Source organism: Geotrypetes seraphini, chromosome 11 (assembly GCF_902459505.1).
Source record: "Geotrypetes seraphini chromosome 11, aGeoSer1.1, whole genome shotgun sequence".
Taxonomy (NCBI): domain Eukaryota; kingdom Metazoa; phylum Chordata; class Amphibia; order Gymnophiona; family Dermophiidae; genus Geotrypetes; species Geotrypetes seraphini.
This window is the reverse complement of record NC_047094.1, coordinates 38778036-39333010: the sequence shown is the minus strand read 5'-3', so window position 1 is coordinate 39333010 and position 554975 is coordinate 38778036. Positions and strand designations below refer to the sequence as shown.

The 554975-nt window shown below is 43.3% G+C and overlaps 4 protein-coding genes across 5 annotated transcripts; 2 read left to right on the top strand and 2 right to left on the bottom strand.

Moving 5' to 3' along the window:
* Positions 1-20409: 20409 nt before the first annotated feature.
* LOC117345669 (lipopolysaccharide-induced tumor necrosis factor-alpha factor homolog) lies at positions 20410-54341 on the top strand. Its single transcript, XM_033914652.1, has 6 exons — positions 20410-20492; positions 33943-34034; positions 40338-40409; positions 44876-44941; positions 47285-47447; positions 53986-54341. The coding sequence occupies exons 2-6, from the start codon at positions 33962-33964 to the stop codon at positions 54092-54094; spliced, it is 483 nt and encodes a 160-aa protein (XP_033770543.1). The 5' UTR covers positions 20410-20492; positions 33943-33961; the 3' UTR covers positions 54095-54341.
* Positions 54342-59984: 5643 nt separating this feature from the next.
* LOC117369078 (LITAF domain-containing protein-like) lies at positions 59985-91907 on the top strand. Its single transcript, XM_033963030.1, has 5 exons — positions 59985-60098; positions 68606-68706; positions 70567-70650; positions 77309-77459; positions 91686-91907. Exons 2-5 carry the CDS (start codon positions 68622-68624, stop codon positions 91792-91794), a joined length of 429 nt encoding a protein of 142 aa, XP_033818921.1. The 5' UTR covers positions 59985-60098; positions 68606-68621; the 3' UTR covers positions 91795-91907.
* Positions 91908-106211: 14304 nt separating this feature from the next.
* USP7 (ubiquitin specific peptidase 7) lies at positions 106212-502370 on the bottom strand. 2 transcript variants are annotated; one of them, XM_033962812.1, is made up of 31 exons: positions 501297-502370; positions 439373-439474; positions 425157-425355; positions 422341-422479; positions 417239-417327; positions 413150-413258; positions 397541-397671; positions 386562-386616; positions 375435-375515; positions 375249-375339; positions 374659-374741; positions 359227-359336; positions 321449-321605; positions 278955-279099; positions 270026-270156; positions 266856-266990; positions 266373-266474; positions 265948-266053; positions 252603-252695; positions 252444-252511; positions 223193-223293; positions 222922-223075; positions 213225-213292; positions 181958-182060; positions 181800-181877; positions 171591-171691; positions 134477-134576; positions 121274-121393; positions 120511-120582; positions 113009-113099; positions 106212-107551 (listed from the first exon to the last, which is right to left on the bottom strand). In XM_033962812.1, exons 1-31 carry the CDS (start codon positions 501376-501378, stop codon positions 107445-107447), a joined length of 3303 nt encoding a protein of 1100 aa, XP_033818703.1. In that variant the 5' UTR covers positions 501379-502370; the 3' UTR covers positions 106212-107444. The 2 variants fall into 2 exon arrangements, with proteins under 2 accessions (XP_033818703.1, XP_033818702.1); XM_033962811.1 differs by having other exon boundaries at positions 181958-182066; positions 501297-502369.
* LOC117368984 (synaptonemal complex central element protein 3-like) lies at positions 184056-185166 on the bottom strand. The gene has a single exon (XM_033962813.1). The coding sequence runs from the start codon at positions 184800-184802 to the stop codon at positions 184533-184535; it is 270 nt and encodes an 89-aa protein (XP_033818704.1). The 5' UTR covers positions 184803-185166; the 3' UTR covers positions 184056-184532.
* Positions 502371-554975: the final 52605 nt, after the last annotated feature.

The following is a 554975-nucleotide window of genomic DNA, read 5'->3' as shown; positions in this document are numbered from 1 at the left end:
TATTTATTGTAATGGAAAAGTATATTAGTTTTTCTTAAATCTGAAAGCTGATTTTGGCCGAAAGGATTTGTGTGTGTGTGTGTGTGTGCGTGGTTGTTTTTAAGACAGGTTGGTCATCTTACCGCTGTTCCCTCTAAGCTGAGCGGGAATCCTTCGACTGCATTGCTGCCATTGGGGGGATGTTGCTTCCAATATTATGCTTTCAACCACTAGGGAAAGGCAAGTGCCCTGGAGTCCTGCAAAGTAGAGAATGACACGGGGACAAAGTTTTTCCCGTCCCCACGGGAACTCATTTTCCTGTCCCGTCCCCACGAGTTCTTTTCCTGTCCCTGCCCCATTCCTGCAAGCTCTATCCTCATCTGCACACGCCTCAAACACTTTAAAATCATAAGTGTTTGAGGCTTGTGCAGTTAAAGCAGAGCTTACAGGAATGAGGCAGGGATAAGGACAGTGACAAAACCTAAGAGGACCGGAAGGAAAAACTGAGTTCCTGTGGGAACGGGGACGAATTTGTCCCCGTGGCATTCTCTGCTGCATAGTTTGCCTGTTCCTTACTATTGAAAATGTGATAGTGAAATAGCACCCCCCACTGGCAGGACTGTAGGTGGAGGACTCCTGCTCAGCTTATCCTGTTCAGATACATCTAGGGTTGTAGTTCTCCGATTTCAACAAGGAAAACAGGATTATACTTCTATGCATGGGACAGAGCAAAACCAGGAATGATATTAGCCTTTCCAGGTAGACCTACATGAAGTGGCAAGCCTGTCTGATGCACAAATGCTTCCAACAACTTCTGAGTGACATTATCTTTGTATTGCATGACTTCTGATGCAGGCATCACTGCTGAAACGCAGGCGTGTCAAGTCTGGTGCTTTGTGCCACTGTAACATGTAGTTGAGTGAGCTTTGATCGGTATTGCTTCCTGTTAGATGAAATTAAAGGAACTTTTTAGAGTACAAGGTTTGTTGACTTTTATCTCTTTTGGTGCATCTTCTCACTAGTCTGTTTCCAGGCAGACTGGATGGACCATGTATAGGGTTATCAGATTTTCCCGAAGGAAAATCCAGACCCGTGGGCCTGCCAAGTTCTGCCCCATTTCGCCTGCGTCACCCCCTGTTCTGACCCCCAGCCCCACCCCCAGACAGCATTCACGCATGCACGGATGCCCCCTCCTGACACAATGTTGACATGTTGCTTTTCAAAACCCGGTTTTGAAAAGCCATCTGGACCCCCAGACACGTCCGGGGAAATCCGGACGTCTGGTAACCCCAACCATGTAGGTCTTTATCTGCCACCATTTACTATGTTACTATATTCCAGAAATTACACAGTTTCTCCAGTACATGTAAGTGGGACTGCAGTTTTTTAGACGGCATACAGCCTGTCAATTATTTGTGAGAACTAAGATTCTTTGAGTCAATTGAATTGGCCTAAAAAGGCCTAGAAGTGGACTGGAGTGGACTGGAAGAGGGCTGGAGTGAACTGGAAGTGGACTGGAGCCCATAAGTGGGAGTGGTTAAGGGCAGCACCAGACTTCAGTCTCACCGTGCTGCTAGCCGTGATTCTAACGGGACCCCTAGCTGCTGAAAATGTAGGCCTGTAAAACCCTGGCCTACGTTTCCGGCGCCTAGGGTCCTGTCAAGCCACAATCCTAGAAGCAGCGCCTGTCAGTGACTGGCATGCGGCAGGCGCTTGCCGCAGCAGGAGACACTTACAGAATCAGCCCCAAAATGTTTATAGCATGTCGTAATGAGTGTGCTTGAGGGATGCTGTGTATATGCGAGTTGTAAATGTAATTTCAGAATAAGTCGTATAATGATGGAATTGTTATTATATTTGATCATGATATTTGTAATAAATTTTGAAATTGATGGTTGGTTCGAAAATGTGTATTTAAATATATATATATATCACATGTTTTGAATAGAGTATAATTTATTAAGAGATGAGTATATAACAGTTTAGCTTCATTATGGCGTGATTTATATTCATTAGGGATAGCCTGAAAACCTGATATGTCATCCTTGAGGATCGGAATATGATATTCTTGCAGTAGGGTACAGAATGATGGCAGTCATTGGCGTAGTAAGGGTGAGTGGCACCCCTCCTCCACCCCCCCTGCAGCATACACACACCCCCTCCCCTTTCCCCATACCTTGTCAACTTCTCCGGCATGAGCAGCATGCCCACATCGGTGTCGGCTACCCTTTGACGTCACGTCCTAGGCATGGGTCCCGGAAGTGACATCAGAGAGAGCGCCGATGCCGACGCGGGCAGCAACCTTGCGCCGGGGAAGTCAAAAAAGGTACATGGGAAGGCAAGGAGCGCACACGGCAAGGAGAGGAGCAGGGGGCGGAGAGGAGGAGGGCCTCTCCCTCCTTACTATGCCACTGATGGCAGTGCATGTACCCCACTACTTCCTTTAACAAATGTATTTTTCCACTGTTAGAACTCGTCACGTCTTTTTAACAGGTTTACAATTCAACTAGGGTTCTATGCTCTAGACCAGGGGTGTCAAAGTCCCTTCTCGAGGGCCGTAATCCAGTCGGGTTTTCAGGATTTCCCCAATGAATATGCATTGAAAGCAGTGCATGCACATAGATCTCATGCATATTCATTGGGGAAATCCTGAAAACCCGACTGGATTCCGGCCCTCGAGGACCGACTTTGACACCTGTGCTCTAGACACCAAAATCTTCTAGTGATCCCATCCTTTAGACCAGGGGTGTTCAGCATGCGGCCCAGTAAAGTATTTTGTGTGGCCCTGGTCAAGGGTGATGCAGTGTTTTCCTCTGCTGCCCCTGTGTGTTTACCGTCTTGCCGGCTCCCTCCTCTGTCTTGCTGCAGCGTTTGCGAGTTTGTGCAGCCCCAGAAACATTTTTTTCAACCAATGCGGCCCAGGGAAGCCAAAAGGTTGGACACCCCTGCTTTAGACCAGTGATTCCTAAACCTGTCCTGGAAGACCCCCAGCTAGTTGGGTTTTCAAGATATCCCCAATGAATATGAATAAGTACAACAGCCTCAGGACTTACACTCTAATCAAATAGCTTCCCCCACTTCCTCTTTTACAAAGCCACGCAGCAACAGCCCTGAAGCCCTTTAAATCTCTATGGGCTTCGGGGCCATTAGCACAGCGCAGCCACTAGCGCGGCTTTGTAAAAGAGGCCGTAAATATTAACTGCTCAACAATGAGCTATTCACTACAAAAATTTTTTAACTTCATTCGATACTTTTAATAATTTTAATACCACAGTATCCAAAATTCTTCTTTATGTTATTATATCTTAATCTTAATCATAATACCATAAATACCTCCACTTATCTCGTGAACCTCCCAATCTCTCAGAAAATACTCTTCCACTGACCCCACTCATGCCACACAAGTATACAATAACAGCAATTTCAATCAATGAATATGCATGAGACAGATTTGCATATAACAGAGGTGACAGGCATGCAAATCTGCCTCATGCATATTCATTAGGGATTCCTTGAAAACCCGACTGGCTCCAGGACAGGTTTAAGACCCACTGCTTTAGACAAATTTATCAAGATAAAATTAGGAATTGTCTTTTCAGGGTTATTGGTCCAACAACTTGGTACAAGTCTCACTTCCAATGTTTACAAAGAATCTTAAAACATATCTTTTCCTGGATGCATTTGATACAATATAAGAATCACTTATCTGATGGACATCGTGATAGGAATCAATCTCATCTGTGCATAGCCTTGCAGCACGTAGTAACTGTATTTATATTTCTTTTCTGTGAAAATTATGTATTGTAAGCCATTTTGATAGTACACAAAGCAGTCATAAACTGTATGCAGTGGTTAAAGCTCCAGCCTCTGCACCCTGAGGTTATGGGTTCAAATCCTAGGCAGCTCCTTCTGACCCTGGGCAAGTCACTTAATCCCCCATTCCCCAGGTAGAGTGTGAGCCCACCAGGACAGATAGCCCTGAGTACCTGAATATAAACCATTTGTCTTAGACTATAAATGAGATATAAATGAGTCTTTAAGCCTGTTACATTAACGGCTGCTAGAGTAGATGCCTGTCTGTCTGTGTCTCTCCCTATGTCCTTAGTGCCCTCAGTGCCTCCTTCCCATGTCCTTAGTACCCCTTCCTACATCCTTAGTGCCCCCAGTACCTCCTTCCTGTGTCCATAACGCCCCCAGTGCCTCCTTCCCATGTCCTTAGTGCCCCAGTGCCTCTGTACTGTGTCCTTAGTGCTCCAGTGCCAGCGTACTGTGTCCTTAATGCCCCCAATGCCTCCTTCCTATGTCCTTAGTGCCCCCAGTGCCTCCTTCCCATGTCCTTAGTGCCCCCAGTGCCTCCTTCCCATGTCCTTAGTGCCCCCAGTGCCTCCTTCCCATGTCCTTAGTGCCCTCAGTGCCTCCTTCCCATGTCCTTAGTACCCCTTCCTACATCCTTAGTGCCCCCAGTACCTCCTTCCTGTGTCCATAATGCCCCCAGTGCCTCCTTCCCATGTCCTTAGTGCCCCAGTGCCTCTGTACTGTGTCCTTAGTGCTCCAGTGCCAGCGTACTGTGTCCTTAATGCCCCCAATGCCTCCTTCCTATGTCCTTAGTGCCCCCAGTGCCTCCTTCCCATGTCCTTAGTGCCCCCAGTGCCTCCTTCCCATGTCCTTAGTACCCCTTCCTACATCCTTAGTGCCCCCAGTACCTCCTTCCTGTGTCCATAATGCCCCCAGTGCCTCCTTCCCATGTCCTTAGTGCCCCAGTGCCTCTGTACTGTGTCCTTAGTGCTCCAGTGCCAGCGTACTGTGTCCTTAATGCCCCCAATGCCTCCTTCCTATGTCCTTAGTGCCCCCAGTGCCTCCTTCCCATGTCCTTAGTGCCCCCAGTGCCTCCTTCCCATGTCCTTAGTGCCCCCAGTGCCTCTGTCCTGCTTAGTGCCCTCAGTGCATCCCATGTCCTTAGTGCCCCCAGTGCCTCCTTCTTATGTCCCCATCATTATCTTCCAGACTTTGTCCCACCCCCACCCCCGATGCCAGCCTGCCTGCCTGCCTCCCATCCCCCTGAGCAGCATATTTTCATTTAACCCCCCCACCCCGATGCCAGCCAGAGCAGCATGTTTCAATTTAACCCCCCCTCCCGATGCCAGCCTGCCTAGCCTGCCTCCCATCCCCCTGAGCAACATGTTTTAATTTAAACCCTCCCCACCGTCCCCCCCCCATGCCAGCCTGCCTTCCTGCCTCCCATCCCCTTGAGCAACATATATCCCTTTAAAATCCCCCCCCTGCGCTGACCCTACCCGGCACACACGAAACCCCCGTTGACCCTCCCAACCGACCCACCACGAAATAAACAGAAACCTCCCAGCTTCAGCGGTCTTCTACTGGCCTAATTTCCTCTGCCGCGTCCCTGATGACATCATCAGAGATGCGGCAGAGGAAATTAGGCCAGTAGAAGACCGCAAAGCAGTGTGTTTACTGTGCCTCGGACACTGCTGAAGCTGGGAGGTTTCTGTTCATCTCGCGGTGGGTCGGCTGGGAGGGTCAACGGGGGTTTCTGGTGTGCCGGGTAGGGTCGGCGGTGGGGGTGGGGGAGTCTCAGCGTGTTACTGCTGTGCCGGGTACGGTCGGCGATGGAGGCGGGGGGGGGGGGTGGAAGTCACGGCGTGTTATCTGCTGCTGGTCCTTAGATGCGCGCATGTGTACTTTTATCTGCCACAGCCTGGCAGATCATGGATCAGGGAACACGGGATAAGAGTGCGCATGCGCACTTAGCATTTTATTATATAGGATACACTAATACCACATAGCTGTAGGAGTGAAGAGAATGCAGGTATCAGATGTATCAGATGGGATGTTCAAAAGGGAATTGTTTGAAAACAATGGGAGGAAGAACAGAGATGCAATATGAAGAGCAAAATGTTTATTTCCGTAAACACCTGGCAGGCTTGAATCTCATTTGTCCTGTGTTGCTTCTCAGGTCATATTTGTGAACCCTCGGGGATAGCAATATGCAAAACAGTATACGCCCAATATTTGTTCTGAGCACTCTTTTCCTAAATTCAAGGTTCTACTCAAAGTATACTTGTTTAGGCTGGCCTTTGTTGAGGTTGACCCGCCGTCACTGCTTGGGGTAGGAGTCACTAGATTTGGGGGTGGACATACAAATGTTGATCTCTTGGCTTGAATGAATGACATTTTTTTACTATCTTTTTGGAGTTCCTTTGTGTTTGTTTTTATGCTACATGTTTTTATTGTAAACCACGAGCTGGAAAATGCAGTGTATCAAGCTTTATTACAAAACCACTTTCACTACATAAAATCTGCAAACATAAATGTTCAAGGTGTAACAACTGACTGATGCACTATAAGTATTTCACTGCCACCTAATGGATATAATAGGCTTGACTTTATACCAGAGCACCTATGTGGAATGGTGACAGCAAAAGCAGATAAGCCAAAGAGAAATATTCAGAAGAACTTTGCTCCCATTTTATCAAGCTGTATTAGGGTTTGTGTTTTTTTTTAATCACAGGTGCTGCGGTAAAAGCTCCGACGCCCATAGAATTCCTGTGAGCATCAGAGCTTTTGACCGCAGCAATCTGCGATACAAAACCCCCTAACGCAGCACCTCTTTCCTGTCCCCCTGTCCAGCAGTAGGTCTCCCTTCCTTCCCCCCTCCCCCGTCTGTTCCCCTGTCCATCAGCACCTCTTTCCTGTCCCCCTGTCCAGCAGTAGGCCTCCCTTCCTTTCTCCCCACCCCCGTCTGTTCCCCTGTCCATCAGCACCTCTTTCCTGTCCCCCTGTCCAGCAGTAGGCCTCCCTTCCTTTCTCCCCACCCCCGTCTGTTCCCCTGTCCATCAGCACCTCTTTCCTGTCCCCCTGTCCAGCAGTAGGCCTCCCTTCCTTTTTCTCCCCCCCCCCCCCGTCTCTTCCCCTGAAAGGCAATGATGGGGCTGAAGAGTTCCTGCTGCAGAGAAAGGCCCTCACCTCGGCCGGCTGTTGCTCCCTCCCTCTCTAGCTCACCCGCCACTTCCCTCACCAAAGCGCAGCTTCCCAATCTCTTACCACCTGAAGCCGACATCCGGGAGAGACAGTGAGGAGATTCGCGTGGCCATCAGAAGCCGACAGCCTCCGCGCCGACTGAAGCCAACATCGGGGAGAAATTCGGAGCTCGCCTTGCCGCATTGTACTTTTTAGTTGAAAGACGCGGCGGCGGCTCCTCTCATGATCCCCACCTGCGTAGGAAGTCCGACGCAGGCGGGGATCGTGAGAGGAGCCACCGCCGCGTCTTTCAACTTAAAAGCACAATAATCAAGGCGAGCAGGGAGCAGGCCAGACCGAACAACAAACGATAAACAGAACCCTAAGCGCGCATGCGCACTGGGGTGACCTATTTTCTTCGCCACCCATGTAAATGTGTGATAGTGTATCAATTACAAAAATATGTTTTCTTTGATCCTAGTCAACTGACAACCTTCCCGTCAGCTGCCCGCCTGAGAAAAAGGAGTGGATATCTGAAGCCCTCATAAATTTTCATTTCCTGTTTCAGCCAATAACCGAATCTTTACTTTTATTTCTTTGTTACTATCTCGCTGATTACTACATCTTGGTTCTAATTGAGGACTTGAGTTAAAGTTAAGCTATATTAAGATATCTTGAATTAGAAAGTTAGTAGGATATAATTAATATTGTATTTTCTTTGCAGCATAAACTTTATCTTTCTGTACAAGTGATAACTTGATTGTAAATGAAAATTCATAAATAAATAAATAAAATTTAAAAAAAATTTACTGGTCAGACATTTAGTCCAAAATCTGCTCTTTTTTAAACATGAATATTAATGAGTTGCCCATGTCATATAAATCAATCATATTGCATTCCTCTAATCCAGATATATCAATACCACCGTTATATAAAAAAATATTTGATTTCATGATTGCCTTAGCTATCCACCATATTGTTTCCAATTGGAAAGACAATTCTAGGCTTAATTTTTACGCATGGTGGAATCACCTTTGTGTCATCAGAAAGTATGAGGAAATAACAACATTCAAACAAAATAGCATAGCCAGATTCACAAAAATGTGGACCCCTCTTGATGAATATGTAAGGACTCAGGTAAATCCTAATTAACTTTACTTTGTATATTAACTATACTATAGTTTGCATATTATTATGTATATTTTGGTATCTGCAGCTTATTGTTTTGTTTTATTCTTATACTTTTGTATTTGTAAAATTTCAATAAAATTTCAATTAAAAAAAGGATATCTGATTATACTGGACTATCAGTGCACACATAGAGTTCCTATGAGCATCGGGAGCAGCGCAGGCCATTCAGCGCAGCTCTCTGCGCTAGAAACTGCAGTTTCATAGAAGAGGGGGTAAATTAAATTAAACCTTAAGCTTATATCCTATTCGCAACCTCTCTCTCGGAAGTTACTCCTAAGGCAACAGAAGTACTAAATTTGATGGAGCAATGGATGACTGAATTCAGACTAAAGCTTAATTCAGAAAAAACAAAATTTTTTGTAGCTTCGTCATACCCATTTGACATTAAAACATCACTGTGCATCAATAAACTTAGTTATCCTATTCAATCTACTATGAAGGTATTGGGTGTAACATTGAACCAATGCCTAACCACGAAAGACCAAGTGGTTAGAAAGGGTTTTTTCACGCTCTAGAAGCTTCGGTCCATTAGAGCATATTTTGATGCTTCATCATTTAGAATTCTGGTACAATCCCTTATACTGAGTCAACTTGATTGCTGTAATATTGCCTATTTGGCAATTTCCCAGAAGAATATGTGATGATTACAACTGGTGCAAAATGCGGCAGTAAAGCTAATTTGGGGGTTGAACACCTTCCTACCGACTTCTGCATTGGCTGCCGATGGAGGCACGTGTGAAGTTTAAGTTTGGATGTTTTTGCTTTAAGGTACTATTCGGTTTAGCCCCTAAATATTTAACTGACCTTTTCTCTTTCTCAACCAACAGACATAAGAGAAGCTCACACATGAATTTTGTTTCTCCACCGGTTAGAGGATGTATATTGTAAAAACATCATCAACATCTTTTCTCATATCAGGCAGCATTATGGGGTAAAGATCTGGAACAATTACTTATGTTCACTAATACGTATAGGGAATTTAGGAGACACCTGAAAACACATCTGTTCCTGAAGCATTTAGGTAACTGATCTGTACAATCTTATTCCACAATAACTGATTTCTAGAGTTGTTAATCACCAGCTTTTAACTTTGTTAACTCTACTCAATTTGTAACACCTTTTAATCACTGTAAACCGCATAGAACTTCACGGTCCTGCGGTATATAAACTGTTATTATTATTATATACCGTGTCTTTTCTATATGGATAGAGCTCGGCACGGTTTACAAGAGTTTTGAAGAGAAGAAAATATAATAAGAATTAGTGATTATATAGAGAGCAGCGGAATTAACATTTTTGAAAATAGCCATGTCTGTCCAGAGAATGGCCACCCAGATGGTCTCGGAACTCAAGGATCTCCCGTATGAAGAACAGCTGGAAAAATTGCAGCTATACTCACTCGAGGAACGCAGAGAGAGGGGAGACATGATCGAGACGTTCAAATATCAGTTCAGGATATAGGGAGGGGGGTATTTTTTTTTTTATTATTACATATATTATATAATAATGGAATATATGGTTGGGAGGGATGGGAAAGGGGAAGGGATAAAAATTTATATAATGTACCAATGATTGTTTATAAGTGATGTATTTATTGTTACTGTGAATGAATATATTTTACACTTAATGTAATTTTGAAAATGAATAAAGAATTAAAAAAACAAACAAACCAAATATCTCACGGGCCATATCGAGGTGGAAGAGGATATCTTCTTTTTCAAAGGTCCCACAGCAACTAGAGGGCATCCATGGAAAGTCAGGGGCAGGAAACTACACGGTGACACCAGGAAATACTTCTTCACCGAAAGGGTGGTTGATCGCTGGAATAATCTTCCACTACAGGTAATTGAGGCCAGCAGCGTGCCTGATTTTAAGTCAAAATGGGATCGTCACGTGGGATCTCTTCACAGAGAAAGGTAGGAGAGGGTTATTGGGGTGGGCAGACTAGATGGGCCGTGGCCCTTATCTGCCGTCTGTTTCTATGTTTCAGATGGTTCCGAAATAATTGGAAAGAGCCCGAGTTAACGCAGCTGGACAGGAAAATTATTCCAAAGTTCAGTAATTTTAAAGTAAAGAGATTTCCCTAATTTTCCAATATAGATAACACCTTTTATCGAGGGGAAAGATAATTTAAGCTTTTGGATAGATCTGGTAATATCAGGTCTCGCAGAATTCCAGGTAAGAGCACAGGTAAGAACAGTCCGTTCACACTCCTTCCTCAGGAAACACTTCCAAATTACTGTAGAGCTCCAGAGTCCAGGGTCGCCACTTGAATGCAAGCAGGTTTGTTTGTTTTCTCATACGTGCAGATTGCTGTTAAGTCGGACTGGAAAATCAAGTCACTGGCTCAAGTTCACGGCATAGTTGCTACATACGGAAATGAAATAAGAGTCCCCACCCCCACCCCAGTTTCTTAATCCTATATATTGATTTACCATTTTTGTCCAGTGTGCCTTTCATAATTAGATTGTATGCTCTTTCAAGCAGGGACCGTCTCTTTTGTGTTTAATGTACAATACAGTGCTGCATGCGTCTGGTAGAGCTATAGAATTAATAAATGGTAGTAGTAGCTGCAGTATGATTTTACCCTCTGTGCTTCCTTGCTAGCCTAACTGAGGGCTCCTTTTACGAAGCCGCGTTAGTGGCTTTAGCGCATGTGGCTTTTCATCACGCGCTAACCCTCCCGCGCTAGCCGAAAAACTACTGCCTGTTCAAGAAGAGGCGGTAGCGGCTAGCGCGGCCGGCGGTTTAGCGTGCACTATTACGCGTGTTAAATCGCTAACGCGCCTTCGTAAAAGGAGCCCTGAGAGAATGGAAAACTGGAAATCCAATGAGCCCAACATTCGCGGCAGCCCCGAACCACGATACACTAAGAAAGAATTTTATTTTTGATCATGAATCACACATTCCATATGGATCAAGCTGCTCGATACGATGAATTCGCATGAGGATTAAATGCAGCAAAAAAAAAAAAAAAAACAACCCCAAAAAAGAGTAAACAGCTCATGTTACTATAGTTTCCTTAGAAACTGAGCTGAATGAATTAGCTGGAATTTTCCCTGTAATTCTGAAGCACTTTCCAGTACCATTCAATACTGTTGGGTGTTCAAAAAAAATGACTAATTCCTAACAGTAAACAAATGAATACCTAGAAACTCAGCCAAAAGGAAGCAAACTACTTATTTGCTATTATCTACAGTGAGATTCAGAATTTGATACTCCAAGGGGCCGCTGAAAAGTGCTCAGCCCAATCAACAAAGCTGAGCCAATCTCCTTCAAGGAGTATACATTTAGGGGCTGATTTTCCAAACAGTGTCCCAACTATCGGTGGCGGTAGATATCCTACTGCTTTCTCACCAGCCAATCGGGATGCACATTTACAAAAAAAAAAAAAAAAAATGCGAGGACAGACGTCTACATTTCAGGCATGTGTAGCGACTCTATGAAGATGTGTAGGGACACTTAAGCATGCCCAAGGGGAGGGGGTGGCGTGGGCCTGGTTTTGCTCAGAAGTGGCCTTAAGCGGGCTTAAGTGATGGTACGCGTTTCCGTAGACGGGAGACAGATGCCTGAAATGTAGGCCTGCAAAATGCTGGTCCGCATTTCCCAATGCTGAAAGTTAGAGACAGCTTGCCATCAGCTGATCGCAACATGAGAATCCCCGACCAGCTGAGCCAGCAGGACTCGCCGAAACTGCGGCTTTGGAGAGTCCTGCCAGCTCAGTTGATCAGGGAAAATTCCCCTGTCATGATCAGCTCAGCCAGCTGCAACAGGCAGAGGACCCACTGAGATTGGCAGGGGGGATGCTCACTCCTTCCTGCCTGAATGAGTTCCCTCCCCTTCCCGACACCTCCACCCCCACCTGAGATCAGCGGGAGGGATGCTCGCTCCCTCCTGCTTGAACGAGTCCCCCTGGACAACCCATACCCGAGATCGGCCCACTCCTTCTTGCTGGCAGGGTCCCCCACCCCTGCCAAACCCTGCCACCCTGTACCTCTACGAGGAAGGCCTGCAGGAGGGATGTCTACTCCCTATGGCTGGCAGGTCTGCCTCTTTAAAATGGTGGACTTTTCCTTTTTCGGTGTATCCTAGGATGCACTGGGAAGGGGCCTAGAGTCCTGATTGGCCCAGGCACCTAAGGCCTCTCCTATGGGAGAGACCTTAGGCACCTGGGCCATTCAGGGCCTTAGGCCCTACACAGTACATCCCAGGACACTCCCTCACTGGGATTGCAATTGTACTAATGGCCAGCAGAGAGCGCTAGTTCACTAAGGCTGCAGTGAAGCCATCCTCCAGCAGCTGGCGCTAAACTGCCAAAACAGACACTGCTGAGTAATCAGGGAGGGACTCAGGCAGGGAGGGGTTTATATGCCCTAGAGGGGAGTCAGTCAAGAAGGTCACTGAGAGAGAGAGAAACACTTCCAGCTTTCCTAACCATGGGCTGAAGTAGAGCTATGGAAAGAAGTGGAGTGGTGAGTGTGATTGTCCAGGTGAGAAAACTGATTTCTGCTTGGCAAAGAAAAGCTAGACTGGTATACTGAAGAAACTGCTGGAATCAGTGTTGAGAGCAGGGCAGGAACTGACGGATACTTATCTTGAACTTAGGAAACCCATGTGGCGTAGTATAAGGCTGGAGCTATTGAGCTGAATAAGAGTTTATTTTGTTTCCACGAGCCTGTGCTGTAACAAGGCTCAGGGTTTTTAATAAATAAAGTGTGTGTGCGCTTAGGGTTACTAGACGTCCGGATTTATCCAGACATGGCCTCATTTTAGAGGCCGTGTCTGGGCATCTGGATGGCTTTTCAAAACCTGGCACTTTATCTGGGTTTTGAAAAGCTTCCAGCTGAGGACCATGTCGGGAGGGCATCCGTGCGTGCCCCCCCAACCCCCACCCCGATGCGGTCCCGAGGACAAGAACAGGTTGAGGGGGCGAGGCTGGGGCAGACTGGGGATTGGGCTATGGGTCCGGATTTTACAGGAGTACAATCTGGTAACCTTATGTGTGCTGAATCTATGGGAGTCTGAATAGGGTCCCTCGCATGGGCATTGAGCTTTAACATAACAAATAATTTGAAAATAAAGCAAGGTGAAATCTGAGGGCAAGTGTTTATTTTAGTAGGATTTAGCACAGTAGAGCTCCAGATTATTCCTATCATAGCCATCAGAACGGGGGAGGCCACAGGGGCCATGGCCTCCCCAACAGTTGGTGCCCCCCCCCCCCACATATTTCCCTATGTTATATTTTATATCTCCAGGGCAGCCGTCGCTCAGCATCAATGAGCAGGCGGAACCCTTCATTCTACTTCTGGGGGCAGGCCTGCTCCTTGACGCTGCGCTGTGGCTGTTCCGAAGATTTAAAGTACAATGCCGGGAGGAGGTAGGAAGTGGAGTCGAGATCTAGTGACGGGCCATGCCGCAGAATTCCACCGGGGCTAGGGCAGAGCTCCTAGGCCCCCCACAAACCAAACAGCATTCCACTGCACATAATGTATTTAGGCTATTATTCTGAGCCAAATCGAATTGAATATGAATATTCAGTACAACCCTACTTTGCATGTCAAAAAATTATTTTGAAAATTACCTCCGTAGTTGTCATTCTTTTCCAGGAAATAGGAATTAGGAGCCCAGACAGGGTCACCCTGTCCTGAAGAGGCAGAACTTCTCTAGTCCTCCGGTACCACACCCCACTCTAGAGAAGCATTGAAAAAGTCAGCCATTGAAATTGCTAGACCTTCCTTAAGCTCCTTCAGTACCCTCGGATGTACACCATCTGGCCCCATTGCTTTATCCAACTTTGGTTTAGTTAGCTCCTCACGAACACAGTCCTCTGAAAACTGATCAGGGTCTACCACACCTCCATTCCTATTTGTGTTTGTCTTCTGCGGTCCTGCACATTGAGTGACAAATGTCCATCATACTCCACAGTGAAGAAGTGGTAGACAAACTTTCAGCATGGAGATTTTGAGATTGAAGATGCAGCTAGGTATGGGAGGCCTCAAACGGTGCTAACTCCTGAAATTGTTGACCATGTCCATGACCTGATTTTGGCAGTTCAGCGAGTATCGGGTAAATTGCTGAGATACTACAGATTTCCAGGGAATGTGTTGGGTGTATAATTCACAAGCAGCTGGGTATGCGGAAGCTGTCAGCCAAGTAGGGCCGCACCTTCCCTCTCCTTTTTTCATTCAATGCCTCCTTTAATTGGCACAGCAAGTTACTGTAAGTTACAGTAGTTGGAAGATAGTCAGTCATAACAACACCTTCCTGATCCCAAACCACTGTGGCCATGATTTTTCTTGCCGACTTTTGGGTATTGAATTTCCTTGGCCTTGGAGAACCTGAATGCCTCCATTGCATGGACTGTTGTTTTGTCTCAGGATCATAGTGGTATAACCATATTTCATCAATTATAACTAGTTGTTCCGTAAGGTTGGCACCAGCTTGCTGAAAATGCTGCAAAATCAACTTGGAAGTGTCCACTCAACATCGTTTCTCGTCAGCATTCAAACATTCGGGCACTCACTTGGCTGACAGCTTCAGCCTACCCAGATGCTTGTGGATTATACACCCATGTTTCCTGGATATCTATAGTGTCTCAGCAATTGTTTTAGCTGATATTTACCAATGTGCCAAAAACAGGTCATATGTAAGCACCAGCACTATAATAATAAAATTTATATAGGAATGAAGATACTATCAAATAACACACTCGGCTGAAAGAAGTTATCTTACAGCTTTGCTAAACTTCATTCAGGTGAATTTCAGAATTAGTGTTCACTGGTCCTCAGCGGGCCACCACACACTCGAAAGCTCTCATTGTGTATGGCTTTACGCTCCCACTCGTCATAGGAACCAGCTCGGCTTTCAATTTGCATTCAAATATATTGGCTGATAGGTAGACTATGAACATAAATCGCGGATTAACACAGCAACCGTCCAAGCCCCCATTGTTCAACATTGTATGGATAAGGGACATGGGGTTCAACAATTAAGATGGAGGGTTATTGATAACATTGATGTTAATGAGCAGGAAGGGGACTGGGAACGGAAATTGAATATGTTAGAACAGCGGTGGATCTATCGATTAAACACCATAATCCCTGCTGGACTCAACACTGAACTGGAATGGGCCTCGTTGATATGAGGGCTGGTCTTGGGGTTCTTTCCGTTATTTAGTATATTAAAATTAACAGTTATCTTATTGATTATAATGTGGCCTCTGGCGTCTGACGTCATCTCTCCGTATTGGTTGGGGAGCTGACGTCGTGGGCGTGAGTCTATAAAACATGTGATAGTGAGTTGTCCCGCCATTTCACATTCAAGCAATGGTGGTTGAAAGTTACTAAAAGGCGAGAGAGGGAATATGGGAAAATGTTTTATTTAAACTAGGCTTAGCTGTATTGAGGTGTTAGTATATACATGATAGTGTGGAAACTTAGGTTTCTTGTTTTATATTCTAAAGAGTAGGAATCTTGATAAAGCCCATCGATTCAAACGGGCGAAACATGTTGGTGTTAAGAATAAATTCTCCCTACACAGCATCTTACTAGAAGCTAAGTACTTTTAGTATTCATATTTAATTACTTATATATTTGAATGCAAATTGAAAGCCGAGCTGGTTCCTATGACGAGTGGGAGCGTAAAGCCATACACAATGAGAGCTTTCGAGTGTGTGGTGGCCCGCTGAGGACCAGTGAACACTAATTCTGAAATTCACCTGAATGAAGTTTAGCAAAGCTGTAAGATAACTTCTTTCAGCCGAGTGTGTTAAAAACAGGTCATAGGCATGGTCAACAATTTCAGGAGTTGACACTGTTTGAGACCTCCCAGACCTTGCTGCATCTTCAATCTCAAAATCTCCATGCTGAAAGTTTGCCTACCATGTCTTCACTGTGGAGTATGATGGACAATTGTCACTCAATATCTGTGTTATACATTCATGGATTTCTTTTGGAGTTTATCTAAAACCCCATAATTCACCCTATTCTTATCTCCTAAAGACCTCCACTTCCCTTTGGTGACTCTTTACCCAACGTTTTATTACCTTAAAAATTTTATGTCATCGCTTATTCTATTCCTTCAAATTTTGAATGTAATTCCTGTTTTAGTTTGGATGTAATCTGCCTTGAACCGCAAGGTAATGGCGGAATAGAAATCACTAATGTAATGTAATGTAATGTTTTCATCTGCAGGAATAGGAACTTCATGATGGCTTGGAGTTCCACACTTGAAAATTCCACACTTTTCGTTAACATGGTTCAATTAATGATCTGAAACAATGTCAAAACATAGCATTATGATTCCGTAACTTGGCACTTTGCAAAATAAAATAACACAACACTCTTTTCAGCGACAATGGCAAAATAACCCTCGGAATTTAGGAGGCTGGTTGGACTGAGGACTTTTCAGCACCCTTTCGTAGAACAGTCTAAACTTAGGGCTCCTTTTATGAAGGTGCGCTAGCGTTTTTAGCGCGCTCTAGCTGAAAAACTACCGCCTGCTCAAGAGGAGGCGGTAGCGGCTAGCACGCGTGACATTTTAGCGCACGCTATTCTGTGCGTTAAGGCCATAACGTGCCTTCATAAAAGAAGCCCTAAGAGTCAACAATGTGCATTTTTGTATCATTGTATTTCATAATAGCATGCAGTATATCTCAATCGACCTTTTCCAGCAGATTTAGAAGTTATTGTTTAGACAGGAAAACTATTGCGCTATTGTATAACTTTGATTGTTTATTGCAATTTATTTTCCAAAAAAAAGATTTAATTAAAAAAAAAAAAAAGAAAAGAAAACACACACAGAAAAAAAAAAAACATGAAATGAAATTTTTCTGCTGAGATAGCCTGATGGAGAATTCCTATTAAAAAAAAAGAGTCTTGCCTGTTTAGATTGTAAGCTCTTTCGAGCAGGGACTGTTTTCTTACTCTTTGTGACTCTTTACAGCGTTGTGTGTGTCTGGTAGTGCTATAGAAATAATTAATAGTAGTAGTAAAAAAAAAAAAATATTCATAAAACTCATAAGAACATAAGAAGTTGCCTCCAGAGGTCCATCTCACCCAGCGGTCCGCTCCCGCAGCGGCCCATCAGGTCTGTGACCTGTGAAGTGGTTTCAGACCACTTCTATAACCTACCTCAAGTTTTATCTGTACCCCTCTATCCCCTTTTCCTCCAGGAACCTATCCAAACCCACCTTGAACCCCTGTACAGAGTTCTGGCCTATCACTTCCTCCGGAAGCGCGTTCCATGTGTCCACCACCCTCTGGGTAAAAAAGAACTTCCTAGCATTTGTTCTAAACCTGTCCCCCTTCAATTTCTCCGAGTGACCCCTAGTGTTTGTGGCTCCCCTCAGTTTGAAGAATCTGTCCTTATTTACTTTCTCTATCCCCTTTAGGATTTTGAAGGTTTCTATCATGTCCCCTCTAAGTCTCCTCTTCTCCAGGGAGAACAGCCCCAGCATTTTTAACCTGTCAGCGTATGAAAAATTTTCCATACCTTTTATCAGTTTAGTCGCCCTCCTCTGCACTCTCTAGTACCGCCATGTCCTTCTTGAGGTACGGCGACCAGTATTGGACACAGTACTCCAGGTGCGGGCGCACCATTGCGCGATACAGCGGCATGATGACTTCCTTTGTCCTGGTTGTAATACCTTTTTTGATGATGCCCAGCATTCTGTTTGCTTTCTTTGAGGCTATCGCACACTGCGCCGATGGTTTCAGTGATGCGTCGACCATCACCCCCAGGTCCCTTTCAAGGTTACTTACCCCTAGCAGTGTTCCCCCCATTTTGTAGCTGAACATCGGGTTCTTTTTTTCTACATGCATGACCTTGCATTTCTCTACGTTAAAACTCATTTGCCATTTTTTTGCCCAGTCTTCCAGTCTCGTTAGGTCCCTTTGCAGCTCTTCACAATCTTCCGTGTTTCTAACCCTGCTGCAGAGTTTGGTGTCGTCAGCAAATTTGATAACCTCACATTTTGTCCCTGTCTCCAGATCGTTAATAAATATATTGAACAGTAGAGGTCCCAGCACCGACCCCTGTGGAACTCCGCTCGTGAACCATTGCCAGTCTGAGTATTGGCCCTTTACTCCAACCCTCTGTTTCCTGCCCGCCAACCAGTGTTTGATCCATCGGTAGATATCCCCTTGCACCCCGTGGTTCCACAGCTTTTTAAGTAGCCGTTCGTGAGGTACCTTGTCGAAAGCTTTTTGGAAGTCAAGGTAAATGATGTCTATGGATTCCCCCTTATCCATCTGGCTGTTTATTCCCTCAAAGAAGTACAACAAGTTCGTGAGGCATGACCTTCCCTGGCAGAAGCCATGCTGGCTCGCCTTTAGTTGTCCATTGTTTTCTATGTGCTCGCAGATTGTGTCCTTTACCATTGCTTCCATCATCTTTCCCGGAACCGAGGTCAAGCTCACAGGCCTGTAGTTTCCTGGGTCACCCCTTGATCCCTTCTTAAAGATGGGCGTGACATTTGCTATTTTCCAGTCCTCTGGGATCTCCCCAGTTTTTAGGGAGAGGTTACATATTTGGCAAAGTGTCTCTGCTATTTCGTTTCTCAGTTCTTTTATTACCTTTGGGTGGATGCTGTCCGGGCCCGGTGATTTGTCGCTCTTCAGTCTGTCTATCTGTCTGAGGACATCCTCTTTGCTTACCTCTAGTTGTACAAGCCTTTCGTTGTGTTCTCCGTTTATAATCACCTCGGGTTCTGGGATATTGGATGTGTCCTCTCTGGTGAAGACTGACGAGAAGAATATGTTCAACCTGTCAGCTATCTCTTTTTCCTCCTTAATCGCTCCTTTCCTGTCTCCGTCGTCCAGTGGCCCCACTTCCTCTCTGGCTGGTTGTTTCCCTTTTACATACCTGAAGAAGGGTTTGAAGTTTCTTGCTTCTCCCGCCAGTCTTTCCTCATATTCTCTCTTTGCTTTTCTGACCTCTCGATGGCATTCTTTTTGGTGTCTTTTGTGCTCTTCCTGGTTTTCCTTTGTTGGTTCCTTTTTCCATTTCTTGAAGGATGATTACTTATCACTTATCGCCTTTTTAACTGCAGTTGTTATCCATGCTGAACTCAGACTGATCCAGCACACTGCTGTTCACCTCATTTTTGGATTAAAAAAAATGAGAGCATATTACGCCCTTCTATCAAAAACTTCACTGGTTGCCAGTAGAGTCCAGAGTTCTGTTTAAGGGTTCATAGACAACGGCGCGCCCGGACAATTGAGCGCAGCGCGGAGGCGCGCGCCGCTCTAAATTACTTTTTTTAAGGCTCTGACGGGGGAGCGAGGGGGGGGAACCCCGCAACTTTACTTAATAGACATCGTGCCGGCGTTATGGGGGTTTGGGGGGTTGTAACCCTCCACATTTTACTGTAAACTTAACTTTTTCTCTAAAAACAGGGAAAAGTGAAGTTTTCAGTAAAATGTGGGAGGTTACAACCCCCCACACCCCCCACAACGCGGCGCGATGTCTATTAAGTAAAGTGGGGGGGTTCCCCCCACGCCCCCCCCCGTCGGAGCCCTAAAAACAGTAATTTAGAGCGGCGCGCGCCTCCACGCTTCGCTCAATTGTCTGGGCGCGCCTTTGTCCCGGCGCGCTTTTGACCTGACACCTTAAGTATTCCTATATATGTTACAAAGCAGTGTTTGGGAAACTACCAGACTATCTTTTCTTTGAACTATTCCAATAAGAGTACACGTAGAATAAATCTATTTAATTATCCTTCTATAAAATCTTGTCAATATAAGAAGTTCTTTGACAGAATTTTTTCATTCCAGGCCGCTAAATTGAATACGTGGCTTGGAAAACCAATATTGGAGGCTACTTCCTATTCCTATTCCGTTTGACATGTTTATATCTTAGCTGTGTTACTGTATTAACTTATCCTTGTCTTAAAATTGATGCATTCCAATTTTAACTGATTGTATTATTATGCCATTTTTTAACTACATTGATTGTATGTATTTTTTTTCTTTTGTTGTGAACCGCTTCGAACCTTTGGTATAGTGGTATACAAAAAAATAAATTATTATTATTAACTATGTCATATAACCTGCAGAGGGTAACTAAGAATATGTAAATGTTGTTGTCCATGGTAATCTCGAGGGATTAGTAAACCACACCTTTTTAACCAGTAGTTCCCTTACTCTTCTTGACTCACATGCTCTGTTTCAAGAAACTTTTGTCAGTGTCGCTAACAACTGATCCCTGCCTGAAGCTTTTACTTCCTTCACCTCAGCAAAGCTGCAACTTAGCCCTGACGAGAGAAGCCGTTCTTGTTTCTTTGAACAGACAAGTTCTTTGAAAGGTATCACAGCTCTTTCAAAAACACTGGTGGACTATCGCAGGTAGGAAAGAACGCGGACTGACTTGGTGATAATGCACAATTGGTATTAACGCTATTTAATAAGGTCATTTCAAAGTATGGAATGTGGAAAGAAATATTAGACTGTGTTCAACGAGATAATGCTTTGAGTGTCCTGGTAAATCTATATGTTTTTTTATTAAATTTATTTATTAGGATTTATTTATTTTTGAAGGAATTTACTTAAGATGTTGTACTGCAAAAAACTACCGCCTGCTCAAGAGTAGGGGGTAGTGGCTAGCGCAGTCGGCGGTTTACCGCTTGCTATTACACGCATTAAACCCAGGCTGCTCATTGTGACACTTAGGGGTCCCTTTTATTAAGGCACGCTAACCGATTTAGCGCACGCTAAAGATTAGTGCGTGCTAAATGCTAGGGCGCCCATAGAATATAATGGATGCCTTAGCATTTAGCATGCACTAAATCAGTTAGTGCACACTAAATCAGTTAGCATGCCTTGATAAAAGGACCCTATAATTCTCCCATTGCCCCAGGTACATTAGATAGATTGTGAGTCCACTGGGCAGACAGGGAAAAGTGCTTGAGTACCTGAATAAATTTATGTAATCCCGTTCTGAGCTCCACTGGGAGAACAGTATAGAAAATTAAATAAATAAAGGCCCTCTTTTACTAAGGTGCGCTAAGCATTTTAGCGCGCGTTTAGCACTAACTGCTAACGTGTCCCTAGGATAACATGCACGCATTAGCGTTTAGCGCGTGTTTAATGCATGCTAATATTTAGCGCGCGCTAAAAAAGCATAGAGCACCTTAGTAAAAGAGGGGGGAAAGTCGAGCATAAGCATCGATTCCACATAAGCATCAATTCCACATTGTCCTTCAATGACCACCTCCAATCCTTGGTAAAAAAAAATGCTTTTTCAGCCTTCACATGCTGAGGAAAGTTAGATCCTGCTTCCATCAAAAACATTTTACCCTCCTTGTCCAATCCATCATCCTTTCCAGATTGGACTATTGCAACTCTATCTACTTAAGCCTAACTAAGAAAAACCTCCACAGACTTCAGCGGATTCAGAATGCCGCGGCCAAGCTCATCTTCGCTAAAAGTAAATTTGACCATGTCTCCCGCTCCTGGCCAAGCTTCACTGGCTTCCGACAATCGCCAGGGTCCACTATAAATGCGCCTGTTTAGTTTTCAAAATCTTACACGGTATCCTCCCTCCCTTTATCCCTCTTTCTTGGAATTCCTCAAACCCTAATACCACCAGATCCTCCCACAAATTAAAACTATCTTTCCCTCGCTAAAAGGCATTTCCCACACAGGAAAGCTAGGGACCTCCCTCCACTTCAAAATCACTGAGCTCTGGAACAACCTTACCTCCCCTCTTCGGAACTTGAGCTCTCTCCAAGTTTTCCGCAAACATCTGAAAACCTGGCTTTTCTCAAAAAATGTAAGTCTCCCTCCAACTTAGGAATCAAGAAAACTCTTATATCTTGGCACCCCAAGTCCTCTAATATTCTTCACATCTCTACCTCTAACCCTCTATTGTAGTTCCTTCCTATTTCTTCTACTGTAAACCGCGTCGAGCTCTACGAACGTGGAGATGATACGGTATACAAACCTAAGGATTAGATTAGATTAAACAATTACAGCAATAAAAATATTTAAATAACAATACAAAGTACACTTCTCCCTCCGTATTCGCAGTTTCGATTATTCGTGGTTTTCAGCTTGCTTGCTCCTCCCCCAAATTACATCAGCTTGCGTAGAGAAATCGCTGATTCCAAGGATTTACAGAAAAAAAAAAAAATCGCTGATTCCCAGCAATTTCTTTACCGTGTTTTGCTTCTCCTTCAGGAACAGGCCAGGTCTCCCACCATGTTATTCGCGGTTTCACCGTATTCACGATGGTTTTTAATAGAAAACAGCGAATAACATATGAAAAAGTTATTCACGGTTTTTCTGTATTTGCGGTTCTGTTAATCCCCTATCACAGCGAATATGGAGGGAGAAGTACATGGCAATGTATGCTACATTACAGCAGCACTAAAACATTTTAATGGACAGTATAGGGTGTAAGCAAAGATGGAACACTTAGATGGATAAGATAGAATAAGAGAAGTAAGAAAATAAGGGGATTCATTTAAAGAAAGTTGCACATGATATCAGAGAGCTGCTTGAATATTATCTTAGCTACAGTAGGTGTGGATAATACGAGTCTATGCCCCTCTTTTACTAAGGTGCGCTATGCGTTTTAGTGTGCGTTTAGCACGCCCTAAAATCAACACGTGCACTAACCACTAATGCGCCCATAGGATAACATGCACGCATTAGCATTTAGCGAGTAATTATCGCGCACTAAAAAAGCATAGCGTACCTTAGTAAAAGAGGGGGGTATGTTTGTTTGTTTATTCATTTATATCCTGCCCTTACAGAGGGCGGGTTACAAACTTACATACAAAACTATAACATTACATCAAAAATACACGAATCATCAACAATAAATACTCCTCACTATACAAAACAAGAAATACAACCATAAAATACACAGGCGACCAGTACCTTATTATCATTTTCTCTTTTTCATTAATAACATAGGGCTCCTTGTACTAAGATGCGCTATGCTTTTTAGTGCGTGCTAACCACACGCTAAATGCTAGTGCTTGCATGTTAGTCTATGGACGCGTTAGCATGTGCATAGGTTTATTTATTTGTTCATTTTTATAGCCCGTCCTCCCCAGAAGCTCAGAAAGGGTTACAATAAAATAAAAATAAAAATTAGGTACTTGGAAGTTCCCTAAAATGCTTAGCGCACCTTAGTAAAACAGGGAGATAATCTCAGACCTTATCCAGTATTTCATCTGGCAGAAAAGATGCCGCTTCAACAGTTTAAAAAAAAGTTTTATCTATTCTGCTGCCATTTAACGTGGCTTCATAAAATTATGTGGTTTCATAAAATCAATGAAGTAAAAGATTGAGGAACATGATCAAGCGAAGAAAGTCCAATCCAATTTAAAAATTTCATATGCATTGGGGTCATCTACAATAGCCGGTAGCACAAAAATAAAAGGGCTGGAGAGTGGCCAACATGACACAAATTTTTAAAAAGGGTTCCAGAGATGAGCCAGGAAATTCTAGACTGGTGAGTCCGACGTCGGTGTCGGGCCAAATGGTAGAGACTATTTTAAAGAACAAAATGACAGAACATATACGTAAGCATGGATTAACGAGCAAAAGCCAACATGGATTTAGTCAAGGGAAATCTTGCCTCATCCATCTACTGCATTTCTTTGAAGGAGTGAATGAACATGTGGATAAAGTTAAGCCGATTGATATTGTGTTATTTGGATTTTCAAAAGGCATTTGATAAAGTACCTCATGAAAGACTTCTGAGGAAATCAGAAAGTCATGGGATAGGAGGTAATCTCCTATTATGGAGTAAGAACTGGTTGAAAGACAGAAAAGAGAGTGGTTGAAATGGTCAATATTCTCAATGGAGATGTGTAAATAATGGGGTTCCCCAGGGGCCTGTGCTGGGATTGCTGCTTCTTAACATATTTATCAAAGATCTAGAGATGGGAATAACTAGCGAGATATCACCTAAACAGTAACTCTGCTAATCATTTTCTATTCTATTTCTATCCAATGCCCCTCCGAAATTCTTAACAAACTGTATATTGTATTTCGCTGTATTTCAAGATTCTACATACTGTAATTTCACTGACTATATGCATATTGTAACTCGCTGATTGTCCAGCTCTGTTCAAATGTAAACTGCCTAGACGTCGCACGATTATTGGCGGTATAGAAGAATAAAGTTATTATTATTATTATTATTAATATGGTGTAGTGGTTGTGGGTTCAAACCCTGCGTTGCTCTTTGATAATTAAATTTGTTGATGAAACAAAGTTGTTAAATCGCTCTGTCCTATCACACTCTCTGGAAGCGCATTCCAGGTGTCCACCACCCTTTGGGTGAATAAGAATTTCCTAGCATTGGTTCTGAATCTGTCCCCTTTTAATTTTTCCGAATGCCCTCTCGCTCTTGTAGTTTTCAAAAGTTTGAAGAATCTGTTCCTCTGCACTTTCTCTATGCCCTTCATGATCTTGTAAGTCTCTATCATGTCCCCTCTGTCTCCGCTTTTCCAGGGAAAAGAGCCCCAGTTTCTCTAGTCTTTCAGCATATGAAAGGTTTCCCATACCTTTTATCAATTGCGTCGCTCTTTTCTCTGATTACTGTATCTAAAAAAAAAAAAAGATATAGTGGAATTAGAAAAGTTAAAGAGGACGATGAAAATGATAAAAGGGATGAGACAACTTCCCTGTGAGGAAAGGCTAAAGCAGCTACGTCTCTTCAGCTTGGAGAAGAGACGACTCAGGAGTGATGTGATAGAGGTCTATAAAATACTGAAGGGCAAATTCTAGAAGAAGCGCCCAAAAGTTAGGCGCCTACTTAGGCACTGTTCAGCACAATTCAAGTAAAATTGGGTGCTGTTTAATGAATCACGCTGAGCAGGACCTATTTTGGAGGCGCCCAAGAAATAGGCCAGCTCTAGACACAACTAAAAGTTTGGCACCTAGCTGAGCGCTTAAGCACACTTAAGAGCAGTGATTCCGCAACAAGGCACCTAACATGTTGCCACGCCCACGCCTAACATGCATAGCACCTATTTTTTTTTGAAGGCCGCCTAAATTTTTAGAGGCGCCTCGTTGCAGAATCACTCTTCCTTAGGCACCTATGTTTCAATTGCTGATTAAAAAGCTTAAGTGGGCTTGTTAATCGATTTAGATAGGCGCCTATTTAGATGGGCGCCTCCAAAATAGGAGCCTAACTTTAGGCGCTGGTTACAGAATTTGGGTCTGAGTGAAGTGGAACGAGTAGATGGGAATCGCTTGTTTACTCTTTCCAAAAATACTAGGACTAGGGAGCATGCGATGACGCTGCCGTCGATTTAAAATAAACCGGGAAAATATTTCTTCACACAACGTGTAATTAAACTCTGGAATTCGCTGCCAGAGAACATGGTGAAATCAGTTATCTTAGCGAGGTTTAAAAAAAGGTTTGGATAATTTCCTAAAAGGAAAGTCCATAAGCCATCATTGAGATGGCTTGGGGAAATCCATTGCTTCTTCCTAGGATAAATAGCATAAAATCTGTTGTACTACTTGGGATCTAGCTAGGTTCTTTGAACCTGGGTTGGCTACTGTTGAAAACAGGATACTGAGCTTGATGGGCCTTCGGTCTATCCCAGTATTCTTATGTTCTTATGACTTGACACAGCTGTGGTTCGGCAACAATGCCTATGTCAGGAGTCAAACATTCTATAAAAATGTGTCACTAACGAAATGTGATGATGCCGATTTTTGACTTCTCCTCCAGATTGCTTGCAGCAGTCTGGCTTGACTGTCTAAAACAGTTCTTTGAGGCATAGACAGAATATTGTAGAAGAAGTTTCAAGTTTATCAAGTTTATATGGGTCTTGATATACTGCTTTTGGTGTCAGGTCAAAAGCGCGCCGGGACAAAGGCGCGCCCAGACAATTGAGTGCAGCGCGCGTCGCCACGCCGCTCTAAATTACTGTTTTTAGGGCTCCGACGGGGGTGTGTGTGGGGGGGAACCCCCCCACTTTACTTAATAGACATCGCGCCGCGTTGTGGGGGCATTGTGGGGGGTGTGGGGGGTTGTAACCCCCCACATTTTACTGAAAACTGAACTTTTTCCCTGTTTTTAGGGAAAAAGTTCAGTTTACAGTAAAATGTGGAGAGTTACAACCCCCCAAACCCCCCATAACGCCGGCGCGATGTCTATTAAGTAAACTGGGGGTGTTCCCCAACAAAACCCCCCGTCGGAGCCCCTAAAAACTGTAATTTAGAGCGGTGCAGCGGCGTGCGCTGCGCTCAATTGTCAGCGCGCGCTTTTGTCTTTCGCGCCATTGTCTATGAACCACTGCTTTTATAAACAAAAGCGGTTTCCAATTTATACAAAGTATTAAAAAGTTTTAAAGATATAAAACAGAGGGAACAAATTCACAGTTACGATACGGACATAACATGATACACATGGGCAAATGGGGAGGCTACATTGCTTAAAATAAAAGACAGGGGAGGCAAAAAAACAAAAGGAGTAAAGGGGATCTTTAATGTAAGGCCTGATGACTGAGGTTTTTGAATAAGGAAGACTAATGGCTCCTTTTACGACAGTGCGCTAGTGGTTTTAGCACGCGCTACATTGCTACATGCTACACGCTAATGCCTCCATAGAGCTTGTGTTAGTATTTTTCGTGTAGCGCGGGGTTAGCGTGCGCAACAAACGCTAGCGTAAAAGGAGCCCTAAGTATAAATCTCAAAAGCATCTCTGAAAAGAAATGTTTTGAGATTAGATTTTAAAAAGTTGTGGAGATTTTTTTCTTGTCTCAGGGTCAGAGGTAAAGCATTCCACAGTATGCGTGCGGTTGCTGAAAAGATTGTTTTACGTGTTGTATCATAAAATAATTGATGAACACAACATTTATTAAAGGCTTTAGAAATTAGATTAGGATTTCTTCATTTGATCATATTCTTTATTTTTTTTTTTACCTCTCTGCTGTTCACGTGGGGTTTGCATGCTTCATTTTTGTAATATATAGTTTCATAAAATTATCAAACGGAAAATAGGCACACACATCTATACCTGCTATAAAACAGGGGTAATTGGGTTTATATTTTTTTTCTGGAAAGAATAGATGCATTTGAGTATATTTTAGAATTAGGTAGCTCATAGTGAGTTATATTCAGGTACACTAGGTTTTTTCCTGTCCTCAGGGGAGTTACAGTCTAAGGCAGGGGTGTCCAACCTTTTGGCTTCCCTGAGCCGCATTGGCTGAAAAAAATTTTTCTGGGGCCGCACAAACGCGCAAATGCTGCAGCAAGACAGAGGAAGGAGCCGGCAAGATGGTAAATACCCAGGGGCATCAGAAGAAAACACTGCATCGTCCTCGACCAGGGCCGCACAAAATACTTCACAGGGCCGCATGCGGCCCTCGAGCCACAGGTTGGACACCCCTGGTCTAAGGGCTCCTTATATGTATGCTTGGATTTTCCAGTCCTTTTTTACTGTATCCAATAGACAATAACCTCAGCCTGATCAGATTAAGGTCATCTTCAGTTCAGGGACTCAGGACCCTCCAGCCAGTGAGACCACATAACTGCAGTAACAAATATTAACAGGAAGGCCAGCAATAATAATAACCTCCAAACGCTGAGGTCCTGCTGTGTTCCTCCAAACTCCAGCATGATTTTATTCATATGCTCCTTCCATAACGTGACCATATATTTTTTTTCCCCCAGAACGGGAAAGGACCCCACCCCCAGGACCCCCCCTTTCGGTACCTCAGACCTCTGACCCCCCTTTCAGTACCTCAGATTCCAGACCCCCGGTACCTTTTTTTAATCCCAGCGGCCGACTCCTGTCCTTATGTCTTCCAGCAGTGGCAGAGTGGTGCACAAGGCAGGCGCAAGCTTTTTGCACACCTGCCTGGTCCCTCGCTGCTCACTGAATGGCTGCCGTCAGTTCTCGCAGGACTTGCGAGAACTGACAGCAGCCATTCAGTGAATGGCATGGGACTAGGCAGGCACGCAGCTCTGCCGCTGCTGGAATACATCAGGAGGATTAAAAAAGGTACCGGGGGGAGGCAGGTCCCTGAAAACGGGACATTTCAGTGTCGGGTCCCTGAAAATGGGATGGTCCCGTTCAAAATGGGACGTATGGTCACGTTATCCTTCCACCTTCTTTCCACGCAAGCCTTTCTAGTATATTTGTACAGGGAAGAGCGATAAAAATGATAAAGGGAATGGAGGAGAATGTGGCATAGTGGTTAAAGCTTCAGCCTCAGTACCCTCAGGTTTTGGGTTCAAACCCTGTGCTACTCCTTGTAACCCTAGGCAAATCACTTAATCCTCCACTGCCCCAGGTACATTAGATGGATTGTGAGCTCACTGAGAACATATAGGGAAAATGCTTGAAGTACCTGTATGTAAACTGCTTTGAATGTGGTTGTAAAACTACAAAAATGTGGTATACACATTCTAATCCCTTCCCTTCCCTCCCTGATGAGAGATATGATCAGTGAACCCAGCAAAATGCCCAGGGTTGCCTGCAGCTGCACCGTCTCTTTGGAACACCAAGGTCTAGCACCTCCTCTCAACCTGCTCGCCAGGTCCCCCACAGCTCCAGCATTAGAGATAGCACTAAAGGCCAGCGAGACCTATCCTCTGCCACATCCTGTCATGCTGATGTAACTTCCTGGATGTGGCAGAGGAAAGGTCCTACCAGCCAAAGAGGTAGCCTTTAGCAATGTTTCTGATGCTGTAGCTATGGAAGACCCAGTGGGCGGGTAAGTAGCTGAACATGGAGGGGGAGTGCACCAGAACCAGGGGGGGGGGGGTGCACTGGGAGTGGGACCATCTTGGTCCTCAATCCCAAGGCCCACTGAGCCCCAGCTACGCCATTCGATATGACTTAAGTCTACAACATATTAACATAGTAATGAACAGCAGATAAAGACTAGCATGGTTCATCTAGTCTTCCAACAAGGTAGTTATACCTTGTTAGTGCAGTGGAATGCGTAAATGCAAATTAGATATTTACTCTTTCAAAAAGTACAGACTAGGAGTCATGTCATGAAGTTACTAAGCAGTACATTTAAAACATATAGGAGGAGATATGTGTTCCACTCAGTGCAGAATGAAGCCTTGGAATCCATTGCCAGAGGATGTGGTAAAAGTAGTTAGAGAATCTAGATTTTGAAAAGTTTTGAACAAGTTCCTGGAGGAAAAGTCCAAAAATGTAGACTGAGGGAAAGCCACTGCTTACCCTGAGGGCAAGCAGAATGGAACCATCTCACTTTCTGGGATCCTGCCAGGGACTTGCAACCTAGACAGACCACTGTTGGAAACAAGATACTGGTTTGTTGGACCCTTGGTCCGACAGTGACCCAGTGTGGCAGCTCTTATGTTGTTACTAGAATGCAACTTTTTCCCTGTCAGGGAGTCTTTTTTGTGCCACCACTGCATATAAAGAAAAGAAAGATTCAGGAGGAAAGGATGGACAAAGAAAAGGCTGACATGTACAGAGGAGGCATTTGCATACATTTTGCAGGTAATGCTTGTCTGCTGTTTTCTCCCTAAGGTAGTTAAGCAATTGCTTGAATTATAACTACAGAAAGGTGGTATATCAGATCCCACCCCCTTTCCCCCTTTCATTCTTTTCCACCTCAATCAATCAATCATTCTTTGATGAACTGACAAGTATCAGGAAATCTCTTATGTTTACCTCTATTACCAGAAAGGCTTAGCCTTTGTTTAGAAAATAAAACAAAAGATTATGTCTTGCTGAATCATAACCCTGGTAACCCTAGGCCATATGTTTGCCATGCTCTGCCAATATGTTTGCCATGCTCTGCTTCCTGTTACTTGCTGCTGTGGTTACTGTCCCAGTTTTAATTGTGCTCTTGAAGGGCTTTGAGCAGCGTTTCCCAATCTTTTTGTGGCTGTGACCCCATGTTTGCAGCCAAATAAAATTGTATGATCCCTGTATGTGCAGAATAACGATGTACCTATAGAAAGTCCACCAAGTTTTTGTGACCAAGTTTCCAAGTTTCCAAGTTTATTAGTTTTTAATATCCCAATCATAAAATGAATATCTGACCGGTTTACAATTATAAATAAAGAAAATTAATTAAAAAAAATAAAACAAAACATGATTTAATATAGAATAGAGAGAAATAAAAAAAGAGTGTAAAAGAGTAGATAGAATGAACAAGTATGACATTTACAGACAAACTAGAAAGTGAGGAAAGATGGGGAGGTGGGAAAAAGTTACATAATTAAAGAAGAAAAAAGGATATAGAGGGGAAAGGGGTATGACACATAAGGGGTGGGGGCGTAATAAAGAAGAAGGTGGACTGTTCTAAAAAAAAAAAATAATAAATAAATTAAAAAAAAAAAAAAAAAAAAAAGGATGATTTTAAGATTAGGGTTTGTCGTATGCATCTTGAAAAAGAAAAGTTTTGAGATTGATTTTAAATTTTGGTAGTTGTAATTCATCACGAAGATATTGAGGGAGAGAGTTCCATAAGGTGGGTGCTGTTATTGCGAAATTAGTTTTTCTAGTGTAATAGGATTCTTTTAAGGATGGTATATATAGAAGTTTTTGATCAGTAGATCTTAAAGAGCGAGGTGAACTTTGGGGTATTAATAATTTATCAAGAAATGAAGGTAAGTGAGAGTTTTTAATTTTGAAAGAGAGGAGAATAATTTTATAAGTTATACGGTGACCCCCCCCACCCCCCCGCACACACACACAGGTTTTATGATCCCATTTGGGGTCCTGACCCACACTTTGGGAAGCTCTGGATTTTCAGATGCTGCTTATAGCTGTTGAGGTGCTGGCGGGTTATTCCAAAATGAAGTTATTTAAGGGACTAAAATCAGCAAACTGCTAACACAGAGACTCTGTTTGGGCAATGTTATTTCTTGTTACTTTTCAGGATCCTCTTGCTTGTTGCATCCCTGTTGCAGATTCTTCATGGCCAAGCAAAAGGGATTCAAGTCCACCCCCGTCATGCGTTGACCCCATCTCACCCTCCTCTTCTTCCAGTTCTCGAGTCTGATTCTTCATCCTCCAGTTCCATGATGAAGAGTCATCCTACACTATTGATCATCAACTCCTCTTGAACAGAGTCGCTCACGTAGGCATCAGAGACTCAGCTCTACAATGGTTTACATACTTCCTATACCAGCAGGGCAGGATTAACCACTAGGCCAAGTAGGCACGTGCCTAGGGCCCAAAATGGTCAGGGGGGCCCGATGAAGGAGGGCATAAACATTGTTTTTTCCAAATGGCGATTGGCCCCTCCAGCATCGATCGGCAATGCGCCCCCCCCCCCCTCCATCGATGGAAAGTAAGACAAGCAAGCAACGCGGGTAGGTAAGAAAGGCAACGGGAATTGTAATTGTGCAAGCGGTGCTGCTTGCCCAAAGCTTCCCTCTGACGCAGCTTCCTGTTTCCGCCTGGGCACATGGTGGGGTGGGGCGGGGCAGGGGGCCCAGTGTACTTGTGTGCCTAGGGGCCCTCGACGAATTAATCCTGCCCTGTATACCAGAGAATACAAACTGTGCTACTAGGTCTGGACAAGTCTAGACCCAAACCCATTAAATATGGAGTTCCCTAAGGTGTGTTGCTGTCCTTACTCCTCTTCAACCTGTACTTCAGGCCAGTTGTCAACATTGCCCACAAATATAACATCACGATCCACTCCTATACTGATGACATACAACTATTGATCCTACTAGTTGAGGACCGGTCCACCCAACCCACCAGCTTCCGCCACTGTCATGACAACATGAAAAGCTGGGTTTTCTGGTATCTACTGGGTAGCAGGAGCAGTCCCTGGACACTCCTGCCGCATTGTCAGCCTGGATTTGCAATTGCACCTCTGACCCCTATGGTAGTCTTGCAGTTCTACTGCCACATAGGGAGACTGATTTCGGCATAAGCAACTAAGGTAACTACATAGGGCAACAGAATTTGAAGGTATTAAATGCCTCAGCTACTGTAATAGGAGACCAATGTGGTTTGCTTTAGCATCAGGCTTGGTGATCTCTGAGGGAGAAATCTCCTTTCCCAAATGCTCTCCAGTCTTGACCATTGACACCGTCATCTTAAATATGGCCCTGATTCTGGCTGTAAATTTCTACACGGAAGAACAAATCCAATTTCTCTCTTCTGTATGCTTATTGCTTCTAAGCATGCGATGATTAGGACATTCAGTAAAAAATAGAAAACAGCACAGAAAAGAACAAATGAGTTTTCATTGAGACAATCCGATAATTAACATGATTTATGCATTAGGTATGTGACTGGCTCTCCCAGAGGATCCTAGACAGATAAACTCATTGAACCTGTGGCCTTATATTATCAGACTGGACTCTATTTTCCTTAAGTAAACTTCTTTTAATACAAACTTAAAGACATAAACTCACAGTTCAGTTGATCTCAAGGAATTTCTTCTCTTACAAAATCAACACTCTACTAGCATATCCCAAAGATATGAATGGCCAGGAGTGTATTTCACATACTCTTGTGAAGTAATAATATTGTACTTAACCCATTCTGGGGGTGAATGGGATAGAAAATGAATTAAATAAATAAGTAAATTTAACTTAGCCAACTAAGCTATATTTAGACTAGCAGATTCAAAGCTTAGCAAAACTAAGTTTACTCAAACGCTAGCAAATTCAAAGCTAATAAACGCGAGGCTAGCAGATTCAAAGGTGAACCAGATGGGGAACAATGCCTTCCTCTGGCCATGTGAAGCTATAAAATGGAGTCTCCACACACAAGAGAAGCAGCTAGGAGAAAGGGGGAGGGCTCAGCCAAAGAAATTCACTCTGTTTAAATATTCCAGTAAAGGCAATCTGCTCTCATGAATATTGGAACAGAACAAGGTAAGTAGAGAATGACACAGGGACAAATTTTTCCCCCTCCCCACGGGGGACCTTATTTTCTCATCCCGATCCCACGAGTTCTTTTCCTGCCCCTGCTCCGTCCTCATCTGCACAAGCCTCAAACACTTTAAAATTATAAGTCCTGAGGCCCCTGAGGCAGTTGTTTTGGCAAAACATGGCTATGTCGAGTGAACTAGTTTAAATCTGTGAGCCAGAAGTGGCAATAAAGACTGATTTTCTTTTTTTTTATATATATAATTAAATCTTTATTGATTTTCAATTTAAATCCAAGTATTACACTTGTACAGAAAGCAATAATAGTAAGATACATTAAATACATTTGAAATTATAATTCAAAAATAAGATCAGATTAAACTATTTATACTCAAGTCCTCATCTTTGGATCCAAGACTACAAAAATAACGAAATGTAGCAGAAAATAAAAATATTTAACAAGATGCTGAAAGCTTTAGCACTGAAACGAGGTCCCCTCTTTAAACATATTATAGGGCTCAAAGATTTCCTACATCCAGACGAGACATTGCCACAAAGGTTGTCAATTGAGATGGTTCAAAGAACACATACTTGACAGTATGGTAACACTTACATGGGTGTCTCAGATAAAAAGTCGCCCCCCAAAGATATAACCCCAGGTTCCAAAAGAAGAAATTCACGGCGGCGCTTTTGCGTCTCCTGTGAAAGATCTGGGAACATTTGTATTTTATAGGTTGTTTTTTCTTTTCTTCTTCCATATTCATGTTTCTGCCATTCAACACTGGTGTTCTACTGTATAACAGAATCTGTGATATAGAATATATGCTCTCTGTATTACATACGGACACCCAAATGGAAGGACCCAGCTATTGAATTGTATCCTAAATGCATGTCGGTATTCTGCAGCCACATTTGGGGAACATTAAGAAGATACAACCGATGAACAGCTTATCACTAAGAAATGATTGTTCTAAAACAAAGTTCCTTTCATCAGCAGATATATTTTTGACATCATGAATGAACCGAATGTAGCACAACCATCATCAAAGGCACCTATAAACAGTGTTTACCCTCTGCCACAACAAGGTATGTATCAGATTCTTTTCATTGTTGGAACTAGATAAGGCCCAGATCTAAAGATATAAGATACTCCATGCAAAAATGCCAACATCTTAAATGGCCTTCGGGTAGTTTATCTTTTTTTCTTTTAAGTTTTATTTATAGCTTATTACTTTTACAATCAAGCATAATACAACTTGAAAAGAGATCAAATGCATCACATTAAAAACAGAAATCATGATAAGGAAACAATACTATTTGGTTATTTAGTCCACAATATTAGAGAAAATCAACAGGAAATTAACCCTTAATTGAAATTAACTGACAATATAAGGAAGCGGTAATCAGTGGCGTGCTTAGCATAGATGACACCCAGGACCCATCATTTTTTGACATCCTCCTCCCCCCATCTATATCAAAAATATGATTTTTAGTAACAATCCACATATCGCACAAGAGTGTACCTAGGAAAAGGTAGCATCTTAAGCACTGCTGTGAGCACTAAAACACCAACACATACATTGTAAAACTAAAGAAGCCAGATCCCGTACAGTCAATTGATCCTGTAGTCAATGCCAACTGAAAACTATGTCCTTTTCATACACACAGAACAGAGATATACCGCACCCAATATAGAATAATCACAAACTAAAAATAGAAATATGTAGACAAAAGTTAAACTGAACCGCCAAGAAACCACCACAGAAACAGTGACACATGTCCTCTAATACTGTGCAAAATATAAAGACAGTAGACGTAAATTTGAAAAAAACTGATACATAACAATCACTACTTTACAAATTAACAAATAATGAGAACTAAGAAAATACCATTTTATTGGACTAATCCATTTTTCAATTAGCTTTCAGAGGCCAAATCTTTCTTCAGAACAGTACAGTATACTGCTGTTATGGTATCCTGTCCTGAGGAAAGGAGTTTAGTCCAAAAAATTGTCTTATTTCCATTTCCTATTTATAAACTTTTATCAATACAGTTACAATACTACTTGATTCTAAGTAAAGCAACAAAAAATCTTTCTACCTTTTGTCATTTCTGCTTTAATCATCTTCTCTTTGCTCTCTTCTTTCTATACAGCGTTTGTCCTCTCTCCCTTCCATGCAACATCTGTCCTCTCTTTGCCCCTTCCACCCAGCTTCTGCCCACCCTCTCTCTCTTCCATATGGCATCTTCCCTCTTTCTATGTCCCTTTAATAAACTGTATAAGAACATAAGAACTGCCTTCTCCGGATCAGACCCATGGTCCATCGAGTCCGGCGATCCGCACACGCGGAGGCCCAGTCAGGTATACACCTGATGTAGTTTTAGTCACCCATATCCCTCTATGCCTCTCGTAAGGAGATGTGCATCTAATTTGCCCTTGAATCCTAGCACAGTGGATTCCTTAATAACCTCCTTTGGGAGAGCATTTCAGGCGTCTACCACTCGCTGCGTGAAGCAGAACTTCCGGACATTTGTCCTAGACTTGTCCCCCCTTAGCTTCAAACCATGTCCTCTTGTCCTTGTCACGTTGGACAATGTAAATAATTTAGTTTCCTGCTCTATTTTATCGATGCCTTTCAGTATTTTGAACGTCTCGATCATGTCCCCTCGCAGCCTTCTCTTCTCAAGGGAGAACAGTCCCAGTTTCTTGAGTCGTTCCTCATATTCCAAGTTCTCCATACCTCTTATTAGCTTCATTGCTCGTCTCTGCACCCTCTCCAGCAGTTTTATATCCTTTTTTAGGTTTGGAGACCAATGTTGGACACAGTATTCCAAGTGTGGTCTGACCATTGCTCTATAAAGCAGCATTATGACTTTCCTCGATCTACTCATGATTCCTTTCTTTATCATGCCTAACATTCTGTTTGCTTTCTTTGCCGCTGCCGCGCATTGTGCTGATGTCTTCAGGGTCCTATCTATCAGTACACCCAGGTCCTTTTCTTGTTCGCTCTTACCCAGAGTTGCACCTGACATTCTATTCTCGTGTTCCTTATTCTTACTACCTAAATGCATTACTTTGCATTTCTCCACGTTGAGCTTCATCTGCCATTGCTCTGCCCATTTCTCTAACTGATACAAGTCGCTCTGGAGTTCCTCGCTATCCTCCTGCAATCTGATTGCCCGGCATAGTTTTGTGTCGTCTGCAAACTTAATGATCTCACTGGATATTCCGTCTTCCAGGTCATTGATATAAATATTAAATAGGATCGGCCCAAGTACCGAGCCCTGGGGCACACCACTAGTCACTTTCTCCCAGTCTGAGAACTTCCCATTTATGCCCACTCTCTGCTTTCTGTTTTCCAGCCATTTACCTATCCACCTTTGTATATCTCCCTCTATTCCATGGCTTTGTAGTTTCCTGAGAAGTCTTTCATGTGGAACTTTGTCGAACGCTTTCTGGAAGTCCAAATATATTATATCCACCGGCATTCCACTATCAATTTGCTTGTTCACGGCCTCAAAAAATTGAAGTAAATTCGTTAAACATGATTTCCCTTTCCTGAACCCATGTTGACTGGGTTTCAGCAAGTCGTGTGTATCTAAGTGCTGGACTATGCTATCCTTGATCAGTGCTTCAACCATCTTTCCAGGGACAGATGTAAGGCTCACAGGTCTGTAGTTGCCCGGTTCTCCTCTCGATCCTTTTTTGAAAATTGGCGTGATGTTCGCTATCTTCCAGTCATCTGGTATCTGTCCAGTTCTGATTGTCAGATTGGCGAGTTTTTGCAATAACTCTCCGATTTCAACCTTCAATTCCTTTAAGACTCTCGGGTGAATTCCATCCGGTCCAGGAGATTTGTCACTTTTAAGTTTGTCGATCTGGTAGTATATCTGGTCCAACTCCACTTCAACTGTGGTGAGGCTGTCTTCTATTACTCCACTAAACACTTTCACTGCTTCTGGTATTTTTGCGGTATCCTCATCCGTAAAGACAGACGCAAAGAAGGAATTTAGTTTGTCTGCAATTTGTTTATCTTCCTTAATGTACCCTTTTCTTCCCTGGTTGTCCAGGGGTCCCACCGCCTCTTTTGCGGGTTTTTTCCCTTTCACGTATCTAAAGAAGGGCTTGAAGTTTTTGGCCTCTTGCGCTATTTTTTCCTCATAGTCCTTTTTGGCATCCCTCACCGCCTTGTGACATTTCTTCTGACCTTCTTTATGGTTTTTCCATGCTTCGGTTGTTTTCATGTGTTTCCATTTTTTGAAAGAGTCCTTCTTTTCTTTTATGGCTTCCCTCACCTGTCTGGTAAGCCATGCCGGTTCTTCCTTACCTTTTGTTCTCCCTTCTTTGGAGATCCTCGGAATGTGGAGATTTTGTGCTTCTGTGATAGTATTTTTCAGTAGGGACCATGCCTGGTCTACCGTTTCAAGTTTGTCCACCTTTTTCTTGAGTCGTTGTTTCACCATGGCTCTCATGCGATCGTATTTGCCCTTTTTAAAGTTAAAGGTTTTGGTTAAGGTTTTGGCACGTTTTCTATTCCCGATGTCAAGCTTAAAGTTGATCACATTGTGATCGCTCGTCCCCAGCGGTACAGTAACTTCTACTTCTTTTGTCGGTCCCGTGAGGCCATTTAGTACCAAGTCCAGGGTATTTCTGGGGTACCTTCTCTCCTTTGCACATGATTCATTTCAGCTTCACCCCCTCTCCATTTTTCTGTCTCCACCCCCCTCCCCTATGCTTTGACATCTCTCTCTTTCTCTTCTCCTTTCCTTCCTTCCCACTCCACAAGGTAACGGAGCTCCCCTCTCAGGCATCCGATTCCAACGCAATCTTGATTTTCCTCATATAAGTTTATCATCTGAATGGACTTCTTGAACCTTCCCAGCAACTCCCTTCTCTTGCCATTCTGACTCCACCCCACTTGATTTCTTCCTACCCCCTCCCGTCATTCCTTCTATCTTCTCTTTCCCTTTTGCACTCTCCATCTTAACAGCAAAATTCCTTGCTCCTCAGATCTCCTCTATTTTCTCTTTTCTTTCTCCTTTAAGTACATAACTACTGTCGTACCAAAGGTCCTTCAAGCCCAGGATCCTGTTTTCAGTAGTGGCCAATCCAGAGGGATCCCAAAAGAGCAAATAGATTCCATGCTACTTATTCTAGGAATAAATAGCAGATTTTATCCAAATCCACCATAATAATAGTTTATTGGATTTACTTCTGGGAACTTGTCCAAACCCTTTTCTGATCTTACAGCAAATCTCCCTACTCCCCTGTCCTTCCTCTCATTTTGCTTTTCTTGTAAACTGTCCTACTGTGCCACAGCACAAATAGCTGTATATCAAGCCTTTATAATAAATAAATCCCCCTCTCCCCCATTCTCTTCTGTGGACCACACTCTCTTTCTCCCTGTCTTATCAGCTTGCAACCTCAGGTCATCTTTATCTCCTCTCTCTCCTCCGCTCAGATCCAACAAACCATTAAAGCCTGCAGCTTCTTCCTCAGTAATACTAACAAAATCCGACCTCTCCTCTCCGTGCACACTACCAAAACCCTTATCCACACTCTCGTTACCTCTCACTTAGATTACTGCAACCTGCTTCTCTCAGGTCTTCCGCTTAACTATCTCTCTCACATTCAATCCATTCAAAGTTCTGCTGCACGACTTATATTCCCTCTGCAAGGAAAAGCTCCCTTATTCCCCACCTGTGGAACCCTTCAAGACCGCAGACCTTTTGGATTCTCCCTGGTTCCTCACCTGATGAACATGGAAGTACAGCCTCCTATTGCTCCCAGGTTCATAGAATCCCCTTTTAAACTATAGCTCTCACCCTTATAGAAAAAGTTAGCACCCTTCTTTCAGATATCAGCAGTAACCAAACCTTTCAAACCCTAGCAAGTAATCAGGTAGATACCCCTGATGATATGGATAACATGAAGAGCGACCTAGCAAAACTTAAAAAACGGTCCAGAATCTGGCAACTAAGAAATGCAAAGTCTTACATTTGGGCTGCAAAAACCCAAGGAAACAGTGCCGTTTAGGAGGTGAAGAACTTTTGCATATGAAAAAGGAGCAGGACTTGAGTGTGATAGTATGTGATGGCCTTAAGGTAGCCAGACAGGTAGAAACGCCAATGGCGAAAACTAGAAGAATACTTGGGTGCACAGGGAGAAAAATGGCCAGTAGGAAAAAGGAGGTAATGATGCCCCTGTATGAGACTCTGGTGAGACCTTATTTAGAATATTGGATACAATTCTAGATACTGCACCTTCGAAAAGATGTAAATAGGATGGAGCTGGTCCAGAGGACAGCTATTAAAATGATCAGTAGCCTTTGTCATAAAGCTTATGGGGACAGACTTAAAGATTTCAATATGCATACTTTGGAGAAAGGCGAGATATGATATAGATGTTTAAATACCTACATGGCATAAATATACAAAGCAAGTTTCTTTCATATGAAAAGAAACTGGAATATGGAAGCATAAGTGGACTAACCTTCCAGTCTGGTAACCCTAGGCCATATGATTTTTATCTGCTTTCATTTTTCTCTGTTTCTATTCTTGTGCATATGCATCTGTTTTTCTAGAAATAAATACAGTCTAATCATAGAGGTGGTATTACTAAAACTTTCCTTCTTTACTTTCTCAGCTGAAGTGCAAAAAACAAATGTGATGACATCTCTTTAAGTGCAGTTCTTGCCAGTTATAAATGATAAAAAGGAACAACTTAAAATTACTTTCAAGCAAATGGTTCCACTTTTAATGTATGTCAGACAGTAAAGTGGTTAATATGATTGAACACTCTGGGGCAGATTCTGTAAAGGACATCTAACTTTAGGCATCCACCATGTAGACGTCTGTCGACTTAGGCGTCCAAATAAAGTGGATAATAAGTCCAATTAATGAGTTTAACAGGCAATAATTGGAAGTTAAACAGCCATAGGCCGGACACGATTCACAAAATAGGTGTTACTAGGATGACTAGGTAACACCTAAAAGGCGATTCTGCAAAGGACGTCTAACAATATAGATGTGCTTAGACTCGCTCAGCGCCGCTGAGCACGATTCTCTAGAGTGCGTCTATGCATTATAGAATCGTGCTCCACATTTTGATGTTGGACATCTAAACACGTTCTGGGCTCCTTTGGGAGGACGGGCTAAATCAGGGGTCTCAAAGTCCCTCTTTCAATGCGTATTCATTGGGGAAATCCTGAAAACCTGACTGGATTGCGAACCTCAAGGAGGGACTTTGAGATCCCAGGGCTAATTAAATGACTAAATAAATAAACGACGTCTAACTTTTAGATGGCCTTTACAGAATCTGCCCCCCCTGGATGCAAACAACAGAAGAAATAGAAAAGTTGACTAACTTTCTGTTCATTCTCTCTGCAGCACCTCCCCTTTCCAATGTCAATCAAACAGAACCATATGCTACACCAGGTTCACAATTGCAACCAGGAGTAGGCAAGTATCAGAATATTCAGTGGTAGACAACACCGTGAAAACCAGCCAGCCAGACCAGACTATGGCAGAAGAAACCTACGGATTCAGAAAATGGTCATCGGCTCTTATTAGAAATACTATATGTGTAGTAGGGAAGATACTGTGTATTGTATTAAGTATATTTCTCAAGGTGTTCAGAATTGTCTATTAGAGAGAGGGGGGGGGGGCAAGAAAAAGATGCAGTTAGTGATTTGTAATTTCTCCAGTGCCAGGGAAAGCAAATATGGAAACCCACTTATAAATAGCAGAGCACATACATCTCAAATCTTCTTTCATTCATATAACAACAAAGGAGGCCTGGCAGTATTACAGGGTGACAGGCCAGCCTGCTCTTTGCACTTCTATGCAGACTATAGAAGGGTAAATGCAGGTTTAAGTTTGTTTTATACCATGCACCAGGGTTGTTGAGTTGTTTGACTGATTAGGAAGAACAAAATGTGTCACCCTTTGATACAACTGTATGCTATTAGAAGTTTTCTCTGAAACTAGAGTCCTGGCAGAAAATAGCTTTTAACCAAATGTAGGCTCTCTGGGAGTAATTTTATAAACCATTATCATGCCTAAAACTCTAATTTGTGAGCATAGTCTCATAAAAATTAGGCCATGCAGGTGCCATCGACTTACGCTTGAGTCCTAGTGACTTGATGAATTACAGATTTAAAGAAAAAAAAAATCGGTTTTGTGCTAGTCCGGTAAGGTCCTCCAGCGTCATTCCCATGGTTATTTTCAACAAGTCCAGCCATCTGATTGCAGGTCGCCCTCTTTGCCTGGCTCCTTCAGTCTTCCTAAACATAACGTCCTTCTCCAATGATCTTTCTCTTCTGACAGTGTGACCAAAATAAAACAGTCATAACTTCAGCATTTGGGCTTCGAGTGACATAACCAGTTTGATCTCTTCCAGCATCGATTTCATAGTTCTTCTGGTGGTCCATGGCACACATAAAATCCTTCTCCAGCTCCAAAGCTCAAAAAAATCAATCTTCTTTTTGTCTTGTTTTCAGTGTCCAGCTTTCACATCTGTAATTGATCACTGAGAAAATGAGTGCTTGGACAAGTCTAATCTTCATTTGGAGTGTTATTTCCTTGCCTTTGAATATTTTGTCAAGTGCCTTCATTGAAGAGTGACCCAGTGCTATTCTGCAAAGTATTTCTTCCCTACTAGTTGCGTCTTTGTTTACGAAAGAGCAAAGGAGATTGAAATCCTTTACAACATCTATTCTGTCACCTTCAAGCTCAAAATCTTCATCATTTTCTGTGTTCATGATCTTCATCTTGTTTATGTTCAGTTCTAACCCCATGTTATGACTTTTGGCTTTGACTTTTCTCAGTAGACACAGCATGTCTTCTTTGCTGTTGGTGATGAGCGTTGTATCATCTGTATAGCACAGGTTGTTTTTATTTCAGCCACCAACTTTGAAATCAATGCTCTCTTCTTCCAAATTTGCTTTTCTGAAGATGGCTTTGCCGTAAAGGTTGGACAAGTAAGGTGACAAGATCCATCCTTGTCTGGCGCCACATTTTATTGGAAACCAATCTCTTCTGGTGATAGATTTGAGTAATCTAAGGAAATACTTTATTTTTCGCATTATAAGATGCACCTAGGTTTAGAGGAGGAAAACCAAGAAAAAAAACATTCTGAACCAAATTGTGTACTAATATATTTAATGAAATATACCAGGTTCTGCACCCAGCCCCCCTCACTCTCTGCCAGGCTCTGCACTCTGTCCCCCCTCCCTGACAGACTCTGTACTCTGTCCCACTTCCCTGCCTATATCCTGTCTCTCCTCTGGCGGTCGGTTCATAGACAATGGCGCAAAAGACAAAAGTGCGCGCCGACAATTGAGCATAGCGCGTGCCGCCGCGCCGCTCTAAATTACAGTTTTTAGGGGCTCCGACGGAAGGTTTTGTTGGGGAACCCCCCCAGTTTACTTAATAGACATCACGCCGGCGTTATGGGGGGTTTGGGGGGTTGTAACCCTCCACATTTTACTGTAAACTGAACTTTTTCCCTAAAAACAGGGAAAAAGTGAAGTTTTCAGTAAAATGTGGGGGGTTACAACCCCCCATATCCCCCACAATGTCCCCACAACGCGACACGATGTCTATTAAGTAAAGTGGGGTGGTCCCCCCCACACGCCCCCCCCCGTCGGAGCGCTAAAAACAGTAATGTAGAGCGGTGCGGTGGCGCGCGCTGCGCTCAATTGTCTGGGCGCGCCTTTGTCCCGGCGCGCTTTTGACCTGACACCCTGGCGGTCTAGTGGTGGGCCGGGACAGGAGGGATCCGTCCCAGCCGACTGACAATTTTTTTTACACACACACACACACATACACACCCCATACCTTTCTAAATTCTGGTGGTCCAGCAGTGTATCAGCAGGAGCGAGCTTTCTGCGCCTTTTTAAGTATTCTGGACTACTGTAACATCATATATTTGGGTGTTTTTAAGAAAATTCTCAAAAAGTTGAGAGTAGTTCAGAATATGGCTGTTCGTCTTATTTTTGATTTAAAAAAATGGGAGCATATTACTCCATTCTATCAAAAGCTTCATTGGCTGCCATTGGAATCCAGAGTCTTATGTAAGTTCTCATTTATCTGCTACAAAGCAGTATTTGGCAAGCTACCAGGCTATCTTACCCCTCATTTTACCCTGAGTTACATTAATAAGAGCTCTCGAAGATTACACTTGTTTGCATATCCCTCAATAAAATCCTGCCATTACAAAAGGTTCCTCGACAGAACCTTTTCTTTTCAGGCGGCCACATTGAATACGTGGCTTACCAAAATTGCGTTAGAAGCTTCCTCTTATCTTGATTATAGAAAACAGATAAAAACTCAATTATTCAATAGACTGGCAACCTAATGTATCTTATTACTTACTTATAATTTTAATCTCATTTTAAATTGTTTGTATCTTCACACTGTAAGCTTTTAACTTTGCCAAAATTATAGATGATTTCAATTTTAAATATCTATTTGTACTGTATGTATAATGATTGATTGATGTGAACCGCCTAGAACTCCCGGGTATGGCGGTATATAAAAATAAACTATTATTATTATTATTAATAATAAAAGGGCCCCTAAGTGTGACTCTATATATGGCGAGTGCCTTTTATCGAATCATGCTAAGCACCATTGTGGTCTGTACTGATTTGTAGGCACCATGTATAGAATTGGGGGTTAATGTACAGAATACTGAGAGGTACACATGCCCTTACCACATTTAGGTATCCAGAGATACATCAGATCTATGGCTGATGTAATTTCAGGTGCCTAAATGCAAGTATTCAATACCAGAATCCATGTACCCAGATGGCGTTATAGATTAAGCTTTCACTGCATAGCTTCGGAGCTCTTCAAAGGGCCATAACCAAAAAGAATTGCCATATTGAACCCATGCTTCACAGTCCTGATATCCAGGGGAAATTTAACCTACAGATACCTGGAGAGACAGGGCTAGAAAATGTCGTTTCACAAGGGACGGGTGGCGTAGAACATCTAGGGTCCTTTTACTAAGGTGTGCTTATGCATTTAGCTTGCATTAACTGCTATGGACACCATAGGTGTACAATGGGCTGTGAGGTATTCAGCATGCACTTAATCCATTAGCACACCTTAGTAAAAAGAGCCCCTAGTGTCATTTGTAAGTAAAGAGAAAATCTTTTCCACCACTGTAAATGTTCATCAGGGTATAAAATGGGTTTTGGAAAGACTTCAAAATGATCGCTTGGGAAATGTGTTTATAAGAATGAAAATATGTCATTAAGAAAAACAACATTATGATTTGTTTTTTCATTTGCTGCAAAGAGTGCATATTACATGCAAAAGGGCACACTTTTTCCTGATAATGCATGCATATGCAAACTATGGCACAAGTATGCATAAGTGTGCCCTGTTTTCCAAAAATGCATACCCGTTACAGAGAAGGCATACTCGCAACAACATTGTTCATGTAATGACAAAAATGGCCTGGAAACCCCAAATGGAATTTAAACTCCTGGAAGCAGCACAGGAAACGAGAAAAAAATTAAATTTTTCCTGCTGCCAGTCCTTAACTACCTGCCTCGTCCCTTCTGCAGCATTTGAAATCATGGAGGCCGGACAGGGTCCTGTCCACCCCCACCCTCCCCCTAGGCTGAAGAAATGTTGAGAAGAACCATTCCCTCTCTGAATGGATGTCCAGGCTCAACCAGCTATCTTAATGATGCCCTTGCCATTAGGCTGAGGAAACATTGAGGTGATCTATTCCTTCTCTAGGATAGATGCCCTCACCAAGACTTCTTGGTGATATGACATTTTCTATGCTTCCCTTCTAGTGAACAGTTCGGGGACCCTGGATTAGTTAAACAGACTATGAGTGCTTTATAAATAACTGTAAATAGCAATCTAGAAAATCATGAATGAATCTTTTTTCTTTTTCTGCACAGCTGGAGCAGTTTATCCACCTCCCCCTCCCTATGTTATATCAGGGACACAACCACAGCCTGGAACAGGTAACTGTCAGAATATTCAAGGCTTGGCTTTCAAACTAATGTTTGGCTTTCAAACTAATGTTTCTCATAGAATATACGCACAAAAAAAACAGTAACTGCACATTAAAGGTCTCAGACTCTTTAAACTGATAGTTGTTTAAGAAATCACCAGGACCTGATGGTATTCACATGGGAGTACTGAAAAAAAATGAGACGTGAAACTGAAAGCTGTTACTGGTAGATTGCAACCTATCACTAAATCTTCCATTGTACCTGAGAACTGGAGGATAACCAATGCAATACCAGATTTTTAAAAAGACTCTGGTTTGATCCAAAAAGTTAAAGATCAGTGAGTGCTATGGAAATGATAAGAAGTAGTATTTTTTTTTTTTTAATTTATTCAATTTTCTCTACTGTTCTCCCAGGAGAGCTCAGAACGGTTTACATGAGTTTATTCAGGTCCTCAAGCATTTTTCCCTGTCTGTCCCGGCAGGCTCACAATCTATCTAATTTAGACTGATTTAGATGCAAGGATTAGCACCAGGCTTCACTTAAGTCTTATTCACTTAAGTGAAGCCTGGTGAAAATCCTTGCATCTAAATCAGTCTTATTCTTTAACACACTGCTTGAAAATTCCAGGAACATCCCTGACCCGCCCATGTCTCTCCCAAGGCCATACCCCCTTTTTGGATCCACACAGAAATATTTCCACGTACATCTTTATAAAGTAGTGACTATAAAGATGCATGTGTAAATTTAATTAAATTATTACCAATTAAGGGCAATAATTGTTAACACCCAAATATCAGTACTAATATGGCTTGTTAGATGATTAAATTGTGCACACGTGACATCATCGCGTGGCAGCCACGCATGCGTGGACTTCCTCCCTGCCTGGCGCAGTTTGAGGAGGCTTTTGAAAACCCCAAAAAAGGTCCGGGTTTTGAAAAGCCGGACGTTTGGTAACCCTAACCATTCCCATTCTCTTGCCTTTCATAAAGCCACAATTCTTTTTGATCTACTCTTTTGACCCCCAGAGAAGACCGTAGAGACAGATACACCAATATCCATGGTTCAGATTTCATATGTTGTGACTATGAAATGCTGGAAAAGCAAATAAAAAAAATGTATAACAGTGGTTCCCAACCCTGTCCTGGAGGACCACCAGGCCAGTCGGGTTTCCGAATAGCCCTAATGAATATGCATGAGAGAGATCTACATATAATGGATGTGCCAGGCATGCAAATCAGCTCTATGCATATTCATTAGGGCTATCCTGAAAACCCGACTGGCCTGGTGGTCCTCCAGGACAGGGTTGAGAACTACTGATGTATAAAACCTGAGGTGAGTGGAGAGGGCATTCTAAAACCCATTTTACTTTTAAGACACGCTGGGAAGGGGATCTGGGACAGCGGTTTACTACTACAGAATGGGAGATTATGTGTGGGGCGGTATACAGAGAATCCTCTGGTTCAGGAAAATGCATATGAGGTACTAACCCGCTGGTACTACACCCCTGAGCGATTGCGTAGAATGTTTCCTCAGTTGTCTGATCAATGTTGGCGGTATGGTAAAGGGGTGGGCTCTTTTTTGCATATATGGTGGGACTGTTTGGCAATCAGCTCCTTTTGGAAGAGTGGTTCAAGCCTTGACCGCTCTCATGGGAGGGCCTGTGGGAGCCACTCCTCAGGGCTGCTTGCTGGGAATTGATAACCAAAGGGAACATAATTGGCAAACTAAGTTTTTTGCATTCTTGGCAGCTGCAAAGTGTTTAATAGCGAACTATTGGAAAAGCAGCTTAGCTCCAACTTATGATTACTGGCTTACTCATTTGTTGTCATTGGGTAAGATGGAGATGGCTGTGGCAAAGTGCCGTGCTAAATGTGGGTCTCTAGACTTTACCTGGATAAAATTGGGGGATATACTGCAGGATATGTCATTGTTATGAGTTGTTTTCATACCATGCTTCTTGATCAGGGCAGGGGGGGGGTTGGTGGGGGGAGGGTGGAGGGGTGGATGGGACTTATGGGATCTGTCTCCGCTGTCTGGGGGGAGGGGGTATTGGGGAGTTGTTTATCAGGGACATTGTTGTGTCGCTTGTTTCTCCGACACTAGCTGATTGCTGTTCTGTGTATTATTGCTGTCTTTTGTCAGTAGCTTTGTTGTTGTATATTTTTATTTGAAAATTAATAAAAATTATAAAAAATGAAAAAAACCCTGAGATGAGGACACAACCAAAGAGCCACCGGGGGCTGCAGCATTGCACCACGAATGCAGTTAGGCAGAACATATAGACCTTAAGATTCTTACCCATTGCCAATCTGTATTTATGACTCCCTTGTTCTCTGTTCTTGATACACACAGTGGTTGTGACATCTGTTTCTTCAGCAGCCATTGTGCGAAATTCTTGTTTATCCACACCTGCGTGCGTATTATGCCCTAGCTGTCACAACCAAGTTATCACGAGGATAACTCACTCAGCAGGTCTTCTGGCATGGGCGATATGCTGTGGGCTTGTTCTATTTGGGTGAGTATTGATTGTTGATTCCAAATATTTGCACAAGGCTTTCTAAGTGGAATGTAAATGTTCTTGTGAAAACCCCCCTAATAAATCTATGTTGAATGTCAAAATATCAAAGAGAAATGCATTCAAAATATAGCTGCTGAGAGGGGTAAACTCTATTCATCAAATATAATAAGTGGAGAAAAAGACCACACAGGATAAGACAAATAGCATATCTGGGAGACAATCTAACTTCAAAAGAAATTTTTGAAGTAGAAGACACATCCCTGGTCGTAAAATAAACTCCACTTAAGCTGACATATTCATACTTTCAAAAACTGCAGAATTAGTCTTTCGAAAAGTCTATTAATATAATTGAATAGAATTAAATCAGCAGCACTTATCTTCAATAGAAGTCCATTCAACACACAGCTCCAAATAGGAAAAGAGAAGGTTACATGAGAATTCTAGAATCCACACTCCTTACACGTTATACTTGGTTAATTCAATTCTAAATGTCCGCTAAATGCATACTTGACATAAAGGCGAATCTCTTTCAGTTGAAAGAAAACTCCAGAGTGAGAGGGCATGGGATGAAGTTAAGAAGTGATAGGCTCAGGAGTACCTCTTAGTAAATATTTACAGAGTGAGTGGTAGAGGTGGTAGAGACAAAGACTGTGTCTGAATTCAAGAAAGCATGGGACAGGCATGTGGGATCTGTTAGGGAGAGGAGGGATGCTGCAGATGGGCAAAATGAATGGGCTATTTGGCCTTTATCTGCCATCATGTTTCTATAACCATAAAGCTCTATGACTTCACAATGAAAGTGTAAACATAACATAACATAGATTCTTATATACCACAATGACCTCACAGTTCTGTGCAGTTTACAGATCAAGAAAAGAGCCTTAACCTATAGGAGGTGGTAGTGGATGCTACGGATGGACGGACTGGATGGGCCATTTGGCCTTTATTTGCCATCAAGTTTCTACTTCCTGCTCATCTTCAGCCCCAAAGATCACCTGCTGCTAACTGCTGTATATGCACACAATGCTGGGTTCCACTTTAGATTTAAAATAATGTTAAGAAAATGTTTTTTCCTCGACCCCCATCTTCCCCTGCCCCTACCCAATTATCAACTATCCTTTCTACCAGATCTTCTCTATTGCAAAGAAAGTTGGAGAGATGAACTGGAGGTGTATTCAACGCTTTGTGCTGTTTGGTCTTACACTAAAGATCAAACACCCAGCTTTGATCTCGGTGTCTTTGCCTTTCTAATCTAATCTAATCTAATCTTCAATTTATATACCGGATCATCTCCCTAAGAAGCTCGACTTGGTATACAGTTCGTTAAAAAGAAGAGTAACAAACTAGTAGACTATGAAATAAAAATGCTATTAGTTAAGATTAGATGGATGGTACAGGTTAAGAAGAAAGAGTACTAAATTACTTACTCTTTATCAGCTGAAAATCTTGGGTGACTATTGTGAAAACAACCAGGTTTTTAAACTTTTTCAGAATTGATTTAATTGGCCTATCAGCCTTAGGGAGTCTGGAAGTCCATTCAAAATTCCCACCAATTTGAATATGATAGATTTATTAAGCTTCCCAGTACATTTAACTCCTTTCAAAGAAGGAAATGCAATTTATAAATTGTTGTGATCCTTGAATAGCAAGATCTGAAAGAATTCCAACTAAGAGGAATCAAAAGGTCGAATATTCCATAAAGGAGTTTGAAAACCACACATGCACACTTAAATTGTATCCTGTAACAGACCGGAAGCCAATGAAGTTTTTTCAACAGTGGAGATACATGATCATATTTTCTCTTTCCAAAAATAAGTTTGGCCGCCGTGTTCTGTATCAACTGGAGACGATCCAGACTGCCCTGCTTAATACCCAAATTAATAGAGTTACAATAGTCCAACTGAGCGAGCATGGTGGACTGTACCAATAGCAAATAATGTTCATGTACTATGAAAGGAATATCTATGTGGCCATCCATATTTTGGACCTTTTTTTTTTTTCTCTCTAAAAGAGGTGATCATGCTGTACGTGGCTGGGCATAGACATCCATTTCTCTTTGAATTTTAGAACAGGCTCCGCAACTGTAGACCCTGTTCCAAAATAATACTGAAACTGCATTCGTCCTTGACATGGACAGCCATTTTTTTTTGTTTTTTGTTTTTTACCTTAAATGTCCTCTCTAATTAGCTCTTCTATAACTATTGTATAGCAGGTGTTCTCAGCCTAGTCCTTAGAATGCACCTAGCCAATCAGGTTTTCAAGATACCCACAATAAATATGGATGAGATAAATTAGCTACCTCCACTCTATGCAAATCTAGCTCATGCATCTTCAATATGGGTATCCTGAGAACCTAACTGGCTAGCTGTGTCCCAAGGACTGGGTTGAGAACCTCTGGAGTATACTAGGCCTGACAATTAAGTTCACAAACTCATCCTAGAAAAAGCGCTACATACTAGAGAATGACACGGTGACGGTTTACCCGCGGCCACCGCATTTAAGCCGCGGGTCACCGCCGAAAACGGGGAAGAAAACTAGCAGTCGCTGCGGTGACGGGGACAAGGCCATTCACCGACCGCGGAAACGGTGAACAGGTTTGTCCCCGCGGGCCAATGTACCCCCTTCTAGGAACCGCTATTTACCTGTGTTTCACCGTGCTCCTCATTTGTCAGATCAACCCTTCCTGCCAATCGCAGCAGAAGGGTACCCAACCCCTCCTGCCGGTCCTCCCAATGGCCTCCCCTAAGATCGCCGGCAGGAGGGTACCCAACCCCTCCTAACGAACCCTCCCACCCCGGAACCCCCTTAAGTCTTACTTTCCAAGTTGGACCGGACAGCTCCTCGCTCGTCTGGCCAGCAGGCCTGCCTCCGTCCAAATGAGGCGGGCCCGCCCCTCCCCTACCCTGCCTAACCCACAGGATCCTAGGGCCTGATTGGCCCAAGCACCTAAGGCCCCTCCTATAGCGGGAGTGGCTTTAGGTGCCTAGACCAATCAGGCCCTAGGATCCTGTGGGTTGGGCAGGGTAGGGGCGGGCCCGCCTCATTTGGACGGAGGCAAGCCTGCTGGCCATACGTGTGAGGAGCCGTCCGGTCCAACTTGGAAAGTAAGACTAAGGGGGTTCCGGGGTGGGAGGGTTCGTTGGGGGGGGGGGTCCAGCAGGAGGGGTTGGGTACCCTCCTGCCGGCGATCTTAGGGGAGGCCATTGGGAGGACCGGCAGGAGGGGTTGGGTACCCTTCTGCTGCGATTGTCGGGAGGGCCGTTGGGGGGGTCTACAGGAGGGGTTGGGTGCCCTCCTGCCGTGATCGCTGGGGGGAGGGGAGACTTGCAGCCGTAGCCGCGGTCACTATGCTAATCACGGCAGGGAGATCTTTGCCGCGATTAGGTACAGCGGCCGCGTCTAATTACCATATAGGCTAACATTGTAAGCATTTAAAGTACATGTCGTGTTTGTTTTTGCATTGCTAGCCCCAGGGGTGGTGGAAGATTAGTGATTGAAAAACTGTATGAAAAATAACTATTTTAAATTTAGTGATCAAAATGTGTCAGTTTTGAGAATTTATATTAATTAATTTTTTCTCTGCGTGTTTTGTTTTTGTATAGTTATTAACTAATATTTAACTAAGTTTTAAAGTTTTAAAGAATGTTTCCTTTATACGTAAATAAAGAAAAGTGAATGGGATTGCAGTGGCGGTGACGGGGCGGTGAATGGGGTGGCAGTGGCGGTGACGGGGCGGTGAAGAGGATGGTGAGACGGGGACGGGGCGGTGACGGGGATGGTGAGACGGGGACGGGGCGGTGACGGGGATGGTGAGACGGGGACGGGGTGGTGACGGGGACCAAATTTTTCACCGTGTCATTCTCTACTACATACCTCATTGCTGACTATCACCATGGCCACCTTCAAAGTACTCCCCTTGGGAAGCTTTGCACCGATGCCACCCTTCAAGGCAATTTTGGAACTCTTTTTTGGGGGGGAATGCCCATCAAAGCTGTCATTGTATTACCCTTGATGTCCTGAATGCCATCAGAATGTCTTCCTTTCAATATTTCCTTTATCTTCGGGTAAAAAAAAAAGTCATCAGGGGCCAGATCAAGTGAGTAGGGAGGGTGTTCCAATACAGTTATTTATTTACTGGCTAAAAACTCCCTCACAGACAGTGTCGTGTGAGCTGGTGAATTGTCGTGATGCAAGAGCCATGAGTCATTTTCGTCTAACTTTTTCACGCATTCCAGTTGGTACAAATTTATAATGAACAATCCCCCTGATATCAAAAAAGGTTAGTAACGTCGTTTTGACTCTTGATTTGGTCTGGTAGAACTTTTTTGGTCGTGGAGAATTGGCTAACATCCATTGTGCACTTTGACGTTTTCTCTCCCCTCAGTAAAACGTTTAATCCATTTGTACACTGCCGTTTCTTCATGGCATTATCCCCATCAACCTGGGCTAGCATGTCCCTGATTTCACTTCCACTCTTGCCAAGTTTAAGAAGAAATTTAATGTTTGTTCGTTGTTCTAATTCAAACTCTAACATTCTCGCAACGGCACACAGAAACATGCAACAACAATAATGAACGCCACTCAGCAAAACACCGCCACATGTCGACACAAACACAGCTGTGAGACGCTGATATACCAAGGTTATGAAACCTTACCGAGTCGTTTATACAGTGCTGCCAACGTAAGCGCACGGAGGCAACTTTGCCAACTTAATCGCCAGACCTTGTATACTGTAGATGATAACAAAGAAAAATAGATACAGAAACAAGAAAGAAAAAAAAAGGAGGGAAAAGGAGCCCAGCATTACGAGAGGCCATCTCCATCGCGGGCTAAACACTTAGGCCCTCTTTTACAAAGGCGCGCTAAGCGTTTTAGCGTGTGTTTAGCACACACTAAATCAACACGTGCACTAACTGCTAACGCGTCCATAGGATAACATGCTCGTGTTAGCGTTTAGCGCGTGTTTAGCCCCGTGATAATATTTAGCGTGCGCTAAAAAGCATAGCGCACCTTTGTAAAAGAGAGGGGTTAATCCAGTGATTTTCCACTTTTTACAATCTGTCGGAAAAATACGGAACGAAAAAAAGTGGAAAATTGCTGAACTAAGTGTAAAGCCCCCGACGGAGACTGCCCCAACTTTGTTGGTTGCGCTGAGAACTTTTCGGTGGCCCCCCCTCGTAGTTGGCTTCAGGTACAGGTCTCATTAAGAGGACGAGGCTGCTGCTTCAGTTGACACCAATTATAGCTGCCCTGCAATATTTTTTAAGCAGCTCGGTGTTCAATGTATCTGCTCAGGTAATACAGTGCTTGGCATAATAATATTTTCTGGATGAAAATCTTTGAAGCAGGAGCTCGTTATTCAAATAAATTCCCCTGATGCAGCTTGACCGCGAAACAGGGCCTGTAAGATTACTTCCAGTGCAATGTTATACTGAAAGAAATCAACACCGGGAGTTTTTTCACTGTGCTGCGGTGATCTTGCCTACACCAGAGGATACATAAGATAAGTGCGGGTTTTGATTCTATTTAAATTATTTTGAAAACTTTGAAAATTTTGATGTCTAAGGACTATTTATATTGAACTTAAATGGAGTTTTTCCTGGACCAAGGATGTGTGATCTATGACAACCTTGTACTTGCACGATAAAGTGCCTCCCCCATCCCATTCCCAAATATTACTAATAAATAGTGCTTCACTTTATGATGTAATGAATTCACCCCAAAACTGCCTGATAATTGCTGTATATAAGTTTCCCAGGTCATCCAAATTTTTGTTATGTATACTGTATTTATTTTTAAAACTCAATAAAAATTATTGAACATTAAATTAAAAAAAAATCAACAATCACTTACAAACACCATAAATAAATAAATAAAAGGAAATAGAATGAAGTCCTGCGCAGAACCTACGCAAAGTGAGGGACATGCAATAGACCCAGGGGTCCCGGATAAGGCCACCGTCTCTCCCTTCCCCCTCTAAAATTAAGGAGAGATGACCCCATCCAGGGGAATGATGTCTAAGAAAGAAACAAAAAAACCTAGAGATGGGAGGAGGGGAAAAGACAGTTCCTCAGGTATCTGGAATCAGGTATTCTAGCAAGGGCTCAATCTAACTTTTTGAATAGTCCCTTTCTTTAAAAAGTAAGAATGATCTCTAAAGGTAGGGGAGGGACATTAAGGTGGGCAGACTAGATGGGCCGTGGGCCCTTATCTGCCGTCTATTTCTATGTTTCTATGTTTGTCGTAGTAGTTTCCGGAGTTTGCTCTCAGGGAACACTGATGTCTTTTCTCCGTATTTTTGATACCTGCTCTATTTAAGTCTCTGGGAAGGGGCTATGCCTTAAGAATATCTGTTGGTGGCTATGCTTTATAATAATGTCTTCAGCAGGGCCTAAGAAGGGCCACTAAACTTCCAGTTTAAAAAAAAAAAAAAAATCCAATCAGGCTACCTGTAAATGAACATCTTTTGTCTAAGAGGAATAGATTCTGAAATTGCTTTCCAGAACACTTCTCATCTTTTCGCGTTCTGTTTCAGGTGCGGCCTGGGATGCTGTCTGATTCCCTTCTGCGTCGACAGCTGTCTCGATGTGAACCACTTCTGTCCACATTGTAACCATCTCATTCACAAATATAAACAGCTTTAAGAAGCAGATTTGGGACTCTACCAATATTAGAACAAAAACTAAAATGAATCATTCTTCTGTGCTGTGTGGCCCCCTTAGGATTCGTTAACCAGATCCTTTAAAAGTGCATTGCGCATAAAGGCCCATGTTAGATAAGACTCTTGAGATGGATGAGAACTGAGATGTTCAGGTCAGAATATGTTCCATTCCCCCTGTATTTGATAAAACATGAAGACATATGTAAAATGGCTATATAAATGCCAGCATACAGGGGTAAGGTTACCAGACGTCCGGATTTCCTCCTTTTGAGTTCATGTCCGGGAGTCTGGACAGCTTTTCAAAACCCAGCGCTTTGTCCGGGTTTTGAAAAGCTGTGTCGGGCAGGGAGGAAATCCATGCATGCACGGTCATCACACGATGATGTCATGTGCATGCACGAACTTCCTCTCTGCCCGACAAAAGCAGACAGTGGGTGGCGGGGCTAGGGTGGGCTTGGGGGCAGGATTAGGGTAGGGGTGGGCGTAACTAGGCAGGCCTGGGGGGCGGGGCTAAGGAAAATATTGGCAACCCTATACAGGCGTAGTAGTGATTGTAATATGCAGAAAATGAGTTTGACCCACTAGGTAGCGGCAAAGCGAAGGAGGGATGCATCCAAGTGCATTACTCAACTCTTCCCTGCCACTCGAGCGCTCCTTCCCCTCCATGTATCTCTTGAAATGCTTTAAATGGCTTACTCAATTACCGCGCCAATTAAAGCAATTTAAGTTCATCTTCAATAGGTGCCTAACTTACAGCGCCATTTTCAGAATCTGGGCCCAAATGCTTTCCCGGATGCAACATGGGATATTCAGCTTATGAGAAGGGCTTTTTGTCAGCTAGAACAGCATATTCTTGTGATGCATTGCAAACTTCCTTTTTTTGTGAAATTCTCATGTAAACAGATAATAATTTACCGAGGAAATAAGTTTTTGTTCAACTGTTCTCATTTGTAGTCCTTTCTAATAGATACTATAAACATATGGTTTGAATGTTTTTGTTTTGAGGGGTTTGTATTTGTTGATCGAGAGGTGCTCTTTACGAGGGGGGTGCTGAAAAGTTATCAGCCCGACCAAGAAGAGAATGACGTGGATATGGTTCAATCAATGATCTGCAACAATGTCAAAACATAGAATTTCATTTCTGCAAATTGGCACTTAACGAAATAAGATAACACTCTTTTCAGCTATAGTGGCAAAATAATGCTCAGAGTTTAGGAAGTGTTCAGCATTCCCTTGTATGTAATAAAAAGTGGGCTAAGTATAGGACAATCAAGCCATTGTGACATCACTGATGAGGTTGGCTCTTATTGGTGGAATGAGGCATTATGACATCACAATCTCAGCTCTGGTTACCAGAGACCGAAACTCTTCATACTATTAGGGAGTGCTAAAAAGTTCTCAGCCCAACCAAGAAGAGATTGATATAGATATGATTCAGTCAATGAGCTGAAACAATGTCAAAACATAGAATTTTGTTTCTGCAAATTGGCACTTAACGACATAAGATAACACTCTTTTCAGCTCCAGTGGCAAAATAATGCTCAGAGTTTAGGAAGTTGGTTGGTTGGGTTGAGAACTTTTCAACACCCCTAAATATAATTAGCTTGCCTTTTCATTCCTCCCCATCCCTTCTTCTAATGTGGACTTGCTACGAGTTGGATTTGATTCTGAAATTAAGATTATTGGGGGGTATTTTATTTCTGCACAAATTTTATAACTATGTAAAATATTTTGCTCATTTAAAAGAAAAGAATTCTAAATAAAATGACTGGCCATCCATATGACTAACTGTGTTTATGCTCTTTTTAAGGTCTTTATGCACTAAAGTGCAACATGACATTGTAAAATAACTTTTTGCATGAGAAATAGTGCCAAATGCTGGGAAACTCACCCAAATGCCAAATTTCAGGCATTTTAAGTTCTTTTTCCACCTAAAGCTCAATTCTGCAAAGTCACTGCACACTTTAGTATGTTGATAGTCTTGTTTATCTTACCATGCCATGCATCAACAAATTTATACGGTTTACAAATTTAAAATATACCATGTTTCCCCGAAAATAAGACCGGGTCATATTTATTTTGGGTCAAAAAAACGCATTAGGGCTTATTTTCAGGGGATGTCTTATTTTTTTTTTTCATGTACAACAATCATCTCTCCCTTTTTCTCCTCCACCCATTTCTTTCTCTTTCTTTCTCCCCCTCCCCCCCACGTGCAGCATCTTTACTCCCCTCTCACCCATCCCCTTGTGCAGCATCTTTCTAGCCCTCTCTCCCATCCCCCTGTGCAGCAGAACCCCGCCGACCCTCCCACCGTGAGGCCTCTAAAAACAGCTTCGGCGGCAGCGTTCTAAATGGGCTGTTTTGCCCCTGCCGCATCACTAATGATGTCACTTAGGCCCCATCGACTAATTTTCAGCGGGGATAACTGCTGAAGTGCCCCTGAAAATTAGCGGATAGCCTTAAACAAGTGATTTAACAGGTCAGCGGTCATTTCTTGCTGGTTAAATCATTTTGAATATCTCTCAGAAAAGGCTTAAGACCGATCTTGCATTTTTTTTTTTTTTTTAAATATATTTTTATTGACAAATAAGTAAACTCTTCAAAATGACAAATACAGGAAGAACAAGAATAACAAGAGAAGAGAGAACAAATCTTAAGTCTTCAAAAAAAGAAAGAGTTCATGTGTAAGACATGGGTAAGGAATTCCAAATGGCTGGAGCTATCACGTGTAGCTACATCAAAATTCATTATATTGTATTCTGGGATCACCGTCGACTTTTTGTGACAGAAGTGGAAGGTTTGTGTGTACAGGAATCTAGGCAATAAAACTACTTAGAAAGATGAGATACCTAAATAAAAGATTCAATGTGTTTACAGTTCTGGCACCTATCTTTGCCATGAGATCCCCTCCACAGCCTGCAATCAGCTAATCACAGCAGAGAAATCCCCAATCAGCTGAGCTGACAGGACTCCCCAAAACCGTGGCTTCAGGGAGTCATACCAGCTCAGCTAATTCCTCTCTCCCCCCCTTCCCACCCACTGACTGATCCTTCCCAGTACCCTTTCAAGGAGAGACCCCTTCCCCTCTTGTACCTTTGATAGACAGTTGACAGGAGGGTTGCCTACTCCTGCCAGCAGGTCTACCTGGTCAAAATGGTGGGCTTCCCCCTTCCCGGTGCACTCGAAGATGCACTAGGAGGGGATTGATTGGCCCAGGTGCCTAAGGCCCCACTGGGAACAGGAAAACCCACCATTTTGACCAGGCAGGCATCCCTCCTGCCAATTGTCTATCAAAGGTACAAAGGAGAGTGCGGGAATGTCAGGCACAGAGGAGGGGTCTCTCCTTGGAAGGGTGCTGGGTGTATCAGTCAGTTGGTGGGTAGGAGGGAGGGAGGAATGGGGATCTCCTGCTGGATTCAGCTAATCGCAGCAGGGGAATCCTCGATCAGCTGAGCCAGCAGGACTCCACAAAGCTGTGGTTTCAGGGAGTCCTGCCAGCTCAGCTGATCAGGGATTCCTCTGCTGCGATCACCTGATGGCTGGCTGTGGCGTATGGTCAGGATTCCCTGGTATAGATAGGCACCAGAAATGTAGGCCAGGATTTTCTGGGCCTACATTTCTGGCACCTATCTTTGCCCGAATCGTGCCTAGGTAGACACCTTAGGCCACCTCATGCCATATCTGGCATTGGCCACACCTACTTTGGCATTAAGCGCTTTAGGCTGCCAACATGGGTGCAGTTCCGGTGCCTTTTATTTAGGCGCCGGTAGAGCACTTCAACCCTGCTATTTTTTGCCATTTCTAACTGCGTTCTTCAATTAACTTAGGTGTCGGTAGGACGCGTGCCAGCGCCTAAGTTTAGGTACCAGTTTTAGAATTTCCCCCTAAATCTATTAGTGCACCTTAATAAAAGGACCCCTAAGCTAGGATTCTAAAAAGGGTGCATGAATGGATCTTAATGGTACCATTTATTGAATCTGGCCCATAGGAAATAGGAAGTGGTAATGCTCCCATGCTAATATTGTTGCAAGTCTTGTGAGCTAATGGAAAATTAGCATGGAACCTAAAAATAGCCTGATATTAGGGACCTGCTAGAAATAGGCTTAGCATATGGGAAAGGCCTGTGTTAGAACCCGCTAAGCTAATTTCTTAGATACAGCTTTTAGGTTTCTCCCAGAAACAAAAGTGTAGCTTTTAGTACGTATCCATCCAGCAAATCTTGAAGCAGAACCTGCTGGAGAGTGAATGCTTTTCACCAAACGAGTATGATTTGTGAGTGCTATTAAGAAAAACATCTGAGGAAGGCACTACATGCCAAAACAGACCGTGCCAACAGTGGCGTAGTAAGAGGGGTGGGGGCGAACTGCCTTGGGCACCAACACCGCCCACCTCCCTGCCCTCCCACACCACTCTCGCGCCTTCCCTTCACCACCCCCAGGCTCCCTCTGATATCAATTCCGGGTTTTGGGGCCAGGAAGTGATGTTTGAGGGAAAGCCAGCAGGAGCAGCAGGCGAAGAAGTTGCTCACACTAGCAAAGATTTAGAGGTACGGGGGGGGGGGTGGGTGGGAAGGGATGACGCAAGGGGGCAAAGAGGAGGGCACAGGGAGCGACACCACCCCGGGCACCTCCCACCCTCGCTATGCCTCTGCGTGGTACGTTCCCCTCGCTAGACATGTCCCAAAAGGCGAATGGTGTTAAACTCTTAGATCATCCAACTTCTTTGTCCTACTACGTTTTTGTTTGTCCTGAAAGCCCATTTCTTAGCACATCTTACTAAAAGGAGCCCTAAACAATCCACAGACTGCTGGCAGGTATGGCTTACTGGTGGAGCTGCTGCTTCTGTACCCAGAGGTTGTGAGATCAAACCCCACCCAGAGCTGCTCCTTGTGACCCTGCACAAGTCGCTTAATTCTCCAGTGCTCACTCCTTTGAATGCCAAAGCCACAAAAAGGCAGTATACAAGCCCCCATTCCCTTTCCCCCTACAGTCCCATGTGTACTTCAGACTAGAGAATGACACGGTGACAAAATTCATCACCGTTCCCGTCCCCACGGATAACCGCGGGAAATAAACCCATGTCATTTTCTAGTGTCTATTTCATCCTCTGTCCTTCTACACTAGCATTCTTCAAAGCAAAGCTTGTGGGTCAGTGGTTGTGGCCATTCATACTCTGATTCTTATGTGAGCCAAGGATAATGAAGCCATTGTGACATCACTGATGTGATTGGCTCTTAGGCACTGGTGGAATGAGGCATTATGACATCACAATATCTGCTCTGGATACCAGAGACTGTCATTCTGTAGTGTCTATCTCAACCTCAGTCCTTCTACACCAGCATTCTTCAAAGCAAAGCTTGTGGGTCAGTGGTTGAGGCTATTCATACTCTGATTCTTCCCTCTTTCCTTAAAGAATGACATGAAGATGGTTTCCCACGGTTATCCGTGGGGACGGGAACGGTGATGAATTTTGTCACCGTGTCATTCTCTACTTCAGACATTCCCCAAACTGAAGGATGAACCAGCCTCTGACAGTCACTATCGGGAGGGGGAGGGAAACACTACACACACACACACCCCTATCAATAAAATGACATTTACCTTTTTGCCTCAAGCGCAAAGAAATTGACCCTGGAGAATCCACAGGAAAAAAAAAAGTCCAAGACAAATCATAGAAACACTGTGGAATTGCTATGTTGATTCTCTCATAAAGTCCACCTCAGGAATATTGTCTTTCCACAGTGTTTCTTTGGTTTGTCATGTACCTTTTTTGCCCACACTACAGCCTTGAACTAAGCTTTAATGCTAAGGGCGTTTGGAGCAATAATGGTGTCAGGTATCACCTGCAACCTTTGTCCTGTTTGCTAAGCTGTAGCCTTTTACGACAACCTGAGGACCACAGTCGCTTTTTGTTTCTCAAGCAGCAGGCTTTGTCTTGGGAGCTGAACTGTTTGTGGACTATTCTAAGGAGGGCTTGACTTCTGTCAGGTAGGAAACCGCATTTCGTTTCATTTATTAAAATGAATCCGATACAACTCTTGTTCAATTTGCACCCATGCTTTCTCCAATGACGACTGGTATTTTTCTTCAATATTGGTTTATCCTCTTCCTTTGATTCCCTCCCTACCCTGTTCTACCTGTGCTGATCCAATAGCCCTTGCTAGTCAGTCACAGGGGTGCAGGATGACACCCCCCTCTGTAGACCTGCAAATGAAAACTCTGGGACCCCTTGACCAAGAGGTCTTATTAAAGATGGATGGTCCATCAAATCTCTTAGCTCAGAGGAAGACAAAATAAATAAATTTTAAAAAAGCCTCCCAGACTTGAGCGCCGAAAATGTATATTACAAGTACTTCATGAGGTCCCAAAACTGCAGTTGGTCTTACTAAACTAAACCGTAGGCTTATATACCGCATCTTCTCTATTATATGTGGAACATTGCTGCAGGTCAAACCTCCCATGGATCGCTATAAAAGGCAAGCTCTTCTTGATTATGACGGGGATAGGTATGCAGTTGATAATCCGCAATTGGAAAAACTGCGATCACCTCAACTTTCCGTTTTGGTGGGCCAGTTTATGTTTAGGGTACAAATACAAAAAGATGAATGCGGATATGTTGGGGCATAGCAAATTATTTAATTTGGTTTGGGGCCCGTTGACATCCTTTGTTAATTCAACATAGTTATCTAGGTTTAAAAATCTTTTGTTTATTTTTATACATGTCCAGGACAGGGAGGGTGGGTGGGGGGGATATCTTTTTGGATTATTTCTTAATTAAATTGAAGGAGGGGAGGTATGGGATATTTATCTTATGCATTGTTATTAATGGAATTTAAGTGCTTATATTGTTATTCATGGCTGTATAATTTATGGCACTGTGTTTTAGCTATGAAAATCAATAAAGTTTTTTTTTTTTTTAAAAAAGACTACAAACAACTAGAGCAAGCGTTTTCTCATGCGCAAGCCCTGCAAAATGGAACAGACTTCTGCCTATATAAGGCAGCAAGGGGATTTAAGTATTTTTAAGAGACTGCTGAAACGGCACTTATTTTGTGAAATGAAGTACGGGTGGTGAAAATTGAATAGCGTGGCCTTAAGATGAAATGTTTTGCTGTATGATTTTATATGTATGTTTGTTATGTTTTATTATGGATATGATTTTGTGATCCGCCTTGTTAAAGGCGGACTATAAATGAAGAGAAAAATCCTATAAATATCTTTCTACTGGAGCACTAGCAGGGATTGCAATGTTGTGTATCATGAAAATCTCCTCAACTAATAGAAATGTTTTCAAAATGGCAATGATTTGTCATTACTACTTAATAATAATATTTTATTCTTATATACCGCCAAACCATCAGTTCAAGGCGGTTCACAACAAGAAGATGCTGTACAAACAATAAATCACATACATGAGTATATCAAATATCTCTCAGCGAATACAAATGGCAATTAAGTCACATATTTATCATACAGGTAAGTTTAAAAATTTTTTCTGAATAAATAGTAAGATTGATCTTGGGGAATAAGAGCATTCCAACTTTAATTCATTGCACTAGCCTGGAATGCAAAAGTTTTTCCTAAGAATCTCTTGCTGTGACATGCTTTTACCAATGGGATCATAGTCCAATAGATTTTTTGTGTATTCTTATTTGAATTATAAAATTCAAAGTGGGAAGAAAGGTAGATTTGAGTCAATCCAAATAAAACTTTAAAACAGATACACTTGCTTTATTATTGTCCCTTGATACTCAAATTCTGGAAATCCATTTGAGGTCAAATTATCATGATATTGGAAGTTCCATTAACATTATCATATGACATAGTATTGTTTGGAACAATTTTACTAACCAAGAAACCAATTAGTGCAACTCAGAACAAACTGCTTCTCATCATGACAGGAGTAGCCATGCAACTAATAATGAAAAATTGGAAAAGCTGGGATAACTTAAATTATAGTTTCTGGTGGGAATCCCTATGTCAGATCTACAAGTTTGAAAACATGCTTTCTTTGCAGCTGGGGCACCATAGTAAATTCAAAGAAATTTGAGGCTCGTTAACAAAATATTGTAAGTTATAAATATGAAGTAGTAATTTTATTATAATTATTATTTCCCTTTGAGTCATGAAATATAGTTATACATATCCAGGGAGGGCGGGGAGGGGGGAGGATTAAAACAGCTTTAGATTATTTGTTGGAAAAGAGTGCAGTAGATTATATTACTTGATTGTTTATGTGTATGCACTATGTATTTCATGTTAAAATGAATAAAGAATTAAAAAAAAACCCAAAAAACAGATACAGCCAAATTTAAATAAAACTCTAGCCCAAATGGCAACCAATGGAGCTTTAAATACTAAAGGCTTACATGATCATGTTTTTTAAGACCAAAAATCAAACAGACTGCTGTATTCTCTATTATTCTGAGTCTATTACGAGTTTTATTTAAAATAAGATCCCAGATAAACAATATTACAGTAGTCCAGAATAGACAAAATTGATGACTGAACCAGTAATTGCTGGTGTATACTTGCGACATAATCATTTCTACTGTTACTGCTTCCAAATGAAATTCTCTTGATCAGTGGCATAGCACCCCTCCCCCGCCCTCGTCTCCACCCCCCCTGCTGCGTGCACACCCCTTCACTTTACCTCTAGTTGTTCAGCACTGTGAGCAACAAGGGCTTCAACGTGCTTGTTGCAACCTCATCGGTTCTCCCTCCGACTTCACTTCCTATGCACGGCACCCAGAAGTAATGTTATTGGGAGAGACACGGTCGTGAGTAATATGTTTGAAGTTGTTGCTCACGGAGGTGGACAACTAGAGATGTGAGGGAAGGGGAGGAGAAGTGGCGGGGAGGAGGGGCACCGACATATAATTTTGTTTATGAAGAACTATGCACAAACATTTATTTTCCTCAGAGCATCTATCTTACAAACAGTGGGTAAATAACGTGTTTTTTTAACACTTTCACAAATTCTCCACTCAAGTTGATTTTGAATTTTGATTATCTGTCCAATTTTTTTATGACGTTTAAAATATTAATCCACAGTATTCATCACAAAGAATTACTACACTTTTTGTCTCACCATTTAATTCTTTATTCCATTTCGATCAAATGTCTGAGATCTTCAGCGATTTTGGATTCAGCAGCCCGTTCCTTTCCTGGTTCTAAAGCTTCCTAACCACTCAGCACTATGCAGCATGTAAGGATAGAGAACTTCCTGATAGCTGGCACCCTCCAAGCAGGGTCCCTCCCAAGGATCCCCACTTTCACTATCAGTGTTCAACCACCTAATGCTATTCTTGGGAGCAGACCTAGATCTCGCACAAATAAAACATTTCACCTATGTAGACGACATAATCATATTATCTGTAACAGCCACATTAATCAATACCCTCAAACAATGTATCTGCATCATAGAAAATTGTATCTTGACCCACTGCCTCAGACTATATAAGAACAAAACCAAATTCCTTTGGCTAGGACCCTTGACTGATCCACGCTACACTCCAAGGATCACAGTAGATGACACAGACTTTCCATTAGAGCTACAATCCCAAATCTTAAGGGTAAAACTAGATAACCACCTACCCATGAAAATCGATAATAAAACAATCTTTCCTTGTGATGAGAAAGCTAAGATCCATCAGAAAATACTTCAAAATTGAGGTTTTCTGAATTTTAGTGCAGTCCCTAATCCTATCTCAACTAGACTACTGTAATATAATACTAGTTCTTTACTCTGAAACATTACTATTGTGTTACAACAACATTACAACTACCTCAAAATGCAGCGGTAAGACTCATATATGGACTATGGAAGTTGGAACATCTGCAGCACTACTATATAAACTACATTGGCTGCCAATAACCACAAGGATCAAGTTTAAATTGGGCATCACTGCCTTTAAGATCCTAAGATGGAATGTCCCCAGCTACCTAACCAAGTTGGCCATCCTACTCCAGGGTGCCTCCAACAGATATTCTACTAGCATGCATCAATATAAAGTCCACCAGGAAAATTACTCTATGCATCCAATATCAATTAGCAAAATGCTGGAACCAAGTACCATTTACACTACTGTAGCTTGATATGATTAAATTTTGCTGAATTTAGTAATTATAAAATATTGCAGGAACTAAAGTGCATCTCTGAGAAATGCCAGGCTAACTGCCTTCAGCCTGAAACCAAAAGGTGTTAAGTACCCCTTTCAATGAATACAAAAGACAGCTAGGTTTGGTATCATAGTTAAACAGAACTTTTCTCTGCAAGATATGCACCAGAATAGAAGGTATATCAGTGGCAAACAGAGGCTGGAGTAGAACAAAAGACACAGAGTCTAAGCCATTCAAAACTGAGATAAGACAAAAGACCTGAAACTCCATAGCAATGACTCTTTAAACCTTAAGGGAGAAAGAAAATCCAACATAGTCTGCAGTAAACAACAGCAAGCAGAAAACAACGAACAGACTGCAGATAATGTACAAGATGCAGGCGTGTTTATTAATAAATGCAGTAACATATACAACCTTTGTCGGGTCCCTTGGTTAGCTATAAAGTTGTATGTTACTGCATTTATTAATAAACAACGCCTGCATCTTGTACATTATCTGCAGTCTGTTCGTTGTTTTCTCTTTAAACCTTAACCATCAGGGGTTGAGACACGACAAAGCCACTGGGCATTTTCAAAGACCCTATTAAAATTCAATCAGTCCCTGCCCAGCCAGAAAACAAACCAGGTGACATCATCCAGCTAGAACAGAAACAAGTTAGAATTGAACTCTTGACTTGTGATTGGACATTGCTCCTGAGTTCCTGACCTGGTGACTGGACTGGACTTCAAGTCCCTAGAGTCCATAAAAAAGGGAGATTCATCTAAGTTTCTTTCTTTTTGGATAATTTCTGGACACTACAACACACCTTAAAGGTATCTCTCTCCTTTACATAAACTCTGCCGTGTGCTCCTGATGAACTGTTCTTCCAGCAAGGCCCTGTATCATAGTGAGCTACTTCTATCCAGTTTAAATTAATCATTCTGTTTCTCTAACAATATTTTATCTTGTAGCACATTTCCCTTGTTTAAAGATCCCTAAATTGTAACTGAATTTACTGCATTGCCTACATAATTATGCAATTAAACTTTGCTCTGTAAAAATAAAATTTTAGTTCCTCTCAAACGCTCTAAGTTTCTGTTCTTAAATATTACACAGAGCTAAGTTTTAAACAAGTAGTGTATTCCCCAAATTAACATCTATTTATATTATAGATATTCCTCTCTTCAAGTGTTATACTACAATCTTATGACCACTATCTTATGTTCAGAAAACTTTTAAAAGCATTTCTGTATCAAGACAGGGAACCAATCCTGAAGTAACTGAAACAGTAATTGTAAAAACACATTCCTAAACAGGACAAAACAAAGAACCAACAATGACCTACTTGTACTCGTAACTATACAGTTGAAACTATGACCTAACTGTGAGCTCCTTTCACTAAGCCGTATTACGGCTTTAATGCACAGAATAGTGCGCGCTACATTGCCCCCCGCACTAGACCTTAATACCAGGGTGTCAGGTCAAAAGCGCGCCGGGACAAAGGCGCGCCCAGACAATTGAGCGCAGCGTGGAGGCGCACGCCAATGAAAATTACTGTTTTTACGGCTACGATGGGGGGGGGCGTGGAGGGGAACCCCCCACTTTACTTAATAGAGATCGTGCCGCGTTGTGGGGGCATTGTGGGGGGGGGGGCGGTTGTAACTAGAGAGTTGTGCGGGAACAGAAATCCCACCCGTCCCCACCCATCCCCGCCAAAGTCCCACCCGTCCCCACCCGTCCCCGTGAGGAATCCCACCCGTCCCCGTGAGGAATCCCTCCGTCCCCACCCGTCCCCGCGAGGAATCCCCTCCGTCCCCGCAAGGAATCCCCTCCGTCCCCGCCCGTCCCTATAAACTTCAGAAATAGTTATTTCATTTAATTATGCTACTGAATTAAAGGCTCTGGTAGAAACCCATTTACAAATAAGCAAAAAGACTTTATTAATTTGAAAATATTAATTGGGAAGAATACATACTTTGCAAACGGGTTTCTACCAGAGCCTCTAATATTTATAAATTTTTATCAACACAACTAATATACTACTTTATCCTGAAGCAAAATAAAAAAAAAGAAATATAATTCTTTTCCTACCTTTGTTGCCTGGTTTCTGCTTTCCTCATGTTCTCATTCAATTCCTTCCATCCACTGTCTCTCTTCCTTCTGCATCTTCCATTTGCTCTGTTACTGTGCCTCTACCTTTCTTCCCCCTTCCAAATTGGTCTGGCATCCATCTTCTTCTCTCCGCTCCCCCCATAGTCTGGCATCTGTCTTCTTCCCTGCCAGCATCTTCTCCCTACTCTCTCTTCCCCATTTCCTTTCAGCGTCCTCCTCTCCCCATCTTCCCCATGTCCTGTCAGCGTCCTTCTCCCCCCTCTGTCTTCCACATGTGCTTTCAGTGTCCTTCTCCCCCCTCTGCTTCCCCATGTCCTTTCAGCGTCCTTCTCCCTCTCTGTCTTCCCCATGGCCTTTCAGCGTCCTTCTCCACCCCCACCCCCTGTCCTCCCCATGTCCTTTCAGCGTCTTTCTCCACCCCTTTGTCTTCCCCATGTGCTTTCAGCATCCTTCTCCCCCCCCTCTGTCTTCCACAAGTGCTTTCAGAGTCCTTCCCCCCCAGCCCTTCCCATGGCCTTTCAGCGTCCTTCTCCACCCCTTTGTATTCCCCATGTGCTTTCAGCGTCCTTCTCCCTCCTCTGTCTTCAAGTGCTTTCAGAGTCCTTCCCCCCCCTCCCGTCTTCCCCATGGCCTTTCAACGTCCTTCTCCCCCCTCCTTCTCTACCGCCCCGGGTGCAGCACAGCCGGCCAGGTCCCCTTACTTTTGTGGCACTTCCCCGACCGACCGACAACAGCCCCGGTCCGACAAACCTCCCTGCCCTTAACCGCGAATCTAAATTACCTTATTACAGCTGCTGTAAGAAGATAATTTAGATTCGCGGCTACAGGGCAGGGAGGATTGTCAGACTGGGGCTGTTGTCAGTCGGTTGGGGAAGTGCCACAAAAGTAAGGGGACCTGGCCGGCTGTGCTGCAACCGGGGTGGGGTGTGGTGGGGTGGGGCGGGGCGGGGCGGACCACCCCCTCCCTTGGTAGCCACTCGAACCGCGAGGCTACTCTCCTCCTTACCTGCACTGCCTGCAGCACAGAGCCAAACGGAAGTCTTCCCGACGTCAGCGCTGACGTCGGAGGGAGGGAGGGCTTTGTTTAAGCCCTCCCTCCCCTCCGACGTCAGCACTGACGTCGGGAAGACTTCCGTTCGGCTCTGTGCTGCAAGCAGAAAAGGTAGGGAGAAGAAGAGCCGCGCGACTGAATACATCCAGCCCCGCAGGAACCCCGCGACCCTCGGAGGCGTCCCCACGGGATCCCCACGACCCTAGGGGGTGTCCCCATGGGATCCCCGTGACCCGAAGGGGGAACCCGCGGGATGCCCGCGGGTCCCGCGGGATTCCCGTCGTCCCCGTTCCCGTGCAGCTCTCTAGTTGTAACCCCCCACATTTTACTAAAAACTTTACTTTTTCCCTGTTTTTAGGGAAAAAGTTAAGTTTACAGTAAAATGTGGAGGGTTACAACCCCCCAAACCCCTCACAACACCGGCGCGATCTCTAATAAGTAAACTGGGGGACTCCCCAACAAATCCCCCCGTCGGAGACCCTAAAAACTGTAATTTTCTTCGGCGCACGCCTCCGTCTTGCGCTCAGTTGTCGGCGCGCGCCTTTGTCTTTTGCGGGGTTGTCTATGAACCTAATACCAGCATTGAGCTGGTGTTAGTTCTTGAAGCGCACGGTAATTTCCTGCGTGTGCTAAAAACGCTAGCATACCTTAGTAAAAGGAGCCCTGTATCAATAGTTATACTGATCTACCTATACTAGCAACTCTATTGAATGTCCGTTTCAGTCTGTCCATTGTAACTTCCTGGGTAACTGACCCAAGTTCTTATAATGTAATTCAACTTTGAACTGAATAGGTAAAGATGGAATAGAAAACCTGATTGACATAACATATGCAGAGTCCTGTGGGACCAGTGGCAGAATGATTCTTTCCAATTTATGAACGCACTTCATCTCTTTCCATTCCTTTATTATTTTTAACATGGTTGTTATCATAAACCACCTAGATGAACTATCTATAGCAGGGATCTCAAAGTCCCTCCTTGAGGGCCGCAATCCAGTCGGGTTTTCAGGATTTCCCCAATGAATATGCATTGAAAGCACTGCATGCACATAGATCTCAGGCATATTCATTGGGGAAATCTTGAAACCCGACTGGATTGCGGCCCTCAAGGAGGGACTTTGAGACCCCTGATCTATAGGGTGGTATGTTAAACAAAGAAAAACTTGAAACTTAAAGTGAAACTTGACAACGGGAGCCTAAATCATTGCAGTAAAAATGGTCTCTCTTTTAGGTGAATATATGACATCATGAATGAGGAAACCGGGTGCACCATGCCAGTGCCAGGCTCAGATGGCAATGTCCAACCATTACTGACAAAAACACAGCCTTCAGGTATAGTATTTTGAACTCAGGCTCCTAAATTTAAAAGCTCTATTCTAAATGGCATTAAGCCATAATATGCAAGAAAATAACACAAAACACATTAATGTGTTTTGCGGAAATTTTCCCTGTTCTGTGTGCTAACCATGCATATTTTTTTTATTATTTTTTAAAAGAATGTGTGGGAGGGGACTTGCCATGGGTAAGTAATGGGCCTGAAAGCATTACCCAGCTACCATGTTCGCATTACCTCGTACTACTGGATAATGCAGATTTAACATGGGAGCACTTAGGCCCTGATTCTTTAAATGGCACCGAAAACTTAGGTGCCGAGTAGTGTGGTTAGGCATACTTTATAGAATCATGCTTAGTGGTGTCTAGCGTGGGCTTAGATGTAGATGGGCATTCTAACCTTAGGCGCATCCTATTTATGCCAGGGTTTTGTTGACCTATATGAGTGCACCTAAGTCCAAAATAGGCACCTACGTGAAAAACATGCCCATGATTAGGATTACCAGATTTCCCTGGACATATCCTCCTTTTGAGGACATGTCCAGGGGTCCGGATGGCTTTTCAAAACCCAGCACTTTGTCCACATTTTGAAAAGCTTCTAAGACATCACCGTTGGTAGGAGAGCATCTGCGCATACATGGATGCCCTCCTGCCCGAGAGCAGGAAGCAGGGGGGGGCTGGAATGGGGCTAGGGCGAGACTGGGGCAAAACAGGGCAGGGATGGGTGGAGCTGGGCAGGCCTGGAGGCGGGTCTAGGGGGTCCGGATTTTCCAAACAGAATATCTGGTAACCCTACCCATAATCCACCACCTAACCATGCCTGCTTTCTTGGACTAAGTTTCCAAGTTTATGTAAGGTTTGATGGATCGCTTAATCGAACTTCGAAGCGATGCACAGAACTAAAATCCAAACAACTTTCGGGGGGGACAAAACATACTACATATAACCTCAAACGAGACATGCATTTTGAGGAAAGAGGGAAAGAAATACAATATTTTAAAGAAAATGAGACAAAAAGGGAATGGACAAAAGGGAGGGTGACAATAAAAGAAATAAAGTCACACAGCAGACCCTAAGGAATGAATCAAGACAAGAGTACTAGCAGTTGAAGGCATCTTTAAAAAGAAAGCATTTCAACTTACTCTTGAATCGGTCTAACATGCGTTCTTCCCTTAGGTGAATGGGGAGAGAATTCCACAGTTGTGGAGCCGTTACAAAGATGTATTGTTGGCACATATTGATAACCTTAAGAATGGGAACGGAAAGTAAATGCTGATCATTAGACCTAAGAATTTTTGTAGGGGCTGATCTAGATGTTTAACTTTAGGCATCATAGAATCAGGGCTTATAGTGCTTCTTAAATATGAGGTGGCAAGTTCTCACTTGCAGGGGTATAGTAAGGGGGGATGGGGCAGACCAACCCAAGCGCTGTCTTAGGGGGGGGAGTGCAGGCACTTTTCCTCTATTCTGCTTCTTCCCTTCCCACCCCCGTACTTCTAGCTCTTCACTGGCATGAGCAGCGACTCCAACCTGCTGCTTGTGCCGGCCTCAGCTCTCCCTCCGATATCACTTCCTGGTCATGGGTCCAGGAAGTGATGTCTGAGGGAGAGCTGAGGCCGGCGTAAGCAGCAAGTTGGAGATACTGCTCACGTTGGGGAAGTTAAAGAGGAAAGGATACCTCGGGGAAGGATATAAATCCTCAGTTTATATTTGCGTCAACTTTTTTCCCCCTTTTTTGGAGGGGAGAAGAAAAAGTTACCTCGGTTTATAGTCAGATAGATTTATATTCAAGTATATACGGAACTCATTGCGAAAAAGAACTGTATTTTCATGTATTTTAAGAAGATTCTCTTGTTCCAGTGACGATGTCAGCTGTTTACCCACCTCCACCACCTTATCAGCTAGAACAAACTGTTCTTCCTTCAGTACATACCCAACCAGCCGGTGAGTTTCAGCACATTTACTCTTAGTGAATACCATCAAATCCAAATCAAAAAACTAATTCAAGGACATTACAATTAAATAAAGAAATCTTATCAGTCTACAAATTATACAAGTAATCATCAATTTAATCAACATAATAATTTTAAATAAACCTAAGGCCTAACCACTATTTCAATAATAATAACACAAGCGATACTTGGAGTCATTTTGTTTTAAAAGATTGTTGAAGTGCATAGAGTTTCATCAACATACCCCATGGATTCTGAAGTCTGAACATGTCCAGTATTTTCCTCAGTTTCTGTCAGTGGTCTCAAACTCGCGGCCCAAAAGGTACTATTTTGAGGCCCTCGGTATGTTTATCATAATCACAAAAGTAAAATAAAACAGTTTTTTGATCATATGTCTCTTTAGTTATAAATTACAATATTATTATTAAGACTTAGCCAAAAGGAAAGATTTATAAACTATAAAGAGATTTTTACCTCATGCAAAATTGTCATTTCTTTAATAAGACAATGACTATTTTTTTCTGAGGCCCTCCAAATATCTACAAATCCAAAATGTGGCCCTGCAAAGGGTTTGAGTTTGAGATCACTGGTTTCTGTGTATGCCCCAGCACAAGCTGGTTCCCCAAAACCCTGGCATGTGATCCAACATTGAGAAAGTCTTGTACCATTCTGGTTTATATTTATATCCCGCTTTATACAAACCGGGTTCCAAAAACACATAGATAGTAAGAAACACACAGAGGGAAAAGCAGCGAAGATGAAGAAAACCCACAAAAAAGTTTTCATAACATGGTTTACGGTAATTTTAGGATATTGTGCTTAAGTATATGACATTTTTTAGCTCTTTATGTTTGTTTTATAAGATTATTTAATGTTTGAGATTATACATTGCTTAAATTGTCAAAGGGCAATGGATGGGCGATCTAGAAAAACTATAAATAAATAGCCTAATTTAAAACCACCTTGCAGCGAACCTTTGTGATGCCACTCAGGCCTGGTAGAGATCACCCACCAACTCTTAACTAATGGAGTGGTGCCAGAAAGAAAGTGCAGCAAATTCAACCAGTCACAGAGATACCAAGTTACCCAGTTCTAGGCTAGAGATTTTTGGCCGGACCTTGTTTTAAAATGACATCCCAAAGCAATGTTGAAGTAGTAATACCTGATCCTGCTACTAAAATCCATGCTAAAAGTCCCATAATGCACCAGGATGGAGTGGTAAGAAATCCAGCACTGTTCCATAATGCCTGGAACAGGGTGACTTAGAATCTCTGTAACCATGGTGGCAGTCAGTCTGTGAATGTGCTAGGAATGCTAAAAACACCTGGGTAACTTAGAAGTTACACGTGTAAAATCAGGGTTGAAAATTGACCTCCCTCCACTCTGCATCAAATTTTAGTAATGCAGAAAAAGTGCAGGTCTTGGGGAGGGTGGAGTCGGTAGACATACCTGTATTTAAGCAAAGCCTATAGGTACATAGCCAGGCCCTGCATTATGAAAGGAAAAGTTTATAAGAGCTTTCCCTTTGGAAATGAGCATGCAGAGCCCAAACAGGGTTTCAAAACTAGGTACAGGATTACCACCACATGTTGCATCACAAGAAGTTGGTTACATTCTTCCATTATCCAGTTTACTTTTGGCTCCTTGTTTTCTTTTCTGTACACCCATACCAAAGTCATTGACTAGGAGGGCTACCATGTGATTCCAGAAAAAGGAGGACACATTGAGACAACTGCATTTCACTTCCATTGAAAACAATGGAAGTAAGGAGGGAAGATAGACATCTGGGTTTTACTTCCATTGAAAGCAATGGAAGTAAAACTTGGATGTCTCAAGCTGTCCTCCTTTTTCTGGAGCCATATGGTACATAAGAACATAAGAATTGACGCTGCTGGGTCAGACCAGTGATCCATCGTGCCCAGCAGTCCGCTCTTGCGGCGGCCCCTAGGTCAAAGACCTAGAGACCAGCCCTACCAGCGAAAGTTCCGGTTCAGCAAGAACTTGTCTAACTTTGTCTTGAATCCATGAAGGATGTTTTCCCCTATAACAGCCTCTGGAAGAGCATTCCAGTTTTCCACCACTCTAGGTGAAGAAGAACTTCCTTATGTTTGTACGGAATCTATCCCCTTTTAACTTTAGAGAGTGCCCTCTCATTCTCTCTACCTAGGAGAGGGTGAACAACCTGTCTCTATCTACTAAGTCTATTCCCTTCATTATCTTAAATGTTTCGATCATGTACCCACCCTCTCAGTCTCCTCTTTTCAAGGGAGAAGTAGCCTTTTTTCTCTAACCTCTTGCAGTACGGCAACTTCTCCAGCCCTTAACCATTTTAGTTGCTCTTCTCTGGACCTTTTCATGTAGTACCATGTCTTTCTTCATGTACGGCGACCAGTGCTGCACGCAGTATTCCAGGGGGGAGCGTACCATGGCCCAGTACAGTGGCATGATAGCCTTCTCCGATCTGTTCGTGAACCCCTTCTTAATCATTTCTAGCATTCTGTTCACCCTTTTCGCCACCACTGCCATGCATTGCGCGGACAGCTTCATCGACTTGTCGACCAGTACTCCAAGTACCGCACCAGACATCCTGTATTCGTGTATAAGATTTTTGTTATCAACATGCATCACCTTACACTTATCCACATTAAACCTCATTTGCCATGTCGCGGCCCCTTTCCCGAGCATGTTTATGTCCCATTGCAGGTCTTCGCAATCTTTCTGCATCTTTACTACTCTGAAAAGCTTTGTATCGTCTGCAAATTTAATCACCTCGCTTGTCATACCAATTTCCAGGTCATTTATAAATATGTTGAAGAGCACGGGTCCAAGCACCGAACCCTACGGCACTCTACTCGTGACGCTTTTTCAATCTGAGTATTGTCCATATACCCCCACTCTCTGTTTCCTATCCGCCAAGCAGTTTTTTATCCACATGAGTATTTCACCCTCGATTCCATGGCTCACAATTTTTTGAAGTAGTCGTTCATGCGGGACCTTGTCGAACGCCTTCTGAAAATCCAGATATACAATGTCAACTGGCTCGCCCTTGTCTATCTGCCTGTTTACTCCCTCAAAGAAGTGCAGCAAGTTCATCAAGCAACATCTTCCCTTGCTGAAGCCGTGCTGGCTGGTCCTCATCAGATTGTGTCCATCAAGGTGAGCAATGATTCAGTCCTTTATCAGCACCTCTACCATCTTTCCCGGTACTGAGGTCAGACTCACTGGTCTGTAGTTTTCTGGATCTCCCCTCAAACCTTTCTTGAAGATCGGCGTAAGATTCACCACTTTCCAGTCTTCCGGAATTCTTCCCGATTTGATCGACAGATTGGCTATTAGTTGAAGCACTTCAGCTATAACCCCTTTCAGTTCCTTGATTACCATCCGGTCCTGGGGATTTATCATTTTTAAGCATATCAATCTGCCTACATACCTCTTCTAGACAGACCGTCAACAATGTCAGTTTCCCGTCTTCATTTCCTGTGTATAGCCTGTCAGCTTCCGGTATGTTGTGTATATCCTCTTCGGTAAATACAGATGCAAAAAATGTGTTCAATATGTCGGTGATGGCTTTGTCCTCCTTTAGCACTCCCTTTATTACATGGTCATCCAACGGCCCCACTGCTTCCTTTGCGGGTCGTTTCCCCTTAATATAGCGAAAGAACGGCTTGAAGTTTTTTGCCTCTTTGGCTATTTTTTCTTCATAGTCTCTTTTGGCCTTCTTAGCGCCTTATAGCACCTGCTTTGATGCTGTTTGTGCTTTCCAGTTTTCATCTGTTTTTGACCTTTTCCATTTCTTGAACAAAGTCTTCTTGTCTCTGATCGCTTCCTTCACCGTTACAGTGAGCCACGCCGGTTCCTTATTCTTTTTCCTCATGGACCCCTTGCTTATACGTGGTATATATAGATTTTGCACCTCGGTGACTGTGTCCTTAAAAAGGGACCATGATTGCTCTAGTGTTTAAACAGTGCTTATCCTCTTCTTAATCTTCTTTCCCACCATGAGTCTCATCCTTTCGTAATTCCCTTTGCGGAAGTTCAGTGCCGTGGCCATCGTTCTGGATCAATGTTTTGCCCCCGTGTCCAGGTCAAAGTGGATCATATTGTGATCACTGGTTCCCAGCATGCCCTCTACTTCTACACCTCGTAGTCCATTTAGAATTAAGTCCAAAATTGCATTTCCTCTTGTATTTTCTATGACAAGTTGTTCCAGGAAGCAATCACCTACAGCATCCAGGAACTTGGTCTCCCTACCACAGAAGGAGGTGCCTAGGTTCTAGTCTATCCCCGGATAATTGAAGTCACCCATGATAACTGTGTTGCTTCCCTTATAGTCGTGTTTAATCTCATCCGTCATCTCTCCATCAATTTCTTTGACCTTCCCTGGGGGTCAGTAGTAGATACCAATCTTTGTTTCTATTCCATTTGTTCCCGGAATTTTGACCCATAGAGACTCTAACTTATTCTTTGTTTCCGGTGTGTTCTCTCCGGTAGACTCAATTCCCTCTTTGATGTATAGGGCAATACCCCATCTTTTTGACCCACTCTGTCTCTGCAGTATAGCTTGTATCCTGGTAGCACAGCGTCCCAGACGTTTTCCTCATTCCACCATGTTTCCCTGATGCCGATGATGTCAAGGTTATCTTTTTGTGCCACAGCTTCTAATTCACCTATCTTATTCCTTAGGCTCTTTGCGTTCGTGTACATACACTAGAGTTTGCGGCCTGTTACTTTCTTGCATTTCCTTCTCTCTTATGTCCCTTTTGATCTGTCAGGATTTCTGTCTTGCCTATGATCCGGTGAATCTTCCCTGCTATCTTCCTGCACAGTATTCTCTGGGTATACCGATTCCCGAACCATCGATTCTCTGTCGACTGTTGGAGAAGTGGGCAGATAAATGGCAGATGAATTTTAATGTGGAAAAATGCAAAGTGATGCATTTAGGCAGAAAAAATAAAGATCACAAGTATAGTATGTCAGGGAAAGACCGAACAGGAAAAGGACCTGGGTGTACTGATAGATATGACCCTGAAACCATTGGCGCAATGTGCGGCGGCGGCGAAGAAAGCAAATAGAATGCTAGGCATGATAAAGAAGGGAATTACGAGTAGATCAGAGAAAGTTATGATACCTCTCTACAGAGCCATGGTCAGACCGCACCTGGAATACTGCATCCAGCATTGGTCTCCATACCTAAAGAAGGATATAAAACTGCTAGAGAGGGTGCAGAGACGAGCAATGAAGCTAGTGAAAGGTATGGAGAACCTGGATTACGAGGAACGACTTAGGAGACTGGGGTTGTTCTCCCTTGAGAAAAGGAGACTGCGAGGGGATCTGATCGAGACTTTCAAAATACTGAAAGGATTCGACAAAATGGAGCAGGGAAAGCAGTTATTTACAATGTCCAAAGTGACACGGACAAGAGGACATAGACTGAAGCTGAGGGGGGACAGGTCCAGGATGAATATCAGGAAGTTCTGTTTCACGCGGCAAGTGGTGGACACCTGGAATGCTCTCTCAGAGGAAGTAATTGCAGAATCCACCGATCTAGGATTTAAGGGTAAACTAGATGCACATCTCCTTAAGAGTGGCATAGGGTGATACGGGTAAGGGTAAATTAGATGCACATCTCCCTTGAAAAGCATACAGTGATATGGGGACTAAAACTACACCTGGTGTGGCCTCCGCGTGTGCGGATCACCGGACTTGATGGACTCAGGGTCTGATCCAGAGATGGCAATTCTTATGTTCTTTCCCCTTCTTCCTATTTTAAAAACTTCTCAATTTCTCTCTATCATTGACTGAGTAAAGGCCTATTTGACCCTAATTTTGACACCTTCCATCCTGACATAGTGCTGCCTGATTTACCGATTAAAATGGATTCATTTTCTAAAAAAAAAAAAAAAAATCTGGCTCACCAACTCAAAAGGGTCCAGAGAAGAGCGACTAAAATGGGAAGCAGGAGTTTCTGACCATTGTAAATGCATTTGCTATAATTGATAGTTAATTTATATATATTTTTCCAATACTGATAATAACAAGGGAATCAGTGTGTTGAATGGAATCTGCCTTTTGTGTGAGATAATAATAATAATAATAACAGCTTATATACCGCAATACCGTGAAGTTCTATGCGGTTTACAAAGATTAAGCAAAGGTACAAATTGATTGACTTTAAGAGGGGAGGAAGAAAGAGGGTTAATAGGACAGGAAATCAATTTTTGAGGAGAGAGTGATCAATAGAACAAGTTAATCGCTATAGAGGGGAGAGAGAAGAGAGGATCAGTTGTCTAGATACTTTAGGAACAGGTGTGTTTTCAGACGTTTCCTAAATTCCTCATAAATAGTGGGCGAAAGCTGAGAAGGTGGCCTTGCATTCTTCCTTTCCTTACTATAAACTAAAGAAAAAAACAATAGCAGAGGTTTGCTTCTAAATCTAGTTACATATATAGTAGTTAATATATAACACATTTTAGTCAATATATTAACACCTTAATTGCATAATAAACGTTTGTATCCAAAAATGGAGCTGTAGAGTTGTCAACCAAAAGATCCGTATTGCCGATGCCTTTTACTAGTTTAGACTAAATCCACAAGATACATTTGCAGTTTAAATAAATGTTTTTCTTCTCTTCCTTTACGGTTGCATGCAGCAAATGTGACCACTGTTATTATAGGAACCAACCTCACCGATACACCTGGAGTGACAGTGTGTGCTTCCTGCCACCAGAATATCACCACAAAGGTCAACCATGTTACAGGCATGCTCTCCTGGATTATATTCATAGTCTTGTGTCTGCTGGGGTAAGCATTTGTTGTTTTCATGAAAGATTTAAAAACATATGCTCATGTGCTCTTTAAACTTCAGTTAAAACAACAAGAACAAAACTAGCATAAAAACTCCTTTAAGACTTGTAAGCTTAAGTTACACTCGATAAATCAAATCATTGTGAAAGCTTACAGAATAATTGAAAGCATGATCACAGCAACAAACTCATGTGTGGGGGTAATATTATGAAGGTTTTTCCAGCAGGAAAAGCCTTTATAATATTGTGAGCTATATATGCATTAGAGAATGACACAGTGACACAGAATTCATCACCGTTTCCATCACTGCGGAAAACAATCCCAAGTCATTCTTTATTGTCTATCTCAACCTCAGTCTTTCTACACCAGCATTCCTCAATGCAAGGCTTGAGGGTCAGTGGTTGTGCCCATTCATACTCTAATTATTATGTGAGCCAAGTATAGGATAATGAAGCCGTTGTGACATCACTGATGAGATTGTCTCATAGGCATTGGTGATATGAGGCTTTATGACATCACAATCTCGGGTCTGGAAGGTTGCTACTCTTTGGGGTTCTGGCAGGTATTTGTGACCTCAATTAGCCACTGTTGGAAACTGGGCTTGATGGACCTTCAGTCTGTCCCAGTATGGCAATGCTTAAGGTCTTATGCTCTAACCATCCAGTGCCATTCTTTAGTGTCTCAACCTCAGTCCTTCTACACCAGCATTGTTTAATGCAAGGCTTGAGGGATCAGTGTCTGTGCCCATTCTTACTCTGATTCTTCCCTCTCACCTTAAAGAATGACATGGGGATGGGAATAGTGACTAATTCTGTCACCATGACATATATATGCATGTCAAAAGTAAGTAAACCAAAAGATTGCACTTATCTTTACATAAACCACACATAGACGATACTGAGGGTATAATTTTGGCATAGCGGAATGGAAGTGCCAGTGCACATATATCCTTTATAATGCATGCACAGATTTTTTTTCACCTGCAGAGTAGTGCTGCCCAATTCAGGAAAAAATATTTTGATTCGATTCAGCCTATTGAATCGATTTTTTGATTCGATATTCCTGCCCAAATAGGTATTTTTTCAAACATCATGTTGGGTTTATTTTATAGCCTCTTCACCCCCTTTGCACCTCTCCTACCCACACTGGCGCTGTGGTGTAAATAAAATAAACAAAAAAAACTTTTCCTCTTTGTTAAATCCTAGCTCACGTTCGTAGTCTAACACCACCTCTGGCAGGATACACATTTCAAATCTGACATATTGTAATCACAAAATAGAAAATAAAATTATTTTTCTACCTTTTGTTGTCTGGTCATTATTCAGATCTTGTTGGTCCCAGGCTCTGGTTGTCTTCTGATAACTCACTTGCCAGGATCTCCTTCTTTCTTCGTGCTAACCATCCATCTTCTATCTCTGTCCTCCCCTTCTGTTTCCCTTTCCTCTCCCGGAGGTCTGGCATCTTTCCTTTTTTTTGTCTCCATCCCTAGATCTACCTTTTCTCAACTACCCTTTCATCCAGCATATCTCCCTCCTTCCCCACCACCCCAGGTTCCACCAGCTCTCCCTTTCTCTTCCCAACTACCCTCCTATCCAATATCTCTACCCCCCTGTGTAATTCTCTCCCTTTCTGTTCCTTCCCTCCCTAAATCCCATTATCTACCATCTCTCTCCCTCTTCTGTTTTTAGATCCATTATTTCTTCTATGCCTCCCCCATTTCCCCTCTTCCTCCCCTCTCCCCCAAGTTCATCTCTCCCCCCTCCATTTTCTCCCCATCTCTCCTTCTCCAGTCCAACTCCAAATTAGAGAGTTGTGCGGGGACAGAAATCCCACCCATCCCCGTGAGATATCCCACCCGCTCCACCCGTCCCCGTGAGGAATCCCTCCATCCCCACCCATCCCCGCAAGGAATCCCCTCCATCCCCACCCGTCCCTGCGAGGAATCCCCTCTGTCCCAGCCCGTCCCTATAAACTTCAGAAATAGTTATTTCATTTAATTATGCTACTGAATTAAAGGCTCTGGTATAAACCCATTTACAAATAAGCAAAAAGACTTTATTAATTTGGAAATATTAATTGGGAAGAATACATACTTTGTAAACGGCTTTCTACCAGAGCCTCTAATGTTTATAAATTTTTATCAACACAACTAATATAATACTTTATCCTGAAGCAAAAAAAAAAAAAAAGAAATAGAATTCTTTTCCTAACTTTGTTGCCTGGTTTCTGCTTTCCTCATGTTCTCATTCAATTCCTTCCATCCACTGTCTCTCTTCCCTCTGCGTCTTCCATTTGCTCTGTTACTGTGCCTCTTCCTTTCTCCCCCCTTCCAAATTGGTCTGGCACCCATATTCTTCCCTCCGCTCCCACCATAGGCTGGCATCGCTGTCTTCTTCCCTGCCAGCGTCTTCTCCCCACTCTCTCTTCCCCATTTCCTTTCAGCGTCCTTCTCCCCCCCTCTGTCTTCCACATGTGCTTTCAGCGTCCTTCTCCCCCCTCTGTCTTCCACATGTGCTTTCAGTGTCCTTTCCCCCCCCTGTCTTCCACATGTGCTTTCAGTGTCCTTCTCCCCCTCTGTCTTCCCCATGGCCTTTCAGCGTCCTTCACCCCCTCTGTCTTCCCCATGGCCTTTCAGCGTCCTTCTCCACCCCCCCCATCTTCCCCATGTCCTTTTAGCGTCCTTCTCCACCCCTTTGTCTTCCCTAGTGCTTTCAGCGTCCTTCTCCCCCCTCAGTTTTACCCATTTCCCTTAAGCGTCTTTTCTTCTCCACTCCACCTTTCCTCCCTTTCTCTCTCCCTGCCCCTTACCTTCGTGGTGCTTCCCCGACCGACTGACAACAGAACAGGCCCGGTCCGACAAACCTCCCTGCCCTTAACCGCAAATCTAAATTACCTTCTTACAGCTGCTGTAAGAAGGTAATTTAGATTTGCGGCTACAGGGCAGGGAGGTTTGTTGGACCGGGGCTGTTGTTGGTCGGTCAGTTGGGGAAGCGCCACAAAAGTAAGGGGACCTGGCCGGCTGTGCTGCACCTGGGGCGGACCGCCCCCCTCCCTTGGTACGCCACTCGAGCCGCGAGGCTACTCTCCTTCTCCTTACCTGCCCTGCCTGCAGCACAGAGAGCCGAACGGAAGTCTTCCCGACGTCAACGCTGACGTCGGAGGGAGGGAGGGCTTTGTTTAAGCCCTCCCTCCCCTCTGACGTCAGCGCTGACGTCGGGAAGACTTCCGTTCGGCTCTGTGCTGCAAGCAGAGCAGGTAGGGAGAAGAGGAGCCGCGCGACTGAGTACATCCAGCCCCACAGGAACCCCGCGACCCTAGGGGGCGTCCCCACGGGATTCCCGTGACCCTAGGGGGCATCCCCACAGGATCCCCGTGACCCGACGGGGGAACCCGTGGGATTCCCGTCGTCCCCGTTCCCATGCAGCTCTCTACTCTAAATCCATCGCCCCTCTCCCCCCAGCTCTGACTCCCAAAACAGAAGCCCAGTATTTGGCTGGCAGAGGGCAACACTCGTGTATTGTGGCACCTACCAAGAGCTCTGGGTGCTTCACACAGCGGTCATACACTTTTCCTGTGAGCTGCAAAAGATGTGGGCCTTGCAAAAGCCACGTGAGAAGCGTCTCCGCACTTAAGCACTTTCTAATGCGCTCACACCGCTCCACGGGAGCCCCCGTGCGGCACCACGTCACCCGGTGCTCACAGATGCGTGGGGCTCTGTCCGTCATGTGGCCAAAAGGCCAGCCGCTGGCAGGACCCAGAAGAGCAGATGCGCGCCATTGAGCAGCAGCAGCAGCAAGAATGATGCATGCGGGTGGTGGATCGGGGGGCGTTTGCCGGGCTCCAGAGGGAAGCATGAGCATGCATGCGGGAAGATGAGGCGCAGGCATCTGATTCTAGCCAACCAATTAAAAATCACCTTGTTGCAGCCGTTCTGCTCCCAGAGGTCCACTCGGCTTTCCCTCTGCCACTGGAGTCCTTGCTTCTGGTGTAACTTCCGGTTTCGCAAATCCGGAAGTTACATTAGATGGAAGGATTCCGGTGGCAGAGGGAAAGCTCAAACGGGTCTCTAGCAAGGGGGCAGACGAATCAGTGAGTTTGATTTTTTACCAAATCAAATCGATTCGAGTCGATTCACCCGAAGTGAATCGGTGAATCGATTTGAATCGCAAATCAGGTGCCATATATGTGAATATGATGGAAGGAACTACGATATGAATTTCTGGCAGGAGAGCTATAGATCTTCACTCATTCATAGGGTTACCAGATTTTCCATCTGGTAATCCAGAGAATTTGTGGTTGTTATCAAGACAATGTTGAACTATTGGTGCTTCAGCCCTTGATCTGTTAATGCTGGATCTATGTTTATTAATTCTGATCTTAAAACTCCTCATTGTCTTACCCACGTAATACTTCTCACAGGGGCAACAAATTATATACACAAGCTTGTTTAGTGCTGGTTACTAAAATGATCTAATTAGTAACTCCTGCCATCTGCTGGATTTGTGAAGGACTGCAGTTGTAAAAGTTATCTCACACGTTTTACAGGATCCATCTATGCCAAAGGCATTTGTCTGATTTTCCCTGTTCTCTTATCAAATACAGATTTAACTCCCCTTCAACAATGTACCTCTGCAATCTCAAGTTGGTTTCCACATAAGTCTTACATGAGGGACAAAAATGGGAAAAATAGAAAAATGCAAAATAAATATACATAGCAAATATGACAAAAATGTACTGGTGGATAGGGGGAGACAGTGCTCAATGCAAAAAAGTAACACTATGGATAGATTTTATGAAAACCAAAGCAAACTATACCTTTATTGGTGATTCTCACAATTAAATTATTTATAATCCATAAAAGTAAAATCTATAAAGTTCAAATCAATAGGTGCAAATTGATCAATGAAAAAAGATATGATTTTCAAAGTCCTTGGACTCAAAACATTTTATAGAAACATGATGGCAGATAAAGGTCAAATGGCCCATCCAGTCTGCCCATCTGCAGTAACCATTATTTCCTCCTCTCTCTATGAGATCCCACGTGCTTATCCCACACTTTCTTGAATTCAGACACAGTCTCTGTCTCCACTACTTCCTCCAGGAGTGTTCCATGCATCCACCACCCTTTCTGTAAAAAAGTATTTCCTTAGATTACTCCTGAGCCTATCACCTCTTAACTTCATCCTATGCCTTCTCATTCCAGAGCTTCCTTTCAAATGAAAGAGACTCAGCTCATGCGCATTTACACCATGTAGGTATTTAAACGTCTCTATTGCATCTTTGGTATTCCTCTCCTCTTGTCTAGTTTTTTGTTGTCCCAGGACACTTCACTCTTCCAGAAAAGTCAAAACTCTATTAACCTGGTATTTTGAAAAGGCTCCATCAAATGTATAATGCATTTGAAGTTTAGACCAACTCCAAACTCTTCAGGACCCCAAAATGCCAGATGGAGAACATACTCCCACACTGGCCAAATGTTAGAGTACACTTCCCCCTCCGTATTCATTAACAGTGGTTTCAATTATTCACGGTTTTTCATTCCTTGACTCAACCCCATAATTTACGTCACTGAACCCAGTGTTCCACATAGGATATCGCTGCTCCTGGTGGTTCATGGAGGAAATTGCTGCTCTCAGCGTTGCACGGAGCAAATCGCAGGTCAGGTTATTCATGGTTTATTATCTTTTTAAGGGCTATTTTACCAAAAAACCGTGAATAACATGCAAAAAGTTATTTGCGGTATTTCGGTATTTGCTGCTATGCTGTTCCCCCTATCACTGCGAATGCGGAGGAGGAAGTATAGTTAAAAAAATAAAAAAATAGCACGTCACTCAACTAGGAGACTAGTCTTTTCACAATTCTGGGTTTACAGAGATGTGAAGGGGAATGCACCTGGGATACTGGTCCCACTGCTCCAATCCTCTTTTTTTCTTTTTGCCAGGCAGCTGTAACCCAGGTACCACAGAGGTGAAGAATGGCCTAGTTGTAGAGCTGCTGCATCTGCACCCAGAGGTTGTGGGATTGAATCTCAGGGCTGCTTCCTGTGACCCTGGGCAAGTCACTTAATCCTCCATTGCTCCAGGTACAAAATAAGTACCTGTATATATGTAAACCACTTTCAATGTGGTTGTATAACTACAAAAAGATGGTATACAAGTCCCAGTCCCTTTTGTCAGTCCTGGATTCCCCAGGTACCTGACTCTATAGCAGTGTATCGCAAACTCTGTGCCCCAGAGGATTCCAGATATGCCCTGAGATGCCATTGAGGAGAGGCATGTCCTGTAGTCAGGCAGCCGGCGCCTCTGCTCCTTCTGCAGCACCCCCTCACTGATGATAATAGGAGCCTGGAGGACCTTCGCATGATGTTATCGCATTAACGTCTGCACATTTCCAGGTGCCCTCCAGCCACAGCCCAGATTAGTGTACCAGCAGCTTAAAAAGTTTGTGACACTCTGCTCTATAGGCTGATCCAATCAAAATCCCTTTTCTCTCTCTCTCTCATTTAAAGTTGTAGCTTATTTAAGTCTGCTTGGCTTATGGCAGGGGTGTCCAATGTTGGTCCTCGAGGGCCGCAATCCAGTCGGGTTTTCAGGATTTCCCCAATGAATATTCATTGAAGCATGCACATTACATACATATTTCAGGATTTGCACAAGATCCCATATATCAGCAAAAATCAGAAAATTATACCATCTCAGCCTATAAATTACATCTCAACTGCTCAACCTCGAAGAGTGGACTAACATGGCCACCACACTATTTCACTATAAGACCTTGTATCTTGGATTGTTTAGTGTGAGATGTATGGTGCTGCAGTTGGTCCACAATACAGCAGCAAGACTGGTAACAGGGATTTCTAGAATTGACCACATAGCACCAGTGCTGAAGCAATTGCATTGGTTACCTGTGTTGTTTAGAGAGTGTAATATAAAGTGTTATCATTGATACGTCAAGCCTCGTATTTGCATATGCCACTTTATTGTGAGCAAACTTTATGTGCCTATCATACAAATAGAACTTTGAGAACTGAATGCATACTTTGGTCTTACTGCAAATTATCTGAAGGATCACTTTGAACTGGCTATATCAAAATGGTCCCAATGCCTTCTATCTTATCTCACGTTCTCTTCAGTTAAGGAATGTTGATACCCCCAAATTTTTTTGATAGGTTATTCTCGTTTCAGGCAGCAATCAGAGACAAGGAATTTAGTCGGTTAATAGCCAACGCTGCATCGTATAAACACTTCAGGAAACTCTTGAAAACCTATTTATTTGATAAATTTCTGTAATACATAATTAGGATGTGATAATCTGTCACTTGTGTAATTCTTGAAATTGTCTCAGATTCTTAAAATTGTGAACCACATTGAACTAAATCAGGTTATGTGGTATATAAATGATAATGTAAAAAGATAAGCTAATTTAATAAGTACGCTATGCAGTTATCTTTGGCTACAATGGTTAAGAACATTATGCAGACATTAGCTCTTTAACTTTTTCCATTGCAGTTCAGTTATAGTATGCCATTCCAGGTCAAATTCTTTTATATGCTAATGTGTTATGTTTAAAAATATTTGACACAACTTTTTGTTACAGCTTTAAGATTAGTCTACTATAATTTTTGATATGAGAGCTGTTTTATTTGTTTGATGACTTATGAGCACCGGGAAGAGTCCAGTGCCTTGAAGGCACACATTCTATGGACTTCCCTCCCATCATGCCCTGCACCTCTTCCAGAGCCCAATCACTTCCGGCTACCAAACGAGAAACCCGGTCCTATCCTATACCACCACACCCCACCATACCACAACTACCCGAGCTGTCTTCACATGGGCGACTAACTCGGGCCACCCAGCCCATTATTATAGTCACCCATCGAGACCAGCTCTCTGGCTCTTTTTTTGTTTGACGACTTATATGGGTGTCTTAATTATGTATTATTTGGAAACCACTTAGGTTTTAGGCAGTGTATATATTTTAAAATAAATAATCCTGACACTATCACAAAAACCAGTCTCTTCTGGTAGTTTAGAATTTGGAGGGACAAACTTCATTGGGGAATAAGAAGGCACCCTCCCTCCCCCCATCATGCAGCATTGGTCAATAGCAGCTGTATCCCAAATCCTAAATGTGCTTGGTTGCAGGGGTAACACCCAACACTGATCTTTTAGGACATGACGTTTAGGCTCCTTCTGAAATGGGAAGTATCTCTCTATACACTTCCATACCCTGATCCTACCCAAGGCATGTCCAGACCATGCTTCTTTGCCATTTGCACACACACACACAGGTTTGATAACTTCCATAGTTATTTGACATGGACAAAATGTGAATGTTTGAATAATCATCCTCTTAGGCAAATTGGTTGAAAATTGAGTACGAGTAGGATTGTGTTAATTGCAAATCACAAAGCAAACCTCCAGAGAAGAAGGAACAAAAAGCACAGTTACTTACCGTAACAGGTGTTATCCAGGGACAGCAGGCAGATATTCTTGACTGATGGGTGACGGCACCGACGAAGCCCCGGTACGGACACTTTTAGAGTGATTGCACTCTAAGAACTTGGAAAGTTCTAGAGGCCGCACCGCGCGTGCGCGAGTGCCTTCCCGCCCGACCCAGGCGCGCGGTCCCCAGTTAATATAAGCCAGCTAAGAAGCCAACCCGGGGAGGTGGGTGGGACGCAAGAATATCTGCCTGCTGTCCCTGGATAACACCTGTTACGGTAAGTAACTGTGCTTTATCCCAGGACAAGCAGGCAGCATATTCTTGACTGATGGGTGACCTCCAAGCTAACAAAAAGAGGGATGGAGGGAAGGTTGGCCATTAGGAAAATAAATTTTGTAAAACAGATTGGCCGAAGTGACCATCCCATCTGGAGAATGCGTCCAGACAATAATGTGATGTAAAAGTATGAACTGAGGACCAGGTAGCAGCTTTGCAGATTTCCTCAATAGGCGTAGAACGGAGGAAAGCTACAGATGCTGCCATAGCTCTAACCCTATGAGCTGTGACCGAACCTTCCAGTGTCAGTCCAGACTGAGCAGAGCAGAGCAGAAAGAAATGCACGCTGCTAACCAATTCGACAACGTACGCTTAGAGACAGGACGCCCCAATTTATTTGGATCAAAGGACAAAAAAAGTTGGGGCGATGATCTGTGGGGCTTGGTACGGTCTAAATAGTAAGCCAAAGCCCGTTTACAGTCCAAAGTATGAAGAGCCTGTTCCCCCAGAATGAGAGTGAGGTTTCGGAAAGAAAACAGGTAGTACAATAGATTGGTTGAGATGGAATTCAGAGACAACCTTAGGGAGAAACTTTGGATGTGTGCAGAGAACCACCTTATCATGATGAAAGACAGTGAAAGGTGGGTCAGCAACTAGTGCATGGAGCTCACTGACTCTCCTGGCAGAGGTGAGAGCAACAAGGAATAGTACCTTCCAAGTGAGAAACTTGAAAGTGGCGTTAGCCAAGGGTTCAAATGGAGGCTTCATTAAAGCGGAGAGAACCACATTAAGATCCCAGACTACAGGAGGCGCTTTAAGAGGTGGTTTCACGTTGAAAAGACCTCGCATGAATCTGGAGACCAGGGGATGAGCTGAAAGGAGCTTTCCATGGACCGGCTCATGAAAAGCAGCAATAGCACTGAGATGGACTCTGATGGAAGTAGACTTGAGGCCAGAGTCAGAGAGAGAAAGCAGGTAATCCAACAGGGTCTCTACTGCAAGGGATGTAGGATCATGGTGATGACGAAGACACCAAGAAGAAAACCGAGTCCACTTTTGATGGTAACATTGCAGAGTGGCAGGTTTCCTGGAAGCATCCAGGATAGAACGAACGGGCTGGGACAGAAGAGAATCATGTGAAGTCAGCCCGAGAGATACCAAGCTGTCAGGTGTAGGGACTGGAGGTTGGGATGCAGAAGGGTCTCCTGATGCTGCGTAAGCAGAGAAGGAAATATTGGAAGCAGAAAAGGTTCCCTGGAACTGAGTTGAAGTAGAAGGGAGAACCAATGCTGCCTGGGCCACCGTGGAGCAATTAGAATCATGGTGGCGTGTTCCCTTTTGAGTTTGAACAAGGTTCGTAGCATGAGTGGGAGAGGAGGGAAAGCATACAGGAACAGATTGGACCAATCCAGAAGAAAAGCATCCGCTGCCAGACGGTGAGGAGAGTAGAGTCTGGAGCAGAATTGGGGCAGTTGATGATTGTGAGGAGACGCAAAGAGGTCCACTTGAGGAGTGCCCCATTGATCGAAGATGGACTGCAGGGTTGAGGGATTGAGAGTCCATTCGTGAGGTTGGAGAATTCTGCTGAGCTTGTCCGCTAGTGAATTCTTTTCTCCTTGAATGTAGATCGCTTTCAGGAATAATTGACGAGCTGTGGCCCAAGTCCAGATCTTCTGGGCTTCCTGGCACAAGAGACGAGAGCCTGTCCCACCTTGTTTGTTGATGTAATACATCGCAACCTGATTGTCTGTGCACAGCAGGAGGACCTGAGGAAAGAGAAGGTGACGAAAGGCCTTGAGGGCATAAAACATCGCTCTGAGTTCTAGGAAATTGATGTGATGCTTCATTTTCTGAGGTGTCCAAAGACCTTGAGTTTGGAATTCGTTCAAATGAGCCCCCCAGGCATAAGGGGCGGCTTCGGTGGTGATGACAAGTTGATGAGGAGGTAGATGGAAGAGAAGACCTCTGGAGAGATTTGAGGATATCAACCACCATTGTAGAGACTGACGAAGAGATGATGTCACAGATATGTGACGTGAGCAAGGATCCATCGCTTGGGACCACTGGGTAGCTAGGGTCCATTGAGGAGTGCGTAGGTGCAGACGAGCAAGTGGTGTGACATGAACTTTAGAGGCCATGTGACCCAAGAGAATCATCATTTGCTTGGCCGAGATGGAACATTGTGGAAGCACCTGCTGACATAGAAATTGAAGCGTTTGAAGACGGTTGGACGGTAGGAACGCTCTCATGAGGATTGTGTCCAAGACTGCTCCAATGAATTGAAGTCTCTCTGTGGGGATGAGATGAGATTTGGGTAGATTGATCTCGAACCCCAGTAAACGTAGAAATAGGATAGTCTGGTTGGTGGCCTGAAGTACTGTTTGAGATGAATTGGCCTTTATCAACCAATCGTCTAGGTAAGGAAACACCTGAAGGTGGTGGGAACGCAGAAAAGCAGCCACCACAATCAGACATTTGGTGAACACTCTTGGAGAGGAGGCCAGACCGAAGGGTAGCACCTTGTACTGGTAATGACAATGATTGATCATGAAGCGTAGGTACTGTCTGGAGGCCAGATTGATCGGTATGTGAGTGTACGCTTCTTTGAGATCGAGGGAACATAGCCAGTCGCCCTGATTGAGAAGAGGGTAAAGAGTGGCTAAAGAGAGCATTCTGAATTTCTCTTTGACTAAGCATTTGTTGAGGTCGCGAAGATCTAGGATAGGTCTGAGATCTCCTGTTTTTTTGGGGACTAGGAAATAACGGGAGTAGAATCCCTGCCCCTTTTGTTCCGGAGGGACTTCCTCTATGGCGTTCAGAAGGAGGAGGGATTGAACCTCCTGAAGAAGGAGGGAAGATTGGGGAGTGTGCAAAGCAGACTCTTTTGGTAGACTTTCGCCCGGGAGGGTTTGAAAGTTGAGAGAGTAGCCGTGGTGGATGATGTTGAGGACCCATTGGTCCGAAGTGATAACTTCCCACCGGCTGAGGAACAAAGAAAGACGACCTCCTATGGGTTGAGGCAGGAGTGATGAATGTTGGATGCTGGCTATGCCCTGGAGAATCAAGTCAAAAGGGCTGAGTCGGTTTTTGTTGAGGAGGCTGCTTGACAGGTTGCTGCTGCTGTGGCCTAGGTGTTTGCCTCTGCTGCTGACGCTGCCGCCTAGGTTGTTGAGGGGCAGACTGTAAGGGACGAGCCACATAACGGCGTTGGTATGCCGATTGCTGTCTGAAAGGACGTGCTGGTGGAGGCTTCTTCTTGGTCTTAAGGAGAGTATCCCAGCGTGTTTCATGAGCGGAGAGCTTTTGGGTAGTTGAGTCCATGGATTCTCCAAACAGCTCATCCCCTAAGCATGGAGCATTAGCCAACCGGTCTTGATGGTTAACATCAAGTTCGGATACCCTCAACCAGGCTAAGCGGCGCATGGCCACAGACATAGCCGTTGCTCTAGAGGTAAGTTCAAAGGTATCGTATATAGATCTTACCATAAATTTTCTGAGCTGAAAAAGAGAAGAAGAGCATTGGTGAAAAGCCAAACGTTTCCTCTCAGGAAGGTACTGCTCAAAGGAAGCCATGGTGGTAAGGAGATGCTTTAAATAAAAGGAGAAATGAAAAGCATAGTTGCCAGATCGATTAGCGAGCATGGCATTCTGGTAGAGACGCTTACCAAATTTGTCCATGGCTTTGCCTTCTCTGCCAGGAGGGACAGAAGCATATACACTAGCTCCTGAGGACTTTTTAAGTGTGGATTCCACAAGGAGAGACTCATGTGGGAGCTGGGGTTTATCGAACCCTGGGATGGGGATAACCTTATACAGGGAATCCAATTTGCGGGGAGCTCCCGGGACAGTGAGAGGAGTCTCTAAATTTTTGTAAAAGGTTTCCCTCAAGATGTCATGAAGAGGGAGTTTCAGAAATTCCTTTGGAGGCTGATCAAAATCAAGAGCATCTAAAAAGGCTCCAAAGGAATGGACAGAGATTCACACATGTCTTTTAAAAAAGAAGAAAAAGACGTGGAATCATGTTTGGAGGAAGGGTCAGGATTAACAGGCTCATCCTCCTCCGAAGAACACTCACCCTCTGAAAGAAAAGGCTCTTCGGAATCACCCCACAGATCAGGGTCTCGAATGTGGGAACTACGGTCCCGAGACTCGGGGGTGGATGGTTCCAGGTGTCGGGACTTGCGTACCGACTTACCCGACCTCATCGATGCGGTACCGGGAGATGTGATCGGTTGCACCGGAGCCGAGGTCTGTACCGACTGGTGTTGAGTTGTCGGCTCCGGTGCAAGGACTGGCATCGATACCGATGAGGCCGAGTGTAGCGGTACTGAAAGAGTGGGAGTAGACAATATAGGCCGTTCCACTCTCGGTACTGGCGGCTCAGTGGAGACTGGTACCGGAAGGCTCGGTGCCAGGATAGCTGGAAGGAGTTGTTGTAGCTGCTCCTTCAGCTGTACCTGTAAGATGGCCGCAATGCGATCATCAAGGGAGGGCACCGGTACCGCTTTTTCTTTTGCGGTACCTGCGGTGCCGCTCTACACCCCGGAGATGAGGAGCCCGATGTCGAGGGACTCACCTCAATAGGGGCGGAGCGCTTCCGCTGGCGCCTCACGGTCGGCAGGACTGGACTCGCTGCAATGGAGACCGGAGGGCGTTCCAGCGGGGAAGGCTTCTTAGCCGGCTTACCTGAGTGCTGCGACGCCGGCGCGGTGTCGACGAGGTGGGTGCCGACTGTGTAGGAGCCGATGCCGGTGCCGATGTCGCGGGGTCGGACATCTCGGTACCAAAAAGTAAGCGTTTTTTCAATGTTCTTTTTTTCAGCGTGGCACAGCGGGTGCAGGTGGAAGCCTGATGCTCCGGACCCAGGCACTGTAAGCACCAGTTGTGCGGGTCCGTAAGGGAGATAGGCCTTGCACACTGCTGGCACTTCTTGAACCCTGGCTGGGGGGGCATGAACGGAAAGACGGCTTCTGCCAAATCGAAGGCCGAGGCCTCGATGGTGGCAGTAGGCCCCGCCGGGGCAGAACCGAAAAACAAAAATAACTCGATGAAAAATAAGTATTTTTTTTTAAAAACGGAAAAAGAATAAAGGGCAAAAAGACCCTAAAGGATTCACGAGCGGGAAGGCGTAAGGAAAAAATTTTCAACAGCCGTTGAAACTGCGACTTCTTAGCTCCGCGGAAACTAAGAAACTGGGGACCGCGCGCCTGGGTCGGGTGGGAAGGCACTCGCGCACGCGCGGTGCGGCCTCTAGAACTTTCCAAGTTCTTAGAGTGCAATCACTCTAAAAGTGTCGGTGCCGTCACCCATCAGTCAAGAATATGCTGCCTGCTTGTCCTGGGATAATAGTGTTTTTGCACTTTCTAAAATTTTTATGGCAAATCGCTCCTTGTGACAAAGGATTTAAAGTACTTAGAATCAAACAATTAGATTCTATCCTGAAAATTTTTGCAAAACATCAAAGGCTGAAATCATTCAACCATCTTTTATGTTCCGTTTCAGATGCTGGTTCGGATGCTGCCTCATTCCCTTCTTTGTCAATTCCTGCAAGGATGTTGATCATTTTTGTCCAAATTGTAACTATCATATTTACAAATATAAGCGGATTTAAAACTACATAGGCAACAAAATTGTTTAAAAAAAACCATTCAAGTAGATGCAGAGGTTTGCAGAAATTCTATGAAATTTAAAATGTAGCATTGTGCCTAGTTCAGGGGTAGGCAATTCCGGTCCTCAAGAGCCAGAGCCAGGTCAGGTTTTCAGGATATCCACAATGAATATGTATGAAATGGATTTGCATGCACTGCCTCCTTGAGATGCAAATCTATCTCATGCATATTTATTGTGGATATCTGAAAACCTGACCTAGCTCCGGCTCTCGAGGACCGGAATTGCCTACCCTTGGCCTAGTTAATAATGGAATAATAGATTTAGGGATCCTTTTACTAAGCTGTGGCAAAAAGGCTGATTTTCTATTTCCCCTTTTAATATCCATGCTATAATGTTATTTGAAAACAAAAAAGAAAAGTGAAACTTTTGTGTTCCATATTGAACTAACAGTCTGTTTATGTGACAGGAGATTATTTTTCACTTTAAGAGAAAAGGTGTTAATGATACTAGCTGCTTGGGATTTTTTGAGCCGATAAAAAGAAAATTGTCCTGAGTAATGCCGGCAATTGAAACAAAGTAACTGTGCATAACAGGATGTCTGAGGCTTTTTCCTCTGGTTTATTTGAGTGTCTTTAAGTGAACAAGGATTCCACTTTTCTTTTTTGTTTTCAAATAATGAATTGATTTTTGAGTGGTATCTTTTCCATTGGCAGACATGCTATAATGTTGCCATTAGCATGCCCTTAAAGAAAAGATTAGCGCATGAACACTCACTAGCACCTATTTTGTAGGTGGTAAGGGCTCATGTGTTTATCAGTTAACATGCAGAAATGTCCAATCTCCACCCCAGACACACACCTTCTGCAATAAAATATTTTGCAGCACATTGTGCAAGCAGATAAGAAAATTACCATAGGATGCCTGAGTGCACACTAGCAGTTATTGTTTGTGTATGTACTCTATTATGACCCACCTTGGGAAAGGCTGGGTATAAATAAGTAAATAAATACAAAAACAAAAAACAAACATACACTTACTGCAATTTAATAAAAGGACCCCCCTAGTTATGATGCTGCTCTAGATCACTACCCACCATAGCCAAAAGTAGAAAAATAACAAACATTTGATCTTATAATTCAACATGAGTGAGATTTAATCAAAGCGGTAAAAATTCTAAAATTAAAGTGATTCCATGGAAATTAATTGTGCATTCAATAGTTTAAAACACAGAAAAAAACAAAACAAAACACATTTTGTTACATTTAATAGTTCAGACTACGAAATCGGTGTTTTTCCTTACAAAATGAAATTTGTTCCTTTTAACTTTCAATCACACACTTCTGGGCTCTAGGTACCATGATTAGTCACCAAGTTTGTATACAGTATGGGTTCAGAAAGCAATAGCATCACAACAGCAACAAGTGGCCATGATTACAAGTGACTTTGCATAATGGTGTGGGTCAGTGTCCAATCGGACATAAAACAATATGTCTGACGTGTTTTGGTACATATAGCTCTGGCTTCTATAAATGTGCCCAAGTTGCAAATGCAAATTGAGCCAATTAGCTCCAATAATTGGTTGCCAGCAATTAATTATTGCTATTAATTGACAACAATTTGGATTTGCATGCACATCTTCTTAAGGGTTGTTCTACAAAGATACACACAATCTTTTAGCATGCGACTGAAAAGGAGGGGCATTCACTAAAGATGCGTGCAGTATTAGAGAATTCAGGGGATCCACAACTAATTTACATGCAAGGATTTACACCAGGTTTCAGTAGGTATAAAATTTTGTACCCAAAGTTGGACACAGAACCCAATAAATATGCTATTATATAAAGGGCGCCCAACTTGGAGTGCTGTTTATAGAATAGCATCAGCGTGCAGTTTTTTCAATGCATAAATTTGGCCACCTTTACTAAATGTAGTCCATAAATCCTTTATCAGGGGCACATTTAATCAAAATGAGCTATTTTGATGATCTCCTAATACAGTGGTCCCAACCCTGTCCTGGAGGACCACTAGCCAGTCGGGTTTTTGGGATAGCCCTAATGAATATGCATGGGACAGATCTATTACAAGCATCTCTCTTTCATGCATATTCATTAGGGCTATTCTGAAAACCTGAGTGGCTGGTGGTAGGGTTGGGGACCACTGTCCTACAGAACACATTGAGCTTGGGGAGTTCTTTGTAGGCAGACAGAATAAGCAGTTTCTGCAAAAGTGTGATCCTTGTTCTACAAGTAACATCAGTGTGCCCCTAATGTAGGCATGATACATGCTAAAACATGTTAGGCATATTGTTTAAGATATGAACAACTGGACACTGACTCACACATTATACGGAGGTTTCTCTTCAAATAAAAGCTGCTTTTAGCCAATGCCTCTGGTTGCTATGGTGCTGTTCTTGCTTTTTGGGCTTGATTCCTGGAGCCTGTTGGCCTCTATTTTTTCATATAGCATTCTTTATTATCTAAAAATTGAAACTTCAAAATAAAAAAAATGTCTTTTTCATTGTAAAACTACATTTATTGGATTTAATAAAAATAATGCATTGTAGTTTTATCTGTGTCAAAGTTGTTATGTTAGTCCACGAGTACCTAGATCTAAAGTACAGCAAAAAAGTTGAAGATATCTAAATTTTACTAACTAATTACTTTGATGGCTTTAGGTTATATCGCACATTTGGAACTTTGATCCTTTCATTAAAGTCCATCTCAGGATCATCGTCACTCCACAGTGTCATTTTGGTTTTTCTTGGACTTTCTTTTCTGTGGATTCCCTGGGGTCAATTTTCTCTGTTTTTGAGATTACATGCCTATGGATGTGCAGGCCAATAATTTTCAGTTTCTGGTGTCAATTAAAGGATTTTTTAATTTTATTTGGGTTTTTAAAAACTTTCTTTCATTTTGGGAGTAATGTCATCAATAAGGTGCACTATCAACCTGACATTTTTGTTTTGGTATAAACATGACATGAAATGATATGGGAAATATTAACATTTCCAATTTCTTTTTTTATTATTTATTTATACATTTTAAAGCCATTTTAAGCCATTTAACTAGGTATAAACTATAAAGCAATATTAACAATATACAAAAGGAAGGAAAAAGATTAATTAACAAGTTATCATTGAAAAAAAATTAACAAGCTTAAATTCAACTCAAGTCCTCAATTAGGATCCAAGGTATATTAAAGTGAGATAATACAGAGGAACAAAGAAAAATTAAGACAAATAACCAATTAACTGAGTTAAGGTATCTATTCATTCAAAGAGCACTCAAGTTTTTCCCTCTTCCAGATTCGATACCGACAAGAAAATTGTCAGTTGGGAGGGATCAAAAAAGACAAATTTTTGCATATGATAATATATTACACATTTACATGGATGGAGATAGAATGTTGCCCCCAGAGCAATAACAGTTGGTTTTAAAAGCAAAAATTCATATCTGCTCCTCTGGGTATCCCGTGCTAAATCTGGAAACATTTGTACCTTAAGACCCAGAAATACTTTTTGTTTATTTTTAAAGAAAAGCCTAAGCAACCAGTTTTTATCTGGTGCCAAAGCAACAGTTACAACAGGGGTGTCAAAGTTCCTTCTCGAGGGCTGCAATCCAGGCGGGTTTTCAGGATTTCCCTAATAAATATGCATGAGATCTATTTGCATGCACTGCTTCCATTGTATGCTAATAGATCTCATACATATTCATTGGGGAAATCCTGAAAACCCGACTGGATTGCGACCCTCGAGGAGGAACTGACACCCCTGAGTTACAAATAATGTTGCTGCTGTTGCTACTTCCTTATCAGAAAATTCCAACAGTGCTGAGATATTAAGTGATTATTCATTAATCTCTTCTGGTTGTTCTTGCTTCCTAACTGGTAAGTAATAAATCTGAGTAAACGGTGGTAATTGATCTTCAGACACTTTCAAAACTTCCATCATACGACGTTTCAACATTTTCCTAGGAGTTACCATAGTAACCCTAGGAAAATTAATCAATCTGAGGTTATTATTGCAGGAAAAGTTCTCCAAGGATTCCAATTTTCTTCTCCTTATCCAGTGTCTCTAATTTGCTTAGAAACTTAATTCTTGGTGTATATTTTCCATGAAAGTCTTAGTCAACAATTTCAACCTTCAATTTCTTAATATCTGTTTCCTGGACTTTTATCTTCCAGCTGCACAAGTTGGGGATTTATAGCTTTAGCCAGATTAGCCACGAGATCCCATAGGGAATCTAGTTACCTCTCGGGGCTTTTCTATAGAAGACAACAATTTTATCAGTTCAGTTTGCTTGCCAGTTGATTTTCTTGGGCTGTCACTCTTCTGGGTTCATTTATCCCCCAGTGTTGTTATATCCTTAGATTCTACATTCAGACTCTCTTGCAAATGCTCCCCTCTATGATCTCCTTGGCCTCTAAAGGGAGGTGCCTGCTGTCTTCCGAGAGGTCCTCCACTAGCGGGGAGCTGGTAATCTGAGGAGGTGGGGGAAGGTGCTCTTGCATCAGGGCTTAATGTTGTTTTCAAGCCCTGTGAGACCACATCCGTCCCGCCTCTCCGGAGCGCAAGCGGGGAAGTAGCTGACGATGCCAGTATACCCTGCATTCGCCGCATCAGCTCTTCAATGTTGCCGAAGGCAGTTGTCTCAGAGCGCCACGAGGCTCCAGCAGCGCTTCGCCCTCTCCTCTTCGGCATTTGTAGGTAATTTATTTAAGCCCAAGTCCTTCAAAACCGTACAATGGCTTGAAATGCCTCCGATGACAGGGCCCACTCGCTCGGATCGAGCATCTGATGGCTGAGAAAGTTTGCTTGAACACTGTCTATGCCAGTCACATTTGCTGCCATCAGCGCCAGTAGATGACGTTCTGCCCAAAGGAAAAGGAGGGCTTCCTGAGCCAAGGGAGATCTCTTCTTGGTCCCTCCCTGGTGATTGACATAGGCCAATGCTGTCGCATTGTCAGAGAAGACCCGGACAACCTGTCCCTCCAGGGTCTGCTGCAAGGCTCTCAGGGCTAGCCGAATGGCCATGAGCTCCAAACAGTTGAATAACCACTTTCTCTGAGACAGAGTCCAACAGCCCTGCAGAGGATGACGAGCCTAGTGAGCTCCCCATCTCCAAAGGCTGGCATCTGTCATTATCACAATCCAGGAGGCAATGTGCAAAGGAACGCCTTTGTGGAGCGATTGAGGATGGGGCCACCAGCTCATGTTCACTCAGGCCTCCAAGGTCCATAGGAGACACATCTGCAAGGCATCCCAGTGGGGTGCCCAGTGGGACTGCAAGGCATGCTGAAGAGGACACATGTGCGCTCTTGTTCACGGGACCACATCCAGTGTGGATACCATGAATCCCAGAACCCACACCGCCGGAGCTAACCTCTTCAATAGGGCCAAGATCTGAGCACACAGTTTCTGTCTGCAAACCTCGGGGAGGTAAACACGGCCCATCACCGTATCATAAAGAACTCCCAGGTATTCCAGTGACTACCTAGGTGTCAGATGACCCTTCCTGTAGTTGACAATCCAGTCCAGCTCTCCCAGCACCTGTTCCATAGTGCATTGCCCCTCTGCCAAAGAGAGAGCTCTGATCAACCAGTCATCTAGATAAGTGTGAATCTGCAACCCCGTCTTTCTCAGATGAGCCACGACCACCACCATCACCTTGGTGAAGGTCTGGAGTGTTGTAGCTAGCCCAAAAGGTAGGGCCAAAAACTGGTGGGCTGGAAAAATGGGAATGTGTAAGTATGCCTCCGTAAGATCCAATGCAGCCAGAAATTCCCCCAGAGCCACAGCTGCAATAACCTGGGGCAAAAAGGGCCTTGAAGGCCCAAATCCAAACATTGAGAAAAATGTATAGAAATGAGTAAAAATAAAGTAAAAAATAAAGAAGATAAGGTAAAACAGACACAGGAAGGCACCAAAAAGTACAAAACATTTGACTGAGATTAAAATGAGAAACTTTCTAATCTGTGGAAAATGAAAGACTGCTGGTTCTGTGCTCAAGCATTAGGCAGGAAGGTAGCCATACTTACATAGTGGGGGAACTGCCTCAAAGATTTAAAGTATCAGTGCACTCTGGTAGAGTCAGCACCAGGCTCCGTGGATGACACCACCTGCATGTGAGATTATACCTATTTGTCCTTGGAGAAACAAAGTTACCTACCTGTAGCATGTATTTTTCCAAAGACAGCAAAATAGGATTTGACAGCATCCATATATAAGACTATGTGGGGATGCTCTCTAGAAACATGGTGGCAGAGAGGAAGAGATAATGGTTACTGAGGATGGGCCATTTGGCCTTTAAGAGATCCCACGTGTCTATCCCATGCCCTCTTGAATTCAGACACAGTCTATCTCCACTACTTCCTCCGGCAGACTGTTCTACCACCTTTTCTATAAAAAAAAGTATTTCCTTAGATTATTCCTGAGCCTATCACCTCTTAATTTCATCCTCTGCCCTCTCATCCCAGAGCCTCCTTTCAAATGACTCGACTCATGGGCATTTACACATCTCCATCATATCTCCTCTCTTCTGCCTTTCCTCTAAAGTATACAGATTGAGATCTTTAAATCTGTCCCCATATGCCTTATGACGAAGACCACATACCATTTTAGTAGCCCTCCTCTAGACAGACTCCATCCTTTTTATATCTTTTTGAAGGTGCGGCCTCCAGAATTGTACACAATATTCTATACGAGGTCTCACCAGAGTCTTATACAGTGGCATCAATACCTCCTTTTTCCTTTCACCATTGCCTTTTCAATCTGTTTGGCTAACTTAAGATCATATACTATCATACTCAAGTCCCGCTCCTCTTTCATGTACAAAAGTTCTTCACCCCTAAACTGTACCAATCCCTTGGTTATTTGAGCAGAATCCAATACTGATTTTTTTTTTAAGTAGGTATGACAGACTGTTGAGTCTTCTGTGCATGACATAGAAGGCAAATAGCAATATTTTGAAATGTTTGAAACTTTTTCAAGTTGGCTTAGGGGACCAAGTGTAAAGTTTGGACATAAGAAAAAGCAGGACATGAAAAGAATCATGACTAAGAATTCTCTAACAGATTGGAGTTGATGTAATATAAAAAAGCCTGACTTGAGAATAGACAAAAATGCCAGTTTGCAATGGAACTGAGGCAGTCCTTTAGTTGGCCAATAGATGGAGCTTCCAAGTCAGTAAAGAAAAGTAGACCAACATATGTAATGAAGTATGTGAACACAGAGAAATAGTGAACAACAGTAGCTAATGGACTCAGAAATAAGTTAAAAGAACAGAAATAAAACATTGAACTCAGGGCTGTGAAGTAGATGTCGAAATCGTAACCAAGAATTAACAATTGGATAAGAAAGATGAGAACCATATCAAAATTGTCCCTGTTATACCTAGAGCTGAAAGTTGAGATAGAAGCAGAGCATGATCAATCAAGTTGAACATAGCTGAGAAACTGAGAAAGCAATATGACCCTTATCTAAGTGAGGAATTAATTTAGCTTAACACTGCTTTAAGGATTGTCTAGGATGGTTAATGAAAACCTTTTCAGCACAATAAGTAAATTCAGTATTCTCAATTGAGAATTCAGTCAATCAGTATTAAGTCAGTGTTCTTATCTGAGAAGGTAGATAGTGTGGTTCCCCAGGTGTCTGTGCTGGTAATTATATCTGCTGATGACAAGTTAGTCAAACTTCTTAAATCACAAGAGGATTGTGAAAAATTGCAAGAGGACCTTACAAGACTGGGAGATTGGGCATCCAAATGGCAGATGATATTTAATGTTCCACTTTAGGAGTCACTGCCCAGAAAAAGGATCTAGGTGTCATCGTTGATAAGTTGAAACCCTCTACTCAGTACAGAGCAGTGGCTAAAAAAGCAAATAAGAATATTAGGAATTATTAGGAAACAAAAGGAGAACAAAACTGAGATTATTATAATTATTATAATTCTGCTCACATCTCAAAAAAAAAGATATACGAGGATAAATCAAAAAGTAAAGGCAAAATACATTTAACGGCTTTAATAAAAGTAATTGTGAGTGACTGAACATATCACTTTTCCACAAAGTCCCCATGCAAGATAACGCATTTATTGTATTGTTCAACCAGCTTCTGCTTTCTCGCAGAGAAGATTTTTTGGCTGTTCCCAAAGCCAGGTGAACACTGCTTCCTTTACTTCATCATGCTTTGTCTTTTGCAGTGATGCACCCATGTTTCATCAACAGTGACAATTCTCTCCAGAATATTCAAATCTTCTTCATCATCTCAAGAACTGGGTCACAACTTCCACATGCTGTAGCTTGTGCAGATCAGTAAGCTGTTTGGGAACCCATTGTGCGCAGACTTTTCTGTATCCCAAGTAACTTTGCTTTCCTCATGTGGGACTCCCAAGCTGCCAGGATCATGGCTCTAGATCACAGGTGTCAAAGTCGGTCCTCAAGGGCCACAATCCAGTCGGGTTTTCAGGATTTCCCCAATGAATATGTATTGAAAGCAGTGCATGCAAATAGATCTCAGGCATATTCATTGGGGAAATCCTGAAAACCCGACTAGATTCCGGCCCTCGAGGAGGGACTTTGACACCCCTGCTCTAGATGAAGGAACTAACTACCCCTACAGATCAGATCCCTAGAAGGATTCTTGAACGTTAGAAAAGCAATAAACACTTACCTTGTCATCTAATCCCTTGCCTACCACCATGTATGTAATATAAGAATTGTATATTAGAACAGGGTCTTCTTTATATATCATACTAGGATAAACACATTGTATTGTAAGCATGACAAACTGTAGCATGTTTTGACTGTATATATGTATGCTAAAATCTGTATCCCGCTCTGAGCTTGTTGGGGAGAACGGGATAGAAAACTGATTAAATGAATGAATAAATCCTATATAATAAAACGCTAGCCGCGCATGCGCACTCAGACCTGCGTGATCTGTAATCCCTGATCCGTAGGTCCGTGGCCAGAGTGCGTATGCGGCGGCCAGATCGGGAAAGCACAGCACAGCCGGCGACTACCCCCCGCCCTCACTCACTGCCAAAACCACCACCTCCTCCTTCTCGCCGGCTCACCCGCGTTTAAATGGAGAGAAAAGCGCTGCACCGCTGTTTTCCTTCTGATTTGGTTTCCTTGCTGACTCGGACTGCTGCTTCTTCACGTCATCACCAGTGTTGCTGTACGCATCGCAGAAGCAGCATTGAGAGAAAAGCGCTGCACCGCACTACCGCTGGCTTTGGCGTCTTCTATCCACTGCGGCCAACCCTAGCGGAAACAGGAAGTAGTCAGAGAGGGCGGGCCGCAGTGGACAGAAGACGGCAAAGCCAGCGGTAGCGCGGTGCAGCGCTTTTCTCTCAATGCTGCTTCTGCGATGCGTACAGTGGTGGAGCCTGTGGCAGTTTATGGCACGTGTGGCAGTTCCGGAGAACAGATGGAAAAAGGGCAGGACAATGATAGTGACAGCAACACTGGTGATGACGTGAAGAAGCAGCAGTCCGAGTCAGCAAGGAAACCAAATCAGAAGGAAAACAAAGCCCGTGCTGAGGGGGCCACTTCAGAAAACAAACAAAAACAGCATGACTGAGAAGGACAAAGCTGAGAAGAACGTTGAGAAGCTAACAGGAGAGGAAGCTACGAATGAGACAGAGAGGAAGGAGCCCTGTGCAGATGTTTCTGCCCCAGTGAATGGCGAATTTGCAGCCCAGCAGAATGAGAATGGTGAAGACAAGAACCGGGAAGAAGACCACAGTTTGGGTAGTGTAAAGCAAGAGGTGCCAACTGAATATACACAGAATGACACACACATTGATGCTAAGATGGAAAAGTTAGGCAGTGACAGAGAGAGAGAGAAAGAAAGACAGAAAGCTGCCAAGGAGAGAGAGAAAGAAAGAAAGACAGACAGACAGTGGCCAAGGAGAGTGAGAGAGAGAGACAGAGAGAAAGAAAGAAAAACAGACAGACAGTGGCCAAGGAGAGATAGAGAAAGAAAGACAGAAGGTGACCAAGAATAGAGACAGACAGAAAGAAAGAAAGAAAGACAGTGGCCAAAGAGAGAGAGAGACAGAAAGAAAAAAAGACAGACAGGCAGTGGTCAAGGAGAGAGAGAGAGAAAGAAAGACAGACAGCAGCCAAGGAGAGAGACAGAAAGAAAGACAGACAGACAGACACATCTATTCTAGCACCCGTTAATGTAACGGGCTTAAAAACTAGTAAATAATAAAGATATTGGATAAATAAAACCAGTGGCGTACCTAGCATATGTGACACCCGGGGCCCATCATATTTTGACCCCCCCATCTGTACGAAAAACATGATTTTTAGTAACAAGCCACACGTCACACATGAGTACCTAGGAAAAGGCAGCGTCTTACATATGCAGTGAGCAGTACAACATCAATACCCATTGTAAAACTAAACAAGCCAGTCTAGTACAGATCAATCCTGCAGTCAATCCTAACAAAAAACCATGCCTTTCGAACACACAGAACACAGAAAACACCTTCGCCTAGCATGGAACATGTCATCACAAACTAACCCCTCCCCCTTTTACAAAACTGTAGTGTAGATTTTAGCCATGGTGGTAACAGCTCTGATGCTTATAGAACTCTGAGCATCAGAGCTGCTACTACCACGGCTGGCGCTAAAAAACGCTCCACAGTTTTGTAAAAGGGGGGATAAAATAGAAATACATAGACAAAGGTTAAATTGAACCAGTAAGAAGTTGGACTCTGCATAAAGTGCACCACAGAAACAGTGACACGTCTCCTAAAGCAATAAATAAATAGAAAATTTTTTCTACCTTTGTCTTCTGTGGTTTCTGCTTTCATCTTCTTATAACTCTCTTCCTTCCATCCTCTGTCTGCCATCTCTCTTCCCCTATATGACATCTTCTCTCCTTCTATGCCCTTTCCAGAAACTGTATGCCTCCCCCTTCCATCTCTCCTTTCACCCCCATTGGTCTGGCATCTCTCTCCTCTCCTTCCCTCTCCCACACCTCTCCTCTGCAATCCCTTTCCCTTTTCAATTTATTTTCTGCATCTGTCTAGATTACGTTCTTACTACCCTCTCATCAATGTCCTTTTTTAATGTCTACCTAAAGCTTGCCACCTCTTTCCCTCACCCCTCCAGTGTTTCCCTAACTCAATTCTTTTCTCCCCATCATGTGCCCTCCTTTTATTTATCCCCTCCTTCCATCATGTACCCTCTTTCTCCAACCCTTCCATCTAGTACCTTCTCCTCTCTGTTCACTTCCATCCAGCTTCTGCTCCCCTCTTTCTCTCCTCCCATTTCCTTCCTGCATTTGCTCCCTTATCTCTCCCATCTGCACTTCCATCCAGCATAGGCTCTCCACTACCATCCAATATCTGCCCTTTCTCTCGCCATCCACCCCTCTTCAATCAGCATCTGCCCCCTTTCTCTCCTTCCAATATCCTTCCCCCTTATGTCTCTCCCCTTTCTCTGTACATCAATTCTATCAGTATCACCCTTCCATACCACCCTGCCCCCTTTCTTTCCCTCCACCACTCTTCCATTCCAGCAATCCTGCTCCTTTCTCTCCCTTCATGCAGCAAGGTCCCATGATGATTGTAGCTGCCGGCTGCCAGTCCACTCCATTCCGATGTACTTGCTCTGGAGCGGACTCAGCAGCCGCATGCTGACAGGTCCCGCGATAACTCATCTGCTGACTCTGCTCCAGAAGAAGTAAGTTATGTCAGAGGGGGTGGACCCGGCAGATGCAGGGAGTTGTGACAAAGTCCCGCAATGACTGCATCTGCCGGGTCCACCCCCTCCGACGTAACTTACTTCTTCCGGAGCAGAGCCGGCAGACGAGTCAGCGCAGGACCTTCCTGCACCTCAGCACGGCTGCCGATTCTGCTGAAGAGAAAGTAAGTTAGAGGTAACATGACCATTTATTTTTTTCATCAAAAGGGGACATCTATTAATTGACTGTGTATCATTTTTCTGCACTCAGGCCCAACAATTGTCCCTTTCTATTCCCTCCCTCCTTCCTTCCCATGTCCTTAGTGCCCCCAGTGCCTCCATCCTGTGTCCATAGTGCCCCCATCCTTAGTGCCCCCAGTGCCTCTGTCCCGTGCCCCCAGTGCCTCCTTCCTGTGTCCATAGTGCCCCCAGTGCCTCCTTCCTGTGTCCATAATGCCCCCAGTGCCCCCTTCCCATGTCCTTAGTGCCCCCAGTGCCTCCTTCTCATGTCCTTAGTGCCTTCGTCCTGTGTCCATAGTGCCCCCAGTGCCTCCGTCTTGTGTCCATAGTGCCCCTAGTGCCTCCTTCCCGTGTCCATGGTGCCCCCAGTGCCTCCTTCCCGTGTCCATGGTGCCCCCAGTGCCTCCGTCCCGTGTCCATGGTGCCCCCAGTGCCTCCGTCCCGTGTCCATGGTGCCCTCAGTGCCTCCGTCCCATGTCCATGGTGCCCCCAGTGCCTCCGTCTTGTGTCCATAGTGCCTCCAGTGCTCCCGTCCTGTGTCCTTGGTGCCCCCAGTGCCTCCGTCCTGTGTCCATGGTGCCCCCCCAGTGCCTCCTTCCTGTGTCCATGGTGCCCCCCCAGTGCCTCCTTCCTTTGTCCATGGTGCCCCCATCCTGTGTCCATGGTGCCCCCGTCCTGTGTCCATGGTGCCCCCAGTGTCTGCATCTATTCCTATCTCCCCTCTTTTTAACCTTTCAAATTCCTTTAGATCATTGTAATCTTATTAGAATGTTTATTTTCTTATTTTTCTCCTCTATCTCTATTTACTCTTCTAATTGTCATTTTTCCTGGTACTTTAGTTAGATTGTTAGTCTTCGGGACAGTAAGGGAATTTCTAAGTACTTATCTTACTTATAATTTTAATGCAACAATATATTCATTGTAACCCGTTCTGGGCTCTTTTGGGAGGACGGGCTAAAAAATCAAATAAATAAATAAATAAATAAAGTGTCTCCGTCCTGTGTCCATAGTGCCCCCAGTGCCTCCGTCCTGTGTCCATAGTGCCCCCAGTGCCTCCGTCCCGTGTCCTTAGTGCCCCCTTCTTATGCCCCCTCACTACCTTCCAGATTTTGGCCACCCCCAAAGCCAGCCTGCCTATCTACCTATCTCCCTCCTTCCCTGCCGCACTAAAGCCAGCCAGCTTGCCTGCCTACATCCTGCCCTCCCTGCCGCGGGGAAAAAAAAGCGCGTCTCCCCTTCCTTTTCCCCGGTCTGCGCCTACAATCTTACCTCCCCCCGCCAACAAGAAGTCTTTCAGACGTCAATTCTGACGTCGGAGACGACATTCCGGGCCAGCCAATCACTGCCTGGCTGGCCCGGAATGTCCTCTCCGATGTCAGAATTGATGTCAGAAAGACTTCTTGTCGGCGGGGGGAGGTAGGATTGTAGCAGCGCGGCCGGAGAAAAGGAAGGGCAGGAGGACCCGGAACTGGCCGGCTGTGCCCCCCCCCCCCCCCTTGGTACGCCACTGTATAAAACATGAGTCTGGTGAAATCCAAGTGGATTGTAGGGAAAGTTGGTGCTCCGAAAGTAAAAATATTCTGTAGAACTGCTTGTCCAAACTGACGCTCTCTTCTGGAGTTTTATTATAAACACTAATGAGAGGTAAAGATATGGACTGAGGAGGACCAAGTAGTCACTTTGCAGATATCCTCAATAGATGCAGAGTAGAAGTGATGTGTCAGAGGAAAGGCCCTGCCAGGACTGGCCACAAGTAGCCTGTTTTGAGGCTACCTCCTGCTGACTGGCTGCACTCAGGTAAGGAAGAGAGAGGAGGAGGGAAGAAGCTTGCAGCTTAGGACTCCTGCCTGCTTCGATGCTTGAGGGAAGGAGGGAGGAGAGTTTTATGGCTCAGGACCGCTGCCGCGCTGATGCTTTGGGGCGGGAGGGGGGTTCATAGCTGCTCTGGGGTTTGAAGGGGAATTTGCAGCTCAGGACACTGCAGCTGGTGTTTTGGGGGACATTTTTTTTTTCCACTGGCAATTTTTTTTGCTGGTTGTGTGAGAGTTCCAGTTAACCGAGACCCTATTGAACTTTGTTCTCAAATGGAAAACCTTATTTCAGGGGTATCAAAAATAATCAGAAATATACATATGAGTCTATATATATAGTCTAAATTCAATAATCTCTTCATAAGCTGTGACATATTCACCAAATAATTATATTAATCCTTAAAAATAATATGAGCTTGCTAATTAGGTAAAACACTTGTTTTGCTAATAATAATTGCAAGTGAGCTGCATCTGTCCCATGGACTGAATATTGGACACCCCTGCCTTATTTCTTAAGTATAAATATGACTAAGAGGAGGTTGAAAATGCAACTTAAATTGATAACACTGAAAGAAATCAAAGAAATCATAACACCTCACAGGTGTAACATTTTTTCAAATTTTTTTAAAAATATGCTACAAATCTTCCTCCATTTCACTCAGTGAAATATTTTTATAGAAAATTTTATTCAACATACAACATTTTCCAGCAAAAAGGCAATATACAGGAAGAGCTGTTGTACACTGCTGCTACAGAAACAAAATAAAAGGCTGGAAAAGAATGTAAAATTAAAGTATGAATTGCTCAATCTACTTTACTGCACTCAAAATGAGATATGCAGCTGTCAATGGGCTCCAAAATAAAAGGAAACTGTCTGGGACTGAAATAAAACTACACACAATGAATATCAACATCAGTGAAACAGACTTACAGACTTGCTCAACAAAATTAATCTCCATGTGTTATTTGTACATGTTCATTCATTAAATATACAATTTCATTTTTTTATTTATTTATTTTTTACAAAGTCAACAGCTTACTAAACACTAGTGAGCATGCCCTCTGTGTTAAATGGCAGTATGTTCTTCTGTTCCCGTCTCCCACCACTGTCCACATTAACCATATTATATTTAGAATCTTTCATTTGCTCCTGCCAACTTCTGAATGTTTTCAAATATGCCAACAGGCAGCTTAGTAAACCTTAATCATATTCAAAGTTTAAAATTTAATATAAAAAAACAAGTTTTTTTAAATTTCTTCTGAGCATCTCTCTTGCAAGTTGGGCTGCAAAGTAGTGGCTGAACTAAGCAAAAACTAACCAGATACTATGCAGATGTATGAGACAAAAATCCCAAATAAGTGCCAACAATGTACACAATGAAATAGAGATTGCTATTTATTGATGTTGTAAGAGTTTTGCATTTACAAATGCACACAAAGGTCATTTGAAGTATAACTGAAGGAAAGAAATTTGTTGTGAACGTAAACATAAGACTTACTAGCCGCAGTGATGGTGAGGATAACCACACAAGGGTGAGCAGCCAGCCATCTTATGTCATCTACAAACGCACTACACATTTTTGTGCCAATGTCCATTGTTTTACTAAACGTTTCCCTCCTTATGCTGACAGTTGCCCCGCATTATGCTTACCATAAAATCTCTCATTGGCATCCAAGCTTTATAAAAACACCTTCATTGCTCAAAAAGGGCAGTCAATAGATACAGAGAAGCCAAACTGAACAGCCTCAACAAAATAAAATTAACATCAGCAGCAAATCCTCTTGCTGAAGACTTCAGATATAGTGCACTTGTACCAAAGTTCTACTGTTGTTAAAAGGTGCACACACACGCACACACACACTTATTTGTCCCTTGCCTTGAATAAACTGGTTATGCAAATCAGTTATGGATTTTAATTGCTTTCTCAAGGTAAGTGTAGCGACTTCTCTTTGGGGCTTTATTGAAATGGTCCAGTCCTAGCCAAGGTCTGGGATGAGACATATTACCTAGAAAATAAAAGGAAAAGGTTTTGTTTAAAAAATTTTGATATGCACAATTACTCCACTATGTCACAACTTTACCTACTGACCAACTGAAATCTAGACATAGCCAATAAGAATCTTTTTGCACAAGCTGTGGGCGACATTCTCTCAGTATAGGGCCCTGTCATTGATTTTACCTGGTAGGAATTTGAAGGATCTAGCATCATGTTGGACTTCTGATTTGGAACAACCCATTACAGCTGACAGTTTATTAACTGTTATCTGGAATCCCTAGGTTGGTACAGGAAGCAGGTCTAAGGGAATGTCAATTCAGGATAACTCATAGGGCCTATCTTACTCAAGCATTAATATTTCACGAGAGAGGTAGATACACTTATGTCAGAAATGTGGCCAGTCAATTAATTCTTTTTTTCATGCTTTTTGGCAGTGTTAGCAATATGCTCTTTTGGGGGTTCTGTTATTACCTATTGGAAAAAGTGCTGAACACAAGGATATCCCACTGTAAGAGTTTCTGTTGGCATCTCCAATCTGTAAATTTTTGGTTTATGGTATGAATCTTGGTGTGTTTCAAATAATGTATATGTGATTTTGTACATTGCTTTGATTATAAGTGGTTTATAAACCTTTTAAATAATAATAATTAAAAAGATTTATAAACCACTTATAATCAAAGCAATGTACAAAATCTAAAAATATTCAGGGTCCTTTGTGCAGCAGGGGTGAGAGTGGGGGGATTACCTCTTTATATGTAAAGCTGCTTTGGTAGGTAAAAAGATTATTTTGAAAGTCTGAAAGAGTAATATGTCTCCATCTTATTGACAATTGCACATTAACCTATATTCTTTAATGTTTATGGAGAGAAATTGTGCTTGTTCTTTATCCAGTCATCGGATAGACTGTCAAAGTCTGGGGACCATATATTCAATTTTTATCATCAAAAGTCTGAAGTCTGGTGCTCAACTCCCTCTGACAGACCCTACCTTTTTTTTTTAATCTCCTCTAAGATTGTTCACTAATGAGGGATATAAGAACTCAGCCCCTTTGCTGCTCATTGTGTAGCATCTGATGTTTTTTTTCTCTCTCTCTGCAAGGAGGCCTTTTGAAATACATCAATCACACTCCCATAAATGTATTCATATGTTCTTGCTCATGGACAGTTTTTTGTATCATTATAGTTTTGTAAGCTATTAATGCAAATATATTTTACTCATAGTAAAGGCAAAAGGGGGAAAGGAGGGTTAGTGGGTTCCTTGCTATAATGATGTTGACTAACTGCATTTTTCTGCTCATACTTTATTGGCATGTGTTTGATATAGTCAACAAAAATGGTTTCTTGTTAAGAGGGGAGGAGGAGAGGAAGGGTTAAAATATAAAACTGGATGACCAGAGTTGTAATATCGGATTGTATTTATTGTCATTTTGTTGAAAAGACATCAATAAAAACCATTGAAAAAGATAATTTTGAAAAAAAGAATACCTTAAGCACATACTGAAGTTGAGACTACTGATTCATTCCTCCATTACACACAGTGAATTAGACAAATCTGCAACCAACAATGCTTTCTACTAAATAAGACTAGTCTTCAGCACTAACAATATAAGTTATGTTCAGTCATATATGTATCCATTTTGGAAATTTACATCCTTTGTCAAAAGAACATAAGAATTGCCGCTGCTGGGTCAGACCAGTGGTCCATCGTGCCCAGCAGTCCACTCCCACAGCGGCCCTTAGGGTCAAAGACCAGTGCCCTAAATTGAGTCTTGCCTTACCTGCGTATGTTCTGGTTCAGCAGGAACTTGTCTAACTTTGTCTTGAACCCCTGGAGGGTGTTTTCCCCTATAACAGCCTCTGGAAGAGAGTTCCAGATTTCTACCACTCTCTGGGTGAAGAAGAACTTCCTTATGTTTGTACAGAATCTATCCCCTTTTAACTTTAGAGAGTGCCCTCTCGTTTTCTCTACCTTGGAGATGGTGAACAACCTGTTTTTATCTACTAAGTCTATTCCCTTCATTATTTTGAATGTTTCAATCATGTCCCCTCTCAGTCTCCTCTTTTCTATCTCCTCTGTCCTATTAATGTCTTTCTCCTCAACAACGCATTTCCGGTCCTATTAACTCTCCTCTTCCCCCCTCTTAAATTCAATCAATTTGTACCTCGCTTAATCTATTGTAAACTGCATAGAACTTAACGGTATTGCGGTATATAAACTGTTATTATTTTCAAGGGAGAAGAGGCCCAGTTTCTCTAATCTCTCACTGTACGTCAACTCCTCCTGCTTCTTAACCATTTTAGTCACTCTTCTCTGGACCCTTTCAAGTAGTACAATGTCCTTCTTCATGTACGGTAACCAGTCATTTTGTAATCTAGAGAGCAGAGAACACCTAAGAACATCTTAAAAGCAGCCTCTGAGAATGGTCATCCCTAGCCTAGCCTTCTACTTGTGTTCTTCTCATTGCAAAAGGAAAGACCTGAGTTTGGCAGAAGTGGGACAATAATGTCTGGAGGAGCAGAGTACTGGTTCAAGACATCCTTTTTTCTTAGAAAGTAAAGATACCACTGAATTACCAACCTCAACTATGAGCATTATTGGGACACTACAATATGAAAATCGGGAGGAAACATGGTCTGGCTATTCAAAGACCCAGCTCAGATTTCGGACTGTACAAAGTAGAGGTAACACATGCTTCACAAGCGGAAAAAAGTATTCCTTTTGGGAGTGCAACAACAGTTTCCCTGAACACACTCCCTGTCAAAAGCCAGAACTGAAATTTGTCCTTTGTGAGAACTGTATGTCCTACCTTCATTCCAAGTACAGTCAAACCTCGGTTTGCAAGTAACGCGGTTTGTGAGTGTTTTGCAAGACGAGCAAAACACTCAGCGCCGTCCCGATAAGCAAGCACTTACAGCTTCAGGCAGCGCCACTTCAGGGGGATGCCTCTTCCGTCCACCGGCCAGCCTTCCACGCTGGGTGCCTTCTGCACCATGTTGGAGAGCCTCTGAGCCCATGCAGCCAAGCGCTGTCCCACCTGCATGTTGCGTATGATCACGCATGTCAATCATCGATGTGCGTATTTATACATGGTGCGCATGTGGGACTGCGCTCGGCTGCATGGGCTCAGGGGTTCTCCAGCGTGGTGCGAAAGGCTGGCTGGCGAATGGAGGAGGCGTCTCCTTGAGGTGGCACTGCCTGCATCTGTACAAGGACCCCGATGGTTGCATGCGGCTGGCCACCTACAAACTGCAGCACCCAGCACCTGACAGGTACACACCTCTGAGCTACTCCTCGCCACTTCCTCCCAGTTCCTTGGCACCTTTTGGGTTGTGTAATAAATTGTCAGCGTTGACATTATGGCCTATGGGGAAAGTTGCTCTGCTATACGAGTACTTTGGATTACGAGCACGCTACTGTAATGAATTATGCTCGTAACCAAGGTACCACTGTATTTTGAAAAATGGATAGAACACAAGGAATAGGTCTTACCAAGTTAAAAGTGGCCTTTTTTTTGTAAACCTGACTATGCAGATAAACCAAATTAATATTGGACTATTACATAGTTTACTTTCATGCCATCCAAAAGTTGTAACCATTGACACCAGGTATCCTCATTATATAAACTGATCTATTCTATATACAAGGTTGAACAAAAAAATATAGGATCTTCCATTAAGGAGCCTTGTGTTCATAAAGCAAGCAGAGCAAGTGTCTTGTGCACCGTATTTCCCCATATATAGGCCACGGCCTATATATGGGTTTTGCAAGCCGGCTGGGGGCCTGTACAGCATTTTAAAATCATCCCCCCGCCCTCCCTTACCTCCCTTGCTGGCGGCGATCTCCTCAAATCGCACCACCAACATTGCAGAGCAGGAGCGATTTTTTTGTCTGCAGACCAGCCCCACCTCCCTCATTAGTGGCGGCCTCCTCAAATTGCACTGCCAGCGTTGCAGAGCAGGAGCGATCTTTGCGTCTACAGGCCGGCCCCGCGAGAACTGCCGGCAAAGCCATACAGGAAGCAGCGCAGGGCTGGCCTGCAGACGCAAAGATCGCTCCTGCTCTGCAACGATTCAAGGAGGTCGCTGCCAGTGAGGGAGGTAAGGGGAGGGAGGGTGGGGGGATGATTTTAAAATGCTGTATAGGCCGCCCAGTTACTGGTAGATAAGCTGCGGCTACTAAAATGGGGCGGCTTATCTACCAGTTTTTAAACTCGTATAGGCATTTTTTGCAGCCTATACAGGGGGGGCAGCCTATATGTGGGAAAATACGGTACCCCACTGTAATTTATAGTATTTTAGTAAATGACAGCAAATAAAGACCTTCATGGTCCATCCGATCTGCCCAATAAAATAAACTCATAGCACATGATGCAATAGCATATTATTTCTTGATCTGTCCTAGAAGTCTGCCCAGCACTGGATATACTTCCCAACTACAGTATGTCCTGGTTCTGGGGAGCAACATCTACAAAAAAACTGGATGTCTAACATGTTTCTAGCTGGATCTACAACCCCTAACTTTTCTTCTTTGACTCATTTTGCTGGCCTGTTGAGTTTATCTGAGATCAATCCTAGGGCAAATGCCTTTCTTGTCTTCTTTACCCTGTGAGCTCAAAAATCTCACCTGCTGGAGACAGATATTGAAGAGCTGTTGGGGATATCAGACTTTATGAAAAAAGTCAGCTTATTTTTTCCAATCTCCATATACTGGCAGGGACACACGACCTACTTGTCTGGACAGATCTAGTATAAACACGAATGCAATTCTTAAGCTTTAACACAAAAAAATGATCCTGCAACCTCTTGCAGCCATGCTTGAAAAGCTGTCAAACTACGACTGTATAGTGAGGTTTGAGTTTCCATGGGATCGAAGAACTTCATTTTTTAAAGCCTTTCCTTTTGTAATTTTTAATGGGTGTGCATTACTACTAACCTTCTCACTTTATAAATATACACAGTTTCTAGCAGTGGCGTAGCGAGGGTAGGAGGTGCCTGGGTCGGTGGGCCCTCCACCCCCCCATGCCAAGCTTGCACCCTCCCCTCACAACCCTATACCTCTTTAAATCTTCATTAGTGCAAGCAGCTTTTCTGGTCTGCAGCTTGCACCAGTTTTGGCTTTCCTTCTGATGTTAATTCCAGCCCCGTGATCTGAAAGTGATTTCAGAGGGAACCAGGCCGGTGCGAGCAGCAGGCTAAAGTAACTGCTTGTGCTAGCAAAGATTTAAAGAGGTACCGGGGGGAGGGATGCAGGGGAGGTTGGAGGGTGTGAGCGTGGCGTGGGGGGCAGAGAGATGCCAGTGCCCCCAAGACAGCACCTGGGGCGATCTGCCTCCCCTTACTACGCCATTAGTTTGTAGTTAATTTATGGTTAACTATATAAAATATCGCATTAATGGAAACAGCCCACCAACAACATAATTAAATATAAGGATTTCATTTATATTTAACAAAAATCTATTGCCACTCACCAGGCTGGGGCTCAAAGTCTTTCAAATTCACTTCATATTCATCTTCACTAATATATTGGTGTCGACCCATCATTACAATGGCAAACTTAAACTTGCAAAGAAAAAAACATAGAAAAAGAAATAAGATGTACAGCAAGATTGTGCCCATTGAATTAATTTTGGTGAACTGTATGAAAACTAGAAAGGCAAATGTCATCTATAAACACTGTAACAGACCAAAGAAAGTCCTCAGTGATTCTTAATTCAAATACAATGTAACATGTTTTTTTTTGAGTGCTCAGAAAAAAGTTTGTGAGACCAAACTTAAGAGCAGAGCTCCAGCAGCAGGAAAACTCTCCTTCTTCAATCACAGCACACAACATGACTTTGCATTTCATAAGTTTTCTACATCTTGCCAGTTAAATCTTGCATAAACTTAAAAAAACAACAAAAAACTTATCTGTGCTGGAACAAAGCAAAGGCTTAGGTGGGTCTTGACATGTTTCACATCCACCTGCCTCAGAAAACCCGACACTGACTATTCGTGCTGGTCTGTAAACCAAATGGTACAGCCATGAAGTCTGAATAAAGAAGTTGAATGAGGAGCTTTTTAACATAAGTAAAGACCTGCTCCTGTTCGGGAAACTCCTCCAGATCCCGGTTTACATCTTTTACTCACCTCAGTATTTCTAAGGTGGGGGGTGGGGGTGGTGGTGAAGAGACACAACAAATCGTGAGGTAATCAAAGTATGGGCATTATTTTGGTGTGAGGTTGTTATTTGACATATTGGATAACTTCCTGAAGGAAAAGGGGATAGAAGGGTATAGATAGAGGATCACTATACAGGTCCTGAACCTGATGGGCTGCCGCGTGAGCGGACTGCTGGGCATGATGGACCTCTGGTCTGACCCAGCAGAGGCACTGCTTTGTTCTTATATGTTATATTAAGAAGATGAGAAAGGTACATTTTTGTGTTTATTGATCAACACGAATAAAGTCAGTGTCGGGTTTTCTGAAGCAGCTGGATGCGAAACGCATCAACACCCGCCTAAGCCTTTGTTCCGCTCTGGCACAGAAAAATTTAAATGTTTATGCAAGATTTAACTGGAGCTTTCTAAATCTGGTCTCTCACAAACTTTTTTCTGAGCACTCAAAAAAAATGCTACATTGTATCTGAATTGCATACACTCAGGATTTTCTTTGGTTTATTACATTGTATTATATTGTCCCTGGTGACACGTTTGGTTATTAAGTATCCCCGGTGTGTTGGGTATCTATTAGTGCTGCCTGATTCAGGAAAAAAATGTTGATTTGATTCAGCCTATTGAATCGATTTTTCGATTCGATTTTGCTGTCCAATTGGGTGGGGTTTTGTTTTGTTTTTTTCAAACGTCCTGGTGGGTTTATTTTATAGCCTCTTCACCCACTTTTCTCTTTCCTACCCACACTGGCGCTGTGGTCTAAACAAACAAAAAAGACTTTTCCTCTCTCTATTAAATCCTAGCTCACGTTCGCGATCTAACACCAGCTCTGGCAGGATATACATTTCAAATCTGACATATTGTAATCACAAAACAGAAAATAAAATTATTTTTTCTACCTTTTGTTGTCTGGTTATTTTTCAAATCATGATGTCCCAGGCTCTGGTTGTCTTCTGATAACTCGCTTGCCAGGGTCTCCCTTCTTTCTTTCTCCGTGCTAGCCATCCATCTTCCATCTCTGACCTCCCCTTCTGTTTCCCTTCCCCGGAGGTCTGGCATCTTTCCTTTTTTTCATCTCCATCCCTGAAGCTGAAGCGATGGACCCCCATCCCTAGATCCACCATCTCAACTTTTCTCAACTACACTTTCATCCAGCATCTCTCCCTCCTTCCCCACCAAGCCCCTTCCCCATCACCCCAGGGCCACCCAGCTCTCCCTTCCTTTTCCCAACTACCCTCCTATCCAGTATCTCTATCCTGCACCTCCCCTCCACACCATCCCTTGTGTCCAACTTCCCTCCCTTTCTGTTCCTTCCCTAAATCCCATTATCCATCTCTCTCCCTCTCCTGTTTTTAGACCCATTATTTCTTCCCCCTCCCCCCAGTCCAGTATATGCACGTCTCTTTGAACCACCCTTCCCTCCCTCCGTGTACTTCTACATCAGGCCCCACCCCCCCGAAGGCTTGCATGTTCCCCCAGCTTCCCCTGTTCACCATCCATCCTCCCTCTGAATTCCTTATCTATCATATCTAGCATCTCTTTTCTGTGTCCCTGTCCCTAGTCTCCTCTCCAGTAGTGCCCCCTTTGTGTCCCTGTTCCTATGCTCCCTCCATGCTCAGCATCTTTTCTCTGTTTCATGTCTTTCCCCATATCCAATTTCTTCCTTCTCTCCTCCTTACCTCCTGTATCCCCCTTCCCCAGGTACAGGCTTTCTCCTCCCATCTCTCCTGTCATCCTTCACCCTGCCCACCTACTTTAGAGCAGTATCTGTCCCTTTTGTACCCTTCCCCCTATGGTCTTGCATTTCTCTCTCCCTCTCTCCATTAGTCCAGCACCTCTCCTCTGCTTTCCTCCCCCTCTTTTTGGTTTGGTCTCTCTCTTCCCTTCACTCCAGGCCTGGCATTTCCCCCTCCCCTATTTTACCCCTTCCTCCTCCCTCTGCACAGGCCTGGCAGGCATCTCTCAATCTTCAACATATGAGTATAGAAAATGTATTATACTGCCCCCCTTCCATGAAGGCCTTCCCCCCCTTGAAGGCCTGCATGTTCCCCCAGCTTCCCCGCTTTTACCTTAAGCTAATATGGCAGCCTGCAGGATAGCCGGTGCTGTAGCGATCCTTGCAGCTGCCATCCTCCTCAGAAGCACACTCTCTCTGCTACGGTCCTGCCCCTCCTCTAACGTCAGGGACAGGATCGCGGCAGAGGATGACGCCAGGTACAAGGATCGCTAGCATCGGCAATCCTGCAGGCTGCCATTTTATCTTAAGGTAAAAGTGGGGAAGATGGGGGAACATGCAGTCCTTCCGGAAAGGGGGGGGAGCAGACCTGTACCTGCAATCCTTCATGCTGCTATATTATCTTAAGGTAAGAGCGGGGAAGCTTGGGGAACATGCAGGCCTTTCCGACTGACCCTCCCCCCTCAAGCAGGAGCAGCAGCGGACGGCCAGCAAGAGGCAGCATTGCCACTCCTGCTTTAGAAGGCATGGGGGGGAGGGTCAGTCATCAAATCAGGAGGCCGATTTTTTTAAAAACCGAAATGTTTCAAATCAATTCACCTGATTCGAATCGGTGAATTGATTTGAAACAAAAATCGGGCAGCACTAGTATCTATAAACTGAACCTCACTATCATACTTTTATATATTAAGCAGTACCATCATTATATAAATTAATATACAGGGCTTGTAACAAATTTTATTTCAATTTATACCCACCTGCCATTATACTTTTGTGAAGCTTACATGTTAATATAATAAGTAACAAAACAAGGCAGTAAAAAAATTATAAAGAAAGATTAGGTTCTTACCTCAATAATATTATTTCTTGTAGTCTAGTAGTCTGGTTGGGGGCGCATGCTGAGGGGAAGATCCCCTGGGCTAGCACCTCCATCGCGCTTAACGCAGATGCGAGGACACTTGTTAAGATCAACTAGGCATTCTACATAAGGTTCACAAAATCCAAGGAGAAGCCTTGTATTGGGGGTCTTGAGGATCTAGGCAGGGAATCCCTGCAGATCCTCCTGGGTTCCACAGCAACCATGCATCTGCACTTAGCCAATATACCTTCGGAAGGCTCTGGAAAAGCTTTTCCCTTGGGATCGCACCTCCTGTGGATCACCAGCCCTAGTGGACTCAGAGGAAGCTGAACCCAAGGTTCCCACCCCCTCCTGGAATGTGGATCCTCCTTGGTCGGCCATCCAGCACAAATCTGGGTACAAGGGTGGAAAGGCCCAAGGGGTCCATACCTATCGATTATAAATAAAATGGAGGTGTTCTGAGGCAAATGGAGGTTTTAGAAATAGACTGTTTAAAATCCAAGATGGCCACTGCCAGCAAATCTGCACCAGAAATGGCGCGTGGGGATTCCCCTGAAGTACAAAAAATGAAGTGAAAGGGTTTTTGGAGATGAGGGACCTTGGCTCTGGCTGTTTAAACCTTCAAATTTCAATTTTGGAGACAACCCCTAACCCCAATGTGCCTTGCCTGCTTCAACTTAGGAGTGCAGGTGGGAAAAATAGAGATGAACTGTTTTACAGGTTTGCGTGACAAACTTGGTCTTCAGGCTGACAGTCTGACCAATGTCGGACTGAGCCTCAACCCCCACAAAACCTTTTGCCACAAAGGAGGAGGAGGAAATGACCATTATCAAGCCCAGTCAAGCCGGGATGGAGCCAAACAGCCTGCACTCAAGCTCCTGATAAATCAGTGATGCAAGCAGCTATGCAGAGGACGGTCCCTGAGATCCAAAAAATACAAAAGCAGGTTGGCTAGCTAGGTGTCCCCAAGGGCTGATTCTGTTAGCAGCAGACTTCTGCAGCATGAGTCTGCGCCTTCTCCCAGGTAAGGAGGTAGGGAAACTCTGAGCACCGAGGCTCCAACTAAGAAAAAATACTTGAAAATAATAAAACCACACACAGAACAGAGTAGAAACTCTTTAGAGCAACTTGCTTGAAAAAAATAATTAAAAAAACCCCAACCCCCAAAAAAACAGAGGTGGAATTCAAAGTAGAGAGCTGCATGGGGATGATGGGAACCCTGGGGAACCCACAGGGATGGAGGAACCTCGAGGAGTTCGATTTACCTCAGTAGTGCACCTCCTTTTCCTGCCCTCCAGCCGCACCCGACCCCCTTTACAAAGCAGCATGCAGCGGTCCCAGCACGCTGCCCACAGCCGACCCAGAAACCTTTCCTCCGATGTCAGAGGGAAGGCTTCTGGATCAGCGACATGCAGTGTTCAGGAACCACCGCCCTGCCAAGAAGAAAGTATGGCTGGAAAGCCGGAAAGAAGCAGCAAACCTGGACAGCTCTGGTACAGTCTCATGAGAGGGGGGCACAGAAGTAGGTGGGCCACAGAAAAGAAGGAATGAGCAAGTGGCACTGGGCCAAGGAAGGGAGAGAGAGGGGGTATGAACTTGGGACACAAAAGGGAGGGAGGAAGTACGTTTGGACACAGAAGGAAGGGAGGGGACATGAACTTGGGAGAAAGGAATGGGGCATAAACTTGGGATATAGGATGGAGGGAGAGAAGAAAGGAGATGCTGAGGAGGGGGAGGGAAAAGAAAAGAAGAATTGTTGGGATTGGCCAATACTGAGAATTTTCCAATTAATAATTATTATTATGTTCCTCAAAAAAAAAAAAAAAAAAAAAATTGAATCTGCCCAGGAGGTGGACCATTTGGTCACTACCGAAATTAATTTGATGGAATTTTTGGAAGATACCCAGGATGTGATTCAGAATCGGTCCACCCTGGTGATAACATGCATGAATGAGATAGATAAGATGTTGATAATTAAACTTTATTTCAAAAATAGATTAACAAAATTTTGTGGGGATTTGGTTAGGATTTTTCCGGATGTCTCTAGAGCTACGCGATTTAGGAGGAAGAGTTTTTGAAATTAAAAGTTAGAGTTTTGGCTCTAGAGGCATCCTTTTATTTGAAATTCCCATGTAAATGTTTAGTCAAGATACAAGATATTGAATATGTTTTTTGGGACCCCATACAACTACAACAGTTTTTAGTTGCTAGAGAACAGAAAGGAGCTTAAATTTTCATATAAGTTTCATTCCTGAGGAAAATTAAGAGGAGTAAATAAGATTCCCTATTAGTAAGAAATGATTTAAGGTTCGCTAAGGTGAATTGAGAATTATTTATTTTATCTTTTCCTGAATTTTTTGATGAAATAGTATCATGTCTCCCCATTAATGTGGGCTTGAAAAGGATTTGTATATGTATGATTGATTATGTATTGTTTATGAGATTTCCTTTTTTCTCCTTTTATTTTATTGGATAGTGTAAGTATTCAAAGTATAATAAAAAAAAAAAAAAAGAAGAATTGTTGGGCATGGGTGTATGAGTGAGAAGGAAAGAGATTGTGCACATGGGGAAGAGGAGAATTATTGGACATAGGGAGGGAAGGAGTAAGGTAGAGATGCAGAGGGAAGAGAAAGATGAGAGGGAGAGGGAACAGTGGGACAGACTGAAAGAGATGCAAGAGCAAGAAATGTTGGACATGGTGGAGGGAGAGATGTGGCATAGTGATGGAAAAGGGGTGAAAAGAAAGAGAAATATTGTGCATGGTTCTGGTGGCCAGGGATGACAGATGCTGCACATGGTCAAGGGATGAGAAAGGGAGAAATGTCAGATGTGGCAGTAGAGGGGATGGAAGATATGAACCCTGGATACCTCTCTCTCTCTCTTTTCTCACTCTTTGCAGCAAGGGAGGGAATGAGAGAAAGAGAGATGATGGACAGTGAGAGAGAGAGAGGGAGACACATGTTGCACACGGGGGTGTAGGAAAGAGGAAGAAATGCTATGCAGGTGTGGGAAGGAAAAAAAGAAGGAGAATGATCCAGGATAAAAGGGAGCGAGGATGTTGTACAATGGGAGGAAGAGAAATGCTGGATCATGGTAGGAGGAACTAATGGACAGCAACTAATGGACAGCTTGAAGAAGAATTTGCAGAAGACAGGAATGCAGAAAAGAGAAAAACTGGGATAAACTTGAAATAAATCTCCAGACAACAAAGGTGACCCCCCCCCCAAAAAAAAAACAACCCAGGAATGCATTTCTGGTTTTATTTCTCCAGTGCTGATGTACTTGCTGATCCTTGCTGTGGCTGGTAGGGATCCCCAAGCACCGCCAGCTGAGGACCTCTTCCAAAGGCAACCAGAACTTCCCTCCACTGTAGCAGTCACTGCCAGCATCTGTGACTCAGGAACGCTACTGCTGCATGTCAAGCTTAACAAAAGGGACCCCGGCCACCTTCAGAGGAAGTCCTCAGCTGACATAGCTTGAGGGTACTCATCAGCTGGAGTATTTATATTTACATTAGAGGCTCGGGCAGAGACCCGTTTACAAAGTATGTATTCTTTCTAATTAATATTTCCAAATTAATAAAGTGTTTTTGCTTATTTGTAAATGGGTCTCTACCAGAGCCTTTAATTCAGTGGCATAATTAAATGAAATAACTACTTCTGAAGTTTATGGGGACGGGCGGAGACAGAAGAGATTACATGCCAGGATGGATTTGATTCCACTGGAATGGGGGTGGGTTTGATTTCTGTCCCCGCACAACTCTCTAGTTCAAAGATGATTGACAGCATTCTGCAAGTAACTTGTGGGTTCAGATGCATAACCCTAGTGTTCAGGACTACTAGACACAATGAATTAGAAAACAGCTTATGTTTCCTAAAAATTACTTTTGATTAGGTCATATGCATTTAACAGGATGCTACTTTTAGAAACCTGAATCTATCCATACTTTTTCCTCTAACAAAATCTATAAACTATAGCTAGTCAAGCACTTAATATATTGATTGGTACCTTCTCAAACTCTTTTTCTTGGATGTCTTGCATCACCTGAATCCGCTTCATCACCTCTCTGAAATGTTCACCCTTGAAAAAATGTAAAGGTTTTTCAAGAGCATGTTTTTCTTTTTGCAGTACTAAAAATCTGCTCAAGCCTCACTGGCTTCTCAGCTGAAAAAAGCACAGTATGAAAGCAATGGAACACCAATGATAAACACAAAAATTCAAGAGAGACTACGGATTATAGAGCATAAATCTATCACTAAACATGTACTCTTGGCCAATATAACAGACCATACATCAAAATAGTGTAAAATAAAAACAAACTTTCTCAATATAAACACAATTTTATTATATTCTTTTGGACTGAATCCTTATAATGTATATTAAACTATACTAGACAGCATATATATGAGAATGTGTTTCATCTTGTTTAGAATTAATATTTTTTTTCCAAATTCATGCAAGCTAAATTATGACCACTGCTTCCAACCTCATAAAAATATAATTTTTTCCACTTCCATAAACAAATGTAACCTGAGCTGTGATAAATATCCCAAAAATCTTGAGCCTAAAAATAAGCACCACAATCCCCAGAGAACAATGTATGAACATTAAATACTTATAGCAAATTAATATGCTTTAAACAAGTTCACTTATTGTACATGGCAATATTTACCTATACAATTACTTAGCTTTCTCATATTAAATTATCACATGGTTTATATAACAACATTTTTCTGGAAATTCTTAAATCTGCAGAACCAAGATAACATACCTGGTGTATCCTAAGCAAGAAAGGAATTCCAAATGTCCCAAATACCTCTTTGTGGAAATGTGCCACTGTAATAAGAATTTCATTTTCTTTATCTATGTCTACCTGATCCAAAGGTATTTCCTGTAATAAAATTGATATATATGGTCAATGTTGCCTTAAACTTCAACTTTTACAGTATGGTAGCACTGCTGAGCAATATGCCACTCAAAGCAGCACCTAATGGCCAGATAATACTGACACAGCCACCATGAACTTCCTGTATACAAGTAATAAAAGTACCTGGCTTTGAAGAGGGAATTAATATGAAAGGCTACATAAAGATGGAAGGATAGAGGGTGCCCAATGATTTACTAGAGAGACAAATATGAAATAATCATTTTATAGAGGAAAGTTTAAAAAAAATTGCAAAGTGACTTTTCTGTATAAGGAACACATTTTTCTGCAATGTATCAATATAAAGCTTTTGAGAAGGTGACAAATATATTCTTACCTGTTAATGTCCTTAAGTCCTGCTAGAACAGTGCAGACGTATAGGTTATGTCCCACTACTAACAGATAAAGCTAGAGATTTAAAGGCTGTGATATCACCACCAATATAAGAAATGGTGCAGCCAGGAACATTCCAGAATGCTATTGCCAAAGCTGCTCAGAGACCAAAACAATCAAGGGTTAAAAACAAAACCAAACAGACAATAAAAAGAAAAAAACCCAAAACCCCAATAGAACCACGTAAACCAAACCTGCCCAGAGTGGAGGCCCCTTAGGGTTAGTTCTGCAGAACTGACTATACAAAGACAGGTGGCAGATATAGCAACCAGGTGTCTACTGGATTCTATCAGTCTACCAGGGCAGGTCCTGGACTGATCTATCAGGACTTAAGAAAAGGAAATTAATAGGTAAGAACAATTTCATCTTCCTGCTAGATCACCTATGGGATATACCAGAGCTTCTATCCCACAAGGCAGGAGGAAGACATAACACCTTGCAAGACCACCCTGTCAAAAGCACCTCTCTTGCCTAGCCCAAACATCAAGCTTGACAAAAGAATGCAAAAAACACAATGTTGCAGTCCTGCAGCTGTCTTTCAGGGCTACAAAACTCGCTTTAGCCCAGGATGCGTCCTAAAGTTGAGGGATCTTTCTCTCCTGAAGAATGGAGGCTGACTCAACAACCATCTTCTCTCAACATGCAATTGAAAACTGAGGCTAAGTGATTCTATTGAGGAATTTCTGAAACTTACAGGTGCAATAAAAAGTGAGGTTGAGAATGAATTAAAGTAAGGTGTCTATTAAAAATCTGGGGACTCAGATGAGAGATCTATAGAGACAAAGTCTGATTAAGGATTGAAAGGCTTAAATTGTTGATTCTACATTTTAGCTAATGCTAAGGAAGTTCAAAAGTTTAAGTTTGACTTGTGACTTTTAAGACATAAGTAAATTTATATACCATTACCATTGTTTAAATAATCATGGAATTGAAAAATAAAGATTCTAGAGGAAACAGGAAAACTGTCTTTGTATATAGACTTACACATAATCATGTGAATGCCACTGTTTCTTATAGATAACGAACACAAAAGTTAATTAAGAGTTTACACAGATTTTAGGAAGTGTCTGAAAAGTCTGTCCTTATAAACCAGGAATTAGAGCTTTTCTACTGAAATAATGTATGTTTGACAGGTAAATGTCAGTTGTTATATGGAGAAAAGGAGTAACACTGACATCTATTAGATGTGTTAAGTAAATACTGGTCTATCTTTTACAATGGAAATTTATCTTTAGTTCAGGCTATCAAGGGTTAACTTGGACAATTATATGAAAAAATATGTTTTTGTAAATGAGCTAGGCTCCTCAGGATATACTTGTTTAGGAAGCTTACACATCAGACTATTGTATGTTAATGTCAGCAAAAGGATAAAATGTATAGCTTTGTCCAGATTTTGTTGAAGGAGTTTGAACAGGAGACTGTAAAGCGAGTTTCTTATTCCTTCCAACTGAACACATAACTACTTTATAATTTTATATTTACTTTCCATTTATTATTATAAATCTCAAAGATTTTGTTTTAAAGTCTTTAGTGTTTTGTGTCCAATTTTTATATATCAGGACGGAAAGCTCTTCTCTTACTGCTTAAGAGAGGAATTTTCATCCTGTAGAACTTCTCCTGAACCTGTATCCAGGTAGCAGCCGCCTTGGATAATTCTTGCAAGAACATATTGGGGCAGACTGAAGGTTCTTTGAGCCCAGTATTAGAGAATGACACAGTGGCGGTTTAGCCGCGGGTAACCCGCCAAAACAGGGAATGAAAAATAGCAGCCTCTGCGGGGACGGGGACAAGGCCATTCACCGCCCCGTGGAGCGGTGAATGGTCTTGTCATCGCAGTGAGGCATCAAGGATCGCGCGGTCCCCGCAGCCCCCACCCGCTCGATCGTTTAACCAGCTTCCTCTCTCCACCTCACCTTAGTTTGCCGGCTTTCTTTTTCGGCAACCGGCACGCTTTCAAAGAGCCGCGCAAGCGCGGCTGCTCAGTATTCAGTCTTCTGCTCTGACCCAACCGGAAACAGGAAGTTGCAGCAGAGCAGAAGATTGAACTTTGAGCAGCCGCGCATGCGAGGCTCTTTGAAAGAGTGCCGGTCGCCGAAAAAGAAAGCCGGCAAACTAAGGTGAGGTGGAGAGAGGAAGATGGTTAAATGATCGAGCCGGCGTGTGGGTGGGGGCTGCGGGGACCGCGTGTTCCTGGCTCACACAAGGAGGGAGTGAAAGGGAAAAAGTTTCTCTTCCTTGGAAATAGATTCTGAAGTGACCTCATCAAAGAAGACCAGCACCAAATGTACAAGAAATCCCTTAAAAATGTCAAAAGAGCCCAAAAGAGAAAACTGCTACTGCCGTGAGACTCCATTATTGAAGGAATCGACTTGAAATCACAGTTCAAGAGACAGGAAAAGGTTAAATGCCTCATGGAATCCTCAGCCACAACACAAACCAAATTGTGAATGAAATCAGAGCAGACAGTAAGAATTATAAAATTGATGTCTAATGCTGAGGCATTAGAAATAAAACCTCAGCAATATAATTTTCAGAAGTTGTATTTGCTCATGGTAAGGGAGAAGAGAGACTGCTAGTGATGGTGGGGGGACTGATAGAAGATATGAAAGAAGGGTGGTAGAAAGGAACAGATGGTAAAGGAGGGAGGGAAGGGTGGTGGTGGAAAGGAATAGAACAGACATTGAAAGAGGGTAGAGAGGAACAGACCCTGAAGGGAAATGTGGAAGGCAGAGTGGGGAGAAGACGCTGGAAGGGAAGAAGACAGATGCCAGACTATGTGGGAGCAGAGGGAAGAAGATAGGTGCTAGACCAATTGTGGGAGGGGGGTGAAGGGAGAGGCACAGAAACAGCAAATGGAAGACGCAGAGAGAAGACACACAGTGGATGGAAGGAATTGAATGAGAAGATGTGGAAAGCAGAAACCAGACAACAAAGGTAGAAAAAAACATTCTATTTATTTTTTGCTTTAGGATAAAGTAGTATATTAGTTGTGTTGATAAAAATTTATAAACAAAGCCCTGCCAGCTGAACATCTCTTTCTCTAGTTCAGCAGCCAGAACTTTGATTTATAAGAAAGGAATAAGCTAAATATTGCAGTACTAAGGCTTATATGGATGCTGCGGGGACGGTGACGGGGCGGTGAATGGGATGGCAGTGGCGGTGACGTGAAAGGGATGGCGGTGACGGGGCGGTGAAGGGGCGGTGCAGAGGATGGTGGGCCGGGGACGGTGCAGTGACAGGGACAGATTTTTTCCCTGTGTCATTCTCTACCCAGTATCCTATTTGCAACAGTGGTCAACCCAGATCATAAGTACCTGGCAAGATCCCAAACAGTAAAACACAGTTTTTATGCTGCTTATCCTAGGAATAAGCAGTGGATTTTCCCAAGTCCATCTTCATAATGGCTTATGGACTTTTCTTTTAGGAAATTATTAAAACCTTTTTTAAACCCTGTTAAGCGAACTGCTTTTACCACATTCTCAGACAACAAATTCTGGAGTTTAATTACATGTTGAGTGAAGAAATATTTTCTCCGGTTTGTTATAAATCTACTACTTAGTAGCTTCATTGCATGCCCCCTAATCCTAGTATTTTTGAAGAATAAACAAAGTGATTCTTATCTACCCAATTCCACACCACTCAGTATTTTATAAACCTTTATCATATCCTCCCCTCAGCTGTTTCTTCTGCAGGTTGAAAAGCCTTACACACTTTAGCCTTTTCACAGAGAAGTCATTTCATCCCTTTTTTTGCTAATGAAAGAGGAGACAGCTGAATTTCCTGGAGTGATTGCCTTTCCCCCCCCCCCACACCCCTGCGAAAAGAGCTGGTTTTTCTGCAAACTCATGGAGGCATGAAAGGAAGACTTTTAAAATGGAACAGAGCAGTAGTCGCCAACCTTTTTCATGTAAAGGGCTGCAGTGTAAATATCAGGAAGCCGTGAGGGCCACCAAAAAATTTCAAGCCTACATACTGCTAATTTTGTAACTGCCTTAACCTGTTTGGTCAGACTAGGTATTAAACATTAAAAACTAATACGAATATTGATTCTACAACACTTCCAGGAGATATTTTTTAAAAATCCCTCAAATTAAAGAGTTTATGGCTTTTATGTATGTTATGTACACTAGTATATTTTGCTCTGTAAATTGCATCAAGTCCTATTTATAGGGATGATGCGGTATAACAAGATGAAAGATTAGATTAGATTTTGGATTGTCAACAGTAACAAATTCCTTAAATGAGATACCTGAGTAACACACTTAATATAAACTAGAGAGGTTTTTTATTTAAATATACTGTATTTTTTTATTAAATAACACAAATCTTAACACTATATTATACATTAAACATAAATGAATCCATATTGCACTTTCAGTTACTAAAATCTGTATTATCTCACAATACAGTGGAAGAAAACCTGGAGCTTGTACTCAGTCCATTTACAAGCCTTTTCTGATGAAAATAAAGCTGTTCCACATTATAGTCTGTATTATTTCATTTCTCCGGTATTCTCCAATGTTCCAACAAGCATATATTGATTCTTAGACAAAGCTGTTATAATGCGTTCTCACTCCAATTCAGACTGTATCCAGCCAGCCTGACGTAGCACCACGTTTCACTATTACAGCATCTGCAGGTTTTCAACTTCTTTACTGTTTCATTTCATTCACGGGTTCACAAGCCTACTCTCCCCTCAGACAGGATACAAACAGTTGAGGGGAGAATGGGCTTGTGAACATTGCAGTTGCTAATCTATAATGAAATGAAGCAGTAAAGAAGTTGAAAACCTGCCAGTTTCAGCTCCTGAAGATACTATAATAGCGAAACATGGTGCTATGTCGGGCTGGCTGGATACAGTCTGAATTGGAGTGAGAAGACTATGATGTCGAACAGCTTTACACTTCTCCCTCTGTATCCGCGATTTTTCAGCTGCTGACTCCACCCCCTAATTTTCATCACTGAACCTGGTGTTTCACATTGGAAATCGTTGTTCCCAGTGGTTCATGGAGGAAATCGCTGCTCCCAGTGGTTCCTGAAGGAAATCGCTGCTCCCAGCATTGTACGGAGCAAATCGCAGGCCGGATTATTTACGGTTTATTATCTTTTCCAGGTCTATTTTACCGAAAAACTGCAAATAACATGCAAAAAATTATTCACGGTTTTTCAGTATTCAAGGCTATGTTTTGCCCGCATCCCTCGCGAATACGGAGGGAGAAGTTTATTTTCATCAGAAAAGGCTTGTGAATGGACCGCGTACAAGCTCCAGGTTTTCTTCTACTGTATTGTGGGATAATACAGATTTTAGTAACTGAAAGTGCAATATGGATTCATTTATGTTTAATGTATAATATAGTGTTAAGAACTGTGTTATTTAATAAAAATACAGTATATACCTGTCTAGTTCTAATATATGTATTAAATACTTTTCGAGATAGGTAATTTGGTTAATTGTACCCTGCTTTGTAGTGTTGGTATACTGAGTAACACATTTGAGATTTTTTGCAATTACTATATTAAGTGGGCAAGATTCACTCTGCTGCATTACTGATGACATAACAACACGGCACAGTGAATTCACAGGTGGACAAGGCCGAAGCAGCCTGTTTAGAGTGCTGCCGGCTCAACGCTGCTTAGGGAGGTATGTAAGGCTCGCTCACGGTCGGCGGGGTTCGGATGGGAGGCAAGGAAAGATGGTGATTCGGCTGTGGGGACGGGTGCTCGTTCAAGGCTTCTGCTGCACAAGGGATGGGAGGGAAGGGAAGGATAGAAGCTGGGTAAGGGTTCTGCTGCACAAGGGATGGGAGGGAGGGAAGGATAGAAGCTGGGCAAGAATCCTGCTGCACGAGGGATGGGAGGGGAGGAAAGATGCTGCACATGTGGGAGAGAAAAAGGAAGGAGGAAGGGAGAGATGATCATGTACATACCCCAAAAATAAGATCTAGTGCGTTTTTTGGGCCTAAAATTAATAAAACACTTATTTTCAGGGAAACACAGTATTGTGGCCACCATGGACCCCAGTACTTAAAGAAAATCCCACACCGATGGAGCTGTCTTGTCTAGGAGACAAGAAATATGAGAGCACAACTTCAGTCTCCATGCCTCTGGACGATAGATACAGCCTGCTGCCATATCAAACAACACATCCAGGTATTCCAGGGACTGTATTGGTATCAAATAGCTCTGCCTGTAATCCACAATCCAACCCAGTTCCTCCAGGACCTAGATCACCTGGATCCACCGTGCGCTGACCCTAAGAGAATAAGGGAGCTCTAATCAGCCAGATGTCCAAGTAGGTGTGTAGCTGCAGCCCCGTCTTCCGGAAGTGGGCTGCCATGACCACCATCACCTTGGGGAAGGTACAAGGAGCGATTGTCAGGCCAAAAGGCAGAGGTGAAAATTGGTAATGATTCTCCAGAACATGAAACCAGAGAATCTTATGGTGCGCTGGGAAAAATGGAACATGCAAGTAAGCCTCTGTAAGATTAAGAGAGGCCAGGAACTCTCCTGGGATTACTGCCAGTATGACAGATCGCACTGGCTCACTATGAAAGCGCAGGATCTGGAGCGCTGCCTTGACATGCGTAAGGTCTAGGATGCTTCTGTTTGCCCAGGTGGGCGGTAGTACAGTCCCATCTTTATCTCGGTTCCCTTTCTTCCTGGAATTTTAACCCATAGTGATTCCAGTTGGTCATTTGTCGCTACTGCATCCACTTCGGTCGAGTGAATGGTATCCTTTATGTAAAGTGCTACTCCTACTCCTTTCTGGTGTGTCCTGTTTCTTCAGTAGAGCTTGTACAATGGGACATAGTACTGCCACTGTATCGGGCGATGGTGCGCCCACATTTGGAGTACTGCGTTCAATACTGGTCGCCGTACCTTAAGAAGGATATGGTGATACTCGAGAGGGTCCAGAGAAGAGCAACAAGAATGATAAAAGGCATGGAAAACCTTTCATATGTCAAAAGATTAGAGAAGCTGAGGCTCAAAGGGGACATGACAGAAACTTACAAGATCATGAAAGATAGAGAGAAGGTAGAGAGGGACAGATTCTTCAGACTGGCGGAGGCAACTAAAACAAGAGGGCACTCAAAAAAATTGAAAGGAGACAGATTCAGAACAAATGCTAGGAAATTCTTCTTCACTCAGAGGGTGGTGGACACCTGGAATGCGCTTCCAGAGGAGGTGGTAGAACAGAGTACGATTTTGGGTTTCAAAATGGGATTGGATGATTTCTTAAAGGAAAAGGGGATTGAAGGTTATAATTAGAGGGATACTATACAGAGCAAAGTGTTTTTTAAGTAAAAGATCACTTACAGATCATTGGCCTGGGAGGGCCACCACGGGAGCGGACTGCTGGGCATGATGGACCTGTGGTCTGACTCAGCAGAGGCGATGCTTATGTTCTTATGAGTATCTGCCCGAGCCTGAGTCTTCGGGTGGCACCGGAATGTCCAACAAGCGTTGCACAGTGGCCTGCACCTTGACCGCCTTGTCTGGATGCTCCACAAGAGAGCCCACCAACCAATCTGTTAGAAGCCAGGCAAATTCCAGTTTGTAGTTGGTCTGAATAATGTCCAGAATCCACCGGTCAGACGTAAGTTGAATCCAGGCCTGCAGGAACACTGAAAGTCTGCCCCCTATATTCAAAAGGGGCTCCCTCGGCCTGGCGTCATTCTGACTTCTTGCAGGGCAGCAGAACAGGAGATGGAAGACTGAAAAGCCTGGAACCGGAGAACCTCTACCTGTATTCCTGGGAAAATCTCTGAACCGTGGAACTGAAATAAGGGCGAGAACACCTGGAGCCAAAAAATTAGAGCATCCTGAACCTTCCGATGTTCTGTGTCTGCTGTCAGGCAGGGTTATAGAACGACAGTCTACCAAAGAATCTTGAGATCATCCAGGTCTAAGACAAATAGGAACTGCCCCTTAAAATGGAGCCTTGCAAGAGGAGCTTTAGAAGTGGAATTACCTTTTTTTGTTGTTGTTGCCCTTTGTCTGAACCAGAGCATTCTCTAATATGCCGACACCTTACCCAGGACCGGTAAAAGAGCAGAACAGAAACACTTCTTCAGGCTTGTGTACAGAAGGGAAAAACTACAGGTGGCAGTAGAGCTCTCAGTGAAGTACAGAAAAAAATCCAGAGTGGATTCCTTCTGCAGATGACTCACGGCCATTGGGAGATAACCTGCTTGTCTAGAATGATTCTCCTATTGCACTGGAAAGGCTACTAAAATGGTCAGTGGTTTTCATCATAAGACATATGGAGACAGACTTAAAGATCAGAATATGTATACTTTGGAGGAAAGGCAGGAGAAGGGAGATATGAAATAATGTTTCAATACCTAAGTGGCATGAGGCAAATCTTTTATTTAAAAGGAAGCTCTGGAATGGGAGGGCATAGGATGAAATTAAGAGGAGACATATTCAGAAGTAATCTAAGGAAATACATTTTTACAGAAAGGGTGGAAGATGCATGGAACAGTCTCCCAGTAGAGGTGGTGGAGACGACGCCAGTGTGTGAATTCAAGGAAGTGTGAAATGGGAACATGGGATCTCTTAGGAAGAGGAGGAGATAGTGAATGCTGTGGATGGGCAGACTGGATGAGCCATTTGACCTTTATCTACCTTCATGTTTCTAACTTGTGATCCTATTAAGGGGCAATCTCCCCTTCGTTGAGTTCCAGGAGAAACAGATCTGTAGGGAAACCTGCATCAATTTTGGATCCACTTGGTCTGGTAAGAACAATAAGGAACCCTCATTACAGATAAGCAGCAACTATGTGTTGAGGACAAGCAAGATGAATCAGTCACACAAGTGAGGATTCTCATAACTGAGGGTTGGCTGTAATGTGTTTTTTGGGATTTTTTTTTTTTTTGTATTTATATACCACTTATAGCCTAAGTGGTTTACATTAGAGAATGACATGGTGACTGAGGGAAGGAAGATGCTGGGCAGGCGGGTCATAGAGGAGTGATACTGTACACTGGATGAGGAGATCATAGAATGGTGAGATGATGAATGCAGTGAGATGGGCAAGTATAGGAAACAGAGAAAGGAGATGCTTGCTGAACATGGGGGAAAAAACATACACAGAGGTGAAAGATGAATGGTGAGCATGGAGAAAGAAGACATGTCAAATGGTCAGGAGACCCTGACAAGTGAGTTTAAGAGTAGACAGACAGAAACCAGAGCCTGAGAATGATGTGATGTGAAGAATAAAATAACCAGACAACAAAAGACAGAAAAAAAATTTCTATTTTGTGATAGAATATATCAGATTTGAAATATGTATCCTGCTAGAGCTAGTGTTAGACATAACTGGGGACTGTAAAACCCAGGATGTGCTGCTTTAGCTTCTAGCTGGGGGTAAGTGCCCTAGTTGCACTCCCCTAACACTATTCCTGCCATGTGTGACTGCAGTATTCTGCTAGCATGAATTTTCTGTGTAGCATTCTGTAATAGTTTGGCTTATTTAGTTTTCTCGATAGTGGAGGGGAAATTTGTGAAGGGGAGACAGGGGTTTTGTTGATCCTTACTCTGTATTATTTGTGTTTATAAAATGATAATTGTACAGAATATTGTTTCTTTTTATATTTCAATAAAATAAGTTCAATATAAAATCATAACTATTTGAGGCTTCTGCGGATGGGATCAGATGGTTTGTAGGGACGGGGCAGAGAAGGGGACCGTACTCACGGGGACAGGGTGGAGACGGGGGGCCGAGCTCGCAGTGACGGGACGGGGACCGAGCTCATGGGGATTAGGGCCAAACTCGCAGGGATGGGGCGGAAACGGGGGCCTAACTTGCAGGGACGGGGATTGAGCTTGCAGGGACCGAGCTTGCGGAGACAGGGACTGAGCTCGCGGAGACCAAGCTCACAGGGATGGGGCAGAAATAAGGACCGAGCTTGTGGGGACAAATGTTTTCCCTGTGTCATTCTATAGTTTACATTCAGGTATTGAAGCATATTTCCCTATCTGCCCTAGTGGGCTCACACTCTTATCTAATGTGCCTGGGGCAATGGGAGATTAAGTAACTTGCACAAGGTTACAAGGAGCAGCCTGGACAAAAAATTGAGAAAGGAAAAATTAGATCTTACCTGCTAGTTTTCTTTCTTTAAGTCATTTCTTGATGAATCCAAATATGTGAGATCAATGTTTATACCTGTGCAGCCCAGGTCTGATAGAGATAGACTAGGTGGGGCCTGCTACACATATGGAGGCCTGTGGGCTCAGCCACCTTTCTGCCCCAGGCTACACTCTGCTTCTTCAGCTTCCCCTCTTCAATAGGGGATAGAATTTGCATGTCGCTACAGTATCCCAGAGATCTCGAAACCCAGCAGTGCTATTCTGGCCTGTCCAACACTGGAGCATTGCTCTGTTTTTACCATTTAATGCACACAGCAGTCTACAGCACTTGCTCTCCTCCCTTTTGCATGCACATACATTACTGGCTACCAAACGAGGGACACGCAGTCCTGGAGAGAATCTAATTTTCTCCAACCTCCAGACAGCAGTCAAAACAAAATCACTTGCAACAAAGTGCAATCTTTTGTCTTACCTTTTTGACAGTCTGCTACTTCCTGTGCCCCAGCCAGACACTCAAGTATCCTTTCCTAGAGAAAGTGGGGGGAGGACCCAAGGCACAGATACCCCCTATAACCTATAGACAAAAGAGGAGGGGGTAGAAGACCTGGAATATGGGGTGTGATACCCCTGGGCAATAAAAAGAACCCTAATAACTTCATTTTAATTTCTGCTTTTCAAGGGCATCCCCACTGGCCATCATAAGAGCATAAGAATAGCCCTACTGGGTCAGACCAATGGTCCATCAAGCCCACTAGCCCATTCTCACGGTGGCTAACCCAGTTCACTAATACCTGGCCAAAACCCAAAGAGTAGCAATATTCCATGCTACCGATACAGGGCAAGTAGTGGCTTCCCCCATGTCTTTCTCAATAAGACTATGGACTTTTCCTCCAGGAACTTGTCCAAACTTTTCTTAAAACCAGCTACACTAAACGATCTTACCACATCCTCTGGCTATGCATTCCAGAGTTTAACTATTCTCTGAGAGGAAAAAAAAAATGCCTACCTGGGCTGCACAGGTACACACACTGATCCCATGCATTTGGACTGGTCTAGAGGGATTCTAAGGAAGTTAGCTTTTAACTGAAAACCCAAATTCCTGATCCAGCTGTAAGTAAAATCAGAAGCCCTATTTATAGCCCACAGTGTACATGGCCTGTTCATCTGAGCACATGAAGTCTCAAGAAAACAGTATAATTAACAGAAAAGATTGATACAATATTTTTGCTAAAACACCCTATTTTGGTGTTTCACTGCACTGTTGCCATGGACTGGTGGAAGAAAAAACTTGCCAGATCAGAAAGTTTTTGGAGTTTCAAATTTTATAGATGGAAAAGAGGGGGGTGGGGAGGGGAGTTGAGATTTGAAAAACTGTCTTTCTGTGGTTACAATCAAAAGCAGTTCACATATTACATCCAGGTACTTCTTTTGTAGATTTAAGGAGGGAGATCTTGCTTCACGAAATCATCATGGAGTTTCTCCAGGATCACTCAGTACCATTTCAACACATGCTCATATTCTGGGACAGGACCAGCATGTCACAAAAGTAATTCTTCACTAAGTGCCAAAACTGTTCCACAGACTCCTCTCTCCTGTGCTCACTAAAAAAGGTCCAAGTGAGAAGTTACCATTCTGTGGTAACAAGAGCAATCTTTGCTTGCTAAAAATTTGTGTGGCTAAGTTTGACGGGTCCCAAGGAAGACAGCAGCACCAACTATAGCTTTGGTATTGGGAGTACTAATGGCACCAACAATAACAAATTTGTACATTATGGCTTCTGGTACTAGGTAAGCTACAGTTTTCCTTTCTCAGACCTACAGCGTAATAGCCTCCAGCCTCCTTTTCTTGGAGATGTGTTTTCTGCAATTATTTTCTATGGCACACTAGTAGGACTGGAGTAGTCTCTGTTATCCCCATTGGCCATGAGCCTGTGGTCTACCAGAACCATTTCAATCATTTCCCTTTATATTTTTCTACAACTGGAGGGATGCAGAGCTTCTATCTTGTAAATCCTGAACTATTAGGTTATAGGCAATATACAGTACAAGAACAAAAGGTTGATGGCACATCCGTAATCAACATCTTCCAGCTGCAAATGCACTTTTCCAAACTACTGATTGTGTTTACCATGGCAAAAAGTACTATGTAAGTTAGTCAGTTTAAAAAAAAGGGTGAAAAATTTAAATAAATACTCAAGGCATACTAATGGGACTGAGGGATGGCAGGAAAACAAATGGAACAAAAAAATGGAGAAAAAAAGACTTCTCTCTTAATGCCTAATATTCAGAACACACAATAGAACCAAATCCATTCTGTAGTTCAAATTAAGACCAAAGAGACCTGTGATAGTGGTTATATAGGAATTCCCTCGCATGGCCAGAAAAAACATCCAGGTTTCTATGAGCTCAGATTTAATCTGTGTTGATACTGCCAATGACATCACCTACTTGTGTGACAAATTCATCCTGTTTCTCAACAGAAAATCTCTTTTTCTCTGATATAATCACGATTAGTAGTACACTGCACTATACAATGCTTCATCCACAAACAGAAATGAAGTTTACCTCTATTCGAAAGGTCCGGCTTGTTGCAGGGGATAAACACTCTAACAGTTCATCTTCTTGATGGACTCCAATTATTTTGTAGCTTACAATTTCTAGCAGCCTTCAAAAGTACAAACATACCAAAATTAAAAATAATCTTGGTAGATTTTTCATTTTGCAATACACTAACATGCACCTGTTATGGCTAAGATTTATAAACTTACCAGCAACACTTTGTTTGCACTGTTTTCCTACCCAAAGACAGTACTATTAGGACTAAAAGTAGTCTCATGACTTCTCCTCTGGTGCTCTTATCTTAGCTGGTCAACTGTTACGATTACTCCCACCACCCGCAAAAAGAATCAAGAGAAAATACATATTGAATGAACAGCCAAATGATACAGTGGCTGTGGTGTTAAAGGCAGCACAATCAATCCACAGTTTAAACATTAACAGCTATGATTTGCTGCATCCCAAGAGCTGTGTGATAGAGAACTGTAACAGAGGTATGAGCTATACTCCACAGATCAATCAAAGTTAGCATAAGTAACAAAATTCACTGTGGAAGTTTGTGTGTCTCTTACCTCTAAGTAGGCAGGGCTGTATGTGATACAGCTGAAAATTCTGCTTGCTGGTTCATACAGAGAGCATATTTACTCCTGTAGAAGGTGTTATCTGAATTAATTTATTTAGTCATTTATTTAGCCTGTCCTCCCAAAGGAGCCCAGAATTCATAGTATGGGTAGGACATACTTTAGTGAGAAATACAGAGTTTATGGCATTTACAGTATAGACAAAGGGTTTTAGATTTCAGTATTTACAGTGTGGACATAACATACAGTAGCTTTTCTTAGCAAGTGAGTGCATCTTTGTTTGAGAATGTGGTACTAATTATGGTTATATTTGCGGTGGCAAGCAAGTTTTAGTGAGATTCTGTTTGGTGTATTTGGTGGTGTCTTTGCGATCAATCCATCAGGGATGTGGACGCGGGTCATCAAGGAGCTGGGTTTGTAAAGAGGAAGGTTTTCACGGCTTTTCTGAAGTTCCAAAGACTGTCTAGAGATCTAATGGAGGGGGGATGGTGTTCCATAATTTAGGTAAGTAATGAGAATAAGAACGTCTTCTGGCTGTTTCAGACTTGAGTGAATGGCCAGGTGGCAAGATCAGCCGTTTTTCTGTTTGGGATCTTAGTGATCTGTTGGGGAAATAAATTTGTAGTTTTGATGCGATGTAGTTTGGTGTCATCTTGTGGAAAGTCTTGAAGGCTAATATCAAGGCTTTAAAAGCGCATCGTTTTTCGATAGGCAGCCAGTGCATGGAAATTAGTGCAGGGATGACGTGGTCGTGGAAGCCCAGGTTTTTAGGAGTCAGATTTGGCGTTTTGTACCCCTTGGAGATTGGAGAGTGTTTTTGCTGGTAGGCCCAATAGTAGAGCGTTGCAGTAATCTAGGCGGGATAATACAAATGCATATAGTAGCTGGGCAAAATCGCTTTCTGAAAAATAGGCGTGGATGCACTTTAGTTTTGTTTTTTTTTATAATTCTTTATTCATTTTTAAACTTTCAGCAAGTGCACAATATAAGTAATACATAGATTTACTAACATCACTTGATAAATCTATCAAGATCATAACAAAGGTATATATATCTAAACCCTTCTTCCCCCCTCCCTTTCCATACAATTATTTAATTGAATCAATCTTTGTCATATTTCTTTTTTACATTTTTCTTTTTTTTTTTTTTTCATTTATATAAACCCTCCCCTTTCCCTTCCAATCATAAATAATGTTAAGAAAATGGTGTTTATTCATTACAAAACAATTTCAATGGCCCCCATATTTCATTAAACCTTTTATAATTTCCATTTTGTATTGCTATTGAACGTTCCATTCTATATATGTGACATAGTGAATTCCTCCAGAAATTAAAATTAAGTCTTGTGTGATCTTTCCAATTTGTAGTAATATGTTGCATGGCAACTCCTGTCATAATCAATAAAAGTTTGTTATTACTTGCCGATATCTGACTCTTTTTCCTCATAGATATGCCAAATATCACAGTATCATAAGTTAATGCTACAGGATTATCTAATAAAGAATTTATTTGATCCCAGATTGTATGGAATTAGTTAGTTTTTTTTATTTGTGCATTTCGGTGTTGACCTAGGGCAGGGGTAGGCAATTCCGGTCCTCGAGAGCCGGAGCCAGGTCAGGTTTTCAGGATATCCACAATGATTATGTATGAGATGGATTAGCATGCACTGCCTCCTTGAGATGCAAATCTATCTCATGCATATTTATTATGGATATCCTGAAAACCTGTCCTGGCTCCAGCTCTCGAGGACTGGAATTGCCTACCCCTGACCTAGGGGAAGATAAAGCTGTATGTCGTCTGCATACGAGTGGATTTTGATTTGGTATTTTTCTGCGATGTCGAGTACTGATTTGACGTTGAAGAGGAGTGGGGATAGTAATGCACCCTGGGGCACTCCGTAGCAGAGATTTTTTGGTTCTGATAAGGAGGATTCCAGTAGTATATTCTGAGACCTTTCATTCAAGAATGAGGAGAACCATGCCAGTGCGACATCATGGATTCCGATCGAGTGTAGTCTGGATAGGAGAAGTGAGTGATCGATAGTATCAAAGGCTGCACTTAGGTATAGTAGGACCAGCAGTTCTTTCCCCTCATCAAGGATTTTCCAGCAGTCATCTACAATGTCTAGAAGCACCGTCTCTGTGCTATGATGCTTCCTGAATCCTGATTGGAATTTGGAGAGGGTGGTGTTTGTTTCTATGAAGTCTCAGTTGGGTGAGTACTATCTTTTCTAGTATTTTTAAGACAAATGGGAGATTTGAGACTGGTCTATAGCTGCTTGGATTGTCTGGGTCCATGGTGGTTTTGGGGTTTTTTTATGGAGTGGTCTTACTAAAGCAGATTTCCAGCTCTGTGGTATTTCGCCCGATTGTAGGGACTTGTTGATTAGAGGTAAGATGGAGTTCAGGAAGGATTCATTGGTAGCTAGAAGTGTGGTGGATGGGCATGAGTCCAGGATTGAGGTTGTAGGGTGTAAGGAGATTATTGTACTTTTTAGGCCATCAATGGAAACTGGTTGGAAGCTGTTTAGAGTTTTTATTTTGTATAGCTTGTTGTTTAGTATAGTTTTCGGGATGTTTGGCAGAGCTTTGGCTTCTAAGTCTAAGGATTCTCATATCTTTGATATCTTGTCGTGGAAGAAGTTTAAGAGGGATTCACTGTCTAAGTTTGATTTTTGGGCGGTGCAAGCCTTGGGATGAGGTGAACAAGTTTTTCGAAAGTGAAAAGTTGGCCTTTGATCTGTTTGGGATTTTGGATATTAGGTTTGTGAAGTATGCCTTTTTTGTTTCTCACATGTGGATGCATCCATTGAACTCGGTACGGACAGGCATAAAAGTATACTGTCACTTTAAACTTTAAGACCGCCCTTAATGCATATGTGTGCTGGTGCCTTCCCGCCCGACATTGGTTTGTGGGATCATCAGTTCAGTAATAAATCTAAAAAGCTAACTAGGGGAGGTGGGAGGGTTGTGAGAATATCTGCCTACAATCCTCGGATAACACCTGCTACAGGATAAGCAGGCAGCATATTCTCACATGTGGGAGCTACCAGGATCATGTTTCTGAGAAGAGGGTTGTTGACAACTACCATGAGCCTGGTGAAACCAAAAGGGTTGGAGAGAAGTCACTATCTAAGTGGAAAATAAATTTTGTAGAACTGCTTGGCCGAACAGACTATGCCATCTGGAATGATTCGCCAAACAGTAGTGGGATGTGAAGGTATGATTTGAGGATGATCTGCTTTACAGATGTCCTCAATGGGAGTGGAACGGAGATGGGTTACAGAAGTCACCATTGCTTGAACTTTATGTGCAATGACAAGGCCTTTAAGCCTTAGCCCAGCCTGAGCACAGCAAGTGAGATACAGTCTGCCAGCCCCATAGAGATGGTTCTCTTGATGACAGGAGCATCAAATCTGTTAGGATCCAATGACAGGAATAGTCGAGTGAAAGTTCTGTGAGGTTTGGTCTGATCCAAGTAATAAGCAAGAGCACATTTATAGTCCAATGCGTGGATTGCTGCTTCAGCAGGGTAAGAAAGTGGTCTTGGAAAGAAGACAGGGAGAACTATATGAGGACCAACTGAAATGTTTCTGGCCTGACCAAGAAAGAGCAAGATTAGCATCACAATTCTATAACTGTCCAGCAATGGCATTGACAAACATCTACAGCTAGATTTTCAAGTTGACTGATGTCTAGTTTTTGTCTTGTCAGCCTTTTGAAATGAACTGCTCCACTTTATAAAAAAATAGACAAAATAAGAGTATTGCGCCATAATAAAATTCCTTCAGTTGAAGGAAAAATTACCTACCAAAATTAAATCTAAGTTAATCATAATGTATGGTGATGCATCTCCATTTTCAACTGTGAAAGTGTGGGCTGTTGAGTTTAAATGTGGCCAGACAAGCACTGTTGATGAATGCCACTCTGGCTGTCCAAAAACAGCAACAACAGATGAAAGTTCACCAAATTGTGATGGAAGATCATCGATTGACTCTAAATGAGATAGCAGAGACTCTTGGCATTTCATCAGAAGGTGTACACACCATCCTACATGAATATTTAGGCATAAGGAATTTGAGTGTGCAACGAGTGCTGCATTTGCAAACCATCAACAAAAAACAAGCTTAATTGGACATTTCAGAAATATGTTTTGAGCGTTTTAAGTGCAATGAGAACAACTTTTTGAGGCGTTTTGCGACTGTGGATGAGATTTGAGTTCTTCACTATACTCCTGAGACAAGACAACAATCTAAACCATAGACTACAAAGAGTTGAAGACTCCGAAGAAAGCAAAAATGGTTGTGTTGGTTGGAAAGGGGATGGTGACCATCTTTTGAGATTTCCATGGGATTATTTATTTTTTTATTGACTATCTGGAAAAGGGAAAAAACCCCCATTAATGGTGAATACTATGTTGGCTTATTACAATGCCTAAGCACCAAAATTAAGATGAAACATTATCATCTGGTCAAGAACAACATTCTCTTCAATTAGTACAACATGTTGACTCACACATCAGCAATTGCGATATCGAAATTGCATGAATAGCAGTTCAAATTAATTCCTCATCTACTGTACACTCCGGATTTGGTCACTACTTTCTGCTTCCAAACCTGAAAAATGACTGTTTGGGAAGAAATATCCTTTTGATTCTGCTGTAAATTTCCAGTTTAGACATTTTGTATTTGACTGAAGGCACGAAAGTCTGGAAAAACGGAGCAAGTGTATTGAGTTAAAAGGAGACTACGTTGAAAAATAAATTTCATTTTCCCCCCCAAAATGTTTTCTTCTTGATTAGACCAGAAACTTTTCAATTAACCCTTGTAAAATGGTTTAGATGAAATTCTGAAATGACCTTTGAGAGGATCTTTAGATGTTTGTGAAGAACCACCCTGTCATAGTAGAATGTTGTATAGGGTGGATCCAATACAAGTGCTTGAACTTCACCGACTCAATGTGGAGATCTAAGAGATATGAGGAAGATTACCTTCCAAGTGAGATGCTTGAAAGATGAAGTTGAGAGTGGTTTAAATGAAGGCTTCATCAGAGTGGAAAGTTTAACATTAAGGTCCCAAGCAACAGGAGGAGGCTTGTGAGGTGACTTGGTACGGTAAATGCATTTCATAAATCTGGAAATCAAAGGATGTACACATAATGGCTATTTGTCCAGTGTGTATGAAAAGCACTAATAGAACAGAGATGATCTCTGACTGAAGTAGTTTTGAGACCAAAGTTGGAAAGGTATAGAAGGTAGTCTAGAACCGATGGGAGAGGACAAGTGATTGGATCTAGCGAGTGGAAATCACGCCACACTCTGAAGTGAGTCCACTTGAAAAAAATAGCAGTGCTGCATGTAAAGTATTCTAGAAGCTTCAACGAAGGCTCACACTGGTGCTGATAGTGCAAAAGAATCTTTTCAGTGTGAGATACCATGCTGTGAGTACTAATGAATTGGGATGAAGGAGAGAACGCTTGTTCTGTTCGCAATGACGGAAAGATCTGAAGAGTGATGGGTTCCTGTGATGGGTTGTAGGAGGAAAGGGAACTACAGTTGATATGACCACCGAGATTTTATGAGAATCATGGTGGCTTGCTCTTGGCGAAGTTTGAGTAGTCTTCCCGACTAGAGGAATTGGAGGGAAAGCAAAAAAATTTGCCTCGCCAGTCAAGAAACAACTCCAGACGATTGGGCATGTAGCATCTGGAACAGAAGAGTGGAAGTTTCTGGTTGTGGGGGGAAGCAAAGAGGTTTAATTCCAGAGTCCCCCAATCCAAGAATATCTGTTATAAGATGGTCGAGTTGAGTGACCACTCGTGAGGTTGAAAGAGTCTGCTCAACTTGTCTGCTAAAATGTTTTGTTTTCCTGCTAGGTATACTGCCTTGAGGAATATGTTGTGAGAAATTGCCCAGAACCAGATTTGTATGGCATGTTTGCAAAGTGAGTGAAACCCTGTGCCTTCTTGTTTGTTCACGTAGAACATGGTGATTAGCATGTTCAAATGAGGACTACTTAATTGAGGTGATCCTGGAATGTTGTAGAGAGCATTGCAAACTACTCAAAGTTCCAAGAGATTAATGTGGAGAATTTTCTCACGAGGAGTCCCCAACCGAGCATGAAGGCATTCGTTGTTAGTATTTTCTGATAAGGTGGAATGTGAAAAAGGCCTCTGGAAAGATTGGTTGTTAGCATCCAGCACTAGAGGGGCTGATAAAGGACTGAGGTCACTTGTATTTGTTGGAAAAGCATGTTTGTGGCTTGAAACCATTGGGTCGAGAGGAACCACTTAGGTTCTCTGTGATGTAGCCAGGCAAATGGAGCCACGTGAACTCTAGATGCCACATGGCCTAAGAGACGTAACATTAGATGTGCAGAGATGTGTGGGAGAGAGTAGACCTTTTGACAGATGTGAGTCAGGGTGTTGAGTCTGTTATGGTAGAAAGACTCGAGCTTGAGATGTATCTAGGAAAGCTCCAATGAATTCTAAGGTTTAAGTGGATTGAAGGTACGATTTCTGGTAGTAGACTGCAAATCCCGGAAGACAAATTGTGGAATTGATGGCCTGGTGAGCCTGTTGCAATGATTAACCAGTCATCTAGGTAAGGGAACACATGAAGTCCGGATGAGTGGAGGGTTGCAGCTACTATCCCCAAGTATTTTGTGAATACTCTTTGTGCCGACGCCAGCCCAGATGGTAGTACTTTGTATTGGAAGTGGCATGTCCCCACTCAAAAGCAGAGAAATTTCCTGTGGGCAGATAAGATGGAAATATGGGTGCATGCTTCCTTGAGATCTAGAGAACAGAGTCAGTCATTCTCCAATAGTGGAAACAGGGTTCCCAGAGAGACCATGCAAAACTTTTCCTTCACTAAGTATTTGTTGAGAGCACAGAGATCCGGAACTGGATGGAGACCTCTGTACTTTTTTGGTAACAGGAAATATTTGAAGCAGAACCCTCAACCCCTCTCCTGCAAGGGAACTTGTTCTATAGTATTTAGATGAAGGACTGAGAGCTCTTGGTGAATGAGGGTCTTTTGAAGGGCGTTGAAAAGAGACTATTTTGGAGGTTGTTTCAGAGGTTTTTGCTGTAAATGAAGGGCACAGCCCTGACTCATCACTTAAAGGACCCAGTGATCTGTTATGAGGGTCCATCGATGGAAAAGTGGTGGAGACAATCTCCTATGGGAAGAGTGAGATAGAGAGAGAGAGAGACGCTGTTTGGATTGAGGCTGAGTTTTCTTCTGTCTTTTGTTGTCTGAGATGTCTCTGATTTGTTGTTCAAGAGCATGTAGAAGGTTGATTATACCTCCACTTAAGAGTAATAAGAGGAGCATTCGGAAATATTAGGTTTGAGACTTGAGGATTGAGACTCTGTAAACTTGGAAGTTGACATAGTGCTCATGCAGTCATTATGTGTTTTGATCTTGTGTGTTGCCTCTTCTTTACAATCTCCAAAAAGATCATCGCTTATACATGCTGGTCAAATGTTAGTAAGATTAAAGATTCTCCAAAGGTATATATACTGCTCAAAAGATGACTTTTCTTGTATTAAGTGCTTTCATACAGAATGTCATGTAGAAATTGCACTTCAGGATTCTGTTAGTGAGCATGGAACCTTGGAATACTATTCTTCTAAAGTTCTCCTAGGTTTTGCCTTTTCTGCCTTGTGGAATACTTGCACAAGTTCTGCTACTGTTTGCTCACTTTAAGGCAAACTGTACAACCAAAGACTGGTGTTGTAATTGTAGTCTGTCAAACCCTGGACAAAGAATATATGCTGTAAAAAAGTATCCAGTTTGTGTAGAGCCACTGGGATAGAGATTCCCAGTTTGTGTAGAGCCACTGGGATAGAGATTCCCAGTTTTTAAATAAGGCATCTTTCACAAGATTATGAAGTGGAACTATTAAGCAGTCTTTAGTCCACTTCTTGTAGCCTAGAGCTTCCATGAGTTCTGCTCGAAGCTCTGCCTCGGACTCCAGGTTGATAAGAACCGCTTCTCCCATCTGTCTGATAAAATTGGTAAATGACAGACTTTCAGGAGGTGACCTTTGACAAGGAAGTGGCGGAAATGAATCAGAAGGAATTCCATAACACTCATCTGCAAACAAATCTGAATAGTCACTGGAAGAGTGTAGTGTCAAGTCTGAGTCATATGCCTCAAAATCCCACCTTGTAGAAATAGATTGAGGTGAGCATTGAGAATGAGATGGCAAATGTTGAGGGTGGTATGCTGTGCTCTCTGGAAGAGGAAGCATGTGACCTTGGTATCCTCGATTTAGAAAAGAATATAAGAATTGCCATACTGGGACAGACTGAAGGTCCATCAAGCCAAGTATCCTGTTTCTAACAGTGGCCAATCCAAGTTCCAAATACCTAGCTAGATCCCAAGTAATAAAACAGATTTTATGTGGAATGATAGAATAAGTAGTGGATTTCCCCAAGCCAGCTCAATAATTGCCTAAGGACATCCCTTTTAGGAATTTATCCAAACCTTTTTTAAACCCCACTAAGCTGATTTCACTACATTCTCCGGCTACAAATTCCAGAGTTTAATTAAACATTGTGTGAAGAAATATTTTCTCCGGTTTGTTTTAAATCTACTACTTAGTAGCTTCATCACATGCCCCCTAGTCCTAATTGGAAATAGTGAACAAGCAATTCACATCTACCCTTTCCACTCCACTCAGTATTTTATAGACCTCTTATCATATCACCCAGAGATGTCTCTCTTCTCCAAGCTGAAGAGCTTTCCTCATTGGGAAGTTGTCCCATTCCTTTTATCATTTTCTTCGCCCTTCTCTATACCATTTCTAATTCTGCTATATCTTTTTTGAGACACGGCAAACAGCACTGCGCATAGTATTCGAGGTGCGGCCGTACAATAGAGTGATACAAGAGCATTATAACATTTTCATCTTTGTTTTTCATTCCTTTTCTGATAATCCTTAATATCCTATTTGTTTTCTTAGTTGCTACTGCGCATTGAGCTAAGAATTTCAATATATTCGACGACACCTAGATCCTTTTCCTGGGCAGTGACTCCTAACACAGAACCCAGCATCACTTTGCACTTGCTCACATTAAACGTCATCTGCCATTTTGACGCCAAGTCTCCCAGTCAAGGTCCTATTGCAATTTTTCACAATCCTCTCGTGATTTAACAACTGTCTCATCAGCAAATTTAACCCCTATTTTATTAACACATAGTATGGGTTTTAGCGCTGGCAGCGGTGGTAACTGCTCCGACGATCATAGAATTCCTATGAGCACTGGAACACTTACTGCCGCTGCTAAAAACCACGCTATGCGTTAGTAAAAGAGGGAGGTTAATTATCTCACTAGTTATTCCCATCTCTAGATCATTGATGAATGTTAAAAAGCAGCGGTCCCACTATTTATGTCCATCAATAATACCTCTCCTGATTTAAAAATTGTTATAGTCCCTAAATAAGCTCTGGTCAATGAAGAATCATTAAAGTCACTGAAAACAGTTTCAAAATATTTAAATTACTAGTAAAGGAGGAAAAAAACCTCAGATCCCCGTACGCAGCAAGTCCAAGAACGGAGCAGGCATACTAGAAAGGGAAACAGTTAAAAAAACCTCCTACTTGAGCAATATCAATACAAGTGTCCACCCTATAAACACTTTGGATACTTAAAGGTGAAATAAAGTGACAAGTTAGTCCTCGAATCACGTAATAGAAAAAAAAAACAAGAAACTTATCTTGCTCAAGTAATTGTCAAAAAGTTCAATCTCTGTATGATGTGTCAAGCCTGATGAATCTCCGATTCACTGCTGCTGTGTCTCTGGTCCACTGCCGATGATGGCTAGCTGGTATTTTGCCCATAGGCTGCATCAAGGCAAGAGACTCACTCCTGAAAAAGTGTGCGCAGATGGCTATAGCCAAGCCCTATGCCTTGCTTCTTCTCCCTACTGTCTCCAATCAGCGCCCAGGAGAAGACGAGAGGGAAGGTATGCACCAAAGCTTCCTGGAATGATGTGCCTGTGCCATTCTACTATTTTCAGTGACTTGATGATTCTTCATTGACCAGAGCTTATTTATGGAATATAACAATTTTTAAATTGGGAGAAGTATTATTGGTGGACATTATGGTTTCATTCATTCAGTTTTCTATACCATTCTCCCAAGGAAGCTCAGAATGGTTTACATGAATTTATTCAGGTACTCATGCATTTTCCCTGTCTGTCTCGGTGGGCTCACAATCTATCTAATGTACCTGGGGCAATGGGGGGTCACATTGTCCCACTGACTGTGTCCATATTACATTACATTAGTGATTTTTATTCCGCTTGTACTGGATGGAAGGAGGGATAAAGAAAAATGACATATGCTGGATGGGGGAAGAAGACAGAGTTAGTGAGATAATGGAGGGGTGAAGGAAAGGGGTGGCATGCTTTTGGTAGACACAGTGAAAAGAGGGACACTGAGGACTGCATAGTAAGAAAGAATTTAATTTAGACAGAGGCAGAAAATAAAGAAGGAAGATCAGAGAAGGAAAGGGAAGAGAGAGAGGAGAGAGAGATGCCAGAGAACGGGGGAGACAGAGATATCAGATCTGAGCGGAGGAAATGAAAAGAGAGAGATGCTAAAAACCACAGGGGGGAGGGAAAGAGAGATGAAAGGAGAAAGATGCCAGACCATGAGGGGACAGAGGGAAGAAGAATGGATGCCAGACCAAAGGAGGGGGGTCTATAGGAGAGATGGCAGGGGGAAACTGTTTCTGGAAGGGGCAGACAGATCAAGAAAGGATTGGACAATTTCCTGATGGAAAAGGGGATAGAAGGGTATAGATATACAGTCCAGATCCTGGACCTGTTGGGCCACCGCGTGTGCGGACTGCTGGGCACGATGGACCTCTGGTCTGACCCAGCGGAGGCACTGCTTATGTTCTTATGTTCTCTTTGACCTGCATACAATATAGTGAACCCTTCTATTTACCCTTCTCCATTGAGAATATTCACTATTTAAATTTACTCTGTTTTCTGTCTTTCAACCAGTTCTTAATCCTCCTATCCCATCCCTTACTAATTTCCTCAGAAGTCTTTCATGAGGTACTTTGTAAAATGCCTTTTGAAAATCCAAATACACGATATCAACTGACTCACCTTTCTGCACATATTCATTCACCCCTTCAAAGAAATGTAGATTGGTGAGGCAAGATTTCCCTTGACTAAATCCATGCTTAGGTATATGCTCAACATTGTGAACTATGTCTCAACAGATTGCATGGGTGTTGCTCGGATTGGGCTGAAACTGGGCCATACAGGGTGTGACTGCAGCAATCCAGGACAAAATGAGCAGATGAAGAAATGTTTTCAGAGATTAGGAAAGCTGGAGAATTAGGCAACATTATAACAATGGGCGATTTCAATTAACCCTATGTATTTAGGAGAAAGAGTAAGTTTTCAAACACAAAATCTTTACCAGTCTCTTACTCAAAACAACAAAATCAGAAGTCCAATACCAACTAGAGTGAACTGCTATTGAAAAAAATCTACTGGGTGGGAGATTAAGGCCTCAGCTGGCCTTCATAGATCACAAAAAAAACCCTCCCAAACCCCTACCAATTCTGATCACATATAATTATGCTTAAGGAATTATTTCACATCTAAGTCTCTTCAATCCAATGAAGTTAAATATAGCACTATGCACCCTTTTGCTAGCTAAACACTGATCCTGATGCTTTAAAAATAAAAAATGCCGCTCATTCAATATGTGTATCTCACAAAACCCAATCGGGAAGAATAGAAAAGTCGCTACAAAGAAAAAATTCTTCCTACATTGTATAGTATATTAGATCACTGGAGATATAAATACCAGAGTATAAATTTAAATCTTAATATAAATTTAAATTTTGTGATGGGTCCTCAGTTTACACAACTCGCTTCAGGGCTAGCCTGTAATATCTTCACGGTATTGCGGTATATAAGCTGTTATTATTATTATTAATATCGAGTTGAGAGTTGTGTTAACCCAAACGGGTTATTCGAGCATGAAAAATCCCTGGACCCAATTTAAATAGTGAATAACATGCAAAAAAACACAGCCAAAAATAAATCACCACTCATCTCTCTAATTACTAATGTGCAATATATTATTGCAACGAAAATCCAAAAATCAATTTAGAAGTTCAGCTTCCAAATGTATCCTCCTCTGATATCCAAAGTTGATAAGTAAAGCAGTTCATAAAGACAAACAAGCAGGTACTTATCTTGTAACACTGCAGTGCCATTTTTCATTTCAGTTTCTACTGCCTTGTGACTTATTTTGCTCTCCTCTTCACTTTCACCAGTTCAGTGCTACTGCTCCAGAGGAAGGAGGAGTGATCCTCCAAAAAGGAGCCCTGTAGAGATTCATTATTGCAGCAAGAACGATGGATTAAATGCGATTTCATCGATGAATTCATGTTGCAAGAAAAGTACCTGCTTGTTTGTCTTTATGAACTGCTTTACTTATCAACTTTGGATATCAGAGGAGGATATATTTGGAAGCTGAACCTCTAAATTTATTTTTGGGCTTTTGTAGCAATTATATATTACACATTAGTATATTAGAGAGATGAGCGGTGATTTATTTTTGGCTGTGTGATTTTGCACGTTATTCACTATTTAAATTGGGTCCAGGGATGTTTCATGCTCGAATAACCCGTTTGGGTTAACACAACTCTCAACTCGATATTACAGGCTGGGCCTGATAATCGAGTTGTGTAAACTGAGGACCCATCACAAAATTTAAATTTATATTAACATTTAAATTTATCTCCAGTGATCTCCTAAAATACTATACAACGTAGGAAGAATTTTTTCTTTGTAGCACATTCGATATGGGCATTTAAACCTTACGAAGTCACCATGTCAAGCTCAAATATCCAATGTTGTTCGTGCTGTAGAAGCCGCCATTGCCAATCACCATGCCATGGAGATGCCAATATTTATTCCAGCGCTAAACATTTTAAAGTGCTGAAATCATGGCAAAACTGAAAACAGTGTGCAACAAGTGGCTTCTCCATTCGTTTAGTGTTCACATGTGATCGATGTTCTAACATCCGCTCCTTTAACATACGTGTAGTCTGCCCCACATACAATAGGGGTCTTGGGCACCAGTCCAGGTAAACTACCCCCTCTGAAATACATGATGTATCTTGTCTCAAAGCATATGTTTTCTTCGTCCTTGGATGACAAAACTATCTCCACCACATACCGAACAGTGTACACAGGCTCTGTGACCACACACACACACTTTACTTACTGTCCTTTGTGACCATAGCATACTAGGGCTAAGCAGGTCTCCCAAGCTTTAATTATGCTCAAAGGAAAACAAAAACTTCACATCTTTCAGACATGAATGCGTTTTTAGCAATGCAAATGTGGTCAAATGGCCCGTTGTAACTGTGCTGAAAGTCTGGATATTTAAGCTTGACATGATGACTCCTCAAGATTTAAATGCCCATATTGAATGGGCTGACCTACTGTTAGTGATCAGTAACTTGTCACAAAAATCATCGGTAGTACCTGAAGATTGGAGGGTGGCCAATGTTACGCTGATTTTTAAAAAGGGTTCCAGAGGAGACCAGGGAAAGTACAGACCAGTAAGCCTGACTTCAGTGCAAGGCAAAATGGTGGAAACAATTATAAAAAATAAAATTGTGTAACACAGACAAATATTTAATGAGACAGAGTCAGCATGGGTTCATCTAAGGGAGATCTTGCCTCATCAATTTGCTTGACTTCTTTGAAGGGGTGAACAAACATAAGGATAAAGTGAACCGGTTGATGTACTGTATTTTGATTTTCAGAAAGCTTTTGACAAAGCTCCTCAGAAAATTAAAGAATCATAGGATAGATGGCAAAGTTCAGTTGTGGATTAGATAGAAAACAGAGGGTAGGGTTAAATGATCATTTTTTCTCAATGGAGGAGAGTAAATAGTGGAGTGCCGCAGGGATCTGTACTGGGACAGGTGCAATTTAACTTATTTATAAATGATCTGGAAATTGGAATGAGTGAGGTGATTAAAATTTGCAGATGACACTAAACTGTTCAAAGCTGTTAAAATGCATGCAGATTGTGAAAAATTGCAGACAGAACTTAGGAACTTGGAAGACTGGGTGCCCAAGTGGCAGATGAAATTTAATGTGGACAAATGCAAAGTGATGCACATTGGGAAGAATAATCACAGTTACCAGATGCTTGAATCCACCTTGGGAGTTAGCGCCCAAGAAAAAGATCTGGGTGTCATTGTAGACAATACGATGAAACCTTTTGTCCAATGTGTGGTGGCGGCGGCTAAAAAAGTAAACAAGATGCTAGGAATTATTTTTAAAAAAGGGATGGTTGACAAGACTAAAGATATAATGCCTCTGTATCGCTCCATGGTACGACCTCACCTGGAGTAGTGCATTCAATTCTGGTCTCCTTATCTCAAGAAAGATATAGTGGCTCTAGAAAAGGTTCAAAGAAGAGCGACCAAGATGATAAAGGGAATGGAACTCCTCTCATATGAAGAAAGACTAAAAAGGTTAGGGCTCCTCAGCTTGGAAAAGAGAAGGCTGAGGGGAGATATGATTGAAGCCTACAAAATCCTGAGTGGAGTAGAACGGGTACAAGTGAATTGATTTTTCACTCCGTGAAAAATTACAAGGACTAGGGGACACTCAATGAAGTTACAGGGAAATACTTTTAAAACCAAAGGAGGAAATATTTTTTCATTCAGAGAATAGTTAAGCTCTGGAACACATTACCAGAGGTTGTGGTAAGAGCAGATAGTGTGGCTGGTTTTAAGAAAGATTTGGACAATTCCCTGGAGGAAAAGTCCATAGTCTGTTATTGAGAAAGGCATGGGGGAAGCCACTGCTTGCTCTGGATTAGTAGCATTAAATGTTGCTACTCTTTGGGATTTTGCCAGGTACTGGTGACCTGGATTGGTCACAGCGATGACAGTACTGGGCTTGATGGATCATTGGTCAGACCCAGTAGGCTATTCTTATGTTCTTAGTTTTTTTCTGTAACAGCATTCAACATTGTTCTTGCAGAGATTTTGCCAGTACTGATATTGGCAAGGGTACTTTAGAAGTTGGCTGTGTTGGGTGTTGAGGCACGCCTTAGAGGAGACACCAAATGTAGCAGTAGTGATCTGGCACTGATGCTTTGATGCTTAGAATGCATCAATGGAGAGGACGCTTGAGACTTTGCTGATGAATGCTTTGAGGGGGAGTTATGTTTATGCTTCTTAGCATTGTTACGAGGTTCCCTCAATGATGGAAGCACCGACGACGAAGAGGTGGAATGGATGGTCGATGCAGTTGGTGCTGGTGTTGATGCTGGAGTAAGTCATGGCTGTGCATGGAGGAAGGAGTGGCCTAGTGGTTAGAGCTACAGCCTCAGCAGCTTGAGGTTGTGGGGTCAAATCCCATGTTGCTCCTTGTTACCCCGGGCAAGTCACTCAATCCTCTATTGCCTCAGGTATATTAGATAAGATTGTGAGCCTGCCAGGACAGATAGGGAAAATGCTTCAGTACCTGATTGTAAACCGCTTAGATAACCTTGATAGAAGGTATATAAATACCTAGAATAAATTAAATAAAAATAAATCAGTACTGGAGTCTCCAACCATGCTCGATGTTTCCGAAGTTGTACTGAAAAGTTTCTCAAATTGTAACTACCTGGCTTTAAACGACCACTTCTGCACATGAGAAAAGAGTGTGCATGAAATGTCTCGATGGTTGGAACCTAGGCACTAAACACAACAATTTATGTGGGTCTGTACCTGATATGGTCTCTTTAACATCGAGTTCACCACTTGAAGCTGCTAGGAAACTTGGACATCGATGGAAAAACTGCTAACGCGAGGTCAAAGGACTCTATGGAATGCTGAAAAAATGTTGATGCTCCTGGCCTAAAAACAGGCTGAACAGAGCCTGAAGGTCCAAAATGTGAACCTGGTGAAAAAATGAACATTTTTTTAACTGGATGGCATGGAAAGAAAATAAAACTATGACTAAAAGAAAAGAAAAAAAATGACAGGAAGACAGAAAAAATAGAAAAAAATTGACATGCATAGACTCAATCACAGCTTCTTAGCTCTTTAGAAAACGGAAAACTCATGGTCTTGCAAGCCAATGTTGGGCGGTAAGGCACCAGCACGAGTGGTATGAGTGGTCTTAAAGTTTTAAAGTGACAGTATACTTTTTGACTGTCCATGCCGGGTTCTGCAGATGATATTACTTATATGACTGGAGGGTGGCCAACCTAACGTCAATTTTTAAAAAGGGTTCCAGATGTGATCCAGGAAATTATAGACCAGTGAGTCTAACACTGGTGCCAGGCAAAATAGTAGAGAATATTAAAAAGAACAAAATGACAGAACATATACCTAAGCATGGTTTAATGACAGAAAGCCAACATGGATTTAGTCAAGGGAAATCTTGCCTCACTAATATACATTTTTTTAAGGGGTGAATAAACATGTGGATAAAGGTGAGCTAGTTGATATTGTCTCATATTATGGATTAAGAACTGGTTGAAAAGACAGAAAACAGAGTAGGCTTAAATGGTCAATATTCTCAATGGAGATAGGTAAATAGTGTGGTTCTCCAGGGGTCTGTGCTGGGACTGCTACTTTTTAACATTTATCAATGATCTAGAGATGGTAATAACTAGTAAGCTAATTACATTTGCTGATGACACAAAGTTGTTAAACTGCAAAAGGACCTTGACTGGGAGACTGGGCGTCAAAATGGCAGATGACGTTTAATGTGAGGAAGTGCAAAGTGATGCATGTAGGAAAGAGGAGCCTGAAAGCAATGTTACTTACCGTAACAGTTGTTATCCAGGGACAGCAGGCAGCTATTCTCACTAGTGGGTGATGTCATCAGACAGAGCCCCGGTACGGACGTCTCACAAGCACGTGTTGCTTGTAGAAACTTAAAGTTTCTAGATGCCCGCACCGCGCATGCGCCGGTGCCTTCCTACCCGGAGATCCGGGCGTGTCTCCTCAGTTCAGGTAGCTAGCCTGAGAAGCCAACCCAGGGGAGGTGGGTGGGACGTGAGAATAGCTGCCTGCTGTCCCTGGATAACAACTGTTACGGTAAGTAACATTGCTTTATCCCAGGACAAGCAGGCAGGTATTCTCACTAGTGGGTGACCTCCAAGCTAACCTCAGTGGGATGGAGGGGGAGTTGGCGACTTAAGAGAATAAATTTTTCAATACTGTTTGGCCAAACTGTCCATCCCGTCTGGAGAGGGTATCCAGACAATAATGTGAGGTGAATGTGTGAACCGAGGACCAGGTGGCAGCCTTGCAAATTTCCTCGATTGGTGTTGATCTGAGGAATGCTACTGAGGCTGCCATTGCTCTGACCTTATGGGCTGTGACCTTACAAGGAAGTGATAATCCAGCCTGGGCATAGCAGAAAGAGATACAAGCCGCCATCCAATTAGAGATGGTGCGCTTTGATACGGGTCTTCCCAACTTGTTAGGGTCGAAGGAGACAAAAAGTTGAGGAGTGGTTCTGTGTGGCTTGGTGCGATCCAGGTAGAAAGCCAAGGCACGTTTACAGTCTAGAGTGTGAAGGGCCGATTCTCCGTGGTGAGAATGAGGCTTAGGGAAGAATACTGGAAGTACAATGGATTGGTTGAGATGAAATTCGGAGACCACCTTAGGCAGGAATTTCGGGTGAGTGCGGAGGACCACCTTGTCATGGTGGAATACTGTGAATGGTGGGTCCGCCATCAATGCCTGGAGTTCGCTGACTCTGCGAGCGGACGTAAGGGCTACAAGGAAAAGCACTTTCCAGGTGAGATACTTCAGAGGGGCCCTGTTGAGTGGTTCAAACGGGGGCTTCATGAGATGGGAAAGGACTACATTGAGGTCCCAAACTACTGGGGGTGGTTTGAGAGGAGGGTTAACATGGAAGAGTCCTTTCATAAATCTGGCGACCACCGGATGGGCCGAGAGGGGTTTCCCTTGTAGGGGCTGGTGGAACGCCGCAATAGCGCTCAGGTGGACTCGTATGGATGTGGACTTGAGCCCAGATTGAGATAGGTGTAGGAGATAGTCCAGCACGGAGGACAAGGAAGCTCGCTGAGGTTCCTTTGACTTAGAAACGCACCATGAGGAGAATCTGGTCCATTTCTGGGAGTAGCATTGTCGAGTGGCGGGCTTCCTGGAAGCTTCCAAGACCTCCCTCACTTCTTGTGAGAATTGGTGAGGGGTTACGTTGAGAGGAACCAAGCTGTCAGGTGGAGAGACTGCAGGTTGGGATGAAGTAGTGATCCTTGATGTTGAGTAAGTAGTGAAGGAAACACTGGAAGTGGTACTGGTTCCCTGCTGCTGAGTTGAAGTAGGAGGGAGAACCAAGGTTGTCTGGGCCACCGAGGAGCTATTAGAATCATGGTGGCCCGTTCGAGTTTCAGCTTGACCAGAGTCTTCTGGATCAGCGGGAATGGTGGGAACGCATATAGAAATCGTTTCCCCCAGTTCAGTAGAAAAGCATCTGCCTCGAGGCGGTGAGAGGTGTAGATCCTGGAGCAAAACTGAGGCAGTTTGGCGTTGTGGGGAGCCGCAAAGAGGTCTATCTGAGGCGTCCCCCATTGCGTGAAGATTTGGTGAAGGGGGCTGGAATGGAGAGTCCATTCGTGCGGTTGTAGCAGACGGCTTAGTTTGTCTGCTAAGACGTTGTTCTCCCCCTGGATGTATACTGCTCTGAGTAGGGTGTTGTGGCGTACCGCCCAGTCCCAGACTCGTAGAGCTTCCTGGCAAAGGAGGGCCGAGCCCGTGCCTCCTTGCTTGTTGATATAATACATGGCGGCCTGATTGTCTGTGCGAATGAGGATTACCATGTCGTGGAGTAGGTGTTGGAAAGCTTGGAGCGCATTGAAGATGGCTCTGAGTTCCAGTAGATTGATTTGGTGTAGTCTTTCCGCACTGGTCCAGAATCCTTGGGTGCGGAGACCCTCCAGGTGGGCCCCCCATGCGTAATTCGACGAATCGGTTGTGAGAACTTTCTGATGGGGGGGAGAGTGCATCAGCAAACCTCTGGATAGATTCGAAGAGGTCATCCACCAAAGTAGAGACTGCCGAAGAGCAGGTGTGACTAAGATGCGTTTGGATAGTGGATCGGACGTCTGATTCCACTGTGATGCCAGGGTCCACTGGGGGATCCTGAGGTGGAGTCTGGCAAAGGGTGTCACATGTACTGTGGAGGCCATATGGCCCAGGAGCACCATCAGTTGTCTCGCCGGTAGGGTTTGGCGAGTAGACACCGACTGGCAGAGATGAAGAAGAGACTCCATGCGTTGCCGAGGCAGGAATGCTCGGAGTCGGGTGGTGTCCAGGACCGCTCCGATGAAGGGGAGGGACTGGGTGGGTTGTAGATGAGACTTGGAGAAGTTGATCTCGAAGCCCAAATTCTGGAGGAAGTAGGTTGTAGCCAAGGCCGCCGAAGTGACCTCTGGGGCTGACGGGGCCTTGATGAGCCAGTCGTCGAGGTATGGGAACACCTGTAGACCCCTGTCCCGGAGTGCTGCGGCCACTACCACCAGGCACTTTGTGAAGACTCTGGGGGATGAAGATAGGCCGAATGGTAGCACTCGATACTGTAGGTGCAGATTTCCCACCCGAAATCTGAGGAACTTTCGGGAGGCCGGGTGAATGGGGATGTGAGTGTAGGCCTCCTTGAGATCCAGGGAGCATAACCAGTCGTTCTGCTCGAGGAGGGGGTATAGAGAAGCCAAAGTCAACATGCGAAACTTCTCTTTGACCAGGAACTTGTTGAGGGCCCGAAGGTCTAAAATGGGTCGCAGGTCGCCCGTTTTCTTCGGGACGAGGAAGTACCGGGAGTAAAACCCTCGGTTCAATTGGTCTGACGGGACCGGCTCGACAGCCCGAAGCTGAAGTAAGGTTTGGACTTCCTGAAGAAGAAGGGCGGTCTGCGTCGAGCTTGAATTATACTCTCTTGGAGGATGGTCCGGGGGGACCCGGTGGAATTGAAGAGAGTATCCTTCTCTTATGATGGTGAGGACCCATAGGTCCGTGGTTATGGCCTCCCATCGATGGTAAAAAAGATGGAGGCGGCCCCCTATGGGAGAGGCCGAGGTTATGCTCCCGGGGGGGGCGTCAAAAGGGCTGGGGAGCCTTAGGTACAGCCGGTGGCTGAGGTTTTTGCTGAGACTTCTGGGGAGGTTGTCTCTTCGCAGGCTGTCTTGCAGCAGGCGTTTGTCTGGGCATGTAACGCCGCTGGTAAATCAGGGGTGGCCTGGAAGGTCGAGACTGTTGAGGTTTGGGTTTGGGCCGCAGGATGGATTGAAAGGATTTTTCATGATCCGACAGCTTCTTGGTAACAGTTTCGATAGACTCATCGAACAGGTCAGCTCCAGCACATGGTACGTTGGCGAGTCTGTCCTGTAGGTTGGAATCCATATCGATGGTACGGAGCCATGCCAGGCGACGCATAGCTACCGCGCTTGCGGCGGCGCGTGCCGAGAGTTCGAATGCATCGAAGGAGGATTGCATCAGCTGGAGGCGTAATTGGGAGAGGGAGGCTACCACTTCCTCGAACTCGAATCGAGCTTGGTTGTCTATGAACGGAGTGAACTTGCGGAGCACCGGCAAGAAGAACTCCAGATAGGAAGAGAAAAAGAAGTTGTAGTTTAGCACCCGTGACGCCATCATGGAGTTTTGGTAGAATTTTCTACCAAATTTGTCCATTGTTCTCCCCTCTCGGCCCGGCGGTACAGAGGCGTAGACCTGGGAGGGATGAGAGCGTTTAAGGGAGGACTCGACCAGTAGGGATTGGTGGGAGAGTTGAGGGCCCTCGAACCCTTTATGGTGCACGATGCGGTATCGAGCATCGAGTTTGCTGGGGATCGCCGGTATGGAATACGGTGTTTCGAAGCACTGCATGAAGGTCTGGTCCAGTAATTTATGCAAGGGGAGCCGAAGCGACTCCGTTGGAGGGTTAGGTAAATGCATGGTGTCCAGATACTCTTTGGAGTATCGGGAGCCCGTGTCAAGGGTCACATCCAGATCATCCGCCATTTGTCGGAGGAATGATGAGAAGGACAATTGTTCCGCCAGCGTCGGTCTGTGGGACGGGCTGGAGGAGGAGGAGGAGGAGGCCTCCAGGTCCGTGGACATCGGGGAGTGACAAGGAGAATCGGGTACCGGTGTCTCCTCGTACTCCGGGCCCCTCGGGGGGGACACCTCTGATGAGGAGTATCCCCTACGTTGCAGTTTTTTCTGCGGTGACACCTCCGAATGGCGTGAGGAGTGCCAGGATGAGTGTCTCGATCGATGCCCGTCTCGGTGGCGGGACGGGGATCGGGATCGTCTGTGCATCGCATGGTCTCCCGAGGCCCCCAAGTGGATAGGGCTGGAAGCAGTGGATCGCAACTGGGTTTGCGATGCGGGTTCTTGCGATGCTACCCAAGTCTGGTAAGGAGTACGGAAGAAGTCTTCCTGACTATGCCCAGGGCTTCGAGTATCGATCGGAGGTCTGGTCCCATGTTGGCGCGGAGGCGTAATGGGTTCTAATGGCGGCATATCGGTAAGCGAGGCTTGCCGCGCGGGCATCGCCGCCCTCCCCCGTTCGTCCTCGTCGGTTGTCGAGGTCGAACGGTGTGGGGGAGGGGGCGGACCGCCCCTTTGGACCGGTACCGGGAGGTCACCCTGTATGGCAGCGATGAGCCCGGGTCCGATGGTCTGCATGAGCTCAACGAATTGAGCTTCCAGCACGGACCGTAGCGAAGCCGATAAGGAGGGATCCGCACCGAAAGGGGGTCCTCCTGCACGGACATCGCGCTCCTTCGAGGCCGAGTGCTTCTGCTTAGTAGCTTTCGGCACTTTGATGACCATTGGTGGCACTGTGGAAGGAAGAGGTACCTGAACCGAGGAGACCGGGGCAGGCACCGACGTCGAGCTCGTGGATGGTGTCGGGGTGAGCGATGCCGGTTTCACCACACTCGATGCAGGAGGGGTCGATGCCGGTTTCGCCCGAACCGGGGAGGTATCAGATGAAGTGGAGGCTGAGGGATCCTTAGCTGCGTCCATCTTGAACATCGATTCCCACAATAGGCAACGCCGCTTGAATGAGCGTACCGTAAGGGTAGAGCAAGGCCTGCATGATTTCGGGATGTGGTCAGGGCCCAAACACTGCAAACAGCGCCAGTGAGGGTCCGTGAGTGAAATCGCGCGTTGGCACTTGCTGCACTTTTTAAACCCGGTGATTGGCCGGGACATAGGCCGGAAAATCTCCGCCGCGAGGTCGAAGCCAGTGGGCCTGAGCCACGTGGCCGGCCCGTTCGACCCGCCGGAGGAAATAATCTTCTTTTTTTTTTTTTTTTTTACTGAAAAAGAAAAGAACTGTTAACTGTAATTAAAAGAAAGCGAAAACGCGGACAAGGAAGGCAAATTTAACTGAATTCAGCTAGCGCATGAAGAAGTTGAACTTCTCAGCTCCGCGGAAAAGAAAGAACTGAGGAGACACGCCCGGATCTCCGGGTAGGAAGGCACCGGCGCATGCGCGGTGCGGGCATCTAGAAACTTTAAGTTTCTACAAGCAACACGTGCTTGTGAGACGTCCGTACCGGGGCTCTGTCTGATGACATCACCCACTAGTGAGAATACCTGCCTGCTTGTCCTGGGATAACTATAGCTACATGATGCAGGGTTCCACGTTAGGAGTCACTGCCCAGGAAAAGGATCTACGTGTCATCATTTAGGATACGTTGAAACTCGCAGCTCGATGTGCGGCAGCAGCTAAGAAAGCAAATAGAATGTTAAGAATTACAGGAAAGGAATGGAAAACAAAAATAAAAATGTTATAATGCCCTTGTATCACTCTATAGTATGGCCACACCACGAATACTGTGTGCAATTCTGGTCGCCCTATCTCAAAAAACATATAGTGGAATTAAAAGAGGTACAGAGAAGGGTGACGAAAATGATAAAAAGGATGGAACGACTTCCCTATGAAGAAAGGCTAAAGCAGCTAGGGCTCTTTAGTTTGGAGAAGAGACGGCTCAGGGATGATATGATAGAGGTCTATTAAATACTGAGTGGGGTGGAAAGGATAGATTTGAATCGCTTGTTTATTCTTTCCAAAAATACGAGGTCTAGGAGGCATGCGAAGTAGTTACTAAGTAGTAGATTGAAAAAAAAAAACGGAGAAAATATTTCTTCACACAACGGGTAATTACTCAAATTTGTTGCCAGAAAATGTGGTGAAATCAGTTAGCTTAGCAGGTTTTAAAAAAGGTTTGGATAATTTCCTAAAGGGGAAGTCCATAAGCTATTATTGAGATGGTTTAGGGAAATCCACTGCATATTCCTAGAATAAGCAGCATAAAATCTGTTTTACTACTTGGGATCTGGGTTGGCCACGGTTGGAAACAGGATAATGGGCTTAATGGACCTTTGGTCTGTCCCAGTATGACATTCTTATGTGAGAATATGATGCCCTGTTTGTTCTTGGATAAATGCATTTACAGATAAATATGTGATTTGTAGATATGCCATACTATCAATTGTTTTACATTCCATTGGAGTGAATTTGTTATACTGGCTAAAAAATACATCCTGCTTCTAAAACACAGAAGAGATTTTATATCATATGAGTTAATAAAGCCAGCCACCTGTTAGCAGCAGATTCCCAACTGTCACAGTAGACATGACATACAACAGGAGTGCCCAAAAAGCAATGTTACTTACCGTAACAGTTGTTATCCAGGGACAGCAGGCAGCTATTCTCACTAGTGGGTGATGTCATCAGACAGAGCCCCGGTACGGACGTCTCACAAGCACGTGTTGCTTGTAGAAACTTAAAGTTTCTAGATGCCCGCACCGCGCATGCGCCGGTGCCTTCCTACCCGGAGATCCGGGCGTGTCTCCTCAGTTCAGGTAGCTAGCCTGAGAAGCCAACCCAGGGGAGGTGGGTGGGACGTGAGAATAGCTGCCTGCTGTCCCTGGATAACAACTGTTACGGTAAGTAACATTGCTTTATCCCAGGACAAGCAGGCAGGTATTCTCACTAGTGGGTGACCTCCAAGCTAACCTCAATGGGATGGAGGGGGAGTTGGCGACTTAAGAGAATAAATTTTTCAATACTGTTTGGCCAAACTGTCCATCCCGTCTGGAGAGGGTATCCAGACAATAATGTGAGGTGAATGTGTGAACCGAGGACCAGGTGGCAGCCTTGCAAATTTCCTCGATTGGTGTTGATCTGAGGAATGCTACTGAGGCTGCCATTGCTCTGACCTTATGGGCTGTGACCTTACAAGGAAGTGATAATCCAGCCTGGGCATAGCAGAAAGAGATACAAGCCGCCATCCAATTAGAGATGGTGCGCTTTGATACGGGTCTTCCCAACTTGTTAGGGTCGAAGGAGACAAAAAGTTGAGGAGTGGTTCTGTGTGGCTTGGTGCGATCCAGGTAGAAAGCCAAGGCACGTTTACAGACTAGGGTGTGAAGGGCCGATTCTCCGTGGTGAGAATGAGGCTTAGGGAAGAATACTGGAAGTACAATGGATTGGTTGAGATGAAATTCGGAGACCACCTTAGGCAGGAATTTCGGGTGAGTGCGGAGGACCACCTTGTCATGGTGGAATACTGTGAATGGTGGGTCCGCCATCAATGCCTGGAGTTCGCTGACTCTGCGAGCGGACGTAAGGGCTACAAGGAAAAGCACTTTCCAGGTGAGATACTTCAGAGGGGCCCTGTTGAGTGGTTCAAACGGGGGCTTCATGAGATGGGAAAGGACTACATTGAGGTCCCAAACTACTGGGGGTGGTTTGAGAGGAGGGTTAACATGGAAGAGTCCTTTCATAAATCTGGCGACCACCGGATGGGCCGAGAGGGGTTTCCCTTGTAGGGGCTGGTGGAACGCCGCAATAGCGCTCAGGTGGACTCGTATGGATGTGGACTTGAGCCCAGATTGAGATAGGTGTAGGAGATAGTCCAGCACGGAGGATAAGGAAGCTCGCTGAGGTTCCTTTGACTTAGAAACGCACCATGAGGAGAATCTGGTCCATTTCTGGGAGTAGCATTGTCGAGTGGCGGGCTTCCTGGAAGCTTCCAAGACCTCCCTCACTTCTTGTGAGAATTGGTGAGGGGTTACGTTGAGAGGAACCAAGCTGTCAGGTGGAGAGACTGCAGGTTGGGATGAAGTAGTGATCCTTGATGTTGAGTAAGTAGTGAAGGAAACACTGGAAGTGGTACTGGTTCCCTGCTGCTGAGTTGAAGTAGGAGGGAGAACCAAGGTTGTCTGGGCCACCGAGGAGCTATTAGAATCATGGTGGCCCGTTCGAGTTTCAGCTTGACCAGAGTCTTCTGGATCAGCGGGAATGGTGGGAACGCATATAGAAATCGTTTCCCCCAGTTCAGTAGAAAAGCATCTGCCTCGAGGCGGTGAGAGGTGTAGATCCTGGAGCAAAACTGAGGCAGTTTGGCGTTGTGGGGAGCCGCAAAGAGGTCTATCTGAGGCGTCCCCCATTGCGTGAAGATTTGGTGAAGGGGGCTGGAATGGAGAGTCCATTCGTGCGGTTGTAGCAGACGGCTTAGTTTGTCTGCTAAGACGTTGTTCTCCCCCTGGATGTATACTGCTCTGAGTAGGGTGTTGTGGCGTACCGCCCAGTCCCAGACTCGTAGAGCTTCCTGGCAAAGGAGGGCCGAGCCCGTGCCTCCTTGCTTGTTGATATAATACATGGCGGCCTGATTGTCTGTGCGAATGAGGATTACCATGTCGTGGAGTAGGTGTTGGAAAGCTTGGAGCGCATTGAAGATGGCTCTGAGTTCCAGTAGATTGATTTGGTGTAGTCTTTCCGCACTGGTCCAGAATCCTTGGGTGCGGAGACCCTCCAGGTGGGCCCCCCATGCGTAATTCGACGAATCGGTTGTGAGAACTTTCTGATGGGGGGGAGAGTGCATCAGCAAACCTCTGGATAGATTCGAAGAGGTCATCCACCAAAGTAGAGACTGCCGAAGAGCAGGTGTGACTAAGATGCGTTTGGATAGTGGATCGGACGTCTGATTCCACTGTGATGCCAGGGTCCACTGGGGGATCCTGAGGTGGAGTCTGGCAAAGGGTGTCACATGTACTGTGGAGGCCATATGGCCCAGGAGCACCATCAGTTGTCTCGCCGGTAGGGTTTGGCGAGTAGACACCGACTGGCAGAGATGAAGAAGAGACTCCATGCGTTGCCGAGGCAGGAATGCTCGGAGTCGGGTGGTGTCCAGGACCGCTCCGATGAAGGGGAGGGACTGGGTGGGTTGTAGATGAGACTTGGAGAAGTTGATCTCGAAGCCCAAATTCTGGAGGAAGTAGGTTGTAGCCAAGGCCGCCGAAGTGACCTCTGGGGCTGACGGGGCCTTGATGAGCCAGTCGTCGAGGTATGGGAACACCTGTAGACCCCTGTCCCGGAGTGCTGCGGCCACTACCACCAGGCACTTTGTGAAGACTCTGGGGGATGAAGATAGGCCGAATGGTAGCACTCGATACTGTAGGTGCAGATTTCCCACCCGAAATCTGAGGAACTTTCGGGAGGCCGGGTGAATGGGGATGTGAGTGTAGGCCTCCTTGAGATCCAGGGAGCATAACCAGTCGTTCTGCTCGAGGAGGGGGTATAGAGAAGCCAAAGTCAACATGCGAAACTTCTCTTTGACCAGGAACTTGTTGAGGGCCCGAAGGTCTAAAATGGGTCGCAGGTCGCCCGTTTTCTTCGGGACGAGGAAGTACCGGGAGTAAAACCCTCGGTTCAATTGGTCTGACGGGACCGGCTCGACAGCCCGAAGCTGAAGTAAGGTTTGGACTTCCTGAAGAAGAAGGGCGGTCTGCGTCGAGCTTGAAGGATACTCTCTTGGAGGATGGTCCGGGGGGACCCGGTGGAATTGAAGAGAGTATCCTTCTCTTATGATGGTGAGGACCCATAGGTCCGTGGTTATGGCCTCCCATCGATGGTAAAAAAGATGGAGGCGGCCCCCTATGGGAGAGGCCGAGGTTATGCTCCCGGGGGGGGCGTCAAAAGGGCTGGGGAGCCTTAGGTACAGCCGGTGGCTGAGGTTTTTGCTGAGACTTCTGGGGAGGTTGTCTCTTCGCAGGCTGTCTTGCAGCAGGCGTTTGTCTGGGCATGTAACGCCGCTGGTAAATCAGGGGTGGCCTGGAAGGTCGAGACTGTTGAGGTTTGGGTTTGGGCCGCAGGATGGATTGAAAGGATTTTTCATGATCCGACAGCTTCTTGGTAACAGTTCCGATAGACTCATCGAACAGGTCAGCTCCAGCACATGGTACGTTGGCGAGTCTGTCCTGTAGGTTGGGATCCATATCGATGGTACGGAGCCATGCCAGGCGACGCATAGCTACCGCGCTTGCGGCGGCGCGTGCCGAGAGTTCGAATGCATCGAAGGAGGATTGCATCAGCTGGAGGCGTAATTGGGAGAGGGAGGCTACCACTTCCTCGAACTCGAATCGAGCTTGGTTGTCTATGAACGGAGTGAACTTGCGGAGCACCGGCAAGAAGAACTCCAGATAGGAAGAGAAAAAGAAGTTGTAGTTTAGCACCCGTGACGCCATCATGGAGTTTTGGTAGAATTTTCTACCAAATTTGTCCATTGTTCTCCCCTCTCGGCCCGGCGGTACAGAGGCGTAGACCTGGGAGGGATGAGCGTTTAAGGGAGGACTCGACCAGTAGGGATTGGTGGGAGAGTTGAGGGCCCTCGAACCCTTTATGGTGCACGATGCGGTATCGAGCATCGAGTTTGCTGGGGATCGCCGGTATGGAATATGGTGTTTCGAAGCACTGCATGAAGGTCTGGTCCAGTAATTTATGCAAGGGGAGCCGAAGCGACTCCGTTGGAGGGTTAGGTAAATGCATGGTGTCCAGATACTCTTTGGAGTATCGGGAGCCCGTGTCAAGGGTCACATCCAGATCATCCGCCATTTGTCGGAGGAATGATGAGAAGGACAATTGTTCCGCCCGCGTCGGTCTGTGGGACGGGCTGGAGGAGGAGGAGGCCTCCAGGTCCGTGGACATCGGGGAGTGACAAGGAGAATCGGGTACCGGTGTCTCCTCGTACTCCGGGCCCCTCGGGGGGGACACCTCTGATGAGGAGTATCCCCTACGTTGCAGTTTTTTCTGCGGTGACACCTCCGAATGGCGTGAGGAGTGCCAGGATGAGTGTCTCGATCGATGCCCGTCTCGGTGGCGGGACGGGGATCGGGATCGTCTGTGCATCGCATGGTCTCCCGAGGCCCCCAAGTGGATAGGGCTGGAAGCAGTGGATCGCAACTGGGTTTGCGATGCGGGTTCTTGCGATGCTACCCAAGTCTGGTAAGGAGTACGGAAGAAGTCTTCCTGACTATGCCCAGGGCTTCGAGTATCGATCGGAGGTCTGGTCCCATGTTGGCGCGGAGGCGTAATGGGTTCTAATGGCGGCATATCGGTAAGCGAGGCTTGCCGCGCGGGCATCGCCGCCCTCCCCCGTTTGTCCTCGTCGGTTGTCGAGGTCGAACGGTGTGGGGGAGGGGGAGGGGGCGGACCGCCCCTTTGGACCGGTACCGGGAGGTCACCCTGTATGGCAGCGATGAGCCCGGGTCCGATGGTCTGCATGAGCTCAACGAATTGAGCTTCCAGCACGGACCGTAGCGAAGCCGATAAGGAGGGATCCGCACCGAAAGGGGGTCCTCCTGCACGGACATCGCGCTCCTTCGAGGCCGAGTGCTTCTGCTTAGTAGCTTTCGGCACTTTGATGACCATTGGTGGCACTGTGGAAGGAAGAGGTACCTGAACCGAGGAGACCGGGGCAGGCACCGACGTCGAGCTCGTGGATGGTGTCGGGGTGAGCGATGCCGGTTTCACCACACTCGATGCAGGAGGGGTCGATGCCGGTTTCGCCCGAACCGGGGAGGTATCAGATGAAGTGGAGGCTGAGGGATCCTTAGCTGCGTCCATCTTGAACATCGATTCCCACAATAGGCAACGCCGCTTGAATGAGCGTGCCGTAAGGGTAGAGCAAGGCCTGCACGATTTCGGGATGTGGTCAGGGCCCAAACACTGCAAACAGCGCCAGTGAGGGTCCGTGAGTGAAATCGCGCGTTGGCACTTGCTGCACTTTTTAAACCCGGTGATTGGCCGGGACATAGGCCGGAAAATCTCCGCCGCGAGGTCGAAGCCAGTGGGCCTGAGCCACGTGGCCGGCCCGTTCGACCCGCCGGAGGAAATAATCTTCTTTTTTTTTTTTTTTTTACTGAAAAAGAAAAGAACTGTTAACTGTAATTAAAAGAAAGCGAAAACGCGGACAAGGAAGGCAAATTTAACTGAATTCAGCTAGCGCATGAAGAAGTTGAACTTCTCAGCTCCGCGGAAAAGAAAGAACTGAGGAGACACGCCCGGATCTCCGGGTAGGAAGGCACCGGCGCATGCGCGGTGCGGGCATCTAGAAACTTTAAGTTTCTACAAGCAACACGTGCTTGTGAGACGTCCGTACCGGGGCTCTGTCTGATGACATCACCCACTAGTGAGAATACCTGCCTGCTTGTCCTGGGATAAGGTCTATTGCGATCGACCAGTAGATTGTAAAGGCAACGCGAGTCAATCGCGGAGCCCATCCCAGGCTCCGAGATAGACTTGCATTGCCTTTGTGTTCTCACTGTTTCCCGACGCCATAACAGGCCAGCAGCGACTGCAGAAGCACTGGTCACACCATCCTTCCCTCACCCCCCTCAATGTCAATTCTGACATCAGAGAAGAAGTTCTGGGCCAGCCAATCGCTGCCTGGCTGGCCCAGAACGCCCTCTCCGATGTCAGAATTGACATTGGGGGGAAGGCTGGTGGGCCCAGCGCTTCTGCAGTTGCTGCTGGCCTGTTGCGTCAGGGAACAGGGAGAACTCAGCGGCAATGGCAGCTTAGGGACCTATTCTCAAATGGTGGCGGTAGCTTGAGGAGAAAAGGAAAAGACAGAGAAAAAAGGGAAGAGAGAAAGAAAGACAGACAGACAGAAAGGGGGTCATGGAGAGAAAAAAAGACAAAGAAAGGGGATCATGGAGAGAGAGAGACAGAAAGAAAGGGGGGCATGGAGAAAGAGAGACAGAAAGAGGGGGCATGGAGAGAGAAAGAGAGACAGAAAGGGGAGGGAATGGAGAGAGAAAGAGAGACAGAAAGGGGAGGGAATGGAGAAAGACAGACCGGCAGAAAGAAAGGGGGGGCATGGAGAGAGAAAGAGAGACAGAAAGGGGAGGGAATGGAGAAAGACAGACCTGCAGAAAGAGTGGGGCATGGAGAGAGAAAGAAAGGGGGCATGTAGAGAGAGAGAAAGAAAGGGGGCATGGAGAGAGAGAGAGAAAGAAAGGGGGCATGGAGAGAGAAAGAAAGAGCCAGACAGAAAGAAAGGGGGGGGGCATGGAGAGAGAAAGAAAGGGGAGGGGGTGCAAGGAGAGAGGAAGAAGAAGTTGGGAGAAAGAATGGAGTGTGTCGGGTGGCAGGGGGCAGGCAGGGAGAGAAGAAGAAAAAGTTGGACTCATGGAAGGACAGAGATGTTGGTTGGGGGAAATGGAATGAGGTCTGGATGAGAGGAAGCATGCAGAAGGCAGAAAGAAGAGAAGAAATATTAGATTCACAGTCCAGAAGAAAGTGCAACCAGTACAAACAGTACAAAACATAGCCCTCAGACTAATCTATTCACTAAGAAAATATGACCACATCACCGAGGGATACCTCAGCTCACACTGGCTCCCAATTCAAGCAATACTATTTAAATTCTACTGTCTATTATTTAAATCCATAAATGGTGACAGCCCAGCCTACTTGAACAACCGCCTAATCTAAACTACCACAACCAGACACAGGAAAACCCAGACACCATTCACATACTCTTCAATCAGAGACATCAAACGGAAAAAACTGTACGATGGCCTACTAGCCACACAGGCAGCAAAACTAGACCACTAACTCTCCAATCTACTAATCGCGACCCCAGACTACAAAATTTTCAGAAAAGAAAAAAAAACCCTGCTATTCAAAAAAATCCATGAAGACTAACTAACACCATATGAAACATTTCAATCCTCTGAAGCAACCCGTCGGCCATCGGCTCAATGAGCAGCGGCGGCAAAGAAAGCTAAAAGGATGTTAGGCATGATAAAGAAGGGAATCACGAGTAGATCAAGGGAAGTCATAATGCCGTTTTATAGAGCAATGGTCAGACCACACTTGGAATACTGTGTCCAACACTGGTCTCCATACCTGAAGAAGGATATAAAACTGCTGGAGAGGGTGCAGAGACGAGCGACGAAGCTAGTAAAAGGTATGGAGAACTTGAGCTACAAAGATCGCCTCAGAAAACTGGGATTATTCACCCTTGAGAAGAGAAAACTGAGAGGGGATCTGATAGAGACTTTTAAATTGCTAAAAGGAATCGACAAAATGGAGCAAGCTCACTCACCAGCAGGGGGAAAGGATGATGAGCAAGAAACAGTGTTTTTCACTTTGGCAAATGTGACCCAGACTCGGATCAGAGGTCATGGCCTGAAGCTGAGAGGGGACACGGCCAGGACAAATGTCAGAAAGTTCTGCTTCACACAGCGAGTGGTGAACATCTGGAACTCTCTCCCGGAAGAGATGGTGGAGGAAACCACCATTCTAGGATTTAAGGGAAAATTGTACGCACATCTTCTTGCAGGACACATTGAGGGATACGAGTGACTAATGTATTTGCCAGGGTACGCCTGGCTGAGCCTCCGCGTGTGCGGATCACCGGACTGGATGGACCCCAGGTCTGATCCGGTGCAGGCATTTCTTATGTTCTTACTCTGTAACACCACTGGACATGTCCAGAAATCCTCTTCTGTAATTCTGAAATCCTCTTTTGTAATCCGCCTTGAACCAAAAGGTAATGGCGGATTAAAAATCACTAATGTAATGTAATTTTCTCGCGGCAGACAAGCCCTCTGTCTCATCGGCCCTAGAGACCAAAGGAGAGGATAAACCCCCTTTTAATTTGCTGCACTGCATGTGGTGCAAAGGCACTCTTACGACAGCCATACAGAGCAAATTTGGCATGAATTAGGGATAAAAGACTCAGAGGACACCATCCCTGCAAGTTTGGAGGCAAAATGAGAATTGAAGGTTTTGGAGAACTTTGGGAAAAAAAATATTAGGAAATCCAAGATGGCCACCGCAGCACATTTTGTCACCAAAAAATAGCTTTAAAATGGCTTAACAAAACAGAAAATATGATTTTAGAGGTGGGGGACCTTAAAGAAAGGGGTAGAAATCCTTAAGACCCCGCCGCCACACACACAATTTTCTCCATAAGCTGTACCATCCTTATTCAGTAACCTGCACTGTAGATGTGCTGCATCTTGGAGAAGAAATCACTGCCTTAATGGAACGGTCCTCCTAACATTGGAATTTCAGGCTGCCAGTTGGACCGAAGTCTGCTTGATTGCCAAACCTGCGGACACGAAAGGGGAAGCAAAATGCAGCTGGCACCCTGAAAAGCCCCACTGAGCCTATCAGCCTACACTCAAGCCCTTGTGTCCCAGCAGGTGAGCAAAGTTTTTAGGGTTTTGAACCCCGAGCTCTAGGCATATTGCAAAAGAGCACCACTGGACATTACCAGGGGATATAAAGGGTTAGGTATTGGTCATACCTAACCCTTTATATTAATTTGTCTTCACAAATCTTTTAAATAGCAAGGTTTTTATTTTCCTTCCGAGGGTTTTGTAATCTGGAGTTATCATCAGAAAGTTGGAAAGGTGTTTGACAAGCTTTGCTGCTTGAGCAGCTAGTAGGTCATCATGCATCTTCTTGCACCAAAAACCATGAAAAAACTCCCCCGAAAAATAAAGAAATATACAGAGCAGATCAGAAAGACTCCTTCCGGCTTGTGTGTAAAAGGAAAAACTGAAGGGGGAAGCAGAGCCCTCTTGAGAAGGCGTTGAAAACCTGGAGTAGATTCCTTCTGCATGGCTTGCGAGCACAGGAGAATACCCTACAGTCCAGAAAAGGGTACACTATGTATGCATTTGATGTGTACAAAGCCTGGAATCTCATTTTCACATGGAAACCATAGATCAATTTTAGCACCACCAATTTTAGGAGCACCAAGAACCCCCTCAAAAAAGTCCAATCCCCTTCCTCCAGAATCAGATCTCTCCTCAATAAGCAGTGAGAGAACGACAGAGATGAATGAACACCTCTTGCTATGGTACCATATATTGAGGTAAAGGTTGCTAAATTATCTCAAAGACTAAAATTCAACCCAGTCCACAACAATCTTTCTCCATATTCAGCTACTTAAATATCAAAGTCACTTATCTTTTTTAGCCGAATTTTCAAAAACAAAACAAAAACCACCCCCCCTAGTGGAATCCATCTTCCAACAGAAATCCTGTTTCACGATGAATGATCACTGCTTCAGGGGTGGGCTGCGGCAAATAAATCACAACGGCTCTTCTGCTTTCCATTCCAATGCCATACTGAAAGTAGAATGCCAACAGTTAAAAGGCAGGGAAATCATGTGACCTCAATGTGCAAAATAAAGTGATGATATCAACAGAAGAAAAAAACATGCCTGCATCAATGAACAGAATTCTTAACATAAGAATTACCACTGCTTGAATGTTTCTATCATGTCCCCTTAGTCTTCTCTTTTCAAGGGAGAAGAGATCCAGTTTCTCTAATCTCTCACATTTACTGTTTACCTAAAAAGCCACTCTTCCTTCCTTTGCTTCCACACTGCTGCAGTACACAAAACATCACTCAAATTCTGTTTATGTCTATAAGAAAAAAAGAACATCCATAAATTTGAAAGCACAGATGAACTTTCAAAATTTTAAATGACTTCATACTTTTAAACTAAACTAAACCTTAGGTTTGTATACCGCACCATCTCCACAAGCGTAGAGCTCGGCACGGTTTACAGGGTTAGATTGAAAAGGAGCTACAATGAAGGATTATAGGAAAGGAGCTAGGAAGATAAAGAGGGACAGGGAACCAAACAGCAGGAAGTGTTGCAATATAAGTATGTTGATTGAACTATAATATACAAGACATAGCATTCGTGCTCTCACTCTTCTGCACATACTCCAACAGATCTTCCCTCTGATTATAATAAACAGTAAATGTGTTTCTTGCTCAGTTTGCCACATTATGTGGGAGACTGCAATCTAGGATCAACAAAATATTCAAAGAAAAATATTTTTTTTAAGATCAAACTACTTGTTTCTTCTTAAGTCATCTATCTGATTATGTGTCTGTGTTAACTCATATATTTTGGTCAGACATCAAGACAATTGAAAACAAAATTAATAGAAAACCGGCATTGTATCAACAATGATAAATTAATGGAACCAATGGTTGCTTATTGTAAAGATAAACACCACACTTTTGACCCTTACAATGTCATGGGGATGTCAGATGCTAGCTAACACAAAGAGAACAAAAATGGATCTTTAGATTACAAACAGTTATGCCAGATGGTTTAAATATAGAATTAGAATGGAAGTCTTTCATTTAAGACTTTTGTTCATTGATGCAAGCATGTTTTTTCTTTTGATGTCATCACTTTATTTTGCACGTTGAGGTCACATGATTTCCCTTTTAAACTATCTGCATTCTACTTTCAGTATGGCGGAGTGAAGAGCAGAGGAGCCGGTGTGATTTATTTGCCACAGCCCACCCCTGAAGCAGCAATTATTCATTGCGAAACAGGATCTCTGTTGGGTGAAGGATTCCAGAGTGTTTTTTTGAAAATCCAGCTGAAAAAAAGATAGTGACTGATATTTAAGAAGCTGAATATAGTGAAAAACTGTTGTGGACACTGTAGGGTCTTTTTCTAAATGAATAGACTGGGTAGAATTTTAGTCTTTGAGATAATATAGTAACCTTTACCTCAATACAGAATGAATTGTGGAGTTTTTTTATGCCTGTGATTGAGCATGAGCTCTGATCTGCATTCTACATTAGACCAGGCTCTGATATGCACTGAAGTTTTTGTCTTCACATTATTTTGATATTTCTGTTATTGGTTTTGGTTGCTTATATTACTTGAAGGAGGTGTTGGTAATTTGATTATTGATTGAAGTGATCCTATGTGTGTATAGACTTATTGGGGTTTTCCCAATTATAAGAAAATCAGAAGCTCTGTTTATAGTCTACACCAGTGTCTCAAACTGTGTGCCCCACACCGATTCCGAGCGTGCCACAAGAGATTCCAGAATTTTACTTTAAATTATAAAAATTCCCTTCATAAGTATACACTGGAATAGATGACATGTACATCATATATGCAAGTCTGTCAATGTTATGAGCATCTGTGTGTGTAAGGATACAACCACCCAGACAAGCATCATTCTTTGATATGATTGGTTCTTGAAAACTAACAGCAAGTAATTTTATTTTTCTTTTTTTATGCAGTAGTTATCCTAACCTAAGCAATAAAAAAAAAATCAAGGCTTTGTTACTGGTTGGATCTTCTTAGCTTTGCAAACTTGAATTTTCAGCTCTGACAGAAATTAAATTGAAAAAAAGAAAACAACAGCAGAATGCGGATGATGAAATGCATGCTTGCTTGTAAACTATCGACCCACGTTTTGAGCTAATTTGTACTCAAAAACAAACACCTCCTTTGTGCCAATTAGTAATTCTATTCTATCCACTTTAGTATCACCATTGTTACAATTACCCATACATGGTTTAAAGAGCTTTAAATAAATTACTCTCTGGATTTGCAATTTCATAATTTCAATTATAATGTGCCGTGAAAAACATTTGCTCCATTTATTGTGCTGAGCTAAAAAAGTTTGAGATACATTGCTCTACATTGTGCACATCCTGTTCGTCTTTGAGTGCATGAGATATTGAGGAAAAATGATAGATAAAAAATTTCAATAGATTAAAAATTTCAAAAGATCATCTGCTTTGTGGATCAAATACTCATACCTAAACACAGGGTGTGCATGTTGCATTTCAGTCACATGCTATAGCTGGCTTTCTGAAATCTGTACTGTCCCTCACAACCAGTTACATTTTCAAGACATCCACAATGAATATGCAGAAGATAAATTAGAGTATACAGAACTCCCCTGAAATTCGCGGGGGTTCTGTTCCAGGAACACCTGTGAATTTTGAAAAACCGCAAATGTGGTTTTGTGTCTGTCAAAAGGCAGCTGGGGTGCCGGCGGGTGCATAAAATCATTTGCGGTATGCTCCAACCACTTCTTCTTGTTACTAAAGTCAGGCTACACCAATCAGGATCTGCTTTGATATGAATTACTGAGTCCGTGAACCGCAAATTCATGGGGGAACACAGTATTGGAGATCTGATCATCCCAAAGCATGTTTATTGTGGATATTTTGATAACACAATGATGGGCTGTAGGGTCACCAGGACAGGTTGCAAAAGTGGAAGCACACACATTTTACACCACAATGTTCTGCTACAAACAGCTAGAAAAAACAAATGCAATTGTAGCTAGCCATTCAGATTTTTCAAACATTTTGTTCAAATTGATTTTTCTAGTAGGACTCACCTTAATTTAGCTGACCCCTTCTCAGAGAGTTCTACAGTCTTTTTACATTCTTCTAACAAGTCCCGTACACATCCATGTTTGTCTGGATATAGTGTTATGTCCTAAGCAATAGAATATTCAAAAACTTAAGTAACAGATAATGAGCAAAAATAAAAATCAAGTTAGAATTTTATGAGTGTTAAATGAAAAGTAATGCGTCCACCTCTATAACTTGTTTAAATTAAGATATTGGAATAAGATTAAAGCAAAAATAATACTCAAAACTTGCTCTATTTACTTTTCTTTGTAGCCTCTACCATTTGCCATGCATTTCTGCTAACAATGGACAATCTTTTGAAAGCTGTTGCGAAAGAACTGCACATTGTCTCTCTTCAACCACATGCTCACAGTCCTTTCCATATCTTTATTAGAATCGAACAATGCCCTAAAGATATCCCTTCATTTTTGGAGAAAGATGGCAATTGCACAGCACTAAGTCTGGGTTGTATGGCGGATGGAATAAAAGCGGAGCTCCATCTTTGCAATTGCCTCTGTGTGAGGTCTTGTGTTGTCATGTTGCAACAGAATTTCTTTCTAGTGATTTCAAACTCTTCTCAGTCATTCTTTCAAGGTTTTCAGGATTGCAAAGTAAAGTTTTGAATGATTCCCTGATTGTCCTTTCTGAGTTCAACAACCTCTCATACAAGACTCGTCCTTTGCTGCCACATATCATCCACTGTTTTGGATCACACAAATCAGTTCTTTCCCATCCAAAATCTTTACATTTTTTGGTCCAGCTATGCACAGTACTTAACACCACAGTCATCACCATAAACAACCTGTAATGGGAAGTGAATTTCATTTGGCGGGACTCCTTAAACAGTTAGAAATTCTATCACGGCACGTTGCTTAAATCACATGAATGAAGGCTGACTGCAATAGCAAAATAGCTTTTTCACACATTTATCGTCAACTGAGGTGAAGGATGATTATTTCAAAAGAAAGAGTTAACATGTATAGCATGATAGTGGCATTATTTGTTGTTAAATTATGGAAATGTAAGCATTACTTTTCATTTAACCCTCGCAAATTTAAAAGAAGCACCGACTACAGAGTACTTAACAGATACAACAACATTTTAGCTATAAGTTGCCATGATGATTTTGCTAAGGTTTGTTATCTTTCATAAACAAATTGTATACTTCACACTATTATTATGTTAGGTTCTACAGAAAATGCCAATTCATATTGGAAAATTTTAGCAACTTCTCTATTAAATAAAATGCTTATAAAATGGATATTTAACATTCCATAACTAACTTTTCATTACCAACCTAGTTTTATAAACGAAACCACAAAAAATGCAAGCCAACTTTGAAAAACTAGTTTCACAATTTCACACCAGATCTACAAAACCACATACAGTATTCCCAAATCTCTTGTGAGCTATTTGACCAATACTGCAATTTGTATGCATTTTATTATTGAATTCAAAATTTTTTATTCAATTTCCAACTGTTTACGAGAATATCATCATCTTACTAGCTTATACTACTACAAAATCCTTGGAGGCTCTATAGGTTCTCATCCTCTCCAGCACAACCCCACAGGATTTGTCATGGGCATTTTCAACTTTCCCTCTTCTCCAACTCCCCCATTCCACCCAACACTCTCATTGCTCACCTTTCCATCAAACCCAACTTGAATGGCCTCCCCTTTTTCTCCTCCTACCCGACTCTCTTCATCCTTTTCTGTGTTCCTCTCAATACATATACAATACTGGCTCAAAATTCAGCCAGCTGTGGCATTTCAAAAACAAACAATGTATATTCAGTGTCACTATTCATACAGCAAGTAACTGAATTTACAGAGATATCACTAACCAGCACTGGCTATATGGGCACCAATATTTATAGTTATCTGAATAGTTGTGTGATTTAATTTAGGACAGCCATTTTTGCAAAACTGTCCTAAATTAAAACACAGAGATAGACACAAAATATTGAAATCTATCCATAGAGCTAGGAGAACACACAATACTTCATCCTGGCACTAACCAAATAATGTACACATTTTCAGTGGCATTATCTGTACAATGCTGTTGAAAATTCAGAGATAGGGCACTTATCTTAGATTAGGGCACATACAGTGCTTTGTTAAAATATCCTCACATCCTTATACATGTTTCAAATTCTTTTGTTTAAAAATACAATTCAAAATGCATTAAAATAGGCGTTTGCTTCATTAATCTACAATACAATTAATTATCTTCACATCCCGCTGCTACCCAAGATCAGCAACAGCAGAGCTAAACAACTTGAAGCACTCACTGTCAGCTCTGCCAGTTTAATGCCCCAGAATTGGAAGTTGTGAGAAGGACCAGAAAGCCAACAGCAAGTGCATGGAGACTGCAGCCTCCAGACTGCTTCAAGTTGTTTGCCATTGCTGCTGCTGGTCTGGAGAAGCAGTGGTCAGGGGCAACAAACATGTGTCGGGTAGACACGAGAGGGGAGAGAAATAAAGGAAGGGAAGATGCTGGATGATTGGAAAGAGGCATAGAAAGGGGGGAAATGCTGGATGTAAGGGAAGGGGAGAGGATAGAATTAGTGAAGAATGAGAACAGGAAGACAGGGTGAGGGAAAGACAACGCTATAGATCAGGGGGGTCCAACCTGCGGCCCCGTAAAGTATTTTGTGCGGCACCAGTCAAGGGCAATGCAGTGTTTTCCTCTGCTGCCCCCGGATTTTTACCATCTTGCCGGCTCCTTCCTCTGTCTTGCTGCAGCGTTGCTCCAGAAACAATTTTCGGCCAATGCGGCCCAGCGAAGCCAAAAGGTTGGACACCCCTGCTATAGATAGATGCACCATCTGCTACTGGCCACCAGGGAAATGGATAGAAGCCAGAGACCACGCCACTGCCTTCCTAATCAATCTAATTATGCAAGACAACACTATTTTAGTAGCAGGAGACCTGAACATACACTTAGGCAAAACAGAAGACACAGACACCTTAGAGGTTCTCTCTTTCCTTGTGAGGTTGATCTAGAGAGCCAATCCTTTAAAAAACAAACAAACAAAAAACACCTAAAGGTCACCAACTAAACAGACAGAAAGAAGAAAAACCTAAAGATAATAGCATAAATCTGAACACCTATAATATGATCAGACCACTTCCTAGCACACTCCAGAATATAAAAATAAAAGACAACAGAATTACCAAAGAAACAAGAGGCAAAACTGACAATATCTTATTCTGACAAAAAAAATGGATGAAAATCTTCATATCCAAGAAAAATCCCTAGCTATTGACAAATGGAATGAGAATGTTGAAGAAGTACTAGACGAAATATACCCAATGAGTGAAAAAAATTGTAGATAGTAGTTCTTTTTTGAACCAGGGGGATTTCTTCTATCACTGAAATAGGAAAGCAGGGTCCTCGAAAGGAACTTTTAAGCACCAAAATCTATCTCTGTCATTCCCTCTGTAATTTCTCTACCCGCTAAGCACCAATATCAGTCTTGTCTTATTCCCTCGGTAATTACCCCACCTGAGCACTGTGTATTGATGCACCTTCTTGTCTAGATTGTAAGCTCTTTTGAGCAGGGACAGTCTCTTATATGTTTTGATGTACAGCACTGTGTATGTCTAGTAGAACTATAGAAATAAGTAGTACTAAACAAGGGAATAAGCAGCAAACTAAAGACAACAAAATCTCATGGAAAAAAAAGATCAACCACTACAAAACCCTAACAAAACTAGCCAAATGGACGTACTAGTCCGAACAAATGAGAAAAGGAAAACCAGATTTGAAAAAATTATTTCAAACACACTTCCTAGCTAACCCAACTGAATTAATAACCAACAGCAGCTGAACTGGCAACCTTTTTTCAAAGCAAAATTAAACCACATCGGAACTGACACTAAGATAGGAAACTCAGCAAACTACATAGAAGTACTAGGAAACAGCATAAAATCAAGTGGGAAAGAGGACTCTCCACAAACAAAATGCCCAATAGTTAGGTACTGGGAGGAATTCTCCCCAGTTACAAAAACAGAGTTAATAAGATTACTACCCAAATGCACCAAGTCTCAATGCTCATTAGATGTCTGTCCAATTTTCATACAAAAAAGTCTATCAAATATATACAACTATTAGACTGACTGAATAACTCACTAGAAAAAGGAATATTTCCAAAACACCTAGGAAAAATCATTCTTATACCCATCCCAATATATCAAAAGGGAGAAATGAACAATGTCAAGAATTACTAAACTAAACTAAACCTTAAGTTTATATACCGCATCATCTCCACGGATGTTGTGGAGCTCGGCACGGTTTACAAGAACTTAAAATATAGGAAGAGAAGGAAAAGAAAAAAAAAAAAAGGTTTACATGAACTTATATATAGAAGAGAAGAGTAAGGGGGGATAGAATTACATTTTAGTGAAAAGCCAGGTTTTCAGTTGCTTGCGGAATAATTGGAGGGAGCCCAGGTTCCGCAGCGGGGTAGTAAGGTCATTCCAAAGACCTACAGTGATTCTGAAGAGAAGGGATTTTCCCAGTTTGCCTGCATAGCGAATACCACGTAGAGAGGGGAAGGATAATTTATACCTTTGGGTGGGTCTGGTAGAGTCAGGACTCGAGGAGTTATAAGATAGTGGGATTAAGGGAGGAAGGATGCCATGAATGATCTTAAAAGCCAGGCAGGAGCATTTGAAATGGATTCTGGAAATCACTGGGAGCCAGTGAAGTTTGGCTAGGAGTGGGGAGACATGGTCAGACTTGAATTTTGCAAAGATCAACTTGGCTGCAGTATTCTGGATTAGCTGGAGTCTTTGAAGACTTTTTTTTGATAGGCTTAAGTAGATGGCATTGCAGTAGTCTAATTACAGACCAGTAGCGACAATCCCACTATTAGAAAGCATAATAACAAATCAAATAAAGTACACGGACCACCATAAACTACTAAATACCACGCAATTAGGTTTCAGAAAATACTATAGCACCGAAACACTACTTAATGCCCTGACATCTGAGATTAGAACACGCATGAGCACTGGACAAGTTCTCGCACTACAATTTGACTCAGCTAGTGCATTTGATGTGGTAAACCATCAACTCATATTAGTGATCCAAACTTCCTAGGGATAAGTGGTAGAGTGCACACTTGGCTAGGAGGATTCCTCACAAAACATACAGAGTAAAAATGAATTGAGAAAGATTGGAAGAATGGTCAGCATCAAGTAGAGTACCCCAAGGCTCACCACTCTCCCCTATACTTTTCAATGTACTGATGTCAACACTAGGCCACTTCTTAGACAAGAAATACCTCACACCTTCTACATAAATGATATTACAATAAAACATGATCAACAAATCAGAGTAAGTCACACAAGCTGCTGACTGGGCTGACAACATGAAAGCAATGGAAGTAAAATCCAGATATCTCAAACCATTCTCTGTTTTCTGGAGCCATATGGTAACCATAGTTCAGTGGGATCAATGCCCTGATTCAGTGCTGGCCCCAAACAGGTCCCTTCTACTTGTGAAAAGCAGTATTCTTCAGTGCTGATTTACTCTCCTCAGGCCCCATAGCTCCACTTACTATTTGTGTGTCCAGGATGGCATACAATCTAAGTCTGAACCTAAGGCAATAGAAGCTTAAATCAGTTGCCTAAGATCACTAGGGATAGCTGTAGGATTTTAACAGCTTCTTTGGTTCTCAGCTCATTGTTCTAACCACTAGGCTACCACTCCACTGTTTCAACTATTATGACACTGGAAGTGGCAGTAGTATCCAAAAATTAAGAGTTAAATAGCTGGAGACCGGAGATGCTGCTGGCTTAAGGAGTGACTAGCGGAAGGTTGGAGAAGGGGTTGTAGTAAAGAGAGATTACAAGGGATGGGGTTAAAAGCATGCTAGGTGAGAAGGAACCCACTTTGATTCATAAATTTTCCTAAACTATCATCAGTAGCATCATTAATTACTTTTAGAAGATACCTACAAGAAATATTTAAATTACTTGAACAATCGTTACCTCCAGTGTCTCGAATATATTATCAACCACCTTTTGTTAAGAAAGCCTCTGGTCAGCCAGTGGCTTTGGGCCTGATGTATCTCAGAACATTTTAAGAACTTAAAAATAGCCTTACTGGGTAAGACCAGTGGTCAAATTAGCCCAGTATCCCATCTTCACAGTGGCTAATGTAAGTCACAAGTACCTGACAAAAGCCCAATTAGGAGCAACATTCCATGCTACCAATCTAGGGCAAGTAGTGGCTTCCCTCATGTCTGCCTCAATAATAGACTATGGACTTTTCCTCCAGGAATTTGTCCAAACCATTTTTAAAGCCAGCTATGTTGGCCGCTCTTACCACATCCTCTGGCAATGTGTTCCAGAACTTAACTATACTCAGAGTGAAAAAATATTTCTTCCTATTGGATTTAAAAGTACCTCCCCTGTAACTTTATTAAGTATCCCCTAGTCTTTACAATTTTTGATAGATTTAAAAAAAAAAATAAAATAAATCAATCCACTCAGGATTTGTAGACTTCAACCATATCTCCCCTCAGCTGTTTCTTTACCAAGCTGAAGAGTCCTAAACTCTATAGTCTTTCCTCATACGAGAGAAGTTCCATCACCTTTATTATCTTGTTCACTCTTTGAACCTTTTCTAGTTCTGCTATATCTCTTTTTTTAGATAAGCAACCAGAATTGAATGCAGTACTCAAGGTGAGGTCGCAACATGGAGCAATACAGAGGTATTATAACATTTTTAGTCTTGTATACCATCCCTTTTCTAATAATTCCCAGCATCTTGTCTACTTTTTTTTGGCCATCACCGTACATGGTGGAAGGTTTCAGTGTATTGTCTACAATGACACCCAGATCTTTTTGTTGGGCACTGACCCCCAAGGTGGACCCCAGCATTTGGTAACTATGATTTGGGTTATTCTTCCCAATGTGCATCACTTTCCATTTGTCCACATTAAATTTCATCTGCCATTTGGACGCCCAGTCGTTCAGTTTCCTAAGGTCTGCCTGCAATTTTTCAGTCTCCATGTGTTTTAAAAACTTTAAAGTTTAGTGTCATTTGCAAATTTAATCACCTCACTTGTTCTAATTTCCAGATCATTTATAAATAAGTTAAATAGCACTGGCCCCAGAACAGATCCCTGCGGCACTCCACTATTTATCTTTCTCTTTTCTGTCCGATAACCAATTTTTAATCCACAACTGAACATTGCCTCCTATCCCATGACTATTTCTTTGAGGAGCTTCTCATGAGGAACATTTGTCAAAAGCTTTCTGAAAATCTAGATAAACCAGCTCACCTTTATTAACACCTTCAAAAAAGTCAAGCAAATTAGTGAGGCAAGACCTCCCTTTGCTGAACCCATGCTGACTCTGTCCCATTAAATCATGTTTGTCTACATGTTCCACAATTTTATTTTTTATAATTGTTTCCACTATTTTGCCCGGCACTGAAGTCAGACTTACCAATATGTAATTTCCCAGATTACATTACATTACATTAGTGACTTCTATTCCGCCTGTACCTTGCAGTTCTAGGCGGATTACAAAAGATCTAACTGGACATTTATCTACACCTGGAACCCTTTTTAAAATCAGCATAACATTGGCCTAGCGACAGGTTACAGATCACTAACAGCAGATAAGTAATTTCATGCTTGAGTTCTTTCAGTACCCTGGAACATATAAATCCAGTCCAGGTGATGTATCACTCTAACTTGTCAATTTGGCTTAGTACAACTTCCAGGTCCACTGAGATTTCTTTCAGATCCTCTGCATAATTACCCTTGAAAACCATTTTCAGTTCAGGTAGACCTCTTACGTCTTCTTTCCGTAAAGGCCGAAGCAAAGAATTCATTCAGTCTCTCTGTTAAGTTATAAACAGGGCTGTGGAGTCGGAGTTGGAGTCGGAGGAAATTTCGGGTACCTGGAGTCGGAGTCAGAAGTACAAAAAACTGAGGAGTCGGAGTCGGAACATTTATCTACAGACTCCATTTTTGAACTTGGCATACCAATCACGAGCGATTCTTTCAGCTATAGCATCCACTATATACACAGCACAAATGCTGCGAGCAGCTTCTGCGGCCTTAGAACCTTGATTAAAAGCAAAAAGAAGGAGGTGTCGAAAATGCTCATTTCTCTCAACTTGACATTCCATTTTAACGATCTGAAAATTAACCAGTGTCGAGGAGTCGGAGGAAATTTCGGGTACCTGGAGTCGGAGTCTGAAATACAAAAAACTGAGGAGTCGGAACATTTATCTACCGACTCCACAGCCCTGGTTATAAAAGTGAATACCTGCTACTTATTGTGAATTTTGTTTTAGAACCAGACTGAGATTGGGCACTGAGCTTCTCTTCTGACAGAGAGATGTACTATTTCATAATTGTAAAATAAAAATCTACCCTTCCGTAGTTAGATCTACTCAAAAAAGATGACAACAATTTCTAAAGTTAAGGCCATGTGTACTTCAATTGGGAGGATTATTTTGGTTCATCGATCCATGTAAATGTGTTGTAAACATATTTAATTGAATTAAGCTTCACAGTAGACCCCCACAAATTCGCGAACTCAAGTCATTTGCGAAATTTTCTGACTGCCTCTTCCGGTCAGAAAATACAGGGAATGATTGAGTCTGTGAATGAGCCTTCTGCACAGCCGATTCCGACTCCTCTCCCCCCCCCCCACCCCGGGTCAGCCAATCAGCCTTATGCACAGCTGATTCCTCCTCCCCCCCATCAGCCTTCTGCACAGCCAAACCGTCTGCCAGCTTAAATATTGTTTTTTTTAGTATCTGCCGCCGCCCCTGAAGCCCTCTCCCACCTCCAATCTGCTCCTAAACCGCATCTGCGGCTTTTCAAAATTTGCAAGTGCTCCTGGAACGAAACCCCCGTGAATTTCGGGGGAGTACTGTATTATGACCCAGGTTATTTGCTAGCTTTTTTTGAATACCAGATCTGTAGGATATCCCTTGCCTTCACTGAATGACACTCAATTTCCATACCATGAAAGTGTGTGCTATAAACTACTTCTCTATTTCTTTAGATTGATGGATATATTTTTATATACATTATCTTTACCTTGAATAGTGCATTGATTCCTTCTCTCTTTTGTGAACTAAGAGAACAGAATAAGTTAATAGTAGTAATAATATAAGTTGCTTCTATTTTCTTCTTTCTTTGTTTAATGTGATTCTTACCTATCATTTCTGTAACCAGAGTTTTTTCTTGGACATATATTGAAATGTTAACAAAAAATAAAAAGCATGCTATGGGTGAGGGGTATTCAGAGAGAGATTACTGGGGACCCAAAATATACTGAAATAAAAGGTCTGATTTGCTAAACTTGCCTTCTCTTGCCATAAATATGAATGTATATTTAGGGTAAATATAGATTCTGTACAGCTTATCCAGAATGTATACTCAGTCAAAAGAAAGACTAAAAGTAAAGGATATGTAAATGCACAAAAACCAACTATGAATACCTTCTGAAGCTCAGGTATGGATATCATCACAGAATCACTAACTGTATTGTACCACCATTACTGAAGCTCATGCAAACTGCTCTGAATTGACTCCCCAGTCATTAATAGTGCTATAGAAGCTTTCAATAGACAAACAAAGAGTAGTCAAATAGTCTTAGTAAATCCTCAAGTTAGCAGCTAGACTTTGAAGGGAGGGCCCTTTAACCCTGTTCTTTACCACCTGCTGTGAACTTTACATACTAGTTCCTAGATGCAAAAATCAAACCAAATAATAACCCAGCTCACAGGCTTTTCCCATACTTTTTCTACCATTTGGCAACATTCAGTAAGGGAATTCTGAAAACGTAGATAGAACCATCAGCTACTTTAAAATGGATGCCAGCAGTTTTTCAAAGTTTTGAAAAATCTTTGCTTATGTATCAATTGCATGTACAAACACTGGCCTCTGAGGCGTTTCCCTTTGAAAATTAGCTTGCAGCTTCAAAGAATGGAAGATACCCAAGAGAGGCTTCAAATATGCTTAACAGGTAATTGAACCAAATGAACTAGCGTTAAAAGCCAGCAGGTATTAGTACATATGTTTTTTAATAGAATAGTTCTGAAAATTGAAGCAGACTTAGTAAAATTGAAAATAGCAAGGAAGACTAAATACTGAAACATTACATGCTAACAAAGTTTACAGGTTTTAAGTAAAAAGAAATACAACCTACCTCTTCCCTAAACTGGCTGTTTAGCCATATGCATTTAAAACTTCTCCTGTTCTCAAAATCTGTAATTTTCATTTTGAGCTAGAAAAACAAATGAAAATCTTGGTCAGCAAAGTATATATTCTGTATTTTTAAAAGCTTGGCTTAGGAATGAGCCATACCTGTTGATAGTAGAGTTTCTTGGGTTGTCTAGGTTTGAAAAACTGTAGTAGATCTCTTAGTGTACCTTCATAATTATGTCTGAGAGGGTTACCTGGTCCATCTCTGTAACTAAACAAGATATTATATTAACAACACTTGCTTGACAGACAGAGCATGCTTTGAAAGGATTCGAGTGTCTGGAAAGTTCCTGTTTCTTTGAAAATTCCAGTTGAAACCAAAACTTTCCAGCTGGGTCTGTGCAACAACCTTCTAGCACGTCATCAGTTTTCAATAAGGGGACATTTGCTGTAGTTCTTTTTATAAACCTAAACACCCTGTATCCCACTTTTAACTGTTACTATTGTGCAATGGCTGATTTCCTTCCCCACTGGGCTCTGAACACTGTCTGTACAGAAGCTGTAACCCTGGACAGTGCCTTTAGCACAAGGTAGGTTTAAGAATCGCATCAAATCTTCCAAAGGGTAGGGGGCACAGTACAGCCAGTGAGTCAATTCTCCTCCCAAGATACATTTTTCTTTTTCTATAGGCTATGGAAACTGTTACAGAAACTAGGGTGAATAATCAGAGGAAGCTACAAATTCACTAGCAGCCAGTAAATTGATTAACTTTTACCTATTTTTTGGCATTGGCAGTATTTAAATTTTCTTTCCTTGAGTCTCCCCAGATCATTCCTGACAAGTGTCAAGTGGGTATATACTCTCTTACAGGCCTAAGTAAACTGACAGCTGAGTGACATCACCCTATAGGTCTCATGCAACCCTAAGCCAGTCAATATTTCTACTGACCAAGCAGTAAGGTAAAACTAAATATTAGATCCCAACAACCCAGGGAAAGATTTCCTTTTTACTTTTGTGCATTTTTTTCCCAGATCATTGTCTGGACCTTCAGAACTAGAAAAACAGCATCCTACTCAAATACCTGGACAGGATTGGGAATGGTCTAGAGCAGTGGTTTCCAATCCTGTCCTGGAGGACCACCAGGCCAATCGGGGTTTCAGGCTAGCCCTAATGAATATGCATGAGAGATCTGCATATAATGGAAGTGACAGGCATGCAAATCTTCTCCATGCATATTCATTATGGCTATCCAGAAAACCCGATTGACCTGGTGGTCCTCCAGGACAGGGTTGGGGACCACTGGTCTAGAGGAAAGGAAAGAAAGTTAGCAGGTAAAATCAAATTTCTCTTTCCTTACCTCTCTAGACCACTCCTGATGAGTGGGAAGTGCAAAACCAGTATTCAACAAGGGTGGGATGCCAACAATCCCTGTACCAACACCAGAGCCCTCCAAGGATGCCTTCTGCCATGCCTGGATACCAAAGGAATGAAGGGACAACCACATCACCCTGCAAATAACCTGCAGCAAGGAATCAACTAGGTTCTACCATGAGGAGACTTGCACTCTGGTATAACGTGCCTTCAATTCTTCTGGTATTGGTCTGCCTTTGAGCAAATGCACCAAAACAATTTATTTCCTAATACATCCGGCCACCATAGCTTTGGAAACAACAAGTTCACTTCTCCTCAGATACCCAAACACCACAAAGAGCCTTGCCCAACCTCTTAAATTCTTCCATCCTCTAAGTAGCAGCACAGAGCCTTATGCATAATCCAGCCAATACTGAGGTTCTCCAGCTTCCTCTCGAGCAAAGGAAGAGTAATAGACTACGTTACAATGAAAAGGGGAAATCACCTCTAGGATAAAAACACCCAGGAACTAGGAGATAAGAAGAAATGGTTCCCTACAAGGTAGGAACCCCCCTCCAGAATGAATCTCCACGATACAAATATCCACCCCCAAAAAAGTAGGGATAAGAACCCATAACCACCAAAGATAATCATCCAATAAAATAGTTTAAGAAGATAAGTTGCCATACTGGGACAGACTGAAGGTCCATCAAGCCCAGTATCCTGTTTCCAACAATGGCTAACCCAGGTCCCAAATACCTAGCTAGATCCAAACAGATTTTATGCTGCTTATCCTAGGAATAAAGCAGTGGATTTCCCCAAGCCATCTCAATAATGGCCTACAGACTTCTCTTTTAGAAAATTATCCAAACCTATTTTAAACCCCGCTAAGCTAATTGATTTCACCACATTCTCCGGCAATGAATTACAGAGTTTAATCACAAACTGTGTGAAGAAATATTCTCTCTGGTTTGTTTTAAATCTATTACTTAGTAGCTTCATCGCATGCCCCCAAGTCTTAGTATTTGGGGAAAGAGTAAATAAACGATTCACATCTATCCTTTCCACTCCACTCAGTATTTTATAGTAGCCATTGTTTAGACACAACACTGTCTGTATTTCGGCTCAAAAACAGCTTGCCTCAGGGGTCACAATGATTTTATCGTACGCTTTAAATCTTCTTTTTTTTTTTTTTTTTTCTGACTTAACTAAAATGATTTTAATGCTTTTGTTCATATTTTGGTACATATAAGCCAATGAGGATGCTAACTTACTCAGGCAAGCACCCTTCATATTCCAAAGGTGAGGATAGCACTCTCAAAGTTTCCGATAACTGAGTGACAAAAGCAAACTTTGGCAGGGATGGGTGGAGGGGCGACAGAACCTTTCACTCCTTCTCCTTGGCTGTTTCTTTCAGGATGTCCTGCCAATTCTTCTCTACCTCTTCTTTGCACTTGAGGAAGGCCTCTTCCAACCTCCTCATGGAGTCTGCCAGGGCTGGGTTGGTCCGCATCACCACCATGTCGTAGGCCATCCAGGTAGCCTGCACTGATATTTTCTCCATTTCTTCAAGCATTTTCTCTAGATCCTTGTTCAGGTCTCGCAGCATTTTTGATACACTGTCATAGTTGTGTTCCCCAGGCTCCATTTCCGCCATCCGTTTATGGCTGTGGTAGGGTGGTCAAGCAGCGTCTAGGCGTGGGAGAGCTTTGGTCATTACGACATGGCGCCGGGTTACATGACGACCAAGCCCCTCCGTTTCCAGGACGAAATATGCCTCTAAATGCCCCCCCGGCTGTGCCCAATTCCTACTCCCACTGTAACATTGAGACATTTAGCCTGGATTTTAGTTATTAGGTCCTTTGTATGTGTCAAGTTAGAACAAAACCTTGTACAATAACTGGCTCTTTGGGGAAAACGAATTAACTAAACAAATGTGTATAAAGAAAGGGGAGATGGGACCAACTAGAGAGAGACAGGAAGAGGCAACAGCGATTGCGCACAAGGGCAGGAAAAGCGCGCGCGATGGGTTTCCAGCGCACCCCCTCCTTCCCGCCCCCTCACGTACCCTCCTCCCCCCCGCTTTAAATCTTCTAATAAAAAGAAATGTATAATAATCTTGTGACTCTGAAATGGTATGTATATCCAAGAATAGATTTTGCTTGAGATTCCCTGTAAAAGCACGGTGAACTCTGCAATGTGCCAAGCCAACCTTGGGAGAAAGATCTTTTAAGTGCTGCCTGTCAGAAGGGTGCTTTGACCGAGGCTGACAACACCCAACACCAAGTTCAAATCCCAGGGAAGAATAATCCTCCTAAAAGGGCTTGATATTTAACACCCTTGAAGAACTGTTCTATATCAACATGCAGTGCCAGAGGTCGGCCCTGAACCAGCCCCTGAAAATATGCTATTCTAGTTAGAAGACACAGCCAAAACCTTATCCATGCCATCTTGGAAAAACTAACTCCTTTCCTACTATCTCAAATAATGGAAACTCACTTGTCATCACACCAGTCCTCAAAAATTCTCCAAACCCTAACATAAGCCAAGGAGTTCCTGTTTCCTGGAATACAACAATGTCTTGAAGACAATGGTGGAATAGACTTTCTTTAACAATTGTGCTCGCTTTAGAGCTATGCTGTAAGAAAACACGGAGCCACGTTTGACATACAAATGTGCTTCTAGGACAGATCAGCTGACATGGCACTAGATCCCAAATCTTCATCCTCACCAGATCTCCATATCATGGTCTCCTCAGCCAATCCAGCACCACTACAATCACTAAATCCTAGTGTGCTTCAATCCACTGTATCATTCAGCCTAGCAATGGCCAAGGAAGAAACACAGTAACTCTGGATGGGGCCAAGGCTGGATCAAGGTGCCTATTACTGCGAAGAAGTGGTCTACTCTGTGAATGAAGAACTTTGGAACTTGAGTATTTATTGTTGTGTCCATTAGATCCATCATCATGAGTCTCCAATAACCTACAATCCTCTGAAAGGTGTCCTCCAACAGGGACCACTCTTCTGGAACCAGCCTGTTTCTACTTTGGTAGATTATTTCCATGTTGTTGGTCCCTGTAACATGAGAACAGAAGATTCTGCTCTGCCCAATTCATTAGTCTGTTTCCTGCACCAGCATCCAAACCTTTGGTGTCTCCCAAGCAGTTTATACACCATGGCCATAGCATTCTCAGACAATACCCTGATTGCCCTGTAGAGAACACCAAGCTGAATGGCCCTTGTTTCAAAACAACTGATCAACCATGCTGCCTCTGCCCTTGACAAGCAACCCTATGCTACTGCCCCAGCCATACAGATTGCCATCTACAGTGCAAGAATCTATTCTGTCATCTCCAGATCCATGCCCCCAACAAATTGCACTTGTCTAACCACCAATCCAGACTGTGTCTCACCATCCACCTGAGAACCACATGGCAAGATAGCTTGTCCAACTGAGAAGATGAAGTCAACAAGGCAGCCTCCTAGAGCAGATGCATACATGACCTAGCCCAAGGTACTAACTCAGTGATGAATGCCATCGACCCCAACACTTGCAACACCTCCTAGGCTAAAGGCCTGCAAGCGCAGAGAAGGGACTGAATCCGTGAATGGAGTTTCAGAATTTTATCCTATAAACGGACTATGCCATTAACAGCATTGAAGCAAATGCTTAAAAATGCAAGTTGGCAATGCCCAATTGACCAGGTATGTGCTAATTTTGTTTTGGTGAGGGATAAGTTCTAAAAGCCAACAATTTTCCAGATTTGCAGGTATTTTTGTGAGCGACACTCCTAGACTGAAGGGGACAACAAGTACGAGGGGGCATTCGGAGAAACTGAAGGGAGATAGGTTCAAAACAAATGCAAGGAAGTTTTTTTCCACCCAAAGGGTCATGGACACTTGGAATGCGCTACCGGAGGAAGTGATCAGGCAGAGTACGGTACAGGGATTCAAACAGGGATTGGACGGATTCCTGAGGGATAAAGGGATCGTGGGATACTGAGAGAGGTGCTGGGATGTAACACAGGTATAGAAAGCTAACCAGGTAATAAGTATAGAAACCCAACAGGTCGTGCATGTGCAAGACCGGAGGGTTAGGACTACGATGGGAAGATAGGACTTCAATGAGAAACCAAGGTGGCAAGGGAGCCCCTTCTGGTGATTCAGACAGGTCGTGACCTGTTTGGGCCGCCGCAGGAGCGGACTGCCGGGCAGGATGGACCTATGGTCTGACCCGGCGGAGGCACTGCTTATGTTCTTATGTATAAACAATTGATCATGCATTTAGGCAGAAAGAACAAGGAACACGAGTATAGAATGTCAGGTGCAACTCTGGGTAAGAGCGAACAAGAAAAGGACCTGGGTGTACTGATAGAACTGCCATCTCCGGATCAGACCTTTGGTCCATCAAGTCCGGCGATCTGCACACGGGGAGGCCCAGCCGGGTGTACACCTGTGCTGGCGTAATATTAGTCACCCACATCCCTCTATGCCTATTGTAAGGAGATGTGCATCTAGTTTGCTTTTAAATCCTAGGACGGTGGATTCCGCAATAACCTCCTCTGGGAGAGCATTCCAGGTATCCACCACTCGTAGCATGAAGCAGAACTTCCTGATATTTGTCCTGGACTTGACCCCCTTAGCTTCAGCCCATGTCCTCTTGTCCGTGTCACATTGGACATTGTAAATAATTTTTTTCCTGCTCTATTTTGTCAATTCCTTTCAGTATTTTGAAAGTCTCGATCATATCCCCTCGCAGTCTCCTTTTCTCAAGGGAGAATAATCCCAGTCTCTTAACTAGCTTCGTTGCTCGTCTCTGCACCCTCTCCAGCAGTTTTATAGCCTTCTTTAGGTTGGGAGACCAATGTTGGACACAGTATTCCAAGTGTGGTCTGACCATTGCCCTATAAAGCAGCATTATAACTTTCTTCAATCTACTCGTGATTCCTTTCTTTATCATGCCTAACATTCTATTTGCTTTCTTTGCCGCTGCCGCACATTGTGCCGACGGTTTCAGGGTCCTATCTATCAGTACACCCAGGTCCTTTTCTTGTTCGCTCTTACCCAGAGTTGCACCTGACATTCTATACTCGTGTTCCTTGTTCTTTCTGCCTAAATGCATTACTTTGCACTTTTCCACATTAAACTTCATCTGCCATTTCTCTGCCCATTTCTCTAACTGACACAAGTCATTCCTGAGTTCCTCGCTATCCTTCTGCGATCTGATTGCCCAGCATAGCTTTGTGTCGTCTGCAAACTTGATGATTTCACTGGATGTTCCTTCTTCTAGGTCATTGATGAAAATATTAAATAAGATGAGTCCACGTACCTAGCCCTAGGGCACACCGCTAGTCACTTTCTCCCAGTCTGAGAACTTCCCATTTATGCCCACTCTCTGCTTTCTGTTCTCCAGCCATTTGCCTATCCATCTTAGTATATCTCCCTCTATTCCATGGCTTTGTAGTTTCCTGAGAAGTCTCAAGCAAAGTTTTGGGCATCATTATTGACTCTACATTTTCCTTTAATGATCATCTCAACTCTGATAAAAAAATGTTTTTTTAGTCTTCACATGTTGAGGAAAGTGAGATCCTGCTTCCACCAACAACATTTTGCTGTCCTTGTACAATCAATCATTCTTTCCAGACTGGACTATTGTAATTCCATCTATCTAAGCCTAACCAATAAAAATCTTCAAAGACTTCAGCGGATCCAAAACACTGCAGCTACGTTGATCTTCGCAAAAACTTTACTTCTGTCAAAACTTTACTGGCTTCCGGTTATTTCTAGGATTCACTTTAAATGTACCTGCCTAATATTCAAGATCCTACATGGCATTCTTCCTCCCCTAATTCCACTATCCTGGAATTCTTCGAGACCTGACACTACCAGATCCGCCCACAAACTCAAACTATCTTTCCCCTCGTTAAAAGGCGTCATGTATGCAGGTAAATTAGGGAAATCCCTTTTCTTCAAATTCACAGAGATTTGGAATAACCTCCCTGCCCCGCTGCTGAACCTAGGCTCATTCCAATTATTCTGAAAGCATCTGAAAACCTGGCTTTTCTCCAAAACGTAAAGCTATCTATTTAAAATGTAAAGCTAGCTATCCTCTTCATAACCTCTAATTTCTTATTATGTCCTTCTCTCATTTACTGAATTTACCTGTAAACAGTGCCGAGTTCTATCTTTATGGAAATGATGCGGTATACAAACTTAAGGTTTAGTTTAGTTTAATCTGTCAGACAAATGCAACTTTTTGGCCCCTGAAGACCCCTCTGAATTCCAAGCCCCAAATGGACTCTAACCAAGGAAGAATGGGCAACCCCTTCTTCAAACAAAAGGCCTGATGGAGACGTACCACAAATTCCAGGGAAAGGGAGAGCTGCTGGTTACAGATTCTTGCAGAGAGCACCAGGGCCTCATCTAGCAGAGTCTGAATAGTTGAGATCACATCCAAAATAGCAGTTTCCTGTCAAAACTGGCTCCTAAGAGCTCCGTGAACCAAATAGCCTCAGCATGTAGTGCATTAGAGCAGTGGTTCCCAACCCTGTCCTGGAGGAACACCAGGCCAATTGGGTTTTCAGGCTAGCCCTAATGAATATGCATGAAGCAAATTTGCATGCCTATCACTTCCATCATATGCAAATCTCTCTCATGCATATTCATTAGGGCTAGCCTGAAAACCCGATTGGCCTGGTGTTCCTCCAGGACAGGGTTGGGAATCACTGCATTAGAGAATGACATGGTGACAAAATTCATCACCGTTCCCGTCCCAAACCATCTTCATGTCATTCTTTAAGGAGAGGGAAGAATCAAGAGTACGAATGGCCACAACCACTTACCCGCAAGCTTTGCTCTGAAGAATGCTGGTGTAGAAGGACCGAGGTTGAAATAGACACTAGAAAATGACATGGGATTATTTCCCACGGTTATCTGCGGGGACGGGAACGGTGATGAATTTTGTCACCGTGTCATTCTCTATGGTGCATCACCCACCTTAGTGCTAGTGCCAGAAATCCCCAACGCCAGACTCTGCACAAAAGCAGCAAAGGCCACTGGTGGGTGACACTACACACCACAAGCAGCATAGTGACATGCCTTTCCTGAGGGAACAGTTGTGCTAAATGGCAACAGTACCCCATGTTTCCAAGAAGTACAGAGTTACCCACTGCTTCATCCAATTCCTTTCCACAGTTTTGCAGAAAGCTGCTAGCTGTTTTTTCTCCCAGGGAGTACTCAAGGATTCTTCCTGGCACAAGGCAAGAAAAGGGGCCCTAAGTACAAGCATGACCTCAGATGGAAAGTAGGTGGGGGGACTAAAACCTTGCAGTGTGTACCTTTGGGGTAGAAGAAACTAAATGATTAGTCAAGCCCCCAAAGCTTGGATTTCTCTTTCCTTTTTTTGCTTTGTAAATATTAAAAGTACTCCTATTTTGTGAGCTCAAAACTGGCACCAATCAAACCAATCCAGAACAGGGCTGCACAGATATTTAAATACCACCTATTTGAAACTGAGAAAAACTGGAAATACTGACTAGCTCGACTTATAAGGTGATGACACTCGGTATTTCTCTGTCTCCATTACTGGTAGGAGAGCCCAGAAATTAAAGGGGTTGGGACCTGATATATTGCCTTTTTGTAGTTACAATCAAAGCGGTTTACATATTATATAAAAGTACTTATTTTGTATCTGGGGCAATGGAGGGTTAAGTGACTTCCTCAGAATCACAAGAAGCTGCAGTGGGAATCAAACACAATTCCCCAGGTTCTTAGGCAGCTGCACTAACCACTAGGCTACTAATCCACTACATAAAAAGAGATTAGGTTCTTACCTTTCTAATATCTTTTCTAGTAGATAGGTGTGTCTTTCTGGACAATAGGTGTTCTCCCCATGCTCACAAGCCATACAGGACTCCACTCCAGGTTATCAACACCACCTCCTGGTTTTAAAAATGGGTTGGACAAGTTCCAGGAGGAAAAGTCCAGAGTCTGCTATTGAGACAGACATGGGGAAGCCACTGCTTGAACTGGATTGGTAACATGGAATGTTGCTACTATTTGGGATTTTGCTAGGTACTTGTGACCTGGATTAGCCACCATGAAAATGGGATACTGGGCTATATGGACCACTGGTCCAACCCAGTAAGACTGTTCTTAAGTACCGAGGGCTCTGCTGACCTTCAGTTTGAACTAAAGCAGGCAATAGCCCTATACCAGTGTCTCTCAAACTGTGTGTCAAGGCACAGTGGTGCACCCTGAAGAGATTCCAGATGTGCCACAAGAGATTCCAGAACTTTATTTTTTAAAAATTCCCTTTACAAGTATACACTAGAATAGATGACATGTATGTCACATATGCAAGAGTCTGTCAACATTATGAGCATCTGTGTGCATAATGATACAACTGCCTAGACAAGCATCACTTTTTGACATGATTGGTCCTTGAAAACTAATGGCAAGTAATTTTAGTTTTATTTTTTATGCAGTAGGTATTCTAACCTAAGCAACAAAGCAATCAAAAGGCTTGGTTACTGTTTGGATCTTCTTATCTTTGCAAACTTGGATTTTCAGCTCTGACAGAAATTAAATTGAAAAAAAAAAAAAAAAAAAAAAGAGAATGACTGCAGTATGTGGATGATGAAATGCTTGTCTACTATCGACCCGTGTTTTGAGTTAATTTGCACTCAAAAACAAGCACATGATGCATTGATTAGCAATTCTATTCTATCTACTTTAGTTTCACCATCGTTATAATTACTTATACATAGCTTAAAGAACTTTAAATAAATAACTCTCAAATTTACCCCCTCCCCTTTTACATAACCATGCACGAGGTTTTTAGCACTAGCCAGCATACTGAATGTTCTATGCTGCTCCGATGGTCAGAGTTCTTATGGGTGTCGGAGCAGCACAGAGAATTCAGTGCACCGGCCAGTGCTAAAAACCTCGTGCGGTTTTGTAAAAGGGATGGGTTTAATTTTTTGTTGGTTTTGCAATTTTATAATGTCAGTTATAATGCGTCATGAAAAACATTTGCTCTTTTTAATGTGTCAGAGTTTAATAAGTTTGAGACACACAGCCCTATACAGATACACATAAGGAGGGATACGGGGAGACTCACCAAAATACAGTGCTGTTCTACTCTGAACATATAACAAACATTGCAATGGAACAATCCAAACTTCGAAATAATTATACAAATCAGAAACATTTATAGAGTTCAAACATTCCCCAATATGTTATAGCATTATTCTTCATACCCTTGAGGTTTGACTGACATCAACATCTCAGTTTTGACTTGAACTTTCTGAATGAGACAGTAGGTAGGCAGATTAAATAACTGATAGGGCAGGGCTCCAGAATGACATTCCTAGAACAGATACTAACAAGATAAGAACCTAATCTCTTTTTCTAGTGCAATAGGTGTGATATTCTGGACAGTACCAGAAATCTAGGGTGGGACCTCTGTGCCTGCTCATAACACTGAAGACCCAAATACGGTGTCCTACTGTGCTGCTATGTTTACTCTATAGAACTTGGAAAACGTATGCATTGTGGACCAGATCGCTGCCCTACAAATCTCCTCGGGCAAAATCGCCTGAGCTTCCACCCACAAAGGAGCCCCACTTCTTGTCGAATGTGCTTCCAAAGAGACCAGCAATTGCTTGCCACAGGAAATATATGCTAACGAAATGACAGTGCAAATCATCTTGAAATGGTAATCTAGGACACCAGTCTACAGCATCTAGCCTGACTGGTGAACATAAACAGATTCATTGATTTCTAGATAAGCAGGATTCTCCTCGCCTCCAGCTTTCTCAGAGACTGATCCTTTTTCTTTGATGTTTGTAGTCTGGAATGTTGTTAATTGTACATCTTGATTGAGATGAAACGCTGAAACAACCTTCGGCAAAAGGGACAGGACCATGCATAGGGAAACTCTTGCCTTTGTGATCTTGAGGAAGGGCTCCCTGCTTAACAGTGCCTGCAGCTCTAAGACTTCTCAATGATGTAATAACCACAAGAAGAATGGTCTTGATGGTAAGGTCTACCGTGGATGTCTGTTGACCAGGCTCACATGGAGCTTGACTGAGGCTGTGCAAAATCACATTAAGGTTGCATGACGGAAACAGGGTGGTTTTTAAGTGACCATCCAGAGCAATGCTGGCATGAAAGAGGGATAAAAGAGCCTGAGTACTCCATCCCTGCCAGGTATGAGGCGATTTGAAGATTTTGGAGAACTTTGGGGGAAAAAAATGGAAATCCAAAATGGCTACAAAAACAAAAACCGTGGATACATATGTTCTGGAGATAATTTATTGAACACTGACATATAAAACTATAAAAATTTAATTAAAAAAGTACAATGATAAAAAATACTGTGATAAAAATCCAACCGGACACTACACGGTCCATGTTTCGGCGAACACGCCTTCCTCAGGGGTCCAATGGTTTGCAACCTCACATATAGAGAATTGGAATGAAAACAGTCTATTGTCTTTAAACATGTGAGCAAAGAACACTGCAGACAAGCTGAAGTAGCAAAAAAATGCTATCACAGCAGCATTTTAGCACCAAAAAAAGGCTCAAAAACAACTTATCTAAATGTGAAAAACCCAGAAAACAGGATTTTAGAGGTAGGGGGACACTATAGGAAGTGGAAGAAACCCTTAAAAACAGGATTTTCAGACCCCCAACAATTTTGCCCATAGGCCGTAATAGCCTTACTCACTGTGCAATGTGTTCTGAAGGTGCTGCAGCCTGCCTCAGTTCTAAGAAGTAGCTGGGTATGGGAAAAGAAACTGCCTCAATCAGCCAGTCCACCAATATTGAGCATTTCAGGCTGCCAGTCGGACTAAGGTCGGACTGATCCCTCAACCCTTTGGAACCACGCAAATGAAGGGGAGGGGAGGGGGGAGGAGGCAAAATCATAGCCAGCACCCTGAAGAGCCCCACTGAGCCCCCTAACAATGCTTAACAGCCTGCACTCAAGTCCCTACAATTCAGTAGGCGAGCTAAGGTACTAGGGGTACGGATCCTGAGCGCCACAAAAATCTCTGCAGGCTGGTCAAAAAGGTCCCCAAGAGATTAACCTGTTGGCTGCAGATCCAAGTCTGCTTCTTCTCCACGCAGGCAGAGTTCTCCCCCGAACTGGAGAGCTGTTGTACCAACAGCCGTAAAAACATTTAAAAAAACCAAACAATAAAGAAAATAATAAAGACACCTACTGGCTTGAGTGCAAAAGAAAAAACTGAAGGGGGCAGCAGATCCCTTGGTAGGAGGAGGAGTTGGAAACCTGGAGTGGATTCCTTCTGCATGGCTCACAAACATGAGGAGAATATCCTAATGTCCAGAATGACATACCTATTATACTAGAATATCATACTATAATTTAATCACTTGGACTTGTATATTATTGCTCAAATAATATATATACCCATTTATCAGAACCTAATGGCAAACAAGTACATTCAAATAGATTTTAGTCAAATATAACTACCCCTCAAACAAATTTGAAGGAAAGATTAGGTTCTTACCTCGATAATCTTCTTTCTGGTAGACAAGACACTCTATTCCTGAACCTGTGGGTAGTCAATCCCTTCTCACAAGAGCATTTTTTTTTCCTATGCCTCCCATCCCTCTGGGCTATCCCCCATTTCCTCAGTTTGAACCAAAGCAGATCAGCCCTGGGGAGGAAACAGAATAGGGAGGGGTAAGGGGACTCTCCCTGAGAAACAGCTCTGCTCATATTAACATATAACAGATAAAACTAAACTAAATCATTTGCAATACATAACAAGGTGAAAACAAACAAGTCACCAACCTGAGCACAACCTGCACTAAGAGTGTGGGAGATTCTACAGATACCCTCTAGATTCATCAACACGGCAGCCGCATCCTCTATACTTGTTAAAGCTGGATAAAGGAAAGAAACAAAATGTCCAGATGCCCTGGCACATTTGAGGCAGTAAGCAGGCAAATGAATATCTGACAGGGTGGGCTTCAGGAAAAGTGTCTGTATACCAAAAACCTAACCTTTCCTTCTAGTACAACAGACGCTCTATTCCAGAACCTATGGGACATATCAAAACAGTCCTCCGAGTTTAGGGCGGGACAGATGAACCTGCTGACAGAACTGAAGATCCAAATGCAGAGTCCTGTTTGGCTGTCACGTCCTCTCTGTAAAACTCTATGAACGTATGGAGAAAAGACCAAGTGGCTACTGTACAGATTTCTTCTGCTGAAGATTCCAACCATGAGGAAGCCACGCTACTAGTGGAGTGCACCTTCTCGGATAAAGGCAGATGCTTTCCACTGCCAGTATAGGCTGAAGAAATGGCCATACAGGTTGGTCTCTAAGGGGAGCCCCTGCCAATACAAACAAATGATTAGACAGTCGAAATTCATTTCTAACCTCTAGATACCACAGTAAGAGTCTGCGCACATCCAACAATTTCAAACACCTGATAACCGTTTCTCGATCCTGAGGAAGTGGAGGCAGGCAAGTGTATTCCTTGGTTGATATGGAAGCTGGAATCTACTTTTTAGCTAAGAAAGATGGGACTGTGTGTAAGACCATGCCTGAATCTGAAATTCTATGGAAGGGACCAAAAACTCTGTCTTGATGGTAAGGTCCATCAGAGAAGCTTGCTCCAGAGGTTCATAGGGCGCTCTAACCAGCATCTGGAGGACTAGATTAAGAACCAATGCCAGAAAAAGCCATCACACAGGAGGATGGAGGCCCAAAGTATCCTTCAAAAACCTGGCCACATCTGTATGTGCGACTACGGTGTTCTTATTAATACTAGGCTCAAAACACGAGAGCCCCAGTGTCTGAACTTTCAGGGAACTAACCACTAGGCCCTTTTTGCAGACTATTCTGCAGGAAGGCGAACACCACAGAGATCGGTGCCAAACTCAGGTTCTCACTCCTCTGAGCACACCAAGCTTGGAAGCACTTCCAGGCTTTCAAATATACTGCTGTAGTCACCTTTTTCCTACATTTTAGGTGGAGACCATGCCATCCAAATAGCCTTTACACACTAGCATCACACACTAGCATGCCGTAAGACCAAAGCGTTCTAGATCCTGAATGGAAATTTAACCCTGGGGATGTCATGAAAGTTTGAGACCTTGATCTCTTTGTAGATGGACCAGGTTTGCATACCATGGTCATCTTGGCCAGTCTAGTGCTACTATAAACATCAGCCCCCGGTGTGTCATGATCCTGCACAGAGGTCTATCGTAGGCCACAGAGGGAAGGCGTAAAGAAGACCTGCCAGGGTTGCACCAGGGCATCCAGGCCTTCGATTCCTGGCTCATATCTTCAACTAAACGACGGAGCCGCCTTCTTGTTGGCTGCCGATGCCGTCAGACTGAATGTCTGATACCCTCACCAATTCACAATGCAGGTGAAGGCTTCCCAAGACAATGACTACTTCCCGGGATTTAGGGGCCTCCAGCTGAAGAAATCAGCTTGCACATTGTCCACTCCTGCCACATGTGCTGCCGAGAGTGCTAAGAGATGGGCCTCCACCCATTGAAACAGCATCTGGGCTTTCAAATGGATAGCAGCACACTTGATGCCCCCTGGTGATTAACATAGGCTACCGCCATTGCATTGTCCGAGAAAACTTATACCACTTTCTTCTGCAGCGCGCTCCCGAACGTCTTAAGTGCTAGGTGGCTGACTCAAAGCTCCAAGCAGTTGATCGAATATTTCCTCTGGGAAGGGGACCAGCATCCCTGAACCGGACTACACGGTAACGAGCTTCCGCTATCCAAGGCAGCTGCTGCAGGCACCATCGAGAGAGAAGCGCATCCTGGAGTAGATGCAAATGCGCTCTTGCCCAGGGGGTCTACGTTCATGGTCACAACCATTGATCCCCAACACCTGCAAATAGTGCCAGGCTGTCAGAGCAATCTCACTCTGAAACTCCCATATCTGATGTAGAAGCTTCTTTCTGCGGACACCGGTAGGAACGTTTTGTTTTCCCTTGTGTCAAACTGGACTCCCAGATACTCCAAGACCTGCGTCTGCTCCAGGTGCCTTTTCTGAAAGGTAACCACCCCTGTCCATCTTATGCAGCAAATGAATCACTCTTTGAACTGCTTTGGACTGTGCTGTTATTAGCTAATCATCCAGATAAGTTTATAGTTTATTTATTTGTGTCCTGCCTTTCCCAAAGTGGGTCACAATGAATACATACACAATCAATGGCCAACAAATACAAACAGTAAAACTAGTTTAGCGACCAGCGCTCTTTAATATAATATAAAAGACATAATTCAGAATCAATACTTCATTTTGTAAAAAAGGTGTTTCTTCAACTGTTTTTTGAAATTCAGTAAATTGCTCTGCTGACGAATATACAAGGGAACCCTATTCCATTCTCTGGGACCCAGGCATGAAAATATACTGTCCCAGGACACCTGCAGCTTCAACTCTTAACAGTTGGAATATATAATTCCACATGATCGACAGAGCGCAACTCCCAAGGCGGCATGTGGTAAAATGCTCTCCATCAAAAACTTTGCTGCAAAACTGTGAACACAGAGATAGACCAGTAACAGCATCAACATAATAAATCCCATATTTCAATTTAAGCCAATATAGCGAAACATACCAATTGGATATATGTTCACGCCTCCCCAAAGATGTATTTGTATGCCCGCTCTGCGCAGGTGTGCTGCAACAACCACAATTACTTTGGTGAAGATCCATGACAGTAGGGTCAGTCTGAAGGGCAAGGCCACAAACTGGAAGAGTTGCTCCAGTTCCTAGAATTGCTAAAACTTCTTGTATTCTGGAAAAATGCAAAATGTGCAGGTAGGCCTCCATCAAATCCAGGGAGCCAGAAAATTCCCCCAGTGCCACTGACGCAATCACCGACCTCAATGTCTCCATTCAGAAATGGGGTACCTTAAGGGCTGCATTTACTGTTTTAGGGTCTAGAATTAATCTCCAGTCTTCTGGGTCTCTCTTGGGCACTATGAAGTATATCTAGTATCTGCCAGAGCTCGAGACTTCCTCTGGCACGGGCTCAATGGCTTCCAGATCCAGCAGCCTTTGCACTGTTGCTCAGACTTTAGTTGCTTTATTTTTCTTTTAAGAATATAAGAATTGCCATACTGGGACAGACCGAAGGTCCATCAAGCCCAGTATCCTGTTTCCAACAGTGGTCGACCCAGGTCCCAAGTACCTAGCTAGATCTCAAGTAGTAAAACAGATTTTATGCTGCTTATCCTAGAAACAAGCATCTCAATAATGGCCTGTGGATTTCTCTTTTAAAAAATTAACCAAGCCTTTTTAAAACCTTGTTAAGCTAACTGATTTTCACCACATTCTCTGGCAACAAATTCCAGAGCTTAATTATACGTTGTGTGAAGAAATATTTTCTCCGGTTTGTTTTAAATCGACTTAGTAGTTTCAAGAGTGAATAAGCGTTTCACATCTACCCTTTCCACTCCACTCAGTACTTTATAGTCCTCTATCATTACACCTGAGCTGTCTCTTCTCCAAGCTGAAGAGCCCTAACTGCTTTAGCCTTTCCTCATAGGGAAGTTGTCCCATCCCTTTGATCATTTTCTTCATCCTTCTCTGTACCTTTTCTAATTCCGCTATCTTTTTTGAGATATGGCAACCAGAACTGCACACAGTATTCAAGTTGCGGCTGTACCATAAAAAAATATATATATAAGGGCATTATAACATTTTCATCTTTGTTTTCCATTCCTTTCCTAATAATTCCTAACATTCTATTTGCTTCCTTAGCCGCTGCCACACATTGAGCTGAGAGTTTCAATGTATTCTCAACAATGACACCTAGATCCTTTTCCTGGGCAGTGACTTCTAACCCAGCATCATGTAGCTATAGTTCAGGTTCCTCTTTCCCACATACATCATTTTGAACTTGCTCACATTAAACATCATCTGCCATTTTGATGCCCAGTCTTCCAAAGTCCTCATGCAATTTTCCACAATCCTCTTGCGATTTAACAGCTTTGAAAAATTGTGTAATCAGAAAATTTAATTATCTCACTAGTTATTCATATCTCTAGATCATTGATGATCACAGCACAGACCCCTGGGGAACCCCACTTTTTACCCTTCTCCATTGAAAATATTGACCCTTTAAACCCACTCTGTTTTCTGTCTTTCAACCAGTTCTTAATCCATAATAGGACATTACCTCCTATCCCATGACTTTCTAATTTAATCAGAAGTCTTTCATGAAATACTTTATCAAATGCCTTTTGAAAATCCAAGTACACAATATCAATCGGTTCACCTTTATCCACATGTTCATTTACCCCTTCAAGAAATGCAATAGATTGGTGAGGCAAAATATCACATGACTAAAATCATGTTGGCTCTCATTAATCCATGCTTACGTATATGTTCTGTCATTTTTTTCTTTATAATAGTTTCTACCATTTTGTCCTGCACTGATGTTAGACTCACCGGTTACAGTTGAATTTGTTGCATTGCTATTGGACTCTGAGGTCTCTTTTTTTACCATGTTTTTATATTTTATTATTGATATTTTCTCTCTGCTTTGTGTTTGGTGATTTCAACTACCCCAATATTGACTAGTTAAAAGTATCATCAGGGTGTGCTAGGGAGATAAAATTCCTTGATAAAGTCGAGGACTGCTTTATGGAGTAGCTGGTTCAGGAACTGACAAGAGGTGAAGCAATTCTAGATCTAGTTCTTAGTAGAGCACTTGAATTGTTGAGGGAGGTAATGGTGCTGGGGCTGCTTGATAACAGTGATCATAACAAAATACGTTTTCACATGAAATCTTATACAACGGAATTTAACTTTAAAAAAGGAGACTATGATAACATGAGAATAGTAAAAAAAAAAAAAAAAGAAACCTTAAAAGGTGAAGCTGCAAAGGTCAAAAATATACATCAGGTGTGAATGCTATTTAAAAATATCATCCTGCAAGCCCAGACTAGATATATTCCATGTATTAAAAAGGGAGGAAAGAAGACCATCGGCAGCCAGAGTGGTTAACAAGTGAGGTCAAGGAAGCTATTAGAGCTAAAAGAGGATCCTTCAGAAAGTGGAAGAAAGATCAGACTGAAAATAATTGTAAATGGCACAAGGAATGTCAAGTCAAATGCAAGGCACTAACGAAAAGGCGAAGAGAAATCTTGAAAAGAAGATTACGCTGGAAGCAACAACAAAGAGTAAAAACTTTTTTAGATATATTAAAAGCAAGAAGCCAGGAAGAGAATTGGTTGGACCGCTAGACAATCGAGGGAAGATAAGGCCATAGCGGAGAGATTAAATAAATTCTTTGCTTCAGTCTTCATTGAGGAAGATGTGGGGGAGTTGACAGTGCCAGCAATAGTATTCAATTCTGATGAATTAGAGAAACTCATACAAATTTCTGTAATACTGGATGATGTAATGCAGTGTCTCAAACTTTTTAAGCTGCTAGTACACTAATCTTGGAGCTGCAGCTAGAGAGCACCTGGAAATGCACCGACGTCAATGTGATGACATCATGCATTCAATTTTCTATACTGTTCTCCAGGGAAGCTCAGAATGGTTTACATGAGTTTATTCATTTTTCCGTCTGTCCCGGCAGGCTCACAATCTACCTAATATACCCTGGTATGACAGTGTCCCTTTGGTTATCTTCTTTCCACCAGGTTTCAGAGATGCCTATAATATCTATCTTTTCATTTAGTGCAAAATATTCTAACTCTCCCATCTTGTTTCTCAAGTTTCTGGCATTTACATACAGACATTTCAAACAGTGTTTGTCATATCTATTTTCAATTTGCTCAGCAGTTGGCATAGATAATTTGTAATCATTAAAATCAGCCTGCTCTGAATTTAAGGAAACTTGGTCTATTATGGCCTGCACTACAATCTCACTATCAGGATGCTCTGTCTTTATGATGATATCTTTTAAAGATGCCTTGTCCTGAACCATGCTCTTTTAAGCAACTGTGCCTTCCCCCAGTTTCTAATTTAAAAGCTACTCTATCTCCTTTTTAAATGTTGAGGCCAGCAGCCTGGTTCCACCCTGGTTAATGTGGAGCCCATCTAATATAATAAAAGACTAAGCCACGCATGCGCACTCCCACCTGCGTGCGTCTGTTTTCCGTGAGATGTAGGGCACCTCAGGTAGGAGTGCTGTGACAAATCTAGCGCTATCCCTAGCTTTGACACAGTGGTGAAGAAGGTAGGTAGTCCCCGAGGCAGAAGAGCTGGTCAGGTTGGCCCTGCAGAATATGAAAAGCTGACTTCACTTGGACTATCCCAGGAGCTAAGAAACTACAGCTCCCAGAAGGACAGTCTCAGCACAGAAAGCAGTGACTGAGACAGGCACAGCTGCAGAGAGTTTTCTCTCCCTTCTCACTCTGCAGCAGGGAAGGGCGAATTAGAGGGGGTTAAAACAGAGCAGCTGAGAGAGAGTCGAGGAGGAGGAAGAGCCGAGGAGGCTTCAGGGTGTGCTCGGTGGAGAACCCTCTCCTCCTCAATGGAATGCTGAGGAGCTGAACCAAGACTGGCAAATGTTGGACACAGAAGAGCTTACTGCTGACCCAGGGAGTGAGGAAGGAACCCCAGGGGGACCCATGGAAATCCAGGAGAGTCTGGTAGGACCGGAGGAGGTGTCCATGGACATTGATAAGCAGTAAGGAGATGTGTATTGCCTGTGTCCACAGTAGTGAAGCTACCAGTTATGCCAGTGATAGTTTAAAGGGGAGTTGTATTTCTCTCCCTGCTGATAAGAACTGTTAATTGCTGCGTGAAAGCTTTAGTTGTAAAGCTAGCAAATGTTTTGGCATTTTTTTGTTCTCTCTGCTAGCAGCCAAGCTGAGCCGAGAGCGTTCTTCCTCACAGCTGTGCATAATTAATTACTTGAAAGGCACAGCAGGGAGCTGTGCTGAGAGCCTGCACGGACCTTGTGAATTCTGTGCTAAAGAAGAGAATACGGTTTACAGAGCTACAGTATGTGATAAGCCACGTTAGGCTGTGAAAACCAGGTGACATGCTGGCCAGGTTTCTTGTTGCCCAGTTGTGGTTTAAAGTGTGTTTCTGTTCTGAATTTTTTTATGCCTGTGAAATGACCTAGCTGCTGGAGCTGAAGCAGCTCAGTGAAAGTTACTAAACCCAAACTACTCTGGTGAACAGGACTGTTTATAGATGTGCTAACAAAGTCCAGAGGCTGTGGAACGATAGGTTAAGATGAGACACACCCAAAAACCTGGACACTGGATTTCTTTGAAAGTTTTGCTCTGTTTGAACAGCTTGTGTTTTGCCTCATAGTTTTGAGTGCTTGTTTTGAGGTCTGCTAAGCTGAAGCATTTTTCCTTTTGTTCAATGCAACCAGTGAACATAATAAAACCTTTGTTTGATTATTCTACTATACTGGATTTTGAGGTGTGTGAGTTTCTTTTCCCTTGCTTGTTTTTCTTTTGGTAATGTCAGGGAATCTGATATTATACCTTAGGCAGATGCCTAAGAAGGCCTGAAGGGTACCCTGGTTAAAGGGTACACGTATGGACAGGAACAGTCACAGTGTTTCAGCTCGCTGCCGTGAACAGGAGCTGGGCAGGTGTAACAGTGCGCATGTGCGCGAATCTCTCTCTCCCCCCATGATCTCGCAGCTACCAGGGCTTCCCCACTCTTACCCAGGAATCGCCGAAGTGCAGGCGGCCTTGGCAAAGCCAATGAAGGACCCAGGGTGCAACTGAACATACCAGCTAGCTTCTAGCCTCAGCTCTCTCACACGCTTCTCAGGTTATGTCCTCCTCCCCAGCTTCCCGCCCTTCCAGCCGCCATTTTCCACGCGGAAGCTGTCGGCAGCCTGAGGCGGATGTCGGCCGCGGCGGCCGAACCCTGACGGCATTTTAAAATAAAAAAGGCAAGTTGGCTTTTCAAACCACCCCCCCACCACCGCCGATGCAATATCTTTTAAAACCCTCCCCCCCAAGCTTTTTGGTTAAGGCCTGGCTTCTTCGGACAGCAGCAGCGTTTAAAATTTGCTGCTGTTGCCGGCTTCGAATGGTAGGGCATGGAGTTAAGGAGGAAGGTATGGGGGGGGGGAGGAAAATACTGCACAGGGAAGTGGGGTGGGAGGGAAATGCTGCAGCACATGGAAATGGAGGGGCAGAAAAAGGAAGGTAGGCAGGGGGAGAAGGAAAAAGAGGTTGATGGACAGGGGGGCAGAAAATGAAGGCAGGCCTACTGCTGGACTGAGGTGTTTTTGATCAAAACTGAGGTGTTTTGAGACAGATAGAGGCTGTTATTTTCAAATGGGAAATCCAATTTGGCCACTGAGGCAGCGATAGTAGCAGCAAAAACGGCTAGGGGGAGCTACATTGGGGTCCATAAACTAGCGATTTGGGGATTTTAGAGGTGAGGAACCTGACTCTAACCTCAGAACCCCACCCTCTCAGGCTGTCAGTCTGTTACTCATTGTGCCGTGCTGGTAGCTGTAAGTGCTAAAGCTGCAAACAGCTTACAGAGAGAACTTTTGCCTTAACAAGCCTGGAACCTGGACTGCTTGTATCTTTAGACTTCCTCTTGGGCCCAACAAACTGACTGGAGACATCAACTCCCACCGGACCTCATGTATGCAAACAGGGGGAAGAAGCATTCTGTTCTAATCCTGGAAAAACCACCACGAGTCTCTTAGCCTGCACTCTAGCCCACTGTGGACAAACCTGGGACGAGCTTTGCTCCCAAGGAATTGGACCCTGAGTTCTCGAACTTATAGTGCAGGCTGTCCAAGTGGGAGCTCTGCAAAGCAGTCTGCCTCTTGAAAGCAGACCCTCAACCTCAGAGTTTGAATTCTCCCGCAGTCAGATGTCTCAAGATTGGGAGCCTTGCAAACAGTCCAAGAAAACAAATATAATTGAAAAATAAACATGAGCAGAGAAGATCAGCTCCTACTATCTCGCTTGTAGAGAGACAACTGAGGAATTAGAGGACAGCCCAGAGGAATGGGAGGCAAAGCAAAAGAATGCTAATGAGGCTCTCTATAAGAACTCATGTGAGAAGGGATTGACTACCCACAGGTTCAGGAATAGAGTGTCTGTTGCACTAAAATCAGATACCTTTCAAACTCATTTGAGGATGCTAGAATTATATTTTAATTATACAAAAAAAAAAGCTCTTCTTTGTAAAAATGACCATGTAAATAAAGATTAGGTTCTTACCTCAATAATCTTCTTTCTTGTAGATGTGTCTAGTGATCCTGAACGCTAGGGTCTTGTATCCAAACCAGCAAGTAGCTTGCAGAAAACTGTCAATCATGTTTTCCAACTCCTCCTCCTTCCCAGGGAGCTGCTCCTGCTCCCTAAGTTTGTACAAAAGCAATCAAGTAGCACTGTAATAAAAGACATAACAGGAAAGAGGAAAGCAGAGAAAGATATCCAACACTACAATTTTGTTCTGTTCTGTATCAATCATAAGCAAAAACAATATTGTAACAACCAAACTTGTACAACTAGCACTAACTATGTATAGAGCTCTTAGTTACTTGCAAGCCCTGCTGACAAGCAGAGCCTTAAACTAGAGTGTAAGATCATGAGGAAATACTGATACATCATCTTTTTTTTTCTTAGATTCTCTGAGGGACAGAAATTCTTCAAATTCAAATTGATCCTAAGGCAGAAGACAGGCAAAGCCCATACACAAAGCAGGGATTCAGGACCACTAGGCATCTACAAGAATGAAGATTACCGAGGTAAGAACCTAATCTTCCTTCTAGTGCAATGTGTCTAATGGTCCTGAATGCTAGGGACGAACCCAGTAGCATTGCGAGGGTAGGAAGCACCCGGAGTGGTGTTATTAAACACCCCACCCCCATCCCCGTAACTTCCTCTCCAATTCCCCTGCTCCACCTGCGCCACCCTGCCCCCAACATCACACTTACAAGCTCCCTTCCCCACCCATACTTCTTTAAATCTTTGCCAGTGTGAACTGTTTCTCCGGCCTACTGCTCATGCCAGCATTGCCTATCCCTCCGATGTCACTTCCTGGCCCCGTGACCAGGAAGTGATTTCAGAGGGGAGCCAGGCTGGTGCGAGCAGCAGGCAGGAGAAGTTGCGCGCACTGAAGATTTAAAGAGGAGGGGAGAGCACAAGTGTGGCATGGGGGGGGGGGGGGTCCAAAAGGTGCCGGCACTCCCACCAAGACAGTGCTAGGGGGTATTCTGCCCCACTTCCTTACTACACCAGCAGTTCCCAGAGTCTAGGATGGGCCTGCTGTGCCTGCCTTCAAAACTGAGGCCCCGAAAGCCGCATCCTTCCCAGCTACTATATCCATCCTATAGAATCTGATGAAGTTATGAAGAGTAGACCATGTAGCTGCTCTACAAATCTCATTAGGCAAGACAGCCCAAGAGGCAGAAACTCCTCTAATAGAGTACGTTTTCAATGCAATCGGTGGTTGTTTACCACAGCTCACATATGAGGAGGAAATAGTCATTTTAATCTATCTGGAAATTGAGGCTTTAAACGCCAGCCTCCCTTTCTTGGCATGATTTGCGAGAACAAAAAGGTGATCCTAAAGGCGAAACTCGTAACTTTGAGGTACCAAAGAAGAACTTGCATGACATCCAGCAAATGCCTACATAGTTCTGGGCAAATGGTAAGTATACTAAAAGTCCAAAATAATAATGCTTACCATGCATTCAAGAGATTATCATAACACGCTGGGGATATCTCAGAATGCCACTCAAAACAAAGTATGTCAGAGTAGCAGCACTCCTCACCGACTTCGGTGAGGAGTGCTGCTACTCTGACATACTTTGTTTTGAGTGGCGTTCTGAGATATCCCCAGCGTGTTATGATAATCTCTTGAATGCATGGTAAGCATTATTATTTTGGACATCCAGCAAATGCAACACTTTATCCTTTTCCTTAGCAGGCAAACAGATTTCCTGATTGATGTGGAAGGTCGAGACTACCTTTGGTAAGAAAAATGGGACCGTGCATAAGGAAATCCCTGCTTCTGTGAACCTAAGGTACACCTCCCTGCAGGAAAGAGTTTGTAATTCAGAAACCCGTCTGGCCAACGTAATCGCCACCAGAAACACTTGTGTTGACTGTAAGATCCAAGAGAGAAGCCTCCCATAAGAGTTCATACGGAGCAGTACCGAGACCTTGCAATACAATGTTAAGGTTCCAGGAAGGGAAAGGGGAAAGCACTTGAGGGCACAACCAGAGTCCCTTTAAAGACCTGGGAGACATCTAGGTGAGAGGCCAAGGATACTCATTCCCCTGGAGCTTAGAAACAGGAAAAACCTGCTACCTGCACTTTCAGAGAACCTACCAAGAGCCCCTTCTGAAGTTCCTCCTGCAAAAAGTTCAGGACTATCAAAATTGGAGCGCTCCAGGGCTCTACATCTTTCACCGCACACTAATGCTGAAAGGACTTCCAGGCCTTAGCACAGGCTGCCACCGTAGACATCTTTGCTCTGAGCAACATGGTAATGATCACATCCGAATAACAACTGCTAATCAGGGCCCACCCACTCATGAGCTATGCCATAAACCCAAAGTGTTCCGGATTCTTGATAGGGACCAGTCCCCAAGTGAAAAGATCTGCTTGGATTGGAAAGCTAAGGCTTTTGTTCCTCTGGAGTCAAACTAGTCCACATACCATGGTCTGTGAGGCCAATAATGCATCACTAGGACTAAAAAGCCAGGTTGGATTGCAATCCTGTGAATGACTCGACTGAGCATGGGCCACAGGGGAAATATGTGTGAGCTTTCTCCAGCTACAGTTGGACTACTGCGTCCAACCCCTCACTTCTGAGCTCACAACTTTGGCTGTAAAAATAAGACATCGTGGTATTCACCGCTGAGGCCATCAGAACCATCTGAGAGGCCACTAGCACTAAACTACATCATCGAACACCTGTGGAGACAGAGACCATCCCCCTGAATCAAGAGTCTGCCGACTGAGGAAGTCGGCTTGTACATTTTCCCACTTCTGCTACGTGCGCGGCCAAGAGAGCCTGCAAGGGCAGCTCTGCCCACTGAAAGAGAAGTTGAGCTTCCAGATGCAATGGGGTGCTTCTGGTGCCTCCTTGCCTGTTGAAATATGCTACCACTGTCACACTGTGAAAAAGACTGACTACTTTGCCCTCCAGAGACTTTTCCAGAGCTTGAAGCGCTAGACGAATGGCTCTGAGTTCCAGGCAATTTATGGACCACCTTTGTTGAACCGGGAATCTGTTGGAGTGACCCCCCCCCCTAACCTTAAAGGTTGGCATCGATCGTAAGTATCTCCCAGGAGGAGATGCAGAGGCATGCCCCTGGAAAGGGCAGTTGGCCTCAGCCACCACTTCATGCTGTTCTTTGCTGTAGGCAGCCAGGGGAACGGCTGATGTAGCGAATCCACCTGAGGGGACCATCGAGAGAGGACAGAGAGTCTTGGAGAGATCTCATGTGTGCTCTGGCCCTAAGAACCATCTCTATTGTCACTATCGCCCCAGGACCTGCAGATAATGTCATGAAATAGGAGCCAGTCTCTGAAGCAGCTCTCAGATCTGCTTCTGGAGCTTCAGTCTGGCTCTGGTAGAAATATTTGGCCCAAGGCCAGGTTGAACAAGACTCCCAGGTACTCCATGCACTGAGTCAGTTCCAACTGATTCTTCTTGAAGTTGAGTAACCAACTCAAGTCCTGGAAGAGTTGTACCACTCAAAACTGCCAGCTCGCCTTCCTCCTTGGACAGCGTTATGATGAGCCAATCGTCCAAATATGGATGCAACTGTATCCCAGCTTTGCGGCGGTACCTGCTACCACTATCATCACCTTGGTAAAGGTGCAAGATAACGTGGGCAGGCCAAAGGGGAGTGCAGAGAACTGGAAATGCAGCTCCAGCACACAAAATTGCAAATACCTCCTGTGGACTAGGAAAATGAGAATGTGAAGACAGGCCTTTGTCAGATCTAGGGAGGCAAGAAATTCCAGTGCCACTGTCGCTATAACCGACCAAACGGGCTCCATCCAGATATGCGGTAGCTTCAGAGCTGTGTTGAGCAACTTGAGGTCTAGAATCGGTCTGCAGTTGTCAAAAGATTTTTTTTTTGGCGCAACAATGTATATGGAGTATTTGCCCAAACCCAAGTCTGCGGCCAGGACTGGTTTTATGGCCTGAGTAGCCAGAAGTCTTTTCACCATAGCCTGAACTTTGAGGGCTCTCTCCAGCCAACTGGAAACATCACAAAGCGGTCTGGCAGGGGGTCAAAAAAGTTGATTTTGTAATCCCCCCCCCCAGTTGTCTGCATCAATATGAGACCAGACTGACCAAAAGGTCGACAGCCTGCTCCCTATCTGGGGGAGCTCGGTCTCTGGCCTGGCACTGTTGTGCTTTCTTAGTGGCTGGTGAGTTGCGAGAACCTGGGGCTTACTGTTTCCTACCCCCATTGAATCTCTGATGTGATCCCTGAAAGGGTCTTTGTGTTGATTGACCTCCCGAATACATACAAAATCATCGGGAGCCTCAAAAATTGCCCCAACCCAAAATCTGGGTTGACTGGGGTCTGCTGGCCGGTAAGGACTTGGGGGGCAATGGTCCATCACACTGGCCATTAAGGTCATCAAGGCCCTTGCCAAGGAGCAACTCACCCTGATAAGGAAGCCTGTTATAGAGGTAGCATTTCCTGCCCACTGTCTGATCCAGAGCATCCGTCAGGTGGAAATAGCATAGGCCAAGACCTTGTTCATGAATCTGATACGATTATACAGAGCATCAGCAATATAATTTACCCCAGAGAGGTGATTAAAGCTACAGCCTCAACACCCTGAGGCTGTGGATTGAAACCCACACTGCTCCTTGTGACCCTGGGCAAATCACTTAATCCCCCCATTGCTCAGGTACATTAGATAGATTGTGAGCCCACCAGAACAGAAAGGGAAAAATGCTTGAGTACCTGAATAAATTCATGCAAACCGTTCTAAGCTTCCCTGGGAGAACAATATAGAAAATTGAATGAATGTATGAATGAATGAATAAATATATAAATAAATATTGGGTTAGACGGTCGAGACAGGCGAGTGTGACAAGCGTGTGCAACAAAGGAAGACGCGACTGCTGCCTTAATGCCTAGGACTAAAGATTTAAATTTTTGCTTAAGGAGCAAATCCACTTTGCAGTCCTGAGGATCTTTTAACATCATTCCTCCTTCACTAGGGAGGAAAGTTTGTTTAGTGACCTATGTCACCAGTGAATCCCCTTTCAGCTGAGCAAACAGCTGCTGGAAATCTGGCATCGGACACAGCTTGGCCATACATTTATTTATTTATTTAATTTTAATTTCTTATATACCGCTATACCATGAAGTTGAAAGCGGTTTACAGTAAAGATACATTTTTACAGTACAAGGGATACAAGCGGTTTACAATAAAGATACATTTTGTCAGTGCATGGGATACAAGTGGTTTACCATAAAGATACATTTTGTCAGGACGTGTTGTGCGAGGGGAGAGAGGGTAAGAGTTAGTCTCAAATCTAGAATTGGGGAGGCGGGGTAGAGCGGAGAGCCGTTGCGAGGAAGAGGAGGTTGGGCATTTAGAATTTGTTGAGTTGGGCATTTAGAATTTGTTAAACAATCGAGTTTTCAGGGATTTTCTAAAGCCTGCGTATGTAGTGGCCTCAAATATGGGTTTTCCAAAACAAATGTTCAGCCTAGCTGCCTGGAAAGATAACATTCTATCTAAAAACTTTTTGTATTGGTAAGATTTCAGGGAGGGGTAATTAAATAGGTTTGTTCTGCGAGTGCTCTTGTTGGAACCGTTGAGAAGGAACTGGGAGATTAGGTAAATTGGGAGCATCCCAAAGAGAGCTTTGTAAGAAATACAGGCAAACTTGAAGATGATTCAGCATTCATGATTTCTAGCATGCTGGCTCCTCCCCCCAAAAAATTACATCATCCATGGCCAATTTATAGAACTGCCACCAACACCTATTTTTTTTTTTCTGAGCGGGGTGGGCTAAAGCCTCATTTCCACCTGGCCAAGTGCAACCAACTAACAAGAAGATGGGGGGGGAGGGCAGCTCAAGGGGTTTCTTGGTTTTGGAGGCACCGCCTGGGGGGTGAGGTAGCAGGGGAGGGGCAGCTCGGACCACAGCTCATCTTCGCTGAGACCTACCGCCGCCCCCCTCGAGCTCCTGTTGGTCGAAACCGTCACATGAGTGCCACTGGAATGCTAATGAGAATTTGGGTCCGCGGCTCTGAGAGGAGATGGGCCGGGCACGAGGGGGACCTGGAGGTAAGAGCGGCGGCTTGGTGGAGTGGAAAGGGTTGGAGTAACGCAATGGGAGCTGGCAGTGGGCTTCTCTTTCTTCCCTGCTCTGTAGATGGGCCCAGGGTTAAAGAGAGACCCGGGCAGGCAGGGGAAGAGGTAAATAACTCTCATATGTTATTCGTGATTTTATCATATTCGAGGGTTTTTAACAGAAAACCGTGAACAACATATGAGAAAGCTATTTGCAGTTTTTCCGCATTCGCGGGTCAGTTCATCCCCAATCACTGTGAATACGGAGGGAGAAGTGTAGTTTTAGCCACTCAAAGGATCCCTCTTTCAACTTCCAGTAGTGTCCGGATGGGAGGGAAAAAACGCAGTCGGAGCCACAGAACTGCTCATAACTGATGGGACCTCCAGCTTTAACTCTTGCAGCAAGGTGGAAATAATGCTCAAAAGCACAGAGGCCCTGAACATTGTGCACTGCATGATCTTCCCCTTGATTGTGTCGCCACCACCTCATGACTGCTGTCCTTCTGCAAGGAAGTAGACTGTCAGGGAAACTTCATCCTGGGATATAAGTGGCATGGAATTGGATTTGCGCTATTAGAGAATGACACGGTGACAAAATTCATCACCGTCCCCGTCCCCGTGGATAACCACGGGAAATAATCCCATGTCATTTTCTAGTGTCTATTTCAACCTCAGTCCTTCTACACCAGCATTCTTCAAAGCAAAGCTTGTGGGTCAGTGGTTGAGGCCATTCATACTTTGATTCTTCCCTCTCTCCTTAAAGAATGACATGAAGATGGTTTCCCGCGGTTATCCGCGTGGACGAGAACGGTGATGAATTTTGTCACCGTGTCATTCTCTTATTTGCTATCCTCCCAGTCCATTACAGACTGAACCTCCTGGTTCCAGTCTGCATCCTCATCTGGACAGGGCGCCTTTCACGGGGGAAACCCCTGTGCCACTGCCATTGGTGTGCTGCTAACAGCCAAATGTAATGTAATGTAATGTAATTTATTTCTTATATACCGCTACATCCGTTAGGTTCTAAGCGGTTTACAGAAAATATACATTAAGATTAGAAATAAGAAAGGTACTTGGAAAATTCCCTTACTGTCCCGAAGGCTCACAATCTAACTAAAGTACCTGGAGGGTAATAGTGAAGTGAAAAGTAGAGTTAGAGGAAAAATAAAAATAAAATAAACATTTTAAAAAGACAGCATTGATCTAAATACTTTGGAAGGTAGAAGAGAGGAGAGAAAGGAATAGAAGCAGAATGGGTCAGCGTCAGTGATGAAGTGGAGCAAGTAAGTTTAGGAGGAGCGATTGACATTTCCAGAAAGGGCTTCTTCAGGGAAGAGACTTGGCAGACAGTCCCAGGATGCCTATGTCCCCTCCCCTGCGATGTTCTCCCATCCATGCATTCCCTCCCAGACACACTGCCCGTGTCCCAGCCGCTCCAAGGAGGCTGCCCCAGATGAGGTCCACGGTGAATGCAGGATTCTCTCCTCTGCGGGAAAGCCGCCCGGAGCCGACAGTCGATCTTCTTAGCGGATTGCAGGGGGGGAAGAGTTCACACTCTTGGTAAGACCCTCAGCAGTTTAAATAAGAATTCCACATATAGCTCACAAAATTTGCTGGTCCTCCTGTGCTCCATGGCCCCCACACGACTATACTTGGCCAATACAATTTCAGAGGGTCCTGGAAAGGGTCTCTTCTCCTGGGGATGCATCTCCTGCAGATCCCCATCCCTAGAAGACTTGGAGGTGGCTAAACCTGAGGCTCCCGCCCTTCCCCCCACTTGCTCTGATGCACGAGGGACATGGATGCTCCTCAGACGACCATCCATCGCAAACCTGGCATGATATAGGAGTAAAAGGGCCTGAGGAGTTCATCCCAGTCAATTTTAAGCAAAATTGAGGGGGTTTGGGGCAGATAAAAGGCAAAAGGAAAAAAAAAAAAAAAAAGATTGTTTAAAATCCAAGATGATTACCACCAGAAATATCACACCTCCCTGTATGAAAAAAAAGTCACAAGGAAAGGGGTTTTGGAGGTGCAGGGCCTGGGCTCAGAAATCCTCAAATTCAAATTTTAAGGATCCGCGCCACCCCCCCCTAATTTTCCTATAGACTTCAATAGCCTTACTCACTGCCATGTAGTGCCTGCCTGCTTCAGTATAGGGTTTCAGCTGGAATCAAGGGGAGAAGAACTCTGCCTCACAGATTCACTGGACGAACCTGGTCTTCAGCTGCCAGTCAGACTGAGGTTGGACTGAAACTCAACCCCCAGAGAACTACGCTCAAAAGGGGGGAGGACCATGCAGCCATCCACTGTTAGTCCTGGCCGAGCTGGGAAGGTGCCTAAAGAGTCTGCGCTCAAACTCCTGAATGAATCAAGAGAGATGCGAGCAGCTATATGGAGGACAGTCTCTGAACTTAAAAAAAAATAAATAAATAAATTACAGCAGGCTGGCTAGGTGTCTCCGAAGGGCTGAACCTGCTAGCAGCAAACTTCCACCATGTAAGTCTGTGTCTTCTCCCAGGCAGAGGTCCCACCAAATGGGAACCTCTGGGCACTTAGCAAAAATACCCGAAAATAATAAAAACCACAGAGCAGATCAAACACACTTCTGAGCAACTTGCTTGCAGAAAAAAACTCACTGGGAAGGAGGAGGGGGGTTAGAAAAAATGACTGACAGTTTTCTGCAAGCAACTTGCTGGTTGGTATACAAGACCCCAGCATTCAGGACCACTAGATACACTACATTAGAAACATATATTTTAGTTAAATTTCTACAGTTAAGATGAAATATTTATCAGAAGCATAGAGAAAATCTTACCCTTGGGACTTAAAAAACTGTAGTAACATTGCATCTGTATTAAGTCTTTGTGCAACTGTCTTTGCAACCTGCAGAAACAAAAAGATGAAAGTACTTTTTGCCAGGGATTTATGACATAGCTAAATGAAAAGACCTGCATACTATGGAAGAATATTTATCTGCTCCCTTGACCAAATGGTGTGTCCAGGAAGACTGAATGCATGCTTAGAGATATTGTCAATAAATGCTGTGTCAGATGCTCCAATTTCAGAGTCAGCATCTTCCAACCAAGAATCAAGTACAATTTTTTAAATTTAGATTTAGGTCATGCTTGTTCACTGGAAACTCAGTGGTTCACCTGAAATCATGAACATGTAAATATTCTCTCTATTTTATCTCTCTTTCCAATTCATAGTGGGCTCGGCAATAATGAATATCATATTGTGAGTGAATAGAGCTACTTTATATTTATTTTCCCTTGCTCATATACCATGACTAACACTCCGATTCTATAGCCAGAGCAAATAATAGTGAGGACTTTGGGAGGTACTATAATTTACTCGCATTCATATTTTGGGTAGTGTATAAAGGGTCATCACCTACCCAATATGTTTAGACCCCCCCCCCCCCCCAGGCCCAACTAAGTCAATCTGGAATAGAAATCTCCCATTCACCTGGTTAAACAAACACTTTCCCAATATCAATGATTGTACCCTATCCCATCTACCTTGACATTCCAGATCAAATTGAGAAACACTGTATATGGATGTTATTATTCAACTGCCTGAATGAGATAAACCATTATTCCAAGTTTCCAAGTCTATTATGTATTTGATTAATCGCTTATTCAAAATTCTAAGCGATGTACAAAATGTTAAAATATTGTATTACAATAATCAATGGGAAACGAACTATTTAAATATGACGGACGAGACAAAACATATGATACAAAAGGAAAGGGATAGGAAAAGAAATACAAGTTAAAAATAGTAAAGAAAACAAGTAAAGGAAAAAACAATAGGAAAGGGGAAAGCAGTAAGCTTCAAAGAGCTTGAGAACCAGGGCTCAGTTGAAGCACCTAATCTAGTTTTTTTAGTTGTCAAATGCATCTTTAAAAAGATAGCATTTTAACTTGCTCTTAAATCTATCTAAATTATGTTCTTCACGTACTTGAATTGGGAGTAAATTCCATATTTGGGGTGCAGTGAGAGAAAATAGATTGCTGCCGTGTATTTATGGTTTTAAGAGAGGGAACAATCAAGAGGTGTTGGTCAGTAGATCTAAGTAATCTAGAAGAGGTATAGGGAATCAATAATCTATGTATGGAAGCAGGCGTTTTGTAAAGGAGAGATTTGAAAGTCAATAGACTTAATTTATAAGTTATACGGTGCTACTGGAAGCCAATGCGCTTCCTTAAGTAAAGGGGTCACGTGATCAAATTTTTTAGCGTTCCTTATGAGTTTAATTGAAGCATTTTGAACAATCTATAAACGACTGATTTCTTTTTGGGCAATTCCTTTGAACAACATGTTAATAATCATTTTTTGAGATCACCAGCGAGTGAATTAGTATGTTTAGTGATATGGGGTATATAAATTTAGAAACTGAACAAATTTGCCGTAATCTAAAGAAGGTAGATCTAACAACACTACTAATATGTTCATGGAAGGTGAGCTTGCAATCGAAAATAACCCTGAGGATCTTAATGCTACTAATCGACTGCAGGATAGAACCTTTAATAGAAATCGGAGACAGGAGTTTGAGACCTTCTTTCCAAGGGAAGAGCATAATATTTGATTTGGTAACATTCAGAGCTAATCTATTTGCCTTTAGCATTGGTGACTCAGTTCAAGTTTCTTATTAATAGCTGTTAGTTCAAAGGAATTATTGGAGTCTAGCAGTAATATACACTTGGAGCTGGTGGGCCAATATTTTGGCCAAGAGCTAAGCATCCAAATTTGTCAACAAGATAGGCTTATACTGGCTGCAAATACTCTCATTTTTACTTCCTTTGGGCACTACAGTAATTCCTGCCACCTTCAGATTCAATTATTTCCCTCCTTTTACTATACCATTGAACACTCGTTGACAGTTCTTCTAAGTCTCCTCCTTAATTTTTTTTTTTTTTTAATAAAATTTGGCTGTCTAACAACCCTGGTCACTTGGCTCTCCACCGCCTCAGGAACAAAACACAGACTGAGCCTTCTAAGGACAGTGAAAATAACTCAATGTAAATTGCATTGGAAAAGCATTAACTAAACGCTTAAATTATTACTTTAGTTCACTTATTCCTTATAGAACCCTACAATCACATGCTCTAAATGCAGTTGCTAGTTTATTTAAGCAGATAAAAGGCATTAATCTGACATTAAAGAACAAGAAAGCAAGATTTTATTCTGATGGATGGACAAAGTCACCAATGGAGCCCTAATGCAGAGATGCTCCCCAGCATTCTAATTCTAGAACCTTTTGAAAGCAGACTTCCATGCATGTGCACATGTTCCTGCACTCTAGTACAGATGGTGTAATATAATAGCTCACCCAGCAAACAAGTGTGGCTGGCACTGAAGATAAGGAGCAGCCATGCTGGAAGGAAGATGGTGTCCGATGGTCAAGGTAACTGCCTGGGATTGCCGACAGACCAGAAAGGCTGATGTCAGCTTTGATATCTGAGGAAAGCCCTCCAGTTGGCTTCAGCAGAGATGGCCTGCTGTGAGGGAGGGGGACTGCCGGACTCGCAGAGGATAGGGAGGGAGGGTGTCGGGCGGGCAGCTGCAAGTGTGAGGGGAGCTGCCAGTGTTGATTCGAAGGGGAAGGAAGGGAGGCAACATGGCAGATCCTTTACTGCGGTGGGGCGCAGATCCTTTACTCACTCTCCAGAGAGTCAAACTGCTCCGAGACCAGAACGCTCATATCAGTATGTCAGGGAAAGATAATAATAACTTTATTTTTTGTATACTGCAATAGCACAAGCAGTTTAGAGCAGTTTACAGAGGAAGAGACTGTATACAGACAGCGATGTTACAAAAAAAGACTTTCAGTTTACATTAGCATGCCAAGAGTAGTCAAGATTTATCAGGAAGCATTTCAAAGATACAACAAGACAGGAAAGGAGTCAGAGAAATGTATCAAAGAGATAGGTTTTAATTGATTTCCTGAAGGTTTGGTAGGAGGGTGCATTTGAAATGAAGTAGGTTAAACATTTATTCCATTTGCCTGCTTGGAATGACAATGATCTATCAAGGAATATCTTATAGATACAGCTCTTCAAGGATGGAAAAGCAAACAGGTAGGCACTACGTGTGCAAGTGGTGCCTGGAAATTCAAAATGGTGCGACAGGTAGATTGGGGATGAACCTGTTATGGTTTTGAAGCAGAGGCAGGCAAACTTGAAAATGACCCTTGCTTCCACCGGCAGCCAGTGTAGTTTTTTGTAATACAGGATTACACGATCTGATTTTTTTTTTTTTTTTGTAAATCTTTATTCATTATTAATCTTTCAACAAGTGTACAAATTAAAATCATACATATTTTTGAAAACATCACTTGTAAATCTATCAAGAGAAACAACAATTGTATATATATAAACCCATAACCCACCCCACCTTCCCATTATTATTAATAGTATACACAATAAAATAAGAACCCTTCCCCCTCTCTATTATTCATGGTGTATATTTCTGATTTTTTGAGACCATAAATGAGATGGACGGCAGCATTCTGAATGACTCTCACTCATTTGATGGTCTTCTTAAAGGATAAACTGCCAAGAGGAAAAAGTGGATGGAGCCAACTGAGTGACCAAATGCAATTCCTGCAAAGATTCTGAAATAAGGTCCGGCAAAGCCGCAGACTTAAATAAGCACAGGACCATGGGATTATTCCAAGGTTCCAAAAAACCCCCAGAAGAATCCTTAGCTCTAGCAAATAGTCCCTGATCACCTGCACTGGGAAATGCAGCACTTGCAAATAAGGGGTCAACAAGATGGTCATCCGCATCAGGATCTCCAGACTAGGGTCAGGAAGCGCAAAAATAGTGGCAGACTGAGGCAAGGCAGGTCCAAAGGATCAATGTCACTGAGAGACACTGTGGAAGCGGAGTGGCACTGGTTCTGAAACTCAGTCCACAAAAATTTCAAAAAGTCTGAACAATGTCTGGCTCCTGGGGCTAAAAGCCACCTTGGGATGACTTAATTTTGTTATTTCTAAGGCTGCGGAGGGTCCACAGCCAGGCAGACGAAACTAGGGTCCGCAGCCAGGCAGACAAAACTAACAGCTGTGCCAAGCCCCGAAAGCAAATAAGGCTACCCCGCTGGGCTAGCTGAACATTTAGTCACATGCTTCAGCAGGGAGAGGCTAAGTTGAACGCTGCCGCCTCACTCAACTGCACATGACATGTGGTGCAACTATACTCTAAAAACGCTTAATTTGCGCAATCCTGGCAAAGATCCCTGGGGCTCTATCCCAGCAAGTTTCTAGGCAAAAGTTGCAGTTTTAGAGAAGTAGAGAGCTCTAGAAAAAAAAAAATTGTTAAAAATCCAAGATGGCTGCCATCATGAAATTCACACCAGAATCGCAATATTTTTCACATTTCCCAAAGGCTACAAATGACAATTTTAGGATTTTTCAGGAGGAGGGAACATGCAGAAACACTTAAAACCCTACTTTTTCAACCTCACTCAATTTACCTCACAGGCTGACAGCCTGTACATACTCAGTATGACCTGTTTGAAGATCTGTGCTGTGACCTGCCTAATCTCTCTCTCAGTAGCTGGATGAGAAATTCACTGCCTCAATGCTGAGAATGCTTCTGCAAAGCTGATCTTCAGGCTGCAAGTCAGACCCCTTGCCTAGCCTAATTGTACAGCCACCCTGTAGACCAATGGATGTGAACCAAGACAGGCAGAGGTGAGAAGATGCAGACGGCACTCTTTGAGACACCACTGAGCCTCCTAAGGGCACCTAACAGCCTGCACTCGAGCCCTGCTTAACACTTCAAGTACAGCCCAGAGCTTTGGAGAAAACTATACAGGCTGGCTGACAGGTACACAGTGGGATTTGGCCTGTCAGCTACAGACCGAAGTCTGTGTGTTCTCAAAGCAGGCAGAGCTGAGAAAATGTTCCAAGCACCAGCCAGAATCCCCTGAAAAAGGGACAAAAATACCCTGAATAAAATAATGGGGAGAACAGAACAAACACTCCTGCAGGTGCGCTTACAGAAGGAAAGACCTGTAGGTGGAGCTAAAGAGCCCAGTGAAGTACAGCAGAGGCAGAGTGAAAAATCCAGAGTGGATTCCTTCTGCAGATGCACACGGCTATAGGGATATAACCCATCTGTCTAGAATGTCTCACCTATTGCACTAGAACAATGGTTACATACAAACATCTACCATATATACTCGACTATAAACCAAGATTTTTTGGCACAAAAATGGGGGTCTTGGTTTATATTTGGGTCCCACCCCCCTCCTGAACCTGTTGCAGACCTCTGCTGGGCCTGCCTTGAGACCTGGTGGTCCAGTGGTGGCCGGGAAAGGAGGGATCTCTCCCACTTCCTGTCCCAGCCAATTCTAAGAATTTTTATCTCCATCCTGCCTCCTCTGCATACCTTTAGTATCCCTAGTGGTCCAGCGGTGAACCTTCCTTCGCACCTGCCACTAGCTGATTGGCTGCCACGAGTTCACAGGAATCCTTCTGTGTCAGCTGCGAGCCACATGCGGCTGCAGCTTTGCAAAGAAAAGTGTGACTGGGAGGGGGAGAGCCAGCCAGAGGAGGTAAACACCAGTGGGAGGCACGCAGGGTCAGGGCTTCCGGGTCAGCTCCCTCCCTCCTTTCTTCCTTTCTCCAAAGTTTGTTCTCCCTCCCTTCCTTCTGTGTCCCAGCACGACCTTACCTCTCTCTTTCTGTGCCTACTCAACCCTCTTCCTCCCTTCCGTGTTCCAACATGCCCTCATTGTCTTTCCCTCTGTTCAGCACAAATTTGTTCTTCTGTGTCTCCTTCTAGACTGGTACAGTTCTTTACTGATGGGTAATATCTCACTGTGACCAGCAGGTGGAGACTGAGACCAAAACTTGGTTGTAAGTATATTAGCTGAGGCTCCCCCTCCCAACTCAGTCTCTCTCAGTCTTCGAGCAGGTGAGATTGAAAAACTTAAGGCTCCCTCTGTTAGGGCTATTGGAATTTGTTAGGACTTCTGGTCCCCTTTTTTGGTGCCGGACGGAGCTTGGACGGGTCCTGTTTGGGGGGTCCATTCGACTTCGGGGGTGTCAAACCCAACGGGTCTTGTGATGGGTCCCTACCGCCCTTTCTCCACCTCCCCAAGTTTTTGTAGAGGTGCCTCAGCTGGCAGCCTGTCCACTGATACCGGTCAGGCCTCTGGCTTAGAGAGCCAGTGGAGTCTGTTCTGAAAAACAACAAATAAACAAAAATAAAAACAACAACCCAAATCCTGAGGCTGTGCCAGTCTAAAGGGCTCTTTCCCTTTAAAATTGCTGTATTTTACTGTATTTTTCAACGAACTGGCATTTACTTTTCAGCTAGGTCGCATGTGGAGCAATGATCACTTTGCAGGAGAAAAAGTGCTCGTGCACCAGACGCGAGGCACTCACGGTCGGCCTGTGCAAGCACTGTACAGGCTGGAGTGGTGGAGGATACTCAGCGGTATCGGATGCCAGCAGCCAGGAAATCCCGCTGCAAGTGCCTCACGAGTCAGCAGCAGACAGCGGAGAAGCCAGGACTTCCCTTGCCACACGGAGGGATTTCCCCAGCTGCTGACGGTCAGGGTAAAAAGGATTCCCTTCCACCAAAGCTGCTGGGGACTCCCTTACCATGGCTGCCGGCTTGCCTACTTTAGCGGCTGGAGTGATTCAGGCCTCTCAGACCCTGTAAGCCTCCGGAGCTGTTTTTGGCTGTTTCAGCTCCGATTTTGGCGGGAAGAACCTCCATTTTTTCCCTAGCCTCAATTGACCTTCCCCCTGTGTTGGAAAGACAGGGGCAGGTTTCAACTGGGTACCCTGCTGTGGCAGGGAGTCCCATGGGGCTACAAAGGGATTTTTCCCCCCAGATTTTGTTTTAACCCTAAGTAAAGCTTATTTGCATGAGGCTGGAGGTCCCGCTTCCGCCCGGGGGTCTCGGGGGAAGAAGTGTTTGCCCTTGATGTCCTCTATGGTTTGGCCCCACACAGCGCCTGTTTATCACCCTCTACTTCTCTCATCCAAGCGGCCGCGGATCTCTTGAAACAATGATTTTTCTTAGGAGGAGCAACATTTGGAGAAAGAGGACCTGGACCTTTGGGGTGACCACCAGGATCCTCTCAGGGGAACGGGTTCTGCCGGCGGCGGTTTTGCACTTCCATCTGCTGGCAAGGATGCATCCATGGTGCACAATCTTCAGCGGGACGAGCTTCACGAGCTTATTCTTTAGGTGTTATCCAATTTAGGTTTTGAGGACACCAAACATGAGCCCCGCGGGTGGTGGACCCCTTACTTAGGGGGATCCGCTCGGCTTCCTGCTCTTTTCCTGTGCATCAGGATATTCATGATATTGTGCTCGCTCAGTGGCAGGTGTCGGAGGCCCCTTTTTGCTTTGCGCACTCCATGGCCCCCCTGTATCCCATCCCAGAGGGGGATCGGGACACCTTAAAGTCACCTGTAGTGGATGCGGTGGTTTCAGCCATCGCGAAGCAGCATACTGTGCCTGTTGAGGGCGGCTCTGCGTTGAGGGACCCTGAGGAGCGTAAGTTGGAATCCCTCCTTAAATTTTGATGTTACTGCCCTAGTAGTCCAGGTGACGATGTGCGGCAGTTTGGTTACTCGGGCTTGTTTTCAGTACGCCAAGTGTGTCCTTGACCGGGAGTCTGATAACTGGGACTTAGTAGAGCAGGAAGAAACCAAGATTGAGATGGGTGCTTCTTATCTCTCGGATGCCATGTATGACCTATTGCGAGCTTCAGCTATGTCTATGGCTCTCGGGGTGGCTGTGCATTGTACCTTATGACTTCAGGTAGGTGGAGACTGAGACCAAAACTTGGTTGTAGTATATTAGCTGAGGCTCCCCCTCCCAACTCAGTCTCAGTCTCTGAGCTCCTGTGTGTATTCCCTCCTTGGCCACTGGTCAGTCAGGTAATCCACTGAATAGCAACACATCCAGGTCTTGTGATTCTAGTAACTCCGGTTTGGCCTGGTCGCCCTTGGTCTGAGGATCTCATCCTTCATCAGCAGGATGAGAACCTCCAGCTCCTTCCATCACTACCTTCGGAGTCAGGTGCCGGTGCCCATGGAGAACCCATCTTGATGACTTTGCAGGACGTCTTCTTGGTCCTCTCGTCATACTTTTACCCAGTGCTTCCGGATGGATGTGGCGGCTCGCTTTGATACCGTTTTTAGGATCTTGGGGTTGACGGCAGGCTCTTCTGTCCCTCACTAGCTGATACCATTGCTTTGGTATGTCACCTAGCTTATGGAAACCAGAGTGGACGTAACAGAATAGAAGATTAGGCTTTTACTTTCGATAATCTTTTTTTCTGTTAGTCCCTGTAGGATTCCTTAAGACCAGACCTCTCTGTATACACTCAGTTGTTTGGAATAGCCTGCTGCTTTCTGCTTTGATTATTTTCCTTGCAGGCTTGATGACTTTCCAGCCAGTTGACTGAACCTGTGGAGAGTTTCCATTTCTGTGAATATGTTTGACTAAAGGTTGTTTCAGGTGGGTGCTCCTTGCACACAGCAGGTTGGTTCAATATTTGACATGGAGGGGTGTGGGTGGGTAATAAATATTAAATCCTATAATGTATAAGAGTATTTAACTGTTTTTGATGTATTGGGAATGGAACTTTTGTAAGGGGAGGGAGGGGTTGGGAGGGTTTTCTAACTTGATATCAATTGTTTAGATACTAGGAATAGTTCATAATATTCAAAATATTATAGAATATAGGTACTGGCTGAAAAGTTATATTTTTAATGATATATGAAAGTTAATCAAGTGTATATTTATAAGTTCGAATGATTTTCCTTATACACTTGTTGTAATATGTAAAAATGAATAAAGAATTTTTTAAAAAAAAAAGGTTGGTTCAATATTATTTCTCAATGTTTTTCTGAGTTGCCTTTGTGCCTTTTTATTATGCCATGTTTTGCAGTGCAGACCATTTTAGAAAATGTTTGTTGCTGGGGATCTTCCCTCGTACCCTTGCCATGGATTTGTTCAGGTATGTTACTTGGCTTTGGGACAGCCTGAGAGCTTGCAAACATATCCAGCTAAGGGGGTGGAGCATATGCTCAGAAAAGTGTTTGAATTTCTACAACTCCTGGATTGCGGGTTGAGACTGAACACCTAGCATATGGAATCCTACAGGGACTAACAGAAAGAAGATTATCAAAGGTAAAAACCTAATCTTCCATTCTATTCCCTCCCCATCTCAGCATCTCTTTCCCTCACTCCCTTCATTGTTCCATCCTTTGTCCCAAGTTCATGCTCCCTCCCTCCTTCCTTCCTCCAAAGTTTGTTCTCCCTTCCTTCCTTCTGTGTCCCAACGAGATCCTACCTCTCCCTTTCTGTGCCTTCTGGAAGGTTGCTGGGAAGTTTTCTATTTTGGGGCTCCATCAATGTTATCCATCTGTGAGAATATGCTGTCCTGCTTATCCTTGGAGAAATGGTTTTAATAGCAGAATAATTAACCCCACTGTGAAAAGACTTCACCTATAGGCAATTTAGGCATACCTGAAAGTAATTCATTCTATTTGACAATGTAACAACAAACCCAGGATCATTAGGAATAGTTTTATCACAGAAGATGACATCAACACGATGATACAGGTCTCTGAAATATTCCTTTGCTGTTGGTAGTTCACTGTTATCATTTTCTGGGTCATCTCTACAAAATACACAAAATTACAAGAAAATAACAAATAAAATAGGATATACTGTGTTTTTAAGTATTTTTTAAATATTTATGACTGGGGGAAGTAAAAATTTAAAAATATTCACTTACTTCTGAAACACTATAATGTCGCCATCCATAAGCTCATCAAGTGCTTTATCAAGAGACACATCATAGTCTTGAATTCTTTCAGTTAAATTCGGTTTTACTTCCTATAACAAAAAAAAAAAAAATGCTAGTCAGAAAGGAAAGAGGAGAATATAAGTGCAAAAAAAAATCTGCTGTAGAAGTACACACACTGTCACAGAGCTTTAAATTATCTGTCCATCATCCACAACTGTGGCTGTGTTCTGAACATTAGAAAATTGTACCAAAAGATTGCTACTGAACTCAACAACAACAAAAAAAATAAATATTTCCAGAGCAGACTTACTAAGAGCCTGATAGACTTGCATGTATTATTAACAGGTTAATTAACATTAAAAGAGAAATTTATGAAATTTAATTTTTACCTAATTTCCTTTCCTTGATCTCTGCTAGACTAGTCCCAATATGTGGGTTTGTGCTACTCTGCCATTAGACAAGAGTGCACAACTCTTCCAGTAGCATCACTGCTATATCAGGAGTGTTGCAGCCCTTGAATTTGCCAGAAATAGAAACACATAGTAACATAGTAGATGACAGCAGATAAAGATCTGTAGTGTCCATCCACGCTGCCCAACAAGAGCTCAGAATAGGTTACAAATCAGATACTCAAGCCAAGGGTCACAAAGAGCAACGCAGGGTTTGAACCCACAACCACTACACCACATTAATAATAATAATAACTTTATTCTTCTATACCGCCAATAATCGTGCGACTTCTAGGCAGTTTACATTTGAACAGAACTGGACAATCAGCGAGTTACAATATGCGTCCGTCTTTACGGAGGAGGATACCGCAAAAATACCAGAAGCAGTGAAAGTGTTTAGTGGAGTAATAGAAGACAGCCTCACCACAGTTGAAGTGGAGTTGGACCAGATATACTACCAGATCGACAAACTTAAAAGTGACAAATCCCCTGGACCGGATGGAATTCACCCGAGAGTTTTAAAGGAATTGAAGGTTGAAATCGGAGAGCTATTGCAAAAACTTGCCAATCTGACAATCAGAACTGGACAGATACCAGAAGACTGGAAGATAGCGAACGTCACGCCAATTTTCAAAAAAGGATCGAGAGGGGAACCGGGCAACTACAGACCTGTGAGCCTTACATATGTCCCTGGAAAGATGGTTGAAGCACTGATCAAGGATAGCATAGTCCGGCACCTAGATACACACGACTTGATGAAACCCAGTCAACATGGGTTCAGGAAAGGGAAATCATGTTTGACGAATTTACTTCAATTTTTTGAGACCGTGAACAAGCAAATTGATAGTGGAATGCCGGTGGACATAATATATTTGGACTTCCAGAAGGCGTTCGACAAAGTTCCACATGAAAGACTTCTCAGGAAACTACAAAGCCATGGAATAGAGGGAGATATACACAGGTGGATAGGCAAATGGCTGGAAAACAGAAAGCAGAGAGTGGGCATAAATGGGAAGTTCTCAGACTGGGAGAAAGTGACTAGTGGTGTGCCCCAGGGCTCGGTTCTTGGGCCGATCCTATTTAATATTTACATCAATGACCTGGAAGAAGGAGTATCCAGTGAGATCATTAAGTTTGCAGATGACACAAAGCTATGCCGGGCAATCAGATCGCAGGAGGATAGCGAGGAACTCCAGAGCGACTTGTATCAGTTAGAGAAATGGGCAGAGCAATGGCAGATGAAGTTCAACGTGGAGAAATGCAAAGTAATGCATTTAGGTAGTAAGAATAAGGAACACGAGAATAGAATGTCAGGCGCAACTCTGGGTAAGAGCGAACAAGAAAAGGACCTGGGTGTACTGATAGATAGGACCCTGAAGACATCAGCACAATGCGCGGCAGCGGCAAAGAAAGCAAACAGAATGTTAGGCATGATAAAGAAAGGAATCATGAGTAGATCGAGGAAAGTCATAATGCCGCTTTATAGAGCAATGGTCAGACCGCACTTGGAATACTGTGTCCAACATTGGTCTCCCAACCTAAAGAAGGATATAAAACTGCTGGAGAGGGTGCAGAGACGAGCAACGAAGCTGATAAGAGGTATGGAGAACTTGGAATATGAGGAACGACTCAAGAAACTGGGACTGTTCTCCCTTGAGAAGAGGAGGCTGCGAGGGGACATGATCGAGACTTTCAAAATGCTGAAAGGCATCGATAAAATAGAGCAGGAAAATAAATTATTTACATTGTCCAACGTGACACGGACAAGAGGACATGGTTTGAAGCTAAGGGGGGACAAGTCCAGGACAAATGCCAGGAAGTTCTGCTTTACACAGCGAGTGGTAGACGCCTGGAATGCTCTCCCAAAGGAGGTTATTAAGGAATCCACTGTGCTAGGATTCAAAGGCAAATTAGATGCACATCTCCTTACGAGAGGCATAGAGGGATATGGGTGACTAAAACTACATCAGGTGTATACCTGACTGGGCCTCCGCGTGTGCGGATCGCCGGACTCGATGGACCATGGGTCTGATCCGGAGATGGCAGTTCTTATGTTCTTATGCATATAGTCAGTGAAATTACAGTATGTAGAATCTTGAAATACAGCGAAATACAATATACAGTTTGTTAAGTATTTTCAGAGGGGACATGTTAGAAATAGGAGCAAATTACAAAATACAGTTTGTTAAGAATTTCGGAGGGGCATTGGATAGAAATAGAATAGAAAATGATTAGCAGAGTTACTGTTTAGGTGATATATCAGTCGAAAAAGGCAGGTTTTTTTGACATTTCTAAAAATGTCATAGGTCTGTCTAGAAATAGTAGCAAATTACAAAATACAGTTTGTTTAGCATTTCAGAGGGGTATTGGATAGAAATAGAAAAGAAAAGTTTGTTAAGAATTTCGGAGGGGCTTTGGATAGAAATAGAAAAGAAAAGGATTAACAGAGTTACTATTTAGGTGATATATCTTGTCAAGTAAGGCAGTTTTTATGGCTTTTCTAAAAACGTCGTAGGTCAGTCTCGCTCCATTCGACAGTGTTGTCCATGGCTCCCCCTCCTGCCTTCCGTCTGCTGCAGTCCACCCGTGCAGAAACAGGAAGTTGCGTGTCATTGAAGATAGACCGCGGCAGGCAAAAAGCAGGAGGGGGAGCCATGTACAACACTGCTGAATCACTGAAGCCAGCAGATTTGGCGGCTCCGGAGGGAAAGACATGCTGGGCTGTGAGGAGAGAGGGACCGGTGCTGGAGGGAAAGGCAAGCTGGGCTGTGAGGAGAGCGAGATGAAGGGAGAGGGGTTGGACCTGGAGTAGTATGAAGGAAGAGAGAAAAAGATACTTGAAGGGAGAACCGTTGGAAAGAGAGATGGAGAGATGGTGGACCTGGGGGGATGGAGGGAGGCAGGCAGACAGGGGAGAGAAGTTGTATCTGGAGATGGAAGGGAGGGAAAAATGTTAGGCCTAGGGGGTGGAAGGGAGAGAGAGATGCAGCATCTCTTTTTTTTTCCTTCCATCTCATTGTTCAGCATCAAGGGGGGAGGGAAGAAGAACAACAGAAAAGAGAGGGAACAAAATGTTGGACCAAGAGGAGAGAGGGGGAGACATAGAAGGAAATAGGAGGCTGGGAAAGGAGTGAGATGGGAAATGGGAGAGCTACAGAATAAGAGAAGATGAAAAATTGATAGGTAGCTGAAAATTTAAAAAGGAGAAGGATGAGAAAGAGGGCGAGATTTGAGTGGACAGAGGCAGAAAAGAAAAAAATGAGAAAAGTTGAAAGGGAAAAATCAATATGTTGGAGACAAGGACTGGCGCAAGAGAGAAAAAAAAATGGACAGCAGACACTGGAAAGAGAATTAGAAGATAGACAAAATCAGAAAGAGAAACTTGGACTAAAAGCAAAATGACCAGACAACAAAAGGTAGAAAAAATAATTTTATTTTCTGTTTTGTGATTACATTATGTCAGATTTGAAATGTGTATCCTACCAGAGCTGGTGTTAAAACAGCAAGCGTGAACCAGGATCTAGCCGGCGTGGGATTGGAGAGGTTGTATCCCTATACTTCTACTAAGACTAACTCCCTCCTGTGCTGGCATGCAGCATGGGTTTTGGCGCCGGCAGCAGTGATTGATCCGACGCTCACTGAAGTCCTGTGAGCGTCCCACGCTGTGCGTCAGCAAAGGTGGGGGTAAGTATCTTAATAAAAAATCTAGCCCACGACTTAGCCTGTGTTTTAGATTTCGACCCCTTATGTGATTTGAGTTTGACATCCCTGATCTAGTCACTTCATATTTCACTCTGGATCCAACATATCTTCATAGGTCTGATATATATATATTTTTTTAATGTATCTTCATATATTGCAGAGTCCAATAAATCACTATCACAGAAGTCTCCAAGTTTATTTAACATTTAATATACCGCAATGGAAAAACATCTATGCGGTTTACATAAAAAACCAATAATAAAAGTAAGATGGAACTACAATATCATTAATAAAAGCAAGAAAGTTAAGAAATTAAAGGTTAAAAACCGATTTTGTGCTTCTTGTTTCATACTGGTTTATGATGGGTCTCTTATTCCATTTTGCAAATCATTGGATAATGCATTTATAAACAGAAAGATTTTTAATGTTTTAAAGCATTCAAGATTGTGTTCTGTTCGAATGTAATTTGGAAGAGCATTCCAGAGTTGAGGACCAATGACTGCAAAAAAACGATCTCTAGTGGATGAATATACTATTTGCCTAATCAATGGAATCACTAAAAGGTTTTGCTGTAAAGAACATAGTGTACTGTATTTTTCGCTCCATAAGACGCACCCACCTGTAGAGGAGGACAAACCAAGAAAAAAAAATTCTGAACCAAATAGTGTGCCCTATACTCTGTCCCCCTTCTCGTGGCCTAGTACTTTTAAATCATCCTTTCAGTACTTTTAGATCACCCCCACCAGTACTTTTAAATCAATCATCCCCCCAGTACTTTTAAATCATCCCTCCCCACCGTACCTGGTGGTCCAGCGTGTATCCCTCCCTTGCTAGCGGTACACAGGTCAGGAACGCGGATGTCAGGAGCAAGCTTTTCATGCTCTCACTTGGGCCCGCACCGCTTTCTGAATGGCTGGGGTCAGTTCTCGCGACTAAGTCATTTAGAAAACAGCGCAGGTCCAAGTGGGAGCGCGGAAAGCTTGCTCCTGACGTCCGCGCTCCTGACCTGTGCACCGCTAGCAAGGGAGGGATACATGCTGGACCACCAGGGACTGCGATGACGACAATGGAGGAGAAGGCGGCAGGGGATGGGTAGTTGTTTTAAAAGCTGCGGCTACGGTGGCGGCACCAACGACGACAGCGGGCGGGTAGGTGGGTGTTTTAAAAGGTGTGGTGGCATAATGTTTTAAAATGGTGCAGCTACGGCAAGCAGGCAGGTGTTTTAAAAGGTGCGGCGGCGGGGTATTTAAAATGGTGCGGTGGGGGTGTCAAAACTGTATCTTCGCTCCATAAGACGCACCGAGATTTCCACCCCTTTTGGGTGGAAAAAAAGTGTGTCTTATGGAGCAAAAAATACAGTATATACTGATGAGTAAGGTATTAAATAATTATCCAGATATAGTGGCAACTGATTGTAACATGTTTTGAAAACCAGAAGTATAATTTTATATGTCAGACGATATTTTATCAGTAACCATGTGTCGATTTTAACAACGGGGTCACATGGTCAAGTTTCTTTTTCCTGTTATTAATTTTATAGCAAATCCCCGGGTCCGGACAGAATCCATCCAAGGGTTCTGAAAGAATTAAAGGAGGAGATAGCGGAACTACTGCAGCAAATTTGCAACCTATCCCTGAAAACAGGAGTGATTACGGAGGATTGGAAGATAGCCAACGTCACGCCCATCTTTAAAAATGGATCAAGAGGTGGCCCGGGAAACTACAGACCGGTGAGTCTTACCTCGGGAAAATGGCGGAAGCACTGATAAAAGAAAACATCGATGAACATTTGGAAAGAAATGAACTTCTGAAAACAAGCCAGCATGGTTTCTGCAAGGGGAGATCGTGCCTAACTAACTTATTGCACTTCTCCGAAGGAATTAACAAACAGATGGACAGAAGAGACCCCATAGACATCATATACCTGGATTTCCAAAAAGCCTTTGACAAGGTGCCTCAGAGCATCTACTCCGGAAACTGAAGAACCATGGGGTGGACGGAGACGTACAAAGATGGATCAGAAACTGGTTGGCAGGTAGGAAACAGAGGGTAGGGGTGAAGGGCCACTACTTGGACTGGAGGAGGGTCACGAGTGGTGTTCCGCAGGGCTCGGTGCTCGGGCCGCCGCTATTTAATATATTCATAAAAGATCTAGAAACAGGGACGAAGTGTGAGATAATAAAATTTGCGGACGACACCAAACTATTTAGTGGAGCTCGGACTAAAGAGGACTGCGAAGAATTGCAAAGGGACTTGAACAAACTAGGGGAATGGGCGACGAGATGGCAGATGAAGTTCAATGTAGAGAAATGTAAAGTATTGCATCTGGGAAACAGAAACCCAAGGTACAACTATACAATGGGAGGGATGTTAGTGAATGAGAGTACCCAAGAAAGGAACTTGGGGGTAATGGTGGACATGACAATGAAGCCGACGGCACAGTGCGCAGCGGCCGCTAAGAGAGCGAATAGAATGCTAGGTATAATCAAGAAGGGTATTATAACCAGGACGAAAGAAGTTATCCTGCTGTTGTATTAGGCGATGGTGCGCCTGCATCTGGAATACTGCGTCCAATATTGGTCGCCGTACTTTAAGAAGGATATGGCGTTACTCAAGAGGGTTCAGAGGAGAGCGACACGTCTGATAAAAGGGATGGAAAACCTTTCATACGCTGAGAGATTGGAGAAACTGGGTCTCTTTTCCCTGGAGAAGAGGAGACTTAGAGGGGATATGATAGAGACTTATAAGATCATGAGGGGCATAGAGAGAGTAGAGAGAGACAGATTCTTCAAACTTTCAAAAAATAAAAGAACAAGAGGGCATTCAGAAAAGTTGAAAGGGGACAGATTCAAAACAAATGCTAGGATGCACGTGGTGGACACCTGGAATGCGCTTCAAGAGGACGTAATAGGATTGGACAATATCCTGCTGGAAAGGGGGATAGAAGGGTATAAACAGAGGATCACTGCACAGTCCTGGACCTGTTGGGCCGCCGTGTGAGTGGGCTGCTGGGCACGATGGACCTCAAGTCTGACCCAGCAGAGGCATTGCTTATGTTCTTTGAGCAAGTTGATTACTAGAGTGGATGAGTATATTAATGACTGAAGGGAGTAAGAGATGAGATATTGAACATATAAGGCAAAGTTTATAGTAACTACATTGTAGTACTATAGAATGTTGTTGTTGAAAAGTTAACTTTGAATTGAAAGTGACTCCAATAATTTTTAGTGTTGGTCAAAAATTGAATAGGAACTTTTTTTTTTTTAATTAGTCCCATTCCCCCTCAAAAAAATATCTAATTCCAAAAACCAAAATGATCAAATAAGTCTTTAAAACATATCGTTCTCCAGTTCAATATAACTCCCCCATATATCATTAAATTTTGCCCATTGATTAGTTAAAATAGCCAAAAGTCTATATTTTTCACATACTAATCCTAAGCATTCCCTTACATCTCTCAAGGTAGTTACATTTAACATACGCCATTGCTGAGCTAATGTTAATCTGGCAGCTATAAATGTCAAGTCCAAAAGTTTAGATTTAACATCCTCTCAATCTTTTCTTCTTACTCCCAATAAAGCCCTTTCGGGAATAGGCTTAAGAGGAGTCTGAACTAATTTGCTTATATACTCAAAAACTTGCTTCCAAAATTCCTGGACCTTTTGGCAATCCCACCACATATGATAAAATGTACCTCTTTTACCACATCCTTTCCAACAGCTAGCAATACTCTGATTGGTATATTTGTTAATTAAAACCGAAGTAATATACCATCGTACTAGAAGTTTAATAACATTTTCCACCAAAATGGCAGCCCTCGCTGTCTGAAAAAGGTGTAATGTAATAACCTCCCACTCCTCTATTGACCATTCCTTCCCTAAATCTTTTTCCCATGCTTTCATATATGATATTTTGGTTATTTTGTCATCATTTATAATTTTATATAACCACGAAATACACCCTTTGGTTGCTGGTTCTCCTAGCCTTTTTTCAAATTCAGATTTCTTTAAAATTCCATCATTCTTCATTTTATATGTCAATATATAATTTTTTATCTGAAAATAAGGGAAGAGATCCCTCCTTTCTAAATGAAAATAATCCTGAATATCTGTAAAGGCTTTTACCTCGCCTTCAACTACTTGACTAAAACATACTAATCCTTTATCCTCCCACTTCTTAAAAATTCCCCCCTCCCTGCCTGGTTTGAAATCTTATGTATGCAATATAGGGGTAAATTTGCTTGTAAAGTTTGTCATCATAAGAAAATAAATTTTCACACATGGCCAGTCTTGCTAAGGATATTAAAAAAATCAGTGGGAATGACCTGTGGTTTTTCTTGTGCTTCAAGGACCTTTTTAATGACATCTAATGCATCTTGCTGAGGGATGGAAGTATACAGCGAGGAAACATCTAAAGTAGCCATAATAAATGGCCCTTTTGAAGTGTCAATCGAGTCCAATTTGTTCAAAAAATCTTTAGAATCTCGTATGAACGACTTACATTTTGAAACTTCACTCTAAAAAATCATCTACGAACCTTGAAAGTGGTTCAAGAAGAGAACCTCAGGTCGATATTATGGGTCTAATTGGTGGATTGAGGCTATCCTTATGAAGTTTGGGTAAAAAATAGATATATGGAGTGACTGGAAAATAGTTGTTCAAAAACCGATAGTCATGGTTAGTCAAAAAGCCTTCCTTTAGACCCTTGTTTGTGAGGTTACGTATGGTATTCTGTAACCGTTTAGTTGGATCAAGATGAATCTTCAAATAGGCTTGATCGTCATTAAGGTGTTCCAATGCTTTAGAGTTGTATGTTGATGTGTTCTGTATAGCAATCGCTCCGCCTTTATCAGCATGTCTAATCTTGATCTTATTGTTCTTTTGCAGAGAAATTAGAGCTTTGTGTTTCTCAATGGACAAATCTGATTTATATTTTTGTTTTTTGGGGTGTTTAAAGAGCAACTTGCTGTCCTGAATAACCAATTGTTTAAACACATTCAATGTGGCATCAATTGGACCTGATGGTTTCCAAACCGATTTGGGTGCAATAATTGTTTTATCTGGATGGCAAGATTTATCGGCAAAAAACAATTGTAGCTCAAGACGTCACATGAATCTCTCAAAGTCTATGTTAAATTGAAATTCATTGCTAGGCACTGTAGGTACAAATGAAAGTCCATGAGCTAAAAGTTCTTTTTCTGCAGCACTCAAATGGTGTTGTGATAGATTGACCATCACTGATTGCTGGATCTTGTCCATGGTCTTCCTCGTTGTTGATTTCTGCCTCTCTTTCCTCTTCGTTGTTCAAAATTTTGTCTCTTGCCTAAAAAAGTGTTGCCGGAGCTAGAACCACTGGATAAACTTAGACTGGAAGAAGATGAACTTTGATTGGATGGTAACTGTTGTACCATAGATTGTTGTTCTTTACTGGGGACCATCCAGTGGTAAACCCTATTGTTGCTATAATCTTTTTCGTCTCTATGGAATTTTTTTAATTTAAATTTTTTGATGTTGTCTTTAAATTTTTCTAAATTCTCATTCATTTTTGTCAACCGGTTCTGGTAAGCTTCTATCGAATTGTTTGCCTTTAAAGAAGTGATAATCTTCTCTAAATCTAATTTGTGATTGTCAATCACTTGTCGGCTTTTTTCAACGATTAATAACATCAGATCAAAAGAGCATTTGTTCAAAATCATATTCCATTTAGATAAAAATTCAGAATCATCTTTGAAATTTTGTGGTTCTTTGTTGACTCTTAAACCTCTCGGAATTTGTTCACATTTGCAATATTCAATAAGAATGCCACTGTTAAGTTCTAGTTTAATTATCTTTTTATTTTGATTGAAATAATTGTTCCAATCAGTAGAGAAAATAGCTCCACTGTTGGTATTGATGTCAAAATGGGAAGGAATACTTAATATGGATTCTGTTTGCTGTAAATTGAATCCAAAAGTAATGTTCCAGTTGCTTGAAGACATGATTGTATCAATAGTGGTAAAACCAATAAATCATTTTTAGAGTACTCGAGTTGTCATCCTAAACATCTTAAAAAGAGCTTACCTTTTTCCCAAATGCTTAGACTTAGACGCAATTGTACTCAACTTAATGATTTTAAAGAACAAGCAAAGAATCTTAGTAATAAATTGATAAAGAGGATATCCCAAACATATCATTAAGAATGCATATAGGAGAGCAAAATTTAACAATTGAGAGTTGCTGTTGACAGATTTTAAGCAAATGTCATCTATACAACCTGACAACAGGATTACCTGTGTCTTACGGCACTCCATATTGAGTTTTGAAATTACTAAGATTATTACACATCAATGGGATGTAATTCAATCTCTTCCAGTTTTTCAACAAAACAATCTTAGATTTGCCTTCCCTAGAGGAAAAAATCTGAAAGAATTTCTCAATAGAGGAAGCAATCAAAAAACGTTCACTCAGCTATTACCAACAGGCCATCATAAGTGCGGTCATTTTCCACTGACAGTATATTTATACATGGGGGGATAGTATAGCACAGTTACTTACCGTAACAGGTGTTATCCAGGGACAGCAGGCAGATATTCTTGACTGATGGGTGATGGCACCGACGGAGCCCCGGTACGGACAATTTTAGAGTGATTGCACTCTAAGAACTTGGAAAGTTCTAGCAGGCCGTACCGCGCACGCGCGAGTGCCTTCCCGCCCGACGGAGGCGCGCGGTCCCCAGTTAGGATAAGCCAGCTAAGAAGCCAACCCGGGGAGGTGGGTGGGACGCAAGAATATCTGCCTGCTGTCCCTGGATAGCACCTGTTACGGTAAGTAACTGTGCTTTATCCCAGGACAAGCAGGCAGCATATTCTTGACTGATGGGTGACCTCCAAGCTAACAAAAAGAGGGATGGTGGGAAGGTTGGCCATTAGGAAAATAAATTTTGCAAAACAGATTGGCCGAAGTGACCATCCCGTCTGGAGAATGCGTCCAGACAATAGTGAGATGTGAAAGTATGAACTGAGGACCAAGTAGCAGCCTTGCAGATTTCCTCAATAGGTGTGGAACGGAGGAAAGCCACAGAAGCTGCCATGGCTCGAACTCTATGGGCTGTGACAGAACCTTCCAGTGCCAGTCCGGTCTGAGCATAACAGAAAGAAATGCACGCTGCGAGCCAATTGGACAGCGTACGTTTAGAAACAGGACGCCCCAATTTATTCGGATCAAAGGACAGAAAGAGTTGAGAGAATGATCTGTGGGGCTTAGTACGGTCTAAATAATAAGCTAAAGCCCGCTTACAGTCCAAAGTATGCAGAGCCTGTTCTCCAGAGTGCGAGTGAGGTTTCGGAAAGAAGACAGGCAGAACAATGGATTGGTTGAGATGGAATTCAGAGACAACCTTAGGGAGAAACTTTGGATGTGTACGCAGAACCACCTTGTTATGATGAAAGACGGTAAAAGGTGGGTCTGCTACTAGTGCATGGAGCTCACTGACCCTCCTGGCAGAGGTGAGAGCAATCAGGAAAAGAACCTTCCAAGTGAGAAATTTGAAAGAAGCCGTGGCCAAGGGTTCAAACGGAGGCTTCATTAAGGCTGAAAGAACCACATTAAGATCCCAGATCACAGAAGGTGGTTTCACATTGAAAAGTCCTCGCATGAATCTGGAGACCAAGGGGTGAGCTGAAAGGAGTTTCCCATGGACTGGCTCATGAAAAGCAGCAATAGCACTGAGGTGGACTCTGATGGAAGTAGACTTGAGACCAGAGTCAGACAAAGAAAGAAGGTAATCCAACACGGTCTCCACAGCAAGGGAGGTAGGATTATGATGATGAAGAAGACACCAGGAAGAAAACCGTGTCCACTTCTGATGGTAACATTGCAGAGTGGCAGGTTTCCTGGAGGCATCCAGAACAGAACGAACGGGCTGAGACAAGAGTATCATTCGAAGTCAGCCCGAGAGATACCAGGCTGTCAGGTGCAGAGACTGGAGGTTGGGATGCAGAAGGGTCTCCTGACGTTGTGTAAGCAGAGAAGGAAATTGTGGAAGTAGAATAGGTTCCCTGGAGCTGAGTTGAAGTAGAAGGGAGAACCAATGTTGCCTGGGCCACCGTGGCGCAATCAGAATCATGGTGGCCTGTTCCCTCTTGAGCTTGAACAAGGTCCGGAGCATGAGAGGGAGAGGAGGGAAAGCATACAGGAAGAGATTGGACCAATCCAGGAGAAATGCATCCGCTGCCAGACGGTGAGGAGAGTAGAGTCTGGAGCAGAAGTGGGGCAGCTGATGATTGTGATGAGCTGCAAAGAGGTCTATCTGAGCGAAGATAGACTGCAGAGTGAAAGGATCGAGTGTCCACTCATGAGGCTGGAGAATTCTGCTGAGCTTGTCCGCTAAGGAATTCTGTTCTCCCTGAATGTAGATAGCTTTCAGGAATAGATGGTGATCTGTGGCCCAAGCCCAAATCTTCTGGGCTTCCTGGCACAAGAGGCGAGAGCCCGTCCCACCCTGCTTGTTGATGTAGTACATCGCAACTTGATTGTCTGTGCACAGTAGAAGGACCTGAGGAAAGAGGAGATGTTGGAAGGCCTTGAGGGCATAAAACATCGCTCTGAGTTCCAGGAAGTTGATGTGATGTTTCATTTCCTGGGCTGTCCAAAGACCTTGAGTTTGGAACTCGTTCAAATGAGCTCCCCAGGCATAAGGGGAGGCGTCGGTGGTGATGATAAGTTGATGAGGAGGTAGATGGAACAAAAGACCTCTGGAGAGATTTGAGGATATCAACCACCATTGTAGAGACTGACGAAGAGAGGATGTCACAGATATGTGTCGTGAGCAAGGATCCGTCGCTTGGGACCACTGGGTCGCTAGGGTCCATTGAGGAGTGCGCAGGTGGAGACGTGCGAAGGGTGTGACATGAACTGTGGAGGCCATGTGACCCAGAAGTATCATCATTTGCTTGGTAGAGATAGAGCGCTGATGAAGCACCTGCTGACACAGAGATAGGAGAGTGTGAAGACGGTTGGACGGTAGAAATGCTCTCATGAGGACTGTGTCCAGCACCGCTCCAATGAATTGAAGTCTCTGAGTGGGGATAATATGAGATTTGGGTAGATTGATCTCGAACTCCAGAAGTTGTAGAAACAGGATGGTCTGGTTGGTGGCCTGGAGTACTATCTGAGAAGAATTGGCCTTTATCAACCAATCGTCCAGGTAAGGAAACACCTGAAGGTGGTGGGAACGTAGAAAGGCGGCCACCACAATCAGACATTTGGTGAACACTCTTGGAGAGGAGGCAAGACCGAAGGGTAGTACCTTGTATTGGTAATGACAATGGTTGATCATGAAGCGGAGGTACTGTCTGGAGGCCAGATTGGCCGATATGTGAGTGTATGCTTCTTTGAGATCTAGGGAACATAGCCAGTCGCCTTGATTGAGAAGAGGATAAAGAGTAGCCAGAGAAAGCATCTTGAACTTCTCTTTTACCAAGCATTTGTTGAGATCGCGAAGATCTAAAATGGGTCTGAGATCTCCTGTCTTTTTGGGAACTAGAAAATAACAGGAGTAAAATTCCTGCCCCTTTTGATCTAGAGGAACTTCCTCTATGGCGTTCAGAAGAAGGAGGGATTGAACCTCTTGAAGAAGGAGGGAGGACTGAGGAGTGTTCAAAGCAGACTCTCTTGGCAGACTTTGGGCAGGAAGGGTCTGGAAATTGAGAGAGTAGCCGTGGCGGATGATGTTGAGGACCCACTGATCCGAGGTGATGATTTCCCAACGGCTTATGAAATGAGTAAGGCGTCCTCCTATGGGCTGCGGAAGATGGGCAGAAGGAGGGAGACTGGCTATGTCCTGGAGAACCAAGTCAAAAGGGTTGAGTTGATTTCTGCGAAGGGGGAGGTTTCACCTGCTGTTGCTGCTGTGCTGGTCTAGCAGCTTGCCTCTGTTGTTGCCTCTGACGCCTGGGTTGTTGCTGGGCCTGAGGTAAAGGACGAGCCACAAATCTACGTTGATAGGCCGATTGTTGGCGAAAAGGCCTAGCAGGTGGGGTCTTCTTCTTGTCTTAAGGAGAGTGTCCCATCGAGTCTCATGAGCTGAGAGTTTCTGAGTAGTGGAGTCCATGGATTCTCCAAACAGCTCATCCCCCAAACAAGGTGCATTGGCCAGTCGATCTTGATGATTAACATCGAGTTCTGAAACTCTGAGCCAGGCCAGTCGCCGCATAGCCACCGACATAGCCGTGGCCCTAGAGGTGAGCTCAAAGGTGTCATAGATTGATCTGACCATGAACTTGCGGAGTTGTAAGAGCGATGAAGAAGTTTAGCGAAAGGCGGGTCTTTTACGGTCAGGGAGATATTTCTCAAAAGATGACAAAGACTGAATGAGATGCTTAAGGTAAAAAGAAAAATGAAAAGCATAGTTCCCTGATCTATTTGCTAGCATCGCATTTTGATACAACCTCTTGCCAAACTTATCCATGGCCTTACCTTCTCTGCCAGGAGGGACAGAAGCATATACACTAGCCCCCGTGGATTTCTTTAAAGTAGATTCCACCAGTAAAGACTCATGGGGGAGTTGCGGCTTGTCAAAGCCTGGAATAGGTATGACCTTATATAAGGAGTCCAGTTTGCGGGGAGCTCCTGGGATGGTCAAGGGTGTCTCTAGATTTTTGTAAAATGTCTCTCTTAATATGTCATGGAGAGGTAGTTTGAGAAATTCCCTTGGAGGCTGGTCAAAATCCAGAGCATCGAGAAATGCCTTGGATTTTTTGGATTCAGCCTCCAAGGGAATAGAGAGAGATTCACACATTTCTTTGAGAAAAGAAGTAAAAGAAGTTGCATCAGGTTTAGAGGACGGATCTAAAACAGAAGGATCCTCTTTCCCTGATGAACACTCTCCCTCTGAGAGAAGAGGGTCCTCCGAATCACCCCACAGATCAGGGTCCCTTACTTGAAAACTGCGGTCCCGGGATTCCGGTGTGGAGGGTTCTAGGTGTCGAGTTTTATGCATCGACTTCCCAGACCTCTGTGAAACGGTACCGGGAGATGTTATAGGCTGTGTTGGCGCCGAGGTTTGAACAGCCTGGTGGAAGGATCTCGGTTCAGGCGCTAAAACCGGCATAGATACCGAAGAAGTAGTATGCATCGGTACCGACAAGGTGGATGCCGACAAAGGAGGCTGCTCCACTGTCGGTACCGGCTCAGACTGGACCGGGGCTGGAAGGCTCGGTGTCAGGAGAGCAGGTAACAGCTGTTGTAGTTGTTCTTTAAGCTGTACTTGCAGGACGGCGGCAATGCGCTCGTCCAGTGAAGGCACCGGTACCGCTTTTTTCTTCTGCGGTACCTTGGGTGCCGCGCTACACTCTGAAGAGGAACCCGATGTCGAGGGGCTTACCTCAATCGGAGCGGAGCGCTTCCGCGGGCGCCTCGCCGTCGGCAGGATTGGGCTCGCTGCCACCGAGACCGGAGGGCGCTCCAGCGGGGAAGGCTTCTTAGCCGGCTTACCTGATGGGTGCGACGCCGGCGCGGTGTCGACGAGGCAGGTGCCGACTGCGTCGGGGTCGAAGAGGGGACCGGTGCCGCCGAATCCGACATCTCGGTACCAAACAATAATCGCTGTTGGATTTGGCGATTTTTTAAAGTTCTCTTTTTAAGAGTGGCACAGCGGGTGCAGGTGGACGCTCGATGGTCAGGACCAAGACACTGTAGACACCAGTTGTGCGGGTCTGTAAGTGAAATTGGTCGAGCGCACCGCTGGCACTTTTTAAACCCGGGTTGAGGGGGCATGAATGTAAAAACGGATTCAGCCAAATCGAAGGCCGAGGCCTCGATGGTGGCAACAGGCCCCGCTGGGGCGAAACCGAAAAAATGAAAGAAAAAATGAAGTTGTTTTTTTTTTTTTACAAAGAAAATAAAATAAAATGAGGGAAACAATATTTCCCAACGAGTTTACGCGAGTGGGAAGGCGGAACAGGAAAAAATTTTCAACAGCCGTTGAAAAATGCGTCTTCTTAGCTCCACGGAAACTAAGAAACTGGGGACCGCGTACCTCCGTCGGGCGGGAAGGCACTCGCGCGTGCGCGGTGCGGCCTGCTAGAACTTTCCAAGTTCTTAGAGTTCAATCACTCTAAAATTGTCCGTACCGGGGCTCCGTCGGTGCCGTCACCCATCAGTCAAGAATATGCTGCCTGCTTGTCCTGGGATAAAAAGTTTTATTAAAGGTTTAATCAATAAATAAGAATACACTATTTATATGATATTTTTGATAGAAATTTTTGTGGGAAGGGTGGGTGGGGAGGGAATAAATTTATGTATTTACGATGACAATAGAAAGAAATTCAAGTGATGTGTAAAAGTTTTAAATGATGTAATATTGTGTACTTGATGTAAGATGAAAAATGAATAAAGAATTTGGAAAAAAAAAATAAGTGCGGTCACTGCTCTTTTTGTGAGTTTTCATTGCAGATAAAAGAATTTACTAATTTCATTGATAAAAAAACATATAAGCTACAAAATTTTAGCACGTCAAACTGATCATGCAGTTTACATCATTATGTGTCCATGCCCGAAGATTTATGTGAACAAAAAACAAACCCTACAATAATGGAGGTGGAAAATATCACAAAATAGGAAAAAACCTCCCTCACCCCAAGACTAGAAAATGGTTAGGGGAAAGAGACAAAGGCCAACTAAAACTAAAAACAATAATAATAACCAAGATTAATGAATATTTAATTAAAGCAGGAGAGCCCTCAGTCACACAGCCACCGCTGGAAAATCCAGAGTGTAGCTGTCGCGGGGTTACACCCAGAAGAGTGTTAACTGCGGAACATCCCTGGGCTCTCTCCGCATGAGAAATGATTAACTAGTGCAACAAAAGAGTGCAATGCGTGTGAAAAATAATCATAAAAAACACACACCTTCTTAAAGTTAAGTTGAAATTTGTCTCTGTCCCCCAAGCATGGGGCCAAAAGGAAAAAAAGAGTGTCCAAATCACACCAAGCAAAACACAAACTGGAAGAACGACGAAGGACGAAGTTACCATTCGCGGACTGCTTACACACGGAGAAGCTAAGTTCTTCCAGTTTGTGTTTTGCTTGGTGTGATTTGGACACTCTTTTTTTCCTTTTGGCCCCATGCTTGGGGGACAGAGACAAATTTCAACTTAACTTTAAGAAGGTGTGTGTTTTTTATGATTATTTTTCACACGCATTGCACTCTTTTGTTGCACTAGTTAATCACTTCTCACGCGGAGAGAGCCCAGGGATGTTCCGCAGTTAACACTCTTCTGGGTGTAACCCCGCGACAGCTACACTCTGGATTTTCCAGCAGTGGCTGTGTGACTGAGGGCTCTCCTGCTTTAATTAAATATTCATTAATCTTGGTTATTATTATTGTTTTTAGTTTTAGTTGGCCTTTGTCTCTTTCCCCTAACCATTTTCTAGTCTTGGGGTGAGGGAGGTTTTTTCCTATTTTCGAAGATTTATGTGGGCATGACAAGACTTTTCAAGACACGTCTTGCAGAACACAAATCTAATATCAAAAGAGGTATCACGAAAGAACCACTGGTACAACACTGCATTGATGCCTCCCACATGTTCAGTAACCTCAAAGGGTTTATTATTGACGTGATAAAGAAGAATCAAAGGGGAGGAGATAGGATTTTAGCTCTTAAACGCAGGGAATGCTATTGGATTTTCACTCTACAAACATTGTTCCCCAATGGACTTAATGATATGATTGATTGCTCAGTTTACTACTAATAGTATTATTCGGATATTAAGTCCTATCTAAGAAACATCGAGGTGTTAGTTCTTTAATTGCAAAACAAAGGGATTGCCATTACTGTTTTCTAAAGAAAATGAAGGGTATATCCATCATTTAATTACAATTGTGTTAAGTTTTTAACATCTTGACGTAATTCACTGTGATTGGCCCTATAAATATCTTGGCATTCTCAGCTGACGGCGCCATTTTGAGAGAAATCTTTTGAGCCACGGGATAAGTTGTGTTCCGTAAGTTGTATTTTGTTAAGCACTTATATTAAAGGTTGCTTTAGATTGAAATAATGACATTGTCAAAGAAAATAATTACGTTTTCAATGTTTAGGCACTGCTTCAGTATATTCCCTGATGAAGCCATTAAGGGTGAAACGGAGGCCCTGTCGGGTTTTAACTGCAGTGCTGCTGATCACAATTAACAAGATAAGTGCTTTCTGAAAATTTGTGCACTATCTTTCACGCATTTTTTCTATTTATATTTAAAATATGATTAAATTACAAATATTATTAAGTTCGAGCCAATGATTGAGATTTTGACCTGTTAGTGTCTCTAGCAGCTCGCTGCTTGAATTCAAGATCTCTGAGGCTTGCCTTCATATATCCAAAATTTGGGTGCTAGTTTGGAGAGTGTATTTTGGCTTAGACTGATCTTTTAATAGCATATCATTTAATTTCCAATATCGTGTCCCTATGTTAGAGTAACCCCATATTATATCCATCCAGACTGAGGAATGGTCTGTCCAGCTAGTTTCTTCTATTTTTGCATCTATTATCCTACCTCCTAGGGATTTATCAATCCAAATCATATCAGTTCGAGAGTACACTTTGTGTGGTGGAGAGTAGTAGGTATAATCTCTTTCTAGCATGTGTATACTCCTCCATCCATCAGATAAATTTAATAGTTCCAAAGATTCTTTTTAATAATTTCCTATCTTTTTTAGTTCTATCACTTTTAGTACTCGTAGAATCCCAGCGAGGATCCAGAACCAAATTGAAATCCCCTCCTACCAACAATAATCCTTCCTGTTTTTCTAAAATTATGTTCGTAAGGATTTCTAAAAATTTCCCTTGATTATTATTGGGTGCATAAAAATTCACCAATGTTACCTTTCTACCATTTATTTCCCCCACCCATCTGTCTCCATCATCTCTCCATTCCTCCTTTGATACTATTTTCAATTTTTTCTCAAATAATATTCCTACCCCTGTTTTCTTTTTCTCCTTTTTTTAGAGGCCCAAACTCTTACTGGATAATCTTTAAAATGAATCATCTTTTCTCCCATTTTTTGTAAGTGAGTTTCTTGTACATAACAAATATCTAATTTCAGCCTTCTCATTTCTTTTAAAAGCAACTGACGTTTTTGAGGTATATTGAGTCCTTTCATATTGAGAGTTCCTAATCTTACCTTACTTCCATATATAGTTCCAAATTCCATATCAATCTTTTTATAGCTTCCCTAAGTTTATAGATCATATGGTTTTCTCCCCATGTCATCTTATCATCCACATTCTCCCCCTTACCCCCTCCCCCTTCATTCAATCCTAAAAGAACAATTAATATTCTCTCCACCCCCTCCCTGTTCTCCTCCCATCCCTTGACCCCTCCATTTATTTAACTCAAAAAATAAGTTTTAATATTAAGATTTATCTTCATTGTCTCTGTAATCTCTTCTTTTGTTCTACTCTGTGCCATCTCTGAGTTGACAATTCCCTGGAATGAGGTTGTACTGGATCCTTTTGATGTTTTTCTCCTTCGGTGGTCCAAAGTTTATCCTGTATAAGTGTTGGGCTTCTGTAGCTGATGTGACTTTATGTAAATTGCCTTCTATCATAAAGGAGATCTCGAATGGGTAGTGCCATTTATAGCAAATATTGTTCAATTGCAAGCATCTAGTTACTTCTCGACAATCTCGTCTTCGTTTCAAAGTTGCAGAAGAGATGTCCGCAAACAATTCCACTTTTGCATTATTCCACATCAAAAGGCCCATTTTGCGAGCTGCTTGTAAAATTCTCTCCTTCTGTGGATATCTTAGGAAGCAAACTATTATGTCCCTTGGGCCCAGAGCTCGGTGTATTCATTCAAATTCTATGGCTGGGAGCTCTACATCTGGATTTTCAGCTTGTAGAAATTTATGGCATAAAGACTATAAAAATTGGAGGATCTTTAAGATCTTCCGATTCAGGAATTCCTTGGAATCTTAAATTGTTTCGCCTAGATCAGGGGTAGGGAACTCCGGTCCTCGAGAGCCGTATTCCAGTCGGGTTTTCAGGATTTCCCCAATGAATATGCATGAGATCTATTTGCATGCACTGCTTTCAAAGCATATTCATTGGGGAAATCTTGAAAACCCGACTGGAATACGGCTCTCGAGGACCGGAGTTCACTACTGCTGGCCTAGATCTATTTTCTCCATCTTCAACTTTTAGAAGTAACTCTTCTACTGAAAGATGTAATTGTTTGCAATGGTGTTGAATTTCTGTTATCTCTTGTTCATGTGAGATAACCCGTTCTTCAAATTCTTGAAGGCTCTGATTAATATCATCCAGTTTTTTATGAAGGCCATCAATATTTATTTTAATATCAGAGGTGAAGACTGCTAATGAGTTTCATGCCAACCATTCATTTTTGTAAGTCCCCCTTGCTAGCCAATGCTGAGTCTGGTGAGGGAGATTCTAATGGCTCTAGGAGGTCTTTTATCAGTATATTTATCTCCTCTTCATGTATTAAATTTTCATCAACAGGTGTCGCCTCTGTTGCCTCTTCCGTTCGATAAGCAAACATTTTCAGATCAATTTTAGTTTTTTTGTTAGCCATATTCCCACAAATTATGTGCCAAAAATATAGTCTCAGAAAACACATGAAAGCCTCTTCTTTATCTGAAATCCAAACTTGTCCTTTTTTTTTTTTTCTTCTTCAATCACCAGCAATACTGCCTCTCTTAGTCTGTTAATAGCCCACAATCTAGCCCAGTTCTCAGTAAATGAAGAAAAACACAAAACCTCTTATCTGGGTCAGAAGTCGTCTGCTACTGCCGAAGGCTCTTGCCTCTTTTGTCCCCGCTTCTGGTAATTCAAGATAAGCTCTGCTCTCCCACGCTTGGCTCCTAAAAATAGTCCAGCAACTCGTATCCAGATAGCATGGGAGCCAGCTACCAGGAAAGCTCTCCTCCGAGGATCTCGCAGGGTTTTCGGCAGTCCACGCCCCACAGGACCTCAGAGCGCCGTACTTCAGACGCTCAGCACATTCCTCCTTCTTTTCCACCAGTAGCTCTTGTACAGGCATCACTCGGGAGCAAACACCATGCTTCCGAGTTTACTCGAGCCACCTACAGATCCAATGCCCCCAAAGAAACTGAGGCTCAGAGGCGTCCCGCCTCACACGGGACAGGCAGCAGAAAAACCGGCTCAACTCTCCACACCCGGTGTCGGCACTCCCCCCAGATACTGGGCTTCGAACACCTATGTCCTTCCTCCTTCCTGCAACGCATGGAGCACCACAAGTCTATTAGCGAGGAGCTCACCTCGCAGTCATATCTGACAGCTCACAGTTCAAGTGCTTCCAGGGCAAGAAGGGCTCCAGAGCGTCCCGCTCAGCACTTTCTCAGTTTTCTGCTGGTTTTGGGCAGGGACGTCTTCTTCAGGGCTCTGCTCTACCACATTGGGTTAAGAGACTCCAAACCTCATCTCGCACCCAGGCTCCTCCACGAAGAAAAGAAACACTCTGCAACTCGCATCCAGGCACAGGAGAACCGTTAAACAGGAAGCACTGTCCCCTCCAGTAGACTAGCAGCCTTGTCTGCAGTTAGCACTCCCCCAGGACGTAGCTCCTTACACGCCTGAAGCGCTCCTCTGCCCCTGTATCCAGCAAAGCTCGGCGGCATCTGTCAGAAAGGGGCACTCTCAGCAAATACTCAAGCGGTTCATGGCAAGGAAGACTTCAACGCATCCCGCCCCATATGGGAGAAGTAAGGAAGAGATCCCCAATGCACGGGGGACTTGCAAAGCTTCTCCCAAATTAGAGTGGAGTCCGGGTCAACTCGCACTAGTCAGCCATTTTGGAATCCCCTGAATAGGAACTTTTGATTGTAATGGGGGTGAAAGCGATTGATCGTCCTTTGTTTTGAATAATAAGGTGACATTAGGTTCTTACCTGCTAATTTTCTTTCTTTTAGTCCCTCCAGACCAGCACAGAACAGATGGGTTTCTGCTCCTCTGCCAGTAGATGGAGACTGAGACATTGACTTTTGGCTGTAGTACAACTGGGCAGTGCAGTCCCATCTACAATTGGTCTGACGAATAGCCAAGCAGGAACTAAGAACTGTGAACTATAAAAGAGCAACTTAACTCCCACAAGAATAGCAAGTAATTGTCTGAATTGGACAGGGAAAACACTGTTGGATACTGATTTGACTAAGAACCTTCAAAAATGTCCCCACAGCTCGTCAGCTAAGCCAGACACACTAAAATGCTGCTGCTCTTATTGAACTCCCGAATTACCCCGACAAAAAGATATTTACAAAAAAAAAAAAAATACTCTTTTGTAAAAAGACACTGAATAAAAACGACAGGGCAGAGTTGGTGCCAGTCTGGAGAGACTAAAAGAAAGAAAATTAACAGGTAACAACCTATTTTCTCCTTCTTTAGCGTCCCTCCAGACCTGCACAGAATGGATGGGACAAACCAAAGCAGTACCCATCATGGGTAGGACCTCTAAAAGGCTGCCACCAAAACACGCTCACCGAATACTGCGTCCCGACACGACTGAACGTCCACACAGTAGTGGCGAACAAAGAGATGGAGAGAAGGAAGACCAAGCCACAGCTTACAGATATTCACCAGAGCCACAAGAGAACTCTCAGCCTAAGAGGCTGCCTGACTCCGATTGGAATGAGCTTTGAAAAAAATCTGGAATAGGTTTTTTCTGAAGAATGTTTGCCAAAGTGATAGCATTCATGATCCAGCATGCAATTGTAGTTTTAGAAGCAAAATTCCCCTTACAAGGACCCGTGAGAAACGAGACAATCCAGACTGATGAAACTCCTGGGTCCACTGAACGTAAGCGTGAAGGACCCTAAGGACATCCAACTTGAGTAACTGCCTCTGCTCCAAAGAGCCCTCCAGACTACCCAAGACAGGAAGGGAAACTGACTGGTTGACACCTGACTGGTTGACATGAAAAGGATAAACGACCTTAGGAAGAAAGGAGGGAACCAGCCAAAGCACGATCTGCACCCTCAAGAACTCCAGGAAGGGAGGCCTACACGAAAAGGCCTACAGTTTGGAAATACGTCTTGTGGAATGGCCACTAGGAACACAGCCTTAAGGGTAAGGTCTTTCAAAGTGCAGGAGCTGAGAAGCTCAAAAGGAGGATGAACAAGCAAGGAAACAACCAGATTGAGATCACAGGATGGAACCGAAGGATGAACTGGAGGTCAAAGCACTTTTGCCGCTCTCAAGAATCAAATCACATCTGGAGAAGAGTCCAAACACTGACCATGCAACAGACTGTGAAAAGACGACAAAGCAACAATCTAAACCCTGAGGGAAGACCAGGCAAGGCTCCTTTACCATAACATCCTGCAAAAACTCCAAGATGTGAGGCAAAGATGTGCAAAGGGGAACCACGCTAGAAGCGGAACACCACTCCACAAACACCAAATGCCCATAAGCCCAAGAGATGGAAAGTCTCCAGGAACCCAAGAGAGTGGAGATCACCTTATCAGAATAACCCCTCTTACTCAGGCATCCCCTTTCAAGAGCCAAGCCATAACATAAAAGGGACCCAGGATCAAACATGAGAAGGGGACCCTGAGTCAGAAGGTCATGCGAGAGGGGCAGAGGAAGAGGAGCTACCAAGAGAAGATGCACCAGATCTGTATACCATGGGCGCCTGGGACAGTCCGGAGTCACCAGTATCACACAGCCTGCATTCTGAGCAATACGAAGAACTCTGCCCACCAGAGGCTACGGAGGAAAGACATTCAGCAGGCTGTCTGATAGCCAAGCCTGCACCAGAGCATCAAGCCCCTCAGAATGGTAATCACTGCGCCGATTGACGAACCTTGGTGCTTTGGCATTGACACTCGTCACCATGAGGTCCACGACTCGACAACTGGACAATCAATTCAAAGGCTTCCAGACCCAAACACCACTTGCTGGGATCCAGAACATGGAGAGTGACAAAGTCCACCTGGACATTCTCCACTTCCATTATGTGGGAAGCCAAGAGATCAAGAAGGTGAGTCTCTGCCCACTCCATGAGAAGCGTCATCTTCTGCACTACCAGATAACTCTTGGCTCTCCTCCGAGGATTGATATAAGCCACCACAGTGGCATTGTCAGAGAACTTGGACCAACTTGCCCTCCAGCAATGACTGGAAAGCTACTAACGCCAACAGAATGGCCCTGGTCTCCAGATCAACCAGGGAGCCTCTGCTGGCGACCAGCTGTCCTGCGCCGAGTGAACAAGACACTGCGCTCTCTACCCGAGGAGACTGGCGTCCGTGAGAAGCACCATTCACTGGGGCTGATCCAGACTCGCTCCCTGCACCAGATAAGAAGACACTAGCCACCAGCACAGGCTGTGATGAACTAACCCCCAAAGAGGAACCGGAGAGTCCAGATTGTGAGATTGTGGAAACCACCGCCAAAGAAGAGCATACTGAGCCCATGTGAGCATGAGCCCACCTAACTACATCCAGGGAGGCCACCCCAAGACCTTCAGAAAATCCTGCACCCAAGGGCAATGATAATCCAACAAAGAGCAAATTTGCAACTGCAATTTCAGCATCCGGGCCTTGGGAAGGAAGACTCTCCCCAAGCTGGTCTCGAAGAGAACCCTGAGATAGTCCAAGCGCTGAGACGGTGACAAATGGCTCTTAGAAAGGTTGACAACCCAGCCCAACGACTGAAGAAACTCTACAACCCGAGCCATGACTCGGGAGCTCTCCTGAAAAGACTTTGCTCAAATCAACTAGTCATACAGATAGGGATGCATCAGAAAGCCCTCCTTGCGCAAGGCCTCTGCTACTACCACCATAATCTTGGTGAAGCCGTGGCCAGACCAAACAGAAGTGCACAAAACTGATACTGTTTGCCCCAAATCGCAAAGCGAAGGAATCACTGATGGGAGACCCGAATTGGAACATGAAGGCAGGCTTCCATCAGGTCAAAAGAAGTCAAACTTCCCGGGCTGAACAGCAAGAATCATGGACCTCAGGGTTTCCATGCGAAAAGACAGAACCCAGAGAGCCCGGCTGACACCTTTCAGATCCAAAATGGGCTGAAAAGACCCCTCTTTCTTGGGCACCACAAAGTAAATAGAATATCTGACAGTGTGAATCTCCTGAGGAGGAACTGGGACCACTGCTTTGAGATCCTGCAACCTTTGCAGCATCTGACGAAATGCCTGCTTCTTCCAAGATGCCTGGCAAGGAGAAGAGAGAAAATGGTCTGGTAAGGGCCGGTAAAACTCAAGAGCATAGCTGTCCCAAATCACCTCCAGGACCCACTGATCCATTGTGATCTTAGTCCCACAACCGACCGCCTACTGGAACCGGGGGAAGGACCTAAACCGAGTCATTGTGCAGGACGAGTGGAACTAGAGCCGCTGGTGGAATCAAGCCCCACCCCCCGATGAGCTCCCCGAAAGAAGCATTCTCTAGAAGGGAAAGAAGCCGAGCCCTGGTCAGCATACCGAAGAAAATCATGCAGACACCTACGGCTGGCACCTCCCCACGAAACCACCTAGTAGGGACGGTCGTCTGGAAGCCAAGGCACCTTAGAGTCACTAAGGGCCTGAACCAGCTTATCCAACTCCTCCCCAAAAAGGAAGGAACCCCAAAAGGGAAACTTACTGAGCTTAGCCTTAGAGGCTACATCTGCCAACCAACTCCAAAGCCACAGGGTACAACGAGTAGTCACTAAAGGGCCATGGATTTGGCCGATGCTCGTAATAAATTGTACATGGCATTGGAAAGTAAGAAACCCCAAGTTCAATTTTAGCTACCAAGGACCAGCCATCAGATTCCAATCCAATCCTTGGTCTTATATACCAACTCAAACTGATGAAGGGGCTCAATTCGGTTTACAAAAGATTAAATAAAAGGACAAGGAATGCAAGATATTAAAGTACAAGTATCGTTGTTTACAATCCTTATTTTGGTTGAAGAATCAGTTAGAAATTTCTGAAATAGATAAGTTTTTAAAGTTTTCTGAAAAGTCAACAAGGAAGGAAGAAGTCTAACTTCAGCTGGGAGATTATTCCAAATTTTTTGCAAAAGAAAAAGTGAAAGATCGACAGAACTTGCCTAAGGTTTTAATTCTCTTAATAGAGGGGAAGGCTAGTTTATATTTATGAATTCCCCTGGAATACAAAGGCTATTGAGAATTAAAGAGAGTGATCATGCTCAGATTACCAGAAACAAGCCTGGGCCACAACACTACCGTAAACTGCCGCCTGGACAGCCACGTCAAAACTCTGCTTAAGGAGATACTCCATCTTACGGTTCTGTCTTAGATAAAGAAAACCTTTGCCTTCCTTGTTCATTGCTTTTACGAAATTTCATCAGGCCAAATTTTATGTGAAAAGGAGGCAAAAATATCTTTGTCGGGTCAACAAGTGGTTTCTTGAACCAATTTTTTGGCATGGCCAGTTCTTTAGAATGTAATGCAACTCCTTAGCACAGCTGTCCCATTCACAAATAAAATAACATAAGAATAGCCTTACTGGGTCAGACCAATGGTCCATCAAGCCCAGCAGCCTAGTCTCACGGTGACCAATCCAGGTCCCTGGTACCTGGACAAAATCCAAGGAGTAGCAACATTCCATGCTACCGATCCAGGGCAAGCAGTGGCTTCCCCCATGTCTTTCTCAATAACAGACTATAAGAACATAAGAATCCAAAGCTGCATTCCAAGTAGCAGAGCTACTACTTTAAGATCACTGCAGATGTTCCAGTTGTACTTTGTGTACTGATATGCTTTAACAGCAGTTCTATGTTTTCATATGTTTCTTTCATATGTGCAGCACAGCCAATAGGTATCGACAGGTAGACATTGCCATTGTATAACAAAACAACCTTGAAGCTTAACACTGACAAATCAATAAAGACACCACTCCATATTCATACAATCCAAAGTTGAGAACCCTTCAATGTCAGTGCAGATACAAAGGTTTTCAACCTGTACAAAGAAATTTGTTAAATCATCTTGGTGGCTTTGAAGACAGAAATTTTTGTACCTGATGAGATCAATCATCATCCTTGCAGTCTTGAACCCAATAATTCTGCTTTTACTTTTGAGAAAACAGTCCCTGACCAGGTTGTTTAATTCTGACTATGTTATAAGATGAGCCTCACCAGACATATATGATTCAAAATCAGGATCAATTTCACTGTCAGTGCATTTCACTGTCAGTGCATTGCATCAGTTTCATTTAAGCTCCATTCCTCTGGTGGCTTCGGTACTGGAAGACTTATTATAAGGCACTGGTCTTATGGCTAAAGGAAGATTGGGGTATTCAATTGATTTCTTATTTTTACCAGAGAAACCAGATACATTTATCAGACAGAAGTAACAGTCTGTCAAGTGATTCTTCTGTTCTCGCCATATCATTGGGATAGAAAATGGCACTGACTTCGCCATGTTGAAACAAACCCCCAAATACTTCAGACATTGAGTTGGCTCCAGATGACTCAAGAGAGAGCTATACTCCACAGGTGAAGGAGGAGCTGAAAGATGTGAGACAATGGTTCGTGAGCATGGATGTGAGACAATAGTTCGTGAGCATGGATTTATCACCTAATGTACTCCTGTGTATATGTAACTGAAATGAGACTTGTTCTCTGACACCAAGGATCTCTTTGTACCAAGTATACATGGAAAACGTACTCAGATATACTTCCCCCTCTCTCAGAACTACCTCAGAAATGCATCATCAAAAAAATTCCAGTGAATGTGCTGGGAGGATGAAACAGGGTGGCTATTGTGAAGCCAGGTATTTTCATGGTCAGGCATTAGCTTCAATATGGAGAAGACAAAAGAGCCAGGCTAGGAGGTAGCAGCAGGAGCTTAAATTTAAGATGGCCATGGTATAGTCCACTATAGAGTTAGGAACTATGAGATTCCCCCCACCAGTCTGCCTTGACGGCTTAGAGAAATCTGATAGTAGAAGTATGCTACACTAAGATGGTGACTTCTGTGGCTCCCGCAGAATCTCCTATGCTGAAAGCATGACACTCACCTGTGTGAAAGGCCCACCCTCCTTACTTAGTAGCTTCACTGTACCAGTGCTTGGTAAAGAAGCACCAGCTATGACAGAAATCTCCTTCCTTCCAAAACACCAAACACTTTCTTTTCCTTTATTTTTCAAAAGAACTATCGACAACCTCAATCCAGGGAAGATAGAAGGCCAAACAACACAGGGAGAAAATAGGAAGGGGGGAGGGGGAACATGGACCAGTCCAAACCAGCATGACCCCAATGACAAGTAGTTTAGACTTCTGCCAACTTGTGCTCAACCAGGGAGGACACCCGAGAAGACCCACAGGACAGGCCCAGCTATACCAAAGCTAGCAAGCTTATGCTATGAGACAGATAGAAAACTCACTCAGTCAGGGAGATGTCCTATGGACCATAACCCCCAGAACAAGGGACAAAACATGAAATCTACAAATCTACCTCAGGAGCTAATTCAGACATCCAGGGCTGCACCACTCCCTTACAGCAGTGGTATCACCTGAAAAGCTACATTCATTCTTATCTGCTGGCAGGGTGGAATAAACCCATGCATCTGGAGGTCTAGCAGTATGAGAAGGAATGCACAAAATCATGCATTAAGGTAAGATATGCATTTAATTAGTAAATAAGCCTCATTAACAATAACTGGGTCTACATGAAACATGCATTAAATTGTATTCACCTACATTAATACACATCAACATATATTAGTAAATCTAGCCCTAAGTTTGTATCTGAGGTAACGAAGGGTGAAATTATTTGCCCATCATCACAAGCAGTGTCAGTGGGATTTGAACCTTAGCTTCCTTGATTCTCAGCTTTCTGCTCCAACCTTTAGGTATTCCATACTGCTCATGAGTAATGGTCTAAATAAATAGGCAATAAAAAGTTTCCAAGCCATAAAACAATTTAACTGCAAAAAATAACAGATAATTTGGGAAGCAGAGGAAAGTCTATAGGTTATGATCAGTTGTGCCACTGAAGATTCACAAAAGGTATTGTACAGTATGCATGCATTTAGTAAAACACTTTATTGGGCCACAAAAATATATTACTTGCACAATTGACTAACACTATTTTAGGAATTATAACAAAGTCAAACCTCATAGAGGATAAGGTTAGTTCCTTGCGGAAATCCTGCTCTCTCACACATAACTGGTAACAAGTCACCTTTAGAGAAAATAATGAGAATATAATATATTTTAGTGGATATATACTACACATTTAAGCAAAACAGCTCAATGAAAATTTAGACACTTACGTATTTTACAAGATATAGGCGTATAGATATGTCCACAGTAATTCAAGCTTCTAGTTTTTGGATCATACATCTTCAAAAACAGCATTACATCATCTAAAAAGGAAGAGATGTTTGTGGAGTACTTTTGTATACTCTCCGCTCACTCACTGCTCAAGTACAGCTAGGTAATTTAGGGGGGAACTTCATCAAGGAGCACTGATTTAGCATGAACTAAATTAGCTAGCGCCTCTTGATGAATTCCCACACACACACACTTAATCCACCACACCATGCATAATAGTCTGCAATATTAACTCGCATGTAAATCGCCTTGAACCTGTACTGGAAAGTACAACACAGAATTAAAGATTAGAGCCAGGATTCTCAAAAAAAAAACACGTTAAAAGGCAACGGTCAGTTAATGCAGCCGTTTTGATAGTAAATCAAAAAAAGTGAGCCATTCTCAAAACAATCAAGCATGCAAATCAGGTAAGCGGACAGCAGCAAAGATTTGCATGTGCCCACCGCTGGTGATTGTGATGGGCATATGCACAGAAAAACCCCCCAACAGCGGTAGAGATGTTCAATTTCTCACGCTGCCAACCAACAAACCCCGCCTCCCCCAGCAGCGGGAGAGATGCTGATTCTCTCCCACAGCCAAGCGAAACTGCCTGGCCGCGCCCCCCAAGCGGAAGATGCATGACCTGAGGGATGTGGATTCCCTCTACCCAGCTGGACCGCATCTAAATGGAGATAAGGGTGAGCGTTGGAGGTGGGGGGTGTTATATGGCAACGGAGGAGAATGGGCATCTCTCCCCCTACAGGGGGGTGGTCACTTGGCAGACGGGGAGAGTGGGTATCTCTCCTGCTGCAAGATGTGTGTGTGTGGGGGGGCACTGCTGCTGCAGAGGGGGTTGTTTGCGGCAGGAGATATTGGGCATCTCTCCCACTGTAGAGGGGGGTTGTTGGTTGGCAGCAGGAGAGAATCAGCATATCTCCCACTGCAAGGGGGAGTCGGCGTTGCTGCTGGGGAGGGGTATTGTAAAGCAAGGGGAGAGAATGAGCATCTCTCCTGCTGCATCACAACATGGCTTTTTAGCAGTGCCGTGCCAGGGTTTAAAACAGTGCAGTCCCTTGACCAATTGCTTATTTTTGTAGCTAAAAGCCAAAGTCACTTTTAGAAAATGGCTCGGCAATTTTTAAGAATCCACCAGAGGGCTAATTTCAATGTTGAAGAGCCCATTTGCATGTCATTATCGTAGCCCGCTAAAAACCTCGCTAAAGCGATAATCCGTTTCGATAATCCGCCACTAAAATGCATGCAGGCTAAACTGTCGGAAAACAGTTTAGCGAAGGCGTTAAAGTTTTGAGAATCTGGGCCTAGGTTCTTACCTTGCTAATCTTCTTTCAGTGATAAGACGTAGGATTCTGAACAAAAGCTGTTACTTCTCCTTAACAGTGAATCTGCAGAAGGATATCTCTTTAAGACTCTGAACTCCTCTTCTGCAGTGAAGAACAGCTCCCTCTTCAGTTGGTCCCAAAGCAATCAAACTCCATTGAAACAGAAGAAAAGAGAAGAAGGGGCATGGGGAGCTTCCCTGGCACAAACTATATTCTGTTTTGCTCTGTAAAGTATGATAAAGAACAATGATTAATACACAATTAACAATTTAACACTGAACAATAAGGGGTTTATAATCAAAACTTTAAAACGTCCAAAAATCAGCCTAAGTCGGCACTTGGACGTCTTAAAAGAAGGGATGTCCAAGTGCCGATAATCAAAAACAACTTTCTGGACGTGCAGCAGCACTTCTAAGTTGCTGTGCATCCAGAGAGCAAAGGGGTGGGTTAGAAGGTGAGTTATGGGTGGGAATTGGGCGGGCTTCAACCTGGACATATGCCAGCCATAATCAAAGCTTTCCTAGAGGGAACTTAGGCCCAGATTCATTAAAGATAGCGAATACCTGGCCAATTTTCAAACAGCAATTGATTCATTATCAAGTTTAAAAATGGGACAGATGATCTGTGTGACTTAAATGTGCATCATCTGTCCCATTAAAAAAGCCTTCAATCGTGCCCCCCCTCTCCGAGCCACCATTCCCCTGCCCGCAAAAACCAGCAGGATGGATGTCCACTCCCTCCTGCCCTCAAAGGTGCCCGCCCGCTTCTTCCCCCCAAAAAAACAGGAGGGATGACCACTCCCTCCTGCCCGCAAATACTTCCTCCCCTAAAGAAAAAGGCACCGGAGGCCCCCTGCCCACTCCCCCTGTCCCTCTTACATTCGGAGCAGGAGGTACTGAAAACACATCCTGCTCAGGCTCCTTGCTGACAACACTGGGCCATAGGCCCTGCCTATGTGATGCAAGGGGAGAGGCCTAAGGCCCTGATTAGCTCAGGCGCCGAGGGGCCTGAGGCACCTGAGCCAATCAGGGACTTCCTTAGGGAGGAGCCTAAGGAAGTCCCTGATTGGCCAAAACAACAGGGAGGAGCCGGAGGTGTTTTCAGTACCTCCTGTTCCCAATGTAGAATGTACGGGGGTGGGACCATGGGTCTCTAGTGCTTTTTTTCTTCGGGGGGGGGAGGTATTTGCGGGCAGGAGGGGTTGGGATCCCTCCTGCTCTTTTTGTTTGGGGACGGGGGGAAGTATTTGCGATAGAGCAGTCTTTCATTTGAAAGGAAGCTCTGGAATGAGGGCATAGGATGAAGTTAAGAGGTGATAGGGTCAGGAGTAATCTAAGGAAATACCTTTTTACAGACATATAACAATCAACTTATATACCGCAGGACCGTGAAGTTCTATGCGGTTTACAAAAAGTAAGATATACAAATGAATGGAAAAATTAGTTACCCAAATATTTAACAAATAGGTATTTTTCAAATGCCTCCTAAATTCCAAGTAAGACCTGGAGGGCATAATCAATCAATCCAAATCCTTACCCCATAAAGCCATCTGGTAAGACAAAAGATGTTGGTGATTTTTTTTAAAGTTTACAACCATTTACGGGTGGAAAGACAAAATTCAGATGCAAACTTCTCCTGTGTTTATTAGTGGCAAAAGAAGTTTCAAGTTTCAAGTTTATTAGGATTTTATATACCGCCTATCAAGGTTATCTAAGCGGTTTTAACAATCAGGTACTCAAGGATTTTCCCTATCTGTCCCGGTGGGCTCACAATCTATCTAATGTACCTGGGGCTATGGAGGATTAAGTGACTTGCCCAGGGTCACAAGGAGCAGCGCGGGGTTTGAACCCACAACCCCAGGGTGCGGAAGCTGTAGATCCAACCCCTGTGCCACACACTCCAGATCAGTTAAATATTTAGGGGTAAGCCCAAACAAAACCCTGTAACAAAAACAACCAAACTAACTTCACCTGTACCTCCACCGGCAACCAGTGCAATTCCTGAAAAAAAGGTGTTATATGATCATACTTCTTCAGTCCAAAAATCAAGCTAACCGCGGCATTTTGATTTATGAATAGTCACTGCACATTTCTCTGAGATACTGCCAGATAAGCAATATTGCAGTAATCAAGTTGACTAAGTATAAGGGATTGCACTAAGAGTCTGAATGATGAAACATCAAAGTAAGCCCTAATGGATCAAAGCTTCCAAAGGATAAAAAAATCCCTTCCTAACTGAAGAGTCCACCTAAATCCTCAAGGTCAGTCCCTGATCCAATATCACACCCAATATCTTAATGGTTGACAATAGGAAAGCTATGTTTATTTATGATAGATGTGTGGAACAGTTTCCCGGAAGAGGTGGTGGAGATAGAGACTGTGTCAGAGACTGTGAATTCAAGAAAGCCTAGGATAGGCACGTGAGATCTCTTAAAGAGAAGAACAGATAATGGTTATTGCAGTTGGGTCTTTTGGCCTTTATCTGTCATCATGTTTCTAAGTCTCGTAGGATGGAAGGAGAGTAAATTTGAAAGCAAACTCAACAGAGAAAGTCTACGCGCGAAGGCCGTAGCCATGCGAGTGCCATAGAAAAGTAAGAATAAGGAAGGGTAAAAAGCCTCTGTCAAATCCAGTGAGGCAAGGAATTCTCAGACACCGCTTCAATAACGGCACGGACTGTCTCCATGCAAAAGCAAGAGAACCTTAAGGCCTCATTGACTGACTTCAAATCCAGAACAGGTCTCCAATTGTCAGTGCCTTTCTTAGGCACTACGAAATATAACGAGTATCTACCTGAGCCCAATTCTTCCTCAGGAACTGGTTCTATGGCATGAATGTCTAAGAGTTGTTGCACTGTTGCTCAGGCTCTGTCCTTCCTTCTTCAGACACCCGGATGGGGAGTTGAGGAACAGATATGGAGGGGGCCGAAAAAACTCAATCTTATGCCCCTCCATCCAAAACCCAATGGTCAGATTAGATCTGTTCCCATTCCTTCCGAATGCCTGATCCAGAGCATTCGGTCTGCAGAAATGAAGTAAGCTGAAACCTTACTCAGGACTCTGATGATGTCAAAGTGTATAATCCACTCCCTCCATAAACAGGTGGGGACAGGCATTCCCAAGTTCCGAGGATCTAGTCCAAAATATGGTATGACAGGCCCGTGCCGCGAAGGAAGCAAATGCTGCAGCTTTGATAGGTAAGGCTAGCGCTTCAAACTGTCTTTTAAGGACTACGTCCAACTTACAGTCCCTGTGCATCCTTTAGCATCACTTCACCCTCACTAGGAAGGATGGTGTGCTTGGTCCCTTGCACTGCTGTGCAAACAGTTGTTGGAAGTCTGGAGCCATAGGATAGATCCTAGACATAGCTTTGGCCACCTTTAGAGAGCCTTCAGAGAACTCCCACTGGTCAGTGATTAAAGAGGTAATATCTAGATGAGCAGGAAAAAAGGTTGTTTGTGCATTAGTGCCGCTCATAACGGAGCACTGAGAGGTGGTGGACTACTGGGTATTGAGCTTCAATGCAGAGAGGTAAAGGCAACACACTGAGGGATCATCACCGTGATCTGCATCTGCAGCTACTTCCTGACCTACGGACTTCAAAAGGGATCCCCAATCATCCACAGACACAGAGGAGCATGTGATAATAGGGGCATGGAAAGTGACTTTCAGTCATCCCAGTTCTGCTCTAAAGGATAACTGACACCAGGAACCAGTGTGATATGAGGTGAAGATGACTACTTGGGAGAAAGATCGCCCTGAGGTGAAGCCAAAGTGCCTGCAAACAGAAAAGCTTTGCACTGTAGGCCCCGAGGCCCACTATAAGACTCCAGGCTGGGGAATTAGGCTTTCCTCTGCCGTTACGTGCTTGTGTTTCGCCCCTTCATTACTAATGGACTCTTGAGTGGGATCTCTTCCTCGAAGACTGGTCTTTGGGATTCCAAACCTTTGAAGGTTCGAACAGAGGATGAGTCTGAAGTTTCCACCCCCTCCTCTCATGCCCCGCAGCACTTGGAACATGGCTGCTCCTCAGCTGGCAAATCTGCGCAATAAACACAGGAATTGGGGCTAGCCTGACCTGGGGCATTCATAACATGTGACCCTTAGGCAAAACAAGGGGTTTTGAGGCAGAAAAAAATCTTTTATAATAAATTAAAGATAAAAATCCAATAAGGCCACCGCCAGAAAGTTTGCGTCAAAAGCAGCCTATTGAAGCTAAAACAAACAAACAAAAAAAAACAATTTAGAGGGTTTGGAGGTGGGGGGAACCTAACCCTAGCCCCAGAAACCTTGAAAACTGAGTTTTTTAAAGGATCCTCTCCCTCTCCCCTCCCACAAGCACACAATTTTCCCCATAGGGAACAATGTGACTTTTGGTGCCTGTCAGCATTTTGAATCACCCTGCCTTTTAGGGAAAAGATTTCTGCCTCGGAGATTAGCCAGCACAAGTCTGCCGATGGAAATCTTCTGTCAAATATAAAGAGGGGACGAGTTACAACCAATGTAACAAGAGTGATAAAGTGCATATGTTGTAATAAAGAAAAATCACTCTATAGACCTGTTCAAAGAGCTATATGAATGATATAACTGAGTTCACAAAAACTTGCTCAGAATCATGGAGGGGAAAACTGGGGCGAACCCCAGAAAAAACCACCTCACAGCCCAATCATCGCATGGAGAGTAAACAAAACGTCTTCTGGCTGGCTGTCGGGCAGACTCTGACCAAGGACTCACACTCCCGAAAGCCCTCGTGATGCAACAGGGGGAAGAACTTCACAGTCAGCACCCTGATACCCAGAGGGTTGTTACACAGGAGCCCCATAGCCTTTGCTCAAGCCTCTGATAAATCAACAGGTGATCAGCTCTCAGAAGAACGAATCCCAAGCTCCTGAAGGGACAAAAAACAGGCTGGTTCCATAGGTACTCAGAGATTGGCCTGGGAGCAGTAGTCCACCTATGCAGGGACTGCATCCTTTTCAGGTGGAGTAAGCCCAAGATGAAGACCTCTGAGCATCAAAGACATGCAGAGAAATCCGAAGGCAAAAACTCAGAAACAACAAAAAGAAGCAGAGTAGAACAGAACACTCCTTCTGAGTTTGCTTTCAGAAGGAAAAACTGAAGAGGGAGCTGTTCTCCACTACAGAAGAGGAGGAATTCAGAGTCTTAAAGAGATTCCCTTTAGTAGATTCGCGGTTAAGGAGAAGTAACAGTTTTTGTACAGAATTCTGTGTCTTTGAAACTGAAATTTAGATTAGATTAACTGCTGCCTCCTCCCCTCCCCCAATTTAATTTAATTTAATCCTCATCTATACAGTATGCTTTGTGAAAGGTAGTCAAATATGTAAACCAAACTTTAGAAGTAAAGCTAGACATGAAATACAACATACGGATTATCTATTCTTAATACATCAGAGAAAATTGATTTATACTTTACAACCTGCCTACAACCAAGTGGTTCACAAAAAATTGCACTCAAAATAAAATATAAAAATGCAATCCCACAAGATATGCCCTTTAAATCTTCATATCATAATTACCATAAAAGCTCATCTACTTTACCACCAATCTAATAAAATCTTCGTCCAGCAATTATAAAAGCCTTCTGAAAAAGTTAAATGTTTAATTTTGTTTTAACTGTTGAAAAGATACACAACATTGCAATGAGCTGGGAAAAGCATTACATAATTGAGGTCCCACAAAGAGAAGGAACTATTAATAGTCACAGAGTTAACATATGTGTTGCAATCTGGGCTGGCCATCTTATTTTCATCATTGATACTCAATACTTTTTTTTGAAATATAAAACTGTGCAATCTTTTAAAATATTGAGGCACAGTACAATGTAAATTTTGAAAAATTAAACATAGCATCTTATACTTTATCAGGTATTTCACAGGTAACCAATGCAATTTTGTTTTTGGTTTTTTTAGCACTTGCATCACATGATAAAATCTACTTACCAGTATTCCTCCGATAACACTTGCTGCAGCATTTTGAATTACCTGCAGTGTGTGCAAATCAGTCTGGCATCCCCAAGACCTTATGTGCTAACTTACTTTCCTTTAGTCCCTTCAGACTAACCTAGACTGATGGTTTACACACTCCTACCTGAGTGGAGACTGACAACAAAAGATTAGGTTCTTACCTTTGTTAATCTTCTTTTTTGTAAATCCAAGCTCTATTCCTGGACAAGTGGGTTAAGCATTCCATGTCGTGAGACTGCTTGTAGGAAGCCTCATTTACATAATTTTTTCAGACTCTTCCCTTTTACCTGAGGACTGCCCTTGGGGCTCCAGTTCGTGCAAAAGCAGACAGTGACTTGTAAAGGACAGACACAAGGGAAGGGTACCGGGACACTCCCCAACAAATAAGTCTAATCTGCTCATAACATGAAGTCTTTCAAACAAACAATTGAAACAGGTTATTAAACAGTATAAACCTGAAAGAAACTCCGCTATAAGAAGGGACAGCCTGCACTAACAGAAGGGGATGCCCTAGCTAGGAATCCCCAAGGCAAAGTGCAAACATATTCGGATGGTACTCTTAGAATGGCTCATCAAGAAACCATAAGTCCAGTTTATCAGTACTTAAGGCAGACAATCGGCGAATCAGAAACTCCCAGGGCAGGTTTCAGAATATAAGAACATAAGAATATCCTTACTGGGTCAGACCAATGGTCCATCAAGCCCAGTGGCCCGTTTTCACGGTGGCCAATCCAGGTCACTAGTACCTGGCCAAAACCCAAGGTGTAGCAATATTCCATGCTACCGATAAAGGGCAAGCAGTGGAGTGGATTTACAAGAAAGAAGATCAGCAAAGGTAAGAACCTAATCTTTCATTCTTGTACAATCCTGCTCTATTCCTGAACAAGTGGAACGTAAAAGAGCAGTCCCAGTACAGTCAGGGTGGGACTGATGAGCCTGCTGCCAAAACGGAAGAACCAAAAGCAGCATCCTGCTTTGCCGCCATATCAATCCTGTAAAACTTGGTAAAAGTATGCAAGGAAGACCAGGTAGCAGCCTTGCAAATCTCTTCCAAAGAGATTGCCAATGACTCTGTCCAAGAAGAGGATATGCCTCTAGTAGAATGAGCCCTCACAGAAATAGGAGGTCTCTTTCCGGCTGTGATGTATGCTGATGAAATAACCATACGGATCCATCTCGAAATAGTGGCTTTCGAAGCCAGCCTGCCCTTACAAGCAGGACCCACTCGTAAGAACAGGTAGTCAGAAACCCCAAAACTCGTTCATGACTTTCAAGTACTGCAACAAAAGCCTGTGCACATCCAGTGACCACAACACTTAATCCTGGCTCTCTTGAACCAGAGGGAATAAAAAGTAAGTAGTCGGACCTCCTGGTTGATGTGGAAACTAGAGACCACCTTCATAACATAAGAATAGCCTTACTGGGTCAGACCAATGGTCCCATTCTCACGGTGGCTAATCCAGGTCACTAATACTTGGCCAAAACCCAAGGAGTAGCAAAATTTTATGCTACCAATCCAGGGCAAGCAGTGGCTTCCCCCCCCCCCCCCCCCCATTTCTCGCTCAACAACAGCCTATGGACTTTTCCTCCAGGAAATTATCCAAACCTTTCTTAAAACCAGCTACATTATCCGCTCTTATCATAACCTCTGGCAAAGCGTTCCAGAGCTTAACTATTCTGAGTGGAAAAAAAATTTCTTCCTATTGGTTCCTATTCCCTGATGTCTCCCAAGCTCTGTCTCTGTAACTTCATCGAGTGTCCCCTAGTCTTTGTAATTTTTGACAGAGTGAAAAATTGATCCACTTGTACCCATTCTACTCCATTCAGGATTTTGTAGACTTCAATCATATCTCCCCCTCAGCCATCTCTTTTCCAAACTGAAGAGTCCTAACCTTTTTAGTCTTTCCTCATACAAGAGGAGTTCCATGACCTTCATCATCTTGGTTGCTCTTCTTTGAACCTTTTCAAGCACCACTATATCTTTCTTGAGATAAGGAGACCAGAATTGAATACAATACTCCAGATGAGGTCACACCATGGAGCAATACAGGGGGCATTATAATGTTCTTAGTCTGGTTTATCATCCCTTTTTTAATAATTCCTAGCATCCCACTTGCGTTTTGGACGACGCCACACATTGGGTGGAAGGTTTCATCGTGTCTTAGATAACACCCAGATCTTTTTCTTGGGTGCTAACCCCCAAGGTGGACCCTAGCATCCGGTAACTATGATTCGGGTTATTCTTCCCAATGTGCATCACTTTGCATTTGTCCACACTAAATTTCATCTGCCACTTGGACATCCAGCCTTCCAATTTCCTAAGGTCTGCCTGCAATTTTTCATAATCTCAAAAAGCAACACAGTTCAACTTGACCGTGCATTTTCCACCTTCTCTCTCTTACCCACTGATGACTAATGCTCTATGGATTTCTTCTGATGGACAGAATATGCCACCACTTCCTCAAATCTTGCACAAAATATAGCGCATGTATAAACTCAAAGAGCTAACAAAAAGCTATATGGAAACAAAACAAAGCATTCTAAAAGAGATCATGCATCTCTCAGAATCCTGTTAACTAGTACTGTCAGGTCTTCCTTGGACAGAGGGCATAAAGGAACTGCCACTCTGGGCTCCTTCTCTTCCTCTAACATTAAGAGAACAGCATTACCCATTTCGCTTATAAAATCTGTAAACTTGAGGTCCTCTGAGAGAGAGTCTCTTCTTTCTTGGGGGAAACGGGTCTGAAAGGAAAACCAGGGGAGTTGTCCTCTTCAGGAAACTGCTGGTTAATGAGAACACCAATGTTCAGACTGTGACCCATAAAAAAAAACTTTACTTGAGAAGTTTGGCTCCATGCCTTGCTAGCAGTCAAGTTCTCAGAGATAATGCTGCTTGATTGTTGACTGTAAGAACTTGAAGCCAATCCTGAAGGAGCTTTCTTCTTTGATGCAGTTAGTATGGGGCACTGAGGTGGCTATCAATGCAAATGCCCTTCCAGGTACTGAAGCTGATGAAAATCATCCAGGCATTGCATAGGTTCCAAGGATCAGCATGACCGCCATCTGTCTCACTGTTAATGCTCATATATTCAGCCTACTGTATATCAGCAGATGTCCTCGAGTGAAGCTAATAACTTAGTTCAACAAATAATGCAACACTCGTCTTATTTCATAAATGTCAATTCTACCATGCAATTTTACTCTTCTTATAGCATGCTTCAATATGTGAACTTCATCATATATTTATAAATTCAAGATGTATTCAGTTTTTTTCATTCCTTCATTCTTCACCAGATCTCTATTTCACATAGAATTCAAGTTACTAGTAGCTATCTCCTCATCGGTCTATCTGAACTCTTAGTCATGCATCTTATAAGATCAATAAATATGCCTACGGCACTTATCTTAATTAGCAGCGAGGGACTCACGGCAGTCATTTCCTATTGGCGATCTGCACGGGGCAGGAGCGTAGGAAGATCGCTCCTGCCCCGAAAGCCTGCTAGACCACCAGGTAAGGCCAGGATGCTGAGAGAAGGCGGTAGGGAGGCAGGGGTAGGTCAGAGCCAGACGAGAAGTTATTTGCGGTCCGGCTCTGCCTCTATCCCCCGCGAATACCGAGGGAGAAGTGTACTATCTCTGGGAAAAGATGATTAAAGTGACTAGAAACATAACATAAGGTCACCCAAAAGGGCCAAGAAAGCAAAAGGACAGCAAAAGGGCCAAGAAAGATTCACTAATCAGATCCAACAGGCTCTAACAAACCTCAGCACAGACTGCACAAGCTTACCACTCCACCTACTGGAGACTGAGATCAAACTGATTGTAGATGGGACTGCACAGCACATTTGTACTGTAGCCAAAAGTCAATGACTCAGTCTCCACCTGCTGGCAGAGGAGCATAAACCCATCCGTTCTGTGCTGATTTGGAGGGACAATAAATAAGCTGTGGTCTCAGTGAAGACATGGAATACTGCTATAGAACTCTCTTGTTCTGTGAAGAGTTGTCAGGGTTGCTTAGAACTAGCAGATTCTCTAGTGCCTACTGGCCCCTTAGAACTCCTGCTTGTCTGATTATTGATGCTGCAGTTCTGTTGTGATAGTGTATTTAATTTTAGATCCACCTGCTTTTTTTTTTTTTGGTCTGGGGAGGCTCTAGTATGGGGCTAAGTGGAAAAATGCCTATTCAGCATAAGGAGGAGCTCAAACCCAAGAAAGGTATGAACGGATGGTTACATTCGGGGGCTCAAAGAAGTGCTCCCACAAGGTGGAAAAATAATTGTGTCGACAGCCTGTACAGATGGGGCTGAACCCTATTACTGTTGTTTTAGATAGAGATAAGCCACATTAGATTTCCTTTGGAGTTTTAGTGGTTTTTGAATTGCAGCTCTTAGAGCTCTGAAGAGCCAACAACAGCCTATAAAAAACAACTGCTTTTCAGACTCTTACTCAAGATGACCCCATAACATGCTTAAAAATTCATGTGATATCTGATGATTATGAAAAGACAGACCTCCACTTCCTTTCCCTTTCACATCTACTGCCTCCATGTATCCAAAGTATGAAGGCACAACAACAGCAGTCAGCATAAGGCCCTGTGCTGCAGCGTGCATTCACAGATTCTAGTATTTTGCATGTGTTTCCAGTTTAATGAGTAGTTTGCACAAGGGCAGGTCCTATGAATGTTGAGAGGAATAGCCTAATGGTTAGTGCAATGGGGAACTAGATTTGATTCCCATGGCAGATCCTTGTGACCCTGGGCAGGTCACTTAAATCTCCATTGCCCCAAGTACAAAAAACATCTTACGATTGTGAACTAGCCAGGGAAAGAAAAAATACCTTGAAATTATTTGTACAGTGCTGTGTACGTCAGCACTATAAGAATAAGCAATAATAGTAACTCACTGTTTCCATGCTAGCTGCCACTACTCGCATAAGTCAGTGTTGATTCAGAAAGAGGGGGAGGAACTTTTTGTGAAAACCATCCACTGATGTAACATCAGATGGAGTCTCAACCTGCAATTTGGGAAACACTGTCAAGTCCTTACTTTTGCAGGGCCAGTTTTGTTATTCATGAGTCAGCTCAAAGTAGAATTTAGCAGTCTCGATGGGGATGTGGGGGTATATTTGAATGGATCTATCAGGTGTTGGAAAAAAGCCATCAAGTTAGCAGACTTTCTGTCCTGTTCCTGTCTGACATCTTCTCTTTACCACATCTAGTCTGTCTTCTGATTTTTTTTCAATTGTGAGAGAACTAAAGCAAAATAGGTAGAGAAACCTATTTTGCTTTAGTTCTCTCACAATTGAAAAAAAATCAGAAGACAGACTAGATGTGCCCACAAAGTTTTTTTGGAATGTGAAGAGCAATCTATCCACTGTTCTATCAGGGTGACAATCACCACAATTGTGGATGCATGCATCCTGCTTTTCTGTGAAAAAGGCTCATTTATGAAAATGCACAAGTTAAATTTCTGCGAGAGGTTGCTGCTGCAGGGGTAGTGCATTCATACAATTTTGTGAAAAAAAGATAGCAAGACAGCACAGGAAGGGGCACCACAGTAGACTCAAAGCTTCTAGAAATTTGCTGGCCTAGCAGATGCTTTTCCCCATTCAATTGTAAGAACGTATCCTGCTAGCCTTGAAAAATGTACTGTATACAAAGCATGTATATAAAAGCTAACCTCTTTCTAATCCTGGGTCCCAAGAATGCCTCCACTCAGCTTGGACCAATGTGTGTGCACATACAAAATGTACGCATCCAAGTTACTCCGGGTACATTTATAAAACAAATTACTTTTGTACTCTTAATAGTACAGTCTGTGAAAACTCTAATAACATTTATGTTTTTTTAAAGTATAGAACAACAAATCTAGAATGTAACCGTTTTGGCAACCCAAATGTTTCTGTTTTTATAAGAAATTTTGAGGAACTGCTCAATCACATTTCAAGGATGAGCTTAATAAATTAAACTATAAACTAAACTTACGGTCTTTATCAAATTTCGGTAATGTTGCTCCACTGGCAGCCATTTCTGGGTCAACTGTTTCCAAAAATATTGTCCATGGATTTTCGTTGTCACTAAGCTCAATCATCTACAAATTGAAAGGAAGGTGTTTAATTTGACTTGATAGAAGGAGAAACCTACATAAGTAGATGTTTAACTCATGGGTAGTTGTCTTAGAAAACTGGTTGAGTTTTACAATACATATTTGCACTTGTTTACCGAGGTACAAACCACAAGAAAAAAACAAAACAACAATCTTTGCTATATAATTTTCTGTGAACTTAGTAAACAAGAGTAGAAGCAAATAATCAAAAGGGATACATTTCTTTCAGAAGTTTCTGAAATGACATTTTACAAATAGCTACAGGTAAAAATGTATGTTCCCTTCACAATCAATGCATATTTACAGTTTTATTGCAATCTGCTTCATAATCCAACATTGCTGGCCTTTTAGTTCCATTACTTCTGGCTTGCATCGGCCATAGCCGTATCTGATCCTGTGGAAATCCCTATAAAAAAAATTTAAAAACCCAAATAAATTGAAGATTCTTTAAAAATGTATATATATATAATAAGGCTTAGAATTTAAAACTAGGGCTTTCATACATCTAATCCAGAGCATAAATTATTCAAACTCAACAAAGCCTTCATATGTTTTGCACCAAGGGCCTTCAAGTTAAGGGCAATCAACAGTGTTTTTATTGGGGGACCCAACAAGGGTCGTGTTTCGGTGTGGCTGCCTGCATCAGGGGTTAATAAGTTGAATTCTTTTATACTCAAGATTGCAAACCAAAAAATCCCAATCAGGGTTAAACTGATATTGTAAATTTTAAGTCTTCGTATCAACTGGGAAACGCAGGGTATCAATGTCCCAAGCTGTGCCAACTTACCATAGTTTGTGAAAGATTCTGAACAAATTCTGCTAGAGTGGAGTTTTTTAATACTTTGAACACAGTATATTTTACTTTTTCTTCATCATACATATCATTGCCTTGATGGCCACAAAACTGGTCCTCTGTCACTATCTGAAAATATACAAGTGAACACTTTATATTAGATAGCTTGTTAGAATGGTTAATTAACCTGGGATAAAACACAAAAATATTTGCAATGATGTGAGAGTAAAGTTTGAGTATAGGAGGATCTGCCACACTGCAGCAGGAATGAATAGGCCCTGCCATCCTCAATTGTCATCATATTTTATATTACCATGGATATGACTCCCTGTGATGAGAAGATTAATAGTAATGCTACAACAGAGAATATTGAGGTTCACCTATGTTGTGTGTGTTAACATATGCAAGCATTGTCTTATCAGATGTATCCTGAAAAATAAAAAGGTTGATACACTGCTCTAGTAAAGCCTTTGAATCGACATGGCTGTTTCAGCTAAAGGCCTGCATCAGGAGTCTGAACAGTAAATTAAGAGGACCAATATTGTAATGAAATGATACAATGGAATCCACAATCTAAACAATATCTATCTATACAAACAATAAAGCATTATTTGGCGACTCAGTCTGAATAAAAACTAGCTACAGCATTCTCAGTATGCCGAAATTCGGTGACTTGCCAAAAAGATTATAAAATTTTCACAAATTAGTTGCCAGGCTTGAGAAAATAATATCATTCTTATTCGTTTTTTCAAGTGGGCTTCTTAAAACGTAGATTTGGATCAAACAATACAAGATTCTTTTGTCATCTTTTCCACTCTACCTGATCAAATCCTGTTCATGCACTAAGGCCCTGATTCTATAAAGGGTGCCCAAGTCATGCTTAAAGTTAGGTGTGCTTTAGGCATCCATTCTAAGTAGTTAATGAGCCAATTAAGGGTCTTAACAAGTGATAATTAGTACTTAGCCGTCCAAAGGATGTAGATGCTGCCACAATTTCATGGACGCCAATGTTTAAAACTCGTGCCTAACTCAATGGGCATGGGCGTGGAATGGGCATGGTTTGAGCAATGACTCAATTTGGGCGTCCTTTGATTCATAACACTGAGCAACCTAGGGCGTCCATATCATGTCTATATTGTAGAAAACACCGCTGAGCTTTCTAAAGGTGCCCAAGAGCCTGCACCCAAATCCTTGCTCGGCAGTAGGTTAGAAAAAGTGGAGATGGCCCCATGCTCCAATCATATTTACGCAGGCTGGCTAACGGGTACCACAAGGGATTGGCTTGTCAGGTTTGGATAAATTCCTGAAGGATAAGGGGATTGAGGGGTACGGACAGAAGTAGTGATAGGTTATAGGATGAGGCAGGGACCACTTGACAGGTCATGGACCTGATGGGCCGCCGCGGGTGTGGACTGCTGGGCGCGATGGACCTCTGGTCTGACCCAGTGGAGGCAACTTCTTATGTTCTTATGTCAGCTGCAGATTGTAGTCTGCAACTTCTCTCCACAGGCAGAGCTAAATGGGAAAGCTCAGAGCAACTTCGAAAAACACCAAAAAAAATAAGAAAACAGACAAAGCAGAACAGCAACACTCCTTCAGGCTTGTGTGCAAAAGGAAAAAACTGCAGGTGGCAGCAGAGCTCCCTATGAAGGAGAGTCAAAAAAAATCCGGAGTATATTTCCTCTGCAGATGGCTCGCAGCCATAGGGAAAGAACCCGCTTGTCTATGACTCACCTATTGCATAGGAATAATCAGTCAGGACATCTATTCATATTCAACTATGGGAGATTCAGAGACCAAATTAAGAGGACATTAGATACCTGGAACCCCTTGCTTCTTTCATAATGTGAAGGTCCGCAACCATTCAAATGAAGATTTTTCCCAAGATTTTTTTCTTTTTCTCATCTTCCTATACATAATCCTAAGAGCCTGTTTAAGAAGTGGGCTTCCTTGCTACAAAACTGTGTTATGGAAAGCCAGAATAAGCCTTCTCATGATTACTCAGCCCAGATCTCAAGGACGGACGGGCTTTTCTAATCTACAAATTACTCACAGGTATTTGAGTTATATTTCACAAAATCAAAAAACAACACTCAAAAGACCATGCTACAGAACCCAAGAGGGGACAACAGAACACTTAATGAAAAAATATATAGTGGTAGAGAAAAAGACCTCACAAACAATGCAATGGTACAATCCCTTATCGATATAACATTGAAACAAGGGAGCCAGTTTCACCATAGATAATAAAAAAATTCCACTCACTAATTCTCTAGTGACCAATAGTGTTTTTCAATAATTTCTCAATCTTTTCAAAATCAAAAGGAGATAAAATGCATTAATCCATCTTTTAGTCCCTCTTCAGTTCTGTAAAATCACTAATTAGAAAGCAACATCCAAAAAATTAATGTAGGACCAAAAATCTATCAGCATTTGTACTCCATATTCACATTTCTGTCCATAATTTTATTAAAGTCCACTTAGCTTTTTAAACTTTTCCACTGCTGAAGCATATGTTTTATTCTGGTCCACTTCACAACTCCCAACAGGAAAGCTCACTATTTTGCCAGGGCTGCATCAGTGATACTGTAATTGACTCCAACTGCTTGACTCTTCTTTACAAAATATACAGTGCACCAAATAGATATCACTACCATGAGCTTCCTATATAGATCTAAATAATGTGCATGCTCAAGGAACGAACAATCCAATAGTGTGCCCAACTGTAGCCAAGAGTCCCAAAAACTGTGCAGCACAATCTCAAAAAAATATACATACAGCTGTTTCTAATAACTGTAGCTCCCTTTGAAGCAAAGTGGAGAATTTGGGGATGGGGTTCAAGGTTATATAAATAAAATTACTGTTACTTGTTTTCTTTTTTTTGTTTAGGGGGTTTATATGATGCTTTACAAGGCAACATTTGATATATATATCTGTACCCTTGCCTCAGTGTCCTACATATCAATTATGTTTGTATTTCAAGTACCAAGAAAAATTAGGTTTTTTTTTTAAAGGGGAGTCAGCCACAGATTCTTTTAAAAGTAATTTAGCCTATGCTTGTGAACACAACTACACATTTGCCTCTGCAGAATGGTAATATAGTACTACATTTTTCCTAACTGTATTGCACAATTTTCATTCAGCAGAATTTCTTGAAAGCTGACCTGAACTTGCATGTAGAGGTGTGCTTCCTGGCGCTCCTTTCTCTTTTGAGCTTCTATTCTTTTTTCTTCCTGTAGTCGTTCAACCAATTGTTGTGGAATATCATGATCCATAACAGCTTGTAAAACTTCACCTATCGAAAATAACCAATTATGTAAGACTTTTTTTGTAAGGTCTGGTAACTGCTTTAAGCCCCATGGTGTTAAGTGACTGTAGTTTCTCTCAGTTCACTTCTATATATACATACTACACTGAGTAGAATATTTAGTCTATACATACATGCCCCAATATAATCACAAAAGCTAGTTCCCATGTTGTATCACCTCTTACATCTTCATCAATCAATTAACAAAAATAAAAACACAAAGGGCCTGTTTTACAAAGCCGCGCTAGCGGCTGCTGCGCGGTAATGGCCCTGAAGCCCATAGAGATTTAAAGGGCTTCAGAGCTGTTGCCATACGGCTTTGTAAAACAGGCTGAAAGTGTGGAGAAAAATACTCAGTTCAGCTTCATAGGTTAGAAAAAACTCCACACCCAAAAAATTATAATTTATCTCTTCACTCCAATATCCTGCTTAATTTCCTCACATATTATGTTCATCAAAAATCTTCTGAGGGACAACATCAACATTCATACAAAATTACAGTCACAGCTAATCTTACAGATAGTTGCACTGCAGGGTTAATCGAAAGTTTTACGAGGCTGCCTGGACAGAATGTATACATTGTGACTCAGGTCAGTGTTCTTCAACCTTTTTACACCTATGGACTGGCAGAAATAAAAATCACTAATAATAAAACCCTAAGCGCGCATGCACACTCCAACCTGCGTGATCCCTGCCTCCGTGATCCGTAACTCCGTGGCCGGCAGAGAAATGTTAAAGCGTGCGGCATATGCTCAGCATGTTCAGCGCGTACGCACATGACAGTTTGGTACAAATGCGCGTGTGGCGGTTTCCTCCATCTTACGACGATTACTGTGTGCCAGTTTCCCTTCACTGTATAAATGTGATTAAAAAAAAGGTAGGTGGGAGAAGGGGCACGATAAACAGACAGGCAGTGGGCAGGGACATTGACAGACAGCAGCGGCAGCAGGGATTCGTGCCGGTGGGCCAGAAGAGACCAGGAAACCTGGAGGGTAGGGTGGATGTAAAAGGAAGGGAGAAGGGCTGCTGGACAGGGGGAAGGTAAAACATAGTAACATAGTAGATGACGGCAGATAAAGACCCAAATGGTCCATCCAGTCTGCCCAACCTGATTCAAATTAAATTTTTTATTTTTTCTTCTTAGCTATTTCTGGGCAAGAATCCAAAGCTTTACCCTGTACTGTGCTTGGGTTCCAACTGACGAAATCTCTGTTAAGACTTACTCCAGCCCATCTACACCCTCTCAGCCATTGAAGCCCTCCCATGCCCATCCTCCACCAAACGGCCATACACAGACACAGACCGTGCAAGTCTGCCCAGTAACTGGCCTAGTTCAATATTTAATATTATTTTCTGATTCTAAATCCTCTGTGTTCATCCCACGCTTCTTTGAACTTAGTCACAGTTTTACTCTCCACCACCTCTCTCGGGAGCGCATTCCAGGCATCCACTACCCTCTCCGTAAAGTAGAATTTCCTAATATTGCCCCTGAATCTACCAACCCTCAACCTCAAATTATGTCCTCTGGTTTTACCAGTTTCCTTTCTCTGGAAAAGATTTTGTTCTACGTTAATATCCTTCAAGTATTTGAACGTCTGAATCATATCTCCTCTGTCTCTCCTTTCCTCTAGGGTATACATATTCAGGGCTTTCAGTCTTTCCTCATACGTCTTCTGGCGCAAGCCTCCTATCATTTTCGTCGCCCTCCTCTGGACCGCCTCAAGTCTTCTTACGTCCTTCGCCAGATACGGTCTCCAAAACTGAACACAATACTCCAAGTGGGGCCTTACCAATGACCTGTACAGGGGCATCAACACCTTCTTCCTTCTACTGACTACGCCTCTCTTTATACAGCCCAGCAACGAAAGGAGAAGGGCTGCTGCTGAACAGGGTTTGCATGGAAGGGGTGCTGCTGGACACGGGGGAGGTTAAAGGAAGTGAGAAGGGCTACTGCTGGACAGGGGGAGCAGGCAAGGGGTGGTGGTGGAAAGCCGAGGAAAGAGAGAGATAGAAAGAAAGACACAGACAGCGGCCAAGGAGAGAGAGACAGAAAGAAAGACACAGACAGCATCCAAGGAGAGAGAGACAGAAAGAAAGACAGACATGCAGAAAGCGGCCAAGGAGAGAGAGAGAGAAAAAAAAGAAAAAAAGATAGACACACACACATCTATTCTAGCACCCGTTAATGTAATGGGCTTAGAGACTAGTTAGAAATAAGATAAGATAGTAGTAGGGTGGGAGGGAGGCAATACAGACTAAATCTGAGAGAACTGAGATGGATGTTTAAATTAAACTCTATGACCCCGGGAGGGTTGAATGAAACATCTGATTGGATGTCTCAGGTTGATTTTTAAATTGAGGGTAGGGAAAATCTGTAGTTCCGGGGTGGGCGGCTATCGAAGGGAAATGTGATAGTTGAGTGTTGAAAGAACAAAATAAAAAAATAGAAAATAAGAATGAAAAAATAGTAAATAATTGTTTAGGAGTTAGTTTGAGGCAAACCGGGTAATCCAGAAATGACGTCAAGATGAGGAAGTATTTCAGTGCATTGTTAGAACGTTGCGGCCATCTTAGGAGAGATGTAGAAAGTTGTGTAGGTAAGAGAGGACTCTGCTACAATTGGTTTTGTGATGGGTTTTTTAAATAATATCTTCTTACTGATAGTGCTTTCTTTTCAGCTTCCCCATTACCTTGACAAAGAAAGCGAAACGTGTTGGTTAAGGGGATTTACATCGACGGCTGAAAAGCTAAGTCATTCAATTAAATGTTAAATTATGAAATTTATTTATGAAGTGGTGATAAGTTTTGATATATAAAAAATAACACAATATGAGGATAAAAAGTGTGCCCTCGGGAAGAATGAGGAAGTAAACCCTAGTGAGCTATACTGCTCAGAGGGTGGTCTGACATCCCACTAGCACTTATGAGATATTTTTATACAAGATATTTCTATCTAACATTGGACTAATGCTTATGAAAGTTTGAGAGTATTCACACCATCCGGCATATCTACTCTATTGCAGATTTTGGTATCATCCGCAAAGAGGCAAATCTTACCCAACAACCCTTCAGCAATATCATTTATAAAAATGTTAAAAAGAACAGGCCCAAGAACAGAACTCTGAGGCACACCACTAGTAACATCCCTTTCCTCAGAGCAATCTCCATTGATCACTAGCCTCTGTCGCCTTCCACTCAATCAGTTCCTGACCCATCCCCAAAGGCACTCAGTTTATTTATTAGACATCTGTGTGGAACACTGTCAAAGGCTTTGATAAAATCTAAATACACCATATCTAGCGCACATCCTCTATCCAATTCTCAGGTCACCCAGTCAAAGAAATTGATCAGATTTGTCTGACAAAACCTACCTCTTGTGAATCCATGTTGCCTCCAATCCTGTAATCCACAGGATTCCAGAAACTTGACCATTGTCTGTTTTAAAAGTGTTTCCATTAATTTGCTTACCACAGAAGTCAGACTTACCAGCCTATAATTCCCTACTTCTTCCTTACTTCCACTTTTGTGGAGAGGGACCATATCTGCCCTTCTCCAGTCCTCCAGAACCACTCCCGACTCAAGAAGCTTCGCAATTGTTCGCATCGTGCATGTGCGAGTGCCTTCCTGCCTGATGTTGGCTCACGGTACCTCAGTTCTGTAAGCAAGCTATGAAGCCAAACAGGGGAGGTGGGCAGGTATGTAAGAATATAACACCAAGCGGAGGTATGCTTCCTGCAGGAATCCCATCTCCCTAAAAGCTCATGAATGGTATCTGCGGGACTCTAGATTCCCCTCGATGTACTGGATTTGGATTATCTACGCTATGTTTGTGCCTTTTCTTGGTATCTGTTCAAACAGTTGAATGAGATCACAATTTACCCCCCCCAAGTCTGAACTATAAACTGAGGGGTGGCAGTAGGATTTAGTGGGGCTAAGGCTTCTCATATAGGGGAAATGTTTTGTCTCAGTCTCCACCTGCTGTTCATGGTGAGCTATTACCGTATTTTCTCGCATATAACGCGCACGTTATACGTGGTTTTTACGTACAGCGCATACCCTTGCACGTTTTACGCGTGAGCGCGTTGTACAAATTTTTTTTACATAGTTCACCCCCCCCCCCGCAGGACCGCTCGCACCCCCACCCCGAAGGACCGCTCGCACCCCCACAGCCTCATGACCCCCCCCCCCATCATGTAGAAGCTCCTACCGGTGTCCTGCTGCTTCCTCTTGGCGGTCCCGACACCCGACACGATTGGGGCAAGAGGGAGCTCAAGCCCTCTTGCCCCAGCCAACCGCGGCACCCCCGACACGATCGGGGCAAGAGGGAGCTCAAGCCCTCTTGCCCCCCCGACTCACCGACATGATCGGGGCAAAAGGAAGCCCAAGCCCTCTTGCCCCGCCGACTCCCCAACTCCCCGACAATATCGGGCCAGGAGGGAGCCCAAGTCCTCCTGGCCCTGGCGACCCCCCCCCCCCGCTAGTTGTTCGGGCCAGGAGGGAGCCCAAACCCTCCTGGCCACGGCGACCCCCTACCCCCATCCCGCACTGCATTATGGGCAGGAGGGATCCCAGGCCCTCCTGCCCTCGACGCAAACCCCCCTCCCCCCAACGACCGCCCCCCCAAGAACCTCCGACCGCCCCCCCAGCTGACCCTCGACCCCCCTGGCCGACCCCCACGACACCCCCACCCCCGTACCTTAGTGTAGTTGGCCGGACAGACGGAAGCCAAACTCGCCTGTCCGGCAGGCAGCCAACGATGGAATGAGGCCGGATTGGCTCATCCGTCCCAAAGCTCCGCCTACTGGTGGGGCCTAAGGCGCCTGGGCCAATCAGAATAGGACCAGGAGCCTTAGGTCCCTCCTGGGGGCGGGGCCTTAGGCACATGGGCCCAACCCATGTCCCTCTTGCTCCGATCGTGTCGGGGGTGCCGCGGTTGGCTGGGGCAAGAGGACTTGAGCTCCCTCTTGCCCCGATCGTGTCGGGGAGTCGGGACCGCCAAGAGGAAGCAGCAGGACACCGGTAGGAGCTTCTACATGATGGGGAGTCGGGAGGCTGTGGGGGTGCGAGCGGTCCTTTAGGGTGGGGGTGGGAGTGCGTGCGAGCGGTCCTTCGGGGTGGGGGTGCGAGCGGTCCTGCGGGGGGGGGGGGGTGTGAATCGGACGTCGGGGAGGCATCAGGCTTTCAGGGTGGGGACAGGACTTCAAGGGGGGAGAGGAGAGTCGGGGCGGGCGAAAGGAGAGTCGGGGTGGCCAGAGGAGAGTCGGGGCGGACGAAAGGAAAGTTGGGCAGCATGCGCGGTATACGGGTGTGCGTGGTATATAAAAATTTCTGTACATAAATTTGTGTTTTTCGCGTGCTATACCCGTGCGCGCGTTTTACACGGGTGCGCGTTATCTATGTGAAAATACGGTAACTATCAGTGAACTGTACTGGTCTGGAGAGAAGTTATTTACCTTTAGCAGGTGTTATCCAAGAACAGCAGGCAGATATTCTCAAATGTGGGTAATGGCATCCATGGAGCCAGGTATGGACAGCACTGCCACTTTTAAAATGAAAAAAATCTCTAACTGTCCATATGGCACATGCGCGAGTGCTTTCCTGTTCACTGCTGGCTCATAGGACCATCAGTTCAGTTACAAAGCTAAGAAGTCAAACAGAAGAGGTGAGCAGGTTGTCCTTGGATAACACCTGTCCTTGGATAACACCTGTCCTTGGATAACACCTGCTACAGGTACATATCTGAGGACAAGCAAGCACCATATTTTTTTTTCTTTTTTACTTATAACAACTTTATTACAATCAAGCAGAATAATTACAACTTGAATAGATCAATGAAACAAAAGAAACATCTGAAATTAAGAAAAACAATTGTTTAGATATTTAGTCCACAATATTTTTTTTTATAAATCTTTATTGACTTTTAAATGTTTTATTAATTGTACACTTGATGTACGTTTTAAAAATGAATAAAGAATTACAAAATGGAAAAAATAAGTTTTGAAAGCTAACAAAAATGCAATACAGTATCTATACAAATAACAGTAATCATATATACACTTATAATCAATCATTATCCATACAACAGTAAACCCCCCACCACCACCCAACCAACATAAGGGAATAGAACCATACAAAAGAAATACCCCCTCCCACCCCACTGGGTGTGGGTGTATTATACCAACAGAAATAAAGAAAAAGACAACTATAATGAATCCACAAAAGACGTCAACGGGCCCCAAATTAACTTGAATCTCTTAGTATGCCCCAGCAAATCCGCATCTTCTCATACCTATAACTCAAGCATAAGTTTGCCCACCAAAAAGTAAAGCTAAGGCGATCCCAGTTCTCCCAATTGTGAATAACCATTTGCATGGCTATCCCGGTCATAATAAGGAAAAGCCGACATTTATATCTGTCCACAATATTTTGAGAAGATCAACATGAAATAAAATCGAATGAAATGTCACAACAGAACAAGAAAGCGGTATTATTCTGAATTACCTACAGCCGGTATAGCAAGTTATATATTATTGGCTACAGATGCTTGCCCTTCTCTTAATTCAATAAATTCTAACAGCTGTTTGGGCTCAAAAAAGTAGGAAATTCTTAGTTTGATAGGTAATAAAACATTTTACAGGAAATTTTAACAGAAAAGTTCCACCCAAAGCAAGGATTCTTGGCCTTAATGGCAAGAACTCCTTTTTCCACTTCTGGGACTTTTGAGCCATATCAGGAAATATATGAATTTTGGCCCCAAAGAACTGGTCATTTAAATGACGAAAATACAAACGCAGAATATATTCACGGTCACTTTCGAAAGCTAATGTAACTAATAGGGTTCTTTCAGTTACCACCTCAAGTGAACTCTCTCAAGAAGGTTGTCAAATCCAGATCCCCCCCCCCCCCCCCTTTATCTCCTAAGACCTCATTAGGAGTAGAAGCCTCCCCAGAGATTTTTAACTGTAAATAATTAACTCCAACTATATGAGGTAAATTATCAGGTGGGACACATAAGATTTCCTTAAGGTATTTCCTAGCCATCTCAATAGGAGAGATCACCGGAGATTTAGGAAAATTCAAAAATCTCAAATTGTTCTTCCGCAGCTGATTTTCAAAGCTCTCCATTTTTCTAGCCATGTAAGTTCTTTCTTTTAACAGTCCAAACTCTACTTGTTTAATTTCAGAGAGCTTTGTCTCCTGTTTCCCAAGATTTTCTTTCATTAGAGCAATATTTACCCCCTGTTGTTCAACTTTGGAGAAGACAGTTCCATAGTTAGTAGATAAAGTGGAAAAAGATAGTTTGAGATTAGCATCCATAATCGATATATCTTGCCATAGTTCCTCCATATCAATTTTTGCGGGTTTCTCCAACACTTCAAAATGTATGTTAGTCCCTCCCGAAGCAGCTCTCACCTCAGACCCGGTGTGGGGCTGTTGATCCTCTTCCAGCTCTCCCTCTTCCGACAGGGCTCAAGCTGGGCTCCCTCCAAAGCTGGGCAATGAAGATTTCAGTCTAAGGAACGACGCTTCCAGCTCTCCCTCCACCGGTGTACTTCCGGATTGGAGCGGTATCATCTGCTGCTCAGGGCTCAGTGATGCCCTCTCTGCCTGCACGGGGTTACCCAAAAGAACAGGGAAGTAGGGAGTGCAGACTCGCCCGAGCGGGAGAATGGCTCCGTTATCATAGCCTGCACCATCCGCTGCTGGGTTGCCGGCACTGCCGGAGGGACAATGCGGGTTGCTCCCTTTCTCTTCCCCATATCCTCAGGTAGGGGGAAGACTGCTCAGCAGGGTTGTCACAGCTCAATAGCAGAGCCACCTCTCAGGCGTCCGCTTCCAACGCCATCTTTGATTGTCTCCCCAGCAGCGTATTTCTCACGTGGGACTCCCAAGCTGTCAGGCTCATTATTCTGCAAAGAGGGTTATTAATAATTATCATGAGCCTGGCAAAAATAACAGGGTTGGAGGGAATTTGGTTTTTAAGTGGGTAATAAATTTTGGAAAACTGTATGGCCTAACTGACTATCCCTTCTGGAATGAATATCCAGTTAATAGTGGGATGTGAAGGTATGAATTGAGGACCAGGTAGCTGCTTTACAGATGTTCTCAATGGGAGTGGAACGTAGATGAACTACTGAAATCGCCATTTCTTGAACTTTATGTGCTGTTTCTGAATTAGTGTTGTTTCTCTGCCCCCTACTGAAGAGATTTCTTTGAAAGATGTTTAGTCTGCAGTCTTGAGGATTGAAGAAATACAAGGGAAATTTGCTGCAGTTGAGCAAATTTACTGAAGATGTGCCTGCAACATTAGACCTATTTTAGATCTAGTCCTCAGAGGAATGTAGGACTTAGTACAAGTAACAGTGTTGAGAAGCCTGCTGGGACAGATAGGGAAAATACTTAAGAGTACCTGATTATTATTCAATGTATTGTAAACCACATTAGATGAATCTCTTCATGAAAAAGCAGTTAATAAAGCCAAATAAATAAATAATATTGGTCCTGATGAAAATTACACTATCCATTGGCAGGAAGAGGTGATCATTAGCTGTGGAAGTAACAAAAGCATCCGTAGAGATGTGGTGGCAATTTTAACACATTTGGTTTGGAAGCCAGAGGCCAGACAACAGGACTGCCTTCAAATCACAGTTACTTTTGTTTATAATAAAAAATAATCTACAAGATAGCAGTCTTGATAGTTCACAAATCAACTAAATCTTTCCTTAATTAGGAGCTTACAAACACCATAACACCTGATATGGCCAATGAAGAAACAACATACTCACTCAGTTTAGATTCCCTGATGTAAACCAACATATAAGCATTTGTACAATGCCGAACTGATAAGTCATCATCATGACCTCCATAATTATGTTCGATTGCTTCTTCTTTTGTACATCTTGACACAACATCATCATCAAATTTACACCACTGGAAGGGAAAAATTTGAGAACAAGCAGCTGATGTATATTGTATTTTATTTCTTATACTTCCATTTAAAACTAATAACCCATTTTAATTAAACCTATTTTGGGATGTTACAAGCAGATCTTCATAAAACTACATATAACCTAAAAATGACAATATCTGAATTTATCAGGTGAGCTGCTGTTATTCTTCAGTGGCAGCAGTGATAAAACAAAGCACCTGCTACGAGGCAGAGGTAAAACTAAGTTACTTACCTGTAGCTATGGGTTCTCCAAAGACAGCAGAGTACAGATACTCATGTGTGCAGCCCTGCATGGAAACAGCTCTTCAGCTTTATTCAAACTTTTGAAAGCTTTGAATTGGGCATGTGTACATCTTCCCACCTGCCACTATAATGCAGGACCTTGTCAACCGAATTTCTAACTAACAGAATTCAACTCTAAAAGGAGGAGAGAAGGTATGCGAGGATATATATCCTGCTGTCCTTGAAGAATACCTGCTACAGGTAATTAAATTTGTTTTCTCCAAGAGCAAGCATGATAGGGATATCCTCATTAGACTTCCTAACTACAACTGCCTTCAACAACAGGCAAGGCATAACAACTTGATCAGCTTCTATGACTGGGTGACGGGGAAGCTCGATGTTGGAGAGTCCTTGGACATTGTATACTTGGACTTCAGCAAAGCATTTGATAGTGTCCCACACCGCAGGTTGTTGTGCAAAATGAGTTCTATAGGATTAGGTGACACTTTGACAAAATGGGTTGGGGACTGGCTTAGTGGTAGGCTTCAGAGGGTGGTGGTGAACGGCACCCCCTCCGTAACGACGGCAGTGATCAGCGGAGTGCCACAGGGCTCGGTCTTGGGCCCGATCCTTTTCATTATCTTTATAAGGGACTTGGCTGAGGGGCTTCGCGGTAAAATAACGTTATTCGCCGATGACGCCAAACTATGTAATATAACAAGCAAGAGCACAACGAACAATATGAAACACGACCTATTCCTATTGGAGCAATGGTCAAGGACTTGGCAACTGAGTTTCAATGCCAAGAAATGCAAAGTCATGCACCTCAGCAGTCAAAATCCATGCGAGACTTACACCCTAAATGGCGAGATCCTAGCAAGGACTGTTGCAGAACGGGACTTAGGGGTGATCATCAGTGAAGACATGAAGACTGCCAATCAAGTGGAGCGGGCTTCATCTAAGGCTAGGCAGATCATAGGATGTATACGTAGGAGTTTCGTCAGCCGCAAGCCTGAAGTCATTATGCCGTTGTATAGATCCATGGTGAGGCCCCATCTGGAATATTGCGTGCAATTCTGGAGGCCTCATTACCGCAAGGATGTACTGAGGCTTGAGTCAGTCCAGCGAATGGCCACCCGGATGGTCTCGGGACTCAAGGATCTCCTGTACGAGGAACGGCTGGATAAATTGCGGCTATACTCACTCGAGGAACGCAGAGAGAGGGGAGATATGATCGAGACGTTCAAGTACCTCACGGGCCGTATCGAGGTAGAAGAGGATTTCTTTTTTTTCAAAGGTCCGACGGCGACAAGAGGACATCCATGGAAAATCAGGGGGGGGGGGGGAAGTTACACGGCGACACCAGGAAATACTTTTTCACCGAAAGAGTGGTTGATCGCTGGAATAGACTTCCACTTCAGGTGATCGAGGCAAGCAGCGTGCCTGATTTTAAGAAGAAATGGGATCGTCACGTGGGATCTCTGCACAGAGTTAAATAGGGGAGGGTCATTAGGGTGGGCAGACTAGATGGGCCGCGGCCCTTATCTGCCGTCTTTTTCTATGTTTCTAACTTAAAATGAAAGTCAAAGGGCTGAGAATTGGTACAGAAATGCAGGCTCCTTTGGAAGTGGTTGTTATACTGCTGGCATTACTTTGAAGCCTTCTACTCATCTATAATTTACCTGCTCTCCTGCAGAATGTGGCCACATGCCTGAAAGAGCATACGCAAAGAGGCAGGTCCTGCTCCTTTGGAGCCCCTGAGGAGTGGACACACTACCTGTTTCAATGAAAATGTAAAGGAGGAAGATCTGGTGCTAAGAAAACAATTTTGATGACAGGTCCAATGGATCAGAACATGTGGGTTCCTTGGTTAAAGAAAGCTACTTTAACCCTCACTGAAACAGGACCTTCTAGAGGTTTATTTTCCTCATCTTTGGACTTTAATGTATGCCAAATGCCACTGCAGGTCCCAAGCAAGGTGGCATCTGCTGTTTCTGAATTGGTGGTGTTTCTGTGCCCCCTACTGAAGAGATTTCTTTGAAAGATGTTTGGCCTGTTGTCTTGAGGATGGAAGAAATACAAGGGAAATTTGCTGCAATTGAGTAAATTTACTGAAGATATGCCTGCCAACATTAGATCTATTTTAGATCCAGTCCTCAGTGGAATGTAGGACTTAGTATGAGAAGTAACAGTGTTAGGTTTGCTGGGCAACAGGGACTTGGGTGTGACTGTATATGATGATCTTAAGGTGGCCAAACAGGTTGAAAAGGTGATGGCGAAAGCTAGAAGGAGTTAGGTTGCATATGGAGAGGTATGACCAGTAGGAAAAAGGAGGTTTTGATGCCCCTGTATAAGACTCTGTTGAGACCTCATTTAGAATATTGTGTACAATTCTGAAGGCCGCACATTCAAAAAGATATAAAAAGGATGGAGTCGGTCCAGAGAAAGGCTACTAAAATGGTGCGTGGTCTTCATCTTAAGGCGTATGGGGGACAGACTCAATCTGTATACTTTGGAGGAAAGGCGGGAGACGTTTAAATACCTACATAATGTAAATGCGCATAAGTCGAGTCTTTCATTTGAAAAGAAACTGCAATGAGAGGGCATAGTTAAGTTAAGAGGTGATAGGCTCCGGAGTAATCTAAAAAAATACTTTTTTACAGAAAGGGTGGTAGATGTGTGGAACAGTCTCCCGGAAGAGGTGGTGGAGACGGAGACTGTGTCTGAATTCAAGAGAGCTTGGGATAGTCACGTGGAATCTCTCAAGAGAAAGAGATAATGGTTACTGCGGATGGGCCATTTGGCCTTTATCTGCCATCATGTTTCTATCAGATTTGAAAGAGTAAAATCACTAAAGAAATCTATTATAACAGCATTTAATTTTTGAAATAGCATCTATAATAAAATGAAGAAAATGGTTAAGAAGGCTAGAATGATCAGCTGCTAAGGTTAGGACTTCAAATCAGGCAAGGATGCAGTTTAAAAGTACCATCTTGGAAATCTAGACCAGATAAGATTCCACATATTAATAAAGGTAGAAAGAAAAGCAAAGGATAGTCAGCATGGTTAAAGGGAAACGTAAAAGAGGCTATTAAAGCCAAAACAGTATCCATCAAAAAATGGAAAAAGGACCAAATGAACACAAGAAGCAAGTTTCAAGTTTATTAACATTTAATATATCGCTCAATAGAGATACTTTTGAGTGAGTTACATTACATAATAAAAACTTGAGAAAAATAAGACATATAAATGGAACTATAATTATTGATGGAAAGATAGGTCAAAGAAGAAATAGTATAAAAGAAGACCTGTACATCCAAAGAGCTTCCACCAGCTTGTGATCAAGAAAGAAAAAAACATCTTTGAATAATGTCTTTAATCCAGATTTAAACTTTATATGAGATTGTTTTACGTGAAGATGTAGCAGTGAGAGTATGCCATAAAGTAGGACCGATTACACTTAAAATTCTAGTTCTAATGAAGACATAGCAAATGTGGCAGAAAGAAAGAACCACCAAAGTATTTAATTGTTATAAGCAAAAAGTAGTAGATTTAAAACAGACCTGAGAAAATATTTCTTCACACATTGTGTAATTAAACTATGGAATTCGTTGCCAGAGAATATGGTGAAATCAGTTAGCTTAGCATGTTTTAAAAAGGGTTTGGATAATTTCCTAAAAGAGAAGTCCATAGGCCATTATTATTGAGATGACTTGGAATAAACAGCATAAAATTTCCTAAAAGAGAAGTCCATAGGCCATTATTATTGAGATGACTTGCAGTGTTCCCTCTAAGCTGCGCTGGCGTGCACTGGCGCACAAAATATTGCCTCGCAGCGCACAATGTCACGTCACAGCGCACGGAGATGGCAGGCCGCGGCGAGAGGAGAATCGGGCGAGTTGGCGCTGGCGCCCGATATTTTTAGCGCCCGGGGAAAAAATTTTGCTCACACCACCCGCCCGCTTAGAGGGAGCACTGATGACTTGGGATAAACAACATAAAATTTGTTTTACTACTTGTTTTACTACTTGGGATCTAGCTATGTACTTGGGACCTGAGTTGGCCACTGTTGTAAATAGGATACTGGGGCTTGACGGGCCTTCAGTCTGTCCCAGTATGGCAATTCTTATGTTCTTATGTTATTTCTTGTTGGTGAATAAGGAATTAATAAACAATATCAATATGGAGGATGGCTTGAAATATGTACTTTATGTAAAATAAGTTATAATCAAAGGTAATACAATAAGTGATTGGGAGCAATGTTCTTCATGAATAGAACTTCACGGTATTGCGGTATATAAGCTGTTATTATTATTATTATTAAATAATCAACATAATCAATTTTTTGAACTGATAAGTACTCTAAATTGCAGAATTCTGAATTAATTGTAACCAATTTAATTCAGAGGATTTAACGCCTTGTAAAAAGTTATTATGGTAATCTATGTAAGAAATTATCAGACAGTAGACCAAAATTATAATGGCTGATTTTGTGACTAGATGTTTTACTGAATAAATGAGAACACTGGCAAGTGAGTTGCAAAACACTGATAAAGAAGGCTTAAAGAGACAATGAAAAGAAACTTTCTACAAAAGAGAAACTCAATGTAATAACTATCTGAAGCAGAAAGGCTGTGGAGGGAATATGTGGGACCATTAGACCATCAAAGCGTAAAAGGGGCACTCATAGGACAAGGCCACAGCAGAGAAACTCAATGAAATCTTTGCTTCTGTTTTTATTGAAAATGTGAAAGATGTACTTATATACACACACAAACTTCAAACGGAGGGAAGAAGATGGGTGCCAGACCAATTGGTGGGGGGGGGGGGTGAAGGGAGAGGCACAGTAACAGAGCAAATGGAAGACGCAGAGAGAAGACACACAGTGGATGAAAGGAATTGAATGAGAAGATGAGGAAAGCAGAAACCAAACAACAAAGGTAGAATAAAAATTATATTTATTTTCTTTTGCTTTAGGATAAAGTAGTATATTAGTTGTGTTGATAAAAATTTATAAACAAAGCCCTGCCAGCTGAACATCTCTTTATCTAGTTCAGCAGCCAGAACTTTGATTTATAAGGAAGGAATAAACAAAATATTGCAGTACTAAGGCTTATATGGATGCTACGGTGACGGTGACGGGGCGGTGAATGGGATAGCAGTGACGGTGAAGGGGACGGTGGGACGGAGAAGTGATGAGGACAGAATTTTTCCCCGTGTCATTCTCTACTTTTTACCCTACCTTTGTTTCTCTCTTTGCTGTCTTTTTTATCTTTTCTATTTCTTCCTTTTCTCACCTCTTTTCCAAAGTTTTTCACCTTTTCCTACCACCTACTCATGCCCATCCCTTCTTTTGTCCCAATATGCCCCAGGAGTTCAATGCGATTTACAATTTAGAAGAGCCTGGCCATGTCTAAGGATTACATTAGATATAGATTTATTTAATTTTCTAGCCTGTATGATTGCTACTTTTAAAATGACCAAGCCAAAATGACCTACCAACAATAAAAATGCTAAACATATTTATTTATATACCGTCTTTCCCTGAAAATAAGACAGTGTCTTATATTAATTTTGGGCCCAAAAAATGCACTAGAGCTTATTTTTTTTCATGTACATGATCATCTCTCTCTTCCTCTCCTTTATCCCTATTCTTCCTCTTTCCTTTCTCTCCCCCACATGTGTAGTTTCTTTCCTCCCCTCTCACCCATCCCCTTGCACCTTCCCTCTGAAGCATCTTTCTATCCCTCCCACCCATCCCCCTGTACAGCAGAACCCTTGTACAGCTTCTATCCCTCCCTTCTGTACAGCATCTTTCTATCCCTCCTTCCCATTCCATGTGCAGAACCCTTGCACAGCTTCTATCCCTCCCTTCTGTGCAAAAGAACCCTTGAGTATCCCCCCACCCCCGCTGCACAGCCGAACCCCTAATGTCCCTCCCATCCTTCCATCTCTCTCTCCCATCCGAACCCCACCGACCCCAAGACCTACATACCTCCCTCCAAAGAGCAGCATCGGCAGCACTCTAAATAGGCTGCTTTGCGGCCTTCTCCTGATGAGACTTTCCATGCGCCATGTTACTGATGACACCCTCAGTGATGTGGCAGAGGGAATGCCCTGGCAGGAGAATGCCGTGAAGCAACCTATTTAGAGTGCTGCCGACACTGCTCCTTGTAGGTCTTGTGTCGGAGGGTAGGCAGGGTTCGGATGGAAGGGAGAGATGGAAAGATGGGAGGGTCAGCGGAGGTTCGGCTGCATAGCAGAGGCGGGGGGGGGGGGAAGAAGGGGGAAGTGCTGCTGCCGGCGAATCCAGGGACTAGGGCTTACTTTTGGGGAAGGGCTTATAAAGACCTACCCCAAAAATCATGCTAGGTCTTATTTTCAGAGAAAATGGTATGCAGTGCTCCGCAATAGACTTGTGTTGCCTTTGCGATTGACTGGTAGATTGCGAATGACGTGTTTGGAACCCCTGGAATATAATTTGGAGAGAAGATTGGCTATATCTGGTGCTGTAGTCATAAGAATAATCTTACTGGGTCAGACCAATGGTTCATCAAGCCCAGTAGCTTGTTCTCAGGGTGGACAATCCAGGTCCCTAGTACCTGGTCAAAACCCAAGGAGTAGTAATATTCCAAGCTACCGATATAGGGCAAGCAGTGGCTTCCCCTGTGTCTTTCTCAAAAACAGACTATGGACTTTTCCTCCAGGAACTTGTCCAAACTTTTCTTAAATCCAGCTACGCTATCCGCTCTTACCACATCCTCTGGCAATGCGTTCCAGAGCTTAACTATTCTCTGGGTGAAAAAAAAAGTGTCCTCCTATTGGTTTTAAAAGTATTTCCCTGTAACTTCATCGAGTGTCCCCTAGTCTTTTTAATTTTTGAAGGAGTGAAAAATCGATACACTTGTACTCGTTCTACTCCACTCAGGATTTTGTAGACCTCAATCATATCTCCCCTCAGCCTTCTCTTTTCCAAGCTGAAGAGCCCTAACCATTTTAGCCTTTCCTCATACGAAAGGAGTTCCATCCCCTTTACCATCTTGGTTGCTCTTCTTTGAACCTTTTCTAGCACCACTATATCTTTCTTGAGATAAGTAGACCAGAACTGAATACAAAACTCCAGATAAGATCGCACCATGGAACGATACAGGGGCATAACAACATTCTTAGTCTTGTTAACCATCCCTTTTTTAATAATTCCCAGCATCCTGTTTGCTTTTTTGACCGCCACCACACATTGGACGGAAGGTTTCATCGTATTGTCTATTATGATACCCAGATCCTTTTCTTGGGTGCTAATCCCCAAGGTGGACCCTAGCATCAGTAACTGTGATTCAAGTTATTCTTTGCATTTGTCCACATTAAATTTAATCTGCCATTTGAAAGCCCAGTCTTCCAATTTCCTAAGGTTTTGATATTACATATTTTGATATGGGTTCTTTTCTTCTCATTATTTCTTCTCTTATCTTAAGTTGCACCCCACTCCTTTTCCTCCTCATTATGCTTAAGATAGTATTCCTTAAAATTTCTTAGATTTCTTTTTTGATGCTACAAGTTAGTTTCAATTGAACTTTTTTTGTTGAGCAGTTTCATTGAAGGGTTGTTTTTTTTTAATTTGGCAGGTCAATATCATTACATTGACTTTTTTAACTGGTAAGTTACTGAGCATACTTTTCCTAATCTGGCATTTTGTAGCGCTCATTATCCTACTATATAAAATATAGAGTCAGTGATTGACAGTATTCTCAACCAATATCAATCAGCTCACTTAGGCCCTCTTTTAACCAAGCCGCGAGAGCGACATCCATGCAGCAAATGCTCTGATACCCATTCAATCACCATAGGCATCAGAGCATTTAATGTGTCAGCCCACACTATCAAGCTTAATAAAAGAGAAGGTGTCTGCTTACTAAGAATGAGATCGTTATGCTAATGCAGCGATCACAGTTTCTTTCTTCGAGATTACTAAGTACTATTTTATTTTTTGTTTTATCTACACATTTTTGCTCCTTTGTACAGTTAACTATTTATATAGGGGTCCTTTTACTAAGGCGCGCTAGCCATTTTAGCGTGTGCTAAGTGTTAACGCGTGCATTATATTCTGAGTGCGTTAGCATTTAGCATGTGCGCTAAATTGGCTAGCGTGCCTTAGTAATAGGACCCTATACTATGTACAACATTCAAAAATAGCATTTCTTCTAGTTAGCAAATCATGGCTTTACAGCTCTCCTTCTGCATTCGCTGGGGTTAGGCGCAAATAATTTTTTTGGCCAGCTCTGACCCACCCCGTCTCACCAGACCTTACCTGGTGGTCTAGCGGCGACATAGGGCAGAAGCGATCTTCCTACGCTCCTGCCCCATGCAAAGCCGTCATCACGGCAGCCATTTTGATGACAGATCAGCACGGGGCAGGAGCATAGGATAATCAATTCTGCCCCGCGTTGCCACTAGACCGTCAGGTAAGGTCCAGGGAGGTTTGGGCAGCCTGTAAAAAGAAGAAGAAAAAAAATTGTGAATAATCGAATTCGCGAGTAGGGAAACAGCGAATCTGGAGGGAGAGATGTATTTAAACAGAATGTTAAGATTACAGCACTCTAAATTATCACTGGCAATTGCCTATTAGCCTATTTAAAGCTAAAGGAGCTTGGTCTTCGAATAATATTACTTTTGAAAGGATAATATATATATGCAGATATCAATTGATGTATAATATCATTCTACTTTCAGTCTAGGGAACACTGGTTTTAAACTTTAAGGTCAATTTATGTCAGCTCATCTAAAATTAAGATGATTTTGTTTCTATTATATCACTAGCAGCTTCATGTTGGTATGATACAGCATAGGATAAACAATTCATATTACCAGACCATCATGTTGTTAGAGTCCACTGTTTATACTTTCCTCATCTTTTGCACATAATTCTACTGCACAATGACAGTTCATTAGCTCTATGTTTTACAAAAAGGTTTTCACACCCGTGTCTTTTGTCTTATGATAAAAAACAAAGACAAAAATCAAACTAAACATAGAGCACTTTGGTATTAATACCTCAATAGCTCATCACATTCCAGCAGTGACAGCATTTAGGTATGTGCTCTTGTTTAACTTTACATCTCTTATTCCTTCAACATATCTGTTTGCTTGCATTTTCATCAGAATCTTAATTAATTTCCCTCTCCTTTTAATAAGCTGAACTACAAGTTTCTACCATGGCCCAGAGCACTAAATGCTCTAATGCTCATAGAATTCCTAAGAGCATCAGAGCAGCGTCGGATCATTTAGAGTTTCAGACCGCGATAGAAACCTCTATCGTGACTTAGTAAAAGAGAGCCTTTATTAATAGAAGTGATGCTTTTATCATCATTCATAACTCATTTATTAGTTTTAGTTCATTTAAAATCAGAACTTTTTATCTTTATTAATAAAAAAAAAACTTGTCTAAGTGAACAATGTATTTATTTGTACAATTTATTTGTATAGATAGAAATGTGAGTGTCCAAGTTTGTATGATCCTCTTATATAGATTCATATATTTTACGATGTTTGGTTTTTATGATTACTGGTACATTCATTTATGACCACTATGGTAACACCTTTGTGGCTTTTGTAATATGTAAACTTAACTTTCATTGATCACCTACACTGCCATGATATATAAATAATAACTTCACAATTTAGTATGTGCTTATATATCACGGCAGTGTAGGTGATCAATGAAAGTTGAGATATTGTACATCACCTTTTATTATTAAAGTTCCCTTGCAAAGTGAGTTTTGTAATATGTAGTCATATTATGCTTTAGTCTATGTATTTTTTTATGATTATTACATAAATTTTTTCATATTTGTAGCATGTTGTGACTGTTACCAAAACATAGCTGTGTCGAGTCTACTAAATTCATTTCTGTGCCATGAACTTTTATTGATGAGTGTGCTCTTTGTATATGGATACAGATTTCTTTTAATAAAAACATTTTAATATTGAAATGGTTCTGCATCATGCAGCGATTTGCCTTATTTTCTTTGCATATTGTCTACCTGTACCAGAAATGTTTTTCAAGGGTGATGATGCAGAGGAACTGAAAAGTCTCTGAGTCTGAAAGATGTACTGAGCCAAACTGACAAATGAAAAGTAGTAAAACACCTGGACCGGATGGTATACACCACACAGTACTGAAATAACTCAAAACATGAAAGCGCTGATCTACTGCTAGTGATTTGTAATCTGTCATTAAAATCGTCCGTACTACCTAAAAACTGGAGGGTGGCCAAACACTGATTTTTAAAAAGTGTTCCAGACATGATTTGGGAAATTACAGACCAGTAAACCTGACATGAGTGCTAAGCAAAATAATGGAAACTATTAAAAAGAATAAAATTACCAAACATATAAACAAACATTGGTTTAACTCGTAATGGGACAAAGACAGCAAGGATTCAGTGAAGGGAAGTCATGCCTAACCAATTTGCTTCATTTCTTTGAAGGTATGCATAAATACATGAATAAAGATGAGCCAGTTGATGAAATGTATTTAGATTTTCAGAAAATTTTTGACAAAGACTCCTAAGGAAATTAAAGCGTCATGGGATAGGAAGCAAAGTTCTATTTTGCACTAGCAACTGGTTAATGGATAGAAAAAAAGAGGGTAGGATTAAATTGTCATTCTTCTCAGAGGAGGAAGGTGCTATTCAACATATTTATAAATTATCTAAAAATGGGAGCAACAAGTGAGGTAAGTAAATATGCAGATGACACAAAACAATTCAAAGTTGTTAAAAAGGATGCAGACTGAAAATTCCAGAAAAAGCTTAGAAACTTGAAAGGCTAAGCATCCAAATGGCAGATGAAATTTAATATGGACAAATGCAAATTGGGAAAATCAACCCAAAATCATAGCTACCTGATGTTAGGTTCCACCTTAGGAGTCAGCACCCAAGAAAAAGATCTAGGCATCATCATGTAAAACATGATGAATCTTCTGTCCAGTGTGCAGTGTCATCCAAAAGCGCAAAGATATTAGGAACTATTGGGAAATGAATAGTGTAACTCGTTATATACTATGGTATCACTAAGAAAGACTATAAGAGACTGCAATTACTCCAGAATACTGTGGCCAGGTTAAATTTTAGAATAGGCAAATTAGAGAACGCTATTCCGCAACTGGGAAATTTACACTGGCTACTAATGAAAGAGAAAGTTTATTTCAAGATAGCTTGTATGGTTTATAAAGCAATATATGGAGAAATTCTAAAGGCCTAATACCAGACATTAAGGCTCCTTGCTCCTTCAATAACTTTAGAATATGACAACGCCTTAAACTGCCCTTCCCATCTCCTCAACAAGTTTTATAGAAAACACTATTCGAGTCTGGAACAGTCTACCCTTATGTTTACATTAGCTCCGCTCTAGCTACAATTTCATGAAAATGTTAAAGACATCACTTTTCCTTGTAGTTCACAAGATATTGCAATTGTAATGACCGACTTCCAAATCTTATTGTAAACTGCAATGATTCCTTGTTGAAATTTGTGGGGTATAAAACAATATGATTGATTGATTTGTATAATTTGGGGAAGGGGATATGTTTTGGCATTTGTTAAGAAATACAGAAGGGTTGAATACAAGTATTTTATGAGATGTTTGTAAATTGAAAATGAGTGGGAGAAAATAAGTTTTGTCTTTATTCTATTAAGTATATTGTGCTGTAAAATTCTGGTCCCTGAATCTCAAAAAAGATATAGCAGAAATAAAAAAGGTTAAAAAAAAGAGTGACCAAAACGATTAAGGAGATGGAACACCTCTAATATGAGAAAAGGCTTAAGATGTTAGAACGCTAGCTTGGAAGAGTAAGAGTAAGACAGCTGAGGAGAGATAAGATAGAAATCTATAAAATCATAAGTGGTGTAGAGTGGGTCAATGTGAATTGATTGTTCTTTGAAAAAGTAGAGGACACTCGGTGAATAAAAGGAAATATATTTTCACTCAATGAATAGCAAAGCTCTGGAACACATTACCAAAGGATGTAGTAACAATTGTTAGCATTATCTGTGTTTTAAAAAAAAGGTTTGGACAAGTTTGTGAAGGAAAGGTCCATAGTCTACTATTGAGATACAAATGATGAAAGCCAATGCTGATCCTGGGATTGGTAGCATAGAATCTTGCTGCTATCAGATTCAGCCAGGTTCTTAAAACTAGGATTACCCACTATTGGAAGCATGATACTGGAATAAATGGACTATATTTTGTCCCAGTATGGCTATTCTTTTATAAGGTGAACAATGCACAAATAAGATGAAAATCCGGGTTACTACTTTGCAGTCAATTACATCTACTACTAAGGTTAGTTTGTTTTACATCTGAAGTAGGATGTTAGGAAAAATGTAACCACAAGCAAGAAATTTATGATTATTAAGATTAAATTTCCCTATTACGTGTGCATTTAAAAGATACATTTCAGCTTTCTCCAGACATATTGATTATAGATAATAATTATTTGCCTGGAGGTTCAAGGCTAGTGAATCAATAGCAGCACTGGATTCAATTAATATCCCAGATAGTCTGAATGTTTCAAACTTTTTCTGAATCTTCTCAATTTACTACTAAAAGAGCAACCCTGCTATTTACTTTTCAGTCTGAGAAACAGAAAAGATGTCCGTTTTAACAACATATTTTTCTATTTGCCTTTTTGTGGTTGGGGTATTGTGTGTGTCTTGTGTTTATCTATTTTTATATCTAAATGGTGTGTACATCTTTTCACCTTAAATTATGGGAAAACAATTCTCACATAATTTTTGGCTCTTACATTCAGAGAATATTTGTTCTGATAAATTTGTTGCTCAGAATTTTGATGTTAAATAGGTTAAGGATAAGAGAGAAGGAATGTTTATTGGGTTCCTGTAGGATAATGGTACTTATATGGAAGCCGTATTTGATATTAGAATTTTATGTTGTTATCTTATTGCTTTTAGAAGTCTTTCCTCGAAGTGGACATGACCAAATTGTATTTTTTCTTCTATTTTGCATTATTGTGTTTTGTAACATGTGGTTAAAAGTCTGAATAAAAAATCTGAAAAATACAAGTTCTTTTTTTTTCCACAAGGCAGTATGGAACAGAAAAAATAATTTGGCCTAGGAGAGTACGGCTGGATTCCAAAAAATTGTGAATGGCCAAATCTACTGGCAAGACAGAGTCGTGTTCCAAGCAATATAATGTGAACGTGTACATCGACAACAAATTCACAGTTCTATAAATTACCTCTATGGAGGTTGATCACAAGTGGAATACTAATGTACCCATAGGTCTGTTATGAGCTGTAGTTATGACCCTCAAGGGCAAGGCTTGTTTAAGCAATAGTGAAAGGAATGCAATCTGCTAGCCAGTGTGAAAGCATGTGCTTGCCAAAGGCAACCTCCATCCTAAACGGGTGAAACAAAACAAAAAGCCAGAAAGGAAGGCCAAGGCTCTCTTGCAGTTCATGAATGCAGTGCACATCACCTTTGTGGGCATTCATTTTGGGGAGAAACATTTTGGTAGAACAATTGACTAGTTAGGATGGAACTCCAATTCTGCCTTAGAAAGGAAGTTATATGTGCGCAAAAGACCTCTGCTGGTGAAAAACTTTGCATAAAGGTGAATCGCATATTAGGGTGGTGATTCCCAAACCTGTCCTGGGGGAATCCTGGCCAGTCGCGTTTTCAGGATATCCACAATGCAGTTTTTGTGTGGGACAAAAAAAGAAAGAAAAGAAAGAGATTAAGATAAATGGCATGGAGGACTGTTCATACGCTGACAGGCTGGACAAGTTGGGACTCTTCTCCCTGGAAAAGAGGAGGCTTAGGGGAGACATGATAGAAACTTTCAAGATCATGAGGGGCATGGAGAAGGTAGACAAGGATAGATTCATCAAACTACGGGGAACCACAGGCACAAGAGGGCACTCGGAGAAACTGGAAGGGGACAAGTTTAGAACCAATGCCAGGAGGTTCTTCTTCACACAGAGGGTTGTGGGACACATGGAACGTGCTCCCGGAGGAAGTGGTCGGGCAGAGTACACTACGGGGATTCAAAGAGGGATTGGATGGATTCCTGAAGGATAGAGGGATTGAGGGATACAGATAAGGGTAGATAAGAGTATGGAAAGAGTAAAGATAAAAACAAGGGGGGCTATAGGGCTAAATCAAGTAAACATGACAGGTCATGGACCTGATGGGCCGCCGCAGGTGCAGACTGCTGGGCGCGATGGACCTCTGGTCTGACCCAGCGGAGGCAAATTCTTATGTTCTTAAGATCTTGCCTTCACACTAGATGGCAAACCATTTAAACACCAAACAAAGTGGAGAGGATAGATTCTTCAGACTATTGGGAACCACAAAAACAAGGGGGGCACTTGGAGAAATTGAAAGGGGACAGGTTTAGAACCAATGATAGGAAGTTCTTTTTCACTCAGAGGGTGGTGGGCACCTGGAATGCGCTTCCGGAGGTTGTGATAGGACAGAGTACACTACGGGGTTTTAAAGAAGGATTGGATAAATTCCTGAAGGATATGGGGATTGAGGGATACAGATAGAGGTAGAGATAGGATTATGAAAGGATAGATAGAAGCATAAAGGGGAATAAAGGGTTTTAGACAAGGATCAACTTACAGGTCATGGACCTGATGGGCCGCCGCAGGAGCGGACTTCTGGGCACGATGGACCTCTGGTCTGACCCAGCGGAGGCAACTTCTTATGTTCTTATGATCTTGTAGTGCTTTAAGTCTAATATAAACATGAAAACAGGATCCAGCATGATCGTGTTTCAGCTTATTGGCCTGCATCAGGAGTCTAAAATGTAAAATCCTTCACGATTGAAAAGCTGATAATAAAAGCATAAATTGGAAAATAAATCATTCTCTGGAAACGTTTCAGCTGGATTTATAAAGACATACAAATGCCAATCTATTACAGAATGATGTGACATACCAAGATTCTGCATTGAACAGAACAATCATTCATTGATAGTAACAGTATTCCTGCAGCATACAGCTAATGGAAACTCTTCTGGAAGTCAACAGAACCTGAGACACGCTGTTTGGAAGTTCAGAGAATCCAGTTACCCTCTTAACATCTAAGTTGTGCAGGCTAGGAACTGAATGTTAGGAACAGGGGACCCATTCAGAGTAATCAATTTGGAAAACATTCCAGTCTCCAAAGTGGGAAATATCTTGGTCTCGGCCAGTAAGAGGCAATTAGAGATCATGGAGGGTCTTCAAACTTTTTGCAATTTTGAGAGTAAATTCAACCACAGGGGAGGAAATTAAAACAACTTCTCAAATCCTTGAGCTTTCTGGACTCTGTATAGTGTTAACAAGAGGTTCTAAAAAGAGGGGGGTGCCATCTGTACATCCTTCAGGATTCTGTGAAGGGGCATTGTCTTCAAACCTATATGTATGCATCACATTTTCAATGAAAGGGGAGTGTTAAATGAAATGGATGATATACTTTTCTACCCTAGGCTCCTCCTCAGTCTCTAAAAAAAAAAAATGGAACTAGCTTAGCCACCTCTTTAATAAAACTTAGAGAATGAGTGCTTCTCTGTGTGGAGATTTATACCTCTTGTGTGGTGGGGATGGACTTTAGAGGCCATTTTCCTTTCCCTTGGATGGTAATCAGATAATGAGTGATTCTGATAGCCTCTACTGATACTCAAAGTTGAGGATGACCGAGAGACTCTCAGTCAAAGGTGATAAATACAATGTCAAAAAGTCCCCATTATTTGATGCGGCTCTGAGAGCCATGGTGACAGATGCTTTCAATACCAAAGTCAATGGGCTGGCATCAAAAATTCATTTGCATTGTTTCTCTCAACCACGAATATCTTTGACATCTGTGAACAGACAATACAAAGAGAGGAATCATGATTGGGTCCCAGATACTACAGACACCAGGAATAGGTATCTATTATGATATGGTCCTTCCCTACTGGGCATGCTTTTTTCTGGGACTTGTCCAGAAAAATAGCCATAGAGAAATCAAATGACCCAATGATTATAAAAGCACCCAATTGGGTGCTCAAGGCATACAGGAGCCACAACAAAACCAATAAATACAGGAAACTTGAAAAACACCCAAAAAAAATCTCTTAGGTAGCAACCGGGAAAGGGGAGGGGGGTGGACAGTCATCACATGGCAGTGGCAGGATTTGCTCTACAAAATGTGAGAAAACAGAGAAAAAATGTTTAGAAGAAAAAAAAAAAAGCATCACTAAATGTGAGCTACAAGGGACAAGTAACATGCAACCTAAGCTCTGCAGAAAACCAAAAACCGGTGAGGTCCCACTTGGCAGCAGCAGAAGGAAAGGTGTACACATGCACAGTAGAAAACTCTCAAAAGTTTGAATAAAGCTGAAGAGCTGCTCCCCACATGTCCATTTCCTGCTTGTCTCCGGAGGATGCCCATATCCTGCTCACCCCAAGAAATCATTTTATCAGTTCATCTAAGAGGAACATTGCAGTAATTTTGCACAACAAAAAAAAACCCTCAGCACTCTACCAAGGAAAAAGAGGGGCAACAAGCAAACTGCCTACATAAAATTACTGGCAAGGGTTGAGTACATGAGCTGGATGTTACCAGGCTTAGTAATAAAATAGCAGGTTTATTATGATAAAACAAATATGTATATAAACCAATACAGTTATCAATGGTGTCAAATAGTCTCTGATAAGTGATATTCTGGAAGTTGATATCACCTATATGTATGTATCTTAAATCAGTCCTCAATGTAAAGAAACAGCAGCTGGCAGATGGTGTTAAAAGTATCGAAAGTTCGGTGGGACTCTACATGGTCCGTGTTTCAGCCTGTCGGAATGCCTTCATCAGGGGTCCTGTAAAACATATATTGTAAGGAAGAACCTATCTGAAATGATGTCAATAATAAGAGGAGAAAAGATGAATCTGGAAACTGCCAGTGAGAAATTTTGTTTAGGATAACAAAAGATCAGTAAGAGAAAAGTGATTAATGTGAAAAAAGTGAGAAATCTAAATAAAAATATGGATGATGGAAAGCAAAAAGGTGCTAAGCGTGATGCAAATGAAACACGAAACCAGTGATGGAAAAGTGTTTATGATAAGCGTGATAGTAATGAACATATATATCCACATACCATAAGTGAGAGAATCCTGATATTTGCAATAGCATATGAAATGCTACAACAAAGCAAGCTTGAAATAAAGCACAGTTACTTACCGTAACAGGTGTTATCCAGGGACAGCAGGCAGATATTCTTAACACATGGGTGACGTCACCGACGGAGCCCTCGGTACGGACCTTTTTAACTAGAAGTTTCTAGTTGGCCGCACCGCGCGTGCGCGAGTGCCTTCCCGCCCGACGGAGGAGTGCGTGGTCCCCAGTTAGTATAAGCCAGCTAAGAAGCCAACCCGGGGAGGTGGGTGGGACGTAAGAATATCTGCCTGCTGTCCCTGGATAACACCTGTTACGGTAAGTAACTGTGCTTTATCCCAGGACAAGCAGGCAGCATATTCTTAACACATGGGTGACCTCCAAGCTAACAAAGAGGGAGGTGGGATGGTTGGCCATTAGGAAAATAAATTTTGTAACACAGATTGGCCGAAGTGTCCATCCCGTCTGGAGAATGCGTCCAGACAGTAGTGAGTAGTGAATGTGTGAACTGAGGACCAAGTGGCCGCCTTGCAGATTTCCTCGATGGGCGTGGAGCGGAGGAAAGCTACAGAAGCAGCCATAGCTCGGACCCTGTGGGCCGTGACAGTTCCATCCAGTGAGAGACCGGCCCGAGCGTAGCAGAAAGCAATACAGGCAGCAAGCCAATTGGAAAGTGTCCGTTTGGAGACAGGACGACCCAAACGGCTGGGATCGAAAGACAAAAAGAGCGGAGGGGATGTCCGGTGAGCTCTGGTACGATCAAGATAGTAAGCAAGGGCACGCTTACAATCCAGCGTGTGCAACGCCTGTTCCCCAGGATGCGAGTGAGGCTTAGGGAAGAAGACGGGCAGCACAATGGACTGGTTAAGGTGAAAAGCCGAGACCACCTTGGGAAGGAATTTAGGGTGGGTACGCAGAACAACCTTGTCATGGTGAAAAACAGTGAAAGGGGGGTCGGCAACCAGTGCATGCAGTTCGCTAACCCTCCTGGCAGAGGTGATGGCAATTAGGAAAAGCACCTTCCAGGTAAGAAGCCTGAGTGAAGTTGTGGCAAGAGGCTCAAACAGAGGTTTCATGAGGGCTGAGAGAACCACATTCAGGTCCCAGACGACAGGAGGAGGTTTGAGAGGCGGTTTGAGATTGAAGAGCCCTCTCATAAATCTGGAAACCAGAGGATGAGCCGTGAGGGGTTTTCCGAGAATAGGCTCATGAAACGCAGTGATGGCACTGAGGTGGACTCTGATGGAGGTAGTTTTGAGGCCAGCATTGGACAGTGAGAGCAAATATTCCAAGACAGTTTCCACCGCTAAGGAGGTGGGTTCCTGACGATGCCGGAGACACCACGAGGAGAATCTGGTCCACTTCTGATGGTAACATTGGAGAGTGGCCGGTTTCCTGGAGGCGTCCAAAATGAGGCGGACCGGTTGAGATAGATTCTCTGGAGAGGTCAGCCCGAGAGAAACCAAGCTGTCAGGTGGAGCGAAGACAGATTGGGATGCAGTAGAGACTGATGCTGCTGCGTAAGTAGAGTAGGAAACACAGGAAGTAGAATGGGTTCCCTGGAGCTGAGTTGGAGCAGGAGTGAGAACCAGTGTTGGCGAGGCCACCGAGGGGCGATAAGAATCATGGTGGCGTGATCCTTGCGGAGTTTGGACAAGGTCCGCAACATCAGAGGAAGTGGAGGGAAGGCATACAGGAACCGATCCCTCCAATCGAGCAGGAATGCATCCGGAGCCAGACGGTGAGGAGAGAAGAGTCTGGAACAGAATTGGGGCAGCTGATGATTGTGAGGTGCTGCAAAGAGGTCCACCTGCGGAGTGCCCCATCGAGCAAAGATGGATAGCAGAGTCGGAGGGTCCAACGTCCACTCGTGAGGTTGAAGGATGCGGCTGAGATTGTCGGCCAGAGAGTTCTGTTCGCCCTGGATATAGACCGCCCTGAGAAAGAGATTGCGGTCCGTGGCCCAGGTCCAGATGCGCAGAGCCTCCAAACAAAGGGGGCGAGATCCGGTGCCGCCTTGCTTGTTTATGTAGTACATGGCGACTTGATTGTCTGTGCACAGGAGGAGGACTTGAGGGCAGAGAAGATGTTGGAAAGCCTTGAGGGCGTAGAACATGGCTCTGAGTTCCAGGAAATTGATGTGATGACGACGCTCCTGTGGGGTCCAAAGTCCCTGGGTGCGTAGATCTCCCAGGTGAGCTCCCCACGCGTAGGGGGACGCATCTGTGGTGATGATCATAGAGTGGGGGGGCAGATGAAAGAGTAGACCCCTGGAAAGATTGGAGGAGTTCAACCACCATTGGAGAGATTGCTGAAGAGACGATGTCACAGAGACGGGATGAGAAAGAAGATCCGAAGTCTGTGACCATTGGGTGGCGAGAGTCCACTGAGGCGTACGAAGGTGGAGACGTGCCAGAGGAAGGACATGCACCGTCGAGGCCATGTGACCCAGGAGGACCATCATCTGTCGGGCAGGAATGGAGGGATGCATGAGCACCTGACGGCAGAGATGGAGCAGGGTCCGCTGGCGATCGGAGGGGAGAAAGGCCCTCATCAGCGTGGTGTCCAGAACTGCTCCAATGAATTGAAGTCGCTGGGTGGGAAGCAGATGCGACTTGGGGTAGTTGATCTCGAACCCCAGGAGGTGGAGGAGAGAGATGGTGTGATGAGTAGCTTGTAGCACGAGTTGAGATGAAGGTGCTTTCACCAACCAATCGTCCAAGTAGGGGAACACCTGGAGGTTGTGAGACCTGAGGAAGGCCGCTACCACTATAAGGCACTTGGTGAAGACCCTGGGGGAGGAAGCGAGGCCGAACGGTAGCACCTTGTACTGATAGTGGTGGTGCAGTACCTGGAACCGCAGGTAGCGGCGAGAACTCTGATTGATGGAGATGTGAGTGTAGGCCTCTTTGAGGTCCAGGGAACATAGCCAGTCGTGTTGAGAAAGAAGAGGGTAAAGCGTGGCAAGGGAGAGCATTCTGAACTTCTCCTTGACCAGACACTTGTTGAGATCCCTTAGATCGAGAATGGGACGGAGGTCTCCCGTCTTTTTGGGGACCAGGAAGTAGCGGGAGTAGAATCCCTGACCCCTTTGATCTGGAGGTACTTCTTCGATGGCATTGAGAAGGAGGAGGGATTGAACTTCCCTCAGGAGGAGGGGGGTTTGAGATGAGTGTGAAGCAGACTCTACGGGAAGGTTGTCTGGTGGAAGAGTCTGGAAGTTGAGAGAGTAGCCGTGGCGGATGATGTTGAGGACCCACTGGTCCGACGTGATGACTTCCCAACGGCTGGAGAAAATGGTGAGACGACCCCCGATAGGCTGTGGAAGAGGCAGTGAGGGAGGATGACTGGCTATGCCCTGGAGAGAAGAGTCAAAAGGGCTGAGACTGTTTAGCAGGCTGAGGCGGCTTAGAGGGTTGAGTGGCCTGAGATCGAGCCTGGGCATGGTGCTGCTGTTGACGAGGTCGCCGAGATTGTTGGGGGGGCGGATTGAGTGGCCTGGCTGAGAACCTCCGCTGGTAAGAAGATTGAGGCCGATATGGTCGAGCAGGCGGAGCCTTCTTTTTTGGCTTGATCAAGGTGTCCCACCTGGTCTCATGGGCCGAGAGTTTCTGGGTGGTGGAATCCAGGGACTCTCCAAAGAGTTCATCCCCGAGACAGGGGGCGTTGGCCAAACGATCCTGGTGGTTGACGTCCAGGTCGGAGACTCTGAGCCAGGCTAGTCGACGCATGGCTACAGCCATGGCAGAGGCCCGAGAGGTGAGCTCGAAGGAGTCATATATTGAGCGGACCATGTATTTTCGCATCTGGAGAAGACCAGAGATGTGTTGTTGGAATAGCGGGACCTTGCGCTCAGGAAGGTACTTCTGAAGTGTAGACAGTTGTTGGACCAAGTGTTTTAGGTAGAAAGAAAAATGGAAGGAGTAGTTGTTTGCCCTGTTGGCCAGCATGGCATTTTGGTAAAGCCTCTTGCCAAATTTGTCCATGGTCTTACCTTCTCTGCCAGGAGGGGTAGAGGCATAGACACTGGAGCCCTGGGTCTTTTTCAAAGTGGATTCCACTAAAAGGGACTCATGGGGCAATTGAGATTTGTCAAATCCAGGTATAGGGATGACCCGGTAAAGGTTGTCCAGCTTACGGGGGGCTCCCGGTACCGTGAGGGGAGTTTCTAAGTTCTTGTAGAACGTTTCCCGTAGGATGTCATGTACGGGAAGCTTGAGGAACTCCTTAGGAGGTTGCTCAAAATCTAAAGCCTCTAGAAAGGCTTGAGAATTTTTCGAGTCAGATTCTAGTGGAAGGGATAGGGCAGCAGACATTTCTCTCAGAAATTTAGTGAATGAGGACTGCTCCGGTTTAGAGGTGGCATCGGGTGCCGATGGTTCCTCATCAGATGAGGAGGGATCCTCCTCGGTACCGAGGGGAGTCTCCTCCCACAAATCAGGGTCTCTGACCTCTGGTGCATGTCGAGACACCGGGGTGGAGGGCGCGGTGTGGCGAGTCTTGGACAAAGACTTACCAGAGCGCACTGAAACGGTACCAGGGGAGGACGATCGGCGTCGTTCTCGGTCCCGAGAAGAATGCCGTACCACCTGGTGCCGAGAAGGATCCACATTGGTCTGAGAATGAACCACCGGATCGGCGTGAAGTTGTTGAGCCGAAAGGATCGGCATAGAGGTGTTTACCGGTACCGAAGGAGTGGACACCGGGGGCTCGGTGCGGGGCTCGGGCCGGTCTGGTACCGGAAGGAGCGGTGCCAGGATAGAGGGTAACAGCTGTTCAAGTTGTTTCTTCAACTGTTCCTGAAGCTGAGCTTTGAGAATGACCGAGATACGGTCATCTAGGGGTGGCATCGGAACCGCTTTCTTTTTCTTCGGTTCCTTGGATGCCGCTCCACGCCCCGGCGATGAGGAGGCCGATGACGAGGCACTCACCGATATCGGGGCGGAGCGTTTGCGGGACCGGTGCGATGCCGGTAGGGACGGTGTCGCCACCGTAGCTGGAGGGCGCTCGAGGGAAGAGGAAGGCTTCTTAGCCGGCTTACCTGGCGCCAGAGACGCCGATGTGGGGTCGGGCGGTGTCGAAGTAGACGGTGCCGATTTCTGTGGTACCGCTGTCGATGTCGAGGAGTCCATCGCCGACTCGGTGCCGAAAAGAAGAGTTTGTTGGATTCTTCGGTTTTTAAGCGTTCGTTTTTGCAGAGTGGCACAGCGGGTGCAGGAGTCTGCCCGATGCTCCGGACCCAGACACTGCAAACACCAATTGTGTGGGTCAGAAACGGAGATCGGGCGTGCACACCGCTGGCACTTCTTAAAACCGACCTGCGGGGGCATGAAGGGGAAGATAGCCTCCGCAAAATCGAAGTCCGAGGCCTGTATAATGGCAACAGGCCCCGCTGGGGCAAAAACGAAAAAGGAAAAAATGAAAGTTTTTTTTTTTTTTTTTTTTTTGCAAATCAAAGAAAAAGTAAACCCGAAGGTAAAGAGAGAAAAAATTAGGAAAAAAACGCGAGCGGGAAGGCGAAAAAGTGATTTCAACGGCCGTTGAAAAAATACACGCGTCTTCTTCGCTCCGCGGAAACGAAGAAACTGGGGACCACGCACTCCTCCGTCGGGCGGGAAGGCACTCGCGCACGCGCGGTGCGGCCAACTAGAAACTTCTAGTTAAAAAGGTCCGTACCGAGGGCTCCGTCGGTGACGTCACCCATGTGTTAAGAATATGCTGCCTGCTTGTCCTGGGATAAAACATATTATTCATAATATATAAATAAAGCACAAAAAGAAAAAAAAATAAAAAAATTAACACATCTAACACATATTTAGGAAAAAATGTGCCATTAGGAACAGAGGGACACCTAAAAATACAAATGTCAACAAATGTGCATCCAAGGGTGTATATAAACAGTATGTGAAAATGACCACGAGTTGGTGGCCATTAGAAATCTGTGTATACAAACGAAGTGCATAACTAACAAGTTGAGTGAGACGCAGCCTGGGGAAAGACATAAAACTAAATACTAAAAGTGATCAAAGTTGCATGAAAAGTGATGGTCAAATTGTTGCCTAAAAGAAATTATGTCTATCATGATAAATTTTAAATGACAAGGTGAATTGAATGGAAGATTAGGTTTATACCTTCGATAATCTTCTGTTAGTCCCTGGAGGATTCCATATATGTGTTCAATCCCCACTTGCACTCTAGTCCGGGTGTTGCAGAAATCTACATATTTTCTGAACACATGCTGTACTCCTCTAGTGTGAGAATCAGTAAACAGTTCAGTCCCAAAGCCAAGCACATACCTGCAAATCCAGAACAAGGGGTAAGGGGGAGAATCCCCATCAACACTAAGTAATTCACAAACTGGTTTGCTCTGCAAAATATCAACAAATAAACAGGCAAAAAGGCAACTCAGAAAAACATTGAAAAACAATGTAGAACTAACCTGTTGTGTGCAACGAACACCCCAAGAAAGGCCTTCGGTAACGATCAGCTGGATGGAAAATCTTCAAGTCATTAAGGAGAGTAACCAAGGCAGAAAGGAGCAGGCTATATCAACAACTGAATGTACACAGAGAGGGTGTGTCTTATGGAATCCTCCAGGGACTAACAGATAGAAGATTATCGAAGGTATAAACCTAATCTTCCATTCTGTTACATCTCTTCCAGATTCCATATGCTAGGTGACGTACCAAAGCCACAGTAACTATGGAGGGACAGAAGAGCCTGCCCTCAAAACCGAAGTCCTGAAAATGGCAAACAGGCTGCCAGGTCCACCCGGTAAAACCGGGTAAAAGTTTGAAGCGAGGACCAAGTGGCCACCCTACAAATTTCATCTGGATGAATTGTGCGAGATTTCACCCATGACGCAGCCACTTCTCATCAAGTGCACTTTAAGTAAGATCGGCGGCTGCTTGCCACGAGCAATGTAAGTCACGGAAATGGCCATCCGAATCCATCAAGTGATCGAGGACTTGGGATACCAGTCTACCACGGCGAGGCACAGCAGTGAACATAAAGGTGATGAGACAGCCTGAACTCATTAATCCTTTCCAAATAATGGAGCAAGACTCTACTGATATCCAAGTTGCATAAGATCTGATCTTTGCATTCTAAACCTATTGGTTGAAATGCAGGCAACTTAATCTCCTCCTGGTTGACATGGAAAGCAAAGACCACTTTCAACAAGAAGGAAGGTACAGTATGGAGAAAAAAAACTCTGCATCCGAAATACAGCGAGAGTTTCCTGCATGAAAGAGTCTGAAGCTCCGAAATATGCCATGCCAAGACAATGGCAACCAGAAAAGGTCTCGATCATAAGGTCCAGAAGAGAAGCATCTTTCAGGGGTTCGAATGGAGTCTCAGCAAGGCTCTGCAAAATTATGTTAAGATTCCACAAAGGGAAAGGAAGATGCAGACGAAGCACCCCCTCATGAATGTGGTCATATCTGGATGAACAGTAAGCAAATTAGCGCCCTTATATGCACAAAAACATAAAAGGTCCGCCACCGCCAGACCTTTGTTTACTCTAAACCCTCCTGCAGGAAAGCCAGAACTACTGAAATGGGAGCCTTCTCAGGCTCCAACTGATCCCTAGCACACCACTTGGAAAGCCTTCCAGGCCTTAGCATAAGAATTTGTAGTAGAGGGATTATATGAGCACAAAAGAGTCAAAATAACTACCTCTGAATAACTGCGCTTTGTCAAGTCTGAACGCTCAAGAGCCATGCCATAAGCCCAAAACACTGTGGGTTCTCCATGGGCACCGGTAACAAGGAACAGGGAGCCAGGGCTTTTCATCCTGCTGAAGATGTACGAGAACTACATACTATGGGTGGTGAGGCCAATCCAGAGCCACCATTATCACCAGGCCGGGATGCATTGCTTATCTGGCAGTTGACCTGACCAACCAGGAACCATGGAGGGATCATCATACCTGTGAGCCAGCCAGGGCCAAATAAAGGCAACTTGCCCTAGCTTCTGCTCTGTTCGTCGACCAAAAAGGTACCCAGCCTTTGAGATCTCTGCCGAAGCCAACAAGATCCAACGGGGCTAATCCTAGCTCTTGTAAAAGAGACCAAACTGCTCCAGCTAGAGGAACATACTCCTGAGACCAGGAACTGTCAGCTGAGGAAGACTACCGGAACATTGTCGACTCCGGCCCCATGGGACACCGAGAAAGACATAAGCTCTTCTGCCCAGTGGGCTACCAATCTTTCTGGCCTAAGACAGTGAGCACTGGAGCTCCCTCATGAAGTGCATATGCCAGCTGGCAGCTGTGCTAAGAAATAGCCATTTAGAAATCAGAAGAAGCCAGCCCTGGTCGAAAGCTACCCCCTGAATTCACCAGCTCAAATTGCTGCTAACTGGCTCCCGTCCAGGAAAGCGGCCTCTGAAGGGAGAAAAACTCAGCTGAGATCATCAAGATAAGAGGGACTCCTGTCAAGGGCACATGGTCGCTCTGGCCCAGGGGATCGCCTCCAAAGAGGCTGCCCGAGACCCCAGAGCCTACAGATAAACCCAGGCCGAGAGAGCTGGACAATCTAAGAGAATTCCAATCTGTTAACGAAGGTTCTGTTTACTTGTCCTGAAAAGAAACACATGACCCCATCTGGAGACAAAGAGAAGCCCTAGAAAATCTTCCTAAACTTGCCCACACCTGCAGCAGAGACACTAACGTCTCCACCATGCCTTTGTACACCCAATGAGATGGAGCCTGGAGCACCCGCTGTCCCAGGAAGGATGGATATGGACCCCCCTGTTGGCGGAAAGCTGCCTCAACTACAATCACTGTGACTAAAGTGTGGGAGCCATTGCAAGGCCAAGGGGCAGAGGCTAGAAATGCTGTTGCAGAACATGGAAACATAGAAACCTGCGATGCTCTGGGCAGAATGAAATATAGAGGTAAACCTCAGAGATCTAAGGACACTGGAAATTCCCCTGAAGACAGCAGCTAGCACAGTGTACTCCGCTGTCCTTTTGGAAAGGGGGAATTCACAAAAAGTGGGTGACCGGCTGTAGAACCAGAATATGTCTCCAAATCTCCAAACCCTTCTGGCACGAGGAAGAATAAGTAGCACCTGCCTAAGCCCATTCATGGACTAGAACAGATTCAAGCATCCCAAAGACTAAGAGGCGCTGCATAATATCGCAGACACTGGACTCTGGTGCTGTCAACTTGCCGGAATCTAGAAACCAAGCTGGAGGCAAGCAAAGTAGAATTAACAAGTGTCCGATGAAAGTCGCATCCATTCCTGACAAATAGTAGAAGACAGTTCCGATGTTGCCTGTAGTGGGCATGGCTTCCTCACTCGTAGGCTTTCTTGTTTTTTTGTGGGTTTTTTTTTGGGGGGGGGGGTGGCATAGCCACTGCACAGGAACCTGAGGATGCCTGGAATTGAAAATCGTGGTAAAGGAGGAGTAGCCCTGGGAATGTCTCTAGGAGGAAAAACCTGAATATCCCTGATGACACCTGAAGGAACGAAGAGAACTACGATCCAAACCTGAATATCCCTGATGACATCTGCGGGAGGAACAAAAAAAAATTTGATCCCCTCCCAATGTCCAGAGCAAAGTAAGAGTGGTGTTCACCACACCTGAGTAAAGATCATCCCTGACCTATACCAACAAGAATCCGGCCTTTGAAAGGACAGTCGCTGAAGGAGATCCTCGAGGCAGCGGCCTCATCCAAACACAGATCCAAAGAGTTCAGTGCTCAGACTTTGCACCAGCAGAACATGTACTAAGACTCGAATGTGATCATAAACGTCCCCCAGCACTGCAGCCACATCAAACTACAGCAGCAGAGGATAGGCATGCACCATCACAGTGGATGCATTATGCAGGCTGGAATGACAGGCAAGTGCCATAAATGAACTGGCCACTGCCACTCTGCTATCTGAGGATGCCAGAAAAGAACATTTTGTATCATAACAGCCTCCTTTGATCCCAAGAGTCCTGAAACTTCCCCCCTCCCCCCATCACAATGGAGGGCTGCATGCTGGAAAACCTGCACCATGGCAGAATCTACCTCAGGATGTTCAGACCTGCCAAAAAGCAAGATGCAGGTGAGAAAGCATAGACATATCTATAGCAGATCAGAAAAAACTGTCAGGGGAATCGCACTGTTCTAAAACCAGACCCAGGAGCTGTGGACGGATTGGAAAAGACACAGGAGAACGGTCCGGGACCGAAGCCTGGAAAGTGGAAAATTCAAATGGAGCTCTTGCAGAACATCAGCAGTAAAGAGGAGACAGAAGCCCACTGAAAATGTGAAGGATCAGCACCTCCAAATCAGAGAGACCGAGGAGACCAGACAGTGGAAGGAGATAGAAGAAACAAAATCTGCATGGCAGCTACTGCAATCAAAATCTGGCACGGCCAGACAAGAGCTCCTGAAAGGAAGCTTCGCCACAGATGCATAGACCAAAAAAGCCCAGACGCGCCCGCCAGCTGCATCAAACAAGTAGGGTCTGAGGATACTCCGTTCAGAGGAGCCAAATAAAATCCAGTGATAAGGCCCACTCTGCAACCATGGCACGGCACTGTTGAGGTACATGTGGCAAATCAATACTGTCCCCAGACTCAGAATGCAGGCGTACTGCACCAGACTACAAATGACCTCTGGGCAGAGATTTTCTTCAGAATGCACAGACCCAGACCGGTTCCCCAGGTCAAGAGGACACAAAGAAGGTGAAGTCCGAAGCTCCTGCCTCCTCATCCGGCATGCTATGGCACGCGGTTCAAAATCGCAATTAATGTCCACATCCAGTAGATTAGGGGCTGGGAAGTCCATCCCAATCGATTTTGAGTCAAATCGAGGGGGTTTTGAAGCAGAAATTAAAGTTAGAAAAAAAGATCGATTTTAAAATTCAAGATGGCCACCATCATGAATTCACGCCAAAAACAAACAAAATTCAAAAATAAAAAAAGAGCGATTTGGGGCCTGGGGAGGTGGGGGACCTGAGCCCTACCCATAGAAACTGAAAACAAAGTTTAAATCAATTTACAAGCCATCCCTGTGCCTTTGTCAGTTAGTATTTTTAAAGCAGCTGATTGGAGAAAAAGGACTTTCTGCCTCAGAAACAGCTCCAAATGTACTGGAATTGAAGATGTTCGGACTGCCAGCAGGCCAGAGACAGACTACAGATCCTCTGCCACGCAGTCGGGGGTGGGAAAGGCAGCCTGCACCTTGAAACCCTGGGTTTCTGTTCAGACACACTCAGCCTGCACTATAAACCTGTGACAGGGTCACCGGCCAGCAAACTCCAAGGTAAGGGACCCTGGGTACTTCCAGAAGGTGGCACACAGCAGGCTGGCTTCACAGATCCACCAGGGTTTCTCTGTGAAGTACCACAGGACTGCCTATTTTTCTCTGACAACAGACCACTGGGAAGGGGTCTCAAGGCACTGAAGCTACCGAAAAACGAACTTTAAGTGAAAAATATAAGAAACAAAAGCAGAGCAACAGCAAAAGACTTCTGCTCGGACTGCTTGCAGAAATTGAAACTGTTTACCGATTCTCACACTGGGGAGAATACAGCATATGTTCAGAAAAGATGTAGATTCCTGCAACACCCGGACTAGACTGCAGGTTGAGATTGAATACCTAGTGTATGGAATCCGGAAAGGACATAACAGAATTTCAGCTTGGGGAAAGACATGGAGCTGAATACTTAAAGTGATCAAAAGTGCAAGACTAGTGATGGCCAAAATGGTGCTAAAGTGAAAGAAATCTATCATGTCGAATTTAAAGCGGCAAAGTGAACTGAATCCTGAGTTGAAAGTCTATCTGTGACAAAGAACAGGCATAATTTAACAGCTAGAAATGATCCAAAATGAAAGACTGTATATAAACTGGAAAAGCATAAAAATCTAAGATCCCTGGAAGTTAGATGACTACTATTGAATAAAACACCCACGGGATGTAGCGTCATTATAAAAAATTGCCCAAACTTACCACGTGGAGAATTTCTCAGGATGCCTGTCCTACATCTGCGGGCTTCACAAAAGGTATACAACAGTACCAAAAACTAAAAAGAAACACTAATGTTACAAGGCAAGTAACAGTGCTAAGACCAGAAAATAAATAATTACAGAAAATAAAACTAACCTTAGCGCACAAGAAAATGTAGTGATTCTGAGGCGCCAACACTAAGCAAGAAAAGCTGAGCAAGATGTTGTGTTCATGGTCAGAATACTCTAAAGAGAAACCAGACCATCTACATAATCAACATCATCGCATCTTGATGACATCAATAGCTGTTCATCTGATGGGATTGGATGCAATTGGCCATAAGAATACTAAAAAGCTCTGCCTTTAAAAACTTCAAAGAGTGACCCTAATAGTGATACACACTTCGTAAAAAGCCGACGTTAATGTTAAAATGCACTGCCCTTAATGCTAATGTCACTGGAACTGCATAGAGTAGAAACTTGCCCAATAAACAGTCTTGGAAAAATATATGGGACTTGAGTGCTTACATGCTTATTGGTCAATGGAAGGGGCACAACATACATATTTATAAGGACTGTGTGTTACGAATCTAAAAATCAGCTCACATATGTTTACATAAAAAGTGCACTCAGTGATGATTGGGAAGAGAAAATGAAAGGAAATAGCAGTGGGATGAAAAACAACTGTGTTGAAATATGTTGATGTGCATGGAAAGGCATGTAGCCTATAGTGACACTAATATGAAGAGAAAATAAAAGTAGTGAAAAATGTGTGTATGTGTTTGAAAGTAAAGAGCAAATAGTCAAACATTATTTATTTAAAATTTCCAATGCTATTGATAGGAGGAATATAAAAAAGTTATAGTACAAAAATACAATGTAAATATGAAACACACAACAGACATTTGAAACCATCTAAAAAGACCAAATTGTAAAAGTAGATTTGCGGCATTACTTATGACTATACCATCTCTCTGGATACAAAGTGTCAGATAATAAAAATTAATACTTTAAAGAAACTAAAACTTTGAATGGTCGAAACAATTTTTTAAAAGCCAGAAAAAGAAAAATATTTTAAATGTATTCCACAATAAAATATAAACATATAACACAAAACCATAAAAGAAAAGCATGAGATAAATTGTAATAAATAAATGCAATCTAATGAGAGGAATAAGATACCCAAACATAAGAAACTGAATTATAAGTGTAAAGATGATAAAATTTAAAAAGACAGAAAAAAAAATATATTTTGACACAATAAAATATCATACAGCACAAAATCATTAAAAAAATCAATCATGAGATAAAATTAATAAGTGTGTGTGTGGGTGTGTCGTATTTTTCACTCCATAAGATGCACTTTTTCCTCAAAAATGTGGGTGGAAGTAAGGGTGCGTCTTATAGACCGAATGTAACCTTTCCAGCCCCCTGCCCCCCCCCCCCAAATACCTTCCAAACTGTATGGAGAGTCCACTGACATTTTTGGCGGGGCATGCGTGCAGTAGCAGCATGTTGGCCTCCCTCATAGGCCGAGGCTCCATTGTGGTGTTAAAGGGTACACGGAGAGAAGCATGTTAAAGGGCAGGTGGAGATAGGCAGCTACAAACTGGCCATGAGAAGCATGCAGTTGGGGAGTGCCCTCAGTGCACCACGAGCCTGGGTCCTGCTGCAGCAGAGAAAGCACAGTTACTTACCGTAACAGGTGTTATCCAGGGACAGCAGGCAGATATTCTTGACTGATGGGTGACGGCACCGACGGAGCCCCGGTACGGACAATTTTAGAGTGATTGCACTCTAAGAACTTTAGAAAGTTCCAGTAGGCCGCACTGCGCACGCGCGAGTGCTTTCCCGCCCGACAGAGGCGCGCGGTCCCCAGTTAGGATAAGCCAGCTAAGAAGCCAACCCGGGGAGGTGGGAGGGACGCAAGAATATCTGCCTGCTGTCCCTGGATAACACCTGTTACGGTAAGTAACTGTGCTTTATCCCAGGACAAGCAGGCAGCATATTCTTGACTGATGGGTGACCTCCAAGCTAACAAAAAGAGGGATGGTGGGAAGGTTGGCCATTAGGAAAACAAATTTTGCAAAACAGATTGGCCGAAGTGTCCATCCCGTCTGGAGAAAGCGTCCAGACAATAATGAGATGTAAAAGTATGAACTGAGGACCAAGTAGCAGCCTTGCAGATTTCCTCAATAGGAGTGGAACGGAGGAAAGCTGCAGATGCTGCCATGGCTCGGACTCTATGGGCCGTGACAGAACCTTTCAGTATCAGTCCGGTCTGAGCATAACAGAATGAAATGCACGCTGCCAGCCAATTAGACAACGTACGTTTAGAAACAGGACGTCCCAATCTATTCAACTTCGCTCATTAGAACGTAAATGGAGACAAAACAAAACTTTATCTAATCTCAAAAATTATAAGGATAACATTATATTTTATAAGGATAAAATCAATCATGCAAAAAAGATATATTATTCCAACAAAATTGATAAAATTAAAAATTCTTCTTCACTATTCAATATTCTAAAAACAATAGATCCCAAAAATAAAATAAAAAATACTGTTCAAAACTCTACATTAACAGCACAAGATCTTTCTAACGCCTTTAGTCAAAAAATCAACAATATCCGAAACTCCTTTACATCTATCATAAATAGTAATACGACTAACATAGATCAAATCAAAACCGTCCCAACAGCAAAATGTTCAAAATTCAAACTCCCATCCATTAAAGACATAGAATCTTTGTTTCAACAAATTAATCTAAAAAATTCAGGTTCCGAGATTATCCCTCCGTACTATTTAAAAAAATATATTTCACATTTTGGACCATTCATTCATCTACTAATTCTGAAGAGTTTAATATCTGCAACTGTTCCTCCACTGTGGAAAACCGCCACCATCATTCCTATTATCAAAGATCATAATATCAGCATAAATGACCCCTCTAATTATCGGCCAATTGCTAATCTACCATTCCTGGGAAAACTTACGGAGAAACTAGTATTTAATCAACTCTCCGATTTCATAGAGAGTACCAATGCATTACATCCAAACCAAACAGGGTTCAGAAAATTTCATAACACTGAATACTCGTTAATAGGTCTAACTACCAATATTCAATATCATTTAGATCACCACAAATCTGTCATTTTGTTCTCTTTAGATATTTCTGCAGCGTTCGACACCATAGATCACGATTTATTGTTACAAAGACTAGAATCAATAGGCATAACAGATAATGTCCTTACTTGGTTAACCTCATATCTTGCAGATCGCACCTCCTCTGTTAAATTTAAAAATGAAACATCAAAAGCTTATTCTTCTACATTTGGTATCCCTCAAGGTTCTATCTTATCCCCCCTTTTGTTTAACATTTTTCTTTCTCCTTTGTTAAGCATTTGTCAATCCATAGGCTTTACCCCATTTGCATATGCAGACGATGTTCAGCTCATACACCCTTTAGATCCCAAATGCGACAACGAAATCAAATCCATCAATCAAAAATTAGAAATAATACATTCTTGGTTAAATATAAACAAATTATCCCTTAACATAAAGAAAACTAAAGCTGTATTATTTACTTGGAAAAATGATATAACTTTGTCAAATCAATTTATTCTTAATAATTCCACACTTAATCTAGTTCCCTCAGTTAAAATTCTTGGCGTTCTAATTGACGAAAAATTCACTTACCATGACCATATTTCTCTAACAGTTAGAAATTGCTTTTTTAAATTACGTCGTATTAGATCAATATCCAAATTTCTGACTCCAAAATCTGTTACAATACTGATCCATTCTTTAGTAATATCTAAACTTGATTATTGTAACGCTCTATTCCTTAACATATCATCAAAAGAAAAAAGAAGATTACAACTGATTCAAAACACCGCAATAAAGTTAATATATAATGCAAAAAAGTACGATCATGTTTCTCCACTGTTGAAAGATTCTCACTGGCTGCCTATTAGCCATAGAATCACATTAAAAATAATGTTACTCATTTTCAAAACTTTAGCTTGTGAAGAACCCCAATTTATATCTAGACTCTTGATACCCTATAATACTCAACGTTCACTTCGTTCCTCTAACCAAAATCTTCTCTCAGTTCCTTCCTTGAAGATTATTGGTACTAGAAGGGCAGATATTTTTTCAGTGACAGGTCCCCTATGGTGGAATGCCCTTCCCCAATATATTCGTGATGAAAAAGATATTTTAATATTTAAAAAATCTTTAAAATCTTATCTATTTAGAGATGCCTTCAATATTTAAAGCAGATTATGTTTTTTAATAGCTGAGATTTTTATGTACCCTTACCTATTGTTTTTTCCCACTCTTCTATTTTAAACGAAAAATGTAACTTTTAATTTTAATTTTTTCCATCCCAACTTCTTGTTTGTTTTTAGTCAAATGTTTATTGTTAATTTGTGAACCTCTTTTTACCTTACTATATATTGTAATGTACATCGCTTAGTGATTTCAATAGGCGATAAATCAAATTCTGTTAATAAACTTGATAAACTTGATATTCAGATCAAAAGACAGAAATAGTTGGGGAGATGATCTGTGGGGCTTAGTGCGGTCTAAATAGTAAGCTAGAGCCCTCTTACAGTCCAAAGTATGCCGAGCCTGTTCCCCTGAATGTGAGTGAGGTTTCGGAAAGAAGACAGGCAAAACAATGGATTGGTTGAGATGAAATTCAGAAACAACCTTAGGAAGAAACTTTGGGTGCGTACGCAGAACCACCTTGTCGTGATGGAATACTGTAAAAGGTGGGTCAGCAACTAGTGCATGGAGCTCACTGACTCTCCTGGCAGAGGTGAGAGCAACAAGGAATAGTACCTTCCAAGTGAGAAACTTGAAAGTGGCGTTAGCCAAGGGTTCAAATGGAGGCTTCATTAAAGCGGAGAGAACCACATTAAGATCCCAGACTACAGGAGGCGCTTTAAGAGGTGGTTTCACGTTGAAAAGACCTCGCATGAATCTGGAGACCAGGGGATGAGCTGAAAGGAGCTTTCCATGGACCGGCTCATGAAAAGCAGCAATAGCACTGAGATGGACTCTGATTGAGGTGGACTTGAGGCCAGAGTCTGACAAAGAAAGAAGATAATCCAACAAGGTCTCCACTGCAAGGGAAGTGGGATTATAATGATGAAGAAGACACCAGGAAGAAAACCGTGTCCACTTCTGATGGTAACATTGCAGAGTGGCCGGTTTCCTGGAGGCATCCAGAATTGAACGAACAGGCTGAGACAAAAGCGTATCATGAGTAGTCAGCCCGAGAGATACCAAGCTGTCTGGTGCAGAGACTGGAGGTTGGGATGTAGAAGGGTTTCCTGATGCTGTGTAAGCAGAGAAGGAAACAGTGGCAGAAGAAAAGATTCCCTGGAACTGAGTTGAAGTAGAAGGGAGAGCCAATGTTGCCTGGGCCACCTCGGAGCAATCAGAATCATGGTTGCTCGTTCCCTCTTGAGCTTGAACAAGGTTCTCAACATGAGAGGCAGAGGGGGGAAAGCGTACAGGAACAGATTGGACCAATCTAGGAGAAATGCATCCGCTGCCAGACGGTGAGGAGAGTAGAGTCTGGAGCAGAAAAGGGGCAGCTGGTGATTGTAAGGAGCTGCAAAGAGGTCTATCTGAGGAGTGCCCCATTGAGCGAAGATGGTTTGTAGAGTTACAGGATCGAGTGTCCACTCGTGAGGCTGGAGAATTCTGCTGAGTTTGTCCGCTAAGGAATTCTTTTCTCCCTGAATGTAAATCGCTTTCAGGAAAAGATGGTGATTTATGGCCCAAGTCCAGATCTTCTGGGCTTCCTGGCATAAGAGGCGAGAACCCGTCCCACCCTGTTTGTTGATGTAGTACATCGCAACTTGATTGTCTGTGCACAACAGGATAACTTGAGGAAAGAGAAGATGTTGGACTGTGGAGGCCATGTGACCCAAGAGAATCATCATTTGCTTTGCCGAGATGGAACGCTGTGGAAGCACCTGCTGACACAGAGATTGAAGCGTTTGAAGACGGTTGGATGGCAGGAACGCTCTCATAAGGACTGTGTCTAAGACAGCTCCTATGAATTGAAGTCTCTGAATGGGGATGAGATGAGATTTGGGTAGATTGATCTCGAACCCCAGAAGTTGAAGAAACATGATGGTTTGATTGGTGGCCAGGAGAACAGTCTGAGATGTATTGGCCTTGATTAACCAGTCGTCCAGGTAAGGAAAGACCTGAAGGTGGTGAGATCTTAGAAAGGCGGCCACCACAATCAGACATTTGGTGAACACTCTTGGAGAGGAGGCAAGACCGAAGGGCAGCACCTTGTATTGGTAATGACAACGGTTGATCATGAAGCGTAGGTACTGTCTGGAGACCAGATTGACTGGTATATGAGTGTATGCGTCTTTGAGATCGAGGGAACATAGCCAGTCGCCTTGATTGAGAAGAGGATAAAGAGTGGCCAGAGAAAGCATCTTGAACTTTTCTTTGATCAAATACTTGTTGAGATCGCGGAGATCTAGAATGGGTCTGAGATCTCCTGTTTTCTTGGGGACTAAAAAATATTGGGAGTAAAACCCCTGCCCCTTTTGATCTAGAGGAACCTCCTCTATAGCGTTCAGAAGGAGGAGGGATTGAACCTCCTGGAGAAGAAGGGAAGATTGAGGAGTGTGCAAAGCAGACTCTCTTGGTTGACTTGAAGGAGGTAGAATCTGAAAGTTGAGAGAGTAGCCGTGGTGGATGATGTTCAGGACCCACTGATCTGACGTGATAAGTTCCCAACGGCTTTTGAAATAAGTAAGGCGTCCTCCTATAGGCTGTGGAAGTTGGGCAGAAGGCAACAGACTGGCTATGTTCTGGAGAACCAAGTCAAAAGGGTTGTGTAGACTTTTGTGAAGGTGTAGGTTTTACCTGCTGCTGTTGTTGAGGTTGTCTAGCAGCTGGTCGTTGTTGTCTCTGACGCCTAGGCTGTTGTGCAGCTTGAGGCAGAGGACGAGCCACAAATCTACGTTGGTAGGTTGATTGTGGACGAAAAGGTCTGGTTGGTGGAGGCGTCTTAGTTTTAAGAAGCGTGTCCCATCTAGTCTCATGAGCCGATAGTTTTTGGGTAGTGGAGTCCATGGAATCTCCAAACAGCTCATCCCCTAAGCAAGGTGCATTGGCTAGTCGATCCTGGTGATTGACATCCAGTTCTGAAACTCGAAGCCAGGCTAGCCGTCGCATGGCCACTGACATGGCTGTGGCTCTGGAGGTCAGCTCGAAGGTATCATAAATGGACCTGACCATGAATTTACGAAGCTGTAAAAGAGAGGAACAAGTGTGGTGAAAAGCAGACTTTTTCCGATCAGGAAGATATTTCTCAAAAGCAGTGAGATTTTGAATAAGCTGCTTAAGATAGAAAGAGAAATGAAATGCGTAATTTCCTGATCGATTGGCTAACATTGCATTTTGGTATAGCCTTTTACCAAACTTGTCCATGGATTTGCCCTCTCTGCCAGGAGGGACTGAGGCATAAACACTAGCCCCTTTGGACTTTTTTAAGGTGGACTCAACCAAAAGGGACTCATGAGGCAGTTGGGGTTTGTCAAACCCAGGGATAGGAATGGCCCTATACAAGGAATCCAATTTTCTGGGAGCTCCAGGAATAGTTAAAGGAGATTCCAGATTCTTATAAAACGTCTCTCTCAAGATATCATGGAGAGGTAACTTAAGGTATTCCTTTGGAGGCTGGTCAAAGTCCAAGGCGTCTAGAAAAGCCTTGGATTTCTTTGACTCAGCCTCCAAAGGAATGGAGAGAGAGTCACACATTTCCTTTAGAAAGGAAGAAAAAGAAGACACCTCTGGTCCAGAGGAGGGTCCTAAAGCAGACGGGTCCTCATCACCAGAAGAGCATTCCCCCTCAGAAAGAATAGGATCCTCTGAGTCACCCCACAAGTCAGGATCTCGAACTTGAAAACTCCGGTGTCGAGATTCCGGTGTGGAAGGTTCTAAATGCCGGGATTTGTGAAGAGACTTCCCTGACCTGCCTGACTCGGTACCGGGAGATGTCATTGTATGCACCGGAGCCGAAGTCTGTACAGCTTGATGGTGAGCTCTCGGCTCCGGTGCAAGAATCGGCATGGAGACCGAGGAAACAGATTGTACCGGTACTGACAAAGTGGACGTCGATAAAATAGGACGGTCCACTATCGGTACCGGTGGCTCAGACCGAACTGGTACCGGTAGATTCGGTGCCAGGAATGAAAGCAGGAGGTGCTGTAACTGTTCTTTAAGTTGCGCCTGCAGAACAGCAGCTATACGGTCTTCGAGAGAAGGCACCGGTACCGCTTTTTTCTTTTGTGGTACCTGCGGTGCCGCTCTACGCCCCGAGGATGAGGAACCCGATGTAGAGGGGCTCACCTCTATTGGGGCGGAGCGCTTCCGTGGGCGCCTCGAGGTCGGCAGGATTGGGCTCGCTGCCATCGAGACCGGAGGACGCTCCAACGGGGAAGGCTTCTTAGCCGGCTTACCTGAAGGAGTCGACACCGACGCGGTATCGCGTGGTGTCGATGATGTGGGTGCCGACTGCGCCGGTGCCGATGTCGGTGCCGGTGTTGTAGGATCAGACATTTCGGCACCAAACAGTAATTTCTGTTGAATTTCTCTATTTTTAAGAGTTCTCTTTTTCAAAGTTGAACAGCGGGTGCAGGTAGACGCTCGATGGTCGGGACCAAGACACTGGAGACACCAATTATGTGGGTCAGTTAGTGAAATTGGCCGTGCACACCGCTGGCACTTCTTGAAGCCGGGTTGGGGGGGCATGAATGTAAATACGGCTTCAGCCAAATCGAAGGCCGAGGCCTCGATGGTGGCGAAAGGCCCCGCCGGGGCAAACCCGAAAAGGAAGGAAAAAAACAAATGTTTTTTTTTTTTTTTTTTAAATAAATAAAAGAAAGAAAAAAGGAAAGGAAATAATATTTCCTTAAAAAGTTTACGCGAGCGGGAAGTTACACAAAGATTCTCTCACAACAGCCGTTGAGAGAGACGCGTCTTCTTAGCTCCGCGGAAACTAAGAAACTGGGGACCGCGCGCCTCTGTCGGGCAGGAAGGCACTCGCGCGTGCGCGGTGCGGCCTACTGGAACTTTCTAAGTTCTTAGAGTGCAATCACTCTAAAATTGTCCGTACCGGGGCTCCGTCGGTGCCGTCACCCATCAGTCAAGAATATGCTGCCTGCTTGTCCTGGGATAATAATGGCTACCACCTTCCTACAGCGATCAGTCGAGGACGCTCTGAGTTGTGAGGAGCATTGGGGGCGGCCCTGCTGGTCTACAGTCTGGAAGGTGATCGCTTTGCCCAGGAAGCTTTCGGGTTCTTTTCTGTCGGGCCCTGCATCTTCCAGCAGCAGTAAGTCACTGTTTGGGCTGACTCCGATTCAACTATACTGCATCCTATCTGGCTGACACAACTTCCCAAGTTGTGAGTTGTTACCACCACTGGAAGAATAGAGAGGTTTGAAGGACTGGGGATGAGACAGAATTCTGAGAAGTTAATGAACTCGGAGGGGGAGGAGGGTGGTACCAAAGGACTGAAAGAACTGGAATCTTGGGGAGGGGAGGGGGAAGATGATGCTACTATTAAAAGATCTGGCAGATCCCAGCAAACCATCTTTACACTGTGCCTACACACCATGCCTGCACACCACTGGAGCCGCTCCTCTGCTTGTATGCTGGCTGTGTGTGTCTCCTTTTTATTTATGAGAAAGAAGTGATAAACAAAATAAGCGACTTCTAGGTAATTATAAAAATGATAAATAGTATACCTCCTGGTTCAGACTAAAGGGACTTATGGAACTGAGCTCATAGTGCTGTTCAGCTCGCAACACGGAAAGATCAAGATTGCAGCCTCACCATCTTTGCTTGAATGTTTTAAATATAAAAAATTCAAGCAAAGATGGTGAGGCTGCAATCTTGATCTTTCCGTGTACACCTATCGTTGAGCACAGGAGTTGCATATTAAGAGAAGTCTGTTCCACTCCTCTAGTCAACTCCTGTGCTCAACGATAGGTGTACACACCATTCTTTTGGTTTTGCCCACATATAAAGGTTGCATGAGCACACCACAATATATACAACATTATCAGTCTTGGCAGTTGCTGGTAAAGTTTAAGTTTGTATATCCTACCAGTGGGGGGGACATCTGAAACGTGCCATGGTTAATGAGTGACTGCAGATGAACATAATCCAAATGGGGAATGTCCAAAAGTGGCAGGATGTTCATATAATTGTTGAAAGAACCGACAGGATAAGTTTATTGTGTAAATTTTCATTCGGTGTGAATGCAATTACTGTTTTTTTTAACCCTGGAAACAATGATGTAATTTAAGATATGCCAATGTTATTTAATAATATTGCTAATGTCGCTTGAGAGATGGGAGAATCTCAAGGAGCAAACAATATCTGGTGGTGATTTGTCCTTATGACCCATTTTGAGGAGATCTTCAGAGTGCTGAATTCTAGTTCTTGTCATTTGGTTTTCTGTATACTGTAGTAATAAATCCATATTCCCCTTTCTTAATCAGAATAGCCAAAAAATGAATTTCTTCAGCTATATGTCATCTTGAAATTTAAATTGTTATTTCATGAGTTTAACCTTGTCACCCTTCCACAGGATGAAAATATCATCAAAATATCTTTTATATAAATGCACCCCTGTGAAAAGGGATTATTTTCAAAGAAAACTTATTCAAAATTTGATACATAGAGATTGGCAACATCTGGTGCCATAGAGGCACCTATGGCTGCTTCTTTAATTTGAAAGAAAAAATTGGCTATCTAAGCAGAAATAATTTTAGTAAGTGTTATTGTTACAAATGTGATCATATGATTTGATTTAGGGAACAAAGGACGTAAGAAAAAGTCTACAAAAGCAGATAAAGGTTCTAATACTGAACCATTTCCTGGGATGCCAGGTAGATGTGTATCTTTGGAAGAATGTATATAGTGGGAATTACTGGATGTTCCAGTGTCAAAAGTGACTAAAGATATCCTGCAATATATGATGTCTCCGCTAGTTGCTTAATTTTCATTAGTAAGGATTTTGGGATCAGATTCCAAGGGTACGTAAAAGTGTGGATCTCATCTGTCTGAAAACTTCTCATATTTATCACAATACTTCCATCCTTGTCAGCTAGTTTAATGATGATTTCATGATCCATTAGTAATTCCTTAATGGCTTCTATTTCATGGTCATTCAAATTTGGTTGTGGGCATTTATTTTTTTCCTCTCTAGTCATTAAAAATCTCTCATACATTCATAGAATGTCACAATAAGAGGATCCATAGGCCCTGAAGGGATCCAATTAGAATTTTGTTTGACAACTGAAGGATCAGTGTTTGTGTTATTTGTGTTGTAGGAGAAATGTTGAATTTGCAGCTTTCTCTTGAATTTGAAGAGGTCAACACATGTTTGAAAAGAGTCAAAATGAGTGGCCAGAATGAACGATAATCCTTTCTGTATGATAGTGATTTGATACATACATATAGGTGATATCAACTAGAGAATGACATGGGGACAAATCTATCCCCATAGGAACTCAATTACCCATCCCCTTGAATTTTGTCGTTGTCCCATTCCTGTAAGCTCTGCCTCAACCGCAAAAGCCTTGAACACTTATGATTTTAAAGTGTTTGAGGCTTGTGCAGATGAGGACAGAGCTTGCAGGAACGGGCCAGGAACAAGAAATCAACTCGACGGGACAGGAAAATGAGTTCCCACGGGGACAGGGAAAAATTTGTCCTTGTGTCATTCTCTAATATCAACTTCCAGAATATCACTTACCAGAGACTATTTGCTACTTGCACCTATTAGAGACTATTTCGACACCATTGATAACTGTATTGGTTTGTATACATATTGTTTGTTTTTATCATCATAAAAAACTTGCTATTTTATTACTAAACGTGGAAACATCCAGCTCATCTACTCCACCCTTGCTAGCATTTTTATGTAGGCAGTTTGCAGTAATTTAACAGCTATTACCATTTACAAACTATAAGATTTTAGGTTTAAATCTTTAGCAACAGGGTCATGCTTGGGTTCTGTCAGAATTTGAATGCTCAAAAATATATGCAAATAAATAATTCTAATTTGAATATCAAAATAAAGTAAAACTAAAATATTACCCAGCAGGCCTGACAAGAACATTCTTTGCAATAGGAAGCACGCAGTGAGTAGGGTCTCTTACATATGCATATATACTTCCTTAAGGAGCTGGTAGCTGGGTACCACAACTAGTTCTTTCTGAGCATTCAGGTATTTGGAACCAAATTTAGGTGATTTGAATGTCCCTTTAATGTGCAACTTAAATGGGATGGTCTTAGCCATATCCAGCACAAAAGGAAAGGAAAGCTTCTAGTACAGACCTACTCCTACCCTCTGACAGAGATCCCATCAAAGGCTAAGAGAATTCTTATGCTCAAAGTCAAAATCAAAGTCTAAAGACTGAATTTCAGAAGCCTAAGAAAGCACCAGCCTGGCACAGTCCCACTCTCCTGTGGTCTCAGAATGAAGTGCCAATGTTTATGAGGGGCTTTCTTCTCCAATGCTAATACTAACCAATGCCGAAGAGTGGTATGGTTACCCTGGAAGATGAGGCCAACTCATTAAATGCTAATAGTAGGAACCTAATTTAGATTCTCTGACTTGAATCCTGGGTGGAAACAGATTCCTATTTAGCAAGATCTAGGAACTGAAATGTAAAGTGCCTAGATCTTTAAAATACTGCCTTCCCTTATTTTACTCAAAGTACATCACTCAAACTCATCAAAATCATGTCATAATAAGACCCTCATCAAGTATAAAGATTTCATGACAGGAAGCAATTTTTTCACAAAATGTATTTTAAAAGAATGAGAAAAACAACCTACTGAACCGCTTCTATTCATAAATTACAGATGACAATCAGGAGGAATAAAATTCTTTTTGCAGGTTGACAGCTTAACATTCTTCTGTGGCAATGCTTACCTTACCATCCCCTTTGGGATTTAGATAAACTACATAGTGCCCACCGTGGTTATCCCCACTATGCACTAGCACTGCATGAAGAATGTAGTTGGCTGGATCTTTCTGATCTTGTTTCTGTAGAAATTCATCTAGTGGTAGCTGCTCAGGAAACTCAAACCTAATTTGTTTTAAATAGTACAGTTATTTTTAATTGAACAGCATTAAAACTTGAAACAAAAGAAAGCTACAAATTCATTTTTAAGTACAAAGCTCAACTTGAAGCTGGTAAAATGGGAATTTTAAAAGTTAGCATATGATGCATGCAATACAGGCAAATTCTGAGTCAGTTGCTGATGGAAGATACATTTGACAATTTTAGACCTATGTCATGGCTATAAAAGAAACGGCCTACAATAACCATAACATTTTAATGTTGTCATTAAGCAGATAGAGAAAAGTCATATTACTCAAACAGAATTTTCAAAATATAACAAAAGGGTAATAATAGCTGTGTTACAGATGTATAAATTCCTCTTTTGTCCATCTTGACAATGTCCTCTAAAAAGAAAATGGTGGTCTTAACCCCAAGGCAGGATAGAAAGCCCCATCTTTGCTTAACAGTGATGCCTATTGGCTGGTTGAATCACACTTATACTGGTTTCTGTAAAGAACCTGAATCCATGTTCTTTACCAGTGACTTATTCCCATAATGGCTTATCAAGTGGAAAGGGTTTAAAAATAAGGGAGAAATCTTTTGGATAGCAGTGTAGGCCATAAATACAGGAGAAGCTAGTTCCTACTGAGCTGGAAGAAAGTTGCAGATTAAAAGAAAAAGGCAGAATTTAAACTTACTTGTTAATTTCCTTTCTTTTAGTCCTGTCAGAGCAAAGGATAATAGTGCCATCCTACAAGTAGGTGGAAACTAAAAACCAGCTCAACTTACTTCAAACCCTTTATAGGGGTCTTTTGCAATCTCCAGCTATACAGTACTCCTATGTCAAAGCACGGAAAATTAAAAGCAATTTTTTTGTGGGAGGCTTCCAAAACACTATCAAAACCAACCCAGACGTAATCAAAAACCTCATATCTCTGACAATCACCTAAAGATAAAAATATCCTATAATAAAGATAAGGAGCAATCAACTTTCAGAATAGTTAACCCACTTATTGTCAGTTTTCTGAATCTGACCATCAAAACATCTTGATCACCACTGCCTCCCTGGGTGGGTTCCGTACTAGTTTGGCTTATCAGGTAAAAAGAGATTATGTTCTTACCTTGATAATATCTTTCCAAGTAGATAGGTGAGAGATTCTAGACAAGTGGGTTATCTCCATATTCGGAAGGAATCTAATCTGGATTTTTTTCTGTGACTCTCTATTTCAGTGGGAGCTCTAGCACTTTCTACAGTTAGTACCCAAGCACAATGAGCTCCAATGATAGTATGTGAAGTAGGGACTCCAATGGGAACATTTCCAAGAATCAATTGTTCTGCTCAACAAAGTAACATGAAAAGAGCAACTGCAAAACAGCTAACAAAGGCATCAAACAAGTTCAGGAAACAACTTGTAGAAACATAACAGAATGAGGCAGTAGGCAGGCGAAGGAAGGACAGGGTGATGATGTCTAGAATGTCTCACCTATCTACTGGAAAATATATTATCACAGTAAGAATATAATCTTTTTCCAGTGCAACAGGCGAGACATTCTAGACAAGTGGGACGTACTAAAGCAGGGCCAAATAGCTAAGGCAGGCTGACTGCACCAGCCCTCAAGACCAAAGATCCAAAGGCAGAGTCCTGTCTTGCCACCACATCCATTCAATAAAATTTAGCAAATATGTGCAGAGTGGAACACGTTGCTGCCCTGCAAATCTCCTATTTGGAGACTGTTCTAGCTTTTGGGCCCACGAAGAAACCACACTTCTAGTAGAATGTGCATGAGCAGAGACAAGGGATTGTTTCCCAGAAAGAATGTAGGCCAATAAAATGGCTCTATCTGGAAATAGTAGCCTTGGAAGTGGGAGCACCCCGTTTGGAAAAATGAATCAGCACAAACAAATGGTTATAGGGATGAAACTCGTTAATGACCTCTAGATAGCATAAAAGAACTCTGCAAATGTCAAATTTTCTCAAGATGCGATCCTATTTCTTTGAGCCAGTAGGATGCAAAACAGGCAAATACACCTCCTGATTAACATGGAAAGTCAAAACCACTTGCAGCATAAAGGAAGGGACGGTACGCAAAGAAATCCCAGTACCTGAGATCCTTAGGAAGGGCTCTTGACAATAAAAAGCCTGGAGTTCCAAGACATGTCTCGCTAAAATAATGGCAACCAGAAAAATTGGCTGGAGCATCAAGTCCAAGAAGGAAGCATTTCTCAGAGGCTTAAAAGAAGCTTTGGCCAGGCCAGACAAAACCAAGTTCAGGTCCCAATAAGGAAACGATAACCTAAATAGTGATCTAATGCAAAGAGCACCTTTGGGAAATCTGGCAATGTCAGGGTGGGAGACAAGTGAGGAATGACAATCCCCGGCTCTGAAACAAGAAAGCCCAGCAACTTGGACCTCAATGGACGCTACGGTAAGGCCCTTATCAAGGCCCGCTTGGAGGAAGGCAAGAACTACTAAAATTGGAATGAAATATAGTTCCATCTTCTCCTGCTTGCACCAGAATTGGAAAGCCTTCCATGCCTTAGCGTAGGCAGAGACAACAGTTGACTTCTTAGACTTGAGCAGAGTAGCAAAGACTGTATCAGAGCACCCTTAAGGCATGGCTATTGAGGCTACGCGCTCAATAGCCATGCCATAAGAGCAAAGCGATACAGATCCTCCATGCAGGCTGGACCAAGTAAGAAGGTCCGGAGGTGAACGGAACCAACAAGACACATCAGATCTGCATACCATGGCCTGCAAGGCCAGTCTGAAAAATCAATCTGACTTCTTGTTCTTTGCTGTTGCCACGAAGTCGAAGGGAGGTCGACCCCAGTGCCACACAATGGCTTGGTATGCCGCAGAGACTCACCCATATCCAGTCTGTCTGCTAAGAAAGTCTGCTTGAACACTGTCGACTCCCGCTACATGCACTACCGAGAGCGCCTGGAGATGACACTCTGACGAGTGAAAGAGCAGGAGGGCTTCCAGAGCCAGAGACACTCTTTGTAACTCCTTGGTGGTAGACATAGGCCACCGCTGTTGCATTGTCGGAGATGACCCCTGACCACTTGGCCCTCTAGAGTCTTCTGCAATTTCATTAGAGCCAAACGAATGGCCTTCAACTTCCAAACGAATGGCCATTTCTTCTGAGAGGGTGTCCACCACTCCTGAATGGGATGACAATTGCAATGGGCTCCCCAGCCCCAAAGGACACTGTGAATTGCTTCCTGACTAAGCAGGGGACAAAATGCTCGGCTAGTCCATTAGGGTGGCCTTCTCCCTTTTTGGGACTCAACAGGGCTGAAGGTTCTATGCGACAGGACATGGACCTTCTGCAGCTCAAGAAACAATGACTCAGGAAGTAATTCACAGCAGTATGCCCTTGGAATTAGACTGCAGAAGAAGCCACCAAGTCATGTTGGCCCGGGTCTCCAGAGTCCAAGGAAGACAGATCTGTAATGCATCCCTGTGTGGAACCCAGCGGGAAAGCAAGGCATGATGGAGAGGACGCAGGTGCTCCCTCGCCCATGCCACCACATCTCTTGTGGCTGTCGTGGATCCCAGGACTTGAAGACAGTCTCATGCCAATGGAGTTGCCTTGTTCAGAAGACAAGAAATCCGAGACACAGCTTGTCTGCGTTCCTCTGGAAGATAGATGCAGCCTACTGCTGTGTCGAATAGAACACCCAGGTACTCCAGGAACTATATGGGCAACAAACTGCTCTTTCTGTAATTCACAATCCAACTGAGATCTTCCATTATCTGGATCACCTGATCCATAGTGTGCTAAACCCTCGGCAAATGAGGGAGCTCTGTTCAACCAGTTGTTTATGTACAGATGCACCTGCAAACCCATTTTCCTCAGGTGAGCTTCTGCAACCACAATCACCTTGGTGAAGGTATGAGGAGCTGTCACGAGGCTGAAAAGCAGAATTGAGAATTGGTAATGAAAATGCAGAAATTTGTGATGAGATGGAAAAATTGGAATGTGCAAGAAAGCCAACATGAGACCGAGAGAGGCACCCCTGCTATGACAGACTGCACTGTCTCCATGCGAAAGTTCAGAACTCTGAGAGCTGTGTTAACATGCGTAAGATCCAGAATAGGCCTCCAATTGTTGGAGCCTTTCTTTGGCTCGATGAAGTATATGGAGTATCTGCAAGACAGAGAGGCCAGGCAGCACCAGCTCAATGGCTTGAATATCCAACAATCTTTGTACAGTGGCTTGTACTCTAGCTGCTTTGTCCGGGCACCCCACAGGGGAGTCCACGAACCAATCCATCAGAGGCTAGGCAAATTTCAACTTGTAGCCTGACTGAATAATGTCCAGAACCTATTGGTTGGACGAAATGCGTTCCCAGGTTTGCAGGAAAACAGAGTCTGCCCCCTATCTGAAGAGGGGCATCCATTGGCTTGATGTCATTGAGCCTTCTTAGCAGAAAGCGCAGATCTGGAGGCGGAGGATGGGCACGCTGGGGTCCTGAGAACCACTGTCTGTATCACTGGGAAAATCTTCGAGACATGGCGCTGGAATAAGGGCGGGAACACCTAGAGCCATGAAAATTAGAGCACCCTGAACCTCTAGCAGATCAGGCAAGGTCTTAGGGCGATGGTCCACCACTGAATTCATGAGATCGTCCAGTTTTTTGCCAAACAATAACTGCCCTTTGAAGGGAAGCCTAGACGGAGTAGCTTTAGAGGTGGAATCACCAGCCCATTGTCAAATCCAGATCATTCTGCGAGCAGAAATTGAATACGACAACACTTTACCCAAGACCATAAGGTCTTTTAAGGAGTCAGCAATATAATCCCTTCCAGCCAAAAGTAGCAGAGGACACGGCTCCACAGCCTCACTTTCCAGAGTGCATAGCTGAGACAGACAAGCACATGTGACAAAGGAAGCCGCTGAAGCAGCCACTGCCTCAAAGTGTCTCCTGAGGACACATACACCCGGCAGTCTTGCACGTCCGTGAGCACCACGCCACCCTCACTGGGAAGGGAGGTGAGCTTAGTCACCTCCGTCACCAAAGAGTCTACTTTAAGTTGACCAAGAAGTTGCTGGCACTCCAGCGCCATAGGATACAGATGTGACATATCTCTCACAACCTTAAGAGCACCCTCTGGAGAGTCCCATTGCTCTGAGATCAGAATGCTCATATCAGGATACCAGGGAAAAATGGAAGACTTCAATCTCATGGTAACATAGGCATGAAGAGGAACTTCAACTCCTGCATAGACTTTGAAATGAGATATGACAAAGCTACAGATTTAAATAAACGCAGAACTACGAGATCAATCCATGGTTCTAAAGCCTCTGAGGGATCTGAAGATCGGGCATATAGACTGGATCCCCAGCCACGGAAAGCGCAGTGCCTAAAAACAAGAGGTCCACAAGCTAGTTAATATCATCATAAGTAACTCACAGGTCAGGGTCAGCCAGCCCATGAACAGCGGTAGACTGCAAAGAGGCTGTGCCTAAAGGAGCAACATCAGTAAAGGACAAGTCCGTGGAGGAACGAGAATGCCTTAGGTGAAGAACGGCTCTTCTGAAACCCATTCCACAGATATTTAATGAAATCTGTGAAGACCTTTGGACCATGGGGCTTAGCGTCTCACCCTTTGATGACTTCACCTTACGTTTCTTGGGCTGCAGAAAGTCCATGTCCTGTTGCACAGAACCTTCAGCCCTGCTGAACCCAAAAAGGGAGAAGGCCATCCCAATGGGCTAACCAAGTATTTTGTTCCCTGCTTAGTCAGGGGAGAGGCTAAGCTTTGTGCTGCTGCGCCACATATAAACTTCAAATATATAAGGTAGTAAACCATACATATACACCTCCTTCACTTCCAAATTTTCAAACTCACACGATCCTCAGCGGGGCCACCTCCCCACTCTGCATACGCTCATGGTGGGCGGCTTTATGCCTCAACTCGTCATTGGATCCTTTTATATAAATTAATTTTTTTACTTTTATTTCATATTATTTAAAAGACTTTACTTTTCTTTCTTAATCTACTAAGAATAATTCACTTAGCTTTATTAGCTGAACTTCTGGTCTTTATTCACTGAACGGGGGGACAACCAACATGTTTCACCCTGTGATTTACAACAGTTTCTTCAAAGTTATCACTCCCCATAGTTCATACTCCATTCCGAACAGACCAGTTAGCTCTCCCGCACCACATGCTCTCCTGCGCCACATGGCACATTGCATAAGGATGCTGCTGAAGCGCTAATTTACACAAGCCTGGAAAATATTCGAAGTAGGAGAGCCCAAGGACTCTATCCCAACAGGTTTTGAGGCAAAAATTGTAAATTTGAAAGATCAGGGAGCTTTTGAAAAAAAGATTGCTAAAAATCCAAGATGGCACCGGCTAAGAAATTTGCATCAAAATCGCAATATTTTTTTCTTATATAGCGAGTCACAAAATGGCAATTTTAGGATTTTCCAGGTGGGGAAAAATAGGGGGGGGGGGACATGCAGAAACCTTCTAAACTGGCAAATTCAGATAACCCCACCCCTCCAGATCCACCTCACAGGCTGTGATAGTCTTACTTACTGTTGTTATCTGTGCTGGAAATGTACTGCAGCCTGCCTCAGCTCTCAAAGTAGCTGGAATCAGAGAATCACTGTCTCATGCTGGGAATGCCTCTTCGTACTTCCCCCTCAACCGATGGATGTGCTCAGGGAAGGGCAGAGGCGGAACAACGCAGCCGGCACCCTTTGAGACACTGTTGAGCCTCCTAAAGGCACCTAAAGCCTCCGCTACACCCCTATTAAACAGAGGAAAATTTGAGGACAGTCCTAAACTCTGAAGAAACCAATGCAGGCTGGCCAACAGATACCATCAGGGATCAGGCTATAGACCACAGTCTGTGTGCTCTAAAAGCAGGTAAAGCTGAAGAATCAATCCAAGCACAAAGAAATCCTGAAAAAGGGACGGAAACACCAAAGAAAATAATAAAAAGTGGAAAGCAGAACAGAAACACTCCTTCAGGCAAGCATGCAGAAGGGAAAAATTGTAGAGGGTGCTAGAGTTCCCAGTGAAGTAGAGGAGAGTTACAGAAAAAAATCCTTCTGCATATGGCACATGGCAATTGGAAGATAAAACATGTGTCTAGAATTTTCTCATCTCAGTCCTGGAATACCCCCTTGCCAGTCAGGTTTTCAGGTTATCCACATTGAATTTGCATAAACTTGATTTGTATACACTGCTTCCATTATATGCAAATTTCTTTAAAGTATTTTCATTGTGGATATCTTGAAAACCTGACTGGCAAGGGGGTATTCCAGAACTGAGATGAGAAACACTGGTCTAGAATGTCTCACCTATTGCATTGGAAATTAAGTTTCATTTGCTTTTCATCCACAATTGACCAGCCCAGGTAAAGATGTTCCAAATCTCCACCCAGACTGAAAAAAGCCAATAACATGTTCCTTAAATTCCCGCATCCAACTCCTCTCTCTCAAATTGTAAACCCACAGTGATAAGCACAGAACAGAAAGACTAAGGAAACCAGGGTCTGCCCTGGTATTCTAGTGTATAAGGACAAGATTCTGACTGCTTAAGTGGCCTTTTGCACACGGGTTCACTAGTCCCTGAAAACAAACTCTTGCTGGAGTGAGCCATGCTGTCTGTCTGCTTAACTCCTCCAAAATGAATGAGAGAGACTGCTGTGCCCTAACAGCACATATCAATAAACTAAACTGCAAACCAGAAGGAACTGTACACCCAGAAACATAACATACAGGTGGGCATACAAACAACTTTAAGAATAACCATCCATACACTGGCTTACCCTGACTACCATCCTCACTATTTGAAGAGAGAAGACTTGGCTTTACACTGACAGAAATGGGACACTTCCAAAAGGAAGAGTACAGGCAGTCCCCAGGTTAAGAATGTCTGACTTAAGTCAGACTCATACGTACAAACCAGGGTCCTGCCTCTCCCTTCTTGTCCAATGCAACCCTTGTCATTCTCCCCTCCATTCTGCGTCCCAAATGCATGCCTCCCTCCCTCCCACGGTGTTTACCTCTGCTGGCCGGCTGCCTCCTCCTAGCTGCACTTCTATTCACAAAGCTGCGAGTAGCGGCTCCTGCATGCAGCCCGCAGCTAACCAGGAAGCTTTCCCTCTGACATCAGAGGGAAGGCATCTGGGTCAGCCACAGGCTGCATGTAAGAACCATGGCTGTGGCTTTGCGAAGAGAAGTACAACTTGGAGGGGGCAGTTGGCTAGCAGAGGTAAACACCCGTAGGAGGGAGGGAGGCATGAATCTGGGATTTTGTTCAAAACCCTGAACAGGTCATATAAAGCATATAGAATCATGAGTAGCTTGGGACTCTGTTCAGCATCCGTTTCTGGAACCCAATGTAACCTAGAATGGAAAGCCCATGCGACATAAGATGTCACTGCTGCTGCCTTCACTCCCAATGCTGCAGCCTTAAACCATCTTTTAATGACAAACTCTAGCCTGTGGTCTGTATCTTTTAGCACTAAGCCTCCTTCACTAGAAAGGATGTACATTTTGTAACCTGCGCCACCAGTTAACCCACCTTCGGTAGAAGAAACATATGTTGAAAAGCAGAGTCCATTGGATAGAGCTTTGCCATCACTTTAGCTAACCTCAAGGGCCCCTCAGGGAACTCCAAATGATCAGTCAGCATCTTCACAATGTCTAGATGTGAGGGAAAACATGTGGTCTGAGCTTTTAAGCTGCTCATGAATAAGCACTAAGCAATAGAGGTCTGCTCTGGTTCTAGGTTTAATTCCTGAAGAGATTCTATACATAAGAACATATGAATTGCCGCTGTTGGGTCAGACCAATGGTCCATCGTGCCCAGAAGTCCACTCCCACGGCGGCCCTTGGTCAAAGATCAGCGCCCTAAGACTAGCCCTACCTGCGTATTAGCCCTACCTGCGTAAGGAACTTGTCTAACTTTGTCTTGAATCCCTGGAGGGTGTTTTCCCTTACAACAGACTCCGGAAGAGCGTTCCACTTTTCTACCACTGTTGGGTCCTCTCAGAGGTCAAATGCTGCCACTGTGTCATGGTTCGGCCCACTCAGCTAAGATGCTGAAACTCCCACTACTGAGGACTCAAACTGAGAAAGTAAAGGCATTGCTTCTGAGCCTCCTTCATTCTCCTCTAACTAGATCCCTGTGTCTTGCACATGGTATGGCTGTGGGGAAACTGCACTCAGAGGTAATAGACCCTGGCGCCGTCATTGCAGTGACCCCTTGATGGGGATCAGACCAACCTCTGCAGTTTAAATATGCTTCGTATATCATACTCAAAATAGAACAGAAAACTTATTACAAGAGTATAGTTGCTGAACCTTTGAGATTAGTAAGACTAATAGAGATTCGGTACTGAAGTTAAGTCTGAACCATATTGGCAAGGTAACAGAATGGAAAATCTCTCTAAATATGCTGAAAGTTGAGCAGATATGATAAGACTAACATTTTGGTCAGGAGGAGAATGTTTGCTATGAGTCGGTAGCTAGACAGTGAGGAAGGATCTAGGTCAACTTTTTTCAGTAGTGGGGTCAGAGCTTTGTGGCCCATCTCTTCAGAAAATAGACCTGACATTAAGGCAGAATTTATAAGTCTGGTGAGCGATGAGATAGCCTGAGTGGGAATTTTCTCATATAGGTATGAGGGAAATGGATCCAAGACACATTTACAAAATCTTAATTTGTGACACAGTTTTGAAACCTAAGCCTCAGACACATACTCAAAGGTAGTCCAGGATCTGTCTACTGGAGTAGAAATGGTGTCGCTGGGTGCCAGAGTTGTAAGAAACCAATGATGGAAAAGAATCTACTATAATTAAACGCTAAGCACGCATGCACACTCTTACCTGCGTGATCCCTGATCCGTGATCTGTAGGTCCGTGGCCGGCAGGAGTGCGCATGTGCGCAAACAATGTTCCCTCTCTCGCAGACCCCAATGTGATGTGCGGTCTTGATGGCTCCCTTACACTTCACGCCCAGAGTTTATTTTTAAGTTTAAAAGCCGCGACGGCGGCTCCTCTCACGAGCCACGCCTGCGTCGGAGAAGGCTTCCGATGCAGGCGGGGATCGTGAGAGGAGCCGCTGCGGCAACTTTACACTTAAAAATAACTCCGTCAAGGGCCTAAGGGAGCCAGCCAGGCCACATCCCTCACTGTAAGGCAGCAGTTTGTCATCGTCGCCCCCCTCCCCCGGTGCACCCCTCTCCGGAGCACCCAAACCCCCGTTGAGCCGACCCTCCCACCACGAGACTACCACAAACCTCCCGGCTCCAGCAGCGTCCGCAGTACTCTAAACACGCTGCTTCGCGGCCTTCTACTGCCTGATTTCCTCTGCCGCGTCCCTGATGACATCGAGAAAGAGACGCGGCAGAGGAAATCAGGGCAGTAGAAGGCTGCGAAGCAGCGTGTTTAGAGTGCTGCGGACGCTGCTGAAGCCAGGAGGTTTGTAGATTGTCTTGCGGTGGGAGGGTCGGATGGGAGAGCCAGTGGGGTCTGCTGCACAGCTGCAGTAGTGGCGGGGGGGGGAGGAGATGGAAACATGCTACACAACCGTTCTACTGCACAGGGGGATGGGAGGAAGGGAGGGAAAGAAAAATGCCAGGTTCTACTGTACGGAAGGATGGGGGGGGGGGTTACAAATGGAAAGATGCTGCTCAAGGGTTCTACTGCACAGGGGGATAGGAGGGAGGCAGGCTAGCTTCGGAGGGGTAGGGGTGGGACAAAGTCTGGAAGGCAGTGAGGGGGACATAGAAAGGAAGCACTGAGGGCACTAAGGACATAAGAAGGGGCATTAAGGGCACTAAGGACACAGGACAGAGGTACTGGGGGCACTAAGGACACAGGACAGAGGCACTGGGGGCACTAAGGACACAGGACAGAGGCACTGGGGGCACTAAGGACACAGGACAGAGGCACTGGGGGCACTAAGGACATAGGAAGGGGTACTAAGGACAAGGGAAGGAGGCACTGGGGGCACTAAGGACATAGGAAAGTGGCACTAAGGGCACTAAGGACATAGGAAGGAGGCACTGAGGGCATTAAGGACATAGGATGGGACACTATGGATATAGGAAGGGGGCCATGGAGAGACAGCCAGGCATGGTGCAACAGAGAAATACAGGCAGGCAAAGGGCCAGGAGACAGAAACAGAAAGACAGACAGACAGGGGGTCAGGGAGAGACACAGACAGACAGCATCCAAGGAGAGAGAGACAAAGAAAAAAGAAACAGACAGACAGACAGCATCCAAGGAGAGAGAGACAAAGAAAAAAGAAACAGACAGACAGACATCTACTCTAGCACCGTTAATGTAACGGGCTAAAACACTAGTTTCTTATAAGAGCAACCTTGTTAAAAAACTTTGCTAGATCATCCGCTACTGGGGAGGAAGGATATATGGATGAATCATAATTAGAAGTTAAGGAGTGCCAGATGTTAAATAGAGTACTACTTTGATTATTGGATCTGGTAATTTTGTCACCATAAAAAAAAAATTTCTAGGGTTTTTTTAGTACTGTATTATAGAAACTGATACTGTTCCTCCAAGACTGTCTATCCACAGGGGATTTGGATTTTTTTCCATTTCCGCTCCAGTACTCGGCATTTCTGCTTCAGTTCTCTGTGGTAAGGAAGGTACCAGGGGGCCTTGCGGGAATAGTAAACAGTCTTAGTAGATAGGGGGGCAAGAGATCCAGAGAGTAAGTAGATCCAGAGAGGGTTGCCCATTTATGCCAGTTGACTTCTGAGGTGTCGGGCTTAGGGCAAAGAGTGAATTGCTCATTAAATTGGGTGCAAAACTGTTCACTTGCAATTTTCTTACGGAAGATTTTCAGGCACAGGATTGAACCCCAAGTTGAAACATAAAAACAGGAAAACAGAAAGCGCCTAAAAAGGGTTGGACCAAGGGACTTGTTCCCAACGAACATCTTCAACTAAAGTTTTATAATCAGTAAGGTTGAGAAAGCTGATGATACCAAGAGTTCCCCTTTTCATAGGTTGGAGGGGTCTTAAGAGAGGGAAAGCCCAGAGAAGTAAGGAAACTGCTGAATTCAATTACATCCTTACTAGTGTTATCATCTAGATCAGGGGTGTCCAACCTGCGGCCCTTGGACCACATGTGGCCCCGTGAATTATTTTGTGCGGCCCCGGTCGAGGGCGATGCAGTGTTTTCCTCTGCTGCCCCCGGGTGTTTACCATCTTGCCGGCTCCCTCCTCTGTCTTGCGGCAGAGTTTGTGCATTTGTGTGGCCCCAGAAACATTTTTTCGGCCAATGCGGCCCAGGGAAGCCAAAAGGTTGGACACCCCTGATCTAGATGGAGGTTAATATCAGCAATAATCAGTGAAATTTTAGAACAGCGCTTGTTATGATCTCAAAAGACAAGTTCGGAGGATTTATTCCAAGGAATTGGGGGACGATATGTTTATGTTTATTTAAGATTTGATATACCGTTCCTGTATTTTACTGACCTAAGCAGTTTACAAAGTATCAAACTAAAATGAAATTAGGTACTTGAGAAAAACTACCTTATCTGTACCGAAGGTTCAAAATCTAGCTAAAGCACCTGATAAACTAAAAATATGTAACAACATATAATATATTTCCAAGATCAAAAATCAACAAAATAGAAAATAGAAATAATGAAAAGATAAAAAATTAAAAATGAAAATAAAATAAAACAAATTTAAAAGATAGAAAAGTCTCTGAAGCGGCCCGATAGCAAGCAGTCATATTTTAGTACACCTCCTGGCACTGCACACTTCACAGATCCACCACTGACAGAGCTTGAAAGCATCAAAGAAATTAGTACCAGAATACCCAATGGGTGACGGTGGAGTTCATCATTGACAGAAGCTAGCATATATTCTAATGATGTATCACTACCCTTTTTGAGAATCTGTACTGTATTGATCAGGTTTCAAATTTTAGACCTATTGTCAATCTCCCATTCTTCGCAAAGGTAACAGAAAAAATCAGATATCGGATTTCATAAATAAAACACGTTCTTCACCCGAATCAAACTGGTTCAAAGTTCACCATTCCACCGTCTTACGACAACAATTTTATACCATCTTGATCACCACAAATCAGTCATCCTAATATCATTGGACCTCTCTGCAGCATTTGATACGGTAGATCATTCACTTCTGCTCTCCAGACTAGCAAACATTGGAATTAGTGATCAAGTTCATCAATAGTTTCACTCTTATTTTTCCAAAAGCTCTGCAAAGGTCAACTTTATTAATTCAACATCAGACATCATCTCTTGTAACTACGGAATCCCTCAAGGATCCATCCTTCCACCACTCCTTTTTAACATCTTTTTGCCCCATTAATTACACTGGCACAAACCATCGGGTTTACCCCCATGCCTATGCTGATGATATACAGCTTCTGCATCCCCTTAATACAGAAAACCTTATTGAACTCTTAGACATAAATAGGAAAAATGGAACATATCAGCTAATAGCTGAGGAAAAACATGTTGGCCCTTAACATTAATAAATCTCAGACCCTACTTTTCCCCTGGAAAGAAGGGCTTAGCTTGCCAGTGCCAATCCAGATAGATAATATTCCTTTACAACAGGTATTAAGTATTAAAATTATTGGGGTTATATTAGACCATAAACTTACCTATCAAGAACACATCAAACAGTTAAAACCTATTTTTATAAATTATGTATGATTAGGTCTTTGGCAAAAAAGTTTTGGAACCCCTAGCACTTAACATCCTTATACATTCTCTTGTCATAGCAAAACTGGATTATTGTAATTCACTGTTAAAAGGCATCACTCAAAAACAAATAAGAAGATTACAACTAATTCAAAATACCGCAATAAAAATCATAACCAACTCAAAAAAATTGGCTACCAATACCGCACTGTATCTCTTATAAAATTGCATTACTGTCGTTTAAGATTCGCCAGGTTAATCTCCCAACATTTCTTGACAAGTTACTGATTCCTCACATTCCATCAAAAACTCTACATTCATCAGACCAAAATTTTCTTTCTATTCCATCTCTTAAGTATATTGGCACAAGACGGACAGAAATCTTCTCAGTAACAGCACCACAGATATGGAACTCACTTCCAGGATATATAAGAGAAGAAGCGGCATTAGATAGATTTAAAAGCTCTCTGAAAATTTTTCTTATTTAGAGACGCATTTGATAATTAGATTGCATATTCGTCGATAGCGTCCCAACAGACCTTGCTTTTCACATATAGATTTTCATTTTACCCCTACCCTAGTGTATGAGCCTTTAATGTTACTTTCCTATAAAATAATTGTAGTTCAACTCCCTTTCCACATGTAGTCTGTAAGTCTGTCCTTAAATGTTATTGTAATTAATTGTTATTTGTAAATCCCGATTTTAGTAGATTTGTAATTCGCTTTGAAATATTATTATAAGCATTTGCATCAAATTTTAACAAACATGAAAAAATGATTTGTAGAGAAGGGCCAGGCTTCCTCCTTTCCGGCAGTTTCTGGGAGAGAAAAGGCCTTGATAACTATGGGAACAAAGCTCATTTTGTGTAAATAAATCATCTTTTGCAATCCAGGATTCGGTAATGCACAAGAAACCCGGATTGAAGTCCCATAGTAAATCATTTAATATTTGAATCTTGTTGCATGCTGATCTAAAGTTACAATATAATAGCAGAATTGGGTGAGAGAATCAGAGGCAGGGCTGGGCAAGTTGGTGTTTGGTACAGGTTTTAAGGAAGTGTAATAGACAACCTGAGGAGATTTTTTAGAGGAATAATTTCTGGTGCGTAATGGAGGTCTGCACGGGAACGGGGATCAAGGGAATCCCGCGGGAATCCCCCCTAACCCATGGGACTCCCATGGGGACCCCCCTCTGGTCAACGGGACTCCCACGGGGGATGGAAGGCTTTGGAAGCAGGGTTCGTCCATATAATATAATGGACATGTCAGCCTTAGTAAAAGAGGAGGTTTATAAGTTAATTACCTGAACAGAAAACAAAAAAAGGGTTCTACCAAAGAGATCCCACAAGGAGAACAGTAACGCAAACAGAAAATAAACTGTGGAATTGATGATCCTGTCAGAAGTAATTGCTGCTTTTTATGGGGACAGGCGGGGATGGAGGTAATTCCTTGCGGGGACGGAGAGGATCCTGACGGGGACGGGTGGGGACGGAGAGGATCCTTGCGGGGACGGGCGGGATTTCTGTCCCCGCGCAACTCTCTAGTGCGTACCAGTATGGGGATTCTGAGACCAGGGCAGGTCTCACTATCACTAGTAGAGCCAAATACATTGGGGGATGAAGATTTTGTACAGTGAATGGTATTGAAAGATGCATAGAGTAAGAAAAGGAACCAAAAAAGGTGGTTTCATGATGAAAACTGGGAGAAACCAAAAGGTCGAGTCTAACACTGATTGAGGAAAGAATTGTAAGAAGAGTTGAACAAGCCGGTTCCAGAGGCACAATATAGGTTAGTATCAGGATTCTAGTTATGGGTCTGTAATTTGAGGGGTTAAAGAGGTCTACATTCTGGGCTTTAGGTATCGGCGTGAGAGCAATTAACCTCATTTGGGATGGCAGCTGGCTTTGATGAAGATTGTTTAAGAAATTGGTCAGCTAGTCTATGATGTGGTCAGGGGCATCTGCAAGTAGACAGTTGGGGCATTGGTCGAGAAAACTGCTGCAAGTAGATGATTTTTTTTTTAGTAGGGTAGCAGTGGTTGTTTGGGATAAAGGCTGGAAGGTGCTCCAGATTCAGTTTGCTGGGTTTGATTTTGGAGGTACGTGATTTGGTTGGAGAGATATAGGGGCACTGGTGGTAGCTTTTTTTGACTCCTGACTGTACTTTTTTAATCTTGTTTTGAAAGAAGTCTGCACATTAGGTTGGGAGTCAATGTCTGATTGACCTAGGACTGGGGATGAAGTTGTGGTGTGCATTAGAAGGAATAACTCTTTGATGTCAAAGTTATTGCTTTCAATTTCAAGTGTCGTGGGGAGGGAGGAGTTGCCTCAACAATGTGGAATTGTATTTGTCAATAGCTGATCTCCACACTGATTTGTGTTCTGGGAGATTGCTCTTTTGCAATCATCTTTCTACTCTTCTGCAATTCTGTCTTTCTGCTTTTAGGGCATCTGTGAACCATGGTGAGGACTTGGTTGATTTTTGGCTTTTGCAACGTTATTGAGTGAGGATATGGGGCTGGTTGAAGTGATGTTTTGTATTCCAGAGGCCTTGTTCCAGAATTAGTTGGCGTTAATCTTGTCTCTTGTTAGACTTTTCCAAGTAGCAGTTTTGATGGTTTGCTTTCCCTTGTGGAGATTGAGGGTGAAGGATAATAAGTTGTGATCAGACCAAAGGACTGTTTTCTAGTTTGTTATAAGCTATGGGGGGGGTTTTTTTTTGAAGATATGAAGTTTAAGGTGTGAACTTTTTCATGTATAGGTCCTGATGACTTCAGATCCAATTGGCTGTCTAGTAAGAACCTGTGGAAGTTTGTGTTGTCCTGGGATTCAAGTGGGATGTTTGTATCTCCTAGGGCTATCAGTCTGATATATTGACAGGTTAGATTTGAGATAATTTCTTGTATTTTTGTGGCACTGTTGGAACAGGATCCTGGGGGTTAATACATTAGTAATAATCCAATGTTGCTGGTCTGTATGCTTGATTTATCTTCTAACTTACAGATCATGCATTCTATTTCTGGTTGCATAGCAGAGTCAGATAGTGAGATGTGGAAGGAACTTTTATAGATCAGAGCAAGGCCACCTCCCCATTTGTTTGGTCTTGGCATGTGGATAATGGTGTAATCTGGTGGCAAGGTGGGGGAATTCTGGACTTGCAGTTTCTATTAGCCAGGTTTCTGTAAAGGTGAGGCCTGCATTGGTTGTAGAAATCAAATCATTTATTAGTAGCAGTTTGTTGGCTACTGACCTGGCATTGATTTAAATGCATGAGACTGGGATAGTTTTTTCTTTAGGGAGAGATACCGTGTTTCCCTGAAAATAAGATCTACCCCGAAAATAAGCTCTAGTCCATAGATTTCTGGATTCGCCAGCAGCAGTGCTTCCCCCGCCACTCCTCGCTGATCCTCCCATCAAAACCCTGCCGACCTTCCTACTGTGAGACCTACAAAGAGCAGTGTCTAAACAGGCTGCTTCACGGCCTTCTCCTGCTGGGCATTCCCTCTGCCGTATCACTGATGATGTTATCAGTAACACGGTACATGGAAGGACCTGGTGGGAGAAGGCCACGAAGCAGCCCGTTTAGCGTGCTGCCGACACTGCTCTTTGTAGGTCTCGCAGTCTGAGGGTCAGCAGGGGCCGGAGTGCTGCTCAAGGGTTCTGCTGCAAGATATATGCAATTTATTAGTTTGAATAGGATTTGAATTTAGCATTAAAATTTACTTCTTATACCTGTATAGCTATAATAATTATATGTTTAATTTTTAGCATTTAGCAAAAAATGCTCTGTAATTTATGGTGCCAGTGTTTTCTTTAAAGTCTTAAGCAATGTCTCTTTACACACAACTGGAGCAATAAGCAGATGTGACCATATAAGTTGTTAATTTAACTAGTCAAAGATAACATTATCTATAAACTCAAGGGTTCTGCTGCACGGAAGGGAGGGATAGAAGCTTTGCAAAGGTTCTGATGAATGAGGGATGGGAGGGAGGGACAGAAAAAAGCTGTATAGAAGAGAGTAATAGAAGCTGAGCGTGGGAGGGATAGAAAGATGCTGCAAAGGGAAGGCACAAGGGGATGGGTGAGAGGGGAGGAAAGATGCTGCACATGTGGGGGAGAGAAAGGAAAGAGGAAGAATTGGGGTGAAGGAGAGGAAGGGAGAGATTATCATGTATATGAAAAAAATAAGACCTACCCCCAAAATAAGCTCTAGTGCGTTTTTTGGGCCCAAAATTAATACACTTTCTTATTTTGGGGAATATACAGTAGGTTCAAGGGAATTTTTACAAGTTGATAGCAGTTCTTTATGATGGGATTTTAGGTTTCCTTTTATTAGCTGGGTGGTTTCAAGCAATTATGGGGATTGCTTTTTAAGTTGAATTTGGATTATTCATGATGTATTTGTTGATAGGTAGAGAGAGTCTATGTGGATGGTGATTGTGATATGTAGGATACCATGTTGGATAAGAGGTGTTAATTGGCTAGGTTGAATAGCCCATAGTGGAAGCGCTAAATGGTGTCAATATGTAGTTGTGAGAACCAATTGTTTAGGTTGATAGAAGGGAGTATAAGTGTAATGTGAACCTAGGGATGGGTGGGGTGAGGGGCAGAGTGGGAGGGCATAGGCTTCAAGTCTGTGAGCACAGTGTAGCCGTAGAAACTATCTCTAGGTGTCCAAGAATCAGTATATATTTTTCAGAGATACATTTTTTCAAGACAGAAGCTGAGTAGAGAAGAGGTGAGCAGGAACTGTTTCCAGAGGAGACAGCTGGGTTTAAATGAATGCAGATAGCAGGTTAAAAAAAGTCTGTAGGAAGGGCCCAGCAGTCTACTTCATGGCTAAAAGTTTAGCATTGGAGCCTGGAAAGACAATGAGTAATTTAAATTGTGAATGAGAGAGATCAGGAGAAGAATTCCATAGTACAGTTTTACACTTCAAACATAAGGAGGATTAAACATGTCCTACAAGAATAATTTCATATACTTTTTCCAAAGATACATTTTCAAGACAGAAGCTGAGTAGAGAAGAGGTGAGGAGACAGCTGGATTTAAATGAATGCAGAGAGCAGGTAAAAATGTCTGTAGCAAGGGTCCAGCAATCTGCTTCAATGGCTAAAAGTTCATACCAGGCTTTTTGATCTGGAGAACAAGCCATCTATGATTCCATTGCCCCAGAGGTATTAAGAGAGGGCTAAGATGGTGGCTCCCCCCCCCCCCCACACACACACACACACTGTGCAGTATGTGGAACATGGACGGTCCTCGACCAACCATCCAATGCAAATCTGGCATGAATATGTGGTATCACAGCCTGAAGAGTTCATCTACACCAATTTTGAGCCAAATCGAGGTATTTTGAGGCAGATAAGAGACTTTTAAATCAAATCGGGAAATCCAAGATGTTCACCGTGATAGCGATTTTGACATCAACAGCCCATGGGAGCTAAATTAAAAAATAAAAAATCCAGGGAAAGGGTTTTAGAAAGTGGGGGGACATTGTCCCTAGCCCCAGGAACCTTCAAAAATTACTTCTGGAGACATCCCCTTCCCCGATTTCTTCCATAGACTACTATAGCCTGTAGTCGCTGTGCCATGCTGGTGCTGGCAACTGCCTGAGCGGAGACTGCAGCCAGATAAAATTAGAAAACCTTTTGCCTCATAACAAGCCTGGAAATGCCTGAACACTTGTTTCTTCTGATTGCTCTACAGTCCAAACAGAGGACTGAAACCTCAGACCCCTACCGAAGCTAGCACCAAAAAATAAGTTGGCACCCAATCCAAGTATTAAAACTGCCACAGGGTCACTCAGCCTGCACTCAAGCTCTCTGCAAACAAAACTTGTAGTGAGTCTTGCTCCCAAGGGAAAAGTCCCTGAACTTCCGAACTGTTAGTGCAGGCTGGTCAGACAGGTGCCCAGCAAAGCAGGCTGCCTGCTAGCTACAGACCTCTACCTTGAGAGTCTGTGTCTTCTCAGTCAGAAATGCCCCAGTAGAACTGGGGTCTTCTGCAGCACCAATAGGTCTCTCAACTCGATAAAAAACATGAGTAAAAGGAGAAAAACATGAGCAGACAGGCTCCTACCATCTCACGTGTAGAGCATAGCCTAGAGCAGGGGTAGGCAATTCCAGTCCTCGAGACCCGGAGCCAGATCAGGTTTTCAGGATATCCACAATAAATATGCATGAGATAGATTTGCATCTCAAGGAGGCAGTGCATGCAAATCCATCTCATACATATTCATTGTGGATAGCCTGAACACCTGACCTGGCTCTGGCTCTCGAGGACCAGAATTGCCTACCCCTGGCCTAGAGAGGGGGGAAGCAATGCACAAAAATGTAAAAGAGGCTCTCTACATCAGATCTTGCAATCAGAGATACACAACCCACAGGTTCAAGAATTACGTTATCTATTGCACTAGAATAGCCAGCGAAAATTGAGAGAACTGTTGCTCATTTCAGGAAGTGAGATAGGGGGGGAAATCAACTTTTCAAGATCTGTCTGGAATATATGCCCTGAATTGGCCCCTGTTGGAAACAGGATGACAGTTAATAGACTTTGGTCTGTTTCAGCACAGCTTTCCTTATGTTCATATAGAGAATACTCTCTTCTATGAGGGAGTGCAAATCTTGAAACTTGTTTCCTAAAAAAAATAAAAAATACACCAATAGTAATTCATTTTCCTATTACCTATGTTTGAAATATATACACTTTGTTTTCTTAAAAGTCTGGGTATGCTATTAATCTGTCCCAATATCGATTTCCAAAAATTAAGTATTAAAGGACAATAGAACAACAGATGTCCCTGTTTCAAGATGACAGTGCCAGCATCTGTTAGATTTAGAACCATCTAACTTCTGCAATCGAACCGGGGTCCAAAAAGTCCTATGCAACAAGAAAAAAACAAGTTTGTTTCATTGATGCTGACGCTGTACACATCTCATTCTCCAAGGCCAAATTCGTGGCCATTGAGTAGCAGAAATTTGTTGCTTAATCTCAATACTCCAGATATCTTTTAGAGAAGTTATTGGTTTTTTTATTCATAAATTCAGATATTAATTTATACCACTCGGCTGCCTGATGTCCTAACAAATCTGTCTGGAAGCATAGGCTCGGCAAACTATACGGATTTTTTAAATTGCGCCAATCAGGGAACCCATTCTGGATGGCCTGCTTCAACTGCAACAAATACCGAATGATTGTTGCAGTCATGAAAATCAAGCATTTTCCCATTTGATCACATCATCTAACGTGCGTATACCTGCCTGCAGCCAGAGGATCTTAGATTCGCCAATCTGAATCTTAGAGTTATCGATTCAACTGACATATGATGTAGTCATATGTGGGATGTTATTAAATCTAAAAACCCCTTTGGACCGATATAAAAGAAGACTGCTCCTTATTATGACCGGGATAGCCATGCAGATGGTCACTCGCAATTGGAAAAATTATGATCGCCTTAATTTTCCTTTCTGGTGGGCAAATTTATGCTTATGCTCTAGATACGAGAAGATAAACGCTGATATGTTGGGGTGTAGTAATGTATTTAAATTGGTGTGGGGCCCATTGACGTCTTTTATCACTTCATAATAATTGTCTCTTATCTTTACTTTTTGTAAATTTCTACACACATCCAGGGTAGGGTGGGAGGGGAGGTTATTTCTTTAATAAGACATTAATTACCTCCAAGTACCTACAAACCCAAAATGTGGCCCTGCAAATGGTTTGATTTTGAGACCATTGCTCTAAATTGTCATTAAATATCATTTCTGGCATGGGAATACCCTTTTCATCTTCCTCAGTGAAGACCGATATAAGAAATCCATTTAGATACTCTGCTACAGCCTTCTCTTCCCCGAGTGCCCCTTTTATTCCATTCATCTATGGTCCAGTTGGGTCCTTCACCGGCTTCTTGATTTTTATTATGAGTTTTTGCCTCTATGGTAAACTTTCTTTTAAACTTCCATTTTGCCTACTACAGTATTTCCCCATATATAGGCTGCCTCTTTGTATAGGCCACAGGAAATGCCGATGTAGGTTTTAAAACTCTTAGATAAGCCGCCCCATGTTACTAGCCGTGACTTATCTAAGAGTTTTAAAACCTACATCGGCCTATACAACAGAATGACCTATATATCATCACTCCCCCCATAAATACCTCCCTCATCAGTAATCCTCTTGGACTGCCATGCCTGCCTCCTGCAAACACGCTGTGCAGGGCAGGAGCGATGTTTGCGATCTCAAGCCTCACCCTGAGCTCTTTCTGATTGGCTGCCATCAGTTCTTGCGACAGCAGCCAATCAGGAAAGGCACGGGGTGAGGCTTGAGATTGCAAAAATCACTTCTGCCCTGCACAGCGTGTTTGGAGGCAGCCAGCATGTTTGGAGAAGGCAGGCGCGGCCGTCTAGGATTACTGGCGAGGGAGGTATTTAAGGGGAGGAGGATGATGTATTGCTCCATGTATAGGCGGCCCCATTTAAGCAAGCTGTGCCCACTAGGCCAATTTGCAAAATCGATGTATAGGCCACGGCCTATACATGGGGAAATACGGTACTCATATATTGGTTTGTAACTAATTTGCTGGTGCTTATGCTTTTTCCTTTTTCATTCATTTGGATCATTTCCATTTTTGGATGATCCTTTTAGACATAATAGCCTCTCATATCACTGTTTAAACATGCTAGTAGTTCGGTCTTCCCTCCTGCTACAGCTCATTTACGGGAAAATTCTATAAAAAGCGCCCCACCAGCACCTAAGTTGAGAAATGCCATTTAAAATGGCAAAAAACATTAATTTTAAAGCACCTACTGGTGCCTAAATCATGCTTACGTAGGTGCTTTACAGTGCTTAATGCCACTATGGGCATAGCTAACGCTGGAAGTGTGTTAAGTGCCATAAAGCACCTATGTAGATGTGGTTTATGACAAAAATGGTTACTGGAAATGTAGGCCTGAAAAACCCTGGAATGCAGGTCCAATCTTTCTCAGAGTTGCAATTCTCTATACATCGCCATCGCGTGATTGTCAAGCCGCTTTTTAGGTAGTTGATATTGGCGCCATATAGAGAAACTGGGCCTTAGTCTCTATAAGAGAAATATGCTTTTTTTCTGTCTTACGCTTTGGAATCAGCTTCCTTAGAGCAGAGGGTTTTCCCTAGAAATTTTAAGACTGTTGGAAACTTTTTTTTTTTCAGCAGGTTTTGAGTTCTGGTTTGACCTAAGGGTAACTTTGCTCAATCAGGACTACTTAATTATTTCAAATATAAATGTTATTTATTTTTTTTTTTTTAAATTTTTATTTATAAATTTTCCATTCTTACAATATTTGATTCATATATAATATTATCAATTATTACATATCAAAATTTTATCATTAATAATTCATATTATTTAAAATATAATATGATAAAGATTATACAATAACATATAGAATATAAATCCCTTTCCCTTTTTATATAATATGTTTCCATTAATTAATCAATTCCCACCCCATTCATATATAATTTTTATCATTGTGCTAAGAAACTAATCATTAGAATAATTTGTCAATGGTTGCCAAATTTTCTTGAAATTAGGAAGATTTCCCTGTTGTAACGCTATTATTTTTTCCATTTTATAAATATAACAGACAGAATTCCACCAGAACGTATAATTTAATTTGGTATAATCTTTCCAATTTTGAGTGATTTGTTGCATGGCGACTCCTGTTAATATTAGTAATAGCTTATTATTGTTTGCTGAAATCGGACTCTTAGTTCTCATTGCAGTGCCAAATAATATAGTGTCATATGAGAGTCCTACATGATTTTCTAGTAACTTATTAATTTGGGGCCAAATTGAATTCCAAAATGCGTTTACACAGGGACAGAAAAAAATTAAATGATCTAACGTCCCAATTTCCATTTTACAATGCCAGCATCTATTAGATCTAGTACTATCTATTTTTTGCAGGCGCGTTGGGGTCCAGAACACTCTATGTAATAAAAACAACCATGTTTGATTCATAGATGCTGACCTTGTAGATCTTAATCTCCAGGACCAAAATCGTGGCCATTGAGATTCAGAAATTGTCTGACCAATCTCAATACTCCAAATATCCCTAAGACCTTTTTTCATTTTTTTATTTAAAAATCCGTATATCAATTTGTACCATTTTGCGGCTTGGTGACCCAAAAAATCCGTCTGGAAACATAGAACCTGTAGACTATATTGATTATTTAGATTTTTCCATTCAGGGAACCCTTCCTGAATGGCCTGCTTCAATTGCATCCATTTAAAATATTGTGTTTTATTTAATCCAAATTTATTTTGCAATTGTGAAAAACTAAGCAGTGATCCTTCTGATATAACATCATTCAATGTTCTTATTCCTGCATTTATCCATTGTTTCCAGACGATTTTAATTCCGCCAATTTTGATCCTGGAGTTTATCCATATTGATTGATTTAGAGATTTAGCAATGGGTTCTGGTGATAGATTACTGATATATCTCAATGTTTTCCAAGTGTCAAATAAAATTCTGTGGTCTTTGTATCTTTTAGGCATTGTTATAGTTATTAACTGTTCTGGATATAAAGGGAACAGGAGCCGCCATTCTAAATACAGCCAATCTGGTACATTTTCTAAAAGGTCTGGGAGGATCCAATACATACCCTGTCTTAAGATATAGGCTTGATGATACCTGTAAAAATTTGGAAAATTTACCCCCCCTTCCACAATTGGTCTTTGTAATGATACTAATGCGATTCTTGGTCTTTTCCCACACCAAACAAATTTTGTAAGAACATTGTTAAGTTTTTTATAAAATGACCCCTGAAAAAATATTGGAATCATACTCAATTGGTAACAAACCACAGGCAATATCATCATTTTAATTGTTTGAATTCTTCCCCACCAAGAAAGATGTAATGGATTCCATTGCTCACACATTTCTGTTATTTTTTTCAATAAAAGTTTTTCATTCTCTTTGAGTGTGTCTTCAATTGTATTTTTGATCATAATTCCTAAGTATTTTATACCATCATCTTTCCAAATAAATGAATATGGTTCAAATAATCCTTTGGTACAATGAACATTTATTGGGAGAATTTCTGATTTATTCCAATTAATTTTATATCCAGAAAAAGTACCATATTTTTCTATTAAATTAAGTATACATGGAATAGTAGTTTCCGGTTCTCTTAAATATAGTAATATATCATCTGCATATGCAGATAATTTAAATTCAAAACTGGTAAATGATATTCCCTTTATCTCCTTAGTTTTGTTTATTGCAATTAATAAAGGTTCTAGGACAATATCAAAAAGTAAAGGAGACAGAGGGCATCCTTGTCTAACTCCCCTATGCAAGTTAAATCTATTTGATAAATTATTGTTAATATATAATCTTGCTCCAGGAGAGCTATACAATGTCTGAATCATTTTAATAAAACCGGATCCTATACCAAACCATTGTAAAGCTTGGTATATAAAATTCCATTCCACTCTGTCAAAGGCTTTTTCTGCATCTAAAGATATTAAAAAAACTGGATCATTTATATTTTTTGCTAAATTTAATGAGTGGAATGCTAATCTAGTATTATTTGATGAATGTCTTTTAGCAATAAATCCTGTTTGATGTACATCAATAATGAAAGGGAGAGCTTTTGCCAATCTTAATGCTAATACTTTTGCCATTAATTTGTTATCCACATTCAATAATGAAATAGGCCTGTAGTTTGAAACCAGAGTAGGATCTTTGTTTGGTTTTGGTAAGACTATAATTATATTTAAATATATTCCATTGTATAGTGAAAAGAGTGCTCAGAACCTTAATACTCTTACATTATAAATTAAGAGGAATCAGGAACCATCATTGCATTTCTTTTGTTCCTGTGCAACCACCACCATCATGCAGTAAAGGTATCATAAGTTACAAGATCTGCAATATTTGATTTTACAACAGGTAATTTTACTTCTAGGGGGTGATGTATCTCAGTCTTTATCATATAAACAGCAACATTTTATTTTTTCTTGTAACACAGTTGTTCCCTATAGGCTAAACACTGAAGAGGAATGGCATCACCTGTGCTGAGTTAGTTGAATTAAGAGATTTGAAAGTGCCTTGAAATTTCAGCAGTGCGAGTGATGATATTCCACTTTGTGGTTGACACGTAATATGGTGGTTGTATAACGTTAACACAGAGTGAATGGAGAGTGGGATGGATGCCATCAGAGTCGGTTTTGCCTGAGCTAACTATTGAAATGAAATGTAATAATTTATGATGTAAGTGATTTAAGAGCGCCATGAAACTATGATAGTTTGAATGACGTCATTCTGTTTGTGGTTACCATGTGGTTTAATGGTTCAAAAACACTAACATTTTGAAAATAAATTGAATTTAGGTCTGATATCAGTGGAATCAGTTCAACTTTGGGATTTTTTGCTGCAAGCAAATGTGATAGGTATGAAAGTATGTTGGGTTAGAGCACGGGTGCCCACACTTTTTGGGCTTGCGAGCTACTTTTAAAATGACCAAGTCAAAATGATCTACCAACAATAAAAACACTAAACATATACCCCCTCTTTTACTAAGGTGCGCTAGCCGATTTAGCGAGCGCTAAGTGCTAATGCACCCATTATATTCTTTGGACGCATTAGCATTTAGCATGAGCTAAATCGGCTAGCACCTTAGCAAAAGACCCCCCCCCCATATTTATTTATTATATATACTGTGTGCACCTCTTCTGTCCTCCAGACCTCGCTCCATTCCCTAACCAACATCTCTCTCTGTCCCTCCGTGAGTCCAACTTTTCTTCCTCTCATCTCCACCCCTATTGGCAACATGTCTCCCTCTCTCTCCTCTGTTATGATCATGCATCTCTCTGTTCTTCCTTAGGGTCTCTCCTCCTCTATCTGCACCTTCCATATCCCAACATCTGCCCCCCATCTCTTCTGCCTTTCCTTTGTTTCAGGTTTCTCCTTCTCTCTATCTTCTTTCTGCTAACATTTTGAGTCCTCCCACCTTGGTCAAGGTCTTTGTCTCTCTCACTCTGTCTTCCCCCTCCCCAGGGCCTGTAACCTCTCTTTCCTCAGTTCGGGGTGTTTCCCCTCTCTAACCACTCTACTAGTCCAGGATCTGTCTTCCCCCTCCCTTTTGGTTCATGGCTTTTGGTTCAAAGCTGCTTTCCCCCTCCCCTCCTTAAGGTCATTTTGTCTCCCCCCCCCGATCCAGCATCTCTAAGGCAACCCCCATCCCACCGGGGCCCTCGCTATGGGCACAGCCTTACCTCTTGATTGCAACTTCAGCTAATTCCCCTTTATGCCTCTGAAACTAGACAAAACAGTAGCAAATTTAAAATGAATACATTTTAAAGTGCTCAGCAAACTGGAGCACAGGCAGCTGGAAAGGCACTCTGGGGGCCTTACTGGGAGGAGTACTTCCCTAAATGCTATGTTTCAACAAGAGGATAGATGAAGGTACAGACTTACTCTCTCAGTTTATCTTCAAACTGTCCTCATCTCCATTCTTCCCTCTGGGCCTAACTACCACAGCTGAAAGTTAATTACGGCAGCCTGCAGAGCAAACGCTACTGGCTGCCGTCGACCTCTGTAGCATGTTCTCTCTGCCATGGTCCCGTACCTCCTGTAATGTCAGGGGCAGGACCGCGGCAGAGGGAACGTGCTATAGAGACCAACTGCAGCCTGCTACATTTGCTCTGCAGGCTGCCATAATTAACTTTCATCTGTGATAAGTCCAGAGTGAAGAACGGAGGACGCTGAGGGGGAAGCATGTCATCTGAGTAAGACAGCTGGGCGCTCACCTAAATTAGCTGGGCAGAGTGCCCGGCTAAAAGATGCTAAAGACACTAGGGAGAAGACTGGCTCAGCGATCTACCGGCATGGCCTTTGCAATCGACAGGTAGATCGCGATCGACGATTTGGGCACCCCTGGGTTAGAGTATGTGAGATGTATTGAGTATTTTGTATGGTGAAAGGAGTATCTGCAATTAATGTTTATTTCTTATTGTTTGATACTGTGGGAAAGGTTTCTCCTCCTGGTGAAGCCTATTTGGCAAAACCCAGATCTGAATTGAGGGGAGCTGTGAATAATGGGTTTTATATATTGGATTTTAAAATTTGGCATGGCAAGTGGATTCAAAAACAAATTGATCATCGTTCATGACCACCTATAAGTGATATAGATACCTTTACTGCACTGGTGGTGGTACCACAGGAACGAGAGAGATGCAATGATGACTTCAGATTCCTCTTGCTTTGTAATGTAAAGAGTATTTAGGTTCTAAGCACTCTTTTCACAGTGGAATATATTTAAAAAGCATCTATATTTATATGTGAAATAATTAAGTAGTTCTGATTGAGCAAAGTTAGTATATTAATAGCAGGACTTATTATTTGTGACATTTTTCTTATTTGCAAATTGAACTCAGGGTACCTGTGAATGCTTGTGTTTTCCTGTTATTTTGGTATTTCCTTTTTAACTTGCTATTCTTTTAATGATGTGCACTGCTTTGTCCTTCTATAGATTTGGCAGTGTATAAAGATTTATTAAAATCTTAAATGTATGGAATACAGATGTGTGCCATAATTTAAGATTTTAATAAATCTTGATCTTAAATCTAATCCAGACTTATACTTAACCCTTCATTGTCCCAGGTACAAAAAGGTTAGATGAGTTCACTAGGGAAAGAAAAAGTACCCGTCCTTAGTATGTAAATGGCTTTGTTTCTACCACAGAAAGGCAGTGTATCAAATGCATGACGCATACCTGATGTAAACCCTCAATTTTTGCAGTTGACCTTTTAGTATTTTTCTAATAAATGACCTTCTCATATCAGTTTTTATTAAAGGATTCTGGAGACGAGCCAGGAAACTAGACTGTTGAGCCTATGTCAATACCAGGGAAACTGGTAAAAGTTATTTAAAAATTGCTGAACATACATGTAGCCTTGGTTTAACGGAAACAAATCAACAGGGAAGTCTTGCTTCAACAAAGCAATTTGAGTATGCAACTAAACTAGTAAGTAAACAAATGTAAGCCTACTGCTATGCATTTAGATGTTTAGAAAATGTGTTTCACAAAGTCCCTGAGGAAATTAAATTCATAACATAGTACACAATGCAGACTGGGAACTGATTAAGTGATGAGAGAGTAGGACTAAATGGTCAGTTTACTTTGTAGAACATAAGAATTGCCGCTGCTGGGTCAGACCAGTGGTCCAGGCCCTTATGTCAAAGACCAGTGCCCTAACTGAGACTAGCTTTACCTGCGTACATTCTGGTTCAGCAGGAACTTCTTTGTCTTGAATCCCTGGAGGGTGTTTTCCCCTATAACAGTTTCTGGAAGAGCATTCCAGTTTTCTACCACTCTCTGGGTGAAAAAGAGCTTCCTTACGTTTGTACGGAATCTATCCACTTTTAACTTTAGAGAGTGCCCTCTCGTTCTCTCTACCTTGGAGAGGATGAACAATCTGTCTTTATCTACTAAGTATATTCCCTTCATTATCTTGAATGTTTCGCTCATGTCCCCTCTCTGTCTCCTCTTTTCAAGGGAGAAGAGGCCTAGTTTCTCTAATCTCTCACTGTATCGCAACTCCTCCAGCCCTTAACCATTTTAGTTGAGTAGAGAAAGCTGAATATTGAAATGCCTCACCAATCTGTACTCAAACTCATTTATAAATGGACATGAAAAATGAGAGGGATGACTAACTTTGTAGATATTATTCAATGCTATTCATTGCAAGCAGTTTGTAAGAAACTATAGGATGATCTTCAAGACTGGTAGACAGATCATCCAAGCGGGTGATGAAATTTAATGTGGACAAGTGCAAAGGTGATGCACATAGGGAAGAATTTATCTAAACTACAGCTACAAAATATGATTAGGTTCCACACTAGGAGTCAGCACCCAAGAAAAGTATCCAAGTGTCATTGTGAAAAACATTTTGTAATTCTCAGCTAAGTCTGCAACAAAAGCAAAAGCAAAAAAAAAAAAAGAAGCCGCAGCAATGTCAGAAACCATTAGGAGTCTTCAAACCTTATACAAGTATACAAGTATAAGGTTTGAAGACTCCTTTTAGCTATTTATTGTTTTACAATAAGGGAGATCTGAAACATTTGAGCCTGATAGTATTGACTTGTAGAAACCATTAGGAACATAGTAGATGGCAGATCCAGTCTCAGGATGGATAAAAATCAATGATTTTTTTTAAATTCAGATTTTTAAATAAAATGCTTTTTTAAGGAAAAAAATCTATGTAAAGATAGTTTTCTATTTAAGATACATTATAGAACAATAGTTATTCCTCATGAAACAAGGATTAGGTTTTACTTATGTAGCATGAGGCTTTATATTCACGCAATGTTTACCCCCCTTTTTACAAAGCTGCACTAGAGGCTGTTGAGTAGCAAAAGCCTCAAAGTTCTTCAAATCCCAACGGGCTTTGAGGCAATTAACACAACGGCCCATGCTATTGGGTTTTGTAAAAGAGGGGTTTAATTTTTTTGGTAAATGAATTCCATTAATGCATTCATAATGTCATGGACAATTTTTCTATCTAGAAAATATCACAGATATTTGGTTTTGCATTTCTCAAAACTGAATTTCTGTCTGCAGAGATAACATGTTTCTTCACAGCAAAATTATTATAAAATATACAGAGAATTGAGAAAGAGACCTTAGCCCCATTGTTCCTTTGCAAATTGATGTACACAGAATCAATCCCTTAGCTTCTTGTGCAGATATATAAACTTAGCGCTTAACAGGTGTGAGCAGAGAGGAACAAGCAGTAAAAATGAAAGTGAAACCATCTGAACAGACTATTCCACAAGACTTGGGATCTTTGTGTATATATAGGCAGAGGTTTATCATATTATTCTCTACTTTACTCCTGGTAGAATTCTGCACATACGAGATAGATCTTTTTATGTGAACTGATAAGAAGTTCACTTCCTCCTCTACTACCCATGTCTGTACTGAATTTCTGCAGTCTGCACAGCATGTACAGAATTCTATGCATCCTGAAGGAATGAGGAATTCTGTATACATCCTGCACTTGTAGAATTCTCCAGGAGTACTTCTTGAAGGAGAAAACCTATAATGGCAGAAGGCAGTAAGAGAGTTCAAGTTTGGGACTATTTTAATGAAGTCCCTCTACCTATGAGTAAGGCAGGAAACGTAAGACCTGGTGGCCCGAATGAAACATCATGCTATAATGTTGTTGTTTAGGTTAAATAAAACTATTTAAATTATTCAAGTAATGAGTCAGCCCCCAGTCCCCCCCTGTAATCAAAATCATGTCCTTTAGTTCTACCACCATCCCTCCTCTAGAAAAGATTTTTTGTATAATTATTACATCTCAAATATTTGAATGCCTGTTTCATTATCACATGTCTCATCTTTTCCTCCAGGGTGTACATCTTCAGGTCATCTAGTCTCTCTTTATACCTCATGTGGCTCAAACCCCATACCATTTTTGTTGCTTTTCTCTGAACTGTTTCACATGTTTAGCAAGATACAGCCTCTAAATCTGAACACAATACTCTTAAATGGTGCCTCACCAATGACTTGTATAGGGGCATGGAGAATAAATCATAATGTCTTTCTATTGCTCTATAATGCCGCTACACCTTGCATGCTAACTCTAAGCACTTAAGCTTGAATGTTTAGGCCAGAAGATCATGTGCCTTGAGTGTAATTGAGATGTCTTGGTTTCCTTCACCCAATTTAATAAAGCTTGGGGATTTCCCCTCATCTAGAAATGTCTGGCATGGATAAGGAAAGTGAAATTTAAATCTAGCTGATAATTTCCTTTCCTTGACTCCTCCCTGATCACTCCAGAACCTATTCAGGAAAGCTGTAGCAGTTGAAAATAAGAGCAGCTGCCCATTCTGAACATTTTTAGGATTTATTTTTCTCTTCGGCTTTGAGCCTTCTCTCTTCTCTAGGTTACTCATCAAAAAGTGACATTTTGGCCTTGCAAGGTTTGGCTTTGATGATTCTTTGGAAGCTCAAACATCAATTTTTTTGTGGTCTTAGGATTTTTTTCAAGGATTCTTGACTAACAAATATATTTAAGAGCAGAAGGCAACTCATTCTCTCTCTCCTGTTCATAAAGGAACATAACTGACTTGTCTGGACTGGTCTAGCATGTACGAACAGGAAGACATGTGACCTGACCCAGTAGTGAGCAGAATTAAAGTTCTTTGGGTTTCAAACATTTTTCTGTACAAGAGTAGTCTAATCACAGTTGATCAATCTCATTTTTTGACCTTGGTGATTTAGCATTAACTTTGATGGACAAAATTAAGCATTGTTGCTATCTCTCCTTCTGCCAGTTTACACATTTTTGCTTTAATGAAAGATTTAGGTTCTTACCTGGATAATCTTCTTTCTTGTTAAACTTGGTTTTGCAGAAGTGTGACACTTACGGCTTTAAGCACCTCTCACACTATCAGTGTAGTGTAACGCCCCCTTCAGTTACATCCCAAAGCTATCGAGTTCCACTGGAATAAAATACAAAGAAGGAAGGGTACAGGGAACTTTCCCACAATTCTGTTCTGATCTGTAACTAAGAAAAAAAATTAGAAGAATGAACAACAGGAATTTAAAACATAGCAGCAATCTGCTGTGTGCAACAATGAACTAACATCAAAGGAGTCAGAAGCTAAGGAATGCACTTACTTATACAGTATTTCCTTACACTTCCTGGAGGAAAAGTCCATACTCTGTTATTGAGAAAGACATGGGGGAAGTCACTGCTTGCCCTGGATCGGTAGCATGGAATATTGCTACTCCTTAGGTTTTGGCCAGGTACTAGTAACTTGGATTGGCCACCATGAGAACAGGCTTCAGGGCTTGATGGACCATTGGTCTGACCCAGTAAGGCTATTCTTATGTTCCTATGCTCCTGACATTATCTCGCTCTGTGGCATGTGGTACATGGATGCTCCTCTGCCATCCATCCATTGTATATTTCATAAGAAATGTTGTTAACCATGAGGAGTCCATCCCTGTCGATTTCTGTAAAAATTGAGGGGTTTTCAGGCATAGAGACTTCAGAAAAAAAGATTGTTTAAAATCCAAGATGGCCACCATCAGAAAAAAATGCACCAAAAATGGCCAGCAGAGACTATTGAAAAATAAAAAATGCTGAAATAGGGGTTTTGGAGGTGGTGGACCTGAACCCTGACCCCAGAAACCCTAAAAAATTAGGATTTTTAGACACCCCCCCTCCAATTTTAATTACAGCCCCATGGGAAATAATGGGGCTGTATTTCACATGGGGCTGTACTTACAGTTCTGTGAAAGCACCAGCTGGAAGAGATGAAAAGGACTTCACCCATACGGAACCTCAAAGCGTGATATGGGAGGGGTGGCAAATTACACAGCTGGCTCCCTGATACCCCGAGGGTTCTTACTCAGGGCACCCTCAGGTTGAACTCAAGCCACTGAAAAATTCAGAAGGTGAGCTGGCTCTCAGAGGAATGGACTCAGAGTCCTGAAATAGCATACAAAAGGCTAGCCTTACAGGTCAACCCAAAGGTTAGCCCTGCAAGTTACAGTCCGGCTCCATGGAACCTGCGTACTACACCAAATTGAAGGTTTCAGGGAACCAAAGCCTCAGAGAAAAAGCAAAGACAAAAATAAGAAAAACTAAGCAGTACCGATCAGAAATACATCTGCACAGTTCGCTTGCAAAAGGAAAAACTGAAGTGGGCACTACAGTCCACTGACAATGTGGAAGGAGCTAAAATCTGCAAGTATCATATTTCTGCAAAACCCAGTTCGTGGAAATAGATGATCACCTAAAGTACAGACTCCTTAGTAAATGTACCAGAATTATGTTTTTGTCTTACAGTTTTACATCAATACTTTATTAGTAGCAATGCGGTATGTATTTACGAAACAAATTAAGCTTTTTTGAGGTTTTAGAATTATTAGGTCTCAGGTTCTCTCCCCACTTTGTGGGGGTCTTGATTGATCCAAACACAGAAGTTATAGCTTTTTTGTTATTTTTCCTGATATTGTTGTTTGGATAATCTTTCTTAAATATATTTAAAAATTTTTAAGCTAAAGTAAAAAAAATAAAAAAACATGTACATACACACACGCACATAGTATTTGCAAAAGTTTTCATCTGCTTGTACATTTGGTTTGAACTTCAAATTTATTAGTTTCATTGATCTACAACATGAAACAATTGTACAAATATTCAAAAAGTATGATGGAACCAAAAAGTCTTCATACTCTGCTATAGCAGTTTTGATTACAAAAATCGCTTTAACAAAGCCCATAACAGAAGTTTCACAGAATCTACCTATGTCCAATCAAGGTAATGAGCTTATTTGAATATTCCTGGGAGGGGAAAAAAAAAAGTGAACTTGAAGCAAAGGTGTAACCAAACATACCAAACATGGAGCTACCAAACGAACTCCAGGATAAAAGTTATTCAGATTAGGATAAGATAATGAGAAAATTTTACTATGTACGAATATCCATTGGGATATTCCCAGGTCAAACATTATATGAAAGCAGTTTCAAACCATGAGAAGAATGCATCAATCATCCTTTCAAAGTCAGTAGCTATGAGTTAAAGAAACTGCTGAGAAAGATCACTCACAGACCTAAGATTAAAATAACTACAGAAGTCTCTGTCTCAAACGAGTATGGCCACTCCACAATTTCAAGACTATTACAAAAGCATGGCCTGTGTTGAAGGGTGGAATGAAGGAAGCTACTGTAAGAAAGATCATATGCAGTAATAATAATAATGAACTTTATTCTTGTATACCGCCGTACCATTTAGTTCTAGGTGGTTCACATTCAAAAGACAATGAACAGTTCAGTGACAATACATTCTTAGAGAATAGAGTATAACTGACATTTAATTTACAAATTTTTCAAAAAGATACGTTTTCATAGATTTTTGAAAGGTGTAATAAGACTGAGTCCAGGAAATTATTGTACTTAACCAATTATTCAATTTGCCTGCCCAAAATGTAAATGTTCTATCAAGAAATCTTTTATAACAGCAATGTTTTGGTGTAGGATAGGCAAAGTAATTGATTCTTCGAGCAGATTTTTATCCCATATAGTTCAAAATGTGAAGATAGGTAAGCTGGAGCCAAGCCGAACAACATTTTGAAGTAAATACAAGCAAATAGTGTTTGCAACAAATACCTAGTGACGATGAGGCCAATGGGGATCTGTTTGTCTCTGTGCTAAGTACAATGTGTTGCATAAATGGATCAAGTCAGAGTAATTCTATAACTTAGTGTATGCAGTTACATATCTCTAGCATGTATAAGTGGTATCTTAATTGGCACTTCAAGCATACAAGGTCACTATGTGCACAAATGCACAAGGCAAAACATACAACTTATAGAGTACTGTTAGTTATGCGAGTTGCTTGGAGCACTATGGAACACTAATGTACACCAGCCATTGACCTGGCTAAGCATTCAAACTAAAATCTGGCACCTCAAAGTGACTTTATGCTAGTGTCCTATAATTGCTTAGGTTACATAGAATTGGAACTCAGTGATCCAGGCACCAAGATATAGAATTGCCCTAACTTCATCTATACAATAAAGCATAGCTAGATGATTCATCAGTGGGATTTCATTCCATTTGTTACTAAGTGGTTGACATTCAAGTGCTAGTCTCCCTTGGGCCAGTCTCGAGTGACAAACTAAATCTATGTCTGATACAGGTCAGGCTGAAGAGTAAAGGACTGAGATTTTATAAAGTGTCAAAAATGGAATGATTATATTTTGAGGAATTTGATTGGTCAGTGATCTCTCAGCAACCTCAGACTAATGGAGCTGGTAATTCCTATGAAGAAGGAAATTAAAAATCAGAGAAGGTTTTTGGATCACAAGGGTTAACTCAATATGGCTAATGTGGCACTAAACATATATATCTGGTGAAAAAGCTTAAACCTTATTTGGAGAAAGGAGCCCTGCAATCTGTTATGCAAGCCCAAATAAGTACTTCAGGCTACTGGAATAGTATTTATGTAGTGCACAATCCTCAGGGGTGCACAATTTTGATCCCTGAGAGGTGAAGCACAGTCAGGTTCCAGGACTTCCACAATGAATATGCATGTGAGCTTTATTTCATATAGTGGAGGCAATGCTAGCAGATAGATGAATAATCACTGTCAAAATCTTGAAAATGCTTACTGGATTGTGACTCAAAGACAGTGAATGCAATCTCTGGGTGGCCTGCTAAATTATCCAAAATATGACAGCTAAACTACTATTGGGATTAGGAGAAGGGAATCCATTTAATCTACTTTGATTAAGCTTCATTGGTTTCCCTTAAAAGAACATGTACAATTTAAACTGATGGTACTGGCATTTTAAATGTTTCATAATGGCAAATACTATCATCACAAGGATACACGTTTTAAGGGCCTTCTGTCAAGATGATGTGTAGGGCCTTCTCTTTGGCATCCCCATGGCTGTGGAATCGGTCTCCATTCAATTGGAGGTCAATTTCAATGAATGTAGTAGCCTATTATTTTCCTGGGCTATAAGCTTAGATTTACAATATTTCAGCAGGTGGGAAAATTATATCCCTTAAGAATTCTATTAGTTCTTTTAAGTATTTTATATTTACAGCATTTATTTATTTTTATTTCTGTTTTCTTTTTATTTCCATATTACTTTATTGTCTGATTTGTGTTAGATTGTTCATTTTTGTAAGACATTTTGAATGGATATTCCAAGGAAGGCGGTATAACATTTTTAAAATTCCTTACGTTGTGGGGATGCTTTGTAGCAGCAGGGATATTAAGGCTTGTAAAGATTGAGAGGAAGATGGACTGTGCAAAGTTACAATCAGATCCTGGAGGAAAACTTGTTCTAGTCTGCCACAAACCTGGGACTGCAGAAAAAAGATTCACCTTTCAGCAGGACAATAATCCTAAGCATTAAGCAAAAACAATGGATCAACAATGGAAAGGAAAGAGGACAGGATTTGTTGTACCACCTTTCTATGGTTACAATCAAAGTGGTTTACATATGATATGTGGGTACTTATTTTGTACCTGGAGTAATGGAAGATTAAGTGACTTGTCCAAAATCATAAGGAATTTGCAGTAGAAACTGAACCCAGTTTCCCTGGTTCTCAGGCCACTGCACTAACCACTAGGCAGCTACTCCAATGAATTTCTGAGCAACCCAGTCAAAGCCACAACCAAAATCCAATAGAAACATATTGTCAAAATTTTAATATTGCAGTCCACAGTTGATTCCTAGCCAGTCTGAAAGTGCATGAGCTATTCTGCTAAGAATGAGCAAAAACAGTATCACTGCAGTACAAAATTAGCAGGCATTTACACAAAACTCATGACTGTTACTGGTGCAAAAACAAAAAGGCTGCTACAAAAATACTGTATCAAGCAAGGACTGTGTAAGTTATGTCATCAAGACTTTTTTGGTTCATTTTCTTAACTACTTTTTGAATTTTTCTATAATTGTTTTCAATGCTGAAAGCACAGACAGCCAAATGTGAAAGATACAAGATACTGTTAAAAAAAACTGCTTTACAGACAGTCTGGTTCCATATTTCACTGACTTGTATAAACAACCAAAATACATGAAAGGGAAAAAGATTGGGACTTGTATACCGCCTTTATGAGGTTATACAATTACATACAGGTACATCAAGCATTTTCCCGATCTGTCCCAATGAGCTCACAATCTATCTAATGTAACTGGAGCAGTGGAGGATTAAGTGACTTGCCCAGGGTCACAGGGAGCAGCAGCATAGGATTTGAACCCACAACCTCAGGGGGCTGAGGCTATAGTTCTAACCACTATGCCACACTCTCCTCCTACTGGACTTAACACAAAATTACACACTCATATTATTGGTATATATGGATAAAAGCCCTCAACAAGACATATAAAAATTCATGTTGTATTAAAAATGTCATTTACTTAAAAAAGAAACCTACCTATCATTAATTTTGATGTTTTGGTCAGTCTGCGGGTCATACATAAACCTCATGAGCTGAAGATGCAACACTGGCGGTAAAGTTAGGAACTTTACACCTTTCTCTGCTTCCTGTATGATTTAAAACATAAAATTTGAAAATTCTGAATTAACAAGTCTACCTTACTATAAAAAAGTTACACTTTCCCCAATTTTAATACACATGTGGATTTGGGGTAGGGGTGGGGGTTTCTTGGTTTTCCATTAAGAATATATATATGAATGTCATAAGAGATTATTTTCAGGTGGTATATATTAGTTATATATGAATTTGTGAGGGGGTGAGGGTTAAATCTTATTGGTGTATGATATTGAAGATTTTTCAAGTGATGTTGTATTATAATTGTTTGATATTTACTGTACACTTGATGTAAGTTATAAAATGAATAAAGAATTTGGAAAAAAAAAAAAAAACAAGTCTACCTTAAAACAGATTATTCTTACTGTGCTTTAAATAATTGCTGTTAAGTAAATATTTCTTTCATACTAATCATCTGATTCTGGTAGTGTTCTGAGCAGGAATGTATTTTCCTCCCCCACCACTGAATGTTAGCAATGCTCCTGATGGTAAAGTCCCTTCTTTCAATTCTGTCTATCAGTTGTGTGTATATATACACACATATGTATATAAGTATTTGAAGGCAGGGGTGGCAGGCCAAAAATGGTGGTAGCAACAATGGAATGGAAAGAAAGGCTACAGAGTTTTGAGGTAACCCCTAACCTTACACCAACAGCAGGCAATATAGTCTGACATGGGGAAGAAGGGAGATTCCTCTGGAGTTCACATAACTCACATTAATTACTTTTCTCTCAGTACCAGATCTGGTGTAGACAGCTAATGTTAAAACTTCACTTTCACAGTGTGTTAATCAACTGAAAATGCAGTCAACATGGACACTTCCCCCCCCCCCCCCCACACACACACATGCAATTTTAGTAACTTTTAAATGATACTGAAGGAAATAGATTAAACTGAATTGAAATTACCTAATAAATTTAATTTAACTAGAAGTCAATCAGAGGCAATAAGCTCTTCTGTTTAGGATACTACAATAGTCATAAAAAGAGCTGATAAGTGAAGAGCCATAGTTGTGTTCGATCAGAGAGATTATGAACAGGAAGCATTGTGCCAATTATCTGATGTTAATATCTACATACAATTAGAGGGGGACCCTACTAATCAGTTTCAAAGAGAAATAGAGCAAACATTGTTCAAGGCAGCAGAGAAAGTACAGTTACTTATCATAACAGGTGTTATCCAGGGACAGCAGGCAGATATTCTCACATATGGGTGACGTCATCCACAGAACCCTGTGAACAGCTGCTAAAGTGTACTTGCCCTTTTCAAACTTTAGAAAGTTCACGACTAACCGCACTGCGCATGCGCGAGTGCCTTCCCATCTGACGTAGACATACAGCTCTTCAGTTCAATAGCCAGCTAAGAAGCCAACTAGGGGAAATGGGTGACTTGTGAGAATATTTGCTGCTGTCCCTGGATAACACCTGTTACAGTAAGTAACTGTGCTTTATCCCAGGACAAGCAGGCAGCATATTCTCACATATGCTAACCCAAAAAAAGGGATGGTGGGAGAACTGGTCATTAAGAAAATAAATTTTGTAATATAATTCAAGACAGTAATGTGAGGTGAATGTATCAACTGAGGACCAAGTAGCAGCTTTGCATATTTCATCTAGAGGAGTGGAACGTAGGAAAGTTACTGAAAGCTGCCATGGCTCGAACTTTGTGAGCTGTAACATGACCCTCCAGTTGCAGCCCATCCTGAGCATAACGTAAGAATTGTGCTGCTGGGTCAGACCAGTGGTCCATCGTGCCCAGCAGTCTGCTCACGCAGCGGCCCCCAAGTCAAAGACCTGTGCCCTAACCGAAACCAGCCCTACCTGCGTTCGTTCTGTTTCAGCAGGAACTTGTCCAACCTTGTCTTGAATCTCTGGAGCGTGTTTTCCCTTATAACAGACTCCGAGAGAGCATTCCAGTTCTCCACCATTCTCTGGGTGAAGAAGAACTTCCTTACGTTCGTACGGAATCTATCCCCTTTTAACTTCAGAAAGTGCCCTCTCGTTCTCTCTACCTTGGAGAGGGTGAACAACTTGTCATTATCTACTAAGTCTATTCACTTCATTATCTTGAATGTTTCGATCATGCCCACTCTCAATCTCCTCTGTTCGAGGGAGAAGAGGCTCAGTTTCTCTAATCTTTCGCTGTACAACAGCTCTTCCAACCCCTTAACCATCTTAGTCGCTCTTCTCTGGACCCTTCCAAGTAGTATCATGTCCTTCTTCATGTACGGCGACCAGTGCTGTATGCAGTACTCCAGGTGAGGGCGCATCATGGCCCAGTACAGTGGCATGATAGCCTTCTCTGATCTGTTCATGATCCCCTTCTTTATTATTCCTAGCATTCTGTTCGCCCTTTTCGCCGCCGCCACACATTGCGCGGATGGCTTCATCGACTTATCGATCAGAACTCCCAAATCCCTCTCCAAGTACTGCCCCGGACATCCTGTATTCGTGCACAAGATTTTTGTTACCGACATGCATCACTTTACACTTGTCCACGTTGAACCTCATCGTGCCTGCCCCCCGCTGAAGCCGACGCCGATTCCTCCCTGCCATCCGACACACTACATCCAACCCCCTGGTCTGCCGCCACAGCAATCCGACATCTCCATCCAATCATCCCTCACCACCGCCATAACTCCGGACAAGGAAGAGCCAGGCACGTGCAACAACTGCACGCCATCGGCCCACAAGCCTTCCCCCCAACGTCAATCCTGACGTCGGAGAGAAGGTTCCGGGCCAGCCAGGTGGGAAAAATGATTTTATTTTCAATTTAGTGATCAAAATGTGTCAGTTTTGAGACTTTATATCTGCACTATATTTGTCTATTTTTCTATAGTTGTTACTGAGATAACATTGCATATTTTAAAGTCATCTGCCTTGACCTCTTTGAAAAAACCCCAAATATAAATGATAATTAACATTTTCTCTGTGCTTTGGGATATTTTTAAATTTTGTGGTTACCATTATGTATTAATAAGATTATACACTTCTCCCTCCATATTCACAGTGATAGGAGATTAACAGACCCGCAAATACAGAAAAACCACGAACAACTTTTTCATATCTTATTCACGGTTTTCTATTTTCTATGTATGAAGGACAATTATAGAGACCACCCCCGGCAAAAGAAAAGATGTGATAGTAGTAAAGATTGCAACATAAATAATATCAGCAACATTTCTTAGTATTGCAACGGAAGTTGAAACAAAACAAAAATCCATACGAAAAAGGAGATTACCGCTGAAAAATAACTGGAAAGCGATGACCACAAATGCTCTCAGTCTAAGCAACAAAGTTCATGGATCTGCAAGCCCTGATGTTAGAGGCAGATCTAGATATTGTCGCTATCACAGAGACATGGATCAGTGAATTACATGGATGGGATGCAAACATACCGGGATATAATCTTTTTAGGAAGGACAGAGATGGTCAAAAAGGTGGAGGAGTAGCTCTATGTAAAGATCAATATCCAAGCGACCGAAATGCAAGGGACCTGAAGAGAGGAAGAAGCTATATGGATCGCACTGAAAAGAGAAGATGGAACTTCTATCTACGTGGGTGTAGTCTACAGACCTCCGACTCAATTGCAGCAAATTGATAAGGATCTGATTGTGGATATCCAAAAGTTTGGAAGGAAAGAGGAGGTTCTGCTGTTGGGAGATTTCAACCTGCCGGATGCAGACTGTAATGTTCCATCTGCGGAATCGGAACGAAGTAGGGAGATTGTGGATGCCTTTCAAGAGGCTCTGCTCAGACAAATGGTGACGGAACCCACGAGGGAAAAAGCGATATTGGATCTGGTCCTCACAAATGGAGAGAGTATCTCTAATGTTTGAGTGGGTGCTCACCTGGGAAGTAGTGATCATCAAATGGTTTGGTTTGATATAACAAGCTAAAGTGGAAAGCGGCCGCATGATACTTAAAGTCCTAGATTTCAAACGTACGGACTTTAATGCAATGGGAGAGTACCTCAAGAAAGAGCTGTTAGGATGGGAGGACATAAGAGAAGTGGAAAGACAGTGGTCTAAGCTGAAAGGAGCGATAAAAATGGCTACGGACCTTTATGTGAAGAAAATCAATAAAAACAAGAGAAAAAGGAAGCTGATATGGTTCTCCAAACTAGTGGCGGAGAAAATAAAGGCAAAAGAGTTGGCGTTCATGAAATATAAAAAAACCCAAGAAGAGGAGTGCAGAAAGGACTACAGGGTGAAACTGAAAGAAGCTAAGAGAAAGATACATCTGGCGAAAGCACAGGCGGAAGAACAAATGGCTAAAAATGTAAAAAAGGGAGACAAAAATATTTTCAGATATATTAGTGAAAGGAGGAAGATGAAAAATGGAAATGCTAAACTAAAAGATGCTGGGAACCGATATGTGGAGAGTGATGAGGAAAAAGCAAATGTGCTAAACAAATACTTCTGTTCTGTGTTCACAGAAGAAAATCCTGGAGAAGGACCGAGATTGTCTGGCAAAGTTACAGGAGAAAATGAAGTAGATTCTGTGCCGTTCACGGAAGAGAGTGTTTATGAGCAACTTGAAAAACTGTGGATGAAAAACTATTAGCTAAAACATTGGCATTACGATTAGCCAAGGCTCTCCCACATATTATTGGAATGCACCAAACAGGATTTGTTGCTCAGAGACATTCTTCTAATAACACCAGGTTGGCTTTTCAAATGTTGTACTTAACAAAAGATATGAAAGATATGGCTTAACTCCAAGATTCAAATTGGCGGATTTAAGGTCATCTGGAAGCACTGGGTGATGAAAGGTAAAAGAACTCTAAATGATGTCATATCTAATGGTAAATTGCTTGATTTTTCATAAGAACATAAGAAATGCCTTCACCGGATCAGACCATTGGGTCCATCTAGTCCGGCGACCCGCACATGCGGCAGCTAAACTAGGTTTCGCCTGATGAAGACCCATATCCTGCAATGTGATTTGCAAGAAGATGTGCATCCAACTTGCCCTTGGAATCCCAAAATGGTGGTTTCCGTCACAACCTCCTCTGGGAGTGCATTCCAAGTGTCCACCACTCGCTGTGTGAAAAAGAACTTCCTGATATTTGTCCTGGACCTGTTGCCCTTCAGTTTCAGTCCATGACCTCGTGTCCGAGTCACATTTGACAATGTGAATACCGATGTATCTTGCTCAATTTTGTCGAAACCTTTCAAGAGGCAAAGGCAGAGACAGGGAAGAGCGTATCCATTGGACCAACGAGTGGCTTCGCAAATGGTGTTTGGAGATGAACTTTGGATTCCTAGACCACGGAGAGGCGCTACAAGGACTACAGGGATCTGACGGACTACACCTGACCAAGAAAGGCAAGAAAGTATTTGGACATCGACTGGCACGACTACTTCGGAAGGCTTTAAACTAGGTAAGTTGGGGGAGGGTACATACACACATTCCAGAAAAGCAGGGATCCACCCTGAGGAAGCAAATAGCACCCACACTTCTGAGCCTAGGGTAAGTACCCATAGTATACACAAAAAAATAGGAACCATACTAACAGGGACAGGAGTTTGGAGAGCTATGTATGTTAACGCACACAGCTTGGGCAACAAAATCCTGGAACTAGAAACAGAGATAAGGAATGCTGACCTTGACGTAGTAGCGATATCCGAGACCTGGTTCACAGACTCGCATGGATGGGATATGGTTATACCAGGCTACAATCTACTTCGTCGGGACAGAGAGGGCAAGTTAGGAGGGGGGGTAGCACTATACACTAAGGATAATATCATAACCACCAGAATCACAGAGGTTAGATACACAGGGGAATCACTCTGGGTGAACCTGGCCAGAGGGAATGAAAAATGCCTTTACCTCGGTGTGGTATACAGGCCTCCAAGACAAAAGGAAGACAAAGACAAGGAATTGATAGAAGACATAGAGAACATCACTTTGCGTGGCGACACAGTACTGTTGGGGGACTTCAACATGCCAGATGCAGATTGGAACACACTCTCAGCAACTACGTGTGGTAGCAGAAGAATATTAACCTCCATCAAGGGTGCGCAACTAAAACAAATGGTATTAGAACCCACAAGGGAACAGGCAATACTGGACCTGGTACTCACCAACGGAGACAGTGTCTCGGAGGTATTAGTAGGGGACACGCTGGCCACCAGTGACCATAACATGGTATGGCTCAACCTCAGGAAAGGCTTCTCTAAATCAAACACAGCGACGAGGGTCCTCAACTTTAGGGGCGCAGACTTCGACAATATGGGAGACTTTGTCCATCGAGAGCTGCATAACCATGCAGAAACCGACAATCCGGAAACTATGTGGTCAAATCTGAAATCCATACTGAACGAGGCAACTAACCGCTACATAAATACAGTAAGCAAACGCCGGAGAAACAAAAGACCACAATGGTTCAACAAGGAAATTTCGGAACTCATTAAAAAGAAAAAAGAAGCATTTATCACCTACAAACATCTTGGGAAGAGGGAGGCAAAAGAAGACTATCTGTTCAAATCTAAAGCTGTCAAAAAAGCAGTCAGAGAGGCTAAGCTCCAAACAGAAGAAGATCTAGCATGGAACATTAAAAAAGGGGATAAATCCTTTTTCAGGTACATTAGCGACAGGAAGAGAAACAAAGATGGGATAGAACGCCTCAGGCAATCAGACGGAAACTTTGCAGAATCTGATTCTACCAAGGCAGAACTACTAAACGAATACTTCTGCTCAGTATTCACCTGTGAAGCGCCGGGAGCTGGTCCACAACTACAGACAAAAGACAGCCAAAATGACCTGTTTCAGGATTTCGAGTTTACGCCCAGTAGCGTCTACTACGAACTTTCAAGACTCAAAGTAGACAAAGCCATGGGACCAGACAATCTACACCCCAGGGTGCTCAGAGAGCTGTGTGATGTTCTGGCTGAACCACTATCAGTGCTCTTCAATCTTTCCATGCGCACGGGAAGAGTACCCCTGGACTGGAAAACGGCTAACGTAATTCCACTACACAAAAAAGGCTGCAGAACAGAAACAGAAAATTACAGACCGGTGAGTCTCACATCCATAGTGTGTAAACTCATGGAAACACTGATCAAACAGAAACTCGACAGAATTCTAGACGAAGAAAATCTACGCGATCCACACCAACACGGATTTACCAGGGGAAGGTCCTGCCAATCAAATCTGATTGACTTCTTTGACTGGGTGACTAGTCATCTGGATGCCGGGGAGTCCCTGGATGTGATATATTTGGACTTCAGCAAAGCTTTTGATAGCGTCCCACACCGTAGGCTGTTGAACAAACTAAAATCGATGGGATTAGGGGATACACTCACTACATGGGTTAAGGATTGGCTAAGCGGTAGACTTCAAAGGGTGATGGTAAACGGTACCCCCTCCAAAACGTCAGCCGTGACGAGTGGAGTACCACAGGGCTCCGTCTTAGGGCCGATTCTATTCAATTTATTTATAGGAGATATGACCCAAGGGCTCAGAGGAAAAGTATTACTGTTTGCCGATGACGCCAAACTATGCAACATAGTAGGTAAAAGCAGTGTGCCTGACAATATGACACAAGACCTACGACAGCTGGAACAGTGGTCGTCAACTTGGCAGTTAAGCTTCAATGCTAAAAAATGTAAAGTGATGCACCTAGGGAAAAAAATCCACACAGAACTTATACACTAAATGGTGAAAACTTGACCAGGACCATGGTGGAACGTGATCTAGGAGTTATCATCAGTGATGATATGAAGGCTGCCAATCAAGTGGAGAAGGCTTCGTCCAAGGCAAGACAAATGTTGGGCTGCATCCGTAGGGGTTTTGTCAGCAGAAAACCTGAAGTCATAATGCCGCTGTACAGATCCATGGTAAGACCTCATCTGGAGTATTGTGTTCAATTCTGGAGACCACACTACCGGAAAGATGTGCTGAGAATTGAGTCGGTTCAGCGAACGGCTACCAAGATGGTCTTGGGGCTCAGGGATCTCACATATGAAGAAAGGCTAAAAAAAACTGCGGATGTACTCACTGGAGGAACGAAGAGAGAGGGGAGACATGATTGAAACCTTTAAGTATATTACGGGACGTATAGAGGTGAAGGATGATATCTTCTGTCTTACAGGGCCCTCGGTCACCAGAGGGCACTCGCTGAAAGTCAAGGGAGGGAAATTTCATGGTGATACCAGGAAATACTTCTTCACCGAAAGGGTGGTCGATCATTGGAACGAGCTACCTCAGCAAGTAATTGAGGCCAACAACGTGTCAGATTTTAAGAGAAAATGGGATATCCACGTGGGATCTCTAGAGGAGTAAAAGTCAGGGAGTGGGTCATTGGTATGGGCAGACTTGATGGGCCGCGGCCCTTTTCTGCCGTCAATTTCTATGTTTCTATGTTTCTATTTTAAAAGTCTCTATCATATCCCCTCGTAGTCTTCTCTTCTCCAGGGTGAACAATCCCAGATTTCCGAGGCGTTCTTTGTAGCTCAGATTTTCTATACCCTTTACTAGCTTCGTAACACGCCTCTGCACCTTCTCCAGCAGGGTTATATCCTTTTTTAGGTAGGGAGACCAGTGTTGGATACAGTATTCCAAGTGTGGTCTGACCATTGCTCTGTAAAGCGGCATTATGACGTCCGCCAATCTACTCGTGATTCCTTTCTTTATCATGCCCAGCATCCTGTTCGCTTTCTTTGCCGCCACTGCGCACTGAGGCGCCGGCTTCAGGGTCCTATCTATCAGTACCCCAAGATCCCTCTCTTGTTCGCTCTTACCCAATGTTACACCTAACATTTTACAGTATATGTATATTCTTTGTTTTTCCTACCCAGGTGCATCATTTTGCATTTATCTACATTAAAGCTCATCTGCCACTTTTCCGCCCATTTCTCTAGCAGGTTCAAGTCCCTCTGGAGATCCTCACTGTCTTTTTGAGACCCAACTGCCCGGAATAGTTTTGTATCATCCACAAACTTGATTATATTACTTGTAGTTTCCTCTTCCATGTCATTTATGAAGATATTGAATAAGATGGGCCCAAGAACCGAGCCCTGGGGAACACCGCTTGTCACTTTCTCCCAGTCCGAGAACTTCCCATTTATGCTTACCCTTTGCTGTCTGTTTTCCAACCATTTGCCTATCCATCTTAGCGTATCCCCTTCTATTCCATGGCTTTGAAGTTTCCTCAGAAGTCTTGCGTGTGGAACCTTGTCGAATGCTTTCTGGAAGTCCAAGTATACTATATCCACCGGTTCTCCGCTATCAATCTCTTTGCTCACCTTTTCAAAAAATTGAAGTAAATTTGTCAAATATGACTTCCCCTTTCTGAAGCCGTGTTGACTAGCTCTCATCAGGTTATAGTTTTCCAGGTGTTGCTCTACGCTATCCTTAATTAATGCTTCAACCATCTTACCAGGAACCGACGTAAGACTCACAGGTCTGTAGTTGCCCGGCTCTCCTCTCGATCCTTTTTAAAGATTAGAATGACATTTGCCATCTTCCAGTCATCTGGTATTTGCCCAGTTCTAATTGACAAGTTGGCTAGGGATTGTAACAATTCTCCGATTTCTACCTTAAGCTCCTTTAGCACCCTCGGATGAATTCCATCTGGTCCAAGGGATATCACTTTTTAGTTTGTCGATCTAACAGTATATCATGTCCAGATCCACATTTATTGTGGTGAGGCTTTCTTCTATTTTTCCCTTGAAAATTCTCCCTGCATCAGGCATTGATGCCGTGTCCTCCTTGTTAAAGACAGACGCAAAGAATGAATTTAGCCTATCTGCAATCTGTTTATCCTCCTTGATGCACCCTTTTCTTCCTTGGTCGTCGAGAGGGCCTACTGCCTCCTTTGTTGGTTTTTTCCCTTTTATGTATCTATAGAAGGGCTTGAAGTTTTTGGCTTCCCGCGCTATCTTTTCCTCATAGACCTTCTTGGCGTCTCTTACCGCCTTGTGACACTTCTTCTGGTCGACCCTGTGGCTGTTCCAGGCCTCCGTCATTTGTACACGTTTCCATTTTTTAAACGAGTTCCTCTTTTCCCTAACCGTAACCTTCTTTACTTAGACAAGCTGGTTCTGTTTTTTTCTTATTTTTCCCTCCTTTGGATATCTGCGGAATATAGAGATTCTGTGCTTTGGTGATAGTATTTTTTAGTAGTGACCATGCCTGTTCGACCGTTTTGATTTCAGCTGTCCTTTTCCTGAGTTGTTTTATTATCATGGCTCTCATGCTGTCATATTTCCCTTTTCTGAAGTTAAAGGTTGTGGTTCGGGTCTTGGTTCGTTTACCCTTCCCGATGCCAATTTTAAAATATATCATGATCGCTCGTCCCCAGTTACAACATAAATTTGATCTTTTTTTTTTAAAAAATTCTTTATTCGTTTTATATTTTACATCAAGTGCACAGATAGTAACAGCATTTTAACTTAATACATCACTTGAAATTCCACAAATTTGCTCATTAAATAAGATTTATCCCCTTCCCACCCATCATTCTAATATCAAATAATACATAATATAATAAATTATTTCCTTCCCTTCATGACAAATAATGAAAATCAAACCCCCCCCCCCATTCTTTCATTTATTTTAATCAAGGAAAAATTATATCTATTCATTACAATAATTTATTAATGGCCGTCACACATCCTGAAATTTATTAAAATTACATTACATTACATTACAGATTTCTATTCCGCCATTACCTTTCGGTTCAAAGCGGATTACAAAAAGAGTTTGGAAGAAGGGTTACAACGTTAGATCAGAGAAGGTTTCCAAGAGAGGGAAAAGTAGGATCTGGGGTTAGGGAGGGGATGGTAAGAGGGGGGTTAAGCTTTATCATGGTATTAAGCTTTATTAAGGGATTTCTTGAAGAGTATAATTTTTATTTCCTTTCTGAACATCTTGTAGTCTGGGGTTGTTGTCAATAGGTTGGAGACTTGGTTGTCTATCTTCGCTGCCTGAGTGGCCAGTAGTCCGTTGTATAGTTTTTTCCGTTTTACTTCTTTGATTGGGGGGTAAGTGAATGGGGTGTGTGCTTTTCTATGCCTGATAGAGGTGGTTTGGATGAGGCGGTCGTTTAGGTAGGTTGGGCTGTCTCCATTTATAGTTTTAAATAGTATACAGTAGAATTTAAATTGTATTCTTTCCTGGATTGGAAGCCAATGAGAATTGATGAATACCTCAGTAATGTGATCATGTTTTTTCAATGAATAGACGAGTCTCAGAGCTGTATTCTGAATTGTCTGTAGTTGTTTAATCATTATTGCAGGGCAGGGGAGGTAGAGGATGTTGCAATAGTCTAGGATACTTAGGATTAGAGATTGTACTAGGAGCTGAAATTGTGTTTTTTCAAAGAATTTTCGGACTTGTCTAAGGTTTCTCATAACTGCGAAAGATTTCTGTATTGTTTTGTTAATTTGTGGTTGCATGATGCAGCCTCTGTCAATAGTCATACCTAGAAGTTTTAGGGTGGTTTGCAAAGGGTAGTTGATAGAGTTGATTTCTAAGTTGGTTATGGTTGGGATTTTGTTATTTTCTAGGAGGATGAATTTAGTTTTGAACAGCTAATGCTCTTTCCATTTTATAAATATGATACACTGAACACCACCAAAAACTATAATTCAATCTTTTCCAATTTTTCCAATTATACGTTATTTGCTGAATGGTAACTCCTGTCAGAATCAGTAAAAGTTTATTATTTTTGGAAGATATTTGGCTCTTAGCTCTCATAGACATGCCAAATAAAACTGTGTCATACGATAATGCCACATGATTCTCTAGCAAGCAATTTATTTGGCCCCAAATTGATTTCCAAAAGGCCAAAATAAATGGACAATAGAACAATAGATGATTCAAAGTCAAGATGACAATGCCAACATCTATTAGACTTCGAGCAATCTAATTTTTGTAAACGAACAGGAGTCCAGAATGCTCTATGCAACAGGAAGAACCACGTTTGTCTCATAAATGCAGACATTGTACATTTCATCCTCCAAGACCAAATTCGTGACCATTGAGACGTAGTAATTTGATGCTTAATCTCAATGCTCCAAATGTCTCTAAGTCCAGTTTTTGGTTTTTTTATTCATATATCCAGATATTAATTTGTACCACTGTGCGGCCTGGTATCCCAGGAAGTCTACCTGAAAGCATAAGAACTAAATTGATTATTCAACTAAATTGATTATTCAAATTTTTCCATTCAGGGAACCCTGCCTGAATAGCCTGCTTCAGTTGCAACCACCTATAACTTTGTGATTTATCAAGACCAGGCAGGAAGAAATGCTGAGAACCAGTCTCCTATCCACAGAGAGGCATCTTTCGGCCTGGTGTCATTGTGTATTTCTGGCAGAGGGTGTAGAATGGGAGGTGAAAGGCCAGGAATGCCTGTAGCCAGCATATCTAGTCGGGAGCCCAGTGAAAATCTCTGTAACATGGCATTTGCATATGGTCTGGAACGCTGTAAGCCATGAAAATTAGAGCAACCAGAACTCCTGGAAGGTCTGGGTTTACTATCAGGCAGGGTCTGAGGGCGACGGTCCATCACAGAAGCTATAAGATCGTCCATACCTTTGCCAAACAATAACTGCCCCTTAAAAAGTAGTCTAGCCAATGTAGCCTTTGAAGCGGAATCATTAACCTACTGATGAACCCAGAGCATTTGGTGGGCAGAGATGGAGTACGCCAACTACTTTGCTAAAACTCTCATGAGGTCATACAATTCATCCACGATATAATCTGTACCAGCCATCAGAAATTGAGGAGAAGATCCACCGCTTCACTCTCCAGTGTGCACAGTCTAGATAGACAGGTGCGTGCAACAAAAGACTTTGCCGAAGCAGCCTTGATACCTAAAGTAGCTGCATCAAAAGGTTTCATGAGGACCACATCCACCTGGCAGTCCAGCATATTCTTTAACACAACACCAATCTTACCGGAGCCACCAAAGAATCCGCCCTGGGCTGACCCAAAAGCTGATGAAGCTCCTGTGCCACAGAATATAAGCATGACATAGCTCTAGCATTTTTTGAAGAACCCTCCGGAGAGCCAAACTGCTCTGAACACTCCTCAGGGTGCCAGGGAAAGGTAGCCGACTGCAAGCGCAAACTAGAGGTCTGCAAGGGAACGGAGATTGCGGGAATCCCACGGGTCCCGCGGGAATCCCCCCTAACCCACGGGACTACCATGGGGACCCCCCTCTGGCCCACGGGACTCCCACGGGACCCTCCTCTAGCCAACGGGACTCCCACGGGGATGGAAGGCTTTGGAAGCAGGGTTCGTCCATATAATATAATGGACATGTCAGCCTTAGTAAAAGAGGGGGTTTATAAGTTAATTACCTGAACAGAAAACAAAAAAAGGGTTCCACCAAAGAGATCCCACAAGGAAAACAGCAACGCAAACAGAAAAGAAACTGTGGAATTGATGATCTTGTCGGAAGTAATTGCTGCTTTTTATGGGGACGGGCGGGGATGGAGATAATTCCTTGCGGGGATGGTTGGGGACGGAAATGATCCTGAAGGGGATGGGTGGGGATAGAGAGGATCCTGGCGGGGACGGGTGGGATTTCTGTTCCCGCGCAACTCTCTAGCGCACACCACAAAGCCAGGAGGAAGAAATGGATGGAGACGGCTGGGTGACTAAATGCAATTCCTGCAAAAACTCAGAAATAATGTCCAGCAGAGCTGGAAACTTAAATAAGCACAGGTCAGTAGGATTATCCATAGGATCCAAGACCCAAGACCACAGAAGGAACTGCAGATCCAACACACAGTCCTTAATCTCCCGCTCAAGAAAGCGCTGTACCTGCAAACAAGGGATCAGTAAGGGAAACATCAGCATCTGGGTCCCCCAGATTAGGATCAGGTAGTGCAAAAACCAAAGCAGGCTGAGGCAAGGACGTGTCCAAAGGCACCACTCCACTAAGGAATGCCGTGGAGGTGGATTGAGACTGCTCAGGGGGAAAACACATGTTCTGAAACTCCGACCATAAAAATTTCATAAATTTAGAAAGTGTTCAATTCCTGGGGCATAAAGTCACCCTTAGATGACCTGCATTTGCGTTTCTTAGGCTGCGGAGTGTCCGCAGCCTGGCTGATGGAAGTACCAGCTGTGCCGAGCCCTGAAAGTAACAACAGCTGCCCCGCCAGGCTAGCTGAGCATTTGGTCACCTGCATCAGCAGGGTAGAAGCTAAGTTGGACATTGTAGGCCCCCCGCCCCCTCAGCTGTGCCACATAGCACGTGGTGCAAGGACACTCTATAACCACTAAATTTGTACAATCCTGGCAAGAATCCACATGAGAAGAGCTTTAGGACTCCATCCCAGCAGGTTTCTAGGTAAAATCTGCAGTTTTGAAGCAGCAGGGAGCTTTAAATAAAAAGATTGCTAAAAATCCAAGATGGCTGCAGTCACAAAATTCGCACCCAAATCACGATTTTTTCACACTTCCCAAATTCTAAAAATGGTGATTTTAAGATTTTTCAGGAGGGGGGAACATCTGGAAACACTCAAAACCCCATTTTTCAAACTTCCCCCAATGTCTCTCACAGGCTGTACTCACTGCGACCTGAATGGATCTGTGCTGCAACATACTTTCAGTTCTCAGAATAGCTAGATGAGAAAAATCACTGCCACAATGCCGGAATACTCCTGCAAAGCTGATCTCCGGGCTGCCAGTCAGACTCCTATGTCTGACTATACCTCCACCCCTGCGGACCAATGGATACGCACTAGGATGGGTGGAGGTGCGATGATACAGCCAGCACCCTGCAAGACACCACCTAACCTCCTATGGGTGCCTAACAGCCTGCGCTCGATCCATGATTAACAGTAGGTGAGACCACATCAGGGACAGCTCTGATCTCCAGAGAAAACTATGCAGGCTGGCTAACAAGTACCCAGTTGGATCGGCCTGTGAGCTACAGACCGGTCTGTGAATTTTTAAGCAGGCAGATCTTCAAAATCGCTCCAAGCACTAAATTACCCGAAAGGGATGAAATTACATCGAATAAAAATAATAAAATGGGGAGAGAAACAGTCCTGCAGGCACGCGTGCCGAAGGAAAGAACTGAAGGTGAAGCTAGAGAACCCAGTGAAGTACAACAGAAGCAGAGTGAAAAATCCAGAGTGAATTCCTTCTGAAGCAGCACGCGGCTATGGGAAAATAACCCTACTGTCTGGAAATAGTGGTTCTAGTTCAGAGCATTTGGAAATGAAGATATACAATAGGCCTACAGTAAAGCCAAGTAATAAGTCAAAGGCTTTACAACAGCTTGCTGAAGTCTTCCTACAGATATTCTTATACAAATGCTTTTACAATAAATTACTTAAGTATGTACCTGTAAACCATGTTCTCCAGCATCATATTTGTTATCACCATCCAGTTGTTCTACTGCCACATAGTCTATAAAAGACTCAAATACTAAAAAGAAAATATTCCTGCATAAGTATACAGGCAAACTGATACAATGAATCAATGCATTAAATGTCATCCAGCTTCAATGTGCAAATAAAGCTTCAACAAACAGTGGAACACTTCAAGTTAGAAAAATACTGTGAATATTCTACCAGTATTTCTTTAGATAACAGGTTATTTAATCCTTGCCCTAACATGTTAACTCCATGCCATGCCTTATACTTGTATTAAGAGCCTGTTCTTCAAAAATTAAAACTTGACAATTAAAATTACACTGCTATTTGTGCTAAATAGCTTTATAGATCTTAGATCAACTATCAAGTTGCAATTTATTGCCAATAATTTATTGTTGAGGGAAAGCTAAAAACATATATTATTATCCTACTCCTATGATACCAATGCCTGGGCATCAGCAGTATCATTATTATTAGTGAATATTATCACCAGATTTACAATGATACTACCACCATTATAAAGTAATGATTTAATCCATACATTATAAGTGTTACTTACTATTTTTCTTTCCCTTTATACTTAGCTGGATGTCATAATAATCTTCTATTCGTTCAGAGCGATAATCCACATGCTTGCACTGGATATATGACTTTAAAAAAACAAAACAAACAAATTACCACTTCTATAACCAAAAAAACACCCAAAAAGAAAATTTTTTTTTTAAAATGTACTAGCTAAACATACCACCATCTTCCCTCTGAATAATTTAGGTATAGTGCCTTCTACACAGGTTCCTTTCATTTTATTTTCCACATTATCAAGCAGCTGAAAAAGACGACAACAGTTTGGTTTTATTAGCATACATTGGACTTAATAATTCCTTATCCTCTTGTCAACTCTATGGGCTACACTATTTGGTGGCATTTGCTCCTAATGGCTTTTCCTTTAAGTAGATATAAAACTGCACAAAATGCAAAACAAACTATTTGAAAAATTTTTAAATTTATATATTTATTTTTTCAGAAAGTGTTAATCTCTAAATTTTCCTGTTTTATCCTGTGCCCGTCAACAAAAAGATTATGTCCTTACCTTGATAATATCTTTTCTAGTAGTTAGGTGTGTCATTCTAGACAAGCGGGTTATCTCCCCATGGCCGCAAGCCATCTGCAGAAGGAAATCTCCCTAAGGCCATGAGCCATCTGCAAGAATCCACTCCAGATTTTTTCTGTGTCCTTCCTACTTCACTGTCATCAGTGTCTCCTAGGGAGAGGTCTCTTAAGGCCTGAACCGCGGCAGACTGGGAAGTGCCCTACGAGTCAGTGTCACAAGGAGACAAGTCAGAGGTGCAGTGAGACTGCATAGGAAAAGCACAGCTTTCATGAAAGGACAGCCACAAAAAAATTCAGAAAGTCTGAGAAGTCCTCTGGGATCTGGGCACGCGGCGTCACCCTTGGATGACCTTAGCTTCTGGTGCGTCTGCATCCTGTCAAACGGAACTGTCCAGATTTCCAGGGCCCCAAAATAGAGAAGGCCGCCACATTGGGCTGACTGCCTTTTTAGTCACCTAATTAGAGGAGAGATTAAGGTAGTCATTCCCACCTCTCCAGATCACGCTCCTCAGGTGCCAAAATTGTATAATCCTTGTATGAATTTGGGATAGAACAGACAAAGGACTCCAGCCCAACCAGTTTTGAGGCAAAAATTGAGGTTTTGGAAGTACAGGGAAATTTTGAGGGAAAAAAAAAAAAAAAGAGAGAGCTAAAAATCCAAGATGGCCGCCACTAAGAAATTCACACCTAAAAACACTAATAAAACATTTATGCAAAGTTCAAAAATGGCAAAATTAAGATTTTTCAGGTGGAAGAACACAAAACATACAGAAACACAAAAAAACCTGAAATTCAGACTTCCCCCGATTCACCTCACAGGCTGAAACAGCCTTACTCACTGTGACCTGTGCTGTAGCCTGCCTCAGCCCTTTACAGTAGTTCTAAAGGAGAAGAATACCATGCCATATTCTCTCTTATACCCCACAAATGTCAACTGGGAATTACTACCTCAAGCTGGAAATGCCTCAACATTGATCTTCAGGCTGCCTGGCCGTACCCAAGTGGACCGACAGATGTGCTTAAAGAAGGGGGAGGTGAAAATGCAGCCATAGACCCTGCAAGACACCACTGAGCCTCCTAATGGTGCCCAAGCCTATGCTCGAACCTGTGCAAGGCAGTAGGTGAGACAAACACAGGGAAGACTCTGAGCTCCAAAATTACTTATGCAGGCTGGCTAATAGGTACCAGATGGAGTCTCCTTCTTCTCTTTGCAGGCAGAGCTGTGACCAAAGTGAAAGCTCTGAGCACAGAAAACAATGAATAAAATAAGAAAATGAGAAAGCAGAACATAAACACTCCTTCCAGCTCACATGTAGAAAGGAAAAACTGCAGGTGGCAGTAGAACTCACAGTGAAGTAGGAGGGACATGGAAAAAATCTGGAGTGGATTCGGTCTGCAGATGACTCGTGGACATGCCCGCTTGTCTAGAATGACATCTATTGAACTAGAATTAAAATTAACTATTCAGTTTAAAGTATAATTCTATAGTTGAGATTGCAAAATTAAAATTAAATAAATAAACCACTTAAAACTCTTCATACAAATGGTAAAAATTACTAAATAAAAACAAGCAAGTTATGCTCCCTCCTCCCATCCCCCCCTCCTCCCCCCTCAGATGGAGAAAGAAGAAGAAGAAAAAAAAAAAAAAAAAACCTTAGAGCACAGTTCACTCCCCTTAGAGCATTGTTCTTCAATGCAAGGCCCGGGGGCCAATGGCAGTCCCCAGAGATCTCTGGGATGGCCTCATTGTCTTTCGTGGGTTTTTTCTGCTACTCTGCATTTCTTTATTGATTTTCCATACTTCAAAAGTGCAATACATGAATATGTAACACATAAAACATCAATTTAATACATCAATTTAAGTACATCTACTCATTTTCTTCCCCCCCCACTCAATGATTATACAATAAAACATAGCGACATTTATTTGCCCAGTAACTATATCCTCTTCATATTAATAATATCTCCCCACCCTTCCTCCCACCCCAAGTGTAACTACTCTAGGGTCAAATTACTATAGAAATATCCCCCCCACCACCCTATTTTGGATGTGTATGAAAGTAAAACCTGACTTATAATCAGAGACCTGCTATAGAGAAGTAACATACGATGCCAACAGACCCCCAAACCAATTTAAAAAGAATATTGTGCCCCAGATTTTCTGCATTCATTTTCTCATATCCATAGCTGGAGCACAGATTAGTCCACCAGAAAGGGAAATTCAGATGATCATAGTTTTTCCAGTTCCGGGTTATTATCTGCATGGCTATCCCAGTCTATCTAAGGGGGGGGGGGGTTAACATGTAATAATGTTCCGCATAAGTAGAATTGATGAATCTAATATAATGTTAATTTCCCCCATATTGACTTCCAGAAGTTGAGTATCAAAGGACAGACAATAGAACAGTTGATCCAGTGTCCCAATGTCTAAATCTCTGCATTTCTATCTAGGTTCAGAACAGAAAGGAGATTGGGGGTAAGGGGGAAGAGCCCATGCTTGAAGGAAAAGGAATTTCTCAATGGATATTTGAAAAAGCAATGTTACTTACCGTAACAGTTGTTATCCAGGGACAGCAGGCAGCTATTCTCACTAGTGGGTGATGTCATCCGACAGAGCCCCGATACGGACATCTTGCAAGCATGTCTTGCTTGAAGAAACTCAGAAGTTTCGAGATGCCCGCACCGCGCATGCGCCAGTGCCTTCCCGCCCGATGTACCGGGCGTGTCTCCTCAGTTCAGGTAGCTAGCCTGAGAAGCTAACCCAGGGGAGGTGGGTGGGACATGAGAATAGCTGCCTGCTGTCCCTGGATAACAACTGTTACGGTAAGTAACATTGCTTTATCCCAGGACAAGCAGGCAGGTATTCTCACTAGTGGGTGACCTCCAAGCTAACCCCAACGGGATGGTGGGAGAGTTGGCATTTAAGAGAACAAATTTTGTAACACTGTTTGGCCAAACTGTCCATCCCGTCTGGAGAAAGTATCCAGACAATAATGAGAGGTGAATGTATGAACCGAGGACCAAGTGGCAGCCTTACATATCTCCTCAATCGGTGTCGATCTGAGGAAGGCTACAGAGGCTGCCATTGCTCTGACCTTATGGGCTGTGACCTTACAGGGAAGGGATAATCCAGCCTGGGCATAGCAGGAAGAGATACAAGCCGCCATCCAGTTAGAGATGGTGCGCTTCGATACAGGTCGTCCCAACTTGTTTGGATCAAAGGAGACGAAAAGTTGAGGAGCAGTTCTGTGTGGCTTTGTGCGATCCAAGTAGAAAGCTAAAGCACGTTTACAGTCCAGAGTGTGTAAAGCAGATTCCCCAGGGTGAGAATGAGGATTTGGAAAGAACACTGGAAGCACGATGGATTGGTTGATGTGAAATTCAGAGACCACTTTAGGCAAGAATTTTGGATGAGTACGAAGAACCACCTTGTCATGATGGAATACAGTGAACGGTGGATCCGCCACTAGGGCCTGAAGCTCACTGACCCGGCGAGCTGACGTGAGGGCCACCAGAAAAACCACCTTCCAGGTGAGATACTTAAGTGGAGCCTTGTTGAGAGGTTCAAACGGAGGCTTCATAAGATGAGACAGGACAACATTGAGATCCCAAACCACAGGAGGAGGTTTGATAGGAGGGTTGACATGAAAAAGTTCTTTCATAAATCTGGAAACCACAGGATGAGCAGACAAAGGTTTCCCCTGTAGAGGCTGATGGAAAGCCGCAATAGCACTCAGGTGGACTCGTATAGAGGTAGACTTGAGACCAGACTGAGACAGGTGTAGAAGATAGTCCAATACAGAAGATAGGGAAGCTCGCTGAGGTTCCGTGGCATTGGAAATACACCAGGAAGAGAATCTAGTCCATTTTTGGGAATAGCATTGTCGAGTAGCAGGCTTCCTGGAAGCCTCCAAGACCTCCCTCACTGCTTGAGAAAACTGGTGAGGAGTTATGTTGAAAGGAACCAAGCTGTCAGGTGGAGGGACTGCAGGTTGGGATGAAGTAGTGAACCTTGATGTTGAGTAAGTAGTGAAGGAAACACTGGAAGAAGTACTGGCTCCCTGCTGCTCAGTTGAAGTAGAAGGGAGTACCAAGGTTGTCTGGGCCACCGAGGAGCAATCAGAATCATGGTGGCATGGTCTGATCTCAACTTGACCAGAGTCTTTTGAATGAGAGGAAATGGAGGAAACGCATATAGGAAGCGATTCCCCCAATCCAGTAGAAAGGCGTCTGCCTCGAGGCGGTGAGGAGTGTAGATCCTGGAGCAAAACTGAGGCAGTTTGAAGTTGTGGGGGGCTGCAAAGAGGTCTATCTGAGGCGTTCCCCACTGAGCAAAGATCTGATGAAGGGGGTCGGAATGGAGCATCCATTCGTGAGGCTGGAGAAGACGACTCAATTTGTCTGCCAAGACGTTGTCTTTCCCCTGAATGTAGACAGCTTTGAGGAAGGTGTTGTGGCGAACCGCCCAATCCCAGACTCGAAGAGCTTCCTGACAAAGAGGGGCCGAGCCCGTGCCCCCTTGTTTGTTGACATAATACATGGCGACCTGATTGTCTGAGCGAATAAGGACCACCATGTCGTGAAGCAGATGCTGAAAGGCTTGGAGAGCATTGAAGATGGCTCTGAGCTCCAGAAGATTGATTTGATGGAGTCGTTCCGCACTGGTCCAGAACCCCTAAGTGCGAAGACCATCCAGATGAGCCCCCCATGCATAGTTCGATGAATCGGTCGTGAGAACTTTCTGGTGGGGAGGAGAGTGAAACAGCAAACCTCTGGATAGATTTGAAGAGGTCATCCACCAGAGAAGAGACTGCCGTAGAGCAGGAGTGACTACAATGTGACGGGACAACGGGTCGGACACCTGAGTCCACTGAGATGCCAGGGTCCATTGAGGAATTCTGAGATGTAGTCTGGCAAAAGGCGTCACATGAACTGTAGATGCCATGTGGCCCAAGAGGACCATCATGTGTCTCGCTGAGATGGACGGGCGAGAAGACACCGACTGGCAGAGTAGAAGGAGAGCATCCATGCGTTGAGGAGGAAGGAATGCTCGAAGTTGAATGGTATCCAGAACAGCCCCAATAAAGGGAAGAGACTGGGTGGGCTGAAGATGTGACTTGGGGAAATTGATCTCGAAGCCCAAACTCTGCAGGAAACAAATTGTAGTCAAGGTCGCCGAAATGACCCCTGGAGCCGACGGTGCCTTGATGAGCCAGTCGTCGAGGTATGGAAACACCTGAAGACCCATGTTCCGGAGTGCAGCGGCCACCACCACCAGACACTTCGTGAAGACTCTGGGAGACGAGGAAAGGCCGAATGGAAGCACTCGATACTGCAGATGTAGATGTCCCACCCGAAATCTGAGAAACTTGCGGGAGGCCGGATGAATAGGGATGTGAGTGTAGGCCTCCTTGAGGTCCAGAGAGCATAACCAATCGTTCTGCTCGAGGAGGGGATAGAGAGAAGCAAGGGTCAGCATGCGGAACCGCTCCTTGACCAAAAACTTGTTGAGGACTCGAAGGTCCAAAATGGGACGCAGATCGCCCGTCTTCTTCGGGACCAGGAAGTACCGGGAGTAAAACCCCCTGTTGTGCTGATCGAGTGGAACCGGCTCGACGGCCCGAAGCCGAAGCAGAGCATGAGCCTCCTGGAGGAGAAGAGCGGTCTGCGTCAAGTTTGAAGGATACTCTCTTGGCGGGTGGTCCGGGGGGACCCGTTGGAAATGAAGAGAGTATCCCTCTCTTACGATGGCCAGGACCCATAGGTCCGTGGTTATTGTTTCCCATCGATGACAAAATTGATGGAGACGACCCCCAATGGGAAAAACGGGGGGAGACAGAACGGTGTCGGTTATGCTCCCTGGAAGAGAGTCAAAAAGGCTGAGTAGCCTTGGGTGCAGCCGGCATCTGAGGCTTCTGCTGAGGCTTCTGAGGGGGCTGTCTCTTCGCAGGCTGCCTCGCAGGAGGAGTCTGCCTTGGCTGATAATGCCGCTGGTAAATCAGAGGCGGCCTAGAGAGACGAGACTGCTGAGGCTTAGGCTTAGGCCGCAGAATAGACTGGAAGGACTTCTCATGGTCCGAAAGCTTCTTAGTAACAGTCTCGATAGACTCATCGAACAGATCCGCCCCCGCACAAGGCACATTTGCAAGTCTGTCTTGGAGGTTCGGATCCATATCAATGGTACGAAGCCATGCCAGGCGACGCATGGCGACCGAACAGGCCGCAGCATGTGCCGAGAGCTCGAAGGCATCGTAGGAGGATTGCATCAGCTGTAGGCGTAACTGGGAAAGGGTCGCCACCACCTCTTCAAATTCGAATCGAGCCTGAGCATCGATAAAAGGGATGAACTTGCGGAGCACCGGCAAGAAGAAGTCCAAATATGAAGAGAAGAAGAAATTGTAATTGAGCACTCGAGTCGCCATCATCGAGTTCTGGTAGATACGTCTACCAAACTTGTCCATCGTCCTCCCTTCACGGCCCGGTGGTACTGAGGCGTAAACCTGGGAGGGATGAGATCGTTTGAGGGAGGACTCGACCAGAAGTGACTGATGAGAAAGTTGCGCCCCCTCAAACCCTTTGTGGTGGACGATGCGGTATCGAGCATCCAACTTACTGGGAACTGCAAGGATGGAATATGGTGTCTCAAAACAACGCATGAAAGTATGGTCAAGCAGTTTATGCAGAGGAAGCCGGAGCGTCTCCTCCGGAGGGTGAGGCAAATGCATGGTGTCCAGATACTCCTTAGAATATCGAGAACCAGTGTCCAAAGTTACATCCAAGTCATCCGCCATTTGTCGGAGGAAGGAGGAAAAAGATAGTTGGTCCGCCAGCGCCGGCCGGCGAGACGGACTAGAAGAAGTGGAAGCCTCCGGATCCAGAGAGAGCTGGGAGCGGCAAGGAGAATAGGAGGTAGATGGTTCCTCATACTCCGGTCCCTCAGGCGGGGATAAATCCGACGAGGAGTATCCCATACACTGGATCTTCTTTTGCGGGGACACCTCCGAATGACGTGAGGAGTGTCGAGATGAGTGTCGAGATCGATGCCCCTCCCGGTGACGGGATGGGGAACGAGATCTTCTGTGCATCGCACGATCCCCCGAAGCTTCCAAGGAATGGATGGGACTCGATGCAGTGGATCGCAGAGGTGGCAAGGATGCGGACTCACGCAGTGCCACCCAATTCTGGTATGGAGTGCGGAAGAACTCTTCCTGCGATGCAGTATGCCCAGGACTCCGATTATCAGGGGCTGACACAGTACTCTGATGTCGAGGAGGCGTGATGGGCTCCAAAGGCGGCATATCACTAAATGAAGCCCGCCTGGAGGCTCCCGCCGCCCTCCGCCGATCCTCCTCGTCGAGCAGAGAGATCGAACGACGAGGAGGAGGGGGAGGGGGCGGACCGCCCCCCGGGACCAAGACCGGGAGGTCACCCTGAATGGAGGCGATAAGCCGGGGTCCCATAGACTGCATAAGCTCGACAAACTGAGCTTCCAGCAGGGATCGCAGCGAAGCCGATATGGAGGGATCCGCACCGAAAGGGGGTCCTCCAGCACGGTCTTCGCGCTCCTTTGTGGCCAAGTGCTTCTGCTTGCTAGCTTTAGGCACTTTGATGACCACCGGAGGGACAGTGGAAGGCGGTACCTGAGCCGAGGAGACGGGGACAGGCACCGATGTCGACCCTGAGGCACAAGTCGGAGTGAACGATGCCGGCTTCACAATGCCAGATGCAGGAGTTGTCGATGCAGGTTTCGAACGAACCGGCGAAACCTCAGCAGAAGTTGAAGCAGACGGCTCTTTGGCAGACTCCATCTTAAACATCGACTCCCAGAGCAAGCAGCGCCGTTTGAACGAGCGCGCAGTAAGCGTGGAACAAGGCCGGCACGATTTCGGAACGTGTTCTGGACCAAGACACTGAAGACAGCGTCGATGCGGGTCCGTCAACGAAATCGCACGCTGGCACTTGCTGCACTTTTTAAAACCGGTGATTGGCCGGGACATAGGCCGGAAAATCGTCGCAGCTAGGTCGAAGGTGCTCGGCCTATGTCACGAGGCCGGCCCGGCCGAACCGCCAGAAGAAATAATTTTAACTTTTTTTTTTTTTTAGAAAATATAAAGTAAAATTGAAATAAATCAAATAAACAAAAAACGCGGTAGAAAGAAGGCAAATTTACTGAAATTCAGTCAGCGCAGAATGAAGTGAAACTTCTCAGCTCCGCGGAAAGAAAAGAACTGAGGAGACACGCCCGGTACATCGGGCGGGAAGGCACTGGCGCATGCGCGGTGCGGGCATCTCGAAACTTCTGAGTTTCTTCAAGCAAGACATGCTTGCAAGATGTCCGTATCGGGGCTCTGTCGGATGACATCACCCACTAGTGAGAATACCTGCCTGCTTGTCCTGGGATAATGCTTACATTAAGGATGCCCCCCAATAAAGTTTGAACGTAGGCTGGTAGCAATGGATATCATTGACACACATTGGTTAGCATGTGCCTGGCCCCACGTGGGAAGATATTTGGTGGCTACGCTTCGGTGGACGGGACAAAAGCGCACTGGACAAAGCCATACAGATATTTCGGTACAGACAACTGCGCGCAAGACTCCAGCGCACCACTGTAAAAGTTAATTTTAAAGAGCTTTACTTAATACTGTTTGTGCTGCCGTTAGGGGGGATGTGGGGGTTGCAACCAGTGTTCCCTCTAAGGTGAGCACATGAGCGATCGCTCACTATTTTCAGTGGCGTCGCTCAAACGCTTTCCCCTGTCGCTCACTCGAGGGAGGTGAGAGGAAGCGGCGGCAGCGGCCTGTATTTTCCAAATTTGAAAGATGCAGCGGCGGCTCCTCTCAAGATCCCCGACTGCATCGGACTACGTGAGAGGAACCGCTGCCACGTCTTCAGTGGCTACCAAGGGGGAGGGGGGGCGGTCCGCTCCGGCTGTGCACATCCCCTAAGGCTGTAGTCGGAGAGGAAGTTCGGGCCAGCCAATTGCTGCCTTGCTGGGCGGAACTTCCTCTCCGACGGCAGAATTGACGTCGGGGGAAGCAGAGAGAGCTTGGGGCAGCCGCGGCGGTGGCTTTGGGGCCTGTTTCCCCCCGATGGTTGCGGCGGTGGTTTTGGGGCTGTTTCCTCCGATGGTTGCGGCGGTGGCTTTGGGGCCTGTTTCCCCCGATGGTGGCAGCAGTGGCTTTGTGGAGGGCAGGCAGGGAGACAGAAGGGAAACAGAAAAAAAGAAAGGGGCATCAAGAGGAAAAAAAAGAAAGAAAGGGCAAGGAGAGAGGAAGAAAAAGTTGGGGGAGGGAATGAGGTCTGGAGGAGAGGAAGCATACAGGCTGAAATAAGGGAAGAAAGATTGGATGCACAGTCAGAAGATGAAAGTGCAACCAGAGACTCATGAAATCACCAGACAAGGTAGGAAAAATGATTTTATTTTAAATTTAGTGATCAAAATGTGTCTGAATTTATATATGCTGTCTATATTTTGCACTATGGCCCCCTTTTACTAAACCACAATAGTGTTTTTTAGCGCAAGGAGCCTATGAGCGTCGAGAGCAGCGCTGGGCATTTAGCGCAGTTCCCCGAGTTAAAAACTGCTATTGTGGTATAATAAAAAGGAAGGGAGGTATATTTGTCTATTTTTGTATGGTTGTTACTGAGGTGACAATGCATAGAGTCATCTGCTTTGACCTCTTTGAAAAAAACCCAGAATAGGAATGATAATTAACATTTTCTCAGCGTATAGTGTGCTTTGTGTTTTTTAATTTTATTGTTGGTAGATCATTTTGACTTGGTCATTTTAAAGTAGCTCGCAAGCCCAAAAAGTTTGGGCACCCCTGAGCTAGAGCGTTGAAGCTGTGTATTTCTATTTTATCCCCCCTTTTACAAAACTGTGGAGCGTTTTTTAGCGCCAGCCGTGGTGGTAGCAGCTCTGATGCTCAGAATTCTATGAGCGTCAGCGCTGTTACCTCCGTAGCTAAAATTCACACTACAGTTTTGTAAAAGGGGGAGGGGTTAGTTTGGGATGACATATTCCATACTAGGCGAAGGTGTTTTCTGTGTTCTGTGTGTTCGAAAGACATGGTTTTCTGTTAGGATTGACGGTGTAGGATTGATCTGTGCTGGTCTGGCTTGTTTAGTTTTACAATGGGTGAACAATAAACATACAAACATATCCATAGATGATTAAAAATACATAAGGAATACAAGGATAAACTACATTTGTTTAAAAATGCGTCCTCCGCACCTGCTCATAAATTTATGGAGTATGTAATTTGTCGCTCATGCATATTTTTTTTTGCACACACCTCATCAATCCTTAGAGGGAACATTGGTTGCAACCCACCCACATATAGAAAACTTAACTTTTTCCTTAAAAAAAAAAAAAATTAAATAAATAAATAGTGGAAAAGTTAAGTTTCCACTATAATGGGGGTTTCCAACCCCCCCCCCCCCACACAACAGCAGCACAAACGCTGGGGGAGGTTCCCCCTCACACCCCCCATCAGAGCTCTTTAAAATTTACTTTTCCTGCGGTGCGCTGGAGTCTTGCGCCCAATTGCCTGGGCTCAAATGTCGACCTAATGTGCATGAACAGTCAGTCTCTCCAAGACTTTCATACATTCAGTTAGAAACACCACATTTTTCCCTGCATAAGCCAGTCAGATGTCACCTGTCTAGAAGGGCTTACCCAGTTTTAATCAGAGAAAACATTCTTACCCACCGAGAGAACATAAAGGACATGCATATTTAGAACAATTTAACAACTTACCACCCTACATAATTCTTGGACATCATGTTGCATAAAACTGTCTAGTGTTTCCCACCTTAAAAGAAATAAGCAAATCAAAAATTTACAACCAGCATTTGGTAATACTTTACACAAAATACTACTGTAGTATGGGAGTGTTTTGGAAAATGTAGTTCAGTCTGAATCTGCATTAGGTCACTGCATTAAAAATCACCAGAATGGGATTTATTTTAAAAATTTCTAGTCCACCTAAACCTAAGCGACTTACAAAAATACAAACAATCTTAGCTAGTAAGTTGCTTAGGTTTAGGTGGGCTAGAAATTTTTTATTTTTTTTTTGGACCCCTGTTCGTTTGCAAAAAATAGATAGTTCTAAGTCTAATAGATGTTGGCACTGTCATCTTGAAGCTGGGACATTAGATCATCTTTTATTCTATTGTCCATTTATTTTATCATTTTGGAAATCAATTTGGCCTCAAATTAATAGGATGTTAGAAAATCCGGTAGCCTTGACATATGATACTATTTTATTTGGAACATGAGAGCGAGAAGTCAAATCTCGTCAGATAACAACAAGCTTTTGTTTATTTTAACTGGAATAGCAATACAACAAATAGCATACAATTGGAAAACATATGACAGATTAAATTATAATTTTTGGTGGAATTCTGTGTGTCATATATACAAAATGGAGCTCACAACAGCAACGCAAAAAGCGTTATATTAGTAAATTTCAGAAAGTCTGGGGACCGTTAACAGATTTTTGTAATGAATGATTAATTTTCCCATGTTTGATTAGGGGGGAAAAGGGTGGGTTTTACTTGTTGTTATTATATAATACATGAGTATTTCAATAATTTCACAGTAAGGATGATTTTATGATTTATTGAATAGGGAGGGAGGGGGAGGGATTATTAGATTTAATTAGAATTATATAAATGTTAGATTTTTTTCATAATATTTAAAATATTATAGAATTTTAATTTGTTTATAATTTCTTTATTCATTTTTCATATTACAGCATGTGTATCAGGAAAATACATATAACCTTATAAACATACACTTGATTTTCCTTCATGAATGCTTTAAGTACAATATATCATATTTATAATCATATTTTTATGTTTTTGATAACATATATATCATTTAATATGCATGGCAAATATAAATAAAATAACCCTCCTCCCCAAACCCTCCCTTCATATTTCAGAAATTTTGACCCATTACTTAAAAATACATTAAAGTAATTTATACATATTGTAAGGTAAATAAAATAATACCCACCCACATCCCTACTTATCAATCTCTTATTATGGCAAATTATTTAAAAGCAAAAAAAAGAAAGACAAAAATAGTTGCCATTAAAGATGAACTTGGTGATATACACATTCAAAATGAATCTATTTTAAAACAGTTTTTACAATTTTATAGATCTCTCTATTCTTCTGAGACTTATTTAGATAAAGAAAAAGATGGTTTAGAATTTTTGAAAATATTAAAGGGTCCTAAGGTTCCCGAGCATATAAAAAGAAGTTTAGAAGAGCCAATATCACTAAAAGAATTACGAATAGCTTTGAAATCCCTACGAGTAGGATCCGCTCCAGGTGGTGATGGCAGAATTTTAATTTGTAATGAAATGTTAAATTTGATGCTTATATGAGAGTTAATCAAGTGTGCATCTTTAAGTTTTATATGAGTTTATTTGCTACACTTGTTGTAACATACGAAAATGAATAAAGAATTAAAAAAAAATACAAACAATCATATAACTAACAAACAATTCTAAAATTAAGATAAACAATTAGCTTATAATATAATTAGCCTTATTCAAACTTCTTCATTTAATACTGTTGGAAACAAGCAGTCTTTACTGAACAATTTATAACTCTTGTCTTTTGACTGACTAGTTAAAGCTACAGCCTCAGCACCCTCAGGTTGTGGATTCAAACCCATAATGCTCCTTGTGACCCTGGGCAAGTCACTTAATTCCGCCCCCTTGCCCCAGGTACATTAGGTAGATTGTGAGCCCACCGGGACAGAGAGGGAAAAATCCTTGAGTACCCAAATACATTTCTATTCACTAAACAAATATGACCATATCACAGAGGCATACCATGACTCACACTGGCTTCCAATAGAAGCGAGAGTGCACTTCAAATTCTACTGCTTACTTTACAAGGCTATCAACGGAGAAAGCCCAACCTACTGGAATAACCAACTAAATCAATCCTCCTCAACCAGACACAGAAGAACCCACTCACTATTCTCTCACCCATCATCCTAAAATGTCAAACGAAAAAAACTTTATGACAACCTAATAGCCTCCAAAGCAGCTAAACTGGACAGACAAATCACCACTCTGTTATCTTCAACTACAAACTACAAAACCTTCAAGAGAGATATTAAAACCATACTCTTCAAAAAACACATAAAACCTATCCAGCACGACCAATCCCAACCCAACATCCAACACTCTCTATACCTTTAGTACTCTCTAATATTCTTCTATCTACCAAACATTATCTAAAACCCCATAATTCACCCTATTCTTATCTCCTAAAGACCTCTACTTCCCGTTGGTAACTCTTTACCCAACATTTTTATTACCTTAAAAATTTTATGTCATCGCTTATTCTATTCCTTCAAATTTTAAATGCAATTCTTGTTTTAGTTTGGATGTAATCCGCCTTGAACCGCAAGGTAATGGCGGAATAGAAATCACTAATGTAATGTAATGAAATGTTCTGAGCTCCCTTGGGAGAATGGTATAGAAAACTGAATAAATAGAGTTCCAGCTTCAACCCTTAATCAACACCATGTCAACCATAACTATGAAAAATTGAAAATTGTGTGATTACATAAAAGCAGTGCTTACTTGTAATAGAAATAGTGTCGGCCACATTGATGAGTAACATAACTTGAATCACTTAAAATTAAAAGGCCACTTTCCAAATCCATCCCCCCAACCCCGGAGTACTTGTTACAAAAATGGAAGAAACTGGATGATTAGCAATACAGTAACTCTTCAGCATTTTATTACATAGTATGCCTGTATCCTTGCTCATTATTATTTAGGGAGGGTTTCACTGTTCTTGTTATTAATTTTAATTTATTATTTAAAAATTTACAGTTCAACATTAATAAAAATTTGTGGGTTTTTTTTTAAATCTTTATTCATTTTCAAATCTTACAAGTGTATAATAATCAATCAGAAAAATTTTTCACAAATCACTTGACAATCTTACTTATAATCCTTAAAATATATAAATATAAAAGAATCCCTTCCCACCCACCCACTTATTAATAATAAAACAATTAGCAATTATTATCTTTCCCAATCCCACCCTCCCTATACCTTATCTAATACCAAGGTGTTTAAGATGTCTGATCAGTGGAAAAAGTAATCAATGGCCTCCAAATCTTTTTAAACTTATGATAATTTCCTTGTTGCATGGCAAGCACCTTCTCCATTTTGTAAATATGACATACTGAATTCCACCAAAAGGTATAATTAAGTTTAGTATAATCTTTCCAGTTTCCAATAATCTGTTGAATGGCAACCCCTGTCAATATTAATAAAAGTTTATTATTTGCAGAAATTGGGCTTTTGAATCTTATAGATGTACCAAATAATATAGTATCATATGAAAGGGCAACATGATTTTCTAACAATGAATTAATTTGGGACCAAATTAACTTCCAAAAGGCATTTATATTGGGACAGAAAAAAATTAAATAAAAATATTTGAATACAAGAAAACTAAGCAAGCAGGTTGTTTTCTGACACACCATGATATCTGTTTTCTTCAGTTACTTATTTAAAAAAAAACTGTAGTAATCAATTAATTTTTACAACTTCTGTAAGAACAGAGCAACTCAACAGAGGACATGATTATAGAGCTTAGTAGCTGGTGTGGATGGGCAAACTAAACAAATCTATGTTTTTCTATATTTTTCTCCAGCACTGAGACATGTGGATAGTGTGGCTGATTGAACTGATATTGAAGACCAAATTGCACAAAATAATCAATCAGGCCAGCAATAATCACAAAAATTTGCCCTTAACCCCCCCAACAGGAAAAGACAAGATTAGGATTCGGTCAACATGGGGCCCAAGAAAAGCAACCTAACATATGAAGTAGAAGTCCTTTAGAGTCATGGCACAATCTAGAGATTGACCACTGTAGCAACAAGATAGAATAAAAGGTTACACATGCAATACAGTTACTGGAACCAGCAGCAGAAGCCAGAAGAGAAGCTCTGAAAATGGTGGCAAGACATGAAGGGAAGATTAGGTTCTTACCTCAATAATCTTCTTTCTAGTAAAAAGGCATACGAGTCTTGAACCAGTGGGGTTATTTTCCTCTAGTCACGAGTAGAAGGCATCATCTACATTTTTTTTCTCTTTCAGCTCTGCCTCCTGCATCACTGGGCAGCGCTCTAGCTCCTCAGTTTGTACCAAAGTAGTTCACATTACTATAAGAGGAGAAACAAGCAGGCAGGATATGGGAAAACTCCCCAACCAAGCCGATTGTGCTGTGTTCTGCAACAATTAAAATACAACCAATCAATGCCAATAGTAACATAATTTAAAACAAGGTAGAAACAAACAAGTTCCCTAAGTCTAGGATGAGACAGATGAACCTGCTGCCAGCACCAAGGACCTAAAAGGGGTGTCCATTCGTGCCGCCACATCTACCCTGTAAACTTCATGGAAATATGGAGGGTGGAACATGTAGCCACCCTACAAATCTCTTTGGACGGAACTCTACCCATGAGCAAGCCACACTCCTTGTAGAGTATGCTCTCAAAGAAATCAATGGTCGTTTATCATCCCCAATATATGCTGAAGAAATAGCCATACAAATCCATCTTGAAATGGGAGCCTTAGAAGCTGGTCTCCCCATATGGCTAGGACTTGTTAGAACAAAGAGATGATCTGAAAGACAACCATCATCACCTTGAGATAAATAATGGAGGGCTCTCCAGACATCCAGCAATGTCAAAACTTTGTCCATTTTCTTTGAACCCATGGTATGGAACGTGGGTAGTCGGACTTCATGATTCATGTGAAAGACCGAAACAACCTTTGGCAGAAAGGAAGGTACAGGGTGCAGCAAGACCCCAACTTCTGCAAGTCTGAGAAAAGGCTCGCTGCCCAACAGAGCATGCAGCACCAAGACCCTCCTCGTTGAAGCAAAAGCTACTAGGAAAACCGTATTAACATTAAGATCCATCAGCAATGCCTCTTGTAAGGGCTTATATGGGTCTTTATTGAGGGCATGCAAAACAATGTTAAGAATCAAAGTGGGAAAATGGTAGTCTCGCAGGAGGATGCAACCTCATAGTAGCTTTCGAAAAGAGATCATGTACTTACCCTGGTAAGCTCTTTTCCAGTAGAAAGGCGAGACATTCTAGACAGATGGGTAATATCCCTATAGCTGTGTGCATCTGCAGAAGGAATCCACTCCAGATTTTTCACTTTGCCACTGCTGGACTTCACTGGGCTCCTTAGCTCCATCTACAGTTAATACCCAAGCACTGAGAGCCACTCAATACATGTGAAGTAGAGGCACCTGCATCAATAGGCTTAGTAACAAACTGTTCTGCTCAAGAAGTAAATCTGCAAGTAATGTCAACCGACAACAAAGGCCTCAAAGGAGCTCAGAACTACTCCATATAAAATGGAAACCTGTATACAGTATTCATTCCAGCCCCCAAGGGCTGACAGACATCCAAGAATCAGCTTGGAGAAGCAGAAACAGATTGAAACTTTAGACAGGCTCAGGAAGAACTGGGCAGGAGTCTAGAATGTCTCACCTATCTACTGGAAGAGAGCTTACCAGGGTAAGTACATTATCTCTTCTTTCCAGTGCAATAGATGAAACATTCCAGACAGATGGGACGTACCCATAAAGCAGTCCCCATAAAGCTAGGGTGGGCTTGCTGCACTGACTGAAGACCAAGGACCAAAATCAGGGTCCTGTCTTGCCGCCACATTCACTTCTGTAAAACTTGGCAAACATGTGAAGAGAAGACCACGTTGTCACCCTGTAAATCTCTTCATGGGAGACAGCTCAAGCTGCAGCCCACAAAGAAGCCACACTCGTAGAAGCTCTGCCATGAAGGAAACAAGAAACTGTTTCCCAGCAAGAATGTAGGCTGACGAAATAGCCCTACGGATCCATCTGGAAATTGTGGCCTTGGCAGCCACCCCATTCAACCGAGTCAGCACAAACAAAAAGTCAGAGAAACGAAACTCGTTAGTGACCTCCAGGCAACGCATAAGTACTCTGTGCACATCCAGTTTCTACAAAAGGCAATCTTGTGTCCTGGAACCAGTAGGCTGAAAGGCAGGCAATGGACTTCCTGATTAACATGGAAAGCCAAAACCACCTTCGGCAGGAAGGAAGGAACTGTCTGAAGGGAAACTCCAGTCTCCAAAATACGTTGGAACAGATCTCTGCAAGACAAAGACTGTAGTTTTGACACAGGTCACACCAAAGTAATGGCAACCAGAAAAACATCCTTGAGCGATAAGTCCAAGAAGAAAGCATCTCAAAGGGGCTCAAAAGGAGCTTTGCTAAGGCTAGACAGCACCAGGTAAGGGTCCTAGGAAAGGGTGCTTAACCAGTGGTGTGAAACGAAGAGCCCAATTTAGAAATCTAGCAACATCAGGATGAGATGGCAACAAAGATCGACATTACCAGGATCTAAAGTAAGTAGCCCAGCTACCTGAATCCAAAGAAATGCCATAGGTAGGCCATTATATAGGCCAGCCTGAAGAAAGGCAAGAATCAGCGAGATCAAAGCTGAATAAAAGATCCACCTGGTCCTGGGTTCACCAATGTTTGAATGCCTTCCACACCTTAGTGTAAGTAGAAACCATGGATGACGTTTTAGACTTGATAAGAGTATCAATAACCAGAGTAGAATAACCCTTGTTCTCCAAGGTTTCTTGCTCAAGAGCCATGTCTTAAGAGCAAAGTGACCCAGATCCTTCACGAGACTGGACCCTGCGGGAGGCGATCCAGATGGGCGCTCAGTGAAGGCTGCAACCCCTGCGCAGAAGCATCATATCTGTGTACCACGGTCTGCAAGACCAATCTGGATTCACCAGAATGATGTGGCCCAGATGGACCGTGATTCGCTGAATGGCTTATCATCAGCCAAGGAGAAAGACATACAGGAGAATCTCCTGAGGCCATGGCTGCACCAAAGTGGCAAGCCCCTCACTTTCAGGCTCAGATCTTCGACTGAAGAAACTAACCACTATCTTGTTTCTTGCCATGGTCATGAGGTCAAAGCACTCTGGCTCCAAATGCCGATGCAGACAAGTCCACTCACACTGAACATTGTCAACTCCTGCTACAGAAGCTGCCATCAGCACTAGTGATGCCATCAGTTCTGCCCAAAGAAAAAGAAGGCTGGTTTCCTGAGCCACAGGAATGCTATTGATCCCTCCCTGGCAATGGACACAGGCTATTGCTGTCGAATTGTCAGAGAAGACCCTGACTGCTTGACCCTCCAGAGTCTTCTGCAATAGCATCACAGCTAGCCGAATGGCCCACGGCTAAAAACCGGTTGACTGACCGTTTCCTCTGAGAGGACGACCAACACCCCTGAACAGGACAACAAATGTAATAGGCTCCCCAGCCCTAAAGGCTGGTATCTGTCATCACCATGATCCAGGTGACAATTTGCAGAGGTATGCCCATGCGGAGCGATAGCGGGAAAAGCCACCAGTCCATGCTTGCTTGAGCTTCCAGCATACAAGAAAGATGGGCCTGTAAGGAATCCCTGTGTGCAGAGCCCAGCAAGAGAGCAAAGCATACTGAAGAGGATGCACACATCCAACATGGCAACCATGGATATTAGAGGAGCCAGCTGCTCTAGAAGGGAAAAAAATCTGGACACACAATTTCTGCCTGCGGGCTTTTGGTAGAGAGACACGCAGCTCACAGTCATATTGAAGAGGACGCCCAGATATTCCAGCAACTGCGTGGCCATCGTATTATTCTTTCTGAAGTTGGCAATCCATTCCAGGTTCTCCAGCACCTGAAACACCCGCTCCACCGTACACCCGCTCCACCGACAATGAGGAAGCTCTGATCAACCAGTCGCCTAAGTAAGGGTGAACCTCGAGACTCATTTTATTCAGATAAGCTGCCACAACCACCATCACCTAGGTGAGGGTCCGGGGCGATGTTGCCAGCCCAAAAAGCAGAGCTGAGAATTGGTAATGCTGTTTCAGAACATGAAACTGCAAAAATTTGCAGTAGGCCGGAAAAATAGGAATGTCCCAGTATACTTCAGTAAGATCAAGAGAGGCAAGAAACTCCTGGGGCCACTGCTGCAATGACCGAACACACGGTTACCATGTGAAAGCATGGAACCTTGAGAGCCACATACACGTGCTGAAGATCCAGAATAGGCCTCCAATCTTCGGAGCCTTGCTTTGGCACAATAAAGTATATAGAGTATCTGCCTGAGCCCAAGTGTTCGGCGGCACCAGCTCTATAGCTTGAATATCCAGCAAGCACTGAACAGTAGCTTGAACCTTGAGCGCTTTGACCAGGTGACCTGTAGGAGAGTCCACAAACCAGTCCGGGAAAGGCCTGACAAATTCCAGCTTGTAGCCCAACTGAATAATGTCCAAGACCCACTGGTCAGACGTACTGGGAATCCATGTGGGATGGAATGTTGAGAGCCTGCCCCCTATCTATACAGGGGCATCCCTCAGCCTGCCCTTTTTAGCAGAGGGCACAGAACGGGAGGTGGAAGACTGGGAATGCCTTAAGCCAACATACCGTCATCAGTAGCCCTGTGAGAATCTCTGTGACGTGGCACTTGCTGTCGCGATTGCCAGGAGCCAGGAAAATCAGAGCGACCAGAACCTCTAGAGATCCTTGGTTTGCTTTCAGACAGAGTCTGAGGGCGACGGTCCATCAAAAAAATCCATAAGGCCATCCAGGCCTTTGCCAAACAATAACTGCCCCTTAAATGGCAGTCTAGCCAAAGTAGCCTTGAAAGTGGAATCACTAGCCCATGGTCTGATCTAGAGCATCCTGCAAGCAGAGAAAGAGATTATGTACTTACCCTGGTAAGCTCTTTTCCTGCAGATAGGTGAGACATTCTAGAAATTCTCCTGGAGTCACTGCTTTAATGACTGACCTCACAGTCTCCATGCAGAATCGAGGAATCTTGAGAACTGCATTCACATGCTGCAGAATCTGTCTCCAATCTTCTGATCCTTTCTTTGGCATGATGAAGTATACAGAGTATCTGCCTGAGTCCGAGAGTTCAAGTGGCATCGGCTCTATAACTTGAATATCCAGCAAGCACTGAACAGTAGCCTGGACTTTGCGTGCCTTGTCCGGGCACCCGGACGGAGAATCCATGAACCAATCTGACAGAGGTTGGGCAAATTCCAGCTTGTAGCCTGACCAAATAATTTCCAAGACCTATTGGTCTGCTGTAATGTGCGTCCAGGCAGACAGAAACTCCGAGAGTGACACCCCTATCTTCAGAGGGGCAAACAGCTCCCTGGCATTATTGTGTCTTTCGAGGTTGTTCACAAAAGACGGCGGGAGGCTGGGAACGCCTGTAGATCGCATAACAACCCCAGGAACTCTGAAGATATCTGCAACGAGGAAGGAATATATGGCCGATAGGCACAAAAATTTCTGCGGAAACCACAAAAATTAGAATGCCCATGGAAGATCAAGCTCTACTATCAGGCAGTGTGTTCGGGCGACGGTACACCACCAAATCCATGAGGTCATCCAGGCCCTTGCCAAATAGCAACTGCCCCTTGAAAAGCAGCTGTGCTAAAGTTGCCTTGGAGGTGGAATCACCAGCCCACTGCCAAACCCACAGCATTCGGTGTGCTGAAATAAAATATGCTGATGCCTTTGCCAGCACTTTCAAAAGGTCATATAAGGCATCTGCCATGTAATCCGTCCCAGTCATCAAAAGCTGAGGAGGAGGATCCACCATCAGTCTCCAGTATATGCAACCAAGAGAGGCAGGCACATGCCACCAAAGGACATTGCCACAGCTGCTTTAATGCCTAAATTCACTGTTTCAAAAATTTTCCTGAGGACCACATCAACATGGCGGTCCTGCATAACTTTTAATACCACACCCCCATCACTGGGAAGAGATGCGCCTAGTCACCTGAGCTACCAAGGAATCCACCTTGGTCTGTGTCAGAAGCTGCTGGCAATCCGGCGCCATAGGATACAAGCAGGACATTTCTCAAAGGACCTTCCATAGAATCAAACTGCTCAGAGACCATACAACTCATATCCAGATGCTAAGGAAAGGTCACAGATTGTGAGCACACACTACAAAGTCAGGTAGAAGAAGTAGTAAACTGAGCTGGCTGAGTGGCCAAGTTAAATTCCTGCAATGATTCAATAATCAGATCAGGCAAGCTGCAAATTTAAATAAGCGCAGCCAGGATCTGGAGCCCCTATAGGATCTATGGATCCAGTATTCACGTCCAGATCCACTAATCCGGGAAGGGCTGCACTATCAAACAAAGAATCAGAGAAGTCAGGGACATGGTGCAGAGTCTGGCAAGGGAGGGAGAGGGTTGGATGCAGAGCTTTGCAGGGAAGGGGAAGGAGGGAGGGAGGAGAGTTAAGTGCAGGAGTCTGGCAGGGCAAGTCACTTGAATATAACCACCTCCCACAGTTTATATTTGTGTCAACCTTTTTCCTCTTTTTTTTTTCTTGGGGGGAGGGAAGGTTACCTGTTTATATTTGGGTCGGTTTATGCTCAATTACATATGGTACATGTACAATTTCAATACATAAGAATATAAGCAGTGCCTCTGCTGGGTCAGACCAGAGGTCCATCATGCCCAGCAGTCCGCTCACGCGGCGGCCCATCAGGTCCAAATTGGTAAAAGCAAAATCTAAATCTGTATTTCTGTGCCAGTACCAAGCCATAATCACTTGACTGCTGAAAAATAAAGTCTCAGCTGTACTCACCCAAAAGATTTTGTTAGTTTTTTTGTTCCTACTGGTTTGTCGCTATGCTGAAGTTCATAAAATACTCGTTGCAATGCTAAAGGAACACTTTTCGATGAGTCATCTCCTTCTGTCGGCATCATGTATACAGCCTATGATAACATTTGGATTAATTAGCATTTTTATGAATAAGTCTATAATAAATTCTATATATATGTTCTAGTCAGTTCACATTTTGGAAACTGCTCCATACATTTATATTCAATCACATCAGGATCAAAGTATGTTACTGAATGTTGTTTTGCAGAGATATTCTGTCAGTGGTTATGCCAACAGGTACAAAGTTAATGCAAGCAGTATAGGTGGGTTTAGATCTCTCTCAAAACAATACTATGACTCTACAATGCAACTCAAAACACTGGCTTTCCCATTTACTGGCTTCTAGATTCTAAAATGATCTTGTCACTTCATATGAACAGTTTTTCAGTGTAAACAAATATTTTAAATGACATTTTTCTTAAGTTCCAAGTAGAGAGTGATGCAGAAACAAAGATTCATCTTTGTCCCCTCACCGTCCCCACATTTTCATCCCCGTCCCTGGAGTGAAGAGCATTTTCCATCCTCATCCCCAGTCTTAAATTTTCTTCCCTGTATCTCCCTGCTCAAAACAGAAAGATGATTTTATGCAATTTAATGGGCCTAAGGGATTGCAAATAAACATTTTAAGCCTATAGTGTTAGCGTGTGTGGGTGGAGGGGGTGGGGGGGAGGTTCTTTTATTTTGATTAATATCAATAAAAATACAACTTGCGAGGCATACTAGGTACTGCACTGCGCACAGAAAACCAAACATCAGCTCAATACTAGTAATATTTTAGTCTAACGCTCTCCAAAATTTTAGTTCTTATTAAGTTTACAAAATCGCAACAAATAGTTGTTGGGTTGTTTTTTTTTTTTATTATTGTGAGCAAATCAGATATAATTGCAAACATATCAAGTACAGCCCTCAGAATTTTCACATGCAAATAATTTAGGACCTCTTTCATAAAGTTGTAGTAGTGATGCTACCATGATAAACACACTGAAGCTCATAGGACGTAAAAGGCTTCGGTGTGTTTACCGTGACACTAAGGTCTTGTATTTAAACTAGCAAGTTGCTTGGCAGAAAACTGTCAAATCATGTTTTCTAACTCCACCTCCTTCGCCATGAGAACGTAGGGCAGCCCCAACAGTCTACTATGCTCTGAAATGCCTGTAGCGAGAGGGACCACTCTTCTTGGTCCAGAGTCTGCCTTCTGAGGAAGTCTGCCCACATGTTTTGCATTCTGGTGATGCAAGCCACAGTGATGACCAGAAGATGAGTTTCCACCCAGCAGAAGACCACTTTTGCCTCCTTCTGGAGGCCAACACTCCTGGTGCGTCCTTGCTTATTGACATAAGCCACTGCTGTCACGTTGTCAGAAAACATTCTGACCCACTTTGTTCAAAACCAGGACTGAAACTGAATCAGTGCCAACCAAATGACTCAGAGCTTCAATCTTCTGACAGACCAATGGCGCTGCAATGAGGACCATCACTCCTGCACTGGGCAATTTTCACAGTGCACTCTCCAGCCCAGTAGGCTGACATCCATTATCAGCATGGTCCAAGAGGAGTCACTCCTTAGAGCAGGGGTAGGGAACTCCGGTCCTCGAGAACCGTATTCCAGTCGGATTTGCAGGATTTCCCCAACGAATATGCATGAGATCTATTTGCATGCACTGCTTTCAATGCATATTCATTGGAGAAACCTGAAAACCCAACTGGAATACAGCTCTCGAGGACCAGAGTTCCCTACCCCTGCCTCAGAGGCATCTCCGAGGACAGCGGCCGAGGACAAAGCTTCCAGGACATGCTGCTGCAGACCTCAGTCATCCAGGACAGTCGAACATGCAGAGGATCTCTCTGCAGAAACCAGAGAAGAGAGTTGTGGTAGGGGGCACATATGCACTCTCAACCAAAAAAATCACTTCTATCATTGCCACCATTATGCACAGGACCTGAAGATAATTCCAGGCTGACAGAGACTGCTGCACCAGAAGAGCTGAAATTTGGATCCCAGGTTTCATAAACACTTGGCCTTTTTCCATGTCAAATCAGACACCCAGATACTCCAGGGACTGAACAGGCCACAGCTGGCTCTTTTTCATATTGATCATCCATCCTTGAAGGGTCGTCAAGATGTTCTGAACTGCTCTCTCCACTTCTTCCCGCAAAGACACCCTGATGAGTCAAGTTGTCCAAGTAAGGGTGGACAAGCCAACCCAGTTTGTGGAGGTGAGCCACCACTACAACCATCACCTTGGTGAAGGTCCTGGGGGTAGTAGCCAAACCAAACGGTAGACCTTTAAATTGAAAATGCTGCTCCAAGACATGAAATCAAAAGAAGTACCTGTGATCCAGAAGTATTGGGATGCAGAGAGATGCCTCCATGAAGTCCATCACCACCAGGAATTCCCCAAGTTGCACTGAGGCAACAACTGCCCAGATAGTCTCCATATGAAAATGAGGCACTCAGAGCCACATGAACGGAATTTAGGTCCACGATGGACCTCCAATCTTAAGAGCCTTTCTTGGGCACAACAAAGTACATGGAGTATCTGCCAGAGCCCAAGTCTATGGTTGGCACCCGTTCTATTGCCTGAATAGTGAGCAACCTAGTGAGTCCTTTGAACCTAGTGAGTCACCTGAACCTGGGCTGCTTTCTCCAGACTACCTGCGGGCGAGTCCATGATCCAGACAGAGAGAGAATGAGCAAACTCCAAATTGCAGCTGTCCCTGATGATTTCCAAAACCCATTGATCGGTCATGATAGCCTCTCAAGCTGCCAGAAATCCTGTAACCTGCTTCTGATCTTGCTGCTGCTCCCTGCTGCTGAGTTGAAGTAGAAGGGAGAACCACGGTTGTCTGAGCCACCGAGGATCTATCAGAATCAGGGTGGCATGTTCGTGTTTGACGAGTGTCTTGAGAATGAGAGGAAATGGAGGAAATGCATACAGAAACTGATTCGTCCATTCCAGAAGAAAAACATCTGCCTCGAGGCGGTGAGGAAAGTATATCCTGGGACGGAACTGAGGCAGTTTGTTGTTGGGGGGGAGATGCAAAGAGATCTATTTGAGGGGTTCCCCACTAAGAAAAAAATGTGATGGAGAGGCGACGAATTGAGTGTCCATTCGTGAGGCTGTAGAAGACAACTCAATTTGTCCGCCAAAAAGTTTTTCTCTCCTTGAATGTGGACAGGCTTTCAGAAAGATATGGTGAAGAATTGCCCAATTCCAAACATTGCAAAGGGGGAGGGATCATGGTTTTCCCTGCTTGTTGACATAGTACATGGCTACTTGATTGTCTGTACGAATGAGAACTACTTGATCATAGAAACATAGAAAGATGACGGCAGAAAAGGGCTACAGCCCATCAAGTCTTCCCACTCTTCTGACCCACCCCATCAAGTCTGAGTGCTAATGACCCAGTTCCCTAGCTCGACCCCCGTAAGGATCCCACGTGGATGTTCCATTTGTTTTTAAAGTCGAATACACTGGTGGCCTTGACCACTTGCACCGGAAGTTTGTTCCACTGATCCACCACCCTTTCTGTAAAGAAATACTTCCTGGTGTCACCATTAAATTTCCCTCCTCTGAGTTTGAACAGGTGCCCCCTTGTGACCGAGGGTCCCTTAGGGAAGAATATATCGCTTTCCGCCTCGACACGACCTGTGATATACTTAAGCATCTCAATCATGTCTCCCCTTTCTCTACGCTCCTCAAGAGTGTAGAGCTGCAGTTTATCCAGTCTTTCCTCGTATGGGAGACTCTTGAGTCCGGAGACCATTCTAGTGGCCATTCGCTGGACCGATTCAGCTCGAAGCACATCTTTTCGGTAGTGTGGTCTCCAAAATTGCACACAGTATTCCAGGTGAGGTCTCACCATGGTTCTGTAGAGCGGCATTATGACTTCAGGTTTGCGGCTGATGAAGCCTCTATTGATACATCCCAACATTTGCCTTGCCTTGGATAAGGCCTGCTCCACTTGTTTGGCAGCCTTCATGTCTGCGCTGACGATTACTCCCAAGTCCCATTCTTCTGAAGTCCTAGCTAGTGTTTCTCCGTTCAAGGTGTAAGTTTTGCATGGGTTTCCGCAGCCGAGATGCATAACCTTACATTTCTTTGCGTTGAAGCCCAGCTGCCATGTCGAGGACCAGTTTTCCAACGTGATCAGATCTTGCGTCATACTATCCTTAAGATTGTTTTCACTTACTATATTACACAGTTTGGCGTCATCGGCGAACAGTGTTACTTCACCCTGAAGCCCTTGGGTCAAGTCTCTTATGAATATGTTGAAAAGGGATGGTCCCAGGACCGAGCCCTGCGGCACTCCGCTAGTCACCTCCGATGTCTCAGAGAGGGTGCCGTTGACCACCACCCTCTGAAGTCTTCCACTCAGCCAATCATTTACCCATGCAGTTAGCTTCCCGCCTAGACCCGTCGACTTCATCTTGTTTAATAGTCTGCAGTGCGGGACACTGTCAAACACTTTGCTGAAATCCAAGTACACTATGTCCAAAGACTCTCCCAGGTCTAGCTTTCCCGTCACCCAATCGAAGAAGCTAATAAGATTGGATTGGCATGACCTACCCCTAGTGAATCCATGTTGACGGGGATCCCTTAGGTCTCCCTCATCCAAAATCGTGTCTAATTTACCTTTGAGTAGAGTTTCCATGAGTTTACACACAATTGATGTGAGACTCACCGGTCGGTAATTTGCAGTCTCTGCTCTGCATCCCTTTTTGTGCAGAGGAACGACGTTAGCTGTTTTCCAGTCCAGGGGGACTCTCCCCGTACTTAGGGAGAGATTGAAGAGCATGGCTAACGGTTTCGCTAGAACATCGCATAGCTCTCTGAGTACTCGTGGGTGTAAATTGTCCGGCCCCATGGCTTTGTTCACCTTGAGTCTTGACAGTTCTCTGTAAACATCAGCAGTTGTGAACTCAAAATTCTGAAATGGATCTTCCATGCTTTGCTTTGTTTCCAACCGTGGCCCGTGCCCTGGTGCCTCACAGGTAAAGACAGAGCAGAAGTAATCATTCAGCAGTTTAGCTTTATCTGAATCTGTTTCTACATAACTCCCGTCTGGCGTTTTAAGGCGTACTATACCATTTGTGTTCTTCTTCCTCTCGCTAATGTACCTGAAGAAGGATTTGTCCCCTTTCGTAATATTCTTCGCTAGAGTTTCTTCCATTCGAAGTTTGGCCTCCCTGACTGCTGTTTTGACCGCTGCGGACTTTGTCTTGTATTCAATGTTCGCTTCTTTCTCCCCGGTGCGTTTGTATGAGAGAAATGCTCTTTTCTTCTCCTTGACGCGGTACGAGACCTCATCAGTGAATCATTTGGGTCTCTTGTTTCTTTGTTGTTTATTTACCGATTTAATGTAGCGGACAGTTGCCTCCTGAATGGTCGATTTCAAGGTTGTATACAAAACAAATTGAATATAGATTTTAGTAGTTGGACCTCATTCACATCACATTTAACGCAGACCTTCAGGCTACACACTCTCAATAACACAACATATGAAAAATAATGTAGACATAAAACAACGGAGAAAAATGAACCTCAATTGTGAGAGGCCAGGACTACACAAGTACCTGAACCAACTCACATCATCACGGGTTCATAAAAAAACTCCGTGTACATTTAAATAATTCTCATTCATACGTTTTGTCAAAAACTCTTTTTTCTTTTTTCAAACTTTTTTGTGTGAGCCCAGTCAGTAGTATTATTAATCTATTTTTCAGTGTGAACCGGAACCAAGCTAATTTTTCATATGTTATGTTATTGAGAGTGTGTAGCCTGAAGGTCTGCGTTAAATGTGATGTGTTTGACAAAACGTATGAATGAGAATTATTTAAATGTACACGGAGTTTTTTTATGAACCCGTGATGATGTGAGTTGGTTCAGGTACTTGTGTAGTCCTGGCCTCTCACAATTGAGGTTCATTTTTCTCCGTTGTTTTATGTCTACATTATTTTTCATATGTTGTGTTATTGAGAGTGTGTAGCCTGAAGGTCTGCGTTAAATGTGATGTGAATGAGGTCCAGCTACTAAAATCTATATTCAATTTGTTTTGTATACATTCTGATTTATTCAATTGAATTCCCCATTACATTTAGTTGTACAACTCGATTTCAAGGTTGACCATATAGCTTCCACATTATCGGTCACTTCTTGAACCTGTAGTGTCTGATGAACGAAATCTCCCATGCGTTCGAAGTCAGCGTCCCGGAAATTGAGTACCCTTGTTCTTGTTTGAGATCTAGGGAAGCCTTTCCTAAGGTTAAACCATACCATGTTATGGTCACTGGTGGCTAGCGTTTCTCCCACCGAGACCTCCGAGACACTTTCCCCATTCGTAAGTACCAAGTCCAGGATGGCCTGGGCCCATTTGTTTGAGCTGTACTCCCTTCATGGACGCTAATATCCTCCTGCTGTCACAATTTGTCGCTGAGAGTGTGTTCCAGTCTACATCAGGCATATTGAAGTCACCTAATAGAACAACATCCCTCCGCAAGGTGATATTCTCAATGTCTTCAATTAATTCTGCGTCTTTGTCCTCCGATTGTCTAGGAGGTCTGTATACCACACCGAGGTACAGGCATTTTTCTCCGCCCCTGGCCAGGTTTACCCAGATGGATTCCCCATGATCGTAAAAAAGATACTGAAAAGCTTTGAGAGCATTGGAAATTTCTCTGAGTTCCAACAGATTTATGTGACTCCGACGATCTGTGCAGGACCAATGCCCTTGAGTACGGAGACCAAAGAGATGAGCCCCCCAAGTGTAGGTCGAGGAATCTGTCGTGAGGACCTTCTGATGAGGGGGCATTTGAAACAGTAAACCTCTGGAGAGATTGGAAAAGAGCATCCACCAGTGGAGAGACTGTCTCAATTAAGGAGTCACTGTAATTTGCTGAGAGAGAGTGGATCGGAAGCCTGCACCCACTGAGAGGCCAAGGTCCACTGAGGAATTCTGAGGTGAAGTCTGGCAAAAGGAGTCACGTGAATTGTACAGGCCATGTGACCTAGCAGAAACATCATGTGTCTCACTAAGAGTGAAGTGAGGGATGATACTTTTTGACAAAGTTGAATGAGAGCATCCTGACGTTGTTGAGGAAGGAATGCTCTGAGTTGCACAGTGTCCAGTACAGCTCCAATGAACTGTAGAGTCTGAGAGGGCTGTAGCTAGGATTTTGGAAAGTTTATTTCAAATCCCAAACTTTGGAGGAACCAAATAGTCCATTGGGTCGCTACAATAACCCCCTGAGATGTTGAAGCTTTGACAAGCCAATCGTCCAGGTACGGGAAAACCTGAATACCATGGCTGCGTAGAGCTGCTGCTACTACCACCAGGCACTTGGTGAACACTCTGGGAGATTATGCCGGGCCGAAGGGTAGCACTCTGTATTGAAAATGATGATTTCCCACCCGAAATCTGAGAAATTTGTGAGAGGCTTGTTGAATGGGAATGTGAGTGTAAGCCTCTTTGAGATCCAGAGAGTATAACCAATCACTGTGATCTAGAAGGGGATACAAGGATGCGAGAGACAGCATCCAAAATTTTTCTCTGGCAAGAAATTTGTTGAGAGCTCTGAGATCCAAGATAGGTCATAGATCCCCCGTCTTCTTCGGGACAAGGAAGTAACGGGAGTAAAATCCCATGCATGCGCAGACATTGACGCGATGACGTCGTGCATCATCGCATTGACTTCTGGATGCCTTCAGGCCGGGGTACTGCATTTAGTGTGCCGCTGACCAGAAAAGTTTGTGGGACACTGCTCTAGCAACAGATTCTACAGCTTATGTGCAGTATTAAAAAATAAAAGCTTCATTATACGATTTGTTTTCAATCTGCCGGTCATTAATTTCATGGATTGTTATCTTGTTTTTGTGTTTTGAAAGTTTAAACCACCATTCCCTATATAACTGCTCAACCTCCACTCATGATTTTATAAACTTATCATGTCCTCTTTTTTTTTAGTAACTTTTCCCTAGCTGACAAGCTCTAATCTGCTTAGTTTTTCTTCCTTAACGATAATGGGGGTAGACCATCACCTTTATCTCCCTTCTTGAACCTTTCCTAGTTCCACTATATCCTTTCTGAGATGGGCTTGCCATATTTGCATACAATGCTTAAGGTGCAGTCATATCAGGGACCTAAATTGAGGCAAAATATTCTCAGTTTCTTTCTCTATTCCTTTTCAAATAATTCCTAACACTCTAGTAGCTATGACATATTCAGCTGAAAAAGCACAGTTACTTACCGTAACAGGTGTTATCCAGGGACAGCAGGCAGATATTCTTTACGCATGGGTGACGTCACCGACGGAGCCCTCGGTACGGACCTTTTTTAACTAGAAAGTTCTAGTTGGCCGCACCGCGCGTGCGCGAGTGCCTTCCCGCCCGACGGAGGAGTGCGTGGTCCCCAGTTAGGATAAGCCAGCTAAGAAGCCAACCCGGGGAGGTGGGTGGGACGTAAGAATATCTGCCTGCTGTCCCTGGATAACACCTGTTACGGTAAGTAACTGTGCTTTATCCCAGGACAAGCAGGCAGCATATTCTTTACGCATGGGTGACCTCCAAGCTAACAAAGAGGGAGGAGGGATGGTTGGCCATCAGGAAAATAAATTTTGTAACACAGATTGGCCGAAGTGTCCATCCCGTCTGGAGAAGGCATCCAGACAGTAGTGAGTAGTGAACGTGTGAACTGAGGACCAAGTGGCCGCTTTGCAGATTTCCTCGATGGGCGTGGAACGGAGGAAAGCCACAGACGCAGCCATAGCTCGGACTCTGTGGGCCGTGACAGCACCTTCCAGTGAGAGACCGGCCCGAGCATAGCAGAACGCAATACAGGCAGCCAGCCAATTGGAAAGCGTCCGTTTGGAGACAGGACGACCTAGACGGTTAGGGTCGAAAGACAAAAAGAGCTGAGGAGATGAGCAGTGAGCCCTGGTACGGTCAAGGTAGTAGGCCAGGGCACGCTTACAATCCAGCGTGTGCAGTGCCTGTTCCCCAGGATGAGAATGGGGTTTAGGGAAAAAGACGGGCAACACAATGGACTGGTTGAGGTGAAAAGCTGAGACCACCTTCGGAAGGAATTTTGGATGGGTACGCAGGACCACCTTGTCATGGTGAAAAACAGTGAATGGTGGATCGGCGACCAGTGCATGCAGTTCGCTAACCCTCCTGGCAGAGGTGATGGCAATTAGGAAAAGCACCTTCCAGGTAAGAAATTTGAGCGAAGTTGTGGCAAGAGGCTCAAACGGAGGTTTCATGAGTGCTGATAAAACCACATTCAGGTCCCAGACGACAGGAGGAGGCTGTAGAGGTGGTTTGACATTGAAGAGACCTCTCATGAACCGGGAAACCAGTGGATGAGCCGTGAGAGGTTTTCCGAGAATAGGCTCGTGAAACGCAGTGATGGCACTGAGGTGGACTCTGATGGAGGTAGATTTGAGGCCAGCATTGGACAGTGAGAGTAAATAGTCCAGTACAGATTCCACCGCTAAAGAGGTGGGATCATGATGATGCCGTAGACACCACGAGGAGAACCTGGTCCACTTCTGATGGTAACATTGGAGGGTGGCCGGTTTCCTGGAGGCGTCCAAAATGAGACGGACAGGCTGAGAAAGATTCTCTGGAGAGGTCAGCCCGAGAGAAACCAAGCTGTCAGGTGGAGCGAAGACAGATTGGGATGTAGTAGAGATTGATGCTGCTGTGTAAGTAGAGTAGGAAACACAGGAAGAGGAATGGGCTCCCTGGAGCTGAGTTGAAGCAGGAGGGAGAACCAGTGTTGTCGAGGCCACCGAGGGGCGATGAGAATCATGGTGGCCCTGTCTTTGCGGAGTTTGAACAAGGTCCGCAACATCAGAGGGAGTGGAGGGAAGGCATACAGGAACCGATCCGTCCAATCGAGCAGGAATGCATCCGGGGCCAGACGATGAGGAGAGAAGAGTCTGGAACAGAATTGGGGCAGCTGATGATTGTGAGGTGCTGCAAAGATGTCCACCTGCGGAGTGCCCCAGCGAGCAAAGATGGAGAGGAGTGTTGGAGGATCCAGTGTCCACTCGTGAGGTTGAAGGATGCGGCTGAGATTGTCGGCCAGGGAGTTCTGTTCGCCCTGGATATAGACAGCCTTGAGGAAGAGATTGCGGGCCGTGGCCCAGGTCCAGATGCGTAGAGCCTCCAAACAAAGGAGGCGTGATCCGGTGCCGCCTTGTTTGTTTATGTAGTACATGGCGACTTGATTGTCTGTGCACAGGAGAAGAACCTGAGGGCAGAGAAGATGCTGGAAAGCCTTGAGGGCGTAGAACATGGCTCTGAGTTCCAGGAAATTGATGTGATGCTGACGCTCCTGTGGGGTCCAAAGACCCTGGGTGCGTAGATCTCCTAGGTGGGCTCCCCACGCATAGGGGGAGGCATCTGTGGTGATGATCATGGAGTGAGGGGGCAGATGAGAGAGCAGACCCCTGGAAAGATTTGAGGAGTTCAACCACCATTGGAGAGATTGCTGAAGAGATGATGTCACAGAGATGGGATGAGAAAGAAGATCCGTAGTCTGTGACCATTGGTTGGTGAGAGTCCATTGAGGTGTTCGGAGATGGAGACGTGCCAGAGGAAGGACATGTACTGTCGATGCCATGTGGCCCAGGAGGACCATCATTTGTCGGGCAGGAATGGTGGGATGCATGAGGACCTGACGACATAGGTGGAGCAGGGTCTGCTGACGATCGGAGGGAAGGAAAGCCCTCATTAGTGTGGTGTCCATAACTGCTCCGATGAATTGAAGTCGCTGGGTGGGAAGTAGATGCGACTTGGGGTAGTTGATCTCGAACCCCAGGAGGTGGAGGAGAGAGATGGTGTGATGAGTAGCCTGTAGCACAAGTTGAGACGTAGGTGCTTTCACCAACCAATCGTCCAAGTAGGGGAACACCTGGAGGTTGTGAGACCTGAGGAAGGCCGCTACCACTATAAGGCACTTGGTGAATACCCTGGGAGATGAAGCGAGGCCAAAGGGAAGCACCTTGTACTGATAGTGACGGTGGTGCACCTGGAAACGCAGGTAGCGGCGAGAATTCGGATTGATGGAGATGTGAGTGTAGGCCTCCTTGAGGTCCAGGGAACATAGCCAGTCGTGTTGAGAAAGAAGAGGGTAGAGCGTGGCAAGGGAGAGCATTCTGAACTTCTCCTTGACGAGATGCTTGTTGATGTCCCTGAGATCGAGAATGGGACGGAGGTCTCCCGTCTTTTTGAGTACCAGGAAGTAACGGGAGTAGAATCCCTGACCCCTTTGGTCTGGAGGTACTTCTTCGATGGCATTGAGAAGAAGGAGGGATTGAACCTCCCTCAGGAGGAGGGGGATTTGAGATGAGTGAGAAGCAGACTCTACGGGAGGGTTGTCCGGTGGAAGAGTCTGGAAGTTGAGAGAGTAGCCGTGGTGGATGATGTTGAGGACCCACTGGTCCGATGTGATGACCTCCCAACGGCTGAAGAATATGAGGAGGCGACCCCCGATTGGTTGTGGAAGGGGTAGCGAAGGTGGAAGACTGGCTATGCCCTGGAGAGAAGAGTCAAAAGGGCTGAGACGGTTTAGCAGGAGGAAGAGGCTTGTTGGGTTGAGTGGATTGAGAACGAGCCTGTGTCTGGTGATGTTGCTGCCGTGGCCGCCGAGGATGTTGGGAAGGCGGATTGAGTGGCCTGGCTGAGAATCTGCGCTGGTATGAGGATTGAGGCCTGTAAGGTCGTGCAGGCGGAGCCTTCTTTTTTGGTTTAATCAGGGTGTCCCACCTGGTTTCATGCGCAGAGAGTTTCTGGGTGGTGGAATCCAGGGACTCTCCAAACAGTTCATCCCCAAGACAGGGGGCGTTGGCCAGACGATCCTGGTGGTTAATGTCCAAGTCTGAGACTCTCAGCCAGGCCAGGCGGTGCATGGCTACAGCCATGGCAGAGGCACGGGAGGTAAGCTCGAAGGAATCATATATCGAGCGGACCATAAACTTTCTCAATTGAAGGAGACCAGAGATCTGTTGTTGAAAAAGTGGAATCTTCCTCTCTAGGGAGATACTTTTGGAGGGCGGACAGCTGCTGAACCAAGTGTTTCATGTAGAATGAAAAATGGAAGGAATAGTTGTTCGCCCTGTTGGCCAGCATGGCATTCTGATAGAGCCTCTTGCCAAACTTGTCCATGGTTTTACCCTCTCTGCCAGGAGGGGTGGAGGCATAGACACTGGAGCCCTGAGTCTTCTTTAAGGTGGATTCAACCAGGAGAGACTCATGGGGGAGTTGTGACTTATCGAATCCTGGAATTGGGATAACCCTATAGAGGTTATCTAACTTGCGGGGGGCCCCAGGCACTGTAAGGGGGTTTTCCCAATTTTTATAGAAGGTTTCCCGTAGGATGTCGTGCACGGGTAATTTAAGAAACTCCTTGGGAGGTTGCTCAAAATCCAGAGCCTCTAGAAAGGCTTGGGATTTCTTGGAGTCTGACTCCAGAGGGAGAGATAAGGCTGCAGACATCTCCCTGAGAAACTTTGAGAAGGAGGATTGCTCGGGTTTGGAGGTGGTGTCAGGAACCGAGGGATCCTCATCGGAGGAGGAGAGGTCCTCCTCGGTACCGGGAGGGGACTCTTCCCACAAGTCTGGGTCCCGGACCTCTGGGTGTGCGTGCCGCGACACCGGGGTGGAAGGTTCGGTATGGTGAGTCTTGGACAAAGATTTTCCAGAGCGTACAGAAACGGTACCGGGAGAAGAGGACCGGTGTTGGTCCCGGTCCCGGGAAGAATGGTGCCCCGCCCGGTCCCGAGGAGGATCCGCAGTGGCATGGGAGTGAACCACAGGATGGGCCTGGAGTTGCTGGGCCGAAAGAATCGGCATGGAGGTATTAATAGGTACCGATGGGGTGGATACCGGTGGCTCGGTACGGGGCTCGGGCCGGTCTGGTACCGAAAGGAGCGGTGCCAGGATAGTAGGCAACAGGTGCTCGAGCTGATGTTTCAGCTGGTCTTGCAGTTGAACCTGGAGGATGGCCGCAATTCGGTCATCCAGGGGAGGCACCGGAACCGCTTTCTTTTGCTTCAGTTCCTTAGGTGCCGCTCCACGCCCCGGCGATGAGGAGGCCGATGACGAGGCACTCACCGAAATCGGGGCGGAGCGCTTTCGGGGTCGGCACGAGGCCGGCAGGGTCGGTGTCGCCACTGTGGCTGGTGGGCGCTCGAGGGAAGGGGGAGGCTTCTTAGCCGGCTTACCTTGCGCCAGCGGCGCCGATGCGGGGTCGGGCGTCGAAGTAGACGGTGCCGATTTTGATGGTACCGCTGTCGATGCCGAGGAGTCCATCGTCGACCCGGTGCCGAATAAAAGATTTTGTTGGATTTGCCGGTTTTTAAGCGTCCGCTTTTTAAGAGTAGCACAGCGGGTGAAGGAGTCCGCCCGATGCTCCGGACCCAAACACTGCAAACACCAATTGTGTGGGTCAGTGAGGGAGATCGGGCGGGCACACCGCTGGCACTTCTTAAAACCGGCCTGCGGGGGCATGAAGGGGAAAACAGCCTCCGCAAAATCGAACCCCGAGGCCTGGATAATGGCAACAGGCCCCGCCGGGGCAAAAACGAAAAAAGGGTAGAAAAAATCAAAGTTTTTTTTTTTTTTTTGTAAATCAATAGAAAGAAACCCGAAGGTAAAAATAAAGAAAATAAGAAAAAATACGCGAGCGGGAAGGCAAAAAAGTGAGTTCAACAGCCGTTGAAAAAACACACGCGTCTTCTTCGCTCCGCGGAAACGAAGAAACTGGGGACCACGCACTCCTCCGTCGGGCGGGAAGGCATGCGCGGTGCGGCCAACTAGAACTTTCTAGTTAAAAAAGGTCCGTACCGAGGGCTCCGTCGGTGACGTCACCCATGCGTAAAGAATATGCTGCCTGCTTGTCCTGGGATAACTAATATTTTGCTTAAAATAACTCATGTATCACTGCGCATTTGTCCACATTAAATATAATTTGCTTTTTAGTTGCCCTATCTTTCAGTTTCACAAAATCCTTCTACAAGTCTTTACAATCCTCAACAATTCTGAATATAGAGAGATTCAATATTTACGCAGCCAGCTAGTATGCATAAATAATTCTAAATGTGTAATAAACTTTCACAATTATACATATATTCAGTAATAATTTAGTAGCACCACTATTTTACAGTATTTTTTGCTCCATAAGACACATTTTTTCCCCCAAAAAAGTGGGTGGAAATAAGGATGCATCTTATGGAGCGAATAACATCCCCCCCCCCCCCCCCGGTACCTTTTTTTAATCCCAGAAGCCAAGCACTGTATCGGCAGGAGTTTTCCTTGCTCCTGCCCTTCCCTCGCTGGACCGCTGTCTCCTGATGTCTTGCTGCACAATTGCCCTTCCAAGCTGTGCGCTCTGCTGATTTGGGGCTTCGATGTGTAGGTGTGCACCCGTGTTTGCGCCGGAGTAGAGGCGGAGGCAGAACCAGGACATGTGTGCGATTTTGCGGAGTGAGAGTGGCCGCGCGGCAGCAGCAGAAGCCAGGTCCGGGTAGCAGCAACAGCGGGCAATTAAGCTGTGATCCCGACAGCGGGGAGGCAATTTGCAGCACCAAAGGTAGTGGGGGCCAGGAGATGCTCACCGCCAAGTCCTTGGATCGGGTGGAGCTATCTATGCAAGTCTCTTCAGACTTTGGTGAGTTTTTAGCATAGGGCTGCAAAGAAGCTGTATCGGATTACGGAATTGGCCTTGCCTCCCTTCCCCCCAGACCTCATCCTCCAACCCTAGTCCCAGGCAGGAAGATTGTTGGACTTGTCATTGTGCTGCTGCCGGTTACACGATTGTAACTCCCCCCCCCAATGCCTGGCATTCGTTACTACGATATATCCGTCTCCTCTATCAGAACCATTTTGTATAGTTGCTCATGGCAGGGATGGTGGCTATCCAAGTTTGAAAGTGAACAGGGCAGGATGGTGGGACAGATGGTTCTGAATTTTTCTTCTTGGTTTTTCCTCCCCTACATGAGGGTGCATCTTATAGAGCGAAAAATATGGTACATATTTACAACTTATGTTTACTCAGATGAATATCACTGTTTATGACTTATATATTTAAGTGGTATTGCCCCCAAATCCTACCCTATTTTCAAATAACTATGGATGTATAACTTACACTCAAAGTATTATGGATTTTTTTTTTAACACACACACTTATGCAATCACCACAGCTGACCACACAAATGCATTTGAATATGGACTTTACAGACATTTGAAAAATTGATAAAAAGATTAAAGTTCAAAGGCAGATCTGGCCTTGCCCGACACTGGTGGTCCAAGTTTCAAAACAACTACAAATCTTACCAACTATAAAAACACACATTGAACAAACCAATGTAAATACATAAAAAGGTAGGGGTATTCCACAATTTTGTTGCATCTAAAATTTTTTCATTAGCTCTTAGCAAATGTAAAAATTTAAATCTGACTTTCCTTACTTGGAAAGAAAGTAACACCTTAGAATTTCTTTCTAAATATTAAACTATTTAATTACCTACCTTTCGTAGTTGGTTTGTGAAAAATAAAGTCTGTAATAAACTGTTCATGTAACAAGTTGCTCCCTGGTTCTTTAGTCCAACATATCCCGTGTGCTTCTTTGAATCCCACCTAGAAAGCAGTTTATAGTTAAAGCTAACTCACTGGACTTCAATGAAAAGCCAGCCATCTAGTAGCTTTTACAATGTCCACTAGTACATACTGTTTCCCTGATAATAAGACAGGGTCTTTTATTAATTTGTGTTCCAAAAAACACACTAGGACTTATTTTCTGGGAATGTCTTATTTTTCCCCCCATTTACAACAATCATCTCTCCCTTCCTCCCCTCCACCTCAATTTTTCCTCTTTCCTTTCTCTCCACCCCCCCACCACCACCACCAACACCACATGCAGCATCTTTCCTTCCCTCTCACCCATCCCCTTGTGCAGCAGCTCCCAAGACCTACAAAAACAGTGACAGCACTCTGAATGGGCTGCTTTGCAGCCTTCCCTGTCAGGGCCAGGCCTTCCCTCTGCAGCGTCTTTCTATCCCTCCCTTCCATCCTTCTTTGCAGCAGAACCCCACAGACCCTCCCCACTGTGAGCCTGACATACCTCCACTCCAGAAGGCTCCCAAAAAAACCAGCAGCAGCACTCTGAACAGGCAGCTTCACTGCCTTTCCCGCCGAGGCCTTCCCTCTTCCACATCACTGATGATGTCATCAGAGCCGCACCAGAAGGAAGGCCCAGGAAGGGAAGACAGCGAAGCATCCTGCTCAGAGCACTGCCGCCGCTGCTGTTTCAAATTCTTTTAGAGTGGAGGTATGTCAAGATCACGGTGAGGTTCTGCAGCACAGGGGGATGGGAGGGAGGGATAGAAAGATGCTGCAAAGGGAAGGCTCAGCACCAGCTGGGGCTCAGCCCCAGCGGGGAAGGCAGCAAAGCAGCCCATTCAGAGAGCTACCACTGGCCGATTGCCCAGGCTGGACTGCAGGAAACAGAGTCGAGGCAGGAATGTATTTGATCAGTAACTGAACAAATTTCTGCTCTAAAATGGGCTGGAAAGAAGCCTGCAATTGTGGATTCAAGTCTGAAACTGGACCACTTGCGCTATAGGCTCCGAAGTGGCATTAGAAGCATGCTTTGGCTTGGACTGATGCTTGGATAACTTGAGGACCACCGCAGGAACCTTCTGCTTAGGTATCTGACCCGAGGGAAGCTCAGGGGAAGATAAAGCAGGTGCACTCGAGGCCAAAGATGATCCAAACAAGGACGGTTTGATGAGACTCGAGGTTGGAGTCGTGGAAGCAGGAGGACCCCCGGCTGGAGTCTGGACCGAGTCAGGACCCGAGGTCGAAGGTGTAGCCGAAAAGTCCATCCTGAACAGCTTTTCCACTTGAACTCTATGAGTATCACAGCGCGGTCACAACTTCAAACTATGGTCAGGTCCGAGACACTTAAGACACCAGCGATGTGGATCCATGAGGGAAATCGCATGCTGGCACTGGCTGCACTGGCACTGGCACTGGCTGCACTTCTTGAAGCCCGTTACACTTCTTGAAGCCCGTTACTAGCCGGGACATAGAAGGGAAAATAGCCACTGCGAAGTCGAAGCCCGCAGGCAAGCGACCTGCCCCGCCAGTCGACAAAAAAAAAAAAAGTCTTTTTTTTTCTTAATAGAAAATAAAGAAATAAACACAGCAATTTGCAAAAGAACTAAACTGCAGGGGAAGAGAAGGCACGAAGCAACAAAGTTTCACAAAGAGCGTCAAAGACAGACTTCTCGACTCTGCGGAGAACTGAGGATACTCGCCCTGTGCTAGGCGGGAAGGCACTCGCGCATGCGTGGTGTGGCAGACTCGAAACTTCTAAGTTTCTCCAAGCAAATCTGCTTGCGAGGCTGTCCGCATCCGGGCTCCTTGGATGACGTCACCCACATGTGAGAATAGGCTGCCTGCTTGTCCTGGGATAAATATATTTATACTTGCATATGCTGTATTATGCTACTTGTGTTCTGGGCTCCTATCTGTGTTTCCTTTTGGTTTTTTGCACTTCTGCTATTGGTTGCACCCAGGTTACCTTTTTTCTACCTCTCCTACCACTTCTGTACTTTGTTTTTCTGACATCTTTTTATTTTTTTATTTTATAATTCTTTATTCATTTTTGTATGTTCAACAAGTGTATCAATTAAACTCATATAAAACTTAAAGATACACACTTGATTAACTCGCATATTAGCATCAAATTTAACATTTCATTAGGAAATTAGTATTCTATAATGTTAAAATATTATGTAAGAAATCTAAATTTATATCATTCTTATTCAATATAATAATCCCCCATCCCTCCCTCCCTCCCAATTCAATAATACATAAAATCATCTTTATTGTGAATTCATCTTTTTATATATGTATCTATGATGTATCCTTCTGATTATGTTTTATGGTATTTATACATAACTTTATTCTGTTTGTTTTATGCATTTGAGATTTATATTAATTTTAGTTTTAATTCAATTCATGTTTTAATTGGCATTCTTTGTTTTACATCAGTATATTTACATTTGCTGTTTTTAATGTTTCATTAGTGTCTCCTGAGGAGAGAGAGGGAAGGAGGGAGAAGGAAGACCAGGAAGGGAGAGGAGAGGAAAGAAGGAAAGGAGATACCAGACCATGGAAGGGGAGGGAGAGATGTCAGGGCATATGGGGGGAGGAAGAAGACAGATGCCAGACCAGGGGAAAGGAAGGCGGGAGAGAGAGAGAAAGGAAGGAGAGGAGATGCCAGATAATGGAGGGGGAGGGAGAGATGGAAGGAGAGGAGAGATGCCAGACCATGGTGTGGAGTGGGAAGGAAGGAAAGGAAAGGAGACGAGAGAGATGCCAGAGCATAGGGGAGACAGAAAAATGGAAAGGGGGTGAAGCTGAAATGATCATGAATAAAGGAGAGAAAGGGCACAGGATATACAGTTTATTGAAGGGACAAAAAAAGAGGGAAGATACCTTATGGAAGAGAAAGAGGGTGGACAGTGGATGGAAGGGGTAGAGAGAGGGAGGGCAGAGGCTGGGTGGAAGGGGTAAATAGAGAGGGCAGATGTTACATGGAAGGGAGAAAGGACAAACGCTGTATAGAAAGAAGAGAGCAAAGAGAAGATGATTAAAGCAGAAATGACAAAAGGTAGAAATAATTTTTTTTTTGTTGCTTTATGTAGAATCAAGTAGGATTGTAACTGTATTGATAAAAGTTTTTAAATATGAAATGGAAATAAGGCAATTTTGGGGGGACTAAACCCCTTTGTCAGGATAGGATACCATAACAGCAGTATAGTATATTGTCTTGAACAAAGATTTGACCTCTGAAAGCTAATTGAAAAATGGATTAGTCCAATAAAATGATATTTTCTTATTTTTTGTTAATGTGTAAAATGGTGATTGTTATGTAAGTTTTTTCAAATTTACATCTACTGTCTATATTTTGCACAGTATTAGGGGACAAGTGTCACTGTTTCTGTGGTGTTGCTTTGTATGCAGAGTCTGGTTTCTTGGCGGTTCACTTTTGTCTACATATTTTTATTTTTAGTTTGTGATTATTCTATATTGAGCAAGGATGTATCTGTGTTCTGTGTGTATGAAAAGGACACGGTTTTCTGTTAGCATCGACTACAAAGGATCAATTGACTGTGCAGGATCTGGCTTGTTTAGTTTTACAATGCGTGTGTTGGTGTTCTAGTGCTCACTACAGTGTTTAAGATACTGCCTTTTCCTAGGTGCACCCTTGTTGTGTGACTCATGGATTATTACTAAAAAGAGGGTTGTTAAAAATGATCAGCACTGGCTGTCATATATACTAGGTATGCCACTAGATTTAATGACCCTATTCTAACCACCAAATTTCACCATCCCACTCCACCCGCTACTTTTTCATGACACCCGGCTGGAAAAAATTTCTGGGGAGAACACTGCACATGTGAGAATATGCTGCCTGCTTGTCCTGGGATAAACAATGTTCTATTGTAATAAAATACAAATTGCTTCATTTTAAAATTTCAAATGCACCAGTGCTACAGAATTAAATTTTCTAAATGTTTGAATTACAGCATAACTCAAATACTTACGCAACTCCATGTGGTGCATCAGCTTGCACATAGACTTCAAATGTTACTTTATCATCTTCTATAAAGCCTTTCTCTGGGTCAGTAACTTCCTATAAAAAGGTAATCAACATTACAAATTAATTTGTTTATAAACTTGCCAAAAGATTGCTTACCTGTAATAACTGTTTTCCCAAATATAATATTTTCAACAAGTCAATGGACTGAATAATTTATATGCCCAATGGAGTTTCCAATACTTAAGATGTCTAACACACAACCAAATGCCACCCTTTCACTTCAGACAGTTTAATTTAGACTTCGACTACAGCAGGACTAGCCATAAAAGTTGTTACCTACAACAGTTTTCTCTAAAGACAATATACCAATTACACACAGAGATGAGCCTATGCTCAGGGTCAAATGATTCAATACTTTGAGTTTTCTGAAAAGTGTAGATGATTGTCATGGCTCATGTGTTAATTTCCATGTTGATGTGGCCCCACTCTTTTATTCAGTACCTCATACCAGAAGGCATTCGACAAGGTTCCGTATGAACAACTACTTCAGAAAACTGCGAGCCATGGAATCGAGGGTGAAATACTCACGTGAATTAAAAACTGGCTGGAGCACAGGAAACAGAGTGTGGGGGTAAATGGACAATATTCGGACTTGAAGAGCTTCACCAGTGGGGTATCGCAGGGCTCGGTGCTTGGACCCGTGCTCTTTAATTTGCCTATAGGACAATTTTTACGCATTCGGAGGGTTTGCTCTTCTTTGGAAGAGTATAAAATACAGGCTACTAAGTTGGCAGAAAGACTGCGGGATAGAGGATATCCAGAGAGATCTATAAAGCAGGTGTATTTGAGGGGAAGGTATGCCCAAAGGGAACTTCTCTTAAAAGAGCCAAATAGTTCCCTCCGGACAGATAATGACCGCTTGACGTGCATTCTTCCATTTTCAAAGGCAACAAAGATGATGGTGGGAATGTTGAGGAAATATTGGTATATTGTTCAGATACATAAACCTTTAGAAAATTATCCTATGATAGCATACTCACAGGGGATGACACTGGGTCAACGATGTAACTTTCAGAAATACGGTGTTAGACGGAGGGAAATGGGGGGCTACCATGGGGCATGTGGCAAATGCCAATGGTGCTCTTCTACGATCCAAGGGGGATATATGGAAGGTTCCGGGTAAAGAAATAGTTCTTAAGTCAAGATCTATTATGGACTGCAATTCGCAGGACGTCATCTACGCGATTGTCTGTCCCTGTGACTTGCTATACATAGGGCGGACTAACAGGAAGATACGGGTGAGATTAACTGAGCATAAATTGCGTATAGTCAATAAGACACCTCAAGCTCCTTTGGTAGAGCACTGGCACAGATATAAACATACTATAGAGGAATTGAGATAGCGTGTCATAAATGTGGTCACTGGGTGGGAGGGGGGGAAGATCAGAGAAAATTAAATGAGAATTAACAGAGAAATATTTTTATGCTGGACACGATTGAACCACGGGGTCTAAACAGCGAAATTGAATGGGTTTCAGTGATTGGATAAAATTTGGGCGAATGAGAAGCAGGGGGCGGGTAAAACTGTTACAAGGTAGGGAATTTAAACCTTCGGGGAGGGACACCGCCGCCATCTTTCTCACATTATAGTTGGAGTCGGATGACAGCGGCGACCTTGGTGAGTTTGTAGTTACAGTTTGTATGGAAGTATGAATTAGGTTGTAAACATAGTTGGAGAGGCAGCGGGACATGACTATGTTACAGCTTCCTTTCTTTAATACACAGGGAGACCCTCGATACAGCACTCTTGCGGTGCGAAACATGTCGGGTCTGACTCCCAGGTTTGGCTGAGATAAGTACTACATGCACTTTATATTTATATATATTTATGATATTTACGGATATTTATAATATTAAGAATCAATTAAGCACTTAATATAATATTATTAAAATTAAACAACGATATCTAAATGGGCAGCCAATGATGAAGCACCACATAATTCTTCCTGCAGTTGCAAACTATTACAGCGGTGGAGTGGTAGGGCTGAGGCGTCCTTGAAGATAAAACAGTGAATAGAGGGGGATTAGAATGAATCCAGCCCCTACCACATTTGAGAAAAGAAGGAGCCAGCAGAGAAAGCTTAGACATAGCTTGAGCGAGCCGGAAAGAGCAGCCTGAGCATCCTATTGTCATGTAACTAGACCAAGAAGCTGTGGATTGGATGGGGGGGGGGGGGGGGGAAAAAGAGGATTTTTTTTTTTTTTTTTGCTCTTGCAGAACCCAAGCAATAAAATGGTACACAAAGCCATGCTGGAAAGGGCTGCTGATGGAGGGGTCCTCATCCAAATCCAAACTCTTAGGGCAACCGTGTTGCACGGTGCAGCAAGGATATCAGCCGAATCCAAAATAAAAGCAGTGTCAGGAAACAAAAGCGGCATAATATCTGTATGGCATAATGCAATCGAGCTCAGCCATAACCAGACGAGAGGGCTCCTGAAAAGGAACCTCTGCCACTGGCGTTAACTGGTTTAGAAGAAACCAACGTACCCGCCGGCTACGTTTGAGCTGGGTCCGAAGAATACATTTTCCAGAGGAGCCGAAAAGAGGTTTTGAGGCAGAAATTAAAAAACTTTGAAAAAAAAATTAGTTAAAATCCAAGATGGCTACCACCGGTGAATTCATGCCAAAAACGGCAAAAATTAACAAAATCCAAAAATTTTTTACAACGATTTGGGGTCTAGGGAGGTGAGTGAACTGAACCTTATCCTTAAAAATTGTGAAAAACGAGTTTAGACACGTTTTACGAAACACAAAAGTTTCCATAGGAAATAATGGAGGTTTAATCACAGTCACTGACGTGCCTTTTCTGTCAGCTTTTTCATACAGCAGCTGAATGGAGAAAATGATTTTCAGCTTCAGAATGGCTCCAAATTGACCAGACTAGAGAATGACATGGTGGCCGATACCCGCAGCTAGCCGCACCCGCTGAAACGGTGGGGGGGGAAAAAAGGTCCCCGCGAGTACGGGGACAGGGACATTCACCACCCTGTGGAGCGGTGAATGGCCTTGTCTCCAGTTAAGGGAGTGGGCACACGCGGTGAATGAGCGCGTGGTCCAGCAGCCTCCTCTCTCCCACTGTCCATCCATCTCCCTCCCTTCGTGGCGATTTCTATAAGGCTATGCGTTCTACAGCAGCCAGAACCTTGAAATCGTGTCGCGTGTGGCTGCTGGAAAGGTCTCCTCTGATGCAACTTCGTTTCCGGTTGCGTCAGAGACCTTTCCAGCAGCCACATACGATGCGACTTCAAGGCTCCGGCTGCAATAGAACACTTAGCCTTGTAGAAATCGCTACAAAGGGAAGGTAAGGGAAAGGGAGGGAGGGAGGGAGGGAGATGCACGGACGGATGGCGGGAGGGAGCTGCTGGACTGTGCGAAGAGTGCTGGGGGTGGGAGGTGGAGAGAAGACGCTGAAGCAGCCTCAATGAAACTGAGGAAGAGAGAGAGAGGGAAGAAGATGCTAGATTAAGAATATTAGTCTCGCTATCACTAGGTATCATTCTCCCCTTTTGACTCTTCCCTTTTAGTCTCCCCTGCCTTTTCTCCCTACCTCCCCAGCTCCCTTCTACTTTGGTTAACTCCTTCTACTTAAAGAACAATCTTCTTCGCTCTAGGTTTGCGGGGACGGAGGGGTGACGGGGACCGAGCTCGCGAGGACGAGATGGTGACAGAGCTCATGGTGATAGGGCCGAGCTCGCGGGGATGGGACTGGGACAAATTTTTTCCCCATGTCATTCTATAGTCCAGACAAAGCTTTTCAGACTGCCAGTTGGCTGGACACCGACTGTAACCTCCACCCCCACAGATCCTCTCCACGCAACTGGGGACAGGAAATGCAGCCTGCACCCTAAAACCTGGGAGATTTTCCCTCAGGACGCATACAGCCTGTTCTTAAAACTCCCGACAAGATCAGTGGGCAAGCGAACACCCAGGGGAAATGACCCCAAGTCAAAGAATGGTGGCACACGGCAGGCTGGCTCCACAGATCTACCAAAGTTTCTCCATGAAGCAGCAATTCAGACTTGCGGGACTGCAACCTTTCCTCTGACAAAGGATTACTGGAAAGGGATCTCAAGGCACTGAAGCCATCGAAAAGACTAACTAAGCAAAAAAAAATAAGAGAAAGAAGCAAAGTAATTCAAAAGACTTCTGCACTGACTGCTTGCAGAAATTGAAACTGTAGATGGCTCTAGCTCTCACTCTAAGGGGGGAAGAGCATTGTGCTCAGAAAAGTGTTTGGATTTCTGCAACTCCCGGATTGCGGGAAGTGATTGAACATTTAGCGCATGGAATCCAGAAGGGAATTAACAGAATCCAATTTTAAAGACCCTGGAACATGTGCACACAAAACGGGGTATGAAAAGCATTGACCCTGATCCTGGAGTCACGCAGCTTCTACTTAAGCCTACTACTAACGAACCTGGGGGCGAGCAGTGCTCCCAAGAGAATAGTCCCTAAGCCTTTGATCTGTCCGTGCAGGCTGTGTAAGTGGGTGCACTGCAAAGAAGCATGCCCCTTGGAAGCAGACTCTTGACCTCAGAATCTGTGCTCTCCCACAGATAGAGCTGTTCCACAAATGGGGTCCTCTGCAGCACCGAAAAGCCTCACAAACGGTAGCGAAAAAGATTAAGTTTAAAATGAAAAACACGAGCAAAAAAAGACAAACTCCTACTGTCTCGCTTGCAGGAAGACAACTGAGGAGTCAAAGGACATTCCAGATGTAAGGGAGGAGGAGCAAAAAGGTATTTAAATGAAGCTCCGGACAAGAGTTCTCAAGAGAAGAGGTTGACTAACCCACAGGTTCAGGAATAGAGCATCTGTCATACTAGAAAAAAATTATTATAGATAAGCTGATATGACTTTGTACAGTCAAAGGAATCTTCCTATTAAGCAACCTGCAGATAGCTATAAACCAGGCATTTTTAAATATGAAAAATATAGGTTTTGAATGTGTCTTGAATTCACAACTTTTGGGCATCACTTTACAAGATACTATTATAATGCATCATGTTTTAAAAAGTATAAAAACAAACCAAAACATTACTTACACTCCATGCCATGAAATTGGAAAAGCCCCAGTCATTTTCTTTATGAAAAAACAAATGACTAATACGACGGCTAAAAGATTTTTCATCATCCTTGTAATTTATTATCTTCAGCACAGCTTGCGCATGGCAGGACCATGACCTGTAATATCAAACAGATTAACTGGACCTGCTGTAGTTGAACTTAAACTCAACCACATTACTGACAGAATATCTTCAAAGAATGGTCATTAGGAAGCAAATTCTGAAAAGTCACCATAAAACTGTTCACTGCTGATACATCATATACATCATAGTATTAAACAGAAAGGCATAATGAATTATCTCCCATGCTGTTTTGTGCCCATACACAAGACAGCATAGCTTAGATTTACTGAACTGTGCCACCATCATTACAATGCATTAGTAATGAATGTCCCACTGCATAACACAGAACCTGCGATAAACAGCCTACATTAAAGGGAGATTATGTACTTACCCTGGTAAGCTCCTTTCCAGTAGATAGGCGAGACATTCTAAAGCAATGTTTCTCAACCCATGGTACCCAAAGGGGTATGCGGGCTACCTGTTGGGGGTACGAGGCTTGGCCACCAATTTCTGCCCATTCATCTGCTGCTGTTGCCGCTGCCATAACCTGGGATCTCGCGTTCTTGCCCGCCACTTCCGTGACAACTTTCTTGGAGCCGCACTTGCTCCTTCAGTCTTCGGCAGCGCTCCTTGCGGTGGGCAGCGCATGCAGCAATTCAGGCGCTGCACATAAGTGGCTGACCCAGAAGCCTTCTCTCCGACGTCAAGAGTTGACGCCGGAGAGAAGGCTTCTGGGCCAGCCACGTGCAGCATGTGGGTTTCTGCTTGCGCCATCCACTGCGGGAGTGCTGCTGGGGACTGAGGACCGAAGGAGGAGCGAGTTTTGCGACCGTTTGGGGTTCGATAATAATTGACTTAATACAACTAGAAACAACTATGTATCTATGTTTAGCGGTAGGTTTGATTCTGCAAATGGCACCACCGTGTGATTGACACACAATTGGCAGCATTTTTATAGGGTGTCTGCTTATATAGACGCCATTTGCAGAATCCAGTCCTAAACGTATGAAATTTTCCCTAACTGTTTCAGCAGGCTCACAATCTAACTATGGTACCTGAGGCAATTGGCCAGGGTCACAAGGAACAGTACTGGGATTCAATTTACAACCTCAGGGTGCCAAGGCAGCAGTTCTAACCACTAGATCACTCCTTCTAAGCTATTTAATCACATACAATCTATTTTCTACCTACCTCTTTCTCTCCTCTCCACTGCACCCCCCTCATGCTCTGATGCTTGTCCCACAGCCAGCTTACTATGGTCAGTCTTCGGTCCTGCAGCCAGCAGCAGCCCTACTAAAAGGCTGCCTGCAGCCTGCACCAGGTTTTTCCCTTTAACCTAGGCCATTCTCTTCTGATGTAACTTCTTTTCAGAAGGGGACAGGCCAAGTCAGAAGGAAAGACCTGGTGCAGGCCGCAGAACAACAATGGTAGGCCGATGTGGGGGATGCATTTGGCCATGGTGGCGGGGATGTGGGGGAGGGGCAATGAGAAATGCCAGACCTTGCGGGGAAAGAGGGGAAGGAGAGAAATAACTACAAGACCTTGAGTAGAGGGGAGAGAAAGAGATATGAGCCTGGGGACAGAAGAAAGGAAGATATTGGGGGCCCCTCTCCAAATCTGCAGTACCTGTTCAATAATAACTCTCACACCTTCTATTGCCACAATAAATTTGAACGGTTCAAAGATAAGAAACATTTTTCCACTACAAAAAATACAACATTTTGCAGGAAATTTCAAAACTCTATCATATTTTCAATGGCTGGTGGGATAGCTGAAATTCCATCAGCCAAAGAAATCTGTTGCCTTAAGTCACTCCCTTTCTCCTCATACTGCCATAGGAATGGAGAAAATCAGCATGCCTCCAGCCACCAACACTTGCACTCTCTAAGCATGCTCAGTTCATGCATGAACTAAGCAACCTTGGTGAGTGTCATCAACATTGGCAACTGCAGGCACGCCGCTGACCTCCTCAGTTTTGAGGTAGCTTTGGCAATAGATTTCTTTGATTGACGGGGCTTTGGTATTCCCAACAGCAAAGGTATGATGCCTAATGTGGGGAGGAGGGAGAGGAAATGCATGCCCCCCCCCAAGCCCTGTGCTCCCCCTGGCTATGCCCCACAATTAATCAGCAATTAAAAATTTTAATCAAAATGCAGTCCTAACTTAACCACTAACAAAATAGTTGGTTCAAGTTTGAGTGCGCACTCTTGATCTATTCCTGCTTTACCTTCAGAACAGAAGGTCAGATCTGGATAAGATGAAAAAAATCCAAACAACCAGTATCATCGATGGAAATGACAAGCTAAGCTCTGCAGACAATTTAAGCTTTCATATGCCAATTTCACAAAAAACAAATTTGAGCTGATTTTATATTATGAAGCATCTGCTTACACAGTAATCATCATTTTTTCTAAAAAGGCCTCTGAACAGCTATGTTTACTGAAAAGTGATTTTCCATATATAACGAGTCAAACATCATTGACTCCAATTACAGGGTTGACGCCTCCTCCCTCCACCCTATCCTCCCAAAGGGACACACTTATTTGTTTCAGCATAGCAACTGAAGTACCAGGAATACTAGGTGTTGTAACAATAATAACTCTCCCATAATGCAATACCTCTGAAGACATATTAATTCATAATTTTAACTTTCAGTTGTTTTATCTGTCACGTTGTTTTATCTGTCAAGCAGAAATGAGCATTTAGTATATGCGATACAAAAAAACACTTACGTAGATTCAGATTCAGCATTGCACTGAAGAAAAAATCCTACACTCTTCTGATGAGGCCTATCTGGGTAAAATCGTGGCATCACCATTATCTTCCATGGGAGATTCCGTACAAAGCAAGGAGGGCTAAGAACAGATTCACTTAACCTGCTGAACCGTTCAACTGTAAACTGAAAAGTTGCTTCTGACCGCCAACTCGTATCTGTAAAAATAAATATATTTATTGCTTTCAGTAGAGCTTTTTACAATGTTATTTTGTTTTGGGGTATTGTTTAAATGTGTATGCATGTGTAAATTTATTTTAAATTAGGGCTGTACATTTAACACATTAACATGATTAATGCATTAAGAACATAAGAACATAAGCAGTGCCTCCGCCGGGTCAGACCATAGGTCCATCCTGCCCAGCAGTCCGCTCCCGCGGCGGCCCAAACAGGTCACGACCTGTCTAAATCACCAGAAGGGGCCCCCTTGCCACATTGGTTTCCTATTGAGTCCTATCTTTAATTTTAACACACATTAATGCTCCTTGTCTCCGCCCGACCACCTACCGCCATCCACCAGAGTCTACTATAATCCCCTTCCTCCCTCTAACCTTTTATAGCCTGCTGGCAGTGCTAGTGATTAAAGCAGAACACTGCCGGCAGGCTCACTGGCTCGACTCTTGCAGTCTCTCCTACACTAGAACAGGAAGTTACATAAGCCATTCTAGTGTAGCAGGATACAGCCACCTGCCACCTTCCACCACCTGCTGCTGCCAGTCCACTATATTCCCTCCCTCTATCTAACTTACCTTTTAAAGCCTGCTGGCAGTGCTAGTGATTAAAGCAGAGCACTGCCAGCAGGCTCATCTCTTGACATATCCAATCCCTGCTACACCAGAACAGGAAGTTACATCAGCCATTCCGATGAAGCAGGATACAACCATCTGCCTACCACGGTCCACTATATCATCTCCCTCCCACTAACCTTTTAAAGCCTGCCAGAAGTGCTAGCGATTAAAGTAGAGCACTGCCAGCAGGCTTGCCAGCTCCAGCCTCTCGCGGTCTCTTCAGTCCCTGCTAAACTGGAACAAGAAGTTGCATCGTCTGTTCCAGTGTAGCAAGGAATGAAGAGATTGCGAGAGGCTGTGAAGCCAGCGAGCCTGCCAGTAGTGCTCTACTTAATTGCTAGTATTGCCGGCAGGCTATAAAAGGTTAGAGGGAGGGAGGGAAGGAAGGAAGGAAAGAGCGACCAACCCAAACAGACCATGGAGGGAGGGGGGAAGGAAGGATAGATACCCAACCATGGAGAGAGGAAGGGAGGGAGGAGACAGAGAGAAATACCCAACCACGGGGGGGGGGGGGCGGGAGGAGGAGAGGCTCACAGGAAGGCTTGCTGGGAGAAAAGAGGTGCAGATGGGGGTAGAGCGATCTTTGAGAGGACCAGATTTTGGAAATAGGGATGGGAAAAACAAGGGAGATGGTGACAGAGGAGGGAAGGAGAGAAATGGTGACCACAAAGGGAGAGAAGAAAGAAGAGAAGAGAGGGTACCCCTGAAAGGGAAAAGAAAGAAAGGGGAGGGAGATGATGGTGCCCATGAATGGCAAGGAAAAGAAGAAAAGAGAAGACTAAAACTAGACAGATTTGAAAAGGAGGAAGAAAAATGGGAGTAAAGATCGCAAAAGATGGATATAGAGCAGGAAGTAAAGAGGACAGAAAGAGTGAAGACAGGAAGGATGCAGAACCAGAGCTGCGGAACAAAATGATTAGACATATAAAATCACCAGATAATAAAGGTAAGATAAATGATTTTATTTTTAGTTTAGTAAGGGGGGTAATGGGATTTGATCTCTCACCTTTCTATGGGACAACTGAATTGAAATGTGTCAGTTTTGAGAATTTGTGTCTGTATGTATATATTGCACTATACAGGAGGAAATGTGAGGGTGTGCTTTATGCGATTAATTGCATTATTAAAAATTTAAATTGTGATTAATCAAACGATTAAACAGCCCTATTTTATTTATCAATTTTTATTGCTCTTGGGGCGACCAATTTTCTTCGTCACCCATGTAGATGTGTGATAGTGTATCAATCGCAAAAATATGTTTTCTTTGACCCTATTCAACTAACAACCTTCCTGTCAGCCGCTCTCCTGAAAAAAGGAGTGGATATTTGAAACACTCATAGATTTTGATTTCCTGTCTCAGCCAACAACCTTTATTTTATCTTCATTTCTAATTCTTTGTTATCATCTCGCCGATTTCTACATTTTGGTTCTTTTATAGAGGACTTCAGTTAAAGTTAAGTTATATTAAGTTATCTCGGACTATTCGGTTAGTAGGATATAATTTATATTGTACTTTATTTGCTGCTTAACTTTATCTTTCTGTACAAGCGTTAACTTGATTGTAATTGAAAATTGATAAATTATACATTTCGTACAGAAAAATTGAGTATTATAACAAAATTAAGAATAGAAAAACTTTTTCCAAAGAAAAATCAAATATCAGACAATCTTAAGTCCACATAATTTAAGATCCAAGAATAAACTGAGTGATTATAAAGGAAAATAAAACTGAGGAAAACATTGATGTCTGGTGTCTGACTAAGGAGCTTATCATATTATCTAACTAGATGTTCCTTCCCTTTCTAATCTTTTCAATGCCAGAAAGCTAGTAAGGTGAGATGGTTCGAAGAACACATATTTCTTATCGTCATATCTTACCATACATTTGCATGGGAATCAAATTAAAAACACACCACCTAACTGAACAACACTGGCTTCTGAATAAGAAATTGCCTTCTATGATTCAGAGTCTCACTACTTACGTCTGGGAAAACCTGCTTTTTCATTCCTAGAAACTCCTTAAATTTATTCTTAAAGAACATTCTCATTATCCAGTCCTTGTCTGGCAATAATGCAACAGATAATAGAAGCATAGCTGGCTTTGCCTGTTCTCTAGCAGATGTTTCCAAAAATGCAATCAGATCTAGCTGTGGTTCCTGTTGGAGTTCAGCCTGATCTGTGCCTTGTTGCTCTTGAACTTTTCCTGGAAGATAGTAAATGCGTGTAAAAGGAGGTATAGAATCTTCCGAGACATTCAAAATTTCTGTAAAATATCTCTATCATCTCCCGGGGCGTTACTGAGGAAACTAGGAAAGTTCAAGAGGCGTAAATTATTTGCATGATAATTTTTCTCAATTACAGTGGTGCCTCGCATAAAGAACGCCTCGCACAGCGAACGCTGCACACAACGAACTTCATTTCATGATTCATACAACGAACTTCGTTTCACACAACGAAGTCGCCCGAGCTTCCACGATCGCTGCCGATGTATTGCATCCTTCCGCGCAGGCACTGCAGGCAGTCGTTAGTCACTGCGCTTAACTTAAGCACGTATCGCGGCAATCGTTCTTCATTACGAATTAAATCACGCACGTATCACGGCAGTCGTCCTTTTAAGATAAACTCAATATTTTTTATATATCATGGCTTCTAAAAAAAGCAGGAAGGTGATTTCTGTTGAAATGAAACGGGAAATAATTAGAAGGAGTAAATGTGGGGTAAAACAGTGTGACCTCGTCAAAGAGTTTGGCCTCAGCAAGACCACCATTTTCACCATTTTGACAAATAAGGATGCAATCAAATCAGCCAAAGTAGCCAAAGGAGTATCAAAACTATTTCATGAAAAACATAGGTCTTCAATCCACGAGGAAATGGAGAGGCTATTAGCGATTTGGATTAAGGACAGGCAGGTGAAAGGTGACGTAACAACCCAAGATATTATCTGTCACAAAGCCAAGAGAATTTATGACGATCTAAAGAAAAACGTCCCTGGAAGTAGCAGCAATCAAGCTAATGAAGAATTCAAAGCCAGCAGGGGGTGGTTTTTTAGATTTAAGAAAAGGTGTGGAATCCACAGCGTTACTATGCATGGTGAGACTGGCAGTGCTGACAAGAAAGAAGCAGAAAAGTTCTCTATTAACTTTCAAAAATGTATTAAGGATGAAGGATACTGCCCACAACAAGTGTTCAATGCCGATGAAACGGGTCTTTTCTGGAAAAGAATGCCGAGCAGAACCTTCATTACAAAAAAGAGGAGAAGAAATTGCCAGGACACAAAGCCATGAAGGACAGACTTACCCTTATGTTTTCGTCTAATGCCAGCGGAGACCTCAAGATCAAACCTCTATTGGTTTATCACTCTGAAAATCCAAGAATTTTCAAGAAAAATAACGTTATTAAGTCCAAACTGCCCGTCCATTGGAAGTCCAATCAAAAAGCCTGGGTGACCCAAGTTATCTTCAACGAATGGATTCTGGAAACCTTTGCTCCTGCCGTGAAGAAATTCTTGCTGGAAAAAGAACTGCCGCTCAAAGCCCTTCTGATACTTGACAATGCCCCTTCTCACCCAAAAGACCTAGAGGAAATATTGCAGGAAAATTATCCTTTTATCAAGGTGCAGTATTTGCCACCAAACACCACATCCATTCTTCAGCCAATGGATCAGCCAGTTATTGCGAACTTTAAAAAACTCTACACTAGAGCCCTCTTTAATAAGGTGTTTGAAGAATGCGAGTTTGGTGGAGACAATATGACTGTCCGAAAGTTTTGGAAGGAGAAATTTGATGTCCTTATGGCAATACGACTTATACAGAAGGCCTGGGAAGAAGTGTCACAAAGGACCCTCATTTCTGCTTAGAAGATGCTTGTGCCTTCGTGGACCCAGGAAGAAGCAGTAGTTGATGACACAGAAGTGGTGAAGGACATCATCACAGTGGCCCAAAGGTTGGAATTAGAGGTAGAGGAAGAGGATGTAGAGGAGCTTATTGAGGAACACGAAGAAGAGCTGACAACTGAAGAGCTCCAAGCACTTCTGGTCCAGCAACAGGACAATGCTCAAAGGGAAGTGTCATCTGATAACGAGGAGCAACAATCAAACAATCAACCAATCCCAACTGCTGACATCAAGAACATCCTGGTCAAATGGAAAGCAGTTCAGGAGTTTACCAATGCCCACTATCCGGATTCAGCTGAAGCAAACAGGATCAACGATCTTTACTCCGATACTCTTGTCCGTTATTTCCGGCAGATGTTGGAGAAAAGAGAAAAACAAACGACTTTGGACAAGTTTTTCATGAAACCATCGGCCAAAAAGCAGAAAATGGATGAAGATGTGCAAGATTCGGTAGACTCTACTTAGTCTGTCTTAAAATTAAAAAAATGTGTGTTTTTTTAAAATAAAATTATGTTTTTAGATGTATCTAAATAAAAATAATAACAAAAAATTTATCTTTTTTATGTCATCTTAGCATATTTTATGCTGCAGAACGAATAATTTTTTTTAACATGTATTGTTATGGGAAAACGCGTTTCACATAACGAACTTTTCGCATAACAAACTTGCTCCTGGAACGAATTAAGTTCGTTGTGTGAGGCACCACTGTATTTCAATTTCCTCCTAAGATTTCTGGTTATCTTTTATTATAGTTGACTGAACTTGTTTTATAGTTGTTACTTCCTTCTCCATATTTCTTACTTCAGTTTTTATCAAAGAACCTTCTCTTTTGGTGTCATTTATTTATTTTTTCTGAAGCTGCAGATTTTTTTCCAAGTCATTCATTTGTTTAGTTAAAGAGTTCTCCAGTTTGGAAGCCAGGTCCCAGATGGCCTCCAGGGTAACTTCAGTTGATTTGTCTATGTGAAAAGAACTTTCATGTGCTAATTGTATAGTCTCACCTTGCATGCTTTCTAGTCATTGAACTTGATTCTTCTCTCCCACAAAATTCTGTGCCCCAGCACCTGCCTTAGGACTGAAAAAGTCCATCGAGGCTTCCATCAGCTGGCTCCCAGAAGAAACAGCCTCTCGTTCAGGGCGTAACAATGCCACTTCGGATATACTCCCCTCCTTTGGAGAGCTAGCTAACTGAGGCGGGGGAGGTGGGCTCCTAGTGTCGGGGCTCAAAGTAGCTTCGAGCTCTAGGACTTCCAGATGAGCATCACTCCGCGCCTGCAGGTCTAGCAGGCGATTCCCCGAATCAGCAGACTCCCTCTGTAGGCGGCTGAAAAATTGTTCTATCACAGCAAGAAGGGGGGGGATCTCGGGGCACCGCAAGGCTCCAGCAGTGCTTCTACCCCTTCTCTTCAGCATAATTGTGAAAAAAGTCAGAAGAGTCAGTTTCTCAGCACATCTTCACAGTCACCAGGCATCGAACACCATCTTGGATCCACATCTTGACTTAGGATCAAACAGCCCTATTTTAAATGTATTTTTAGATGATGATTGATATCCACACTAATAATCTGTTGATCAGATTTGCAGAATATTTTTGAAATACATGTATGTAACCTACAATATCTTTTGAAAGAAAGTACATGCATGCAAATTTCTATTGTCAACACATTTAATGACCATTATACCTCTTTTCATAAAAATGTTTAAGAATCCTGGATCTCTCTAAACTCTCTTTATTCTCTGCACCAGTTTAAGATTTATACACTGAATATGCAGTTTATTTACTGACCCTTTCTAAAGTTCTGCAAGCTAATAGCATCTGTTCCACTACCATGCCAGATCTGAAATAGGAACTTGCTTGCTTTTTGGAGCGCGCCTCATGCAGAGTGTCTACGCATCAGTACTTTTGGATTGTTTAGCTTTTTCACGTATCTTCGGCCCTAGGACTAGCAGGGACCCCCGAGGAAGACTTTCTTGTCGAAACACAGACCGTGTTGGGTCCAAAGCTCTCAGAGGGCTAGGTCCTTAAGGTTTTTATATGGATTGCTATGTTGATTTTCTAATAAAGGCCATATCAGGAACATTGTCTCTCCACAGTGTTTCTTTGGTTTCGTTTGGACTTTTTTCTCTGTGGATCCTCCGTGGTCAATTTCTTTGCTCTTGTTTTAGTCTCAAAACTCAGCCAGTAAAATACTGGTATGCTAAACCAGCTGGAACTGGTTTAGAGACCATCATTAAGGGCATGGTAAGTTTTGAGAATCCATCCCTAAGCAAATTTTCTGCCACTGGAAATAAAATAGTAGGAACTTATTCAACCGATACTCGCTGAAAGGAGTTGCAGTCTCAGCAGGCTTTTATTCTGGATAAGCTGAAAGATTTTTTTTTTTTTTATTCTTTATTCATTTTTAAATCTTACATCAAGTGTGCAGACATTAAAACAATACAATTAAACACATCACACCACCCTACCCCCATCACTCCCTCTATTATTTTCCCAATATTAATATATAAAGCCTCCCCCTTCCTAACATTAAATGGTGTATATTTCAATAGAAAATGGTATTTACTCATTACAGTAAGAAGTTAATAGCTCCCAAATTTTATTAAAATTCTTATAATTCCCTTGTTGTATAGCTATTATTCTTTCCATTTTATATAAGTGATATAATGAGCTACACCAGAAATTATAATTGAGTCTACTGTAGTTTTTCCAATTACTTGTGATATGCTGAATGGCGACTCCTGTCATTATCAATAAAAGTTTATTGTTATTTGATGATATTTAGCTCTTTTTCCTCATTGACATACCAAATAGTACTGTATCATAAGATAATGCCACATGCTTTTCCAATAAACAATTTACTTGATCCCAAATTGAGTTCCAAAAGGCTAAGAAGGGACAATAAAAGGGACAATAAAAAAAAAGATGATCTATAGTCCCTACTTCAAGATTACAATGCCAGCATCTATGAGGACTTTAGGCCGCACAGTGGTATAAAATTATAAATGAATCTATTAAAAAGAAACCCCAAAATGGTCTTGGAGATATTTGGAGCATTGAGATTAAGCATCAAATTTCAGCATCTCAAAGCATCAAATTTGGTCTTGGAGGATGAGATATACAGTGTCTGCATCTATGAGACAAACTTGGTTTTTTCTTCTGCATAGAGCGTTTTGGACCCCAGTTAGACTAAAGTTAAATAGTTCAAAGTCTAATAGATGGTGGCATTGTAAGCTGGAAGATCTTGAAAATAGAAACCGCCGTGCAAATTTGCGGATCAGAGGACTACCGGAGGTGGCGGAATATAAGGATTGTGAGTGGGTGGTGCAGCAGATCGTTGGTGTGCTATTTGCAGGGGCTACGGATGAGGGCCCTCTTTTACCGGTGGCGATTGAGCGAGCGCACAGAGCTTTGGTGGCTCTGAGAGGCAACAAGCCTAGGGATATTATCATGTGCTTTAAAGAGTTCAAGGTGAAAGAAATGATTTATCATAAGGCTCGAGGCTTGAAGGAACTTAAATGGGACACTTTTGACCTGGAAATTTATCAAGACTTGTCAGCGGTTACCTTGCGCCGTGGGGCACAACTGAAGCCCTTGGTACAATATCTTAATGAGAAATCAATTTGTTACCGTTGGCTCTACTTTTCTATTTGGATGGTAGTTTGAGAACTGTCAAAACATTGGAGGAGGCCACGGTACTTTTTCCAGGGATTCAGTTCCTGCCCTCTCAGGTTACACCTGTGGTACATTCGCAAGAGGGTCCTTCGCATTTGGGTTTGTCGCCACGTCCGCATTGGCAGAGGGTCCGCCGAGATGGTGGGCGTTTAAAGAGACATTCCGTGAAGCCGCAGCGGCAACAGCAATCAGAGGGCAACCCTGGCACCTGACTGTTTAGTGGACTTTTTGCAAGTTTTGGTGTGCTAGATACTGCTGAGGAGTGGTGGTCCCCTTTGGGAACATATTGATTTGTGAAGGGGGTGCCTTGGCTTGCTTGGGGGTGATTGGGTTTGTTGGATTTGTGCCGTTGTGATTGCTTTGAGTTGGGCCTTTTTTTTTGGTGGGGATGGCTTTTGTAAGGAGGTAGGGGAGGCTTTATATGCTGGGGGGGGGTTGCTGTTTGTGAGGGGGAATGCGGAAAGGGACTCTTCCTCGTATATGGTGGTAAGCATGCTGGGGCGATGCTTGCTGCCAACAGTTGAGGGAGGGGTGGTGTGGGGGGTGAAATAGGGTGGGGAGAGGATGGGAAGAAGAAATTGTGTGCTGTGTGTATATTTGGTTTTATGGTATGGGGACATGGGGGACTGCTGGAAGTGTACAGTGGCTATGTTGCTTTGTGTGCTTGGGGGTTTTCATGGAGGATTTTCGTTTTTTGTCTGTGAATGTGCAGGCCATTTATTATATAAAGAGTTGACACATCATCGGGCAAATATACTATTTTTACAGGAGACTCATTTGTTACCCACTGTGGAGTATTTTTTGAGGCCTCCGTGTTTTACGGACATATATCATGCTACCAATCACCAACAGCATAAAAAAACTAGAGGGGTGGCTATTATATTTGCTAAGGGCATGCAGCTAAAGGTTACCAAAGTTATCCAGGATCCGGAGGGGCGTTATTTGTTAATTTGTTTAGTTTTACAGGGGCAGCAGTATACTTTTTGTAACGTTTATGCTCCAAATGTGGATCAGGATGGGTTTTTTTTTACATTGGAGGGGGTGTTGCAGGCTCATTAGGAGGGGTTGTTGTTAGTGGGGGGTGATTTTAATTTGCCTTTAGATCTTTTGGTGCATAGTTCATCAGGGGGTTCCCTCTGTTGGGGGGACAGATAGAGGAGCATTGCACACTTTGATTTCTCACTGGGGGCTTTGTGATATATGGCATGTGTTACACCCAGGGATCCGGGAATATACTTTTTATTCAGCTGTTCATGATTCGGAATCCCAGCTTGACGATTGGTTGGGGGATAGTTTTTTTATATCGTAGGTCTTGTCTTGTACTATACATATTGTGGTGTTTACTGATCATGCGGCGGTATTGTTGGTCTTGAAGGGGGGCCTTTGGTGAGACGTGTGGTTCCCTGGTGGTTTAATGGCACGTTATTGACTGACTCTACGCAAGTGGAGTACTTGGCAAAGGAGTTGCATGAATATTTGGAGTTTAATGATCTTGATCCTATTATTTTATGGGCGGCATTAAAGACGGTTGTTTGTGGAAGACTGATTGCTTTGGAAGCGTTTCTTCGTAGAGATAGAGGCCAGATCTTGGAGGCTAAACGGACGGAATTGTTGGATTTCGAAGGGATGGTGCGGGGGCGCGTCCATACTGATGCGGAGAAGGAGTGCTTGGCTACTTTGCGCTTAGAATTGAAAGAATTGGAGTTGGTTGACATAGCAGAGGCCTGAATAAAATACGTCAGGAATATTTTGAATTTAACAATAGAAATAGTAGACTTTTGGCTCATAAATTGAAATTACAGGCTACGCGGAATGATATTGCTGGTGTGCTGGATGGGAATGGGGTCCGTTGTATTACCCCGCAGGTCATAGGGGAGGCATTTAATATTTTTTATACAGAGCTGTACCGGGCAGATTGGTCGGTGGGGGGGGGGGGGGGGGGGGGGGGGGGAGAGGTGATTGTAGACTATCTCTCTGGTTTACCTTTGGCAGCTCTCTCATTGGAAGAGTCTTCTCGCCTCTCCCGACCTATCTCGGCTTTGGAAATTGAGGAGGTGATTAGTTCTTTGCTTTTGCATACTTCCGCTGGGCTGGACGGGTTGACTAATAAATTTTATAAAATATTTCAGAAGATTCTCATTCCCATTTTGGTAAGAGTGTTTAATAGGTTTGATGAGCATCATCCATTACCACACTCGTGGAGATTAGCAGCAGTGACTGATACATAAACAGGGGAAAGATCCTGAGAATTGTGCGGCATATCGCCTGATCTCCTTACTTAATACCGATTATAAAATTTTCTCTTGACGCGGAGAAGGCTTTTGGTAGGGTAAGCTGGTCTTACCTTTTTAAGGTGGTGGAGCAGATAGGTATAGGACAACAATATTATCAGTGGTTTCGCCTTTTATATGATCATCTGCTATCGAGTTTTAAAGTCAATGGCTGTTTGCAACCGGCGATGGAGTTGGAGAGAGGAACGTGACAGGGTTGTGCCCTCTCTCCTTTATTGTTTGCTTTGTCAATGGAACCGCCGGCATGTAGGATCCGTCAGCATTCTGATATTCGGGACATTGAAGTGGGATCCCTTCAATATAAGATTCTGTTATATGTGAATGGTATTTTGTTATTGTTAAGGGATAGGAATGCTCTTTGCCCTCGGTGATGAGAGTGTTGGAGGAATTTGGTAGCCTGTCTGGGTTTAAAGTGAATATGGATAAATCCAAAATCCTGAATTCCCAGGTGCGCTTTTTACAATTTCAATTTGCTTTTTCTTGGACACCTCACTTTATTAAATATTTGGGTATTAGGTTGACGGCAGATTATCGCTAGTTGTATGAGGTGAATTATCCTGACAGGTTGCATCAAATTTTTGAAGAATTGGAAAGATGGGAGGGCTTGTCCCTTAGTTGGATGGGGCGTATTTCTGCAATTAAAATGATGGTGGTGCCGAAATTATTGTATATGTTTCTGGCTTTGCCTATAACCTTACTGGAGAATTTTTTTGGAGACTTTCTCGAAATGTTTTTGCTTATATTTGGCGGAAAAAGTCTCCCCGGTGCAGCATAGTGTGCTTTATCGGGCTAAACTGCAGGGGGGCGTGGGGGTTCCTGATTTTTATTTGTATTATAAAGCAGCATTATTACAAGAGATTGTTACATTGGTGTCCTTTGATGATCGTCCGTGGATACACGTGGAGCAGCATTTTTTACCTCGTATTTCCTTATGGAAGTTACCTTGGGTGCCTATGGAGCGTCTACGTACTCCAATCCTTTTCTTCTTATGATCTTGATGGTAAGGTATCGGCTCTGGAGGCGGATGTTTCCGGAGCGCCGATATTTTGGTCAAATGGCCATAGCGGCATTGCCTGGTTTTTCGGCTTTGCATGAGTTTGTAGATGGGTGCGTTTGGGATTGAGGTTTTTGGGACAGTTGTGGGGGGATATGCAATTGGTTTCTTTTGAGGAGTTGCAAGACGCATATGGATTGGAGGCTAGAGACTCGTTTCTGTATACTCAGCTGTGTTTTTATGCTTAAGGAGGTTTTTTGGGAGATATCTTTAGGGGCCACCCACCTTGAGCTTGCTTTGAAGATGAGGTTTGGGCATAGGGGAGTGTCAAGGGTTTATCAGGCATTATTATATAGGGAGGATCCCTGGGACTCTTATAGGGTAGAATGGGAAAGGGTTTTTCAAGGGGGGAATAGGATGTTGAATTGGGAGGTTCTTTATAAGGGTTTATTTTTGCCCACTCTATCTATTAATTATGTTGAGAATGGCTATAAGATGTATTACTGGTGGTATTTTACCCCTGATAGGGTGCAGCGTATTTTGGGGCGGGGAACAGATCGTTGTTGGCGTCAGTGTGGGGAGCAAGGGGATTTTCTTCATATTTGGTGGGGGTGTCCATTGGTTAAGGATTATTGGCAAATGGTAGGCTGTGTGTTGGTGAGAGTGTTACGAAAATATTGGCCGGTGTGTTTGGAGTGTTTGTTGAATGTGGGTGTACCTGGTTTTACAAAGCCTGAACAGAAATTTGCGTATTGTGTATTCACAGCCACTAGGTTAGCTTTGGCCCATCCCTGGCGGTCACCAGGTAATTCCTGGTTCTAGTGAGCTCTATCATCGGCTGGATTACCTCCAGCTGATATCGAAGTTGACAGCTCTTCGTCATAATACTTTGGGTACTTATCACAAGGTATGTGATAGTTATGTGCAGTGGTCAGTATAGTTGGTATGTACTTTTGTGCTGGTTTCTTCATGTCCTTGTTTGGATAGAGGGGGGAGAGATTCCCTCCTCTATTTTCTTGTTTTGTGTGGGAGGGGGATGGGGTGGTAGGGATGGGGAGGTTGGGGGAGAAATGGGGGAAAACAAGGGGGAAAATTTTTTGAGAATGATACTTTTGTTTTCTTTGGTGTTTTTTTGTATTTGGATATGAGGTATTGTTTTTTGTGGGCTTGTTGTATTTGTGGATTATTGTGAAATAAAATAATTAAAAAATAAAAGTTAATGCTAAAGATGGATGTATAGAACAAAACACAAAAGACCCCCCCCATCAATACTGGGCAAGTTTCTCGAATAATATCATCATGTAACATTTAAAGGCTTTTAAATATTTAAATGTGCTCATAAGCTCTTCAGCAAGGCGCCAAAGCAGCGGTACAATGTCGCTGTAAAGTATTTTGAAAGTATTGCTCCCTTGAGTGGACTGTAATTCAAAATCCCCAGTCTGTTTGGATCAAAGATGGATGTATGGCAGAAAGTGAAGGAGAGAAAACCAGCAAATGGATATGGTGGCCCTGGATACAGACAGAAGGAAATGCAGCCAGAGATTGGGAAAGATGGTTTGAAAACCGGTATCACCAAACAACAAAGGTAAGGTAAATGATTTTATTTTCAATTTAGTGATTGCATTGTGTTAGTTTGAGAAATTACATCTGCTGTCTATATTTTCACTGTTATGGAAGAAATGCATTTGTTTCTATTCTCTGGGGTTGTACTGCATGCAGAGTCTTGAATCTTAGGTTATGTTTATATAGATAGAGATATAGTACTTTTATTTGGGTTATCTGTGTTCTGGTAGGAATGAATTTTGAGAAGCATATAGTGTGCTTTGTGTAGTTTAATTTTGTGATTAACCATTATGTATTGTTAATAAGATTATTTTGTGTGTATATATGAAAACTGAATGGGAAAAATTATATTACAATTAGTACTATTATGGGGTCTGGGGACAGAGCTTGTGGGCCCCCCCCCCCCAAACAAAAAAGCATTCCGCTGCCTATGCGTTAGTCTATCCCAGTGTCCTGCAAAATTATTTTTTTTTGCTCCAGCATACAAATGGAGCAAATGTTTTTCTGTGGCACACCCACAACTCCACCCCACCTCACCACATCCTGCTCCGCCCCGCACAAACCTAGTCTCATTTCCCCTGAGCTTGGGGCCGTGACTGGGGAGCTTCCAAGCATGCGCAGACATTGACACGATGACATCACGCACATGCACACAATGTTTATCACATCGATGTCCACGCATGCTCGGAAGCCCTACAGACATGGTCCCAAGCTCATGAAAAAAGAAACAAGTTTCATATGGGGGCGGAGTGGAGAAGAGGCACCGACACTCGGTATATTTAATGTGTCCTTCAATCCCTGTGGGCACACCTGGAATCTTGCCACAGCACACAGTTTGCAATTCACTAGTCTATTCCAGCAAAGTTATGTCAATTTACTAACAGAATGTCCATTTGCATGTGCTAAGCTTTAGAAAACATGACCCACAGTTTGCTTAACTGTGGTAATGAATTATTGCAATTCCACTGACTTACCATCTTCCATGTCTTCTTCTGTGTTATTGTGTCCATCAGCCATAGCTACATTCCCATTGATGACTGGATTTGAAGTGATTCTTGGAGGATCATCTGTATCAGCTTAAAAAACAACACAAAAAAAAAAAAGAAACATTATCCAAGAGAGCTGGCAAACTGTTTACCATATGAAGGGTATAGAAAAATAAAGCTTTCAATACTACTAATTCTGAATGTAATTTTATTTTCAAGTATTCAGATTCTGGTTTTCATATGGTGCTGGCTTCTATGCCATGTCACATAAATTTGAAATGCTTTTTACAGTGCTCTATAAAACCTTCAAATGTTTAAAATGCTCTCAGGTTTCAAAAGGTACCTTCTTTACGCTCAATGTGCTACGCACTCACTTCTCCAAACTATACAGGCTGCTATAGAATCACCAAACTAAGACCTGCTAGGTCAAATGTTTTATAGAATTCTTAATGGACCTCAAGTGTTCGCGATCATAACAGCACTAGAACATATCCGGTGTATGACCGAATTGCGAACTATCACCGGTCCACAAAGTTTTTAAAGATTTTATTACTTCAAACTTTATATAATTTTAATTTACTATATGTTTTTTAGATATTTATTTCTTTTTAAATACGGTTATGTTGTATAGTATGCTTCCTTATTTTAATTAGAAAAAGTATTTAGCTCAGGTATCATCAACCCGGCCAGTTGACGGATCTCCGTTTCGCTTGCATACATTTAGCAGAGCTTCCTCAGGAACAGCATAACATAATTAGCAACGCTTAACAAAGAAAAAAACCATACCAATATCAGTAAAATATACATTTAGTACTAACTCTAACTGCTAAAGAAAGCTATAAGGCGTCAGCTATGATTAGATTCCCAACTCCGTTTAAGAATATTTACATAAATATTCTTAAACGGAGTTGGGAATCTAATCATAGCTGACGCCTTGTAGCTTTCTTTAGCAGTTAGAGTTAGTACTAAACGTATATTTTACTGATATTGGTATGGTTTTAATTATATATTTATATTTTTTCTTTGTTAAGCGTTGCTAATTATGTTATGCTGTTCCCGAGGAAGCTCTGCTAAATGTATGCGAGCGAAACGGAGATCTTCCGTCAACTGGCCGGGTTGATGATACCTGAGCTAAGTACTTTTTCTAATTATAATAAGGAAGCATACTATACAACATAACCGTATTTAAAAAGAAATAAATATCTAAAAAACATATTAAGTAAATTAAAATTATAAAAATAAAGTTTGAAGTAATAAAATCTTTAAAAACTTCGTGGACCGGTAATAGTTCGCAATTCGGTCATACACCGGATATGTTCTAGTGGTGTTATGATCGCGAACATTTGAGGTCCATTAAGAATTCTATAAAACATTTGACCTAGCAGGTCTTAGTTTGGTGACTCTATAGCAGCCTGTATAGTTTCAAAAGGTACCTGCCTGATCTGTCCACGTTTTGCCAGTTGGCTGCTTCAGGGGCAAAGATAGCCAGTAGGTGCAAAGATGCAATGATCAAAACTTCAAGAAATCCAATCTAAAACTGTTGGTTCCTTAACCTGAGTGTGCTGGTAAGGCAAATCAAACCTGCTGCAACAACCTACCTTAAAAATTAGATAAAATTGCATAGCACTTAAAAAAAAAAAAGCTTGCTAGACTTAAAAATTATCTCAAAATGTTCTTCTCAAATGCCTAGAAGAAAAAACTGGATTAAAAAAAAGAAAGCAGAATAAAGACTTCCAGTGATGGGGGGCGTGGCTTGGTGGTGCACGCGAATGGACGGGTAAAACAGTGGCTTCACATCTACAGACATTTGTATTTAAAATAACTTCAGAAATAATTTATTTTTTGTTATAAAAACGAGGGAAATATTAGATCTAATGGCGTCGGGGAAGCTGAATAAATCTGAAACTGCGATTTCTAAAGCGGGGTACCAGCACAGGCAGCGTAAAAAGGTCCACGCCGGAACCGGCAACGCCATCAAAATGTCCATTACCAAAAAACAGTGCAAGTGACATTGATGTAATGAAAGAGCTACAAATAATAAAAGAGATTGTTTCAAACAATGCAAAGAAACTAAGTGATATACAAGAGGAGATAGTTACTCTAAATAAAAGAACTGAACTACTGGAAATAAAAACAACGAAGCTGGAAGTTCATATGGACAGTTTTGATTCTGAAAAAAGACAATTTAAATTTGAAAGAGAGAAAATCTTTTCGCTTACCAGAGAGGTGGAAGATTGTCAGAACCACATGAGAAGGAGTAATTTGAGACTCTTAGGATTACCGGAAGGGGTGGAGAAAGGTAATCCAATCTCATTTGTTGAAAATTTTTTGACAAAAGTACTGCCTCTCAAATCATCTTACCCGGTCGAAGTTGAACGTGCACACTGTATACCAATGAGGAGACCTGACAATTTAAAAGGTCCTCGTCCTCTTATTTTTAAGTTATTGCACCATCAGCAAATTATAGAAGTTTTACGCTTGGCTAAAGAAAATTCAAATCTGAGATGTCAGGATGCTAAAGTCCATATTGTTCCTGACTTTGCCAAAGCAACAGCGGATAAGAGAAAAATGTTTTTGGATATGAGGCCAAAATTGAGAGAAGTTGGAGCAAGATACGGTTTTCTATATCCAGCGTTTATGAAAGTCACACTGGATAATAAAACTATGAGTTTTGATGAACCGGCAAAATTGGCAATGTATTTAAATCAAAGGGAGCAGCCGATGAATGTTTATTATTGGCTTAGTCTCTTCATAATGTTTGATTAGGGTGCTTTATATTTTATTTTTGGATCTTTATTTAATTTCATTTTTAGACTTGAGATGCTTCTGAGTGACGGTTTATGCCTATGAACATTCGATTAATAACGGTGGGAAGTCTTCATGGGCGGCTTGTGGAAGATTCACTATGTCTCCTTATTATACATCTCAGGAAGAAAGTGGTTTGATTTTCAGATCTTCTATTTGCAGCCTAAGCTATGGAAGAATATGGAAAAAGGAGAATATTATCAATATTCTTGAGGAGCAAGAATAAATCCATTACTGTTATTCAGGAGCATGTAGGAACTTTAATAGAAGCTGGAAAAATGTTTAACTGTTACTGGAGGAAGTATTTGCTCTGATTTTCAGTGTATATGTTTCAACATTTCCTATATAGTGTCATCGACTCTGTTGAATTTATTGAAAGATAATAAAAGAGGGAATTACACTAATCAAACGATTTGGAAGGATAGAACTTAAGATGTTAAGTCTCCTTTTAATGATCAGTTCTCCATTGGATCTATTTATATGCTTAATGGTTTTATGTTATAGAATAAAGTTGGAGAATACATAATATATTTATGAAGATAAATATATTTGATAGATGTCATTTTGCTTTCAATATAAAAAGCAGATTTTAGTTTGGGTATATGAGACAAAATGAAGAACTGTTCCTGATTTCTAAAACAGGACAAAATTTTGTTCTCGTAGATCTTATGTAGGATGGAACAATATGGGTATATTGCTGGTGTATTATTGATTTGTTCTTTTTGTTTTGATATGGGAACTGTTTTGGATTCCAGGTATATGAGTGTAGATGGTTGTCAGGATTTTCTGTTACGGTTACTATTACCTGGTTAATCCATTTTGAAGTTAAGATTTCTTCTTTAGGTTTTCAAAATATATGTGATAGCATGATTTGTGTGATGAATAAACCTTTTTATTTCTTTTAGGGTTTTTTTTTTTATTATTCACTTAGCTCTTATAAGTATTTGGAAGAATTTTCTAATCTCTTTTGTTTCTAGATACAGATTTGAAAGATATTTAGATTATTTTTATCTGGAATATATGATTAATGATTATATTATTTATGTTAATTTTTGCAAGAGTATTGCCATACAATATTGTTTTTAAATTTGAGGTCTGTGTGGGTTTGCGATTGTTTTGCTTGATCTTTTATGTACAGTTCCAAGTTTTCATTGTCGTTATATAGGGTAGGGGTGGGTTGGGTGGAGGGATCTGGAAATTTGTTGATTGGGATGGATGTATTTTTCAGATGGTAATACATATGAAAATGGTGTTTCTTCATTTCATATTGTTTAATTTTGTCCATAAGAATTGGAAGAATTTGTTATGGTTATTTTAATGGGAGCTAAAAAATTTTTCTCTCAATGTTAATGGCCTTAATCACCCAGTGAAAAGAAAAAAAATGTTGACTTTTTTGAAAAGACAACAGGCTGATTTATATTATCTTCAAGAGACGCATCTGTCTGCAGCAGAATCCAAAAAACTTGAAGGTAATTGGGTTAAGCATTGTTTTTTCGCACCTGCTGTATGTAAAAAAGCTGGAGTAACGATCTTAATAAATAGTAAATGCTCAGCTTCGTTTAAAATGATAGATTTTGACCCTCTAGGAAGATGGATTATTGTGGAAATGAGCATGGAAAATAATACCTTGACTTTATTTAATATATATGCCCCTAATTCGAGTCAAAATGATTTTTTCAAGAATTTACAAAAGTTAATACTCCCACTGGCTGCTTCTAATTTAGTAGTAGCTGGAGATTTTAATGCTGTTATGGATCCTTTTTTGGATAAAAAGCCTAGGAAAAATTTAAAATCATTAGGGTTAGATAATTTGGTAAATACTTGTAATTTAAAAGATATATGGCTTATACTTCATTTTAATGATCAGGAATTTACATTTTGCTCACCAGTTCATAAGTCTTTTTCAAGAATGGATTATATTTTGTTTTCAAATTCATTGGTGCAACAAGTGACACAAGCTTTCATTGATCCAATTATCTTGTCTGATCATGGAGGGGTGTGGATAAAAATTACATTGGATAATATTGATAACAACAGATCTATATGGAGATTTGATAATGCATTGGTTTCGGATTCAGCTTTTCTTGAAGAGATTAAATTGAAAACATCTGAGTTTTTCCAAATAAACACTTCGGCAGATATTACTTCAGAAACTTTATGGATGCTTTTAAAGCTACTATAAGGGGTAATATCATTTCATATGCTGCTTATATTTAAAAAAAAAAAATTTGTTAAACAATATACGGACCTGGAAAAAGAAATCAAAATGTTGGAATCCATATTAGTTGATAAATGGCTTCCAGAGACTTTGCAGTCTCTATTAAAGGCAAAGGGTAAATATAATGAGATTTCTTCAAGATTGGCAAGGAAAGATTTGTTTTCCCAGCAAACCTTGTATTATGGTAAAGCGAATAAGGCAGGAAGTTTACTTGCAAATTATCTTAAAGCAAAGAGGAGAAGAACAAAAATAATAGCAATAAAAGATGAAAATGGAATTACTCATACTCAAAGTAAAAATACTTTAAACCAATTTTTGCTTTATTATAAAGAGTTGTATTCTTCTGATGATAAAGTTTTAAAAGGTTTGGAATTTTTAAATCTTCTTGAGGGTCCAAAACTTCCTGATAACATTAAAAGAAGTTTAGAAGAACCTATATCATTAAAAGAATTAGAAACAACGTTGAAATCTCTTAGAGTTGGATCCGCTCCAGGTGGGGATGGTTTTACAGTGGAATTTTATAAAACATTTCAAATTTCTCTATTACCTCAATTATTAAATTTACATCAGTTTCAACTAAATAAGGGTTGTATTACAGGTACTATGGCAGAATCTTTGACTATTGTTTTACCAAAGCCAAATAAAGATCCTACTTTGGTATCAAATTACAGGCCAATATCTTTAATTAATGTGGATGGAAAATTGTTAGCCAAAACATGGGCCTTGAGGTTGGCTAAAGCTCTCCCTTTCATAATTGATGTACACCAAACTGGATTCATTGCGAATAGACATTCTTCTAGTAACACTAGATTGGCTTTTCACACACTAAATTTAACTAAAAATTTGAATGAACCAGCTTTTGCCATATCTTTAGATGCGGAAAAGGCATTTGATAGAGTGGAATGGACATTCATGTATCAGGCATTGGAGTGGTTCGGGATTTATTCAAATGATTCAAACTTTGTATAGCTCCCCTATGGCAAGATTATATATTAATAATAATTTATCAGGTCTTTTCTTTTACATAGAGGAGTTAGACAGGGTTGTCCACTATCTCCTTTGCTTTTTGATATTGTTTTGGAACCCTTGTTGTTAGCTATTGAACAGGCAAAGGGAATACAGGGTATTCCACGTAAGGAGTGGGAATATAAACTCTCTGCTTATGCGGATGACATTTTACTTTATTTGCGAAATCCAGCCTCAACCATTCCTTGTCTGTTACAATTAATTGAAATGTTCGGAAAATTCTCAGGATACAAAATTAATTGGAGTAAATCTGAAATTCTACCACTTAATTTACATAACACTTTTGCACTAGCTTCTCTGCACCTTAAAACTTATTTTATGCAACTTTAGATGTCATTTTAATTTTACCTTGTTTTAACTGTATTACTGCTTAATTTTTCATTTAGTTCTGTACTTCTTCTGCCACCGCACAGCGGCGGCGCGCCGGACACCTCCCCCCAACAGGTCAGCTGATGCCCCATAAAACCGGGCCTTCTGCGGCACACGCCGCGAAGGAGCACGCATAAGGAGCAGGTCCTGCTCCTTTGTGCGCTCCTTCGTGCGCAAACAGAGGGCGCGACAAATAATAAACAGCTCTCTCCTTATAATAAAGCTCTTACATACAACAAAATTTGGTTCATAATTTTATTATTGTTTAGTTCGTGTTTCATAGGAACTCTACTTTCTAACTTGACCCATTTATCTCAGCTCAATATGATAAGCAAAACACCTGCAAACAGTATCCCAGCTTTTTGGGGACATCGCCCCTTAAACTATAAAGAAACCACTCCACATCATTCTTCCTTAATACAAATCCCAATTTCTACCCTCCCTTGCAATAATATTGGAAACAATTTCACCAATCGCCTGAGAATTGGACTCATTAACGCCAGATCCATTAAAAATAAATATCACCTCATAAAGGATGACATCGTCTACAATAACTTACATGTTCTATTTATCACAGAAACCTGGCTCACTGAAGGCGACGAAGCCTATTTATCATATTGTTGTCCCCCCAATTACGATTATTTATATAACCATCGTCATAACCGTAAAGGTGGAGGACTAGCAGTCATTTATAAAAATAATTTTTTACACTTACAAGATTTTTCTCCAAAGGCTTCTACTATTGAATACCTCCACCTTAAATGCACCTTAAATAATCAACTTAACTTTCTATTACTTTATGTTCCCCCCCCCCCTATTGGACAAAATAAACTTCGCTCCTTCAAGAAATTATATTCGATTTCTGTTCCGAGACAACCACTCCAATTATCTTAGGAGATTTTAATATACATTTTGACGACTCTTCTAGTCCACACACCACAGATCTATTAAATATTGTAAAACCTCTTAACATACATCCAAAAATAACTGAACCAACTCATATAGCAAACCATACATTAGACATGATTTTTGGCCCACTATTTCATCATCTACTTTCACTGATTTGTCAGTATTACCTGTCCCCTGGTCAGATCATTATTTCATATCCTTTTCACTTGATTTGCACAAGCATAGTATGCCACAATTCTTACCAAAAACTAAAACTATTACTGTCCGAGACTACAATAAATTGGACGAAACAGACATAACCTCTTTTCTAGAACCAACAATTCTAACGTCTTTCACAGACTCTATTGAAAATCAATTATCTGCCTGGAATACATCTCTCCAGTCTCTTCTGGATAATAAAACTCCATTAACAACTAAAACCGTTTCTATTCGTAAAATTGCAAACCCTTGGTACACGGCTGAACTCCGCTTAATAAAACAACAATTGCGTTCTTTGGAACGAAAATGGCGAAAAAACAAAACATTAACTAATCTCCAAATTTATAAGGATGATGTCACATTATATAAAATCAAAATTAATCATGCAAAAAAAACATATTACTCGAAAAAAATAGATAAAGCTAAAAATCCTTCCACATTGTACAATATTTTAAAATCAATAGATTCAAAAAATTAATATAAACAACACTACTCAAAAATCTACATTAAAAGCCAAGAATTAGCAGATGCTTTTATTCAAAAGATCAATAACATTCGTAATTCTTTTATTCCCAATACAACAAACAACTCCTTAGGTTCTGATCAAGTCAAATCCATACCAACTTCAAAATACCTTCAATTCAAGACATAGAGTCTCTCATTAAACAAGTAAACCTAAAAAGTTCTCGTTCCGATAGCATTCCACCTTTTTATTTAAAAAAACATTTTTTCACATTTCGGACCTTTCATTCATTCTCTTATTCAGACTAGCCTACTTACTGCCACAGTCCCATCCCAATGGAAGACTGCAATTATTACCCCTATTCTTAAAAACCATAAAATCAGTATCAATGAATCTTTCTAATTATTGTCCAATAGCCCGATTTACCATTTTTTAGCTAAATTGACAGAAAAATTGGTTTTCAAGCAACTGTCCGATTTTACAGAAAACACGAACGCTCTTCATCCTAGCCAAACAGGATTTCGAAAATTTCATAGTACTGAGTATTCTTTAATAGGTCTAAACATCTAACATTCAATACTTCTTAGACCACCATAAATCCGTTATTCTTTTTTCCTTAGACATTTCTGCTGCCTTTGATACAATAGATCACAATCTGCTCCTTAAATAGGTTAGAAGAAATTGGTTATAAAGGAGAATGTTCTTTCTTGGTTCACTTCATACCTTGCAAACCGTAATTCTTTGGTAAGGTTCAATAACGACGAATCCACGACTTAGTCCTCCTCTTTCGGAATCCCTCAAGGATCCATTATTATCCCCTTTACTTTTTAACATCTTTTCTCTCTCCCCTATTAGGTATCTGCCAGTCCATAGGTTTTTATTCCATTTTCTTATGCAGATGATATTCAACTCATTCATCCCTTGGATCCAGAAAATAACTCAGAAATTACATCCATTAATCACAAATTGGAAATAGTACAAAACTGGCTTAACACAAACAAATTATCGCTAAACAAATAAAACTAAATCAATGTTATTTGCATGGAAAAATGGCTTAACTCAAATCCATTCTTAATATACCCCTCTCAACTTAGTTTCCTCAGTTAAAATTCTCGGAGTAATAATTGATGACAAATTGATTTATCATGAACATATCTCTCTCATAGTAAAAAAACTGTTTCTATAAATTACGACTGATTCGCTTAATTGCAAAATTTCTTAGCCCAACTTCAATCAAGATTCTTATACATTGTCTAGTAATATCAAAACTCGATTACTGTAACGCTCTTCTTCTCAATATTACCCAAAAAGAAAAAAGGAGATTACAACTAATACAAAATACGGCCATCAAACTAATATACAACGCAAGAAAGTATGACCACGTTACACCTTTATTAATAGATGCCCATTGGCTACCAATAAATCATAGGATTTCTTTCAAAATAATATTACTTATTTTTAAAACATTAGCATCAAACGAACCCTCCTTTATATTTAGATATTTAACCCCACATAATACCCAACGTCCACTCGTTCATCAGGACAAAATCTACTTTCAGTACCTTCTCTAAAAATTATCGGAACATGAAGATCAGATATGTTCACAGTGATGGGGCCTCAATGGTGGAATGCCCTACCACAATACATTAGAACAGAAAAAGACATCACAACATTTAAAAAATTCTTGAAGACATACTTATTTAACGATGCGTTATTACTTGAAACTTCTACATCCTCTGGAGACTTATTTATACCTGAAACTTTTATTTTTTCTGGAGATGCTCATAATAATGTTATGGTTTATATAACCCTTACCCTTTTGTTTTTACCTGTGTTTTTCTACCAATAATTTAAAATGTAACTTTATTCTTTTTCCTCCCGACTCATGTCTGTATAATATGTAACAATATTGTTAAATGTCAGCCTCCTTTTATTAATTTTATTGGATTATGTACATCGCTTAGTAATTTTAATAGGCGATCAATCAAATGCACTAATAAACTTGAAACTTGATTAAAACTATGTTCGATTCATTTTCCTTTGTTTGGAAAGATGATGGATTAAATTATTTAGGAATATGGATTAAAAATACAGTGGATGATACGGTAAAAAAAAATGAAAGGCTTTTATTAAAAAAGGTTACCGAATTACGTGAACATCAGAATCCATTACATTTGTCTTTGTGGGGGAGAGTTCAAACTGTTAAAATGACGATTTTGCCTGTGGTTTGTTATCAAATGGGTATGATACCAGTATTTTTTCAAGAGTCTTTCAATAAAAAATTGAATTTGATTATTATTAAATTTGTTTGGCTTGGTAAAACTCCCAGAATTGCTTTAGTATCTTTACAAAAGCCAATTAAGGAGGGAGGGGTAAATTTTCCAAACTTTTATAGGTACCATCAGGCCTATATTTTACGTCAAGATATGTATTGGGTCCTCCCGGAGCTTATTGAGTACACTTCTGATTTGTTATATTTGGAATGGCGACTCTTGTTTCCTGTACATCTGTGTCATATTCTCAGTATCAAGATGCCCAGATTTGTATAAGAAAATAGGAATTTTAATGGACACTTGAAAGGACTTTTGAGACTTGTCAGTAACTTAACAGCTAATCCTATTAATAAATCAACAAATCAATAAATCAACAAAATCAATCCTATTAATAAATCAATTTGACTGAACTCCAGGATTCAATTGGCGGATTTAAGATCGTCTGGAAGCATTGGATAATTGCAGGAATAAGAACTTTAAATGATTGATTGTTTCAAATTGAAAGATGTTTGATTTTACACAACTGCAACATAAATTTGGACTTAATAAATCACAAGTTTTTCGTTGGTTGCAATTGAAGCAGGCATTCAGGCAGGGTTCCCTGAATGGAAAAGTCTTATTTCCCAATATAGTTTAGAGTTTTTATGTTTCAGGCGGGACTTTCTGGGTCACCAGGCAGCACAGTGGTATAAAACTATTAATGATTTGGTTAAAAAAAAAAAAACCAACTAAAAATGGTCTTAGGGATATTTGGAGCATTGAGATTAAGCATCAGATTTCAGCATCTCAATGGCCATAAATTTGGTCTTGGAGAATAAGATGTATGATGTCGGCATCTATGAGACAAATATGGTTTTTTCTTTTGCATAGAGCTTTTTGGACCCCAGTTAGATTACAAAAGTTGAATGGTTCTTTATCTAATAGATGTTGGCATTGTAATCTTGAGGTAGGGACTTTGGATCATCTTTTGTTTTATTGTCCCTATATTATTGGCTTTTTGGAAATCAATCTGGGTTCAAATAAATTGTTTATTGGAAAATCATGTAGCGTTATGATACTGTGATATTTGGCATGTCTATGAGAAAAAAGAGTCAGATATCGTTGTATAACAATAAACTTTTATGTGATCATGACGGAAGTTGCCATTCAACATATTACTAACTGGAAAAACCATAGATTTAGTTTTACTTTTTGGTGGAGCTCATTATGTCACCATGTATAAAATGGAAAGATCAATAGCGGTACAAAATGGAAATTATAAAAACTTTATTAAAATATGGGAGCCATTAACATTGTTTTGCCATGATTAAATACCATTTTTTACTGTGGAAGATACACCATAGGAATAGAATAAGGGTGGGATGGTTTTGGAAGGTTATGTGAAAGAATTAGTAACAGGGTGGGAGGGAAGGGGGGTGGGATTCTCATTTTATGTAAAGAGACTGATGATATGATTTTCAAATGATTTGTTAATTAATGTTATGATTTTTGTACACTTGATGAAAGATTAAAAATGAATAAAGAATTTTAATGATTGGGGGAAGGGGGAGGTGTATTTTACATTTTCTTATTGGAGAAATAGAGGAATGATGGGAGGGTGGTAATTTTTATGTATTGTAAGATAAATCAGAAAGATTGTCAAGTGATGTGTTTAATTGTATTGTTTTATTGTTTGTGCACTTGATGTAAGATTGAAAACGAATAAAGAATGTGGGAAAAAAAAAAAAAAAAGACTTCCAGTGACATCACCGAATGGCATAGTCGGGTAAGCCTCAAGCTCCGGCTTGGCCCGCGTCTTTTTGGTACAATTAGCAAACCATAGTAACATAGTAGATGACGGCAGATAAAGACCCGAATGGTCCATCCAGTCTGCCCAACCTGATTCAATTTAATTTTTTTTTTTTTATTTTTATTTTTTTTTCTTCTTAGCTATTTCTGGGCGAGAATCCAAAGCTCTACCCGGTACTGTGCCTGAGTTTCCAACTGCCAAAATCTCCGTCAAGACCCACTCCAGCCCATCTACACCCTCCCAGCCATTGAGAAGCCCTCCCCAGCCCATCCTCCACCAATGGCCATACACAGACACAGGACCGTGCAAGTCTGCCCAGTAACTGGCCTAGTTCAATATTTAATAATTATTTTCTGATTCTAAATCCTCTGTGTTCATCCCACGCTTCTTTGAACTCAGTCACAGTTTTACTCTCCACCACCTCTCTCGGGAGCGCATTCCAGGCATCCACCACCCTCTCCGTAAAGTAGAATTTCCTAACATTGCCCCTGAATCTACCACCCCTCCAACCTCAAATTATGTCCTCTGGTTTTACCATTTCCTTTCTCTGGAAAAGATTTTGTTCTACGTTAATACCCTTTAAGTATTTGAACGTCTGAATCATATCTCCCCTTGTCTCTCCTTTCCTCATAGGGTATACATATTCAGGTCTTCCAGTCTCTCCTCATACGTCTTCTGGCGCAAGCCTCCTATCATTTTCGTCGCCCTCCTCTGGACCGCCTCAAGTCTTCTTTATGTCTTTCGCCAGATACGGTCTCCAAAACTGAACACAATACTCCAAGTGGGGCCTCACCAATGACCTGTACAGTGGGCATCAACACCTTCTTCCTTCTACTGACTACGCCTCTCTTTATACAGCCCAGAATCCTTCTGGCAGCAGCCACTGCCTTATCACACTGTTGTTTTTTTCGCCTTTAGATCTTCGGGACACTATCACCCCAAGGTCCCTCTCTCCGTCCGTGCATATCAGCTTCTCTCCTCCCAGCATATACGGTTCCTTCCTATTATTAATCCCCAAATGCATTACTCTGCATTTCTTTGCATTGAATTTTAGTTGCCAGGCATTAGACCATTCCTCTAACTTTTGCAGATCCTTTTTCATATTTTCCACTCCCTCTTCGGTGTCTACTCTGTTACAAATCTTGGTATCATCTGCAAAAAGGCACACTTTTTCCTTCTAGCCCTTCAGCAATGTCACTTACATACATATTTGAACAGGATTGGCCCCAGCACCGAACCCTGAGGGACTCCACTAGTCACCTTTCCTTCCTTCGGAGCGACTTCCATTAACAACCACCCTCTGGCGTCTGTCCGATTAGCCAGTTTTCTGACCCAGTTCACCACTTTGGGTCCTAACTTCAGCCCTTCAAGTTTGTTCAACAGCCTCCTATGAGGAACTGTATCAAAGGCTTTGCTGAAATCCAAGTAAATTACATCTAGCATATGTCCTTGATCCAGCTCTCTGGTCACCCAATCAAAAAAATTCAATCAGGTTCGTTTGGCACGATTTACCTTTTGTAAAGCCATGTTGCCTCGGATCCTGTAACCCATTAGATTCAAGGAAATACACTATCCTTTCTTTCAGCAACACTTCCATTATTTTTCCAACAAACTGAAGTGAGGCTCACCGGCCTGTAGTTTCCTGCTTCATCCCTGTGACCACTTTTATGAATAGGGACCACATCCGCTCTCCTCCAATCCCCAGGAATCACTCCCGTCTCCAGAGATTTAGTTGAACAAGTCTTTTAATAGGACTCGCCAGAACCTCTCTGAGTTCCCTTAGTATCCTGGGATGGATCCCGTCTGGTCCCCATCGCTTTGTCCACCTTCAGTTTTTCAAGTTGCTCATAAACACCCTCCTCCGTGAACGGCGCAGAATCTACTCCATTTTCTCGTGTAACTTTGCCGGACAATCTCGGTCCTTCTCCAGGGATGTTCTTCTGTGAACTCAGAACAGAAGTATTTGTTTAGCACATTTGCTTTCACCCTCATCACTCTCCACATATTTGTTCCCAGCATCTTTTAGCCTAGCAATTCCATTTTTTATCTTCCTCCTTTCACTAATATATCTGAAAAAATTTTTATCTCCCTTTTTTACATTTTTAGCCATTTGTTCTTCCGCCTGTTGCCTTCGCTAAACGTATCTCTCTCTTGGCTTCTTTCAGTTTCAACCCTGTAGTCCTTTCTGCTCTCCTCTTCTTGGGTTTTTTTATATTTCATGAACGCCAACTCTTTCGCCTTTATTTTCTCAGCCACTAGGTTGGAGAACCATATCGGCTTCCTTTTTCTCTTGTTTTTATTGTATTTTCTTCACCTTTCCTATCGACATTAACCTGAATTTAGTGGATAACTTTGCCTGTTGTCCGTGCTTGTTTCATGGCGGGCAAGAAACAACGCTCAGATTTGCAAACTTTTGCTTTTTGTGCCAACAATCCCCAGCGCACAAAATGGCGGACAAGTCCGACTGCAATGGGCGGCCAAATTGTATGGCGGAGGAGAGCACAGCTTGTAGCCCCTCGGACTCTGAAACCAATTTGTGCTAGTAAGGAGGACTTGATAGTGCTGGATGCTGGATTTGAAATCTTTTCTGGCTGGTATAAAGTATGACCTTCAAGTCGATATGGAGGGCTTGCATAAGAAGCTGATGATATGGGTCAACGTCTGAATGATTTTGAGGAAAGGTCATATATGCGTAGATCAAGATATACTGGGGCTGCAGCAGCGCTGAGATCAGCTTGAACTTAGTACTGAGGACTTGTTATTGAAAATTGAGGATAGAGAAAATAGCTCGCCGCAAACAATCTGAGGGTGGCGGGTGTGCCGGAATCCCTTATGGAACGAGAGAACTAATCTAAACCAGGGTGTCCAACCTTTTGGCTTCCCTGGGCCGCATTGGCCCGAAAAAAAATGTTTCTGGGGCCCGCACAAAACGCTGCAGCAAAGGCAGCAAGATGGTAAACACCCCGGGGGCACCAGAGGGAAAACACTGCATCGCCCTCGACCGGGGGCCACACAAAATACTTCACGGGGCCACATGTGGCCCTCGGGGCCGCAGGATTGGACACCCATGATCTAAACTAAGTGCAACTGGTGTATCATCAATTTTTGCAAGACGGCAGATCCGGGAGGGGGACCTTCCAGAACTTGAGTTTGAGGTTCATTAGAGCTTTGGGCCTCCGAAACTAGGACGGACCTGTGTGATTAGTCGCATGCTTTCTGCATTTCCTGGAGAGCACTAAAGTGGAATTATTTGCTGACCTATCCACCATAACGCTTCATCACAGAAGGGCATGTCGGGAGGTCACCCGATGCTTACAGGAGCACAACATCCGCTAAAATGGACCTTCCCTTTAGGACTTGCGATTTAACAGCTAAACTTAAAAGAAGAAAAAAAAAGTTAATCTTTCTTGACCATTAACTCAGGAGGAGAAACAGAGTGAAAAGAAACTCCAAAAGAAAAAAGACAAATTAATAAAAGGCATAACAGCAATATCTCCTTAATCTAACTGTCATTCATTAAACCTTCCCCAGCTACTAGGCCTTTCAACAGACATAAAATTCAATGTCCGACAACATGATGCACGACCTACTCCTACTAAAGCGCTGGTCTAGGTCCTGGGCAACTCAGCTTCAATGCCAAAAAATGCAAAGTCATGCACCTGTGGCAGCAAAAATCCATGCAAAACTTACACCCTTAATGGCAAGAACTGAAGCATAACGAGACTTAGTGGTGATCGTCAGTGAGAACATGAAGACTGCCAATCAAGTGGAGCAAGCTATCATCCAAGGCAAGGCAAATCATAGGTTGCATACGCAGGAGTTTCGTCAGCCGTAAGCCTGAAGTCATTATGCCATGTATAGAATCCATGGTGAGAGGCCCCACCTGGAATACTGTGTGCAATTCTGGAGGCCGCATTACCGAAAGGATGTGCTGAGACTGGAGTCAGTCCAGAGAATGGCCACCCGGATGGTCTCGGGACTCAAGGATCTCCCGTACGAGGAACGGCTGGATAAGTTGCAGCTGTACTCACTCTAGGAACGCAGAGAGAGGGGTGACATGATCGAGACATTCAAGTATCTCACGGGCCGCATCGAGGTAGAAGAAGATATCTTCTTTTTCAAGGGTCCCGCAGCAACAAGGAGGCATCCGTGGAAAATCAGGGGCGGGAAACTGCACAGGGACACCAGGAAATTCTTTTTCACTGAAAGGGTGGTTGATCGCTGGAATAGTCTTCCACTTCAGGTTATTAAGGCCAGCAGCGTGCCTGATTTTAAGGCCAAATGGGATAGACACGTGGCATCTATTCACAGAGAAAGGTAGGAGAGGGTCATTGGGGTGGGCAGACTAGATGGGCAGTGGCCCTTATCTGCCGTCTATTTCTATGTTTCTATGTTTCAAGTCCAGAAACGCTCATAATTGCTCTCGAGTATAAAAAGACATATTTTACTCCCAGATATTTTATCAGGCATTTGCATGGGTATGCTAAAAGAAAAGTTGCCCCGAGAGTCAATGTCTCAGTTCTCATAGCGAGAAATAATTTTCTCTGCTCTTGCGTAGTTCTTGTGACATTGGGGAATACTGAAACTTTTTTCCCCCATACAAAGTTTGAGGGCTACGAAAATACAATCTCATAATGGCAATTACATTTTGTTCAAAGACAAAAGATGTAAGCAATGCAGCCCTCTCTGTGAATTCAGACAATTTAGTTTCTAGTAATTCCATAACATTAAAAAAATTTTCTACTTGAGGTAATGGATTCCGCTTCTGGTAAATGATCATCTTATTTGTTTTAACAGGTAAATAGTGGGGGGGTCACGATGATGAGTCTGGCTCAATAGGACGTGTATTTTTGGGCTCTCTGACCTCGGGTCTCCTAAACTCTGCTTAACTCCCTTTAAAATACTGAACTGGCTGTCTTTGCTCCCACCGGACCTCTTGCTAAGGTTAGTGAGGCGCGCAAGGGGTATCTTGCGAGCTAGCTGGGACCCGGCATCATGCCAGTAAGATTGGCGAAGAACACCTAAGCACAAGTCGTGTCCTTGCCTGGGACTAAGATGGTTGGCGTCCCCGACTCCCCTTTCGGCACCGGGCACAGTGGGGTGAATGGGCTCAAGAAATCTCGCGCAAGGTAACGGCGGCCCTGGAAGATTGTCTGCATAAACTGCAATCTGCTGTGGAGGGCATATAACGAAAGGTTCCAAATCCCACACTACTCGCATTGCAGGTTAGAACAGCGCATTTCGGATGGGGAAGATGCAGCGCTACAAGATCGAAATAGTGTGCGTGCCCTGCAGGCTCAGGTGGCCACACTGACCAGCCACCTGGATTGATCAGGGAAAACGCGCCAGCGGCGAAACAACTTACGTGTGTGTGGGTCTTCCGGAGCTCCAGGCAGATCAAGATCTATATACTTTCTTCCAAGTCTAGGCTCCCGACGCAGCTGGGACTGGAGCTGCCGGCGGCTGGCCTTCCTGTGTGAGAGAGCACATCGTATGGGGCAACGCTTGGGGGGATAACAACCGTCCCCAAGCAGCGATCGCGAAATTCCTTAACTAGAGGGAGAAAGAAGAGCTCATCCTTCAAGCTTATCGAAAGGCAGGTCGGCTGGACTGTTGTTGTTTAACGATTTTTCTTCTCCCACGTTGGCTTCCCTCCGCAGAGAAATGGCGCCCCTGTGCACAGCGTTCCATCGGCATGGAGTGCGCTTTTGCGCTCGTCTATACGGCATCCCTGCGGGTTTGGCGAGAGGGGAAGTCCCATACATTTCCAGATCGAGCAACGGCCCAGCGCTATTTGGATTCCTTGCCTAGTGAGTATCAACGGTGGAGGATTTTGCATCCCACGGAACGCACTTATACCTTTTATTCCCACCCCCACAATGTATATGCTAGGTTGGATTATCTGCTGATCTCGCTCTCTCTGCTCCCCAGGGTGTCTGGGATTGCTATAGAAGAGGTTCCCTTGTCGCACCATGCGCCTGTTGTCATGGAGCTTCAGTTTATGCCGGAACCCGAGGAGCGCCATTGGAAATTTCCGTGTTACCTTTACAGAGATCTTGACTTTCATAAATATCTTCAGGAACAGTGGTTGGAGTATAGTTCTCATAATATACACTGACGATGTTCATCCAGTGACCTATTGGGAGGCTTCCAAGGCGGTTCTGCGGTGATTCATTATTGCTTATCTTTCCCGCAAGTGGAAGTCACTGGATGCAGAGTTGCTGATTATTGGGGGAGCTTCGACAGTTGGGAGGGCATGCCATAGTGCTTCTCTTTCGGCGGATGACAAACTTCGCTTGCTGACCGTTCCGCGGCAGATAGATACAATCTTGATGCAGCGGACTTCTCGCGATATTTACTTTCAACGGTATAAATTGTGCGCCTGGGGGGTAAGATAGGGAAACTGTTGGGCAATTTGGGCCGGCCTCCGCGCACATCGGCAGGTTATCCTATCCATCCGGGACACGAAGGGTACTTGTTTCACACAGGAATGGCAGATTCAAACAGCAATTCATTCACTTTTATGAAATCTTTATATGCTAACCGACCGTTCTCGGATGCTGATAGGGATGCTTTCTTTCAGGGGCTCAAGCTCCCTCGTTGACAGCAGCCCAGTTGGACTGCTTGAATGTCCCTATTAGTTCTGAGGAGGTACAACTTGGCATTAGAAGCTTAAGTTAACTAAGGCACCTGGCCCCGATGGGTTTTGATTCTGTCGGATCAGATCTCTCCTGCTTTGGTGGGGGCGTTTAATGCGCTCTCTGAGAATCGGGGTTTGGGGACTCCTAATATGGCCCATGTTGTGCTGTTGCCTAAGTCTGGCAAGGACCCGGCCCAGGTGGGTTCTTATCGGCCTATTTCCCTCCTTAACCAGGATGCTAAACTTTTTGCCGCGATCTTGGCGTGTAGATTGAATGCCTTTTTGCCGCTTTTGATTCATGAAGATCAGGCAGGCTTTGTGCCGGGCCGCTATGCGTCAATGAATCTGGTCAGGGCTTTGATGGCCTTTCATTCCAGGCGTGGTTTGGAGGGCGAATCAGCTATTGTAGGCCTGGACATGGAGAAGGCATTTGATAGTATCTCGTGGCAATATCTCTTCTGGGTTCTGCGTCAGTTTGGCATAGAGGGTTCTATTCATCATTGGATCAGTAGCTTATATATACAGCCGCAGGCCAGACTTTTAGTCAATGGTCAGTTTACTGCACCGTTTGCTTTGGGACGGGGGACGCGACAGAGCTGCCCGTTGTCCCCATTACTTTTTGTGTTAGCTATTGAACCACTGGCTGCTCGCTTATATTTCTCCAGCTCCTCCTGCGCTACCAGATACAACTGCCGCATAGCCTTTGCCACATGGAGACTTGCCTCAGGCGAGTCCCATTGGGCAGATAAAAGTTCTGTCATAGCCTCATGGACCAGAAATGCCTTAAAGTGTGTTTCCTCGTGCCTGCCAGAAGAGAGTTAGCCATCTCTGAGACCTGCGGATCAGCCTGAGATATATTTAAACCCTGCAATGCTTTAGAAATAAAGTAAGACAATTACCTCCTTATGGAATAAGCCGGAGCACCCATGGGATCATCACCCTCCTACCTAGAGCCTCTTCTAACTCAAAAATCAGCTAAATCTCTATTGCTAGAGATTCAAGGAGAGGAAGGATAAAGATGGTTCCAACCGAAGTGTCTCCGCCATCCACAGGAGCCACTCTGTGCCTTTTAGCTGCCTGTAAAACCCTGCTAAGATAGGGCAACAGGAGCCTGAGGAGAAGCAGATAAAGCAACCTCCCCTGAAGGGGAAGGCTCTGGAGAAGAAAGCCTTTATGCAAAAGCAGCACAAACTCGGGGGAAAACGGCAAATGCTGGGACTGTGAAAGTTACAGCAGTCATACTGGGTGCTGCGCCCGCTCCGAGCTGCCCCGCTGGTAGAGTAGAGCTCTGCCTTGTAGAAACAGCCGCCCTCTGACTTGCCTTAACTGCTGATACGTGCGCTGGTGCTACAGCAACACCCCCGCCGAGAAGAGAAACTGATGTTGGCAGGGAAGAAGCGCTGAATCAAGCAACTGCGGGTCTTGCACCGCCGATGTCAGCCGCATCCGCTGAGAGCCATCGAAACATGAACGCGCAACGTTCGGGTGGAAAAAATGCCAACTCAACCCGGCGCCATTACAACATCTTCCCCCGAAGCATCCACGCACCCTGCAGTGCATAACCCCGATGGTGTTCACCGCTTCCCACAGCATGAAACACCTTTTAACCACCTCTGCTGCCATGTTACTGCAACCGAAAAAAAAAAAAAAAACAACACCTCACCTCGCAGAACTAGAAAACCACCAGGCCAACTAAAAACAAACCTGCAAAGAGAATCTTACCCGCTCCACACACAAGAAAGTGCTGAATAAGTAGAAGTTGTAGACTGCTTACACAGTAAAAGACAGCTACTCACATTTGAAGCTTCCTGTCCATTTTTTTTTTTTTTTTTAAGGGAAAGAAGAAAAAACAGGGGAGTGAATACCCCTTACTGGCTCTGAGGGGAGGGTGAGGCAGGGAACTGGAGGGGCCCAGATGTAACCTCTTAAAGTAGGCACCGTTCAGCCGAACACCCCTTTCTCACTGAGAGAAATTCTCAACAGGAGATCAGAAATACCATAGATAGCCAGAATTCAGGAGCTATTAGGATAGCGACCATGACCTGCTGGGAGATAGAGGCATACTTAAACTGCAAAAGACGTTCCATCCAAGACGACCACCTGTTAATCAGTTCTCTATCCCCACCTGCTGGTCGATGTGTGCTATCCCACTAGTCTCTGGATTCCTTCTGCTGTCGTTGCTAAGGAATGTCATTTCCTCTTTCTTCAAGAGGGACCACAGTAGAGAAGTCTGCAGAGCTAGCAGCAAGTTGTCTCAGGAATTGAGTGCCGCTAAGGTGCTGGCTGGGTGGGGAAAGGGGAAAAAACAGGGGCGAGAGAGGTGCTGGCTGGGTGGTGGAGAAAGGGGTGAGAGAAGTTGAGAGTTGCTGGCTGGGTGAGAGAAATGTTGGCTCAAGGGGTGTTAGGGGAAATTCTGTCTTGGGAGGGGATGGAGAAGAGAGAGAAAGTAAGAGTGGGAGGGATGAGCAGACTATACAAAAAATAAGTCATGCAGCATGTGACCTCAACCACTGACCCCCATTATCTGTTAAAAACTCCAGCACAAAATTCCGCACCCACTGCATGCAATGAGATGAGTGCATGCTTAGAGGGCCAATTCCCATAAGATCTCAGCGAAATCATCACCACCCCCATTTTGAAAGATCCAAAGGTAGCAACAGATCAGTCATCTAACTACAGACCATATAGCCTCAATACCGCTATACGTCAAGCTAATGGAAGGCCATTGTGGCAAAACTTCTCACAGATTACCTGAACAACCATTAACAAACTCCACTCTCACAAATCAGGCTTTAGGACCAACTACAGCACAGACACTACTAAGCTCTCTTTAAACACAGCCAGACACACTTAAATAAAGGCAAAAAAAAAAAATGCTAGTCATACAACTTGATCTCACCGCAGCTTCGCCCTGGTTAGAACCTGACATCCTACTACAAACGATGGAAGCAATAGGAATCACCTTTCGACCAACATACCTCCAACATAAACATACCGTGTTTCCCCTGAAAATAAGCCCTAGCAGGATTTTCGGGGTAGGTCTTAATACAAGCCCTACCCCCAAAATAAGCCCTAGTCCCGGGCAGTTTCCCTTCCCTCTCCCCGAGCACCCGCTGAGCAGCCAAAATCCCCATCCTTCGTTCCCATCGGAACCCTGCTGCGAGCCCTACTCCCTAAGCAGCGTCAGACCAGCAGCACTTTCCGCCCATGAATTCACTCTGTCGTATAGCAGCAGAGTAAATTTATGGATAGACAAGGCCGAAGCAGCCTGTTTAAAAGTACTGCCGGCCCAACACTGCTTAGGTAAGAAAGTAGGGCTCGCAGCAGGGTTTCGATGGGAGGGAGGGAAGGATGGGGATTCAGCTGCAGGGCAGGTGCTCGGGGGGGGGGCGGTGCTCGTTCAAGGGTCCATGCTGCACAAGGGATGGGAGGGAAGCGAAGCTGGGCAAGGGTCCTGCATGCACAAGGGATTGGGAGGGAGGGAAGGATAGAAGCTGGGTAAGGGTCCTGCTGCACGAGGATGGGAGGGAGGGAAGGGAAGCTGGGCAAGGGTCCTGCTGCACGAGAGAGGGGAGGAGAGATGCTGCATATGTGGGGAGAGAGAAAGGAAAGAGGAAGAATTAGGGTGAAGGAGAGAAAGGGAGAGATGATCATGTACATACCTCAAAAATAAGACCTAGTGCATTTTTGGGCCTAAAATTAATATAAGACACTGTCTTTATTTTCAGGGCAACACGGTGACACAATGGATGAAAGACCTACAAGCTAAAGTTGACCAAGACAAAACTAAACTCCAACCATAACAAAACTTGAAATAAACTCCATCACCTCTCTCCTGCAACCCAACCTAAAACTTCTGGGAACAGTGATAGACAAAGGCTGCACCATGCAATTCCAAATCAAGTTTTCAAGTTTTATTAAAAATGTGTTATACCACCAAATCAAAATTCAAGGCGGTGTACCATCCAAGGTTAAAAAGTATATATATTTATAAATACAGAACACTAAGTTTTGGGGTTGTCATACAAAGACTTGACAGGATGAAACAGACAAACTTGAACAAGAGGAGACTGGTAGAACTATATTATTTAAAGTAAAAACACAAATGGAAAGAGACAAAAGGAAAACAGTCCAGAAAGCTTTCACAGTCATGCGCAACTTAAGACAAATCTGAAAATATTTAGACAAAAAAACAATTCAGACTCCTGGTCCAGTCCCTAATTCTAGGACTTCTAGACCAGTGTTCTTCAACCGCCGGTCTATGGACCGGTGCCAGTCCGCAAAAATTTCCTGCCAGTCCTTGAAGGATCGTCTATAATTGCTAAACCTCCTTCCGCCTTGCAAAAGTCACACTGGTTGACAGGTGTGAGAGCCGGGGGCGGAGCTGGAGAAGTCAGGAACAGGATATGCCGTATATTGGCTGGTGTAAAGAATGATAAATAGGGCGGAGCTTGAGTTTGAAGTTGTCCACTATTGATGATGTATGAGAGCCAGGGGCAGAGCGTGAGCGGGTTGAGAAGCTGCGCTGTTATTGGCTAGATAAACGGAGCCGAGACAAACCTGGAGTAGAGGAGCTTGAGTTGGCTTTGAGTTAGAGCCGTAGATGGAGCTGAGGGCAGAAAATTGTTCCGTTATTGGTGGGGTCAGGGTCTGGCAAATAACCTTCAGAGTACTTGCCACGGGGAGATTTATTCCAGGACCTAAAGTGAGCTGCAGATATAGCTGATAAGAATCAGAGGCAGAATTCAGGCCGGAGAACCGCTGACAGAGGTAATAAAGAAGGTGAAGATGGAGGTAAATGAGAACCTTGTGGTCAAGTCAACCTACGGCAAATCATAGTCAAGGATAGGAGACGGGCTTTTAGTATTAGGGTAGACAAAGTAGTAAGAAAGGAGAAGGGTCGGCATATGTAATTAGCTCGAGGCGTAGTAGGGAAAAAGAGAGAAGATAAATAAGGAGATAAGGAACATCTATTTAGGAGGCAGGGAGCTTCTCTCTGAGTGGGTGGGTCGGGGAAGGACGTTCCTTCCAGAGAGAACAGTAAAAGGCAGGAAGCTTCTCTTACTAATCAGGAACCTGGAGCTTCCCTGTAATGCAGGTCCGTGATCTGAATACTAGAGATCAGGGAAGAGTAAAAAGTTGGGATAGAAATTGGATCTTGTCAATCCTTTTAAGGTTGACATCATGAGGTGTTATACAGTGAGGAATGGGAAATCCCCCTCCTGTCAGACCTTGATGAGAGGGGTGATAGAAGGAGAAATGTTGTGCATGGGGCTGGTGGGCAATAGTGAAAAAATGCTGCACATGATCCGGGGGATGAGAGCGGGAAAAATGTTGGATATGGCAGTAGAGGGAGTGCGAGAGATGCACCATAAATCTCTCTCTTTTTCCCACTCCCTGTACATGGATGGAGACGTTTTTTTTTTTATTTCAGTCTTATTAGTTTGCCAGTCCACAAAATAATTATTTTATTTCTGCCGGTCCATAGGTGTAAAAAGGTTGAAGAAACACTGTTCTAGACTACTGTTTTCTCCAGTATAATTTAATGAAAATACTGAATTGTACTGAAATTCTGAATAATTAGCAAAAATATTGTTCAAATTATATGCGTATAATTCAGATTTTTTTGTGCAGAATTCCACCAAGAGTAACCTTGGGGTGGTCATCTAACCCGGTGTTTAAGATACAAATCTTACAAAGTATTTGAAGATAGCATTTTGCTTTGTTAGTTCAAGCTTTATTATACCATACCTAAACTACTGTAATAGTCTTTATGCTTCTCTCTCAGTTAAACAATTCTCTAAAACACTTCCAGAATAAATTTGACTAACCTCAACATGCTAATGTAATTTTGAAAGTTTTCTGTAATATTGTTGTCTATATACAGTCTCTTCTCTGTAAACCAATTTGAAACTGTTTGTATTGCAGTATATACAAATAAAGTTGCTATATTAAATTACAATACTTCAAAACACAATGCCAAAATTATTTTGATTGAATAGGTTTGACAAGGCTTCTCCTGTTGTGATTACTGGCTTCCTGTACAAGCTTGTATTTTTTTTTTTTACTCGCTTGTATGATATTTAAAGATGTTTGAAGGGACTATTCCTGAATATCTTTTTTTGGGTTATTAGGTACCCTTTTATCAAGCCTGCGTTAAGGTTTGGGTTTAATTATTATTATTGCTGGCCGCTGAGGCAAAATGCTCCGACACTCAAACAATTCTATGAGCGTCAAAGCTTTAACCGCAGAAGAACCAGTGATAAAAATTCCTAATGCAGCTTGATAAAAGGGGTGTTAAACTTCTCAAATATTCAACTCAAAATCAGAAACCTACATGGAAAAAGATATACCCTCTGCAACACCAAAAGGCCTTAATCACACCCATTCATCATCCACATAACATCACTTGGGGCAGCAGGAAAAAACACAAGACACAAAAAAAGGAAAGAAGTGGAGAAAAAGCCTCAGTACTGCTTCATCTGGCAAAAAACTCCACTTCTTCAGAAACAACACTCCTACATATAAACAAAAAATAGGAAAAAAAAACACTGTGATAGCCTGCAGAGTGATATCAAACAGCACGCTGGGGCACACCGCCCCAAATGGTGATATGATGGACAAAAGAGGACTGCAGCACTACAGTCCAGGATATAGTACACGAGGCAGATACAAAAAGGAAAAAAAAACAAGCTGCTACTGGCATCCAGGCATTTCATAGTCCAAAACTTCTACTCCGGGCCAGGCAGCCAATAAACCCAACGGGGAACCCTTCATTTCGCTTTGCCTCGCTGCGTCAGGGGTATCGGTTCCACTGCTTCACATGCATACTTTCCAGGACCTCACCATGCTTCTCAGGCTCTCATTCCACTTTACAGACCACAACCATTCTCAGGCTCTCATTCCACTTTACAGACCACAACCATCTCAGGCTCTCATTCCACTTTACAGACAACAACCATATCACCATTTGGGGCGGTGTGCCCGGCGTGCTGTTTGATATCACTCTGCAGGCTATCACAGTGCTTTTTTCTATTTTTTGTTTATATGCAGGAGTGTAGTTTCTGAAGACAGTGGAGTTTTTTTGCCAGAGGAAGCAGAACTGAGGCTTTTTTCTCCACTTCTTTCCTTTTTTTGTGTCTTGTGTTTTTTCCTGCTGCCCCATGTGATGTTGTGTGGATGATGAAATGGGTGTGATTAAGGTCTTTTAGTGTTGCAGAGGGTATATCTTTTTCCGTGTAGGGTTCCGATTTGAGTTGAATTATTTGAGTTTTAACTGACCCTGGGTCCCTAGGTTGTAGAGCAGGGGGTGTCGAACTCAATCAGAGAAAGGGCCAAAATCTAAAATCCAGCCTAAATTCGCGGGCCGAATTGATTTACTGAACAGTCATAAACTGACAATGTTAACCAGAAATGTGAATTTAAAATGAGTGGAACAATCTTTTCCTTAACAGTGCTGTTAACCAACTCACATGCTATCAAGCAAAACAGTAATATTGGTATCAAGCAAAACAGTAATATTGGAATGTACCTAAAATGCTCATTGTTTTGTTTTCTGGCTAGATGTCTGACACCGTTTTCCCCGTATCAATGAGTCAATGTTCGGTTTTATTTCTTGGGCTGTAGCAACCCGCAAAACAGCATGAAGGTTGTCATCGGTAATGCGTGATCTGTGCTTGTTTTTGTTCAGATTCATTATTGAAAACATCTGTTCACAAAGATAGGTGCTCCCGAACATGGATAGAATACGGGCAGCATGAAGTCGGAGCTCTGGCATTGAGTGCAGGGGCAGTAGAGGGTAGAAGTCCTCAATTTCAACATCCTGAAACCTTGATTTCAGGCCACTGTCAGACTGAAGCTCGGATTATCTCCATCTGAAGGTGATGGGGCACATTGTTGACATCAACTGTAAAAAGGATTGGCAAAGATGTCAAAGCCTGAGTGCTGTGTTCTAAAGTCAGAGAAGCGCCGCTCAAATTCACTTAGTAAACGGCTAACTTTGGTAGCCAGCCGACTGCAAGGAAAAGTACCAGAAATAGTGGTTGAGATACTCAAACAAACGGGAAAGTGGGCAAGATTGTCCTGTTCCAGTTGGGACTTCCATAGTTGAAGTTTACACTGGAATGCTGTGATCATGTCAGACATCTTCGTGATGACTTGTTTGCGTCTCTGCAGCTTCAGATTCAGTTGGGCGAGATGCTCGCATATGTCACACATCATAGCAAAATCACATAGCCAGGCGGGATCCGACAGTTCAGGCAAGGGCTTTCCTTTACTTTCCATGAAAAGAGCAATTTGTTCTCTGAGCTCAAAAAATCTTTTGAGGACTGCGCTCTTGCTCAGCCATCTTACTTCTGTGTGGTATGGCACGTCTCCATGCTCTGCACCCACCTCCTGTAAAAACTGCTGGAACTGGCGATGATTCAGGCCACGTGCCCTTATAAAGTTAATAGTTTTAATGACTGTGGTCATTATGTCATTCATGTCCAGAACTTTTCCACACATAGCCTCTTGGTGGATAATGCAATGATAAGTAATCAAGGGTGTGTGGCAGTTACTTTTTTGCATTCTTTCCTTCATTAGTCCAACCAAGCCTTTCTTTTCTCCGCACATTGAAGGTGCGCCATCGGTAGTTAGCCCCACCAACTTTTCCCAGGGTAATTTAAAATTATTTATAGATTTCTCCACAGCCTCAAATATATCTCTACCAGTCGTCGTCCCATGCATGGCAGCTACATCCAAAAGTTCCTCAGTGACAGAGAGGTCGGTCTTCGTAGCACGTATAAAGATGGACAGCTGCGCTGTATCAGTGTTGTCTGTGCTTTCATCGATAGCAAGTGAAAAAGCGAGATAACTGCATGCCTGTTCGGCCAGCTGTGATGATAGATTTCCTGAGAGTTCTTGAACTCTGTCTGCAATGGTGTTTCTTGACAAACTGACAGTTTGAAAACTCTGTATCTGATCTGGGCATACTTTCTCACACACTTTTAGCATGCATTGCTTCAAAAAGGCACCCTCTGAAAAACACTTTGAAGTACGGGCAATTTCTTCAGCCACTATAAAGCTTGCTTTCACTACAGCATCATTTTTCGCTGTAGCCTTTGTAAACATTTGCTGCTGTGATTGTAGTTTGCCTTTTAGTTCTTTAACAATTTTATGCTTTTCTTCCAAAGTATATTTGCCATACTTAACATTATATTTGGTGTCAAAATGACGACGTATATTGTACTCTTTCATCACCGACACTGTCTCATAACACAATATACACACTGGTTTGCCCTCACTAAGCACAAACATGTATTCATTTTCCCATTTATCATTAAATTGTCTGCCTTCACCGTCAACCTTTCTTTTCTGGACATTTTGGGATCAATATTGGCAGTAAAACATGTAGTTTATTGGAAATCTGCGTTAGAATGAAAAAGTCAGTCAATAAATGCCTGGCTGGGTACAGATAGCAGATTCTGTTGCGATTTTTATGCCTACACTTTATGCCAGGAACTGGCAGATTCTGCTGTGTATTTTTTTTACATAGTTCCCCCCCCCCCGACGTCCGATTCACCCCAAGCAGGACCGCTCGCACGCACCTGCAACCCCCCCCCGAAGGACCGCCGACTCCCCGACTCCCAACACGATCGGGGCAAGAGGGAGCTCAAGCCCTCTTGCCCCCCCCGACACGATCGGGGCAAAAAGGAGCCAAGCCCTCTTGCCCCGCCGATTCCCCCAACTCCCCTGACAATATCGGGCCAGGAAGGAGCCAAGTCCTCCTGGCCCTGGCGACCCCACCCCCCCCCCCCCCCCGCTAGTTGTTACGGGCCAGGAGGGAGCCCAAACCCTCTGACCACGGCGACCCCCTACCCCCACCCCGCACTACATTACGGGCAGGAGGGTTCCAGGCCCTCCTGCCTCGATGCAAACCCCCCTCCCCCCATCGACCGCCCCCCAAGAACCTCCGACCCCCTGGCCGACCCCCACAACACCCCCATCCCCCTTCCCCGTACCTTTCTGTAGTTGGCCGGTCAGACCGGAGCCAACCCGCCTGTCCGGCAGGCAGCCAACGACAGAATGAGGACGGATTGGCCCATCCGTCTCAAAGCTCCTGCCTACTGATGGGGACTAAGGCTCCCGGGTCTATTCTGATTGGCCCAGGCGCCTTAGGCCCCACCAGTAGGCGGAGGCTTTGAGACGGATGGGCCAATCCGGCCTCATTCCGTCGTTGGCTGCCTGCCGGACAGGCGGGTTTGGCTCCCATCTGTCCGGCCAACTACAGAAAGGTACGGGGGAAAGGGGGTGGGGGTGTCGCGGGGGTCGGCCAGGGGGGTCGCGGGTCGGCTGGGGAGGCGGTTGGAGGTTCTTGGGGGGGGGCGGTCGATGGGGGAGATAGATAGCAAGTACAGCTGGCGAGATCACAAGCCTCCTATGTCACCGCGCGTCATTGTGATGGAACGCAGCAGCGTGCAGTGATGACAGCGCGGTGCGGGCCACATTGCAAGGCCTGGCGGGCCGGATTTGGCCCGCGGGCCTTGTGTTTGACACATGTGGTGTAGAGTTTAGTATTAATTTCTCCTCATATTATAGTTACTTTAGTGCTAGAGATCCTTTTCTTTCTTTTTTTTCCCTTATTCTCGGAGGTAAAGTATAAAAAAATATTAAGACTCTTTCCAGTATCAAGCAGTTCATTTTTGGCTCTTTCTGTTGTCTTCATCTCCTTACCTTTCCCTTCATAAAAAATTTAAAAAATACTTTTTAAATAAATTCTTCTAACTATTCAATGTCTGTGCTGACATATTTGTTGAACGCTGTATTCTTTATTATTTTCTTATTCGCTTTGAACCACTGTTGGTGGAAGTTGGCAGAATATAAGAGCAAGATAATATCTTCTAGATAAATTATTTTGTTATCAAAGATGCTTGGTTTTGCATTTCTCAAAACTGTAAATTTCTATCTGCAGAGAATAGCATGCAGTTTCTTCACAGCAAAAATGTTATAAAATATACAGTGTGAGAAAGAGACCTTAGCCCCATTGTTCCTATTGCAAATTGATGTACACAGAATTCAACCCCCCTTATTTCTATGGACAAAATTATGTTCTTACCTGTTAATTTTCTTTCCCTTAGACGCAGCCGGATGAATCCAGAGACCAATGGGATAGCCACATCTACCAGCAAGGCGGAGATAGAGAAACTGATTAACAGGTGGTCCTATTTGCTGGCAACTCCTCCTGTATATCCAGTATAACTCCTTACCAAGCATCCGTAACCATCAATAGGCATAGCATGCAAAAAACTTCTTTCCCATAACAAATCTCAAAAGGCAATAATACAGAATACAACCTGCCATAACAACAAACTTCGAAAATTGCCAAAGGAAAAACCGAGAAGGACAATATCCAGAAAGGGTGGGGCTCTGGATTCATCTGCTGCATCTAAGGAAAAGAAAATTAACAGGTAAGAACATAATTTTTCCTTCCCTAGCAACAGCAGCAGATGAATCCAGAGACCAATGGGATGTAGCATAAGCAATCCTCAATCTGGAGTGGGAAGCAAACCTCCGCAACAACCGAAGCACTAAACACCCCTACCGCATGCTCCCCCACAGCCAACCAGTAATGCGGAGAGAAAGCAGTCTTGGCAAGACCAAGTAGCCGCGAGGACAAATCTCCTCCAAGGAAAAAAACCTCTGGGCCGAGCCCAAGAAGTAGCCATTGCTCCGGCGGAATGGCCATGAAGTTCTTTCACCAGCCATTTCCCTGCCAGCAAGCAAGCATAACGAATGTCCTCCTAGACCCATCGAGCGATGGAGGCTTTGGACACCACCATACGTTTGAGGTGTCCCTTGAAGAATACAAAAAGGGATATAACAACTAAAAGTCGCGAGAAACCTAGCTCATGGAGAACGCTACGCCCGTACCAAAAAAAAAAATTGCAGTGAAGAAAAGCACTGCTCCCATTTCTCTCCCAGGAAGAAGGAAGGAAAAGTGAGCGTGACATAAAAGAAAGGATGACACCCCCCTAGAAAGAAATTGTGGCACCATCCGAACTGATACCCCAGATATCGGGAATCAGAAATAGGAATCCCCGCCGAACAAGGCCTGCAACTTAGAAAACTGCAGAGCTGAAGCCATGGCCACAAGAAACCCCATGTTCAACAGCACAGACCTTTAGAGTCCCAAAAGACAAGGAGGAAATGAAGCCTTCGGTAAACTGCTAAGAAGTACGTGCAGAGTATACTCCCAAACCGGACTTTCTAAGAAGTGCATGAATATACCGTACTCTGTTTAGGAACTGAACTACAGGAAGCTGAGAAGTAAGCGAAAAGCCATACACCTAGTCCTTGTAACAAGGCAAGAATGGTACTAGAAGCTGAAGGGAATCGAACGCTAAGCCCTCGGCAATACACTTGTGCCAAAAAGGAACTCTGGAAGGGTGCAAACGTTAAGAAGCACCCAAGAAAGGAAAAAACCTCCAAAAGGAAGCAGAAGCCACAGGAGAAGACATCCGTAGCACCTGGATAAGAGAAGAAACAACCTGCTTCGCATAACCATGACTTACAAAAAGCTAGGTCGTAATACTAAAGTAGTACAAATATCCATGTTGATCGAACCCTAGGTGAGCAAAGCCGGAGATACCAGGAAACTTCTTAGGCCAGTTGTCGAAAGACTCATCAGATCCGCATAGCAAGGATGGTGCCGTCAATCCAGAGATTCTACAAAATACTGTGCCCGGAAAGCGAGCTCGAGATGGCAAATCCAAGCCATCATCAGCCAGCGGAAAACACTGAAAAAGAGAAGGCAGAGGCGAGAAAGGAGCCATGCTGCAACCCCCCTCTAACTCCCACTCCCTGGGCCCGCCGAAGAAGCTGGGAAGCTTAGAATTGAGAGACGAGGCCATGAGGTCTAGTTCCAGGAGATCTCACGTCCATAAAAAGAGCTAGAACGCCTGAGCCACAAATCTCCATATCCAGGATGCAGAAGATTTCACTATTACTAACTTGCACACTTTCCAGAGCGTACACAGCAACTGTACACTGCAACATACAAGAAATATACACTGCAACATACAAGAAATGGGCCATGCTCAGATTTCGCGGAGAGAAAGTATATCCAAACTCTTATCCTGATCCATAAAAGGATCTGCCAACAGAAGATGAAGAGGAGAGTCCACCCATTGAAGCAGAACAACTTCACCTACCAGCTGAGTACAACACCTACAGCTCAAGCTGTAGATAAATACCCCCATCATAATACTGACCGAAAGGACCCTCAGCGGCATTCCGGAAGAATGATCTGAAGCTCCAGAAAGGTAGCCTGACCCTGCTCAAGAGTAGAAGAATGAACAAGTACTGAGTCGCCTCTGAAGACCAGAATCCTGGAGCTGAGGATGGAAGTCACCGAGCCCCCCATCCCGACAGCCTGGGATGGTTGGTGGTCATGAGCTAGTCCAGCAAAGACTGAGGCATGCCTTTGAAAAGAGAAATCTCGCTGAACCACCAAATCATACAAAGCAATGCATGAGGATCATACCAAATAATAGGAGCCCTGAGATACCGGGAACCACCGGAACAAAAGCAACTGTTGTAGCGTTAGAAGGGGAAAGCAAGCCAAAGTTTCCAGTGGAGTCAGCAAGACGGATCCTACAACCTGTACAAAATCCCATACTCTTGGTCATGGTGAGCGAAGAAGAACGCAAATCTGACACCGTGACCCATCGCCCTAGTCTCCATGTCTCTCCTATATGAATAAAAACATCACCCCGAAATACCTATAAATAGTATAGGAGAAAAGAGCGCTGCAAATTCGAAGATGCACGTGTAAAGAACTGAGGAAAAGATACCACCCTTTTCGTGTCAGTCAAATGGCCCGACTGGAAGTCGTCCGAATCAAGCAGTCAGTCAAGAAGAAATTAGGTGAATCGCCTGGTAGTGCCAAAACGGTACCACCCCCACACTATCTAAAATGTTCGTGAAGCCTTGGGCAGGCGAAATGGCAAGTGCAAACCAAAAGCGCTGCCCCAAGAGAGGCAGGCAAACCTAGTGCCGATTCGGAGTCCATAGTGAAAATGTAAATATACTCCCAGGTTGCCTGCAGAAATGTGTAACCCTGAGAAACTAATTCAGCAGAATGGGATCCAGCCTGTCCAATGCTCCCGTCTTGGCCACCATGCAGTAAGTGGATCCCGAAGAACTACAAGAACTGTCCTGAGGACCAGTAACACTTCAAAGAGAAACACAAAACATAGAGACTCCATGAACGAACTGGAAACCGGAGGAAGATGCAAAGGTGCATGCAGCCTGAAAAATGTTTACAGCCCCCTGACCTGACAGTATAGCAACTACTCCCTCATGAGAAAGCCTGACGAGACCTTGGAAGAAGTCAAGATCCCCTCAGAATGAAGTGCAAAAGGTCAGAGAACGGCAGGATGAGCACTGTAGGAACTTAAGAATAAAGCAATTCTCCTAGGAAAAATTCAAGTTTCTTAATGTAACCCATGAAAACAGTACTAACTCCCTGCAACGTGAGAAAAATACGTATGGCCTTTAAAGGGAATACGTACTAGACGCAATCAAGATGCTGTATCTACTACCCTGTGGAAAACAACAGCAACTTAACAGGTATCAGACAAAAGCGTCGTGACCTGCCCATATGCCAGCTCCCTGTCCACGAGAAAGCTGAAAGAGCTGACAGCGGAAGAAACGACCCCCACAAAGTGAAGCAGCGGTCATAAACCGGGCTGGAGGACAATCATAATTTCTGCCAAGAAGAAAGGAACACTCCTGAAACTCAACTATACTCGCAATGTAGCAATGACCAAGATGGAAGACTGAAAAATAATAGGAAACTGCGGCAGCCTGCAGTAACTGAAACTGCATGCAAGGTGCTCCAAAAACCAACCACCCCCAAAGGGCAACCTTGTTTGGGTATTGTTGTTTTGGTTTGTTTGGTTTTTTTCCCCCCACAGTAACCAAGGCGGCTCATGCCCCTAGAACCGCACCATAGGGACAGAAGTAGTTCCGCAGCACTACCAGACACAAGCAGCACTGCCCATAGGTAGAAAGATCAGGGAAACCGCCATACACACAAAGCCTCCACTAGTCAGGGACCCCGAGAGAGACAAAGAACCACCCGAATGAAACGCGGGTACTCTCTGGCCCCCCACTTCGCTGTGCCGCCTGCCAACCCATTCCGGAGAAGAACTGAGTACAGGAGGCCAACCCAGGGCAGAATCACATGTGATAGTGCCCAGAGACAGAACAAAGCAGGCCCAAGAACAAAAGGCCGCCGCTCTGCAAGAGAAGCTGGGGGAACACACAAACACACCAAACTTGACCACCGCAACAACGAACAAAGCTGTGGCAACAGCACCGACGTAGATGACCCCGAAAAGGGGGAAGCCATGGCACGCGCCGAGAAAGTCAGCTACACAACACAACACTCTGAACGCTGCGGTGCAGGAGATTCAAGCGCGTGTCAGTTTCGCACCAAAATAGGCCAGCCCCGAAAACAGCACTGCAGAAAACAGTCCCGGAGCCCCACGCTGACATAGAAACACACAGCCGAGGCCCACCTTGAATAAAATACACCCCAGGGGAGGAAACGTAGGAAAGGCGGTTGGGTCTCAACAGCGTTGGAGAACCCCCGCGGGCCTCAGCTTCCGGACAGTCTTAGAAGAACACATCAGGAGCCGTCCTCACCACCCCGAGAGCCGCGCAAACATGCAGCGCCCCAAGGCAACACCGGGAGCCGTCCAAGTATGCGCCACTCCCCCTGGTCGCTATACTGCTGAGCAGAGTTTGCCCCAGAAACCAACAAACGCAGCAGCACCATTGCCAGGGAAGGAAAGGAAGCTCACACCCCAAATGCGCGGGAAAGCACAGGCTCCCTCAATCGAGAGTAGCCCTTCACTGAAGCAACCCAGAGAAATCAAATTCCACCGCACCAAAAAAAAAAAAAAAAATTACTCAGGGCTTAACAAAATAAGCCTCCCGCTGTTCAAACACCAGAAGAAGTAAACTCATACTCACAACCTCGTGATTAGTGTCAGCAGAAGCCCAAATACCGTTGCCGAGCATGTGCAGGGCTGAAAAGTAACTGCAGTGTCCCCTTCTTTTTAAAAAAAAAAAAAATAAGGGAGGGTGAGACAGGGACCTGGGGGGCCCAGGTGTAACCCCTAAAGCCGGCACCGTTCAGCCGGACACCCCTGTCTCACTGAAGACAAAATCTCAACAGGAGAAACAGAACCAAAATCTCACTGAAGAGAAAATCTCAACAGGAGAAAATAAGATGCCAGTCACAGCTAGAATCCAGGAGCTAGTTGAATAGCGACCGTCCCCTGCTGGGAGATAGAGAATACTGGATATCAGGAGGAGTGCCAGCTAATAGGACCACCTGTTAATCAGTTTCTCTATCTCCGCCTGCTGGTAGATGTGGGCTATCCCATTGGTCTCTGGATTCATCTGCTGCTGTTGCTAGGGAAGCTAAGTTTATATATCTGCACAAGGAACTTAGGGCCTGTTTTACAAAGCTGTACTAGTGGCTGCAGTGCGGTAACGGCCCCGAAGCCCATAGAGATTTAAAGGGATTCAGAGCTGTTGCCGCGCAGCTAACAGGCCCTAAGTGTGAGGGGGGAGGGGCAAGTAGTAAAGACGAATGTCCACAAGGCTTGGGATCTTTTGTGTGTATAGCCTGAGGTTTATCATATTATTCTCTCCTTGGAGAATACCTATAATGGCAGCAGGCCATAAGAAAGATACATTTTGGGAATATTTTAATGAAGTTCCTCCTCCTATGGGTAAAGCAGGCATGCGTGCAAAATGCAAACACTGCAACAAAAAAATGCAAGGCCTGGTGGCCTGAATTAACTTCACCATAAGTGCTTTGATGAAGATGACCAAAGGAACATGTTTGAACAGGCAATGTCTTCAGGCTGGTAAACGTTTTGATTTCATCATATTTCTTAAAGATTGCTTTGAGGAATTGCCATATTTGAGCAAAGATATATTTGTTCTTATTACTGCATTTTACCATCATTTTGATACAATTACCGTATATACTTGAATATAAATCAGAATTTTTGGGACAAAAAATTGGCCCAAAAATGGGGGGTCCCAGTTTATATTCAGGCTTGCAACCCCCTCCCAGAATTATTGCAGGCCGCCGCCAGGCTCTGCCTCCTGACCCCCCCAATCCTGCTCTGTCCTCCTACCTCTTCTGCCGATCCCTGGTAGTTCAGAGGTGCAGCGGGCAGGACCAAGCTTTCCACAGTCCTGCCCCGCTGCTAACCCGGTTGTTGGTGGCAGCCGCGAGATCCGGTTTCTTCTGCCGCTGAGCAACAATGAGCAGCTTCTTCACTGGCTCCCATGAATTCTCGCAAATCGCAGGAATTCATGGGAGCCCATCAAGAAGCCGCTCAGCGCCAAGCAAGAGCGCCAAAGTGTGTTCCTGCTCGTTGCTGCACAGCAGCAGAAGAAACCGGATCTCGCGGAAGCCACCACTGACCAGGTTAGCAGCGAGGCAGGAGCACCACCAGGGATCAGCAGAAGAGGTAGGAGAACAGGGCAGGGAGGGGAGACAGGGAGCAAAGCCTTGGAGGAAAGGTGGCTGGGTGCAGAGTCTGACAGGGGAGGGAGGAAGGGGGCTGGGTGCAGAGCCTGACAGGTAGGGGGCTGGATGCAGAGCCTGGCAGGGGATGGAGAAAAGGGGGCTGGGTGCAGAGCCTGGCAGGGCACTTGAATATTAAGCCACCCGACTTATATTCGCGTCAACTATTTTTCCTCCTTATGGGGAGGTCTCGACATATTTGAATCGACATATTCAAGTACATAAGGCATGAAGAAATTAAGAATTGAAACAAGCAAATATTCCTTGTTTGGGGCAGTACTGAGACACAGTGATTATTAGTAATACTAAATAAGCAGAAATGGTATCAATAATAGATTAACAGCACCGGCTTTTTTGTTTGGGGAATCATCAACCATAGGATTCTGGAAATTATACACTTCGAGATCATCCTCCTCCTGTTCTACAGTTTCAGAGATATCTTGCCAGGATAGTGTTTCAGTCACATCTTATATAATCACATATCCAAAGAATAACACCTAAAAGAAAGAACAGAATCCGACCTTCCAGAAATCACCACAGATAAGTTTATGGTAAAGATCAGCAGATTAGAAAAAAAAAAAAAAGGTAACTGATGAAAAAAATTGCCCAGATTATTTAAGCGACACACTTCTTTCCATCTGGTTGAAAACCCACACTTCATTAATATGGTTCAGTCACCAAGACCAGGATACAGTCCACTCAGCAGAGCAAATGCTGCAGGGAAACTGCTGGATAAAGTGTATGACAGAGAGATGGAGCAATGTGCAACAAGTCTAGAGGGTAAAATTGTTAACCTAAGTCTTGATGAGTGGAGTAATGTCAATGAACCTGTTGTATGTGCTTGTATAACAGAATGGGGGAATGTTTTTTCTTGCAGAAACAATTGATGCCTCAGGATCATGAAATACACATACAGAAGAATGCTTGCAGAAGTAGCAGCAAAAGCTGTAATAAAATGTGAACAAAAAATTCAAATATCTAGAATGCAATTTAGTCACAGAAAACGCTGCCAATGAGAAGAAACTTAGGAGAGCATGAAGAGAATACCAAGCTAACATATGGTTGCAGTGTTCATTTGCTGCACCTCCTAACCAAAGACTTCAGTGTCCCAGATACAAAGAGTAATGTCGTTGAAATTGCTAAATATTTCCATAACAAATAATTTTCCTGCAGCAGCTCTGAAACAAAAAAAATGGTTGGAACCAAGCTAACGTTCCCATAGGATGTTAGATGGAACTCTACAGTGGACTGTTTTGAGCAGTATATGAAGAACTGGCCTATTCTGATGACAGTTTCTGAACAAAATTAAGAGAAAATAAATGGCAGAATTAGACAAAATCCTTGCCATTAGTCTTAAGACAGGGGTCTCAAAGTCCCTCCTTGAGGGCCGCAATCCAGTCGGTTTTCAAGATTTCCCCAATGAATATGCATGAGATCTATGTGCATACACTGCTTTCAATGCATATTCATTGGGGAAATCCTGAAAACCCGACTAGATTGCGGCCCTCAAGGAGGGACTTTGAGATCCCTGTCTTAAGAGAAATGTTGAATATATGCTGAAAATCCTGAAATCCATTTCTCAAGCTTTAAACAAAATACAGGAAAATAGCTGGTTTTATTGCTGATGCTGTTGAAATTTGGAAGGAACTGAGTGAGCACTTACAAACAGAACTACTGTACACAATGACAATTACAAGTATTAAAAAACGAATGGGACAAGCACTGTCTCCAGTTCATTTTCTTGCAAATACTGTAACTATCCGATACCAGGGTCAAACCTTAAGTGCTGAAAGAGTTGACTATAAAGCACAGTTACTTACCGTAACAGGTGTTATCCAGGGACAGCAGGCAGATATTCTTTACGCATGGGTGACGTCACCGACGGAGCCCACGGTACGGACCTTTTTACTAGAAAGTTCTAGTTGGCCGCACCGCGCGTGCGCGAGTGCCTTCCCGCCCGACGGAGGAGTGCGTGGTCCCCAGTTAGTATAAGCCAGCTAAGAAGCCAACCCGGGGAGGAGGGTGGGACGTAAGAATATCTGCCTGCTGTCCCTGGATAACACCTGTTACGGTAAGTAACTGTGCTTTATCCCAGGACAAGCAGGCAGCATATTCTTTACGCATGGGTGACCTCCAAGCTAACAAAGAGGGAGGAGGGATGGTTGGCCATTAGGAAAATAAATTCTGAAGCACAGATTGGCCGAAGTGCCCATCCCGTCTGGAGAAAGCATCCAGACAGTAGTGAGTAGTGAATGTGTGAACTGAGGACCAGGTGGCCGCCTTGCAGATTTCCTCAATGGGTGTGGAACGGAGGAAAGCAACAGAAGCGGCCATAGCCCTTACCCTGTGGGCCGTGACAGCACCGTCTAGTGACAGACCGGCCCGAGCGTAACAGAACGCGATGCAAGCTGCAAGCCAGTTGGATAGCGTTCGTTTAGAGACCGGTCGACCCAAACGGTTCGGGTCGAAGGTCAGGAAGAGCTGAGGGGACAAGCGGTGAGCCCTGGTACGATCAAGATAGTAAGCCAGGGCACGCTTGCAATCAAGACTGTGCAATGCCTGTTCTCCGGGATGTGAATGAGGCTTCGGGAAGAAAACAGGCAACACAATGGACTGGTTGAGGTGAAAGGCTGAGACCACCTTTGGAAGGAACAAGTTGTGGCAAGTGGCTCAAAGGGAGGTTTCATGAGGGCAGACAAAACCACATTCAGGTCCCAGACGACCGGAGGAGGCTTTAGAGGTGGTTTGATGTTGAAGAGGCCCCTCATGAATCGGGAAACCAGAGGGTGAGCCGTGAGAGGTTTTCCTAGGACAGGTTCATGAAATGCCGTGATGGCACTGAGATGGACTCTGATTGAGGTAGACTTGAGGCCTGCGTTGGACAGGGAGAGTAAGTAGTCCAGAACAGTTTCCACCGCTAAAGAGGTGGGATTGTGATGATGACGGAGGCACCAAGAGGAGAACCTGGTCCACTTCTGATGGTAACATTGAAGGGTGGCCGGTTTCCTGGAGGCATCCAAAATGAGGCGGACAGGCTGAGACAGATTTCCTGAAGAGGTCAGCCCGAGAGAAACCAAGCTGTCAGGTGGAGCGAAGACAGATTGGGATGTAGTAGAGACTGATGTTGCTGTGTAAGTAGAGTAGGAAACACAGGTAGAGGAATGGGCTCCCTGGAGCTGAGCTGAAGCAGGAGGGAGAACCAGTGTTGACGAGGCCACCGGGGAGCTATGAGGATCATGGTGGCTCCGTCCCTGCGGAGTTTGGATAAAGTCCGCAACATCAGAGGTAGAGGAGGAAAGGCATAGAGGAACCGATCCGTCCAGTCGAGAAGGAATGCATCCGGGGCCAGACGGTGAGGAGAGAAGAGTCTGGAGCAGAACTGGGGCAGCTGATGGTTGTGAGGAGCTGCGAATAGGTCCACCTGTGGAGTGCCCCAGCGATCAAAGATGGAGTGGAGCGTGGGAGGATCCAAAGTCCACTCGTGAGGTTGAAGGATGCGGCTGAGATTGTCAGCCAGGGAGTTCTGTTCGCCCTGGATGTAGACAGCCTTGAGGAAGAGACTGCGGGCCGTGGCCCAGGTCCAAATGCGAAGAGCCTCCTGACAAAGGAGGCGAGATCCGGTGCCGCCTTGTTTGTTTATGTAGTACATGGCAACTTGGTTGTCCGTGCACAGAAGTAGAACCTGAGGACAAAGAAGGTGCTGGAAGGCCTTGAGAGCATAGAACATGGCTCGTAGTTCCAGGAAATTGATGTGATGTAGACGCTCCTGCGGGGTCCAAAGACCTTGGGTGCGTAGGTCTCCCAGGTGAGCTCCCCATGCATAAGGGGAGGCATCCGTGGTGATGATCATGGAATGCGGGGGCAGATGAAAAAGAAGGCCCCTGGAAAGATTTGAGGAGTTCAACCACCATTGTAGAGATCGCTGAAGAGACGATGTTACAGAGATGGGATGAGAAAGAAGATTCGAGGTCTGTGACCACTGGTTGGCCAGAGTCCATTGAGGTGTCCTGAGGTGGAGTCGTGCCAGGGGAAGCACATGCACCGTCGAGGCCATGTGGCCCAGGAGGACCATCATTTGTCTGGCAGAAATGGAGTGATGAAGGAGCACCTGACGACACAGGCGGAGCAGAGTTCGCTGACGATCGGAGGGGAGAAACGCCCTCATTAGTGTGGTGTCGAGAACCGCTCCGATGAACTGAAGTCGCTGTGAGGGAAGCAGATGCGACTTGGGGTAGTTGATCTCGAACCCCAGAAGATGGAGGAGAGAGATGGTATGATGAGTGGCTTGTAGCACAAGTGGAGACGTAGGTGCTTTCACCAACCAATCGTCCAAGTAGGGAAACACCTGGAGGTTGTGAGACCTGAGGAAGGCCGCCGCCACAATGAGGCATTTGGTGAACACTCTGGGTGATGAAGCCAGGCCAAAAGGTAGCACTTTGTACTGATAATGGCGATGGTGCACCTGGAATCGTAGGTAGCGACGTGAGGATGGATTGATTGGGATGTGAGTGTAGGCCTCCTTGAGGTCCAGGGAACATAGCCAGTCGTTCTGAGAGAGATGAGGGTACAGCGTGGCAAGGGAGAGCATTCTGAACTTCTCCTTGACTAGACACTTGTTGAGGTCCCGGAGATCGAGAATGGGACGTAGGTCTCCTGTCTTCTTTGGAACTAGAAAGTAATGGGAGTAGAATCCACGGCCCCTTTGTTCCAGAGGTACTTCTTCGATGGCATTGAGGAGAAGGAGGGATTGGACCTCCCTCAGGAGGAGGGGGGTTTGAGTTGAAAGAGAAGCAGACTCTACGGGAGGATTGTCTGGTGGAAGAGTCTGGAAGTTGAGAGAGTAGCCGTGGCGGATGATGTTGAGGACCCACTGGTCCGATGTGATGACCTCCCAACGGCTGATGAAGATGTGGAGCCTGCCTCCGATTGGCTGAGGAGGAGGCAATGAGGGTGGAAGACTGGCTAAGCCCTGGAGAGAGGAGTCAAAAGGGCTGAAAAGGTTTGGCAGGAGGAAGAGGCTTGGCAGGTTGATTAGACTGGGCCTGAGCCTGGGTGTGTTGGTGTTGGCGGGCCCGCCTAGGTTGCTGCGAAGGTGGGTTGAGCGGCCTAGCGGAGAACCTGCGCTGATAAGAAGTCTGCGGTCTGTAAGGACGAGCAGGAGGAGCCTTCTTCTTTGGTTTAATGAGAGTATCCCATCTGGTCTCATGGGCGGAGAGTTTCTGTGTGGTGGTATCCAGGGACTCTCCGAATAATTCGTCTCCCAGACATGGTGCGTTGGCTAGTCGGTCCTGATGGTTGACGTCCAGATCAGAGACCCTGAGCCAGGCCAGGCGGCGCATAGCCACAGCGATGGCAGATGCACGGGAGGTGAGCTCAAAAGAGTCATAGATAGAGCGCACCATAAATTTTCTCAGTTGAAGCAGGCTGGAGATGTGCTGCTGGAATAGTGGAACCTTGTGCTCCGGCATGTACTTTTGCATGGCGGAGAGTTGCATTACCAGATGTTTGAGGTAGAATGAGAAATGGAACGAGTAGTTGTTTGCCCTGTTGGCAAGCATGGCATTCTGACAGAGCCGCTTGCCAAACTTGTCCATAGTTTTGCCCTCTCTGCCAGGAGGGGTGGAGGCATAGACACTGGAGCCTTGAGTCTTTTTCAAAGTGGACTCCACCAGGAGAGACTCATGAGGTAGTTGGGGTTTATCAAATCCAGGGATTGGTATAACCCTATAGAGGCTGTCCAATTTACGGGGGGCCCCAGGAACAGTCAGCGGGTTCTCCCAATTTTTATAAAAAGTTTCCCGTAAGATATCATGCACGGGCAACTTTAGGAACTCTTTGGGAGGTTGATCGAAATCTAATGCCTCCAGGAAAGCTTGTGACTTCTTAGAGTCAGATTCCAGTGGCAAAGACAAAGCACCCGACAACTCCCTGAGGAATTTTGAGAAGGAAGATTGTTCAGGTTTAGAGGTGGTATCGGGTGCCGAAGGCTCTTCGTCCGACGACGATGCATCCTCCTCGGTACCGGTAGGGGATTGTTCCCATAGGTCCGGGTCTCTGACATCGGTATGTGCGTGTCGAGAGACTGGAGTGGAAGGCTCGGTATGGTGCGTTTTAGACAAAGACTTGCCTGAGCGTACCGAGACGTTACCGGGTGATGCAGACCTGTGTCTGTCTCGGTCCCGGGAAGTACGGTGCCGGTCAGAGTCGTGGGGAGACCGGTGCCCTGCCCGGTCCCGAGGAGGATCGGTCGTCGTCAAGGCCATAGCCTCGGCATGGGAATGGAGATGTGGTGCCGAGAGAATGGGCATGGATGAGTCCATAGGTACCGATGGAGTGGATACCGGTTGGACGGTGCAGGGCTCGGGCCGGTCTGGTACCGAGAGCAGCGGTGCCAAGATAGAGGGTAAGAGCTGCTTAAGTTGCTTGTGGAGTTGTTCCTGCAACTTGTCCTGGAGGATGGCCGCAATGCGGTCATCCAGGGGAGGCACCGGAACCACTTTTTTCTTCTTTGGTTCCATGGGTGCCGCTCTACACTCCGGCGATGAGGGGGCCGATGACGAGGCACTCACCGAAATCGGAGTGGAGCGTTTTTTGGCTCGGCGTGGAGCCGAAAGGACTGGTGTCGTCCCAGAGGTGGGAGGGCGCTCAAGGGTGGAAGGCTTCTTAGCCGGCTTACCTGGCGCCAGAGGCGCCGATGTCGACTCAGGTCGGTGTCGATTTCGACGGTGCCGCAGATGAAGAGGTCGAATCCATAGTCGGGCCGGTGCCGAAAAGTAGATTTTGTTGGATTTGACGATTCTTCAAAGTGCGTTTTTTAAGAGTGGCACAGCGGGTGCAGGAATCCGCCCGATGTTCCGGTCCCAAGCACTGTAAGCACCAGTTGTGTGGGTCAGTGAGGGAGATCGGGCGTGCACACCGCTGGCACTTCTTAAAACCGGGCTGCGGGGGCATGAATGGGAACACGGCCTCCGCAAAATCAAACCCCGAGGCCTGGATCGTGCCAACAGGCCCCACCGGGGCAGGAACGAAAAATAAAGCAAAAAGAAAGGATTTTTTTTTTTTTTTTTTGAATTGAAAGAAAAAAGCACCCGAAGGTGAAAAAACCGAAAAAAAAGAACGCGAGCGGGAAGGCAAAAGGAGGATTTCAACGACGTTGAAAAACACACGTCTTCTTCGCTCCGCGGAAACGAAGAAACTGGGGACCACGCACTCCTCCGTCGGGCGGGAAGGCACTCGCGCACGCGCGGTGCGGCCAACTAGAACTTTCTAGTAAAAAGGTCCGTACCGTGGGCTCCGTCGGTGACGTCACCCATGCGTAAAGAATATGCTGCCTGCTTGTCCTGGGATAATATGGGTATCCAGAAATTATCCATCTGCACTTATTAAACACTTAGATTTAGAAAAGGCTGAAGTAATGATTTCACTTTTAACAGCTGTAGCTTCTTCTGCTGGCATAGAAAGAATACTCTCTTCCTTTAGACTCAATTCATTCCAAAATGAGAAATAGTTTGGGACCTGATAAAGCAAGACAGTATTTTAAGTTTTTAATGCGTGAACCTGGCTGTATGCATAAGTGGCTAAATGAGTTGTGCTGTGATTTGTATTTGTTACTGTAATTTTACTGTGACTGTTTTAATTGTTCACTACCTAGAAAGCAAGATTGTATACCCCACTAACTGTATAAAATAAATTAATATATATGTAAATGCTTTGTCACATATATAGCTCTGGACCTTTCACAATATACTGCACAGAGTTTTGGAACTATAAAAGGAGATCTGAAGACACTTATTTAGGCACCATGCCCCCAAACAAGATTCACTTACAATGGCTGACTATACTTTAATACACTCCACATTTCTGTCATACTCCTCCTTCATGAAACATATTTACTACTTGGGATCTAGCTAGGTATTTGGGACCTGGGTTGGCCACTGTTGGATGGGGAAGGGGAAAGAAGGTACCAAGCCTCGAAGCAAAGCAAATCCGACAAGAGGCGGCACTGGAGATCTCAAATCCAACCGAGTGGTCAGAATTCCTTTATTAGCAGTTTGTATCAAAAGTTTAAAAACAAGCAAAATATCAAAAGTCAAAGGGACTTTTACTTTTGATATTTTGTATGTTTTTAAACTTTTGATGCAAACTGTTAATAAAGGAATTCTGACCATTCGGTTGGATTTGACATCTCCAGTGTCTCTTCTTGTCAGATTGGCCACTGTTGGAGACAGGATGCTGGGCTTGACTAACCATCAGTCTGTTCCAGTATGGCAATTCTTATGTTAACTACTTTTTCAGCAATAAAGAGTGCTATGCTTAGATTTTAGATTTGATTACTTGTTTTTTCATATTAGAACACAAGGAGATATACACGTAGGTGTGCAGGGGCATAATCAAAAGTGTGCCCAAGTCTGAGGATGGACGTTTTCTGCAAGACATCCACAAACCCAGCAGGAAAAATGTCCATTTTCAAACCTGCCAAACGGATATCTTATACTTCTGAAAATGAGTTTGGTATAAGTTTTGGTCCTTAGGATGTTACCTTTTTTGCCCATTTTCAAAAATAAAAATGTCCACGTGAAAAACATGCTTTTCTTCCTGAACAGTGCAAAATACAGACAGCAGATGTAAATTCTCAAAATTGACACAATTCAATCACTAAATTCTAAAATAAAATCATTCCCCCTACCTTTGTCTCCCTCCTTCTATGCTGTGCCTTACCTTCTGGTGTGCTCTCGCCTGGCCATTTTATGCCCCTGGCATTATCTTCAGGCCAGATTCCTCTTCCTCACTGACGCAGTGCACAAATATGTGGGCAGCCGCACGTCCTGCGCCTCATTCAGAAGCCTTCCCTCTGAAGTTGCAACGTCAGATGGAATGTTTCCGGTTCAGCAAGCGCAAGACGCGCATAGAAGCCGCTGCCTGAATCTTTGTGCACTGCAGCACTGAGGAAGAAGGAGCCGGCCCGAAGATACCGCCGCATCAATCACACCACGGACCGGTGAAGAACACTGTCTCGGGCCCGATGCATGTGCCGGCCCTGTGGACCGGCAGGAAATTTCTATAGACCAGCATCAGTCCACGGACCAACGGTGGCATTATCTGAGAAGACATGCATGGCCTGATTCTGGAGAAGATGTTCAAATAGAAGGAGAGCCAGCCTAATCTCCTGAAGCTCCAGGCAATTGATCCATCATTTCTTCTTGGAGGACTACCAGCCTTGAACCAGACTGTCCAGGCAAAGGAGCACTCCAGCCAAAGAGGCTGGCATCCATCACCAGGATCACCCATTCGGAGATCCGGAGGGAGACCCCTTGACAGGGAAGGGAGACGCAGCCACCAGGATAGACTGGACCGAGCCTCCATTGTCCAGTGGAGCAGGTATGAACTGTGATCTTGTCAGGTCTGGATGAAGCGAGTGTGGACCTGTTAGGACTGGGTTTCCCTAGTCCGGAGCGGGCAGGGCCAGGAATACAGGGAAGTGTTTTTGTTCTCCATTGCATCAGAGGAGAAGCTTCTGCCAATACACACACGACTGCAGGCACAAGCAGGCTTCGCCAGCTTCAGTAAGTTTCTTTTCTAAAGCGCTGTGAAGATAGGGGGGGGGAGGGAGGGAGGGAGATAGATTTGGCCATAGGTAGGGAGGGAGCCGCACATGATCAGTGATCGCGTGCCTTCCCTCCCTTAACTGCGGGGACAAGGCCATTCACCGCTCCACAGGGTGGTAGATTGCCTTGTCCCCGTGGCCGCAGTGAGCACTTCCCCCCCACCACCATTTCGGCAGGTTACCCATGGCTAGCCGCGGGTAATTGCCAACGTGTCATTCTCTAATTAGTATCCATATCTGCCACTTGAAGCCAGGCTAAGCATCTCATGGCTACATACATGGCTGAGGCCCTGGAAATCAATTCAAAAGTATCGTAAGCATATATTTCCATAGTTGGGTGAGAGTGTGAATAATGGATTGAAACTCCTTCAGATGTTTAGTAAGAAGATATTTCTGAAAAGAAGGAAATTTCTTTAGAAGATGTTTCATGTAACAGGAAAAATAGAAATTGTAATTAATGACCCTGTTTGCCAACAGGGAATTCTGGCTTAAACTCTGGATAGATTAGACTTCTTTAAAGTAGATTCCACCACTAATGATTGGTGCTGAAGCTGTTGCTTGTCAAAACCTGGAATACAGATGATTTTGTAAAGAGAACTTTCTGGGAGCCACAGGTATAGTGAGAAGGGTTTCCCAGTTCTTATGAAGAGTCTCTTTTTTTATTTTTTATTTATAAATTTTGAATACATTTACAATATCCAATAATTCCAAAGGAAAAAAGGATAAGTACATAAATCAATACATAATCAAACCATACATACATAATTCCTTTTAAGCCCACATTAATGGGGAGCACATATTGCTATTTCTAATCAAATAAATTCAGGAAAATAAAGGACAATAATTCTCGATTCAAACTAAAGAACCTTGAATCATTCCTTAAAGTGGGATATTATTAATTTAATTCTCCTCATATTCTCAGCTGAATGAAACAAATCTCATTTCTGTTCTCTTGCAACTAAAAATTGTTGTAATTGTATAGGATCCCAGAAAGCGTACTCAATATCTTGTAACTTAACCAGACATTTACAGGGAAATTTCAGATAAATGAAGAGTCTCTTTAAGGATTCCATGCAATGGGAGTTTTAAGAGCTCTTTAGGAGGCTGATCATAATGTAGCGTCTCTAAAAATTCAGCACTATAGGCAGAATCAGCCTCAAGTTTGACAGAGAGATCTTTACCCAATTGTCTAATAAACTTGGTGAAAGAAAGTCTCTCAGTGGGAGATTTCACTCTAGGAGGAGAGTGGCATGGAGATTGTTCCTCAAACGTGTCACAAACCTCAGTAGAGGAAATGGAGAAGTCAGCATCTGAATCAAACTGAAGATGCGGACTTCTCCATGCGGTTGTGAAGATAAATTGTGATGATGTCTGTGTTTGCACCGATACCCAGATGATGAAGTCGAAGCTGAAGTTGGGGACCGTGGACGTTTAGAAGCATGGTCAGGAGGATACTTCTTTTTGGACGAAGTCAGTGTGGAAGACTTGGTATGTTTAGAAGCATGATGAGAAGAGTGATGTTTCTTACATAGGATCAGTGTCAGAGACCTGTGACATTGGGAAGCATCTGCAAGAGAATGGTGTTTCCTCTTGGAAGAACATTTTCTGGAATGAGAAGGATGAGGAGAAGGCGATAATCGACGATGCATTGATGAACTTGAATGACAAGAAAATGCTGTGCAGGATTGACGAGATGATTGGGGTTAAGAGGTGCTTCGAAGAGGTACCGAAGAGCCAGACCTCACAGTGTCATGCTCAGGCTGAGCCGGTACCACAGTAGTCAGTGCAGAGGTCATAAGGTGAAACATGTCACCAAATTCTAAGCGGAAAAGCGCATCCAGCTTTTCCTAAAAAGACAGCACCGGTACCGTCGGCTTTTCTGCCGGTACCAAAGATGCCTCAGCTCACCTGGGGTGACTTCGATGAAGATGCAACTTTCGATCGAAAATAAGAGAGTCGTAAGAGAGCTTATCGCTTGGCTGGCATGATTGGACTCAATGCCATAGTGGCCTGTGACACGGACAGGTTAAGCTGGTGGCTTCTTAACAGGCTTATCAGAGGGAGCGATGTCCTCCGACACCAGTGTCGATGTCAACGCCAATCACCAAGCGCACCATTCCCATCCTGAAACAGGGAACTTGAGGATTGCATTGCCCACCTTAAGGTTCAGTCTTCTGAGCTTCTCTTTGGCACAATGAATTATAGCGAGTATCTGACTCAGCCCGATTCGTGCTCCGGAATGGGATTGATGGCTGCGATGCTCAGCAACCTTTGGCCCATTGCCTCCACCCAGGCCACCTTTTCCAGCCTCCCTGCTGGGAAGTCCAAGAAGAGATCTATCAGGGGCCAATGAAACAGTTTGTAGCCATCCCGCAGAATATCTAAGATCCAGGGGTTCCAAGTTTATTTCATACTTGATATACCGTCTATTAGTGGTTACCTAGATGGTTCACAATGCTAAATTTTAAAAGAAAAGAGCGTTTCATAGTTAAAATATCGAGAACAGATCAGACAGAGACATATGGTAACAAAGGGGTCCATGGGTAAGGAGGAGTAAAGTACATCGAGATAAAATAAATTAAAAGGGAGGTAAGAGGAGATGGAGAGAAAAGTAGAGTCAGAGGTGATGGCCCTCCATTCTGCCAAGAAAGCCGACAGCTTGAGCACATCTCAAGGGACCCTCAGGGGCCTCCCAGTGGACCGTGAGCAACTTGACAATGTCTGAATAATCAGGGAAGAAGGCAGCCTGCGGTTTCTCATTATTCATGAGAGCATTCTGCAGCAGCTGACTGCCCAACCTCCAATTTCAACTCCTGGAGGGATTCAGAGATCAAATTGACCAAAGCTATAGGTTTGAAAAATCTCCAAACCATGGGGTCCTCTCCCGGATCTAGATCCTGAAGGTCTGCGCACCACATCCCTCGCAGTGGTAGTACTAGTCTGGGTAACCAAAGGTATGGTTAGGTCATCCATATCATCAGCCAGTGAAACATCCTTGGGCAACTTGGGGAGAATGGACTTAAGACCCATGTCCTGGAAAAGGGGAATCCCCATAGCCAGCAAGAGCACCTTTTTCTTGGTCAAATAAGCCCGATACATCATGTTAATGAATTCCAGAGAAAACCTTTCATCCAAGGAGATAGCAGCCACCTGGGAATCCCTCTTAGAACTTTTAGAGGACTTGTATGCCTTAGACACCGAATCGCGGCTGTACTTCACCAGGGCCACAACAGCGGTCTCCAGGGCCTACTTTCAACTTTTTGGGCTTCCCCCAGCTGGAAAGTGACAGGACCCTATTCAGGGGGGTCGAGGGAATTTGGGCTGAGATTTCATCCCCCCCCCCCCCCCAACGCACATGGAACATGGCTGATCGCGGGACAGCCTTCCACTACAAGCAGAGCATGAATCCAAAGTATCCTGCCCTGGGGAGTTTATCTGAGTAGCTTTCTTGCAAAAACGAAGCCTATACAGGCAAAAAATAACTTTAAATTCAAATTCAAATCAGAAAAATCCAAGATGGCTGCCACAGGTGTAATTTACAGAAAATAAAACAGCTCGGGAAAAGCACAGGAACCCCCAAAAACACCGTGATTTTTGGATTTTATGGGTTGGGGGACAAGGGCTAACTCTCAAACTACCCAAAACTCACTTTTGAAGACCACCCTAAAATTGCTGAAACAGGCCGTCAGCCCTGTATTCACTGTGCAATGCTGTACTGAAGCTGCAGTAAAGGAACAAATTAAAACATAAATTAAACGAAAATGCCAAGATGCCACCTCTTTTGTGTAATACACCACCAAAGAAACAGAAAGATGTGTTTCCTCCTATACTGTGTAAACTAAATATCACACTTGCCAGAGAAAGCCCTAAGCATTCCAGAAGCTGAAAGAACAACCTAGTAGTGGGCTTTGAGGTCCCCTCCCAAATTTCTGCCCTGGGCCCTAGCCATGTCTGAACACCAGTTCTGGCAGGATACACATTTCAAATTTGACATTCTAATCACAAAACAGTCTGGTCATTTTATTTTTCAAACTATGTTGGTCCCAGGCATCAATTTCTTTTGCCCTCTTTCTCTGAACTCACTTGCCAGGGTCTCCCTGCCCGTTTGACATTTCTTTTTTCTCCATCTCTTTGTACTTATCTTTCCCCACGCTCAACATCTCCCTTCTCTGTGACCATTATACATTTCTGTTCAGCATCTCGCCACATTCTTCATCACCAATCTGTCCCTATTCCCTCCATATGTCCAGCAACACTTCTGTGTCCCTAAGCCCCCCAAGTCCAGCATCCCTCAACTATGCTCCTATTCTCCCCCATGTCCAACATATTTCCTCTGTGTCCATACACCATCCCCATGCAGCATTTCTCCTTTACGGTTAAAAAAATTATATTGTTTACATAATAGCTAGCCTTTAGGAGTCGACACCAATTTTTTCTTCTCAGAAGCAGCACAAAAATTTGTAATTCAATCTAACAGCAATACTGTATATATTTGACTATAAACCAATCCAAATATAAACTGAGGTGACCATTTATGTCTTCCTCTCCTATCACAGATTGTACTTCTCTTATCATTATGTTTCTGTATATCATTAACGTCTTTTGGTCTTAATGTCATCCCCTTGTTTTTAATAGTTATCATAATGTACACTGCTCAGACAGTTTTTTAAGCGGTATATCAAATTTTAAATAAAACTTGAAAACTTGTAAAACTTGATTAGAAATTTGGGTGATCCTTATCAGAAAGGCTTCCTTGTCATAAGTTAGCATACAATGGTGTCCTTTTATTAAGGCACGCTAGCCATTTTAGCGCATGCTAAACGCTAACGCATCCATAGACTATAATGGACGCGTTTAGCACAAACTAAAATGGCTAGCATGTCTTAGTAAAAGGATCCCAATATTTTTAACATTAAATATTTTTATTAAACCAATGCAAAAAGACACAGAACAGCACTGTGTAGAAAAGCATCAAGTAACAATTTCTACTACTAGCAAAATATGAGGTCCTAATTCACGGTAAATACTGTGAGTCTGCACCAATTTCTAAAATTTTAAATATTGGCCTACAACTACTTCCATTAAATACAAATCATTTTGCTCCTTTGGTGTCATACTATTGGAAGCCATGTAAAAAAATTCATGAAATCTACTTTTCTCCATTATTTCACTGAATACTTTTCTAAAATTACTTTCAATAAGTTTATAATATTCAATCAGAGAAGCAATCTGGTCCTACTGCTTTGCTTCATTTGAGGCCCTGTATTTCTTGAGCAGCCTCATCCATGGGCAAGCACTGATTATTTGTGCTCTTGAGCAGCTTTATCCATATCAGACTACCATAGTAAATATTGTGGGTCTGCATCATTTTCTAAAATTTGTAAATGCCCCTCTGTCTCCACCTCCCCCACCCCCTCTGCATCAAGTACCATCTCTCTGTTTCTCTCCCCTTCCTGCATAATGCAGCATCTCTGTCTCCTCCCCACCCCAACAAGAATCCACCATTGATCCTTACTGTTCTGGAACTCAAAGAACAGGCGCTGATACTCTGTTCTGGGAATGTGCGGGTCCTTGAGTATCTGTGGATGCTCAAGGACTGCCAGCTCCCACCCTCTCTGGGATTTTCAGAGAGGGTGGGAGCTGGCAGGCCTTGAGCATGCGCAGGCCCAGAACAGAGTATCAGTGTCAGCTTCTTTAAGCACCAGAATGGTAAGGATTAATGCCGAAGGGATGGAGTAGCAACGGTCATCGGACAGATTGAGCGGAGTGCAGGAGAGCAGTGTCAGATTTTAGGGGGCAGGAGCACACAAGAAAGCAGCACCAATCTTTGGGGGAGGGGGAGGTAAAAGTGGAGGAAAGCAGTACTGGTCATTGCGAAGGAGAACAAAAGCATTGGCCATTTGGGTGGACTCTAATAAAAACAGAATGTCCATTTTGGGGCCATTTTTTGGCTCTAAAATCTCAGTTTATATTCGAACATACACAATACCTAATCACCACCCCCTTCCTCATCATTACAATGCATTTTATGAATCACTTGCAGTTTCTAGCAATGTTATCTTTTTTGCTCATCCCATTTTCAAACTTGAGAAAAAGTGTCAGCACTATGTATTTAGCCAACTAAAAAGACATCACCCTCTTTATTAAACTTTACATTATACAACTGGGCTAATGACCACACTTCTGTAAATCAGGTTCATTAGTAAAAATAATAAAAAAAAAGAACTAGGGTAAACCAAAAAGTAAAGGCAAAATACATTTTATAGCTTTAATAGAAGTAACTGTGAGCAACTGAACATATCACTTTTCCACATACAACAAAAGCATCATCTTGCATGAGGACTATCGTTCAACTAGTTTCTGCATTCCTGCATAGTAGTAGTTTTTGGCTGCTCCCGAAGCCAGGTGAACACTGCTTCCTTTACTTCATCATCAGAAGTGAATCTGAAACCTCAACAGCGTCTCCTTTATTGGACCAAAGATGTGATCATCACTAGAGGCTCCTTTTACTAAGGTGTGCTAGCGTTTTTAGCGCACACAGGAAATTACCGCGCACTACGCTTCTAGAACTAACGCCAGCTCAATGCTGGCATTAAGGTCTAGCGCGCGGGGCAATGTAGCGCATGCTATTCCGCACATTAAAGCCCTAACGCGGCTTAGTAAAAGGAGCCCTAGATGCCAGATCCGGGCTATAAGGAGAATGGGAAGACGTTCAAACCCAAAACTCAAGCTTTTGCACTGTCTCTTTTGTCGCTACTGCTGGATGAGGACATGCAATATCATGGTGCAGCAAGAATTGTTTTGAGCAACATTCCTCTTCTTTTGCTGCGAATTGCAGGTTTAAGTTCATTTCATAGAAATGCACAGTAATTTTCACTGATCACTGTTTGCCCATGCACTTGGAAATGCACCAGAATAGGCCCCCTCATGTCCTAAAAGAAGGTTAACATGATTTTCTTGGAAGAAGGTCAATGTCTGAATTTCTTCTTCACTAGAGAAGACAGATGTCTCCACTCCATGCTTTGTCTTTTGCTTTCCAGGTCATAGTGATGCACCTATGTCTCGTTGTCGATGGCTACAGATTCCATCAGATCTTTTTCATACCATCTCAGGAACTGAGTTGCAACTTCCACACGCTGTTACTCATGCAAATCTGTAAGCTGTTTGGGAATACATCATGCACAGACTTTCCTGAATCCCAAGTCATTGTGCATTATGGCAAATACAGATCCATAGCCAATATCCAAATTTGCAATTGAGACACCGTTATCCATCGGTCTTCTCTAATCAAGGCATGCGCCCTGTCAATGTGCTCTTGAGTGCTCGAGGTTGATAAGCAACCAGAATGACCTTTGTTGATTGCACCTATTCATCCCACTTTAAACCTTTTTACCCACTTATAAACCTTTTGTTGATTTATGGTGCTATGTCCATACTGAGTCAATATCAGACGTGAATTTCCACAGGTTTCACTCCCTCTACCCAAAGAAAGAGTACTGTTCTTTGATGGTGCAATCTTGCAATGGAGCGTCCATGTTTCTGACCTCTTGGTTGCCACATGACACTAAAGGCCAAGAACTACACTGTGTATGGACGAACTATCCAACAGGCATACGAGTACATACATTGCATTTCGCTAGCTCCATTCCAGTTACCGCATAATTTAACAATTGCCTTTAATTTTTTATTTGCCCTTGTAAAATTTTCTTCAAAGTTTTCCTCAAACACTAAAAGCAGAATATAAAAGCTACACATTTATGCCCTCATTTCACAACTATGATCTGATGCCAAAGTTGCCTATCATGGTCAATGGTTAAGCCACCTAATTTATTTTTATTGGTAATCTCATGCTAGTGAATTACCAGATACAATTTGGAAATTATAATGCACGATATACAAATTGAACTCTCAATGAGACACTAATAATACAGAGATACAAAACTCTATCAAAAAGGTAAATGCTAATGTAAAATCTGTAAACATTAGTTTTCACTCATTTAAAATCTTAATTTCAGAAATAAAAAGGGATGTTATTGGCATTTAAAAATCTAAAAGCAAGTTTACTTTTACCCTAATTCTCATTATAGGGGTCCTTTTACTAACCTGCAGTAAAAATGGCCTTAGTAAACGGGAAAAATCTGCATAGGGGTATGCTGAGGCACACATACCACTACAAAAAATTTACAATTTTCTAATTTTTTATATTAATAGCCTTGCGCATGACCGTTAAAAAAAAAAAAGTTACCACATAAGCCCTTACCACCACCCACTTGTAGGGCATAAAGGCTCAAAGCAGTATTCCTGCACTAAGGCCCTCTTTTACTAAGCCGCGGTAGATGTTTCTGCCGCGGCCCAGAGCACTAAATGCTACGACGCACACAGAATTCCTATGAGCATCAGAGAATTTAGCGCTCCAGGAAACAGTAGAAACCTCTCCGCAGTTTAATAAAAGGAGGTAGGGGTGTAAACTAGCTAGCATACATGTGCGCTAATGAAGATGATCTGTTCAGCAAAGGACACCCACTTTCTGCCCCCCCCCCAATCACACCCACTTAAATAATTTTAGCACATACTGTACACATTTGGAAGTTACCACAGAAAGCCTATATGTGTGCAAACAGTAAGCTATTTTAAGCTGTTAGGTACATTAACACCTAACATAGTTTGGTAAAATAGCCCCTTAATTTGAAATATAATAAAAGCTTACAGGCGCATGCGCATTGAAAACAATGTGATCCCTGCCGCTGTGGTGTGTGATCCGTGGCCGTGTTCCATTTTAGAACCCGGCGCCAGGGAACATTCTGGCCACTTCCCTCCTCCTGCCCTCACTCACCAAACGCTGGAGGAAGCCGGCCATATTCGGCGGCTTGAGGAGGCGGTGCGGAGAGGTGCTGGCGGCGGCTGCCAGGAAGAGGGCTTCGTGCAGCGGCATGGTGGCAGCTGCCGGGAGGAGGGCTTTTTGCAGTGGTGCTGGCGGTGGCTGTCAGGAGGAGGGCTTCAATCTGCTGAGGGTCGGGCGCTGCTCCAGTGAGGATCGTGGCCGGCTCTACTAAACTTCGCAGCCACACAGCACCTCAGTAGAATGTTTCCTCTGATGTACGCGATCGCGTCAGAGGGAACATACTTCTGAGGGGCAGAGCAGCCTACGAGGTTTACAAAAGCTGGCCGCGATGCTCACAACGCTGCATACTGGACCGGGGAAACAGGTAATGGGTGCTGCTGGAGCAGGGAAGAGGTGCTACTGGGCCGGGAGAGCAACGAAGAGGGACGGGGAGCAGGGAAGAGGTGCTATTGGACTGGGGGAGCAAGGAAGAGGGACAGGGGGAGAAGGGAAGAGGTGCTACTGAGCCGGGAGAGCAAGGAAGAGGGACAGGGGGAGCAGAGAAGAGGTGCTACTGGGCTGGGAGAGCAAGGAAGAGGGACGGGGAGCAGGGAAGAGGTGCTATTGGACCGGGGGAGCAAGGAAGAGGGACAGGGGGAGCAGGGAAGAGGTGCTACTGGATCGGGGGAGAAGGGGACTGCGGGGGGTAAAATTGGTTTGGAGCTGGGGCTGAAAATAGGGGGCGTGTGAGGGAAGGAGGCTTTACTAGCACCCGTTAATGTAACGGGCTTAAACACTAGTTTGAAATATTTCTATACTAACAATGTAAATGACAGAAAATAAATGACCAGCATGTTCCATCCAATCTGCCCAGTACAAGCTGTTCCATATAGGTTCTACACACCCTGTCGGATTTTTTTTCTTTATTTTTCTTCTGTGCTCTCAAAAGAAAATATAAGGGCCCTTTTTAGTCACACTGAGCGCATGATACTACCATACCTCATTTTATTTCTATGAGCATGGGGGGCCGACACCCAGCGCATTAGTAAAAGAGTCTCTATGTCAAGTTCTCTCTCTTTTTTGCAAGACTAAATCAAACATGAATTGCACAAAGTACTTTTACATGGTGAAAAAGGTCAAATAAATATGAAATTGTTTTAGCATTTTAAATCTCCTTTATGTGAAAGTTTAATCATGTTTATTACAAACCAAAAATTGCAGCATTCATACTTCTGAAAACACAGGACCTGTAATTTGACTTGTAGTCTGTAGCAGATTTAACACCTTGGGCAAGTGACATTATATGGTCTTTCATAAAAGTTAAAGACCTGTTTACAAAGACTAAGGGCTCCTTTTACTAAGCCGCGTTAGGGCTTTAATGCGCGCATTAGCGTGCGCCAAATTGTCACCCACGCTAGACCTTAACGCCAGTATTGAGTTGGCATTAGTTCTAGCTGTGTAGCGCAGGTTTAGCGTGCGCTAAAATGCTGCATGCGCTAAAAACACTAACGCGGCTTAGTAAAAGGAGACCTAAGGAGAATGAAGAATTCATCTTTTTTTTACTTTAGTAATATCTTTATATGTTTATGATATCCTAGTGATTGGTTTCTTAATGTTGTAATCCACATTATACCTTGAATAAAGGTTAACATTACATTACATTAGTGATTTCTATTCCGCCATTACCTTGCGGTTCAAGGCAGATTACATTCAAACTAAAAACAAGAATTACATTCAAAATTTGAAAGAATAGAATAAGCGATGATATAAAATTTTTAAGGTAATTAAAAAAAAAACAACAACAAAAAAACTTGGGTAAAGAGTTACCAACTGGAAGTAGAAGTCTTTAGGAGATAAGAATGGGGTGAATTATGTGGTTTTAGATAACATTAGGTAAATAGAAGAATATTAGAGAGTACTAAGGGTATATTGTAAATATTCAGTCATCTTGTCAAGGCAATGTAAATTTTGTCTTCAGTTTCCACTTCATCATTGACATTTCACTACATCTTCCAGTTTTCCCTCAATATTGTGGTAACATGAAATTAGATCAATGGTTCTCAACTAGTATGTAAGGATATACTGATGTACCCCCAAAGTTTGGCATTAATAGCAAGCCGGTACTTTTCTTAACAAACATTTCTGTCTACAAATTGGGAAGACTAGAGATACAGAGTCAGGTACTTAAAATCTTCATAACTGCTCCCTATTTTTGCTTCTCAGCTAGCCCCAATGATAACTGATATGACCAGTCTCAAATGGGAATGCTACAAGTCTGTTGTGTCTATATGTTCTGTTTGCTACATAGTTTCTAAGCAGCATATTTACAGGGTTTTGTGTTATTTAAAACACCTAGGAGGATTTTGTGTTGATGTTACTAAGGCAGTGTTTTTCAACCGCTGTTCCGCGGCACACTAGTGTGCCACGAGATGTTGCTTGGTGTGCCGCAGGGCCGCCATCAGGGCAGTACTACCAGTCCTGCATTCAGGGGCCCGGAGCTGACAGGGGGCCCGAGGCAGGGGCGCCAGTAGCTCGCCAAGGCAAAGTGAGTCGATCACCCAGGACTCACTTTGTCTTGGCGATCTAATCTATCGAGCCGATAAGTCTTCTTCTCCCCGACATCAATTCTGCAGTCGGAGAGGAAGTTCGGGCCAGCCAATCGCTGCCTGGCTGGGCGGAACTTCCTCTCCGATTGCAGAATTGACGTCAGGGAGAGCATGCGTCGGCTTTGGGGCCTGTTATCCATTGGTGGGTCCTGTTCCCCGATGGCAGTGGCAGTGGCTTGGGGAACGGCAGGGAGAAAGAAAGAAAGGGGGCAGGCAGGGAAACAGAAGGAAAGAAGAGAAACAGAAAAAAAGAAAGAAAGGTCAGGGAGAGAGGAAGAAAAAGTTGGGGGAGGGAATGAGGTGTGGAGGAGAGAAAGCATACAGGCTGATAGAAGGGAAGAAAGATTGGATGCACAGTCAGAAGAAGAAAGTGCAACCAGAAATCACCAGACAAGGTAGGAAAAATGATTTTATTTTAAATTTAGCAAAGTGGAGGCAGTATTACCACAGTTTTCAAAGGAATTTGCCCAAATAACTTAATAGTTAACTAGGTAAATTCCCAGAGATGAAAACTTCCCTTCACTTACTATGCACAGTTCTGAATTTATATCTGCTGTCTATATTTTACAATATGGTCACCTTTTACTAAACCGCAATAGTGGTTTTTAGCGCAGGGAGCCTATGAGCGTCAAGAGCAGCGCTGGGCATTCAGCGCAGCTCCCTGCGCTAAAAACTGCTATTGTGGTTTAATAAAAAGGATGGAGGGTATATTTGTCTATTTTTGTATGCTATAAAAACCAAATACAGAGACTGAGAGCTGTTGACGAAGAGCTACGTGTGTGTCTTTCTTCGATTCCAGCCAGAATATCAGCTTTGTGTTCAGCCAAACAGGCCCAGGTTTCGCACTGAATAAAGTATTTTATAATTTTTCACTATTCTGTTTACTTAATATTTCATAATAAAGTAATTATAAAATACTTTCTTTGTGTTTATTTGATTCCTATTCAAGAGAATTACTTTATATATAGTCAATATAGGCACAGAGTTAAATTTTTTAACATTTTCTAATGGTGGTGTGCCTCGTGATTTTTTTCATGAAACAAGTGTGCCTTTGCCCAAAAAAGGTTGAAAAACACTGTACTAAGGTGGCACCAGAATTTGAAAATACAGTATATTTGTTGTGTATGATAACCTATATAGACTAAAATGGATAAAAGTTTTACGATATTGATAGTAAGTTTATTGTGAGTTGCCCTACTATTCAATCCATATGGAAAACTGTATGCAGCACATCAGTTCAATATTTTTCACAGATAAGTAAACACTGAAAATTCCTTAACAAAACTAAGAATTCTACAAGTTTCATTTTAGCAATAGTTTATAAAACAAAGTAAATTATATTTAAGAATATTTTACATTTCCTTTACATCATTACAACAATCAAATATTTATGAGTTTTTTTCTTTGTTTAGCTGAGTTTTAGTGTCCAGTGTGTCACACACTTGAACACTACCTGTCAGGTGTATCACAACTGAAGAAAAACTGAGACTTACTGGATTATATATTCAACACAAGACTCAAATGGGGCACTAACAGTACACATTAAAAGTCTTATGGGGCAAATCTATAAAATTGCCAACTCAAATTTACACACCCTATTGCTGTGCACATACAATGCCATTGTGGTACTAACATATGACAGCACTAGCAAACTCTCTTATACCATATTAATGGCAGGTGTAAGTTGGCACAGCTAAGTGTACCAAATCACATGTGTAATCTATAGCATTTTATAAACTTTGGTGTCTTATAAAACTAAGGTATGCTAATGGATTTAACGTGTGCTAAATGCCACATAGCCCACTGTATACCTGATGACACCAAACTATGCAATATAGTAAGCGACTGCAATCTACAGGATACCATGGCGCATGACCTACGTACATTAGAAAGTTGGTCCTCAACCTGGCAACTGGGCTTCAACGCCAAGAAATGTAAGGTCATGCATCTCGGAAGCGGAAATCCATGCAAAGCTTACACCTTAAATGGAGAAACTTTAAACAGGACTACAGCAGAACGAGATTTAGGAGTGATCATCAGTGCAGACATGAAAACTGCCGCTCAAGTGGAGAAAGCTTCATCTAAGTCACGGCAGATGATAGGTTGTATCAAGAGAAGCTTTGTCAGCAGAAAGCCTGAAGTCATAATGCCATTGTACAGAGCCATGGTGAGACCTCATCTAGAATACTGTGTGCAATTCTGGAGACCACATTACCGTAAAGATGTGCTCAGAATTGAATCAGTTCAGCGGATGGCCACCAGGATGGTCTCGGAGCTCGGGGGTCTCTCGTCCGAGGAAAGACTGAACAAACTGCGGCTCTACACTCTCGAAGAACATAGGGAGAGGGGAAACATGATTGAGACATTTAAGTACATCACGGGACGCGTCGAGGTGGAAGATGATATCTTTCTTCTCAAAGGACCCTCGACCACAAGAGGGCATCCGCTCAAACTCAGGGGAAGGAAGTTTCGTGGAGACGCCAGGAAGTACTTCTTCACAGAAAGAATGATTGAGCATTGGAACAAGCTTCCAGTGCAGGTGATCAAGGCCAGCAGCATCTCGGACTTTAAGAATAAATGGGATACCTATGTGGGATCCCTACGGGGGTCAAGTCCAGGAATAGGGTCACTAGGGTATAGACTTGAAGGAGCGGGTCAGTAAAGTGGCTGTATAATTAAAGGGGTCAGTAGACTTAAAGGGGTGGGTCAATGGAGTGGGCAGACTTGATGGGCTATAGCCCTTATCTTTCTATGTTTCTATGTTTTCTTTCTAAGGGCTGCATGGAACTTAAAGCATACTAATTAATTAGTGCATGCTAAACCCATTAGCGCACCCCAGTAAAAGGACCTGCCTGTGTGTAATTGGGAGCCATGTCCATGGCCTACCCATGCTCTACCACATATATACCCCCTTACAGGTAGGCACTATGTTATAGAACAGCACATAGATGCCTTTAATTAGTGGCACCTTTGATCCATATAAAGTGGTGCATACCTTTAGAAACTAGTTTATAGGAATGTCCCACTACTGTTTAAGGATAACTATTAAAGCTGCTTAGATGCAAAACCATTTCCAAGACTAGTAGTAGGTAAAATACCATTCACCCACATGGAAGATATTTAAAAATTGAGCTACAATAGGCTTATTAAGACCAAGAAAACAAAGAGAATGCAGTCTGCTTTTAACATAGAGATTTTACTTAAAGTTAACTCATCTTGGGACCCAAATTTTGGTCTTCCTATGGCTCATTTCCAGTAAAGATCTAACAAGACAATAACCACTTCATTAAACAATATTTATGAAACCCAATAATTTTTAGTAATATATAAAAGGTATAGATTACTTAAGCCCAGTACATCTTCTCTACATAACAGTTATATGTAAAAACTAAAAAGAAAAATTATACCTTTAACTGCATTTTTGTTTAATCTCTTGGTTTCAAGTATGCAAAATGACTACGCAGACAAAACATAGATTCAACTATTATTACATACAGCACTAAATTACATGAAATCCACCTACAATAATTTGAAAATAATAACCCTCCCCCCTAAATACCATAAAGGAAATTGAATACACCACCTCCTACAATGCATAACTAGGTGTAAGCAAGACACACTGCCAAACTAAATCATGCAGATCTCAGAGCACTTATCCTCCCCCAAATCTCAGCACTATGGTTAAGTTTTATTTTATTTATATTTCTAAATCAGCCCTAATTAAAGATGGCGAGCGAGTCTCGCGTGGTTCATCAGTTGTTCAATACAATAATAATAATTAAAAAAAAAAGGCTAGTCTGGTAACTCTGCGCCTCTCAGGAGCATCAACATGAATGTATGCGACCTCCTAGACCTTACGTTCTTCCGTTCCCCAAAAAAGATAGGAAGAGACTGTTGGGATGCAAAATCGGCAGCTTCCAACCCACTGGCAAACTATTTAACTACAGTAGTGGGAAATCTGGCGTGTAGCATCAGGCCTCAGTACGTGAGGTTAGGCCACAACTGCATCTCAGTTTATCGAAATAAGCCGGCCAATTAAACAGCATTCCCCCCCTCCAATTGACACCTTCTACCCCACTCGCATATTAGCTCTATACATGCCTTCTTCGAAATCTTTATTTTGTAATTATTTTTTCGAAACTAGGAAATGGAGAATTGTTTTTTTTTAAAACAAAACAGGTTGAGAAAGGCAATCACTGCCCCTCCCCCAATAAAAAAACGTTTTGCAACGTCACCGAGCTCCAATACATCCTCTGTAACCGATGGTTATTTTAAAAAGAAAACATTAGAAATTAACGGCGGATAAATCATCATGATTTTTTGTTGTGTTTTTTTTAAAGCAGAATGCCTTAAGAGGAAACAGAAAAGCACAGACGGACCCTTTAATAGTCTCGTACGACCCAAGGGGAAATTGCCCCCCTCCGAGAGAGAGCCACAGCGACTTCATTTGTTTACTTTCCAACTCCCTTCCACCCGGCCTGGCAGGAGAAATCTGCTGCAGCAGGCCCAGGGCCACTGTGGCTATTAACAGCATCTTCTAATGGCATACAATAGAATACGTAGGGTAAAGGGGGGGGGAAGGGCCTTTTCCTTACCTTCCATCTCCATGTCCTCGGGCTCGCTCAGCTGTTGCTCCCCGGGCTTTTGGTGCTGTTGCTGCTGGTGGTGATGGTTCATGTCGTCGGTTTCCTTGATCTCGGCCTTGCCTGTTCGCTGCGCCGGCAGGGGGTGCGGGTCCGGGAAGAAGGTGTGGGTGAGAAACTTCGGCAGGGCCTCCACAGCGGCCTCGGCCTTTCCCACCTGCGATGCCGGCGGCAGTAGCTGGAGAGCAGGGGAGAGGGGGGTGGTGGTGGTGGAGGAGGAGGAGGCCGGCGGCAGGGACACGCGCACGTATTTGCTCGCTATTCGCCCAATCTCGGCGCCGAGTGTGGGGGACTAGCGAGGTGCTCGGCGGCTTTCCCTCCCCTGGCCGTCCGCCGCCGCAACCGAACGGGGCGGGAGGGGGGGGACGCGGAGAGCAGAGAACTCGCCAACCTTCAGCCGCGAGAGGCGGAAGGCAGAGAAGGGGAAAGAGAACCAGTCCCCGACCCCCACCCCCCAAAGAAGGCCCCCCCTTGAAAAAAGTGCCTATAAACCGTCCGCGATAAAAGCAAACCCCCGGGAGCGGACGCACCAGGTGCTCCTTCTCCCCCCACCTCCCGCCGGCTCTTTACCTTGGCCAGAGAAATCCTACCGGCCGGCGTTACCGCTCCTGCTCTCTCTTCCCACCCCCCAACACCAGTTACGGGCTTAAGCAAAGCGGACCCCAACCCTCCCCAGGGCTTTTCCCTTTTTGCGCGTATATGTGGGTAATAAGAGGGAACTACTGTTCCTTCTCCCCCGCCCCCACTCACGACTCCAGCGTCCTAGCCTCGCCGCCTCTCTCTCTCTCACTCGCTTAGCCTGTTCCCTTCAGCCTCTATCTGGAGACGCCAGGGCTCCTCAAAATGGCGGCTCCATGAAATGTCACATCCGCATGGGCACCTCGGTGCGGCCAACAGCGGCAGCGACGGCGGCGGGCAACGCCAAGGAGGCAGAAAGGGAGTGGTTTGGCCAGGATCATGGCTCTGGCAGACGTATCGCGTCCCGCCGCTCCGCCAGGCCAGGCATTGAGAGGGCGGAGGGAGACAGAAGGGGAAAGTGTAAATACTGGAAACCGTGTGACGGATGGATGCTTCCCCCCCCTCGGGGAGGGGGGGCTGGGGCGATTTTTCTTTTCTGAGGAGGGGGCATTGAGGAATGAGGTCAGGAGCGATTTTGTCTCTGTTGTTGCCTTGAGGAATGCCTTGGCTCCTGCCCACATTAGAACTAATACCAGCCTTTCCTGTTTCTTTTTTTTTTGGGGAGGGGGTGTCTCTTCATGGACAATCTTTACAGCTAGGCTCTCTGTAGGAAAAACAGAGCACCTTACTGCAATTCTGTCACAAGCCGTGTTGCTGAATTTAGAAGTCAGAGATATGTTTCACATAAATTTATGCACACACACACACACACACGTGGGCTGATTGAAAAGTAATGACACTAGTTGTTTGTTGTTTTTTTTTTTTAATTCAGGTGACTCCACATGAACTTAACATTTTTCTGTTTCAAAATAGTGTCCTTTCACATTCAATGCATTTTTGCAGCATTTCAAAAGATTCAAAGACATGCGGTAGACTGTGTTGTGACATCACTTTCAGTGCTGTGGCTTTGAAGTGCTTCCACCACCGAAATACTGCAACCAGGGCTGGTTTTAGACATTGTAGAACCCAGGGCAGAAATTAAGAAGGTCTCTCCCCAATCCCCTTTATTCCTTGTCCTCATTCCCCCCCCCCCCTGTCACTTTTATATTTTCCACCAAACAGGAGGAGACAAGTCACTGTATCTCTTTCTGTGGTGTTGCATTGTCTGGCTTCTTAAGGGTTCCATTTTATTTCTGTCTACATTTGTTGTAATTTTATCTATTAATCTTTAGAACAGAATAACACAGCTATGCCACAACTTTATCCTAAATTAAAAATAAAATTATTTTTTCTACCTGTGGTCTGGTCATTTAATTTTTCTAATTATGTTGATTCCAGTCTCTGGTCTCTGCCTTCCTCTGTCTTAACCCTTGCCAGGGTTTCCTGTCCATTTGCCATTTTTCTCTCTTCTCCTGTCTTCACTTTTTCCATTACATCCATCTCCAGTATTACATCCATCTTCCATTTATTTTTCTGCATCTCTGTCCCAATTTCATTTTTACTACCCAATCTTCCATTTCCTTCTTTGTACTACATCTGTCTATGTCGCCCTCTCTTTCCATCACCCTGGGCCTCCCATTCCCCTTCCTCATTTCTCTGACTTTAATTGTGTCCTCTTCTCCTTCCAACTTCTCTCTCTCCTCCTATTCCACCCAGATTCTCCTCCCCCTCTCTCTCTCTCTGCCTTCCAATCAGTGTCTCCCTTTCTCTTTCCCCTTCCATCCACTGTTTACTCATCTTTCTCCATTTCTTCAGTATTGCCCCTTTTCCCCCTTCCATCCAGAGTTTCTTCTCTCTTCCCCTATCTTCTCCTCTACAGCCATTCAGGATCTCTTCTGTCTCTCTCTCCCTTATGTTCCCAAAATCCAACATCTTTATTTCTTCCCCATCTAACATGCCCTTTTGTCTCTGATCCCCAATATTACTTTTTTACAGAAAGGGTGGTAGATGCGTGGAACAGTCTCCTGGAAGAAGTGGTGGAGACAGAGACTCTCTGAATTCAAGATGGCGTGGCATAGGCACATTGGAGCTCTTAGAGAGAGAAAGAGATAATGGTTACTGCGGATGGGCAGACTAGATGGGCCATTTGGCCTTTATGTGCCATTATGTTTCTATGTAACATTACCATGTCTATCTCCCCCCCCCCCCCATCGCTCTTCCCCTCACCCTACAATTGTCCTTTTCTCTCCCCCTCTTCCTCCTAGTCACTCATGGAAGCCTCTTCCTGGTCCCTTCTCAGCAGCATGTAGAAATTGGGAGCTCACTTCCCAGTCTCACCTGTGCTGCGTGGCCCTAACCCTATGCGTGCTGCTGCCAGCTTCCCAGCCTTCCCTGCTTGTCACTCACTTGCTCTCTCTCCTGCCACCACTGCATGCAAACAAAACTAACCTGTGCTGCAGGGCCCTAAGGCTGTATATGCTGTTGATGGCTTCCTCCCCTTCATGAATTCCTATTTCATAGAGGGAAGCCAGCAGCGGGGTTAGGGCCCCATGGCACAGGTTAATTTGTTTGCATGCTGCCGCAGAAACGGGAGAAAGAAGCCAGCAAGTGAGTGACAGGAAGGGAGGGAAGCTCACCTCACCAGGCAGTTGGAGACCTCTTGTAACTGGGGGGCCCAGGACAACTGCCCTATTTGCATCCCTTCCCCATCAGCCCTGACTACAGCCATTTAATTGTTTAATTACTGCTCTTTCCAAGTTTAATACAAAATTCAATCACACACCTCGGGAATACCCTCACAGACATGTCTTCCTCATTTGCCATGGTGAAATGTGCAAGTTATTCCTCTTGCTGTGACCCAACAATAAAGACTACGGCAGTCCAACTGCAGAATCAGAAACGTCGATGTATGAGCTTTACAAGAACCAGCACAGCTTTGCCATGTCTACTTGCAAAGAAAAATGGAGGCAGTCTCATTACTTTTTAATCAGTCCACAGGGTGCCCACAAAAACACTCCTTGATTTTAAATAGTTACAAAACCCAAAATTTATTGGAATATTCTTTCACATTTGAGGCTACAGTTTCATCAAACGGATACCAAAATTTCACTTCTTAGAACACATAAATGTATACAATAGTTTGTCTTACGCCACGCCTCAGAGACCGAATGTTCAAGCAAGACTTGCTAGATGAATAAATCGGTTCAAATCTCAATCATTGGCAAGTGGCTATTGTGAGTATTGTAATACTTTCATTCAGTGTCTCAAAGAATTTATCAAAAAGATTTTTTTCAAACAATATTATTTTTTGTCAATTTTCAATAGATGTATACACATCTTAAATACCAAATACTATGAGAGATATGAGAAAGTGCATATTTTCAAAGTAAAGCACTTATCTTAAACGTTGATCACACTGTTTCAATCCCTACGGGGCCACCGTTTCACCTAAGTGGCTTCTTCAGGGGAACGATATAGACAGTGTCTAAAAGAAGTAACAAAAGTTACATATAATATAGTATTTGACTTTAAATAGTATATAACCTTAAAGCAATGTGTTAAAGTAATAAGTAATCTTACGGAACAGATGTAACCTTCAGCATATCTTTCTCAAAAATGGCGCTGGTATGAAACAACGCTAAACAATTTAAAGGGCTTTCAATCAGCTGTGGTACAGCGTCAGAACGTGATGACGTGAAATGGCAGGGAGAATGCAAAAAAAATTTTTTTTGCATTCTCCCTGCCATTTCACGTCATCACGTTCTGACGCTGTACCACAGCTGATTGAAAGCCCTTTAAATTGTTTAGCGTTGTTTCATACCAGCGCCATTTTTGAGAAAGATATGCTGAAGGTTACATCTGTTCCGTAAGATTACTTATTACTTTAACACATTGCTTTAAGGTTATATACTATTTAAAGTCAAATACTATATTATATGTAACTTTTGTTACTTCTTTTAGACACTGTCTATATCGTTCCCCTGAAGAAGCCACTTAGGTGAAACGGTGGCCCCGTAGGGATTGAAACAGTGTGATCAACGTTTAAGATAAGTGCTTTACTTTGAAAATATGCACTTTCTCATATCTCTCATAGTATTTGGTATTTAAGATGTGTATACATCTATTGAAAATTGACAAAAAATAATATTGTTTGAAAAAAATCTTTTTGATAAATTCTTTGAGACACTGAATGAAAGTATTACAATACTCACAATAGCCACTTGCCAATGATTGAGATTTGAACCGATTTATTCATCTAGCAAGTCTTGCTTGAACATTCGGTCTCTGAGGCGTGGCGTAAGACAAACTATTGTATACATTTATGTGTTCTAAGAAGTGAAATTTTGGTATCCGTTTGGTTTGACACTTCTTTAGTAAAACTAGTTGGATTTTGTACAGTTTCATCAACTCATAAAGTTTCATATGGTATCTGTTGATTACATACACTCAGTGTGTGCCCCACTGTTACTCAGCAAACATCGATGTGATAATTGAGCTCGGACCAGACTCTCCAAAGCATATCCAGTGTGATCACATTTATTACTTCAGTGATGCGTACCTGCAGATCATCCATAGTTGCGGGTAGGGGAGGTACATATATTCTGTCTTTCACATACCCCCAAAGGAAAAAGTCACAAACAGTAATATCCGGTGATCTCGGAGGCCACTTGAAGAATACCTGGTCATTTTGTCATGTTGTGTTGTCTGAAGGTTGTAACTTCTGCACCAGTTGCAGCTTATAAAGGTAAAAGTGCAAGCAATTGTGTAAGATCTTGCTAACCATGCTTTTTTTTTTTATTTATTCAATTATCTATACTGTTCTCCCATGGAAGCTCAGAATGGTTTACATGATTGTATTCATGTACTCAAATCATTTTTCCCTGTCTGTCCTGGCAGACTCACAATCTAATGTACCTGGGACAATGGGGGGGATTAAGTGACTTGCCCAGGGTCACAAGGAGCAGTGTGGGTTTGAACCCATAACCGCATGGTGCTGAGGCTGTAGCTTTAACCACTGCGCCACACTCATGTATTTGCTGTCATCTTAGTTATAAACATATTCCATTAAATTTTGATTTTGTAACCATTTAAAATCAAGCAGTGTTTTTGTGGGCACCCTGTATTGGCTCTAATCTTGAAAAATAAAAATACAAATGAAGGACTATGTGGGTGCCATATTTTTTGCCATAGATGCCAGTCCTATGCAACTGCTTGAGCACTACAAATACTGAGCAGATGCTTTCACTTTGTAAATGAAGGTGTACTTTGTGAAGGGTTTGGTACCCCCCCCCCCAGTCATTCTGAAAAGTTGATTCTTTGTTTCCTGGTATGTGACATCTGAAATCACCCCTTCAGAAAGGGCAGCAACCTTTAACCTGTCTTCCTTTTACCTGTGTAATTTCAGTAATTGCTTCCAAAGACTTTAATGTCATCAACCTCATAAATATCTGAAGTTAACTAAACACCCTTTTGGCGTCTCTTGCTCTGTGGAACATCTCATTAGATTGGGTGGTAGAGTAATTACACCCACAAATGATGTACTGTTTGAGGAACTAATATTAATGAGACTTGTAAAGTGTGTTTAGAGTACCATTCAGGAGCTTGGAAACGCCTTTGTATGAACTTCAGAGATCAATTAATTTGCTACTTTACCCCTCCATACATCTAACATCTAGATATGTAAAAATAGCACAGCAGTTAGAGTGGTACTGTGAATCTGTGAAGATAAAGTAGAACTCCTGCCAAGTCACTTCACCTTTTCTTACCTCAGGGTCAACTATAAAGGTCTGTTTACTATTTACTGCCACAGCAGTTGATTGATTTTTTTTCTTTGCTTCTATTCTATTTGCAGATGATTCGATGTGGAGTATTGTTGAAGGATACTGTTGAATCAGAACATTTAGGGAGTGTCAATAGAGAGGTTTCAATAATGGTGAAAGAAAGCCAAGAGTGCTTAATAGGGAAGCAGAATAAAGATGTCAAGTTATCCCTGTCATCTTCTCAGCAACCTGTAGATACAAGGAAAAAACACAATTTGACGTGTCTGTATAAAAATGCTAGAAGTCTAAAAAATAAAGGAGAGTTAGAGTATATAGCACTGAATGATGAGATAGATATAACAGGCATCTCAGAGACCTGGTGGAACGAGGACAATCAATGGGACACAGTGTTACCTGGGTACAAATTATATCATAATGATAGAGCAGATCAAATTGGAGGGGGGGGTTGCACTATATGTTAAAGATGGAATTGAATCAAACAAAATAAACATTCTGCATGACACAGATAGCAGTGTGGAATCCATATGGATAGAAATTCCATGTGTGAAGGGAAGGAATATATGGATAGAGTTATACTACCTTCCCCTGGGACAGATTGAGCAGACAGATAAAAAAATGTTTTCAGAGATTAGGAAAGCTGGCCAAGTGGGCAAGAGTATAATAATGGGTGATTTCAAACCACTCAACCTGGGGTAAACCAGCAAAACACCAAATGAAAAAGAAGAAAATGGGGGGGGGACACCTCAGATGAGCTTTATAGGTCTGAAAAAACTCCCATTTTCTTTGCAATAGTCTTTCTTTCAATGGTAATAATGATGGACTTTCCAATACATACAAAAATCTTACTGATGATTGTCCTCCACACTAACACTTGCACAGTCAAAAACTCAAATAGCTAGTTAGCTGCAATCCAAGTCGCCACCGTGTTCTGGTTCACTTGCTGTTTCTTTTCAGCGGCACTTGCTGCTGTTTTACTCCTCAATTTGTATTCACACAAAAAAAGCAGAGATCCGACAGGGCTTTCCCGTTTCGCCATCCACCTGCTTCAGAAATCTACCACTACTGTACATAATCTAATCGAGTGATCATAGGACTCACCAACGCTTCGAAAGAAGTACTTTTTGCTTCTCTAAGCTCCTCCCTCAGTTCAATGCAACTAATCATCATTCTCTCTGTCACCAATCAGACTTCATTCAAGCAGCCCCCATTCAGAATAAAGGCTTCACGTTCAATATGTGCATTTAAACCCATTGGGCTTACAGAATTCATCTCAAAAATCCATCGTTGCTTGTACTGCAATAATTTTCACCACCAATTACCCCGTCTCAATGTTTCTTCAAGGTGTTCCAGCACTACACATCAGAGGGAGCTAAATTCATGCCACTGTTGTAGGCAGTGTGAAACCAAAGGCTCCTCCAATCGGTGCATGTTTAGACACGAGCAGGGTTCTAACAATCTTGTTTTCAACTTCCGTGATGTCTGCCCCACATACAGCAGTGAACAAGAACACCAGATCAGATATATAACTCCAGCTATCAAAAATGTGGTATGGCTTCTCAATCTTTCCGAGTCAAAGGGTGAATAAATGTCTGAATGTCTACCACTATAATGCACATTGGGCAATGGCACATGCTGTAGATTACTCATTGATGTCATGTTAGGTGACATTATATTAGGGCTCTATCTATCTCCTAAGATTTGATTCCGCTCAAAGGAAAAAAATATTTTAATTTCTCTTAGGCAAGATTGTATCTTTAGTAGAGAGAAGTGTGAATGTAAGGCTCGCTGAATCTGTGCTGAAAGCCTAGAGTAACGTGAAACAAAGGGCTCCTTTAACAAAGGCGCGTTAGGGCCCTAACCTGCGGAATAGCGTGCACTAAAATGTCCCACATGCTAGCCACTACCGCCTCCTCTTGAGCAGGTGGTAGTTTTTCAGCTAGCGCGCGATAATCCAGTGTGTGCGCTAAAAACACTAGCGCACGCACTGGATTTCTATTCTCCCTGTAGTCCAGTAGATTTTCCCTTAGATTATATAGGGCTGTTTTATATGCTTTTTTTTTGCAATGGCTTCAGGATATCCTCGATATAGAAGCTTTACATACAGCTCTCTTGATTTCTCCTTAAATTCTGTGTCTGTACAAAAAAAAATCTGTAATATTGCAGAAACTGCGCAAATGGTATATTAGCCTTTAAACAGAAAGGATGCATACTGGAGAAAGCTAGCAGTGTGTTTTTGTCCATTGCTTTTGAAAATACAGAGGTTCTAAATTCTCTTTCTTCCTTGGGGACCCATACATCTAGTTATGAGATGCATTCAGTATTCCATTGTGCTGTAAATTTTATTTTCATTCAGATATGGTAAAAAAAACAAACAAAAAAAAACTGCCAGGGATCCCTTCCAGAGGCAGAACACATCAATCTATAAATTGTACCCAACAGATCAGGTATTTAAAAAATCAGAGGGGTATATCCACTTTTCTTCAAATGCCTCCATAAATAAATTTGCTGCAGTGGGAGCACACAAAGCTCCCATTACTACCCCAAAGCATTATTGATAGAATGTATCTTCAAACAAAAAAAACAATTCTGAGTCATTGCCACCTTACTCAAGTCTACTAAAAATTCTGTAGGGGCTATATGCTAAAAGATGCACTAAAGTCAGCGATCGTCGCTAAACCTGTTTTCACAGCTTTAGCGATGATCGCTTTTTCCAACCTGATGCACAAAATGGCCCGTGTGCTTTTCCCCTTGATCACCCATTTTCCAATCCAGCCATGCAAATTAGTTTAAACCCCATGCAAAGTAGGCAAGCAATTGATGCACTAACATTGCTTGGCTATTAAAAAAAAAGGAGAGATTTTAGCGATCGGAAATACTGACAGGTCTGCCTGGGGTTTTTTTTGGGGGGGGGGTATTTTTTCAGTGGCACAGATGACCCCCAACAAATGCGACATGAGAAAATTGGCCCCCCCTTGTGCCAGGCACTCCCAAGCCATTGCCCCCCCCCAAAAAAAAAAAAAGAAATGGCAGGAGTTTGCATGCAAACTTGATAGCGCATCGATCACTGCTGGAGAATAGGCCAACAGTGATCCAGTCGGTATCTTTAGTGCATCTAGAGAGACCTACATGTGGCTGCATTCGTTGGTCTAATGATAATTTTAACACCTCCAGTGCATCATCCTGTGGTATAGATGTTTATAGGGATAAAACATCCAAGGTGATCATATATGTCACCTCTCTAACAGTTGTTCCCCAAGTTTGCAAGAGTTGTAAAAAATTAGTTGAATCCTTTATCAGAGATCGTACCTTTGTTACACAAGGTCTTAAGTGTATATCCACAAATTTACATAATCTTTCCAATAAGAACCCCCGAGCAGATGCTATCAGGTGACCTGGTGAATTTGTCCCGTCCTTATGAATCTGTGGTAACAGGTATAATATCGGCACTACACACATCCTAGATGCCAGAAACTTATATTCATGTTTGGACCTTCATTGATCAACTGTTTAACTTGATTATAAGTCCCATCCGATGGATCACTAGACAATTTCACATCTGCCAACTGGTAGTATGCCTCCTATTTATAATCAGCTTTATCCCAAAACACCACAGCACTCCCCTTGTCTGCTCTTTTAATTACAACTGATTGTTCTAATTTCAATTTATCCAAAGTATTTTTTTTTCTTCCACATCCATATTATGTCTATATTTCACCGGTTGATGTTCCAGTGTCTCTACTTTTTGTAATACTGCAGACTTGAAGGTGATGTACATGCCTTAGTGGTTTGTGGAGCAGTGGAAGATTCCTGAAGCAGCCAGATGGCGAAATGGGGAAGCCCTGTCAGATTTCTGCTTTTATTGTGGATAGAAATTGAGGAGTAAAACCGCGGCAAGTGTTTGCAGAGTCACAGATGAAAAGAAACAGCGAGTGAAACAGAATATAGCAGCAACTTGGATTACAGCTAAGTAGCTATTTGATTTTTTGACTGTGAAAGTGTTAGTGTGAAGGACAATCATCGGTAAGATTTTTCTATATATTTCAAAGCAGGTGTGAATAAACATGTGGATAAAGGTGAACCATTTGATGTAGAAACATGACGGCAGAAAAGGGCTAAAGCCCATTAAGTCTGCCCACTCTACTGACCCACCCCATTAAGTCTGAGTACTAATGACCTAGTTCCTTAACTCGACCCTCGTAAGGATCCTACTAGAGCATTCCATTTATTCTTAAAGTCAATAACGCTGGTGGCCTTGATCACCTGCTCTGGAAGCTTGTTCCAGTGATCTACAACCCTTTCTGTGAAGAAATACTTCCTTATGTCACTATCGAATTTCCTCCTCTGAGTTTGAACGGATGACCCAGAAAGCTTTTGACAAAGTTCCTCATGAGAGGCTCCTGAAAAATTAGAGTCATGGGATAGGAGGCAATGTTCAATTGTGGATTAAGAATTAAGAACATAAGAACATAATTGGTTAATGGACAGAAAGGTTAGGCTTAAATGGCCATTTTTCTCAAAGAAGGAGGGTAAATAGTGGTGTGCCGCAGGGATCCGTACTGTGGCCGGAACTATTTAACTTATTGATAAATGATCTGGAAATTGGAACTTTGAGTGAGGCAATTAAATCTGTAGATGATACTAAACTGTTCAAAGTTATTAAAATGCATGCCAACTATGAAAAACTGCAGGAAGACCTTAGGAAACTGGAAAAATGGGCATCCAAATGGCTGATGAAATTTAATGTGGATAAATGCAAAGTGATGAACATTGGGAAGAATAATCCAAATCATAGTTACCGGATGCTAGAGTCCACCTTGGGGGGTCAACGCTCAATAAAAAGATCTGGGTGTCATCGTGGACAATACACTAAAACCTTCTGCCCAATGTGTGGAGGCAGCCAAGAAAGCAAACAAGCTGCTAGGAATTATTAGAAAAGGGATGGTAAACAAGACTAAGAATGTTATAATGACTCTGTATCGCTCCTTGGTGCAATCTCACTTTGAGTATTGCATCCAGTTCTGGTCTCCTTATCTCAAAAAAGATATAGCGGCACTAGAAAAGGTTAAAAGAAAAGCAACAAAGATGATAAAGAGGATGGAACTCTCATATGAGGAAAGACTAAAGAGGTTAGGGCTAGAGAATGATATGGGGAAAAAAATTAATCAACTTTCCCGCCCCGTCCCCATGAGCTCGTCCCTATCCCTGTTGCATCCCTGTCCCCGTGAGCTCAGTCCCTGTCCCCGCCCCATCCCCGTGAGCTCAGTTCCCATCCCCGTCCTGCAAAATGTCAGATTCTATACGCACAAGCTTCAAATAGTTATGATTTTATACTGAACTTATTTTATTAAAGTATAAATAGAGGCTATTCTGTATAATTGTCATTTTATAAACACAAATAATACAGAGCAAGGATCAACAAAATCCCTGTCTCCCCTCCTTTTCACAAATATCCCCTCCACTATTGTGAAAACTGAACAAACCAAATTACTACAGAATGCTACATAAAAAAATCAAGCTAACAGAATACTTCAGTCACTCATGGTAGGAATAGTGTTAGGGGAGAGCAACTAGGGCAACTGCCCCCTGGTCAGAGAGAGAGTCCTAAGCCAGCTGGAAGTTAAAGAAGCACAGTCTGGGCTTTGCAGTCCCTAGTTATGTCTAATACCAGCTCTAGCAGGATACGTATTTTAAATCTGACATATTCTAATCACAAAATATAAAATAAATTAATTTTTTTCTACCTTTTGTTTTCTGGTAATTATATTCTTCAAATCACATTGGTTTCAGGCTTTGGTTTTGGGTTCCTTCTGTCTTCATCATGGCATGGCTGGATCCTGAAGGTAAAATAGGCACAAGAGGAGCTGGGGAGGAGGTGCCAAGTCTGACATGGGTGCAATTTTTTTACCACAGGAGCAAGACTTTTCACCATTTCCATGGGGCGATGAAAAGTCTTGTCCCCATTCCCGCGGGGCGGTGAAAGGTCTTGTCCCCATTACTGCGGTAAACCAGTTGCAAATGTCCCCATTACTGCGGATTTACTGCAGTGACCACAGTTACCATGGCAAACAGTCTCCATGTCATTCTCTACTTAGGGCTCTTCAGCTTAGAAAAGAGAAGGCTGAGGGAAGATATGATTGAAGTCTATAAAATACTGAGTGTTGTAGAATGGGTACAAGTGGATTGATTTTTTACTGCATCAAGATTTACAAAGACTAGGGGACCCTTGATGAAGTTGCAGAATAATACTTTTAAAACCAATAGGAGGAAATATTTTTTCACTCAGAGAATAGTTAGAGGGGCATAATCAAAACAAACGTCTAAGTCCATTTTGGGACTAGGGCGCTTGTCGCCCAAAGTCGGCAGCATCCAAAATACATTTTCATAAAATACATCCTCCAATTTTTTTTTTTAAATAGTCTACTTTTACATCCAACCATTTGATCATCCAGACCGCTAGTATGTCTATCTTTATACTACATTCTCATCCAAAAAATCGTCCACGTCCCTAGAACAAGACCTTTTGGACATGGAAGTGGCCAGAAAAGTGATGGACTGGCCACCCAGACATGGCAACATAGGGGCAATTTACATGGCACTGCTGTGAACTTCACAAAAAGTATGCCACATAAGCATCTCACCACATCTCCCTTGCAGGTCATGGTGACCCCTCCCAAAAAAAAAAACCAAACTACAACATACACCTGTCTACAACCCTAATAGCCCACATATATGGCAGTACAGTAGAGTTTGGTGGACTGACATTTTCCATCATGAATGCAGTGGTTAGAGTGGTTTATGGGCCTGGGTCCTCCTCTCTATGGTTCACTAGCCCACCTCCCAGACTACTTAAGCTATCTCTATGCATCTCTACTAGGCTTTCCTATGCCAGGTGCTGATGTTCTGGAGGCAGGTATGTATGTTTTTATTCCAATTTTTATGGCGGGGGTGGAATCAGTGATCACTAAGGGAGTGTGTAAGGGTCTGTACTTTGCATCTGCAATGGTTATCTGGTTACTCTGGATACCTTCAGGGCACTTACACCTGTTTTTAGATCGCCTAAATCACAACGTATAATTCCATCCAGTCAGCCTCGTAAAAATCGTTTATTCCTGCAGTATGACTAAGTCTAAGTTGGCCCTCATCCTGCCCACACCACTCCTTCAAAAACACCCCTTTCAGCTCTGGGCGCACAGCGGGAGTCAGAGGCCTAAAAACCCGTTTCGATTATCGGCACTTGGATGACATGTCTTTTAGGTCATCCAAATGCCGATTTGGGCAGGTTTTTAGATGCATTTCTGTTTCGATTATGAGCCTCTTAAGTTCTGGAACGTGTTGCTAGAGGATGTGGTAAGAGCGGTTAATGTAGTTGGTTTCAAAAAAAGTTTGGACAAGTTCCTAGAAGAAAAGTCCATAGCCTGCTGTTGAGACAGACACTGGGAAGCCACTTCTTGCCCTGGATTGGTGGCATGAAATGCTGCTACTATTTGGGTTTTTGCCAGGTATTTGTGACTTGGATTGGCCTCCATGAAGATGGGATACTGGGCTACATGGACCACAGGAAAGACCCAGTAAGGCTATTCTTATATTCTTAAATATTTTCTTACATTGTACACTTCTCCCTCCGTATTTGCTGTGATAGAGGATTAACAGAACCGCAAATACAGAAAAACTATTAAAAACTATCGTGAATATGGCGAAATCGCAAATAACATGGTGGGAGACCTGGCCTGTTCCTGAAGGAAAGGCAAAATACGGTGAAGAAAGTGCTGGGAATCGGCGATTTTTCTCTGTCAACACTTGGAATCAGCGATTTCTCTATGCAAGCTGACATCATTTGGGGGAGGAGCCAGCAAGCTGAAAAACCATGAATAATCGAAACTGCGATTGCTGAAACCGCGAATACGGAGGGAGAAGTGTACACTGCTTAGATTTGTTCATGTACAAGAGGAGTGCTATATCAAATATTGAATATAAAGGTTTTCTCACGTGAGGAAAATGCTTAGTAAATAATGTCCTTGTATTCTCAGCCCTCTGGTTACAGGGAAACAGGACCATACCAAGTATTAACTATGTGCTGTGCAATATTTATTTATTTTTTTTAGTTTTTATATACTACTTATAGGCTAAGTGGTTTACATTCAAGTACTCAAGTAGTTATCCCTATCTGTCCTGGTGGGCTCACAATCTGACTAATGTACCTGGGGCAATGGAGTGTTATGTGACTTGCCCAGGGTCACAAGCAGTAGTGCTGGGCTTGAACCTGCAACCACAGCATGTTGAGGCTGCAGCCATAATAACAAGGCCACTCCTCCACTCTGCTAGTGCCTTCTATCCTGACAGCTTTGCCTCTGCCAATGAAAGAAGACAATGGGCCAGGAACAGTATATCCATGCTAATCACAGACCCTATCAAAAAAGACAGATTTGGCTATGCTGCTGGAGCTAGATATAAATAAATTAATCTGACTTTTATAGGCAACATATTTAAAATGATATATAAATAAAGAACTTAAAGAAAAGCTAGATATAAAATCCTATTATCCATAAAATTAACTCAAGTCTGACCCTATACCAGCTTGGATACTTACTGGCAAATTCTATATAGTCTGCCTAAAGTTAGGTGCCTTAGTAAGGGATTGACTTTAATTGAACTTAATTGAAAGTTACAGTAGGTGCATAACTCGAAAAACACAAAAGTAGGCACCTAGTCTAAAGCACCTACTTAGAAGTGGGCATGGTTAAGGCAAGTCCTGGATGTGTTTTTTAGTTAGACACCTCTGTGAATTAGTTAGGTGCAGATATTTAGAAAAAAATTAAAAAGAAACCCTTGCATAAATAGGATGCACCTAAAATTAGGACACTTAGGCAATGCTAAACAATTTTGTGGCTAAATTTTATAGAATTACACTTAGTACCTATGATCCCAACTGGTTTGTTTGGTCACTGTGCTTCAGTTACTGTCTCAGGTTTTCTCTGGTTTCTACAGCTATATCTAACTCAGTACACAAGCTGAACCAGTCAAAGGTCCTTCCTCAGGAGCCCTTTTCCATTCAGGGTGAGAGAATTTCCAAAACCTCTAAATGGAGTCTCTTGGTTCTTCTTATCAAGTCCCAAATATTACTCCAACATTCACAAACATCCAAAGTCACAACCCCTTCCTCCAAGCCTTTCCAACAGCAGTTCTCTTTCTCCAGAGAATATATGCAAATCAATATGAAAAATAGCTCTTCCTTCAATTCTAGGTCTCAAGGAATTAGAGGAAGGATTCTCAAAAGTTACCATGCCCGTAATATGGTTGTTAAATCGGTTACAACCAGTTTAGCAGCCAGTAATTTTACCAGCCGATTATCAGAATAGCCTTTTCCAAGCTTCCTAGCAGTCTCCAACTCAACCATGCAAATGTAGTACAACAAGGTCATTAATATTAAAATGGTAGTAAAAGGAGCACTCTGGGCAATTCCCAAACCTCGTTGTGCCACATTTGTGACCAAAATTTTCCGACAGGGTCTGAGCTGTTGTAGCCTTACTTTCTGGTAAGTGCCTAAGCACTGATTGACTCAGGCATTGACAGGAAAATAAGACTTCACAGCTCAGACTCCCCCCCCCCCCCCAATTAAAAAACAGACCCGAACTGAAGGACGGCAGAAGGGATGCCCACTGCTTCCCACTGCCGGGGTCCCCGTTCCTCTGACACACCTGGCAGAAGGAGTGCCCACTCCCTCCCACCGCTGGTGATTCTGATACCTCCAGTAGGAGAGATACCCACTCTCTCCTGCTGCTGCCACTGCCAGCAGGCCCAGACACTCCCGGCAGGAGGGATGCCCATTCCTTCCTGCTACTGCCACAGGACCCCGACAGCCCCCCAACACTCCCAACAGGACAGATATCCATTCCCTCCTGCTGTTGCTGCTGCCGCCAGGCCCTGACAGCCCCCCCTGACACTCGCAGCAGGAGAGATGCCCACTCCCTCCAGCTGCTGCCACTGCTACTGGGCTCCGACAGCCTCCCTGACACTCCTGGGATGAGCCAGGGAGGGGCCTAAGACTCTGATTGGCCCAGGCATCTAAAGATGCACCAGGAAGGGGAAGGCCCACCATTTGGAAAAGGTGGGCCTTCCAGCCATAGGGATTAGGCATCCCTCCAGTTGGCCATCATCGGAATGGTATGGGGGTGTCGGAAAGGTATGGGGGGCAGTGAACCCCAGCAGCGGGAGGGAGTGGACATCCTCCTGCTAAAACTGTCGGGGGGAGTCTGTCAGAGCATGGTGACTGTGGCAGAAGTAGGAGAGAGTGGGCATCCCACCTGTCAGGAGTGCTGGGGGGGGCTGTCGGGGCCCGGTGGCATCAGCAGCAGCAGAAGGGAGTGGGCATCCCTCCTGCCTGGAATGTCAGTGGCAGTTGTCAGGGCCTGGTGGCAGTGGAAGCGGAAGTTGGGAGTGGGTATTACTCCTGCTGATCTTGGGTCATTGTTTGGGGGGTCCAAGCAGCGACAGACAAGGGGGATGTTGGTGGGAGGGGGAGACTCTTCTTTCTGCTGCTCTCCCTGCAAGTTAATTAGCTGAGCCGGCAGGACTTGGGGAGACCTGCGGCTCAGTTGATTGGGACAGGAAAAGCAGCTTTGACAGGAGGGAGGAGCTGGAATAGTCTTCCACTTCGGGTTATTGAGGCCACCAGTGTGGCGGATTTTAAGGCCAAATGGGATAGGCATGTGGGATCTATCCGCAAAGATAGATAGCGAGGATCACTGGAGTGGGCAGACTTGATGGGCTGTGGCCCTTATCTGCCGTCTATTTCTATGTTTCTATGTTTCTATATGGGCACTATATCGACTCATCAGATTTTACCGGCAAGTTTTGAGAATCTTCCTCTAGATCAGATCCTTAGTGCAGGATGGGATGCTTCCACCTCCCAAGTAGCTTCCCTGACTTGTTACTACCACCCGCTAGCAGAGCATTGCATACTCACCCTAATAATAACAGGGACCTATCAAGACCTAGCCTCAGACCCAAGCGGCCTTTTGAATTCTTTTGAGGATGTTTTGCTTCCTGTGATGTATACCCCATCACAGCACCACACTAGTTAACACCTATTTTTTAGGCATACTTTATAGAATTCAGCCCTTTTAGTATATCATGAAATTTCAAGAATGTGTTCATTAAGGGCCAGATTCTGTAGCCAGCGCTAATGTCAGCAACCACCTTAGAAGCAGCCACCAATCATGTGTTAATCGTGCATCAGCACTGGTTTCAGAATCATGACTATAGGAAAGATAGGCACCAGAAATGTATTTTGTAGTTTCCCCTCCTGAGGAAGCTTTGCATCGTGAAACTCGAGTCAGGGGATGACTTGTGTTTCATGGCTTCAGGAGCTTTATTTTAAATGCACCTTTGCACCAGCACTTATAAACAGATACCTGCCCATGTTTTGTGACCTGCACCATTCCTGCCACAAGCATGCAGATAAGCATTTTGAAATATCTGTTTTATGATAATCTTAGTGGTGGTTAGACTACGTAAGTGCTATGATGGTCTGATTGGGCAGCCTGTGTTTGGTTCACATTACATGTATGTTTATAGGTTGTGAGTCTGAGCACTACATAAATATTTATACATAGATTTTATTGGAACTGTAATTACCGTATTCTATGAGGTTATGAGTCATTATCACAGATAATGAAGTATTTACTACCTTGTGATATATAATAGTTGTGACACATTAGAGATGGGAAAAATGGCTTCCATTGGATGGCAGTCTAAATTGGGGCTTTCAGAGGAGCATATAGCCTCATTAATGGCAGGCAATAAACTGTTGGGTAACAGTAACAATAGCTCAATTAGTAATTGGGACGAGATACAAAGTATCAACAAAGCATTAATACGAGCGCAATTACATTCAACTATATTGGTCCAATATTGCCATTCACAAAGAATCCCCAGGGGATTGAGAATTCGTAAAGAACCAAGATTTATGGATAATGAGAAGTATGTGAAAAATTGGAATGAAACAATATCATGCTGCTCACTGGACTTGATGCTATTGACTGTAGATGCCCTGGCGCCAATCATTAATGAACAGCAACAGGAGTTACAAGACAAATTGAATCGATTAAAATTGTGTCAAGAAAAGGAGGAGTTTCAACAATGCCATCAGGATCATGAGACTCAGATGAAAAAGTATTTAAATGAACAATGTCAATTTAAAATCAAGAAATACCATAGGGATGAAATGGATTACACTAAGGGGTACGTTTATTCCTGGATGAACAAGAAAAGTAAAATCAGGAAGAGTAGACCATCAGGTAATGTTTAAGATGTCTATGAGTTAATCATCCACCGATACAGAAGAGAATAATTACAAATAGAGTCAACAACAGGTATTGCAATCTTTAAATGTAGTTACCAGAGTCTTTTTTACGGGTTCTACCTCAGGACAAATCATCGGAAGTTCAAATTCAGCCGGTGAAGCCCAAAATGAGCAAAACCAAGAAAGGCATTCAAAAATAACATTGGATGTGTTTAATTTGTCCTTGCGTATATTATCTATTGAAGAGGAACAGATACTTATGAAAGGTCTCTCTTTCATGCCTACTACTAGGTACGACGGGTTTGATATCCGAACATGCCTCTTTCTATTTTTTTCGGACTCTACGGTTGAAAGCCTTTTTACAAGGCAAGGATCAGATAGTAGACAAGGAAGTTGCCCCCAGGGTTACCTGATGTATCAGCGGCTGCCTTTGAAAAATTGGTGCTAAGGGATTTACAGTTGATGGAGCAAGGTACATCATGCACTAGATCTAATTTATCCAAACACCAATTCCAGATGCTTGAATCGTTGAAGAATGACCCCTCAATTATCATTCAGTGGGTGGACAAGGGGGGAGGGATTGTGGTCCAAGATTATGGGAAATACAAGGTTGAAGCAATGAGCCAGGTAATGAATACTGTGACAGGGAAGCCCCTGTCCCAGTGGAAAGGACTGTTAAACCTCCCCAGCATGCAGCACGGGGCTCTGTAAAACCTGGCCTGGAGCAAGGACAGCAGGCTCAGCCAGGAGGGAAAGTGCATAAACAGGTTGTAGCACAGCCCAAAAGCCAGGTGGGGAGAGCACTGAAAACTAATTATCTCCCCTATCAATCCTTTCCTCAAGCCCAGAAGCATAAACCCAACCTAGGAGGGGGTGGAGTCCGCCTCCGTAGGGAGCAGGTTGAAAAACCTCAGGGAGGAAATCAGCTGGAGAAGGAAAAGGACACAGCTGGCTCTGATTTTGGGAGCCAAACAACCCACAGTGTGCCTAGCTTCCACAGGCAGCCCAATCCTCAGCAGGGACGTCTTGCCAGAGGCCAGTTCACAAGGAGGGGCAGTGTAAACCTCAGAAGGTATGGGGACTGGCCCAGCAATACTCAGGGAGAATGGCTGTGAGTTTATCCTGAAGTAAATGTTCCAGGAGAGCCAGTCAGCCTGCAGAGAGGGGAATGGGAGGAAAAGCTGGGAGTGGATGTGGGAATGGAAAGCCAGGATTCCCAAGAGTGTGAGTGGGAAATGTGTAGTGACCCTGGGGATAGTGTGTGCGATGAAGACATGGACCTGGAAGGGTACAGTGTATGAGGGTCCTGTCCATTCTTATAAAGAAAGTTTTCTGTTTTCTTTAAACTTGAGCCAGAGCATGGCTGCAAGTAGGGCTGAGGCAGCCCTGCTTAAGTACGTGAGGATGCTTCTGTAAATAATCCCATATTCAGACTTCCTAGGAGCAGAAGATAAAGCAGATAAGGGTCACACGAGAGGGACTGAAGACCTTAAAACAAAAGAGAGGCGTGGCCCGCACAGCTTGTCAGGCAGGGCTGTGAAGGTTCCTTGGGAGCATGGGAGCAGGGTGGGTTAAAGCAAGAAGCAAAGTTAATCCTGTTTGTATTTGGGACTATGAAAAATAGCTGAGACGAGAGGAGGCTGGCACGAGCGGTGCTCAGCTGTAAAGCCAGAAGTAACTGTGGTCAGGAGAGACTGATAAATCCCAAAAGGGAATATAAGACAGTGAAAACACTGGACTACTGTGGAATCTTAGTTTTGAATTATGTTTATTTTGATAAAGATGGACTATCCAGTTCCTGAGTCAAGCTCCATATGACTCACCTGGACTGAGCTATACGAGAGTGCAGGAAGCACCTATGAGAGTGTAAGAGACCCAGTTTGAATGTTTTTTTTTTTCTTGTTTTCATTTGGGAACACTAATAAACCTGGTGAGGTTCACAGCAATCCAGTATCTGGGTTTTCCTTCACCTGACCACATAAAGGGTGCAACAAAATTCTTACTTGTGGTCCGAGCCGAGCTTTCCCACATACTCGGAGACTGGCCCGGCCACAATACAGACTATGTCAATTTACCTTGTGATTCTATCAAAGAAATTAAAAGAAACATTGACGATGTATTATCTAGGGCCAAATATGAGGGAGTTATTTCTCATAAAGAATATAAGTATTTGAGTAGGGAACATCCAGTGTCCCCTCTCATCTACTTTGTTCCTAAGGTACACAAATCCCTAGAGAACTCCCCTGGTTACCCTATTGTGGCTGGCATTGGCTCCATTTTGGAGCCTTTGACGCAGTATATAGATGGGTTTCTCAAAGGTCTGGTCTCTGGATCACAGTCTTACATAAGTGACTCTTTTCATTTCCTTCAGATTGTGGAAGAATTTAATCAAGTAGAGATAGGGGACAGCAGATGTAGCTGCTCTATATACAAACATTCCCCAACAAGCTGCCATTGATTTGGTTTAGGAGCTTCTGAGTTCAGTCAGTATAACCAATGAAAATAGTAAAACAACTTACTGAATTTATAATACGGTATAATTACTTTCATTTTGAGCAACAGTACGTTATGCAGATCAAGGGGGTACATAAGAACATAAGAATTGCTGCTGCTAGGTCAGACCGGTGGTCCATCCTGCCCAGCAGTCCGCTAACGTGGCACCCCTCAGGTCAAAGACCAGTGCTCTAAATGAGTCCAGCCTCACCTGCATACGTTCCAGTTTAGCAGGAACGTGTTCAACTTTGGCTTGAATCTCTGAAGGGTGTTTTCCCCTATAACAGACTCTGGAAGAGCATTCTAGTTGTCTACCACTCTCTGGGTAAACGCCTTCTAAAAATCCAGATATACAATGTTGACCAGATCGCCCTTGTCTATTTGCCTGTTTACTCCCTCAAAAAAGTGCAGCAAATTAGTCAAACACGATCTGCCTTTGCTGAAATTGTGCTGACTGGTCCTTATCAGCCCGTGTCCATCAATGTGATCAATGATGCGGTCAGTTATCAGCGCCTCTACCATCTTTCCCAGTACCGAGGTCAGCCTCACCGGTCTGTAGTTACCTGAATCCCCCCATCGAACCTTTCTTGAAGATCGGCGTAACATTCGCCACCTTCCAGTCTTCTGGAATCTTTCCCGATTTGATTGACAGATTGGCTATTAATTGAAGAGGTTCAGCTATAGTCCCTTTCAGTTCCTTGATGACCCTCGGATGGATGCTATCCGATCCAGGAGATTTATTGCTCTTTAGCCTATCAATATGCCTGCATACCTCATCTAGACTGACCGTCAACCCTGTCAGCTTCCCTTCTTCGTTTCCAGCATATAGCCTGATGGATTCTGGTACGCTGTGTATATCCTCTTCGGTAAATACAGACGCAAAAAATGTGTTCAGTTTGTCGGCAATTTCTTTGTCTTCCTTTAGCACTCCCTTTATGTTTATACAAGTCCCGATATGAAAACATGTATGTTTATAGATCTTTATGTTACGGAGAGGTCATCCTGTGGAAACATTCTATCGATGATGTTATTTTTTTCTGGAAGGGATCTCTGTTACAGTTAAAATCATTCATGGATAAACTTAATTCTTTTGATTCAAACATTAGATTCTCTTTTACTGTTAACTTAAGTAATATCATTTTTGGATATTCTAATGGAGAAACATCATGGCAAGTTAAGTACAACATTGTATAATAAATCATCAGATATGAATTCTCTGTTGCAATTCCAGAGTTTCCACCCGAGACCTCTCCGTGGGTCAATTTCTATGACTTAGAAGGATCTGCTCTGATAAGCAAGAGTTCCACAAACAGGCTCAAAATATGTACCATAGATTTATACAACCCTGACAGAGTTGTTAAAAAAGCCTGGAAACGGGCTAAAAATTGTTACAGGGATTGGCTTCTTTGGCACACTAATACTAGAAATGATAACCCGACAGTATGTATTTTACCATACTCTACTGATAGCCACAAGGTATCAGTAGAGTATGGTAAACACATTGGCCAGTGTTGCAAATTCACCTGGATTTAACTGAGGACCCCAAATTTGCTTTTACAAGGAGGTGTAATCTGTGGAAAATCTTACGTCATAAGGATAACATAAACAGGACAAATATGGGGCGGAGTCATCATGCTTATGGCCAGTGTGTTTACTGTAGGTACATACTGAATTGCAAGGAGATCGATATCCCTAATTCGGGAGGAAAGAAATTTGTTTTGAAAACTGATACTACCTGGAATTCAATGGCTGTGATTTATTGCGTAGTATGTCCCTGCAGTAAACTTTACATTGGCCACACAAAGCGCTGTGTTAAAGTAAGGATTGCAGAACATCTAAGCAATATTCGATGTAACCGCGTTACCGCGCCATTGGTGCCCCATTGGATGGAGGCGGAGCATGAAGATGACAATTTGCATTATACTGTGTTGCATCATGCTGCTTCATTCTCCGGTGACGTTTCTCAACTCTTATTAGAGAAAGAACATAGGTTTATTTACACATGGCAAACATTAAGCCCTAGTGGGCTTAACAATGAGATTGACTGGTTCCAGCTGAAATTGGTTGTCTTTTAGATTCCCAGCGTGAGAAGCAGCTCCCCTGGCCAATGAGATATTTGATTAATCAGTGATGACAGCCTCCCTCCCATCAAAGCCTCCCCAACCCATCCTACACCAAATTGCCACATACAGGACACAGACCATTCAAGTGTGCCCAATACCAGCCTTACTACTTCAATTTATACCAGTCATATTCTAATTAGAGATCCTCATGCTTTTCTTTTAGTTCATCACCATTTTTATCTCCACCACCTCTCTTGGGAAGGCATTCCAGGCATCAGCCGCTCTCTCTGTGAAAATGAATTTCCTAACATTACTCTTAAGTCTACTACCCTGCAACCCCAATTCAGGTCAGGAGGAAGAAGAAAGCAGAGAAGTATAGAATGGGAGGTATTAAGCATCACAATAAATATTACTCTCTTTTATTATAAGTGGAGAAAAAAAGGCCTCAGTTAAAGCCACAGAGTGGCTAGGAAACTACTGTAAAGACTATAGCAAGAAACATGCCAGTATAAACACAGCGGATCCATAACAGTCATAAGTCTTTAAAAAAACTCCACCTAATATCAAACAAACCATAGCAAATTGAACACTTTTCCCCAAATAATAGGTAAGCATAGGCAAAATTTGTTGGTCCAGGCACTCTAGTTAGTATATGAAACAAAGCCCAGGCCATGTAATTTTCATAGGTCTTTAAAGTTCATCGTTGTGCCAGCCGGTTAGAAATCCCAACGGGAGTACTCCGTTTTGCATACAGCCTCCTCAGGGGAACAGGACAGTAGCACTTCTCCAAACAACTACCCTGTAAACCAGTGGTTCCCAACCCTGTCCTGGAGGACCACCAGGCCAATCGGATTTTCAGGCTAGCCGTAATGAATTTGCATGAGAGAGATTTGCATATAATGGAAGTGAGAGGCATGCAAATCTTCTCCATGCATATTCATTAGGGCTAGCCTGAAAACCCGATTGGCCTGGTGGTCCTCCAGGACAGGGTTGGGAACCACTGCTGTAAACAATCTCAGATATCTAGATTTAGAAATCCATGGTTTAGAGTTCCTATGAGCTTCAGGAGCAGTGCAGAGCATTCAGCGTGCCGGCCTGCGCTTAAAAATGCTATCACGGTTTTGTAAAAGAGAGGATTATACTGATAAGTTCAAAGCTGATTTAAAAACATTTTTTTTCTCAAATGCATATCAAATGTGATGGTAGTTGAGTACACTGGAAGAGTTATGTGAAATACAATATTTTCCTAATGTGTTTGTGTTCTCTTTTATTCTTTTTAAATTGTAGTTCTCTCTCCTAACCCCACATTCATGTCATTTGTGAGATTTTATGTCACTAATTTATAGTTTTAATATTAGATTGTAAGTCACTCAGTTGGTCTCCATACCTAAAGAAGGATTTAAAAGTACTCGAGAGGGTGCAGAGACGAGCAACGAAGCTAATAAAGGGCATGGAGAACTTGGAATATGAGGAACGACTTAAGAGACTGGGATTGTTCTCCCTTGAGAAGAGGAGACTGCGAGGGGATATGATTGAGACTTTCAAAATACTGAAAGGAATCGACCAAATAGAGCAGGATAAAAAACTATTTACAATGTCCAATGTGACAAGGACAAGAGGACATGGACTAAAGCTAAGGGGGAACAGGTTCAGGACAAATATCAGGAAGTTCTGCTTCACACAACGAGTGGTGGAAACCTGGAATGCCCTCCCAGAAGAGGTAATTGCAGAATCCACCGTTCTAGAGTTTAAGGGTAAGTTAGATGTACATCTTATGAGTGGCTTATGGTGACATAGGTAAGGGTAAGCTAGATGCGCATCTCTTATGAGAAGCTTAGAGTGATATGGGGACTAATACTATGCCAGGGTACACCTGGCGGGGCCTCCGCGTGTGCGGATCGCCGGACTTGATGAACCTAGGGTCTGTTCCGGAGATGGCACTTCTTATGTTCTTATGTTCACCCTTGGTGCAGGATAGTAAGAACTGAATAAACTTGGAAACTTCAGTTTCATCTGGCACGAGTATTCCTTTTGGTATTCATATTCTTGAGGATTTTGTATCTCACAAATGCCAACTCTTTGCCTTTATTTTCTCTGCCACTTGTTTAGAAAACTATATTGGTTTCCTGTTTCTGTTATTTTTATTTATTTTCCTCACATTAAGGTTGGTAACCATTTTTGTTGCTTCTTTCATCTTGGACCACTGTTCTCCCATTTATGTCCTCCCATCCTATCAACTCTATCTTCAGGTACTTCTCTAGTTTACTAAAGTCCACATGTTTGAAATCAAGTAAGTCACCAAGTTCCTTATCAAACAGCGCTGTAGGAGGGCTTGCAATGAGATACATAGGAGCATTTTCAAAACTCCAGTATGTCCAAAAAATGGAATAAATCGGCTCTTGAATGTTTTTCTCACTCAAATGTCCAAATGCTGATAATCGAAACAAAGTTAGACATTTTGCGGGACATTCTTCCTCCAGAACGTCGAAGCAGTAAAAGTGCGTGTTATAGGTGTGTTAGAAGATGACTATGGGCAAGTTCTGGGAGGACTTAGATTTGGACGTCTTGCATCTATAATCAAATCATTCCAAGGACGTCCTGGGTGGAATTTAGTCGTTTCAGGCTAGACCTGTTTTAGAAGTAACCAAGTGCCAAAAGGTACCCAAACTGACCAGATGACCACTGGATGTAAGTAAGCATGACCCCCCCATACACACTCCCCATGGTTATTAAACCACTCCCAACCCCCAAAATCAGAATGAAACAGTATATACCTGTCTCTAGAACAGCAGCCTGGTGTGGGAAAACCTACTAGAGCATCTCACAGGTGTCTTAAGTAGCCTGATGGGTGGGCTCAGTGGCGTACCTAGCATATGTGACACCCGGGGCCCATCATTTTTTGACACCCTCCCCCCATCTATATGAAAAATATGATTTTTAGTAACAATCTACATATCGCACAACAAGAGTGTACCTAGGAAAAGGCAGCATCTTAAACACTGCAGTGAGCACTAGAACACCAACACATACATTGTAAAACTAAACAAACCAGATCCTGCAGTCAATTGATCCAGTACAGTTGATGCTATCAGAAAGCCATGTCCCTTTCATACACACAGACAGATACACCTTTGCCCAATATGGAATAATCACAAACTAAAAATAGAAATATGTAGACAAAAGTTAAACTGAACTGCCAAGAAACCATACTCTGCATACAATGCAACACCACAACACCACAAAAATAGTAATACATGTCCTCTAATACTGTGCAAAATATAAAGACAGTAGATATAAATTTGAAAAACTGATACATAACAATCACCACTTTACAAATTAACAAATAAAAATAAAACAAATAATGAGAAATATGAAAATACTATTTTATTGGATTAATCCCCGTAAGCTCGGTCCTCATCCCCACAAACCACCTGATTCCATCCACACAAGCCTTGAATTGTTTTATATTGAACTTATTATATTAAAGTATAAAAAGAAACAATATTCTGTACAATTGTCGATTTATAAATCAGCGTCTTCTCCCCACTCTCTCTTCCCCATTTCCCTTCAGCATCCTTAGCCCACTCTCTCTCCACTTTCCTTCAGCGCACGCACATAAAAACAAGCAAGTAATTTTATATCATTTTCATTCTATTCATTCATAGAAATTAAAGTCTAAATAATGCTAGTCACATAACAAAACATGATTTTACAAAAATAATTCCCTGCAGTCAAGCCTGCAAGGATTACTAGATGTCTTTCAGCTGCTCCCCTCCCTCCCTCCCCGTTACCTTCGTGGCCAAGTCAAAATGATCTACCAACAATAAAATTTTAAAAACACAAAGCACATTGTACGCAGAGAAAATGTTAATTATCATTTATATTCCGCGGGTTTTCAAAGAGGTCAAGGCAGATGACTTTATGCAATGTCACCTCAGTAACAACTATACAAAAATAGACAAATATACCCCCTCCCTTTTTATTAAACGTGATAGCGTTTTTTAGCGCAGGGAGCTGCGCTGAATGCCCCACGCTGCTCTTGACGCTCCCTGCGCTAAACACTGCTATTGCAGTTTAGTAAAAGGGGCCCATAGTGCAAAATATAGACAGCATATATAAATTCTCAAAACGGACACATTTTGATCACTAAATTGAAAATAAAATCATTTTCCTACCTTTGTTTGGTAATTTCATCAGTCTCTGGTTGCACTTTATTCTTCTGATTGTGCATTCAATATTTCTTCCCTTCTTTCAGCCTCCTGTATGCTTCCTCTCCTCCAGACCTCATTCCCTCCCCCAACTTTTTCTTTGTTTCATCCTGTCCCCTTCTTTCTTTCTCTCTCCATGCCCCCTTTCCTTCTGTATGTCTGTCTTTCTCTCTCTCTCCGTGCCCCATTTCTTTCTTTCACTCTGCCCCCTTCTTTCTTTCTCTCTCCATGCCCCCCCTTTCTTTCTCTATGTCTGTCTTTCTCTCTCTTTCCCCATGCCCCATTTTTTTTCTTTCTGGATCCCTGCCCCCTTTCTTTCTTTCTGGATCCCTGTCCCCCCCTTGCTTTCTTTCTGGCTCCCTGGCTCCCCCCCCCTGTCTTTCTTTCTCCCTTCCCTTCCCATGCCACCGCTGCTACCACCACCATGCTGGCACCACCGCCAGGGAAAGGCTGCCACTGGCCATCGTAAACAGACCGGCGCCAAATTCGCCCTCCTTCTTTTCCCGCGGGCCGACCAACTCTGACTGCCCAACGTCAATTCTAACGTCGGAGAGGACGTTCTGGGCCAGCCAGGCAGCGATTGGCTGGCCCACAACATCCTCTTCGACGTCAGAATTGACGTCGGACGGCTAGAGTTGCTCGGCTTGGGGAAGAGAAGCAGGGAGGGAGAATTTGGCACCGGCTTCTTTCTGATGACGGCAATGGCAGCCTTTCCCCGGTGGCAGCCTATTCCCCGGTAAATGGCCAGCTGTACAACCCCTTGGGCCTTGCACCCAGGGCGTACCCCTTGGTACGCCACTGGGTGGGATACTGAGCCAAAGAGGGGAGGAATCAGGCCCATAAGCCACTCTAACCACTACATTTATGGTAGAAAGTGTGAGGCCACTATAACCTACCAAAACCCTGCTATATTGACATATAGGTGCTACCTGCAGCCATGAGGGCTATTGGGGTAGTAGACAGGTAGGTATAGTAGGTTTTGAGGCGTTGTAGAGGATTTGCCATAAATTATACAATGGCTGGCTGCAACACTTTTGGAGTGACAGCCGATATCATATCTTCACATGAGAGGCTAATTCCTAAGGAGCTTATTATCTCAAATTTACAGACTTAAAATGATGTTAAACTTTTGTATAAAAAGCATTTATTTGGAGCATTCTATCATATAAACTACTATGCAAAATCATCATTATTACTTGCAATTGCATTACACATGCACACACAAAAAAATACAAAGCATAGCCCCCCTCCCCCCAGGCTACCTTACAATCCCTTGTGGTCTAGTGGTGTAATTAAGGCAGGCATGATCCTTAATCACTCTTGTCAGCTGTACTCTCAAAATGACTGTTGTGACCTCTTGTGGCAGTCACGAGATTGCCACTAGAGCAGTGGTTCCCAACCCTGTCCTGGAGGAACACCAGGCCAATTGGGTTTTCAGGCTAGCCCTAATGAATATGCATGAAGCAAATTTGCATGCCTATCACTTCCATCATATGCAAATCTCTCTCATGCATATTCATTAGGGCTAGCCTGAAAACCCGATTGGCCTGGTGTTCCTCCAGGACAGGGTTGGGAATCACTGCACTAGAGGTCATGCTAGCCATTCTGGGAGCTGAACCAGCATGGTCAGGAGCAACTGGGGATCACTTTTGCACTGACCACACCCTTAGAACACCAGGGATTGTAAGATAGGTCTGAAGGGGGCCCCTACAGGTGGAAAGGGAGGAAAGACAACTCCTGTTTGGAGGGGAGGGGAGGAAGGGAGATAAGCAGGACAAAGCATAAAATTTCAGCTTTCACGGAAAATACATGGTCAGTTTTGGCCAAAATTGAAACCATGGATTTTAGCCTTTTGGCCGATAACAAAACCAAGCAGAAAAAAGGATTTTGGGACAGTTTTGACATCATAACCGAGATCGAAACCAAAATTTGTTCAGCCTCTATTAAGATGGAAAAAGATGCATTTTAAGTACAGTAGCACAATTTAGAAAATGTATTCTTAAGCCTAAACTCATCTGTATGAAAGTAAAAACAAAAAAAACAAAAAACCCACCGAGAGGTAAGTTTTTATTTTCATTGACATAATGGCAACACTTATGTTTCATACAATATTTTTTTTTAATTAATTAATTTATTTAGAGACATTTGTTATGCTGTCCATTCACTATATCAGAGCTGTTTACATAATAGAAAGTAAAACAGTAATTTAGGGGCTTTTTTACAACACTCAGGTGTCCCATGGCAGTTTCAGGATCTGTGTGCACTTCCCACAAGCTAAAAATATTTTAAATTTTTTAGTGATGAGGGCATGTTTAGGAATGGAATGTAGGTGTGCCTAGAAAATAGGTGTTGGTAAGAGCTCTCCTACTAATGGCCACATAGTAATTGGAATTAGCATGTAGAGCAAAATAATGTTCAGGTGCACTGCTGGCACCTTTGCAAGTACAGTGGTGCCTCACACAACGAACTTAATCCGTTCCAGGAGCAAGTTTGTTATGTGAAACGTTCGTTGTGTGAAACGCGTTTTCCCATAAGAATACATGTAAAACAAAATAATTCGTTCTGCAGCCCTGTTTTCCCATAAGAATACATGTAAAACAAAATAATTCGTTCTGCAGCCCTACATTTCCCTCCCTCCACCTCACCTTATATGCAGAGTTTGCCAGCTTTCTTTTTCACCCAGCCGCACGCTTTCAAAAAGCTGTGCACGCGCAGCTGCTGAAGTTGATCAATGTTCTCCTCTCCTGCAACTTCCGGTTTCCGGTTGCGTCAGAGGAGAAGATTGAACAACAGAGCATGCGCGCATGTGCTGCTCTTTGAAAGTGTGTGGCTGGCCGAAAAAGAAAGCCGGAAAACTCGGCATCTAAGGTAAGGTGGAGGGAGATGATGGAACACTGCATTCAGACAGGAGGGTGCTGCTGTTCCCGGCTCACATTAGGAAGCGGCGAGAGTAGTTCCACCCCCCCCCCCCCGGGCCCCTCGGGCGACTTCGTTGTGTGAAACGAAGTTCGTTATAGGGAGCAAGACAAAAAGTTCGTTATGCGCAGCGTTCGCTGTGCGAGGCGTCCGTTATGCGAGGCACCACTGTAAATGTACACTTACATGACTAAGGGGAAGATTCTCAAAACTTAACATTGCCTTTAAAGCTGTCCTGGCTCCAGCCGGTTTAGCGTGCATGTATTTTAGCGGCAGATTATCAAAATGGCTTATCATGGTGTTTTCCAATCTTCCTAGCAGTCTCCGATTTTGCCATGCAAATGGGCTCATCAATATTTAAACAAGCACTCCAGTCAATTCGTCATCACGAGTGATTCTCCAAGCATTGCATTGACTTTTGGCAAGCATAAATCAGTGACTGGTCCAGGGTGCCAGTACTGTGCTAGCACCATGAAAAATGCATCTCTGGCGTGTGTTTTGACTGTGGCTAATGAAACAAAAAAATAAAAATTACAAGATTCACATCAATTATAGTATATGTATATGACCTTAGTGTTAGAAGCCTCTTCTTATCTTGATTTTAGAAAACAGATAAAAACTCAATTATTCAATAGGCTAGGGTCTTAAATACATTTTTACAATTTTATCTTTTATTCTTTGTAAAATTCTCCGCACTCTTTTACATCACATGTATTTTACATTACATTACATTAGTGGCTTCTATTCCGCCTGTACCTTGCTGTTCTAGGCGGATTACATTTGAAGATAGCTGGACATTACCAGGAAGTTACAAATTAGCGATTGGGAACATAGGAGAGGCTGTAGAAAGAAAGAGGATGGTAGAAATTTGAAGAATACCTTTAGGGAAATTGCAGTTGAGGGGGAAGATTACAGGTTAGAGTCATTGAAGGGGAGTTACAAGAGGAGAGGAGGTTGACGGGAGAATTGCGAGGAAGGGGGGAGAAGAGAGGGAGGGTTGAGAAGGTTGGATATGTTTTTTGAATAGCAGAGTTTTGTATTTCTTTCCACTGTATGCCTTTTAAATTGTTGAATTTTTTCTAAATAATTTGCACTGTTTGTATCATGTTCAAATGTTGTGGACCGCCTAGAACTTTCGGGTATGGCGGTATATAAAAATAAATTTATTATTATTATTTATAGGCGTGTCTTATGTGTTTCTGGCTGTGGCTCATGATAACTGCAACTGTCCCTGCTGCCTTCAAACATGCGGTGGTTAAACCGCTTCTCAAAAAACCTTTGCTGGACCTCATATGCCCGTCCAACTATCGCCCTGTCTCCCTTCTTCTGTTACTATCCAAGCTATTCGAGCGTACTGTTCTCTGTCACTGCCTGGACTTCCTTTCAACTCGACAATCTGGCTTTCGTCTCAACACCTCACAGAGAATGCCCTCACTAAAGTCTGCAGTGACTTGTTCATGGCCAGATCTAAGTGCCTTTACTTGATCCTCATCCTTCTGTCTGCTGCCTTTGATGTTGTTAATCACAGCTTACTCCTTGATACGCTGTCCTCTCTTGGATTCCGTGAATCTGTCCTCTTCTGGTTTGCCTCCTACCTCTCCCAATGCACCTTGATTGTATGTGTTGGTGGGTCCTCTTCTGCTGCTACCCCGCTAGCAATTTGTGTACCCCAGCATCAGGGCCGCCATCAGGGCAGTACTACCAGTCCTGCATTCAGGGGCCCGGAGCTGACAGGAGGCCCGGGCTCCCCCAGGGTCCTAGGCAATGTTCTAAGGCAGGGGCGCCAGTAGCTCGCCAAGGCAAAGTGAGTCGATCACCCAGGACTTACTTTGTCTTGGCGATCTAATCTATCGGGCCGATCAGTCTTCCTCTCCCCGACGTCAATTCTGCAGTCGGAGAGGAAGTTCAGGCCAGCCAATCGCTGCCTGGCAGGGCGGAACTTCCTCTCCGACAGCAGAATTGACGTCGGGGAGAGGAAGACTGATCGGCCCAAAGCAGGGAGAGCATGCGTCGGCGTCGGCTTTGGGGCCTGTTATCCATTGGTGGGTCCTGTTCCCCGATGGCAGCGGCAGTGGCAGTGGCTTGGGGAACGGCAGGGAGAAAGAAAGAAAGGGGGCAGGCAGGGAGACAGAAGGAAAGAAGGGAAACAGAAAAAAAGAAAGGGGGCATGAAGAGAGGAAGAAAAAGTTGGGGGAGGGAATGAGGTGTGGAGGAGAGGAAGCATACAGGCTGAAAGAAGGGAAGAAAGATTGGATGCACAGTCAGAAGAAGAAAGTGCAACCAGAGACTCATGAAATCACCAAAGATAGGAAAAATGATTTTATTTTAAATTTAGCAAAGTGGAGGCAGTATTACCACAGTTTTCAAAGGAATTTGCCCAAATAACTTAATAGTTAACTGGGTAAATTCCCAGAGATGAAAACTTCCCTTCACTTACTATGCACAGTTCTGAATTTATATCTGCTGTCTATATTTTACAATATGGTCCCCTTTTACTAAACCGCAATAGTGGTTTTTAGCGCAGGGAGCCTATGAGCGTCAAGAGCAGCGCTGGGCATTCAGCGCAGCTCCCTGCGCTAAAAACTGCTATTGTGGTTTAATAAAAAGGATGGAGGGTATATTTGTCTATTTTTGTATGGTTGTTACTGAGGTGACAATGCATAGAGTCATCTGCCTTGACCTCTTTGAAAAAAAACCCAGAATAGGAATGATAATTAACATTTTCTCAGCGTATAGTGTGCTTTGTGTTTTTTAATTTTATTGTTGGTAGATCATTTTGACTTGGTCATTTTAAAGTAGCTCACAAGCTCAAAAAGTTTGGGCACCTCTGAGCTAGAGCGTTGAAACTGTGTATTTCTATTTTATCCCCCCTTTTACAAAACTGTGGAGCGTTTTTTAGCACCAGCCGTGGTAGTAGCAGCTCTGATGCTCAGAATTCTATGAGCATCAGGGCTGTTACCACTGTGGCTAAAATCCACACTACAGTTTTGTAAAAGAGTGAGGGGTTAGTTTGTGATGACATATTCCATACTAGGCGAAGGTGTTTTCTGTGTTCTGTGTGTTCGAAAGACATGGTTTTCTGTTAGGATTGACGGTGTAGGATTGATTGGTCTGGCTTGTTTAGTTTTACAATGGGTGTATTGATGTACTGCTCACTGCAATATGTAAGATGCTGCCTTTTCCTAGGTACTCATGTGTGACGTGTGGTTTGTTACTAAAAATCATGTTTTTCTTACAGATAGGGGGGGGGGTGCCAAAAAATGATAGGCCCCGGGTGTTACATATGCTACATACGCCACTGTATGTAAAGATACCAGAAAGCTGGCGTAGCAAAAACTTTAAGTAAATTGTTATTCTTCTAAGTTTTGAGTATTTAACCCTCCCACAATCTCACGGGCACTCGTTTCAAGTTTCAAGTTTATTGAGATTTTGATTTAAATGCAATATCAAATATTTTCAATGCGTATAACAAAAATAAATTTGGGGAAATAAATAAAACCATTTGAACAATAAACATACAAACATATCCATAGATGATTAAAATTACATAAGGAGTACAAGGATAAACTACATTTGTTTAAAAATGCGTTCTCTGCACCTGCTCATAAATTTGTTGACTGGAAGGATCCAGCAATGTGGCCAGATGCCATTCAGGACAAAGACAGAGAAAGAATTGTGCAATTTGGATTCATGATGGAAGATGATTTAAAGCAAATGGCACAGTCTATGAGTAAAGATCTTGACGGACGTTCTTTTTATGAATATCTCCTCTATGCCAAATCACCCAATGGACGTGAGAAGATTTTACGGGACTGGCTTAGGTGGAGCATTAGCAGAAAAGTATGTGTGTATTCGGCCCATGGAAGAAGGGGGGGGAGCATCGGGGGGGGGGGAAGGGGTGCGTGGGGGGCCCAATAGGATTGCTTAGTAAGGGGCCCAGAAATTTCTGATGGCGTGCCCAGCATTCTGTATATAAAACTGTCATTGTTCCAGTATCCTCTGCTCGCAACCTTGGAGTCTTTTTCAATTCTGACCTCTCATTTTCTACGCACATCCAACAAGCTGCTAAGACCCATCGCTTCTATCTCTTCAATATCACCAAAATTTGCCCCTTCCTCTCTGAGCACACTACCCGGACCCTTGTCCACGCTCTCATAACCTCAGGCTTAGATTACTGCAATCTACTTCTAACTGGAATCCCTCAATGTCGCCTCTCCCCCTTGTAATCTGTGCAAAACTCTGCTGCACGACTCATCTTCTACCAACCTTGCTATGCTCATGTCACTCCTCTCCTTAAGTCACTTCATTGGCTACCTATCTGCCATTACATACAGTTCAAGCTCCTGACCTACAAGTGTGTTAATTCTGCTGCCTCTCAATATCTCTCCATACTTCTCTCTCCTTATACACCTCCCAGACAACTCCGTTCCTCAGATAAGCCGCTCTTAGCTGTTCCCTTTCTCCTCCACTGCCAATTCCAGACTTTGTTCCTTTCATCTGGCTGCCCCCTATGCCTGGAATAGAGTGCTTGAGTTTGTCCGCTGGGCCCCTTCCCTTGCCTTGTTTAAAGGCAGACTGAAAGCCCACCTTTTTGATATAGCCTTCAATCTTTAACCCTACTCCTCTGCCCACCATCCCAGCCAGATGATTAACCATCCCCCTTAACTGTATCCATGACATCCTGTTTGTCTTGGCTGTTTAGATTGTAAGCTCTTTCGAGCAGGGACTGTTTTCTTCTTTGTTACTCTGTACAGTACTGCATACATCTGGTAGCACTACAGAAATAATTAATAGTAGTAATGGTAGACGTTAAAAACAAATTACAAGATTTACATGAATTATAGTAATTGAAAGCTGACGTTTGCATCTCCCTTCCCTTCCCCTTCATCCAATGCTTTGAAACTGAGCATGCCCGGATCTTTGTTCTGATCTCTTTGTTTGGATTGGATTGGATTTATTGCATTTGATATACTGCTTGAACATAGGTATTAAGTGGTTTACAATGCTAAATTATAGGCATTGATCTACTCCATGGGTGCCCAAAAGGTCGATTGTGATCGACCAGTAGATCGCAAAGGCAACGTGAGTTGATCACGACTTGTGTTGCCTTTGCATTCTGTTCTCCTTACTTCCCCAATGCCAGGCCAGGCGTGTACAAGTGCTAGGCCCACAGCCTTCCCCCCCTCCACATCAATTCTGATGTCAGAGAGGAAGTTCTGGGCCGGCCATTTGCTGCCTGGCTGGCCTGGAACTTCCTATCCGACGTCAGAATGGACGTCGGGAGGAAGACTGTGGGCCCAGCGCTTGTACCCGCCTGGCCTGGCATTGGGGAAGCAGGGAGAAATCGGCTGCGGTGGCTTGGGGGGGGGGCAGGGAGAGAGAAAGACAGACAGACAGAAAGAAAGGGGAGGGCAGGGAGAGAGAAAGAAAGACAGACAGAAAGAAAGAAAGGGGGTAGGGAGAGAGACAGAAAGAAAGAAAGAAAGGGGGCAGGGAGAGAAAGAAAGAAAGGGGAGGTGTCAGGGAGAGAGGAAGAAAAAGTTGGACTCATAGAGGGACAGAGAGAGATGTTGGTTGGGGAATGAGGTCTGGAGGAGAGGAAGCATGCAGGAGGCAAAAAAGAAAGGCAGAAAGAAAGAATATTGGATGTACAGTAAGAAGAAGGAAGTGCAACCAGAGACTCATGAAATCACCAGGCAGCAAAGGTAGGAAAAATGATTTTATTTTGAATATAATTTTTCAAAATGTATCTGTTTTATTTTAAATTTAGTGATCAAAATGTATCCAAATTTATATCTGCTGTCTATATTTTGCACTATGGCCCCCTTTTACTAAACCGCAGTAGCGGTTTTTAGCGCAGGGAGTCTAAGGGTGTCAGAAGCAGCGCAGGGCATTCAGCGCAGCTCCCTGTGCTAAAAACCACTATTGCGGGGGAGGGGGAGGGGGTATATTTGTTTATTTTTGTATAGCTGTTACTGAGGCGTCATTGCATATTTTAAAGTCATCTGTCTTGACCTCTTTGAAAACCGCCTGAATATAAATGATAATTAACATTTTCTCTGCGTACAGTGTGCTTTGTGTTTTTTAAAATTTTATTGTTGGTAGATTGTTTTGACTTGGTCATTTTAAAAGTAGCTCTCTATCCCGAACGGGCTCACAATCTAATTAAGCAAACAAGAGTAGACTTCACTAATATTACGGAGATATATAATAAGAGAGAGGAAAAAAAGTATCCCATGAAAAGTAAAGAACACTGAAGGCCAAAAAAACCCCAAACCCTCAAGATCCAAGAAAATTAATATTATAGTTACACTATAAGGAAAAATAAAATAGTCCCCCAGGTTAAGAACAAGTTGCATTTTCAAAGTTGTTCTTAAGTCAGATTTGTATGTAACTCAGAACATGTAGCTTTTAACATTCTTGCTGCTTACCTCTGTTCCCAGCTGACAAAAGGGCCAGCTGTTCCCTCTAAGGTACAGCATGCACAACCACACACTGTTCTTATTGTGGCTGTGCATCATTCCTGAATCTGCTGCAGGAGAAGTGTAGGAGTCTATGCCACTGGAAATCCTGCTCAGTGAAATCAAATGAAGCCGCAACCGTGTTCTTAAGTATGAGCTGTACTTAAGTCAGGCGTCTGTAACTCAGGGACTGCCTGTACTTGACTCACATATGAACATAAGAGTTGCCATACTAGGACAGACTGAAGCTCCCTCAAAGCCAGTAACTTGTTTCCAACAGTGACCAACCCAGGTCATAAGTGCCTGGCAAGATCCTAAGGAGTAGCAACATTCTAGAGCTGATATTGCGATGTCATAATGCCTCATTCCAGCAATGCCTAAGAATGAGTTACATTTTTAAAGCTGCTCTTAAGTCACATTTGTATGTAACTCAGAACTTGTAGATTTTAAGATTCTTGCTGCTTACCTCTGCTCCCAGCTGACAAAAGGGCCAACTGTCCCTCCTAGTGTTCCCTCTAAGGTACAGCATGCACAACTACACACTGTTCTTAATGTGGCCTTGCATCATTCCTGAATCTGCTGCAGGAGAAGTGTATGAGTCAATGCTCAGTGAAATCAAATGAAGCCACATCTGCATTCTTAAGTATGAGTTGTACTTAAGCCAGGCGTCTGTAACTTGGGGACTGTCTGTAACAGGAAAATGAGAAAGATTAAAAATTAAACTAAACTCTAAACAGTTTATAGTTCTGAGCTTCATTCTGGTGCAATAGACAGAACAAATGCCTCAATTTATCATCCAAGAAAGGCTAGAGCCAGATACAGTATTTAGCTAGAGACGTATGTTAATGGACTTTGGATGGATCCATAGTGAAGATGAAAAAGAATAGGTTTCAATAGTTTCCGGAAGGGAAAGTATGATATTCCCTTGAAGTCATGAAGTATGGAATTCCAAAGGCAGGGACTCACATATGAGAAGGTTCTTTTCCTTGTTGCTTGAAGTTTTTTTACTCTAAGACCTGGGATTTCAAATTGGTCATGAAAAGATGATATTCGAGTTCTACTGGGTTGATATTTAATTCGTTTTCTATCTAGATAATTGGGAAGCAAAAGATGCCAGGCTTTGAAAACTAGGCAAAGTAGCTTGAATTCAATCCGCTTTGTTATAGGCAGCCAGTGCAGCTTAAACAGAATCGGAGTAATATGGTCACAGACGTGTGCACTTGTTAGGAGTCTAGCTGCAGTGTTTTGAATTAGCTGTAGGTGTGATAGATTGATTATGCTTGACCCTAAAAATAACATGTTACAGCAATCTAAGCAACTAGTAATGAAAGCTTGAGTTAAGTTTTGTTAGATTATTTACTGAGAGCATAGGTTTTAGTTGCCGCAACAGTCTTAGATGGTAGAAGCACATTTTTACTACATGGTTTATTTGTGGAGTGAAGCTTAATTCAGAGTTACAATGCATTCCTAGGGTTAAGAATTTGTGCTTGAGTTCAATGGGTTTGCTAGTTCAGGAAGTTTACATAATACAGAATGGTTGCGTGATAGCCACATGGTGGATGATTTTTCTGCGTTAACAATTAGGCTGTTGTCTGCAAGCCAGATGTTAAGATGCTCTGTGTAAAGTGGGACTCCACATCTGTAGATAAGAGTATTAGAACATTCCAAAACATTAGTTTTAACGATAGCATTCCTTCACTATTTAAATATTTACTAGTAGTATGCTGTTTCTCTTTTGTTTTCTACCCCCCCCCCCCACTTGCCTGCCTCTTTCCTCTCCCCTTCCCTACCTCCAGAATTCACAGTACACCCTCACAGTCTCATTCATTACCTGCATCCCCATCTCTCTTCCCTTCCCCTGCTTTCTTGGAAATTACAAAAACAAAAAAACTGTGGATACAGATGTTCTGGAGATAATTTATTATACACTGACACATAAAAACATGAAAATTCAATTAAAAAAGTACAATGATAAAAAATAGACCCGGTTGGATTTTTATCACTGTATTTTTTATCATTGTACTTTTTAAATTGAATTTTCATGTTTTTATATGTCAGTGTATAATAAATTATCTCCAGAACATCTGTATCCACAGTTTTTTGTTTTCATCGGTGGATTGTTTTCACTGTGGATTATTGGGTCTCCCCATTTTTTTTTGTTGTTCTTGGATATTACTCCATCTTGAACCCCCATCGTATTTAACTGATCATGCTACCTTGCCCCGACAAGTAATGGATGGCACCCTATTCCCTCATGTATTCTCTGACCTTCCAAGCTGCCCACTTTATAGTTTATCTTTCAAGTTCCATTATTTCCACTATTTTCTCCTGCCACATCTCAGTCGTGGGTGGCTGCTCCTCTATTCACTATTGTAGCACACATTTCTACACAGTCAGCCCTTCTCTCTCAGATAGGTCTCCAGAAGCATCTCTGCTGTGGTATTCACACACTTCAGTACAGTGCCTGATTTCTTCTTGTACTACTTCCCAGAAACCCTGTAATCGTCAACAGCAAACAAAGTTATGAACAAGGGATCACAGTTGTACTTTACATTTTCCATTTCTGCCATTTCCTCCAAATCCATTCTCTTTTGCTTAACACTGTTCACACAGTAGTTAGTGCTGCATTATTTTGAGCTGCATATCTCAAAGACTAGCGTCCACTGTCATTCATTTTGAAAATATTCCTGAACATCTTTTGCAGATGCCTAATTTCCAACGTCCCCTTGGCCAGTATGCTGTTATTGCACTTGCTTTTTCTGCCTTCCTATGTATGTTGTAAACAGAACTCCTTTCCTCATACATCTGCCACATTTCCTCCTCAAAGGCCCTCTTGCCCCAAAGAACCTCCCTATTCATCTCAGTGTTCTCATAGTGTTGGATTTACAAAAGTGTGTAGAAATGGGACTGAGCAATGCAATAAATAGGGCTTCAGATCTTAGGAGTTTAAAGTTTGGAATTTGGGGGGATTATTCAATCAGAAAACTGGAAGTTTTTTTTAGTATATTTATGTTGCAAACAGTTGCGTTGTAAGGGTAGAAAGCACCCAGGATGTGGCACCTCCCCCACTCCTTCCTGCACCCCATTCCATACTTGCGCTCTCTCTCCCCCCCCCCCATATCTCTTAATCTTTGCCAGTGTGAGTGGCTTCTACAAGCATGCTCCTCACACCAGCGTTGCATTTCCCTTTGATGTCACTTTCTAGCCCCGTGACCTGGAAGTGATTCAGAGGGGAACCAGGCTGGCGCGAGCAACAGGCAGAAGTTGCTCGCGCTGGCAAATTTAATACAGGGGTACAGGATGGGGGGGTGGAGGAATGGCACGAGGGTGGCATGGTATGGCAGGGTGGAGTGGGGCCAGCACAACCACTGACTTGGCACCTGGGGCGGTCCGCATCCCCCCTTATTGCGCCACTGGTTGCAAATACAATTATGGATTTTTGGGTAGATGTCATACAATGATCTAAAACATAATTTTACAGTGTTACAAAGACCTTCCCAAGTGCTTTCCCTCACCTCCTTTCTCAAGCCCTAGCAACTTCAGCTCCCTTCTCCAAACCACCCTTATTCCAGCCTCTCCTTGCCAAGGCTCAGCCTTTTTCTCCAACCTGGCACAAAGTGGCAAAAGCTTGTGCTTTTGCTCCCACAGCTCTGTTTCTTCACTGGTACTGCTGGAAAATTTAAAATCGGCACTTCCTATTTCTTGTGAGAATATAGGAAGTGATTGTTTTCACATATTAAACCCTCTTGCAGAGCCTGTGAAAAAGCAGAGAACTGCAGGAACAAAAACTAGGGTTAGCATATACATCCTTTTTTTCAGTTATGTCCTCCAGGTTTTGGTTTTTTTGTTTTTAATGTGCCTATAAACAACACATTTAAGTGCCTATAAACAACACACCTACCCACCTAATGAGAGAAACCATCTCTGGCCTATTAGTCAGTCTTGACACGAGAGGGTGCTAAAGAGAGAGAAAGGCATTGCTGATCTCGGCTTCTCTGCTGGTTGAATCTGTCAAAGGAATTTTGTTTGTGCAAAACAACTTTAAGTATGTGTCATGCAAAGACTTTCACATGTATCTCAGAAACCAGCCAAAGTTGTTGAAAGATATCTACTTTTTTGATAAATACTGTATGCTAGGGCTCAGACTCAGTCAAACTCAAATCTGGAAGTTTTTGAAAAGCAAATAAATTATTATGTAGAACATAAGAATTGCCACTGCCGGGTCAGTGCCACTGCCCAGCAGTGAGCTCACGCGGCGGACCTCTGGTCAAAGACCAGCACCCTAACTGAGGCTAGCCCTACCTGCGTATGTTCTAGTTCAGCAGGAACTTGTCTAACTTTGTCTTGAATCCCTGGAGGGTGTTTTCCCCTATGACAGACTCCGGAAGAACGTTCCAGTTTTCTACCACTCTCTGGGTGAAGAAGAACTTCCTTACGTTTTTACGGAATCTATCCCCTTTTAACTTTAGAGAGTGCCCTCTCGTTCTTCCTACCTTGGAGAGGGTGAACAACCTGTCTTTATCTACTAAGTCTATTCCCTTCAGTATCTTGAATGTTTCAATCATGTCCCCTCTCAATCTGCTCTGCTCGAGGGAGAAGAGGCCCAGTTTCTCTAATCTTTCGCTGTACGACAAGTCCTCTAGCCCCTTAACCATCTTAGTCGCTCTTCTCTGGACCCTTTTGAGTAGTACCATGTCCTTCTTCATGTACGGTGACCAGTGCTGGACGCAGTACTCCAGGTGAGGGCGCACCATGGCCTGGTACAGCGGCATGATAACCTTCTCCGATCTGTTCGTGATCCCCTTATCATTCCTAGCATTCTGTTCGCTCTTTTTGCCGCCGCCACACATTGCATGGACGGCTTCATCGACTTATCGATCAAAACTCCCAAGTCTCTTTCCTGGGAGGTCTTTCCCAGTACCACCCTGGACATCCTGTATTCGTGCATGAGATTTTTGTTACCGACGTGCATCACTTTACACTTGTCCATGTTGAACCTCATCTGCCATGTTGATGCCCATTCCTCAAGCCTGATTATGTCACGTTGCAGATCTTCGCAATCCCCCTGCTGTACTGTTAAGTCAGTCACTGCTTGATATGTGTTCGTTAACTAAAAATCATTTACACATTTACTACAATTAGGGTTACCAGATGTCTGGATTTACCCGTCCATGTCCTCTTTTTAGAGGACTGTCCGGGTGTTCGGATGGATTTTGAAAACCCAGCAGTTTGTCTGAGTTTTTGGAAGGTCCCAGCTATGCCAGAGCTCAGGGCTGCATCTAGAGAGCCTCCGTGCATGCGCTGATGCGATGCAAAAATGCCACACAGATGAGCGGATGTGACGTGAAGACGTCTCATGTATGCGCACATATTCGGAGGCCCTCTAGATGCAGCCCCCGAGCTCAGAGAAGGAGAGGAGACGAGGTTTGTGTGGGTTAGGGTTTCCGGATGTCCGGATTTCCCTGTCTGGGTTTTGAAAAGCATCTTCTCACTCGCGTGGGGTAGGAGACAATCCGCGCATGCATGGATTGCCTCCTGCCCGACTGAAGCAGACATCGGGGGCAGAGCAAGGGTGGGACTGGGGCGGAGACAGGCAGGCCTGGGGGGTGAGTCAAGGATGTCCGGATTTTATAATCATAAAATTTGGCAAACGTAGTGTGGGGGCCACAATTAAATATGAGTGTAGCGAGGTTGGTTAGAAGATGAGTTGTGCAGCAGAGTTTTGCACAGATTGCAGGGGGAAGAGGCAGCACTGTGGGAAACCAGTTAGAAGTCAATTGCAGTAATCTAAGCATCCGGTTATGAGCGTGTGGATTAGGGTCCAGGCAGTGTGCTCAGAGAAGAAGCGGTGAATTTTGGTGAGGTAGAGATAGAAACGATATGCTTTAGCATAGAAAATGAAAATGAAAGGTCGGAATCAAAGGTGACTCCAAGGTGGCGAGCAGAGGAGACTGGAATGATGACAGTATTATTCACAGAGATGAAGAACGGAGGGAGACGAGTGGAGGATTTAGGAGGAAAGAGGAGCAGCTCAGTCTTGGACGTTTAGTTTCAGATGACTGCAGGACATCCAGGTGGCAGCAATGTCAGCCAAACAGGCAGAGACTTTTTCATGGACTTTAGGTGAAATTTTGGGTGTAGAGAGGTAGATCTGGGAGTCATCAGCATATATGTGAACCAGAACATACGCAGGTAGGGCTAGCCTCAGTTAGGGTGCTGGTCTTTGACCAGAGGTCCGCCGCGTGAGCGCACTGCTGGGCACGAAGGACCACTGGTCTGACCCGGCAGTGGCAATTCTTATGTTCTACATAATAATTTATTTGCTTTTCAAAAACTTCCAGATTTGAGTTTGACTGAGTCTGAGCCCTAGCATACAGTATTTATCAAAAAAGTAGATATCTTTCAACAACTTTGGCTGGTTTCTGAGATACATGTGAAAGTCTTTGCATGACACATACTTAAAGTTGTTTTGCACAAACAAAATTCCTTTGACAGATTCAACCAGCAGAGAAGCCGAGATCAGACTGAAAACCCACCTTTTTGATATAGCCTTCAATCCATAACCCCAATCTCCACTGCCCACCAACCTAGCCAGCAGAATAACAATTTCCCTTAAAAGGGTGGGGTCAGGTGTCCTCTTTTTTGAAAATAGGAAATCTGGTAACCCTACACTCTGATGACTGCTGGATAATGTCATTGGATTCCCATGGTAGAGAATATTTTGGTGGAGGGGGGATAGATTATAACCAAAGGCTCTCATTTTTCTATCGGTGAGATTTTTATCAGAATTTTCTAATTACACCTGAATATCAGAAGGCCTAATCATAGCAAGGAATGCAACCACATTATCACTTCCAGTATGAATATTCATACTCATCTTGAATCCATTCCTATGTATACCATATCTGGCAGGATTTGTTCTCATATATTCTCAAATCCTGCATATCGAACCCTCCCCTCTCTTTAGGCTGTATGAATTTATACCAGCTAATTTATGATCTCTCTCCCCCTCCAAATAAAATGTAGCACAACGGAACTGAAATTTGCTTAATTGGCCTTTGTAAACAGTACCACAGCTTTCACAAGACCATTTTTAGCAGTGCACATTTACACACCAGGAATAGTGGGAGTTTTCTCCAAATTTCTAACAGGCGACTATCAGTTCTGAGATTCTTTTGATTTTCAACTCATATAAGTATTCAAGTTTCCAAGGATTCAATATGCTCCAATTCTTCATCTTATATCTCACTCATCTAAAGGGAGCAGAATTCTGCCATCACTCCTGAAGTCTGGGATCTAGGGACAAAGCTTCTGGTTTATCGTCATTTATTTTAAGCTCTTGAGAACTCATATTGGGAGAAAAGATGGGATAGTAGGTCATGTTGTGTGTGTCCTAGGAAAAGCAGAATATCATCTGCGAACGTACATACATAGTTTGATTTTTTTTTTGTCAGCTTGGTACTACCCCCTTATTGCAGCTCTATGCTTCAACTTCTGATCCATAGCAGCTCCAGTATGAGGACTAAAAGAAGAGAAGACAAAGGAAACTCCTTCCTACTGTCTTTCCCCGAAAATAAGTCCTAGCATGATTTTTAAAGATGCTCCTAATATAAACCCTACCCCAAAAATAAGCCCTAGTTAAGATCGACTCTCGAAGCCCCTCCTGAATGTCCCTGACACTCCCTAACTCCATCCCTAACACTAGTGCTGCCTGATTTGCCAAAAAAATTGGACTCGTCAATTCAGCAACCCCCACCCTAGTGAGACCTTACATACCTCTGCTCTGAGGCCTCCAAAAACAGCAGCGGCAGCGCTCTGAACAGGCTGCTTTGCAGTCTTCCCCGCTGGGGCTGGGCCTTCCCTCTGTAGCATCTTTCTTTCCCTGTGCAGCAGAACCCCATCGACCGTCCCACCATGAGATTGACATACCTCCACTCTGAGGCCTCCAAAAATAGTAGCGGTGGCAGTGTTCTGAACGAGTTGCTTCATGGCCTTCCCCGCTGGGGCCTTCCCTCTGCCTCATCAAAAGTTTTTAACAATAGATGCTTTGATGTTAGGATGAGGTGCTTATCTGGATGGCCTCCACATGCAAGGAGTATGGTTTCACCATAAAAAAACCCTCCATATCAATCCTCTAGAACTCCGAGCAATAGGCAACATTCAAAACATTCCAGAGCCATCTCATCCACCATGTAGTCCTTATCCATACAGACAATCAAGTTGCTATGTTCTATTTAAACAAACAAGAAGGTACAGGATCTCACCCCCTTTGCATGGAAGCAATAAAGATTTGGCGGACAAACAGCAGAGTTCTTCAGCTTCATGAATGGTTTTCAGCACAATCATTTTACATCAGATGTTCTCTAAATGGGGAACACCAGACATAGATCTTTTCACTTCCTCCCCCCCCCCAACAACAAACTTCCACAATTTTGCTCCAGGCTCTATACCCCCAATTGTATTGTGTTGGATGCCAAACCAGGACTTTCTGTATATTTGGACTTTTTCATGTGGTTTTATATGTAATATGGTTTTAAGTTGATTAATCCAAATAAAGATTGTCTACCCCAAGGTTGACGTGACCTATCTCATGCCCCATTTGTTCTTTTTTTGACTTTACGTGGGATTCCTGTTCCCTCTTTTTTGTTCTATGGATCCCTTTTTAATTCATTAGGGGGACAGGTTCCTCTCTGCATCCCCTCAACTATCTCTCATCAAGGAAACTCTTTTCAAGCTTCGCCAAATTTGAGGCACTGCAATGACTATTGCGGATACTTTAAAGGTTTGCATTGCACAAGGCTTTTTTTCCTAGTGAACTATCAAATGAGGAGGCTTTTTATGTCATTTATTTAACTTTACTCCGTGATAGTCTTCACTTTTTCATGACTTTTGTTGGTGGAGGAGGGGCTCTGAGGCTTTTTCCTCAAAGTGATTTTCTTAGGGAAAACAATTAATGTGCTGCACCTGGATTGTTTGAAGGAAACCTCTTTAACATACAATCATGCTTCCCAGGGGCCTTACATGTGTGGCATGGTTTATATGTTTGCTGTGCTGAAAAATTTTTGAGAGTGTAGTTTGGTGGCATTATATATTTTCTCATTTTTGCTTGTGTGGCTTGGACTGCAATGGCCTCGCCAAGTTTGGTTTCCGCTCCTCCTAGAGCCCTCAACCAAGAAACCATGCAAGTTGCAACTGTTCCCATTACTGCTGACACAGAGAAAGGGATCCCTCCTTCACCTCAATCCTCACCTGTTCCCATTACTGCTGACACAGAGAAAGGGATCCCTCCTTCACCCCAACCCACACTAAAAGTGTGGTTTCTTTCATCATCCAAGTAAATGCTTTCTTCCTCTTGGCTACAGAATGCTGTCTTTGAACTGTTTAGACCAGTGGTTTGCAATCCTGTCCTGGAGGGACCAGCATGCCAGTTGGGTTTTTTGGGATAGCCCTAATGAATATGCATGAGAGACATTTGCATATGATGGAGGTGACAGGCATGCAAATCTGCTCCATGCATATTCATTAGGGCTATCCCAAAAACCCGACTGGCCTGGTGGTCCTCCAGGACAGGGTTGAGAACCACTGGTCTAGAAAACCTTCCACTCAGTGCTGATACTGCTTTAAATCAGGGGTCTCAAAGTCCCTCCTTAAGGGCCGCAATCCAGTCGGGTTTTCAGGATTTCCCCAATTAATATGCATGAGATCTATGTGCGTGCACTGCTTTCAATGCATATTCATTGGGGAAATCCTGAAAACCCGACTGGATTGTGGCCCTCAAGGAGGGAGTTTGAGATCCCTGGCTTTAAATGGACACGATTTTCTTCCTGGTGTGCATTGCATTCTCCAGAGCCCATCACATGTCCACTTCTATCCATACTAGACTACCTTCTCTACCTTTCTAACAATGGTATAAAAACCAATTCAGGTTGAGCACATCTCAGTGCTATCAGTGCATTTCCCTTGGACAATAAATCTATCTATGCATCCCTTAGTAGCCTGTTTCATGAAACTACCTATCAAGCCTCCTCCTGTTGCTTGAGATCATAATGTGCTACTAGCTGCTCTTATGAAGTCTCCCTTTCAGCTGCTTATGTCTTGCTCTCTCAAGCTTCTCACTTGGAAAATCATTTTTCCCATTGCCCTTACCTCTTCATGCTGAGTGAGTGAACTTCAAGCTCTTGTTGGATCTTCCCTACAGAAGATTCTACCATGACAGAGTAGTGTTTTGAACTCACACACAATTCCTACCCAAAGTTGAATTCCACCTCAATCAATCCATAGTTTTCTTTCCAAAGCAACGTTTCCATCCTGGAGAGGCAATTCTTCACTCACTGGATTGCAAACATGGTCTGGCATACTAGCTGGACTGGACTTAAAACCTCATAGAGGATTATCACAACGCCTTGTAGCTTTTGACCCTAACAGACAGTTCCTGTTAACAAGAGAACTGTCTCCAATTGGCTAGTGGACTATATCTCCTTTGCATATACCGAGGCTGGGTTGTAACAGTCCACAGTGTCCAAGCTATGGCTGCACTGGTGACTCATTTCTGCTCTGCAAGTGGAAGAGCAAATGGCTAGAAATATAAAAAAGGGAGACAAAATGTTTTTCAGGTATATTGGAGAAAGGAGGAAGACAAAAAATGGAAGAAATGAACCACTATGTGGAGAGTGATGAGGAAAAACCAAATGTGCTAAACAAATGTATCTGTTATGTGTTCATAGAAGAAAATCCTGGAGAAGGACCGTGACTGGCTGGCAAAGTTACGCGTGAGAGTGGAGTAGATACTGCACTGTTCACGGGAGAAAGTATTTATGAGCAGCCTGAAAATTTGAAGATGGACAAAGCCATGGGACTGGACTAGTTCCATCCCACGATATTGAGGGAGCTCAGAGAGGTTCTGGCGGGTCCTCTTAAAGATTTATTCAATAAATCCTTAAAGATGGGAAAGGTTCTGTGGGACTGGAGAAGAGCAGATTACATTACATTACCTTTCAGTTCAAAGCGGATTACAAAAAGAGTTATGGATGAGGGTTACAACGTTAGGTCAGAGAAGGTTTCCACGAGAGGGAAAAATAGGATCTGGGGTTAGGGAGGGGATGGTAAGAGGGGGTTAAGCTTTATCATGGTATTAAGCTGTATCCTGGTATTCATGGTATTAAGCTTTATTAAGGGATTTCTTGAAGAGTATAGTTTTTATTTCCTTTCTGAACATCTTGTAGTCTGGGGTTGCTGTCAATAGGTTGGAGACTTGGTTGTCTATCTTTGCTGCCTGAGTGGCCAGTAGGCCGTCATATAGTTTTTTCTGTTTTACCTCTTTGATTGGAGGGTAAGTGAATGGGGTGTGTGTTTTTCTATGCCTGGTAGAGGTGGTTTGGAAGAGGCGGTTGTTTAGGTAGATTGGGCTGTCTCAATTTATAGTTTTAAATAGTATACAGTAGAATTTAAATTGTATTCTTTCCTGGATTGGAAGCCAATGAGAATTGATGAATGCCTCAGTAATGTGATCATGTTTTTTCAATGAGTTGACGAGTCTCAGAGCTGTATTCTGAATTGTCTGTAGTTGTTTAATCATTATTGCAGGGCAGGGGAGGTAGAGGATGTTGCAATAGTCTAGGATACTTAGGATTAGAGATTGTACTAGGAGCTGAAATTGTGTTTTTTCAAAGAATTTTCGGACTTGTCTAAGGTTTCTCATAACTGCGAAAGATTTCTGTATTGTTTTGTTAATTTGTGGTTGCATGGTGCAGCCTCTATCAATAGTCATACCTAGAAGTTTTAGGGTGGTTTGCAAAGGGTAGTTGATAGAGTTGATTTCTAAGTTGGTTATGGTTGGGATTTTGTTATTTTCTAGGAGGATGAATTTAGTTTTGTCTGGGTTGAGTTTCAGTTTGTGGTCTTCCATCCAAGTCGTAACTGTAGCTAAAGTTCTGTGTAGTGTGTCTGTCATTAAGAGCATTGGTTGGTCGAAAGGAATGAGGATTGTGATGTCATCAGCATAGCTATAAGAGGTTAGGCCTTGTTTGTTCAGGTAAATGCCAAGAGAAGCCATATATAGGTTGAAGAGAGTAGGGGACAGTGGGGACCCTTGTGGAACGCCGCAGGGGTTGGACCAAGGTTTGGATTTTTCTTTGTCTGATTTTACTTTGTATGTTCTGGATTTTAAGAAACCTTCAAACCATGAGTATACTTTGTCTGAGATGCCTATTGAGTCCAAGATTTGCAGTAGGATGTTATGGTCTACCAGGTCAAATGCCGCCGTCAGGTCCAACTGTATGAGCAGCATTTTTTTTCCAATGCTGAGGTGTTGTCTTGCTGTGTCGATAAGGGAGCCTAGTAGTGTCTCTGTGCTGAAGTTAGTTCTGAAGCCGGATTGCGTGGGATGGAGTAAATTATGGTCCTCGAGATAGTTTGTGAGGAATTTGGCTACTAATCCTTCTGTTAGTTTGATATATAGAAGTATTGAGGCTATTGGTCTGTAGTTGGATGAGAGGTCTGTTGGTCCTTTTGGGTCTTTTAAGATTGGGGTGATGATGATTTCGCTGAGGTCATTCGGGAAAATGCCATCCGTGAGCATGGTTTGTATCCAGTGTAGGAGTAAGGTACGGAACTTAGTGCTCGCTGATGACAGGAGATATGGCGGGAAATGGTTGAGTTCACATGATGCATGGCTGTACTTATTGTAGAGTTTGTTGAACTCGGTCCAATGTATCTTAGGGAATTGGGACCAGGATCTGTCTGTAGCACAAGATTCATTTTCTGTGGGGAGTATTGTGACTTCGAGTAGGTGGGTTGGGTTATTAATGAGAGTAGCTCTGGTGTTTGTAATTTTATTCTTGAAGTGTTCAGCTAGGAGGGAGGCTGTAGGGGAGGAGTTATTGTTAGTGGTCAGATAGGGTATGGTGTTGGTTAGATCTTTTAATATTTGGAATAGTTTTTTGGTGTCTTGAGTTTCCGTGCCTATTAGGTTGGTGTAATGTTTTTTTCTCTTTTCTTTTAATAGAAGTTTATATTGTTTGTTAATTTTTTTCCAGGCGGTTTGGTTGGTTTTTCTCCATTTTCTTTCCAGATGTCTACATTGTCTCTTGAGTAGGAGTAACTCTTCGTCGAACCATTGGTCTGATCGTCTGCATGTTCTGGTTTTGGTTCGTAGTGGGGCTTGTTCGTCTAGGACAGGGGTGTCCAATGTCGGTCCTCGAGGGCCGCAGTCCAGTCGGGTTTTCAGGATTTCCCCAATGAATATGCATGAGATCTATTTGCATGCACTGCTTTCAATGCATATTCATTGGGGAAATCCTGAAAACCCGACTGGATTGCGGCCCTCGAGGATCGACATTGGACACCCCTGGTCTAGGATATTGTTGCTCAGATAGCCCCAGTGTGAAATGAAGTCTTTGGGGTTATCTTCTTGGATTGTTTCGTCTACTTTTGACCAGAAAATGGTGGGCTCGATGTGTTTGCGTGATGTGTAGGTTACTATTTTGGATATTGGTTTGGTTTTGTTTTTGGTCCAGTTGATGTTGAAGGTGTAAGTGTAGTGGTCTGACCAGAGGGATGGGGACCAGGTTCCATTAGACATTTGAATTTCTGAAATAGATGTTTGATGGGTCATGAAGGCTGCAATGTCAAGTTGGTGTCCTTTCTCATGAGTAGTTTGTGGGTTTAAAATTTGGAAGGATAGGGCATTGAGGAAACAAAGTAGATTGTCTACTGGCTTGGATGAATGGTCTTCAAGATGTAGGTTTAGGTCTCCTAGGATAAGATCGTGTGCTGCTGTAAGTGAGTTTTGGTATATGAAGTTTTCAAATTCGGATCTAACCATGGCCCAGTTTCACGGTGTTATATAACATAGCATGCAGTTTAGTGAGTTTTTCAGTGCGGTGGATGAGATTTGACATGCTAAAAGGTCCATGTAAGGGGTGGAAGTTTTTTCCAAAATGTTTAGGGTTAGAGAGTCTTTGAGTAAGATCGCTAATCCACCTCCTCTTTTTTTCTCTCTGCAGCTCACTGTAATTTTGTATCCCTGAGGGCAGACTTCTGTAATTCTTGGGTCTGTGTCCGATGTTAGCCAGGTTTCTGTGAGGAAGAGGCAGTCTAGGTTTTCGTTTTTTATCCAGGTTTTTGATCCCTCTTCAAAAAGGAGGTTATAGAGTTGAAGCAGGAAACTACAGGCTGATAAGCCTCACTTCAATTTATTGGTAAAATAATGGAAGCATTGTTGAAGGAAAGGTTAGAGAATTTCTTAGAATCTAATGGATTACAAGATCCGAGGCAACATGGATCTCTATTGGAGAGAGAAAGAGATAATGATTATTGCAGATGGGCAGACTAGATGGGCCATTTGGCCTTTATCTGCCATCATGTTTCTATGTTTCTAAATTGTGCCAGACAAATTTGATTGAATTCTTTGACTGAGCGACCAGAGAATTGGATCAAAGATGTGCACTAGATGTAATTTACTTAGATTTCAGCAAAGCCTTTGACACGGTTCTTTATAGGAGTCTCTTGAATAAACTTAATGGGATGAAATTAGGGTCCAAAGTGGTGAACTGGATTAGAAACTGGTTGATGGGCAGACACAAGAGGGTGTTGGTTAATGGAATTTGCTTGGAGGTAGAGAATGACAAGGGGACAAATTTTCCCCCGTCCCTGCAGGAACTTATTTTACCATCCCATCCTGGCGAGTTCTTTTCCTGTCCCTGCCCCATTCCTGCAAGCGCTGTCCTCATCTGCACAAGCCTCAAACACCTAACCACACAAACTTCGAACACTTATGAATTTTAAGGCAGAGCTTACAGGAATGGGGCAGGGATAGGGATGGCGACAAATCTTGCAGGGGTGGGATGGGGAAATTGAGTTCTTGCAGGGACGGGTGAAAATTTGTCTCCATGTCATTTTCTAGTTGGAGGGAAAGGTGAATAATGGAGTGCCTCAAAGACTGGTGCTAGGGACGATTTTGTTAAATATGTTTGTGAGCGACATTGCCGAAGGGTTAGAAGATAAGGTTTCCTTTTCTGTGGATGATACAAAGATTTGTAATAGAGTGGATACCCAAGAGGGAGTGAAAAACATGAAAAAGGATCTGCAAAAGTTAGAAGAATGGTCTAATGTCTGGCAACTAAAATTCAGTCAGCGTTCTAAGGGATGCCTTAAAAATAGTAAAGTTAAACAAGGTTGGAATATTCAAAAGTAAATGGTTTTTCTAAAATACCTCAGCCCCACCACTCCACCGCTATGTTAACTTCAAAACAGCGGGAGATTTACGTGGCAACTCATCATAGGTATTAAATTTATCTAAATGCTGTGATAGTTTTACAAAATTATTATCATTTTTATAAACTGATATATTTTTATTGGTGTGTATACTTAGCTTTTAACCACACAGCTGGACCTGGGAGTCAGACCCGACATGTTTCGCACAAACAGTGCTGTTTCAAGGGTCTCCCTAGTGTGAAAGTAAAGAGAACAAGCCTTAGGGAAATGGCAGAGAAATCTAGCCCTACATGCCACCCCCCCATATAAACCAGTTTAAAAATCACTTAATCAAAACGCTTACCGAGGCCGCCGTTGTCATCCGACTCACAAGTGCAACTTCTGTGAAAAGATGGCGCCGGCATTCTCAGGCTGCTTTTAAATCCAAACCCGGTGATGGACACTCCCCCCCGGTACTACCATTGGTTCATTCATCCACCAATCAACGAAACCCAGTCAATAGTAGCCGCATGCCTCCCCCTCCTGATAAAGCAATTGAAAGTGAAATTCAAGTAAAGGGGAATCGGCTAGGAAAACTACACTGCACGAAGGTTTAAGTTGTTGGATAAGAGTAGCAAGTTTCAAGAGCCAAAACCGCCGATGAAAGCAACAAAGCTAAATAGAGAAAAACAGTTTGCAACACAGTCACAATGTAAAAAAGGTGATTAAGAGATTAATGAAGCACCACAGTAACACTGTTAACAAGGCGGTTATAAAGACAGTGAGGCCCGGATTCTGTAAACTGCGTCCCGATTGTAGACAGCTGCAGGCGTCCTACAGCTGTCTAACCAGCAAATCAGATGCACGTTAAAAAAGAAAAAAATGCTCCACAGGCAGGCCACCTATATTGGAGGTGCCTCCAGGAGCATAGGGAGACCCGCAAGCCCGCGTAAGCTCACCTAAGGCTAGGCGTAGCCTTAGGCAAACCTAGGCAACTGTACACGTCTCCCTAGCAAAATGCTGGCCTACATTGTAAGTAGACACAGCCACTACACTTATCGCAGCAAGGGATAAGCATCTGCCAGTCCCCCACGCCCCCTGAACGAACGTGGCAGGAGAAATGCCCAAACCCTCCTGCCCGGAACACCCCTGAACACCCCGGACCCCTCCCCGAAGATCACCGGCAGGAGGGTGCCCAATCCCTTCTGCTGGAACACCCCACATCTCTTCCCAAAGATCGCCGGCAGGAGGGATGCCCAATCTCTCCTGCCGGAACACCCCCTGAACACCCCGCACCCCTCCCCAAAGATCGCCAGCAGGAGGGTGCCCAATCCCTCCTGCCGTAACACTCCCCCTGAAGATCGCAGAATCCCTCTCCGGAACCCCCAATGAAACCCCCCAACACCCCTCCTCTCCAGACCCCCCCTAACCTTGAAAGTTGGCCACCAACCGGGACTTCCCACTGTCTGTCTGGCCCGCCTCTGTCAAAATGAGGCAGCCCTGCCCCTTTCCGGTCCATCCCAGAGGACCTAAGGCCTGATTGGCCCAGGCACCTAAGGTCCCTCCTATGGGTGAGGCCTTAGGCACATGGGCCAAGGTTGGCGCTGTGAGGAGGGGTATGGGGGGATCCCCCACTACATGTATGGGAGGTGGGGGAAC

Bases quoted from the DNA above. Each gene is read 5' to 3' on its own strand.
- LOC117345669 (XM_033914652.1), top strand. From the start codon at position 33,962: ATGAATGAACCGAATGTAGCACAACCATCATCAAAGGCACCTATAAAC. The intron at 34,035-40,337 runs GTATGTATCAGA...TTCTCTCTGCAG, and splicing joins TTACCCTCTGCCACAACAAG to CACCTCCCCTTTCCAATGTC. The intron at 40,410-44,875 runs GCAAGTATCAGA...TTTTCTGCACAG, and splicing joins ACAATTGCAACCAGGAGTAG to CTGGAGCAGTTTATCCACCT.
- LOC117369078 (XM_033963030.1), top strand. From the start codon at position 68,622: ATGAATGAGGAAACCGGGTGCACCATGCCAGTGCCAGGCTCAGATGGC. The intron at 70,651-77,308 runs GTGAGTTTCAGC...GGTTGCATGCAG, and splicing joins AGTACATACCCAACCAGCCG to CAAATGTGACCACTGTTATT. The intron at 77,460-91,685 runs GTAAGCATTTGT...GTTCCGTTTCAG, and splicing joins ATAGTCTTGTGTCTGCTGGG to ATGCTGGTTCGGATGCTGCC.
- LOC117368984 (XM_033962813.1), bottom strand. From the start codon at position 184,802: ATGGCGGAAATGGAGCCTGGGGAACACAACTATGACAGTGTATCAAAA.
- USP7 (XM_033962811.1), bottom strand. From the start codon at position 501,378: ATGAACCATCACCACCAGCAGCAACAGCACCAAAAGCCCGGGGAGCAA. The intron at 417,328-422,340 runs GTAAGTAATGTT...ACCTTTTTATAG, and splicing joins CCAATTTCATGGCATGGAGT to GAAGTTACTGACCCAGAGAA. The intron at 375,340-375,434 runs GTATGTTTAGCT...GTTTTTTTAAAG, and splicing joins TATTCAGAGGGAAGATGGTG to TCATATATCCAGTGCAAGCA.